The 533,506-nt window shown below is 44.9% G+C and overlaps 1 protein-coding gene across 2 annotated transcripts; it reads right to left on the reverse strand.

The window, feature by feature from the left end:
* Positions 1-18,116: 18,116 nt before the first annotated feature.
* LOC147703608 (serine protease 27-like) lies at positions 18,117-472,415 on the reverse strand. Of its 2 annotated transcripts, XM_086931945.1 has the most exons (7): positions 472,022-472,415; positions 376,751-376,777; positions 293,720-293,885; positions 198,445-198,716; positions 66,385-66,554; positions 60,911-60,986; positions 18,599-18,709 (listed from the first exon to the last, which is right to left on the reverse strand). In XM_086931945.1, exons 1-7 carry the CDS (start codon positions 472,059-472,061, stop codon positions 18,705-18,707), a joined length of 756 nt encoding a protein of 251 aa, XP_086788071.1. In that variant the 5' UTR covers positions 472,062-472,415; the 3' UTR covers positions 18,599-18,704. The 2 variants fall into 2 exon arrangements, with proteins under 2 accessions (XP_086788070.1, XP_086788071.1); XM_086931944.1 differs by lacking the exon at positions 60,911-60,986 and having other exon boundaries at positions 18,117-18,709.
* Between the last annotated feature and the right edge of the window lie 61,091 nt (positions 472,416-533,506).

The raw sequence follows: 533,506 nt of genomic DNA on the forward strand, positions 1-533,506 counted from the left end.
TAGGTGTGATCCCTTCACCCCCTACGTCACTCATATTAGAATCCATAGTGTCCTCCAAAATAGTCTGGTGCCCATATTCCCATCTCGTAATCAGTTTCCTTCTCTCCTGTCTTCTTGGCCAATGTTCTCCTGCTTTCAATCATGATTCTACAGCACTAGGTCCTTTGTCAGGGTCTGAGTCTGACTCAGTCACCACCACAGGACAAGAATCTCCTCCTTCAGCTCCAGTTACCAAGGACTCCAGGATCATTTTAAGGATATGGTTAATAATGGATGAGCTCTCCGTTTACCCTTGAGGGACTCGGCACAGGCCAAAACATGACTGCCGAATAAAAATGAAAGAGGAACTGACTGTCCTCTTGCAAGGGTATGGCGAAAAAGGCCTGACAAAGATAAATGACAGTATAACACTCAGCATTACCTGGAATATGAAGCAAAATCACAACCAAATTTGATACCAAGGATCAACAAGAGACCACAACATTGTTTGACTTTGTGGGGAGGAAGAGCGGCTGGAGCATGCTGAAGCGGACGACGAAGAAAGAAACACCACTTCCTGGTTGCCAAGAACTCAGAACCAGGAAGTAAGTCGCGGTCTAGTGGTTGACCAGCGGAAGGGGGAGGAGCCTCGTCGGCCGACGGAACCCGGAAGGATAAGAGTCAGAGGCGTGGAACGGACGGTGTGCGAGGTCGGAGAGGAGGCTGCGGAGCACCCGGAGGCGGAGGAGAACAGAAGAGAGGAGAGCGTGAGAACGGAGGCAGAGGAGAACAGAAGAGAGGAGAGCGTGAGAACGAAGGCGGAGGAGAACAGAAGAGAGGAGAGCGTGAGAGCGGAGGCGGAGGAGATTCGAAGAGTGGGGAGCGCGAGGGCGGAGGCGGCTGCAGAACACCCGGAGGCAGAGGAGAGTACACTGTGAGTGCTACTGAGCGACGTTTCCGACACTGCTACCATACCCGGTGGGCTGAGGGGAGAAGACGCCACGGGTCCTGCTGCTGTGGTCCGAGAGTCGGGCCACAGCCCAAGGCAAGTGCTGTTGAAAGGGGCGTTGTGGTGGGGTGTTTGGGGAGGTGGGAGGTAGCAAGGTCGGGGAGGCGGGAGGCCCCGCGGTGACCCTTGCACTAAATTCACACCCCTTTGTTTCTTTAAATTGGTGAAGGTAGCACTGCAATTACCACTGAGAACCGATCAGTAAAACCCGTTTGTTTTCCTTTTCCCTGAGGCCACGAGAACCGGGACACCGGACCAAACCCTGACGTTCCCTGCACCCAGAAACGGCCCCAAGAAGGAAGGACTGCTACAACATCCCTAAAATTGTAACCCTTAATAAAAGAATACGTAACTGTAGACTATCAGTGCTCTGGTCTCAGTCTCTGTCCACCACTAGCCTCTGAAAGACTTTCAGAGGTCTTGGACTATGCAGTACTTACCAATAAGCTTCTGTGAGCTTGGGTGAGTTACAAGGACTCCCCATAATCTCCTTCAGAATACCTTTTTGGATCATTGTCTTGATCACTGAAGTAATTCCAGCAATTGTTTCAGGGGTCTGATTACATTACAGGTTTCTTGGGTACTAAACATAAGGTTTTATCTGCACATGGGCAGCCTAAATACCTTTGATAATTCTAATGTCCATACGTAAAAAATCCCACACTTTGAACTTCAATGTATGTCTGAGATCTAGGGGTACATTGTCACTTGTCATCGTAAGGAATATCTCAATTGCTGTGCTTTTGTTAACCAATTTAAAGACAACATCGTCGTCATGGATTTCAAATTTCACACCTCTTGGTGTGTAGTAAATAGTGCAATTCAACTTACACAACAAATTACATCTCAACAGACTCACAGGACTCAAATCACATAACACAAATTGGTTAATCTCCTCAAATTCCCCATTTCTACAGGCACATCTTTTGTTACAGGATTTGCCATTTGTTTATTAGCAACACCTACAACTGGCATTTTTTTTGTGAGAGGGGAGCGTTTGGGACCTCCACTGTTCTGACAGTAGAATGGGTAACACCAATATCAGCCAGAAATGATACAGGATGCCCATTTACCTCACCACCTATAAATGGACTACACTAACCTGTCTTCAAGACTGCGCCAAGCACCTCAATCTTCCGCCCAACTCAGGCACCATCAGGAGGACTCATCAAAGCCATAATTGTCAACTGTGTCAAATAGGAAATACTGCTGGAAAGGATTCGTATTCTGAAAAGAATTCTGATTCATGTTTTGGAGTTTAAAGTGAATCTAGAGCCACTAGCAGCTTGCTGTGGCATCGGGTGTTGTGGAACCTGTATCAATTGGGCTTGAGGCACATTGAAATTTAGAGACTTTGGTCTTAGCACATTTTGAGACTGTATGGGATTATTATTCTGAGACTACATAAACCTTGCATGTTGACCTTGATTTGAAGGATTATGACAAATTCAAATTCAAATTGACTTTATTTCGGATATATTGCAATCCATAAAAGTACACACAATTAGACAATTCATAATAAAAACATCACAATACTCACAAAGTCAATCTTAGATTACATACAACTCAAATATATCATAAAAAAGGAGTGCATTGACAGAATTAGAATAAGAGATGCAAGTAAGGTCCATATACAGAATATACGAAATAAAGTGCAATAGTGCCATAAACTACAGTTAATGCACATTTACTCATCCAAACAATTTCTTAGTCTCATAGTCATTTTTAAGAATTCTAACACCTGGAGGACACTGTCCGAATGCAGCAACTGTAAGTACATAAGGGCGGGTCTGATTTGGTTAAAATTTAATTTCTTTAAAAGAGTAACCAGGTACCGCTTTCGTGGATATTCATAAAATGTACATAAAAATATAAAATGCAGCATGTCCTGTGGAGACTTCCCGTCGCAGCCACAGGGAGCTGCTGGTTTCTTAAAAATGTCCGACTTGGGTCTAATTAAAAGCTGATGAAAGATGTTAAACCTGAAGCGGGTCAGCAAAAATTTCTCATGGGTGGTGAAGGAGCATGTTAGATACAATTCCATTGAATTACAAGTTCTCAACATGATATACATTCTAACATTAGGTTTCCGGAGCTCTACTTCATCTCTTGCAGCATTACGGTTCAGGTAAAAAGCTCTCTTAATTGCAACAACATCACCCTTAACTATATCCCCCGGGTTATCAAACAGGTTCAGTCGGCCAAGCTTCACAAATTGCGACTTCAAATATTTAAGCCAGGGTACACGCATTGAGTGGTCAAGCGATAAAAGATCCTCCACTATCAAGTGGGTCAGAGGGATTGCATCACTTAACCAAAGTTTTACCCAGCACAACAACGGTTTCAGTCCAACAATGTCCGATAAATGTAAACAGCCAAGTTCTTCATGAGCGGCTAAATTCGGTGTGCTCCCAGGGAGATTTATTTTCAACTATTTGAAGTTGATCACTGTTTGTGTAGCCACATATCTCGCTTCCGTACACTGCAGTGGCTATGGATTTAGCGTTGTATAGTTTCATCATAGCCCCGTTTGGCTTTTTTCCTAATTTAGATGCAAAATTGAAGATGGAAGCATTTACCCTGGACATTTCCCCCTTCTTCTTGGCCAAATGTGGGGCCCAACTCATCTTTGTATCAAATAAAACACCCAGGTAGGAAAACATCTGGGTGATGGGTATCGGAACATCATTCAGTTTAAAATTGAACTTCTTAGGTTGACGGCCGACATGCATTATGAAAGATTTTGAATTGTTGACCGTAAGGTCCCTATCAGACATAAATTTATTAAATCCATTCAAAAGTGCCTGAAGACCTAATTCAGTTCGTGAAATTAAGACCGCATCATCGGCATATAAAAGCAGAGGAATACCCCTCGCACCCGCCCTAGGACAATCAGATTTTATTTCCTGTAAATCAGCCTCCAGGTCATTTATATAAAAATTAAAAAGGTAAGGGGCCATAATGCACCCCTGACGTACACCTTTATTAATTGGAAAACAACCCGTGGTTTCCCCAGTCGAAGAATACCTCACATTGGCTCTTGTTTCATTGTGCAGATCCGCAAGGAACTCCACAATACCCCCATCTATTCCCTTGTCCTTCATGGCCCTCCACAGCCTCCCCCTGTTGACACAGTCAAAGGCTGAGGACAGATCCATGAAGGCAAGATGAATTGCTCCCTTCTGAACGACAGTATATTTATTCAGAATAAGGAACAGGTTGAGACACTGAGTTATGGTTGAGCGCCCCTCACAAAAACCATATTGAGAGATTGACAAGATGTGGTTTTCATTCGACCAACTTATTAGGCGTTGAAGTATAACTCTCCCCATGATCTTAACCATTGAATCAATTAGGGATATGGGTCGATAGCAAAGTGCACTTCCCCTATCTCCCTTCTTGAATACGGGGACTATAGTTGATAGTCCCCAAGATTCTGGACACCCCACTGAGGCCGCCGCATTAAATACAGCGACCAGAATGGGAGCCCAAAAGGCTGGATCAGACTTGTAAAGATCCGGGGGTATTCCGTCAGGCCCTGGCGCTTTATTAGCAGTGAGGCCCACTATGGCTGCCAAGACCTCACTTTTGTTAAAAATAATAGGGGTAACCCTATCATAGGGGGCAACAACCATATATCCAGAATTATCAGAATAATATAAACTTTTAAAATGGCCTTCCCATTCCTTTCTGGTTATACAGCAAACAATTCCGTCATCAGGGTCCTCGATCAAGAAAGGTTTCTTAACCAAAGCCCAGAATTTGGTGCTGCTATTCAGGTTAGAGGGGTCAAGCAATTCCTCCCACGCCTCTTTCCTCAGTAGCTCCTTACGGGAGATAGCAATAGCCTTATATTCCTTTCTACAGAGTTTTACAACCTCCCGATCCCTCGGGGAAGTTGACAAAGCAAGCCTCAATTTGCGAGCAGCTACGGTGCAATCATGGCTAAACCATCTCGGTCCTACTTTTGCCTGGGTTTTATTAGGAACAGATAGGAACGCTGACACCTTCTCCGCTATATTTTGATAAGCCTCTAGAACTAATTTAGGTTCACCTCCCCCGTTGATACAAACGTCAATGTCCTCTGCACACCCTTCAGAGATGTCTTTATAGAGTGCATCCGCAGAGTCAATTGACCATTTTAACCGCCTCCTCCCATCTGTTGTGCCCAATCTTCCTTGGACAGTACTTTTAGGACAATTTTTTCCCCATGGACAGTTCAAACAGATTGTGACAGGATTATGGTCACTAAATTCACTAGGGAGGATACAGAAAGAATCTAGAAAAGTTTGCATAGTCCTAGAGACAAGTATATGGTCAATGAAGGTACCCCTGCCATGTCCCTTAAAAGTAGGGATGTCAAAACAGTATGAAGGGTCCTTTAAAGACATAGCCAAAGAGAGGTCAAGGTCATTCATTAAGACAATCCGCACGAGCACAGATCATTTCTGATAAACACTTGTGCAATGGATCTACACATGGATGCAGATTAAAATCCCTCAAAATCATGAGATTATGGCCCACTTTTTCCATAAAATTAGAGACAAAAGAATTAAGAGCATGGATATGATTCAAACCTGCACTATCAAAAGCGGCATTGTAAAAATTCACCAGTCCCACAAGAACATTACCACCAGATAGAATTAGTCCCATGACCCCTGTGTGCTGAGCTACCAGTCTCCGTACTTCGCATGGTATCAATATGGAAACAAAGACTACAAGACCCCCCTTGGGCCTTCCCCGCAATGAAGGCACGGCCGGCACAAAGAAGGCCTTATACCCTTCTAAAAACAGATTACAGCCCAACTCCCAGGTCTCTTGGAGACAAATGATAGAAAACTGCTTGATGTAGGTAACCCAGTTTACATCAGACATTTTGGCCGCAAGACCAGCAATATTCCAGGAGACAACAAGGTTTCCTGAAGTTTTACCCACCGGGTTCAAAGAATTTGTAGTTTCACCTGAAGCCCTAGTAATCTGAGCCGCAGGTGCCCCCAGTCAGTCACACTGCTCCAGACCGGATAACATTTCGAATCTATTCTGTGTATTTAGATTCAGCCCATATTGATGATGACCGTCACTTGGACTCCTATTATGAATTCTAATAGGCCCCCCTGACCCACAAGGGTTAGTAACATTATAGAGAAACGGAGACTCCTGCACAGGAGTATAGGGTTCAAACCCCCGCTTGGTTAAATTCTGTTGTGGTGTAGGTTTACACAGATGCGCATAAAAGTAACCCAAGGGGCGTACACAAATACTATTCATGTTATATACCAATGCAGAAGCTCTCAGAAGGATAGTTGCCACGTGCTGGAGGTGCTTAAAATTTACGACTATACAGTCCCCTGTCCCAGTCTTTTTTGACGGCCCTACCCAATTTACACGTCTTACTGTCATAATTTGGTCCGAGTATGAAACAGGGAACCCACAGTTTTTATTGAGCCAAGACACAGTTTTATTTTTCAAAGAGGATTGGGATTCATCAAAAAGAGATGCGGGATGAGTCCCGCAGGGGGGCACATTAGTTAGTACAGCCACAAACGGAGCACAATCTGGTGGTAAATTAAGATAGCGATTGTACCTCGGGGGTCTGGGTGCTCTACTGGTTATTTGCTTTGTAGATGGTATCGGCGGAGCCGCTGCCACAGGGATATCTGGACGAATAGGGGTTTCAGAACCAGTGGCCACTGCAACAGCTGCATTCCCCCTTGCCTTATTACATATATCGTTGATATCGGCAAGTTCTAAACCTTTCCTCCCAGAGGGTACACTTCCACAAGATGTGACACTATTCTTTGCTGATAACAGACCACCCAGCCTTGTCACTTCCTTTGCTAGGTTATCTATCTTACGCGTTAATGGTTTAATGAGCTCCTCCATTTTAGTTGTCAAAGAAGCTTCTAGATTTTTTATAAGTGAAGCTAGAAAATCAGGAGTTATGCTTACACCATTTCCATTACCATCATTGTTAGTGCCCATAAAAACAAAAGGGGTTGGTATTGCAGGACTGATAATTGCCTTACCATCCTTATTTTTAGACTTATTTTGCTTCCCATTTACCCTTTGAGAGAGTGTTCTACAAGATCTTATAGCCCTGGTTTCTGATTGGGGCTCATGTAACACACTAGTATCAGGACATGACAGCACCTGAGGGTCAGAATGAGCCTCCACGTTAAATAAAATGGACACTGGAGGGTCAATAGAAATGACATCAGACGAGTTAATGACACATCCTTGTAACGGGCTGATAGGGGAGTTTTCAGATGACATTTCCCCTACCACAGTGTTTTTCCCCAATGATGCACGCCTGTTTTATTTATCTGGCTTACTTTCCTAACCAGGAAATTATCAAGAGTAGCGGGACCCACCGGTGCCTTATCATTTTTGGATTTAGACATTATAAATATAAATAGAACTAATACTTGCAAACAGGTACCCTTCAATCTAAGCACTGAGTGTTAAAACAACCTATACAGCTCAATATTAAGAAATGATCAGATGTCTTATACGCTCCAGGCGCGGAAATGGTCCACAAGGGGAAAAATAAGGGTCCAGGCCCAGTCCAGTCTCCTTCAGTCCCCTGAGGGCCACAGAGGGCCCGCCCTTTGCCCGGGCTTCCCGCGCGCGACTCGCGGGGGCGAGAGGGAGGTCAGCGTTATCTAGCGCCTCCGGGCGCTTCCAGCGCGTCACAGGCGCGCCGCCCCTAAGGCTGCTGGGGGCTGTAGTGCGGCGTGTTGTCCAGCGCACCTCCGCCGGTTTCTCTGATTACCGCCGTTCCCCTCACGGCTCTAGTCCGCCCGATGGCATGCAGGTAGTGTGCTCGCGCTTACTGGTGTTCCCCCACTGTGCTCCTGGGAGGTCAGCGTTATCTAGCGCCTCCGGGCGCTTCCAGCGCGTCACAGGCGCGCCGCCTCTAAGGCTGCTGGGGGCTGTAGTGCGGCGTGTTGTCCAGCGCACCTCCGCCGGTTTCTCTGATTACCGACGTTCCCCTCACGGCTCTGGTCCGCCCGATGGCGTGCAGGTAGTGTGCTCGCGCTTACTGGTGTTCCCCCACTGTGCTCCTGGGAGGTCAGCGTTAGCTAGCGCCTCCGGGCGCTTCCAGCGCGTCACAGGCGCGCCGCCCCTAAGGCTGCTGGGGGCTGTAGTGCGGCGTGTTGTCCAGCGCACCTCCGCCAGTTTCTCTGATTACCGCCGTTCCCCTCACGGCTCTGGTCCGCCCGATGGCGTGCAGGTAGTGTGCTCGCGCTTACTGGTGTTCCCCCACTGTGCTCCTGGGAGGTCAGCGTTATCTAGCGCCTCCGGGCGCTTCCAGCGCGTCACAGGCGCGCCGGCCCTAAGGCTGCTGGGGGCTGTAGTGCGGCGTGTTGTCCAGCGCACCTCCGCCGGTTTCTCTGATTACCGCCGTTCCCCTCACGGCTCTGGTCCGCCCGATGGCGTGCAGGTAGTGTGCTCGCGCTTACTGGTGTTCCCCCATTTGACAACATTCCCTCTTCTAACAACCCAATTTGTTACAATCATGACAAGAATTAGAGTTCTTCAAAGTATGTATGTATGTATGTGTGTTCTTATATAGCGCTCGACTTACCCTAGGGCATCTCGGCGCTTGCCTTGGGAACCCGTCCTGGCTTTTTGCCTGTGAGATAAGTAGCCATATCAATCGCAGTGCTTGGATCAATGAGAATGTCATGAACTTACAATGGGGCTGAAATCCCCCTCCATCTTATACTGAAGGATCTCTGTGCTGCTACTCTCCCTGCATGTGGGTATCATTTCCTACAAAAGGCTGACTGACCTACTCTCTGAGCAGGCTTTATTTGCATCACCATCAGTTTCTCTTTCAATTTCTTCTGCCTCATGTCCATTTCGTTGTTACAGTATTTGGCATATCTCAATATCTCATCAACCGACCTATTCTACCAACAAATCAAATGCTGCTGACTCATCATGCTAAATTCAGGCCTCAGTTCTGTCACAAACCTAAACACAAAGGCCCACATTCTCAAAAGTGTTTCAGAATGCAGCACAGCAGACAAAAATGCTGTGCCGCGTTGAGAGCAGGGCAGCACCATATTCAGAGAGATATGGCTCGCACCTCCCCTCTCTCTAGCATCGACGTTGATATCAGCTGTCATGCACCAGGCACACACCTTAGCACCATAATGCTAGGGTGCATGCCTAAGCCTAAGCACACATGCAAAGTCTGAAAAAAAAGGAGAAATGAAAACCTTTCTCCTTTTAAAACCTACTTTTGACTGTGTTAATTTTTGGCATGAAACCCTGTCTACTAATCTTGATAGATAGGGTTTAGCATAAAAAACTATGAGTGATTGCATCGGAATGCCCATGCACCATCAATGTTATACCCTTTTGAGGCGAAGTAATGTACTGCAGTGTTTTATGCTGCTTTGTGTCATTTTGGGTACTTTCCAGCACAAAGCAAGCTTTGCACTGGAAAGTGAATCAGGAAAAAAGCATTTCATGCTGGTTGGCTTCACGTTTGTGACACTGACCAGCACAAAATGGTTGAGAATCTTTCCCCCCCCCCCCAAATGTCCCATATCTTTGGGCTTCAGTGTCTCTATTCCACTGTACTGTTTGAAAGATTGTAACAATCTCTCATAATACACACAAATGATCTCTTTGGGTTCCTGGATAGTTGGGTCAATCTTGTCCCAGACAATATCTTAAGAATTTGCTTATTTCATCACCTGGTTATATTTTCACATTACTATGAGTGATGGACCATTAGGCAATATGTTCCTTGCTGGCTCCCTCTCGGGTCATTCTGTGGCTATCTTACATGCTGTTCACAAATCACTTGAAACTACAGGGAAACAGCCTTTGCAACAAGGTTTTACCACATTGTACTTTTACCACACATTTTTTACCATACATGTTTTTAGAATGCATATGCTTTTACAAAGTATGCCTTTACCACGCATTTGAGTTAAGTTCAGGGGGGGGTAGATCTACCCCCACAAATACATAGTGTATATATAATTATGTATATAAACAATGCATGGTAAAGGTATACGTTGTAAAAGCATATGCGATCAAAATAATTGTGTGGTAAAAAATGTAGTGTGAAAGGCATGCAGTATTTCTCAGCGTTGTTCCTTCATACAGCCGGAACTACAATATCACATAAGGTATTTAAATCAGTCCCCAAAACCTTTGAGATTTTTGTAAACTGCTAAACATGTTTGTACCATTCTACAGGTTTCTCCTTTAATCTTGAAACATCATTTTTGAATGATGCAAGATCACTCTAAGATACATGTGTGCTTCCAGTAAAGGGAAACGTGTAGCGCCTGCTTCCTCTCCTTCAGGAGGAGTTGGTTCTCCCATAGATCTCTATGAGCCTTTCTTGTTCACCCATTTACCTTCCCATGTATATAGCACACTCCAAATGCAAATGTTTTTAAACAATTAATACCAGGTATTCTCATACACTCAATATCTTTATCACTAAAACAGAGTCTGTGACGTTTCTGTAAGGCTTTGATCTGATCCAAATCCACCTCATATTTATGAGCTGCTTCAGACAATTTATCATAGACTTGCCTTGCATATCTGGTAATATGCCTACTCACAAACAAAAGTTCACTTTCCTAGTAATTATCCAATTCGGCCAATTCAGGACTTCCTCTTAAAATTAAATTCATTCAAGTTTTAATTTACCTACACCCTTCGAGTGTACCCTCAATGATGAATTGATCATTCCTTGACTCAATTCTATGCTTCCACTCTTGTTCAAAATGGCATTAAGAGCCTTCAACCATTTGTCAACCATTTGTTTAACTCCTGAGCATTAAGACTATGTTGCACCTCAGGGATTTAGGTGCGGACCCCTATCTGAGGGTGCTACACTGTGAATTTGAGGGTGGCTCCCAGGTAAGCATACCTAGATCTGGAAATCCCAGGAATTATCTTAAAAATTACCTTAAAAATCCAAATCCTTTGGATTGCACAAGGGGAATTCACATTAATTGCAACTAAGGAGACACATCCTTTATTCTCAGAGGCGTTTAGCTTGGGAGGGGCGGCCAAGTTATGTCTTACATTCCTTGTTGAACTAGGGTTTGTATAGGCACCACAGGACCAATGGTAACTGGGAGAGTGAGAGCTTCTGGAGCATTAAGAGCTGCAGAAGTACCAGATGCACAAATCCCTGGATTCCCTCCTAGCAGATTTTGATTCACATTCAGAGGGTGGCCTCTGGTGCAGGGGTTCATATTTTTGGGTGCAGTAGCCACTCTAGAATTTCCATTTGCACTAGCCCGCCCAACTTCCATTGTGTCTCATTGCATAGAGGTGGGGGTTCTGACAACAACACGTTTAGAAGGCTGTCACTATAGTCACTGTCACTATTAACGCTTCTTGCATCTTGTTACATTGACTCATGCCCTTTTTCTCTCTTTTTCTTCTCTTGCTTTCCCTTCTCAAATTCATTGCTTGTTAATGCAGGATATAACTTACCCTCTTCGATCATGTCAGTTATCCACTTCTTCGGTTCTGCATTGCCTTTCTAGTTCTTCCCTGATACTTCTCCTTCTCTCTAGCATGAGCCACACACTCCCAAACATGGAGAGCTTCAAACTTTGTAGGTCTAGATTGTGGTTTCATCTTGTATAATATCCTCCATAAATGTTCATTGATTCTTACAATAAATGTACCACAGCACGAAAATGCCAGTGGACCTTTTTCCTCAGTGATCCTATGCCCTTGTTAAAGCCAAAGACAGGTATGGAGCCCTACATTTATCACCATATAATGACCTGTAGTGTCTTCGGGTGGTGCCTTTTCTAACTCTCTTACAGATATCGCCACATCTCCCTATTTCAAATCTTGTATTACCATAAAGCATTCCATTTTCAGGTAAAATATCAATAAGAGCAGGAAATAACAGTTTAGCCAAAATTCCCATTTAAAGTCAACAACCAATACCAGCGCAACACTCTATGATGTAGACAACCAATAACAGCGCAGCATTACACCAATGTCAGCGTGGTACACCATGACATCAATCTCACTCCTTGCAGCAGTTCACCCTCCTTTCCAATTTTCACAAACCCACTCTTCTCAGCAATACACACGCAAACAAATAATAAGCAATTACAAGAAATAGCCAAGTCTGCTCCACTAAAGAAATAAACAGCTTTCAATCATGCAAGTGGTTTGGAATAACACTTCCTGACCTATTCAAACACACACTCCAATGAAACCTCGACCTGTGGTGAATCACCCTGATTAGTCCAGCTTCCCCTGTGCAAACGTATCCACCACAATAACCACATCTGTCTTTCACACACAAAGGTAAATGCCCCTGTCTCAATTGTGCTGTCGATGACGTCTCATAACAGGCAGCACAAAACATTATCAGACAATTATGATACAGTGTCCTCTACTCTATTTAATATTATCCTGGATTGTTATGCCACGTCTGACCTGATTCCAGCTTCAACTTCTCCATGTTAAGTACCCCAATCACACAACATTCAAAACATCTCCACAAAACATATCTCAATCTCCATAAACACTGGAAGCTAAGCATAAATCTTCAAAACATACAACACAATTAATACTCACTCCTCTACTGTTTCAACTCTATTTAGAACCACTGGAACTCTGCTGATCCCCAAAACCGAAATATGGTAGCAAAGCAAGGATGATTAGGTCCTGAGATAGGGGAGTTAGAATACTTTATATTAGAATAGTTCACATCCCAGTCCCAGCCCTAGAGCCAATGTTTCGGTTTTGAGGATTGGTGGCACTGTGTTGCATTGACTGTCTTCATTCCTTTAAGGATGCACCTTTCAGGTAGCTCAGAAACCATTCAGATCCAAGATGCGCCCTCTGCAGCACAGAGTCCCACAGGGCTCCTCTCTTATCCCAACACGTTCAAATGTGTATGCCTGCCCTTTAGCGGAGGTCATCGAGAGGTATGGGTTTTCAATTGTTTCATGCTCTGATGACACATCAATTATTATCACCCTGTCAAAGAATAACAATATTGTGGCCTTCTCTCCCTGTGAATGTTTATTGGAAGTAGCGGGCACCAATGTTCTTAAACTTAATACAGGGAATAATCAGGTAGTAGTTTTACGCAAGCACATTAACATCTGGTCTGATGACCTTGGTCCCTACCCGGAATCAAGGATAAGGTAAACATTATGCAAAGTTATCCTATGATGCTCAGATATCCACTCTAGCTGAGAAATGTTTTAAGATATTGTGATCCCTGGGGGAAATCCTCAATTTCCTTCCAGAGGCAGCCCAGAAGACCGTGATCCAAACACTTATGATATCCAGACTGGACTATTGGGTTGAATGACTGTTTCTTTGCCTTATGCAAATGAAATAGTGAGGCTTGATAAATTGATGGATTACTTTGCTGTCAAACACAATGTGAAGGTTCAATTAGTATGGCCATGACTCATACAGTTTCAATGCTTATTAAAATTAGTATTGGGTTAGAAGGCACCAGAATTAAAATTAATTTACTTTCCCCAAATCAGTCTGGTAATCAGCATTTGCTACTGCTACCATTCAATCTCTCATGTCCAGCACTGATTCACCGACATGGATGCCATTTACCTGTTATTTTATAATCTATTGAGGCACTTTTTTTGCATAAGTAATAATAATTCAATTTCTACAGCATAGTAGCTTGCATTTGATCATTTAATACACATGACACTGGAAAGCCCAAGTTCCTATGTATTTTGTATTTAAGACATGGGCTTAATATTCTTAAAAAACAAGAGGTTTACAAATAAAGAATACTGGAAACATGTAAAAACAGATACAAAGGTCTCCAGGTTTTTTAGTATGGTTCACTCACCCCAACCGTCTCCTAACCCCCTTTCAATTATAAACTTGCTAGTTGCATGAAGTGCAGCAGCTAGTCCATATTAACAGGGATGCTCTATATTTTGGAGATAAATGTGTTTGCTTTGACTTTATATAGATTTAATTGGGTCAACACTTCTTCACTCATTTTGTGGTAACAGTCCTGTACATGTCGCCAAATTCTCCATTTGGCAGCAAGACATGCCATCGTTTTGTAGCGCATTTTGTCTGTAGCTTAGCCCATCAAATGCTATTAATTAACTGAATTTTCATTACCACGTGGGACTAACATACTGTTATAGTAATGTGATTTGCTCTATGTTCATATAGCATATCTTAACAGATAAACAGATATTGGGATACACAGATATTGGGAGATCAAAAAGGCCTTGGGGTGCGCTATGTTTCATCTGTCACCTTTCCTTCATGCCTACCTTAGCTTACCAGATGCCTTTGAGACCTGGGAGTGTCAGACATATTGGCACATGTAAGTTTAAATCCGCTTATGCTGTGAATTCTGATTTGGAAAATTGGCTACTGTTTATAAGAGTTATAATTTAGATTCACCAATGCTGCGTGGAAGTTGTAAATATATTCTTTTTCATCCTGTATTTTAGGCTCTGCTTGGAAACCAAACAGACTGACATTTTTCCTATCCTGTCTATTCTCATGGACTTCTTAGGCACATGAATTATTTTCCGAACATTGCTAGCCTAAAACCCATTTTCCACTTCTCACTTGGGGTATTTTTGCTTGTCTTCTCGTGCTCCTTTTTACAATCCATGCCATTAATTTTCTCATTATTTAGCTGCAATATGGCTCATGAATACTCTACAAAGTATGTCTTTTAGAGCAAGATCATTTCAGTTTACAAGCAACATCTTGACTGTTGAATCTGGATCGTCCATACTCATCTCAAGGATCAATTTATCTTAACCATCAAGTCTTGCATTTCACCTTTTGGATCCCATGAAAGTGTGGGCCAGAAGCATGCACCTGCTTCATTTCTGTATGTACTGAGGGGCAGATTTATAATGGTATGATGCTTTGCCCTTATGTCGAGCATGGTGTTGCAAGGACAATGCAATACCTAAGTTAGATTTACCAAGCAACACAAGGCCAACTTGCGTGGCCCTGCGTTGCTTGGTAAATCTGAAGTAATGCAAGGCAGCTCTGCCTTACATTACTCTTCCCTAGGAAGGCGTTCCACGGGTGGAGCATGGGTTTTCCAAAGTAACTGATAATGCAAAAAGCTGCCTGTAAAATTCATCAATAGTTATTTTGGCTTCAATTGTTAACCAAAAAGGCATTTTAAAATGACATGTAGACAAATGTTGCAAAACACACTAGGCCTTAACTATACTTTTCCATTAATAGATGTTCTTTTAGGAAGTACTGAACCCTGCACACATTTTTTATGGTTTTTCAAGCTTAATTTGTCTGACTTAGATTTTGTCATAAATGTAGCATGTGCCGATTTTATAAAACACAGTGCTAAAATATAAGTTGTTGATATACATCTTAAATATAACGTGTTAATGTAAATCTTAAATATGCCATAAACGGCTTGCTAAAATAATGGGTTGAATAAAAAGAGCAAACTGTGCTTGAAAAGCTGACCTCAGCGTAGCCTTGTCCTTTTGCAGAAAGATTGCTTGAAACCCTAAACTGTTTCAGTTAACATAGAAAGTAATGTTTTCTTTTGTTTTGTGAAATAATGTTGATGGTTCACATAAATTACAGCATGTAACTCCGAACTTGACCTCTTCTTTTTGCATACTTTCCTTACTGATAAGGTGTATTTCGTTGCTGCTAAATGTTATCATTTACACAGAAACAAATTCATAACTGACATAAACTGTGTTTTACTTGCTGAGGTAAGGAGAAAAACACATAGTACAAAGTGCATGCTCTTTTCATGACCTCATCTTTTAAAAAGGTGGGTTTCAAATTAATGAATATCCTGTTTAATTAATCTCTTTACTTGTAGCAGAGGCAATTCTTTTACACAGATTATTGTTTAGTTAAAATACATTTTGCTTTAATAGAAGGGTAGGAAATGTAGTGAAATCATGGAAAACAAAGGCAAACTTGAAATGTGCCAGGTGAAGTTAGATTTATTGTTGCAACGTAGAAATACAGCCTGCTGCAGCTTGCGTTCGACTGAAGACTTGTGAGAACCAGAGAGAGAAATGTGCCCTCTGGAGAATACTCAATTCTTATTGGCTGACGATGAAAGACCACGGTCACATGTCTTGCAACATTAATTCATTCTGTCTCATAAACGTGTGTGTTATTAACACAGTTTAGCTGAACCCTTTTGCTATTTCTTCAGACACTCTATGCTTTACCTCTTTCTGATTGGCTTTTGCCAATGCTTATTTGCCCTATGCTGTTTAAAGATTCTACTAAATATTTTGTACCTATCTTTATGGGAAGTTCTGCAATAATTGATTATGAGTTTCATGCTCTATTCACACTTTTGTCTTTCATTGTTGAGCTCTTCATGGGTTCTGACTGACACCAATTTTGCGTCCTTGTTAGAATAGGGATTCTTTCCATTATGCAACAAGCTGAATGTATTGTCTTAATATGATCTGCCCTAACCATATTTGTTTTATCAATTCTGATATCTGACTGATATTTGACTAATGCATAAAGAATCTGAATTTACTAAACTTGTAATCTGAAAATAAAAGTCTTCAAAACTACTTTAAACTCTCATTATTGACTACAATTTGGAGTTGCATTTAAGATTTGTTTTTGATGATGAAATAGCTCTTTTGGTCAAAATAGGGTGACAAAAATTCATCACCTGAGAGTGGAAATTGATGCAAGAATGGGTCCTAGTCTTGTGAGTGATGCTAATTGGAGGGTTGCACCATATTTATTTCAATTTGACCCAACTCTGAACTATCATAAACACCTATGGATTTTTGAGCATTCCAAGATTTACCAAAACTGGTAAGTCTGTGGTTGTGTCAAAATGCGACACCTTCTTAACCCCTTCGATGCTCATGACGAGCTCAGCTCGTCATGAGGTACACCTCTCGTACGCTCATGACGAGCTGAGCTCGTCATGATTGCATTGTTTTCTGAGTTCTTCAGCACAGTCGGGGATTGCTGCAGCAATGATGGTGTTAAGGGAGGTGCAACGAGGAGAAATATCTTTATTTCACCCCCTTGGTTCCTCTTTCTAAGTGTGTTGCAAAGAGGAAAACGCCTCAGAGGATTATTTCTGTGCAGGTGGTGCAAGGGTGCCTTTGATGGCAGTAAACCGAAGACAGTGTGCCAGTGTAAGCAGAGTGCAGGAATGTGCCATATCTTGATAGATATCATCAATTTCTGCCATCTCCCTTTCATGCAATGCAGCAATTTGTGTTGCTGTTTTGTGTGAAAGAATGATAAATCTGCCCATGGATGTAGCTAGTAAATAATTGATCATGAGATCTATATACTGCAAGAAAATTCCAGAAATAATGGGGTCCATGGATAGCAAAATCTGGAAGGGAGTGACGGCAAAACTAAACAACCGAGAACATAGGGGCATATTACCAACAACTAGCAATGTTTATCGCTAAATAAGCTTAGCGACAATTTTTTCATCGCTGCGCAATGCTCGATTTTATCGCAGAGATAACGTGCTATTAGCAACGTTTATCTCTAAAGCAATAAAATTTCCGGTGATAGCAGCAAAATGCGTGAATATCGCTGGTAATCCAGTGATATTCAAGTATTATCGCTAACAGTGTCCTAGCCTGAATATCCACCTCTCATTGGATATACAGCTTGAGAACTGGTCAGAGTTGATAATATGCGATAGCGATGTTAGCGACTGCTTTCAGTCGCTAACAGGTTGGGTACCCCCCCTTTGCATGTTATTAGCGATAAATATCGCTGACATGCAAAGCGGGCCCCAAACCGCTCGCTATCGCCTACAAGCTGTCGCTAACTGTTGTTAGCGACAGCTTGCTAATAGGGCGATAAAATTATCTCCGCTTAAAGCGGCAATCATCTCTTATCACCCGCCTTGATAATATGCCCCATAGTTCCCATTTTGACTAGGAAGGGCATGAACAAAGATTTATGCCAATGTAAAAGTTGGCCTGACCTGAAATATCCTGCAAACAGCCATGATAATATTTGGATACAACAATTATGTATATATAGCATTTGATTTATGATGAAACGTAGGATGAAAGTGATGCAAGCATGAAAGTATTTTAAAAATTACATTTTTTATTTTATAATTTGAGATACATGATATATCTGCCTTTACGTACTCCTTCAGCACCTCCCCCTTCTCTCTTGACATCACCATGAGTGATCAGGAAGGTAAACTTTCATTGTTATTTTTATGTTTAGAAATTTATGACAGAAATGTCTAACACTCATTACTGTTGGATCTCATCTGGTATCTTGCTTGTGCCTTGATTGTGCGGTTAAATCCATTGATAAATGACTGTATTACAGCACCAGTCAAGTGTGTGGATGATCATAGGAGAATTTCCCCTTCACACAGTTATCTCCCTCAGAAGGTTAAGAAATATGTGTCTAAACATCTTGAAAAACCACATGGTCCATGCACTTTTAGATTCCTTTCAATAAAATAAGAAGCAAAATTGTAAGAAAGGAAGAGAAGATTGTAGAGGAGATGCTGGTTGTACTGCTACTGGGTTTGTGGAATACTCCCTGATGGAATATTATATTTGTCACATATCGCTGAATCCATTCAGTGTAAACAGTGACACGGGTGTAGACTCCAGGACGATTGGGCACAGCACATCCGTATCCCCAGCTCACAATGCCTGCTAGGAACCAGGTGCCACCATCTTCTGCACACACCAGAGGTCCTCCAGAGTCACCCTAGATAACAAGGGGGTAGCATACATAAATGAGTCGTCAGAGGATAACCATAACAAAGACAAACAAATAATTAGGCTTCTCTTGGTTCTTGAATCGACAGATATAATTCTAGTACTTGGGGTTATCGGTAAATGCAAGAAATGTCCAATGTTTCAAAACATGGTCCGATTTTGAGCCTTCTCAATAAATGCTCAAGCAAAGGGTTACTTTCTTCTGAAATGTTAATCTGAAAACTAGTGGCCACATTTACCAGGTTTTTGTGCAGGGCAGCACCACAAGGAATCTTGCTGCGCTGCCCTGCATCAAAAGAAAAGGGCAGGAATGCGCTGTATCTGTGAAATACAGCACATTTTTCTCCTGTTTTGCGCTGGTGCACAAAGGGCTGCCATGTATCAATGCAGAGACCCATGTGCCATGGCGCAAGGGTGCCTGGATTGCAGGGATGATTGTTTTTGTGCGGAAAGGGACACCTTCCTTCACACAAACATTAAGAAGAGACATTTTCCTCTTTCTGTGTGGCATGTATGCAACTAAATGGTACAGTGTGATGTGCAAGCAATTTGGCTATGATGCAGCATTTAGAAAATGTAGGCATGTGCTGTATTTACAAGAATATGTCAAGCTCCTGTGCTTTCCCTTGCACAGGTGCTAAATAAGCTGCCTAGGGCCAGTGCAGGCCCCCTTGCACCATGGTGCAAGGGCACCTGCTTCGTAGGGAAGGCATTCGTTTTTGCAGCTGCCACAGATTTACAGATCTATGTACATCTGGGGCAGTGTTAAAAAGCAATGGATGTTGTGTGGGAACTCCCATAGCAACACCTCTTTGCATGCCTCCTTGTGGCAGAAAACTACGGTGAGTTTCGCCATATTTATAAGGCAGTGTTAAGCCATGCAAAGTAGCTTAGTGTGCCCTGTAAACATGGAGCAGGGCATTGTGCCACCAGACCATCAGAAAAAGTGATGATCCAGTGGCACAATGCCCTCGTGAATATGCCCCTCCATGTGCTGCAGAATGCAATACACATAAAAAAAGAAAAACGAGGAGAAATAAAGGTATTTCTCCTTGTTGCGCCATAAGAAGGTGTAGGAATCTGATGCATTCCCAGGTTTATGAAACCTTGTAAACCCTGGGAAAGCATCAGATTCCATGGGTGTTGTGTGAAATGTGATTATTATCTGATTTTATATAGCTAGAGTTACTAAATTATCAGCTACAAGACTATGGGGCAAACTATCAAGCCCCTATTGCCGCCACAATATCACTTTTTGTGACGTTGTGGTGGCGATAGGGTCAGCTCCCTATTATCAAGGCAGCGTTAAGCCACTTAACGTGGCTTAAAGCCATGTTAATTGGCTTAACGCTGCCTTGATAATAGTGCTGCTTTCATGCTAAATTTTGCATGAAAGGGGTGTACAGTGGGTGTTGCGATGGGCGTTCAACAGCAACACCCATTCACTTCGACGCTGCCCCCTATTATAAAGAGAGGTGATAATAGGTGGCAGCGTGGAACTTAGGACCAGGAAAATCCTGGTCTTAAGGTGGCGATACGAGGAGAACTATTACATTTCTCCTCATATTTAGCTTTTTCCATGTGTGCCGCCGTGCGACAGGCACCGCAAGGTGCCTGCCTCCTTGTGTATGCCAATCTAGGGGGGTACCATGGGTATCCCCCAAGTGCAGCCCCCACCCCCCTGGGGGCCAACAATGGGGGCCCACAACTGGCCCTCATAGTGATTCCTGCATGCCTTTCCACTGGGGAGTCCCCACCATGGAGAGACATAACACCACCCACATCATAATATGAATGGCGGTGGCACCGCCACAATATTATAGGCCTTTTCTGCCCTGTAGGCAATTTTAATGATTGCCTTACGTCGGAAAAGTGGTGGAAGGTCTTTCCGTCCGCCGCGGTACCCCCGCCATGCTAATGTGATGGGGTAAAAGGCCGTCCGGCGGGTTGTTTTGGCGGGTGGATCTCCACCGCTAGTCGGGCGGTGGCGATCCGCCCGCCATGCTAATGGAACCCTAAATTGGACACATTAATTTGGTACAATATTTATAATGAAGAAAGTGTAGTTTGTATATGTAAAAAAAATTACAATAAATACAAAAATAATTATAACAGTACAACAGATGTTTTTTATTTTGGAAGTAATGACACATTTTGGGTAATTTGTGTAGGATAATGAAATCATTTTTTTATTTTGACATCAAATATTTGGAAACATATTTGTATATACATTTCTGAAATTAGGTAATGTACATTTACAAAAGTTTGTATTTTTTTATATAGAATAATGATTTTCAGAATATTGTTCATACTTTTTTATTATTAATCACAGTGTTTACAATAACAGATATGTTGGACATATTTATACAAATAAAAGTTTCAATTTTTTTATATAATATAAATGTATTCATATTTATAATTGTATACAAACATAATACATTTTAATTAATAATATTAATATTTATAAGATTGATAACTACCACATATGTTTCCAATTATTACATTTCTTTGTCCAATGTTTATTTTTCTCATGCACAAAAAAATTCTGTACAATTTTTTATACATTGTTTTTTGATAGTTTTAATTTTATGGAGTTATAATATTAAATATTGTATATGTTATAATATTTATTAATTTTAATTTTACAAAGGTTGAAAGTAATGTAATGTTGTTTTATTAAATACTGTCATCCAAACAATAGGAGCTACATGGGGAAGAAATGATCAGGCGGCCCCATCTCAATGTATTACAAACCAACAATGGGCCTGATTATCAATAGTTACACCAGAATCTGTATATCCAACAGTCGATCCACCCAAAAAGGGGGATTCAACACGTGTCAATGGATCGCGTTCCCCGCAGTGATTGCCCACAGGTCCTATCACCGCTACCGGAACCGTCCGGTCCTCAATTAGGTGCACCTAATCGAGGACCGGACAGTTCTGGTAGCGGTGATAGGACCTGTGGGCAATCACTGTGGTGGAACGCGATCCATTGACGCGTGTTGAATATCCCTTTTTATAATGGTTGCCGGTATGCAGTATGGACGCAACTAGATGGTGTGATGTGAACCTCCCATGAAGGATTGGTTTGGAACCCCAGTAGCCCTGACAAAGTTGCCCGAATTGTCCCTTGTTATAATGGTTGCCGGTATGCAGTATGGACGCAACTAGATGGTTTGATGTGAACCTCCCATGAAGGATTGGTTTGGAACCCCAGTAGCCCTGACAAAGTTGCCCGAATTGTCCCTTGGCAATGAAACATGTTGGCTGTTTATAATTGATTATGGTTTGAAGGGAACCATTTTTAATTTGGGAAGCTAGCGGCATTGAATAAAGTTATTCAAAGCTAGTTAGCTTCACCAATTTTTAGAGGTGAGGATTATCTGTCCATATCCTCATGGGGTCCATTGGGCATGCATGTCATTAGCATGTATAGATCTTATATTCACATTTAGGTTTCCATATTTTGATTTGACGGGTTTGAGCTTTTTTTAATAAAACACATACACGTTTTTTTCTTTTCACAGAGAGAAAGCAACCAATGATGATAAGTGGACCTGCTGACAAGTACCAGCCAGCAGTTTGCTTGGTGTTACTACCGTGAGGTGCTTTCTCTCTGCTCCACACCTTTTTTCATGTACATTTGGGTGGATCCATGATGGTATAGATTTTGAACTAAGATACACCACAACATAGCGACCTAGACAAGTCCAAAAAAGCTAAAAAAGTTTTTGGTGACCCCTCGACTGTTGGATATACAGATTCTGGTGTAACTATTGATGATCAGGCCCATTGTTGGGTTGTAAATAAATACTGTAACATTTGTAATATTTTTAAAAAATGTTTTTAAAGTTGCCATATTTGTTTGGACCTTCTATTTTGTAATCGCTCGCTCTTGTGTTGGGTCATTTGGAAGGAGAGAAGCTCACTGTCAGGCTTCGTCTTCCGATGTCTCCAGGATTGTGCTGTAGATATTGGGTTCCACCTCTTGATGTCCCCCGAGTCTGAATCATATATACACAGACTACCAGGATAATCAAGTGAGGGAGGGAAAGGAAGGTAACAGTGGGGAGGGAGATCTGTAAGAACCACAAGTACACTAAGTACACACTCTGAAGGTTTGCATGTAATCCAACTGTCAATTCCTTCCTTTACCAATCAAATACGGTATGTTCACAGTCCTACCTGAAAAGGAATATAATGATGCCTCAATTGTAAGAAGAGAGTAGGGAGATATCAGGGATTATGCCAACTGTAAAGAAACAAAGTATACATTGGATTTACTGGAACTGTGATTATAGAACATAATTAAAAGCTGCATCTATAACATACCAAACACGGTCCGTGTGCATTCTTTTGTTAGGTAGATCCCAAGATATGACCCCCAGTAATCTCTCTTCTGTGATGGAAACAAAATTAAACAGTTGTGGAGAGAAAATCATATAAGAACAGCAGACCCGGTTAATATCTTCTTAACGCTATCTGCACCACTGTATGGTTCCTGTGTTCCATGCATGTGTCAGCCACTGATCGGCAGACCCAAAACCTCATGGATTACGTGGGAAAGTCAGAACATAGTGTGATTCCATACCATGTAATATCCAGCTATTCGACATCCAGTGCTTCATGAACTAACCAAAATCCTGGTTAGCCCAACGAGGACTCTGTAAATCAGAATAGGTATATTTCTGTAACAAGACAGCAGATTGCCTGCGCTGGCCAACGTGGAAAGGGAGCTCTCCTGTCCGAGAGAGCTACGATCAAAAATCAGCAAGGAAAACAAAACGAACACCAAATGGGAGAAAAACACTCGCAAACGTGTTTCCTCCTGCCAGTCAAAGAACTGTGTACCCAACCCAAGACGGGGTACACATGAGCCAGAAAAGTTAACTCACAGGTCTTACCGCAGTTCTGTGAGACTCACCGCTACTAAATCCTTCGGCAAGAATAATCAGCAATGCCGGCTTCCCTGACTTGTTCTTTATTTCCTTTTTTGTACACGACTCGCGTACAACGGAACGTGTTCTCCGGGCATGATGGAAGATGTAGTCTAGGGCCCTGGAACTCCTTCTGGATCTCGATAAAGAGGTCAGCGCTACTATTTACGTGAATCATGATACTCGGGGTTGGAAGCTGGTTCACGTCGAAGAAGGTAAGGTTTAATTTCTGTATTTTAAATAACTTTTAAACTTATTTTTAAAGTTTTTAGTGTATTTAGAGATGTACTAGTGCTGTTATGAGGTGTTACATGTTATAGTTACGTATTGTTTGTTTATTTAATTTTTTCGTCATTGAGGCCTGGTTAGATAGTTAAAAAATACGGTGTTTAATGTGTTATTCTTTAAAGTCTAAAGCTAGTATTAATGTTAATAAGGGGCCCATTATGATGGCGGGCGGAGGCACCACCTCACTGCTGGTGTTGGCGGGAAATGCTTTTTACACATGCCAGCAGTGTTCCTCACGTCCCCCATATTAGTATGGCCAAACATAGCCCATTACCTGTCCGAAACAGTGCTACATTAACCACCATCAAAGTGCGCCCGCCACTGTGGTGGTGTGAGCGAATGGAGACTCACCGCCGTGCGGAATGATGTCCTGTCCACAGTACAAATCAGGATGCCCTAAACAGCCAGACCCACCGCAGCGGAGAAACTGCCTAAGCAGAGACAGGGGAAGCTTGACAGTGTAGCACGAAATCTGATTCCCAACCACAATGGATCCAGCTCTACACGTCTTACTAGTGCTGTACCTGATACACTACCAGCAACTCATGCACCGTCGTGGACGCTGGCGCAGGTACGCATTCACACAACTTCACACACAACAACACATTATCCAGGGCAGATATAAGGTTCCTGTCCACACCAGACCCCCTGGTGGGGACAGGAACACATCCACAAGTGTACCCACAGATGCCCTACCTGTCACCAAATCACCCCTCCACATCCAGGTCACCCTTCGACTGCGAACCTGAAGTAATGTCCCAGTCACGTCACTGCAGCAGTGAAAACATGGGAAAGCATGCGCACAATGCAGAAGGCCGGGCCAGCACCAGGCATGGGCAATCCACAAAGAACACAGGGCCACATCTCCACCTCCACATACTAGGCCCCCCTCAACATAAAGGGACATGCCATGTGCCCCCCCTGTGCTCCCCATGAACAAAATCCAGCCAGGTGAACCCACACCTGACACCACACACAAAACAACTATGGAGACAGCCTCAGCAGGTGGGGCTGCAGAGGAAGACACAGCACAGAAGTACAGGGCCAGGGCAACCCACACACCACAACAACACTCATGGCAAGACAACTGAGTCAAAACATACACAGATGATGACCAATCACTCAACCAGACACACAGTCTGCCAAGTCACACATACATACCCCACACTGACACACAGCCACATACATAGACCACATGCCAGCAGCAATGTAGAACAACAAATAGGAAACCTAAAGTAAGGTGCACACAAATGGAAGGTCAAGTAGATAACCACCAAGCATGTGTACATTTCATGCAAGAGAAGGAACATATAACAACACCCTCAGCCCATCAAATCACACATGGCTGGCACAGTGAGTGAAGTCAAATCACAGTCACCTCAGTTTAACAACTTGGGGAGACAGCAAGGCAACCCATGTATACGCACAGCGAAGAAAGGAAGGCTCTGAAGTCATACAGTGAACAACCACACATCTGTATCAAACTCCTAACAGGAGTATGTCATCAGCACTACACACAGGGCACATTGACACATTCCACGACTGTTCAACACAAGTACGAACCTTCACACCTACACCACCCGCTCACACCTGCACCACACAACACCAGTGTCAAACTTACTGAAGCATACCAATAATGTCCAGTCAATACACTGACAATCAATCAAACTCCCTGGGGGGTATCCGCAAACATCACACACACTCAGGGATGCCAGAAAAAATGTTTGCACAAAAACAACATCCAAACACATAACTCAATAAAAACACACAAAGAACTGCAACAGGACCAGACATGACCTGTGCAGCAAAACTGTGGTAAGGCAATGGGAGCACAGACAGAACAGGAGTACACAACATCATCAGTCAGGAACAATGCACAGACAACATACTACAACACAGACAAGAAGTATATATTCTTTATTCAATCAAAAATATGATCATTTACAGTAATTAAATCATTTCATAAATATAAAACGATAAAATGTTAAAAACCCATATTTCATGAAAATCTTATGACAGGTGAACTATAGCAGCACTAGAGGGAGTACATAAAAAACATGATTTCATCACAAGAACATATAAAAGTAGGTATTAGCCAGTCATATCTACAGAGGCACTTTAATGCAGTTTGGACCTTCTCCACCAAGCATACAACAAAAATCTTGATATTGCAAATACGAGCCACCATGTTGTATCAGATCTAAAGATGCGTAAAGCTTCACTAGGAGATCTGAACGACAGTAGGCTGCAAACTGGGATTATCCAGGTTTTCCTATGATCAGCATAGGTGGGACAAACAAAAAGAAAATGATCATTGGTGTTAGAACTGGTGTGACACTTAGGGCACAGAGGTGTTACAACTGCATTCCCCCACGTGCTACTTCTATGATTCAATGGTGAGGTCCCAAGTCTAAATTTAATGTACAAAGCTTTTGCCTGAGGGGGTTCAATAATCATCCATAAATATTTCATAACCAAAGACTCCTTTAAAATTTAAAAAAATAGTGGTTAAAGTGCCATGTGCAATACTTTCTGTATTTTGGTGATCCATGTACTCCCCAAACCTTTTTTAAGGAGAGGCACCATTGTTTTTGTTATGGAGCCCGGGACCTCCCAAACACACCCCAACCCCAGTGCCAGAAGCCAATCCTTGATTTTATTGAACCATTTTATACGGCCTGATTATTTGTGCAAAGCAATTAGTTCTTCCAGGGGCACCTTCAACGGGACCTTTGTTTTACTGGTCAAGATTCTGAACCAAGACAGGAGTGCCATGAGGTTGGCATAATGGTCTATGGGGTTTAGGCTATGATCAAGTCTTAGCGGTTATAGGGGGGTGCTCGCCGGTAGGTTCAGGATTGCCCTGATGAATTTATTTTCAGCTAGGGTTAGATCTTTTACATTTTCCAACCCCCAGAGCTCAGCACCATAAAGGGCTGCTCCTAGACCTTTAGCCCCAAGGAGTTCTAAAAAAGGCGACACAGGGCGATAAGAAGACGCCCTGGCCCTCCTGACTATAGCACAGTCAGCATGCTGGAGGGTCACAACGCTCTTCTCAATTTAGGGCATCCAGGCCAACCTATCGCTGATGCGTACACCCAAATAGTCAAAGTATTTGACCTGCTCCAGTGTTTGCGAGCCCAGCACACACAAGAAGGGCATCATCACAAGACAATCTGGGAGCAATTGGCCAATAAGAAAACACAGACAGACATACCCCACCACCCATCAAGTCAACATGGTGTCATAGTGTACTACATGCTTGCACATGCACAATCCTGACAAGTGACAGGTCAAATATGAGGGGACATACCACAAGTGTGCACCCAAAACAAGCCCAATAACAATAATAAACCTTGCTGCATGTGACAAACACACAAGTAATGGACACCACACTTGCAACACACATCAGAATGTATCATAATGCAAAAACAAGTCACACACAATGACATGCAAATAGAACATCACACACAAAGCAACTGTCATCTGAGAGAGCCAACACAGCCCAAACACTGCACACAGCCACATCAAACGCACAACAGATGCACATGCCAATAAACCACATTCCAAACACAGCAGGACGTCAAGGGATGTACACCAGGCAAGGACAAGGCAACATACACTCACAGCACTGCATGCATGACAAGCAGTGTGTGCACACCAAACATACCAGTTCCACACAGATATGAGTGACATACCATGAACACCCACAACAACAATCAAAACAGCATACAGACAACCCCACACTTAGGAGGTCAAGCAGTACCTCAGCAAACACACATACACCTAACCCAACACCCACAGATGCCCAAGTCTGAGACCCCAAAGTGAAAACAACATAACCAGAGGACTGTGCAGCACAAACAGTTGAACTACATATGAGAAAACATGATGGAAAAACAGTAGCTGAATATAACATATAACCAATTGAAGAAATTTCCTGAGTGGCACATTGCTCCTGTGCACAGATCTGCCATACAAAGCACAGTGTCACAAATGAAGTGATGGGGAGGCACACAGGCAAGCCAATGAGACAGCTGAGATGAAAGTGAAGTGTTGTGTACATCAGTAGTGGACATGGTAGGAGTGTACCATACACAAATAGATGGACTGCATACTCACAATGGCTAGGAATCAGAAGCAAAGATAGGGGATGGTATGACATGACAAACCACATGCCATACTGGAGGCAATACAGTTCCATGAGACATCAATGCATGAGAAAACACACCCACAATGTCAGTGTGGCTGATCAGGTCTGCACCACAAACCGTATGAAGACACATGGCTGATCAACAAAACACAACACAGTATTGACAGTCACACACTCTGCATACTCACAAAAGGCACCAACAACAAGTAGGAGTCAGCCAGAACTGCAATGACACACCAACACACTGCACAGTGCGCAAAATACAACACACACATGTGCACACAATCACAGGGCTGAACAATCAGACAAACAGGCACACAAATCCTGGGTGACACATGTCTGTAGCTGACATTGCAGGGACACACATACATCAACACCCCTGACAAAGTCACCCCTTCACACTACATACTTCTTAACCACCCAAGTGCACACCTCGAAATCCACCCATGCGACTAGGATGACTGCCCATCACAGGATGACCAAACACCAACACTCCTGGGCACACATAAAGTAAGATCACACAGACATGATGTTCCTGGCCAGCCTGCCTGCTATCCTGTGGATAGCTTCCCACTCTGTGCTTGCAGTTCCTCCAAGCCTGACATGTTTGCAATATAGCTTACATTAGCAAAGAATTATAATTTAGGCATGTGCGAATTTTGCGAATTCGCGATCCGCGAATTTGCGGATTTGCGAATTTGCGATCCGCAAAATTCGCGAATTTGTGCGAATTTGCAGATTTTAGTTTTTTGCATGTTCGCGGGGTTTTTTGCGTGTTCGCGGGGTTTTTTGCGTGAATGAATGAATGAATGAATAACTTTATTGTGTGGTTACTTAAAACCATTACATTAAGACCAGAATATAAAATTACAAAAGTTAAAACCAAAAATGTTTCTGCGGGCAAGCATTTATAAAAAGTTCTCAGAGTTCAAAATGTCCCGCAACAATGTTTCTATTCCTGTGCGCCCTTGGCTGCCATCAGCTCGGACCGGGTCTGTTGTATAAACTTTCCGAACAAGGCCATCTGTTTTACTATGCTCAAGGAGTATAAATGTTGTATTGCCTCCTTAGCAGTGCGTGTCCCCGCGTCCCTAAGGATGGGCCTGAGGTGGAGGGTACGGGGTGCACGTAGGGCAGGGCAGCAGAATAGTAAGTGGGCCAATGACTCACGTTTGTAGTTACAGAGTCTGCATTCCTGAGCTCCCGTGCCCGCATTTCCCGGATGGTATAGTTCTTTGAGCGGGAGGGGGTGCAGTCTGTAGGCTAGGATCTTTTGGAGAGCTGGGAGACCCACGGCCTGCATGAGATGGTTTCGGGGGTTGTACGCAGTGTGCGGCAAGCATAGAGACTCATGGAAGGCTCTTTTTGCGAGAGACTCAAGGTCCAAGGCCCGAGAGCAGGCACGCACTTGCTTTTTTATCCCGTGTTTGATGGTCGTGTAGTTGACAAGGTCTGGATTCCACGACTCGATCGCCAGGTTAAGTTGGGTTTTTGCCATTTAAATGGTGGCTGACCAGGGGTTCCCGGGTACCATGAAGATATGTTTCAAGACGGCCTTCAGTGTGTTGTCACGTGCCGCTGTTGTTAAGTAGTAATATTTGCTTAAAGCTGCCATCTCTTCCAGATTTTGTTGGTTGAGTGAAAATTCCAGGCAAATTAGAGTGTTTCTTGTACATTTTGGTAAATGATACAATCTCTTGTATGCCCCGCAGTGAATTTTTTCCAACTCCTTGTTCAGTTTTCCTGGATACGCCTGTTGTGCGTAATTGAGGGCCGGCATTAACTTGGCCTTGAGGACTCTTTGGATGGCAGTTGATGATGGGCTGTGTAAGGAGGCTTGTAATTTGCATAGGGCGAAGGTGATGGTGTTCCCTTTGCCCTGAATTTGCTTTAGGTGGGTGCCACACAACCCCGATTCGTGAAAGGAGACCCCCAGGTATGTGTATTTCTGAGTGCTGTCCAAGGTCAGGTGGCCAAGGCTCCATTTTGCTCTTGTTTTTTTGGGGTAGTGTCCGAAGATAACTATTTTTGACTTGGTCGGGTTTGCTACCAACCTGTTTTTGTTATTGTATGTTGCCAGGGCGGTGAGTGCCTTTTGAAGCCCTATTTTTGTGTGATCCAGGATTACGAGGTCGTCCGCGTATTGCATAAAATGAATTTTGGTTGCACCTATCTTTGGTGTTGCTAAGGCGGCCCCCGACAGGGCTGTCTCCATGTCTGCTGTATATAGATTAAACAGCAGGGGTGCCAACACGCACCCTTGTTTTAAGCCCCGGTTTGTTTCAATCTTGTCTGTTGCAGAGTCACTTGAAAGTTTGATTCTTACCCAGGTGTTTTGATATAAGGATTGTATCGCTCTTAACAGAGAAGGGTCGATGTTCCAGTGGACCAGCTTTCTCCATAGGATGATGCGATCTACTCCATCAAACGCAGCTGAGTAATCGATGAAGCAGGCGAATAATGGTAGGCTTTTACGCGCCCGCGCTTGATTGGCTAGGTAGGAGAGTGCAATGATATTATCTACGGTCGAGGACCCTGGTCTAAAGCCGGTTTGACAGAATGGCAGGAGATTTTCTTCGCTTGCCCAGTCTGTAAGGTCCTTCAGGATGGCACTGGCGTAGGCTTTGCCCTCGATGTCCAGGAGAGCAATCATACGATAGTTGGTTGGATCCGATTTAGTCCCTTTCTTATGGATTGGGTGCAAGAGCGAGCCTCGCCATGAGTCCGGCACATCCCCCGTTAGCCAGCAGTCAGTGTATAGATGGGTCAGATTTTCGGACCAGAATTCAATGTTTGATTTGAACAAGTGGCCTGGGAGGCCATTGGGGCCCGGTGCGCCGTTTGGTCTGATTTTTTTTAGTATTTTGGACACTAGAGATTTTCCGGGAGGGGGCGATGTTTCGATGATTAGAGCCGGGTTCTCTCTTAGTGGGGGCATGTCGAGTGGCTGATTGATTGATCGTTCTTCGTTGTAGAGCGCTTTTACATGGGAGACCCAGGCTGATGCCTCAAGGGAGTTTTCTTTGTGATTTGTGCCTCGACCAAGATGACTTATGTAACTCCAGAACTCCTGTGATTTCCCGGGGCTCAGCAAATAGAAGATTTTCAGCCACTGAGCCTCGCAATGGTTGCGCTTTGCAGCCCACACTTTTTTGGAGTGGCTCTTTGCCGCCTCCTGCAGTTGTATTTTGTTTGTGATTGAGCGGTTTTTACTGAGGGCTTTTCGTTTTTTATTTAAATCCTTTGCACTTGTTTTGATTTCTGCATTAAATCCAAAGGCCGTCGGGGGATGCCAGTAGATTGTCGTTTGTTTGTCCCCGCGTCCCCGAAGTATTGCCGCTAAGGTGGCGGTGATTCCATCCCATATTGCTATTGCATCATGGCTGTGTATGCGCAGTGGCCAACCTGCCCACGAGTTTGCCCAGTTGTTAAAAGATGCGGTGGCTACTTGTCCCCATTTGATTCTTCTGGGCAGCTTTATTAATTCTTGGCCGTCCGTTTCTCCAATGCATACGGGCCTATGTCGTGGATTCACTGATAAGTTCATGGTGATTGTTAGAGCTGCATGGTCGCTGTCGTTGCGTTGGTGTACAATGAAGTTTGTCATTTGGGCTTGCAGTTTGTCGCTTAGAATGATGTAGTCAATCGTCGTTTGTTTGTTGTACGTAGGACCGACCAAGGCTCCCGGGGTGTTCTTTAAGAGCACTGTGTGCGCCGTCGCCAGATTGTAGGATTTTAAAAGTTCATTGAGTGCTTTGGCGGCCCCGCGCTGTTGTTTTTGCTCAGAAGAGACCCCTATGTTGTGGATATTGAAGTCACCGAGGATGATACAGTCTAATGATGAGTGGTGTAGCAGTAAGGATTCTAATTGTTTTGCAAGTGTGAGCGAATTAGCTGTGTTCTCCTGCGTGTTATGATAGATGTTGATTAATAATATTGGAGCAGTGCCGTTGTTGGGGTGGGGGAATTTCAAAATGCCCGCCTGAAGGGTGTCTGGTTGGTTATGAAGTTCCATGAATTCCATGTTCAACGAGTGTTTAATATAGACGCAGGTCCCCCCGAGGGTCTTCCAAATATGTTATTCTTTTTTGCTGCTTTGCCATATTCTGCATATCCTCTTAGCGACAGCAGTTGGGTCAGCCAAGTTTCCTGTATGCATATGATGTCTGCTTCCTCCAAGAATTTCACCGCGGCTTGATTCAGTAGCAGTTTTTTGAGGCCTGATACGTTCCACGTTAGAATTTTTAAGCTCTCGATAATTCTCTTTTTGTCTAAAGTTTTTACTCGCTCAATGGGAGTGTGTTGGTAGGATCGGGCTAAATTTGCAGTGCAGAGTGTGTTAGGAGCTGGAATTTAGTGCTGATGACAACCAGGACCAATCATTGCTTGCATGGCCCCTGGTTATGCACAGTCGATTTCCTTGGCTGGGATTAGTTGTAATCTTGATTGGGGTTCCATTAATTGAGCTAGTGTTTATGCTGCTTTTACATCCCTGGAGGACGGACACAACTTTTGGCCTGTAGTTCGAGGAAGCATTTACACGTGTGACTCCTGCCACGCCCTGTTCCTGGTTGTCCAGCTTAGAGTGTGACATCAAGGTTTTTAAAATTGAGGGATATTTTTGTGCCGGCTTTGCCTTTATCTTTATGCCCCAGCTTTCCAGTAGAGAGTATTGGCTCCTCAGTGCCTCCGCCAGGGCTGGGCTGATGAAAGTTAGTTCCGTTGTTTTGTTTTTTTCCTCCGCATCCGGGGGCAGGAAAGAGATGGTTTCGATATCTGTGGTTTTTATGCCTTCGAGTCCCGGAATGTTTGCGCAGAGTGTTAAGAGGTTGCTGCGGTTGAGGATGTCCCAATAGAGGTGTATTCTGGGTGTAGCAGGATTTTCCGTTCATTCGCGCTTTCTTGACTTGCAAAGCTTACGCTTGCCTCGTTGGGCCGAGTTTTACCCTGAGTACCAGTTGGGAGTAGCGGTGTCGGGCCGGGCTGGTGAGAGTTTATCTGATGTTTTAACCCTGTTGTAAGTTTTGGCGCCTCAGTGGGCATTGAGCAGGGTGGGCTGTTATTCCATAGCCTGTTCACTGCATGCTCCAATTTAAGGCATGTTGACCCGGGGAGGGCCCTCTGAGGATCTCCAATGGTGACATTGGGGGTTTTTGTGTTATCAGATTCTAGTGCTCCGTTCGGTGTGCACTGATGTTGCCCAGAGTGCTCATAACTTGTTTGGTGGAACTCCCGCTCATGTGGCGTGGGTTTGTTTGCTTCATCAAGGTTGTGTGCCTGTGATTCGTGCGCATATTTTTCTCTTGTCGGAACTGTAGCGTGTTGGGGAGCCACAAGGAGGGCTGGCGAGCTTAGTTCCGGTGCTGAAGTAACTATGTGTGGATTTCCCGTGGTTGGTTCGATTACTTCTGCAATGTGCATAGTGGCTCCCTGATTGGGTGTTTCAACTGTTATGGTATTACCGGGAAGCTGTTTATTGGGTCGTAACCAATTGTGAATAACGCTGGTGGCATATGCGTTATTTTTCTTCTCCTTGTTGAGTTTTCTTAGTTTTTTCTTGTTTTTCCTTGATAGGTTTTGCGACTCTGGGCTGATCGGTTTAATGGTTTGTTGAAGGACTTTGTTTTTAGCCTTGCTCGGGGGAATTCTTGTTCCATGGGCGGTGGACGTTGTGATCGAGACCATGGAAGCAGTCTTTTTCGGAGTGCTTGGGCAGAGGATTGCTGGGCCATTGTCCATGGAGTGTGCCTGTATAGAATCCTTTGTGATTAAAGGCAAGCTCGTCTGGCAGTTTTTTTTATTTGCTTCACCCTTAAGATCCTCTATTAATGTGGTCATGATGTTTGGGAGTTTTTCTAGGCTGTGCAGGATCGGACTGCAACTACATGACTCTGGCTTGAATTGCGCACTGTCCTGCGCTCTGCGTATCAGAGCGTTCAAGTTGTCCAGTTTTGAGTCTATCCCAGAGATCAAGTTTGCCACTATTTGTAGGATATTGATCTGGACATCAAGCTTGTCCGCGTGCATTATCGCTGCACCTGTCATTGAGAGGAGGGCTTCGCTGATCAGTGATAGATGATTTGTGTTTACGGAGCCGCTGTCAGAGAGCGGGGGCGGGACCATTTTATCATGTTCCGGGGAGCCCGGTCCTGGCGACTTCAGTAGCTGGTTTAGGGTCCTGGCGAGGGGTTGTCTGGTTGCTCCTCCCTTTGTAGAGGGTGTTCCGTGGGCCGGTCCTGCGTGCATCGCTATGATAGGGGAAATTGTTCCTTTCTTGTCATCATAGGTGCTGTCTGAGGTGTCAAACTTATTAGCATTGATTAAGGGAGGGATGCTCCGCTGACAATCCTCTGGTGTAGGAAGGATCATGTCCGTTGTATTTGATCGGGTGGGCCCGAGCACCACCCTATCTGGTGTCGTAGATTTAGGAGGTATTCCGCTCTTGATGGTAAGTACTGTTGGTGAGAGGGGAATCCTGGCGGCCCGAGTACTTGCGAGTGTTGGGCTCGACCCTTCCTCCCTTACTTGCGTGGTAGGTGATCTGTTCAAGGTCCTAGAACTGGTGGGAGGGGAGGTTGCTTTGGGGCTCAAAAAGCTTCTTATATCTCTGTTTCCCGCGGCGCAATTTGAGCGTTCTTTAGTGCTGAGCTTAGCCTTGTGCGCATTTAACTTCTGGGGGCTATAAGGCTTCCCCGTAAGGTCAGTCGGGTGTTGAGCTATGAGGAAGTGAGCCGGCAATTCCACAATGAGATCGATGTGGGGTCCCGCGAAGGTTGGAGTTGCTCCAGTCGCACCCGTTGATCCTGAGTGTTCCCCATCCCAGGGCCCTGGGCCTTGGTAAGACCCCCCTAGTTCTAATACTGGAGGATAAAATAGCTTCGCTTTCCGTCTCTTGGCCGAGCTGTTTGGCCGGGTCCTCTCCTGGGATTGGATTAGGGTGGAGTTTCTGGTCCTCATTTTGCAGCTGGTTTTGGGTGGCTTGCCGGGGCCCAACAGCTGCTACTTGGTTGCTTGGTTGGTGGAATCCGCGTAGTAAAAAGGGATCTGTGGGAGCTTCCTGGGATCTCCTGGAGACTCCTGCTGGGTTGAAAGGCACCCTAGCCTCTCCTGCTGCTGCAAATCCGGTGCTTGTGCTTATGCTGGTAGGTAAGCGCTTGTTGCCCGGGGGGAGGACCAAGCTGTATGCCAAAACTGTGGCGGCACCCTGGCCACGGGGAGAGCGTTGTTCAACTTCGGCTGGGTGATGTTCTGCGGCTCTTGGCTCTGGTTATAGTTCTGCAGTGGGCCAGCTGGTGCTTTGCGGGGAGTTGTAGTTGGAGGCTCTGGCCCTGACCTGCTGGCCGCTGACCGCTGTCCTGCTGCTGGGTACTGTGCCCCCGTCGCGCCCGTGACCCCCATTGATGCGGGCAGCGCTAGGCTTGGCTTGGCTTGACGCCCCCTGGCCCCCTAGCCTCCGGGCCCTGTGGAGGGTTGTAGGGAATTTTGAAGGTGGTGCCGGTAAAATCCGTTCTGCTCGACAACCCTGCCCCCCCCAGGTGCTCTTCCCCTATGCGCAGACCTGTAGCTAAGTCTGCTGGTCCGGCAGCTCCCTTTGGGGGGGGGGGGGTGGGGGCCAGGGGGAATACAGGCAATGAGGCAATGAGGTGGGAAATGGTAAGTGCCTGTGGGCCAGGGGCGGTGATGCCGCTTGCTTAGCGGTTTGTATTCTGCTTTTCTGTGTCTTGTGCCTTGTGCCTTGTGCAGTCTTGTGCCGTCCGCCGCTTCACTTGTGTGCTTGTGTGTTTTATTTAAGCTGCCGCTCCTTATGGGGCTCACCGCTATTTCCGCCGCTGTAACGCCCGCTGTAACGCCAACCGCCACTGTGGGCGGAACCGCGGGTGAAGCCGCGGCTGGTGGATGAAGCCGCGGCTGTAAATGACAGAGGGCGGAGGGCGGAGGCGGCGGCGGGAATGCCTGGAGGCCGGAGCTTGCTTAACGCCTACTGCTACCGCTTGCCGCTTACCCACCCGGCTGTGATGGACTGTGGCGGGGTGAGCTGCGGTGGGCTGCGGTGTGCTGTGGCGGCTGTGGCGGCTCCGGCTCTGGCTCTGGCTCGCGGTTCTGGTGATCCAGGCGTCCAGGCGTCTTGCTGCACGCTGCTGCTGCTGCTACTCTCTGGCTTCTCTCTGGCTTCTCTCTGGCTCTTTGGCGCTCTCTGGCGGCTTACTCAACACCAACGTGTTGCCTCTGCACTCCGGGTTTTTTGCGTGTTCGCGGGGCTTTTTGCGTCTTCGCGAGCTGCTTGCATAGCGAAGTTACCCATTCAGTCGTTTATGGGAGAGGGAGAGAGAGATAGATAGATAGATAGATAGATAGATAGATAGATAGATAGATAGATAGATAGAAAGAGAGAGAAAGAGAGGGAAAGAGAGAACAAGAGAAAGAAAGAGAGGCCGCATCTCTGAAGGGCCAGATTCCTGAGTTACCCCTACAGAACATACAGCTTTTTATTTTTAGAAAAATGCATATGAAAATGGTGCTGTAAAGGTCTCTTTTAGTTTAACCCCTCCTGACAACTCAAAATGGGTGTATTTGCCATCCTCTCCCTTCTTCCTGTTTTTTTATATCTGTAAGTGCTTCCTGATGAGGTTTAATTCCTTGGACAGGTGCCTCGTTGCCTACTTGTAACTATTCTCTGACCCTGCTTCAAGGGTCAGAGCAGGGTCAGAGAATAGTTGCAAGTAGATAACGAGGCGCCAGGAAGCAAGTAGCAGCAGGTGTCCAAGTTGAAGTTAATTTGTTTGTAACCCTTTTGTAAAAGGTTACAAAGAAATTAGGTTCAACTTTTACACCTGCTGCTGTAACCCTTGCTTGGCTGAAAATTCGTCCCCGCTGATTCGTGGATTTTACCGCGATTTCGCGAGATTCGCGGATTGCAAAATCGCGGAAAATCCGCAAATTCGCCCGTGAAACAGATTTTACGCTCACCCTTAATAATGATAACAGTAGTTCATCTAAAACCACCATCATTGCACCCACAAGCTTCAGAGTCAGGAAAAACTGAAGTGCATGTCTCCCCTGTAAAAACTTGAAAAAGTGGGACAAGCCATTGGGAATGTTGAAGTGTCATACAGAGCATGTATCACAGTAAACCATACCCACACATAAAATACTTTAATCAGTAAGGACACTGACAAAACAGATAACAGGAGCAACTGTCTTTATTCACATATTCCACAGATAGGCACCAATAGTAGACAAGAGCAAGGCCAGTGGCCTGGACAAAGCGCAGAGTAGTTACATGAGATCCTGCACAGGCAAGGGAAAAACATCAGTGAACAACAAGGCCAGTGGCCAGTCCATTGTGCAGAGTAAGTACATGAGAAGCTGCACAGGCAAGGGGCAAACAGCAGGGAACAAGGCCAGTGGCCAATACAATGTGCAGAGTAAGTACATGGGAAGCTACACAGGGAATGTGTTAGACTGTACGCTGCCATGTTCAGCAACACAGTCAGGGGGATAACAATGGGCAGTACAGGCACCGCTGTGGGTCTGACAGGTGTGTGAGGGGGACTTCAACTCAGACTTGGCTGTCAGGCAGACTGGGAGGTGGCTGTGTGTCGGGGACAGTTGGAGGACTGGACCGGGGAGAGAGAGGCCCAGCTGAGGTAGAGGCATCAGTGGCTTGGGAATCCAGAGAGCTGCTTGGACCATATGGTGTAGTGGCACGTGGAGGTAGAGTCATGCTGCCGTGAGACACAGTGTGGGTGGGAGATTGTGGAGGGGTGCCTTTCCACTTCTTGGGGACTCTAAATGGCTTCCCTGTCTTGGGAATAATGGAAAGTGGTGTGGACACAACAGGCACACTCACCACCAAAGCTGCATCAGGTGCAGACGGTGGCTCTACCTCTGGGAACATGCTGGATCCAGCGGTAAGCTTGGCCTGGCCTTGCATTGGCCCCTCCATCCCCTGTTTACCTGGTGTACCCCCTACAGTGCCCTCCTTTCCCTGCTTCACAGGGCTTTGGATGGGAGTTGAGGTTATGGGTAAATCTGCCTTGGAGTTCTTCTTGTGTGTACTCTGAGCAGGCACCACCTTCTCAGCGGGCACGTAAACTGTCTGCTTGTCTTTGCAAGATGTTTTTGGGACAGGAGAGTCCTTGGCTGGGGATGCCTCTGAGGCATGTGACCCTGAGGCCTAATTCTTGGCTTTGTGGCCCTTGGTGTTGCCTGACAGGCTTTTGTCTTTGCGCTTAGGGGTAGCTTTAGTTTTCTGTGGGGATGGTGTCTGCTCACTGGACCACTTGGGCTGCTGCTGCTGTGTGCTCTGTGCTCTGTGTGCTGTATCTTGCCCTTGAGGTCTGGGGTGTATGGTCACTATCATCAGATGTAGCCACTGTCAGGGGGTGGACAAAGGGACTGGAGCTGGACTCCGAGATTGTGCCATTTGAATGGCTGCCATCACTGCGGAGGACAAAGAGTGGACAGTCCGGTGTAGCGCATCCATGTCTGAATGTATGGCCTCCATGAAAGCAATCGCCTGTGCCAATTTTTTTTGTGGTCTAGGAAGGCATTAAGGAGAGCTGTCTGGCCCACACACAGCTGGTGCAAAAGGTCCACAGACTCAGCACTGATGGCAGCAGGGGGGACAGGGGCAGCATTGCCTGGGGTGAAGTACACTCTTCCATTCTTACTGTTGCAAACACGGGCAGAAACAGTGGAAGTAGCTGGGAGGGTGGGCACCGTACGCTGTGTGGTGGAAGAGGAGGCAGAGTCCCCATTACCTGTGCCCGCAAACACAGATGCATCACCGCTGGCGTCAAATAAAGTTGAGGTTTGCGTCTCTGGGTGTGAGTCCTCAAGGAGACTCCTGTCGCCCTTCAAGGCGCTGGTCACATATTTGTCACTGTGCTCGTGTGCAGCAGTTGTGCCTGATGCCTCACCACTGGTGTCTGTCCCCTGTCCTTTTGTGCACACGGGAGATGCTGCATGAGAGAGAGATGTAGGGTCAGTTCATTGGCATCAACAGAACAATCATAGGCAAGCAAAGCATCATTAAAGATGATGAAATCTCCATGTTGCACACCACCCTGTGCAATAACAATGTTTAACTAAAATTTTGCATGTCAACAAGCAAGTGAGCCATGTGATGCCCACACAGCACAATATCCTGCTGGTGGCTTAGCTCAATCAGACACACAAATAGCTCTGAGCACATCTAGGGCCATGATGGGGCAAAGATGTACCCCACAACATGTTGCCACTGTCATATTTGTAGGGAGCAGAAGGAGACAACACAGATACAGACTACAACCTTACAGTCCACAATGGCCATCCAATGCCATCCATCATGTTGTACTTTGGGGCACAACTACTGTTGCACATTGGTGTCAGATCTCTCAGCCTCACAATTCTGTGGTCAGGCAGTGCACGCATTGATGAAAGCACACTCAGATGATGCACACTTCTGTTCCCTTCCATGGGATTTCCCAGAGTACCCCAATGCAGACGATACCTGAAGCCCACGACTCAAAATGCAATGTCAAGGCCCATCACTCAAATTACATTAGGATGTACATGTAGGGCAAATGCATGACACCTGCACCCAACACAGAGGCCACTTACAAGCAACTGCATCACACTACCAACATCACAGAGACCAGCACTGGCCCAGGCTGTGAACACATGCAGCCACTCACAGCCAAAGTCACCCTTCCAAGAATACTCACCCCTAGCTTGCTGCTGATGCTCTTTCAAACGTGCATCCAGATCAGGCTGTGTCACGGCCAATATACGGGCCATTAGTGGTGTCATGCTCCGCCGTGCCAACCTGCCAGTCTGAGGGAGCATCTCCAGCATCATCCTCGCCACGTTCTTGCTCAGCAGGCATATATCATCCCTCCTCTTGTGGCAGTGTGTGCGCCGTCGGTTGGAGACACCCAGAGCACGCACCTTGCATGCAACGGCCCTCCACACGGCCTTACGCTGGTGGACTTTGATGCAGGAATGGGAGATAAGAGGGTAAAAAATCTGTGACACAGTGTTATATACCAATATCTCTCACTACAGGAGCTTGATATTAACTCAGCCCATATTCACAGATATGCCTAACAGAGACAAGAATGCATCTCACATGGAACATCAGCTTGAGAGAATCACACGAAAATGCATGCAGGAATGAGGGTGGACACAGTACCTGCCCATCTCATACACATGCAGGATTCCAGCACATAAAGCTCTGTGTAGTCTAGTGTGCCCACATCTACTGTCCATTTTTAGATTGAGCAAGACATACATTACATATCAATATATGTTTGGGAGAAGACTCACTGTGTCCAACACTGCGCAGCCCTCAATGTCCTTGTATTGTGAATGGCTCACTGTGTTATGGATATTACATTGAGGGACATGATCTGACAAACCCATACCCTTCTCACAAGACCTGTTGTGTGCAATCTACAGTGCTGGGATGGCTCATTGATGGAACGTCCTGCAAAATACACACATGTAACACTGTAAGTTCAGTGATCTGTCCTTGTAAGATTGGGCGGTGACTGTGCAGGCCAGGTGGACTCACACTGAGGTCCAACGTGGTGCATCAGAAATGTCACATGAATGGACAATTTGTGAGCGGAAACAGTGCCTACACATGCAAGTCTGTATACATGCTGGTGGAAATGCAGAGTGCTGCGTACAATAGTAGGGCAACATGCTGTGTCTTATGTGCCTGCCCACCAAGAATGTCATGCTTGGATAATGTAATCCTGAGTATTGTGCTGAACTGGAGATGATGTACATTTTTAGCCAGACACAATTCCATCACTACCCTCTAGACAACAGCCCTAGCTAAGGCCACAGATGAGCCTGTGAAGGACATCAGGGACCCACACAGCATTCACCCAAGCAATTACTGTCCTGACTCCTGCATTACCAACTTGCGTCACTGTATGGCTGACAAGACAATACATGTTCCTCCAATCCTGATATGCAGGCAGAGAAATGTGCGAAATAGGCTACACACCCTTTTACCCTGGAGACAGCATGCTAGGCAGTGCATGACACAACAACCCCACACTCTCAGGCACATATTGCAGCAGATCTAATTCATGTGTGCCCCCCTGCACTCTCACTCCTCCCACTCTGAGAGACTTACCACAATATTTGGAGAACCATATAACCTTGGATACTGTGTGAGCACCTCGTCCACCAGGACCTCCAGCTCCTCGGAGGTGAAGGGACTGGCACGGATCTTCTCAGTCCTCTCCATCACTGTGGCCATGAGACAGCAGAAGCAGTTGGTGGTGAAAGGTGGCAGGCAGCGGCCCTAGATAAAGCAGCAGCAGCATTTGGTGGTGAGGGGTGGAAGGCAGCAGGCCCTGGAGACAGCAATAGCAGAAGTTGGTGGTGAGGGGTGGAAACAGCAGGCTCTGTGAGCTGTGGAAATGTGAGCCTCTCTCCCATACATATATAGCTCCCTGGGGTTGTTTCAGTGGTCCTAAGCTGCTGCAATTGGTGTTCCAGGTCAGATTTTTTCAAATGCAGCCAATGACCGGCACTACGGTGGCAGAGCACGACAACCACGATTTTCAAAACTTGCATTATGCTACTGCAATTGTAGTTCCCATTGGCTGTTAGCTACCACGATATGTGTGCCATGCTTTGCTACACTGACGGTGATTTGGATGGCAAAGCATGGCAACCGCCATTTGACTATGTGTATATGCCGCTAACTACCACGATTGTGTCTTGGGCATTGGCGGTGACACACCGCAGGTGCCAGGCAGTAGCTACAGCAATTTGGGTGGCGGGGCACTTTGACAGCTCGTATGGACACTTGTGGAAGGCAAAAGTGCAGTCCTCAACAGTGCACAGTGGCCACATGATCAATGGCACATGATTGTGCACAAAATGCCAATGTCACATTTACCTCAATGCTGACTTCACATACCATGTTTTTGTTTATGCTTTTGAACATTGGCATGTACTTCTTCACATGTTACTTGTGATATTGCTGGGCATGCCCTCAGAACTGTGTTGTGATGAACCCACCAATGGGTACACATGGCAATGTGTGTAAGTCCTGAGCAACTCACAGTGATGTGCAACAGGATACCCTTGCACACAAAAGTTACATATAGCATGATGTGTCTGTGTAGATATTTGTACATTTAAAAAAACAAAGCCTGTGGATAAAAAAGAAATTCATCATATGGTTGGTAGAAATTGCAGTGTTTTAATGTTCTTTAGAGCAATCCAGCCGACAAGTGTTTCGTTGCATGTGGGATTGTTCTCCTGCAACTCCTCAGGGCTGGGAAAGATATAAGGGACATAGGTGGAACACATGACAATATACATAAATAAAACAGTTTCCTATGACAAGTCTCCAACAGAGACTGTCAATGAATGAGAACCCAAACCAAAGGAAAAACCACATAACGCATGAAAAAACTCGCTGTGTACTGAGGACATACAGCGTAAAGATCATGTCACAAGGAGTGTGTCTGTGAAAGACGGGAGGTTTTGTTAGAAAGGGGTAGAGGGTAAAGGGGTAAATGATAAAGGGATAGAGGGTCCACTGACTCACAGCATGTCAAGGTTCCGAAAGAACAGTGTGAGTTTGGTGTGCATTACAAAGGACTGGTGGAGGAAGTGTTCGGTTATTAAAACATGCAGGTGCTTGATGTGGACAAAAGTCAAAAGGTTGATCATACCTATGATGAATTGAAAAGTCTCTAGGGAAGTCTAAAAAAAGTGGGTATATAGATAATGGAAAATGTCAGAAGGAAAAGCCTAAACTGGCAGGTGTAGGAGAAGAAAGAAAAAGGCAAGTAGCTCACTGCTCCGCCGGTGATAATTCCGACCCGGCAGGGCCCAGGACTCAAAGGGCGTTGTGACCGTGCTGTAGGAGACGGATCTGGAGGAGTGGAATAATAGACAGAAAAGGAAGAATAATAAACTACTGATTACTCAATATTGGTATCAAGAGATAGGCAGATGGCACTAGCCATACAGGGAGACTACCTCTTAACGAGTAACCGAATATTTTGCTCAGAAGATCAAAAGTTGATTCAATAGTTTCCCTGGGTCCTAGAAGACTCGTTTGGTAGCCAATGAGAACACGCAGGTGAAACTTTGTTTGTTCACCGTCAGAATAAATGCTATCTGAAGTAACAGAAAAATGGGAAACAAAAAGGTGGGAAGTCCATGAGGGTTGGTGCCTAAAAGACGAATGTGAAAGAAAGAAAGAAGAAAATGTGAATGTGAGAGAAAAGGCGGCAAGTATATGATATTTACCGAACTAAGCTAATTTGAGAGTTCACCATGCGTCTGTGAGGTTGGCGTTTGCGGGAGCGGATCACTCCTCGTGTTAAATGCCTTTTAGAAAGGGCCATACACTTAGAAACAGGTTGAGCCCCATGATCCCGCGCATCATCACAGCCTCCAACTGGCTCACACCACACAACTTTGGCTTCTATAAATGTGGCTTTTGCTCTGTATGTGGATGGGCGAGACACGGCACTAAAGATTTCACCAGTGCAATTGGAGACAAATATGTCATCAGAACTAACATCAATTGTACAACTAGATTGGTCACAAACGTAATTGAAATTACCTGTAGTAAATTTTATGTGGGTAGCACCATCAGACCCTTAAAAGACAGAATTGCTGAACACATACGTGCCATCCACAAATAGGACCCAAAGTATCGGTGGCACTGCATGCTGCTACATGTCAGGCACATAACATGGGAGATTTGAGAGTCCGTTTCTTTAGCATTGACATCACTCCACCCAATATTCGGGGTGGTAACGGAGAACTCCATTTGAGATGCACGGAGGTGATGAGGATCATGCGCCTTCGTACAGTAGAATGGGGTTTTAATTATGATCATGAGCTCCAATACTTTCTGGGCGATTAAAAGAAAACTTGCACAAGTTCCTTTTTCCATTTGTTATGCGCATATTGTGCTTTGTTTACATTTTTGCAACTGCTGTGTGTCATGTGTCCGGTAATACATGTTTGTGTTTTTAGGCTGAATTCGTCTTAAATGTGTACTTTTACTCATCCAATGACCCAAATGCATGGATGGTGCCGTTTATCTTAAAGAAATGCTGCTACATATGGGCATTTACCCGCCATTGGCCTTTTGACAGAGTCGTTTGCTGTTTCACAGATAGGAATGACTAATATGTTGTCATACCCACATCCCTCTTTTCGCCCTGGTCAGTTTTTCTGATATTGTGCTTATGTATTACTGATCTCAAACTATTAGTGCCCATACAAGTATTTCAATCGAGAAAAAATATTAACATGCTTTTCAATTATTTTTGTGTAATTACTGTTGGGGCTTGAACACCATAGATGTGTAAAACATACTGCATGCACTGTATGTCACAGACTTTGATGAAATGAATACTGAACTAATGAGCGCTTTCGTTTTGTATTATCTTTCTTTGTAATGTATATCGATTCTTGTCTATCACCTCATGATTCTTTACTATTTCCAAATGTCATACCCACCATACAAGTTGTTTTTGGACTACATCAAACATTACCATGATTGTCTTCATGTTCTTTGCGTTTTAGACCATTTCTTATTTCTCACCTTTGACATACCACAATTTTATGACAAATTGTGTCTTGAGCATTGCCTCGCTGTAATCACTACATCAACACCATCTCTTATGCATGCTCATGTTATGGTAGGACTTTTCACTACGTTCATGCTCACTCAGTACTTTTAATTTACATGAAGGTCTATTCGATTTCGTATTGGCGAAATAGGCCGGTTTGGTCAGTTTCCTCCGGCATTCTTTTGTTGCATTCAAAGGCTTCCTCCCTTCATGAAGTATTACACTAAAGTGCTAATTTTTACTTTCTGGTCTTTTTAACTTAGTATGAACTCTTATGATGTACTGGTTTTTACTGATCCTTTTAACACATGAATTTGTTTTTAAAATGTATTATCATTGTTATGTAATTGCTTTTATGATTGTAATTAATCGAATAAAGCTTGGTTTGACTTGACTTGACTTGAACTTAGTTTGTGTGTTTTAACTCTTACCCATTTTTTCCCTGTGCTATGGCACGTACGGGACCTAGTATGTCATAGAGGTTTACGTTTCAGCCCTTCTAATCCGGGCATTATCATCATGAATGGCAAGTGGGTATACAACCACTTCCGCTTCCGGTTTCAAGTGCCCGCATCCGGAACACAGAACGATTGCAGTTGGAATACGCACACGTCTCCTGTTGGAAGTTTATCTACTGGCCTCCATGGAATTTCTGTTCAACATCCGCTCCGCTTAATATCCTTTCGACATTGGAGCTTATTCTATCCTCCATTTATGTATTTTCAGACGGTGCATTTAAAATGAGGAGTTATCCGCTCCCACAAACGCCAACCTCACAGACGCATGGTGAACTCCCATGGAATTCAAATTAGCATAGTTTGGTAAATATAGTATACTTGCCGCCTTTTCTCTCACATTCACATTTTTGTCTCCTAGGCACAACCCCTCAGGGACTTCCCTCCTTTTTGTTTCCAGTTTTTCTGTTACTTCAGATAGCATTCCTTCTGACGGTGAACAAACACAGTTTCACCTGCGTGTTCGCATTGGATACCAAATGAGTCTTCTAGGACCCAGGGAGACTATTGAATCAACTTTTGATCTGGTGAACAAAATATTTGGTTACTCGTTAAGAGGTAGTCTCCCTGTATGGCTATTGCCATCTGCCTATCTTTTGATACCAATATTGGGTAATCAGTAGTTTATTATACTTCCTTTTCTGTCCATTATTCCACTCCTCCAGATCAAACTCCTACAGCACGGTCACAACGCCCTTTGAGTCCTGGGCCCTGCTGGTTCGTAATTATCACTGGCGGAGCGGTGAGCTACATGCCATTTTATTTCTTCTCCTATACCTGCCAGCTTAGGCTTCTCCTTCTGACTTTTTCCATTATCTATATTCCCTCTTTTTTTAAACTTCCCTAGAGACTTTTCAATTCATCATAGGTATGATCAACCTTTTGACTTTTTCCACATCAAGTACCCGCATATTTTAATATCCGAACACTTCCTCCACCAGTCCTTTGTATGGCACCTCACACTCACACTGTTCCATCGGAACCTTGACATGCTGTGAGTCAGTGGACCCTCTACCCCTTTGCCCTGGACCCCTTTCAAACAATACTTTCTGTCCTTCACAGACACACTCCTTTTGACACCATCTTTACACGGTATGTCCTCCGTACACAGCGAGTTTTTTCACGCGTTATGTGGTTTTTATGTTTGGTTTGGGTTCTCATTCATCAACAGTCTCTGTTGGAGACTTGTCATAGGAAACGGTTTTATTTATGTACATTGTCATGTGTTCCACCTATGTCCCTTGTATCTTTCCCAGCCCTGAGGAATCGCGGGAGAACAATCCCACATGCGACAAAACATTTGTCGGCTGGATTGCTCTAAAGAATCTTAAAAAACTGCAACTTTTACAAACCATATGATGAATTTCTTGTTTATCCACAGGCTTGTTTTCACCGCTTCCGTGCGGCAGGAATTCCAGCCCTGTGCTGGGCATTCTAATCGCGGGCATGGTCGTGATGGAACCATTCCGTCATCAGCACAGCCCAGCCGTGACTCATGACAGAATGGTTCCATCACGAGCATGGAAGGGGTTAAATGTTCAAGTGTCTACACATACACGTTGTGTTATATGTAACTGTTGTGTGCAAGGGTATCCCGTTGCGAATTTCTGGTGTGCTAGCCTCGGCTGACACCCAATTGGGGGCTTACAGGGCTTATCCCCACACTCTTTTTGCACTACATTCCTACCCAAGATTTCCAGACCCATATGCGTCCACATTCAGCAGTGCCCCCTTTCTACCCTGACTGAAAACCCTTTGGAATTACAACTCACAGTGATGAATGCCTTACTGAACAAAGTGCTGATTTGAGTGTCTACTTTTCCAGGATCATGCACATACCTCTTTTTTGCACAGACTGTGCTCATTGTGTTGTTGATTTGTACCCTGTTTCACTTATGCCTGCGGGTTTGCAGGTACTGCATCTAGCTATGAGACGTTTGTGTTGCTGTTTCCCACATATGCTGTGTGAGATACTCTCAGGGCTGCTCATGCAAGATGTGGCCCTATCCCTTTTAAGCATTCTCAAAGTCCGATATTGTTTTTGAGGTACTTGCTGTGTGAAAGGTGGACAAGTGTACAAGTAGTGTAGCTGAAGGTGTCCCTACATGTAAGATGTGCTGTAAGCTCAACTGTGATGCTAGTCATTGTTTCCGTTGTGTCAGTCAAAACTTAAGATGTCAGACATATCTACTGGTGGATTGCATTAACATGTGTCCTCTCTCTTCTCACCTAGGAGGAGACCAAATGTGCATCATCCCTTTACAGTGCTGGCAGACATGGAGCACGAGGATGTCATCCCTTAATTCCATCTGGATAGAGATACCCTCAAAGACCTATGTGCTAAGTTGTAGCCCCACCTGCAACCTTGCAGGACATATCCAGGTGCTTTCACACCAACGCCTAAGGTGATGGCGGCCCTGCATTTTTTTGCTTCTGGATCTTTCCAGTACACCGTGTCCAGTGCAGGTGGGATGTCGCAACCTATGTTCAGCATGGTGCTGCGTGATGTCCTGTCCGCTGTGAGGATCTACAAGGACAGATATATCTATTTCCCCAGGGGATATGAATTGGCAGGTGTTAAGGATGGATGTATGACGTTACAACGCATACTTTTACCACGCATACCATTACAACGCGGTATTTACAACGAATACCGTTACAACGCATAGCGCTTAGAGGTGCTGGATAGTGGTAAGTATAATTTTATATTCCAACTCCAGTCCCCGTGGACACTAGGGAAGGTGTTGGATATAAAATTATACTTATTCCCTATCCTAGAGCGCCCCCCAGTGCAATGCGTTGTAATGGTATGCGTGGTAATGCCTGCAGTGTAATGGTAGTGCGTTGTAAAAACTTCGTTGTAACAGTTGTATACCGTTAAGGATGATTTTTATGCCCTTGGACCCATCCCCCATGTTGTTGGTGCCATTGATTGCACACTTGTTGGGCTGGTTCCACCACAGGCACGTAGGCACATCTATATCCACTCCATAAATGTGCAAGTGGTGTGCCAGGTGGATATGGTCATCTCGCACGTGTTTGCCACGTTTCGAGGCTCAGTCCATGACTCATACATCATGCGTAACAGCATTGTCCCACAGGAGATGGCTAATCTGCTTCCGAGGCATGCATTGTTTGTGGGTGAGTATGCAGAGTCAATTAGCATGCTGTCCTCTGTAACAGTAACATTACACAGTTTCTCTGTGTTTCTCACACCTAGGTGACTCTGCATATCCTAACCGTCCTTGGCTGCTGAGCCCAATGCGGAATCCCAGGACACCTGCTGAAGTCTGCTGCAATGATGCCCATGGGAGGACACGTTGTGTGGTGGAGTGTACTTTTGGTCTCCTGAAGTCACAATTTTGCTGCCTGAACAAGACCGGATGTGCACTGATGTACTCGCCCAGGAAGGTGTGTCATATTGCAGTTGCAAGCTGCATGCTCCACAACCTGGCCATTCACAAGTAGTTCCCCCTGCTCCTGGATGCTAATAGCAGCCAATGCCCCCGCCTGCAAACCAACCCATGTCCAGTGACAAGGGTAGTGGAGAGGAGGAAGGTGTTGACCTGCTTCAGCAGCTCATCAACCGCTACTTCACTTGAAGTTGAGTGACGATGTACAACAGACCCACTAACTGATGATGTCGCTGTTGTTGGCAATGTGAATGTGAGCTTTGTGACTGCAGCCCGTTGTTGAGTCAGTGGTGGCTGACGATGTTTCTGGAACAGGGTAGTTTGGCACATCTACAGGATATGTATGTTGGCACTGCTGCTCATTGTTTTGTGTGCATGATGGAGTAGCTTGATGGTACGTGTTGTGTGATGTCTGTGATGCCACCCCCTGACTAGTGAATCTTCTTCTGTTGTGTTTTCATAGGTCCCTTCAGTCTCTCCTTGCCCACGTACATTCCATATTCCTGGTACATTGTAATCATGGTGAAGACTGAACATCCTGGAATAAACACGGAGCAGAAACAACAATATGTGTATAAGAAGTATTTAATTACAATGGTGACATGTGAGAGCGTGACCATTTACATTGAGGTGATTAGTGAAGCAGTGAGTTACCAGTTATGGTAAATGAGAGAATTGAATAGTCACCACATTGATGTGGTGACCCAGTCCAACAGACAGATGCCATTCACAAGGCAGTGTCGGTAAGGACAGTCCAAATAGTCAATGCAGTAGCGAAGAGTGTTGCCATCATGGCTGGCTCTGTGACTGGTGTTTGGCAGGTGCTTTGCCACAGGATACTCCCAGGGATTTCTTGGTATGGTCCCTTTGTCTCTTGGCAGGGGGGCCTCTGCTGTAGGGCCAGTATGGTCTGAGGACTCACCCCTCTCTCTGTGGTCGCAGGAGAGGATGTTGAACTGTCATCCTGCCGCCCACCAGAGGGAGGTGGAGGTGTTGGTTATGGCGCAGACCTGTTCCTCAGTTCCGCCACTAGCTGACCCAAGAGGTCCACAATTTGGCCCATGTGGATGTACATGGACCTCATCAGCAGGAGGAGCCCACGTGAATCTTCTTCTGACCAGCCAGTTCGTCCTTGGACCCGTTTATAGGCCACAAGGACTCTGTTGGTGTTGTCCAGGGCTTCGGTCCCAGGGTCTGGTTGTCTGTGTCTGACCCTGCCCCTCCCACCTGCCCTGCTGCCACGGACCTGTTGCCTCACCACTGTGGCCCCGCATCCTCTCCCTGCCCTCCTCAGTTGGTGGTGTGAGGTGGTCATCCTCTGAGACAGGGAGAGTGTTGCAGCCAGCACTGGTTGTGGTGGTGGAGGATGCACAGGCCATAATAGGAGGGGTCTGTGTATCAGTTGGTGTTAATGCAGATATGGTGGGGGGACGATGGGGTCCTGGGACCTGTTGCTACCTGGCACACCAGTTGGGCCTGCTCCGAGCGCCTCGTCCTCTGAATCCCAGGAGTCAACATCCCATGTTCGAGGGGGGAGAGATTGGCTCTGCAGTTTGTGTGTGATGTCCTCTGCAGTCAGTTCTTGGTCACCGGTGGGACAGATGGGACATGGTCATTGTAGTGCACCCCGCAAGCTTTGTGTTATATGTGTATTTTTCACTGTTTGTACACCACACAGTTGACTATTCATCATATTGTTTATATGCACACTACTGTGCCTCCTGACAATATGTTGGGGTACATGCATTACTTTTCCATGCCTTGACGTGTTGAAATATAACATGCTCCACCTGCATATTTTGTGATTACAAGAGCATGTTGCTATATAGTGACTAGCGCAACAAAGAGTTTATGTGATGGCTCTTTGTTGAGTACTCTGCCTGGCAGATGTTACATCTGAGCATGAACTGGCCAATGCCAACTCATTCTTACATTTGTCATGTCATGTCATGTGCAAATCTCAATTTAAACCACCAACCATGCTTTCATTGTTTTCATATGGTTTTAGCTGTTCTGGCCACATGGCACTTACACATGGCATTCAGTGCTGTGCATAATTGTGCACATACTTTCTTCTACATGTGAATTGGTGTGTCACACTTTGGTTGCTGTGACAGTTACATTTGCTTAGCTGCCTACACATTATGAATGGCAATAGGATCTGTGTATATTTTTGTGTTATGAGAGGGCTGGTGTTGTCATATGTCACCATGCTTTTTGAGAGGAATGGCTGGGTGGCATGTACTGGCTACTTACCTGTTCTGTTTTCACATGTGTGTTGGATTTGTGACACATCTGTGTGTGTGTGTGTGTGATAGAAGCTTCTATCCTGCTCAGCGGTGTGACAATAGAGCATAAGATGGCTTCCTTCCTGTTAGTTTGAAGTGCACAATGCATTGTCTGACATATGCATCTGGTTTGGAGGGAGTGCTCCATCTTCATGATTTGTGGTACAAGGGGGCATGGAGGTAATATTAATGCAGGCCTCACACCCACAAACAGAACAACCTTGGTGACTGGCTGCCTACCTGTAAGTTCTGTTGATGTATAATTATGGCTGACACATGCTTCATGGTGGGTGGTTAGTCCCACATCCTGCTCAGGGGTGGGCCAGGGTGGCCTGGTGGGAGTTGTGGTGCAGGCCTGCCACCCCCAAACAGCTCTCCCAGGGAAGATGGCTATCTACCTGTTAGTTGAGGGGGAACCATACAATGGCTGGCACATGCTTCTGGGTGGGGGAGTGTTCCATCCTGATCAGCGGTGGGAAAGGGGGTCTGGTGTGAGTTTTTGTGCAGGCATTCCACCCCAAACAGCCCAACCTGTGAGGATGGCTACCTACCTGTTAGTTTGTTTGTAGTGATACCATGGCTTCCAAATGCTTCTGGGGGAGTGCTCCATCCTGCTCAGGGGTAGGACAGGGGTCTTGGTGGGAGTTGTAGTGCAGGACTCCCACCCCCACACAGCCCTCTCTGGAAAATGGCTACCTACCTGTTAGTTTGATGTGAGCAATGCAATCTGTGCCACATGCCTCGTGGGGGAATGCTCCATCCTGCTCAGGTGTGTGACAGGGTTCCTGTTGTAGTGCAGGCCTCCCACCCCCCGCACAGCCCTCTCTGGGAAGATGGCTACCTACTTGCTAGTTGTAAGTGTACAATGAAATGGCTGACACATGCATCTGGGTGGGAGGGAGTGCTCCATCTTGATGAGCTGGGAAACAAGGGTGCCTGTTGGTTGTATTACTGCAGTCTTTCCACACCCAGACCCCCCTCCCTGTGAATATGTCTACCTACCTGTTAGTTTGATGTGAGCAATGCAATCTCTGCTACATGCCTCAGAGGGGAGTGCTCCATCCTGCTCAGGGTTGGGACAGGGGGTCTGGTGTGAGTTGTAGTGCTGACATCCCACCCCCAAACAGCCCAAACCTGTGAAGATGGCTACTACCTGTTAGTTTTTTTGTAGTGGTACAATGGCTTCCGCCTGCTTTGGGGGAGTGCTCCATCCTCCTCAGGTGTGTGACTGGGCCTGGTGGGAGTTGTAGTGTAGGCCTCGCAACCCCAAACAGCCATCCCACGGAAGATGGCTACCTATCTGCTAGGTGAGCGGAAACCATACAATGGCTAGCACATGCCTCTGGGTGGGGGAGTGCTACATCCTGCTCAGGGGTGGGACAGGGGGCATGATGGGAGTTGTAGTACTGATTGCCTGGACACATACAACCCTGTAAATGTTGGCTACCTTTGAGGTGATTCAGATGGAGTGAATTTTACATCTGTGAGACATGTGTTGGATATTGTGGTTGTCGGGGAATAGGATCTGATCTTATGGTTACCCTCACTTTTTGCTGATGTTTCACTGTTTTTTTACTTTAGTCTGGATGGGGCCCTGCTATCCAGTACCCCAGCCTAGCTTCTTCCTCTCTAAATGTATTCCATTTACTTTAGGTACACTCCAGTTTGGTTACTGGGGTACCCCTATGAGACCCTTGTATATGGTACCTTAGGTACCAAAGGCATTGGTACCCCAGAGGCCTACCAGGGGCTGCAGTATGTATTATGCCACCCCTGAGAAGCCTTTAAAAATGGCACTACAGGACTTCTACTGCAGCCTGGGTAAGGTGGTGCATGCACGCTTACTTAGATATAGGATACCTATAACTACCTTAAATCATTACACATATAAACCTATCAGTCTCCCCTATGGCAAACCTTATCAATCCTAAGGGCAGGGTGTTTGGTTTTGTCAGAGAGGGGGAACCTGCATGAGCAGGACCCTTCTTCAGCCTTCTGAACCTATTCTTTGGGTCTGTTCTGTGATGCATCCAGACCATATACCCTTAAGTGCATTATAACCTCACTGTAAATGCTAACTTTGGAATGGCTGCACCGAAACATGTAGTGTTTGGTGTCAAATACTTTGGAATCCTACCCCCCCCCACCTGTCCTGGCAGTGGGGGTAGAATTCCACTCTTCTAGAGGGAGAGACATGTACATATCGGTATACCTGGTACCAGTTTCTAAGAGCTGTGGCATCACAAAATGGATGTTGCAGCCATAGACACGAGTCTGGATAAACTCCAGAAAGGGAGGCCTGGACAATAGGTTTCCTGTCACAGGGAGGTGTAGCCACCAGCCAGACAGGCCTTAGTGGATTGGGGCTGGGTGGGTGCACGTTGAGAGTGCTTTGAAGTCTGCACTGGGGGCACATTTGGTGTCCCTGTGCATAGCCCAGTGCAAACCGGTTGCAGGAGCTACCAGCCCCTGCTCTGGCACAAAACTGAACAAAGGAAATGGGTGTCGCCCCTCCTCTTTCCAAACTCTCCCATAGGTGGGTCTCCTGTGTATGTCCAACCCCTTCCTTGGTTATAAGAAAGGAGCCCCTGACTACAGGACTTTAGATTACACCTGGACAAAAGCTCTGCTACAGATATCCTGGAACTTCAATGATCTACATGACTAGATGACTGAAAAATCTCCCTTGGAGTAAAGGAGTTACTCCCCTGCTTGGCAGGCACCAATGAAGCATTTGGCGGTCTGCATTTCAGAAGCTCCCGCTGGACTCCGAAGTATTTGCAGCCCAGGAGGTGGATTTCCAGACTTCCCAGAGGCTGATCCGAGTCACCAGCAAAGCTGCGAACCACAGCCCTCCTGAGTGATGTGGAACCGCAACTCCTGGACACTGTACACATTTGCAAGTGCATAAGCTTCTCAATTTTCTTTGAGGCTGTGCTTTGGTTTACTTGTAGCCCAAGCCCTGAGCACCTTTTGCACTGAAGATTGCTGGCCTACACTCCAGAGTGTTCCTTGAGCCAGTTATGTGTGTTTCTGCTTGAGGCCCCTTTGCGATCCCTGGTCTGTTGACTTGTGGATCCCTGTGAAGGTAACTCTGATTTTACTTGGGCTTCCCTTGTTGCTCCAGATGTGCCCTGACTCTCCACTGCGTGGGGAGTCCCTCGGACCTTGCTGGTCTGCACCGAAGCATTTCTTCACTTTCTGCATGGGTTGCGGTTACCAAGGCTTGTTAGGTCCAATCCAGTCACCAATTCTGCAGCACTTGACATCCTTTGCGGGACAGCGCAAATGTAGCTTCTGGTTGTCATTGACCCCTTCTGGTGCTCGTGGCTGCAGAGTCAAGCTTCACCTTTTCAATATGAAATCACACAACATCGGTGGGCATTCGAATATCATGCCCCTGGTCACTGGCAAGTTACCCAGACTCTGTCCCCTCTGCTTCCAGGTTCTTCTCATCTTTGATCCTGGCTTGGATTACACCGGACACTTTCCTCTTCGACGACAGCAGCACTTTGCAGCAGTTCGCCATTGAAATCAATGACGATTCCTGACACCAAAAGACACCTATGCGCCCAGCTTTCCTGGGTGAGGTTATTGTTGTTATTGTTATTGCGTATTTATAAAGTGCATAGCTACTCAATAGAGTTTCCCGGCGCTCAGCAGAACATGCGTGAACAATTCCAGGACCAGCACGCCGGAAGGGACTAAGCATGGAATAACCATGTTTTTAGTTGTTTTCTGAAGAGCTATACATCAGTCAATTGTCTGAGTTTAATGGGAAGTTCATTCCAGAGGCGGGCCACCTGGACTTGGAATGAATGACCACCTCTGCGAGAACAAGCACATTTAGGCACCCTCATGTGATGTTGTTGTGCATATCTTAAGCTTCTGCCAGGTGTATAAAAGAAAACCCTTTTCCTGATGTAATGGGCTTCTGTACCATGTAGCGCTTTAGTTTTTTAAATGGGGAGAGATCTGTGCTCTCGGGCCCAGCATCAGAATAGTTCTGGCTGCAACATTTTCGATAACCTGGAATTTGTTCAGGAAACAGTCTGGTAAGCCCAGATATAGGACATTTGCATAGCCCAACCTTGAAGTAATGAGGGCTTAAACCACTGTCCTTCTATGGGTGATCGAAAGGAGAGGTAGAAATCTCCGGAGCATTTTCAGTAAACCATAAAACGTTCCTACTACCAATAGGACTTGTTTTTTCACATCGAGAGAATTGTCCATTTTTACCCTTAGATTTCTCACAACTCCTGCAGATGCCTGAGGGGGTGACATATCTATAGGCCACCATCGTCTCCATGCATTCCGAATAAAAGAAGCAAAGAGAATCACATCAGACTTTCAGGATTGCATTGAAGCTGGTTAAGTCTAACACATACAAAGACCTTGCTAAGACAGTTGTTAATCCTCTCTCAAAATCCACACCCTTTTTACAGGTAAACAACAGCTGAGTATCATCAGCATAGGATATGATTGTTGCATCTCCGGCTTCTGCCAAAGGGGCGAGGGGAGCCATATACATGTTAAACAAAAGTGGGCTTAAGATGGAACCCTGAGTGACACCGACCTTCATGGGCGGCATGCAGTCCGCAAATGGTGGGGGCCAGACCTCCTGGCATCTGTTCTCCAAAAAGGAGGCAAACCACTCTAACACCGTGCCCTCAAGACCGCATTCCCCCAATCTCTGTAGGAGTCGGTCGTGTAGCACGGTGTCGAAGGCTGCTGACAGATCCATCAGAACCAAGACCGCTCTCCCGCCCATATCGAGAATCTCTTTGATGAATTCCGAGTTCTCAAATAAAGCCGTCTCCGTGCTAAAATTTGTACAGGAAACCGGATTGGCTCGTGTGGAAAAGATTGTTAGTTTCAGTGAACTCGGTAATTACCGAGTTCACATGTTTTTCCATAGTTTTGGCAAAAAAAGGCAGGAGAGAAATTGGTCTGTAGTTAGATGTTAATGTGGGATCTGCTGTAGGTTTTTTTAACAGCAGCAGGATTTTGGCCTTTTTCCAAATGGATGGAACCTGGCCGCTACTCAGTGACAGATTAATAACCTCGTTTATCTCTTTCTTAATAATGTCGGACAAAGTTGCCAGTATTCTTGGAGGGCATGGGTCAGCAGGGGTGCCAGAATTTATATTTTTCATTATTTGTATGGATTGCTCCAAATAATGGGGGGAAACTGGGAGATGGAAACTTTGCATATTAGGTTGGTGCTAGGGGATGTAGAAAGAGAATTATCCGGAAGTCCCTGGGGGATGAAAAATATGATTGAATGCCAGATATTTTCTCATGGAAAAAAGAGGCCAGCTGACTTGTCCAGATTTCGGATACATCACATTTCGTGATAGCTGCTTTGGGCAAGGTAAAATGTTTGACAATTAAAAAAAATCCTTACTCTTGTTACCAGATGCCTCAATCCTGGCAGAGAAGAACATTTTCTTCTCCTCCAAGATTCTGCAGTGATGCAATGTTAGCTTCTTTTTGTATATTGCTTTGCTATCTTCACTTCAATTATTCCTCCATACTCTTTCCAAGTGTTTACAAGTGCTTTTACATTTCCTTAAGGTTTAATTGAACCAAGGTACATCTTGCCTTGCTGTACGTTGCACTGGTGAGGACTGCGGGGCAATGGTCTTAATGCCTTGCTTTATCCAGTTCTCCAAATTGATGGCGTTATCCTCAATATTACTACCCATAGAGAGAGGGTGAGAGGTGAGCTCTATGCTTAAGGCCTCAGGAGTGATTTTATGAAAGGGTCTTGATATAAAAGGAGACTGCTTCTCCTTGGTGTAGGCCGGTTTTGTTAGTTTATATATCTTTAAACCTATCAGAAAGTGACTCGAGTACTCCAGTGCTCCTGTGGGTGTTGGCCCTAGAACCTCTTAAGTCTAAAGGGGTTTGCTCAAAGTCCTCTCCTAAGTGTCCTTAATCTTTAAATTTCCAACTGCGACTTTCGCCATAGAAGCTAACGGCGTCTCGCAGCTGAGTGCTCACACTGCACGTGTCCCCCATGGGTCCCCTGTGTCACTATCTTAGGTGGGTGCTTGTGGCCCCAGCAATTCTACAGGCTCTAAGCCTTGTGTCTAGTCAAGTCATAGTTCTTATACCACTTTCTTAATATATGGTTTGGTACGCCCCTAGGGCTCAATGTATATTGTGCTAATTTACTGTGTGATATTAAGTGTAACGTATGTGCTTTTAGCTCTAGCCTCATAAAGAGACTAGTAGGGTGTGTTTAGAATAAATACATATTTTTTATATATATATATATACCTGGTGTGGTTCTCCTTTCATTTGGTCATTCAAGAGATTATTGACTGGTAAAACAAACTGCTTTACAATCCTTCAAGACTTAGCCTGAAGGCTGCTCTCCATAACTACCACCAGGATAGCGTTCAATAAAGGTTGCCTTTAACCTATCACCTCTAAGGGATTGTTTGGACTGGTGCAAGGTGCCCATTATAACTAGTGGACAGCATATGCCATGCCAACTTCTCACAGTGGTGCATATTTTTATATTTCGGCCTCTGAGATGTAGCTTTGTAGTTGTGCTGGACAGCACATATCAGTGTAATGATGTACATTTGTTTGTACTTACCAGCCTGAACTCCCCTGGCTATTCCTGTGAGAGTCTCTGGATGCAGTATGGCAAGCACCTTCTCTTCCCATGCAGTGAATGTTCTTAGTGGAATGGGAGGGCCACAGCCAGTCCTCTGAGCAAGCTCACACTTCTTGCTTTTCTTCTTTTTGAGAACACTCTTCAGGTCATGCCACCGCTTCATGATTTCCTGTGTGTTGCGCGGGGTGGTCCCTACTGCATTGAGCTTGTCAACTATCCTTACCCACGTTTGATTTCTTGTGGCTAATGGTGTCTGTTGGACCAGGTTACCAAACAGTTGTGGTTCTACTCTGAATATCTCATCTACCATGACTGTCAACTCACTCTCTCTGAATTTGGGCATTTTCTGTGGTGCCATGGTGTGTGATGTGCAAAGGGGTTAGAGGTGCACGTGTGTAAGTGATGTAGTGGGGGTGATGTGTATGGTGTGTGATGTGCAGAGGGGTTAGAGGTGCATGTGTGGAAGTGGTGGTGGTGCTGTGTGTGGTGTGAGTAGTCATGGTGTGTTGATGTGCCTCTTCCTTTGTGCTCTGGTGTTCACCCTTTAGTTGTGGAGTATAGCAAAGGATTCTGGTCAGGGAAGGAGCTGGTTTAATACTGAGTTATGTGGATGTGTCCAATTTGGGTATTGCTGTCAGGTGTGTTGTGTGGGTTGACCTGGGATTGATATTTTTGTAGTTGCCATGTGGGTGTGTCATTTGGGTGCGTTAGGTGTCTTTGCGGGCAGGGCTAGTTTGATGTGCGCATTTTTCTGAGTTTATTTGGTCGACCGCTATATTTGTTTCGTAGCGTCTGCAGGGGTGGTTATGCTACAGCTCTTCAGCCGGGTCTCCGATTCATCACTGTTTGTGACCGCGGTGGTCGGAAACAGCGGAACGTACCGCGGTCACATCGGGGATTTCCTAATTTTCAGGGCGGTGTCTCCGCTGTCATGGCGGGGGTTTGGTGATTTTCCGGCGCGAATCCGACCGCCGCGGAAGGATTTTCGCCTTTTCCACCGGCTACGGTCGTTTTTTTGTTGTCTCATACGGCGCAGCTGGGTTTTTTGGGTGGTTGATCCTAATTGTACCACCAGTTTTTCCCGGTGTTGGCGAGCGGTTGATTTCCGCTACCATGGCGGTCAGGTGGTTTTCCGACCACCATGATAATAGACTCCTAAGTCTTTTATGTGTTGTTTTCTGCGGGTGGGAATGTACGTGCTTTTACTTTGTAGGTTTCAATTATAAGAAGTTAAAGGTGCCGGGAGAAGTCTGTTTTTTTTTTAAAGAAGTGTTTGTTAGTTTTAGTAACTAATATATTTTTAACACTTCTTTGTTTTTTTGGGTTTCCTGAAACGTTTCTTATCTTAAAAATATTTTCAGGTTTTTTATGGTTTCCGGATGGTTGTTTTGTCGATGGAGTATTTATTGTTTGCTACAGTAGAATTTTTGCATTTTATTGGAGAAAACTTTCTATGGATGATTTTATTCTTATTTAATTGGATTATATCAGAAGATGTTGGATTTTAGAGCTACGGCAACAAACTCGGTAAGTTTATTAAATGTATTTATTTGTGGGGGGGAATAATGCTATGTTTTATTGTTGTTGTGTCTTATTTTATTACATATATAATTAATTTGTGTGAATATATTTGTATTTGTATTTAAAAATATATTGCACACAGTAAATATAACTGTGGTAAAATAAATTCTTTTTATTTTTATGTTATGCTTTAGAGGACAGTATTTTGTATTTAATTTGTTTGGATGTTTTAAAGTGAAGTTTTAGCTATCATTCCTAGGTACTCCAAGCCTCCTGTACTAGGGTATAGTTTTACTTGCTGTTCTAGGTTTTGGTACATTTGTTTAGTCTGTTTGGATGTTTTTGGTTTTAGTTGAGCGAGATTGTTCCATTCGGAGTTCCTGATAGCTTTGTTCTTTTTGTAGTTTTTGTAGTGTTGGTCTGACTCTCCCTGTTGTTTGTTGGAAGGCATTATGCCATCCTTCTTCAGAGTTATTAGTTTTTGCTTTTTTATGTGTGCTAGTGTATACGTCCCCCCAGGGAATTTGAAATTTGGGCTGTCTTCTGTGGCCATATCTATGTAATCTGCCATCTCAGGTGTCTTCAAAGTAGTCCAATAGTGGACTTAATTGGTGTTCATGTTGTTGATAAAAGGGCCTTTCTAGTTGTATGTTGTAATGTTCAGCAACATCTGTTACTGATACATAGGCTAATGCGATCAATTTTTTTATTTGGTGTGCAAAAGATGTATTAGTTGCGTACTCTACACTCAGTGATGATTTTAGTTGGTGCCTCTATAAGCATTGATTAACCCCTTCCATGCTCATGACAAGGTCAGCTCGTCATGGGTGTTACCTGCGCTGTGCTTATGATGAGTTGACCTTGTCATGAACAATGGGATCTATCAGACTACAGCACAGGAGGGGAAAACCCCCTAGCAGCCAAGGTGTTAAAATGGTAATAACACCCTTGAATTAAGGTATGGGTATGATTTTAGTATAGAGTTGATCATTGATTGATCAAAATCTATAATGATTTTATGAGGGAAATAATCATTAGTTTCTTGTTTTACTTTATTTTGAATTTCTATAAAGGTTGAATTGTGTTTGCTAGGTAGCAATGCGTAAATAAAGGGAATATTACAATATTTATGTAGCCCAACGATAGTGTAAAGTTGGAAGAATGGTTTGGGACATGTGGTGAAAGTTTCATCCATCATCCATATAGCAGCTTGTTGAAGTTTATCTAAATTAGTTGCTGTACCAAACATTATAATTTTTTTTACTGCATTTATTATCATAGATAATAAATGATTCTTTATTGAAAGTAATAGCTTGTTCAGGGGTTGTTATTATTTCGTCAAAAGTTTTAGGACTTGGTGTGGAAGTTGCTGTAGCCCTTTTCGTGCGTGCTATTGTTATTTTCAATGAAGATATGGATGGCATTTGTCCAGTAGCTTCTTTGGGAATTTTAGGCAGCTGTTCTTTTAGAATTGCACTTGTTGGTCGTTGTGAGCTTGTGCTAGCCTCTTTGATGTTTTCAAGTGCACCTCTAACTTCTATTTCTGTAATGTACGGGGGATAATTATGTTCCCTGGTAAACATTACAGTGGTTTCTCTTGTTGTAGCACAGCCATAATATTTATTGTAATAATATTTAGAACATTTCCAATTGACTTTTAGACCGGTTTGTTTCTCCTGCGTTTAAAACATAGCCCATATAACATAACATTTTTCCTTTCTGGGATGTTATAAACTGTGCTTCTTCAGTCATTTTGATGTTGAAAATAAATAAATATATTGCTATATATATTAATGTTTAAAAATATACCTTTTTTAAAGTATACTTACAAAGTTTGCCTTTATGTTGTTGAAATTGATGATCTTTATTCTTTAGGTGTGAAATGTTCTTCTGTAGTTTATTTTTCTGAAATTAAAAGCAATTTTCTTTTATTATTTGTTTTACAAAAAATGTATGTGGGGAGGGTTTTTGGGATGGGTTTTGGGTTTGGGTGGGAGTTTTACAGCATTATTTAATGCATTTTGGAAAATACTTACTTTGTTAGTTATATATTTCTATGGTGTTTTCTGTCGTTTGATTGTTTTCTTTAGAGTTTTTAGTAATGGAAATATAAAATAGAATAAATATATAAATTCGTTTTTTACATTTGTATGAAATTGTTTAAAGAGTTTTACTTTTGGTGTTATTTAGTATATTTTAGCTTACTTACTTTTGCTAGATTTTTTGTAGTTTTTGTATGTTGACCTTTTTTTTGGTAGTTTCTCCTTCTTTAGCTTTCTTCATTTGAGGTGTGAAATAAGAGTTAGGTTTGTCAGTTTATATAGTGTTTAGTATATTGTTAGTTTAATTGTATTGGTAGTTTTAAACTTGTGTGTTTCTATTGGTTCATTTATACATTTCTTAATTGTTTTTGGAAAATGTTTTCCTTATATGGAAAATTCTAATTAAGAGTTCGTTTTTTTTTGTATTTATGTTTAAAGATGTTTGTTTATATGTTAGGTTATATATCTGAAATGAAAGAAATGGATTTTATATTATGAAAGTTCATATGGATAATTTTAAGTTTTTGTTATGTTATTTTTGTTCGAAGAAATGTGTGTTTAAATTAATTTGATTAGTAATATATGTTTAGGTATTTATTTGCATTTATGTAGTTTCATTTTAATGTTTTCTCCAGTTTTGTATAGTCGCTAAATTTAAAATACCAATATTTGTGTGGTCGATATATTTGTGGTCGATATTTTGTACGTACTGTATGTTTTTAATCAATGTGCGATATTTTGGAAATTGATAAATACGTCTAAGATATTTTTGATATCGATGTTTATAATGTACGATATTATTGTTTCGATATTTTAGGGTTTTCTTAATTTATTTATTTATTTATTTACGAGCTTATAAAGCGCTGGAATCGACTCCAGCTGGAGTATCTCTGCGCTTTTGGGCCAGTCAACAAATACAGATGAGAAGTACAGATGTGGATTAGATCTCATTTTTAAATAGAACAGTTTTAAAGAGTTTTCTGAATTGTAAATGAGAGGTACAGAGTCTGAGAGTCAGGGGAAGTCGATTCCATAGATTGGGTCCTGCTACGGACAGCGCTCTGCCTGACATGAAAACACGAACCTGCGACAAGGTTGCTGTGTTGCTTTAAAGACAGATCCTGATTGAGGCGGATCCCCAGGTTTTTCACGACCTGTTTGGGTTCTGGGACCACACCAAGATCGGAAGGCCACCAATCCGGAGTCCATAGAAGCTTGGCTTCGCCAAATAGCATAACTTCTGTTTTGCTAACGTTGCACTGTAGATAGTTGGTGGACATCCACTGTGCAACGGCCTTCATACCAGCAGAGAAGGAGTTTTTTATCTCAGCAGTGAGAGTTTCAAAAGGGAAGAGGAGCTGCGTGTCATCCGCGTAGGATACGGGGATGAAACCAAATTTTCGCATCACTCTTGCCAGGGGTGCCACATAGATGTTGAAGAGTGTTGGGCTCAAGCATGAGCCCTGTGGCACCCCTTTAGAAATCTCCACCTCTGCTGACCGATGTGCACCCATGGTGACAGTCTGGGTGCGCTCGGTTAGAAAACTCCTTATCCAGTCAAGGGCTTTGTTCTTAACTCCTACGTTCGACAACCGGTCAATAAGGATGTTGTGTGACACGGTGTCGAACGCTGCCGACAGATCTAATAACACTAGAATCACGGAGTAGCTTTTGTCTTGAAGCATATGTAAATCATCGGTGGCAGACTCCGTGCTGTGTTTCGGCCTAAAACCAGATTGGGAATAGTCTAGGCCGCTAGTGTTTTCAACATAGTTGGAAAGATGTTGATTTACATATTTTTCTGTCAGCTTGCCCAAAAAAGGAAGCAGGGAGATGGGCCTAAGATTTGTTAGTTCAGTCCATGAAATGGCGGTATTTTTTCTGATAGGCCTAACTAACGCCTGTTTCCATTGTCTTGGGACAGATCCTGTTCTAAGTGACAGATTGATGAGTTTTTCCATCGTGGGGCATAACACCTCCAGCAAAGAGGGCATAAGTCTGGCTGGGATGGTATCATTGGGACTACCACTTTTGATTTGCATGGTAAGTGCTGAGAGCTCCTTTGGGGTAATGGGGGGAAAAATATCCAGAGTGTGATCATTGTGGTTACTCTCTATTTCGTATGAAGCAAGGCCTCCTTCACTGGTCATAGTGTTATTAGAGTGAATGATTTTCTTACAGATCAAGTCTATCTTGTTAGAAAACAATTGGGATATCTCATCACAAACCTTTTGTGATGAAGTGTCAGGACTCTCGCTAGCTGTCGGTTTGACAAAAGATTGTAGTATTTGGTACAGAACCCTAGGGGAATTATCTGCCTCTGCAATAAGAGATGTTATGTGTGTTTTCCTTGCAGTACGAATAGCTTTGTGGTAAGTACTTAATGACTCCCAGTAAATGCTTCTATCAGTTTCTAAGTGAGAACACCTCCACTTATTCTCTAGCTTCCTAGCTGTTAGTTTTAATGTTCTAAGGTTGTCAGAGAACCACACTTCCTGTTTTTTAGCTGGCCGTGGTTTGAATTTATTCATAGGGGCTAAAGCATCTATGACAGCTTTTGAGGCTTTTTCAAATTTATTTAGGGCATTTTCTATCTGATCCGCCGTGGTAAAAGATGGTTCAATGAATTTATCAGAAAAGGCAATTTTATTAACTTTATGCCATTGTCTTCGTTCACTGGGAAGAGACATCGGCCCATGAGAGGTAAGTTTAGGGTAGGGGGTGGGAAACTCAATAATATAGTGGTCAGTCCAGCTGACTTGGGTAGGAGGGGAACAGATAACTGAAGAAAAATTAGCTAAAATGAGATCTAGGGTGTGCCCGGCCTGGTGTGTTGGGCCCACATTGCATTGTTCTAGTCCTAATAGGAAAAGATCATTAAGAATGGATTGTGCTTCTTTGCAATCTTTCAGCTCACTATGTATGTTGAAATCTCCAATTAGAAGAAAATCTTTGTCATTACAGACATAGGGTGCAAGAGTCTCGAGTAGAATATTCGAGAAACTGGTACTAGGTCCGGGAGGGCGATGTACTAAAGCACCCATTCTTGTATGTTTAGGGGATAAGGCAATTTTAAAAATAAGTATTTCAATGTCAGGCGTACTTAGTTCTGCTACTGTGGTACAATTAATTTCCTGTTTATGAATGATCGCAATCCCCCCTCCGGTTTTAATGGGGCGATCTAATTGTATTATTTTGTATCCAGTAGGAATTGCCAAAGCAATAGCAGGGGTTGAGTGGGGTTTGAGCCAAGTTTCAGTGCAGAAACATAGCTCTGGCTCAGTGGTGGAGATAAGGTCCCACACTTCAGATGTATGTTTGGGTAGAGATCTTATGTTACACAGAATATTTTTCCCTCCAGTAAGACTGGGGGTGTTGGTATCTTTGTCCCTAACTCTAGGGAAGGAAGAACACACTGAAGGGTTACCCTCAACATTGGCTTCCTGACATTGAGTGGAAAACTCGGCTCTGCAATGAATGCAAGCGAAAGGGCCCTCCAGTGAATTGTTTGTGTCTTTACCACAAGCATGTATAGGACTTACATGTAAATCCCGAAGCGTCTTAGGAGAGTAGGTTATCCTGGAGGAGAGAGGAGTGTACACCTGATGCCTGATTTCCACCATGGCGCCTGGTCCCGTCCTGTCGCGGACGGGCGCAGACGGGCTGGTCTTTGGCTCGTCTTAGGCGCAGGCTTAGGCGCAACCGCTGCGCGCTAGAGCCGACGAGTGGCTAAATAGCCCTGTGTGCTAGAAGGCTAGAGCGCTAACCGCTCGACTCGAGCTTTCAGGAAGTGCCTGGGCGTGTCACTCTGGCTCTTACCTGTCCCGCCCTCCGCTCAACGGTATTGGCTACCGAGTCGGACCGGGGCGGGCAGGCTGCAACACTGAGCAGAGACTGAGAAAACGAGCCTTAATGACCCTGGCAGCTCCAAAGAACGTGAGTGTGCAGTAAATGCGTGTTTAAAAATTATTACATCAATTTTAACACAAAAGGGACACACAGTGAAGTTTAAAAATTCGTTATCAATTTTTAAAAAGTAGCATGACACAGAGCTAGTCAGGAGAGAACAAAGCCAGCAGAGTCTTCTGCTCTGCAAATGTTTACCTGGCGCCAAGCGGGGTAGGGAGACACTGCCACTGTCTACCTTTACCGCAATCGGCCTCGCCTCCTCGCAGCCTAAATAGCCCTGTGTGCTAGAAGGCTTGAGCGCTAACCGATCGAGTGCCTGGGCGTGTCACTCTGGCTCTTACCTGTCCCGCCCTCCGCTCAACGGTATTGGCTACCGAGTCGGACCGGGGCGGGCAGGCTGCAACACTGAGCAGAGACTGAGAAAACGAGCCTTAATGACCCTGGCAGCTCCAAAGAACGTGAGTGTGCAATTAAGTATATAGTGTTGATATTAATGTTGTCGATATTTTTATGTTAAAATAACTGTAGGCCGTTATATTAGGGTCTATTAGGATGGCGGGCGGATGGCTGCCGCCGGGCCGGCGGTAGCAGCTGCCGGACCGGCGGCGGACATCCGCCTGCAAAACCCTGAAAACCTCTGGTCTGATTAGCATTGCGGTCATGACCGTAGCGGTGTGATTTTCTGCCCGCCACTTTTCCGCCGGTTGCAGTCCACCCACTTGCCTGGCGTGCGGAGCAGGACCGCTACAATTGTGGTAGATCAGGGACAAGCACCGCCAGCACGATTGTGATGCCAGTGATAGCCAGCCTTTCCGCAGCGGTGGGACTGCCATGGAAAGGCATGCAGAGAATGCCTTTGGGGGTCCATTGCAGGGACTGCAGGACATGCTTTTTGGACATTGCGGCGGTGCTGCTGGCAGCAGCATCCGCCGCAATGTTAACTGCCGCCATCCGACTGCCGCGGTTGGATTTCGACTGCGGAGCATACTAATTGCACCAACGGTTTTCCCGATACCATGGCGATCGGAGTGATTTTCTGACCGCCTTACTAGTAGACCCCTTTGTCTGTCAAAATTATGTCAGTATTTGCAGTGCTCTGAATGGATGGCCAGGTCCCTATATCCTCCTCCAGGTCTAACATACATTATAAGGTCATTGCAAGTGACCAAGGAGTTCCTTTAGAAGATAATGAAATTCTTAGGTGACTCAAACTGTGGATTAAGGAACAGCAGAGGATATCTCATACTTTATATTGCATGGTCAGACCACCATCAGTTTACTCATCATCACACATTCTTGGTCACATGCTCCTTCATGGGAAACAGTTCAACTAATACTTTAAAGTCACTCACCTGGCAAGAATCTTTTCCACCATTCACATAGCCGGCGCATATCATGTCGCTGAGGATTATAGGTTTCATGGAGCTCACAGATGACCCTATGTGATAGAGACGATCACAGGTTGGCTGGTCAATGAGAGGAACCATTACTTCTTGCATTGTCATTGGATATAAAAGTGGGGCTGTGGAAACAAACCAATAATTTATATAAGATTCATTCTAAAAAATCTTCTGATGTAACCACAACAGACATGCAACAAAAGTCCCCTATGAGCTATATTTAAGAGCCACACAGGCTGATTTGATAGCCTCAAAATCCACATGTATATACAACCGACCTGTTTATATGTCGGTGTTAGACCTGTTAGCCTTAGGGTGGTCTTCCCCCAAACATTTTCCATCAAACTGTGCTCATATCGTTTTTGTACGTCTTAGGACTCTGTGCACTATACCACTGCTAACCAGTGTTAAAGTGCTTGTGCCCACTCTCCTAAACATGGTTTGATTGGAATATACACAATTGGCATAGTTAATGTTCCTATTAGTCTCTAGTAAGGTGCACTACATGTCAATCAATCAATCAACTCAGATTTGTAGACCATGGCTAGATTCATGCTGGGAAGCCAGGTGTCTGTTTCTGGATTCTGGGAGAGTGGATGATGTTCATAGGTTAATGGAAAGGTCATTCTGGGACTTGGCAGTGAGGTAGGAGAATGCTCGTCCTTCACTGTAGCTTCAGTGGATGTGGGTAGTGTGTTAAAGGTGAGGGAGGCAGAGCGCAGGTATCTGGAGGGTTGGTGGAAGTTCAGGCAGTGGTTGATGTAGGTTGGTCCTTGGTCATGGAGGGACTTTTAGGCATGTGTCAGAATCTTCAATTGGCATCCTTTTTGGATGAGAAGCCAGTGTAGGTTCCTGAAGTCATCTGGGTCCATTTGGGGAGGCAGTGGATAAGCCTGGCAGCTGAGTCCTGTATCGTGTAGAGTCTCTCAGGAGTTGGGTGGTGATTCATGCTTAGAGCACGTTGCCATTGTTAAGGCAGCTAGTGACTAGGGCTTGAGTGACGGTTTTCCTGGTGCTGACGGGAAGCCATTTGAAGATGTATCGGAGCATGCAGTGGGTGTGGGAGCCGGTGGAGAAAACTATGTTGACCTGGCATTTTAAGGTGTTTTCTGTCCAGGATGATGCCATGGGTCCTTTCAAGGTATGTCGGTCTAGGTGTGGGTCCGAGTTTGGAGAGCCACCAGGTGCTGTTCCATGACATGATGTTGTTCCCAAAAATCTACACTTCCATATTCCCCCGTATTAGGCTTCAAGCAGTTGGTCTTGATCCAGTCGGCAATGCTCGTCATGCAGTTGTGGAAGTTGGTTCTAGTGGTGGAGGGGTCTTCTGAGCGTGAGAGGATGAGCTAGGTGTCAATAGCGTAGAATATGTTGTTGAGGTCAAGGGTTCTGACAATGTTGACCAGCTACATCATGTAAGTGTTGAGCAGGGTAGGGATGAGACATGAACCTGTTGGGACACCGCAGATTGGTGATCTTCAGTTTCAAAGTGAAGGGTAGTAGGCGCATTCTCTGAGTTCGGCTTATGAGAAAGGATGAGATCCTTTTGAGGGCATCTCCCTGGATCTCCATGTGGTGCAGTCTCTTACTGAGAGTGTGGTGGGATAAAGTATTGTGCCCTCAGGACTGCTGTGTCGTCCTGTCAAGGAGGGTTCTGATGTTGTCTGTGGCAGTGATCAGAGTTTTCTCAGTGCTATGGTTGGCGTGGAAACCATATTGGGACATGTCCAGCAGGTTGGTTCTATCTATGTGTCCGGTGAGTTCGCGGTTGATGGCCTTCTCAAGGACTCTGCTGGAGAAGGGGAGCAGAGAGATGGGGTGGCAATTTTTGAGTTCTTTGGGGTTGGCACAGGGTTTTTGGAGGAGGGGTCTGACCTCTGTGTGTTTCCATTGATCAGGGAAGGTGGCAGTGGTGATGGATGCATTGAGAATGAAGTTGAGTTCACAGATTACTTTTTTGCTCCTGAGGTTGAAGAAGTAGAGGGGGTAGGGGTCATTGAGTGCTTCAGAATGGATGGAATTCATGATGGCTCTGGTGCTTTGTGTAGTGAGTTATTCCCATGCGGTGAGCGGATTGTGGGTGATGTCTGTTGGTGTGAGGAGGTTGTAGAGGTCTACGAGTTGGGTTAGAAATTTACTGTTTATGGTGGATATCTTGTTGTAGAAATAGCCTGCCGTGGTGACACAGATTTCCTGGGAAGTAAAGATTTTGTTCTCAGTAGCTGGTAAGCAGGAAAACTCTCTGATGATGCTGAAGAGTTTTTTTATGTCGTTGGAGTTTCCCTTGATGCGATCTACTAGGGCACCTCATTTTGTGTCTTTTCGGCATTAGTAGTATTTGTTGATGGCTAAATTGTATATGGCCAGGGACTGTAAATTGAATGCCACTAGTGGGCCTTAAGCACTGGTTGTGCTACCCACTTAGGTAGCCATTTAAACAAGTCTCAGGCCTGCCACTGCAAAGCCTGTGTGTGCAGTTTACAATGCGACTTGCCATTTAAAACCCCTTTCAAGTCTTAAACACACCTTTTATTACATATAACACACCCCTAAAATAGGCCCTAGATAGCCCATTTGGGCAGGGTGTTGTGTAATTAAAAGGTTGACCATGTACTTTAACGTTTTACATGTCCTGGTATTGAAAAGCTCCCACATTATCAACTATGAGGCCTATCTCTCCCATAGTTTAACATTGGGGATTCCTTATAATACTTAAATAGCTGTAATTCGCAATTAGAAGGAGGTAGAGCTGTAATGTTTAGTACCTATGGGATTATAATGATAAGTCATCTTTACTGGTAAAGTTAAATTTATCATTACAATTTTAGAAAGATGGCATTTTTCTGCTTTTATGTCTGGGGTGGTTGACAGCTGGGCTTTGTGCATTCCCTCTAGACAGACACACACAATTGGAGCTAAGCTGTGATTTAATGGACCATCCTAGGAGGATATGAGGGAAGAGCAGGGAACAACCTCATACTTACACCTGAATAAGAGGAGTCCTGTCCCCACACAGAAGGGCTGCAAACCCCCTGTAGTGAATCTGGAGTCAGAGCAGGAAGGTAGGAACTCTGTGTTCTTCAAAGCCCTTCTTTGAAGTCTCCCCCATTTCAAATGCACCACTGGGTATAAGAACTGGACTTCTGATCCTACCTCTACAGTACACTCCTGGACCTGTGAAGACTCTGCCAGGAAGTAGGACGGCTGTGCTGCTGTAGGACTGCCACTCAGCTGACCGCTGCTCTGCAAGAATTGCTTTCTTTCTATGCTGACATGCTGCCTATCTGGCCTGACTGAGAAGGACTGGACCTCCATCTCTTGAACCCAGAGTGACTCCAAGGGTTTTCAGGCTTGGCTCCTCATTGAAGACTGGAGGATAAAAAAAGAATTCCAACTATCTGCTTTTGCACCTGGACTCTGCCCTTTGTGAGTCTGCACTGAACTTGGAAGTTAGGATAAAGTGCTTGTTCAACCCGTCCCGTCTTTTGAGATGGAACCAAAACATTGCCGCCTTTGATGGTCAGCACAGACACATTCTCAACACAGTGCAGATCGGAACCGGCTCATCGCCATGGCTGTGGGGACCAGAACTGATGCATCTCTGCTGCAGCATGGATCAGATCCTCTGCTATGCCTTCAGAACAACTAATATGGTATCCTCTTCAGCTGAAGTCCTCACATCTCCGTCAACAACAGCATCAACTTCGAAGCTGAAACATTGCATTAGAGCCGACACATCACTGCTGTTGTGCCACCAGGACCAGCACATCGCCACCAAACATGTGGATCAACTTTTCTAACAGTTAGCCACAAAGTGTGATTCTTCCTCTTCAAAAGCTATTTTGCACAGACAGTAGCTGTAAGGGTTCTTTTAAAAGAAACTTAAAAACAACTGAGTGTAGGTGTGATGTGAAAACCAATGGACTATTATGAATAAATTGGGTGACACTGAGCAAAGAACTACTGAGTGCCCCCATTCTGGAAATATTAGTGGCACTCATAGTGTGCATGTATAGGCATTTTTGTGCTATTATTAGGACACTTGGGAAGCAGCTTTGTGTAAATAGCCTCATAAATACATGTAATCAAAGCCCATAAACTTGTTGCCACCACTGCCCATGTCCTGTTGGGGTGCGGGACAGGACTACACATCCCAGGCGCCTTTGCTGCACACTGCTACCACCAACGCTGACTCCACGTGCCCAGAGGTGCCTTTAAAAGCTCCTGAGGGCTCCGGCAGTTTGGGAAGCCCGTAAACATGTTGCCACCACTACCGGTATCCTGTAGGGGAGCGGGACAGGACCAGATGTCCCAGGCTCCTTTGCCGGACACTGCCGGTACCGACGCCGGCTCCACGCGCCCGGAGGCACCTTTAAAAGCTCCTGAAGGCTTCCGCAGCACGGGAAGTCCGTAAACTTGTTACCACCACCGCTGGTATACTTTTGGGGAGCGTGAGAAAAAAGAAATTTTACATGGCCAATATGTCCCCTGCGTGTACCCCAATGTTTAGTGTACTTGCATGTCACCCATGCATTTTCCCTCTATGGCCTGCAATAATGATGCCTCCGCATTTATGTCCCACATTAGGATGCCAGTCACCAAGTCTTCCCTAAAAGAAACGTTAATTTTGCACCGAGTCCCATGTGGCCCATGTGTTTGCATTGTGCACTTTTAATATATCGCGAAGAACCCATTTCTCCATTTTGTGGCTCAGCCAGTTCCCGAATTAAGGTTTCATGCCTCCAGACACTCTAAGAGCTGCAGCTACGTATCCCTGACCTCGCATACTTTTGGCTAAGCCGAGAGGGGCCCAGCAAGGGGTCCCAAGACAGTATTGTGCACAACAGTTATCTGCTTGCTCTACAGAATCACATTCCTGCCTGGTGAAGAAGGTAAACAGAACCCGTCTGCAAAGATAGGGCCTAGCCTTTCTGTCTCCGTTTAAGTGATTTGCAGAGCTCGCGTCCATAGAAAGCTCAAGGCCCCCACGCAATGAACAAAGAAATAGATGCCCACACTGGCTCTTGGTGAAGAGCGACCTTTGCTTCAGATAATACATCCCCAGACTTAAGATATCAGATAATACCAGATGTGCTGGTCGCCCTGACACTGAAGGCCTCCCTACCAGACCGAAAGTCAGCTCCCCCCAGTTACACGTCAGTTGCACGTCATGATCAAGTTGCGCACACAAGTAGGGAAAAGTTCAAGCTGGCCATGCAACCCCCCTCCATGTATCCACCCACCTATGACTCACCTATGACTCCTCAAGTGAACGCCTACATGTACGCCCTCATGCACGCCCACATGTTCTTATCTCTATTTCCCTTGCTCTGCCTGGAGCGCTCCTCCCTATATGCGAAATTGAATGTATAAATATTGTACTCTGTGAATAAAGTTTAGAAGACCCTTCCTGAACCTTCGTGGTGATGGAACCGATTCTCCCCTAACTCGAGTTATTGAAATAAAGCCCTTTTGAATCGGACACCACGGACTCTGCCTCTCATTTTATGCATGACCCTTTGTTTATTTATAGAAATTATGACAGGGTAATACTTTATTTACCACATAAATCTGGCGCCCGACCAGGCACAAATCCCTTTCCCCACGCGCCGGAGATGTAGGTCCAGCCCATGCCCCCTTCTACAGCCGTGACGGACTTCAAAGTGTACACGCCAGCGGGACTTCCCGCTTACTCCCTCAGGCCCACGGAGGAGACGGACTGCGACCAGGCATCCACACGAGGCGGTGAGGATCGCGGATCATCCCAACCAGAGCCCAACCCGTGAGAGAGCAAGGTCTGAGGTTTCCAGAGGTCCACCCGTTCCGCGCATGCGCAGTATCAAGTATCCGAGGCCTTCAAGTTCTGCTTCCCGGTGAGTACCACTATTGGGAACGCATAAAGATCAAGACGGGTTCATTTATATGAACACGGTAAAGACGGGTTCGTTCACACGAACACGGTAAAGACGGGTTCATTTGCATGAACACGGTAAAGACGTGTCTCATTTATGAGACCGGTATGGTTGTGCTGTATTCCAGTTAACTGTTTTCAAGTACATGGAGTTAAACTGTATCTGTTTTAGTGTTTTAGTGTTTTAGTGTTAATGATTGTTTCAGTCAGACTATTTTGGTGTGTATTGTGTTTTCATTAAGTTGGTTCCAACATGCCACTGTTTTCGAAATTACGTCAGATAGGGACCAGAAAAGGGATACTAGAAGAGCCAGTAAACATCCCGCCTAGAGACACACCTGGTCATTTTATGTATAATAGGCACGGGCTAGATGCCATATTGTATTTAGACCTATGGGTAGATTACACAAAGGATTTAGAGGAGAAGTACAGATTGCCTGTCTCGGGAACGTGGGATTCTGAATGCATTATGAGAGTAGAGGAAGCGCTATGGAAAAAGAAATCAAGACCCTCTCAGAAAGATGCCATTGAGTTATGGCGCAAAGAAGCTCATAGGAGAACAGAGAAAGAATTCAACAAAGCAGAGAGAACTAAACAAGCAGCGGAAAAAGCCAAAGAAAAAGAACTGCGGGAGGAGGGGGAACGGGTCAAAGCAGAACAGGCTGATAGAGAAAGAAATGCCATTGTTACTGGTATTTATCCCGTCCTCTCAGAAGAACTAGCTAAAGTGACCCCCTCAGAAACACCCCGTAGGTCGCGAACGCCACCACCTGTACCCTATAGAGTACGTAGAATAAAGCCGACAGCATCAGAGGCGTTTATTTCCTCCTATCTAGAAGAGTCCCCACCGGACTACGTAAACGCAGATTTACCTCTGCCCCCACCAGCGGAACAGCTCCAACAGCTCCAGCAGCTCGTGAAAGACGACCATGTGCCCGGGGCCGTAGGGGGAGGGAGGCCTACTATAGATGTTGCAATCCCTCACTGTATATACGATCCAGAACCAGGAAAGGGCTCAATGCTCGTGATTTCACTAAGACTAAGACAGGCCGTCGCATATTTGGACAAACTACCAGATATGAAAGACCATCTAGATAAAATATACCGTTTCATTAGAACGGGGGAGGGACCCGAGAGTATAGCACAGGCCATGCAAAACAGAAAGGTGGGGGTTAAAAACTACATCCTCCGTTTTATTGTTAACTGCCTGATCAGGGAAAAAGAAGAAGGAGACGGGGATGTACAGCCTGGTTTGATAGAATGGAGTGATAACATAGATGCCGGTCCGCATGATAAAACGGGACAGACAGATAGCATGATAAAAAAAATACGAAAGGAAATATTAGTAACACACAAAGTAGAGTCTGACGAGAAGGGTGAGTCATCAACGGAAGAGGTAGACGAGGCAAAGGACAGGATAAATTATGTAGGTAATGCACGACGGTTTGACAGGCCCAAGTGCCTCGACTACCGTAAACAGGGGCCGGCTATAAAAGAAAGATATTCCCTTGAAAATCTATTCCAAGCTACTGAAAAAGCACTTGACCGACGGATAAAGAACGAGCGATCTCGCACCCCACACGAAATGGAGTTGGCCCGGTCAGCCACCCAGTGGGTGTCCAATTTTAATATATATAGCAATGATATAGTGGCTCAAACTTTCTTGAGCCTCCCGCCGAACGAACAGCGTTTGGCCGGTATTTACATGGTCCAACATTTAATAACGTTGTATGAGAATCAATATTCCGATCCCGGTCAATTGTATAAATTACTGGACGACATACTTCTAGACAGATGGACAGGCCTGGGTACTGACTTAATTAATTTCATCCTGGATCAACGACATAAGTACTTAAATTTTCTGACCACATGCATGCATCCCGCCCCACACCACGACAGAAAGCACCTATACGTAGACAGACAGAACCCCCTACGAGAGGTACATCCCGTCAAAAATGCAAACAATGTGCTTCAACGGGTGTATGTTTACACCCCCTTGACGAAATTAGAAATACTGGAAATGAAAAAGATGCTGCCCTCCCATAATAAAGACCCGGGGGGGTTTCACCGAGAATTAAAAGACATTCTCCGCATCGGAGATTATACGTATGCTGACATTCTGAAACTATTGAAAGTACTATTGCCAGCAGGCATTTATGAAAAGCTTAAGGAAAAAGACTGGGAGGTGGGAGAGAAAAAGTTAAGCTGGGAAGCATTGGAAACAGAGGATAAAGACAGGGCCCCGGGGGTTGGTCTTGGTGACAAAGCTAGAGAACTACCTGAACTATTAATACAGGTTTTGCCATAACTATTGACTACTAAAAAGGAAGACTGGGATGCTATTTCAGCCTGTAAACAAAAACAAGAAGAGGACACAAGTGACTTCTATTCTAGATTCGAGAAATGCTTTACTATTAATAGTGGCCTTAAGCCCGGTAGCGAATCATATCCCCATCTTTTCGTGAGCAAATTAGCAGAGAATTCCCTATCCCAGATCAAGAATAGAGTACTGAAGGTTGCGAGTACTTGGCAAGCAAACAGCCCTTCACAAATGTTGCAAATGCTACAATATCACCAGAACAGGATTAGAGAAGAGCAGGATCAGGAAAAGAGACGCATGAAAGAGACAAAAATGAAGGTGCTGGTTGCCCAAACGGTACCGGCAAATATGAACAAAAATGGCACGACACCTGTCAAGGGGAACTGTAATTATTGCAAACAACCAGGTCACTATGTAAAGGAATGTGCTGTCCTGAAACACAATATAGCTACAGGCAAAACAAAAGAACGACCACACACTCCTATGCAAAATAGCACCCAACAGAGCACACAACAGACAATAGCGACTTTTCCACCCCCACCACCGCCTGTTCATGCCACACCACAAATGTATCAGTACACGCAGTCAGACTATCCAGAATACCAAGCATTCTCATGAAACAGCCTTGAGAGGGAAGATGGCTTGCCCCTTATTCAGGTTCCTGTAGATCAAGAGGGTCCCTATGTACATGGTCGTGTACTGGGACATGACAGAAAGTTTCTGATAGACACAGGGGCGAGCAGAACTACCATCAGCCATGATGAGGTTCCAGGGGCACCTCTCTCGGGCTCACAGAATATTTCCCTGGGATTTTCAGGAAAGCCTATTATTAATGAAGTATCGAAACCAGTCTCCCTCGGGGTTGGTCCACTGTCACGTACCACAGACTTGCTACTTACTAAATCATGTCCAGAAAACTTACTTGGTATAAAGACATTAAAAGAACTAGGAGCAGTTATCTGTTGTTCTCCGGAGGGAGTGCGACTGTTCTTACGTGATTTTAAGGGTCATTATGTGTTGACAGATTTTGACATCAGACTTCAGAATGTACCACAGCACCTATGGGCACAAGGTCCGACTTACGTAGGTTACATGAACATAGCACCACACCATGTCACTCTCAAAGCACGAGTAGTACTACCACGTATACGACAATACAGAATACCACCTGAAGCCGAAGTGGCCTTATTAAAAATTATTGACGAACTCATTGCACAAGGGGTGGTGGTGGAGACTGACTCGAATGTGTGTAACTCACCTGTCCTTCCTATCCTTAAACGATCAGACCCTAATGCACCACCAGTTTACAGACTAGTGGTTGACCTTCGAGAATTGAATAAATGCGTAGTCCCACAATACCCAGTGGTCCCAGACATTTCTTCATTACTAACTGCTATTGATTCTGAGGCAACGTTCTTTACGGTCATTGACTTGAAGAATGCATTTTTCAATATTCCAATTCATCAAGACAGCCAGTACCTTTTCGGATTCAGTTTAAAAGGACGAAGCTTTAAATTCACGAGAGCACCCCAAGGTTATACAGAGAGTCCTAGTATTTACAGTCAAGCGTTAAAAAGACAGCTGGACAGTATTAATATGCCTACCAACACAGGTCTGCTCCAGTACGTAGACGACATCCTCATTACAACACAATCAGAAACAGACTGCGAAGATGCATCATTGACGGTTTTACACTTTCTGGCAGACAAGGGGCACAAAGTGTCCCCTTCAAAGTTACAATTCTGTCCACAGCAAGTGGTGTACCTTGGACACTTGCTGTCCAAGAGGGGTAGACAGCTGACACAAGAACGTATTCAGTTAATTTCTAACCTTTCACAGCCCAAGACACAAAAGGAAGTACGGGCCTTCATTGGCCTCACTTCATACTGCAGGCAGTGGATTCCCCAGTATGCCTATCTAGCCAAACCACTCATACAGTTGACAACACAGGAGGCAGCGTCTTCGACTGTCCTCCCTTGGACACAAGAACACACCTTGGCATTTGAAGAATTAAAAAGAGCCTTATGTCAAGCGCCAGTTTTAGCGACTCCTAGTTACAGCAAACACTTTATGCTTTTCGTAACTGAACGGGATGGAACAGCATTATCTGTCCTCACACAAGATCAAGCAGGAAAACACAAGCCTTGTGCTTATTTTTCTAGTACACTAGACCCAGTGGCCCAGGCTCTGCCTGCGTGCCTGAAATCAGTTGCAGCAACAGCCCTAGCCATAAGACAAAGTGACTCGATAGTGCTGGGACACCCCCTGACAGTACAGGTACCGCATGCAGTGGAAGTTCTCTTGAACAGGACACAGACACAACACTTGACCGTAGCGAGACTGACAGGATATGAACTGACGTTATTTCAACCACACATAGAGATCAGACGATGCAACACACTAAATCCTGCTACACTTTTGCCCTCAAGTACAGTAGACACCGCACCACATGACTGTGTGGAAATAATGAATATAGTGACGAAACCAAGACAAGACCTGACAGATGTTGCACTCCCAGACCCTGACCTGACACTCTTTGTAGATGGGTCATGCATGAGAACGAGGGCGGGAGAATTAGTGGCAGCATATGCCGTGACCACTGCTACTGAAGTCATAGAGACACAAAGAATAGACATACTGTCAGCACAAGCAGCAGAGCTCTTCGCTCTGACACAAGCCTTCATAGGAGCTAAGCACTTGAAAGTGAACATTTATACAGATTCACAATATGCTTTTGGCGTAGTTCATGATTTTGGAGTACTATGGAGGGAGAGAGGTTTCTTGACCTCTCATGGGGCCAAAATTCAGCACGGCCCGCTTATTCAGGCCCTGTTGGAAGCAATACATTTACCTGCAGCCATAGCTATCCTGAAATGCAAAGCACACACCAAAGTTACAGACACCATTTCCCAGGGTAATGACCTGGCAGACCGAACTGCTAAACTTACAGCCCAGACGCCAACAGACACGACAAAGACAGAGGTACCATTACTGACAAAAAGTATGACAGTCAAGGATCCTTCTCAAGATGTACTCGACATACAGACACATGCCACTTCAGATGAAATAAAGAAATGGACTGAACAAGGAGGGGTCCAGACTGACCAAGGTTGGATGACTAAGGGCAAAGCAACATGGTTTCTTCCTAATGCCATGGTACAAGTGATCATAAACACAGCACATAGTCCAGCACACTTGGGAGAGAAGGCAATGATAGACATCTTACAGAATATCTGGTTTAACAAGCACCTGCGTGCAGCAGCGAAACAAAAAGTAAGAACATGTATGATCTGTTGCCAGTTCAATCCAGGTAAAGGCATCCCGGTGGAACAAGGCGGATTTCATCCTCCTGACCACCCTTTTGAGGTCCTCCAGATGGATTATATCCAAATGGACAGATGTCGAGGTTACAAGTATGTCCTGGTAGTTATGTGTGCACTAACTAGATGGACAGAAGCGTATCCAGTCTCAGATTATACTGCTGTGACAACCGCCAGGCAATTGGTGCGCAAATTCTTCCCTAGATACGGATTGCCCCGTGTCGTTTACTCAGACAATGGTCAGCCTTTTTCTTCTGAATTGATGAAACAAGTGTCTCTTCTGTTAGGATATAACTGGAAGTTCCATTGTGTGCGACACCCTGAAGCAGCAGGCCTTGTAGAAAGACATAATCAGACAATAAAGACGAAACTAGCAAAGATCTGTGCAGAAAAAGGCGTGGATTGGATGGTAGCCTTGCTGGTTGCCCTCTTTTACATGCGTATGGTAGCCCATTCCAGAACAGGCCTATCACCATATGAAGTGGTTTTCGGTAGACCGCCGAACATGTGGGGTACGCCTATGCCTAAGAAAATAACTGATGTTGACAGTAACATGCTTACAGATTACCTGGCTTCCTTGATGTCTGCACTACTCTCTTGTCGTTCACAGGTTGCCGCCGCCTTCCCTGACAACACCCAGGTCAAGGAGCACGCCATAGCCCCAGGGGATTATGTTCTCGTCCGGAATTTTGATCGATCAAGCCCCCTTGAGCCGCATTGGAAGGCGCCGAAGTTAGTGTTACTAACAACGAGGACAGCCATCAAAGACGAAGGGAGAAAAGGATGGCTTTATGCCCATCATTGTAAAAAGTACTTTGGAGACTCTGGAACTTTGGTAAAGACAAAAGACATTACAGACTTTGAGCCCCCTTTGCTAGAAAAGACTCCACAGCAAGAGTACAGGTCCAAATTACGATCTAGAAAGCCAGACGACGTTTAATCATTTAAGTCCACTAGGTGGTGAATCGGTTAAACAAGATTTCTGACATGCATAAGATCACGGACAATAATAGTAAAACGAGCAAAATGAAAGAAAAATACTGCAAGATATTACGGAGTAGATGTATAGTATCTCTGATTTTTCTGTCTCTTCTGTGCATCACTATAATCTGTGTCAGCTTAATACTACATGTTTTCTTTCCTCCTATTGCCTCACATATACACTCTTCCATTAATGACACCGTAGAGCATACATTTAGTGATCTGCCACCCCATGAACTGTCATATCGATTGGCCCTGCGCAACAATACTTTTATTCGGATGTTGCACCATTCTCATCAGACCAGCAATGCGACAGATTGCTGGCTATGTGGCCGACTCCCACCTTATCAAAAGACGAAGGGAGTTCTGCCCCTCGTCCCTTTTCCGTTCTCCCACAATGGTTCGTGCGGAGCATGGTTTGCCTTAATGTCATCACTCGACAAAAAGTCCACAGTTTACCAGGGTGACTGGATATGGGGAAACTTGAATAAAGTAATGAATGAGGTATGTTTTCCAGACGAAGACGGACTCCCCCAAAGGAAGGGGACCGATCTATAAAATGAAGAGTATGAGCAAGGAAATGCTTCCCTCAACTTTATAATGTTGAATGTTCAACCCATGCAAAATGCGGGTCCACCGTCCATTTCAGTCCTACCAGTAAAAGGTGATTTGTGCGTTAGAAAGAAAGGATCAGTACATATGGGACACAGCGAGTGTAATGCTGTAGTAGAGTTTAATGATAAAGGAAAGTCTTCTTTCAAAGCATCTCGCCATACCTATTTCATTTGCGGTCAGACAGCCTATGTACATCTGCCCTTAGACTGGGGTGGGACGTGCTATATAGCGTTCCTGCTGCCACCCGTCTTTTTGGCCCCATCCTATTATCATTGAGATTCACGACTAGAGCATGTTAGACACAGGAGAGAGAGCGATGCCTCAGGGATTGATCAGACTGAGACAGCCTGGGAGCAATATACAGATTTCAACAAAGGATTCTTTTTCTTCATAGGTCCCGTCCAAAACAGTAAACTCATACGCAGGTTAACAAGGACTCTGGAAGCAGTTGTGAATGAGACTGAATCTGCCCTGGCGAACTTGACCCAGGAGCAGTCTGCCATGAGACTGGTTGTTCTTCAGAACCGCCTTGTTCTTGACGTCATCCTGGCGGATAGGGGCGGGGCCTGTAGAGTGATCGGCTCCAGTTGCTGCGTTTTCATTCCTAATAACGCGCCATCTGTGTACGCAGCAATAACAAGGCTCCACAAGATTGCTCACGATATACATCAAGACCCAGGCACATGGACTTGGTCCAGTTGGCTCTGGGGTGTAATATCGGCATGGGGATGGAAAGTGTTGTCGTTCCTAGGAATGATACTGCTTATGATTTTCGGCTGCTGTCACTGTCTGCAGTGTGGCCCGGCCATTTGCGGCCTGTGTGCGACTGCCTGTGTTCCACATCCACGTATACAAAGGATCAAAGATGAACAAATGATGCTGTATGATCAAATATACGGTCTCATGAAAATAGATGTGTCCTGAAGGGTACAGTAGGGGACAAGGAGGGAATGAGAAAAAAGAAATTTTACATGGCCAATATGTCCCCTGCATGTACCCCAACGTTTAGTGTACTTGCATGTCACCCATGCATTTTCCCTCTATGGCCTGCAATAATGATGCCTCTGCATTTACGTCCCACATTAGGATGCCAGTCACCAAGTCTTCCATAAAAGAAACGGTAATTTTGCACCGAGTCCCATGTGGCCCATGTGTTTGCATTGTGCACTTTTAATATATTGCGAAGAACCCATTTCTCCATTTTGTGGCTCAGCCAGATCCCGAATTAAGGTTTCATGCCTCCAGACACTCTGAGAGCTGCAGCTACGTATCCCTGACCTCGCATACTTTTGGCTAAGCTGAGAGGGGCCCAGCACGGGGTGCCAAGACAGTATTGTGCACAACAGTTATCTGCTTGCTCTACAGAATCACATTCCTGCCTGGTGAAGAAGGTAAACAGAACCCGTCTGCAAAGATAGGGCCTAGCCTTTCTGTCTCTGTTTAAGTGATTTGCAGAGCTCGCGTCCATAGAAAGCTCAAGGCCCCCACGCAATGAACGAAGAAATAGATGCCCACACTAGCTTTTGGTGAAGAGCGACCTTTGCTTCAGATAATACATCCCCGGACTTAAGATATCAGATAATACCAGATGTGCTGGTCGCCCTGACACTGAAGGCCTCCCTACCAGACCGAAAGTCAGCTCCCCCCAGTTACACGTCAGTTGCACGTCATGATCAAGTTGCGCACACAAGTAGGGAAAAGTTCAAGCTGGCCATGCAACCCCCCTCCATGTATCCACCCACCTATGACTCACCTATGACTCCTCAAGTGAACGCCTACATGTACGCCCACATGTTCTTATCTCTCTTTCTCTTGCTCTGCCTGGAGCGCTCCTCCCTATATGCGAAATTGAATGTATAAATATTGTACTCTGTGAATAAAGTTTAGAAGACCCTTCCTGAACCTTCGTGGTGATGGAACCGATTCTCCCCTAACTGGAGTTATTGAAATAAAGCCCTTTTGAATCGGACACCACGGACTCTGCCTCTCATTTTATGCATGACCCTTTGTTTATTTATAGAAATTATGACAGGGTAATACTTTATTTACCACAAGCGGGACAGGACTACAGGCTCCTTTGCAGCACACAGCCGCCACCCACGCCAACTCCACGTGCCTCGAGGTGCTTTTAAAAGCTCCTGAGGGCTCACTCAGCGCAGGACGCATGCAAGTGTTTCAAGGTCACGCCCGGCCAAGGGCCAGCGCATCTGCGCCCGTCAGTGACTAGCAGAGACTGGACTGGGCCTGCCCTCTTTCATCAGCAATTCATCATGGGTAAGCAAAAATGATCCTCTAATTCTTTTGGGAGAAAAGTCTGAGCAAATGTCCCCAGAAATTGGGACTCCATTATTTCATATTTGACGACAGCCATGGGGGTGCTAAATGAGGAAATTCACGATGTGGAGGAGCAACTGGGATTAGGGGAGGTCCTAGACCTGATTAGAACTTACAGAATACCCCCAGAGAGACCCCCACTGTGATTTTGCGACCTGAATTACATGGTGCTATTACTGATTTAGATTTTGAGATGGAAGATGGTGTCTCTATTGGGGTACCACAAGACATTTTGCCAAATGTTCAGGGTCCTGTGGCAAACATTGGTGGAAGGATGGGGGAGTTGTACCTGCTGCCTCAATGGGGGCCGACTATGGAGAAAGGGTTTAAAGTCAGGGACATATACTGTTGACCCTCAGTGTGGGGTGGGGAGTTGAGGAGACTTGGGTATAGAAGCCTGGGCCAAAGCTCATCTTGCTACTGTTGTTGCAAACTCCATTCAAATGCACCTTGAGACTTTTCTTTGGACCCACAAAGAGGACTTGACTACCTGCATTAAAAACATACTAGAGGTCATGACATTTAAACTGACTTCCATAGAATCACATTTAACTAAAATGAGGGAGCATAATTTCAATTGAGCAAGGATATTGCACCGAGTAAGGTGGAATTGGGTGCCCAATTTGGTATATGTCATACACAGGCAGGACCGTCCAGGGGGGTCAACATACTGCCCAAAACCCTGGGAATCCTAAACCTGATCTCAATAATTTAGTTACCAATAACGATAAGCCTGATTTGGCTGCCCAATCTATTTTTACTTTTTTAAAAAATATATTTTTATTGGTTAGCTTGAGGATACTCAAAGAAAATACATTAACCAGTGATTAAACCCAGGCAAACATAGTAAATCCAATTACAAATCATTGTGATCACAAAAATCAGAATGCATAAAACAGAAAAACAAGTAAAAAGAAAAATGCATTGGGAAACATAAGTATGCATTAAACTAACAAAGATGTATATACAGGTAACAGAAAACAAATTGCAATAATGGGACTACAAACAATTAATTATTCAGCCAAAGCCTAAATGCCCCCAAATTTTCAAACTTTTTTCACGCCGCCTCTTACCCCCTCTCAAAAACACTGCTGATTCTAAATCATAAAGGGCTAATAACCTTGCCTTCCAATTTAAAAAAGTAGGCGGAACCGGATTAATCCATTCCGACTCACAGCCCATGATTACCAATTCTGCGGATAATACCACTGGTAATTTGAGAGATATATTAATAAATGATTGTACATCATGTAAGAACGAATCTAGCTTAGTAGATGAGAAAAACATGTGTGTATCATTAGCTGAAACAAAACCACATTGTGGACATCCATGGACAGTTACACCTCCCCATTTTGATATTTTAGCGGGAGTAAAATACAAATCACTAGGGCCATGTAGCTTTGAGAACGTAAGCTCCCTGAAATTAACACAGAATTGGAAAGCTCTAATGCATGAACAATATCTAAAAAACCCTTCCCCAACTTAGCTTCTAATTTTGCGTTCTGTACAACAAGGTCGTCCGGAAGGGCCAGCATTAAATTTTGGTACAAATCACCAATGCGAGCCCTCATTAAGATCAAGTCCATCAGTGAACTTCTAGATAAGGCAGCTGGAACAGTATGGAGAAGCTGAGTTAGGTAGCTGTGTACCTGAAGGTACTTGAAAAATTCATGAGCATCCAGTCCACACTTATCTTTTATAAATGAAAAGGAGGCTACACTCCCAACTTGAGCTAGGTCACCCAACACATTGATACCCAAAGAGATCCACCTAAATGTAACATAATCTTGAAAAATAGGTGTCATGAGCCTCGCGGCAGACATGGGTGTGTAAAGATTGATATTGGGGATAGAGCAATATCAGCGCACCTTCCTCCAAACTGAAAACATTGTTAAAATAACCTTAAACTTAGTTTTTTTTATAATAACTAGGCTCTAAAATTGAAAGAAGAGTCCCATTAGCAGCTGCCCCTAACTAATCTCAAAAATAGAAGGAGTACATGCAGGTGGAAGTATCGCTTGTGCGGCAAATAGTGAGACAGCCAAGTGCTGTACGAGAGAGGCCCAGTTATAAAACAATAAATTAGGGACTGACCACCCACCCCTACCTAATGGGAGACACGTCCATTTAGCAGCCCTCCTTGGAGAATGGTAGCTCCACGAAAAGCGGTTACAGCATCTTTGCGCACTGGAAAGACTAGCCTGGGCAAATTCCAGCTGTATAGTCCTGAATATATATTAGAATTTTGGGAGAACCAACATCTTCAATACATTCCTCCTGCCAAATAAGGACAAATTAAGGTTGTCAAGCCTTTGCAAAGTAGAATTCACAGTATCTATTATGGGCAAAATGTTCATTTCCGGTAGTTGTTCAACTGCTGCAGTGATCTTAATACCCAGGTACATAGCACTTTGCACAGTTGGGACATCAGATTTTCCATGGCCGATGACTGAATAACCTGGGTTTTTTGGACATTAAGTTTATAACCGGAGAGATGTCCAAAAGCTACTGATATATTCTTAATTGCTGAAAACGAGGGTGAAACATTACTAGTAAGAACCACAAGATCGTCAGCATATGCCAACACTTTGAAATCAACCGCATTGTTCTTAACCAACTCGATGTTCCGGGAAAGTTCTAGCTTGCTAATAAAGGGGTTGATGTATAAGGCAAATAGATGGGGTGAGCAGGGACACCCCTGTCTCGTACCCCTGCCAATGTCAATAGCGTTTGAGACAGCCCCTGAGATTGACAGGATTGCTTGGGGGGCGATATACAATGACTGTAAAGCATGAATGAAATTTGAGGAAAAGCCCTTCCAATGTAAAACCTTCCACAAAAAAGCACAAGCAACCCTGTCAAACGCTTTTTCAGCGTCTAGGAAGATTGCTCCAAGCGGAGACCGTGTAACTTGGGCCCATTCAAAAAGAGCTATGACGTGACGAACCTGGTCTGCCGTGTCCCTTCCAGGGATGAAGCCATGTTGGCGAATAGAAACCAACGGAGAGACTACCGATGCTAATCCAGAAGCCAAAATTTTTGAAAAGATTTTAGAATCGGTATTAATTAATGAAATCGGGTGAAATGAAGCTGGATCTAGATCGGGCTTACCCTTTTTTTTAACAGGATAATAGTTGTTAAGCTCCAAGAGTCTAGCATCCTACCAAGCTGGACTTCTCTAAGAATTGATAAGAGGTCCAGCTTAATCTCAGCCCGGAATGTAGTGTAAAATTCCAAAGGAATAAAATCGGGGCCCGCTGCTTTACCACTGGCCAAAGAATGTTGCGCTAAATCTAGCTCTTCGCATGTGATAGGCGCAGAAAGAGCCTCATTATCGTAATCCGAAATTTTCAATGTGGTAAGCCCCTCTATGTAAGCACTAAACCTGAGGTCTATTACTTGATCACTAACCTCCTCAGTATACAGAGACTGATAAAAATCTGAAAATACTGAAATCACTCCTTCAGGAGTATCCTGAACAGACCCCTGAGAATCCTGAATACTGCCAATAAGGTTAGCCAGGCCACGCTGCTGGAGTCTCCTAGCGAGGACCCTGCCCGACCTTTCACCGTACTCGAACATCATCAAGCGATATTGCAGATACTTGGAAGCCAGATCCTGGCCAAAGAACTCCAGCAACGAAGCCTTTATTCAGGCAACAAGCGACTGGCTGGGGAGTATGTCACTACCCTCTCTAATCATATTAGTCAGCTGAACCTCTGCGCGACGCAATTCCTCCATCGGCCCTCTTATTTGATCTTGCATTTGCTTCTGACGAAAAAAAGAGAAGCTTTTTGTCTGGCCCCGTACTGCGGCCTTAAGTGAATCGCAGACGATGTTAGCAGGAGCGGAGCCCCTATTAATATTAAATAATTCTATCAACCAGGGTTTCATATGATCTATGTAAGTTGATTCTGAGAGTAGCTTTCTTTCAAATGTCCATAGTCTAGGTGGTCTAACACCGCCCGTCATTATACAATTAATAATCAAAAGGTTGTGATCTGAGATAAGTCTAGGAGACATAGTAATTAATCCAGTGCCAACCATTTGATCAGAAACAAAAAAGTAGTCCAGCTGGACCATCTTCCTATGAGGGGCTGAAAAATACGTGCAACCATCTAAATTACTGCAATAGTAAAACCATAGGTCGCTCATAAGATGTTCTTGCACCAGAGCTTGTAAAGCTCTGTATACTCTGGATTTATGACCCACATAGCTCTGCCCTCCAACAATATTAAAATTAGCTGGTAGATTAATGTTGAAGTCACCGCAAAGACAAATAGGCTGGGGCCAAAGGGAAAGTTCTACATTTAAATAGTCTAGGTCTACAGGGTCATCCAAATTTGAGTTGTAGACGGTACAGACCGTCAAGGCTGAGCCGTTAATCAAATGCTCAGTAATAGCCCACCTACCCCCTGGGTCTTGAGTAGTTCTCAGACAGGAGCCTACACCACGCTTTATAAGTATAGCTACACCTCTAATCATAGAGGACTGGCGTGAGCAGGCTACTAACTCCAACTCCGGGATTTTTAAACATTCCCTATTGTTCCAAGGAACATGAGTTTCTTGTAGGCATAGTACCACCAGATGCAAAGTCTCTATGATCCGTGCCAGTAGCGCTCGTTTCTTCCCATTATTTAACCCGCAAACATTCCAAGAGGCTATAGATAATTTACCCGATGCCATTGAGAACTAACAGAAGTAAAGACACAATTTTAGATAATATCTGATTTAATCCATGATTGCCTTGACATGAGAAAGTATTCCTCAAGCTTAATTTTTTAATGCACCCCAACCCCAAACCCACCCTCCCGCAGCCCTCGCCCCCCTCTTGAGTACCCCCCACCCTCCAGGTTTCCAGCCCCCACACAAGGCTGGAACCGTATTTCCGATGATGGAGAGGCTGGAATAAGCAAGTCCCCTGCCCCCCAGAAACGCTGCCCAATAAACAGAAATCTAAGCCAAAGAAAGAGACAAGTCGGCCCAGGATAGCCAATAATTGCTGAAAGGGGAACAGAAAATGTGAGAACACATAGACATTAAACAGCAATTACAAGTTTTCACAGTGAGTCTAGAAATGATTTTGCTTGAATCTCAGACTCAAAAAATGTAGTCTGGCCCTGATGAATAATTTTGAGTTTGGATGGAAAAAGCAGGAAAGCCTGTGCTCCCTTCAATTGGAAGGGGGCAATCAATTGACGGAGCTGCCACCTCCGTTCTACCGTGGCTGGACAAAAGTCCGGCCTCACAAAAAATTGACAACCTTTTCTAGACCTTTGCCTATCAGGCCTGGCTAAATCATAAATGTTATCTCTGGCTAAGAATTTATGTTGACAAATTAAGATAGCACGAGGTCTAATATGAGTCTGCCCTGTGCGCTGCTTTAGTTTAAAGGGAAAACAATGGGCACGTTGGATCTCTACCCGCCAGTCCCATTCCTTAACCCCTTGAAAGGCTTCTGAAAACAAGTCTTCAATGAACTGGCGAGTGTCTGACCCTTCTGTACCCTCCGGGACCCCCAAAATTCTTAAGTTGTTACAACATGCCCGGTTTTCAATATCAACCAGCTTAGCTTGAATGTCTACCCTTTGTGACTGAATTTTATCCAATGTAGATTTTTGATTCACAAAATCATCGTCTAATGAGGAAATCTGAGTCTCTGCCTCCGTGACCCTGGTGGCAATATCTGTGCAAGTCTTGATAACTCTGCGCAGGGAATTTTGAACCCTGCGACAAGCCCCCTGAGCTCGGGCACTTTCTTGTCGCGTCTCCTCTCGATGAGCCATTATAGTTTGATCAATAAAATCTAGAGAGATTTCCCCCGGGGGTGAGCCTGGATTAGATTCCAAAACAAATGGTGCTAGCACTTGAGGGGCAGGCTGAGCAGAAAAAGAATAGTCCCAAGCTAGCGAACCTAACTTGGCCCCAGGATCCTGGGGTGCCTTCCAGATTGTAGATAAGCCATTAGAAGCAGCAATGGAGTTCAATACTTCATTAGTGCGCCATCACCTAGCTCGCTGCCCTCATCATCAGTCCATTCTTTGTGTAGCCCATTGTCATCCACTGAACATCCTGTGTGCTCCGATACTGAGTAGATAAATCACCATCTGTATCCACTTCAGAGCTAGCGGAAGCTACTGGGAACTGTACTGGCTCACTGTAAGGGGGTAGCAACAGAGGATTGGGCCTCGAAATTGAAGGGACTACATCTCCCAGAATTCCACTTGGATGTAATGCTAAATCCAATATAGGAACAGTACCTATAGCAGCCCCGGGGAGTGTGTCTTGGGACTGTAGTTGCTCAGTTTGAATAGTATGAATTGAATGTTTATTCACCACAATGTTATTGCCCCCAGCCATAGGACAAGAGGAATTAGTCAGAGTTATTGCCTTACCGGTTGAATCGGTAGCTGTTGCTGGTGTTGTGCTGAGTGAGGCGTGCTCCGTAATATCCAGAATGGGAGCAGCAGGGGTTTGGATGATTTTAATAGATGAGCCAGTCCGAGTTTTAAACATTGCTGGAACCGGGGGTGTAAGAGGCTTCATTGATTTGGCCATAGCAGCTTTTTTCGAAGTATCGCTCATCAGTAATACTGCTGGTGGCGGCACAGAGCGTGCTGGTACCCCCGCTGGGACAGGAGCAGCCGCTGGACCCGTTCCGGTTTTGGCCGCAGCTCGCGGCATGGTCTTCAGTTGATTTTTCGGAGGCATCCCTGCAATGGAGTATGATCGGGTGATTCGACCCGGCTGACCCCGCTGAACGCGGTGAGATGAAAAGCAGGGTACGCCTGGGTTGCAGTGCAGCGGCAGGATTCCACAAAGAAAGCCACGACGATAGACGCTGAGCCGCCAGAGCATCCTCGGTAAGCCGGTTGAAGGGAAAAAGTTCGTCCGAGCTTCGTGTGTGCCGCATTGAATTAGGCAGCGGTTAGGTGGGGAGAGGAGAACGCCAACACCAGCTCACTCGGCCAGAGAGCCGGCCGCCATCTTGCCCCCCAATCAATTTTTATAAGGTCCCAACCACAGCCTGAACAGTTAGCAATCTCTCTCGTAGAGTGCGGAATACTCAGTTTTCATGTGGGCAGGGAAATAAATGCAGGCTTCACTTATTCCCGGAGGCTACCCCTCTGACAGTTGTGTTATTAGGGGTTCCTCATCTTAAGGATAATATAAATGAGACCCCTGATGAATTGATTAACAAAGTTACATCTTGGTGCACAAGGTTGTCGCATGATGGGGTTAAAGCAGTACCACATATTATCATGGCCAGGCGAGTAGGGTGGGTTGGCCAGGGCATGAAGACGGTTGATGGAGATTGTGTTGTCGTCAACTTTAATCAGGCCAATGTAGCCTGTTTGCTTTTTAAAGAACATGGTAATTGTGGTCCGGGTGAGTGAGAAACCTAGCTGAGAATTCTACATCTCTGCTTGGCCATTCCACAGAAAAGACACACATAGGGCGGGGCCCTAGGCGCTTGCATTGAGAAAATCATTTGCTCAATCAGTACCCAAACCCACAACCTACAAGTCTGTCAACAAGTGGGGCTGCCCCTAGTCTTATTTCGTCAGGTAATAGCTTAGAATTCGCCAATCGATTTTCTCCTTTAAGCCAGTTAGATTCCAATGATTGACTTTCAAGTCACACCTATACATTGGATCAGATCTACCTGAGTCAGGCCACTCCTAGAATGAGTACACATACAAGGGAAGCAGAAAGAGGGATCCAAAGAATACGGGGCATATTTACGTCTTCTGGCGCATCTCTGCAAATCAGCAGGGATGCGCCAGAACAGATGCGTCACGTAATCCCCCCCTTGCGCCACCACAGATGCGTCGCATTTACAATGCGGCGCACCATGGTGCAAGGAGGGGCAGATGCGTGACGCATCTTTAGGCGCACATGCGGCGCATTGCTGGAGTCGTGTCGCAAGCGTGACGCAACTCCTGCAATGCACAGGGGCCGCCCGTACTCAACATGGTGCCTTGCTCCTTGCGCCTGCTTCAAGCAGTCGTAGGGATTTGACGCAGCAGCGTCGTGAAACTGACTCAGTGAAAACTTGTAGATTTCACTGCATCAGTTTTACGTGGCTTTCCTGCGAGGGAACGCCCACCCTTCTACAGAACAACCACATGAAACCTGTTGCAGGTTTCATGTGGCGCAGGGCTTTACAACGTGACGCATCTGCCTAGATGCGTCATGTTGTAAATAAGTCACAACGTGGCACATGGTTTACGCTATCGCTGCGTCACAAAAGTTACGCAACGGCGGTGTAAAAGTTTCGCAAGGGGCTTGTAAATCTGCCCCTAAGAGTGATAACCCCATGTGGCTTGGCCTGGTGAACGAACATGATACCCTGGGATTTCAAGAAACTTGGGAGCCCGAAAACACATTTTGGCTGAATGGTTATATAACTTACATGGAGGCTGCGCGACCGTCGGCTGCAGGCCATGTGAGGAGCAGCTTATTAACACTGATTTCCTTAAAGGTGATTACAAGTGAGGGGCAGCCATTGTAAACTGGATACAGGGTCTGAAAATTGTTTAGCGGTCGAGATTATCTATAAACGGACACTTATGCAGCCTAAATCACTTTTTAGACCTATATAGGGAGAAGCAAGTTACCCAGTTTTTAAATATTTTACTTGGTGATTTTAACATCCATTTGTGTAACAAAAAGTGTCAGGTCTTTGATAAACTTGGTCCAGGTTGTAACCTAGAGACCCATTTTAAACATTCCATTCAAGGGGGATATTTCGAGGACGTTTTTGCTGATTTGGGGTTTGTTCTCACAAATACGGCAGTAGATGGTGTGGTTTTTCCCTCTTTTAAGGGCAGGGGTTTGTTCTCTATTGTTGACTACATATTTGTTAGTACAACTGTAATTGCCCTTGTCTCTGACTTTGCTGTGCAATGGTCACATTTTAGTGACCATAACCCTATTCACATCCGTTAATGAGGCTGTTTAAAGACTACAGATGTTGTGCAGATTATGGCCCCAGACCTTATAATAAAAACCAGGGATCAAGGTCATAGATTGAAATGGGCCAAGGTGATACTAGACCTTTTTTTTAAATGATCTGTTAAATATTGTAGGGAATGAGATAGTCATATGTCAAGACACAGGGAGTGGTGAGTGCCGCAGCTTTCAACAGGATTTGTAAGCAGCTAGCTAGTGCCCTCTCCCTACCTAATAAGGATGGTATTCACAAGGGAGAGAGGTGGTTTGATTACACCTGTACAGCTGCCTGTCAGAATTATTATGTGCCCTGAAACAAAAACACCAGGATAGAAATTCAATAGATGCAGCAAGGTTAGAGTATAAGCAGCCACTGCGTATACGTAAATTGGAAATTAAAAAAGAAGCATGGAACAAACTGTTGTCTGTTTACGTGATTACGAATAACGCAAAATTTTGGGATATCTTCAACAGACCTTTTTTCTCTGGTCATGGGGGTAACACTATTAAGTGTAATATTTCAGAGGAGCTCTGGTGTAATCATTTTAAACACATCTATGGTGACCAGCCTGATCAGGCAAACACAGGCCCCACATGTGTAACTGCAGCATGTAGCATACATTTTTAAGAACAAGAAGTGGCTGTGGCTATAGCCCAAATGACGTGTAATAAAGCACTGGGTCCGGATGGGGTCCCTGTCGACTTTTTTAAGGCAGATACTATTTTATGGTCAAAGATACTGGCAAACGTTTTAAATAAGGTATGCCAACAGGGACTGCCAAAATCCTGGTCAATATCAGTTATTGTCTGAGTCTTTAAAAAAGGCGAGAGAGAGGATCCAAGGTGCTACAGGCCAATATCGTTGATTGATTCTACTATTAAGGTGTTGGGGAGAGTGGTTCTCAGCAAATTAACTGGATGGATTCATGAACGTGATGTCCTGTCAAAACCTTCAATATGGCTTTAGGTAAGGCAGAGGCACCTTGGATCAGTGCCTTAACCTCTATCTCTTAATTGAGGAAAATTAAATTTTGGCCATGATGTGTTCCCTAGCGCGTACCCCACCGACTCCATGTACCAGCTTAAAGTGCATGTAACTTCCCTCCTGTGCCAGCTATGAAGACGCAAATACATTTGCGTCCACCGTCAACTTGTCCTCTTTCAGATGCACCATGAATGGATTATATAGTCCGTTCCTAAGTATGCTATGCCAACGTCTTTTTATAGTACACTTTTCACTTTTTCCTGCTCTAGCCAGAGTAGGCCCTGAATTCCTGCCATCTGAACCTCTTTTGTGGCTCCTGGCTCTGCCCAGGCTACCTCTGTACTCGTGAACTCTGTCCTACATTCAGCGCGGCCCCTCGCGCTCAGCTCAAGCCTGCTTTCTGCCAAGACTGACTATAACCTTCGAGTTATCTGTTCCGCTCCCCGAGAATACATTCCTGCCTACTAGATCCTGTAAACATCCTCTCCAGCTGCAGAGCCAAAAGGGCCGACCTGTCTTAATGCAAGTAATTCATAGCCTCCGTTGCCATGCTTCCATGGAAGGCCCCGTGCCCCCACGCTTCACATGTAGACATTCAGGCGCTCATATACGCATTCACAGTTAGCATAGAATAGCTTCTACCCTAGAGACCTTTTCGCCCAGATAGTATAGTTCCTAAACATCAGATATCAGATATGATAGAAGTACAAGTTGATCTGACATGCCAGACTTCTGTCTCTTTTCGTCAGTGTAAATGTCAAGACCCCTGCACCCCGTCAATCACACGTCATGCAGCTGCGCGCGCATCCAAGCTTCCGATTTCTGCTGACATTGCAACATTCTGTTAGCACCACCCCTTGGTGCCACCCACTTGCGTCACCTATCAGTGACGTTTCTAGCACACACCTCTAGTTCACGCCTAGTTTACGCCTCTTGATGATGTATTGGTACCACGTGTATACTGTTATCTTGTCTTCTCTCAGCTGTTACGCCTCTTACATTGAACATTATGATGTAAATCAAGTATATAAGCTATGTATTGTCAATAAACGAGAGCGCGCTCATCTATCCCTTCTGATACCCCTGTGGTGGTCAGAACATGATATCCTGATTCCTTTATGAGGAATAAAACCCTTAGAAACTCTAACACCACGGACTCTGTTTTCTTTCCTTCTGATTGAGTTATCATTGATTAAGTACTTACCTGCATAGAAATTAAGAGAGTAAATTAATTATTTACGTCATTTTGGCGCCCGAACAGGGACCCCTCCCCCACCTCACGCGCCGGTAGGTGCGTTGCAATCCGTGTCCCCTGCCATCAGTTAGACGGACTACACGTGTACTGGCAGGATTTCCTGCATCCCCCTCTGACCCACGGAGGTGACGAAGACTGCGATCAGTGCCCAGACGAGGCGGTGAGGAGTGCGGAGGATCCCGACCAGAGCCCAGCCGAAAGAAGCAAGGTCCGAGGTGTGAAGAGGCCCACCAGTTTTCCGAAGTTTTCCGAAGTTTTCCGAAAGTTCTCCGAAGTTATCCGAAGTTCCGAGTCGAGTCCAGTCGAGTCTTCCGAGGCCTTCTGTTTCCGTGCTTCCCGGTGAGTACCATTGCTGGGTCGTATCTAGACGGGTTTGGGTACGCAAGTCCGGTCTGCACTGTTTTTAGGCAGTGTATCTGTACTGTTTAGCAGTATATAAAGTATTCCGAATTTCTGCACTGTTACACCAGTGTATCCGTACCGTTGAGCGGTACATTCAGTGTAGGGGGTAGTTAGCTATGTCTTTAATGTTTTTATGTGATTAATGTTGTGGTATGAATGTGACTGTTTTATTGTGTATTATTGTATTTCTTGTATCAACTAGCAACTCGTATCAAGGAATAAAGATCTAGCGTTCAAGTAATAAGTAAGCAGGATGCCGTTCCTCAGCAAGTTAAAACAGATCGGAACTAGGAAAGGGTTACTAGAGGAAGAAATTCCTATCCCCCCTAGGGACACTCCAGGCAATTTTATGTATCAGAAGCACGGCATAGATGCCATATTATATCTAGATTTATGGGCCGATTACACCAAGCACCTAGACGAAAGACACAGATGGCCTGTTACCGGAACGTGGGATGCCGAGTGCATCATGAGGGTAGAAGAAGCATTATGGAAAAAGAAAGCTAGGCAATCCCAGAAGGACGCCATAGAATTTTGGCGTAAGGAATCACGTAAGCGTGCTGACAAAGCACTCCGTAGAGAAGACAGACTTAAAGAATCAGATAAAGAGCGAGAAAACGAATTAGTTACTGAAGGGATCCGAGTAAAAACAGAACAAATAGACCGTGCCCGAAATAATCTTGTAAAACCCAGACATATATAATGATGACACGTTAGTGCAGACATTCTTGAACCTTTCCCCGGAAGAGCAGAAAATAGCAGGTGTATACATGATTCAGCACCTCCTCATCAAGTTCAGAAACCATCATTCTGATCCAGGTCCCTTACACGAAACATTAGAAGCACTAATCATGGATAGATGGAGAGGTTTTAGTACCAAATTAATACAAATAATTCTAGAACAACGACGCAAGTATAACACCTTCCTGAGCTCTGAATATGTTCCCGCCCCGCCTCCAGAAAGAAAAATGTACCACATGCAATGCGGTGGTGGCATTGAAAGCCAGAATCCCTTACGAGAAGTACATCCAGTTATGGGTGCCGATAATAACCTGAAACGTGTGTATGTTCACACACCACTGACTAAGTTAGAACTATTAGAAATGAAGAAATTAGTTCCGTGCCATGATAAAGACCCTGCGGGTTTTCACAGAGAGCTTAAAGACATGTTACTGATGGGAGATTACACATATGATGATATTATGAAAATGTTAAAGGTACTGTTGCCCACGGGCATTTACGAGAAATTAAAGGAGAAGGATTGGGAAGTGGGAGAGTCAAAGATAGCATGGGCGGAGATAGAAGACGAAGAAAAGAAACGAGTCCCAGGGTTAGGCCTTGGGGATCTGACTAAAGCATTACCAGGTTTAATAGTACAGGTTCTGCCAAGATTATTGACAACTAGAAAGGAAGATTGGGACGCAATCTCGTCCTGCAAACAGAAACAAGATGAAGATACTAGTGACTTTTATTCAAGATTCGAGAAATGTTTCATTATCAATAGTGGCCTAAAAACTAGTAGCGAGTCATATCCACACCTTTTTGTAACAAAATTAGTAGAGAACGCCCTACCACTAGTTAAAAATAGAGTGTACAAGGTTGAAAGTACTTGGCAGGCAAATACGCCATCACAGATGTTACAAATGTTACAATATCACCAGAATAGAATTAGGGAAGAACAGGACCAGGAACAGAAACGTATGAAAGACACGAAAATGAAAATGTTAGTAGCACAGACAATTCCAGCAGAGGGTCATAGAAAAGGTGGGGCCCAGACAAATCATTCTGCCGCTCCCGTTAAAGGGACATGTAATTATTGCAAGCAGCCAGGTCACTACGTACATGAATGTCCAGTCCTGAAACATAACATCGAGACAGGTAAAACTAAAGAAAGACCGCGTCCGCCTAGACATGAACAGGGTCATCAACAGACCTCACAGAACGAACAGCCAATGCAGAATACACAGCCTATGCATGATCAGTCCCATACAGTACAGACAGTAGCAGTACCGCAGCCACAGCATACTCAGACACAGCCCGCTGCCGCAACTAGAGAAGTCTCACAACAAATGTACCAGTATGCCCAGTCGGCATATCCAGATTATCAGCGTTATACATGAAACAGCCTAGGGAGGGAAAGTGATTTGCCTCTTATTGAAATTCCTGTAGATCAAGAAGGTCCTTATGTACATAGTCACGTATTAGGAAAAGACAGAAAGTTTTTAATTGACACAGGGGCAAGTCGCACTACTATAAGTCATAATGAAGTTCCAGGGGCACCCCTCTCAGGCTCACAGAATGTTTCCCTTGGTTTTTCAGGACAGCCTATTGTAAATGAAGTATCAGAACCAGTACCACTAGCTGTGGGTCCATTATCTCGAGTTACAGATTTGTTACTTACGAAATCATGTCCCGAAAATCTGTTAGGAATTAAAACACTGAAGGCTCTAGGAGCTATAATTTGCTGTTCCCCGGAGGGAGTCAGACTCTTTCTACGGGATTTCAAGGGTCATTATGTTCTACGTGACTTTGATGTCAGACTGAAAAATGTACCAGATCACTTATGGGCAAAAGGCCCAGCTGATGTAGGTTGTATGCATATCACACCATACCGTGTTACACTCAAGACAGGAGTTGTTCTACCCAGAATCAGACAATACAAGTTACCACCCGATGCTGTAGTGGCTTTACTGAAAATCATTGAAGAGCTTATTGCCCAAGGAGTGGTTGTAGAGACCGACTCCAATATCTGTAATTCGCCTATCATTCCAATTCTTAAACGTACAGACCGCAATGCACCGCCAGTATATCGGCTGGTGATTGATCTTCGAGAACTGAACAAATGCATTGTACCACAGTATCCTGTGGTCCCCGATATCTCCTCCCTGTTGACTGCTATTGATTCAGAAGCAACGTTCTTTACTGTAATCGATCTCAAGAACGCTTTCTTCAGTGTACCTATTGACCCGGAGAGCCAATATCTCTTCGGATTCAGTTTAAATGGACGAAGTTTCAAATTTTCCCGCGCACCTCAAGGATTTACAGAAAGCCCCAGCATCTATAGTCAAGCACTGAAAAGACAACTAGATTGTATCCAAATGCCAGTTAATACCGCTTTACTACAGTACGTCGATGATCTGCTGATCACCGCACGAAGTGAGCCCGAATGTGAACAAGCATCTCTGATAGTTTTGCATTTTCTGGCCGACAAGGGACACAAGGTGTCTCCTTCGAAGCTACAATTCTGTGTTCAGCAAGTTGTGTACTTGGGTCACTTGCTGTCCAAAGTGGGGAGACAGCTCACTCCCGATCGCATTCAGTTAATTGTAAACATGCCCCGACCCCAGTCACAAAAAGAAGTACGGGCCTTCATAGGCCTCACCTCGTACTGCAGACAATGGATTCCCCAATATGCATTTCTAGCTAAACCACTCATCCAGTTAACGACACAGGAGGCAGCAACTTCGACTGTCCTCCCTTGGACTCAGGAACACACACAAGCCTTTGAGGAATTAAAGAAAGTTTTATGCCAAGCACCAGTTTTAGCGACACCATGTTACAGCAAACCGTTTACACTTTTTGTTACAGAACGTGACGGTACAGCATTGTCTGTCCTCACTCAAGATCAAGCAGGTTCACATAAGCCTTGCGCTTATTTTTCAAGCACATTGGATTCAGTAGCACAGGCACTCCCTGCATGCTTAAAGTCAGTAGCAGCAACAGCTTTAGCAATCAGACAAAGCGACTCAATTGTTTTAGGTCATCAGTTAACAGTACAAGTTCCACATTCTGTAGAGGTTCTGTTAAACAGAACCCAGACTCAACACTTAACTATAGCACGACTGACAGGTTACGAATTGACATTATTCCAGCCACACATAGAAATCAGACGCTGCAGTATCTTGAATCCAGCAACATTGTTACCTACAGTTATGACAGATCCAGCTCCACATGATTGTATAGAGATTATTAATGCAGTAACAAAGCCCAGACGAGATTTAACAGATGTTCCATTGACAAATCCAGACCTGACACTTTATGTGGATGGTTCATGCATGAGAACAAGTACAGGAGAGTTAGTGGCCGCATATGCCGTGACCACTGAAACTGAAGTTAAGGAAACACATCGTATTGATACACTGTCTGCTCAAGCGGCAGAGCTCATCGCTCTGACCCGAGCCTGTATTCTAGCGAAGAACAGAAATGTTAACATATACACAGATTCCCGTTATGCGTTCGGAGTCGTACACGACTTTGGTATGCTCTGGCAAGAACGAGGTTTTCTGACCTCTCATGGTACAAAGATACAGCATGGTCCCCTCATTCAAGCACTGCTAGAAGCAATACATCTGCCTTCAGCCATTTCAGTCATGAAGTGTAAGGCACATACTAAAGCCACAGATTCTGTTTCCCAGGGTAATGACCTGGCAGATCAGACTGCAAAACATACAGCACTAACTCACACTCAGACAACTGATACGATAAAGACAACAGATCCGACAAACTGCATGACAGTCAGAGATCCCACACTAGATGTTATTGACATTCAGACACATGCTACTGCAGAAGAAATAAAGAAATGGACCGAACTAGGAGGGATCCAGACAGATCAAGGTTGGATGACGGGAAAATCTACATGGTTTCTCCCTGACTCTATGGTTCAAGTCATGATAAATACAGCACATAGTCCTGCCCACCTGGGAGAGAAAGCCATGCTAGACAGTTTGCAAAATCTCTGGTACAATAAACACTTACGAGCAGCCGCAAAACAGAAAGTGCGTACTTGCATGATCTGTTGTCAGTTCAATCCAGGTAAAAGCGTCCCTGTAGAGCAAGGTGGATTTCATCCTCCCGATCACCCTTTTGAAGTCCTCCAGATGGATTATATCCAGATGGACCGTTGTCGAGGATTTAAATATGTTCTCGTAGTTGTCTGTGCTCTGTCCCGCTGGACCGAAGCATACCCAGTCCCAGATTACACTGCTCCGACCACTGCCAAACAGTTGGTTCGTGAATTTTTCCCACGGTACGGCTTGCCCCGTGTCGTGTACTCAGATAACGGTCAGCCATTCTCGTCTGCCCTAATGAAAGAAGTCTCCTTGTTATTAGGATACCAGTGGAAGTTCCATTGTGTCCGACATCCAGAAGCCGCAGGCCTTGTTGAAAGGCATAATCAGACATTAAAGATTCGCCTTGCCAAAATACGTCAGGAAAAAGGGGTCGACTGGATAGTCGCCCTGCCGGTGGCACTATTCTATATGAGAATGGTCGCCCATTCGAGATCAGGGCTATCTCCGTACGAAGTGGTCTTTGGCAGACCACCGAATATGTGGGGGACGCCCATTCCTAAAAGGATAACCGATGTTGATTCTAATATGTTGACAGATTACCTTGCCTCCTTGATGTCTGCACTCCAATCATGTCGTTCACAGGTTGCCGCAGCCTTCCCTGACAACACCGATGTGAAGGAGCATGACGTCCGCCCCGGAGATGTTGTTTTAGTCCGAAACTTCGACAGGAAAAGTCCGTTGGAGCCCCGCTGGAAGTCTCCGAAGACCGTTCTACTTACGACAAGGACCGCAGTCAAGTTGGAAGGAAGAAAGGGGTGGGTCCACCTAAGCCATATCAAAACATTCCCAGGACTGAAACCGGAACAAGACAAACCCACCCCCACCAAAGACTGTGATCCCAAAGACTTTTCCGAATCCAAACGAGAAAAAACTCCTCAAGAACAATATCGTATGAAGTTACGATCTAGCAAGTCAGACAGTTTAATTGTTTAAGTCCTCCCCTAGGTGAATCGGTTAAATAGTTTCTGACATGTATCCCCTAGATCGAGTTAGAGAGAGAGAAGAAAAGAAAAGAACATACTGCAAATCGCTTCGTAGTCACTGCATAGTGACACTAATAATTATGTTTATTCTCAGTATATTAATTATTATCGCTAGTATCTTGTTACCTATATACTATCCTATCTTCAAGCGTGAACAATCTGCTTACAATGTCTCTGCTGAACACACTTTTAGTGAGTTACCTCCTCATGAGCTTTCCTACAGACTTGCGCTGCGCAACAATACATTCATTAGTATGTTACATCATTCTCATCAAACTAACAATGCTACAAATTGCTGGATATGTGGCCGACTCCCTCCCTACCAGAATTACAAGGGAGCCCTGCCTCTCTTTCCGTATCCGTTCACTCACAATGGCTCCTGCGGAGCATGGTTTAAGATAATTAATTCTTTAGATCCCGACATTGCTGTTTTCGATGGGGGTTGGGTTTGGGGAAACCTGAACTTGGTCCTACTAGACGTCTGTTACCCGGATAAGGAGGGACTGCCCATTAGAATAGGAACTGATCTAGAAAATGAAGTATATGGATTAGGTAATTATACAATTAGCCTTATGATTCTTACTGTCGAATCGGAAGCCGCACCAGTTCTACCTATTATGTCAGTACTGCCAGTCACTGGTGAACTATGTATCAAGAAGAAAGGTTCAGTACACTTAGGTCATAGTAAATGCACTTCTGTAGTCGAATTCAGTGATGATGGAAAGTCATCTTTCAAAGCTATCAGTCATTCTTACTTTGTTTGTGGTCATACCGCATACATTCGTCTACCTCCAGATTGGGATGGTACCTGTTACATTGCATTCCTTCTGCCACCCGTTTTTCTAGCTCCTTCTGATTACCATAGAAATAGCAATCTAGTAAAGAATAGACCCAGAAGAGATGCCCCCCTTGTCGACTACACAGAAACGGCATGGGAACAGTACACTGATTTTAATAAAGGATTCTTTTTCTTTTTAGGTCCTGTCCAGAATAGCAAATTAATACGCAGATTAACTAGAACACTTGAAGCCGTAGTAAATGAAACTACCTCCGCCTTAGGTAACTTAACAGAAGAGCAGTCCGCTATGCGGGTTGTTGTCCTTCAGAATCGTCTTGTAATTGACGTCATCTTGGCAGATAGAGGTGGAGCATGTAAGGTCATCGGGTCAAGCTGCTGTGTTTTCATTCCACAGAATGCACCATCTGTATATCAAGCTATCACCCGTCTTCATAAAATTGCAAATCAGATACATCAGAATCCAGGCACCTGGACTTGGTCCGGTTGGTTCTGGACAACGTTAACAGCTTGGGGATGGAAGATCCTATCCTTCCTAGGCATTGGCCTAGTCCTAGTATTCAGTTGCTGCCTGTGCCTACAGTGTGGGCCAGCGATTTGTGGACTATGTGCCACTTCTTGTATTGAACATTCCAGTTTCCACTCAAAACGTAACCGAAAGAAAGAAGAACAAATGATGTTACAAGAACAGACTGATCGATTCATGAGGATCGATATTTCATGAAGGGTCCGTAGGGAACAAGGAGGGAATGAGGAAAATTAAATTTTGGCCATGATGTGTTCCCTAGCGCGTACCCCACCGACTCCATGTACCAGCTTAAAGTGCATGTAACTTCCCTCCTGTGCCAGCTATGAAGACGCAAATACATTTGCGTCCACCGTCAACTTGTCCTCTTTCAGATGCACCATGAATGGATTATATAGTCCGTTCCTAAGTATGCTATGCCAACGTCTTTTTATAGTACACTTTTCACTTTTTCCTGCTCTAGCCAGAGTAGGCCCTGAATTCCTGCCATCTGAACCTCTTTTGTGGCTCCTGGCTCTGCCCAGGCTACCTCTGTACTCGTGAACTCTGTCCTACATTCAGCGCGGCCCCTCGCGCTCAGCTCAAGCCTGCTTTCTGCCAAGACTGACTATAACCTTCGAGTTATCTGTTCCGCTCCCCGAGAATACATTCCTGCCTACTAGATCCTGTAAACATCCTCTCCAGCTGCAGAGCCAAAAGGGCCGACCTGTCTTAATGCAAGTAATTCATAGCCTCCGTTGCCATGCTTCCATGGAAGGCCCCGTGCCCCCACGCTTCACATGTAGACATTCAGGCGCTCATATACGCATTCACAGTTAGCATAGAATAGCTTCTACCCTAGAGACCTTTTCGCCCAGATAGTATAGTTCCTAAACATCAGATATCAGATATGATAGAAGTACAAGTTGATCTGACATGCCAGACTTCTGTCTCTTTTCGTCAGTGTAAATGTCAAGACCCCTGCACCCCGTCAATCACACGTCATGCAGCTGCGCGCGCATCCAAGCTTCTGATTTCTGCTGACATTGCAACATTCTGTTAGCACCACCCCTTGGTGCCACCCACTTGCGTCACCTATCAGTGACGTTTCTAGCACACACCTCTAGTTCACGCCTAGTTTACGCCTCTTGATGATGTATTGGTACCACGTGTATACTGTTATCTTGTCTTCTCTCAGCTGTTACACCTCTTACATTGAACATTATGATGTAAATCAAGTATATAAGCTATGTATTGTCAATAAACGAGAGCGCGCTCATCTATCCCTTCTGATACCCCTGTGGTGGTCAGAACATGATATCCTGATTCCTTTATGGGAATAAAACCCTTAGAAACTCTAACACCACGGACTCTGTTTTCTTTCCTTCTGATTGAGTTATCATTGATTAAGTACTTACCTGCATAGAAATTAAGAGAGTAAATTAATTATTTACGTCATAATAGGGAAATATACAATAGCTAAGAACATGACACTTCATCTCGCTTTCATGGCTCTATCTTCAGCGTTTGACCGAGTGAAAAGATCCAAGGTCTGAGACTTGTTGCTTGCAATGGGCATGGATAAAAACATTGTGTATTTCTTGTCTGATCTGCATTGGGATCTCTCAGCAGTGGTAAGGTTTGATCAAAAGGGTAACTTAACGCAGAAGATAGATATCATAAGAGGGGTCCGACAGGGCTGTATTCACCCTTTATAACAATAACCTACATTTGGTCCTGGGTGGAGCCGCCAAGGATATTCCTTGTGTGGGGAATCGATTGATCCCTGCATTCCTTTATGCAGATGACCCTGCCCTATTGGCACGCAGAGCGGTGGGGCTCCAGCACTTGTTGACCTTGTTTGCCGACTTTATGGTCTCACTGGACCTAAATGTAAACTATTCCAAATCACACACCATGAGTATGGGAATGAAGCTAAGGAAACCCAAAACATACTGCTGTGACAGAAATGAAATAACTAAGGTTACTACATTCCCGTATTTGGGTGTTTTGTTTGATGGCAGGTGCTCATGGGCTCCGCAAAGGAGAGCAAAGAGAAACGCTATGGCAAGATCCACAGGTGCGGTACTCAATTTTGCTTGGAGGCAGGGTGCCAAGCCTGTGCAGGCAATGTTAAATATATATAAAGCTAAGAGTATTACCATTGTGAACTATGGTTCTGAAATTTGGGGTTATTAAAATAACACAGATCTCCAAACCTTGGGAAATACATTTTTAAGAAGTTTGCTCTCAGTCCCCCACTCCATACCTTCGTATATAATCCATCAAGAAGTGAGTATTAGTTATGTGACTGATTTGATCAGAATATCCCATCTTATTAAATGGATCTCAATCTGTTCAAATTCAGAATTAGTCTTAAACCAAGAGATCATTCGAGCTGTATTGCACTAGACAGGGCTAGCCGTATCCTATGGCTGAGACATGTGAAAAGCACAGCAAAGCTGTTAGGTCAACCAGACGTTTTTGATAACCCAGAAATAATATGCAAAAAAGATCTGGTGTAGCCTAAGACCTCATTTTTACGCTTAGCGTCTGAAGAAAGAAAGGCCACGGAACTACTGAAACCCACTGTCTGCGCTCATCAGCTCTTAAAAACCACTTACTTTATGGAGCCCTATCTGGAGGTAGTTAATAAGCCTGAACAGCGGTTTCTCCTGACGAGATGGAAGTTTAACTGTTTACATTTTCTATTGGCTGAACCCTTGGGCTGGAGTAAGATAGAGTATTTGAGACCCTGCTCTTGTGAGAGTTTTTTCAGGCAGGACACCTTGTACTCTATCCTTTTTTGTGACTATTATGTACTTATTCACAAGCGTTTTATTTTCCCGATCTTAAAGGACAAAGGGTTCCTGCAGGTTAGACCGGCCCTAACATATCTGCAGATGCTGAGAAGCCCTCGGTAAATTTGTAATATCGCCAACTTTTTAGTAGCAACAGTCAGAGCAAGGAAAATAAGAAAATAACAAGAGAGTGGGCCTATGTGATTTGACTTTTTTTTAATGTTGAATTTCTGAAGACCAAAAAACCTGGCTCTAACTGGAGTTAGAGCCAGTAACTAAAGACCAGAAAATAGCTGATCTTAAAATTGAGGATAACACTTGGGGCCACATCTCAGCAGGTTTTGGTGCTGGGCAGCGCTGCAAGCAATTTTGCATTGCTGCCCTGCGACAAAACTACAGTGCAGGAATGTGCACCATCAATAAGATAGTGTGCATTCTTGGTCCTCAGTAATGAAAAGTGTTGCAGCGCTACAACAAGACAGCATTGCAACACTTCTCACTACGCCCTTCTTACGACAGCATGGATGTGCTGTATTCACTGGACAGCACTCCATGATGCCAGCAACGACAGATACGTCAGGAATCCTGACGTATCTGCGCTAAAGTCACGCATTGCTGCAGTCGTGTCACAACCATGACGCAACTGCAGCAATGCATGGGGCCAGTCTATCCCTGTGGCACCAGTTTACCCTCACACCTGCCATCAGGCAGGCGGAAGGTACTGACCCATTGCCGTTCATGAGGGATGCCCGAATGTCTGCGGTGTTGGAGATCCATCTGAGGGGGTTGCACGCTGCGGCGTCATTGTTTGGAAGCAATGGTAGTATGTTAGTGCGAAGGAACTTAACTAGACGTTCTTTGGTGGCCTTGATCCAGCTGCAAGGGGGTGCTATGATGGCGGTGGTGTCCGGTGGGTAAGGTGAAGATGTGATGTTACCAATGATGGTCGGTCCAGGAGAGTCCACTGTCGTGGCTGTAGTTGAAGTTCCTGCTGGCGGAGGTGACGTGCTTGATCGTGTGTCCTGCTAAGTGGCTTGTTGAGGTGACCTGCTGCTTGCGCCTGACGTAGCGGACCTTCCCCATGAGGGGGTGGTGTCCTGGTCACAGGGGTTGTCCCGGTGGAACTTGAGTTCGCCGAGTAAGTTGTTACTGGTCGATGGGAGACTCTGGGGTGCAATGAGTTCTACAATGGTATTGAAGTATGAGGGGCCATGGCCCAGGAAACCTACACATGAGGGTGCTGCAGAGGATGTGCTTGGTCTTCGACCGGATCTGGGAGTTGAAGTGCTCCATGGTCACACTTGGCTCATTAGAGTGCATGGTCAATCAGAGTGTGCTTCTGTAGGTGATGGTAATTCCTCTTCCTTGATGGTCGGGGTGCTCCTTACATGTGATACTGCAGACTTCAGTGATGGCGATGGTGATGTCCGGTCCGGAGCAGAGGTTGGTCCTGGCAGGTGAGGTGGCGTCCAGTTTTGATGGCGAAGGGGTTGTTGGCGTTGTAGTGACGGGGTGTCCTAGAGGAAGGCTCCTTGGTGCTGAGCGTGGTCCAGGGGCAGATGGACGCAAACGGCATAGCCTGTGGGTTGCTATTGGCACGGGAGTTGACCATTACAACACAGGCAGTACATCGTTACCAAGCAACTCTGACAGTGCAGGTGCCTTTACATTGCATTTGATTACAACGCATTGTGAGGTCAGTAATAGGGTCATTTAAAGTTTTTCAGGTGGGTCTGGATTTCAGATGTAAAATGTGAAAATTGTTGTGTGTTTTGAGTTAAAATATGGAAACCAAGGTGTGTTTTGCGGTAAAATTTGGTAATTGGGGTATGTTTTGGGGTAAAATTTGGAAATTGGGGTGTGCCTTTGTGGTGAAATATGAAAATTGGGGTGTGTTATTGGGGCCGGGGGCTCAAAAAGGAATTCCAGGGTTTACGGTTGAGTTTTGGGTGCAAAAGTTAGTTTTGGGTTGCACTCACTGAAGTGAGAATAGTGATATCAACGTCTCCGCTATGCAACACCTACTCTACTGTTGCAGTGTGCTTAGTATTAGTATGCATTGGAATGGAATGCAATGTTATGGCATGCTTCGCAACCACATATGTGCCTTTGCCACACGGGTGGTACACCCGCTGTGCATCAATATAGCGACTCCACTGAATCACATTGTCTTGCCATTCTTGCGGAAAAAGTGACTGGACCACCTGCTCATCCCACCAGCCATTACTCTTTAACTTCTGGAGTGAAAATGGGCTAAAAGTATTTATATTGAGTATTGCTTTTAGTAGTTTTTTTTTTTTAAACCTTTATTGAGAAACATGAAGATACAATAGCGATCATACGCCACATAGGGTCGGCTGGCAACATTTCCAATAATCATATCAGGACGAATAAATACACAGCCCTTCAGCCGACAACCCTAGGGCCCGGCGGCAATTAGACAATCATGTTGTGTCATACATTACATCACAGGAGAAATCAGGTTTTCATTTTGTGTATTTTAGAAAAACCAACCAACCAAAAAGTAAAAAAAATAACTACAGAGGATAAACTGAAGGCCGAAACATAAGTGATCCTCCTGGGGAGGGAGTACCACGTCCACACCTGTTTCATATTCTATAGGAAGAGCTGACGGGAGGGGGGGGGGGAGAGAGATAGCCAGCGATATATAGACATATCCAAACCAGAAGGAACATCACGCTAGGGGGAGTGCAGCACCTCCGGTGGAGTCTCAAATGGGGGGGGTGCAAATTTCGCCACGATATTGGTTCCACTAATTCCATTCCCTCCCACATTTCTTGGGCCTGCCCCGAGCAATGTAAACTGTTTTCTCACGAAACATGCACCAGTCCATGTTCCTAGACCAGGTGGACAGGCTGGGTGCCCCAGACGATCCCCACAGTTGCGCAATATCACGCTTAGCGATCATGTTACCCAAGGAGGCCCACTGCGTCTGTGCCACATTATAATCATTAGGCTCCCACACATTCAATAGACACCTTCGGGCCTCAGGCAAAAGCAAAACACCCGTCACCTCAGCCATAACACCATGCACACGATCCCAAAAGGAAACTACCGCCGGACATTCTCACAAAATATGAAGGAACGTACCCACCATGCCACACCCACGCTTACACAAATCATCTGAAACATACCCCATACGCAACAAGCGAGGACCCGTCAAATACACTCGGTGTAGGATTTTTAACTGCACCAATCTCAGACGGGCCGGGATCGCTACCTCCTTCGGGGGGATATCGCCGCCTGCCAGTCCTCATCATCAAGTTCCAGTCCATCGCCAGTCCATGCCGCACGGAGCTGTAGAAGAAAGTCCGCTCGGTCGTTTATCAGCTTTTTGTATATAAGAGGGATTGTACTGTCCGGGACGTGTCCATCGAGTACTCTGTCCTCCAGGGGAGAGGATTCTGGAACAGGCGTGCCAGCCGGAAAAACAGAGGAAAGGGCGTGTCGGACCTGTAGGTACTGAAAGTATTCTCGATGACTAAGTTTGAATTCTAGTTGCAACTGTTCAAAAGACTTTGGGGCCGATTAGAATGGAGGATTTTCCGCCTCCTCCGGGCCGGCGGAAGCCACCTCCGGCCCGGAGGAGGCGGAAAATCCTCTGCGGACTCACCAAAGACCCACCGCCGCATTACGATGGCTGGTGGGTCTTGGTTTCTGTCCGCTGCTTTTCCGCCGCGGTCGGATTACAACCGCGGCGGAAAAGCTCTCATTTGGCTGGCAGTGTCTATCAAACACCGCCAGCCAAATTAGGAAGCATTAGTAAACATGCTTTTCCGCTGCGGTTTTTCCGCCGTGGAAAAGCATGTGTACTTTTGTTTTTGGGGGCCCGTTGCGGGCCCCCAGGGTGTTGGCGGGTGGGGGGTGCACATGGGGGGTACCTATGGTACCCCCCAGCATTTACATGCACAATGCGGCAGGCACCGCGCGGTGCCTGCCGCTTTGTGCATGTAAATGTAAAACATGCACTTTTAACATTGCGGCGGGTGCTGCTTGAAGCAGCACCCGCCGCAATGTTAAATATCCAGGATGTGACCGCCAGGGTGGCGGTCACATCCTAATCGCACATGAGGGAACGCCGCAGCCCCTGCGGACGTTCCCTCATACTCTGGGGTCGCGGACGGACTCAAGTCCGTCCGCGATCCTAATCGACCCCATAATCTTGTCTTTCTTCCAAAGGTCCCCAACCCTACTAATTCCAATTAGATCCCATTTATCAAACCCCTTGGTAGTCCACAAATTGCCCAACCTCTCAGCCGCGAAAAGTGGAGTAGCTCGAGTGAGAGTATCCGACCAGCCCATAGCGACATTAGCGTTGTACCAGACCCGCACTGCAACTCTGGTAGGCCCGGTCAAAGCCACATCGGGCGTTTGGAATAAAGCGCCCTGTTATAGTCTCCGCCCGGCAGCAGCCTTAGCTTTTAGTAATTTTCACTCGTGAAGAACAAGAGGATTATCTTCGCAAGCACTTTTTTCAAAAAAATAATATAATCGTGTCTTCAAATGTTAATCTGAATACTAATTCTTTCAATTTTTTTAAATTATTGTAAAATGTAATAATGACATGAAATGTACATAAAAAAAAGAAGAAATAGTGTGGGAGTGTTTGTTGTAGCACTTCTATTCTACTTTATCTGAAAGTAAAAAAAAGCCCAAACATTTAAAAAAGATGATGGGGCAACACTTAAATAATGTAAACTTAAGAAATGAGTGCTTATTATAAAATAAAAGAAATGTGGTCCAACGCTTGATACCAATGAATGAAAAAAAATGTGCATTTTACCCATATGCTGAATATAAAAGATTCAATAGAAATATTTTGAAAAACTTGTGCATATTTTTAAATACCTTTACAGTGAACAAACTCATAAGCAGAGTACACAGTTTAAGTTAAAAATACCCTACCACAACTAGTTTTTGAAACGCATTCTAAAATAAAGTGCATCACAAAATGGGCTACATACATGATGAGTGTATCGTAACGTCACATAGAAAAAAACAAGCCAATCGAAATTAGGTTTAGGAAGGTAGACATAACCACACAACAGCCAATCAAATGTTTTTCAAAATCTGCGCAAGGAAAGGGATTGGTCGCTAATACGTCTTCTTACAATGCTTTACAAGGAATCAAAAAGAGGTGTTGAAAGTTTCTGTTTTAACATACGAGCAAATCAGATAACCTTGCAAGTACAAGGTCTACAAGAAAGTGCCGCAGCGTGGCACCATAAGCCCTTTGGCTGCACCACGCTGTGGCACTTTCAGAGCGTAGGAATGCGACAACTTTACAATTATATGTTGCATTTCTGTGCTCTCCCCTCCACTGGCGCACAAACAGTTGCCCTGCGCCAAGGGGAGATTGTTTTTGTGGAGGAACGGGCACCTTCCTGCACAAAAACAATCACTAAAGGCTTTTTCCTCTTTCAATGCGTGCGTAGAATGCAGCACGTATTGAAAGAGGAAAAAAAACGAGGAAAAATGAAAACATTTCTCCTCGTTGCGCCTTGCTACGGCACCTCTAGGGTGGCGTAGCATTCAGACGAATCTCCAGATTTACGATTTCTCGTAAATCCGGAGATTTGTCTTGTTCCATGGGTGTTGCGTTGGGACACCCACAGCAACACCCATGAAACGCCCCTTCACCGCAAAGTGCTGTGTGTGAAGGGGCCATATTTACAAGAAGAGGAAAAGTCATGCAGGGTGGCTTTTCATCTCCTTGCAAATATGGAGGAGTCCCCTGGGCCACCAGTACATCACAAAAAGTGACATACTGATGGTGCAGGGGGCTTGTAAATCTGCCCTTCAATATTGAGAACTCACTGCTATGCAGTGGGAGTGTATGTGATATGCTATTTTGGAAGAAAAACAGCACCCAGACACCTCCTTACAGTGGAAGTTGAAAAAATACATTATCCTGAGTATACAAATAAATAAAGCGAAAATATACGTGTGCAGTTGTATGTACTATGCTATTAGTAACTCTATATAATATCTTTCAGATCACTAAACTGGAGGGTGCACTATGAACCAGCACGTGCTTGGACACACAACAGGCAAAAGGTGAACCACAAGTATTTTCTCCAGTATTAACTGCTCCATCTATAACTTTCCCTCTCCCACATTTTAATGTCATTTTTTCTCTCTTTCTCTTTCTCACTCTCTCTCACATCGTTTCTCTTTCTCTTTTGAAGTTATGGACACTGCTGTCCACTCTGCCGTGTACAACCTTAGCTGAGTACAAGTCGTGAACTCTGTTGGCCACAGTGAAGCCTGCTTCGACACGTAGTGCACCCTATTCGAATCACGCCAATGGCACTAGGTGAGCAAATAAGCTTCTTTCCGAAACAACAACAAGTTATCTGTGAAAGGAGAGTGTGGGTAGTGTGCAGTACCTTCACTACGTAGGAATATACAATTACCTCCAAGCACTGAGAATAGATAGGTTACAACAGTCTGAGGAACAGATATACAGGCTTCTTGCACCACTTTTGTGTCACTTCTAACATGGGAAAAGTGGCGCAACGAGCATGTAAATCTGCCTCTAACTTCCCAACAAAAACACTCACCTCCGGACTCTGCGAGTCAATGGGGTGCAACAGTGTAGATACGCAATATTAAGAACTCACCGCTATGCAATGGGAATGCATAGGAAGAAAAACAGCACACAGACACCTCCTTACAGTGGAACTTGTTGTAATATAGAATACTGAGTGTACAAAAAAGAAAGCAAAAATATACATGTGCAATTGTATGGACTATGCTATTACTAACTCTTTATACTATCTTTCAGATCACTAAACTGGAGGGTGCACTATGAAGCAGAACATCCGTGGACACACAACGGAGGCAAAAGGTGAGCTATGAGTATTTTCTCCAGTATTAACTGCTCCATCTATAACTTTTGCTCTCCCACGTTTTAATGTCGTTTTTTCTCTCTTTCTCTTTCTCACTCTCTCTCACATCATTTCTCTTTCTCTTTTAAAATAATGGATGCTGCTGTCCACTCTGCCGTGTAGAACCAAAGCTAAATTCAAGTGGTGAATTCTGCTGGTCACTGTGTTTACACAAGGTAAGCAGAGCGGCCTAGATATACAATGCCTCCAATTAAATGCATTAGAAATACGAGCTTATTTACAATCCTCTTGCGCCACTTTTGCGTCACTTTCAACATGGGAAAAGTAACACAAAACTGTTGCAAGAGTCTTGTAAATAAGCCCTAAAGAATATTGTCCTACATAATGACTTAATCTCTCACCTGATTCTGTATTATCTCTGAATAATTTTTAAGACCTGTTGATCTGTAAAGTAAACCCGACGCAGTAGGCACTTCCATACAGACACCTCTTGAACGCGGGCCTATAACAAAAGTGAAATGTACCAGGCACACTGCACACATGAAAAGAAGGAAATATTGTCAAGTGTTACCTTGACCTCATTTAGTCACAATATTCTAATTTTAAATACTAATTTTCTTTTTTGTTTTGCAGATTACCTACTGTACGTCTATTGGAGTCCACATCACATTTTGTTTATTATATTGTTTTATTAAAGTTATATTTCCAGTTATTTATTGGGGGATTTAATCCCCTTCAAGCCTGAGGGTCCCTGGGGGCCAACTAGCCCACCAAGTACCTCCAGAAAGCACCACAGATCTGTGTTCCAGTGAGGTGGTCCAAGGCCACTTCCCTTTTTACACCACTCTGTAAACACGGAATCCGGTGCACTGCTGGTGGGGCAATGGCAGATTCAGAGTGTTTTCGATACCTACAAGTACGACATGCATTGCAAACAGTGTTGCCCTGTAACTCCTCTCCACCAGATACCTCCACACTGGAGGACATACTACTAGATGGCCATCTACCTGAAAGCGATATTTCCCTGACCTACCGTAAACTTATACATAATATGGAAAATCCCCTATTGTTGTTACGAGGAAAATGGACTGGAGATGGCATCGAATTAGACAATGAAAGCTGGCAAGCGGCTGTCTCCTCCCCCAAAACTGTTGCGATTCCGGTGTGTCTCCAACTGGTGCAATTAAAGATCCTGCACAGAATTTACATAAAAGGTCCCCAATTGACACACATGGGTGGGCCAGCGGACGGGTCTTGTAGGCGGGGATGCACCCAAATGGTCACCTTCATGCACATAAAATGGCACTGTGAACTAATCCAGATTCAAGCAAGCCTGGCTGAAGACGGCTGAAATGCCAGAAACCGGTCCTAGGAAGCTTGTTTCCGGTCAAGGGAAGGCATGGCTTGGCAGTTCTGGCTGGACTGTTCCCATGTGGCACAGGGTTAGTCTGATTTGCATATGGCCATTTCTGAACTGGGGTGGCAGAGTGGGCTAAAGAACGGTGATGGATTAAACCCAGATTTGCTGACTGGGTGTGAGTGTTTGATTGGTTCAGATGCTCCATCCATCACCACCCCATTTTGTACCGCTTTGTTCGCCATAAGTTGGCAGGGTATGCTCAGACGTGAGTCACTTGCTCACTTTGCCATTGGATTCAAGCAACCCTGGCTGAAGACGGCTGCAATGCCAAAAACCGGTGCTAGGAAGCTTGTTTCCAGTCCAGGGAAGACATGGCTTGGCCGTTCGGGCAGGACTGTTCCCATGAGGCACAGGGTCAGACTGATGTGCATATGGCCATGTCTGAACTAGGATGGCAGAGTGGGCTAAAGAACGGTGATGGATTAAACCCAGACCTGTTGATTGGGTGTGAGTGTTTGATTGGTTCAGATGCTCCATCCATCACCACCCCCTTTTGTACCAATTTGTTCGCCATAAGTTGGCAGAGTATGCTAAGACGTGAGTCTCTTTCTCACTTTGCCACTGAACTCAAGCAAGCCTGGCTGAAGACGGCTGAAATGCCAGAAACATGTCCTATGAAGCTTGTTTCCGGTCCAGGAAAGGCATGGCTTGGCAGTTCGGGCTGGACTGTTCCCATGAGGCACAGGGTCAGACTGATTTGCATATGGCCATGTCTGAACAGGGGTGGCAGAGTGGGCTAAAGAACGGTGATGGATTAAACCCAGATCTGTTGACTGGGTGTGAGTGTTTGATTGGTTCAGATGCTCCGTCCATCACCACCCCGTTTTGTACCGAATATTAATCTGTGTGGCATTAAACTAGCGTCATTCCTTACCCCGCTTGACGTCGTTAATGTTCTAGAGGTTGTTGGGCAGAGTAAGTGCATAATTCCCACCTTCCGTGGTACAGGTAGTTCCTCCATAATTAAGTACATTTTTGTTACCCGTAGTTTGGAGGACTTACTTGCCCACAGCTCAGTGGTTCCTTCCACTTTTAGTGATCATAATCCTATTGAGGTCTCATTATTTATTTGTCTGAAAGAAAAGCTCGGGTAGAAGTGGGAGCACATGATTTACAACCTTAAACAGACAGCTTGAATCTAGCATGGAGTTTGGACCCTGATCATTTTTTTTAAGACTATGATTAGAGAAAATCAGAAGGTGGTTAGAGGCCAGTGTGGGTTTGTTAGTGGATACATGTGTCACAGTATGCAATAGAATTAGGACGGCTCCATTCAATCCTGTAAGACCTTTGCAGAACCCCTCTAGATGGTTTAATACCAATTGCTCGGTGGCTAATACGGCAACAACAGCAGCTTTAGCTTCAAAACCTAGGGTTTAAGCCCAAGTGCAGAAAATGTGCAAGCAATATAAAGAAATTACTCCTAAAAGATCGCAGGATGTATTTATGAGTAAATCGGAGACACTAGTACAGGGGTCAGTGTCGAAAAACAGCAGATCTTTTTGGCTCGTTATATTCAAACTGAAGCACATAAACAGACCTCTTAGTACCACCTCTTGTCATATTTCTACAGAATGGTGGGAACAGCAATTTTGCAAAATATATGGTGCACCACCAATGACTACAACCTTTGACATGGATCTTTGCCTTGTTAAACAGTATCAGGTAACCCAGACAGAAGTAAAAAAAGCTAATAACCAAAGTGTTGGCGCTAAGGTGCCAGGGACAGATGGTGGAAAGGTGAGAATACCTTCAAGGGATTTTGTTAATGTCAGTAAGAGCTTCAAGCTCGTGATGCTAATTGGTGACCAGAAACAATTTAGGTCAAGAGTGCAGAAATGCAACAACAGTAATTCATTCACTCTAAAACAGTCACAGTGAGTGATCAGAGAAGAAATAACAGAGGTGGAGGGTGTATATGGAAAATTGTATTTAATACTCTAAAAATGATTAAAAAAAGGGTACAAAATCAATGTCAACAATGTTGCAAGAAATACATGATATACAATAAAATGATCACTTCTTTGGAACAATTGTCTGCGCTTTCCTGCCTTATTACAATTGATCAACCAATCCAGGTAGGAAAAGCGTGAGTCGACGTTTCGGTCTCCTATATATTCATTGTTGAGACCATCTTCAGGACAAAAGACAATTCCTGAAGACCCTAAAAGTGATGTAGAGTTATTATTAAAAAAACATTCTATATCATAACAATTACATAAAACTAATCACTAAACATATAACACCCATATTCTGTTTTAACTTAGACAGACATTTTACATCAACCTCCATTTTGGGCAAATATTTACTGTAAAATTCATTTTCAGAAATGTAACACACCTCAAAGTTCCTATAATTAAGAAAATTATCAGTTTATATCCTATGACAAATTTTCATTAACCACATACATGGTTACACCAATATCGGACAGGGTGCACTGAATCGCCCATAGCCTTTGTATCCTTCAATTCCAAATGGGGCACTATTTATAATAGCCATAGACATTTAGTTTTGTATATATATATATGTACATTAATTGTTGAATCACAGATAACCTGACTATTGACTGTGGATGTCTTAGCTGCTTACTCAAGTGGTAACAAGCTCTGTAATATATGCATATGGAAATTCTCAGAACATAGCTCATTAGGCCAAGCAAATACAATGATATTGCAACAGTATTAATCTGTATTGCCATAGATATAAATTTCTATTTGTGTCTTGAAACGCCATTATGAAATGCATTTAGACTGACAAGGGTTGCTTAAAAATTAGCATCCACTATTTTATGCATTCATATTTCACTACTATAGTGGCATTTGAACGTTTTTTTTGACTGGTAACATATTATGGTCAGGTAGAGAGAAAACCATTTTTGTAATTCACATTCTACTCGCATGATTATGATGGCATTAAAGGTAAGTTCTTAATAGCTCTCCTATTGTCATGCCCGCCGATCGAAATATGGCTACTCAATACAAATCTCCAAATTCCATATCAAGAGATCTAGCGGGATCATTACCTGAAAATACAATAATCGTCTCCGTGGAGCGTAATGATTTAGGTACGGCATATATTCAGCATCGGCAATATCGATAATTGACCTAAATAAAGAACAGCATTGGATGTTACAATTGTCTATCTTATTAAATAGTTAGTGATAAGGATAACAAACATGAAGTCTATTTTAAAAATGTCATCAACATGCTGGCACCCGATCTAACAACTAAGTCTTCGTACATCTATAATTAATCAGCTTGGAAAGCCTATTCTTTTCCAAAAATCACGGCAAATAATAGCATTTAGTTCGTGATGCGCTTAAATGTATCATGTTTACATTGCATGGGCAAAGACTATATAGTATATTTGTGACATGACATCAAAAAACCTGTCGTCCATTTATTAAAGACGCGGCTGAATATCTGTTCGTATACGATATAACAAGGACCTTATCTTATAAGTGTGGCATGAATTCAGGAAACTTATCGTCCATTTATGAGTCATGAATAACATGAATTTAGAAAACTTGTCATCCATTGCTTATGGACAGGGCTAAATGTCTGATCATACACGGTAAGAAGAAGCATTATACCTGCTGCGTGAGCTTATATCCGCTAAATATCCGTTTGTTTAGAAGAATTAAAGCAAATAGATTTTTCTGAAATAAAAAGAAGAATTTATGTAGCCCATGGTATCAATCATGTATGATAATTACTGGCCCATAGCGTGGCCCTATAGCGCGCTCACCTTTGAATAAATTCTTCAAAAGATCATAACATCAGCTTGCATTCAAGTCAGGGCGAAAAGCCTTAGTTGATGCCACAGGAGGTTTTATTAGATGGTTTGGAGATCGAAATAGGACTTGGCTGTACCTCCCATTAGCTTTACCACTGTTGCATCGTGGCAATTGAAGCGGCCATCTTAGAGTGTATAATGTAACTAATGATACGATTTCATTCTATCCTCATTCAAAAAGTACCATATTCAGTGATACATGATGTATCTTACAGATCTATCTAATGGTATTTTAGGAAGAAATGTATCATGAGGACTCTCTTCTATACCTTCAAAAAGGCGATAGTATTTTACCTCGCAGAGTAATGCATATTGCTATATCATCAAAGTTTGTTCCAATGATTATCATTCACGCCGGTCTGGCCTTTAGTCAAATGTTTCTAGCGGGGCAACTCTACATTAAAGCCTAAAGACCAGAAATCATCGTATGGGCTCTCTTATTATCAGATACTCAATAGCAATGAAACTCGCGAGATTGCGCTTATTGCTCTACCTGCGATATATTTTACAAGTATATATATCATGGCATTATGTTTTGTCCTTAGCGATGTGTATTTAAATCAGTTAGGGCCACTTTTTCAAAGAAATTACCAACCATGCGGATTACACATTACACAATGTTGATCATATACTTTTAGCAACTAGTACTACAATTGTACACAAAAAGACATATGAACAACCTGCAAATATTGTTGTTTATAAACATTTCTTATCCATAATGGCATATATCAACAGAATTGTGTGTACAAACAGACTAGCTGCTGTATAGCAAATTAACACATTTTCAAAATGATTAGCATAGAGTACTTAACATTATACATTATCAGGACAGCATTGTTATCCTAAAATACAATAATCACGATAGTGGTAGCCTTTCTATCCCTAAAATGGACTGACTGGCACAGTTGTAATTCACATTGACATCATAACCGACGGCTACAAGTTGTCAAATCCTTAAGGGACAAACCATACAATTTATTAATAATATTAATAATACACCTACAGATGCAGTAGCAGGCATTTCACAGATATATATTTAGGCGTATCTTTCAAAGACAAGTTTCATTGCTATTGAGTATCTGATAATAAGAGAGCCCATACGATGATTTCTCATCTTTGGGGTTTAATGCAGAGCTGCCCCGCTAGAAACATTTGACTAAAGGCCCGACCGGCGTGAATGATAATCATTGGAACAAACTTCGATGATATAGCAATATGCATTACTTTGCGAGGTAAAATACTATCGCCTTTTTGAAAGTATAGAAGAGAGTCCTCATGTGACATTTTTTCCTAAAATACCATTAGATAGATCTGTAAGATACATCATGTATCACTGAATATGGTACTTTTTGAATGAGGATAGAATGAAATCGTATCATTAGTTACATTATACACTCTAAGATGGCCGCTTCAATTGCCACAATGCAACAGTGGTAAAGCTAATGGGAGTTACAGCCAAGTCCTATTTCGATCTCCAAACCATCTAATAAAACCTCCCGTGGCATCAACTAAGGCTTTTCGCCCTGACTTGAATGCAAGCGGATGTTATGATATTTTGAAGACTTTATTCAAAGGTGAGCGCGCTATAGGGCCACGCTATGGGCCAGTAATTATCATACATGATTGATACAATGGGCTACATAAATTCTTCTTTTTATTTCAGAAAAATCTATTGGCTTTAATTCTCCTAAACAAACTGATATTTAGCAAATAAAAGCTCACACAGCAGGTATAATGCTTCTTTTTGTGTGAAGTCGATAGAATTTATTTAAACGTTAGTCTTTGTCTTTACGACTGGATGCTAAAATAGTTAGTCTCGTCTTTAAAATACGAACGAGAAGTTCTTTAAATTCATGATACATCAATACGAGATAGTCCTTTTGTTACCGTGTATGATCAGACATTTAACCCCGTCCATAAGCAATGGATGACAAGTTTTTTGAATTCATGTTATTCATGACTCATAAATGGACGATAAGTTTCCTGAATTCATGCCACACTTATAAGATAAGGTCCTTGTTATATCGTATACGAACAGATATTCAGCCGCGTCTTTAATAAACGTACGACAGGTTTTTTGATGTCATGTCACAAATATATGATATAGTCTTTGCCCATGCAATGTAAACATGACACATTTAAGCGCATCACGAACTAAAAGCTATTATTTGCCATGATTTTTACAAAAGAATTGGCTTTCCAAGCTGCTTACTTATAGATGTACGTAGACTTAGTCGTTAGATCGGGTGCCAGCATGTTGATAACATTTTTAAAATAGACTTCATGTTTGTTATCCTTATCACTAACTATTTAATAAGATAGACAATTTTAACATCCAATGCGGTTCTTTATTTAGGTCAATTATCGATATTGCCGATGCTGAATATATGCCGTACCTAAATCCTTACTCTCCACGGTGACGATTATTGTATTTTCAGGTAATGATCCAGCTAGATCTCTTGATATGGAATTTGGAGATTTGTATTGAGTAGCCATATTTTGATCGGTGGGCATGACAATAGGAGAGCTATTAAGAACTTACCTTTAATGCCATCATAATCATGCGAGTAGAATTTGAATTACAAAAATTGTTTTCTCTCTACCTGACCATAATATGTTACCAGTCAAAAAAAACCTTTAAATGCCACTATAGTAGTGAAATATGAAGCAATAAAATAGTGGATGCTAATTTTTAAGCAACCCTTGTCAGTCTAAATTAATTTCATAATGGCGTTTCAAGACACAAATAGAAATTTATATCTATGGCAATACAGAATAATACTGTTGCACTATCATTGTATTCGCTTGGCCTAATGTGCTATGTTCTGAGAATTTCTATATGCATATATTACAGAGATTGGTACCACTTGAGTAAGCAGCGAAGACATCCACAGTCAATAGTCAGGTTACCTGTGATTCAACAATTAATGTACATATATATATACAAAACTAAATGTCTATGGCTATTATAAATATGCCCCATTTGGAATTGAAGGATACATAGGCTATGGGTGATTCATTGCACCCTGTCCGATATTGGTGAAACCCTGTATATGGTTAATGAAAATTTGTCATAGGATATAAACTGAGAATTTTCTTAATCATAGGAACTTTGAGGTGTGTCACATTTCTGAAAATGAATTTTACAGTAAATATTTGCCCAAAATGGAGGTTGATGTAAAATGTCTGTGTAAGTTAAAACAGAATATGGGTGTTATATGTTTAGTGATTAGTTTTATGTAATTGTTATGATATAGAATGTTTTTTTAATAATGACTATATCACTTTTAGGGTCTTCAGAAATTGTCTTTTGTCCTGATGATGGTCTCAACAATGAATATATAGAAGACCAAAACGTCGACTCACGCTTTTCCTACCTGGATTAGTTGATCAATTGTAATAAGGCAGGAAAGCACAAACAATTGTTGAAAAGAAGTGTTCATTTGATTGTCTATCATGTACTTCTTGCAAAATTGTAGAATTTGATTTTGTACCCTGTTTTTAATCAATTTTAGAGTATTAAATACAATTTTCCATATACACCCTTCACCTCTGTTATTTCTTCTCTGATCACTCACTGTGACTGTTTTAGAGTGAATGAAGTACTGTTGTTGCATTTCTGCACTCTTGACCTAAATTGTTTCCGGTCACCAATTAGCATCACAAGCTTGAAGCTCTTACTGACATTAACAAAATCCCTTGAAGGTATTCTCACCTTTCCATATTGTTTGCCCAAACCCTCAAGGGTATATTGGGTTGCTCATTTCTTTTGTTAGGGACTGATGCTGTCCTCATCGACTTGATGAAGAGTAATATTTATTCGTTCATTAAAAATTTTATTCGGTTATTAACAATAAAAACAACCGTAAAAGTACAATAAAAATTACAATGAATAAAACTGCAATTAAAAATTACAAGAAATAAAAATAGGACATCAGCCAATCATTACGTAAAGAGAGATTTTCATATACAAATTGATTTCCGCAATCTAAAAACATTTCTAAAAAAATCAGAAATAGATGCAACTGTTAATATAGTGTCTAATTTCTGTATTGCTAAAAAAGCAGGGCGGCACCGATTTACTTCCGTCTCCTTCAATATAGGAACAATCAATCTCTTCCGTGACAATGTGTAAAATTTACAGAAAAATAAAATGTGAATATCCGATTGTTCCGATTAATCATCACAAGGGCATTTAATCATATATTGTGACCATGTATTCATCTCAGGGAAACTAACCACTCTAAAAAGGATGTTTAACCTAAAACGTCTTAATAAGAACCTTTTGCGATCACTCATACATAAAGTTATGTATGGTTGTAATTTGCTAGTGGTCGTTATTAATTGGTGAGCTTTTGCTGTCTTTTTTTCAGTTCATCATTAGTTCTTGTCTCTTCCAGGTACTTCATACATTGATTTTTCAGCTCCTTCCTGGGGACATGGCACAGTAAGAGTTCATTATCATAGTATTTTCGACAGCCTAATTTTATGAAGAAGTTTTTTACATATGTCAGCCATTCTATCTTACTTGTATGATCTAAACTTGTCGCATCCTTTAAAATAGTGCGGTTCAGAGCACACTCCTCAGTGGTCCATGCCCTATGCCACAAAAGTATCGGTTGGACCTTGATAGTGTCTTCTATATATGGTTGGCCAAGTTCCGTATGACAAATGTAGGTTGAAACACTTTCGGGCACAGCTAGGAGATATCTCAAGAACTTGCTTTCCTCTAACTGGATGCATTTTACGTTAGCATATCCCCATATACCTACGCCATAGACAGCAATTGCTTTGCAAGTGGCATTATAGCTTTTTAAAAGTTCCCTAATTGGCTTTTTCCCCTTTTTTTGGGAGAATTTTTTTTAAGCCATTATGGCTTTACAGAACATGAGTCTTCTTGCTCGTACTGCACTTGTCCACAGACCATGTTCGTGGAACAATATGCCTAAGTAGGGAAAAGTGGGGGTGAAATCCAGGGGACTAGAATTGATATACATGTTTTTTTTTTGTTTATTAGCCCCTGGGCCGCAGTTCATACAGAACGTTTTTGTGCAATTAATTATCAAGTCCAAATTGGACATATAGGTGTTAAAAGAGGTTATCATCCTTTGCAGGGCAAGGGGCGTTCGAGCCATTATGACCGCGTCATCAGCGTACAGGAGTGCTGGGATAGCTCTTTTCGCTACCACATGCATATCCCTGTACTCCTGTAGCAAGTTTTTTTTCTAGGTCATTAATATAGACTAAAAATAAAAATGGAGCAAGGACGCACCCCTGGCACACCCCTCTCCCTATGCCAAATGATTTTGTGCATTCCCCGTTTCTTCCATACCGCACTGATGCCGTAGCACCTGGTTAGAGGTCCTTAAGGAAGTGAATTATTTTTTCATCCACCCCCATATTTTCTAATATCAGCCACATTTTACTATGTGCAACACAGTCAAATGCTGATGTCAAGTCAACAAAAGGGAAAAAAATGTGTTCACTCCTAGCCCTTGTATATTTTTCTTGTAAAATGAATAGGTTAAGGCCCTGGTCTACAGTCCCTACGCCCTTCCTGAACCCATATTGAAGGTCACTAATAATAGAATTTTCGACCGCCCAGCTTTGTAACCTACTTAAAATTACTCAACCAAAGATTTTTATGGATGAATCCAGTAGTGAGATTGGTCGGTAGCATGCAAAACATTGCCTGTCTCCCTTTTTGAAAATGGGAACAATGATAGATGTAAACCATTATGGGCTTAAACCTCTCTCGGAGGTTGCGTTAAATAACTGTGCTAAAATGGGCCCCCACAAATCCATATTATTTTTTAACAGGTCTTCTGGTACACAATCTGGGCCCGCAGCTTTCCCACCTTGGCTTGCTTTAAGGCTTAAGTTCACCTCTTCAACGGTGATGTCCAATTTGGAATTCATAGACTTGCCCTGTACCCTTTGTACCATTGTCGTTATAGGTTGTGTTTGCTGAGCTCCACATGGTACACTGTACAGTTGAACATAGTGATTTACCCATTCCTCTTCTGAGATCACTATTTCAATTTGTGTCTTAATGTTATCACTGAAAAATGGGGCATTCACCGCTTTCCAAAAAGCGGCTGTGTCCTTACACTGAGAGGCCTCACATAGCGAATCCCAGGCATCGCTATTAATGTCAGCTTTCCTTTTCTTCAGCGTCTCATTATAAGATTTCTGCAGCTCCCTAACCAGTAAAGGGTCACGGGGCACAACATTTAATGCATACTTAAGTCTAGAATGGGCCTTTGTGCATGCAGAATCGAACCAGCTCACAGATTTTTCTTTACGGTTTTTCAATTCCACCCATAAACTGTCCTTGATGTGTGTTGCAATAATTTAAAAATGTTTAATAATAATCAACTTGCGAATAAAATCTTCCGGAACCACCTTGCTCCATTTGAGAAAGTAACCATTTTGTCCACCCATAATTACATCAGAGATGGTCAACCTCCTAGTGTTATCTCCCACGAAATCACAATATGGGTTCAAAATCTCCATAGTTAGAGGGTAGTGCTCACTAAGTACAATGTTGAGGGTCTTGCAGGTTTTGTTCTGCCGTCCATATCTAACAGGAAACAAGATAAAATCAATTGTCGTGGAAGCACCCCTACCGATAAATGTTGGTGCAAAGGAAAACTCCATTTGGCAGATTTCATTTGCATAACCCAAGTCACAGGAAAAAGCGATTTCATTTATCTGTTCCCCGCATGTACTATGCTCGAAGTGGGTTAAACTGATGTTCTGATCCAACATGATACCACAAGTGCCTTGCTGGCCCTTTTTTCAGATGGAGCATTTGAAGTCCCCTCCCCATATGACAATTACTTCTTTAGTGTTTCCTTCCATCTCGTGTTTTACATCAGCACCCAGTTTTTTTAGTGTTGCTTCAATTGACTCCGGGATGATGTTGTTATAGAAATTACCAATTATCAGACACAGTGAATTATTTATACGTATCTTTACCATGTGATAGTGTCTGTTGTTGGACAGTAGATAAACTCTCTCACGCTTGAACTGATTTGACACGTATGTACACAAACCTCCTTTTGCCCTACCATGTATTGAGACTATTGCTGGAGTAAATAGTGTTTTAAATCCGGATAGATGGCAGGGCTCTGTTATCCAGGTTTCTTGGAGGCATATAATATCGTATTTATTTATAGTGCTAATCTATGTCATGTTCGTCAATTTAGTTTTTAAACCCGCTATATTCCAAAACATTAATAGCCATCCTACCCCATTGAGTGATTGAACATTTGGGTTAGCGGGGCCATTCTTCTCCAAAGATTCTCTTTGAGGATCCGCCACTATGGGATATCTCCTGAGGGCATCAGGTTCACCGGGATCACCTTCAGCGACTGCCGCAGTGGGGTTAATTGATCTGGCCTTCTCTATGTGTTTGCCATATCCATTCCCTCCCGAGGGCTTTCTCTTTGAAGTGTCCTGTTCAATAAAATTTGATTCAGCGATGCCCTCTCTGGGGCCCATCATTACATTTGATGCACCATCAAATACTCCATCAGCGGCCAATAGTTTTTCAGAGTGTTTAGGTGCATAGAGATCCTTAAGCACCTCTTTAGTAAGTCAATCTACCCCTTCTAATCCTGAGAGCATGGCAAATCGGTTGGAAGTTGAGATGTTAAAACAAGAACCAACTGCATTACTTGCATATAGATTCCGATGTCTTAACGGTGGTGTCAGTATTGATCGGTGGTAAAAGTAGCTTAAGTCCCGAGTAAATATTCCTCCGACACCTCTCTCATGGTTCCAGTCTCGAATATAGGCAGTTACTCTGCTATCCCTGAAATTAACAATAATAGAATCCCCCTGTATATCTTTTGCTCTGTGCCCCACCCAACTTAATCTTCTCACAATCAAAATTTCACCATCTATGTTTGGGGGGAGTGGCCTGTTCTAATCTTAACCAGTAAACTACTTTGTTTTTTAATTCCAGGTATCCTTATGTTTTTCTATCTGCCAGTTCAGGGACCCCAGCTAAGATGACAACGTATGGAGCCACCTCTGGCGGAAAATCTATACGTTGTAGCGTTCTTTTTGATTTTATATCAATTGGGCGTTCCCTATCTGTAAATTCCAATTGATTAACCGGTTTATTAGCCTGTCCTAGAGTTCCTTGCTCCCTATCTATTGGGGGGCCAGTTGCAATTTTCGAGGGGGCCAATATGTTCAAGGAGTATAGTAATAGGGGATCCACTTTGTTAGGTTTGTTAGTTGTTTCTATCCCGGTGGTCTGCCCAAATATGTTCTGGTTCTGTTGGCAATCTACCAGTTTCTTTATTATTTTGGTGTTCGAGACTGTCACTTCCTCTATAAACCCCAATGTTTCATCAATGCTTTTCACTCTTTCCACAAGTGGTAATAATAAGGATTTTCCTAAGTGCTCAATTTTCTCCATTAGCCCTTGGGTAGATTGGGGCAATGGGGGTAAAAGCTCTGGCAGATTTTTCTTTGCTACTCTTAGTGAACCCTTTGAGGGGCTTAAGTGTATTTTAGCTGTTCTGCACACCTGCCCTTATGGCTATCCCCCCATGCTTTCTTTTTAATATAGGACCTTGCCCTTGTGGTCTATTTTGCACTTTATTCTTAGGGATTGACTTTGGAGAGGTGCGTGATGCAGACTCCTCAGGAATAATTTCTAATACAGGTTCAGTACCTAAATCATCTCTATTGGACTCCCAACTTTGCTCTAGGGATACCACTAGAGCTTGATGCTGTGAGGGATCGCTAATTTCTCCATTTGGATCTTTCTCTATGCCTTGTTTCGGTGGAGTAATGGCTAGCTGGTTAGGTACCAAGGAAGAGCGTTTATTATTAAAGGGGTTCTAACGTCAGTCGGCACTCCGTGTTTGCTATCTCACGTTCTGAAACTGTGGCAGCCCTGGTTATAAACTGATCTAGTGTCCCTGTAATGCTCCCTCCCACTGCTGATTTCCTGCCTTTACCAGATCGTGAATTCATCTCCCTGTACCGAGTATTCCAAGAGTAATAACCAATGATAAGATCATATAGCACACACCAGAAATCGTATAAAAAATATGTTAACGAAGTCCAGACTTATAAAAGTCAATTCATTAAAGTCACTACTAGGGAAATAAGATCTTACTTCAGATGACCTAAGTGCCGATGTAAGGGGATGGCCGAGCCCCGCCCTTTCGGTCTCGGACGGGCGCAGACGGGCCCGGGCAGGCTCGTGCGCGCCCGGCGCTACGGGTGGCGCTGTGGTCTTTTGAGCACCTCCGGCGCTCTCGGGTAGTGGCGCGGTACTCTCGCGATGCTGGGGCACCTGGGAGTTGTGGTCCGCCCGGGATCTCGCTCCCCGGTTCTTGCTCCCGTTCCTTTCACCAGAGCCCTTCTGCCTCGCCTCAATTATCTGCCGGGGGCTGGCAGCCACGCAACAGACTGGCAGCCAACAAACAAGTTATTTATTTTTTACCTTTTGGGCACCCTTCCTTATGAATGTGTTTAACAATCTTACATATTCCCTACTTCCTGTATCGTGAGGTACATCAATTATTTATTACACCCATTTTTAAGAAAGGTGATAGATCTGCCCCAAATTGCTACCTCCCTATTTCCTTAATTGACACAACTGTTAAAATTCTGGGGAAAACAATTTATAGCAGGATTAGAGAATGGGCTTATGATAAGTATATCTTATATGCCTGTCAATATGGGTTCAACCGCAAAGAGGGAACCATTGAACAGTGCCTTAACCTTAATTTGGTCTTAGGGAAGTATACAGTAGCAAATCATCCCATCTTTATTTAGTATTCATTGGACTCTCCTCAGCCTTTCACTGTGTAAATCGGACAAAAATATGCTAATAGTTTGTGGTTTGGATACTGTTCTAGTGCACTTCTTGGCACACTTACACAATGATATGAGGACTGGGCTCCACATTAGTATGCAAGGTGAGGTATCTTGAGACGTAGAGACATATCAGGGGTAAGACAAGGGTGTATATTGGCTCCCCTTTTATTTATTCTCTATATTAATGAGCTTCATCCGTTTTTGCTGCAGTCAACACAAGATGTTCCAAAAATGTGGGGTAAGCCACTACTGGCATTATTATATGCCGATGACACAGTGCTCATGGCACGAACGCCCAGGACATTGCCACATCTGGTGCAGGCTTTTGTGGATTTTCTGGCCCAACTCGATTTGCAAACAAATTTCGCAAAATCTCACTTTATGTCATGTGGTCTGAAGGCTGTTCCCATACCAAATTTGTCGATTGGTTCTCAGTATTTGAGCCACATCAGCACTTTTCCATATCTTGTCGTGACTTTTTCATTGGTTGACCTATGTAAACGATGAATATCGTAGAATTGGAATGGAAACTGCTTTTACTGAACCTTCATTGTGTATTGATACAGATAAAAAGATAGTAGCACATGCACTTTAGGATTATGAAAAATCACAGCGACTGAGGGATACGTTGGCGAAGCCAAACGTTTCCACATATATCGGATTATGTGAATCTGATTGTTCTTCTGATTACATGCACATAATATATCGGAGCGATCTTTATTATTTCGTTTTAGATCAGACACAATGAAATACCTGTTGTGCTTTCCCAAGGGTTTTGTCAACAATTTAGAGGCTGTACCGTGTCCCTGTGATAATGTTTCAGGTCATTTTATCTACTTTTGTAAATTTTATGTACGTTATATGAGATTGTTCTTAATACCGGTTCTAAAAAACTTATTTACAAAGCACTGGACAAAGCAGGCCCGCCCTTAGACTTTAAATTATTCTACCTAATGATGAAATTGTTTTGCATGTTGGGGTCTTCTTAAATGTGCTGTGCGAGCTCATAGTTCTATGTTGCCCTAAAATTATTTTAAAACATATTGTTATGTTTAAACTTTATAGCATATATTTTTTGTACGCATCATATATCCTGACATAATGTTGAATTTGCTTTTATGGTTGTTATCATACTTCCAAATAAAGCTATTCATTGATTGATTGGTTGATTGACTGATATATATCGTAGTAGCGGCAGTTGTACATACACAGTTAAATAACCCAATAGTCACCAACACACCCAGGAGGCAATTCATGCAGCTCTTCACAGACACATTTAAAGAAGCATACATGTCACAAAGAGAGGCAGGTATTCAGTAACAATCTTACATAGATAAGCAATCACAGACCCAGATAGGAACCGAGAAACTCATTCAGAAAGCTACTGAATAACTAACACTTTGAAGTCTACCATGCAGGGACGTAGCCCATGTATCATGTCTCGGGCCTGCTACGCTTGAGCTTGTGCACGCAGTTTTACTACTCAGGCTGGCTTGTCACTTAAAACTCCTACACAAGGTGGAAACTGCTCTTGTAGCACATATAACTGAACACTAAAAAAGGCTGTAGCTAGAGCATAGCGCAGTAATCTATGTGCTTAAAGAAAGAAATGTTCTGTAAAGTTTCTGTCCGCTATATGGACTCCTAGAGATCCAAGTGCCAAATTATACATCCACTTTGCCATCAAGACTTCAATTTTACATACCTAAGTACTAAAGCAGAGAGACACTAACACACCCAGTGCGATAGAAACAAAAGCATCCAAACTTTCATTCACAGAGGAAGGCAGAACTCATATGTATGCAGAGCTAATGGAGCAGGTTGCACACATACTTAAATTACCCAATACTCACTAACACATCCTGGAGGGTATCCATTTAGCCTCTAATATACATAGTTAGAGTACCATAGATCTAAGAAAGTGAGGCAGCCATTAACTGACAGACTTAAATATCAATGCAATGGCAGACCCAGATAGTAACTGACACTCATTCAGATATCTGCTAAAGAAGTGGCATTTTCCAATCTAACATGAGACAAGTAGCTCTTTTATCATGTCTCGGGTCTGCTACACTTGAACAAGTGCATTCAGTTTTACTGGTAGGCTAACCTTCAATGTTAATAATCATTGAAAAGACATAAACTGCTATTCTACTAAGTATATTCAACAATGAGGTAGCTTGCAGCTAGGTCATAGGGCAGGCTAATATGTGCTTAAAAGTTAATACATGTGGAGAGGGTGTGGCCAGCCGGTAACCAAGATGGCTGCACTCGAATAGAGCTCCCGAGAACGAGCACCAAATCTCCCTAAAAATTCATCAAATCATCGGATCTGCCAAGATACGAATCATAGCCAGAACACATTGCACATCAGGAAAATGTGAGTTGAAACTGTGGGATTCTGCTGCCCCTGTATGACGTACCAGGTCATAAGCAGGCACCAGAGTGCAAGGCGGAGCGCAAGGAGAGGCCCCTTGAAAGGCGGAAGGTGTGATTCCAGGGGCGTAACAAACGCCCCCGCAGGCCCCGTGGTGCGGGGGGGCCCCCAGGCTTCAGTAAATGAAGGGGGCCCCGGGGCCCCCCTCAGCTCTTCGGTGAAGCTATGAGATAGGCTTGCGCTGAAGCAAGCCTCTCTCCCTCTGAAGCAGGTACAGGCTGTCTGCAGCCTGCTCTGAGCCTCTCGCCCCCTCCCTCTGACTGACGAGAAACAATGTTTCAACTTACATTGTTTCTCTTCAGTCAGAGCTGAAGGCAGGCCCGGAACAAGGGTGGGGGCCCCAGAGACAGCATTCCCCACAGGGCTCTGCTCCTCTGAGAAGTATCAGCTACTCCGACTTCCCACAAGTTCCAGCCACTCACTCTGCCACCAGTGCCAGCCTCTCACTCTACCACCAGTGCCTGCTGCTCACTCTGCCACCAGTGCCTGCCGCTCACTCTGCCACCAGTGCCAGCCTCTCACACTACCACCAGTGCCAGCCTTTCACACTGCCACCAGTGCCTGCCGCTCACTCTGTCACCAGTGCCAGTCTCTCACTCTGTCACCAGTGCCAGCCTCTCACACTGCCACAAGTGCCAGCCTCTCACACTGCCACAAGTGCCAGCCTCTCACTCTGCCACCAGTGTCAGCCTCTCACTCTGCCACCAGTGCCTGCCGCTCACTCTGCCACCAGTGCCTGCCGCTCACTCTGCCACTAGTGCCTGCCGCTCACTCTGCCACCAGTGCCAGCCTCTCACACTACCACCAGTGCCAGCCTTTCACACTGCCACCAGTGCCTGCCGCTCACTCTGTCACCAGTGCCAGCCTCTCACTCTGTCACCAGTGCCAGCCTCTCACACTTCCACCAGTGCCAGCCTCTCACACTGCTACCAGTGCCTGCCGCTCACTCTGCCACCAGTGCCAGCCTCTCATTCTGCCACCAGTGCCAGCCTCTCACACTGCCACCAGTGCCAGCCTCTCACTCTGCCACCAGTGCCTGCCGCTCACTCTGCCACCAGTGCCTGCCGCTCACTCTGCCACCAGTGCCTGCCGCTCACTCTGCCACCAGTGCCAGCCTCTCACACTACCACCAGTGCCAGCCTTTCACACTGCCACCAGTGCCTGCCGCTCACTCTGTCACCAGTGCCAGCCTCTCACTCTGTCACCAGTGCCAGCCTCTCACACTTCCGCCAGTGCCAGCCTCTCACACTGCTACCAGTGCCTGCCGCTCACTCTGCCACCAGTGCCAGCCGCTCACTCTGCCACCAGTGCCTGCCGCTCACTCTGCCACCAGTGCCAGCCTCTCACACTACCACCAGTACCAGCCTTTCACACTGCCACCAGTGCCTGCCGCTCACTCTGTCACCAGTGCCAGCCTCTCACTCTGTCACCAGTGCCAGCCTCTCACACTTCCACCAGTGCCAGCCTCTCACACTGCTACCAGTGCCTGCCGCTCACTCTGCCACCAGTGCCAGCCTCTCATTCTGCCACCAGTGCCAGCCTCTCACTCTGCCACCAGTGCCAGCCTCTCATACTGCCACCAGTGTCAGCCCCTCCCACTTCCCACCAGTGCCAGCCGCTCACACTGCACCAGTGCCAGCCTCTCACACTCTCACCAGTAACAGCCTCTCACTCTGCCACCAGTCCCAGCCTCTCACACTGCCACCAGTGCCTAACGCTCAGTCTGCCACCAGTGCCAGCCGCTCACACTGTCCATGTTTGCTACTCTCCTGCCCAGTGCCAGTTCCTGTACACTGATGCCATCAATATCACACTGTGCACCAATGCCCAGCAGGGTCCAGCTCCGTGCACTGCCCTCATGTGTACGTCAGTCCCCCTCAGGTAGTTGATGGAAAGGTTTAGACTCTTTGGCCAGCACTAACATTTGTTCACTGTCTTGCAGCTTATCTTTTTTAGCCTACGTTTTCACATGAAATCCCCTTAACTCCGTGCCCAGAATGCATTTGAAAAGGTACAGTCAAAGCGCTATAACTTAAGATGCCTACTTCATTCCATAAACTTCTCACTACACAAAAGCCCAAGCAATTATCTATATTAAGTAGGGTTCGATGAAGCAGTTGGAGCAATCAAGACAATTAGACATGCGGCTGCGAAATTCATTGGGGCCTCTTCGCAAAGGTAAGTTTATACATGTACATTTACTCAGGGCACAAGCCCTAAAAAAAGAAGTGGGGGGGTTGGGGGGTTGGGTTGGTGTCATCACGACAGGAAGTGACGTCACGAAAGGTGGCTTGCACCATCAGACTCATTGCCTCCCCTCGCTCACCCCTTAGATGCAATTGCATCAGAGAAGCCAGAGCATGAGCAGCGTTCTGAATGAGCTCCGATCTCGCCCCAGAGAGGCCAAAGAGTGAATGTGTGGCTCCATTTGCTCCAGTTATCGAGATCCCGGTAAAATATTTGGGGAGACGCCGTCCACACGCATGGTACCCCCACTCGAGCCCTGCATTTACTCCTGTAAACCCCTGCACCTAGGTGTAAATCTAAACCTTTTTGCCGTCCAGCATTTCCTACTGTAGATTTACACCTAAGTGTAAACTTACATGTTTCCACCCACTAGTGGACTTTCCTTCAATAGGATTTATGAGTCTAAAATAACTACTAGTAACTTTTCACTCGAAGGTAGTGATTTCCACCACTGTAGTGGAGATCTCGCTATGAGTAAGTTTATGGAAATTATTAAAGCTTATTTTTAATTAAAAAAAATGAAAATATTGAAATATAAAAAATAAATGTAAATTCATTTAGGATATTTATAATAAATCTAGATGTAATAAAATAAAATGTTGCAGCTGGGGAGAGAGTGGAGAGAGACAGTGGAGAGAGAGAGTGGAGAGAGAGTAGAGAGAGAGACAGTGGAGAGAGAGTAGAGAGAGTGGAGGGAGACAGTGGAGGGAGAGTGGAGGGAGACAGTGGAAAGAGTGGAGAGAGAGAGTGTGGAGAGAGCGGAGGGAGAGAGAGATAGTGGAGAGAGTGGAGAGAGAGTGGAGAGAGAGTAGAGAGAGAGTGGAGAGAGAGTAGAGAGAGAGTGAAGAGAGAGTGGAGAGAGAGTGGAGAGAGAGACAGAGTGGAGAGAGAGAGAGTGGAGGGAGACAGTGGAGAGATAGTAGAGAGAGAGAGTGAAGAGAGAGACAGTGGAGAGAGAGTGGAGAGAGGGGCAGCGCAGATAGAGTGGACAGAGTTGAGAGAGAGAGAGAGAGAGAGAGGAGAGAGAGTAGAGAGAGAGAGAGTGGAGAGAGAGAGAGTGGAGAGAGTGGAGGGAGACAGTGGAGTGAGAGTGGAGAGAGAGCGGAGAGAGAGAGAGAGAGAATGGAGAGAGAGTAGAGAGAGAGAGAGAAGGGAGAGAGGGTGGAGAGAGAAAGTGGAGAGAGTGGAGGGAGATAGTGGAGAGAGAGTGGAGAGAGATACAGAGAGAGAGAGGGGGAAGAAAGAGAGTGGAGAGAGAGTGGAGAGAGAGAGTGGATAGAGATAGAGAGAGTGGAGGAAGACAGTGGAGAGGGAGTGGAGAGAAAGAGAATGGAGAGAGAGTAGAGAGAGAGGGAAGGGAGAGAGCGTGGAGAGAGAGAGTGGAGAGAGTGGAGGGAGACAGCGGAGAGAGAGTAGAGAGAGGGGCAGTGGAGAAAGAGTGGACAGAGTTGAGAGAGAGAATGGAGAGAGAGAGTGGAGAGAGAGTAGAGACTGACTGGCTGACTCAGAGACGGAATACTGACTGACCGAGACACTGACTGGCTGAGTAACTGACTGAGAGAGAGAGAGAGACTGGCTGACTGAGAGAGTGACTGACTTACTGACAGAGAGAGACTGATTGAGAGTGAGACTGACTGGCAGAGATAGAGACTGACTGGCTGAGGTAGAGAGATAATAACTGACAGAGAGAGATTGACTGACAGAGAGAGAGACAGAGAGAGAGGCAGAGACTGACTGACTGAGAGAGATAGGCTGATTGACTGCGAGAGAGACTGACAGAGAGAGAGACTTGAAGAGAGAGAGAGAGAGACTGACTGACAGAGAGAGAGACTAAGAGAGAGAGAGAGACTGAGAGACTGGCTGGCTGAGAGAGAGACTGACAGAGAGAGAGACTGACAAAGAGAGAGACTGACTGAAAGAGAGACTGACTGACAGAGACTGACAGAGAGAGATAGAGACTGAGAGACTGACAGACAAAGAGAGAGACTGACTGACAGAGAGATACTGACTGAGAGAGAGAGACTCACAGAGGGAGACTGACTGACAGAGAGAGAGACTGACTGACTGACAAAGAGAGAGACTGACAGAGAGAGTCACTGACTGAGAGAGAGGGAGACTGACTGAGAGAGACTGGCTGACTGCGAGAGAGAGAGAATGACTGACTGAGAGAGACTGACAGAGGGAGAGAGAGACTGTCTGGAAGACTGACTGACAGAGAGAAAGAGAGTGAGAGAGAGAGACTGACAGAGAGAGAGACTGACAGAGAGAGAAACTGACAGAGAGAGGGACTGACAGAGAGAGGGACTGACAGAGAGAGGGACTAACAGAGAGGGACTGACTGACTACGAGAGAGACTGACTGACTAAGAGAGAGACTGATTGAGAGAGAGACTGACTGAGAGAGAGACTGACTGAGAGAGAGACTGACTGAGAGAGAGACTGGGACTCTGACATAGAGAGAGACTGACTGACAGAGAGAGACTGACTGAGCGAGAGAGACTGGCTGACTGAGAGATAGAGACTGGCTGACTAAGAGGGAGAGACTGGCCTACTGAGAGAAACTGACAGAGAGCGACTGTGAGAGACTAACTGACAGAAAGGGAGAGACTGACCGACAGAAAGAGAGAGACTGACTGACAGAGAGACTGACTGACTGAGAGAGACTGACTGACTGAGAGAGACTGACAGAAAGAGAGAGATAGAGAGACTGACAGAGAGTGAGACTGACAGAAAGAGGGACTGACTGAGAGAGACTGACAGAGAGAGAGAGACCGACTGACAGACTGACTGACTGAGAGAGACTAAATGACAGAGAGAGATAGACTGACAGAGAGAGAGAGTCTGACTGACTAAGAGAGAGAGACTGACTGACTGACAGACTGACAGAAAGAGAGAGATAGATAGATAGACTGACAGAGAGAGAGAGAGAGAGACCGACTGACTGACAGACTGACAGAGAGAGAGAGAGACTGACTGACAGAGAGAGAGACTGACTGACTGACTGACTGACAGAGACTGACTGACTGAGGTAGAGAGATAATAACTGACATAGAGAGAGATGGACTGACAGAGAGGGAGACAGAGTGAGGCAGACACTGACTGACTGAGACAGATAGACTGATTGACTGCGAGAGAGACTGACAGAGAGAGACTGACTGTCAGAGAGAGAGGGAGAGAGATGGTGATGGAATTGGGGGCAAAGTGTGTATGAAGCTATGCAATGCCTCTTAAGATTGCTATTGTATAATAATAAAAATGTATTATCAAAATGTGCTCTTTGTAGTTACATCTGCTTTTGAAATACTGCTTTGTCGCATTGTCTAATGTTTTAAAATGGAAATGAGAAGGAGCAGTGGATCCACTTTTGTCAAAACTGAACGATGAGTGGGCCCGGTGTTGTATATCATGACAGGAGTCTGCATCAGGAAACCCACCTAAAAATGGGCAAACTACCCCGGACTACTGATGGCAGGGGCCCTGTAATGAATGGACCACCACCTATGATAGCCTGCGAGCAGACTAAGCCCAACCTTTAACTCCACCATCCAGTGTTACTTATAACGGGTGTATTGGTGACAGTGGCGTAACAATAGCCCCGCATCCCCTGCAGTATGGTGGGTCGCTGGCCTGAGAGATCTAGACTGGCACGGAAAATGGGAAGGGGGCCCCTCCATATAGTTTGCAGGGGGGCCCCCTCAAGTTTCGCTACGCCATTGTGTGATTCCTGGGGCTCGGGAGATCGCGACTGAGGAGGAGTTCGGCCGCGGTAAGCAATGGTCCCTTCCCAACGGGTGGCAACAACATATCGGCCTGAAGACGCCAGATATAAAGAAATAATACGTAAGAGAAACACAAGCCTCGGAGTGCAGAGCGGAGCTCAAGAAAAGACCCCTTGAAAGGCAGAGGGTGCGATGCCTGAGGCTCGGGAGATAGTGACTGCAGAGGAGTCTGGCCTCAGTGGGCAGTGAGAATTATAAATAGAAAATTTAAATGGACCACGGCAGACTGGGAAGAGAAACACAGGTCAAAGAGTCCCTACGGCATCGGCATACCTCTCCTGACTGAGAAGCCCGATCTAGACGGCAGTGGACGCCGGTAATCGTAGTCAGGAAACAGAGGCTTGCCACATAGGTGCGCAGTGCGCAATGGCGAGTCCACCAGAAAACAGACAGTGGCGATACAAGGGCTAAAACACAAAAAGGTTGCAGGGACAGGTATACTAGGTCTCCCAGGGATCACCCATATGCAGGGAGAATGCAGCTACTCGAGACTGGACTCCCAGAACTAACGGAAGGCATGATGGCTAAAAGGTGGACCCCCACAAAACAGCAATTGCTTGCCACATCCTTGCAAAACGCCTGAGTAAGCCGGGTTGAATCCCACATGGTGTACTTGTTGAACAGTGATACAGGAGAGGCAGTGTGAGATTATTATATACCCCGGGAAGATGTCGAACCCAAAGTGGCAAAAACAAACCCATCAAACTGAATAAATACATACATTTAAAAACAGACATAGCAGTGGAAAAGTGTATCACGCAAGGCCCTAAACTAAGTATGAAGGAAGTAGCCCGGACCCTCCAGGACATGATGGCGCCAATATAGGGGTGCACTCAGCACTGGAGAGCAAGATTGACACAGTTACTGCAGAAGTAACACTGATGAATGCTGACCTGCGTAATCTAGGGGACAGACTAAAAGCCACGGAAGAATCCATCTCCACATTAAAGAAAACTACAAAAACGTTGGAACAAAGTGTTAAAAAGCTTCAAACAACAATGGTGGAACTAGAAGCAAAGCTCAAAGATTATGAGGGGCATTCACGCAGGAATAACATTCAAATCTTGAAAGTTTAGGAAAAGGCAGAGGGCCCTGATGCTGACATATTAGTTGAAGACCTTGTCCAGAATTACTTACAACCCTGTGCACTTTCGCAATACTTCTCGGTAGAGCATGCCCGCCTGGGGGCCCTCCCAGACCAGGTGGGCCCCATGTCTCATTGTGACAAAGATCTTCAACTTTAGATACATTATCCTCCAGACAGCTTGCTCATCCCCTCCACTAAAGTACGAAAACTCAACGATAACCTTCTTCCAAGACTTTACAATGAAGCTACAGAAGATGCAACATTCCTTCCTGGGAGTGAAATGGGCACTACAGGACAAAGACATAAAATACGCAATGCTCTTCCCAACCAGACTTCAGGTGGTGGCGGAAGGGAAGCCTTGGTTCTTAGTGACACCGGAGGACGCCAGGGAGTGGCTGGAGGGGAGGAGAATGCCTGGAACCCGCAGATCCAACCCTCAAAGACATACAAAGGGACAAGAAAAGCAACAAGATGGTCATGGACAAGGTGAACATCCGGAGATGGAGGAGGGTCAAGGTGGTGCCACCAATTAACTGCAAGACTTGTGAGATATCAATAGAAGTAGGACTAATCTAAGTGGGTTCGATTGGCCCCCTCGGAGGTGCAGAGAAAGGTTCTATAACTGTTAAACATGAAAATGTTAATTGGTGGTATCTAGTAGTAATACCCTGCACGAAAGAGTTCATTTTCATCAGTATACTGTGTCATTAATGACCTGTTCTAATGCATAGATAGTCTGGGCAGATCTAGTTCAAATGGTATCAAATGGCTTACATTTTGTAGATCACGGAGGAGAAACTGCGATTATTGAGGGACCGACTAGGTTGCGTTCCTCAACGTTGTGTTCTATGGCGAAGGGTACACAAGCACTTTGCAAGGTTGGGGGACGGGCAGTTTGAAGTCCACACTGCAGGTAGGTGGGGAGGGCATTGGGATGGATAGTTACATAAGGGTAAGTTATGGAATTTTAAATATAAATATTTAAAGTAGAGTATGGAAGAGATAGTTTGTAATGCATGTGCAAAACAAAGACTATGTGCAGGACAACTGACACCACAGAAAGTTATGCAGTTAGCTGTCAAAGTATTGAACACTCAGTGGCCGCTAGGGGCTCAGAAAAGATATGTTATTATCCTAGTCCCCGAGTGGGTGCCTACCAAGATCAAGAAAAGCATGATAAATTGACATTAGCAACCCCCTATTGTACTTTGAAAGTGCACTTGTGGGACATAAATGGGCTGGGGGACAGAATCAAAAGGGGCGTAGTATTGCAGTACCTGAAGAAGCATGCCCCTGATGTAGTGTTGTTGCAGGAGACCCACGTACAAGGGAATTCGTATTGTGCACTCAATACCTGGGGCTACACATTTGTTGCCCATGCTGGGTACACCAGAGGATCGAGGGTAGTCGGCATTCTCCTGCGGAAGTCTTTCCCCTTTAAAATATATACAACCAAGCATGATACACTCAGAAGGTTTGTGACCCTGCTGTGACACTGGGTGGGCAGGCTATTGAACATCATATCCCTCTCTGTATCTCCTAGATTTCATGCCTCGGCTCTAGCTGATTTGGGGTCACATATACTTAACTTACTGTAGGGAGAATTTCTTCTTGGAGGGGACTGCAATGCAGCCATTACCAGAGACTAGGATAGAAAGAAAGCAAAACCAAGGGAGGCCTCAGGGAAGGCTCTAGAAGAATTTTTGAGGGTAATGGTCCTAGTAGATGTGGGGAGGGTCCATAATCCCACAACCAATCAATATACTTTTCACTCTGGGGTCCATGGAAGTCTGTCCCGTATAAACTTCATGTTTGGAAAGGCTGATTAGCACTCCATGTTCGGGTAGGTGATTCACCTTCTGAGGGGTATCTCGGATTTTTCTTCAATAGTGACATGATATGGAGATATGCCTTCTTCCAAAAGACAAATTATGTCACTTAATCACTGGTAATTTCAGATAACGACCATCAAGGAAGGCTGGTGGAGACAACCACTAATTACTTTGAAGAACATGATGGGTCGGTGGACTCCACCCAAATAATGTGGGAAGCATACAAGACAGTATTTAGGGGGCACAGGATCTCAGCCATAGTCTGTTATAAAAAAGAGAAACAGAAACAAATGCTTGCGATAGAAGAGGACATTATAAGCTTGAAGCAGAGTTAGTAATATTAGACACCCCAGACACCAAACAGATGCTGCAGATTAAACAGAAGGAATATAAAGAAGTTGCAGAAGAAGCAGCAAAAACACAATATGGAGCAACTCAACACCGAATTTATGAAGTGGGAGATAAGGCGGGTAAATTGTTAGGGTGGTTGGATAAACGGGAAAAGACTAACAGATGGGTGTTTGAGATTATACCAAAAGAAGGGCCACAGCTTAGAGATAGGCAGGATATAGTGGAGGCCTTTGACACACACAATAGCTACCTGTACACGCCATCGGGGAAGTCTGCGCAGTTAGGGGCCCAGGAGTTGCTAGCCACTCTAAATCTTCCCTCATTAGACAAGGCAGACAGGGAAAGTTTGTAGTCCGACTTGACCGTAAAGGAGGTGACCCACTCAATTATGGCGCTACAGGCAGGGAAATCAATGAGCCTAAGCGGCCTGATGATAGCATTACACAAATTAACTGCTTCTACAATAGCCCCATACCTGAAAAATATGTATAAAGAAAGTGTGGAGCGAGGTACCCTCCCTGAAAGTCAGAGACTTGCCAACATTATCGTCATACATAAAAGCAGACACCGCCCGAACAATGTGGTTCATATCGACCCATATCCCTGCTGAACACAGAAGTCAAGATTCTTGCCAAAATTCTTGCTACTCGGTTATCTCCCCTGCTACAAAAACTTGTACACCCTGCTCAATCGAAATTTATGCCAGGTAGAAATACAGCGCTTAACCTGCGATGTCTCAATGGCGTACTAGGGAGGACAGGGAATATCAGAGAGGAGGCAGTAATAATGTCACTTGATGCCAAAATGGCTTTTGATATGATTGAATGGCCCTTTTTTTTGCGGCCTTAGAGAAATTCTGATTCTGGGAGAAATACCAGGCATGGATAAGGCTTCTTTACTTAGAGCCCTTTGCACAAACTACTGTAAATGGGGGAAGATCATCGATCTTCAAGTTACAGAGGGGGACGCAACGGGGCTGCCCACATTCACCATTAATATTAGCACTGGCATTAGAACCATTGGCAATATGGATCAGAGGTGATCCGCTCTTTAGAGGTCTCAAATGGACAGAGGAGTGGTAGGATAGAATCTCCCTGTACGCGATGAAATATTACTTTACTAAGCGAAACCATACTCCTCCACACATAGAGTACAGCATATTTTCACCCTTTTCTAGAATCCCTCCGGATATAATATTAACTGGGACAAGTCCCTCATATATGTTCTCTGAGGTCCGGGTGTCACTCTCTCCAAGAAAAGCAAGGCAAGAACATTAACGGATGGATTTCGATATTTGGGGATATATGTCATCACATACCCGACAGTCTTTTACGAGCTAAATGTAGCTCCCCCAACGTTGACTACAAGAAAACGTGCAAGATTGGAAGACACTTCTCCTCACAGTACTCAGAAAAGACACCCTATACAAAATGATGGCACTCCCCCGTTTTCTCTATATCTTACAGAACACTACATACCTGGTTCCCAAAAGATATTTTGAAGTGATAGAGTCAAAGATAGGAACACTTCTCTGGGACAATGGTATCCCTCGTATAGCATTGGTGAAACTTAGTACGATGAATATTGGTATTGGCCCCTCAGCAACCCAATAGTAGTACTGGGCAGCACAGCTTTCCGTAACAAATAACTGGGTACATTGGCCTGAAGTAGAACCAGCCTATAGGATGGATAAATATAACATGTTCTCCAGGCATTATCAGAGAGCGATTTATAGTGTGGGGAAAAACATACCCGACACACACCAACATCAACAAAAATTACGATATGGCGCACCACGTTATCAGCATTGGGGTTGAAGAAACAGATAACAATGACTACTCCGCTCTGGAACTAAGTGCAGCTGGGACTATTAAAAAAACCTGGGTTGGATAAATGGAACCTTATTGGCATTTCCAAGGTGGGAGACTAATGGGTGAGAGGGAAGATTATTCCTTTAAGTGACCTACAGAGAGATTACGACCTAGACGCTAGAGAAACCTTTCAATATCTTCAGGTGCGCAGTGTATTACAAAGATTAATATCTTCTGGTGAGGAACCTCCAACCTCTACCCCTCTAGAGAATAGACTTCTGGACGATTACTTAAAGGAGAAAGCAATATTGCTAACATATAGGAAGATATTAAACAACACGCCTGATAACTTGGGGGAAACTACAGACTGAATGGGTGGATGACATAGGAGATATGAGTGATGAAGAGGTGGCAGGAGGCTCTGACATCCCCTCGTGTGGTGGTTATATGCTCCCGATCTTACATAGAACAGATTATACGGGTACAACTTTAGTCAAAATAGGCGCCTCCAGCTCACCACTGTGCCCCAGAAAGTGTGGTCAAGTAGGAACTTTTCTGCATCAATGGTGGGACAGCCCAATTACTAAGAAATACTGGGACGAAGTTACACAGAGAATGTTGACATTGTGTGGGAGGGTGGTAGAGACCTAGTATCGATGGTGCCTCCTTAATGTGTGGGAAGCCTCAGATCTTACAGCAGGAACAACAAACCTGGGTTACCCTGGGGTGCATGGTTGCTAAACTGAATATTGTGAGGGTATGGAGAGGAGAGACTGGGACTAGGTTTTGAGATTCGGAGGCAGATATGGATTGCTGCATGCAGGCAGAAAGGGCGGTCAATGAAAGTAAAGGTTGTCCACATAAATGGTCCAAGATCTGGGGAAGTGGAACAAAAGCAGAGGGATGATATGCATGCCGTTTGATGGCCCATCTGTGCGAGGGGGGGGTACAATGGGAGTGGGGAAATACTGAATGTACAACAGATAACTGTGGGGATATTAATATTACTTTTTTGTTTTTAAAGTGAATACATGTACTCTGAAACTTCAGTGAGCTATATGCACTCTGTCAGACCCATGTCCCTAATTATTCATCTAGTCTGCCTCCAAGACTTCAATCTTCAATCAATCAATCAATCAATCAAACAATCAATCATTTTTAAAGTGCACTACATACCCGCGAGGATCTCAAGGCGCTGGGGGGGTGCTACTCATCGAACAGCCAGGTCATGAGTATCCTCCTGAAGGTCAGCAGGTCTTGGGTCTGTTGTAGGCTCAGTGGGAGGGTGTTCCATGTCTTGGCAGCGAGGTGGGAGAAGGATCTCCCACCAGGGGTTGTTCTTCGGATGTGCAGGACGGTGGCGAGTAAGAGGTCGGCAGAGCGTAGCTGGCAGTAGGGGATGTAGAAGGAGAGCCGTCTGTTGAGGTAGGTTGGGCCGGTCTTGTGGAGTGCCTTGTGTGCGTGGGTGAGGAGCTTGAAGGATATCCTCTTGTTGACGGGGAGCCAGTACAGGTTTCTCAGGTGGGGGTGATGTGGCCATGGCGTGGTACATCGAGGATCAGTTGTGCTGAGGCGTTTTGGGTGCGTTGTAATCGTTTGATGAGCTTGGTCGTGGTTCCCGCGTAGAGGGCGTTTCCGTAGTCGAGTCTGCTGACGAGGGCCTGGGGGATCTTGCGGAGCATGCAGAGGGTGTTGAAGCAGGAGGAGGAGACGTCGTTGACTTGCTTGGTCATGAAGAGCTTTGAGTCGAGGATGATTCCCAGGGTGCGTGCGTGGTCGGTGGGTGTCGGGGCTGACCCCAGTGTCGTCGGCCACCAGGAGTCGTCCCAGGCTGAAGGGTTGGAGCCGAGGATGAGGACCTCCGTCTTGTCCGCGTTCAGCTTCAGACCGCTGGTCTTCATCCAGTTGGCGACGGCCTTCATTCCTTCGTGGATGTTGGCTTTGGCGGTGATGGGGTCCTTGGTGAGGGAGAGGATCAGCTGAGTGTCGTTGGCAAAGGAGATTATGTTGAGGTTGTGCTGTCGGGCTATGTGTGTGAGCTGGGCCATGTAAATGTTGAACAGTGTTGGGCTGAGGGAGGATCCCTGGGGTACACCGCAGATGATCTCGGAGGCTTTGGAACAGAATGGGGGGAGGCAGACGCTCTGGGTTCTGCCGGAGAGGAAGGAGGTGGTCCAATCCAGAGCCTTGTCTCGGATCCCTGCGGCTTGGAGGCATGCGCGTAGTGTGCGGTGGCAGACGGTGTCAAAGGCGGCTGAGAGCTCTAGGAGGATGAGTGCTGCGATCTTGCCGTTGTCCAGCAGGGTCCTGATGTCGTCGGTGGCGGCGATGAGGGCATTCTCAGTGCTGTGGTTGCTGCAGAACCCTGACTGGGAAGGGTCCAAGATTCTGTTTTCTTTGAGGTATCGGTTAGCAGTTGTTGATGGTTTTCTCGATGACCTTGGTCGGGAAGGGGAGCAGACAGATGGGCTGGAAGTTCTTGAGGTCTCTTTGGTCTGCCTTAGGTTTTTTGAGTAGGGCGTTGATCTCAGCGTGTTTCCAGATCTCTGGAAAGGTCGCGTTCCCAAGGGAGAAATTGATGACGTTGCGCAGGTGGGGTGCGATGGAGCTGCTTGCTCTGTTGAAGACGTGGTGAGGGAATGGGTCTGACGGAGAGCCGGAGGGGATTGTGCGCATAATCTTGATGGTGTCATCGATGCTCATGCAGGCTCAGGCTAGCTGGGGGTAGTGGTCTATGGTGTGCGGAGGGTCTGTTGTGTTGCTGTCTTTTGGGGCTGTTTGGATGTTGAAGCTGTCATGGATGTCTGCTATCTTGTGGTGGAAGAAAGTGGCGAGGGAGTCGCACAGGGCTTGCGACGGAGGGATGTCGTTGGTGTTGGAGCTGGGGTTGGAGAGTTCCTTCACGATGTTGAAGAGCTCCTTGCTATTGTGTGCGTTGTTGTCGAGGCGGTCTTTGAAGGTGGTGCTCTTGGCCACCCTAATGAGGTGGTGATGGTTGCGGATGGCGTACTTGTGTGCTATGTGGCTGTCTGGCGTTTGTTCACTGTGCCATTTCTTCTCTAGTTTCCGGCAGGCTTGCTTGGAGGCTATGAGTTCTGGGGTGAACCAGCTGGCACTCTTGCTGGTGTCTCTGTGGGGGGGTTTCTTCAGCACGGCGAGGGTGTTGGTGCAGTCTTCGATCCAGCGTCTGAAGCTGTGGGCAGCGTTGCGGTGTTGGAGGGTTCGGTGGGTGGGCTGTGAGTGAGGTTTGCATGTAGTTGGTCTTCGATGATTTTGCTCCAGCAGCGGCGGGGGATCTGTTGGGTGCGATGGTGTGAAGTGGGTTTCTGGTAGGCAAAGTGGATGCAGCGGTGGTCGGTCCAGAGGAGTTCGGTGGTGTGGCTGACGGAGACGTGCATGTTGGAGTAGAAGATGGGGTCGAGCGTGTGGCCGGCGGAGTGGGTGGGCATTGTGACGAGTTGCTTCAGTCCGAGATTGATGAGGTTGTCAATCTGGGTTGTGAAGTTGTTATCTTTGTTGTTCTCAAGTTGAAAGTTCAGGTCTCCGAGGAGGATGTAGTCGGTGGAGGTCAGGGCGTGGGTGCTGATCAAGTCGGCGATGGAGTCGCTGAACTGGGGGCGGGGTCCAGGGTGTCGGTAGACGAGGGTGCCTACGAGAGTGGAGTTAGGGTCTGTGTGGATCTGGAAATGCATGTGTTCGGCGGTGCTGAGCATGTCGTCGGTGCTAGTCGAGACCCTGATGCTGTCCTTGTGGACGATGGCGATTCCTCCTCGGACTTCATTGGTGCGGTCTCTGCGGGTGATCTTGTAGTCATCTGGGATGGCTATGGCGATGTCGGGTGCGGAGGAGTCGTTAAACCAGGTCTCTGTTAGAAAGGCGACGGCCGGGGATGTTGTGTCCAGCAGGTCCCAGACGTCGACGGCATGTTTGCGTGCGGAGCGGGTGTTCAGTAGTATGCATCGGAGGTGGTTGGGGTCTTTCTTGGTGGGTGGTTTGTCGGCTCTGAGGCTGGTGTAGCTGCAGTTCCGGCAGGTGAAGGGGGCCGTGTGTGCATTTCGAGGTGGCCTTGAAGCAGGTGTGGCTCCGTCTGGATTTGAGAGTGTGCAGAGTCCTGGCGTCAAAGTGGCGGCGGTCGTTGTGGCGGGTGCAGGGGCCAGGGTTTCTGGCGCTGGGCGCTGTCCAGGCGCAGACGGACTTGCCTTAGGCGTGACTTCGGCGAGCCAGCAGCCCAGCTGCACAGCGGCTGGCATATATGGGGAGGTGGAAGGGAGGAGCAGCTGGGAGTCGGGAGGCGGGGGCAGCGAATTGGCAGTTGGCAGTCAGGGGGGTGGGGCTCCAGGGGACGCAGTGGCGAGGGCAGTGAGGGACAACAAAGGTAACAGAAAGAAAAAGGGGCACAGAAACGAGGGAAAAACAAGTGGCGCAGAGGGGCATAATAAAATGAGTGGAACAGAGGGCATAAGGGCACAAAAAATGAGTGGAACAGAAGGCAAAAGGGGCACAAAAATGAGTGAAAAACGAGTGCAACAGAGAGCAGAAGGGCACAAAAAAACGAGTGGAACAGAGGGCAGAAGGGCACAAAAAACGATTAGAACAGAAGGGCACAAAAAATGAGGGAAAAACGAGTGGCACAGAGGGCAGAAGGGCACAAAAAAATGAGTGGAACAGAGGGCAGAAGGGCTCAAAAAATGAGTGGAACAGAAGGCAAAAGAGGCACAAAAACGAGGGAAAAATGTGCACCTCAGAAGGCAGACAGGCACAAAAAACGAGTGGAACAGAAGTCAAAAGGGGCACAAAAACAAGGGAAAAACGAGTGGCACAGAAGGCAAAAAAGGCACAGAAATACCGGAAAAACGAGTGGCTCAGAGGCAAAATACAGAATACAAAAATACAGGGGTAGCTAAGAACAGAAGGCAAAGAGGCACGGGGGCAGCAAGAGGAACAGAAGGGAAAACCGGTCGGGGACACAGGGCAGTGAGGGGTACAGAAGGAAAGACCAGGCAGAGAGAGCACAGGGACAGTGAGGGGAACAGAGGGAAGAAAAAGGGGCACGGACCAAATACAGGCAGCGGGGGAAGACAGACAACAGCAGTCACAGACACAACAATGAAAATACAGGCAGTACAATAAAAGCAATAAAGAGGAGGATGAACAAACCTACCTACGGCCTACCACTGGCCACCAATGATAAGGCACTGGTGGTTGCCTGCGGGTGGTGGAGGGCCTCGAACTTCCTCAGCAGCGGCAGCAGCAGCGGCAGCTGGGGCAGGGAGACACAGGCGGTGCTGTGCGGAGGGAGAGCGACATACCTGGTAATCTTGAACACCGAAGTTGAAAATCTGACATATACTAAGAGACCCAGTGAGGCAGTGACAGAAGCACCTACATGTTAATTCACATAAACAGGGGCAACTGATATGTATCTAGCACTAATGGAAGCAGTTGCATACACACTGAAAAAAAAACAAATACACTAACACACCAAGAAGGCAATCTATACAGCCTTTTATAGAAGCAATTAGAGAATAAAAGATTTCGCAAAGAGAGGCAGCCATTTATGAAGAAACTTACATAGACATGCAATGACAGCCCCAGATAGAGACTGAGATACTCATTCAGATATCTGCTAAAAAACAGACCCTTTGAAGTTTAACATGCAGAGAAGTAGCCCTTGCATTTTGTCTCGAGCCTGCTACACTTGTGACTGTGCATCTAGTTCTACTGTTAGGTCAACCTTCACATTCAAAAATACTGAGAAGGCATAAACTATTGTTGTAACATGTATACCTCACCACTGAGGAAGGCTGTAGGTAGGCTATAGAGCAGACTGGTATTTTCTTAAAAGGATACAGAAAGTGCTCATAGATACCAATGTGATCAATTATATATCCACTGTGCCACCCAGACTTCAATCTGACACAGCTAAATAGGAAAGTAGACAGACACTAAAACAACCACTGAAAAAATGACAGACGCACCTACATAGGCACAATTAATATGTATCGCACGATAAAACAGGTAGTTCCACACACACATATATAGACCAAAACTCACTAAAGAACCTAGGAGGCAATTCATGCTGCCCCTTACAGACACATTTAGTGAACTATAGAGGTCACAAAAAGAGGTAGTCATATAGCAGCAGAGTTACATACCTATGGAATGTAAGCCCCTGATAGCTGGCAAAAACTTTAAATAGAGGACCTGCTTTCCACTCTGGCATCCTCTCTCCCCATCCTAGACACCGATCCTGAGCAAACGTATAAATCATTCTGTGACTTCGAGGTACACCATAAGAAGGGGAAAGATAATAGCAATGCAGATTACTTGTCTCCTGCTTTTCCTCTCCCCGAGCGGGAGAATCCAGGGGGGGAGGTGTGTGATGGGGCGGGCCAGTATAATGAGGAAACAGAGGCTACTCTAGACTGGTGGTCGGCAATACATCTCTTACCTCCCCTTGTCCCCTTTCAGCAGGAGGAATGGCTACCACAATCCCAAACTTTATTAAACCCCAACGAGGAACAGGGAGCAGGTGCCTTAAACTGGGGCTTTTTCCAGGACGAGACTCCTCTCTTAAATGATGTCATCACGCCCGGATCGTCAAATGCAGGAGATTCCCGGAAGACATTGTACAGCGTTACCAAGGAGGAGGAAGACTTATAGTGGAGGACCAGAGTGAGAAACTGGACTGCAGAGGAAGAAGAAGATGAGGAAGAGTGAAGGCTGGGCCCCGTTACCACCGCTGCAAAGCCGGGAGGCCAACGACACCACGAGTCGCCCTGCCACGTTCCCAGGGGAGGAGCATGGCTGGAACAGGTACGGGCCAAAGGAGCGGGCTGGGTAAGAAGGAGAGACCGCTCAAACATGTAGTATTGAGTCATTTGCCACGACCGATAGTCCTTGTACATACTCCCTGTATATAAACCCCCTTCCCCTCTCACGAGCACTCGAGCACCGGACGGCACCCTGTGTGTGTGTTGACACGCTGTACACTAAGGATTGGTTTCTCCCTCACCCCCGGTCCCTGGTTTATGAGCTTGATTATAGGATGGCGGTCCTGATACATATATTATTTTTGTTTTCTTTTGCTTGCTGCTACTGCCACGGAACATCCGTCCCAGGGGAAAACTTTGTCAAAACCCTACAGACCTCGGAGGATCCCCCCCCCAGTGCGGCTCCTACCCGCAGATTCAAAACAGATCCCACAACATTTGCAAAAGAAAGACTGACCAATAGACAGAGAAGAGTGTTTGGAAAAATAAAACCCTTTCTAAAATGACCTGGTCTACTCTCCATTACAGACACCCGACCACAACTGGTGTCAGAAGTGGGATTGTCATCCCAGTCCATCTGCCAAACCAAGATGGACACCCTTATTCAGCACATAATTAAAGGACAAGAGAAACTTGAGTGGGCTGTCGAAAGACAGATGACGTCAGCCCAGGCAGATCGCGAACTCTTCCAGAACACGATTACCGCCCACACAGAGAGCCTACAAAAAGGCGCACCCGACCCTGGTACCCCGATTCCCATGGAGAGATGAGTACATGTTCCCAACCCTTCGGGGATAGCTCTCCGAAAGTATATACCCGGGGAAGACCCACACGCCTTTTTGCTAAATTTTGAGAAGGGGGCCAGAGCGTGTGGCTGGCCCGAAGACAATTGGCCCTTCTTTTTAGCACCATCGCTGACCGGCGAAGCACAGTTCGCCTACCAAGTAGCCAACCCTATGGGAGATGCTCCCTACCACGGGATCAAGGAGGTGATATCGGGTCACCTTGGACTCAATGCCGAGGCCTATAGAGTACGGTTTTGGAAAGAACGAGGGGTACCTGGGAAGAACCCTAAAACTTAGTTTTTTTGCCTTAAAATGGCCGCTGATAAGTGGCTAAAACCGGCCACTAGCACCAAGGAAGAAATCATGGCGAAAGTATATCTGGAACAGTTTATCGAGGCTCTCCCATACGCTACTCAGAGGTGGCTAAAACAGCACTCCAACCTCTCTGCCGATCAGGCCATTGAAATGGTAGCAAACTATGCCAGAGCACAACCCCGGACTATGGGTTGGGACATAGCAAATCGCACAAAGCCACTCTGCCTGCGAAAAGAAGTTAAACCCCTGCAATCAGAGGACCACAATGTGTCGAGTGTGGCGACATTGCCCGCATTTGCCCCAGAAAATGGCCAGCAGAAGAGCCAATGGAAGTGGGGTACTTCCCAAAAGCAGTACTGTATTCAGCTGAGATGGGAACATCCTTTTATGTACGTGTAAGGATGAATGGCAAAGTGGTAAAAGCCCTTTTTAGACTCTGGGTGTAAGCAGTGAGTGGTAAAGAAAAACTGTATTCTTCCTACCCAGTACGTCCCTGGTGCCCAGATTCATATCCGTTGCTTGCACAGAGACGTAAAGCCCTACCCCCTTGCCCTAATAACTATGGTACCCCCTGCACGGTTAAAGTGGGAGTGGTAGATTCCCTGCCCGAAGATATTGATCTAGGGGTTGATAATCCTGATTTTCTCTGACTCTTTCAGAGTAAAATAGGGGGACAGAAGGGAGAATCAGGGAACTCGGTACCGGCCCTCGCAACCCTGGATCCTTGGATAATAGACCGCAGCTTCCGATTTGCACAAGTCAATGACACCACCTTGTTTAATGCCTGGGAAGCCGCTCATGTTAACCAGAGCAGTCAGGTCATCACTTATCCCCGTTTCCTTATAAAAAATGAGCTACAATATCGGGAAGGAGAAAAGGGGGGGAGGCACTCAGCTGCTAGTTCCAAAACCCTTCCGAGAGCAGGTTTTATTCTTTTCAAATGCGCATCTTACAGCCGGACACTCCGGGGAAGAAAAGACTTCTGAAAGTGTGTTGCGATATTTCTTCTGGCCCGGCATCTACAAAGATATACATAATTACTGTCAAACCTGCAGAATCTGCCAGAAGAAGAACATACACAGACCTCCGGCTGCACCCCTTCAACCTATGCCCATCAAAGGACCCTCCTTTGAACGAGTGGGCATGGATTTGATAGGCCCCCTACCCAAAACATCGAGAGGGCACCTCTATGCGCTTGTTATACTGGACTATGCCACCAAGTCAAAGTCAAAATAACCTTTATTCGGATATTACATTATCCATAAAAGTATACACATAATTACATACATGGTCAAATACAAGGATCATTGTTGAGCCAGCAAAAATATATACATAGGACATATATCTAAGAGCATATGTCGAACACATACTTTCTAAAAGGCATAGAGCGTACATCTTGGTTTTTAAACTGTCTGGATAAAAAGCACAATGTAATACCAGCAAAGAATCAAAGGGTAAATTAATATCTAAATCTCCATAATTTACTGCGATACTGACACGCGAAGAGAAGTACACATATTTACAAATAACAACATAGATTTTAAAGTGTCGATGTGCAGAAAATCCAGAGATCATAAAGTGCCAATGTGCAAAGGTACAAAGAAACTTCCTTTCAATCTTATTGAAATAACATGGCAATATATACATAGAACATATCTAGCAGCATTATGTTAATCGCCAGTTTTCTAAAGTGCATAGGGCATACATCCTAGTTATTGGACTATCTTAATAAAGTGCATCGTGTAATAGCAGCCAGGGATCAAGAAATTTACTATTATCTATATCTCCGTATTACTACAGTACTGGCAAGAGAAAAGTGGTTCATATATTTACAGATAGCATCATCGGTTATAATGTGCAAATGTACAAATGTGCAAAAAGCATCTTCCCAATCTGTTAGTAAGACATAGTTCATATGAAAGTTAATTCATAGAAGTGCGGGATCGTACGGCCATTTTTAAAAAGGTACACACACGAAATATTAGTCCATCATCTTTAAGCTGTAAAACAGATTTAAATGCCACATTAAAATCGTGTATGCCTTTGGCTCTAAAAAATGGTATCAGGAGGGGCTTACTGTATTTTTGATAATAGGAACAAAAGAACAAGAAATGCAGTAGTGTTTGCTTTCCAGCATTCTGACATGGGCAGACCAGATTCTCAATATAACAATGGTAGCCCGAGGGAAAACACATTAGATACATTGTAGATCCTGCTCTCAGTCGAAATAAAAGGCTGCGCTCCCAGCATGTGATTTCTTTGAGGAGGTAGCCAGCTGGTGTGGGTAAAGTAGATACAATATCACCTTCTATTTGGATATAGCGCTTTACAGAGGATTTCATTGATTCTAAATTGTATCTTGTCTCCCCATAATGCCTATAGAGGATATTCCTTATTATCTTCACGTTAGTCCCTTCTAGCCCATCTGGATTCTTAAATATGTGCCCAAGATTGACTGCTACCAGGCTTGCCTGAACTTGTGCAAGCCATGGAATTGTAATACCCTGATCACATTTTAGGCCGTCTACCAGGATTTCTCTTGTTAGTGAGGCTTCGGGGGTTTTTCCAAACCTTAATCCAGAACAGCGCAGGGCGTGCCTTAATGTAGTCCTCCAAATAGAACAATTTTAGTTCATTGTGGCTAATAAAGGTGGAAGATGAAATTGGTAACCCCAAAAGCCTTCTCCAACATCTATTCTCCTCTGCCTGGATGTTTTTTAGGTTTGAGTATCCCCAGATTTCGGCCCCGTATGTCATAACGGGGACACATTGTGTTTTATAGATCTTTAACAGGGGCTGAACCACCTCAAATCTCTTAGGCTTGGAGAGAGAAAGTACAGAGTTTATGGCCTTAATAAATTTAGTCCGATCGTATGCCAAATGGGGAGTCCATGAGCCATTGTCAGAAAATTGTAAACCCAGATAGGGAAAAGTGCAAGTGCATAACAGTGATCCCTGATCTAAAACAATCCTATTAATGTGCCATTTTTTCGGCCCACAGCACATTAAAAACGATTTTTTAAAATTAGTATTAAGATTGAGATTATACGTAACATCCACAAATCCCCTCACTAAAATCCTCCGGGCATTCGGTGTACGACCCATTAAAACTGCATCATCTGCATAGAGTAGGGAAGGGAGTTTGATGCCATTTATTATAGGGACATCCGAAGTTAAAATAGACAGGGCGTTATGAAGTTCATTGATATATAAAATAAATAAAAGAGGGGCAAGAACGCACCCTTGTCTGACGCTCTGCCAACCGTTATGTCCCCTGAGACTGCTCCATCCATATTAATTCTTACTTCTGCTTTTAGGTCTCAATGCAGGTATGCCAGAAAATATACAAGATTATTATCAAGGTCGTAATCTAAAAGGCGTTGCCAGGGTTTTGACTTGTTGACAAAGTCGAAAGCGGACGAAAGGTCCATAAAAGCCAGGTACAGTGGACTGTGTATGGCGATAGTATATTTCCCTATAATTAGGTTCAAATTCAGGCACTGTTCCACTGTACCCATGTGGCTCCGGAAACCTAACTGGCATTCATTTAAAATGTTTTCTTCTTCAGTCCATGCCCTGATTTTATTAAATAAAACTCTTCCCAGTATTTTGAGGGTATTGTCAATTAAAGAGATCGGCCTATAACAGCTAGGATCCAATCTTGATCCTTTTTTAAAAATAGGTACGATTACAGAGGTTGACCATGTCTTAGGTATATCAGTTGTGGTTAAATTATTAAAAAATATATAATAATAAGGGGGCCCAGAATTCCTGTTCTACTTTTATGAGGTCTATCAGTAGGCTATCGGGGCCTGGGGCTTTATTACCCATACTCTGGAAAATTGCCTCCTCGACCTCGCCTATAGTTATTAAAATTTTAGGAGGACACATAACAGACAAGGAGTTATCACAATATAATGGGGGAGCGTATATTTTGGAGAAATGGTTAACCCATACTTCATTAGAAATTATACAGTCTAGGGGTGTGAAGGGATTCCCAAAAGTTCTTAGGGATTTAGTAGCGGACCAAAAGATAGTTGTGCTTTTGGTATTGGCGGCGCAAGCCAATTTATCCCACTGTTCTTTTAAGACTGTGTCGCGCCTGGTTCATAACCCCTTCGCTGCTCATGACGAGCTCAGCTCGTCATGAGGCATGGTTGAGCTGTGCTTATGACGAGCTGAGCTCGTCATGAACAATGGGCATCCAGGATCTTCAGCACCCAGCGGGAAAACCCATAGCACCCAAGGTGTTAAGGCCCTCTTATAGTTAGTCCTTAGGATGCGAATAAGCAACAGATCTCTGGTATCTGCTGACAGAACCGCTCTCAACTCCCGATTGGCTCTGGAGCAGATGTTATCAAACCATTTTGGGTCAGGGTTACGAGTACCCACTGGTCTAGAGAGCAGATTTTTTATGCCTTCACATAGTTCTGTAAATGCAATAACTACTGAGGGATTGGGGTCTGATAAGGCCAGGCACGTTTTCCATAGAGTGGGATATGTTTTTATTATCTTAACAAAGAGTTCTTTGTAATCTAATCCTCTCCATCTGACTCTCAAATTGTCAGTGGAGAGGAGTAAGTCACGCACTCCAGGTTCCCTCCTAAATTTTTCACCACGTGCTACCTTTAGTAAAACAATTATGGGATTATGGTCTCCGTAAGAGGACCGCTTTACCTCTGCCCCGAGGAGATAACTTTGTAATGAGGGTGATATAAAAACATAGTCAATAACTGACCCTCGTCCTAGTCCTCTATAGGTGGGCGTTGGATTGTTATTATTAATAGTTGGGGCGATATCCATAACATTTAGGAGGCTTGAGTTAAATAAATGATCAATCAGCTCATAGCCCCTTTTTCATGGATTATGGGTATTTGGATCACATGGGAATCCAACGGGGCCTCTTCCAATCCTAGCGTTTCTCTAATAGGTTATCTTGATCCATAATAAAATTAAAGAGTTGGACAAAATTGGGATTCAAGATTGTTTAAAAGTCATTATTATAAAAATTAATAAAGCAGATAGAGGGACCTCTTGTGTAAATTAGAGCTTGGAAATTGGCGTGACCTGTTGGGATTAATTTTATTCTACCTCCTAAAGCGATTCGAATCCATATTGATAGTCCCCCTATCGGTCTACCGTGGCTAGGGGGGGGGGGGTTGGGCGGGGATGATATTAAAGCATTCATATCCTTCGAGGTATAGCTCTTTAGGAGCCCAAGTCTCTTGGAACAAGAGGACATCATATTCCCTAATCACATCCACCCACTCTGATAATTAGAACTTTGAGGCTAAGCCTGCCACGTTCCAGCTCAAGACCTTCAATATGGATTTGGATATCTCAGCTTTACAAGGGATGGTTTCTTCACGGCTTACAGGGACAGACATGTCCATGTTCACACATACCAGCGAGTTGTTAAAAATGGGTGACTCAGATGGTCAGTCAAGTGTATCCAGATCAGAAAGGGCCAGGTATTGATTTGTGAGCTGGGGGAAGCTAGGAACTGGATGATGTGACTGTGGACGTTTATAAAATAACCCCAGGGGCAAGGCGCAGATGTTAGTTTGGCTGGAGTCACTGATTTCCTTAACTTCAAGAATGGATCCAGCGATCCGTGGGTGTGAAAAATTAATAACAATGAAGTCCCCTTGGATTGTTTTTGGTGCGTGACCTACCCAGCCCACCCTACGGACCATTAATATTTCACTCATGTCAGGCCTTTTGAACCTTTTATGTTTAGCCAACCAACCCATACATTGGTTTCTGAGCTGGACCCATGACTCAGATTTATTTCTCTTTAGGGGAGGAACCCCTGCCAGGACTATGACGTAGGGGCAAGATGGAGGTGGCAGGTTCAGATTATCTTTATTGGGTTCGTCAGACACTTTGTCCGTGGGCACAGCTATGTTGGCATTATCTATCGTCCTGCTCTGAGCAGGGTTTACATTGGTGTCGTGTGATGAGCCGGGACATATGGGTGTATTACAATCATTGGTGACTGACACAGATTTGGTGATTTGAGTTTGTGGAAATGCTGGTGCAGACAATGAGGGCCCTGAAGGCTTAGATACTACAATTTTGGATACTAAGGGTGGAGGAAGAGTTAGTTCTTTCCCTGGCATATGGTTTTTCCGGGGGTTAACAGAGTTGGTAAGTTCGTTAGCTTCCTTATTAGGCAGGGTAGGTTTCGAAATTAGACTTTCCAGACGGTCTAATCGTTTCCACAACCTATCAAAACTTAAGTCTATCAGTCCTTTGCTGCGGTTACAAACTGTATCGACAATAATATCGATAGCTGTGTCCCCCAATATAAAATCTGAAAATCCAGTTTGTGTGGAATGTGTTTCTTTAGAGTTACATTGTAAAACCTCCCCTGTTACAATAGTTGGAGCAGTTGGAGCAGTGATATCATTGCATCCATTGCCAGTTGGAACTTGATCCGTGGAGGGTTCAAGATGGATGGTAGGATCGGTGGTAGTGGAATTGCCCTTAAACCATCTATTTAAAGTTGCTCGTTGGGGTTTCAGACGGGGTGGCTGTATTCTTTTAGGGTTAGAGCAGAGTTGTTTGGATGCCTTCCTCCTCTTTTTAGTACCACATATTTCCGGGTCAAGCGTGATGGGTACATTCACCAAAGGTGAATCGTCAATTAGGCTAGAGTCAGCTTCAACATTGACAACCGGGCTAATCAATTCTTGGCCCACCAATTCCAGAGAGGTGTCTCCTGTTACAATTTGAGGGGAATGTACAGTTGCCATATGCGATGAGGAACGAGCTGTACTATTGTCTAGGGTATCAAGAAGGTTTGTACCTGGTTGTTTGATGGAGCCTACGGACAGTCTTTTCTTTGCCATCTGTATTTCGTTACTCACCAGGGTCATAGCAGGCTCCAGTGCGGTGTCAATAGCATTTAAGTTAGTCCCGGTGGCTATGGCACCGTTCTCTCCCATTTTATATTACAGGTCAGCACCGGGAGATAATGTAAATGTGAAGACGCTCACCAGCCGTGTGTTGAGAAGAAAATGTAAGGGATATGGCCCTGCCCTGCCTCCTCCTGCCCTGGACGGCCATAGACGGCCCGCCCTTTGCCCGGGCTTAGCCCGGCGCACGCCCGTGTGCGTCCCGCGACGCTGATGAAGCCTACTTCATTTCAAGCGCCTCCCGGCGCGCTGGCAAGCGGAAGTGCTCACAGAGCACTCTGGGAGCTGTAGTCTCCCCCACAGAGTCCTCCTGCTACACTGGACTACTGCGGCGGGAGACAGCTGCAGCGTGAGGTCCCCAGAGGTGGTGAGTGGCTGCTCACGATGTATGTTGCTCCCACAGAAGGTATGGCGCTTGTGCGCAGGTGTCCCCGCTCCTCCGATGGAGCCTGCTTCCTTTCAAGCGCCTCCGGGCACGCTGGCAAGCGGAAGTGCTTGCAGAGCACTCTGGGAGCTGTAGTCTCCCCCGTGGCGTCCTCCTGCTACACTGGACTACTGCAGTGGGAGAGAGCTGCAGCGTGAGGTCCCCAGAGGTGGCGAGTGGCTGCTCACGATGTTTGTTGCTCCCACAGAAGGTATGGCGCTTGTGCGATGGTTCCCCGCTCCTCCGATGGAGCCTGCTTCCTTTCAAGTGCCTCCGGGCGCGCTGTCAAGCGGAAGTGTTCGCAGAGCACTCTTGGAGCTGTAGTCTCCCCCGCGGCGTCCTCCTGCTACACTGGACTACTGCGGTGGGAGAGAGCTGCAGCGTGAGGTCCCCAGAGGTGGCGAGTGGCTGCTCACGATGTTTGTTGCTCCCAAAGAAGGTATGGCGCTTGTGCGAAGGTGTCCCCAGATTCATAGAGGCATTCCCTCTCAGAGCTCCTACCACCAAGATGATAGCAGAGAAGTTTGTGGAATTGTTCTCTAGGGTGGGTTTCCCCAAAGAAGTGGTAACCGACCAGGGGACCCCCTTTGTGTCCCACCTGATGAAGGAAGTGTGCCGATCATTGGATGTACATTACCTACAGATGTCTGTATACCATCCCCCAGACTGACGGGCTAGTCAAGAGGTACAACCAATCCCTGAAGATTACTTTAAAGAAGATGCTCACAGTGGAGGGACAGGAATGGGACCGGCTCCTACCCCTGGCTCTATATGTTCTACGATCACAGAAACAAAGCAGCCTAGGCTGTTCAGCATTTGAATTATTGTATGGACGACAGCCCAGGTCCTTGCTTGAAATGACCAAGGATGTATGGGAGACAGAAGAGGAGCAAGACCAATGGTCTCTGCTTGAGTATATGCAGCAACTTAGATCAAAATTCAGAAAATTGAGGGATCATATAGGATACAGATCACACCATCCAAAGAGCAATGTTATCATATAAATCGGCTGAAGAAGTGGCTCGGCCCACCTCCCAAGACAACAAATTTTCTGCTGCCCACTACAGCCGGCAAAGACTCTATGCTAGAGAACCTCATAGTCAACAAGGATATTACAGAAAAGATGATGGATGAACTACAGAACACTCTTCTTCCCTTTTCAGATGTCTTCTCAGATCTCCCCGGAAAGACTTCCCTAGCCAAGCATAAAATCGAAACTCAACCAGGCAAATTGGTGAAGCAGAAGCCGTATCGGATACCTGCAGCCAGAAGGGATGCCGTACGACGAGAAGTACAAGAGATGTTAAAAATAGAGGTCATTCGCCCCTCTAACAGCAACTGGGCATCTCCAATTGTAATGGTCCCGAAGCAGGATGGAACAACGCCCTCCTGCATGGACTTCAGAGCCTTAAATTCCATCTTCATGTTTGATGCCTACCCAATTCCGCAGGTAGATGAACTAATAGAGAGGCTCAGTGACGCTGTGTACATCACTACGTTTGACCTCACCAAGGGGTATTGGCAGGTGCCCCTCCGTGAGGAGGACCAAAAGAAAACAGCCTTTACAACGGACAAGGGATTATTTGAATTCAATGTTCTTTCCTTCGGACTCCACGGGGTACCTGCCACATTTCAACGGCTAATGAACAACATCCTCCATCCGTACCCCTCATTCAGTTCAGCATACCTGGATGATATTGTGGTATACAGCAGTAGCTGGACCGAACACTTAGACCATCTGAAAATCATCCTACAAGCCCTAGAGCAGGCCGGCCTACACGTGAACGCAAAAAAATCACGAGCGGCGTTTCAGAGGGTGAAATACCTTGGGTTCGTGTTTGGAGACGGGGTGATTGCCCCACAGACAGAAAAAGTCAAGGCCATAGCAGAGACCCCCTTTCCAACCACCAAGAGGAAACTAAGGGAATTTTTAGGTCTGATTGGGTATTACCGCAGATTCATTCCCAAGTTTGCAGAACGAGCCTCTCCCTTAACTGACCTACTCAGAAAATAAGTCAGGCCCCGAATATTGCAGAATCCCTCTGCAGACATGCTAAAGGCGTTCACGGAGTTGAAGGAGACCATCACCACCAACCGGGTTCTCATATCACCCAATTTTAACAAACCCTTTATTCTGGCCACTGACGCTTCTGATTCGGGGATAGAGGCTGTGTTATCGCAGATAGAGGGGATGGACTGGAGCACCCCATCCTGTATGTCAGTAGAAAGCTGTTCCCAGGAGAATGCAAGTACCCCACGATAGAGAGGGAGTGTCTGGCCATTAAATGGGCCATTGACAAACTCCGCTATTACCTGGAAGGGAAGCCATTCAACCTGTACACAGTCCATGCTCCCTTAAAGTGGATGTAAAGGAGCAAAGCCCAAAACCCCCGAGTGCTTTGTTGGTTCTTATCTCTCCAACCCTTTACTTTCGAGGTACACCATAAGAAGGGGAAAGATAATGGCAATGCAGATTACCTGTCCCGGGCTTTTCCTCTCCTCGAGCGGGAGAATCCAGGGGTGGAGGTGTGTGAAGGGGCAGGCCAGTACAATGAGGAAACAGAGGTTACTCGAGACTGGTGGTCAGCAATACATCTCTTACCTCTTCTTGTCCCCTTTCAGCAGGAGTAATGGCTACCACAATCCCAAACTTTATTAAACCCCAATGAGGAACAGGGAGCAGGTAACTTAACTGGGGCTTTTTCCAGGACCAGATACGTGTAGTATTGAGTCATTTGCTACCGACCGATACTCCTTGTACATACTCCCTGTATATAAACCCCCTTCCCCTCTCATGAGCACTCGAGCACCGGACGGCACCCTGTGTGTGTGTTGGCACGCGGTACACTACATATATTCTTTTTGTTTTCTTTTGGTTGCTGCTTCTGCCACAGAACATCCGTCCCAGGGGAAAACATTGTCAAGACCCTACAGACCTCGGCGGATCCCCCCCAGTGTGGCTCCTACCCACTGATTCAAAACTGATCCCACAATATTTGCAAACGAAAGACTGACCAGTAGACAGAGAAGAGTGTTTGGAAAAATAAAACCGTTTCTAAAATGACCTGATCTACTCTCCATTACTGATACTCCGCCACAACACTACAAGCCTTAGACACTCTGATTCCTGTCAAATGGTCTAAAGGTCGCTGCTCAAATTCCAATCCCTGGCATGACGACTCTTTGGCAGCCTTGCGTAGCATTTGTGAGAAACTAGAACAGGCCTGGAGAAGGGTATACGACCTTGGGGCTAAAAAGATGTATCAGGATGCGACTAAATGTTACCACAAGGCCATACATCGGGCGCGATCGGCCTATCTCACTAATGATATTAAGTCAAGTAAAAATCCGGTAAAAAGCATTTTCAAAATACTTAATGATTTTAAAACCAGGAAAGATCCTTCCACTCCATGGATCCCGTCTGGGCAGCAATGCGAGGAGCTGGCCACTTTCTCTGTTTAGAAAGTCAAAGCCATCTTTAAATCCTTTCCTATCTGCCCTATGGAGCCCGTGGTTCCATCAGTTGCTCGACCCACTAACACCCTGGCAGTTATCCCTCCTATCTCCCAGGACAATTTTCTTACTTTGAGCAAGAAGGTCAAATCAGGTTCCCCTGTAAATCCCATGAGGCCTGTCCAATTTAGAGATACCCTACCTGTTCTTATCACGCCTTTGCATCAGATCCTCAATGACTCCTTCACCACGGTGGTGGTACGCCTGTCATGGAAACAAGCTAGGGTGGTCCCCTTGCTGAAAAAACGTCACGTGGTGGGTCCGGCCCTGGAGTGGTTTCGTTCTTTTCTATCTGACAGATCATTCCAGGTTTCAGCCCCCATGCCTCTCACACACTCATGTCATCAAGCAGGGGGTCCCCCAGGGTTCGGCATTAAGCCCTGTTCTATCCAACCTCTAAGTTCAACCCCTGGTGGCGGTGGGGAGAGATCATGGCTTGACCATGGTCTCATACGCCGATGATACGGAGCTAGTAGTGGCTCTCTCGGACGACCATACTCAGGGCACTGCGCAATTTCGGAGCGGCAATCGCACACTAAATTACCATCAACTGCCTTCAACTTAATGCCAACAAATCAGAAGTGCTGCTGGAAGGGAGGGATAAGGAGCTCTGGAGTAAGCACTGGTGGCCAGCATCACTGGGTAGTGCCCCCACCCCTAAGCCGTGAAAAATTGAACTCTAATTTAAAAAAAAAAATAATGGTATTCAGAACTGCAGAGGAAGTGATTGCTGAAGAGGTGCAAGTAAGGCATAAACAGGCCCCTGTGCACAAATGGAATTGTAGTAGTGTTTCTAGTATTCAACAATAATCAATTGATATATTGAGAAATATCCTCTGTATGTCTTCTTGCAGAAGTTTAAAACAGAAAATATATTCTTTGCAAGGATTAGATCTGTGCAGCGTAAGAAAGCATACTAATGTACAAAGACACTCACTAACTTGTCTGTCAAAAGAATTGTGTGAAAGCCACTTTCATCATTTGGGAATGTTAAGGGTACACAACTCAATAATGAGAACTTTTGTTAGAAGGCTTTACTATGTAAAAAGTCCTGCTGTATGTTTAGGAGAAATGAATCGAGTTCTTTTGCATGGTAGTGTAGTAGGAGTATAAATGGCTTGGGATGGGATCTGGTTCGATTCCACCCTTGGGCTTCAGGAGCATACCAAGAAGATCGCTGGTACCTGCTTCGGACTCCTTCGGGGCTTGAGGCCCATGTTGGGCTTCTTTGATCTACCCACCTGACAGCTGATAGTCCAGGCGACTATTCTGTCTAGACTAGACTATGCTAACTCACTTATGTTAGGTGCCAACAGGGCGGAAGTCACTCACCTTTTGTGAGTGCAGAATGCAGCTGCCCGAATCCTGCTGAGGCTCCCCAGAACCTGCTCTGCGACGGATGCCTTACGGCGCCTACATTGGCTACCCATGCCTCAAAGGATCCAATTCAAAGCAATATGCCTGACCTTCAAAATCTTAAAGCTGTCCTCCCCCGAGATTCTGTCTAATCTGTTGGTCCCCTATATACCCACACGCCAGCAACGCTCTGCTGAGCAATTCCTAGCTACGGTCCCCCGGACAAGCATCTTAGAGCAGGGGGGCGGTCGTTCCGGGTCCTTGCAGCTAAACTATGGAACTCCCTCCCTGTCCAGATCTGGCAGCTAGATTGCCTGTTGCCCTTCCGTAAGGCTATCAAAACCTACCTATTCCCTACGGTCTAGCCCTAGCTCTCTACTGACACTGCTGCAAGTGCGGGGACGCCCTTCCCTGAGGCAGCTGTGCGCTATTATAAATTACCTAACAATAACAATAGGGACTCACACAGTCATTTAGATATCTGCAAAAAAACGGACACTTTTGAGTGTCAAAATGTAAAGCCCTTCTCAAGGTTTACCCAACTCTTCTACCACATATGATGGTGCCCTGAGGTAGGCTGTAGTAAGTCAATCGGTTGAGTTCCTTTGAGTTAATGTCTGTGTAAGTAGGTGTACGGGTGAGTGAGACGTTGTGTGAGTAACTCCATGCGAGAGTGAGTACATGTGTGTGTGACTAGCTGTATGAGCACCATCTCATTCACCCATACATGTAAATGAGCAGTAGGGGAGGCTGTAGGTAGTTAATATGGTTGGTGCTACATACCTAAAAGGTAACACATGTAGTCTGAAGGTTGCCTGAGCTATGTATGCTCATGTAAACTAAATGTTTAAATAGTTAAAATATGTAATGTGATACTAAGTAATTAAGTGATGAAAGTACTTCTATATGTTTCTTTTCAGACATCAATATCTAGTTATCTACAGAGAATTATCATGCCAGCAAAACGTTGGGGAAGAAAGAAGCAGCAGCAAAAAGAGTGTCTCCATTATAACTGAGAAACAAAAGGGGCAAAAGGCCAAAAAGATGGTCATAGAGAAAGGGCCTGCTGATAAGAGGAGCAAGACATTTCTTAAAATGTTTGTGGACAACTAAAAAAAGTGCAACAAGAAGTAATGAAAAGCAAAACTATAACACCAAGAATCAAAGCACAAAAACACTCCGATGTATAAAGTAACACGTTATTAAAAAAGGAGAGATTTTAAGCAGAAGGCAGAGGCAGTGTAAAGAAATCAGAGGTAGAATGTTCTGCACTATAGTAATTTGCAACTTGTTAGCATCTATGAAGTATAAAAGATGAACACAAGCAATCAGACAAAAAGATTATGTTAAAGGTGTAGTTAATAAGTAGTTTGCTCTGAATAGGAAACTATTTATCTTGGTTTTAAACAGTATGAAGGTACTGGAAAAAATAGTGTTCTCTATGAGGAGACAGAGCAAAAGAAGGTACTTGTTAATAGAAGTAACTTTTGCAAAATGTTTAGTAGTGAATGGATACATACTTTGAGTACTGAGCCTTTCTTGATAAAGACAGCTATTTGCAAGACAACACATTAGTGCATGCAGTTGATGAATTTGGACAATGAGATGAAAAATTGAACTCTAATTTAAAAAAAAAATAATGGTATTCAGAACTGCAGAGGAAGTGATTGCTGAAGAGGTGCAAGTAAGGCATAAACAGGCCCCTGTGCACAAATGGAATTGTAGTAGTGTTTCTAGTATTCAACAATAATCAATTGATATATTGAGAAATATCCTCTGTATGTTTTCTTGCAGAAGTTTAAAACAGAAAATATATTCTTTGCAAGGATTAGATCTGTGCAGCGTAAGAAAGCATACTAATGTACAAAGACACTCACTAACTTGTCTGTCAAAAGAATTGTGTGAAAGCCACTTTCATCATTTGGGAATGTTAAGGGTACACAACTCAATAATGAGAACTTTTGTTAGAAGGCTTTACTATGTAAAAAGTCCTGCTGTATGTTTAGGAGAAATGAATCGAGCTCTTTTGCATGGTAGTGTAGTAGGAGTATAAATGGCTTGGGATGATGTTCAATTTTCTTTCTTTGAACTGAAACAGGAGTGTAGGAAAAATGAAGAGTTGGTAACAACAGGAGTTGCGGAATGGAACAGAGGTATTAGTGCTGATAATTTTGGAAAAGAGATTAGATACTCTAACACAGTTTGTTCGGATCAACCAAACTGTGTTTGTATATATTGTCCATGCTCTCAATACAAAATACATTTCATAATGTTGATTTGTAAATTAAAAAGGAAAAAGAGAATTATGATAAGTGGCATAAATGTGCTGGTTACTTATTTGTAGAGCGATGATTTGACTTTTCCACCCAACAAGTTATATGTAAGTACTGCTATAATATGTTAGAGGAAAACAACATGCTTGCTAGAGCAATACACAAAAACTTAGAAATAGTACATGTTTCAGAAGTACTTAAAGATTTGAATGTTTAAGAACCATATTAATACAGTCTATACATCCATTTCAAGATTACCTCCAACTGAGCTCCAGAAAAGTCTCAAAGTAGAGTTGTATACTTGCTGTTAGATTTTAAGGAAAATATTGAAACAATAGGGGTACAGAGAAATTTGGAAGAGGGACTTGTAATTCAAGTAAATGGTGTCCCGACCAAGAGTAAAAAGATATGGCAAGAGTTAGTAGAAAAGAGTCAATTTAAAAAAGCAACTTCATAACTGGTACAAAATAGCATGTACTATAAAATGCAGACATTCTTCAAGATATTACACATCTGGGGCACAATACATGATCATGAAGAGGTCATCTAGAAAAAGTGGATTTATGCAAAGCTGAAGAAATTTATGAACATTACAGCAGCCATCCCCTACCTTCTAGAGACATTGTTGGTGATGCTATAGAGCTATATCAACTAAGAAAAGCAAAAGGATCAACCCTTCAGTGTATGGAAAAAAGTTTTGAAGCTCGCGGTTTCCCTCATCTCTTTCCTACAAGAGTAGGTGGTAGGTATGATAATCTGTCTCTACCACCCTGGTAGGGTTCGAGACCGATGTGTGCTGTAGCTTCAGTGCTTGTGCTCTCGTTTTTCCTGACGCTTGTATAAATATTCTGCCATGCCATTTTCTCCCACTGTATTGTAGCCACTAATTGTTAACTATTTTGGCACTTGTTATTTTCCCTTATTGTAGTGTAACCTCTGTTTCTTTTTCCACCATTCCTGCCGTTCATCTTCCCGCCATTCCTGCTCCCGCTCCTGCCTCCCAGCTTCACGTCCCTCCCCCTTCCCCTACTTATGGCGACCCACGGTCTGAGGCCCACTCTTCTCTCCTGCAGCTCCACCGTGCTCTACAGCTCCTCCTGGCCCTGCTGCTCTGCGCTCTGATCATGAGCCCCACCTTCGTAGGGTTCGAGACTGCCGTGTGCCGGCGCTTCGGTGTTTGTGCTCCTCGTTTTTACTGACGCTTGAATAATTATTCTGCCATGCCATTTTCTCCCACGGTATTGTAATCAATAATTGTTAACTATTTTGCCACTTGTTATTCTCCCTTACTGTAGTGTAACCTCTGTTTCTTTTCCTGCCATTCATCTTCCCACCTTTCCCCCTTCCCAGCTTCACAACACTCCCCCCCTCCCCAACTTATGGCGACCACTGTGCGGTCGTGCCGCTGGTGCACCGAAGGTGTGCCTAAGGCAAGCCTGTCTGCACCATCCACGACTGGACCGCGACCAGTGCCAGGACCCCGGGACATCCACACCTCCAATGCTACGACCAGTCAACACTCCACGCACTCAACCCCGGCCGCAACAACAACTGCAACCCAGCCTCACCGTCCGACACCCACGGACCCTTCAGCTGCCTCCGCTGTTGGCAAACCTACAGCACAGCCAGTGACTCCGAGCACATCCCATCAACAAGGAAACATCCGAACCAAAAACACTACAGTGCATCCTCCTCAACGTCCGATCCATCCACAAACACGCCACCAAAATCTGGGGCCTCCTCAACAGCACCACCCTGGACGTAGCATTTTTGACCGAGAACCGGACCAACAACACCTCAGGACCAGATATCGCCATCGCCATCCCCCAAGGATACAAGATCACCAGGAAAGACTGCCAAGACCGCTCGGGAGGAGGAATCACCATCAACCACAAATCCACCCTCCGCCTGACCACTCTTCCCAATGAGCCAACGAACATCTGCACTTCAAGCTACAGACCAACCCTACCACCACCCTCCAAGGAACGCTCATCTACTGGCCACCTGGCTCCCGTGGACCGTTCTCCAACACCATCTCGGACATCATCTCCCCGCATTCCATCATATCCACCAACTACACCCTGCTGGAAGACCTCAACTTCCACCTCGACAACCAACTTGATCCCAACACACATCCCTCCTGGACTACCTCCACAACATCGGAGTCCGCCAGATTGTGACCGAACCCACACACTCAGCAGGACACACCCTTGACCCCCTCTTCACAACAGGAAACTCTATCACCTTCAGTCACACCACCGAACTCCCATGGACCCACCACTGATGCGTCCACTTCTCCTTCAGAGCACCCACCACCAACTCCCACGTAGAAACTGGACCGGAATCACCGACAACTAGCTCAACTCCTCACTCAGCAACCCTCCACCATCCCGGAAACTGACTACTCCAACACAGCAGCCCGAACCCTGCAAAGATGGATCTCCGACTGAGCTAACACCCTAGCACCCTTAAGAAACCCAACAACACCCACGCCAAAAAAGCCAGATGGTTCACCTCCAAACTCCGAGAGTCCAGACGCACCTTCCGCCGCCTCAAAAAAGCCTGGAGGAACACCAAATCCACTGAATCTCACAACAACTTCATAGTCGCAACCAACGCCCACCACCAACTAATCAGGAAAATGAGAAAAAAAGTGATTGAAGACAGACTCTCCACACATGCACACAATAGCAAAGAACTCTTCAACATCATCAACGAGTTCGCCCAACCCACCAGCGTATTGATCAACATTCCTCGCTCACAAGAACTCTGCAGCAAACTCAGCACCTTCTTCCACCACAAAATCAAGAGCATTTACGACAATTTTGACGAAGACAGCCAACACACGGAACCCACACCAACCACCCACGAAACCCGGAAACCAATGATAGACAGCTGGACAGCCCTCACCACCGATGACACTCTAAAAACAATGTAGTCCATCCACTCCGGCGCCCCCACAGACCCTTGCCCCGACCACATCTTCAACAGAGCTGCTGACACCATCGCACCCATGCTCTACTACACTATCAAAAGCTCCCTGGCGACCGCCTCCTTCCCCGATGACTGGAAAGACGCCGAGGTCAACCCCTCCTGAAGAAACCCTTGGCGGACCCCACTGACCTAAAAAACTACAGACCCATGTCCTTGCTCCCATTCCCTGCGAAGGTAATCGAGAAAACCATCAACAACCAACTCGCCCCTTTCATTGAACAGCACAACATCCTCGACCCCTCCCAATCAGGCTTCAGGAAAAACCACAGCATGGAAACCGCCCTCCTCGCTGCAATAGATGACATCCGCACCCTACTGGACAAAGGTGAAGTAGCAGCCCTCATCCTCCTTGACCTCTCAGCAGCCTTTGACACAGTCTCCCACCGCACCCTAATACGCAGACTTCATGACGCAGGGATCCAGAGCAAACGCCTTGACTGGATCAATTCCTTCCTCTCTGGCAGAAGGAAGCGAGTCAGACTCCCCCCTTTCACATTGCACCCTACTCCAATCACCTGCAGAGTCCCTTAGGGGTCCTCCTTCAGCCCGACCCTCTTCAACGTCCACATTGCGCCGCTCGCCTCCATCGTCAGATCCTACAGACTCAACATCGTATCATATGCTGATGACACCCAACTCATCCTCTCCCTAACCAATGAACCCAACACTGCCAGACACAACTTCCAAGAAGGCATGGAAGCTGTTGCCAAATGGATGAATAACAACTGCCTTCAGCTCAACACCAACAAGATGGAAGTACTCATCATGGGACCAAATCCCAATGCCTGGAACTACACCTGGTGGCCACCCTCCCTCGGTAACCACCGCCACGGACCATGCACGCAATCTGGGAATCATCCTGAACTCCGAGCTCAAAATGGACTGCCAGATCAATTCAGTCACATCCTCCTGTTTCCACACCCTCAGCCTCCTATGTAAGATGTTCAAATGGATCCCCCCTGAACACAGGAAAACTGTCCTGCACGCCTTGGTTACCCACAGACTAGACTACGGCAACGCACTCTATGCTGGAATAAACAAATACCTCACCCACAAGCTACAGAACATCCAGAACGCCACCGCAAGACTGGTCCTCAACCTGCCAAAATACAGCCACATCTCCCAGAACCTTTGCACACAGCACTGGCTCCCTGTCAAAGCAAGAGTCTCCTTCAAGATGCTCACCCATGCACTCAGAGCCCTCCACGACACCGGACCAGCATACCCTGCGATCAGCCCAGCTCTACTACGCCATAGTCCCATGAACCAGAAAAAACAGATTGGGAAGCCACTCCTTCTCCTTCCTCGCTGCCAAGGACTGGAACGCCCTTCTGCTCCACCTCAGACAGACAGCAGGCCTAGGAAACCTCAAAACCTGGCTCTTCGACAAATCCCCCCCCCGAAGCACTGGAGCCTTCGACCCTCCTCCCCCAGCACTTTGAGACCCTCATGGGTGAGTAGCTGCACTCAATGAATGCCTGATTGATAGATTGATTGATTGATTACAAATACCTGCGGCTGAGTACAGACGTACTAGACTTTATTCAGAGGACCCTAGTATTCGTCAATGTATCCCTTATATGTTTTATCTATTATTTGAAAGTGATTTGTCTGCATTCTCTCTCTCATGCCATAAATGCATTTTTGTGAAAATTCACAGAAAAGATGAACAACTGGAATAGAACTTTATTAATCTCATGGCATGTCAATGCGGGACCGTGAATATTGGCATTGATGTCACAGTGAATTAAAATGCATGTTGAGAAATTTAGGAGCACCTACATGGTTTTTACCACTCAGTTGTGCTGAGTATGCATGGGATGACCTGCTTCAAATCTTGCGAGAGGAAAATTCAAATATAAAAGATATTGATCTAAAGATGCCAGGAGTACTCTGCTCATTGGACCCTGCAAATGTTTGCAGATATTTTAACCACAGATTTCAAGGCATCATCTGTAATAAAACAAATATACCTCTCGGTGAAGTGACTGATTTCATTTGACACAAAGAATACCAAGCCAGAGGTGCTCCACATATTTACATGCTAATATGGGTAAAGGATGCTCCAAAATTAGGAACAGACACTGACGAGTCTCTTTTGTCTTTCATAGAGTAGTATATGACTTGAATCATCCAAAGGAGACTGTTGACAAAATGTTAAGACAACAAGTTCTACGATTCCAAAATCATAAGTGTGGGAAATACTGTTGTCGAAAATATACATCGAAAAAAGAACATTTTATACAAGATGTTGTTTTGGATTTCCATGAGCTGTGTATACTCAGAAAGAAGAGTTAAAGCTTTTTGTCTGCAGTCAGGCACACCTTCACACAGTAATCACCAAAGAACACATACAACCTCAGAAGAGCAGAAGCTTCCAAACACATTAATGACAACAATCCTGTCATGTTGAAGACGTGGAATGCTAACATTAATTTACAGTTTGTTGCGGATGATTCAACTGCTGTGGCTTGGTACATGACCTCTTTTATAATAAAGTCAGAGAAAAATGAGATGAAGGAGATCTGAGAGGATATTTCGGCAGAAAAGACTTTCAAAGAAATTGTACAGTTTTAGTTTGAAAATGCTTTCTCACAGAGAGATAGCTCTTATGAATGTGCAGACCCGTTAAGATCAGCTAGTTTGTTTTCTAAATCTGGAGGAGTTCAATGAGTGAGTTTAGGGCTTGCTAATACTCGTAACAGGGTACTGAAGTCTTTACCTGAAATCCAATATCTTACAGCATTCAAGTCACACAGTACAGATATTCTGAAGACTAACATGCGGGATACATACTATCCAAGAAAAAGTTCTTATCTAGAAAGGATTTGTATGTATGAAATACGTCAACATTACACATAAAGAAATATTGTCAGTGAAAACATAGAAGGAAAATTTGCTGTTGATGGGTGCGAAGGATATTTGGTCAGACATAACAAGGGAAATGTAATCAACCATTGAAAGCTAAGTTGCAAAACTCCAGAGAAAAGAGAGTTTTTCTATTAACCTTGTTGCAGTTGTTCAAGCTATGGTGAACTGAAAGGGAGCCACTTAAAAGGACTCATTCAACACTGAGAAAGACACCATTGAGTGATCCATGTTTTCAGTGTATCTGCAAATGCTGAGAGATGAGATTGAATTGGATAAAACATTGCTGCTGGAATAGCAAGAGAGAGTCCTCAGAGCAGTCAAAGTTCAGTACTTGGAAGTCAATAACCTCTTGGTCAGCCAGTCATTCAAAATGAAGTTGCAATAGCCATGAGGTGGAGAATGTAATGCAGGAAGTACGATAGGGAACTTAGGATCTAGAAAAACAAATACAGGATTTGAATACAGATCAGAAAGAATTTTTTGATGAAGTAAAAGGTAAAATAGAACATAGATTTCTGCATTGGAAAATAAAGATTGCATGTTCTAAATATAAACCAGTTCTATTGTGCATGAGTGGTCACACTGGAACTGGAAAAAAGCTTCAGGGTTAAAATGCTGACAAGTTATCAAAAGAAGACAACAGATTTCAATTTGTCGTGGGTAGTTACTGCACCAGCAGGCTTAGCTGCACATAATAATAAAGGAGTCATCTTTCATTGATTATTAATGCTGCCTGTTGAGCATGACAGCAACACCAGAACCTGGGCTTCTAAGGGAATTCACAAGGGCATATTATCAACCCCTTATCGCCGCTTCAGCTGCAGTTTCCTGCCGCTAAAGCTGCGATAATGTTATCGCCGTTCCTTGATAATATGGCCTATAATCTCTGGCCTCATGTGTTTTATTTTAAGGACTTGCTGAACCACACTCCTTCACGTGGACCCAAGCCTCCTAGACAAATGGGTGACGAGAGGGTAAACACCAAGGGCTCGGTGCAGTAGGCCAACACTCCGTCTTCTCCTCCATCTCTTCTTTTGACTCTCCCTCCCCTTATCCCTTCCACCCACTCCCCCTCCCTTCCATTCTCACTATCGTCCTTTCATTCGGACTACCTTCCTTTTCCTCTTCCACATAGCACACATACTTATGTTTCATTTTTGTCTTGCAGGTTTCCTACATTGCTTCCACTGGAGTCCAACCCACGTTTTTTATATTATACTGTTTGCTCTATTAAACTTACGTTTCTATTTATTTGTGTTTTAATAAAGGTGACTTTTTTTAAATAAACAACTGAGTTTATAGGTCTTTTTTTTCTGACAACACTTGTCTGCTATTTATTGTGAAAATCATCTGTTTCTAAGAGATTTTAAGGACAAACTTTTTGAATATGACAGTGCACCTACCAAACATAATCTAATTCTACAACTGCAAGAGATCTATGATTGTATCACTTTATAACACCAATAGTACTGCCCTTGTGATTACTGAACAAATAAGGCATTGACTAGGTCCACCGAGGCTTCAGGGACTGCCGAGGCCCACCCTGCATATTTAAATAAAATCCTGGAGTGTGGTGATCCCGGACTTCAGTTGGCCTTGAACCCTCCTGAACAATTAGTAAACATTACCCGGGAAGGTGGTGGTCCCCTCGGCTGCAAAACGTCTCTGTGGCCTTCCGCGCCTAATTTACATGTGACATTAAGATCCCCAGTCCTACAGAGACCCCGCAATATAATAATTGGATTGGCCACGGAACATTACCCACCAAGGGCCTCATTTCAAAGAACGGGTGAGACCCCGCTATTTTTTGTTTCTTTTTTTCTCTCCATTTTTACCATCCGCATCCCCTCTATTAAAGTGATACGAGATTTTCCTCCTCTCGCTCCAAGTAGTCAAACAAGTATTTGCTTTCACAGGGTGGAAGCCATGCACCAGCGCTCTAATAGCAAACACAAATGTCCCGCAAATGCACACCCCGGGACATTGTATGAGCTGCGCCTGACAAGTCGCCCTCCCTAGGACCATGATGCATTTGTTAGTATAAACTCATACTAACACTACTTTCACACATGTAGTACAGCAACCAGAATGTAATTGAAGAAGCAGAGTAAATGCAAAATCTAATATTATAAATCCTACCATAAGTCGGATGACATAGTTCAGTGAGCCGACCACCCTGGCATGAGTCGAAACAGCTACACGAAGAAAACGGGTCTTTTGCACAACGCAAGCAATTTTGAAATATTGGTGAGTGGTGCTTTCCTTTTACCTTCTCTAGCTCGTCGTCAAATTTATGTAGGGAAGAGGCAGGCAGCAGTGGATCCAATAAGTAGATTTATTACATAAAAACAAGACACCTGAAACAGCCACCAACAGGAGCAGAAAGCAAGGCAACCGTCTTCACCAACACTGTGTACAAACTCTGCAAGGTTCCCCTCATGACAGCCCTACATTCTAACATTACATACTTAGATTCTAGTAGAATTACATGCTAACAGTCTACTATGACTTACATTGGAATGCTACTCAGAGCACATGACTTTACTGCAATGAGCTCATGATTTCATCCACGAGTCTCGAGACCGGCAAGGGTAAGTATTTCGCTTCCCACTCCCTATATTGCATAAACGCAAACTAACACTACTTCCACAGGTATGCTACAGTGCCCAGAGCACATCACTTTACAGCAATGAGCTCACAATTTAGGCTCACGGTTTAATCCCTGAGTCTTCACACCAGTAGGGGTGAGTAGTTCGCTTCCCACTCCCTATATACTCTAGACGCATACTAACACTACTTACACACTTATACTACAGCGGCTAGTATCCTACAGCGCCCAGAGCCCATCACTTTACAGCAATCGGCTAGGTTTGATCCCCGAGTCTTCACACCGGTAGGCATGAGTATTTCGCTTTCCACTTCCGGTATAGTATAAACGCACAGTGCCAGTCGGTAGTTTTCTTCCCACTTCCTGTATGGTATAAACGCCTACTAACACTACTTAAACACGTATACTACAGCGCTCAGAACCCATCCTTTTGCAGAAATCACCTCGGTTTCATCCCCAAGTCTTCATACCGGTAGGCGTACCTACTTCGCTTTCCACTTCCGGTATACTATCCACACACAGTAGCGGTCAGCAGTTCGCTTCCCACTCCCTGTATGGTATAAACGCCTACTAACACTACTTGCACACATATGCTACAAACACCAGACCACATCACTTTACAGCAATGACCTCACGGTTTAGACTCTTGGTTTCATACCCGAGTGTAGCACCATATCATAACAGCACTATGTCATTCTGAGCAACACCGCACTTTCAGACCCGTAACAGTGACTACTTTGCTTAGCAGTCCACCACAAAGCTTACAGTGTTCCTACCCTCCTTTCCTATTTTTTTCACCCTTTTTTCCCCTTACTCGCTTCAACGGAATCACAAAATGGCGGCCAACACTTCCTAGTTGCAACACCATCACAGCCAATAAGCAGCAAGCTCCTGCTCGTAACGCCTCAGCCAATCAGATGGCGGAATTCCCAAATATTGATATCTGTAAGTTTTGATATTTCTCAAAAACTACTGAACGGATTTACACCAAATAAACAAAAGAGTGCTTTCTCCACAAAGACCCTTCTCCCTGCCACATTTGGGGTAATTCCCTTCACATGTTCGACCTGTAGCCTTGTCTAAACTTTCCTATGGAGAAAACACGTTTTGGGACCCCCCTTTTATCCCGTCCCCCCCTTGACAAATCACCCCCAACCTTTCAACATAGGAGCTGATATGAAAAAGGAATTAGTTTTCAAAATTTCAAGAAGATTCATCAAATGACGCCAAAGTTATGAGCAAAACAAAAAATGCTCTTCCTATGGAAACTTGGACCTAACTCTATAACTACCTACTGGCGACAGGCCAGTAGGTAATAAAGAACATATTAGAATAGTTCCTTGATTCTTTTAGCTTTCAAAACTGTCTTCCTAATTTTCCATATAAACAATTTTATTATTATTCAATTGCACATAGAAGTCAGAAATGCAACATATTCTATCAACACACTTTCTAAAACATTCTACAACACATGGAGGTTAAAAGTTAATCAATTTATTTAAACCTAACGATATTTTTTTGCAACATTTTCTCGAACATTTAACGGCACGTGCAGGTTAAAAATACACAATTGTGGGGGGCGTGGCTTGGCGGGCGAAGATGGCGGTCGCAGCCTTGTAGAGCTCCCGCCGGCCCGGACTTAATCCGATCATTTATCCTGACCCCCGAGCCCGCTACTGGTACCCAGTGTTTGCTTTTGATCGGGTGGGGTCTCCTGCCTACTTTGGTGTGCCGATCCTGCATTTCTACCCTTCCTGTGATCGGAGGGAGGCGGCGACGAAGTGCGGCCTGGTGGCCGGCCGGAGGCCGGGGTCCTCGAGTTTCGCGACGCCTGGCGGTGGTAGTGATCTAGCGTGTGCGGGTGGCATCCGCTGCGCCGGCCTTGGCTCGTCTCATTGACTGCACTTGCCTGAAGGAGCGAGACGGTGCCAACGGATCCTACCCATCAGTTCTTTCCCTGTGTGGCCGGCGAGCGGAGACGGCGAGGTGTGGCCCCGCGACAACCTGGAGGCGGAGGTCCCTGAGCCCCGAGGCGGCCGGTGACGACCCGGCAGACGGCAGTGGCATCGGATCTGCCCATCCTGGCCTAGCCCATTGCTGCGGCGGTCCACAGATCACGGACCCGCAGCTTCTTCAACAGGTACTTTGGACAGCTGCCCGTGGGGACGAGCGCGGGTGCGGCCTGTCCCGCCCGGGTGACGCCGGGACCTCGATTTTCGAGACGCCCGATTCCTGTGGCCGGCCCGCCTTTCTCTCTGGGGCCTCATCTGGGCCGTTCCGCTAGAGCCTTGTGACAGTGTCCGAAGACACGGAGGTGGTGTCCGCCCTGCCTGGCGTGTGCCATGACCAGGGACAGGGGAGGTGGCCCACCTAAACATGGCCCTATCGACAAATTCACTGGGCCGAGTGGTGGCGCCGGGGCGGCCGGTGGCAGCGGTGGCCCTGGGCCGGACAATGCAGCTCTACTGGCGGCCATCACCCAGTCCCGAGACACGCTCGATGCCAAGATTGGGGCGGTAGGGGCGGATGTCTCGCTCCTGCGCCAAGACCTCCGTAACGCTGTGGAGCGGATTGCTGGGGCCGAGACCCGTATAACGGAGACCGAAGCGGACATTAGTGGCCTCAAGAAGCGACTGGCGGAGGTGGAGAGCGTTCAGAAGACGCTGGCGGCCCGGGTGGAAGATGCAGAAGGGCGCGCGCGGCGCAACAACCTCCGCTTCATCGGTTTTCCTGAACGATGCGAGAAGGACAACATGGAGCGGTTCCTGACCGGGTGGTTGGAGAGCTGGCTCCCCGAAGGGGCGCTGTCTACGTGCTTCGTGGTCGAGAGGGCACACAGGGCTCTGACCCAGCGACCACCGGAAGGCGAGCGCCCACGGCCTGTTATCGCTCGGCTGCTGAACTACCATGACCGAGATGTTATCCTCCGGGAGGCAAGGAACAAGGGCTCCCTCGCCTTTGAGAATCACACCATCATGATTTTCCCGGACTACACGAAGATGGTTCAGCAACAGCGGCACTCCTTCATGGACGCTAAGGCTAAACTTAGGGGCCTCAAGATTCAATACTCGCTCCTGTATCCAGCTCGCCTGCGAGTTATATATCAGTCTCGGACCCATTTCTTCGATTCGCCGGAGGAGGTGTTCCGCTGGACAGATGAATCGGTGCGGCTCAGGCCCCATGCCCAGCCGGGGCTGGATCCAGGCTGGTCCCAGGGTTCGTCGCCGGAGCGCACGGATCGCCCGAACAGGAAGGGCCGCCATCGGAGGTCCCGCTCCAAGAAGAGATCAGCCTCTGCCAGCGCGACGCGGCCGGGTGATGCCCAGGACTCGGAGCACTCCGACGCAGGCAGCTGAACTTTGCTGGATCCGCACGAACTTTATATGTTCCATCCTGAACTGCCCTGCTTTGGCCGGTGAGACTGTTTCATACTGTCCTTGATGTGCCGGTTAATTCCCTTGCGATGACTTCAGTTGCTGTCATGGGGATGCAGTGGGGCTTGGGGGGTACCACTTGTGGGCCTCTGACCCTCACAGATGTGAGTGTTGTTGGGGGGGGGGGTGTGTGTGTCATTGCGGGGTTGTTGGGATCCATTGGTATGGTGGGTCCTGGGTCCTCTGTTTGGGACCCGGGTCTCTCCATGCCGCGACAGATACTTCAATGTTTTCTGAGGTATTGGGGTGGTGGGTGTGGGGCGTGGGGGGGGGTGTTGGAGTTGTACTTGTTGGGGGGGTTCGGGGTCGGGAGGGGAGCGCTGTGTTTGTGGGTTGGGGGGGGGTCCACACATGTCTGAGGCTTTGATTTTTGTCGGTTTGCGGGTGACACCAGGGTGGGAGGGAGGGCCAGGTTTTGGACTGTGTATCGACAATGGCTGATACTGCGCTTATGTCTCCTTCGAAAACCCTGCGGGTGGTGACATGGAATGTGCGGGGTATCCTGGACAAGATCAAGCGTGGGGCTGTGCTGCGATGGGGGAAGAGGGAGATGGTGGATGTCCTTATGCTCCAGGAGACTCATATGCTGGGCTCCAAGGCCCTCAGCCTCCAGAGGTTCGGCTATCAACAGGTTTACCATGCTGGCTTTGCGAGGGGTTCACGGGGGGTGGCCATATTGGTGCATCGTAGGGTGGCCTATGTTCATGAGAAACAGTGGATTGATCCTCAGGGTAGATTTGTCTTTATTCAAGGCCTGCTGGGCTCCGAGCCGGTGGTGTTTGGAAGTGTTTACGCCCCTCCCCCCCTGCAGTGGGCATTGTCTGAGCGGTTGTTTGCGCTGTGGGATGAAATCCCCGAGGTCCTGACCATGGTGGGGGGTGACTGGAATGAAGTCATGGATGTGAGCCTGGACCGCCGGCGACGGGTGCATGTGGTGCCTGATCCCCCTCCCGCGGCTGCTCCCACCCGGTTGTGTGCGACAGTGCGTGGTCTGGGCTGGATTGATGTGTGGCGGCATTTCCACCCCGCGGAGCGGGCCTACACGTATGTATCGGCGGTGCATGGGTCCTTCTCTAGGCTCGACTATTTGTTTGTACCGGGTGCCTGTCTGAGCCGTGTCAGGGACGCAGCGATACTCCCCAGGGGCCTCTCGGATCATTCCCCTGTCCTGGCCACCGTGACCCTCCCCTCTAAACGGCAGCCATTTCGATGGCGCATGTCCGCCTGGCAGCTACAGCGGCCGGAATACGTGACGCATATACGCCAAGCGATCGACCATTTTTGGCGCGAGAACCTGGTGGGGGGTGTCGATGCCGTTGTTGTGTGGGAAGCGCTGAAGCCTACGATACGGGGCATCGATATAGCTTGGTGTGCGGCCGCTCGGCGGGAGCATCGGGAGGCCATCGTGACCGCCGCGGCCCGAGTGGAGGCCCTAGAGCAGCGTAGCCGGCTCGGGGGCGACGAGGGTGTCGTGCGACGGCTCCTGCAGGCCCAGCAGACGTATGCCTCGGTTCTATATGAGGAGGCCCGACAGGCGTGGCTCGCCACGCGTAGCAGGGTGTACCAGTGGGGCGACAAGTCCTGCACCATGTTACATAGGCTTTGCCAGGCGACCTTCCAACCCCTAGAACTGCCCGGCCTTGCGGCGGAGGACGAGTCGGTCATGTCCGACCCGGATTTACTGGAGGCGAGCTTTGCCCGCTATTACGCGGCACAATATGCTCCCCGAGACCCAGTGGTGGAGAGCGACATAGCCTCATATTTGGATGACCTTCTCCCACGGGCAGTCCCGGATGAGACTAGGGCGGCCCTGGAGGCCCCGCTCACCTCCGAAGAACTTGGAGAGGCCCTTGGCCAGCTGAACACCGGGAAGGTGCCCGGCCCGAGCGGTTATCCTGCCGAATTCTACAAGAAGTTCCACGTTCAACTGGGACCCCATTTCCGCAACGCTCTGGAGGCGGCGAGGTCTCGGGGCGAGCTGCCACCTGACTGGCGCCACGCCGAGATTGTGGTCTTTTTGAAGCCGGGCAGGGCGCCGGATCGGCACGACTCCTACAGGCCGATCTCTCTCCTCAACATAGAGGCCAAGGTTCTCGCGAAAGCCCTTGCGAACCGATTGCTGCCCCACATTGCCGACCTGGTCCACCCTGATCAGGCCGGGTTCATGCCGCGCAGGGCTACCCGGCATAATATCCGACGGGCACAGGCAGCGATCGACGCTATGGGAGACAGGGATGAACAGGCCGCACTCCTTCTTGCGGACATGGACCGGGCCTTCGACTCGGTGAGTTGGGCATATTTGTTCACCTTGCTGGCCCGCCTCAATATAGGGCCGGTCTTCCTGTCCTACATTCGCCTCCTGTACACCAATGTCACGGCCTCGGTCCGTGTCGCCGGTGCGGTCTCTGGGCACTTCCGGATCGGCCGTGGTACCCGACAGGGTTGTCCACTCTCCCCCTACTTGTTTGCCCTGGCCATGGAGCCCCTGGCGGCGCGGGTCCGAATGGATGCCCATCTACGTGGCTTTGTCTGGAATGACCATCTAACTGATAGGATTGCACTCTATGCTGACGACGTCCTCCTGTTCCTTACTGATTTGCGGCGCTCGGGTCCCCGAGTCTTGGAGATCATGCGTGGGTTTGGCGAGGTCTCGGGGCTTCATCTTAACTTGTCTAAATCAACCCAGTGGGTTCTACGTGGCGGAGTGGTTGCCGATCCTTGGGCCGCCGACTTGCGCGTGGCGACGGACGGCCTGAAATATCTGGGCGTCTTCCTCTCGACTTCACGGGCAGTGGCCTGGACACGTAGTGTCTTACCGGTCTGGGACCGAGTCCAAACCGATGTCAAAACATGGTCCAGGATGCCCCTTACAATCTATGGGAGGTCGGCCATCTTTAAGATGGTGGCGCTGCCGAGGCTGCTGTACCAACTCCAGAACTTCCCACACCCTATTGGCATGGAGTGGTTCCGTCAGGTGAACTCGGTGCTGGGCCGCTTCCTGTGGAATGGCGGAGCTGCCAGGGTGGCCCTGAGAACGTGCTTTCTGTCCACATACTGTGGGGGCTTGGCCACGTCCGACCTTCTCTCCTACTATCAGGCGTCGCACCTCCTTGTCCTCAATGATTGGTGGTATGGAGACAGGGGTGATCCGGCCTATGCCCTAGAGAGACACTTAATGGGAGACCGCACACTTCACACCATTCTTTACTCAGCTCGTATACGCCGTGGGTTGCCGTCGGTCACTAAAGTGGTCTTTGCCGTGTGGCGGCAGTCTCTGCGCCGTATGGGTTGGTGGGGCAAACTGACAGCCGAAACGCCGCTGTGGCACAATGGCATGCTCCCGGAATTGGCGGCCTTAGCCGGGTTTGAGGGCTGGGAGGCTATTGGAATTACACAATTGGGCCAGGTCATGTCGGGCACCGCCCTCAAGTCCTTTGAGGACCTCCGTGCGGAGTTCCAGATGTCTCACTCCCAGTTCTTCCGTTACCTCCAGCTGAGGCATGCCCTGGCCCCGAGTATCGCCGGCCTCGACTCCCTGCCCGAGTTCAGCCCCATTGAGGCGAAAGTGTTTATGGGTGACTTGGGAGATAAGAAGGTCTCTAGGATCTATCAGTCCCTTGTTACACACTGCTCCTCCACTCTCAGCTCCCTTCGGGAAGCGTGGGAGGTGGATGTGGGCGCCCTGGACGAGGATGATTGGAGGGAGGCACTGGAGTCCCCACGTGGCACCGCTGTTGCGGTTCGGCTCCGCCTGATACAATTCAAATACTTGCATCGTGCCTACTACACACGTGAACGCCTGTGGAAGGCTGGTTTGATTGCGTCCTCGGAGTGCCTGCGTTGTGGGGAGGTGCCTGGCTCTTTGCTGCATACAGTGTGGTCGTGTGGTCGCCTGGCTGGCTTCTGGAGGGGAGTATGGAGTTGCCTGGCTGAGGTCCTGGGATGGGATCTTCCTCGCACCCACCGCTTAGGCCTGCTGCACGTTATGGAAGGGGTAGGGGGTAACGTCTATAAGCGCCACCTGTTGCTCCTGGGCCTGGTCGTGGCCAAGCGGGACCTGGCTCGGGCTTGGAAATCTGTAAGGGCTCCCCCCCTGTCTGCATGGAAGGCTGGGCTGGACTACTTCATGGGTCTTGAGAAGCCAGTCTTTGAGGCGCGAGGTTGCCCGCGCAAACATTTCAAAATCTGGAAGCGGTGGGCCGACTACCGCGGCCTGTCCTTGGAACCCCCGGCGGAACAGGAGGAGGACATTTGATCGCAGTGACATTTCTGGCCCGAATGGCAAAGCCCTGGTTGCATCGTACCCGATTCTTTTATGTGTACCGTCTTTATGTTGCCTCTGTACATGTGTGGTGGGGGGGGTGTTGGGTAGGGGTGGGGGAGTAGTTGGGGTTGGGGTGGGCAGTTAGGACGTCTTTAAAGCTGAGCTTCATCATTTGATTCATGGATTAACGAGTATATCACTGTGCATTGATACTGTTGTGGGGATCTTGGTATGTGAAGATACCACATTCTTGATACTCTTCTGCTCAATAAATTTGGTTTTGAAAAAAATACACAATTGTTTTGATTTCGAAGACAGCATTCCAAATGCAAGTAGCAGGTGTGGTTCAGCTGATCAAATTTTATCCTATAATATGCACTCCGCGCTCAAACTGCTTTTTCTTAACCAATCACAAAGATGCTTGTCCACAAAACGAATGTGCATGCTTCTGTTAAAAAAACAATGCTTTTCACCTCCCAATCAGGTACCATTTTGTATGCGAAAAGAAACTAGTTCCCCATCTTTAAACATATCTCTTATTCTACAAAGGAACTGCATGAGCTACAGACATCTTTCCATACCTTCCGGGCATACCTTCAGAATGCTAGTGTGGATCGTAGGACATAGCTATGTTTTCTGGTGCAAGAGGTATGCAGAACACAGACGCATTGACTTAGACCTTTTTTACAAAATGTGGACACCCTGACCTCCTGATTCTGCACTGTGGCGGAAACGACCTAGGCACATTGACTGGGGTAGGTTTGGAATGCTAATGAAGGACACCTTTGGACAATTAATGTTACTTTTTCCTCAAACTTTCTTGATATAATCCAATATATGCCAAAGACAGAAGTGGAAATGGTCCAAACAATTTTGTCATTTAGATTTAAAATTTCGGAATAAAGTCAATAAAGCTATGTCTGCATACCTCAGAGACCACAAAATGGGCTCCATCTACGACAACAACATACGTTTTGATATGGCGGATATAATCAGAAGTGATGGAGTACACTTCACAGATCAGGGAAAACGAGTTTTCCTGAATAACTTGAAGCTGTGCATCCGCACTCATATGTAGCTCCAACTAATGAACACAAGGGCTCTTTCAAGAGCCACCCTATAACTTACAACTTAGGCCCGCTATTTTAGGGCCAGATAACGGCAACTCCTGGACCCTCACCAAATATATTCTCCACACAGCTGTGGCGCAGCGGTCAGACCATCTCACTTTGCAGCACAGACCTCTCACTTTGATCCCCGGCTCTACTCACTCATAAGGGTTAGCAGTTTGCACTTCACAAATACCGTATTGACTTACCTTCGCACTCTCTATACACCACCTAAGCACCATATACAAGTTGAACATGTGTGGCACAGCACCCCTAGAGCACGTGACTTCACAGCATAGCACACACAGTTTAGGCTCACGGTTTCATCCCCGAGTCCAGCAGCAGGTCAATTTAACAGAATGACACTCTAGGCAATACCTCGCTTAATTTCTGTACCCAGCACTTTCAGACCGGTAGGGGTCAGTAGTTCAACAGCTTTACCCCGAGTCCACTAGCGCCATCAGATCTGTAGGAGTGAGTAGTTAGCACTTCACAAATACTGAATTGATTTGATACGTGCAAATTTACATTCGCACTCCCTCTATACCACCCCAAAAGCACCACACAAGCTACAATGTTTGAATCAAAAGTTCATCTAAGTAGCTATAACTACATGCTGACACTACTTGGACAGATGTGACAGTGGCCAGAGCACATGACCGAGTCCGGCAGCAGCTCAGCTTAGCAGCATGAGACTCTAGACAGCACCTTACATATTTTCCGTACCCCAGGACTTTCAGACCAGTACAGGTCAGTAGTTTGTCCTAGTAGTTATAAACACATGCTGACACTACTTCCACAAGTGTAATGCAGCGACCAGAGCACATGACTTCACAGCATATGACACAAAGTTTGGACTCACGCTTTCATCCCGAGTCCTACAGCAGCTCACCTTAGCAGCATCAGACTCTGGGCAATACCTCACTTAAATTCCGTAGCCCACCTCTTTCACACCAGTAGGAGTGAATACTTCACTTCGCACCCCCTTATAGCACACCCTAAACACCCCACAGAGGTTACACTGCTCCTACCCTTCTCTTTTCCACTTTTTTCATCCTTTTTTCCCCTTACTCGCTTCAACTGAATCACAAAATGGCGCCAAACACTTCCTAATTGCAACTGCATGCACGGCTCGGAGCCAATCAGCAGCAAGCTCGTGCGCCTAACGCCTCAGCCAATCAGATGGCAAAATTCCCAAATATCGATATCTGTAAATTTCTATATTTCTCCAAAACTACTGAATGAATTTACACTAAATAAACAAAAGCATGCTTTCTAGACCAAGACCCTTCTTCCTGCCAAACTTGGGGTAATTCCGTTCACCTGTTCGACTTGTAGCTTTGTCTAAGTTTCCTACAGAAATTAACATGGAGAAAACACGTTTTGGTTCCCCCACTTTTTTCTCGGACCCCTTTGATGAATCATCCCCAAACTTCCAACATAGGAGCTGATATCAACAAGGGTTTGTTTTGAAAGTTTTGCGAAGATTCGTCAATTGGCGCTAAAGTTATTGGGAATAGAATGTTGCCATTTTCCTATGGTAACTATGGGGCATATTACCAACAACTAGCGATAATTTTTGTCTCTAACTTGTTTAGAGACAAAAATTATCGCCGCACATCGGCGATTTTTATCGCAGGTAAACCTTGCTATTAACAAGGTTTATCGCAAATGCGATAAAAAACGGCCGAAATGCATGAATATCGCTGAAAAGTCAGCGATATTCATGCATTATCGAGCAAATGCTCTTAGCCATGTTATCCACCTCCCATTGAATAACATGGCTAAGAACTGCTCAGGGCAGGTGTTAGCTTTTGGAGATATTCGCGCTTAGCGCGAATATCTCCAAAAGTTGTTAATAGGAGATAGCGATGTTAGGGACTGTTTCCAGTCGCTAACATCTTGGCACGCCCACTTTGCATGTCATTAGTGATAAATATCACTGACATGCAAAGCAAGGCCCAAGATGGTCGCTATCTCCTATTAGCTGTCACTAACTGGTGTTAGCGACAGCTTGGTAATAGAGAGATAATTTTATCTCCGCTTTCTTGGCTTTTAAAGCCAAAAAAGCGGAGATAAACCCCCTTGATAATATGCCCCTATATCCTAACTTAACTACCTACTGACGACCGCCAGTAGGTTTTATATATATATATATATATATATATATATATATATATATATATATATATATATATATATATATATATATATATATATATATATATATATATATATATTTGGTTAATGACAGTGTGCTGTAATGGTATACTGTTAAAATAAACCTGCCAAACAACATCCTGGTGGAGTGCGAGTTTAATCTCTGTTGGTGGTGAACTAATTGCAGGGAAAGCCCGTCCCTGAAACTCGCATATATATCATGCTCCAAGTTTCACCTCGGCGCATCCAGCACACTTGCTGATGGGTGCCATCAAGAATGGAGGTGGGTCCATTCAAAAACATACAGGCTCCAGTGTAAAAACACACAGCACTCGGGGAGTTCCTTTATCCATTTATTTCAGCGAATACGCGTTCATCAGCTCGCATTTGGAAATAAAACAGCATATCTGTGGTAATACTTGAACTGACTAATGGCTTTTCATTGGGCGAAGCAGATGAGAGGGAGGAGGGGATTGGCTGATAGTATACCAATGACATTTCTCCACACTTGTTGTTGTGATCAGGACACACCCGGGAAAGTTCAGATGTTTGTTTTTCATATTATGCCGGTATGGCGCCCCCAAAGTGTCCAGTTATGTATATCTCCTCCCTTTGCCACAGTCAATTCAAGAGTGCCTTGCTTGTTGTTATGTTGACCCTTGTAAGGGAGCCCCTTCGTCAAACCCTGGGCTATATATATATATATATATATATATATATATATATTCACTGAAAAAACCATAGGTTATAGACCATATATAGTTAGGGATTAGCATTTAAAAAACCTTATTTTATTTGCACAAAACCATTGAAATTCCATATATAGTTAGTTGCACTAACTATATATCGCGGTCCCGCAATCCACTGCTAATGATGTCACATATTACATCATTCATGACATGGTCAGTGACATCACTGATGACATCACTGATGACACCTCAAATGACATCACTGATGACATCACTGATGACAACACCCAGTGACTGTATGTTTCTGTAAAGTTAAAATATGTCTTACATATTGAAGAATGAGTGGATGTATAAGTGTCTGGATGAAGGATTTAGTAGGTGCATGACTGACTGTATGAGAGAATGATTAAATGTGTCTCACTGAGTGCATGGGTTAGTGATTAAAGTGTCTTAATTTGGCAATTATTATTTATGTTGTTCTGTAAACTGCTGCATGTTTAAATCAGTAGCTATATCAGAAACTATATGGGTTATTGAATGGTTGCCCAAGTATTTGTATGGGAGACTGAGTATGTGTGTGGGTGGCTGGGAGGTGTATAAATCTGTGCATAGATGTGTGAGCAGTTGATTCCCTAGGTGTATGGGTTCAAAAGTGCATGTAGAAACACCTGTATGGACAGTTGACTGTGTGCATGAGTATATTGGTGGGTGAATGGATATCTCAGTGCTACATGTCAAAGTAAGTACATATGTAAAACACACTCCATGTGAGAGTTGACATATATAAATAACTGAACATAAGAGCCAGTGAATGTGAGAGTGGCTGTATGAATCATTGTGAACTTGTATCAAGGATTGTATAAGAGAGTAAATATGTGTTAGTATATTTTTGAATAAGTAAGGTGTGTATAACTGTATAGTTGAGGAAATGGAGATGTGATTGATTCTTTGCATGACTGACTAGGTGTGTGAGTAACTCCATGGATGTGTGACAGTCTGTGAGTGCCTGTTTACACTGAGTGTATCTAAGGTTATATTAGAGTCTGAAGATGTATTATCACATAAATGATATCATCAGTGATGTAATCAGTAATGTCAAATGAGATGTCAGTGATGTCATCAGTGATGTCATTTGAGATGTCATCAGTGATGTCATCAGTGATGTCATTTGAGATGTCATCAGTGATGTCATCAGTGATGTCACTGACCATGTCATGAATGATGTAATATGTGACATCATTAGCAGTGGATTGCGGGTCCGCGATATATAGTTAGTGCAACTAACTATATATGGAATTTCAATGGTTTTGTGCAAATAAAATAAGGTTTTTTAAATGCTAATCCCTAACTATATATGGTCTATAACCTATGGTTTTTTCAGTGAATTTTCAGGGTTTTGTAAATGCAAATTCCTAACTATATATGGTCTATAACCTATGTTTTTTTCTGTGAATTTCATTGGTTTTTTAAAAGCTAATATCTATAGCTGTAAAATATATTCTTTATTAAGTGACGTATCACGTAGCCCGTGAGACGCCTCATGATGCATCGCATAACAGTGACGTATCGTCTCTGCAGCGCAAACCAAACCCAAAACGTAAGCGCGCCAGAACACGCTTAAAGATATATATATATTTTTTTAACCTTAATTAGACAAAATCCACACGTGCACATATCACAAACGTTCAAAAAACACAATATGTCGGACTCCCGTTACGCTGCCGGTTAGCTGCCCAGTTAACGTACCAGGAAGCACCTTTACCACGAAAAATCACAATTTTTTTTTTCTTTTGCCCCGCAGGGAACTTTAATAGCCCCCTCATCAATCCTAGGGGTTCAGGAGGGGTCTGCCTTACCCCTTTCATTCATTTACACCTTTTTTTTTTCCACCTCTTGTCTCTCGATTCCACAGAGAGACAAGATGGCGGCCGCTCCAGACTGTTTACAATGATAACAGCCAATCAGCTTCTCCTCAGACTACCGTTACACTGCCGGTTAGCTTCCCGGTTAGCTGCCCGGTTAGCTGCCCGGTTCGCGTACCAAGACGCGTCTCTACGGCGAAAAAATCCGATGTTTTTTTTTTTTTTGGCCCGCGTGGCTTTATAATATCCCCCTCATCAATCCTAGGCGGTCAGAAGGGGTCTACCTTGCCCTCTTTCCTTCATTTCCCCCTTTGTTTTGGCCTCCTCTTGTCTCTCGATCCTACCGAGAGACAAGATGGCGACCGCTCCGGAATGTTTACAATGTTGACAGCCAATCAGCTACTCCTCAGACTCCCGTTACACTGCCGGTTAGCTTCCCAGTTAGCTGCCCGGTTAGCTGCCCTGTTAGCTGCCCGGTTCGCGTACCGGGGCGCGCCTCTACGGCGAAAAAATCGGAATTTTTCTTTTTTTTTGGGGGGCCCCGCGTGGCTCTATAATATCCCCCTCATCAATCCTAGGGGGTCAGAAGGGGTCTACCTTGCCCCCTTTCCTTCATTTCCCCCTTTGTTTTGGCCTCCTCTTGTCTCTCGATCCTACCGAGAGACAAGATGGCGGCCGCTCGGGACTGTTTAGAATGTTGACAGACACCGGAGAGCCAATCAGCTTCGCATCGCAAAGTTCCGTTACGCGAAAAGTACGCGAACCGGAGCGCTGCCCGGAGCGCTGTTACAGATATATATCTTATTTTAAACGTTAATTTCTCAAAATCCACTGAAGCACATATATTGAGACCTAGCAAAGGCACATCGGGCTAACAGTCCCTACAATTTTGCCAAGTTTCGTGCAAATCCATTCAGCCGTTCGAGCTAAAAGTGAGGCCAACCGCCCTATGGAAAAATGAATGGGAAAAACGCTTTTTGGGACCCCCCTTTTTTCTCGGCCCCCCCTTGACGACCCCCCCCTTCAATTTTCAGGGGCTGCTCAGAAACAAAATGTGCCATTTTCCTGAAAATTTCAGCCAATTCCGTCCACAAACGCCAAAGTTATTAGACGTAGAATTTTCAAAAGTTCCATAGAGAAAAAATCCTAACTATATAGAGACAAGATGGCGGCCGCTCCGGACTGTTTACAATGTTGACAGCCAATCAGCTACTCCTCAGACTCCCGTTACACTGCCGGTTAGCTGCCCGGTTAGCTGCCCGGTTAGCTGCCCGGTTCGCGTACCGGGGCGCGCCTCTACGGCGAAAAAATCGGATTTTTTTTTTTTTTTTTTGGGCCCCGCGTGGCTCTATAATATCCCCCTCATCAATCCTAGGGGGTCAGAAGGGGTCTACCTTGCCCCCTTTCCTTCATTTCCCCCTTTGTTTTGGCCTCCTCTTGTCTCTCGATCCTACCGAGAGACAAGATGGCGGCCGCTCCGGACTGTTTAGAATGTTGACAAACACCGGAGAGCCAATCAGCTTCGCATCGCAAAGTTCCGTTACGCGAAAAGTACGCGAAAAGTAAGCGAAAAGTACGCCAACCGGAGCGCTGCCCGGAGCAGTGTTACAGATATATATCTTGTTTTAAACGTTAATTTCTCAAAAACCACTGGAGCACATATATTGAGACCCAGCAAAGGCACATCGGGCTAACAGTCCCTACAATTTTGCCAAGTTTGGTGGAAATCCATTCAGCCGTTCGGGCTAAAAGTGAGGCCAACCGCCCTATGGAAATTAACATGGGAAAAACGCGTTTTGGGACCCCCCTTTTTTCTCGGCCCCCCCTTGACGACCCCCCCCCAAATTTTCAGGGGCTGCTCAGAAACAAAATGTGCCATTTTCCTGAAAATTTCAGCCGATTCCGTCCACAAACGCCAACGTTATTAGACATAGAATTTTTAAAAGTTCCATAGAGAAAAAATCCTAACTATATATACCTACTGGCTATCGCCAGTAGGTAATATATATATATATATATATATATATATATATATATATATATACATATATATATATATATGTATGTAGCACCAATCCTCGAACCTCCACCACGCTGGCAGCGCGGCGAAAGAAGAAAGCAGACCCCACGTTATACAGGCAGGATGATATTTTTATTTGAGACCCTTCAAATGACGCGTTTCGAGTACGTTGTACTCTTGTTCACACACCGTTGAAACAGTCAGCCTTCAAATTTATACGCTTTTTTTCCCTGACCCTTCCCAAGGGCCACACCTCCTGTTGTGTATCACATGACTGAGTACATAAACATAGAAATAGGTGCAACCATTTAAAAAAGGGAATACAGACGACTGATAATATAGTGTAATCACTAAATCACAATAATATAATACAAGGATAATATATATAAGCATATAGTGTATAATACAATATATACAATAATACATATTATAAATGCATGTGGAGTCAGTCATAATGTAAAAAATCAAATATGTATCATATAACATTTTCGAACATTGTCCTTTTCCCAAATAACGATATTGCACTAATTTCCTTGCAGGCCTACAAGAATATCATAACTGCTTGAATGCAGAAATGCCCGACATACGGGCTATAAAAGTGACTAGTACTGGAGAATCTCTGCCTAAATGCAGTAGTCCGGAGGACAGATATAAAGTGCCTAATGCCGATTGTGCAAATTGCAATCCAGTAACAAAATTTAAACATGAAAGCCAAAATCATGCGATGTTACATGTAGGTGACAACTATATTGTGTGATGCCCATGAGCCAATGTCTACAATATTTATTTAAAATTCATAATTCATGAATTTACACATTTCATAAATATTAAGACCTATATACAAATATTTACAAAAAATATATGTGACTAAATATTTAAACATGGTGTAACATAATCACCTCTAACTTAGTGCTCCTATAAGTTTGTGCCCGTGTGAGTGACAAAAAAATAATTACATGGGGAAAAATAGAATCATGTGATATTATGTACAGTCCCAGCAAAAGACTAGGAAAAAAAGAGAGAATTAGCAGTGTTGATAAAACACACGTATTGTCAGTGTATATGAAATATATACAATTTTCAATGTTCAGCGTGTGTGTTTCAAAAGCTCAGTGGGCAATCGGAAATCGGAATCATCAATGAATTCTGAAATCGATATGAGTAGCCAAAGTTTATCAATGTTTCAATAACCAGGAAGGCTCCGCCCTCATAGGTACCGCTGGGGGAGACATATATAAAGGTGGGGATGTTTCCTGTGCTAAGAAAATATATGTATATAAAACTTACTAATCTACTGCCGGTCGCCAGTAGGTAGTTATAATTAGGACCTATTTTTCATAGGAAATCCGCAACATTGTGTTTGGAATGACTTTGGATCGGGTTGACAAATCTTCACGAAATTTTCAAAAACTGGTGGGGCGCTCCGGTCCGCTCCTACCCTGAAAGTCTCAGGGTGATTTGTGAAGTGGGGGCTGAGAAAAAAAGGGGGTCCCAAAACGTGTTTTCCCCATGCAATTTTCCATTGGAACCATTCATCGCGGCTACAGCCCGAACTGCTGTACGGAATTACACCAAATTTGGCAAAGAGGTAGTCCTTGGTTCAGACTCATGGCGTTTGCTTAAATGGTATAAATCTGTTCAGTAGTTCCTGAGAAAATCAAAATCAAATGTACATATATATTTATGGCCTTGGAGGATGTGTGCACCCTGTCGTGCACGAGCTGTATTCTAATTGGCTGTCAACACTGCAAACCAGGAAGTTTTGGCAGCCATCTTGTGCCTCGGTGGAACCGAGACACAGGAAACCTAATAAAACAAATCTGCAAAACGCAAAAAGGAGGCAGGGTAGAAACACCCTGACCCCCTACGCCTGCTCAGGGGGAAACACAAGGCCAAAAAAAAACTATAATTTTTTTTAATTGGCAAAATCCGTGCAGGATGCGTGGATCTTGACAATAAAAAAAAAATGAAGCGCTGGCTCCCGCGTTTCTTTAGTTATAGGCCCCCAGGGGGGCCAAATCCCGGGGGCCATACTTATGTAAAGTGGGCCCAGAGGGGTGCCCCAGGGACCGCCACCCCCGGGGCTTTTTTACATTTTGTGCAGGGGCTCTCAGGCCTCCCCAGCCCTGGGGACCACCACCCCCCAGGGCTTCTTGAAATTAGGTGGGGGGCTCTCAGGCCCCCCCCAGCCCCAGGGACTGCCACCCCCGGGGCTTTTCAAAAATAAAATAACCTGTGTGGGGAGGCTCAAGCACCCCCAACATGCCCCGGGGACCGCCACCTCACCGGGGGACTAAATATTTAAATTGGGGAGTCTGTGATGGACCTACCAGCCCCGTGGACCCCCCCCCCGGGGCTTTGCAGATGGTGGGAGGACCACCACCCTCCTGGAGCCTTGTGATGGCCCTGGGGACCGCCACCCCCCAGGCCCGGCTCCTACAGTGTCCCGGGGTCCCCATCCCCGGGACACTGTAGTTTGCTATGGCAGGGCGGGAGCCTCGCGGCTCCCACTCTGCCATAGCAAACTGCTTTGCTATTTGGAAGAGAGAGCAGGGAAACCCCCTTCCTTCACCTTTGTGCAAACACACCCTGTGGTGCATTTTAAGTTGAGGAATTAATTCCTCTTCAATCTTGAGGGTGCCTGGGGGCCAACCAGCCCACCAGATACCTCCAGTATGCGCCAGGGAGCTGTGTTGCACAGAGATGCTCAGTAGCCACACCCCTTTTTACACCTCTCTGCAGTGCAGCTATGTGGTGCTTACTGGAGGTACCTAGCGTGTTAGTTGGACCCTAGAGACCCTCTGGATTCAAGGGGACTTAACCTCCCAACTTAGAACGGCCACAGGGCGCATTTACGCAGTGGTGAATGGCGGGAACGGGGCCTGAGGTGACGTGTGCAAACACGCCCTGTGGCACGTTTAAAGTTGGGGATAAAATTCCCCTTCAATTCTGAGGGGGCCTCGGGAGCCAACTAGCCCACCAGGTGCTTCCAGTAAGCGCCACTGCTCTGCGTTGCAGAGAGGTGGTCTCAGCTGTGCCCTTTTTTACATCTCTTTGCTATGCAGATCTGTGGCGCTTACTGGATGTACCTAGTGGGCTAGTTGGAGCCTAGGGACCCTCAGGATTGAAGGGGAATTATTTCCCCAATTTCAAACGTGCCACAGGGTATGTTTGCACAGTGGTAAAGGGAGGGGATGGTGTAAGAAAGTGGCTCTATATATACTGGACCGAAGTAAAATCCACCGAACTACGAATTTCGATTTACTCACATGTTATCAGGAGAGACCTCAGTGCTGCATCTTTGATCACAGTACTGATCCTGAAAAGTAATTCTATCCGTACTTACCAGTAATTTGAATTTACTTCCATAGGCTGACATTGACTGGTTTCACTTGGAAATTCTTCTAAGTGTGGACTTCTGGAACTTTAAAATATTCCTCTAAAATTAGCCGAACTACGAATTCCAATTTCCTCACCTGTTATCAGGAGATACGTCAGTGCATCTTTGAGCCCAGTACTGATCCTGAAAAGTAATTCTAACCATACTTACCAGTAACTTGAATTTCCTTTTATAGGCTAACATTAACTGGTTTCACTTGGAAATTCTTCTAAGTGTGGAGTTTTGGAACTTTAAAATATTCACCTAAAATCCTCCGAACAACGAATTCCGATTTACTCATCTGTTATCAGGAGAGAACCCAGTGCTGCATCTTTATGCCCAGAACGGACCTTGAAAAGTAATTCTAACTGTACTTACCAGTAACTTGCATTTCCTTCCATACGAATCCATTGTCTGGTTTTCACCAGAAAAGTTTCTTAAGCGTTGATTTTCACAACCTACAAATATTCCTTAAAAATCGCCCGTATGACTTAAACGCATGCTTTCAACTGTTTACAGGCAATGCACCAGTGCTGGATCCGGGACCCACCACTGAGTAAGAAAAGTAACGATAACACTACTTACCTGCTAAGTGAATTTCCTCCCATAGGATAACATTGGTGATTCTAAGTGAAAAAGTGTCAACTTTCAAAATACAATATTATTCCTTAAAAATCACTACTGTAACCAAAACGCTTTTACTCAACTGTTTACAGGAGATGTCCCAGGACTGAATCTAGGATCCAGTCCTGTGGTTAGAAAAGTAATCCATAAAGTAACTGATTACATTTAACTAGAAATCCCCATTGAGCTCGATGTTGCATTGTGTTTGAAATTGTGTTGCCCATTGCATTAACTGTAACTACTGTGCTTAAAAGTCTATTGCCTATTTGCAAAGTATTTAAACTAAAGTAATTCATTCTGAGAAACTATATTTTGTAATGTAATGTATAATGTAATTATATTGTCATTTAAAAAATAACAATTCTAAAAATAGTTTAACCACTTGCATGCAGCAGGAATTCCAGCCCTGTGTTGGACATTCCAATCGCGGGCGTGGTCGTGATGGAACCATTCCGTCATAAGCACAGCCCAACTGTGACTCATGACAGAATGGTTCCGTCACGAGCATGGAAGGTGTTAAAAAATGTAGTAAATCAGTAGCAAAAAAATAAATATAACAATTAATTCATTTAAAAATTGTCATTTAAAAAACCTTTGACATTCACTGAAAAAACCATAGGTTTCAGACATGTTGAAGTTAGTAATTAGCATTTTAAAAACCTTAGAAATTCTCTGAAAAAAAACATAGGTTTTAGGGGTGTTAAAGTTAGCTGGACATTTCACTCGTACAAAACTATTGAAATTCCTCTGTTATAGTTAGTTGTACAAAATACAACTCGCGCACCCGCAATCCACTGCTGATGATGTCACATATTGCATCATTCATGACATGGTCAGTGACATCACTGATGACATCACTGATGACATCTCAAATGACATCACTGATGACATCACTGATGACATCACGGATGACATCATCAAGTGAATGTGGTTTGGTTCGATATTTAAATAAGTACTATATATATAGCAATCTGCATTGAAGACTGAGTGGATGTACAAGTGTCTGGATGGAGGATTTACATTTTAAAAAATGCACGTGTTCTAGACCTAGACCTTCCTTTTTACCTAATCTGGTGTAATTCCTTTCAGCAGTTCGGGCTGTAACCTTTTTAAAAATCCCGATGGAAATTAACATGGGGAAAACGTGTTTTGGCACCCCCTTTATTCTCGGCCCCCGCTTAATGAATCAACCCGATTCATTTTGATTTAAATCGGCCAAATTCACGCTGGGTATGCAAATCCGGTCGAGAATTCTTTTTTTAAATGAAGCGTGGGCTTCCGAGCTTCGTTTTCCTTAAGCCCCTGGGTGGGCCAGGTCCCAGGGGCAATATTCATAATGTATGTTGGGGCCCCACGGGGCCCCTGCAACCCCAGGGACCACCACCTCCCTGAGGCTATATAATTAATGGGGGGCCTTGTGGACCCCCAAGCCCCGGGTACCACCATCTCCCTGGGGATTCTTTGAATAATGAGGGACCTTGCGGGCCCCCCCAAACCCTGGTGACCACTACCTCCCTTTGGCTTCTTTGAATATTGAGGACCGTCATCTCCCCGGGGCTTCTTTAAATAATGAGGGGGGCCTTATGGGCCCCCCGAGCCCTGGGGACCACCACCTCCCCAGGGCTTTCCAAATGATGGGATGGGGGCCATGTGGCCCCACTCCAGGAGACCTTGATGGCCCAGGGGCTCCCCACCCCCCAGGGCCGGCTCCTGTAATTTCACGGAGTGCCCACCCCTGGGACATTGTTGTTTGCTATGGCAGGGTGGGAGCACAGCTTCTGCCCTGTCATAGCAAACTCTAGTTTTGCTTTTGGACGCTAGAGCAGGAAACCCGCTCTCGCTTCCATTAACCAAGATAGTTTGCCTTTGCACAAGGAGAGCTGCATGTCAGCAGCTGAAGACCTCAGGACACAAGTGGACTTTATCCCCCGAGTAGCAGTGCACCAAGAGGCACGTTTGCAGAGTGGTGTATAAAGGGGGCATGGCCTTGGACCAACTCTCTGCAATCCAGCTGTGTGGTGCTTACTGGAGGTACCTGGTGGGCTAGTTGGCCCCCACGGACCCTCAGTATTCAAGGGGACTTCATCCCCCAACTTAGAACACGCCAGGAGGTGAGTTTGCAGAGTGGTGGGGAAAAGGGTAATAGCCTGTGTCCACCTCTCAGCAATCCCACTGTGTGTGGCTTACTGGAGGTAAGAAGTAGGCTAGTTGGCCCCTAAAGGACCCCCATCAGCGAAAAAGACTTTAATCCCCATCCAAGAGCGCATCAGCGAGTGTGTCTGCAGAGTGGTGGGCAAAGAGGGTGTGGCCCATTATGAGAACTTAGCAATCCTGCTGTGTGGTACTTATTGGAGGTAATAGGAGTGATACTTTTCCCCCAAGGATGTCCTTGGGGGCCAAGTGCCCCTCTTGTTACCTCCAGTAAGACCCACACAGTAGGATTGCTAAGACGTCTTCGGAGGCCATGCCCCCTTTCTCCACCTCTCTGAAAACGAGCCTCCTGGCAGACTACGGGATGGGGGATGAAGTCCACTTTACTCCTGAGGGACTTTGGGGGCCAAGAAACCCTTCTGTTACCTCCTGTAAATCCTAGGCAGCGGAATTCCTGAGCGCTGGTCGGAGGCCCAGCACCCTTTCTCTGCCACTCTGCAAACGCGAATACTAGTTAAAGAAGTGTTTGCAATGTAATAGGTTTCGCATTTGCGAGAGTTAATGCTTCTGGCATTGTAAATGTAAACATTTTTGACTAATGTTTTTTGGAGTGGAGTGGATGTATGTTGCGTGCAGTGGAATTATGTGGTAAATTGTGCAGTGAAATTATGTGGATAGAAAGTATGTGGTCTTTAGTGTATAGGAATTGTGTAGAGTGGGACTATGTGCTATGGAGAGTAATTATACGGTATTGTAGTCTGTGTTGTGGAGTGGTAACCCCTAGTTTATTTTTCCTCATTTCTATAGAAGCTCAACTATGGACTCAGTGAGACAAAAACAGAAGGAATCACTGAGTATCACTTGTGTACCTAGTCAGATGTATGAGCAGGGACACTGGAATTAAGTGACTATTTAGCTGCACTGAGTTTCGCACAATTATACATTTTCCGCATTAGCCATGTAATCCATCATCTGCTTCCTAATCTGCAGATTTGAACAAAAAAAGCCTTGTTTCTAGCTCAAACGGCTCATACATTACAAACAATGCAGCAACAAGTGTTACAGCGTGGTGGAAGGTCCTTTGCAAAACCTAGAATGGTCACCTGTTACTTATTGCTAAATGTGGGTCTTAAATTGGTACTAATGGTGTGCAAGCCACTCTTGCTTCTTTCTGAGCCTCTCTTGCCTCCTTCTGCATTTATGTTGCTTCTTTCTGCACATTTATTTCTTTTTCGGTACTTCTACGTTCTGCACCTCTCTTCCCTCTTTCTGCATCTCTGTTGTCTCTTTCTGCACCTCATTTGCTTCTTTCTATACCCCTCTTGCATCCTTCTACATTTCTGTTGCTTCTTTCTGCACATTTATTGCTTTTTCTGCGCATCTCTTCTACTCATTTACTTCTTTCTGTACCCCTCTTTCTGCACTCTTGTTCTCTCTTTCTGCACCTCTCTTGCCTTTTTCTGTATTCCTTTTGTGTCTTTATGTGCCCTTTTTGATTCTTTCTGCCCCTCTGTTGCTTCTTTCTGCCCTTCTCTTACTCTTTCTACAACCTTCATGCCTCTTTCAGCACCTCTGTTGGTTCTCTCTGCACTGCTGCATTTGGACCACATGCTGCTTGGGGTGGTTGTCTTGGCTGGATGTCTAGTTCTGATTCACTGTCAGAGATTTCCAGGGGAATGCCCCTATTAGTCGTTATGTTGTGCAACATAGCACATGGTGCAACATTTTTACAGCATGTCTTTTATTCGGTCATTTGTACAAAAGTATAAGTCTCTCAGTGGCTCTGTGACTCAGTATGTAAGTGTCAGACTGGATCTATGACTAAGTCAATCAATGTCTCAGTGGGTGTGTGTGTAAAAGTATAAGTCTATCAGTGGGTCAGTGAGTCAATGCATGAATCTCTGAGTGAGTCTCTGACTGGGAGTGTGAGTATCTGAGCGGGTCGCTGAGTGCGTGTATGAGTGGCTAAATAAGGCTGTGAGTGGGTCTATGAATCCCTGGCTGTATATGTGAATGGGTACAAGAGCCTGCGACTGGATATATGAGTCTGTGCATAGGTGTCCGAGTGGGTCGCACTATCAGTGGGTTGTCAGTGGAAGAAAAAGTATCATACCGGGTCTGTACGTGAGTGTATGAGTGTCTGAGTGGGTCTGTACATTGGTGTCTCACTCTCTAAGTGAGTCCGTAAGTGCATGCATGAGTACCTTGATGGGTATGAAAGTGGGTACATCAGTGTCTGATCAGGTTTTGTCCAGCCAATCAGAGCATTCCTGTTGGTGCGTGCATCTGCGAATAATCATGGAATCATTGTGAAATATCCTCGGCCAGACATATCACTATAAATGTTGGCTTAAATTTCTGAAAAACTACTTAACAGATTTATACCAAATAGGCAAAAGGCACTTCCTTGAACCAACATCTACCTCCCTGTCAAATTTGATGTAAGTCCGTTAAGCAGTTTGACTCACTCGGAGATTCATGCATTGACTCACTGACCCACTGATAGACTTATACTTTTACACACACACCCACTGAGACATTGATTGACTTAGTCATAGATCCAGTCTGACACTTACATACTGAGTCACAGAGCCACTGAGAGACTTATACTTTTGTACAAATGACCGAATAAAAGACATGCTGTAAAAATGTTGCAACATGTGCTATGATTGGCTGGACAAAACCTGATCAGAAAATGATGGCTGCCATTTAATTGATTGAGAACGGTTCCCGGGGCTGAAAATGTCTGAAAAAGCTAACATAAGTGTCAGAGTGGAGATACTCTGACCCCATGTTTAAGGAATGAGGGTGTTAATGACTAAAGTTATGAGTCCAAAAATGTCTTTTTTAATTGCACGCGATATTTGCCTCATCGGTGCAGCCACCAGAGTGGCCCCTGTGTACCGTCGCGGGGAACTTTGCGATTCCCAAAGTCATTGTAAATGTTGGTGGAAATATAAAAAATATATATTTGTACACACTAGCCGATGACTGTCACACAATTAAGTACCTACTCACATATTCACTCAGACATTTATACCCCCATTCACATACCCACTCACACACATATATCCAGTCACATACCTACTCAGACACTGATGTACCCACTTTCATACCCATCAAGGTACTCATGCATGCACTTACGGACTCACTTAGAGAGTGAGACACCAATGTACAGACCCACTCAGACACTCATACACTCACGTACAGACACGGTATGATACTTTTTCTTCCACTGACAACCCACTGATAGTGCGACCCACTCGGACACCTATGCACAGACTCATATATCCAGTCGCAGGCTCTTGTACCCATTCACATATACAGCCAGGGATTCATAGACCCACTCACAGCCTTATTTAGCCACTCATACACGCACTCAGCGACCCGCTCAGATACTCACACTCCCAGTCAGAGACTCACTCAGAGATTCATGCATTGACTCACTGACCCACTGATAGACTTATACTTTTACACACACACCCACTGAGACATTGATTGACTTAGTCATAGATCCAGTCTGACACTTACATACTGAGTCACAGAGCCACTGAGAGACTTATACTTTTGTACAAATGACCGAATAAAAGACATGCTGTAAAAATGTTGCAACATGTGCTATGTTGCACAACATTACGACTAATAGGGGCATTCCCCTGGAAATCTCTGACAGTGAATCAGAACTAGACATCCAGCCAAGACAACCACCCCAAGCAGCATGTGGTCCAAATGCAGCAGTGCAGAGAGAACCAACAGAGGTGCTGAAAGAGGCATGAAGGTTGTAGAAAGAGTAAGAGAAGGGCAGAAAGAAGCAACAGAGGGGCAGAAAGAATCAAAAAGGGCACATAAAGACATAAAAGGAATACAGAAAAAGGCAAGAGAGGTGCAGAAAGAGAGAACAAGAGTGCAGAAAGAGGGGTACAGAAAGAAGTAAATGAGTAGAAGAGATGCGCAGAAAAAGCAATAAATGTGCAGAAAGAAGCAACAGAAATGTAGAAGGATGCAAGAGGGGTATAGAAAGAAGCAAATGAGGTGCAGAAAGAGACAACAGAGATGCAGAAAGAGGGAAGAGAGGTGCAGAACGTAGAAGTACCGAAAAAGAAATAAATGTGCAGAAAGAAGCAACATAAATGCAGAAGGAGGCAAGAGAGGCTCAGAAAGAAGCAAGAGTGGCTTGCACACCATTAGTACCAATTTAAGACCCACATTTAGCAATAAGTAACAGGTGACCATTCTAGGTTTTGCAAAGGACCTTCCACCACGCTGTAACACTTGTTGCTGCATTGTTTGTAATGTTTGAGCCGTTTGAGCTAGAAACAAGGCTTTTTTTGTTCAAATCTGCAGATTAGGAAGCAGATGATGGATTACATGGCTAATGCGGAAAATGTATAATTGTGCGAAACTCAGTGCAGCCAAATAGTCACTTAATTCCAGTGTCCCTGCTCATACATCTGACTAGGTACACAAGTGATACTCAGTGATTCCTTCTGTTTTTGTCTCACTGAGTCCATAGTTGAGCTTCTATAGAAATGAGGAAGACTAAACCTGGGGTTACCACTCCACAACACAGACTACAATACCGTATAATTACTCTCCATAGCACATAGTCCCACTCTACATAATTCCTATACACTAAAGACCACATACTTTCTATCCACATAATTTCACTGCACAATTTACCACATAATTGCACTATACATATTACTATTTACATACTACTTTCAAAGCATGTTATTTTTGTACTGTTTCTTTAACCTCATCCATGCTCATGACGAGCTGAGCTCGTTATGAGGCACGGCGCTCCGGTGCTCATGACGAGCTCAGCTCGTCATGAGCCGTGGAACGCTCACACGAGGGGATAATTCCCCTACTGTGTTGAGAGTTTCATGGGAACGGGTGTGGTCATGACGAGCTCAGCTCGTCATGAGCACACGAGCGCTATGCCTCATGATGAGCTGAGCTCATCATGAGCATGGGGGCGCTGTGCGCGCCCCCAGTACAGCAGCGGGGGTGTTACCCCCGCACGGAAGGGGTTAAAACCATCTTTCTTGCTTTTAAGAGTAATCAAATAAATCCAAAACACAACTTAGGACCATGATGTTTTTTCAAATAAATGAAAATAAAACTGTTAGTGCTGGTGGGTGATTTTGGTTTTGAAGAGCTGTTCAATACATATTATTTAAGAAACAAATCAATAGATTCAAATTAATTTATAATTAGGCATATTTAATTTTTACAAGAAGTGTAATGTATCTTTTCTCAGCTAGTTCTAGATTTATAGGCTTTAACAGGATTTTATTTTAATCTTCTTTTAAAATCTTTAAAGCACATAGGATGTCCAAGTGAAGAATATGAACTGAATACTAATAAACGTGAGAGTTAAGAAAGTTAAAATAGCTAAGTTTCAAAAAAAAATTGGGAGGTGTTTTTTGGACGTTGAGGGTCTTAAATTGAACCGAAGGGAGGTTCAACCATATTACGACCAGATAGGAAAAGTGACCTCCCATTCTAGAACTCTTTATTAAATTGCGTTAAATTTTCCTACAGGGAAAGCTCCCTTTGGGGCGGAGAGCTCCATAAATAGGTGGAAAGGTACCAATAGTAATTGTACACTTGTAAATTCAGTCGAAGGAACCTCGTTTTAGGGGGGTGGAGATTCGGAAGTCTACATTTCTACTAGGAATGTGGAGTAAATCTCCACTCGGAAATGATGAATAGCAAAACTGGACATTTACATCTGCGTGTAAAAGTAGATCTGCCGGTGAGTACACATGTAAACATATCCTTGTATATCGGGCAGAATGGACCTAAAATGAGTGCCACCATTTTAAATGTGAGAGTCCAGTGTCTCTCTGGGTAATGTAGTTTGTTTGGCTCCTCTTGTGTGTTGAACGTAATGCAATTGCCACAAAGCCTCACACCAAGCACTGCCCACATTTCGCATGCACCAAGGGGCAGATTTACAAGCCCCTTGCGCCTCATTTACGCTGCCGTTTCGTCACTTTTGAGACGCAACGGCGGCGCAAATCCTGCTCCATGGTGCAGGGGTACTTACAACGTGACGGATCTTGGAGATGCGTCACGTTGTAATGTCCTGCGCCACATGTAGCCGTTCCTGTGAAAGTGGGGGGGGGGGGGGGCGTTCCGGTGCAGGAACGCCTCCTAAAAGTGCCTGAGTGAAATCTACAAGATTTCACCAAGTCACATTTAGGCCCATGCTGCGTCAAAACCCTGCGCCTGCATGAAGCAGGCCTAAGGATTGACGCAGCATTAACTGGATAGGGCCCCCAGAGCATTGCTGGAGCTGCATCGTGCTTGCGACGCAACTCCAGCAATGCGTCACTTTTACGGCACAGATGCGTCACGCATCTGTGCCATTTTTGCACCATGGTGCGCCGCATTGTAAATGCGGCGCACAATAACTGTTGCATCCCTGCTGATTTGCAGGATGCGCCAGTTATTGTAAATATGCCCCCAAGTATCTCCTCTGCAGCTAAAGACTCGAGCCCCAATGAATTTCATAGAAGTGCTTCTCTGTACATGCCCAGCAAACACGAGTGGATGTGTGCCGCAAATTATGACAATTTTGCTAACCTCTGTCCATACACATTTTGTGATGCAACGGACCTGTACATCAGCAACAATCTAAAATTCAGTTTACAAACAAGTGGGTGTACAATTTGCGCATTGTGGATTGTGAAATGCCCATAATACATCTAGCCCCAGGCTCTCTCTTTATTTTTTTCTGCATTGGAACAACAGTAGTGAAGTAATAATATGTGTTTATCAGAAGATGTTGCTATTACCTATTTCAGTGGTATTTATTTGATCAATCTCTGACAGATGGAACACTGACTTGGTTCAAGCTGTGTACTACCTTATGGCGTGCAGATTGCAATCAGATTTAGGCTGCAGGCGCAGTAACTGACTGAACTTTTGGCTTAACATTTTAACCCTCCTTATGTCACTGTTACCTGAACCCAAAACTGCACTCACTTGAACTGTCAATGTCACCCCAGCCGGTGACCCAGCAGTTTAACCCAGATGGAAATTCGACTGTGGAATTTGGCAGGCAGATGGGCATGATGAAATTAGTGTAGTTCACTTTGGTGTCCAGCTCCAGCAGCAGAATGTCGCCAGGTGTTCCTGTGGCAGTGTAGAGAGTGTTCCAAATGATCCTTTTGACTGCAGAGCACACGGAATTAGGATTGGACTTCGAGAGCTGATACATTCCCATGCATACTTTGTAGGAGGACTGGGCATAGCTGCTGAAAAAAACAACATTAAAACAAATCAGAATCAACCTAATGCAAAGAATGTGCCAGTATCTCATCAACCCATATGTGTTACTGTTCCCAGTATAAAGTGGTGAGTCTAGACCATTTGAGGAATTTTAAATATCAAATGACAATAGAGGACTAAAGGTATGATATGTTATTTATTCAACCGGTGTGTCAATCGTACAACAGCAACGCCCAAAAGATTTTTACATTCTTTTTGTGTCCACCACCTGCAAAGAACTCAGGCAGAATGTTCTGCTATCTGTTCTCATGTATGAAAACCACATGTGTTCTTATAGGGATACAACCCCCGTGGTTACTCTGTTTTCTTTGACTACCTGGCAGCGGCTAACTCAGCTGACTACACAATGTACATTTTAGCCACGGAAAAAAATATTTATTCATTAATGTTTTTTGAGAGGCCACAAAAAAACATACTTAAGAAGTGTAATTCCAAAATAATTTAGAAATAGACTCAAATCAAAAGTATTTGGAAATCATGAAAAATATATTGAGATCTGATTTCCTCATAATGGGATATACTTAACAAAAATGGATTTGGAAACAGTGAGCCTGATTCACAAAGCCAGTACGAGACAAAAGTCTAACTTTACGTCTTTTGGTATTCACACAGGTCATTTACGAGTCGTATCTTTATTTCAGCAGTGGGGCCGGAATCTACAGTTTGGGCCGGAATCTCCACACCCGGGCCTGAATATCCAGCTCAGGTTGGATGAAGTAGAATCAATGGGCCGGAATGCAATTTTCACAAAAAAAAAAACATTAGGAATGTGAGATAAATGGTAGAGGAGGTTATGAAAAACACTTTGGGCAAGGAAAAGGGCATGGCCAGACACTACATCACATCTCAGAAAAGTTTGCTCCTTTGCATCATGCTACATGCAATCCACAATTTCCACTCCTCTCAGTGTAGGTATCATCTGGTGTCCTCAGAGCAGGTGGCACCTAATACATTTAACCAGTTTGTGGCAACAGAAAACTGGGAGAGCCACTACCCTGCCTTGTTCCTGGTGGCACAGCAAGCAAGAGACCCATGTATGAGTATACCCATCCCACTTAGACTTGACCCAGTTCCTTGTGGGAACAGTCCTGCTTGCACTGCCAAGCCAGGTCCTCACTGAACCAGAAACAAGCATTCTAGGACCCGTTATGCGATAACACCCCTCATCAGCCAGGCTAGCTTGAATCCAGTTATAAAAAACAACAAGGGCACCCAATCGAGTCAGCACAGGACCTTGGGGAACATATGAGTAATGACAACAGCGGTCCTATGCAAGGAGGGATATAGTCAAAAGGTAAATATAGACACAATGGAAACTATATTGTAAATTGACTTGCCCAGCCGGGCAGAGGTCTAATATTTAATTTAGAACCACAATATTAGGAGATACCTTCAACACCGGCCCGGGAAGCACTTGCAGTCGTCTGTTAAGGCTCGTGAGGAATCAGCCCATTGTTGGCACCTCAACCACTCCACGGGGAGATTGATCTCCGTGGCATACCTGCCTGAAACCCAACCCTGCCAGAAACGTAATCACCGTTTAAGCTGCCCGTTTAAATTGGGACTATCCGGTTCCCCCGCGGATAACGACTGCCCCCTACTCCCTGCCACCGGCCGGCACCCACTGTGTGCGCCTCGCCCAATGCGGCTATCATGGCTAGGAATGATTAGTCTTTACTCAGTCCTGATGATGATTCCTGTAACTATGTAATGGGATCGAAACGCCGTCGACAACTTCTACACCATATACTCTGTTGTGTATCTGTTACTATATTCCAAGTAATGGTGTAAATGTGAATTCTGTTATTGCTATATGCACAGAAAACAATAGCTTTTGCCTAAAAACCTTTCTCTGCCTTCTATCCACTCCGCTAACCATGACAATTTGTAAATGTCTGGGCACAGGCTTTTGCCCATCTCCAAGAAATTGATGAAGGTATCTCCTAATATTGTGGTTCTAAATTAAATATTAGACCTCTGCCCGGCTGGGCAAGTCAATTTACAATATAGTTTCTATTGTGTCTATATTTACCTTTTGACTATATCCCTCCTTGCATAGGACCGCTGTTGTGATTACTTTAGCTTGAATCCAGTGGCACAGCAAGCAAGGGACCCATGTCTGGGCATACTCATCCCACCTAGGGTGAAAAGTGCTGTGGCAACAAATGATGGACGGAATGCTGAATAAATCAAACATTCACCCCCAGTCAAGAGACCTGAGTTAAATCCATTGTTATTTTGCTCACTACTCACCCCAAGTTTTGGCCCAGCCTTATGCTAATCAGTCTTGGCACTGTTACTCATGAGAACAGTCCAGCCCAAACTACCAAGCCACTGGACTGGAAACAAGCATCCTGGGACTGGTTTCAGGGTAACACCCCTCATCAGCTAGGCTAGCTTAAAGATAAAGATATTTCTCCTTAGTAGGCCTCTCCTGGCGAGGCGTATCTTTTTGGACAGGTCTACAAGTCCTTTAATATCCGGGATTTGGTAAAAACAATTGGGAGTTGTGTGGGAACGTCCATGGAATGGCTCCTTTGCACTGAGCAAGGAAACGCATTGATTTGCGCTGCGTTGTCTTACTCCAGATTTTTTAAGCAACTCAGAGCCACACAATGGGGCTTTGTGTTGCTTCATAAATATGACTTAGAGGTTTGTGTCACACATGCATCATGATGCAAAGCTCCCATTAATATGCCCCTAACTCTTCAGTACACTACTAGACCTGTGGATACTGTGCCAGAAAGAAGAACTGCTGTACTGCCGGAAGGATTGCCACTCTGCTGCTCTACAAGACTGCTGACCTGCCTGGATGTCTGCCCTGTTTGTCCTCCAGCCCTGCTACCTTCTGCCTGGAGATAAGGACTGGATCTTCAACTGTCCCAGGACCTCCAGAAGGAGGAAGCTTTTTGTGTCCCACAGGGGCACAAAAAGCTTCCTACATCATGAACCTGCATCTGGACCCAGCTTGAGTGAGTCATGACCCTCCATGGGGTGCCCTTCTAGTCGTGGACCCTTGGAATGTGTGCTAAAGTTGCTCATATAGCCACAACCAAAGGGGGGGGGGGGGCTACAATTTTTGGCTAAAAACTGCTCTGCGAACCAGGAGGAGGCAGAGACCAACTTGCTCGCCTATCTGCCCGAGGTGCGTCACTGGTCAAATTGACTTTGGTGCTTCTCCTAATACGTTCTTCTCCACAACAAAAAAACCGTTTCAGAGGTCCTTTGTCAAAGGTGTATCTGACCTTGTGGAACTGTTTTCACCTACAGCCTAAGTCATGACATAGAAATCTTCACCGTAGGTTTGATCAGGGCTATATGACTATCAGCCATATTTTTCGACTTTGACCCGGTCTCACAAGACTATATGTCTGCGGTTGACACTTTGATCTATTAGGTCCTACTTTTGACTAACTACTTTTAAAAATCATAACTCTGATTCTACTGATTCTATTTTAGTTAATTTAGTGTCAAATAATTTTTAAAATACCTAGGGTTAAGCACATGTTAATTTAGCTACTTTATGTGGTTCACCCTGCAAGGGATGGTGGCTCTTGTAAATGTAACTGTAGTGCTTTCTATATAGCTCACAAATCACCCCCGAAGAGGTTTCAAGGTGCTTTGCACATACAGCTGTGGAACCCTTCCTGGCCTTTTCCTTTGAAGTGCCCACTCCTGGGCACCCCCAAGGTGAAGCCAGGCATCCTAGCGCTGTTGGGGCCGTTGTAGAGATTAAGCAAGCTATTGCCCAGAGTTGCAGACTGGGACCATGATTAGAATAGGCACCAAGGCAAGAATTATCAGGTCCGGGGAAATTGAGCCCAAGACCCGCCGAGGCAGGAATTGAACGCTGGTCCGGGCCACACCTCTGCATCAGGGTCTGCCGCTCTAACCATTGAGCCACACTTCTCCACGTGTGTGACCCAAACCCCAGTCAACCAACGACCCAAATCTAACACTTACATTAAAGGATGCAGTGCAGTGCATTATTCAAATTAAGTTCTTCAGTATTTAAGCTAAGGCAAACACATGTATTGTAGAGGGAATACACGTTCTCATTAGCAAGTTGGTTTTCTCTTACAAAAAAGGATGCACTACAGTGCTGTACAATTAAATACTTGTCGAAATTGAGCTGTAAAATCAATCAAGAGGTATGATCACGGAAATGTATTAGATTGAAACCCCCAACTTGACCCCCCTCGAAAAACCAGGATTTATATTAACGTCATATCAGTCATGTGCAGAGGTTTCGCATCAAAATCATTTAAATCATGGTTAAGGTATTTAATGCGTAGGTGAGTCTCAAACCCGGCAACTGGCCTCTTAATGTGTAAAGTACCAATAAAATGCCATGTGCTGTGCTTTTTAATACATGCTTTAGTGTATTATGCTGAGTCCCTCTTGCATATCTTCGATCTAATACCGAAAATTCAAGATGGATCACTGGATTCATTATTAGAGTACCATTTAAATATGTAAGTCCACCTAAAAATGGATTACAACATAATGCCTTGAGCAGTGCATTCAAGTACAACCAGGGTTACATCACACTAAGCACTCGTTCTCAGCTCCAATATGTTGCCAATTGTAAATAATTAATACTTGCACTGGCGAAAAAATCTATTAATACAGAGGGCATGACTGCATGAAGGGCCATTTTCTCCAACTCATAATTAGCTAGATCCAGGAATTTCAATAAACGGCTTATAAGCTGTAGATCCACTTTGCACAGGCACTCATTAATTGCTGCCTTGATTGACCTTATATCCGTTCTGTTGAAAATACATGTACGAAATTCCTTATAAGGGGCAGTAAAAGTGTACACAAGCCGAGTACATGTTTTATTGATTCTGAGCAATATTCACACCCTCTGAAGCGAGCCCTTTCAACACTGTTCTTTCATGATTGGAAAGTTTTAAGGGGTAACAACATGCATCTGAATCTTAGGAATTTGTTTCTTATAGATTGTTTCATGTATAAAAACAAGTACAGTTGTGGAGACAATGCAGGATAGAACGCTAGAAGCAGCTGTACTCTTGACAACTTGGTGAAAGACCTCTTGGTTCTTCTTGAATAAAGACAACTTTGCAGTTGACTTGACAACCAAATTAAAAGGAATGCAATCAATCTTGTCTTCACGGTACTCCTAAAAAAGGGGACCGCCAAGATGTGAAGTGCTATCGGCCCATCTCACTGCTGGACTCGCTCAGGAAAGTAGTGGGGAGAGTTATCCTAGAGCGTCTCCAGCAGTGGAGTGAGGATCGAGGCATTATCTCCGATATCCAATTTGGCTTCCGTGAGGGTTTCGGAACAGTAGAACAGGCCCTCAATCTCACCTTAATAATGGGAAAATACACACAGGCCAAGGCAACCAACATCTATATGGTCTTTGTCGACCTGTCCGCAGCGTTTGACTGCGTATCGCATGCAAAACTGTGGACGGTCCTAGGCCAAATGGGAGTAGAACCATCTCTTTTGGACTTTTTGAGGGAACTCTATTCTGGCGCAACGGCCAGAGTCCGATTTGGCCTGAATGGCGAGTTGACAGCCCCGTTTAGCGTAGGGCGTGGAGTCAGGCAGGGATGTGTCATGGCCCCCTTCCTCTTCTCACTTTATACTAATGGCCTGGAGGGGGAGATGCTGAGGGGGGCTCAGGATCTCCCACGCATAAATCAGCACCTGATTCCCGCCCTGCTCTATGCGGATGACACCGTCATTCTGGCGCGCACACCACGCGAGCTTCAGCTCTCACTGAATAGGTACACGGCCTTCATGGGCAACCTGGATTTGCGGGTGAATGTGAAGAAAACTTTTGTCATGACAGCAGGCAGGGGGCAACAAAGAACAAAGGCCATCTACCTCGATAACCAAAAGCTTGAGGTCACCCCCCAATACCCTTACCTGGGCATCATGATAGATGATCAACTGACATGGAAGCCAGCAGTAGATACAAGGGGTCATCTCTTTAAGAGATCACTAGCCGCTCTAACGAGCTTCTCTCAGAGATTAGGAAAAAGGCCCCCAGTGGAGCTATTGAAAATTTATAACGCTAAATGCCAGGCTATCGCCCTATATGGTGCAGGAGTCTGGGGATACACCGATACTAGCTCCATTCAGAAGGCTGAAAATGTTTTTCTTAGATTTCTCCTAGCCACCCCGAAAGGCACTTCAACCTATGCCATGCACCTGGAATTAGGAATACCCTATATAGAGGATCTAATTAAAACTGAACCCGTGATGCTGTGGCGGCGCATCTGGACATCTGATAAAAATGCGCTGACCCAGTCCATCATTGCTGACTTGATGGCCCTCGACAAATCCTCTAAAGTAAAATGGCTCTCCTATGTAAGAGATTTCTTCAAAGATCTAGGGTTAGAGAACTACTTCCTTGAACCAGAATCTATAATGGACATATCGAAGAGAGACCTTAAACAATTAGCACTAAGACACTTGGAGTCTCTAAGACTGGCATCTGAATCATTAAAAACTGCGGTAGTCCATGCAAATATGGTACAAATAGCCCATGGCATTCATCCGTATTTGACACTCCAAATATCAACATACAAGAGAATGTTAATAACTAGATTTAGGCTAAACACTTCTTTTAGATGGGTTACGTTTCCATTGAAAAACTGCTGGGAAGTTATTCTCCCACCTTGTCCGTGTGATGGACTATCAATACAATCCAATCTACATGTGATCATGCTCTGCAAATTCCATCAACCGCATAGAAAAATCTGGTTACTACCAATATTGAGGAGCTGGGGACTGAGACAATGCAGGCCCGCTCTTCTTAGACTCCAAATGCTGGAAACTGAAAATGTCTGTTATTTTGTGAGCAACTTTTTAAAATGCATCATGAAGCACAGGAAAAATTTATAAATGCCCTCATTAAGGATATTCTGAGCTGATTTCCGATGAAATTTTTATAACTAATTCTTTTATTTTATTAGCTCTTTGTATGAATTTTACTGAAATTGTGTGTTTTCCTCTTTTATTCATGTAAAAATGTAATGTGTATTATTAATTGTCTCTTCTATGGTTTTTCCTTTGTGAATAAGCCGAATAAAGAACTTTATATATATTCTCCTTATTTATAGCTAATTTAGGATTTTATCCAAATTAATTTTGCTGTTCCCACTGTGAATGTTGTGAAAACAATCTGGTTCTTTCCAAGACAAGCTTTTTAAAGACACCACTGCTGCATTCCTCAATTAAGAGCAGTAATTGATAAATTGTATATCAGCAACAGTTGGTAAATCCACCATTTCAATATCTCAAAGAAGTTGACAAACTGATGTGTCTTTTGGTAGGCCATATGCCACCCTGATCTGCATGGTATATCTTCTCTATATCTTTATGGAGCGTCAAGCCCCAGATCAGTGCCCATATAGAACTGACCGTACTAGTTTTCCTCTCAATATCTCTAGGATACAGGTACCTTTCAGGCTTACATTTTTGCTAATTTTCTTCAGTTGATTTGGCAGGTAGCTGGTTTTAGAGGAAATTGCCCTTAAATGGTTTTTGTACATATGTTTTTTTATCTACCTGTATGTCTAGTAAAAGTTAGGCTTCCTATGTTCAATATTCTTTGATCTTCTATCCACCATTTGTGCTTTGTCTAAGTATTGTTGAATTTCCCCCCCAAAAATTCAGACAAATGTACTATAGATTTTTTGTTTGATTATATAACTGTAGACTATTTATTGCCCTTTGCAGGCCAGGTGCTGGATGGTCAAGCGATACTGTGTCATCAGTATACTGTAACAGGGGCACATGTTCTCCCCTTTATTTTGGAAGAGACTTTTTCAGGTTAGCTAATAATGGTAATAGGTTGGCATATATACATTGACTAGTATTGGCGCCAACACACAAACTTGTTCCCGGTCCCTATTAGTTGGAGCTTTCTTTGAGATTGTTGTCCAATTGCCTAGTTTTATAAGGACCCACTTATTAGTGTGTAAAGGTCAGATCTCCTTGAATAGATGGTATGGTGTATCAGAGGCCTTCAACTTTATCCGCAGAATATTCTGATTGACTCTCTCAAAAGCTGCACTATCGACTAAGAAACATACATATAGTAAGGACTTATGTTTTAGAGCCTTATTGACTGGTAGATTGATAATTGTAATCTTAACCAGTGTTTCATAGCCTTTTCTGAAACATGCCTAAAATCATGAACAGAATATTCCAACTGATGATCCAAGAGGTGTACCATTGAAAGGTTTTGAGGTTTGTCTGTAGTCTCCTTCTTGTGGATGGGATGCCGGATTGTTCCACTCCAATTGACAGGAATGGTACCCGTAGCTAAGATCCCATTATAGAGTAATAGCAAAGGGCTTATCCAGGAGTTCAGGTCTTGTTTAAAGACTACCACAGGAACTCCATTCGATTCTGGTGCTCCAATGCTTCTTGAATGAATGAAAGGTTTTTGTATAGCGCAGCGTTCACTCCAAGGAGCATCTTGGTGCTTTAGCAAAGATATCTGAAATGAATTTTCATAGGGGAGGACAGCTAAGTGAGGGAGCTTAGATTAGAGATAACACTGTATGCTCTGGGGTAGCAAAGATCCAAGTTTTCAAATGTTTCCTGAAAGAAGGTTCTGTTTGTGTATGTCTCAGCTGAGTCGGCAGGGCATTCCAGGCTTTGGTATCCAGGACCGCCATAGTCTTGCCACCTCTGGAATTCAGTTTGAAATTGGGGACTGGTAAAAAATTCTCCAAGGATGACTGGAAAGTGCGTTGGGAGGTATATTTTCTAATTCTGGATCTTAGATAATCTCAGCCGGTTGTTCTTATGGCTTTGTAGGTTACGGTCAGGATTTTAAAAAGGATCCTTTTATAGACAGGTAGCCAGTGAAAAGTTTTGAGTGCTGCAGCTGAGGAAGAATCTCTAGGCAGTTTAAGTACCAATCTTGCCGCAGCCTTCGGGACCACCTGCAATCTTTCATGACCGCCTTTTTTTTTTAAACCTTTATTTACAATTATAATATTACATTTGCGAGCCTACAACCACAAGGGCCGGCCGTCGCCAAAGCAAACAGTAGCATAGTATTGTACAATGACACAGCACTTCAGCCGGCAACCCGGGGGTCAGGCGGCGAATGAGTTAACATGTCATAAAAGTATATGTTAAAAGGCAGGATAAATTAAGGTTTTTCTTTTTTAATATATATAAATAAACAAGAAAGGAACTACAAAGCATAAAAATAACGAGGCAGAACAGGAATTTTGTGTGAAGTGTCCCTCCCAGGAGGGGGAGAGCCGCATCTGAAAGATTATATGAAAGTCAGTAAATGAAGCAATAAAAAGGAAGGGGGGAGGGGGGAACAGAAAGTAAGCCGCATTGGTAGCAACGAAGCTCAACACGGTAGAAGGAACACCAGGCTATGGGAATTGCGGGATCTCCGGGGTATTTATGAGAGGAGGGGTACAGATCTCCCCGCGATACAGGTTCCACTGGTTCCATATTCTGCCCCACTTCTTGGGCCTACCACGTGCAACATACACAGTTTTTCCTGAAACATGCACCAGTCCATGTTCTCTGTCCAGCCTGAGACCCTAGGTGCCCTCTGGGATCCCCATAACTGCGCAATGTCCCTCTTAGCCACCATATTCCCAAGAGTGACCCATTGTGTCTGCGCCACGTTGTAATCATTAGGTTCCAACACATTCAACAAACACCGTCGGGCCTCAGGCATCAACGAAACACCCGTAACTTCTTTCATGACATCATGTACACGGTTCCAGAATGATACGACCTCGGGGCATTCCCATAGAATATGGAGGAAGGTACCCATCAAACCACACCCACGCTTACACAACCCATCCACAGAATAACCCATACGCAACAGCCGGGGGCCTGTCATGTAGATACGGTGTAAGATCTTTAATTGCACCAGTCGAAGACGGGCCGGAATCGCGACCTCCTTAGGAGAGGATATCGCAGCCTGCCAATCTTCATCATCCAGCTCCAATCCATCGCCGGTCCAAGCCTCCCGCAGTTGTAAAAGGAGATCCATTCGATCATTAATACATTTTTTATATATCAGGGAGATGGTGCTATCCGGGACGTGTCCATCAAGCACTCTATCTTCAAGAGGGGAGGATTCCGGGATCAAGGTTCCGATCAGGAAGACCGAGCCAATCGCGTGCCGGATCTGCATGTGACGGAAATACTCCCTATCGTTTAGCGCGTATTCAATTTTCAGTTCATCGAAGGACTTTATCCTGTCTTTGACCCAGAGATCCCCAACTTTACTGATGCCGATGAGGTCCCACTTCTCGAAGCCCTTGGTAGTCCATAAGCTGCCTAATTTCTCAGTGACATAGAGCGGAGTCGCTCGGGTCGATATGTCCTACCAGCCCATAGCTACATTCGCACTATGCCAAATCCGCACCGCAACTCCGGTGGGCCTCGTTAATGTCTTGCCAGTCAATTTGGAGTATAGCGCCCTGTTGTAATTCCCTCTCGGGAGCTGCCATTTATCCATTTCGAATGCTGGGTTGGACGCAGGGCCGTACATGGCATGGTTGATTGCACTCAGTTGGGAAGCCCCATAATAGCGTTTGATGTCCGGCAACGCAATGCCCCCATCATACCAGGGCAGTGTTAACTTTGCTAAGGCAATGCGGGGGGGCCCGCCCCATATCAGCCGCCTCTAAAGGCATTCTATCTCACGGAAATAGCTGGCGGGCACGAGATCGAGTGTGTTTTGGAGGGCGTACAGAAATCTGGGCAGGGACATCATCTTGAATAGGGCTGCCCTTCCGACCAGAGACAACGGCAACCCACACCAGGCAGCTACATCGGATTTCAGCCGAAGAAGCGGGGGAAGCAAGTTATGCTGATACCGAACCACAGGGTCAAGCGAAACGTATATCCCCAAGTATTAAAAGCCGGTATGCGATATCGGTATCGGGCAGTTACGCGGCACGGGAGGTACCCCACCAGTAAGCGAATAAACACAAGATTTAGCCCAATTAATCACCAGGCCGGAATTCTTCCCGAAGGAGCAAAGGACATCGAACAGCACCCCCAATGATTTCCAAGGGGAAGTAAGATACAGGAGGGTATCGTCTGCATATAAAGATATGCGGTCCTCAAAGTTGGGGGTCCATCTAATGCCCTTAAGTGATGGTTCCCACGGCAGCCATGCGGCTAAGGGTTCCGAGGCGAGCGCAAACAGTAGCGGAGACAGGGGGCATCCCTGCCGCGTGCCTCTCCCGAGAGTAAAGGACTCCGAAACCTGCCATTGACCACCATCTGGGCCAGCGGGTTCTCATAGAGAAGTTTGACCCAACCGATGACCCTGGGCCAAAACCGAAGTTTGCAAGGGCCGCCCATAAATACGGCCATTCCAGGGTATCGAAGGTCATCGTGGCATCTAAGGAGACCAAAACGGCCGGCTCACGCAACATCTCTGCCCTCGCGAGGACGCCATGAAGACGATGCAAATTCAGCGTGGTGTTACGAGTAGGAATGAATCCGGGCTGATCCGGGTGTATCAGGTCCCCGATCACCTTAAATAATTGATTTGCTAACAGTTTTGCCAGGATCTTTGGTTCGGCATTCAAGAGTGAAATAGGTCTATAAGATGCAAACAGGTCTCGGGGTTTCCCTTCTTTATGGATCACGCCAATGGAAGCCAGTCTCTGGTCTCGGGGAAGTGACCCAACCTCACGCGACTCCAGAAACATCGGTGGGAGATATGGCGCCATTTTTTCAGGACACAGCTTGTACAGTTCGATGGGGATGCCATTGGGGCCTGTAGCTTTTCCCGAGCGGATGAAGCGAATAGCGAGCGCTATTTCATCATTGGAAAATTCCGCCTCCATAAGCTCTCTATGAGAATCAGACGAGCTAGGCAATGCGATATCTCTGAGCAATAAATGTGAGTCCTCCTCAGGCCTGTCTGAGACTGGCGCATATACCGTTTGAAAGTGACATGCAAATCCCTCCACTATCCCCAGCGGATCAACCACACGCACGCCATCCGCAACTGGCACAACTCAACTCAATCTTTCCTTTTTATCCAGCCATGCGATCAACTTCCCCACTTTATCACCCACATCGTACAGTCGTCCCTGTTGCTCGCGACTCATGGCTTTAGCAGCGTCTGTCACCAGGGCTCTATAGTCGAACTGTTTGATGTTCAAGACATGTAACTTATCCTGCGTGACCCCGGACTTTAGTTCTGCCTCCAGGGCAGTGATTTCATTTCATTTCAATCTTTATTCGGTTTAAAAAACCTTGTAAGATACAATACATTAAAATCACAGTACATCATTATAATACATAGTAAATAGCAGCAGTGGGTAAAAATTTATCACCACATCTTATTTGTGCAAAATTACGCAAAGGTCATCCACACCGGAGTTGACTAGTTCCTGGTCGGTCCCCTTTCTGTAAGGAACACTAACTAGATATACACATAGTTAAAATAATAAATTAAATATCTGTTATGTTTAAAAAGTGATATACACCATAACAATAAGACAGGCAGTATTATACTAACAGACAGTCAATAACATGGTAAAATAGCCCCTTTATATTTAAGTTCTCTGATTTTTCTTTTTCCTAATCAAGGCAACACATAGGAAAAAACGACTTACGCTAAACACAATCGGTTGTGCAGTATCGCCTTTAAATATTCTTAAACCAACCTTGGTTTGTCTAAGGCCTAGCCTATTACAAATCGGCTTGAGTCATTTTTTCCTTGCTTTAAGGTATGCTGGGCATATAAATAAAACATGGGACTCATCTTCTTTCACCCCCATTTCACATAACTCACATATGCTAGAGCCCGCAACCCCAGTCAACCCCTTATTACAATTCCAGCCAGTTGTTCTATCTTTTAATAGCAAAATGCCATAGCGGAATTTTAGGTATAGGCTTTTAGCCAATGGAGGGTGGATTTCGTCCATGAAGGGCTCTAGTTGCATCTTCATTTTAGTTTCAAAAAATTTTGAAGTTAGAGTCCCTGTTCTGGGATTTGCAAGCACTGAGTCTCTAATATAGTCCCAGTACCTTTGCTTCAGGATGTGTTTTGAACCATTTGTAAGGGAATCGGGGTCAAACCAGAAGTCGCTTAACCCTAACTTTTCGAACCATTTTTTGACGTACTCTAGCCATGGCAAAAACGTGATGTTCTTTATTGCCAATATCTCTTGCAAAGCTTCTCTATAGACAGCCAGCTCCTCCGTGGCCCATAAACGGACCCAATAGAGTAGCGGGCGAAGAGAAGCATAATCATCAGTACGCCTAAAGTTAAGGTCCCATAATATGGGTGTCATTGGAGTTGACCCAGGTATCCCTAAGAGTTGCCTAATGAAGGAATTTTCCCTCACTCGGAAGGTATCCTTTAAAGCATAAGCCCAAAGGTCCGCACCATAAAGTGAAGAAGATTGCACTTTATATTTAAATAGTTCAATAGCTGGTGAGACTGCTTTGTAATGGCTATTCCTGTGTTTCCTTAGGATTGGTGCCTGATTTTGGGTTAGCCTTAGTTTTGAATTCTCCAATTGCGTTTTCCATGTGACGTCACTGTCTAAAATAATACCCAGGTATTTAAAATTAGGGACTTCTTCAATAGGTTCGTTATTTATTTTAAAAACCTTATTGAAACCTTTATGGGGGTTGATTGTCATGATTTTGGTTTTTGAGGAGTTAATTTCTAATTCCTTATCATGACAATACAAACTGAATGTGTTTAAAAGGTTTTGGAGCCCCCTGGGTGTCTGAGAAATTAAAATTGTGTCGTCTGCGAATAATAGTGCCGGAACGGCTTGCCCACTCAATTTGGGAGAGTCATGCTCGCAGCCCAAAAGAGTATCAGGGATGTCATTGGCATATAGGAAAATAAGGTGGGTGCCATTACGCACCCTTGCCTTACCCCCTTTGCTATTTTTATTTTCTCAGTGACTTCTCCATTCGGTCCCCATCTTACACGTGCATAATTTTTCTCATGGAGTCTAATTAAAATTTGAAGGATATTTCCAGGGACACCCATTTTGTTTAATGTCTTCCAAAGGGCTGCCCTAGGGACAATATCAAAAGCTGCCTTCAAATCAACAAAAGCCACGTATATGTGGGAACTCCTTATAATGGTATATTTCCAGACTAAACATAAAAATCTAAAAACCTGGTCAACGGTACTTATCTTGCATCTAAAACCTGCCTGATATTTTGTAAAAATAGAGTGCTCTTCAATCCAGGAGGTAAGCCGACCAAGAACCTGTCGTGCAAAGATTTTTTGTAACACGTCAATAAGGCTGATAGGCCGGTAATGCGAGGGATTTGACCTATCACCCTTCTTGAACAGAGCCACAATCTCTGCCCCCTTCCAGGTTTCCGGAATGGCAGCTCCTTGGGCGATTTCGTTGGATAATAAATTGATGTAAGGGGCCCAGATGTAATTTTCGTGTTTCCAAAGATCACCTGGTATTCTGTCAGGGCCTGGTGCTTTCCCTGATTTAACTGCCTTAATTGCGGAGATAGTTTCTGTTAAAGAAAATACAAGAGGTTCATCGTGCGCTACCAAGGGGGCCTGCAAACTGTCCCATCCTCCACTTTCACCTGAGCTTGTGCAAGAATATAGCATAGTAAAGTGCTCGACCCATATCTTTTCCTCTAAAAATTTATCTTTACATTCTGTCACTCCCCTGGTGCCTCTAGCAATGAGGCTCCAAAAAGTGGTCTGATCTTTACATTTACATGCATCCAGTAAGTCAGACCAAACGCTTTCGTCCCATTCTTTCTTGGCCTTTGATAAAATTCTTTTGTACTGTGCTCTCTTAGTTCTCACGATGTCCGTTGAACCCCCCCTGACTGCTATAATTAGATCTGTCTTGGCTTTCCAGCAGTCCTGGTTGTACCAGGTAACCCCGGTTTGTTTGTTCTTTTGGGCATTATGTGGTCTTTTTATTGCCCTGGTCAGGATCCCGCCAAGTTGGTTAGTTAAGTGTTCATGGGATTCTATCAAACTGAGATTTTTAGTGACCGTATTATTGTCTAAGAGAGAGGACATATGGCTCACAAAAACATTGTAAATTTGTCCAATGATTTTGGAATTGTCTAGTACTATTGGCCATTTCAGGGATCTACGGTTGTTTGCCACTAGAGGATCTTGTGGCAGGGACATTGTACCATTGGCGCTTTTATCAGAGGTTTTAAAAGTCTGGGTTTTGACAGATAGGATCAGAGGATAATGGTCGCTTTCCGTGCGATCGTCTACCAGTAGATCGATAGTCATAGGCCACAAGTTCAGGGAAACTAATAAATAGTCTAAGTGGCTGGAGTGTGCCCCTCTAGAAAACGTTGGTCTACTGGGACAGTCTGAAGGCAACCGCCCGTTACATGCACGTAAGCCCGATTCTAGTGTCAAGTTCAGTATTTGTAAGGCGCTCACTGAGCAGGGTGCTTTATAATTTGTATCTACTGAGGGAATGTTGTTTGCCATATCCTCATCCCTGTGGATGTCTTCTAGTCCTATTATGGGTTCAAAACCTCTGTTAAGATCACCGCCTATAATCATTTGTGCATTTTGATCAAATCCCGCCACAAGGTTGCTCAGCTGAGTTACAATAATTGATTCTTTACATGGTCGATGTGGTCTATTGTAAACATTGATCACGTAAGTGCAGCGACCCTTTGTGTCTTTTAACTCGAGCAATAAAATGTCGGGATTGTTAATATCAGTTTGCTTAATGGATAGGCCACCTGTGATTTTCACCCAAGTTGTTAATCCGCCAGAGGGTCTCCCCCCGTTTGTGTTTACTGCGGGTATAAAAAAGGATCTGTAGTTCACCTTATAGTAGTTTTCAAGCCCCCATGTCTCCTGGAACATAATGATATCCCCACTTGAAATGTAGTCGTGCCAGGATGGGTCTAAAAGGTTTTTTTTCAGACCTGCTATATTCCAGCAGATGATTTTTATGCATCCTAAAGCCCCTTCTGTTTCTGCTACCTGGCAAGGTGGAGTTGCCCTAGATATCTCAGGGAGCAGTTGATGTGTTGTTATTTCAACAAGATGTGATGGCTGTTGCAAGATTATATTAGGTGCAATATACTTTGAATTGGTTTCAAGACATGAACTAGGGTATGTGTGGTGGATACCACTTGGCGTTGTCAGGGCCCTTCCCTCAAGTCAGTCGCAGTCAGCTAAACCAGCTAGAGCTGCAAACCTATTCGACGTGCTAACGCCCCAGTTGTAGGATGGGGCCCCAAAGCCCCAGCCATTTGTGGGGGCATTCCATCTAGGTGCAGGGGTAATGGGAGGGGGTGGGTTCTGAAAAGAGCCCAACCATCCTCCGTTAAAGTCAACATTACCTATGGGTGCTGGGGTATTAGGATACAGTACATTCTGCTGCATGCCTGGCCATCCTCCATTATATTTAGCATTTCCTGCAGGCCCACAGTTATTAGTTATAGTACCAGGCCCTCGTCTGCCCATTTGATTCCAATTTTGCCCTGGGGTAGTGTTTTGAAAATTATTGTAGTGATTTGGTAGCCATGGGCCTGCCCTACTTTGGGGAGCGTAATTCATGTCAGGAGCTGATGAACCACCTCCCCAGCCATGATCACGCATTGACCAAACGGGCTTCCGGGGTTTTTGGTTGTTGGCTTTTTGTGAATCAGTAAAGAAAAATTCTAATGTGAGGGGGATTATAGAGCTACTTCTTTTTTGTGGTGGAAGGATATTTTGCAAGATATCAGGAAGAGCAGCTGCGGTCGAGAAATTTAATATCACACAGTCGCCCTTCCATTTTTTTTGCTTTTTTCCTATCCAACCTACCCTCCTTGCTGTTTTGATTTCATCAGCTAACCTCTGTTCACCCCCCTGTGCTAGCCTCATATTATTTGAGAGCCAATATAATGCCTTACTTTTAAGTGATGAGGCTGACTCAGTTTGGTCCGGTAATAGGGTTGGTGTATTGGCTAGCACTAGCACTAACGGTGCAGCTTCAACTACAAATTGTGTCTGATTTTCATCAAAACTAGTGGGCACTGTAGCGTGTGTTGAATCAATTTGTCGGACAGTTGGGGCTTCTAGTGGCAAGTTGTTAATATTTTGGCTAGAAGTTTGTGGGTCTTCTGCAGGAATTGCCCCTGGAGGAATAACATCTGATGTTACCCTGGATTCACTATCATTCCCTGGGGGATCATTGCCTTTGTTGACATTACTTAAGGCATTACCTATTGCATCTACTAAAACATTTTGAGTGCTTCCAAGTTTCTTTATCTCCGCGGAGAGTTTATCAATCTTGCTGATAAGTGGCTTAACAATTGTCTGTATTTTTATTTCTAACAGCTCCGCTATTTTTAACATTAAGTCCTCGTCCAGAAAATCCCTCAAATTATTGACCTCCTTAATCTGGCAAATGTTTTTGTCCTTAAGTGGTGATATAGTCTTGTTTTTTCCAGAACGTGCCCCCCCACGTTTACTTTGCAATCTACGACTGGCTCTGACTGCCCTTGAGGACTGCTTGGCCGGCGGATCATCCTCCGCATCTTCTTTGCCATTATTTTCTTCATCCTCAATGACTAGCTGTGCATCTGAGTCAATTACCGCATGTTGTTCAGTGTCCCCCACATTCACTGTGCTAACATCAGTGTTGACAGTGACTGGGGAGGCTGGTGCATGTAAGTCGTTGTTAGAGTCTAGCAACAGTGAGTCATTGATTTGCGAGGAAGTGGGTGGGCTCATAGGAGGTAGAATAGGGGATTGGGACAGACCTAACGATTGTCTGCGTTCGCTGTTTATTTTGCTAACCACTTGGACAAGGTAATTTTCCATGGTGTTCTTTGGTATTTCGGGTGCCGTGTGTGGATTTTTTTTGCGCATAATTTTGCAAGGTGTATGAAAGTCTTATACCCACTGTTCAGGTAGTTAACAAGATGTCGCTCCCAAGAATTAAAACAAAAAGTCTTACTTCAAACTTGTGCAGATATCCAGCTGACTCCTTTCCGCATTCGTCAGTGTAATGGCGTATCACGTGGAACCCCTTCCTAACCCAGGCTCCTGGGCGATTCGATAGAAGCTGTATGGCCTGCTTACCGACCCCCGTCTGGATAGCCTGGCGCAAAGAAGGCGGACAACCAACGTCTGGAACACCACTACTTGGTGTGGTCGCTCACCCGATGATTTCCTGGTGCACAAGGATGTAATATTAGAGGGGTGGCCTAGCCTGGCCGACTTGGGCCGTAGAGGGCCCGCCCTTTGCCCGGGCTTCGCCCCGGGCGTCCCGCTCGCGTCCCGCGACGCGGGTCTCCTCCTCCTTTATGGCTGCCTCCGCGCTCTTCCGGCGCGTCCCGCGTCACTATCACGCGCCACCGCGATGCCTGCCGGGAGTTGAAGTCCTCCCGGAGCGGCGGCGCGGTTTTCAGTGCCCTTGATGACTCTTGGCGGTGGCGGCTTGGGCGTCGTCTCGGCTAGTGCTTTTCCTGGCCAATTTGGACTCTCGGCGGTGGCGGCAGGTAAGTAGCTTTCCCCCCGCTTTGCCGGTCTCCTCCTCCTTTATGGCTGCCTCCGCGCTCTTCCGGCGCGTCCCGCGTCACTATCATGCGCCACCGCGATGCCTGCCGGGAGTTGAAGTCCTCCCGGAGCGGCGGCGCGGTTTTCAGTGCCCTTGATGACTCTTGGCGGTGGCGGCTTGGGCGTCGTCTCGGCTAGTGCTTTTCCTGGCCAATTTGGACTCTCGGCGGTGGCGGCAGGTAAGTAGGCAGTGATTTCAGACTCCAGTCGCACAACCTCCTCATTCTTACGTCTCTTAGCACAGGTGATCAACGACAGTGTCTGGCCTCAAATCACAGTTTAAAAGGCCTCCCACAGCGATATAGGTGAGGACACAGACCCCACTTTTCAGCAAAGTAGTGATCGATAGTCTTGACCACACCCGCCCGGGTTTCAGGGTTCCGGAGATGCCAGGGATTGATCGGGGCAACCCGACCCCCGGCTCCCAGCTGGATATCTATAAGAAGCCATAGTGGGGAGTGGTCCGAATTGCCTCTAACCAAGTGTCTAAACTCTCTTACTGATACCAGCATAAGGACGTAATCAAGCCTCGCGAGGCTCCCATGTGCACCAGAGTGGAAGGTATATTGGGCCTGTCCGGGATGCATCAGTCTCCAACAGTCGACAAGACCCAATGTCTCCAGGAAGCTGCCAAGCCAGGATTGCAATCTTGTAAGATCCCTGGGGGGGTTACGATCCTCTCTACCAGAGACAACAGAGTTGAAGTCTCCACCTACAACTAAAATCCCTTCGGGGAGCCCCAACACCATCTTCCCCAAGTCGGCGAATGTCGTGGTTTGTAAACCCGGTGGAACATATACGGAGAGTATAGAAATTGTCTTCCCCTCCCATCTACCAGTGATAGCGGCATATCGTCCCCTATCATCTAGGATGGTATCGTCAACTTCCAAGGGGAGGGAGTTCCTAACAAGAACACCAGTCCCTCTCGATCCGGAGGTAAACCCCGAGTGTGCGATCAGCCAAAACCTCGCCTATTCATTGTGTGACATGTGTTCCCCACCAAGTGCATTTCCTGTAATAGCACTACATCAGGGGAAAGGCGTTTCAAGTACTGCAATACTATCCCCCCTATATCCTGTTTTCCAAGCCCAACATTCCAACTTATCCTGTTTTCCAAGCCCAACATTCCAACTTAATACTCTCAACCCCCTACCCCCCATCCCATGAATGCAGGCGGAATATCCCAAACAGTGAGAAGGACACAAAAGTAAAATTGTACAATGATACGTAGCCTCTGTAACAACACAAAAAGAAAAAAGGAACCCCCCGCCACCCCCAAAAAACCCCAAACACACATCCCACTCCCTGCACCCCTGCGTTATTCCAAAAAACCACCCCAACTTGCAGTGTGCCTGTCGCCCTACCGCAAAAGTAATCTACAAGAAGAAAGAGGAAAACCCCGAGAGGAGGAAGAGTCCCAATTACCCCGCCGCCTCTGGGTATATAATCATTATATTCACATTAATCCAAGATTTCGACGAACCACTGCTGCAAAGTCCATGAACTGCAGACGCCGATCCTGCTCACTCCGCCTGTTTCATCGGGCCACCTTCCGCACCTCCAGGTTGTTCCGTGCGGTCTCGATGCGTCGATAAAGTGTCTAGCCAGTCACTAACTACCTCAGGCCGATCAAAAAAGAGCACACGTTCGTTATGTTCAACCCGTAGCCGGGCAGGGAAGAGCATGGCGTACTTCAAGCCCAAGTCTCTCAGTCTCCGTTTCACCCCGGTAAATCACATTCTCTGTTTCTGTACCGATTGGGTGAAGTCTGAGTAGAAACTGATAGACGCAGTCTCAAATTTCGTGGGGCCGTTGGTCCTCGATGCCTGCAGGATGGCATCTCTGTCCCTGAAATTAAAGATTCTGGCAATTATGGGCCGTGGTGGGGCGCCTGGTTTGTGTCTTCTGCCCGGAACTCTGTGGGCACGCTCCACCGCGAAGAAATTGCTGAGGCCCTTGGGGGCGAGATGATTTCATATCAGATCTTCCACTAGGAGATCCGTCGTTTGTTCAGCAGACTTTTCTGGAACGCTGATAAAGCGTACGCTGTTGCGCCTCGCACGACTTTCGAAGTCATCTAGCCGGCGGGCGAACTGATCGTTTGAAGTTCTCAAGTTTCGGACTGGAGATCGGACACGTCGGTTGTAAGACTGGCAGTCTTGATGTCCAACGACTTGACCCGTTCATTAGTTTTAGCCAAGTCCGTCCTAATCAAATTGACATCAATAGCCACTGTGTCTATTTTGGAGGCCAATGTCTCATATTGCTGGCCCATGGATGTTTTCACGCTCGCAATGGCGCCCATTATGTCTCGCAGTGTCAACTCTTCCGCTTCTGGGGGGCCCCCTCCAAGGTCCTCCGGAGTTTTACCAGTACCGCTGGGGGAACCCTTAGGGCGAGTATATCGATCCATGATGTTGGATTGAGTGGCACCTCTTCAGGACGTAATCTTGACCGTCCGTCTCTCGCTATCAGGCTTGCTCGCCATGTTGAGCTGCGCGCCCCAAAGGGGCCTTTGGGACCTGGTGTGAATGGCTCCTCACGGGTAAAGCTGTGAAAAGTCAAAAGATAGGGCGCCCTGTAGGAGCGTTCGATCAAATTGGACCATGGGCCGACAAGAGCAAAGGGCAGCCGTCTTTCAGTAGACAAGAGCTGAAAAAACGAAACCGAAAGTACACCAGGGGCACCAGCCGTCTTCCACTAGCCGTTGTTGTTCAACTGTCCCCTGGGTATTCTGGAGGCTCGAGTCCCGGACTGTCTCTCGATGTAGGTCTTCAGACATCAGAGCGGAGTAATTCTGGTTCTCTGCGTCCAAATCGATTTTTGAAAAAAGCAATGAGATCAGCAAGGTTATATTCGCAATAACCCGTCGTTCATATCAGGATCTGTGAAAGGATATATGTAGGAGGCGGCGAGGGTCTCAGGAGCCCTTTGCTCACGCGACCATCTTGAATGCGCGCTAAGCTCCTCCTCCCATGACCACCTTTTTAGTTCCTGCATATAGACTATTGCAGTAGTCCAAACAAGACAAAATTAGGGCTGCTGCCACATTCTTCCTATTAGGCACTGGGAGTAGGTCGAAGAATTTTGTGAGAGTTTTTATTGTTTGGAAGCACATGCCTGCCATAGCAAGTGCTTGATTGTGGAAACATAATGTGGGGTTAAATTTTATTCCCAAATTTCTCACTGTATCTATTGTTGTGGGGGACATCCAAATGTGGGCATAATTACTGTTTTAGAGCTGTTACATTTAAGATGATTCTGATTCATCCAATCCATCACTGCTGTTAGACAGAGGTGAAATTTCTCTTCTGCCACTTGGGAATTTTTGTTGAGAGTGCGAATCAGCTGATTGTCATCTGCTTATGCAATAGATTCAACATCAAAAGTGTCCATCAGAGAGAGGAGTGGTGTCATGTAAAGATTACACAGTGTTGGGCTCAGGGATGTGCCGTGGGGGATCCTTGATGACAACCATTTTTCTCCCAATTTGTAACTTTCGAATGTTACAATCTGATGCCTGTTTTCTAAAAAGGATTTGATCCAGGCCAGTGCTTTGTTTGTGATTCAGCTGTGTGCAAGCCTGTCTCTCAAGATGTCATGAGAGACAGTTTTGAACGCTGACGATAAATCCAACAGAGCCAGTACCACATCCTTACCCTGATCCAGTGCAAACTTTAAGGTCTCGAGGTGTGGAGTAGCACTGATTCTGTTGAATGGCCAGGTCTGAATCCCCATTGCCTATGGTGTAAGCCTTACACCCTAGGCAATGGGGTTACACTATAAGGTGTTAGTTTCTTGCAGGAAGTTATTAAGTGGGTATTAACTAAGTTCTCGGCAATTTTAATCAGACATGGCAGTAGTGAAATAGGTCTGAGGTTGGAGAAAGTGGCAGGATCAGAAAGTTTCTTTTTTGTAGTGGCTTCACAGCAGCAATATTCCAAATATCATGGATTTTTGCTAGTCTAAAGGTGGTATTGATAATCTGGTTGATAACAGGATTTATAGTATCGACCAATGCATGTAACATTTTTGGGGGGCTTGGATCGAACGGCGAACCTGACTTACAGGAAAGGATGGCTTGCCTGCATTGCTCTAAATTAATCTCCTTAAAACAAGTGAGTTCCCTTTTTGTTCCCAAGGCTTTGTCTTTATTTGGCTGAGATGATATATTCATGAAGTCTTTCTTTAGGTCTTTGAGTGTATTGTTAGAGAACTCGGCAAATCGCTCACATAGGTCCTGTAATGAGGAATTTCTTGGTCTAGGCATTTGGATATGTGAAAGATTTCACAATATTAAAAATAGTTTTCTAGGTATCTGCCTTATTTATTAAATTAGAATACTGAGTCTTTTTTATATTCTAATTTGCTTATGATATGATCTGAGTGCTAGTTTAAAAAGTCCCAGGACTTCTGCTGTATAGTGTTTTCATCGTTGTTTTTCCAACTGCCTACATTGTCTTTTTAAGGTTTTTAGATGGGGGTAAACCAAGGGGCTGACTTTTTGTTGATATTACCAGTGACAGCATCCAGTCATTAAAAAGATTATTGTCAGTTATAGGATTTCCTGTCAGAATAGGTTTTATCAATCAATCAATCAATCAATCAATCATTAAACTTGTAGAGCGTGCTACATACCTGTGAGGGTCTCAAGGCGTTGGGGGGGGGGGCTGCTACTGATCGAAAAGCCAGGTCTTGGGAAGTCTCTTGAAGGCCAGTAGGTCCTTGGTCTGTCGTAAGTCGGTAGGGAGAGTGTTCCAAGTCTTGGCAGCGAGGTAGGAGAAGGATCTGCTGCCGGCGGTGGATTTCTGGATGCTTGGAACTGTGGGGAGGGCGAGATTGGCGGAGTGGAGGCTGCGGGTGGGTGTGTAGAGGCTTAGTCGGTCATTGAGGTATGCTGGTCCGGCGTTGTTTAGGGTTTTGTGAGTCTGGATGAGGAGTTTAAAGGTGATCCTCTTGTCGACGGGGAGCCAATGCAGGCCTCTCAGGTGGGGTGTGATGTGGCTGCTTCGGGGGACGTCGAGGATCAGTCGTGCCGAGGCGTTCTGGATGCGTTGCAGCCATATCAGGAGCTTAGTTGTTGTTCCTGCGTAGAGGGCGTTCCCGTAGTCCAGTCTGCTGGTAACAAGGGCCTGGGTGACGTTTTTTCTCGTGTCAGGGGGGATCCATTTGAAGATCCTGCGGAGCATGCGGAGGGTGTTGAAGCAGGACGCAGAGACGGCGTTGACTTGCTTGCTCATTGAGAGGGCCGAGTCAAGGATGACCCCCAGGTTGCGCGCGTGGTCGGTGGGTTCTGGGGCTGTTCTAGCGATGTAGGCCACCAGAAATCGTCCCAGGCTGATGGGGTGGGGCCGAGGATAAGGACCTCTGTCTTGTCTGAATTCAGCTACAGCCTGCTGTCCTTCATCCATTCGGCGACGGCCTTCATTCCTCTGTGGAGGTTGGCTTTGGCAGTGTGGGGGTCTTGGGTGAGGGATATGATCAGCTGGGTGTCGTCAGCGTAGGAGAAGATGTTGAAGCTGTGTTGTTGTGCGATGTGGGCGAGTGGTGCCATGTAGATATTGAACAGCATTGGGCTAAGGGAGGATCCCTGTGGAACGCCGCAGATGATTTTGGTGGTCTTGGAGCGGAAGGGTGGGAGGCGGATATTCTAGGTTCTGCTGGAGAGGAAGGATGCGTTCCATGCCAGGACCTTCTCTTGGATTCCGGCGTCATGGATGCGTGCTGTTAGGGTGCGGTGGCAGACCGTGTCAAAGGCTGATGATAGGTCGAGCAGGATGAGGGCGGCGGTTTCTCCTTTGTCCATGAGGATCCTGATGTCAATTGTGGCGGCGATGAGGGCGGTCTCGGTGCTGTGGTTGCTGCGGAAGCCGGACTGGGAGGGGTCCAGGATGTTTTTGTCTTCAAGGTAGCGGATCAGCTGTCTGTTGACGATCTTCTCTATGACTTTCGCCAGGAAGGGGAGCAGGGAGATGGGCTGAAAGTACTTGAGGTCCTTGGGGTCCGCCTTGAGTTTCTTCAGTAGGGCGTTGATCTCGGCGTGCTTCCAGCTCTCTGGAAAGGTTTCTGTCTCGAAGGAGATGTTGATTGTTTTCCGGAGATGGGGTGCGATGGCTGTGCTGGCTTTGTTGAAAACGTGATGAGGGCATGGGTCAGATGTGGATCCAGAGTGGATGGAGTTCATGGTCTTGATGGTGTCTTCGTCGCTGACGTTGGACCAGGCGGTCAGGTGATTGGTGTGGTTGGAGGTTGCCGGGGTGGTGGTCTCAGCGGTTCTGCCAGGTTCTGTAAGATGTGATTAGAGAGCACGTTATTTCACTTCCGTATGCAACCCAATGACTGGAATTCTTTTTCTAGTTGGGCATTGTTATAGTCAAATTTGAAGGGAATTTGCTTATGGTCTGACTAGGCTGGTTGGCAGCATTGGTACATATCCCATTTAGGGTATGTCCTGCACAATGTGTGCACTCCTTTGTCTGTTGTATTAGTCCCAATGTGTTTTTCATTTCTGTGAACGCTTTTGTATTGGGAGTATCAGCTGCTTCAAGGTGAAAGTTAAAGTCACCTAGGATTGTAAAATTTGAATATCTGACCACTAGGGAGCTTATGCTTTCCCCCAACGTATCAAAAAAATTAACAGCAGATCCCTGGGGCCTATAGATCAGAGCCCCCACAAATGTAGTACAGCTGTCTAATTTAAAACTATAGCAGAAGCTTTCTGCGTCCTTTAGTTCTATGATATTAGAAATAGAACATTGCAAATGTTCCTTGTATATTACACCTAACCCACTGTCTTTTTGCCCATTTCTGTCTAGTCTAGAGATAGTGTAGCCATGAGGAAGGGCTTGTACACATCAGGATTGGAACATTCCGTTAGCCATGTTTCAGTGACAAAGAGGGAGTCAAAATTCCAGTTTGTCAGCAAGTCATGAATATGTAACACATTTTTTGCTAGGGATCTAGTGTTTATGAGGCCACAGCCCACCTGTTTATGATGAGTCTTGCCCTTGGAAGGAACAGTATGTCCAAACGTGGTACTGAGCTCATGATTAAAAGTATGTTTACAATTTAGGAAGGTAAGAGGGCCTTTGATGTTTTCTGTATATGGGGGGCTTGACAGTTTTTAACAGGTGAGTTGAGTGCTAATAGCTTTCCCTGGTGTATGAGCAGTTCGGTCTGGAACCGGCAGCATTTCAGGCCCTGGCTGCGTTCCGGATGTTGACGGGCACATAAGGGGACATACGGGCTTGTCTTTGGCATGCCGGATACGCGCCCGCTGCGCGCGTCTGATGCAACATTTAACTTAAATCCCCTCGAGGATCCCGACACTGGCCCGGCTTGGGTGCAGGAAGTGGGCGTGGCTTCTGTGGGAGGGGCTGCGCTTCTCTGCTCAAACGGCACCAAGAAGCCGCGGCAGACCATAAATGTACCCTCAAAACACTGTATGATGTGCAAAATAGGCTTGTGCAAAAGACGTATTTCCCAAAGGTAAGAGCCCCAAAATAGTAGTTATTAATGCAGGATATTGTTTGTTTAAAAAACAAAATAAAACCAAAGTTTAAAATACACAGATATAAACAAAGATAAAAGCGTGTCTCTCTCCACCAGACCTTCAGTCGGCTGCGCGTCCGGTGCAGCATTCAACTTAGATCCCCTCGAGGATCCCACCACTGGCCCGGCTTGGCTGTCAGAAGTGGACGTGGCCTTTGTGGGAGTGGCTGCTTTTCTCTGTTCAAACAGCACCAAGAATCTGCGGCAGACCGGAAACAGAGCCTCAAACCGCTGTATGATGTGCGCAATAGGCTAGTGCAAAAGACGCATTTCCCAAAGGTAAGAGCCCAAACAAATAAAACGAAAGTTTAACCTGTTTACTGCGGCCGCGATTTTCCCGCAGTGCGGCACTTTCGCAAAACGGGCGGGGCCGCGTTGGCCATTGGCCGACGGCAGCACTGGGGAGGTAGACTGCTATCGGCCAATGGCCGACGGCACCAAGGAAGGGGTTCAAATACACAGATATAAAAAAGATAAAAGCGGGTCTCTCTCTCTCTCTACGAGACCTTCAGTCCGCTGCGCGTCCGGTGCAGCATTCAATTTAAATCCCCTTAAGGATCCCGCCACTGGTCCAGCTTGGCTGCCGGAAGTGGATGTGGCCTCTGTGGGAGGGGCTCCGTTTCTCTTCTCAAACGGCACCAAGAAGTTACCAGCTTTTTGTTTTCTATGTACTTTTAGGAGTGAATTGTTATTTACCCTTGGCTCATCCTTGTACCATTGTTTTAAGTGTTTATGGAGTTCCATGTGAAGGGTTCTTAACTCCATTGTTCATTCTTCTTTTTATACTGCCCACTGTTGACCTGATTTTTGCAACATTGTATATATGTTATTTTTTACTTGCTGATGGTCGACCTTTGATTTCATATTGTTATCCCAGAACGGGACTCATGATAGATCTTCATTCAGCGTACTTATTTTGGATAACAGATCAACCCTTTCAACCTCGTTCCACTCTCTCTACTTGTCTTGTGAGTGGACGTTCCATTTTATTCTGTGCAGGCTGGCTCTTCCACGGAGATTGTCTTATTTTTCTTCTCCGTTAATTTTTACTACCTGCAGATAATGAGCGATTTTCTCACTAGTAGCTATTTCGAAAGATGCTATCTGTTTCAACAGGCAATGGATGTACTAGTATGTTGTCCAATACCTTGGGTATGCACTGGCCTAGAAGGTCAATTAGGTATGTGTAAGAAAGGGGTCCCCACAAGGAGAACGTGTTGTGTACAACACACACTAACACAATTATGGATTAAACAAACATTAATCAAAAACCATTAATCAAAAGAACTTGTAAAAGGTATTGTCCTTTATTTTACAATACCAGATTTCAATCATTATCAAAGAGCATTCACATTTAATAAATAGCCCCAGATGGGGAAGGGAAGAAAGGGAAGGGAAGAGAGTGCTCAGGGCGGTGTAAAGTCAAAGGAGAATAAACACAGTCAAAAAAGAAGGCGAATTAAAGCAGTCTTTAAATTAAGATCGAAACAAATCAAATACAAAAAGCCTGAACAATTAAGGGATCCATTGAAAAGCTATTAAACTAGGGACATTCAACGGTCACATACACAAATCAGAGTAATCAGGGGCATGTGCCGGAGGTCCAAAGTGAAGAAGAAGAGCCGTCGACGTTTCGACCTACGTTAGATCCTTTAACGGGGTCTTCATCAGGACATGTGCAGGAAAAAAGGGAGGGAGGCAGGGGTTGGATGGGGCGGTCCTATCTGTAAAATTAAAACAAAAGGTCAGACTAATATATTTGTAAGACCTGATAACCGTCATCCTACTTGACAATACTACAGTACAATAGGTACAATTTACCATGGAGTCCGGGCCCGAATGGGCCTCTGAAGGTGGGAATTGAGTAAGACCAAACAGGTGGTCGTGGCCAAACTCAGCGATATTAATTCGCAACAGCAGAGGAGAAATAACCAATGTGGGATGAGAACAACCACCAGTTGAAAGATGTTCTGAAAGATATTCTGTCATGCAATATCACATACTAGATTTAACATCGGGACTCAACTTACATAAGCTTCAACCAATCAGACAATTGGTGAAAGTATTATGGGTTACAATCCCAGTTGTCGATATCCGAAAGGGACAAGGTGCAATTAATGTACATAAGCTGTGGGTTGAAAAAAGTTATGAGACTGAATTAGTCAGGTGATATTCGTAACAGAAGCCAACATTGTGGCATATAGATCGCCTCGTAACTTACATTAGACACGCAGAGGTAAGAAACGCTGATGGTCTTTACACATGGAACGTTGTTCCTGGTCTAACTTCGCAACGTTATAGGTCGCTGTAAGGATACAATAAAGACCATGTTGGTAACAAACTGGAAGAGAATACCAACCTAGTCGAAAGCAAAAAGACTCCGTAACATACCTCCGAGGTAATAAATAGTCGGGGAGCCGATCTTCCTTTATTTTGGTAGCGGTGTACTAAGGGAATAAAGTCGCCTCGTGTAACACCAGCCCGAAAGTCAAGGGAGGCAAGGGTAGGACAGCCGTTCCGTCAGCCACCGTGATGATTGAATCCTACAGGGAAAACACGAAGGGCCCACCAGTCAGACAAGAGAAGAACTTCTCTTTTGAAATTTAGCAAAATAAAAGGTTATTCGGGTGAAAAAAATAATAATAAAGGGTAATCGGGGAAAAAAACTTACAGGCGTTCAGAGGGGCCGCTACCGTCAATGCTCGTCCGTGCGAAATCCGCAAAGCTGCTTCGCGGATTTTGGGGCGGGATCAGTAGTTGACAACCTCCGTGGTGATTAAATCCTACGGGGGAAGAAAACCACTGGTCAAGGAGGTTCCGCTTCCGCTTAGTGCCGGTTCACTGTAGTTATCCAGTAACTCTTCTATTTCCTTAAAGTTAGTCAAGTATTGACCCCGCCCCCAACTCCGCGTAGCAGCCTTGCAGAGTCCGCAGAGACGAGCGTCTGACTGCAGCGGCCCCTTCGAGTGCCTGTAAGTAGCAGCGCATTTCTTCTCCCCGAGCAACCGCGTAATTTGCTAAACTCCCAAAGAGACCCCGCATTTCCTCCTTGACCGGTGGTTTTCTTCCCCCGTAGGATTTTATCACCACGGAGGTTGTCAACTACTGATCCCGCCCCAAACTCCGCGAAGCAGCTTTGCGGATTTTGCACGGACGAGCATTGACGGTAGCGGCCCCTCTGAACGCCTGTAAGTTTTTTTCCCCGATTACCCTTTATTATTATTTTTTTCACCCGAATAACCTTTTATTTTGCTAAATTTCAAAAGAGAAGTTCTTCTCTTGTCTGACAGGTGGGCCCTTCGTGTTTTCCCTGTAGGATTCAATCATCACGGTGGCTGACGGAACGGCTGTCCTACCCTTGCCTCCTTTGACTTTCGGGCTGGTGTTACACGAGGCGACTTTATCCCCATAGTACACCGCTACCAAAATAGAGGAAGATCGGCTCCCCGACTATTTATTACCTCGGAGGTATGTCACGGAGTCTTTTTGCTTTCGACTAGGTTGGTATTCTCTTCCAGTTTGTTACCAACATGGTCTTTATTGTATCCTTACAGCGACCTATAACGTTGCGAAGTTAGACCAGGAACAACATTCCATGTGTAAAGACCATCAGCGTTTCTTACCTCTGCGTGTCTAATGTAAGTTACGAGGCGATCTATATGCCACAATGTTGGCTTCTGTTACGAATATCACCTGACTAATTCAGTCTCATAACTTTTTTCAACCCACAGCTTATGTACATTAATTGCACCTTGTCCCTTTCGGATATCGACAACTGGGATTGTAACCCAAAATACTTTCACCAATTGGCTGATTGGTTGAAGCTTATGTAAGTTGAGTCCCGATGTTAAATCTAGTATGTAATATTGCATGACAGAATATCTTTCAGAACATCTTTCAACTGGTGGTTGTTCTCATCCCACATTGGTTATTTCTCCTCTGCTGTTGCGAATTAATATCGCTGAGTTTGGCCACGACCACCTGTTTGGTCTTACTCAATTCCCACGTTCAGAGGCCCATTCGGGCCCGGACTCCATGGTAAATTGTAGCTATTGTACTGTAGTATTGTCAAGTAGGATGACGGTTATCAGGTCTTACAAATATATTAGTCTGACCTTTTGTTTTAATTTCACAGATAGGACCGCCCCATCCAACCCCTGCCTCCCTCCCTTTTTTCCTGCACATGTCCTGATGAAGACCCCGTTAAAGGATCTAACGTAGCCTACGGCTAGGGATCAAAACGTCGACTGCTCTTCTTCTTCACTTTGAACCTCCGTCACATGCCCCTGATTACTCTGATTTGTGTATGTGACCGTTGAATGTCCCTAGTTTAATAGCTTTTCAATGGATGCCTTAATTGTTCAGGCTTTTTGTATTTGATTTGTTTCGATCTTAATTTAAAGACTGCTATAATTCGCCTTCTTTTTTGACTGTGTTTATTCTCCTTTGACTTTACACCACCCTGAGCACTCTCTTCCCTTCCCTTTCTTCCCTTCCCCATCTGGGGCTATTTATTAAATGTGAATGCTCTTTGATAATGATTAAAATCTGGTATTGTAAAATAAAGGACAATACCTGTTACAAGTTCTTTTGATAAATGGTTTTTGATTAATGTTTGTTTAATCCATAATTGTGTTAGTGTGTGTTGTACACAACACGTTTTCCTTGTGGGGACCCCTTTCTTACACATACCATATAGCGCCCAGGTCCCCGCGACTGCATGGGTTCAACCCCCCTTTTTGTAACGTAGAAGGTCAATTGGGCTTAAAGCAGCCATTTAAGTTTATCATTCCCTAATCAAATATGCTGGTCGGGAATGTTGTGTTACTTCTGCCTCTTGTGATGGAATTGTGAACCTTTTCTGGGCTCTTATAATGTAAATTGAGTTCATGTCAGGCCGCGGCTTGAGGCATGCCAGAGGGAATGTCTCATTTAGGTTTGCTGTTAATATGATTTCAAGATCTGGATAAGCTGTTTGTTCCATTGCAGCCGGAATTCATCCCGGGTGGGGTGGCAGGGGATTGTGTGGGGTGGGGGGGTAGTAAATGTAATAATACATTTTAAAAACGTACCGGTCTGCCGGGTACAGTGTTTTCTCAGAGTGAGTCCTGCTCGGCGCCTGCTCCTGCTCTCCTGCCTCTGGCAGGAACAGGAAGCAGGCAGCCTCCTTCCTCTTCCATAAACCAATGACAACTCTGCAATGCCAGGCACCTTTGGGGAGGCCTTTTCTCCATGTAAGCTGCATTGCAACCTGCATGGAGAAAGGGCAGAGTGCGTATGACTGGTTTGTGTGACCCCAGAGGGCCAGTTATGTTCATTCAGAAGTGGGCACACCACTCCTCCCCTGCCCAGCCCTGCTTGTAGAGCAGCCCTGCCCACCCCCCGCCAGCAACCAAACACTTCAGCTTTCTCACAGTGCATGAAGCAGAAACATAAAACGGTAGTTTTGCCATTTTATGTTTCTGCTTCTCACATTTCGAAAAAGCAGTGAGGCAATGCTCCTCAACCCTAGTGCAAGAGGCGTCCCTGTGTTTGTTGATATTTTGAAGGACAAAACAATGTATCCTGGTGCAGTCTCTTTCCTACCGGATCTGGTGGTATATATGCATTCTACAGAATGACTCCTGCAGTAGGGCCACTTTGAAAGTTAATGTCAGTAACCAGTACGTAATTTGAGGCTATCTTGACTACTGACCACTTGAAATTTACCTTACTTGAGATACTTGTGGCTAAACCTCCCAATACCCTCCCATGTTCGAGAGTTTCAGTGCTGACCTTGTCACTGTGAGGTATTCTGTTAATGCCCCCTTATTCTTTACACTGGTATCCTGTAAGAAGACTATTTAGAATTCACTAGGCAATCTTTTTGGATTGGAGTCTGTTTTTCATTTATTTGTGCCTGGCACATTCCAGGAGGAAAGTGATGGCTGAATATTGATGCCAAGGTTGTAGCCTGATTTCTCATTTAATTAACACTTGATTGCAGTTGAGGAAAATTCCCAGGAGCCAAACCCACTCCTTTGGTTGAGCTTCGTGGGCCTCTTTGTATTAGACAACTTTCCGGATCAGTGATCCATTCCTCTGCCTTGCTCCAACTATGGAGATGTTTCCCTGGCAATTTCTTGCTGGGCTCCCCATTGTACATCTCAAGGGTGCACACTGCTTCAAGCTTCTCTTTTTGAGGGACAATTTTGCATTTATTAATTAACTATATTTAAGTGCTGGATATTTGTTCTCTTCAGCTATGTCAAAAGTCAAGCCTTGAAAAACCTTCCTCTTGGACTCGATGAGGTTGACTGTTTCTACCTCATAGCATCTTATTCTGGTCTATTCGGCCTTCTCCATTCCCACTGGGTTTTTATCCTCTACAAAGGCTATACATTCTATATCTCTAGACCAGTGGTGGCCAGCATAGCTCATGGATGGCTAGGAGGAGGCAGGCGGCAGGGGATTCGCTCGGATGAGGGGGGTTGCACAGGGTAGGAGGGTGCACATAATAAAAAATACATTAAAAAAAATACCTTACCTTGCCGTCAGGTCCCGCATCTTTGCTCATGCTCTCCTTAAGGAACATGAAGCACAGACAGGTGCCACTGACCAATCACAATGATGCAATGCAGCATTGTGATTGGTAGGCACGCAGGCTCCCCTAACCAATCATAATTAAAGCAGGGTTGTGGTTGGTTTTGAGCATCCTGGTTCGATGTCCAATCAAGGAAAGGGGCCTTGGTAGGTTCTCGAAGCAGGCTGTAATGCAGCCTGCATGATGAACGGGGAATGTGGCGTATAGATGAATGCAAGTGTGTGAAGGCACTAAGATATGATTCTCAGATCTTCCAGTGACACGTACCTTAGCCATCTGACTCAACTGGTTGCATATACTTAGCATAGGAGAAACTAACATTTTTTTGATAAAAAAACATACTATTCTCTGGGAGGAGGTAGGTTGTAGGGCCTCAGTAAATTATCTCGCTTTTCCTTCCCTCTATTGATTTATAGAACGGGTAAAGTGCGCATGACTGGTTTGAGCTGCCCGAAAGATCCAACAGTCATTGCACACTTAGGTGTGGGCATCCCCCCTGTCCTGGTCTGCGCCGAGAGCAGAGCAGCTCCGCACAGCCACCCACCCACCCAGAAAGCAGCACAAACAGAAAATGATAATAACTCAAAGTTCTTATCATTTTATGTTCCTACTTCACACTGCTTGAAAGCCTTGAGGCAACGCTCCCCCGCCATAGCATTGGAGCCATCACTGCTCTAGACTTGGTGTTAGCTAGTGCTGGGATTGCATCAAATATCAGCAGTAGGGTACCGCTTTTTAATTTGTCACATGAGCCTTCACTATGGCATTGAGCCTGTAATAAAACAGACCAGGCCTTCAGTTAATCACGCTGGTTTTTAGTTGCTAGGCCATCGTCTGAGTGTGTCTTGGTTGGTCTCATATTTTATTCAGGGGATTGATCCATGGATCTGTGCTTACCAGACAGCGAGCTGTGTTGTGAATATCTCCATGGCCCTTCTTTCCAATATCAGTCCTTTACATTAAAGCTCCCTGTGGGCTGGTAATTTGTTCGCCTGTGTTTGCACTGTTTAGGTTGAATTGCATGTGCTCAGTGCCTCCCTGTGCCAAGCTGACACAGCTTAATTCATGATCAGTAATGCCAGTATCTTCCTTCATTTGTGTGCCAAGCAGCCAATTCCGGCTGTGCTGACCCACTTGTACAGAATTACATTGTTTTTCCAAACTCGGTCTTGGAGTTAACTTGTATTAGTTAAGGTGCATTCCAATGCTTCTGACGACACTCTTGCATTCTAATCGCCCTTCTTAGGAGCTTCACTTACTCTTTCGGGACTCATGGTCTCAACTTTAGGTTCATCCTCCACTACCACTCTTGGTTCATGTTGATAGTCCACATTCAGCAGCTCCTTCTGATTTGGAGGGCATACAACTGTTACAACGAAGTTTTTACAACGCACTACCACTACAACGCAGGCATTACCACGCATACCATTACAACGCATTGCGCTGGGGGGCGCTCTAGGATAGGGAATAAGTATAATTTTATATCCAACACCTTCCCTAGTGTCCACGGGGACTGGAGTTGGAATATAAAATTATACTTACCACTATCCAGCACCTCTAAGCGCTATGCGTTGTAACGGTATTCGTTGTAAATACCGCGTTGTAATGGTATGCGTGGTGAAAGTATGCGTTGTAACGTCATACATCCGATTTGGAGCTGAGATAAGAGTGGTCATTGGTGTTCCTGATTGCTCTGTGATTTGTCCTTCTGCTAAACGTTTGCTGAGTAAATGCTGACTCAATTCTTCTGGGCTTTCAGTATTCTTCCCTGGGGTATCTGACTTGTAGCATTGACCCCTCTGTGATATAATAGGGTACAATGTAATAGATGGCTACTATTTTGGTTAACAGCCCTTTCAAAAATATTTTTGTTCTTCCTGGGTAGTTTTCCAGGAGCTTTGGGCCAGATGTACAAAGGTTTTTTCATTCCCAAAAGGCCTGATTAGCAGAATTGAATTTGCGAATAAAGAACAGCCTTTTTCAATGTACAAATGCCCAATTTGTGATGCAGCAAGCTATTACCAAATCATCATTTCCTAATACCGAATTGCTGTGCTATGTCTGTGTGAATGTTTTGCTCATGAAATAAGTTTGCAAAGCATTGGCATTTTACCACCTACTTCAAGTAGGTGGTAACCCATTCACAAATGGGAATGGGTTCCTAAGGGACCCCTTCCCCTTTGTGAATGTTGGTAAAAACATTTTAAGTGCCGGCAGTTGTCCCACGTACCACTATCTACTGTTAAAAAATGAAAGGAAAACGTAATATTTCTTTTTGAAGCGCATCCTATTTTCCTTTAAGAAAAATGGGCCGCATTTAAAAAAGCAGCACTTTACTGAAAAGTAATCACATATATGGTGGTCTGCTGACTCCGGCAGGCCACCATCCCTTTGAGTTTTGCAATTCCCAATGGCTCGTAAACTGAACCCAACCTGATGAATATTAATGAGGTAGGTCTCTTTGCAACCCACTGGTAATAGCAAAATGTGTTAAGCACACATTTGTACATGGATGTTTGCAATTACAAAATAGCGAATCACAAAAATTCACTATTTTTTAATCACAAACACTAACCAACGTACATCTGGCCCTAAGACCCTCTTGGAACATCCGTTCTCTTCTATAATGTCTTCCATGCTATCCCACCTCAGTGCCTCTGAGTGCACTGAAAATAGGCTTTTGCTTTATTGCTGTTTGATTAATCCTTTAATTGGTCACTAACTGTTGGATGTTGGGAGGTGTTTATAAATGTTGCCTCTTTCATGTTGGAACTAGGGCAAGGAGCCTCACTTGGTTGATTACAGTGTGGCAGTGTATTGCTTTGATCCCCATTGTTTCTGCCAATATTGTGAGTGTTCTGATTTTCTGTTGTAGTTACCAGATCTATTGAGGTCTTGCCTCCTAATTGTAGCCTTATATCCTTTTCAATCTGCATCTATCCTGTTATCATAGAATGTAAAATGCTCAGTAGCGTCCTCAGTTTTTCAATGCTATCACCCAAAAGCAGTGAATCCGAAAAGGCACGCTCTCTTTTTTTGTTGTCAATTTACTCTTCATTCCTTGCATTATGTTATTATTCTTGAAAGGATTTCTATTTGGACGTCCATTTTGATTGACTGCATATTCAGGGCATCCATCAGTGCCACCAAAAGTTAAAAGTGATGTCATAGAGTTTAAAGCAGCTGCTGATGAATGTAATATTGCACCAGGTTGCTGAAGTGTCCACTTACTATGCACTTGAGATCTGGGCTGTGAGGTTTTGTATGGTGACTTGAGATATTTTAATCGTTCCTTAAGTAGTGGACTTTCATCTGAATAACCCCTTCACCGCGGCGCGAATTCCGCAGCGGTGCAGGGGGCCTAGGGGTGGGCATGGTGCTGCAGTGCTCATGACGGCTCCCGGCCATCATAAATCATGGTGGGTGGGAGCTCATGATGGCCAGGAGCCGTCCGAGCTCTGCCCACTGATTAATTCTCCCGCACAGGCGGGTAATTAACACTGCTTGGGAGGAGCGACATTGTTCGGACAGCTCCCAACCGTCATGAGCACACGCCTACGGTGACTCATGACGGCCGGGAGCCGCCATGAGCACCGAAGAGGTTAAACTATTAGAAAATTCTCCATCCTCCTTTCACCAGACTTATTCTGATTTGAACTGCATATAACTGTCTCTTTTTGCTCCTTCGTTCTCCTCTTCCTCTGGATGTTCCATGTAAATGGCTCTCTTTCTACCATGTTATTACATCCCTCCGTATTCACGCTTGACTGTGAGCTTGGGGAGCATAATCATTCTGATCTGTTCTGCACCTGGTCATTTCTTTACCTCTTTTACTTAGTGTTCCATGTATGTTTGACTGTCTGCTATCCAGTTTTCCCGGTTCTGATCTCTCCAAACTTAACTTGTTGGGAATTCTGCTTTACTTATTCTGGAATCCGGAGGTGGTCATACACCAGTGAATGTGATTTATGTTTTCTCAGAGTGTTAGATCTGTCAGCCTTAGGGTGGTCTTCCCCCAAATGTTTTGCCTCTAATTTTGCTGATCTCGTTTATGTTGGCTGTAGGACTATGTGCCCTTTGCCACAGCTAATTAGTGCTAAAGTGTTTGTGCTCACTCCCCTAAAATTGGTTTGATTTGATTACTGACAATTGGCATATTTAATTTACCTATTAGTTCCTAGTAAAGTGTACTAAACGTGCCCAGGGCCTGTAAATTTAATTCAACTCAATTCAATGCCAGCTTTATTCGATTTTTGTGCAAAAAATCATAAAAGCATACAGTTTAAACCATCAATACTACATGTTAAAAAAGTGCACAGGATACTTTTAAATCCAAATTACACAATAATACAGCGATTAATTGCAATGATAATTTGAAAATTCATTTTGTCATCTCCAGTGAATTTCATATAAAGATTCCTTTCCTGCAGTTTACAATACTGTAAAAAAAGATGCTATTGACTTGGTGAAACACTCTTTTTCTAAACATTGTAATGATAAAAGCACTGGCCTACATTGTCTCAATCCGAACAGTCTTAAAATACTTAAAATCCATCTACTTCTTTGCATTACATAAAATTTACCAAATAAAACCACATGCATAGTTGTTTGCTAAGATTGTTTATCGCATGGGCAACTACTTAATGTTGTGGACCAATCATTTAATTCAGGAAAGCTTATCATACGATGAAAAAAATCTGAATCTAAAACGGGTTAAAAGAAATCGATCATACCAAGTTAATGCAAAGTTTAGGTACGGCTGTGTACCATAAGTAGTGAGTATAGGTTGGTTACATTGTACCGAAGACTTAGCTGCCTCAGCAGTCATTTGCCTCCATGTGTCAATCAACATTTTTTAAGGTGCTTTCTGGTACCACAATGCAAAATTCTAGGATTATTAAAATATTGAGAGTGCCTGAAATCATTTATAATTTATTTTTCTTATATATTTCAGCCAAGGGATATCCAGAGCCCAGTCTAACATTAGGTTATCTTTTAATATATCACAATTAAAAGTGGTTTTTGGGGTAGTCCAGATCCTATGGCACAAGAGAACTGGTTGGACTTTTATTAAGTCTGAAATGTAAGGCAATCCCAGTTCTGAGTGGTATACGAAGGTGGAGGTATTATCTGGAACTGCCAGGAGATATTTTAAGAAAGCATTCTCCACCTGTTTAATAGGTTTAGTGTCACGGTAGCCCCACACACCTGCACCATGCATTGCTATACTGATACATTTTGCCCTATAAATTTATAAAAGTTCCACCGGTAGTTTTTTATCCAACATTTTTCACGAAATTGGCCAGGACTGCAGTAGCTTTCACAAAAAGCAGACTCTGGGATTTTTACTGCCTGGTACCATGTCCACTTATTATTGAATAAAATACCTAGGTAAGGAAACGTTATGGTAGGTTTCACCTTTTTATCACCAATAAAAATGCCCCTGCATCTAGAGATATTTTTACCACACTTCATTATAAAAGTTTTAGTAATATTAACTGGTAGGCCCAACTTCTCCATGTACTCGGTATAGCTAGTGAGTACCCTTTGGAGTCCTACTTGTGTGTGGGCCATCAACACTGCATTGTCTGCGTACAGAATGGTGGGTATGGAATGGTTATTTATTTGTGGCAAGTCCTGGCACTTCTCTATCAATGCTTGTTCCAAACCGTTGGTGTAGAGTGTAAATAAAAATGGTGCCAGGATGCATCCTAGTATAACCCCCCTCTTCATGCCGAACGGTGCAGTGTATTCTCCCTTAAGCCAATAACGAACCCTTGCTTTTGCGTTGCAGTACAATTGCCTTAAAAATGTAATCTGTGAAGTCTCCACCCCCATAGTGGCTAAAATCTCCCATAGTTCACTGTGTATCACGCAGTCGAAAGCTGCCGAAAGATCTACAAAGGTAAGATATAATCTACCTTCTTTGGACCATGTGTACTTCCCTATCAAAATATTAAGGTTTAATCCTTGTTCAAATGTACCCAAACCCTGGTGAAACCCAAATTGTGCATCTGAGAGCACGTGATTATCTTCTGCCTATTCTTGGAGCCTATTAAGCATAATCCGTCCCACTATCTTTACTAACAAATCCAGTAAAGATATTGGTTGGTAACACGCTGGATTCTGCCGGTTGCCCTTTTTAAAACTAGGTACCAGAATAGATTCTGACTACGTCTCGATGAATCCAGTAGAACAGCAGCCCGCTAAAACCTGCCTTAAAAGTGGGCCCCATAAGAGGCGATTAGATATAAAAAGATCAACTGGGATGCCATCAGGGCCGGGTGCTTTACCTCCCTTGCTCTCAATGATTTTGTGTGTTAACTCTTCTAGGGAAAAGGGGAGATCTATTGGATAATTTACTGTGTTCATTAGTTCCTGTGATGTATGTGTATTGTTTGAGATACTATTCTCCAGTTCCAATTTATATACTTTGGAGAAAAATGCCAGTGGCATTACAGTTGGTGTATCTTTAGCTTTAAAGAATGGAGCATTTACTGCTCGCCAAAATGCTGCACTGTCCCTATTTTTTGATGCTTCCTGCAGTATTAACTATGTCTCATCTTTTAGTACCTTTCTACGTGCTCTCTAAGCCTGGTTATATTCCCTTCCACACAACCTTTTCTTGTTGATATTTATTTCTGATTTATGCAATATGTTTTAATTTTGTGTAGGCTTCGGTACAGTGTGAGTTGAATCATCCATGATTACTCATTTGTTTTTTCCTATTCTCAACCCATAAAGCATCTTTTATTTCAACTGTGAGCTGTGCGTAGGATTCCAGGATGGAAATTAAAGGCCACTAAAGGAACATGCAGCACTGATTGCGCCACCCACTTAAGTAGCCATTTAAGCATGGCTCAGGGCTGTGACTGTAGGACTGTGCATTTTACAGTTGACAAGTTGACATAGTATTTTACAATGCTATATCAACTTGGCTTTTGAAATTTCTTGCAAAACCTTAGACTACCTTTTTAGTACAAATATGTCACCACTAGCATAGTCCGTAGATAACCCATAGGGTAGAGTCATGTGTAAGTAAAGGGTAGGGCATGTAGTTTTATGTTTGCGTGTCCTGGTGGTGAAAAACTCACAAAATCATTTTACACTAATGTGAGGCATGTTTAGTACCTTTGGACTTGCTATGATAAATAATCTTTAATAGCAAAGTCGAATTTATTATTACATTTTTAAAAATGCCGCTTTTAGATAGATTACATTTTTCTGCTGTTAGCCCTGTGTGCCTGCAGCCTGTCTCCAATAAACACCTGAGGAGAGTGACAGCTTGGCTTTGTCAATTCCTTCTAGACAGTCAGAAGGAGCTGTGCGCAGTCTCACACTTACACCTGAATAGGCTGTGTCCTGTCCCCACATAAATGTCTGCATGCCCCCTGTAGTAAGTCTGGAGCTAGGACAGGAAGTTAGGACCTTTGTGCACCTCAAAGACCTTTCTTTGGCATCTCGCCCACTTCTAAAGCTCAACTGGGTATAAGAACTGGACCTCAGACATCAGAACTTCAGTGAAATTCTTGACTATGACTATGAAGACTCTGCCAGGAAGAGGGACTGCCACTCTGCTGGACTGCCGCCCTGGAAGAAATGCCTTTTTGATATATTGGCCTGCTGACCTTTTGGTCTACTTCAGAATGAATGTAGCTACATCACTTGTACCCAGAGTGACTCCAAGGGCTTGCAGGCTTGCCTCCAGATTTGAAGTCTCAGGGGCATACAAGATTTCCATCTATCCTACTTCTGCATGTGGACTCTGCCATCTGTGAGTCTGCTCAGCCAAGTGGTACCACCCCAGGCCTGGACCCTTGGAAATGAGCCTAAAGTGATTTTTCAACAAATTACTGCTGCAGAGATGGAACCAGAGCATAGTCACTTTTGCATGGTCAGTACCAATGCATCTTTATCACAGTGCAGATCAGAACAGTGGTGATGAATGCCTACATTTGCAAACTTTTCTTAGCAGTTGGAATGCAAACGGGAGTCGGTGCGGGGTTGATTGGGTGGCTTAGGGAGGGGGGATGGCGTGCCATGCCATTAAGTGCTACCCTATTCTTTGAAAGGCAGTGGGGAAGTGGTTAGAGACCAGGGTCTGATTGCAATTTTAGCCCTGCCCAAACTCAATTTGCAATCTGAGTTTTACAGCCGGTAAAATCGAGTCAATTGCAGTTTTCTTTATGGCTGAGATACCCGCCACCCCCTCTCAACACAATCCCCAAAGAGGCGGGAAACCGGAAACAGTTCTTAAAGTTTTTGGATGTGGGATGGAGTGACCATCCCGGCCGTATTTATTAAAACAAAAAATTAAAACATTAAACGTTTTCATGTTATGTACAATTTCATTATCACATTACGATGTTTGGCTAACCTTAACATAATCTCTAATACAGAGGTTCTCCTAGCCGAACTAGCATCCTACAAAAACATTCTCTAAGAACACTGAAATTGTACATCCTAACGTTTAAGGGCCAACGGCAAGGTCATAACCGGTGTCAAGATCCCTAACCAGACTTACCCCTCCCACTTAGGAGGGGCGATGGCACAGGGGCTTACCTCAAGTGCAACTACTAACAATTTCCCTTGACTTGACGGGGGCACTTAAGACTCGACGCCATTTAAAGGTCGTTCGAACACTTGTGTGTGGTATCTATAAGGTATCGTTGACCTCTCCCCACCCCACACAACTTACCGCATCTGCCGTCGCAGATGACACTGGCCCCGGGAAATTCCCCAGGAGGGGGCTGTAACCCCTCCTACAAAGGAAGGGGCCTTGACCGCCTTTCCTTTACTTCCGGCGACCCGCCCTTAGACGGGACCGCCTCCCCACTGAGGGGCCAATGGCCACCTCTCCCGAGCGCTCCCATCCGTGTTGGGTGACGCCCACTCATAGGGATCTACCAATTAGTGCTCACCGATCATGACCTTACCGCCTACCAAAAAATAAATACGACAATTCTTAAACCTATGAAAACATTGGTCGCTACGACCGAAAAGAACATGCTAGAAATGCAACACTACATCAAATTATTTTAATCGTAACAACCTAAACGATATTCACCATACTTTATTATGATTAACCACAAACTGATACTGTTACAGCCTGTAAACGAAACGGAAAAACAAACTTATCAATTCACTTTATTGCACAACAACTTTGCTGTCCTCAGGGGCTGGTGGGTGGGTCAAAATTGGCTCTTCGTTCCGTCCCGAGCTCACGTGTAGCGAGGAGGTGCAGCTTCGGAGCACAAGAACAAGAGGACGTCTTCTGGTCTTGCGCCTTCTTTTATCCGTCTTCAGGGCGGGCGAGAACCCGCCCCGGCCCGCCCCGGGGGCGTGGCTGGCTGCGTCGGTGTCTAGGCCAGCCCACTCTAGGGCGGGAAAAAGCGCGCCCCGGCTACGCCGCTTCGGGCATACCAGCCGAGACGCGCCTCCCGCCCAAAAATGGCTTCCCGGGGGGATCGAGGCACTCATCCATACGTTCGGGGGGACCGAGTGGTCGCCCCTTTCCATATGGCTGAGATACCCGCCACCCCCTCTCAACACAATCCCCAAAGAGGCGGGAAACCGGAAACAGTTCTTAAAGTTTTTGGATGTGGGATGGAATGACCATCCCGGCCGTATTTATTAAAACAAAAAATTAAAACATTAAACGTTTTCATGTTATGTACAATTTCATTATCACATTACGATGTTTGGCTAACCTTAACATAATCTCTAATACAGAGGTTCTCCTAGCCGAACTAGCATCCTACAAAAACATTCTCTAAGAACACTGAAATTGTACATCCTAACGTTTAAGGGCCAACGGCAAGGTCATAACCGGTGTCAAGATCCCTAACCAGACTTACCCCTCCCACTTAGGAGGGGCGATGGCACAGGGGCTTACCTCAAGTGCAACTACTAACAATTTCCCTTGACTTGACGGGGGCACTTAAGACTCGACGCCATTTAAAGGTCGTTCGAACACTTGTGTGTGGTATCTATAAGGTATCGTTGACCTCTCCCCACCCCACACAACTTACCGCATCTGCCGTCGCAGATGACACTGGCCCCGGGAAATTCCCCAGGAGGGGGCTGTAACCCCTCCTACAAAGGAAGGGGCCTTGACCGCCTTTCCTTTACTTCCGGCGACCCGCCCTTAGACGGGACCGCCTCCCCACTGAGGGGCCAATGGCCACCTCTCCCGAGCGCTCCCATCCGTGTTGGGTGACGCCCACTCATAGGGATCTACCAATTAGTGCTCACCGATCATGACCTTACCGCCACAGGTCCGGATAGTTGACCGGCTATCCGGACCCCCCACAAAACTCCTACCTAAAGGTCATGTTTTAAAGATTTTAACCAGGCTAGGAAGTCTCCTATGAGTAACTCATTCCCCGCCCTCGACAAATGCACACCATCCCCCAGATACATACTGTCATCATTAATACAATTATGCGAGATCGAATGCAATGTCTTGGAACGGAACAACCTACTCACTTTGTTATTCAATTTTTTAACAGAATGATTCAAAGCAGGGATCGAGATAGCCCCCCGCCACACTTTACGTGGGATCATATGAGACCACGCAATCAGGCACCCCGGAACTCTCCTCGCTAACCAACTTACCGTGGAAAGCATAGCCTCCAGGAGAAGTCGTCTACCGGTGGTGACCAAATCATTGCCCCCTAAATGCACTATGACTATGGACGGCGGTGACCTCATCCGCTCTAACAAGCCCTCAAAAAATTCCTGAAACTGGTCAATACAGAGACCGCCCCTTCCGTAGAAGGACACTCTGTACCCGTATTCCCCAGGTACGTGAAACATGTCACCTGCTTTGAATACGTCTGCGGCCCGTCTCACGTATGAGTGGCCCACGACCCACACCTCCTTCCTCACAGCCGGTGACGTGCGACCGCTGGCCTGGTGTTGGGTCGACTGCTCAGTCTGCCCTGCCGCGTAGGCTTGCGCAACTGAAAACAAACAAAAGACAAGAGGCGTGAGTACATGATTACAGCTTCACAACATGTGCAATCGCACGTACCTCTTATAACAATTGGAGGACCAGCGCCCCACACGTTTCACTTGTTCTACATTAAGACCCCTGGCTGTAGCTTCAGTGGCAGCCCCTATACGAAAGGAGTGGGTCCCAAATTCGCCCGGGTCCAAGCCCGCTGCGGAAATGGCCATTGCAAGCACCCGTTGAAACTGAAACCTCGTCAGCGGGGTGGCGTCTGCATGCCTCAACAATGTCCCCCCCCATGATGCCACTCTCTGTGCTAGGTAATCTTCTACGCACTGTACCGGACACATGGATGACTCGGGGTCCCTGCGAATGATCGTGCAGTCCCCTCTCCCATCTTGGTCATTCTTAGACCTGAGAAAGGAGACAATCATCGCATTCCCCCTGATCTGAACATGCTCCCTGCACAAGCCCCCCGTCACATCCTGTTTGTTCCTTGCAACCAGCTCACTAACTCTCATAGCCCCGTGAAACGCCAGCGTAAATGCAGTCCGGAACAAACAGGTCTCAAAAGGGGACGAGCATGTGGTAGGGAGTGTGTCCAGTAACTGGGACAACCTGTCTAGACCTATCGGTCGCCTCACGTCTACTCTGCGACCCTCTAGGCGTTGCCACCCCCGCAGCGCTTTCTGTACTGTGAAAGACGCTGTTGGGTCCAGGATGCCATGGGCCCTGGCAACAAAGGAAATGGCGGCACGATGCCTTTGGGCCGTAGCCACCGATTTCCCAGCCCTATGTAAAGACATCAGAAAGAGTACTACCCACTCTTCCTGACCCCACAGACCCCCTCTCTCTGCCCCTAAAAAGGCTAAATAGGCCTGGAACGCCCCTTCGTATGCCTTCCTTGTCCTGGGTGCTAGACTCTCTCCCACGAGGTGACGAAGTTCGGGGCACCGAGAGACCAGAGAGCTTCGGGGAAGGGTGCCGGCTCCGGGTCCGCTGAAGGAAGGAAACCCGAGAAAGCCTGCATGTGAAAACGAGACAGTGCGTCAGCAGCCTGATTCATCACCCCTGGGACATGTTTTGCTCTGAATACCACGTTCAGTTGCATACATAGTAGGACAATTTCTTTGAGCAGCCTCAAAATCAATTTACAATGGGCTGACTGACTATTGATGCATTCTACCACGGTCATATTGTCGGACCAAAAAACGACAGAATGATCTCTGAAACCTTCTGGCCAGGTTCTCAGGGCCACGAGAATGGGAAATAATTCAAGGAAAGCAATATTACTCGTTAGCCCCTTCTCGTGCCACCATAGGGGCCATCTTTGAGCAGACCAGTTCGTGCCGAAGATGGCGCCAAAACCTATGCTTCCTGCTGAATCTGTCCATAGCCCAAGCTCTTCTGAGGACACGGCTGGCTTGTTCCAGACGACTCGGCCATTGAAGTCCGCCAAGAATGCTAACCATATCCGCATGTCCTGGCGGACCTCAGCCGATAACCTCGTGCGATGATGACCCTCCTTCAGGCCAACCATCGCTTGGGCAATGGAGCGGGAAAAGGGGCGAGCCATTGGGATTACCCTCAAGGCAAAGTTCAACTTTCCCACTAATTGTTGCAACTGATGCAGTGTAACCTTAGGTGTATTCAAACATACTCGGAGGGCTGTCCTGAATTTCAACACTTTGTTAGCTGGTAAACGGAAACACCCCTCCCCTGAGTCCAACTCGATCCCCAAAAACTCGAGGCAAGTCGTGGGACCCATAGTTTTTCCCGGTGCCAACGGCACGCCAAATTGACTCATCAATACACAGAATTCATCTAAGGCCTGGGCACATTCGGGAGTTCGGGCGGGACCAAGGAACAAAAAGTCGTCAAGGTAGTGCATTACATTTCGAAAACCCGTTTTCTTAGTGAACACCCATTGCAGGAAAGTACTGAATTGTTCAAAATAAGCACATGATATAGAGCATCCCATTGGCATACACCTATCCATGTAAAATGATCCCTGGAACCCGAATCCCAAAAGACGCTGATCGTCTGGGTGTACCGGGAGCAACCGGAACGCTGACTCGATATCAGATTTCGCCATCAACGTCCCGGGCCCCAGGCGATTCAAGATGGCTACTGCCTCATCAAAAGATGCGTATCGCACCGAACAAACTTCCGGATCAATTGCGTCGTTCACCGAAAGACCATGTGGAGCAGACAGATTATGAATCAATCGAAACTCACCTGGGTCCTTCTTGGGGACCACCCCTAACGGAGAACAAACGAAATCCGGTACCGGGGGTACACTAAACGGGCCGGCGACCCGTCCCCGGCTAACCTCTTTCTGAATTTTCTCTTGCACTACAGATGTATGTTGTAAAACGGAAAGTTGATTTTTGCACATCCCTACACCCTGAAAGTCCCCTACCGGGATGCGGAAACCATGTGTAAAACCGTTCCGCAGCACCCCGGCAGAAGTCCGATCCGGGTATTCGCTGAGCCAGGGAATCATTGCCAAGGTATCAATCGGAGTTGGTAACGGCGCCCCTCGGCCTAGATTAGACCTGTTTGGCGCCTCCCTTACCCCCATTCTCACCCGTTCTGGCTCTGCACGATGACTCAGGATGGGATGACCCACACGTACTACATTCGTGTCTAAATTTACATGATCCCGGAGGCCTGGTACATTTCCCTCTGTTGAAGTTATAACAGAAACCTTTTTTCCCTGTATTGCCTGCGGGCCTCGACTGGTCGTCGGTGCTCGTACTTGGTCGAAAGGGCGACCCCACATTTTGGCGGGAGTAATCAACAACATTGCTCCCAACCAATGGCATTCTTAACATTCCCGATTCTTTCATTTTGTCCCATGTTAAAGAATCGTAACAATCCCAGGTTAAATTCTTGTTATGTTCTTTTTCTTTCCTGAACAGGTTATCATAACAAAACCAATGGTTACCTTGATACGCTGTCGAGTAACCCATAATTCTTGATTGGTAAACGGGAAACTCAGGAAGCAACTCGGGCCTACGTTCCCCCAAAATCGATGTAAAAATACCCCACGCATTGCCCCAGTTACCAATATTCTCATTTACCTTAAAGGCGGCCATTTTTGCGCGCCAAACACTCGGATGCATTAGGTCCTTCTGACTTTTTACATGCTCCACATCATAATGATCAACAAGCAAGGAAAAAATATTCACGTATTCCCCTGCCCAGATCTTTTCCTTTATCGCTAAGGGCACATGTTGTCCCAATCTCTCTCTACGAGAGGGTGCTGACTCGTCCCGTGCAATCGGCAATGGCCGCTTACCTGAACTGGACGCAGCTTCTGCCGCTTGCGGCTTGTCTATCACCGCCAACGGTGCAACCACTCTAGCTGCCTCTTTCTTCTCACGAAGCCCTTTTATCAGCGCTTGTGCCTCGGCAGCCGTGGCGCCATCACTGCTATCCCCCAACCATGCTGCTAGCTGTGCTGCCAGCTCGGGGGGCATGTCTTCCTTGGGTGTCGGGGTGACGACAACGGGGATTGGATTCCCCTCGACCGGTACTGGGGTCGGCGCCTCGAGCGGGGCAGAGGGAACCGGGACGTCTCCACCGGCTGGAACCCTTCTCGGCCTCTTAGGTCTCCCTCCAGCCGGCGCAGGGCCCGAACCCTCCTCCCCATCTCGCTCCGCCAACCGTTTCTTTATGTCGGACACCTCTTTGCAAAGGGCCCGCACCATCTGGTCGGTCGTCATTCTCTTTGCGCCTTTCTTGGGCATCTCTCCGAGGAAGTATCTGGAAGACAAAGAAAAGGATCAAAACGCTCAAAATTGGCTCTTCGTTCCGTCCCGAGCTCACGTGTAGCGAGGAGGTGCAGCTTCGGAGCACAAGAACAAGAGGACGTCTTCTGGTCTTGCGCCTTCTTTTATCCGTCTTCAGGGCGGGCGAGAACCCGCCCCGGCCCGCCCCGGGGGCGTGGCTGGCTGCGTCGGTGTCTAGGCCAGCCCACTCTAGGGCGGGAAAAAGCGCGCCCCGGCTACGCCGCTTCGGGCATACCAGCCGAGACGCGCCTCCCGCCCAAAAATGGCTTCCCGGGGGGATCGAGGCACTCATCCATACGTTCGGGGGGACCGAGTGGTCGCCCCTTTCCATTCTAAAAGACCTACATTTTTGAGAATTTTTCATATTTTTAAGAGGTTTGCAAAATTCGTGAAGTTCACACAAATTGCAAACATCAAATGAAAGCACATCTGATGTCAATAACATTTCCACATCTCACAGCTAAGTTAATATTTTATACTTTTGTTTACTATACCTAATGTTAAAGGAGACTATTGCAAAATTTGCTTTGGAGTCGGTTTTCTTGGGTTTTGTCAGATCATCAGAACTTTTCGTGGTAGAAGCACGCCCTGGACGTGAGAAGGTGCCACCTACCAACATGTCCTTAAAGTAGTTAGAAGTTTGAGCTATAAATGCAATAAATTAATACGTTCTAAATTTAGCATAGATAACGCACCCGTTCTTTCGGTCTACAGCGGGCTAATGTCGGTTCAGCACCTTGGACAGTACTGACACTGTCCTCAGTGCTGACATACTGTAACATTAAAGAATAAGAGCATATTTAGATGACCTCATTTTTTACAGCTTTGTAAAGCGCATCTTGTAAGCATTTAATTACTTCAGGGTGCTGATGATAGTTGCAACAAAGAAGCATAGAAGAAAGGAAAGGTGGTGTTCTATTCCGATAGGATGGGTTAGTAACCGTGCCCAATGTTCGTCAGTTCTGACCTGATTCACAGCAGCATTTAGATAGATGTGAGTCTAAAGAGTTCAGTTTCACAAGTTTACTGAACCACTTTTGTTTGGGATCCTATTTAAGACTGGTGTTGAAGGAATTCTACATTCTAGTTCCCTGAATTCCCAGGAACACGATGCCATGCTTTCTACTTTTGAAGGACAGTTGGTTCATCAAATGGACAGACAATAAATAAATACATCGAGGTTTCTGGTAGGTATGCAGTCGAATGCCACTTCCTGCAGCTATTCCGGATTTCTGCTTAAGGGAACTTTAGGGAAGGCGCGGAGTACATACATTTGAGGCTACTGTCTACTGAAAGTCAGGGGAATCATTTTATCGAGGGTTTGAAGTGGTCTCGGAGGCAGAGGTGTGAGCAAATTTTGAGTGCCTGGTTATGCAGCCTTTGTACCCAGGTAACGGGTTTCTAGAGGAGGGCTGTGTAGGTGACAGTGCTGACATCTCCTGACTTAGCCTCTAGTTAGTTCAGCCTAGCAATGTCTATGCAGTAGTGCTACTATTCTACTGGTAGTATTTTTCAAAATAAGGATAACTCTGGATTGGTACTCATAACTAGTATCCCTACTTTCCTTACTTTCATGGGGTTGGAGGAGGGATTCGAAGACTTTGGGGTCAGTTGAAGATTAAAGAGTCTGACCTGACTTCTCTCTCGTGACTAAAATCTCTATTTTAGCTTTGTTCTTACATCGACAGCTCTTCTTCACACAGTAGAGCTGTGACTCAGCCACAAAGAGAGGTTGGATGAGCTGTCTGATCTGTTGCCTAGCTGGAAGTGAGTGCCTTTTGAAGTTCAAGAGAAATGTTTCTAATACCTTTACCAGTGAATGTGTGTAGCTATTGAAAAGTAGACACTAGAGGAAGTCGGGACTGCTGTTTCAGGGTACGAGGTTGCGTGTTAAAATTGGCAGTTTGAGGGAAAAGTAGTTCCTCGCAGAAAATCCAGTTATTGATTTTACGAGGTATCCTTATCAACTGAATTTCTCCTCCTACCAAAAACATTTAACTCATGCAAACATTTGTGAAAAACGGCAATGCAAAAGAAAAGCAGAAATAATACCAGTTTCAGCTTAATAAATGTAATGGAATGGTATGTCCTTGGCGGTGCACAGACACAATATCGAGTTTTTAATATCGACCTACACTAATAGCAAGTTTAAAATATCGTATGGACAGAATATCGACGTCAAGAATATCGAAGACCAGAAAGTCGATCTGAAGGTAGGAAATATCGATGTTGTTAATATCAAAGTTAGTAATATCAATAGCAAAAATATTGATGTTAATAATATCGATGTTTATAATAGTGTTATGTAGTTTTGTATGTATTTTATATGTATGTGTTCTATATTTTTTGTTAAGTATTGTACTTAAAAAAAATATGTATAACATTTTTAGAAGTTAGTAATTAAAAAAAAAAACAGTAAATATGCATTTTAGTACCATAGTGGGTTGTGGGTTTATACGAGAATAGAGTGGGAAGTAATTTGATTATAGTAAATTAAAGAATATTTTTTTATGAATTAAAAATTATTTTAAATTACATTTTGTGTTTTAGATCTGAAGCGGTTGTGGGTTTATAGGGAAATAGGGTGGGAAGTAATTTAATTGTAATTGAGTCATTTTTAATTTGTATTTATTAGGATTGATAATTAATGTATTGTTAATTAATTATTAATTGGTAATACATTTGTATTAATCATTTGTTAATTATATTAATTGTGTTAATTTTATTATTGGAGCAGGTTGTGGGTTTATAGGGGAATACGGTGGGATGTAATTTAATTGTAATTAAGTAATTATTTTTTATTTATTGGTACTGATCATTAATGTTTTGTTAATTAATTAATAATTGGGAATTAATTACTATGAGTTTTATTCATTGGTATTTCTAATTAATTACTGGGCAAATTATTAATAATTCATTATTTAATTACAAAAATATTTAATTTATAAGTATGTTATTATTAACCCCCTTTGCTATCCAACGCTTTCCCTACTGTTTCACTCTTTTGAGTCAGAATAGTAATTTTTGACCCTATGCTATCCAACACTTTCCCTACTGTTGCACTCACTGGAGTGGGAATAGTAATTTTTACACCTATGCTATCCAACACTTTCCCTACTGTTGCACTCTCTGGAGTAGGAATGGTTATTTTTACCACTACACTGTCCGACACGTTCCCTACTGTTGCAATCTTTGGAGTGGCAATACTAATTTTTACCTCTACGCTATCCAACACTTTCCCTACTGTTGCACTCACCGGAGTGGGAATACTAATTTTTACCCCTACGTTATGCAACACTTTCCCTACTGTTGCACTCTCTGGAGATTGAATAGTAATTTTTACCCCTACTCTATCCAACACTTTCCCTACTGTTGCACTTTCTGGAAATGGAATAGCATTTATAACCACTACAATATCCAACAGTTTCTCTACTGTTGCACTCACTGGAGTGGGAATAGTAATTTTTACCTCTACCCTAGCCAACACTTTACCTACTGTTGCACTCACTGGAGTGGTAATAGTAATTTTTACCCCTACGCTATCCAACACTTTCCCTACATTTGCACTCACTGGAGTGGGAATAGTAATTTTTACCCCTACGCTATCCAACACTTTTCCTAATGTTGCACTCTCTGGAGTAGGATTAATAACTTTTACCCCTACTCTATCCAACACTTTCCCTACTGTTGCACTTTCTGGACATGGGTTAGCAATTATAACCCCTACGATATCCAACACTTACCCTACTGTTGCACTCTCTGGACATGGGACAGCAATTATAACCCCTAGGCTACCCAACACTTTCCCTACTGTTGCACTCATCGGAGTGGTAATAGTAATTTTTACCCCTACTCTATCCAACACTTTACCTACTGTTGTACTCACTGGAATAGGAATGGTTATTTTTACCCCTAAACTATTCAACATGTTTCCTACTGTGGCACTCTCTGGGGTTGGAATAGTAATATTTACCCCTACTCTGCCCAACACTTTTCCTACTGTTGCACTTTCTGGACATGGAATAGCAATTATAACCCCTACGCTAAGCAGCTCTTTCCCTACTGTTGCACTCTCTGGAGTGGGAATAGAAATGTTTACCTATGTACAATCCAACACTTTCCCTACTGTTGCACTCACTTGAGTGGGACTAGTAATTTTTACCCCTACGCTATCCAACACTTTCCCTACTTTTGCACTCACAGAAGTGGGAACAGTAATTTTTACCCCTACCCTATCAAACACTTTCCCTACTGTTGCACTCTCTGGAGTTGGAATAGCAATTTTTACTCCTACTCTATCCAACACTTTCCCTACTGTTGCACTTTCTGTACATGGAATAGAAATTATAACCCCTACGTAAAGCAGCCCTTTCCCTACTGGTGCACTCTCTCGAGTGGGTATAGTAATTTGTACCTCTATGCTATCCAACACTTTCCCTACTGTTGCACTCACTGGAGTGGGACTAGTAATTTTTACCCCTACACTATACAACACTTCCCCTACTGTTGCACTCAGAGAAGTGGGAATAGTAATTTTTACCCCTACCCTATCCAACACTTTCCGTACTGTTGCACTCACTGGAGTGGCAATAGTAATTTTTACCCCTTTGCTATCCAACACTTTCCGTACTATTGCACTCTCTGGAGTGGGAATGGTTCTTAGTACCCCTACACTATCCAACACGTTCTCTACTGTTGCACTTTTTGGAGTGGGAATAGTAATTTTTACCTCTAAGCTATCCAACACTTTCCCTACTGTTGCACTCACCGGAGTAGGAATAGTAATTTTTACCCCTACACTATCCAACACTTTACCTACTGTTGCACTCTCCAGATTTGGAATAGTTATTTTTACCCCTACTCTATCCAACACTTTCCCTACTATTGCACTTTCTGAAGGTGGAATAGCAATTATAACCCCTGCGCTATCCAACACTTTCCCAACTGTTGCACTCTCTGTAGTGGGAATAGTATTTTATACCTCTAAGCTATCCAACACTTTCCCTACTGGTGCACTCACTGGAGTGGAAATAGTAAGTTGTACCCTTACGCTATCCAACCCTTTAACTATTGTTGCACTCTCTGGAGTGGGAATGGTTATTATAACCTATACAATTATCCAACACTTTCCCTACTGTTGCACTCTTTGGAGTGGGAATAGCAATTTTTACCTCTACGCTATCCAACACTTTCCCTATTTTTGCACTCACTGGAGTGGGATAGTCATTTTTACTCCTACGCTATTCAACACTTTCCCTACTTTTGCACTCTTTGGAGTTGGAATAGTAATTTTTACCCCTACTCTATCCAACACTTTCCCTACTGTTGCACTCTCTGGAATGGGAATAGTAATTTTTACCCCTACTCTATCCAACACTTTCCCTAATGTTGCACTTTCTGGACATGGGTCAGCAATTATAACCCCTACGATATCCAACACATTCCCTACTGTTGCACTCTCTGGACATGGGACAGCAATTATAACCCCTAGGCTACCTAACACTTTCCCTAATGTTGCACTCACTGGAGTGGGAATAGTAATTTTTACACCTACTCTATCCAACACTTTACCTACTGTTGTTCTCGCTGGAGTGGGAATGGTTATTTTTACCCATACACTATCCAACATGTTCCCTACTGTTGCACTCTTGGGAGTTGGAATAGTAATTTGTACCTCTACGCTATCCAATACTTTCCCTACTGTTGCACTCTCTGGAGATGGAATAGTAATTATTACCCCTACTCTATCCAACACTTTCCCTACTGTTGCACTTTCTGGACATGGAATGGCAGTTATAACCCCATACACTATCCAGCACCTTCTCTACTGTTGCAGTCTCTGGAATGGGAGTAGATTTGTTTACCTCTATGCTATCCAACACTTTCCCTACTGTTGCACTCACTGGAGTGGGACTAGTAATTTTTACCCATACGCTATCCAACACTTTCCCTACTGTTGCACTTACAGGAGTGGAAATAGTAAGTTTTACCCCTACCCTATCCAACACTTTCCCTACTGTTGCACTCACGGGACTGGGAAAAGTAATTTTTACCCCTATGCTATCCAACACTTTCCCTACTATTGCACTCTTTGGAGAGGAAATGGTTATTTTTACCCCTACACTATCCAACACGTTTCCTAATGTTGCACTTTTTGGAGTGGGAATAGTAATTTTTACCTCTAAGCTATCCAACACCTTCCCTACTGTTGCACTCACTGGAGTAGGAATAGTAATTTTTACCCCTACGCTATCCAACACGTTCCCTGCTGTTGCACTCTCCGGATTTAGAATAGTTATTTTTACCCCTACTCTATCCAACACTTTCCCTATTGTTGCACTCACGGGAGTGGGAATAGTAATTTTTACCCCTACCCTATCCAACACTTTCCCTACTGTTGCACTCACAGGAGTGGGAATAGTAATTTTTACCCCTATGCTATCCAACACTTTCCCTACTATTGCACTCTCAGAAGAGGGAATGGTTATTTTTAACCCTACACTATCCAACACGTTCCCTAATGTTGCACTTTTTTGAGTGGGAACAGTAATTTTTACCTCTAAGCTATCCAACCCCTTCCCTACTGTTGCACTCACTGGAGTAGGAATAGTAAGTTTTACCCCTATGCTATCCAACACTTTCCCTACTGTTGCACTCTCCGGATTTTGAATAGGTATTTTTACCCCTACTCTATCCAACACTTTCCCTATTGTTGCACTCACGGGAGTGGGAATAGTAATTTTTACCCCTACCCTATCCAACACTTTCCCTACTGTTGCACTCACAGGAGTGGGAATAGTAATTTTTACCCCTATGCTATCCAACACTTTCCCTACTATTGCACTCTCTGAAGAGGGAATGGTTATTTTTACCCCTACACTATCCAACACGTTCCCTAATGTTGCACTTTTTGGAGTGGGACTAGTAATTTTTACCCCTACGCTATCCAACACTTTCCCTACTTTTGCACTCACAGAAGTGGGAACAGTGATTTTTACCCCTACGCTATCAAACACTTTCCCTACTGTTGCACTCTCTGGAGTTGGAATAGCAATTTTTACCCCTACTCTATCCAACACTTTCCCTACTGTTGCACTTTCTGTACATGGAATAGCAATTATAACCCCTACGCAAAGCAGCACTTTCCCTACTGGTGCACTCTCTCGAGTGGGTATAGTAATTTTTACCTCTATGCTATCCAACACTTTCCCTACTGTTGCACTCACTGGAGTGGGACTAGTAATTTTTACCCCTCGCTATCCATCACTTTCCCTACTGTTGCACTCACTGGAGTGGGAATAGTAATTTTTACCCCTACGCTATCCAACACTTTCCCTACTGTTGCACTCTCTGGAGTGGTAATAGTAATTTTTACCCCTATGCTATCCAACACTTTCCATACTATTGCACTCTCTGGAGTGGGTATGGTTCTTAGTACCCTACACTATCCAACACATTCTCTACTGTTGCACTTTTTGGAGTGGGAATAGTCATTTTTACCTCTAAGCTATCCAACACTTTCCCTACTGTTGCACTGACTGGAGTGGGAATAGTAATTTGAACCCCTACGCTATCCAACACTTTCCCTACTGTTGCACTCTTTGGAGTGGGAATAGTAATTTTAACTCCTACGCTATCCAACACTTTACCTACTGTTGCACTCTCCGGATTTGGAATATTTATTTTTACCCCTACTCTATCCAACACTTTCCCTACTATTGTACTTTCTGAAGGTTGAATAGCAATTATAACCCCTGCGCTATCCAACACTTGCCCAACTGTTGCACTCTCTGTAGTGGGAATAGTAATTTATACCTCTACGCTATCCAACACTTTCCCTACTGGTGCACTCACTGGAGTGGAAATAGTCATTTGTACCCTTACGCTATCCAACACTTTAACTATTGTTGCAGTCTCTGGAGTGGGAATGGTTATTTTAACCCCTACAATTATCCAACACGTTCTCTACTGTTGCACTCTTTGGAGTGGGAATAGCAATTTTTACCTCTACGCTATCCAACACTTTCCCTATTTTTGCACTCACTGGAGTGGGATAGTCATTTTTACTCCTACGCTATTCAACACTTTCCCTACTTTTGCACTCTTTGGAGTTGGAATAGTAATTTTTACCCCTACTCTATCCAACACTTTCCCTACTGTTGCACTTTCTGGACATGAAATAGCATTTATAACCCCAATAATATCCAACAATTTCTCTACTGTTGCACGCACTGGAGTGGGAATAGTACTTTTTACCTCTGACCTATCCAATACTTTACCTACTGTTGCACTCACTGGAGTGGTAATAGTAATTTTTACCCCTCGCTATCCATCACTTTCCCTACTGTTGCACTCACTGGAGTGGGAATAGTAATTTTTACCCCTACGCTACCCAACACTTTCCCTACTGTTGCACTCTCCGGAGTGGGAATAGTAATTTTTACCCCTACTCTATCCAACACGTTCCCTAATGTTGCACTTTCTGGACATGGGTCAGCAATTATAACCCCTACGATATCCAACACATTCCCTACTGTTGCACTCTCTGGACATGGGACAGCAATTATAACCCCTAGGCTACCTAACACTTTCCCTAATGTTGCACTCACTGGAGTGGGAAAAGTAATTTTTACACCTACTCTATCCAACACTTTCCCTACTGTTGTTCTCGCTGGAGTGGGAATGGTTATTGTTACCCCTACACTATCCAACACGTTCCCTACTGTTGCACTCTTGGGAGTTGGAATAGTAATTTGTACCTCTACGCTATCCAACACTTTCCCTACTGTTGCACTCTCTGGAGTTGGAATAGTAATTATTACCCCTACTCTATCCAACACTTTCCCTACTTATGCACTTTCTGGACATGGAATGGCAGTTACAACCCCATACACTATCCAGCACCTTCTCTACTGTTGCAGTCTCTGGAATGGGAGTAGATTTGTTTACCTCTATGCTATCCAACACTTTCCCTACTGTTGCACTCACTGGAGTGGGACTAGTAATTTTTCCCCCTACGCTATCCAACACTTTCCCTACTGTTGCACTTACAGGAGTGGAAATAGTAAGTTTTACCCCTACCCTATCCAACACTTTCCCTACAGTTGCACTCACGGGACTGGGAATAGTAATTTTTACCCCTATGCTATCCAACACTTTCCCTACTATTGCACTCTCTAGAGAGGGAATGGTTATTTTGACCCCTACACTATCCAACACGTTCCCTAATGTTGCACTTTTTGGAGTGGGAATAGTAATTTTTACCTCTAAGCTATCCAACCCCATCCCTACTGTTGCACTCACTGGAGTAGGAATAGTAATTTTTTCCCATACGCTATCCAACACTTTCCCTACTGTTAAACTCTCCGGATTTGGAATAGTTATTTTTACCCCTACTCTATCCAACACTTTCCCTATTGTTGCACTCACGGGAGTGGGAATAGTAATTTTTACCCCTACCCTATCCAACACTTTCCCTACTGTTGCACTCACAGGAGTGGGAATAGTAATTTTTACCCCTATGCTATCCAACACTTTCCCTACTATTGCACTCTCTGGAAAGGGAATGGTTATTTTTACCCCTACACTATCCAACAGGTTCCCTAATGTTGCACTTTTGGAGTGGGACTAGTAATTTTTACCCCTACGCTATCCAACACTTTCCCTACTTTTGCACTCACAGAAGTGGGAGCAGTAATTTTTACCCCTACCCTATCAAACACTTTCCCTACTGTTGCACTCTCTGGAGTTGGAATAGCAATTTTTACCCCTACTCTATCCAACACTTTCCCTACTGTTGGACTTTCTGTACATGGAATAGCAATTATAACCCCTACGCAAAGCAGCACTTTCCCTACTGGTGCACTCTCTCGAGTGGGTATAGTAATTTTTACCTCTATGCTATCCAACACTTTCCCTACTGTTTTACTCACTGGAGTGGGACTAGTAATTTTTACCCCTACCCTATTCAACACTTTCCGTACTGTTGCAATCACTGGAGTGGGAATAGTAATTTTTACCCCTATGCTATCCAACACTTTCCATACTATTGCACTCTCTGGAGTGGGTATGTTTTTTAGTACCCCTACACTTTCCAACACGTTCTCTACTGTTGCACTTTTTGGAGTGGGAATAGTCATTTTTACCTCTAAGCTATCCAACACTTTCCCTACTGTTGCACTGACTGGAGTGGGAATAGTAATTTGAACTCCTACGCTATCCAACACTTTCCCTACTGTTGCACTCTTTGGAGTGGGAATAGTAATTTTAACTCCTACGCTATCCAACACTTTACCTACTGTTGCACTCTCCAGTTTTGGAATAGTTATTTTTACCCCTACTCTATCCAACACTTTCCCTACTATTGCACTTTCTGAAGGTTGAATAGCAATTATAACCCCTACGCTATCCAACACTTTCCCAACTGTTGCACTCTCTGTAGTGGGAATAATAATTTATACCTCTATGCTATCCAACACTTTCCCTACTGGTGCACTCACTGGAGTGGAAATAGTAATTTGTACCCTTACGCTATCCAACACTTTAACTATTGTTGCACTCCCTGGAGTGGGAATGGTTATTTTAACCCCTACAATTATCCAACACTTTCCCTACTGTTTCACTCTTTGGAGTGGGAATAGCAATTTTTACCTCTACGCTATCCAACACTTTCCCTATTTTTGCACTCACTGGAGTGGAAATAGTCATTTTTACTCCTACGCTATTCAACACTTTCCCTACATTTGCACTCTTTGGAGTTGGAATAGTAATTTTTACCCCTACTCTATCCAACACTTTCCCTACCGTTGCACTTTCTGGACATGAAATACCAATTATAACCCCTATGCTATCCAACACTTTCCCTACTGTTGCACTTTCTGGACATGAAATAGCATTTATAACCCCTATAATATCCAACACTGTCTCTACTGTTGCACTCACTGGAGTGGGAATAGTAATTTTTACCTCTGACCTATCCAATACTTTACCTACTGTTGCACTCACTGGAGTGGTAATATTATTTTTTACCCCTCGCTATCCATCACTTTCCCTACTGTTGCACTCACTGGAGTGGGAATAGTAATTTTTACCCCTACGCTATCCAACACTTTCCCTACTGTTGCACTCTCCGGAGTGGGAATAGTAATTTTTACCCCTACTCTATCCAACACGTTCCCTAATGTTGCACTTTCTGGACATGGGTCAGCAATTATAACCCCTACGATATCCAACACATTCCCTACTGTTGCACTCTCTGGACATGGGACAGCAATTATAACCCCTAGGCTACCTAACACTTTCCCTGATGTTGCACTCACTAGAGTGGGAATAGTAATTTTTACACCTACTCTATCCAACACGTTCCCTACTGTTGCACTCTTGGGAGTTGGAATAGTAATTTGTACCTCTACGCTATCCAACACTTTCCCTACTGTTTTACTCTCTGGAGTTGGAATAGTAATTATTACCCCTACTCTATCCAACACTTTCCCTACTGTTGCACTTTCTGGACATGGAATGGCAGTTATAACCCCATACCCTATCCAGCACCTTCTCTTCTGTTGCAGTCTCTGGAGTGGGAGTAGATTTGTTTACCTCTATGCTATCCAACACTTTCCCTACGGTTGCACTCACTGGAGTGGGACTAGTAATTTTTACCCCTACGCTATCCAACACTTTCCCTACTGTTGCACTTACAGGAGTGGAAATAGTAAGTTTTATCCCTACCCTATCCAACACTTTCCCTATTGTTGCACTCAATGGAGTGGGAATAGTAATTTTTACCCCTACCCTATCCAACACTTTCCCTACTTTTACACTCACGGAGTAGGAATAGTAATTATTACCCCTATGCTATCCAACACTTTCCCTACTATTGCACTCTCTGGAGTGGGAATAGTAATTTTTACCTCTAAGCTATCCAACCCCTTCCCTACTATTACACTCACTGGAGTAGGAATAGTAATTTTTACCCCTACGCTATCCAACACTTTCCCTACTGTTGCACTCTCCGGATTTGGAATAGTTATTTTTACCCCTACTCTATCCAACACTTTCCCTATTGTTGCACTCACGGGAGTAGGAATAGTAATTTTACCCCTATGCTATCCAACACTTTCCCTACTGTTGCACTCTCCGGATTTGGAATAGTTATTTTTACCCCTACTCTATCCAACACTTTCACTACTATTGCACTTTCTGGAGGTGGATTAGCAATTATACCCCTATGCTGTCCAACACTTTCCGAATTTTGCACTTTCTGGACATGGAATAGTAATTATAACCCCTACGCTATCCAACAATTTCCCTACTGTTGCACTCTCTCTAGAGGGAATAGTAATTTTTACCTCTATGCTATCCAACACTTTCCCTAATGTTGCACTCACTAGAGTGGGAGTAGTAATTTTTACCCTTACGCTATCCAACACTTTACCTACTGTTGCACTCTCTGGAGTGGAAATGGGTATTTTTACCCGTACAATTATCCAATCCTTTCCCTACTGTTGCACTCTTTGGAGTGGGAATAGCAATGTTTACCTCTACGCTATCCAACACTTTCCCTACTGTTGCACTCACCTGATTTGGAATAGTCATTTTTACTCCTACGCTATCCAACACTTTCCCTACTGTTGCACTCTCTGGAGTTGGAATAGTAATTTATACCCCTACTCTATCTATCACTTTCCCAACTGTTGCACTTTCTGTACATGAAATACAAATTATAACCCCTATGCTATCCAAAACTTTCCCTACTGTTGCACTCCCTGGATTGGGAATAGTCATTTTTACCTCTGCACTATCCAACACTTTCCCTAATGTTGCACTCACTGGAGTGGGAATTGTAATTTTTACCCCTATGCTATCCAACACTTTCCCTACTGTTGCACTAACTAGAGTGGGAATTGTAATCTTTACCCCTACGCTATCCAACACTTTCCCTACGATTGCACTCTCTGGAGTGGGAATGGTTATTTTCACCCCTACACTATCCAACACTTTCCCTACTGTTGCACTTTTTGGAGTGGGAATAGTAATTTTTACCTCTAAGCTATCCAACACTTTCCCTACTGTTGCACTTACCGTAGTGGGAATAGTAATTTTTACCTCTACGATATCCAACACTTTCCCTACTGTTGCACCCTCTGGATTTAGAATAGTAATTTTTACCCCTACTCTATCCAACCCTTTCCCCTTCTATTGCACTTTCTGGAGTTGGAATAGCAATTATAACCCCTACGCTATCTAACACTTTCCCACTGTTGAACTCTCTGGAGTGGGAATATCTATTCTTACCTGTACGCTATCCAACACGTTCCCTACTGTTGCAGTCACTGGAGTTGGAATAGTAATTTTTACAACTACGCTTTGCAATTCATTCCCTACTGTTACACTCACTCTGGTGGGAATAGTAATTTTTACCCCTACGCTATCCAACACTTTCCCTACTGTTGCACTCTCTGAAGTGGGAATAGTAAGTTTTACCCCTACCCTATCCAACACTGTCCCTACTGTTGCACTCTCTGGAGTGGTTATGGTTATTTTATCCTCTACATTATCCAACACTTTTCCTACTGTTGCACTCTTTGGAGTTAGTATATATATTATTTTTTATATTTATATGTTGTATTCATTTTAATATTATAGGTATTCGTTTTTATTTGTGAACATGTTTTAATATATTTACTTTTTTAAATTATATGAATTATTTTCGTTATTTGATAATATTTTTTTAAGATTTAAGAAAACGATATATTTTCCGACAATATTTTTGACATCAATATTTGTTTTCGATATTTTCGTACTTACCATGATGTAGATAGGATGTCGATATTCTTGACTTTGATATTTTTGCGTCAATATTTTGCTACCTCGATATTCTGTCCATCGATATTTTGTCAGTGATCCGTCCTTGGCAATTACATTTTCAATACCAGCATGTGGAATCTGTTAGTGATGTATAAAAATGTTCAGTTCTGGTGGCCCAAATTAATCAGGGGCTAGTCAACTAGAAAGGTCTGTCATTCCCTCACGTCACACTCGGATGACACCCAAATCATGGTGTCTGACCAAAAGCAATGATAACCCTAACATTAGATTTAATAGCTGCCTGACTGCAATCAATGATTGGACGAGATCTGATTGCCTTAAGATAAACTTGGAAAAGACCAAGGTTTCCTCTTCAGTAGAGATAACTCTTTTTATTCTCCTAGTTGGTGGCCACAAGAAATGGTCGCTCTCCCAGGCCCTGTTGACAAAGTTAAGAATTTAGGCATCCAGGTTGACAATAAACTCACCTACGAAAACGAAGTAAAAGCAGTAATCTCGTTTGCTTTTTACACCATCAAAGTAGTAAAGAAAATACTAAGGGGCATATTACGAACGTTTAGCGATATTTACCGCTAACGATGCTTAGCAACGAATTTTTTAACGCTAAGCATCGCCGGAAATGATCGCAGAGATAACTTGCTATTAGCAAGGTTTATCTCAGAAGTGATAAAAATCCTCATGCTAACTGCCAATTGAGAGATTATCTCTGGAAAACCAACGATAATCTCTCGAAGTTTGGCGTTAGCTTGATGATAGGGTCTCACAAACTTAGCCATGATATCCACCTTCCATAGGATATCATGGCTAAGTCAGGAAAATACCAGGTGTAAAAAAAGCAGTGCTAACCTCGGTTAGCGCTGCTTTTTTTATCACTAACAGGGTTAGCAAAATCCTTGATAATAGGAGAAATGTCGCTAAACAACATTTCTCCTATTATTTTTCTCTGGAATGCCCCCTTTGCATCTCATTAGAGATGCAAGGGGAAGCGTAGAGAAAAAGGGTGCTAATATGCGAGTTTGCGTGTTAGCACCCTGTTGCTGATAGGGAGATAATTTTATCTCCGCTTTATTGGCTTTTAAAGCCAAAAAAAGCGGAGATAAATCCCTTGATAATATGCCCCTAATTTATCTCTTGGAGTCGCTACAGAAATGAGTTGTCACCAGCCTTTTCTTGTCTAAACTTGACTACAGTAAGGGTCTGTAATGGCCGGATTTTCTGTGTAGATGGGATCAGCCCCCAGGGGCCCCTGTGACCCAGCCAAAACGTACTCACCTTCCCTCCTTAGATCGTATTCACAATGAGTAGATATACAGATAAATATACAGGTCGCACCTAAGGATGTGGAATGACAATATACATATACGGATTTTCTACAATATCTTATTCACATCAGTTGGTCTCGCGGTCACCCCGACCCAGACCGTTCTACCCTAGGGCAGATCTGACACACAATCCGGTGTGTCTACACATGGGCCTGCAGAACCCAATGCTCCCTTTTCCAAACTGTTCGCAATCCTGCGAAACTAAGCGCCAGTATCCTCCCTGGCGTTCTCACTTATTCAAGCCACAATCCAGTGGGTATCGGCACTGGTCTCCCACCCAGTGTTCTCATTAACGCCGCATATCAACGACGACCACATTCCTTTGAACCATTATTGGGATGATATCTCAGCAATCTACTCGGGACAAAACTAAAATAATAACTTTGAATATGGTTTCAGATCATATGGTGTACTCCCTGCTCTTGGCATCGAAGGTCCACTCACTCCCTCTTTATTCAATCACCATTTACCTGATCGGGATTTCTCATCCGTTCACCCAAACGGCGTTCGACTAGGAATGCAGTTTACCGAGATTGAACATAAGCACCAGGTACACGATAATTCTATATGAATTAGGGTATTTATTAACAATAGACATAAATCACATTACTATGCAGCATAACATTTGCAAGAAAAAGGTAAAGATTAGAGTGCACAATCTATGAGCAATGGACGGACATCACCTGGTTAATATGAAGTTTGGACTCGGCAGTCATCTAGGTTCCCTTCTCGTCTCTGTGTCCTGGCTCGCCTTGCAGTCACCCTCAGCCGTCACAAGTACACGTCTGCACCGCTAGGCTCAACCTCGTCTGCTTCCCCTCAGGACCTCGGAACCTTGCTGATTATTAGCTACCGTCTCTCTCTCTCTCTGTATCAGTGCGCTCTGCGCTACTTCTCGTTCAGTCTATCTCAGAGAGTTTCGGTCTTAAATCTTTCTCGGACTTCAAAGATGGCGACTTGTCCACCATGAGAATGAATAATAGCAGAGATGCTAACGGCTAGATGCCGCCTACGGACTAACTGACAAACTGACTAACACCTTCGCTAATATCAAAGCCCGTTCCGTCATGGAAATTCACGGCCAGTAACCTGCCGCCCACCAAATTCTTGTACCTCCCCGTACCAAGGACACTTTCCCAGCCGGCCGGCCTGAAGTTGTGTCTTCGGAGTGGAGAAAAATACATTCCTTCGATAAGGGTCAGCCTGAACCGGTTCTCTCCAAGCGAACAGCAGCTTGAAACTAAAACATTACACCTGACCTAGAAGGCCTTCTCGAGCTACCGGGCAGAAAGCAAAATGGAGTCTGTCTCGTTTAAGGCCTACGGAGCCCATAATATGCATAGCTCCATGAAAAACAGCTCAGCATGTTAGCAAATGAGCGAATCATGACTACTATTTATATATCTATCCCCTAACTTAAATTCATAAGCCTTACTCTAAGGAAAATAGTACGAAAATGCCCTTATATATGTAAGACAGGGTCCCTGTCTATCGGCCTAATCCCTATGCTATGGGGGTGATAGGCTGGAGTCACTCTCCATCATTCTCCTTCTCCAAAGAGCTAGCAAAAAGACAGCCATAACATTACACCCCTTGACTCCAGTCTATTAACCACAAACTAAATGGAGCTAACGTCAGTAGACGAATAATATGAAACAAAATTAACTGATCTATGACCCTTACTAAGTCTAAAAAATTGTAGCAGGGAAGGGATACACTGAATAAAGCAGCAAATAGCTATCAGGACACAAATAGTAAGAATAACCCCCCCTAAAATTTGTCGTATGAAATGCATGTCAGGGAGCCAGTTAAAAAGCCAGTCAAAGAAACCCTGATCTATATGTTCTCTAATTTCTGCAGTCAAGTCGTGGAGTTTTTTAATATGGGATTGTATAGCTTTAGAATGGTCAGACAAATTAAAACAGCATAGACCTTCAAAATCGGAGCACTCATGCCCATGTTTCAACAATAAGTAATCGATAGCTGCACGGTTTTGCAAAATAGCTCTACGTTCACCTTGGGAATCTAATAATAAGTCTGATAAAACAGTAGACGTTTGGTTAATTGACTTTACCATCCAGCAGGCCATTTTGCCGATTGTTTTGGCATTATAAACGGCCAATGCAGGCACTCCAATAATAGAAAAAGCTAAACCAAGGTACTCTGATCTAGAATAGAGATGAACAGAGGAGTCACAATCTTCATGTAATGACATTGAATCACGTACAATACGGGAATGTGGAGTAGGATGTGAGGAAAACATTAGCAAACTTAATCTAGTGATGGCACATGGACCACCAGAAATATTCGCTGGAATATAGGACCAAGATGAATTCCCACAGGAAAAGAGCCATCCAGCTGGCAATAACATTGGACGATAGTGACTGGTGGCTACTACTAAACGTTTACAAGTCATATTATTCTTAACTGAAAGACATGAATCCGGAAGTCTCTTTAAACATAACAAACGTTGATGAAATGAAAAAGTAGTAGCGGCTTGGAGCTTCAGCCGCAGGCACTCGGTAATAGCTTTAGGGTTGCAGGTCATCATGAAACAAAGATCTCCAGGGGTAATATTAAAAGTAGTAATTCTGGAATTAATAGAGACATCAAGGTCAGGAATAAGAGTACATGAGGGACAAAATTCATGTGCTGCAAAGTCCCCCAGAATAACATTAGGTCGAGCATTAGAAAAATTAAAAATATGGTGGAGTGTCTCAGTGGATGCAGGGACAGCTACCAGACAGGTCGCTAGAATGTCAGTAACGCTCTTCATTGGAGTAAGGCAGAAATGCGGAGAGTTCGTCACCCGCTTCGCGAGTGTGATCCAAAAATTCGTTGAAGCAGCCCACGCAGACCGCGGGGCACGTATTATCCCATCAACCGGCGTCGGTAGATCCTCTCCTCTCCCGGCGTAGCAGGCCAAAAGGAGTCCAGCGCCGACACATCCTGCAGCAGCAATCCAAAGAATGATCTGGAAGCATACAAACACAGGCCTTAATCATTCTCGTAAGTAACATTTGTCAGCTGGGACAGCTTCCCAGCCATCTTTCCCTGGCTTCATCACCAAAACGGTGTTGTCATGACCGGTCGCAATAATATCAGCCTGTTCAGGAGGATTTTTAGGCGATTGCACCCATATTTTAGCTCCAGGAAGATCAGACGATCCGAAGCCTTTTTGTCCTCGCACAGTTAGCAACGTTGGGGCAGAGCCTTTTTTGATCTCACCACTGAAGACAGGCATAATCAGTAACTGAGCAACACGGTCAGACTTTTTAATGAGCAAATCCGTCTCGCTGCTATTAAGCAGGAGAACCTTAATCTCTCCCTGATAATCACTGTCAATCACTCCTCCGAGTACTTGTACACCTTTCAGGGCCAGGCCAGATCTAGGGGCAATTAATCCAAAACTACCGGCAGGTATAGAAACACCAATGCCAGTTTCAACAATGATTCGGTCCTTTCCTGGAAATTGTGCATCATTTAATGCATGCAGGTCGAGGCCTGCAGAACCTGGGGTCGCTCTACATGGAGCCAAAGCACCAGGGGTAATTTCCCAGTACGTGACAGTGTTCGAAACAGAATTTGGTTTTGCATCAACATGTGGAGGGAACAAACGCATTAAAGGAGATTCAGCATGTAACAAAGGACGATTATTTAAAATTAACAAAGCTTGAAGTAGGACATCTCTCCACTGGCTGTAACGGTCATCAGTCAACTTGCGCAACTGTTCTTTCAACAAGCCATTCATTCTCTCAATCAATCCTGAAGCTTGTGGATAATATGGAATATGAAATACCCAATCAATATTGTTTTCCGTACAGAATTCCTGCACCAATCTTCCACGAAAGTGGGATGCATTGTCTGATTGAATCTGGAATGGGACACCATAGTACAGAATAATGAGCTCCAGGGTTTTAATTGTGTTCACTTGGGTAGCATTTTTGCAAGGGAAAGCGACCAAAAGGCCACTATAAGTATCAACCACTGTGCAAATGTATTGACAATTTCTGCTCATAAGGAGCGGACCAATATAATCAATCTGCCAAATTTGGGCGGGCAATTTACCTCGATGTAAGTGGCCTCGAACAATCTGAGGCACCTCTTTCTTCCTAGAATGTTGGCAAATGGGACAATGTAGAATGACATCTTTAATTAAAGAAAAGGGAATATGAATTCCTCTATCGGCAGCCCACCTGCTAGTGGCTTTCTCTCCAAAATGTCCTGCTTTCTGATGGGCCCACTTCGCCAATCCCGCCAAATCAGAATCTTGCATGTCAACCACTGCCTCAGAAATTTTAGACTGTTCATCTGCAATATTATGAAAAAATTTGTCAAGGGAGTCAATTGGGGTATGAGCATCCACGTGAAAGATTGTTACAGTACTCTGCGGAAGCAATTCCCAAATTTCTTGCCATAGTTCCTTACCCCATAGCTCCTTGGAATGCAATTCCCAATTATGAGAATGCCATGTGGGTAACCACACCGCTAGTCCATTTGCAGTGGACCAAGAATCAGTGAAAATATGACATGTACCTGGTAACTCCTGTTTCAAAACTTGGTAAACCGCATAGAGTTCAGCATATTGACTACTCTTACCGTCTCCAGTTGTGCTTAACAATTTCTTTGTAATCGGGTTATAAGAGACAGCTTTCCAATGTCTTTTGTCACCAATGAACTTCGCAGAACCATCCGTAAACCACACATGTTTTCTATCCTCCGCGGACAGATCATCAAATGATTTACCCCACTTCACGGGAGACTCCTGCACTACGGGAACCGAACACTCACTTTCAGCCTCATTGGAGGGCGCCTGCGCCACTCGCTCATGTAAAACCGCCACACCTTTCGGACCCACACGTGCCCTGTCCTGAATGTACCATTTCCATTTAATCACACTAGCCTCCTGAGCATGTCCAATTCGATGGGACTTCGGTGAACTCAAAACCCACTGCATAATGGGAATTTCAGGCCTCAAAATCACAGCATGGCCTAAGGTCAATTGCTCGGTATCCACCAGAGCCCAATAACAAGCAAGCAACTGTTTTTCAAAAGGTGAGTAACGCTCACCAGCCTCTAGCAACTTTTTGGTCCAAAAACCTAATGGCACTTTTTGTCTGCCCTGCTTTTGCCACAAACTCCAATTGGCATACAGGCCTTCCACGGACACATTCAAATCCACATCACCTTCACTCACAGGCCACAGATCCAAAGCATACTGAATAGCTTCTTTAGCCAAATTAAAAGCAGTCTGTTGAGGTTCACCCCATTCAAACGCATTCTTTTTACGAGTAACTCGATACAGTGGAGCCAAGATTTGACTCAAATGGGGAATATGCTGACGCCAAAATCCAAACAATCCAATAAAGCATTGCGCTTCTTTCCTGTTCCTAGGAACAGCAAAATCAAGAATTTTTCGTTTAACCTGTGGAATCACCTCTCTGTGACCCTCATGCCAATTAATTCCTAGAAATTTAACAGCTTGGGATGGAGTTTGTAATTTATCAGGATTAATTTCCCAGCCTTTCGCTCGCAAACAGTCAATGATTTGATCTAAATGGGACTGTACCTGATCTTGCGTTTCACCTTGAATCAAAATGTCGTCAATATAATGACAAATCTGAACTTGTGGATTCGTGGGTACTTCAGACAAATGTTCCGCCACCAGCCGGTGACAGATTGTAGGACTATGTACATAGCCTTGAGGAAGACTCCGGAACGTCATTTGACGTCCATTCCATGTAAAACTGAATTGTTCCTGACATTCGGGGGCAATCGGAATTGAAAAGAACGCATTAGCAATATCAATGGAAGCATACCACGTACCTGGATGCTTTTGAATTCTCTGAATCAGTGTGACAATGTCAGGCACTGCAACAGTCAATTTAGGTGTATGTTTATTCAATTCTCGATAATCAACAGTCATGCGCCAAGAGTTGTCACTTTTGCGCACGGGCCAAACGGGATTATTCCAAGCAGATGTGACCGGAGTGATGACTCCTGCGTCAACCAAATCCTGAATCGTAGCGGTAATTTCTTCATGACCACCAGGGATGCGATATTGCTTTTGACAAATCACTTTCGTTGCTAAAGGTATTTTAATAGGTGGCATGCGTAAACGGCCAACCCGTACGGGTCTGGTCGAAATGTACTGTCGTGTACCAAATTGATAGTACCCATCATCCAAATGCAAAGTCATACCTTTCAAAATGTCAATTCCAATAATGTATTCCAAAAGTGGCACAACCAACACAGAGTATTCTCTACGAGGAATTCTACCAATTTTAATTTTGAGTGCAGTTTGAACCGCGGGTGTCTCTTTACCACCCAGACCGGTAATTGTAAAAGACTGTCCATGAAACTTTCTTGACTTACCATGAATTAAAGTGGCCTCCGCCCCAGTATCAACCAACGCTCGGGCCCTTTGGATATTACGATGTTTCCAAAAAATCTCAATATCTACATAGGGTCTGTAATCTCTGTGGGCCCACTTGCGTACCGGAGCTTGACATATTTCCTAGTCATTTTTCCTGCGTTCCGTCAACCAAGACAAATCAGGGTAAATGTTCTCGGTTTTCTTTGGTATTAGAATGTCTTGTTCATATCTGTCCCCAGTACGAAACGGATTAGTGTCAGGTTCAAAAAGTTGTGAGTTGCGTTCAGGGAGTCTGTTACGATCCTCCCTCTTTCTTACGTCAGGGGAATAACTCCTTGCATCTCGTCGTCTGCTAGAACCACGATCATCTCTTCCCCTCTCACGATCATCCTCTCTCCCCCTCCCATCATTACGACGAGGGGATCCCTCACGTTCATAGCGCCGATCATCACGGCGATCAGAATTCACACGTCGTCTCTCATCACCACTGTCATCCGAACCACGATCATACTCATTCTTTCGCACACGACGGGCACCCTCCTTTCGATCCAAACCACGCTTACGAAACATGTCCCATAAGCGATTATTAGGCTCGCCATCAATGTCTTCCCTTTTGACACCATCATCAATGAGAGCAAGAAACATGTCACGTCTAGAGAACTTATAGTCCCCACCAGTACGACCCTCAGGTCGAGATTGTCTTTCAGGTTTAAACCATTCACCCAGCTCACCAAGCTGACGAACAGACTCAAGCACAACAGACAAAGGGTTGCCAGTTTGGTTAATCAATAATGTCATCATGACCTGCTTGTAAGCAACAGGAGAAGCACGGATTATGCGATTACGCACAGAAGATGTCAAAAGACCATCCAATAACTTGTCAGCAGTACTAAGGAAGATACACGTTTTCATGACTTCCTCTTTCAAACGTTGCGACGCATCGCGCAGAGTGTACCAAGGTTTTTCATCAGTAGGCCAATCCGATTCAGTTGGATATTTATGATTACAGCCGTCAGACGCAAGCTGGAGCAAAGAAATTTGACCAGCACCAGCGTAATTCCGAAAATGATCCTGAATCGTAGAATCAGAACTCAAAGAGCAAAATCGTAAACAATCAACAGCATCGAGCATAATACCGGCAGCGCCAAGCTCATAAAGACGCACCATCCAGGTAAGCAAGGCCTCACCAGGCCGTTGTCTAAATCGTTGCAGAATGTCACTGACCTCCTGCTGAGTAAAATCTTCAATACAATCAAGAGCTATACCACCCGGATTACCAGGGGCCTGTTGTAATTTTCGTCGAAAAATCGGGTGAGCGGAAACTGCGGGAAGAGCTTCCGAGGAAGCCCGCATCTTAGATTTAACAGCACAATCAGGGCAAGCTACGTCATCCACACGGGAAGAACGAGCACGGTCACAATCGGGAGTCGAATCAATACATGAAGCAGATTTACAATCACGTCCGGAGCGAGAAGACTCGCGCTTGTCACCCTCCTCTGCCGAGGAGTCAGAAGTATGAGAATCCCAGATATTACCGTCCCACTCATCGGGGTTCCAATCCATTCCAGCTTTTGCTACAACCATACGCACTTTGCGGGAAGACACACGTCCACGACGATGTTTATATTTGTATCGTGCAATACGGACCGCAGCTCTTTCGGCAATGGTCTGATATGTTTCAAGTTTATCGGCAAGCAATTTATTTTGACAACGCAACAAAGTGTGCGCATTTTGCAACTCAACACACTGTCCTTCCGAATCTTTAAATTGTTTCTGTAGTTGAACAAACCTCTCATGCAATATTCTGTATGCATTAAGAACAATCCACCCTCTGCGTCCTAAAATAGGAAGCTCATCACCCTTCACTACTGGCGCTTTCTGTAGGCACGAAACCACATCAGCAGGCTCCGCCTGCTCCAAGCATGAAGACCAATTTTCACTTAAACCAGTAGAATCAGCCCACTCACGGGCCAAAGCCTCGTAAGGCGTAGACTCCCAGCCGGGAATCTGGATCGGTAATTTGAAAACCGACGATGATTTTTTCGCAAACATAATGACACACACAAAAAAAAAAAAAAAAAAAAATTATATACACAATTATAAACAAATTTTATACGTACAAGCCGAGCGCAAACCAACGAGATTAAAACAATACAATGCACACAGGCTTCGTAAACAGTTCGTGACGCCAGATGTAATGGCCGGATTTTCTGTGTAGATGGGATCAGCCCCCAGGGGCCCCTGTGACCCAGCCAAAACGTACTCACCTTCCCTCCTTAGATCGTATTCACAATGAGTAGATATACAGATAAATATACAGGTCGCACCTAAGGATGGGGAATGACAATATACATATACGGATTTTCTACAATATCTTATTCACATCAGTTGGTCTCGCGGTCACCCCGACCCAGACCGTTCTACCCTAGGGCAGATCTGACACACAATCCGGTGTGTCTACACATGGGCCTGCAGAACCCAATGCTCCCTTTTCCAAACTGTTCGCAATCCTGCGAAACTAAGCGCCAGTATCCTCCCTGGCGTTCTCACTTATTCAAGCCACAATCCAGTGGGTATCGGCACTGGTCTCCCACCCAGTGTTCTCATTAACGCCGCATATCAACGACGACCACATTCCTATGAACCATTATTGGGATGATATCTCAGCAATCTACTCGGGACAAAACTAAAATAATAACTTTGAATATGGTTTCAGATCATATGGTGTACTCCCTGCTCTTGGCATCGAAGGTCCACTCACTCCCTCTTTATTCAATCACCATTTACCTGATGGGGATTTCTCATCCGTTCACCCAAACGGCGTTCGACTAGGAATGCAGTTTACCGAGATTGAACATAAGCACCAGGTACACGATAATTCTATATGAATTAGGGTATTTATTAACAATAGACATAAATCACATTACTATGCAGCATAACATTTGCAAGAAAAAGGTAAAGATTAGAGTGCACAATCTATGAGCAATGGACGGACATCACCTGGTTAATATGAAGTTTGGACTCGGCAGTCATCTAGGTTCCCTTCTCGTCTCTGTGTCCTGGCTTGCCTTGCAGTCACCCTCAGCCGTCACAAGTACACGTCTGCACCGCTAGGCTCAACCTCGTCTGCTTCCCCTCAGGACCTCGGAACCTTGCTGATTATTAGCTACCGTCTCTCTCTCTCTCTGTATCAGTGCGCTCCGCGCTACTTCTCGTTCAGTCTATCTCAGAGAGTTTCGGTCTTAAATCTTTCTCGGACTTCAAAGATGGCGACTTGTCCACCATGAGAATGAATAATAGCAGAGATGCTAACGGCTAGATGCCGCCTACGGACTAACTGACAAACTGACTAACACCTTCGCTAATATCAAAGCCCGTTCCGTCATGGAAATTCACGGCCAGTAACCTGCCGCCCACCAAATTCTTGTACCTCCCCGTACCAAGGACACTTTCCCAGCCGGCCGGCCGGCCTGAAGTTGTGTCTTCGGAGTGGAGAAAAATACATTCCTTCGATAAGGGTCAGCCTGAACCGGTTCTCTCCAAGCGAACAACAGCTTGAAACTAAAACATTACACCTGACCTAGAAGGCCTTCTCGAGCTACCGGGCAGAAAGCAAAATGGAGTCTATCTCGTTTAAGGCCTACGGAGCCCATAATATGCATAGCTCCATGAAAAACAGCTCAGCATGTTAGCAAATGAGCGAATCATGACTACTATTTATATATCTATCCCCTAACTTAAATTCATAAGCCTTACTCTAAGGAAAATAGTACGAAAATGCCCTTATATATGTAAGACAGGGTCCCTGTCTATCGGCCTAATCCCTATGCTATGGGGGTGATAGGCTGGAGTCACTCTCCATCATTCTCCTTCTCCAAAGAGCTAGCAAAAAGACAGCCATAACAGGGTCTCTACCTGAATATTCATAAACAGTTCCTGAAGCAACTCCAAGTCATGCAGAATACTGCTGCCTGCATGCTTGCTTCTAGGTCTTCCTAAATACTGTCCACCAAACAATCGCTCCGCAAACTCCACTGACTCCCAATCCACCAAAGAATCTTCTCCAAACCCCTTAGCATCACCCACAGTGCTCTATATGGGAAAGGCCCAGAATACATTCAGCAAGGCTTTAAATAGTCCTGCCCTTCCAGACAATTACGCTTGGAAAATGAAACAAATCATATAGTCACTAGCTACAGACTTGCATCCTGGGAGAGCGAGGCTTTATCCTTAATGCCTCGAAACTTTGGAACTCCCTTCCAGCTTACATTAAATCCACTCCACTTTCAGAAAGGCTATAAACACCTGGCTTTTCAACAACAAGCGTTTACACAGTCTCATTAATCTGTCAGCCTCCCTAATGCTGAAGCAGTGCCAAGATATCCTCAGGTAAATGTTGTGCTTAACAAATACACTATAAAAGAAAAAAAAAAGAAAAAAAATAAATCAGTCAGAACATTATGGACTGCAGAGAAGACAAGGTAGAGAGACCTCTTGATGAGAGACTCTGCCATAGTTAGATGCCGACTGAGTGGAATGCAAGTCTATAGAATGAACAACTATTAATGTCAGCCTAGGACTGCTTGATTTCCCTTTTTACTAAAACCGCAGAGGGAGAGTTGGTCAAAGTAAAACAAAGAGATGTACACAGGGTGAAAAAGCTGACATGCTGTTAGTAGCACAGCTCGGCCACAGAGAATCACAGTTGGCCATAGCAGCAATAAAAGACCTAGGGTGACAGAGTCACACTCATCAAATGAAATTAAAGACATGTTTGCTTCTTATTCTGAATGTTTATATGATTCCACCCATAATGACAAACAGGCACAGGAGGAAGATTTCCTTCATTACCAGCACCGCCTGACTTTATCCGCCGAGCAAAGGGATTTAGCAGGAGATGAAATAACTGAGGAGGAAACTGAGGATGTGATTTGCCCTCTGCTGACTTCCAAATCCCTGGGAGAAGATGGATTCCTCTGGAATTTTATAAGACAGGCAAAAATCTCACTACACTAATATTGTACTGTGTGTTCAAGGAAGCAAATACTTCAGGCTTGCTGAGACTCTTGCCCGATAAGGCCACCATTACTCTAGACTATCATTGCACCAGATAGCGGCCAATATAGTTAATGAATGTTGATGTTAAACTACTAGCTAAAATAAGAGCCACCCAACAGTGCCAAGATATACCCCTACTGATCCATTACTCTCTGGTCGGGTTCAGCCTGGGGTGCTCGTCACCCAATCAGTTGCATATGTTAGTGCCTTTACTCTGGTAAACTAAAGCCTACCCTGAAGCAATCTTAGGCTTCTTTTTAGATGCCAAGAAGGCATTTGATCTTGTGGAATGGCGCTAACAACTTAGAATGTTGGAGTGTTGGGAATGGGGCACAGGAATCAACAAACACATAACGCGTGTACAGGCAGAGTGGTTCTCGATGGCGGAAGTCTGCTAGAATGTTGGATTGTTTTGGTCTGGGTGCAGAGTTCAAAAGTAAGGCGCAATGGCTTTAAGACTCCCCCATTTCAGATTTGAACTGCATGTTTTTTTTGTCAAGGACTTTGCAATTCAAATGGGGCACATGCCAGACCTTCAATTATCTTCTCTTTTGATCCTGTTTGCACTTTAATCACTTTCTGTAGCAATTAGACTGTCTCCAGTGATTCAGAATATAGATACCATTGAAGGTCAAGTACAACCTCCATATTGCCTAAAATGTTCACCGTTAAAAACTTCTGCAGTTTCTCTGCATACAAAATCAATTCGAGCAAATGCACAGCCTTGCCCATGTCCCATGTCATGAACAAGGCAAGTTTGCAAGTCTTTGATACCAGGCGAACCTCAAAGGGACTCTGGAACTTGGGAATCCTTATCAGCGGAAGCCTGGACAAGATAGTGGAGGATAATATATTGCTATGCACTAAATTAGGCTTTTCACTGTGGAATCGTCTTTTCCCTCTGAGGTAGAGTCCAAACTGTTAAATTCACTACTGCACCTAGATTACAATACTTTTTGGCATGGTGCTGTTCTCGATACTCAAAACATTACTCACTCAAACAGACTCTAGCATCAGGTCCTGTATATGGAGTAAGCCAATGCCAAGACTAAAAACACCCAAATTATGGATGCATACCATTGTTGGAAGCCTACGGGTATGGGGTCTTCATCGTGCTATGGTCACTGGCCTGTGTGGAACACTTATAACAAAGTTATTTTTAACCAAAATCTCTGTGCCTCTGTGTTGTACTGATAAAGCCATTTGATCAAAGAATATACCCCTTCAAAACTCAGATGTCTCTATTTTAAAATACTTAATGATTGACACTGGTCACCATATAAGCTGCATAGGGCCAGGACTTAACTTTACGCTAAGTATGGGAAATGCTCTGACGCTTGCTCCATACATCTCATTGTATGAGAATGCCCAGCCATACAGATCCACTGCTCAGCGTACCAGAGTGGTGATTCTGATGCAGGCAACAGGGCACCTGTGAGGTTCCGTGACGGTTCCGTGACGACTTGAACCCGTGATTTTAAGTTTGTCGGAAATACCTAATATTGGTATCAGTGAACCGCAAATGATCCATTTAGTATATCCTAGTGTTTTCGCTACGCTACGAGCAAGAGCACTCCTTCCATTGACATATTTCTGATATACCCACGGCATCCATCTTAGATCATGGCCGCCATTTTGTGTTTCCTTGCCCTCACATATGCAATAGCCTCTGATCACTTCATTCACTCCACTTTGATTAAGGACACGTAGCCTTAGCCGGAGATTCACCTCTTACATGACACGTGCACCTTAAACCAGATCACGCTGTAGCTGCATGACTCGACAAAGGCTGCCTCCTCTGCCCGAGGCCAGTCCTGCCAAACTGGTCTTCTTGTTTATTGTACCTGATCATGATTAGGCGGCCGAAGCCGGTAGCCTTGCCCATTTACAACCCACAAACATCCCTTATCCCACTTTTCTATCTTCCACACCTGGCTCTGTTTCTTTCTTTCTGAATCTTTATTAGGGGGAGGTAACGAACTTTACGATGAGGCGGTCCGGGTCCTGAATGCAATATTGACAGGGAATTGTGACAAACTAGTGGGAACCCCTCTCTTCGCAATGTTTGGCCTCAGATATTATCGACGGTTCCTGTGTAACACCAAATATTTATTGTTTTAGACACAAAGGTTTTTGGAATGTATTACATGTAAAGAATTTGCCCCTAGCATAAAAAACCGTATATAAGGAGCAACCCACTTTGTACAAATCGAACAGGCTCCTAGTCTCTGCCCGTGTGTAGATTCTGTGACTTCTGTGTCCCTGCAGTAATAAACCCTTGGTCTTTGACGCCACCATCGAGAAGCCCGTGTTTCTGTTCATTTGTGCACCAAGGCAGGTGGAACTCCGGGGTCTTTGGGTGTTGTACCCTGACACCTCTGGACGGAACCAAAAAGTCCAGAACTCCAATTGGCGCCCAACGTGGGGCGACGTCATTCGGTACCGGTCCAAAAGCCTGAAGAGTTCGAGAAGCTTCGTGTGAAGATTCCTGAGGGAGGCGCCCCACTTCATCGATCCCGGCATATCGCAAAAGTGGCCCGAAGTTCTCTTCCACGAGGGTTTCCCGTTCAGGACGGCTGCAGTGGGCCGTTGCCTTGACCGTCGCCCTGTCTTGGACCCGAAGTGGTGCAGTCCTTAGTACGGCGAAACGTGACGGGTTTCTCCTTGGTGACGTCTTCAGTGACTCAGTTAAGTATTTAGTGATAGCTAGCTGGTTACTTTGTGAGGATTGTTAAAAATCCTTGATCGGTTCTTGGTTTGGTTTGGTCAGATTATCACTGGTTGTTCTAGTTACGATAATCTATTTGGTTTAGTTTTGGGTATCGATACATCAGTTCGTTTTGGTAGGCCTAAGTTCTTGGTTCGAGTGCACATATTTGTTCCGTGTTTTGTTTGTTTTTGTGTTCCGGACTGAAAATGGTAAGTCGGAAAATGTTGTCTTGTTTTAGTTGCAACAGTGACTCACGATTGGAGGACTCTTGTCTGGTTCCTCCGATTGGGACTCCCCTATATGATTTATATTGTAAGTATGGCGTGGGTCCTATAACTTATAATGAGATATGGGTCCGCTATTGTAAGAAGGATGGTGTCCTTAGTTGGCCACTGCATGGTAGTTTTGAGCAAGAGATTCTCGATAACTTAGAAGCGAAATTGTTCAAGAAGAAAGCCCGGCCGGCAATGTTTGATTCCTTCCGTTATTGGCGGAAAGAATCCAAACAGAGAGAAATGAGAAGGTTGAAGAAAGAGCAGAAAGAACAAGAGGAGTTAACTCTAGAGCAAGCGACTAAACAGTTGCAGGCTAACGAGTGTGAGAAGGTCATAGATGTAGCCATTAGAGAGCATAACTTAGCGATTGACAAGTGCTATCCTGCCTTGCCATCGAAAATGGCTAAGATACTGGAGGACTCCGAAAACGATCCTCTGCTATCTTATCTGTTACGGTCACCTCCACCGTATGCACAAGGTGCTACGACTCCACTCGTCCCGAATGTTCAATTGCCGGTTGCTGGACAACCTGGTGCTCCTGCTCCTATCCCTCAGAATCAAGTTCCTGTACTTCCTGTGATGAATGTAAATGTTCCTACAGCTCCTCCTCTTCCTACACTGCCAGCCCCTATACCTACCTCTGTACCTACTGCTCCAGAAACTATTTTCCTCGATACTCCTACTGCTTCCTCATCTATTCCTACCTCCACTGCATTCTCTATGTCTGCGAGTGTACTAACTCCACTTTCTGTTCGTCGAAGAATCACTGATTCGGTTACTAATATGCTGTCTCCTATATATAAAACTTTGATTAAGACTCCTACTCCTGACTCTGTACAGAGACGGAGTCAGCTTCCGAGTACTGAGGAACGGGGAGTTTTAGACTCCACGGCTCTCAGATGGATTTCGAAGGGTAGAAGATATAGTACGAGAGATGTGCTAGACACATTTATGCAGTGGGGAGAACCAACGCAACGATACGTCTTTGATGAGATGTGCTCGTTGTTACGTGAAGAGATAGAAGAAGACGATGTCGAATCAGATTTGGAAGATTTAATTAGGGTTCAAAAGGAATTTGCTGCTGGAATGATAGTGGGTGAGAAAATAAAGCAAGCGATGGAACTCATTTTAAGTTTTAGGAATGATCCATCTCTTCGTTCTCCGAGAGATTTAGAGAAAGGTAAAATGAAGCTAAGTCGCCAATATCCTATGAGGGAGGTTCCTCCAATTTGGCGCGAAGCTGTGCAAGCTGACGCACCGAATGGTGTTGTAGCTGCTCCAGCACAGTTCCAACGAGTGTGGATACACATTCCATGGAAGCGAGCAGAAGTGTTAGCAGTGAAACAGGCCTTGCCAGATCCGCGTAAGAATCCAGCCGGATATTACAAGGAATTAACACAGACAGTTGAGGCTTGTATAATGAACTTAGCCGACATTGATATGTTGTTTGGTAATGTAGTTCCGCAACCAGTGTGGGCTAAAATACGTAGAGAGGATCATCAGGCTGCTTTAGGTGGTGATTGGGCAGCTATCACTGCAGCAGATAATCAACAAATAGGTGGTGCGAAACCCGAACCTTTGATCGCTAATCTGCCAGGTAGAATAATTGATCTAATGAAGACTCTGATGCCAGCATTGCGTGTTAATTGGGACAAGTTGTCAGCATGTAGGCAAAAGAAAGACGAAAGTGTCTCGGACTTCTTCACGAGGTTCGAAGAGACTTTTGTGGATCATAGTGGTCAGGACATGAGTACAGAAGGAGGACAGAGATTGTTTGTAGATAAATTTGTGCATAATTTGTTACCTGAGTTATGCAATAAATTAAAAGACTCAGAAAGTGCGTGGGCTGTATCTACGACAGCGCAAATACTTGCGACTGCGCAGTACTACGAAAATAGAGATAAAGAGGAAAAGGAAAAATCAGAAAAGAAAACGAAAGATTTAAAAACTAAAGTTCTTTTGCAGCAGGCATATCCGCCTCGCACGAATCAGACTAATACGCAGCAAAACTCATACCAAAGGGCAGATTATGGTACGTCAAGACCTCAATATCAATGGAATCAATGCGCGTACTGCAAGAAAGAGGGTCACTATAAAAATGAATGTCCGATCTTAGCGCAAAATAATGCAGCAGCAGCTCAGAGAGGTCGTGGTGGTTTTGTGCAGAATTCTAGAGGACGAGGACGAGGTGCTATGCCTCCACAAACGAATGATCGTCCCTCCAATCACTTTGATCAGAGAAATGGACAATCTGTTCAGCAAAATAGATCTCAGCAATATCTTGTTGAAGATTATTGTGAAGTAGATGAGGGTTTTCAACAAAATGGGTACTAGGACAGCCATGGACAGAGAGAGGGAGTAGTATCAGTTCCAGTGGATCAGAGTGGGCCTTATGTCGCAGTAGCAACATCAGGTGTAGTCGAACCGTTTCTGTTGGATACTGGTGCCGCAAAAAGTTCTATCATTCATGCGAAACTCCCTGGCGCACCTTTGTCTGGCTCAACAAATGTTTCCGTAGGTTTTTCAGGCGCCCCTGTGTACAACCCGATATCTGGTCCTTTGTCTATTTCTGTTGGACCGTGCCAATTGAAAGCACCCCTGATTTTGACGACAGGTTGTAATGAAAATCTGCTTGGTTTAGATTTGTTAAAACGACTATATGCGACATTGTACTGTTCTCCGGAAGGAGTACAGCTTACACTGGGTAAAAATATCACCTCTCCGATGTACTTGTCAATGGACGCACTCCCGCCGGAGCTACGTTCACTCCCTGATTCTCTTTGGGCGACTGGTCCTAATGATGTAGGTCTCCTAGAAATTCCACCGTATGTAGTAACTTTGAAAGCAAATGTGAAATTTCCAAGAATTCCCCAGTATAAAATATCGAGTGAAGGTGAGCGTGCACTTTTATTGATTGTGCAAGACTTGATTAAGAAGGGTGTAGTTGAAGAAACTAGAGGAAATGTCTGTAACAGTCCTGTATTACCGATTCTGAAGCGAACTGACCCTACAAAACCTCCAGTTTATAGGTTTGTCATAGACCTTAGAGAAGTTAATAAGATTGTAATTCCGCAATTTCCTGTAGTACCAGACATTACTGCCTTGTTAACATTGATTCCTGCTACAGCTACATGGTTCTCAGTTATTGACCTAAAGAATGCTTTCTTTAGCATTCCGATAGCCGAAGAAAGTAGGGATATTTTCGGCTTCTGTTTAGGAGGTCGCAGTTTCAGATTTAAACGCGCTCCACAAGGCTATTGTGAAAGTCCATCCATTTATAGTCAAGCTTTAAAAAGTCAGCTAGATTCTTTTGTCCTTCCTCCAGGTTCTGCCCTAGTACAGTACGTAGACGATCTTTTAGTGGCTGCCGATGACAAGGAAACTTGCAAAGCAGCTACAATTTCCCTATTGCATCATTTGTCTAATTTGAATCATAAGGTGTCTCCTTCCAAGATGCAATACTGCTGCCAAGAAGTGACCTACCTAGGTCATCTCTTGTCAAAGGAGGGAAGGAAGTTGACCCCAGAAAGAATAAAAGCCATTACACAGATGAGTGTTCCGCGCACACAGAGAGAGGTACGTGCCTTCCTAGGTATTACCTCTTACTGTAGGCAGTGGATCCCAAATTTTTCTCTTTTAGCGAAACCATTGGTAGCTTTGACTGGGAAAAATGTTCCGAGTCCGGTGCCATGGTCTGATGAATGCCAAGAGAGTTTTACTGAATTACGAAAAGCATTGTGTTCAGCTCCTGTATTGGGTACACCTGATTACAGCAAGCCATTCACGCTCTACGTTCACGAAAGAGAAGGTTGCGCGTTGAGTGTTCTGACACAGAAGTTTGGTGATAAACAACGTCCTTGTGCGTATTTTTCATCAACATTAGATCCGGTAGCCAGAGCGTTACCTAGTTGTTTGAGGGCTACAGCGGCAGCTGCGGCTTCCATTCGACAATCTGCTGGTTTGGTGATGAATAATATGCTAGTGGTCATGGTTCCTCATGCAGTGGATACACTCATGAACCGAACGAAGACACAACACCTTACTAGTGCGAGATTATCTGGTTACGAGCTGACATTATTAGCGAGTCATATTCAGATCAAAAGATGCAATGTATTGAATCCAGCAACATTGTTGCCGACTGATCAAGAGTCGAGTGATTCTGAGCCACATGACTGTTATTTCAAAACGGAGGAAGAGACAAAAGGACGTATCGATTTAAAAGATACTCCCCTATCCGACCCAGATGGTACGCTATATGTGGACGGGTCATGTTTTAAATTGGAGAATGGTGATGTGACTGCTGCCTACGCGGTAACGACTTTGAAGACGATTGTGGAGACTGCAAGAGTGAGTCAGAATTCTGCCCAAGCTGCAGAATTAATAGCTCTAACGAGAGCGTGTGTTTTAGCTAAGGGAAAGAGAGTGAATGTGTTTACAGATAGTCAGTACGCATTTGGCGTGGCCCATAGTTTTGGCCGGTTGTGGAGAGAAAGAGGTTTCATTACGTCCCATGGGACTAAGATCCAACATGGTCAGCTAGTTAACGACTTGTTGGAATCTCTAACCTTGCCGACTGAAGTTGCGATTGTGAAGTGCAGTGCTCATAAAGCAATCACGGATGATGTTGGTCGTGGGAATGCCTTTGCTGATGAAACTGCTAAACAGACAGCTAGAGACACGATGAGTAGAATGTACGTTGCTACGTCTGCAAGATGGATTGCTGAGTCTGGAATGTGTGAGGACACTATGGAAAGTGTGAAAGAGATTCAGAAAGAAGCGACTGAGGAAGAGAAACGTGTATGGAGAGAAAGTACGGGCAAGTTGGACTCGAATGGATGTTGGATTGATTTGACAGAACAGCAGCGTTGGATGTTGCCTGATGCATATGTGCTTGCAGTAGTGACGATGGCGCATGGAGTAGCGCATATAAGTTCTAAAGGGATATGTAAGATGTTGGCTCCGGTCTGGAAGAATGAGGGAATCAGTAAGTGTGCAGAGAGAGTGGTGAAAAATTGCATGGTGTGCTTGATGCATAATCCTGGCAAGGGAACTCCAACTCCAGCTGGTCATTTCGCTCCTCCTTCCTGCCCCTTTGAAGTGATTCAGTTAGACTTCATTCACATGGAACGCTGCAACAATTTAAAGTACGTCCTGGTGGTAGTTTGTGCTTTTTCCAGGTGGATAGAAGCATACCCACTAAAAGACAACACTGCCTTATCAACTGCCAAAATTCTTCTCAAGGAATTTTTCCCTAGGTATGGAATGCCACGGATTGTATGGTCAGATAACGGAAGTGAGTTTATAGGGAAAGTTATGCAGAGTGTGTGTGCCGGTCTAGGATTGAAACAAAAATTCCATAGTGCAAACCATCCCCAATCTGCTGGTTTAGTCGAGGGTTACAATGGCACTCTGAAGCTTAAGATAGCCAAAATACAAGCATCCACAGGTTTAGCCTGGCCAGACGCACTTCCTTTGGCCTTGTTATCAACGAGAGCAACAGTGCATTCTAGAATAGGGCTTTCTCCATATGAGATTGTGTTTGGCCGCCCGGCAAATATCTGGGGTGTGCCAAGGCCTAAACAATTTTGCTCCATTGAATATCCTATGTTGATAGACTACCTTTACGACTTGACTGCTAAATTAAGTCTTATTCATCAACAGGTCTTCGATGCTTTGCCAAAACCTCCGGAGAGTCCAGGGCATCAGCTGAAACCCGGCGACCACGTGGTGGTCAGAAACTTTGCGAGGACAAAGAATCTTCAGCCTCGCTACATCGGCCCCTTCCAGGTCCTGCTGGCAACGAGGACAGCCGTACGTGTCGCTGGCCGTAAGCATTGGATTCACGCTTCTCACGTAAAGCGTGTTCCTTTGCCGCTGCCTTACGACGACTGGGTGAAGAAGGGAATTGGTGCCTCCGAATCTGAAATCACTCCGAAGTTTATCCCTTTCAGCGATGCCGATTTGATTACTGACACTTTGAAACTTGACTCTCCTCCTGAAAAGACTCCTTTGAACACTGAACATTGGTCTCCAGCATCAGAAGAAACTTTGCTATCTGCGAACTTAAACTCTGCAACAGCTACTAGTAATACACTATTTTCCGATCAGACAGTACCAGCGAAGAAGAGATACAACCTTAGAAGCCATAAAAAGGACAAATAAAGCAGGCAACTGCATATTGTGATTTTTGATATATTGAACCTTTTGCCTTCAGCCAGGAAGTTTGCTATTGTTTATTGTTTTTAAAATTGCCTTGCCGTCTGGGTAGCCGTAGGGTCGTGGCTGTGTGCCTAGTTTGAATTTGCAGGGGTCTGACACAAGGTCGATCTTTCTGTTGGTTCTGGGAACTCCCAGAGCTGATAGAGGCATTTTCATCTACGTACACATCATCAGTGGTCGCGAGCGGATTGTAGAAGATGGAGCTTCCTGCGCTGCAACGAAAGAATGTGATTTACGTTCGCAGAAACAGACTTAATAGAATTCTTCACAGCAAATGTTTCTTGATGCAATGTGCCGTTACATTTTTGATTGTTTTAGCAACATTGGTGGGTGGAATCGTCTTTAGCATAAATTTGATTTTTGTGCCAGTTTCTACAGTACCTCCCCTTGATCCTGCTATTTCTACTGTTTCTTCTATACACTCTTTTCACTCGTTTCCGGAACATGAGCAAGCCAGACGCTCAGAATTCACCAACAACACTTTTGTACAGCTCTTGCACCAACACCAACTGGTAGTTAACACTACAGACTGCTGGGTATGTGGCTTGATACCTCACACTATGGATAAAGGTATTCCATATCTGGTTTTGCCTTACAGCTATAATGGATCATTTCAGGCCTTCCAAACCATCTTTTCTTATGCCCTTGAAACCTATCCTCCACGTCCACCGCGTTCCACTAAATATAACTCTGCTAACAAAGCTTTAGTCCAGGGAATTATTGACATGGTCAAGGACGTCAATAATACTCCATCATACCCTAGAGACGAATTGCGAGTATATTTAAGTTGGAATACTTCAGAGTATCGCCTTAGTTTAGGAGAAAGCAAGCGTAAAAGCTCAACTCCAATCTGGGTCGTACCTCACCGAGGTCAGGTCTGTTTGCAAGGTAATGGGAGAAATCCGAGAGCTCAGCTAGGGAGGAGTGAGTGCGTAGAGACTTATGTGTTTCCGGCTAACTCTTCCCCTGCTTTTCTTACTGCTAGGGGTACCTATTTCATTTGTCAAGACAGAGCTTATACATGGTTGCCTGCCGACTTCTCAGGATCATGTTATATTGCTCGATTATTGCCTCCGACATACACTGCTTCACCTGATTACCACAGAACAAGAGTAGCGAGAGGTGTCTTCAGCAAGGAAGATACCGCTGGTCAGGAAGCCGGAGACTTCTTCAAAGGCTTCCTTCCGTTCTGGGGACCTATGGCCAATAGTAGAAACATACGTCAGCTAACACGGGTAGTTGAATCTACTATTACTGAAACTGCTGGTGCCCTTAGCAATCTGACAGCTGAGCTTCAGGCGGATAGGCTCATGACGTTGCAGAACCGTATGGTTCTAGACGTTATACTTGCAGATCGAGGTGGGGTATGCAGAATGATCCAATCGAGCTGCTGTGTCTTTATTCCTAATAATGCTCCAACAGTCTATGAGGCGATCTCTAAGTTGCACAAGATTTCAGACTCCATACATGTAGACAAGGGAAACTGGTCCTTCATGGAGTGGTTTTGGACTCTGATCTCAGCGTGGGGATGGAAGGTTCTAATGGTCATTGGTGTCATCCTAGTATTCCTATTCTCATGTTGTCTGATTATCCAGTGTGGTCCTGCTCTGTGTAGTCTTTGTGCTGCGACTTGTCTCAGAAAACCACCTGCGTTTGGAGAAAAGACACAAGAAAGGATGATGATACAGCAACATGTCACTGACCTGATGAGCATAGAACTAGATTCTGACATAGACTGAGTAATTGCCTATGTAAGGGCAAAAGGAGGGTCTGAGGTTCCGTGACGGTTCCGTGACGACTTGAACCCGTGATTTTAAGTTTGTCGGAAATACCTAATATTGGTATCAGTGAACCGCAAATGATCCATTTAGTATATCCTAGTGTTTTCGCTACGCTACGAGCAAGAGCACTCCTTCCATTGACATATTTCTGATATACCCACGGCATCCATCTTAGATCATGGCCGCCATTTTGTGTTTCCTTGCCCTCACATATGCAATAGCCTCTGATCACTTCATTCACTCCACTTTGATTAAGGACACGTAGCCTTAGCCGGAGATTCACCTCTTACATGACACGTGCACCTTAAACCAGATCACGCTGTAGCTGCATGACTCGACAAAGGCTGCCTCCTCTGCCCGAGGCCAGTCCTGCCAAACTGGTCTTCGTGTTCATTGTACCTGATCATGATTAGGCGGCCGAAGCCGGTAGCCTTGCCCATTTACAACCCACAAACATCCCTTATCCCACTTTTCTATCTTCCACACCTGGCTCTGTTTCTTTCTTTCTGAATCTTTATTAGGGGGAGGTAACGAACTTTACGATGAGGCGGTCCGGGTCCTGAATGCAATATTGACAGGGAATTGTGACAAACTAGTGGGAACCCCTCTCTTCGCAATGTTTGGCCTCAGATATTATCGACGGTTCCTGTGTAACACCAAATATTTATTGTTTTAGACACAAAGGTTTTTGGAATGTATTACATGTAAAGAATTTGCCCCTAGCATAAAAAACCGTATATAAGGAGCAACCCACTTTGTACAAATCGAACAGGCTCCTAGTCTCTGCCCGTGTGTAGATTCTGTGACTTCTGTGTCCCTGCAGTAATAAACCTTTGGTCTTTGACGCCACCATCGAGAAGCCCGTGTTTCTGTTCATTTGTGCACCAAGGCAGGTGGAACTCCGGGGTCTTTGGGTGTTGTACCCTGACACCTCTGGACGGAACCAAAAAGTCCAGAACTCCACCTGCCTCTGCTCGAGGATACATGGTACATCTGAAACATATAGACACACACCCAAAGATGGTTGATACATCCTTAGCTTCAGTTAAATTATACATACTGCAGGACTGGCGTAGAGACATTGCACTGACATGCAGGCGAATGGTTGACTGAATCGAGTGGGACACCACACTGTGAAAAAGTCAATTGCAAACGTCATAATATGCTGGATAACTTTTTGTCAATCTAGGATTCTTTTATAACATAATAGCGATCACTTGTGATTAGGCCAGAATTTAAGAAGAGGTAGATAACCATTAACTGGTGACTGCGGTGTATGGGATGAAGCTTTGGTTTACACTTACGTCAGAGATACCTAACTGATGAGTGGTTTAATGACAGAAAGTGGCATTAATCTCACCAGTAGATGCCATTAAGCACTGAAAGGTCAAACCACAGTAAGGAAAGAGCAACCATAAAAAACGAAGCCATTGGAAGGCAAAATCACATAAAGAAATGTCGGGAAGTACTAAAAGAGAACACTGAGAGCCAGAGACCTTCTTTGAACCATTAAGAAGTTTAATGTCTGGTTATTCCAAGTCCCCAGGGCAAAAGCAGACGCGCGATGTCCTGTACCCATGCTCTCCGCTGCCCCAGCCCGACATGTCCCCCAACGTCCGTTCCCTTTTGAGTTGCCCTGTCCCTTCTCCGCTTGCCTTTCCCACTCCCGACCCCCCCCCCCCCCGAGTAACTAGGAGCTCCACCACGATTCCCTCCTGCCATATCCGACTCAGTGCCCAGCTTACTCCTGGCCTGGACACCAGCATCCCTGCGCCCATGGCCATAATTAGTTTCTCTCCAGCCGTCGGTCCCGGGACTTCACCTTCATGGGTCCCCGCCAGCTACGTGCCTTGTCCCCCTCCGCGTCCCTCTCCACGCAACAGCTAGCGATTAGCTCATGCCTTGACCCACGGTGCCTCGCCGGCCACTCGCCTTGTCCCCCTTCCCCCCTCCACACGGCAGCTAGCGTTTAGCTCACTCCCTGGCCCAGCGCTAAGCCATACTTCGTCCCTGGCCCCTCACAGCCCCCCTCTCTCTATCCTTAGATCGGTCCAGCCTTTTCCTCCATCGGACCGACACCTTCCGGTCTCACTGGTACTTCACCGGCCCATCCCTTCCCCAGTCCGTTCTCCTGCCCTGCCCTGCCCTCCTCCCATTACCACTTCACCAGCCTTGCCAATTTGCAGCTTCTCTCCCCCCTTCCGTGCCTCCCCTACCTGGCCGCCCTGCACCCCTGACCACCTCTCATCCTCCCCCACCTGGCTTTGAAAGCGGTTTTACTTGCCAAGGACCCTACAGTAACCCTTCCCTTTCTCTTTTTACTACAGATAGTTTGCAGGTATTCTGAATTGCCTGGTATCCCCCTCTCATTCCAACCTTGGACATTCCTTGTACCATAGGATACAGCCTGGTTCTGATCCTTGAGTAAGCCTACTTCCTTGTAATTTTGCGCACTTAGTTAACTTATTCTTCTGTTCTTAGATAGTCACACAGTATTCTTCAGTCGCGCGCTCTTTTTACTCTTGGCCCTTTGATTGTGCCACCCTCTTCCTACCTGTCTTCTCCTGGTCCACTGTACTATACCCATGTACATCCGCAATTTCCTTTATCCCCAGCACTGTTTTCGTAATTATGTAACCGAGTCCTGATGATGGCCGAACTTTCCTACTGGTCTGAAACGCTGCCGACTTCCACAGCGGAATTCCTGGCGCCTTTCCATTGCAGATACCCTGCCTTATTCCTTGTATTCATGAAGCATTAATTGTTTGGGTATCTTGAATTATGTGAAGTCTTTTAAAGTTAACTTACCATTTGTTTTGCTCCCACCACAATCGCTGTATATACCCACTCAAGTGTCACTTGCGTCGTCACCAGAATTTCACCAGCACTTGCACACTGTATATTGTTGGTTACATGCCATTTAATGAAACACAGTGCTCCCACTTCATGTGATTGTACATATGAATTACAATATGTCTAACATGAGTAACATTTGAAATACACTGCATTTCTGATGAAATCTGTCTCCTTGGCTTCCTTCCCTCTTGATCTATTCCAATGTAAATTAATTGTACCTAGTATACTTGTTCGCCAAATAGCACTCTTGCTTGAGACACTGTTGTTTGTTACACGTTACATATTTCTTTTCTGTAACCAACAACCATTGACAAAGCCAACAGTCCTGGGTTGTTGAATGTGTAATGTTACTTGTTGTATTGCATGAACGGATGCAATTACAGAAGCAGCAAAATGCCAGTAAGGTGGCACACTACGCTAAGCACAGATTTTCAGTTTACGTGTTTTTAAGCCACGCCTTTAATTACATTGCCACGCCTCTTTGAGAGACCAGCCCCCACTAGTTTTTCATCCCACTTAAAAACCTGGGTGTAGTGCCAACTTGTGATCCGATGATCATTGATATCTAGGCCACTGAGACACTCTTCAGAACCACTATCACTTCATACAAAAAGAAACTAGAGGAGTCAAACAAGGAACTCACGGAATACAAGGAATATCTTACACAGGCAAAAATCACCAAATTTCAGAAGGATCTGAAGAAATTCAGCTACACCAAGATCTACCCATATTCAGATGACAACTATACTGCCCAACAAAGACAGGACTGATCATCAGACACGTCGGGGGACAACACCTCCATGTCAAGTGACTAGGGAATGGGTTTGTCCAGACAACAAAGAAATCGAGGACGGGCACAAAGATGGCAACAGCCATGGGGCACACAACACCAACCGACCCCAAACTTCGAACCACCGGCCTTTGCCCATCCGCACCAGAATCCCTATTTTGGTTGGCCACCACTATACCACCAGGTACAACAAGCCTTCTTTGGACAACTCCAACAACTGCCTCTTTTAGGCCAGGGCAGACGATCCTGGGGCCACAGAAGGAGCCAACAACAGGTACACTGGTCAGATGAAGATGGCCCAGTGAGCGTCAACACAAGACACAAAACGAAGGAAGCACAAGCAGGACCGAGGAGGAGCCTCATCTACTCCACAGCAACCCCCATCTCTTGTCTTCAACCTGTCCTCTTTTCCACTAATCACGATGGAAGAGAAGGTTTTGAACAAAGGGCTCTCCTTCGTCCTCACCAAACAAGTGGACAAATTCCATCTCCACATGGAACTAGCTGAGTTTTTCAGAAAACTAAAGCTCAAAGCTTTCTTTTAGAAGCAACAACCATCTGACAATACTGAGGGCACCAATGAAACTGGCCTCAGACCCAAATCAACTTTTATACCCCCACCATCTAGCATTCTGGTTGAAATATCAACCTTTGAGCAAGCAGTCTACAATGAAGCAGAAAAAATAAAACAACCTGAGACTTTCAACAACCACTCTAGAAAAGAAAGAGAAGCCTTACAGAACCTCCAGGATAACCCTAACATCATCATCAAACCCACTGAAAAGGGTGGAGGAATAGTGATCCAGAACAAACAGAATTACACTGCAGAATGTCAGTGACTCCTTGGTGACACACATAACTATAAATGCCTTACAGAAGACCCCACTGACGCCCTACAGACTGCAATAGCCAACCTGGTACTAACAGATGAAAACCACAACCACATCTCCAAACAGGAGGCAGCTTTCTTTGCAAAAAAACCTCAAGAGTCCCCTACTTTTACACGGTCCCTAAAATTCACAAGGAAGCAAGACCACCACCAGGGCGCCCCATCATATCTGGCATCAAATTCAAATTTCAAATGCTTTATTCGGTGTATAAAATATAACCATATAGCATACATAAAACATCATCAGAAAAAAAAATGCGTTATCATAATGGTATTTCACCCAAGAATACATGTGTTACAAACAAATACAGTGTTAAATAATTTCAGTTGTAAAGTGACGCAGTGCATATTACCAATACTTATCAGATAGAGATGAAATAGTACATATAGCTTAATTACTAAGTTAAAAAACATGTTAAAATTCATAATCTATAGTGATTTCATCCAATAAATATAGTCAGTTAGTTTAGAAGGATTGCACCAATACATCAATGGTAGACAGAAATTACTAAAATCATGATATCATGACGATATACATCATAAAATAATGGATTTCCTGTGGGAAACACATTTTAAAATGTAGGAAGCTACACGGAAGCAAACCTCTGCGCTACTCAAGTCAAACATTAATTGCAAAGCATCTTTGGTTCTTCTTGTATTAAATTTTAAGAATAAAGGCTTAAGGTACAATTTCCTATAAGGAATATAAAATTTACAAAAAAGCATAAAGTGACAACAGCTCTGTTTGGATGTCCCATCACATGGGCAGGGCAAAGTGCTACTCCTTCTAATTTGAGGAAAAGACACTAGATGATGAGCAGTGCCCAGTCTCAACCGAGCCAAAACAAAACGGTGAGAACTTCTGGTGACAGTTGACAAATATTGTTGAAAACCTTGTACGGTGTTATGTTCGTTATAGAAGACATATGTATGTTGGGATACATATTTCGCGGACCTAACCTTCTTGGCGCTTTCCAGGAACAGATTTTTAAACTCCTTTTTCGTCACCTGGATGCCCAATTCTGGGTTCAACAGGGGGTCGTGGTTAAGGACTGTCCTAAACCAGAACCAAATGTGCCTAAACCAGGGAATACGCATATGGTTGTCTAGATTTAGACAGTCCTTGATGACAGATTGGGTGAATTCGGTTTCTGCTTTAGACCAGATAGATCTCCACAGGAACAAGGGGCGTAATGCTGCCAGGTCTCCAACGTATGCTAAACCCACTTCCCTGTGCAAAATCTCTATGGAAGCAGACGCCGGGGTACACAATATGCGGTTTAGGAAAAGATTTTCCTGGTGTTGGAGCAGCTTACAGCTACTTTTATTGTGTCCGGCATCAATTCACTCCTGGAGTCACTCTCCAAATTTTGTGACTTCTTCCTGAACCCATTGGTACAGGAAGCCTCGATCTATATCAAGGACACAAAACATATTCTATCCCTAATGATCGACAGGAGCTTTGATCCCTCAACTCAACTACTAGTGGGATTAGACAAGGAGAGCTTATATACGAGCCTCCCTCAAGATGCCACTCTGAAAGTACTTGATGAGATGCTCATCAGATCATCCTGGGAACACTCCACTCCCAGAGAATTCATCCTAGAGTGCGCCAAATTGGCACTCAAGGAAAACTACTTTGAGTTTGAGGGTACCTACTACATACAAACGATGGTACCTCAATGGCCGGTGTTTTTGCCCCAAGCGTGGTGGGGCACTACATATATCACTTTGAACTAACACACATTCTCTCACCCACCAACCCTTACAAAGACACAATATGTTTCTGGCATCGCTACATCAACAACATCCTGATGATATGGATTGGCACACAAGACTCCTTGAACTGTTTTCTTAACTGGCTCAATGCAAGAGACCCATGCCTACGGTTCACCAGCACAGCCAGCAAAGAGAAACCACCATTCCTTGATCTGATGATAGAAGCTAAGGAAGGCACGCGCACAACCTCCACATATTACAAGCCAACGTCAAGAAACTCTTTGCTCCAATTTGAGAGCTTCCACCCACGGGCCATCAGGGAGAATCTCCCATTTGGACAGTTCTTGCGCATCAGACATGACTGCAGTTCCCCCACTGACTATAACAAACAATCGTCCGACCTAGTTTTAAAACTACAAGAATGAGGATACTCAAAGAAAATAATTAAGAACACCAGGAAGCGCGCTAGGAAACAAAACCGCGACACACTCCTGGAGAAAAACATACGACCAGAGACACCAACAACAGTAACTTTTGTCACAACATTTAATGGCATTTCCAACCATGTGGCCAAAATAATCCCCAGAAATTGGAGGATCCTAAACACAGGCAACAGAAGGTGGATGCAACCATTATTTGCCTACAAAAAAACAAGCAGCCTATAGGACCAACTAGTGTCAACTCGTCCCAGGGCCACCACACCCCCTCCAAGAAACACACTTCACACAGTAGAGGGTCTACCCAATGTGGTCGGGCACTATCCCTGTGGTGACTGCAGCATCTGCCACCTGACAGGACACAGTAAAACCCTTGACCTGGAGCCTGGCAAGACATGGCACCAACTGAAACACACCAACTGTAACTCTACCAACTTGATATACCTCATAGAGTGCCCCTGCAAACTCAGATACATTGGTATGACCACTAGAAAAGTGCAGACCAGGATTGTAGAACACAGGAGGATGATCCATTGCAAGAAGTAGAATAGCAGACTCATGGACCACTACCTACAAGAAGGGCACACACCCAATGATATGCAATGGACCGTCATTGAACAAATAACCAAGTCCATCCAGCCAACAATAAAAAGATACTCCTTCCAAAAGAACAACACTGGATTTACCGGCTTTCAGCCCACATCCACGGGTTGAACGACAAAATACTGTAGAGTAGCCTAAGTCGCTGACCCAATCTGAATACAATTACCTTTGCAGGACTAAGCACAACCAACTGACTGTGCCTGCTTGCAATCCCTAACTAGCCCCACCACACACTCCTGACACCTCTAGATCACCTTATGCGGCATTCAACCACTTGTGCTAATAGTGACTAGAACATGTCACTGCACCATCTAGCCAATCACCAGACCTTGCACTAAACCTGTGAAAGCAACACGCCGACCTTGCTGCCAGTGACATCACATGCTCATAATTGCGATGCCTTGGCAGGCAGAAATTATATCCTGGCAGGACTGTTTTCAAATTGGTACACTCGCATTCCATATAACACAGTGTAATGCCACATTTAATATCAGCCACTAGGCAGTATCATCCCACAGGCAGCATCACCTGTTTCCATGTCAATATTTCTAACTTGCTTTTAGCCAATACACGTTACAACCCTGTGTAGTGACACCGGCCACTGGACCAATTGATTGACAGCACCTTCTTAGCTTATCGCCAGCAATACCACGCTAATAGATCTTTTGTTTTCTCTCTTCATGCCACCTTTTATCAATCACAGATATGGAACGCAGGTATTACGAGTATGTCTTCTGTGTTTGTCTTTCTTATTTTTACTGACTGGCCGGGCACATCAGATGAGTCAGAAGATCTAGAGACTACGCCAAGTAAGTGGGGGAGTCAGAGTTCGCTCGCTGTACCGCCACCGGGACACAGCCATCGGCTACTCCTGAGAGTGCATTCCTTACCGCTAGTAGCGAGCCACTTTCTCCTTAACTACTTTACCCAATATTTTCTCCTCCCCCAGAGTGCATAGGAGTCTCAGATCCCCGCCAGAGACGCAGGGAGTTTGTCCTTTGAAGTTAGGAAGTAAGCTCTCTCTTTTTTATGGAAATTTCTCGTTTACCTTGGTTATCACAGCAAATTGGTTTCTTCGCCTTCAGGTTCTAGCACCTCTAACGCATAGCATTACTATCCGGCCATTGCCACACAACCCGGCAGTACCGCATTTCACTGTCGGTTGACTCGCTTACTACTTAGGCACTAGGCTTCGCCATCACTCATTATGTGCCTCTATAATCAACATGTTCCCAATATGTTGTGTCTTTGTGTTTGTCCCGTCATTTTTCTCCACAGGTGCAAACAGAGAGGAAACAATCCTCCTACAATTATAGCATCTTAGTGTGTGCTTCACATAAGGATGCTGACAACACGAGAGTCCCCTGTTCCACCCCCTCACACATAGGTCCTGACGAAAGGCAGTTTTAACTAAAAGGCCTGGCTGAAACTAGGTGACCACACTGGACGTGAGAGCCCACGTCCCAAAGCCTTGTTTTTAACCCTGCCTAAGACCCAGTAATAAAATAACCATTTGGGACCTCTAGGACACTCTAAACACCTCACTCTACACTCACCTAACACAACCTGCTCCGCTGTAATCAGGCGTCACAGCACATCTGAGGCACACTCAGTGCCTTTGGGGGGGCCCGATGATGAAGCATGCCACCAACTAGGTTGGTGGGTGAGGGTCTTCAAAAAAACCAAACGGGTTTCCCAAACAGACACATACAACACGTACATTGTCAAAGTAGCTAGCTCCTTTTGATCAATACATGTAGTGCCAACTTACCATGGACATATTTCCGAGTCTGTCACTGACTACATTTTGGCCATCAACCAGAAAAGAAATCTCTGGCTGCATTGTATTGACCTAACTCAGAAGGAATGCTTCAGCAGGGGCTTCAGACTCTTACTCAAGCAGGGATGCTTAAATGTCAAATGTTTCTAGTATTAAGTATGCCATGACAAATACTCTTTGGACCATGCACAATTCCCTCCCATCATGGGAGTCCCCTGTACTTGTTACGATAGGGCCATTTTCATGTAAGGCGGGTGATACGCCAGGACTGAAAGAAGGTAGGGGCCATTGCTTCTGCCTCCCATACTAGGATATCCCTTCCAGGATGGCTGGGTTCCTTCTACCTTCAGTGGAGAAGCTGCACTGTAAGCAGTAAAGCTTTCCCAAGTCGGCACCAAAAATGTAATGTTTTTTTTTTATTTCCAAGAAAATAAAAACATCTATTTACCCACTTGCAGAGAGTTTTCTCCCTGTGCATGGGGCTCATGGAGAGATTTCTTGTCTGGGACAATCATGCCTCACAAGGTGGCTCTGGGCAGAGACAGCAAATGAAGGCTGCACCACTCTAAATGGGGGCGGGGGCAGATGTCAATACGACGTAATGGTTATCCAATGGCTGGGTCAGTACATCATGTGTTTCACATTTAGACACAGTGAAACTTCATCATCAGAAATCCAGCCCTTCCCTTCACTCCAAATAGAGTGGACGAGCCACAAACTATCAATGCAGGAGCACTGCAAATTTATGGACATCCTCCCATTTTGCCAAATTCTAAATGACCCTCTAAGCCTGCAGTGGCCATGTGTACCCTGAACGTGGTACCCTCCATCACCCAGTCAGGTGCTCATGAAACTGTTGAGTATGTGATTGTGAAAAGGGTTTTAAATTCATGCCAACTTTACTTACTGCCCGTAGTAACAGTGTGCCGCGGACACCACCCAGCTGTCTGTGATTAGAGTTCCTCCACAAATGTGTTTTCCGTCCACCTGCACACTGGCCTGCCATGGCCACTCCCCATTCACAGCATCCTGTCCGCCCACAATACGGTTGGAAACCAGTGGTTTCCCACACTCTAGAGGAAACAAACCAAAGAATATAGTTACTTAACTTTACTTTCTGGCAATACCGGCAGAGATGAGGATGCGGACCAAGATTCAAAATCTTACAGCATTCTGGATTGGAGAAATTTAAGAGTTCTAGTGTTATTAATCACAATGTCTTTATTGATTGATTGATTGATAGGCTTTATTTTGATATAAAATATCATAAAAGCTTGTTCAACAATTATAAAACACAACATTTACAGCAATCACTTCCTAATTACACAAAAAGGGAAAAAAGGGAATAACATGTTAAAAGAGTTAAAACAAGAATTACATTGACAGGGACAGCCGTCTTACACGAATCAACCATGTCCACTTTAAAATTTTTGAAACACCGCAAAGAACCAAAGCGGATGTATCAGACATTAAAATGCATAGCGCCACTGTGTGCTGGCGGGTGCCTAAAAGTCTACATAAGGGTTTGAGCCAGCGCCTCCTAGGTGCACAGTAATCCGGACATTCGAAAAGAATGTGGGCTACCGACTCTACTCGAGTGGGGCAACGCACACAAAAGGGGGAGATCTGGTGGGAGGATTTCCATCGGGCAATCAGTCCCCCTACCGGTAAGGTCCCCACTCTGAACTTAAAATACAGGGCCCGGTCAAAAGGGATGGTGATCATATCTAGATAAGGTTCATAAGCCACCACATCTTTAATCCTCACAAAGGCTACAGTGGAATTACAATGACGTGGATCTGAAGATAGTTTAGAAGAGACCCAATTCCAATACAATTTCTTTATCATGGCTTTAGGTGGGGCAGTTCTCAATGCCCACGCGTCACCAAGCCCTAACTCCACTAATAGCCATTTTACATCCCTCAACCATTTAATCCTGGACCAGCCTTCCATGGCCATGACCTCTGATAGCGCCTCTGCATAGGAGTCTAATCCGGGCACCCGCCACAACCAAGCCCAAAGGAGCAAGGGCGGAGTTGGGCTTGGTCCTTAATCGATCTGCAACCTAGGTCCAATAGCACGGGTACTGTAGGTGTACTCAGCGGGAGAGACATCAGATCTTTGAGAAATTTGCTCTCCGATTTTGCTAGTGCGTCTAGGTTGCAAGTGCCCCACAACTCCGCCCCGTACAAGGCAGCACTAACCCCTCTGGCTTTGTATATCTCCACAACTGGGGCAATAGGTTTACTTGTGGAGGAGCGTTGCTCCTTAAGTAATACACCACCCACCCTTTTATGACTAAGGAGCATTTTTTGGATGTGTGGGGTCCAGCTCAATGAGTCGTTGAGGCGGATGCCCAGATAATCGAACTCGGATACCCTTTCTAATGGGACAGAATTCAAAGCCGGGGGACGCCCAGGTTTTTTAGGCGGATTCATAATCAAATACTTGGTTTTGTCAGTATTGATTACCAATCCCCTGAATGAGCAGAACTCCTGAAAGCTATTCAGGAGACTCTGGAGGCCCATGGGGGTCTTTGAGATAAGAAGGGTATCATCTGCAAAGAGCAGTGTTGGGATCCGTTTACCCGCCAGGGACGGAGCATCCGAGGGATTTCTTAACAGATGCTCAACTACTCTGTTCACGTAGAAAGAGAACAGAGTGGGAGCTAGCACACATCCCTGGTGGACACCCCTTCCACAGGGATCCTGTCAGTTTTTTCACCATTTGTGCCCCATCGCACCTGCGCAAAATTGCTGGCGTGTAGTCTCACAAGGAGGGATGGGATATACGGAGGCAGCCCCAGTTCTAACAAAACCTTCCACAACTCCTCCCTTGGTACCAGGTCAAAGGCAGTCTTGAGGTCTATAAAGGCCAAATACAGACTGCCTTTGCCCAGCACCACCACCTTCCAGTACAAGAGAGCCAGTCTAAAGGCCTGTTCAATGGTCCCAGTTTAAGAGCGAAATCCAGCTTGGAAGTCCGACAAGATGTAACTGTCGTCCACCAACTGAAGCACCCTCCCTAAAATCACCTTCGCTGCTACTTTTTGTGATGAGTCGATGAGACTTATGGGCCTGAAATTGACGAGGCTGTCCCGACACCCCTTTTTGAATATTGGGACAACCTCTGCCTCCTTCCAGGATTCAGGTACAGGCGCACCGCTATTAATAGCGTTGAGCAGTGACAAAACCAGCTTCCCCCACTCCTTGGGGTTTGCACGTAGTAGGTTGCCCGGTTTCCCATCGAGCCCAGCTGCTTTTAGGGGCACCAATGATTCAATTACACCTTCCACCTCTCTAGCAGTGAAGGGAGCACCCTCAGTATCCCCTATACAGTCAACTAGGGAAAAGGTGGTATGAGAACCCACTTCAATAGGGGTATAGAGGGACAAGAAATGGTTAAACCAGTTCTAGGCTTGGATATTACACGTTATCAGGGTGCTATATGGCCTATACCTAGATCTTATAAGGTTCCAAAAACCTCTGGCATCCCTGCCAGTGCTTGCTTCCATAAGATCCGCCCAGAACCCATCCTCCCATTCTCTCTTTGCTGCAATAGTTGTCTGGGTATACTCTTTCCTAGCCAACCTGATTGCAGCCTGGGATTTACTTTTGACAGCACATATCAGGTCGGTTTTCTTCCCCCTGCATTTTTTATTAAACCAACCCAGCGGTTTGGACGGCTTCTTACTCTTGCCAGCTCGGGAGGCCTTGCTTGGGAGAATGAAAAGGTCACTCAAAGCCTTGGTTGTATCACAAAAAAGCACAGTGACTTCCCCAGACAAAACATCCAGTGAGTCCAATTTAGACTGGGCTGTATCTAAAAGTGCCCCAATAGCTAGCACTTTCTCTTCGTCTATAATAAGCTTGCTCCACTTCAAACGTCTGCCGCAGTTGGAAGGATGTACTTCATGGGGGATAGATGCTATACGAGGCGTATGCACCACCTGATTCCTGGTCCACAGGGGAAGGAGGACCAGAGAGAGGAGGTTGTGATCACTCTCAAATGATGGAAGGACCTCCATATCCTGCATGAAGCTCCAAAGCTTTACGTCAAGGACAATGTAGTCTATCCTTGACGTATGGTTAGCCCTGTTGTAAGTATGGGCTCCAGAAGGATCTGACGTCGTCCTTCCATTAACAGCCCTTAGGCCAAATTCCATGATTAAGGAATTAATTTGGACCACCACTTGAGAAAACCTCCTGATGGGAGGTATAGTTAGGAGGTATAGTTAGGACTGGTATCCCTCTCCTGATGTCTTCGTCGGCGGTTCCCAAAGTGTCCTCCAACCCAAGGGGCTCGAATGTGCAGTTTAGGTCCCCCGCGACCAGGACATGAGATCTATTGGGACACTGCCTTAGCAAAGATTCCAACCCTGATACTGTAGGTGATTGCGAACCTCCCTTCGTGCCCCTGGCATAAATATTATTAATGTCCAAATCAACCCTCTCCGCGGTCCCTTAATTGATACACTGAGTAGATCGGGTGAATTTGTCGCATGCTGAGCAACTTGGCAGCCAAGCGAGATAGCAACCCATATGAGGAGGCCTCCTGAGGGGCGGCCCTTCCCCGATAGGGGGGACCCTGCTGGTACAAAAAAAGATGAATAGCCTACCTTGTGACAAGGCTCCCTACTCCAAGTTTCTTGGAAGATGCATATAGAGTAGCTTTCCACAAGGGTGTTCCAATCGGGTAGAGCCAGCTTCCTCGAGATACCCGCAACGTTCCAGCTGGGAATCCCTAGGTCTGGATCCGCCACAGCAGGCTCCCTGCGGGGTTCAGGGCTGGATACCCCCTCCCTCTCAGGGGATGTCCATGGTGCACTATCTCCTTGTTGAGTACAGACAACCAGGTTAAGATCCTGATCTAGGGGGCTACATGCAACTGGTAGAAATGGTGGATTAACATTACAATGTCTTTATTACATAAAGTGCTGCAGGGGGTGCAACGTACATGTGCACCCGCTTTGCGCGCCCCTGGGGCACTTTGGTAACACAGAAGGGGCAGCAGACACTTGTGCGGCCCGTTCTGTAATACCGATAGCGCAGGCGCACATAAAGCACCAGCGCAATCTTCACGGGCATTCCCTAATTTGCATGGGGGCGTGACTCATGTAAATGAGGGAACACTTTGCCTCTGCACCCATGCCTTATTACAGACACAAGGGAAGAGGCAAGGAAACTCTCACTGTTAGTGCGCCCCCTGACGCATTTTGTTCTAAAAAAGCACTAAAAACATAAATGGTACAAAAAACAAACAGCAAGTCATGTTGTGGTTGTTCATGTTGCTCCAGCTCTATATTTTACAGAGAATATTGGTGTAATTACTGAATTTATTGTAATAAGCATAATGCAAAATTCCTAAAATTACGCAGTGTTTTTAAAATTTCACCCAGGCCAATTGAAACAGGATTTGCTTCTTGTGCTCCATTGGCAGCAGACCCATTTACTGACAGGATGGCCAGAATTCTCTTGGCATTGTGATGCTTAGTATGCCTGGAGTGAATGCATCTAATCTACTAATCTAATTCGATGAAAAAAGCATCAAAGCAACAATGAATGGAGCATCTAATTATGAGGGCAGCAATCACTAATGTGTGCAACAAACAATAATCTGCAGAGCACTAACTAATGGAAGCAAACATAACTGGCGAGAGAATGTGTCACACAATAGTACAGCAGTCAATAATGGGTTCAAAAGACACATGTAGGCAAATCTGTCATTAATGTGCACAATCACTAATGAATGCAACAGTTACAAAATGGTGCGGCAGGGTCTGATGCTAGCAGGTGCAACAATCACAAGCGGGAATTGTTGCCAGTTCTTTTTCTTCTCCATAGAAACCCTGGCAGACAGGAAACAAAGAGGGCCCTACACCCTGTGGATGCACACAGGGGCCCACAATATGTGCTCCCCCTAGGTACATGCACACCAGTTCCTGAACGTCATGGACTTTTCAGTCCATGCCGTTCAGGAACTTTTCAGTCCATGCCGTTCAGGAACTGTTTTTGGCGGTCCCATTGCGGTGCCCATTTTTAGATGCACCTTTGTGGGAAAAACCCCAAAAACTCAAAATCCAAGTAGAAACTCCTAATCTGGTGGGCGGCCCGTCCACGGCTTTGGCAGTGCAGTGGTGGGCAGACTGGATGCCGCCCTGCCAAAGTCGTAATTGGGCCCTAAGTGATTAAATGTATTATAATGATAAATGTTGGAACATTTAACACTGCTCAGAATGACGTATAGTCACTAAATTGTTGATCCAAAGACATTAATGACAAGTCAATTTTGTTCATTTTACTTCATTATCATATATTTGTGAATCTTTGTCCTTTTGGTGTTTGTGGTGGATGCAGTTTTTCCACCTCATGAATGGTGGCCAGCAACTAAAGTACCTAAGGTATCTACTTCCCAGGAGATATATTCCAATCACTGCAAAGAGCAGAAGAGTAGATATTCTCAGTGCACTGAGCTGAAGGAATTGGTAGCACATTGTAGGATAGTCTCTATTTTTCTGAGGTCGCAGTTCTGATGGAGAACAGTGACTCCTTCAGCCAGCACAGAAGAAATGAACCAGACTCCTTGCCTACATATAAGCCCATTTGAGGATTACTCTCCAGAGAATTAATAAACATTGAAAAGAACAATTTATCACGGTGGTTGGTGAAGAAATATCCTCTATAACAAAATTCTTGGACAGTTCTCTTCATCTGTTAAGACTGATTAATTGACGGATGGACTAGCGTCAAACAGAAATAATATTTTGAAAGCTGCAGCTTCCCCATATCCTGATAATAAGAAGGTGGAAGGAGTAACAAAGAGATCTTATACTCTCTTCAGCAGGTGCATGTGCAATTTACATGATCCAATCACTCTTTCAGGACTTCCAGCACTTACTGAAATACTACAACTAGGAGAAGGTGGCAATTCCAAATTGTCAATATTCGAGCAGCAAAAGTAAGATTTCTTTCGATCATCATGTTTGACTGGATATTGTATCACAGCCAGGCAGACAATTCACAGAAGATTTCTCCTTTTTCTGGAGTGAAACCTTTTGGTCCACATCTGGAGGGACTTGTCAAGAAATCCATTGAGAATTTTAAGTTGCTAATCCTGATGCACCCTCATGCAAGGGCCAGAGAGTTTGGTTAGCAAGGAGCATTTGGTCAGGCTTCTTCCAGAGGTTCCAACTAGCCCTTTCGAAGCAGGTGAGGAGACCATGGGGCTCCCTGTTCCAGTAAATCGCAGAAGCAGCAAGCTATCCCACCAACTAGTCTAACAATATCCAAGTCCTGACTATCCGGACACAGTGGGGAGGAACAATAAAGGCTTTCTTCATAGCCTGGCAATCTTATTTCGTGGATGCTTGGGTGTTAAGAATCATAAAGTAAGACTACCCAATAGACCTTAGGGCTACTACATATTTTTTATCCTGACCCCCATCTCCTCACAATCAAGCCAAGTTTCAGGCCTTAATCAAGCAAGAGAGTTCAAGACCTTCTCAAAACGGGTACGGTGTTCAAACACAAAAGTAGTAAGGGCTGTAATTTTCTGATGTAGAAAAACTGTGGCGAGTACGGCCCTATTCTGAATTTGAAAGATGTAAAATTCTTCATTCTGTATTAAGGATTCAAAAAGGTGAATCTTCAGAACATTATTCCTCTGGTGCTTCCTGTCATATTCTTAGCTTCTCTAGACCTTTTAGATGCCTACCTGCAGGGGAGTAGGATCTGCTTACTATGGTTACCCCACTTTTTGCTGGTGTTTCAATGTTTTTCTAATTTAGTCTGGCTGGGGCCCTGCTATCCAGGACTCAAGCCTAGCTGCATCCTCTATAAAATGATTGCATGTACTTTAGGTACACTGCAGTTTGGTTACTGGGTAACCCTTGTGAGTCCCTAGTATATGGTACCTTAGGTACCAAGATCATAGGTACCCCAGAGGCCTACCAGTGGCTGCAGCATGTATTATGCCACCCCTGGGAATCCTTCCAAAATGACACCACAGCACTGCAACCTGGGTAAGGTGGTGCATGCACCCCTTACTAAGATATAGGTTACCTATATCTACCTTTAATCACTGACACATATAAACCTATCAGTCACTCCTATGGCAGGCCTTATCAATCTTGAAGGAAGAGTGCTTGGCTTTGTGTGAGAGGGAGCCCATGCATGAGCAGCACCTCTCCGCAGCTCTCCGAGCCGATTCTCCGAGGCTGTTCTGTGATGCGGCCAGACCATATACTCTTAAGTGCATTATAACCTCGCAGTAAATGCTAACTTTGGAATGGCTGCATGAAAACATGTTTTGTTTGGTGTAAAAAAACTTTGGAATCTTACCTCCACCACCACTCCTGAAGGCAGGGGTAGAACTCTACGCTTCTATAGGTACACACTGGTCTGCCCGGTAACAGTTTTACAGAGCCCTTGCATCAGCCACATGCTGCAGCCACAGACACAAGTCTGGCCTCCTGCTGCTAACTGAAACTCCGGCAGGGGAGGCCTGGACAATAGGTTTTTGTCACAGAGAGGTGTAACCACCTCCTAGTCAGGCTTTAGTGTATTGGGGCCGGGTGGGTGCACTCTGAGAGTGCTTTGATGTCTGCACTGGGCGCACATTCGGTGTCCCTGTGTATAATTCACTTCAAATCGGTTGCAGGGGCACTCAGCCCCTGCTCTGGAGCGAAACTGGACAAAAGAAATGGGTGTAGCCACCCCTCTTTCCAGACCCTCCCATAGGTGGGTCCCCAGAGTATATCCAACCCCATTTCTTAGTATAAGTAAGGGAACCCTGGCAACTGAACTTCAGATTAGACCTGGACAAAACTCTGAAACTGATTCCTGGAACTTCAACGCTTTACTAAAGACTAGAGGACGGAAGAATCTCCCTTGGGGTCAATGAGTGACTCTGCTGCTCAAGCAGGAATAACAAAGCATTTGTTGGACTGCATCTCCGAAGCTCCCGCTGGACTCCAAAGTACTTGTGGCCCAGGAAGAGGATTTCCAGACTTTGTGAAGGACGATCCAAGTCCCCAACAAAAGCTGAGACCCGCAGCCCTCACAAGTGATGTTGAACCGCAACTCCTGGACAACATGCACATTTGCTAGTGCATTGACTTCCCGATCTTTCCTGAAGTTGAACTTTGGGTTACTTGTAGCCCAAGCTCCGAGCATCATCTACTTCAAAGATTGTGGGCCTACACTCCACCAGTTTTCCGTGAGCCGGCTTCTATCATTTCCGCTTGAGGCTCCTTGCCAATCCCTGGTCTGTTGAGTGGTGGGGCTCACAAAGGCCATTTTGATTTTCCTTGGGCTTCCCTGGTTGCTCCCGATGTGCCCTGACTCCCTCCCAAGTGGTGAGTCTCTCAGACCTTGCTGGTCTGCACCGAAGCCTATCTCTGCTTTCTGCGTGGGTTGCAGTTGCCAAGGCTTGTTGGGTCCAATCCAGAAACCCACAGCGCAGCACTCGACATCCTTTATGGGACGGATGTATGACGTTACAACACATGCTTTTACCACGCATGCCGTTACAACACAGTTTTTACAAACCATACCATTACAACGCATAGCGCTTTGGGGTGCTGGATAGTGAATAGTTTAATTTACTATTCCAACTCCAGTCCCCGTGAATAGTAGGGAAGGTGTTGGATAGTAAATTAAATCTATTCCCTATCCTAGAGCGCCCCCCAGCGCAATGCGTTGTAATGGTTTGCGCTGTAATGGTTGCGTCGTAATGGCAGTGCATTGTAAAAGTTTCGTTGTAAAGGTTGTTTACCTTATGGGACAGCTCGATTTCAGATCCTGGTTATCATCAACCGCTCCTGTTCCTCGTGGCTGAAGAGTCAAGCCTCACCTTCTTCACCTGGTGGGCATCCGTCTATCGTGCTCCTGGTCACTGGCTAGTGACCCAGACTCTGTCCCCTCTGCTTTCAGGTTCTTCTCATCTTTGATCCAGGCTTGGATCACTCCGGACACTTTCCTTTTCGACTTTGAAGCACATCGCCTTTGAAAACTATGACGAAACCCAACTCCATAAGACACCTATGCACCCGGCTTCCCTGGGTGAGGTAACTCAAGTACTCCAGCGCTCCCTTGGGTGTTGGCTCTAGAATCCCTTAAGTCTCATGGGGTTTGCTCCAAATCCTCCTTGAAGCATCCATTTTCTTTAAATTTCCAACCGCGACTTTCCTCATAGATGTTAATGGTAATCCGCAGCTGTGTTTAGACACTGCATGCGCTCCCTGTGGTTCTCCTGTGTCACTTCCTTGGGTGGTTCCTTGTGGCCCCAGCACTTCTACAGGCTCTAGGCCTTGTGTGTAGTGAAGTCGTGGTTCTTATACCACTTTATTGATATATGGTTTGGTATGCCCCTGGGGCTCAACATATATTGTGCTAATTTACTGTGTGCTATTGAGTTTACTGTATGTACTTTTACCTCTAGCTTCATAAAGAGACTAGTGGGATGTGTTTAAAAAAATAAATACATATTTTTTATATATATACCTGGTGTGGTTCTCCTTTCATTTGGTCTTTCATGAGATTATAGACTGGTAAAACAAGCTGCTTTACATTCTTCCAAGACTTAGCCTGAAGGATGCTCTCCACAGCTACCACTAGGGTAACTTTCTATAAAGGTTGTCTTTAACCTACCATCAATAAGGGTCATTTGGACCGGTGCAAGGTGCCCACTAGAATAGTGAACAGCATATGCCAGGCCAACCTCTCACACAATCTGCATATTTTCATGAATCCAATCTCTCAGAGATTTCTTAGGGTCTAAGTGATGGGTCAGCATCTTCAATTTTGTGTCCTTCCTTTTGAATTACCCTTTGCTCCAAGGGCATTCATGGAATGTTGGTTTTCCTGTACCTGAAGAACAGTATAATATGTACCTTTCTTTTACTAGGGATCTAGAAGGGGGAAAGCAAGTGTGTACCTGCCTTTATCACCACAAATTTCTTCTTAACCACAGCAAATCACAATTGGTGCTGGTCCATGAGTTGCACTTTATAGAGATGCTTTTCAATAACAATTTGGGAGTATTTTTTTCTTCTCTCCTTAAACAGAAGTTGACGTCATGCCTCCTAAAGCTTTAGAATTGTCAAGTAGCACCAGGAGACCCGGAGATAGGAGATATGCTGCAGCTCTGTATCTGATATATTTTTTCTATAGCCACCCACCCTCAGTCTACCACCTCCTGTCTCATAGGAAACCGTGATCTCAGAGCAAAGGGATATTGATTCTGATTCCTACTCATGTGATACATAAACCTCAAAGTCGGCTAATTTCCAATCACATCTGCAGAGGTGCATCCTTGTCTCCCCCTCTCCTGGTAGCAATCTCTGCAGACACAAGCAGTCTGAGGTGGGGTGTGACAATTACCCATTACTCTGTTCAGTGTCCATGTTCAATGAAAGGAACATCTGTCCTTGTCCAATTGGAAGGATTTTTTAATAGTCCTCAATACTCTGTTGGCATTTCTCCGGGATCAAGCTTTGCACATCTTTCCAGACAACTAGGTCATGACAGCCTACATGAATCATTCTGGAAACATTTGGTCCCCCATACTAGCATACTTGGTTGACCAGATTGGCACCTGGGATGAGCAGAGCCTTCTATCTTTGACAGGAATATATATCTTCAGGGGAGGGAGAACTGCCATGCAGACCTCCTGAGCCATATATTCCCCTCTTTGAGTTCCATGTCAATGTTACTACTGGTGTTCCAGGAAATTGTGAGAAATGTCGGGGTCCTGTGAGTGGATATATTCCCTTCCGCACAATATACTCTCCTCCTCAGGGTTTGCTTCCTCCTACCAGATCAGGGGCATTGAGGATAGACACAATCAGTTACCAGTTGCCCAAGTGTCTTCTTTTCATGTTTCCCCCAATCCGCTTAATCAACAAAATACTGTGCAAAATCAGAGACGAGAGAGTGGAGGCACTGTTAGTGGTCAGTGTCTCTGGTGTCTGTTTCTTTTCCATCTAGCAGTGCAGCCTCATTCGATATTTCCAGTTAATCCCTCACTGCTGAGTTTTCCTCTTTTATCACAAAGAAAAGTACAACACTTTTTCTCAGGGGTCTGGAGAAATGCAGAGGTTAAGACTTTTGGAATTTGGTTGCTCTCCACAGGTGGCTCTCTGTTTAAGGTTTTTTTTTAGGTGTCTACTCTCCAAAGTCAGTGGGCACTCATCAAGGCCCTTCAACTCGAGTTCAATTTCATGCTTTAGTCTCTCGTCTCATTAGGGGTTTTCAGCTTAGGAAGCCAGTCATCCGTTCCCTGGCTCCTTCACTTGATCTGCCTCTTATTTTAAATGGCCTTCTAGAGTCTCCCTGTGAGCTTCTCGCTTATATATTCTTTGATTTTTTTGACACTAAAGTACTTCTTCCTGTTGAATATTTCACCAGGAAGAAGATTTGGAGAGATAGGAGCTTTTCTTTGTGATGATATAGTTATAAGATGTTTTCATGATAAAGTAATTTTAAGACCTGGTTCAATTTTCATTCCTAAAACCTCCTCTTGTTTTCATCTGTCCCATTACCTGATACTTTCAGGTTTTTTTCTGTCCCTGTCTTTGGACCAGAAGCACCCTGACATTCCCTAGATATACATTGCATCTTATCTATATACCTGGAAAAGACAGTTTCCATTAGGAAGGGGGATTACCTATTTTTCGGACATTTGGTTTAGCAGGTACAGGTCATTGTCCAACGACTGCAGCTATAAGCGATTTGTTTAGAATGGTTGTTTCAAAGACATATCTAAAGACAGGACCATCTTTATCCTCCAATGTTTAGGGCTAGTCCATCACAGGCATATTCATTTTGTGGATGACATTCAAAGGAGCCTTTCTAAGGGACATTTGTGTAATGGCTACCTGGTCGATACTGCACACCTTCATCTCTCATTACAGATTGAGGATGGGGGATAGATTTTATTTCCTTCTTTTTGAACTGTGGTTCTTTCAGCAGTCCATGAATAGGTTTTGTTTTTAATAACACTTTCTGAAGAATATTTATATGGTGTTTATTCAGGCTCGTTTGTCTTTTACATCGAATAATTTATTTCCATTTAATGGCTTGGGTATATGCTAAATTCTGTGAGAACTGGGATGAGGAAGACGGACAAAAAAAGTAATGCTTTGATTACCTACCAGTAATCTTGATTACTCTGATTCTTTCAAATTACAAAATAGGCTCATGATGCAGCTGTCACCTCATAAGAGGGTCATTATAGAGGCCATATTATCAACCATTAGGCGAGAAATGGGCCAGTGGAAAGCATCTCATGCGGTCTGTCTCCCAGTGAGCAAATGGTTCAAATGCATTTAACGCTTTCCATGGGCGGTGACAACCCGCTGCTTTCATGTTCCTGACCAGTGATTATCAGTTTCAGTAACATTTACCTTGAGAGTGGTATTCGTGCTTTCGACCAATTGGCCACACAATATTATTTGCCATAATTCATGGCCATTGTTTGAAGCTTTGATTGATCCATCTTGCCTTGAAAAAGCTATGGGCTTATTTGCCCCTATATGGCCAATCATGAGTTGGCTGAGCTCTCCCAATTACTATTGACTGTAACAAGTACACTTTGATGAAAGGCTGAACTTTAGCAACCGAGAACTACTAAATTACGATATCTGGAGACTACAAATAGTGATGGATTTATGAACATAAAGAATATTCTTTCAATAAATTCACCTATAGAGTTATAAACATTTATGGGAAAAAGAGTTAATCCCAAAGGTCTATTATTTGTGATGTATTTGCATCTCATCTGTGCTGCATACTATCGACTATTTTTAACACAGACAGTATCTGCACCTAGTTTTAAACAATAGTGCTTGACCCAAGGGTGATATCCATGCACATATCTCCAGGTATCACCAGCAGAATTGTTCATGGTGGAAACTTCATGGAAATACGATACTGTGTGGCTTCACCTGTATGTAAAACCTAAAACTTACTGTATGCCATATACAGTTCAAGTAAAATAGTAATTCGACTGTAAATCCTGCATTAGTAATGCCATGAGTGACACAATCCTATTAGTTGACAGTCAAGAGTGATAGACAGGAGTTGGCTGAATGAGATATAGGCACATTTGTCACATACTAATCAACACATTCCTATGCAGGTGACTACCATCACAATTGCCCTTCTACATGTCAACATCCCTCATTTGCTGTAAGTTCAGCAAGTGGTCGCATTACCGCTGTCATCACTACAGCCCCACTACAACCACAACTACTGTCATCCCTTTAATGGCCATTATTGAAGGGGGAGGAGAAAAGAAAACGTCAGATGGGAGAGATTATGAGATTATCCACATATCCGTGGAAGGTTAAAAGATGAGGAGACCCTTTCAACAAATGGCCAGTGGGGACACCTAGGCTCCTTCTATCATCGTGCAGCAAATGTCCTTGGTAGCTCACTGACCCCCCAAGAATTCACACGTAGGGCCCAATTCTGATCTCATTCGGAAAGCATACTGAACAACTTGGGTCCGGAATGCTTTCAATACAACTCAGATCTGGGGAGTCCGACCTAACGAGTATGATGCATTTAAATGCATCTGGATACAATTCGATTGGGATTACATTGGCTTCAATGGGAGCCTGTGTTCCGAACGTAAACACAGGCTACCCTTGAAGAAAGGGGTGGTTAGGGAAAATTGTTCACTCTGTGGTGGGCACCCCACAGTGACTGCCACACTGTGCAAGGTTGGGAAGAGGTGACCCATGGGCCTGATTCGGAGGGCCCTGGGTGAAGGAGGGTCTGCTACGGGTCCCAAAAGTCCAATCCCAGCAGCCTTTTCCTTCTGTCTGAATCATTCAAAGGCTGTCCAAATTGTTCATCCAACTTGCTCGCTTGGAAACCGAGTCTATAGAGCTGTAGGAATCTGTTCCGGAAAGGCTCTATCTATCTGAATGCCATCCAGAACCGATTCAGTCAGCGCTAAGGGTTTCCGCGCATCGTACTTGGTCGTTCGGAACTGTGAATGATTCGGTCAAAAACAAGGGCTCTGGATCAGTTTAGGCAAAGACAAATCCGATTCGGAACTCTTCCGACTGAGATCGGAATTGACCCCTTAGTGTGGATTAGACACGTCTCGGACTACAAATTCTGCAGCTTTGTAAACCGATCTTTCCACAATATATCTAGTTGCTGTAATTTTAGCAATCTTAAACAGGGTATATCTTTACCTTAACTTCTTTTCTGCAATTGTGCTTCTTAGAGAGATTGAGGCTTATTTATAAGACTGTAATGCCAGTGCATCACTTTTAATATGGGAAAAAGTGACGTACCGGCAGAGCAAGGGGCTTGTGAATAAGCGGCTTGATGTTGAATGGTCAGATTATGCAGGTACCACAGAAACTCTTCTCCCAGCATGAACTAATACTCATAAAGACTGAGGGCAGAACGTTATAGGTCCTGCCCATTTCCTTCCCTCTCCACAGTGCAAAAGAGATTCCTTTTCCATATTGCCCCACCCTTCTTGATAAGACCCAAGGACTCAGGATCCTAGGAGCTAAACTTCAATGCATAATCTCTGGACTCTTACTTCATAGGAAACTTGCTTTTTATGTGCACTTCCCTAACAAACAAAATGCAAAGCCAACATGTTTTGTAACTCCTCCCATTCAGTAATAATGATATCTTTACAAAATGTTGCATTTTAATTTTAAGCAGCTGATGCATCATGTGCCATCATTCCGTTGTTTCACACCCGATGTGTGATCTTGCATTCTACATCAATGTCTTTCTTGAATAACAAATACGTTTTTTTAAATTTCTTTGATGTATTTGCCCCATTTCACACAGGTTCTCATTTTCCACTATTGAGTAATCCTCCGCAATATTATATGCACTGGTATATATTTTTTTCATTGATTAAGGGGACAACAGTTTTCTCATGATAGTTGTTGGAAATGGCCCTTTCTATCATGCTTTCACACAACTTTTTTCTTTTGTCCCTCCTGGCTTTCAGCTGATCTACGTGGTAGTCTTGGGACTTTGAGTGCTTTTGACACTGCCATTCAATACCAAAGTGCCGTGCTTATCAGATACATGCTGGTGATTGGTCTACACATGATTAGCTGATTTGAGGTAACTGTAAGTCTCTTGTCTACGGTAGGACATATACCTAGGGCATGTAACTCAAATACTCCTCCATGGGCCTGCAACACTGGTTGTTCCCTTCTTTGTGTGCAGGTTACTGTTACTTGGCTTGGCATTTAAAAAAACTACTTGCCATGGTTCTGCATCTCTCTCGCTACATCGGAGCAGGGAGCAGTATCAGGAAGAGGCAGGGCATGGGCACAGGTGCCCTTCATGCACTTGCAGTGAATGGCATCGGATGGTGTGTTTGTTTAGAGAGGGCCTGTGCATTTTAAAGATGGCGTTTTGAAATTATCTCATTTTCAAAGGCCATTGTGGATATGACTTCTGAGGCTTGACAAGAGGAACCATTGGGGCACGAGGGACTGCAACTGGATTATTTACTGACCTGTGGTGGCCTGGGGCTTGTCATGCTCCAAGGCGAGACTTTAACTTGGTGGATTTTCTCTAGATGTTGCTGGCCTGCAATTAATTGCCAACTGTCATGGCTCGGGTCTCTAAGCACTCTTTAAGGACCAGTTGGCTGTCCTTTTGTCCACGTGATCCCAGGACAGAAAGGATCTCTCTATTTCCACGAGATTGCATGGACTGCATAGGGTGCTGTGGAAACAGGTGGAAGTGATCGCCTGTTGGGAGAAGGACATTCCTGATGTATGCCGTAATCACACTGTGCAGAGGAGTGTGCTCGTAAAGATCACCGGCTAACCTGGGGAGCCAGAATGTGAGGAGTTTGAGAAGTGATTGGGAAGTTTGACGAGTCAGAGGGACCTGTGATTGCAACTAGAAACTAGTGCTAGCTCGCACTTCATATTGTGTGGTGTCTGAGGGGTGTTGGAGGACTGACTGTCTCCAACCTCCAGATCGGGGGGACAACAGTGCTTGACATCGTGGCTTAATCCAAGGTCACTGGCTCCCTCCCCCGGACCCACACCACAAGGTACTCTGTTGTTGAGGATATTGTGATGGTACTCGAGGGGTCTCTTTGTGTTTTGTGTGCACCCACTGCTGCTGCCTGGAGCAACTGCAGCTCGACTGCTGCCGGAGAGGAAACATTTCCCTAATTTGGAAGCGTACACGATTCTGATGTCACAGTATTTTGTCTACCGGGGGAATAGTGATCTCACCACCATGAATTATTCATGGCCTGAAGGCCTAATCTGGAAAGACAGAGCGAAGTAACTGTTTCCTTCCACTTTAGGTGGTCCAGGCAACCTAATAAAAGTGTCACCACTGGGTACAACGTGTATCCTTGGCTGGTGTAGTTTGAGTGGCTAAGGGGCTGGGTCATGAGGTGCAGTAGAAACCTGTGATTTTTAGACCATTACATGTATATGAGTATGCAATATTGGAAATGTTGTGTTTTATGCTAATGTGTTAGCAGGAAAGTGGAATACCTCTGAACAGCCTGCATATATGTTTTTGACGTTTTTGTTGTGGAAAGGATTGCTTGGATCGTGAACACCTCTGGGAAGTACTCACATGAGTTTTGTGGCTTATGAGGGTGAGGGGATATCAGGCAAATGAATACCTATGACTAGTAAATATATGTTCATGCTGTTCTGATGCTAATACGAGAGTTTGACGGTTGCATATAACTGTAAAGCATATATACAATGTGTATGTTGAGTGTGTGATTTCAATGTGTGTGTAATATAAAGACCGTGTTTTATCCATACGATGAGGAGCCGTTTTGAAGTGTACTCCGTGTGTTGCGAGGGGGGTGTTGTGCCAAAACTTTGCACTTTGACCCTGAGAATAAGCCTGACTGCTCTGTGCCAAGCTACCCAAGGGTGGGAACAGGTTATCAGACAAGTGTATCGTATTCATCCTAACTAAGACGGTGTATTCTGTCTGGCTTTGATGCATCCCGGCCAGCCAAAAACTGCTGGGTCTAACAATAATCTATTAACCAGGTTCCTTTAGACGACTATTGGTTAGTTCTTGTCTTTAGCAATACAAGATAAATGTAGGTCCCCCACATCAATTCCCAATCTCCAATGAATTTAGATGAAGGTCTTCCTAAATTCATGATACTCCTGATAAAGACTGGCAAGTCTAAACCATGCCATCTGGTAAAACAGAGGAATAAGCAAAGGGGCCAACACTAAGCCATAAACAGGTTCACAGCCTCCCCCCTAAACATATGCCGCCAGGGGCTGTATTACATGTATGATGCCTTTTCATGTTTACACCCTGGCACAACTTTAAATAGAAGCGCCACCAGGGAGAGTGCACCATATTACTGTGAATGTGCTGCGTCCAGGGTAGCCGCGAATTCATGCAGCTCTTGGCGCAGCACATTAAATTGAAATGTAGAGCAGTTTCTTCAAAGCCACTCTGTGCTTCACTGTAAAGGCAGCAAACTGCCTCCAATTTTAAGAGGGGAGTGAAATCTCCCTGCAGGCAGATGCAGTGAGTTACTGTACCCACCTGCAAGAGGGGGTCTGGAGGGGGTCCATTGGACCCCCTTTCTTCCCTCCAGAGTATTGCCTTAGGGAGCTGCGCTGATAGTGCATCAGCTTTTTGTTTTGCACTTGTGATGACCCAGCTATTTCCAGACTCATTGAGAGAGAGGGATGAAATGCTGACCTGATCAAGAACCTGATTGGCGCACACTGGGACATTGTGCTATGATATCTAGAAATCAGAGATTAAAACTGATAAAACAAAGTCCTACAATGCGCATTCCTGGCACTGAGAAGATTACATAAACATATGTGCCAGATACTTCCCATAGGTGTTACTCATGTACTTCAGACTTTCTACATACTTTGTGGTTCTGCTGTGAGATGACTGTTTTGAGTCTATCACAACACACAACAACATGTTAATGCTTGAGACATGCTTGCTCGGAATGATGACTAGGTCTAAAAAAACACATTATGGCAATTAGGTTTGAATAATTAGATTTCCAGAAAGATAAGAGATGCATTACTAAACTACATTAGTCCACTAAAATCCCATGGATATCTCTATAGGAATACAACATTTTATTTGGCCTGAGAGCATTGTTCTCCATACACAGATACATGTGCATGATGATAAATAAGACTATTTTACTTAGTGCCTGACCAAGATGTAAAATTCCCACCCCCTTCTGAAAGGCATCACACATAGACACTGTATTGCATAAGGCCACACTTTCTATTACTTTATCCTTAACCACACAGCTAAGAGAAGTTTTTACTAATTTGCATGGCACTAAATACCCAATATGAACATTTTCCGATAATTAATGATTTATGCATTGGAAATGGCAATAAATCAGTGCACCTCCTAGGATTTGCTTAGTGGCAGCTGCAGCTCGGACGTGAAGAGGACTCACTCAGCGTACACCCCGCTTTCATGTCAAAGGTGTGCCAAAGGCAAGCTCACCCCTCCATGCTTGGACTGCACCCAGCACCAGGAAACCTGCTTTTCCTCCCCTTCACTACTACCCTGCCATGCTCCTCTGTGCTGTCAATTGCCTCCACACCAAACAACATGAAAATACATTCACATGCACCTCCTGCAAGTTCTCATGCACTCTCCCACACCCTACACCGACTACTCACGCACAAACAGTATCCAGCATCCCACTTGCTCACACTCACACAAACTAGCCAACCACTCACAATCACACTTATTGTTATGTATTTTATTATGTATTTTATATGTATTTGTTATATGTTTTTTGTTAAGTATTTTATTTGTTTTAAATTATATGTGTACTATTTTATATATATATTAATAATGTTATTTTGAAGTGAATTTTATGTTTTAGTACTGGAGCGGGTTGTTGGTTTTTAGGGGTATAGGGTGGGAAGTAATTTAATTATAGTAAATTCATTGTTAATTTTTAGTAATTGTAAATTAATTTTAATTAATTTGTGTGCTTACGTTCTGTAACGGGTTGTGGGTTTATAGGGGAATTGGGTGGGAAGTAATTTAATTCTAATTAAGTAATGATTTTTTTTATTGGTATTGATAAATTTTCTATTTTTAATTACTTATTAATTGGTAATTAAATATTTTAATTGGTAATTATATTTTTTAATTGGTAATTCATGTTTGTAATTGATAATTAAATTTTGTAATTGGCAATTAATTTTTTTAATTGGTGATTACTTTTTTTAATTGGTAATTAAGATTTTTAATTGTTAATTACTTTTTATTTATTGGAAATTATTTTGTGTTAATTGGTAATTATTGTTTCATTAAAAATATTTTTTGATTTTAAAATAAGTGTATTGTTTACTATTTTTTAATTGTTAATTTGTTTTTAATTATTAATATGTTTTTTGTTTTGTAAAATATTTTAGTGTTCATTTTTTATTATTTGGTAACTAATATTTATTAATTAATATGTATTGGTATTTATTGCTAAATAGTGTTAATTAATTATTCAATTGTAATTATGTTTTTAGATTTGAAAAATATTTTAGTGTTCAATATTTATTATTTGGTCATTAATATTTATTAATTATTATATATTGGTATTTATTGTTAATTTATTGTTAATCAATTATTCAATTGTAATTATGTGTTTAATAATTATTAATGGGTATTTGCAAATGATGTAAAGTTATTTAACACCTTCGACGCTCATGACGAGCTCAGCTCGTCATGATGTACACCTCTCATACACTCATGACGAGCTGAGCTCGTCATGGAGCATGGGTTTCTGAATATTTCAGCACCCAGCGGGAATTGCTCTAGCAGCCATGGAGTTAAAAATTAAATTATTAATTATTTTATTTACAACAGTTATTTATATGCATGTTATATTTAACTTCTGCGCTATCCAACACTTTCCCTACTGTTGCACTCTCTGGAGTTGGCATAGTAATTTTTACCCCTACGCCATCCAATGCTTTCCCTACTGTTGCGGTCTCTGGAGTGGGAATAGTAATTTTTACCCCTACGCTATCCAACGCTTTCCCTACTGTTGCACTCACTGGAGTTGGAATAGTAATTTTTACCCCTACGCCATCCAACGCTTTCCCTACTGTTGCGCTCATTGGAGTGGGAAAAGTAATTTTTACCCCTACGCTATTCTACGCTTTCCCTACTGTTGCACTCTCTGGAGTTGGAATAGTAATTTTTACCCCTAAGTTATCCAATGCTTTCCCTACTGTTGCACTCTCTGGAGTGGGGATAGTAATCTTTACCCCTACGCTATCCAACGCTTTCCCTACTGTTGCACTCTCTGGAGTTAGAATAGTAATTTATACCCATACACTATCCAACGCTTTCCCTACTGTTGCACTCTCTGGAGTGGGAATAATAATTTTTACACCTATACTATCAAACAATTTCCCTACTGTTGCACTCTCTGGAGTTGGAATAGTAATGTTTACCTCTACCCTAGCCAATGGTTTCTCTACTGTTGCGCTCTCTGGAGTGGGAATGGTAATTTTAAGTTCAACATTTTTATTACTGTATTTTTTTTAGTTATGGGTTTTGAATAGTATTTTTATTTATTTAGTTATATAATGTTTTTTTGTATACTTTTAGATACTGTAGTATATAATTAATATTAAAAATATTAAAAGTATATACATTTTTTTAAATTTATTAATAATAATGGTTTACTTTTTTATGTTTTTGTTTTATGTTTGTAATGTATTTGTAATTTATAATATGTGTTATTAATTTATAAATTAATAAAAAAATTATTAAAACTTATTGTTAAGTAAGTATACATTATATGTTATATATTGTCTGTGTATGTTTAATTAATGTAGTATTATTATTATTATATATGTATTATTTATTAATTTTAAACATTATTAGATATTTAAAACTGTTTATTTTATTTATTAGTGTTATTTATTTTATTTTACATTTATATTTTTACAGAAAAAAACGATATTTTTAACATCAATATTTTTAACATCCATATTTTTATTTAGATATTTTTGTAATTACCATGTTGTAGATGGGATGTCTATATTCTTGCCTTCGATATTTCAGCATCGATGTTTCTGTAGGTCGATATTTTCTAGTTCTATATTTTGTCAGTGATTCCAACAGGACCTTTAAACAACAAATAAGCTCTCGCAACTACATGTGTGTATATCAAAACAAGGTTCAATGACCAACAGTAAAAGGAAACGCAGACGCAGGTTCTTTGGTGTGATACTTCATGTTACAGCAAGATGTTAACTTTACTCCAGACTTAAGAAAGATATCAATCGCCGACACGTGTTTCGTCGTGTGCGGGTGAGTCAAACACGACTCTTCAGGGCATATACTCCCAATCCACAGTGTGGTTGGAGTAAGTCTGGGTCTTTACAAGCTCAGTTTCAGGCAATGGGTATTCTGTGTGTTCATACACAGACGAGGCTGGTTAATAAGGTAATCAATGGTAGTATAGGAGTGGAGTTATCAAATCCCATTGGCAATCTTGTAGAGATAATGTAGTGCTGTATCCCGCTATGTCGTCAGGCGGTGAGCCGGGAGGGGATTCTTAAATCGTGCGGAAATGAGTATGTATCCTCTGAGGCGGTGTGCCGCTTCAGGCAATCCCTCCTCTGTTTGTTCCCGGCGGTCGTCTCTCGTGTACAGGACCTATCCATGGGAGAATGATATTATCCCTTGTGAGCAGGATCCAGGGTGGAGTGACTGTTCATCCAAAATGCAGAGTCCGACACAGCACAATGACCCGAGAACACGGGTCCCTTCTTTAATGGGAGAGCCAAAACAATAATTCCCACAATGCGGAATTCTTAGCAGAAAATTCACTCACCATGAATCAGCATGGGTGGAAGACCACGTGAGTCAGCTCCCTGAGTAAGTACTTTGTTCTAGCTCACAACAGTTGATGTCACACAGGACTTTAAATTTAGGAGATGAGAAAGCCGAGGTCATCAGGGCTTGAGGAGAGTTTGGGTTCAACATTTACTTTTATTATTGCTTTTTTAAATCCACAACATCTGTGCTATGCTTTATTCAAAAGTAAAGTATCTACTGTTATCAAGGTTAATTCTGAAGTAATTTGAAGTGATGTGCCCAAACACAATGGCAGCTGAAAACTGTGTAATTTCTACTTCCTCATCAGCCACTTGTGCTACATAGCTCCTCATTTGTTGCCTAGAACCAATGTTGTGCAACAAGCAACAAATTAGTTCTGAGTTATCTTATCTGTCTTGTGTGTCAACAATCCTGTTGTAATAAACGACCCTTAGATGGCTCAAATGCAGGAATTATTGTGCTGCATGCAATATTATATGTTTCTACCTACAAGTTGCAGGTAATTGTGTATGGGCCATGAGCCATGACAACCATGTGGATATCCAAAGTCTCCGAGTGGTGACCTACAGACACATGCTAGTAGCATTGATGCAGCCTCTGCACATCTATCTACAAGCTCAAATACATTTGAATATATTTGTGAGGGCAGTTTTCAGTTTATGATAAACTGGGTACTGACATTTATTTTATCTTTATTTTCCATTCTTCCTTAGTTACACATTGCAGTAATGTTGGTTCATGAATTTACACTATTACATGTCAATATTAACATAGTCACACATTATCACAGTGGTTTGTTGTCACGCCATTAATACTGGACATTCCGAATTTACATCTGCTAAGTATCATATTCACATCAGCATATACATGTCCCAGTAATATTGTCATAGTTGTGCGATCTCTCCAACTAAAGCCCTTCCTCAATATATGTGTGGCAGTCCCATTCAGTTGTGATGGCATGGCCTCTGCGAACACTCCTAATGTCCTGTAGTTTCATTCTAATGGCTACTTGTCGCTACCCCACACCCACTGGAACCAGACCACTTGCCAGCTGTGTGTTTGCGTCCTGTTGTTGAGATTCCACATATGCACGTTTGGGCCCAATATGTCTTTAGGTCTAGACAAACTCGGCATGATGCTAGCATAGAACTCCCTGTTTCTGCTACAGTGTGCCAAACTGCGCAACCATCCCTAAATTGTAGGTGTTTTTCAGGGGCCCCAGACCAAAGCTATTTCCAGTTTTGCCAGCAGCAGACAGAGGGATGTGAATCGCCTTACCATCTTGGGGAAATTAAGAGTATATCCCAACAATGCCACTTCCATAAGAGTGAGATTAATCTTGGAACCCAAGACAGAGTTTATTCGTTCCCAATAGTCTAGGAGAGCTCCATGTTAGGTGTGCAAAATCGGCGTGAGGGGCGTTACATTTCTGTCAATTATGTGGCCTGGATGGATCTAACCTGTGTGTTTTGGCCAGGGTACAGTAAATACAGCGTAAGAATTTGAAGTGTAGTAGCTTGTGTTTGCTGTTGAGGGCGACTTCACAAGTGACCATGCAGCACTTGGCCCATTGGTCATTGGTAATGTCTCGACCCAGGTCGTCCTCCCACTCCTTGCGGACCTTGTCGTTGTTTACCTGACAGCTGCCTGTGCAAGCTTTGTACATCTTTGAAATAAGGTGAGCACTTGTCAAACCCTCTATAATCAAAGTTTGTGGCGCGAAAGGTTCAGGCTCAATGTGGAAGGTGGGCAGGGTGGCACGCAAAGCTGAACGAATTTGCCTCAATATGAATTTGTCCATGAAAGGGACATCCTGAAAACGAGCATAATCCGTTCTGTAGAGGACATGCCCATCTGGATACAAGTCACCCATTTTCGCGATTTCAAACTTGGCTAAGGTACGCTGTACCAGCCTTTCACCCATAATCGGCCGCCAGTAGAGGCTAGGGAGGGGTAGGGCAGTTGAATAATGTATAGAGGTGCCAGTAAGTCACCACAACTTATTCCACACCTAGCAGGTGGTGGATTCTGTTTGTATGTCTTTTGGGTCTCTGGGAATACCCTTCCGAAGCACCATCGCCAGTTTCTCAGGTAAAACAAAGTCTGCCTCAGGGCGCAGAAAAGGAATCCGGGAGTCTGGGTGGAACCAGGTAAATGCATAGCTGCATATGGCTACTAAATAGTACATTTGGAGGTCTGGGACCCCAAACCCCCTCTTTCGTATGGGAGGGTCAAAATCTGCCCGCGAACGCGCACCCATTACCCCCATACCAGTTTGATGAGGTGTGTACGTAATGTTATAAAGAAACTGTTTGTGAGGGGTATAGGAATATTGTTAAAAAGATATAAGAATTTGGGCAGTACCACCATTTTGAGAAACGCCACCCTGCCTGCCATAAATAGTGGAAGACGCAGCACATCCATAATTTAGACTAATGATCTGAGCAGTGTCTTGGTGGATGTGTATGCCCAAATATTTAACCGAGTCTTTGCACCACTCTAGAGGGAACTCGCAGTCCCAAGGAGCTGTGCTAGCAGTCAGGGGGAAGATCACCGATTTATGCCAATTTATGCCCAGTCCTCAGAATGGGCCAAATTGAAGTATTTCTCTGATTAATGGTTCTATGTTTTCCTGAGGATGTCTCACATAGAGGATAGTTTCACCTGCGTAGAGCAAGACAAGCACGGGACCAGTGTTGAACAGCAGTCCCCTATGAGGATGCCTCTCACGAAAGTGGTGAATTAAGGGGTCCATGGCCAGAATAAACTGGAGGGGGGATAATGGGCAACCCTGCCGGGCACCATGTGAAAGAGAAAAAGGTCCGGACAGGGTGCCGTTTAAGCGGAGTCTCGCCGTTGCATTAGTATACAATAAAGCGGTAGTGGGAATGAATCCCATGGGTATGCCCATACGTTGCATCACAGAGAGAAAAAAGGCCATTATAGTGAATCGAAAGCAATTTCGGTTTCTAAAAGTATAGCAGCGGCAGGGACTGTCAGCTCGATTCTATGGAGGACTGAAAAAAGTGTATGTAAATTCAAGGAGGTGGAAGGGTGGGCAATAAAAACCCAACTGGGCAGGGGAGATGATAAACTCCATGAGCTGGGAGAGACAGTTAGCGATTATATTTGCCAGTATTTTGTGGTCTAAATTTAAAAGGGAGAGGGGTCGATATGAGCTGTAGTGGGCTGGGTCTTTGCCCGGTTTGGGGAGGAGGATAATGACTGCCTCACGCAGTGTTGGGGGCAGGGATTATCTTTCCAGAGCCTCAGCATATGCTTCTGTTAGCTGCTGTGCCAGTACGTCCTTGTATGCCTTAAAAAAGTTCCCCGTGAATCCATCTAGGCCAGGGGCAGAGGAGCCCCTTAGGGAGTCTATGATATGGGTGCTGCTAAAAAGTCTTGCATGCCCTTTTCTAGATACACCAGGGCAATTGCAGATAAGTAAACCTCCCGTGCCTCAGAGTCATTCCCAGCTTTCGTAGTGTATGGGGACCTAACGTAGTCCAAAAACGTATCCCGAATGTTGGTTGCGGAGGCGAGTGTTTGATTTGTGGAGTAATGTAAGCTTTCCTATACAGGGGATGAAGCATCTGTGCCAAGATACGGCCGGGCTGCTCTCCCTCGCCATAGCGCCTGGCCGACTGATATTTACCCAGCTGTAAGACTTCACGCTCCGCTGTGTCCCGGAATTCGACATGAAGAGCCAAGTGCTTGCCTTCCCTGTCCTGGTCGGTGGTGTGGTCCGGGGGGCTGTTCAGGTCCGCGAGTTCCCTCTCTATGTGTGCCAGCATGTTACGAAGGTCTTTAAGAACCTCAGTGTTTCGATATGCAGACTCCCCGAATGTATGTCTTGAAGCCCTCCCATAAGACATTATGGCTAACTGTGGAGGGTTTTTTAGATTTCAGAATATGTAGGGCGCTCTGCCTAGAGTAAACGTTATGTGGTTACTTAAAACAACAAGTAAAGTTGCGGTGCGTGAAGAGCGAACGGAGAAGCCCTTAACCGTTCAAACGGAAAATCAACAGACTCTCCCAAACTTAAAGAAGCAAAGCTCTCGCAACCACAAAGCAGTATAATCAGGGAAAGAAAAAACGTTTCAACAAAGTATTTAGCAGTTCTGTAATAAGCAACAGCAGATCCTTGTATCTTTATCCTTAGGAAGGTTGTTTATTTGATCCACATTCAGCCGACACGTGTTTCGTCGTGTTTGAAGTTGAGTCAACACGACTCTTCAGGGCTGATAAAACAGAAAACAACGTAGATATAGCATATCTCACATGTTTAACATGTTAAAATTTGTGCTATAAGTGACGAAGATAGGTCTTGAAGTGCATGAATGTGAAGCCTTATTTGCCCGCGAGTTGCTTTGGTGTCTAGCGTCAATTCTCTAAAAGGCTCAAACATGCTTCTTCAAAACTCTTAATAAAAACAATTACGGCGCATGGTGGATTGGTGACGACACATTCAAAGATGTGAAGTGGAAACAGTAGTGACATCAAAATTGCCGTGCTCTCGGCGATCCTACATTTGGAAAGACTCAGGGTGGATAAGTGTTGCTATCGATTGTTGGACGGTGTGAGTGAGTCCGTGACGATCAATTGATCAAGATGCAATGAATACTAGTGAAAACTGTGCTCAGAATTCCTATGCTTTATAAATTCCGAAAATGCATACCTAGTGGTGTGACCCACTGGTCAGTAGGTCGGACTTAATGGACACTTTAGCTTCAGGTGGATAATTCTGTGTGTCGAGAAAGGAGGGAGGCATAAGAGTGAAGCAAGCAATTGCATATGGCTAGGTGCTTAAAGAATTTACCATAGGTCTTGCTTACCAGTATGTAAAGTTAATGACACTCAGAAACTAAACAAAGATTTCCTGCTCTGGGTTTAGAGCAATCGAATTTTCATCTGTTTTAAAGTTCTCCAAACCAAGTATGGTGGACGAAAACAAAGATCAACTGTATAACAAAGGAGATTGTGAAGGATTTAAAATATAAACTGTAATGGTGAAAAGATTCAGTTGTGTTGTAGTCACAAATAAACAAAAGGGACGTACCTGGATACGTGTGTGTATCTAACCGTACCGGGAGGGGGTCCAATTAAAGTTTCATAAAAGTGGATTAGGTTCGATCCTTCTGTGGATTGCGAACTATAAGGACAATGAGACAGTGTAAGACGGTAAGCGATGAGAGCGAATACAATTCCGCTTAGGTCAGGTTTTGAATCTGCCCGTGTGTCGGCAGATCAAATAGTATTAAGACTCACCAATGTTGTGGTATCCCTCCTCTGTGTGTTCCCGGTCGCCGTGTTTCGAAAGACGGACATGTGACCGGAAGCAGGAAGTGCTTTTATACAATATTAGCCTGAAAAGACTAGAGCGTGTGTGACGACTCCTGGTCCTCCATGTTGGAATGGTATCTTTGGAATAATACCTAAACCTGATTGGTTATAAGGTGGTGTAGTGGCGAGTGCACACCATGAGTGAAAACGGTGCCTAATAAGTGTTCTTATTGGTGACATGACAATTATACATACAATACAAACTGTTGATGTATTACAACGAGAAGTCACATAATAATATCAGTTTAACAGATGATATTGTAGACATCCTTGATTCATGCACTGAATGTATGTTATGGGTAAATTGTTAATCTAGTATTCATAATACATTGTCCAAAAAGTTCTACAATCCAGTTAGAAGTGGTTTGTATCTAACCTGAGTAGACATGTGTTGAACATTTATAATTGTTTTACTGTATTTCATCTTACAATGTGTAAGGTGTTTAGCTGCCCAGAAAATATTGAAGTTCTTGGTCATAGTTAAGCCCGTGTTCCACGCATTGCAAACGCATGATCCACGTAGCTTCCCTACGCCTCAGTATGAGTTCTCGATTACCCCCCCTGATGTTCAGAGGGATTGTGTCTATTCCGAAGAAACGCACGTTGACTTCATCCTCTCGTGGTTGACATTCCGCAATGTGTAAAGCCACTGGGTATTTCGGATCTCTTTTCTGAATGGCTCGCATATGTTCTGCCATTCTCTCTTCCAGGGGTCTGATCGTACTGCCCACATAGATTTTACCACATTGACAGCCCTGAAGAGTCGTGTTGACTCAACTTCAAACACGACGAAACACGTGTCGGCTGAATGTGGATCAAATAAACAACCTTCCTAAGGATAAAGATACAAGGATCTGCTGTTGCTTATTACAGAACTGCTAAATACTTTGTTGAAACGTTTTTTCTTTCCCTGATTATACTGCTTTGTGGTTGCGCAGAGCTTTGTTTCCTCCCATAAGACATGTCAGGAGTTTACTGACCCTGTATTAAGTGTGAAATAGTCGTCTATGGCCTCTCGTACCTCAGCATTAAAGAGGTCCTCATGGAGAGCGCGGCTTGGGAATTGCCATTGTCTCTCAAAGCCCTCAGGGCGAGGCACCCGTAGATGAAGTTGCACTGGGGCATGATCAGAATTTGTTCTTGGGAGAGACCCCGTTGAGCAGAAACAGACGGCGATACCAGGGGAATCGAGCCAAAAATCAATCCTGGTCCATGTGTTGTGTTGCCAGGAGCAGTGGGTATATTCCTTGTGTGTGGGGTTGTGCAAACGCCAAATGTCTAGGAGGGAGCATTGTCTACACAGCTCTAGTAGTGAGCGGCGCGCTCCTGGTTTAACATCAGGAGTTGTAGCAGTGCTGTCCAACCCCTGGTTTATTAGTAAATTGAAATCCCCACCTCTTGGCTCGAACTTGGCTAATTGTGCTTGTAGTGTTTGGAAGAAGTCTGGTGAATCCGTGTTTGGGCTATAAACACAAACCAGATTAGTGGGGTGCCCCATAAGTGATCATTTGGCAATTACATATCTACCCTCGCTATCCCTCACCACAGAGCGGGGGCTAAAAGGGACCCTCTCATGGATCAGGATGGCCGTACCCCTGGCATAGACTATAGTTCACAAAATATGAATGTGCACCCCAACTCGCACCAAATCTGCCCTTTTCTGACTTCGATAAATTTGTTTCTTGTAAATAAGCAATATCCACATTGTCTCTTAGTAAATATTGAATCACCTGCCTCCTCTTGTGATTGTCATTCAGTCCCCACACATTTCAAGACATTTAGGAGAGGCCGGATGGGCCCTCAATGTTACCTAACTGGGCCATTATTCATATGGAGCAAGGAGAGCACAACAGCAGAACAGTGAATAGCTGTGAATCGTGACAGTGACCATTGCTGCGAATAATCAATAACCTAGAACCAAAAAACAGTTACCCCCCAATCCACCACCCAACCCCACTACTTCCAAAGTGAGGCAAAACCATAACCAGCAGTAGAATTTGAAGTACCAGTTAATCTTACAACGCAATGGAGACCCCCAAGAAAGGTACCTCTGTAAATACCAGAAAAAGCTCACTGTGTACACCATGAGGGTGGCAACGCCACATGAATCGGCCAGCAAATATAAAGTGTACTGTAAAATATTGTGCATTATCCCCATGCAGCAGCCCATTATAGCAAAAAGGAGCATGTAAGTTCATTAGCCTGTAGCAGAGTTAGAGAAGAGATCAGCACTGGCGTCTGAACAACTATGTGGTGGGGAGAGGCCCACGCTCCCAGACCCAGTCTGTTTATTGTTCTGCTTATATGTGCGGCAGAACACCTGTGCCTCCGTTGGAGTGTAAAAAATGCAACCCCTACACTCTACATCCACCCTCAACCTTGCCGGATACAGCATGCTGTATTTTAAACCCAGGTTCCTTAGGGTGGCCTTGACCCCATTGTATTTTTGGTGAGCGTCCTGCACCATTATAGTGAAGTTGGGGAAGAAGGAGAGTTTTGGGTTGTGCCATGTGGTGTGGCCCTGTTCTCTGGCAATGAGCAACACAGTGTCTCGATCTATGAAGTTCATGACTCTGGCGATGATAGGCTTGGGGGGCAGCCGGGGCTAGGCTGTGGACGTAAAAATCGGTGGATGTGCTCCACCACAAATCCCGGGGTGAGAGAATCTCTCCCAAACAGGTCAGACAGCAAAGTCTCAATAAAACGTCCATTTGGCCAGTAGCAGTGGACTCAGGGACACCTAGTATGTGGATGTTGTTGCGCCTACTGTGTGCTCCTATGTCCTCATTCTTAATGGCCACTTCTTTAAGGATGCGTTCTACACACTCTAACCTTTTCGTGGATTGGCCTGTGTCATCTTCAATATGCGCGATGCGGGCCTCTGCTCTGTCCAGTCGCAAGTCATGTATCTGGATTTTGGACCCCATGTTGCTAGACTCTTGTCCACCGTATCGAACCGCCCATCTAGGGCTCTGAATACAGCCCTCATCTCCTGCAGCATATAAGCGGCTTAAGCTGGGAGGTCATCTTGACGCTGTACCCCCTGTGCGCCATCTGCAATGTTGGAGCCTTCTTCCATGGGTTTGTCTGCTAGTTTTTCAAATTGCAAGGTCTTCTGTTTTGGGTCTTTGCGACCGATAACTCAGGGCCTCAGCGAGTTAGTAGGCGGCGAATGGCTGGTGCAACAGTAGTGTCTGTGGATGTCGGAGAGGACCCCAGGGAGCTCAACCACCTCGAGACACATGGTGGTCTGGTCAACGAAGCAGATGGTGTGATTCAGGCTGTCGAGGTATGGCAGGAATGGAACGCCACCCCGTTCAGGGGACAGTTGTTCGAAGTCGGTCCTATACCAGGGGCCAATTACCCCCCAGGCCCCTTCGCTGGCAGCAAAGATCAGGAGTAAGCTCCCTCCTAGAGAGGCCAAATAATGGATTGGTGGGGGCCAGCTGAAGTTGTGAATGTGCCGGTAGTGAAGCGGTGCCCCTCCCCCAGTGAAAACCCTGTTTGAGTGGAGCATGGCTAGCTGCACTAGCGCTGGCTCCTAGATTGCTGTGACCGGCAGCCCGTTGGGGTGGACCCCACTACCTATGGCCTGCCTGCGCTGCGGCTACGGTACAGGCTGCTGCATAGCCCCTCCCCTCTGACCAATTAGAGACTACAGACATCAGCAGAGTTTTTGACAGATGGCGAGATTGAGTTGGTGCTGGTATTCAGGCTTGGGCCCATGCTCCACTCTGTAAACTGGTTCTTCTGCCACTATCACATGCTGCAAGCCCCGGAAAGGGAGTTCTACAACTGCTCTGCCTTGTTTGATGTATCCAACCCCATTTGGCAGAGGTACATGAGGCGCTAGTTCAACAGAATACTGCTAACCACCATTACCCCCCACATCCACCTCCTCACTGCCACAGCTGCCGATGTCCATAAGGCCTCGGGGTTCCGCACCACTCCTCCACTCGGCCCTAGCTTGCGAGGGCGATATCTCTGCAGTTACAGGTCCATTTGTCGGCGGCAGCAGCCCGATGGACTCAGGGCAATCCCAGCGACCCAGCTCCGTCAAATATATATAGAACGAACCAACATGACAGCTCTGATTATTGAATATAAAATTGAAAATGGTCATTTTTTGAATAACGGAAACCAAATTGTAAAATGTCACACAGTCACTAACCCTTTTTTTTGGTTCCATGTTACACTGGGGACACTATGCACTATTTGCTGTACATATTTATACTCTTTACAAAATAATATAAACTGCTAATATTTAATCCAAGTGTACCTTGCCTCCTTTCCTTCAGACATCTGCATGACCCATAATTATTGCTTTTGTGCTGTATCAACATTGTTGAATATATTTTTCCGCAAGAACCATTGTTTTTTGTCACGCATCTTTTACCCTGGTTACTAGTGAGTAGGATGTCCCTTGTGTTTTGCTTAAAACGTCAAATATCGGGGCAGAATACCATGGTTTGCCGGGGATAATGCCGAATGTGCTGGGCCAGACTATGGAGCTTCAACAGCAAGTGGCAATTATTGTCGCTTGCGTGGCCACACCCCCAGGTACTGCCATTTCTCATCTAAGTACAAAGGGAAGGGGTCCCAGAACACTGTTGATACGTAATAGATATAACATAGTGTCAAAATAGAAAACAAATACGGTCAACTTGAAAGGGCATTGTGATTTAATCAAAATGCGCCAAAAGTATTGTACACACAATGCATGTTGTCAACATAAAAAGTAGTAGTGCCCCACAGGATGAGGGAAGGAGGGTGTTGATGACAGGAAGTAGTGCAGGGTAGGGAGGTGATACAGTGAAGGTTAAGCGACCTTAATCAAAACAATTTTCAATCCTGGCTTCAAAACAGAGCCAGACAAATATACAATAAATGATCATAGATTATGATAGGCCATGCCTCTAAAATTGGAGTAAAAATCAAGCTCGGGGTAGAAGCTGGCAGGCGGACCGGTTGTCGACGTTTTGACCCCACAACAAGGTAGGGAGAAATAGGACCTTACAGGAGGGTCTTCCTCAGAACAGGGGAAGGAATGTGTATGTACAACAAGGGGTGGTGAGGGACAGAGTCTCTGAATTAAGCAGAAAGCTCTCACCCAGTCAAGAGATCAGGGCTAGATCCAACACCGTTTTTTAGCTCACTGCACCATCCCAGTTTCAGAACCTGGCTGTATGCAAATTAGTCTGTTCCTGTCCCAGTGCATGATGGGAACAGGGCAAACCAAACTACAAAAGCCAATTCTTACACTGGGAAGGTGTGGCAGGGTATACTCAGACATGAGTCCCTTTCTCACTGCTCCATCAGGATTCAAGCAAGCCGGGCCGAAGAAGGCTGAAATGCCAGAAACCGGTCCCCGGTAGCTTGTCTCCTTTCTGGTGAAGAATTGGCTTGGTAGTTTAGTCTGCCCTGTTCCCATGATGCACTGGGCCAGGGACAGACTGATTTGCATATAGCCAGGTTCTGAGCTGGGATGGGGCAGTGAGATAAATAACGGTGATGGATCAAGCCCTGATCTTTGGACTGGGTAAGAGTGGTCTGTTTAACTCAGACACTCTGTTCATCACCACCCCCTTTTTGTAAATAGGGGAAGGAATGTGGGCAGACTTCCGCGAGTCACGTGGGAGGAACATTGCATGCTTGGCACAATGATTGAGGTGGACCAATGTGGTGCATATTTGGATAGATAGATAGGTGAATGGTCATCTCATGTCCTTCCTCATTGGCACCTCTACTACCTGTTCAACTATGAGAGCTGTAGAAGTTCCAAACCTACCCCTGTAATAGTTAAAGTCCCCGTGAAGACCGATCCCCTTGAAGAGGGCCATTAGTTTGTGACTCGGTTAACCCCTGAAGTACTGCCGTCGGACGTTGGACGTCGCGAGCACTACCTTCGTAGTGCTGCGCACGTCCAACGGCCGATGCGTTTTGCGGAAGTGCCGCACTGCCGCGAAATCGCGGCCATGGCAAACGGGTTAAGCTATTGGGTAGAGATCTTTTGTGTAAACTGAATTGTGTGATTTACTGTACATTGGATGTTGATGAGCTTCAAAAGCACAATGAAGATGCAGACTTTAAATTGAGCACCCAAAGCCCAGTCAATCATTAACAATAAGGTTATTGGGACAATTATTCATAAAAAAATCATAAAAAACAGTAAACTCATACAATTAAAACCGACTTAGCACAATTCAATCTTAAAAACTCTGGTTATTTGACAGTATTAAATGTGCAATTCCCATTGTGACATCATAAAGCGGCATCTAGGGCAGATGTGCCACTCCATCCAACCTTAGGGAAACTGATATTTAAAAATGAATGGTCTTAAAAACATAAAACAAGGGTTTGATCGATTTCCTTTCTTGAAATCTCACAAACCAATTCACTGAGCTTATTGGTCACATGATCATATTTAAAGCAGTAAGTGGAATGATTTATGAAATGTCACTAGGATGTGATGGTTATGTTGCACATTTGTGTGGGTCTGTGTTTTAGATTGATTAGCTTCTTTAATGTCTCTCAAATACACATATTAATTCATTGTAACTAAAGTCTTTACATCCTTATGACTTAAGAACAAAGCAGTAAATCAATCCAGGAGTAGAGATGTTATAGCTGTATTAGACTTCTTAATTTTATTGTGTTGTATGCTGCAATGCTAATGCTCTCTTACTCAAATGATATTGCATTTACCACTTTTATGATATGTATTTTATTCCCCATGTTTTTAGGTCTCACGCCTAGCGTTGCAGTGCGCAGCATGCCCGCGCAGCGAGAGATTTTTTGTAGGGAGTTTGAAAACGACCCTAGGAATCGCACACGCTCATGCGTGCGCTTTTCCTTTTGGGCCACGCTATTGGCCTTTTTAACAAAGACTGCACGCAATTGGCCAAAGGCGGGCACATTGCTCCGCTCATGGCCTATTGGTGCCGGTTACCTGCACCGCTGCCATGTGGTTTCAATTATCGCGCCCAGACACGGGCACAATAATTGAAACCACATGGCTGACTGTGGCTCGCACGTGTGCACCACTCATTATTAGAGGAAACAGAACGCTCACATGGATAATAATGCCTTTACGGGGCTCTTGGAAAGCCTTTGAATGAATTGTCTGAGTTTGTAATGCAGATGTCTTCACAGCCGATGGTGGTGTCATTGTGTCGGAGTTGGATGGTGAGTGTTGTCTTTACAACACAGACGGAACAGATGTGTGACTGTCTCTGCTCCAGTCCAACTCGCTATCCAAAGACACTAACTTGTTTTTGTTGTATTAGAATGGTTGCTAATTCTGGAGTGTTTGGGGTTGTGATAAATTCTTAAAACGGTGGCATGCACAAGAATAGGGACGGTTCCCTGCCTCTGTTTTGGACGCTGGGCGTTTTTAAATGAAACCCTGTTTAATTTCACTTACGAGCACTTCAGTTCCTGTGCTCGCTAATGGAGCAGTGCTCTCCCACTCCCTCGACCAGAATGGATTTTTCTTTTGTGTCTGTGGTGACTTTTGAAGTTGGAAGCAGGCACATTAGTTCCTATACTTGCCAACGGAGCAGCGCTCTCCCACCCTTAGTATATTCAACTGTAGTGCCTCTATAGTAACGATGATCGTGGAGATGTCCTGCAATTCTTATAGTAACTGCTGCCTTGAGAGCACAGTCCCTGAGGCAGCAGTAGCCTAACTGCAGTGACTTCCCCCCCTCCACGGGCATCTAACTGCACCATCAGGCCGCACAGCAGTTCATATCTTTATAAAAAGGTAGAGTGCGTTCCGTGTCTGTGGTTGTAAGTGTTATACCTGGTGGTGTTTTGTGACTTTTAGTTGTATTGCTTTATTGTTCCTTGTTTTATTTAGATAGAGGTGTTTAATTTCAGTTACCAGGGCTGCTCTTTATTATACAGCATGCGTACCTTTATTTCTGCACGTCGCCCTCAGCCTCTTCCACCTCTTCCCAGCAGGCAGGCAGGACGCAAATAGAGCATGCTGCCTAAAACGCCAATGGCTTCCTTCTGCATGGTGCCTGCAGCTTCTTCCACCTCTCATGACGACCACAAAACCCAAGCACGGCGCTCACAGCCTCTTCCATCTCTTCCCACCTCTACATATCCCACATCAGGCAGGCAGGGCGCAAACAGAGCAGGCTGCCTAAAATGGCTTCCGCCCGCTGCCGACAAAAGCTTTCAATTCAAATTTATGAGCCTCGGAGAGGTAGTCTTTGTAGGTATTACAAATTATAAACAATTGGAGGATATATTATGTGACGTCGCACTATCTTATTGAGTTTATGCTGCTTTAGGTGCAATTACACAATTGTAGTCATGAGCATTTTATATTTGCAAATAAAGTGCCATGGATACCGCCCAGATGTTACCACTTTCAGTTAGATAGTGTTTTAATATTGCGTTCGGCTTTCAATCAGCACTGTTTTTAGCACTTTCCACAGCTGATCAAGTTATGCTGGAGGGGGTGGGGTAGAGCCGGGCCCACTTTGTGAGCTTGTGTTTCACCTACCAAGCTCAGCTTTTACAAAAGAGCCAAACGTAAAGAAATGGCTGTATTTAGTTCTACCTTTTATTTGCATGCCTTCAAGCTGTGTGTGAATCAGTTGCTACCAGGTCAGATTGGTAAATCAGATTGGTAAATCTCAGAGTACATTTTCCATCACCCAAAAGTTATAAATTATTTGTTGCAAGAACAATAGGCTTCTGTGTGCTCCCATTCATTTGTTTCCAAACCAATAAATGTCGGGGTGATAGTCAGTTCACTTGACTAGAAAAAAACTTCCCATCGGCTTAGAAGACCGCTCTCTGTTTGGTTCTATGGCAGAGGGATGCAATACAAAAAGGAGCCAAGAGGGGAATAAGGGTCCGTTTAGGGACAGCCCTCCACTCACTAAGTATCAATACCAAAAAGTCCCGGTACCCTGGACTAGGATTAGTGTTCATCTAATCAGGCATGTTGTATTGCTGGAATCTATGTAATTTAATTCAATTCCTCAGCAGACGCCCCCTGAAGCTGTCAGTCTAGGCGTGTGACCTCAAACAAGCCAATTTGTCCAAAAATAAAGCATTATTTCTTTAAACATAAAAACTAAGGGAGATCATCCGGAGGTGTTTTCCAACTCAACAGAGTCCACTGGCAACTGCTCAGCTGAAACAGTGCATCATCCACACTTATAGTGAAATAAACATAGAAAAAATGTGTGATGAGGAGGTAGGCACCTCACGGAAGAACACCCTTGGGGCCTTTAGGCATGTAAGTACCAAATTCTTGCCCCTTTCTCATCATCGGTTGCCATACCTCCTCAAAGAAAAAGTGTCCCAACGCAAAACCAAATGTGTCATGTGCATATAAACGGGTGCAAGACAAACACCACCCAAGGATTCACTCCTCGGTGTGAAAACAAGAAAAAGTATCTAAAATCAACCAACACACCAAAGTTACAATTTTATTATTAGTTGTGGTGTGTAAGGTGAATTAAAAAGGTTGGTAGCTTAGCCTCGCATACCAATACCCACAGCCAACATGTTTCACTGCCCTACACACTTATTGGCAAATTCATCAGGGCTCACCACTGGGTCGTTGCACCAATATTGGGCACTCTCATAGTGGGAACTGTTGAGTTGAAAATAAGCCATAATTAAAAACCATGTAATGGGAAGAGAACTCTCAAAGCTTCAAATATATGTGTCACCAGTACAACATCTATTTACCCTTATCCAGCCAAAGCCTCTCGTACCAGCTGGAAAGGACAGTAGTTCTTTGTCGATTGTCACATCAATCTGTAAAACACACATGTCCGTTATTAACAGACAGTAGGAGACACATGGGGCAAATCTGGCCATGATTTTCTCTAACCTTTGCAAGATTCACACAACCCAATCTGCAGCGCATTTCAATTATAGCAAACCTTATATATGGAGAGAGAGACAGCTAAGACATTAGTCCATTCATAACAGGGCATGCTGCACCAGAGGAGCAAATTTGTCCGTCATAGTCTCTAGCCTGGCTAAGATTCATGTGCCAATATCTGCACAAAACACGGTTCCCAACCTCCCTTGTTTCTAAACTGCCCTCGTTACTAAAAAGAGGTTGCTCCAATGGTACATTGTAAACCCATATGGTATACTTCCAATTACTGTTTACGCCCGTGTTGTAGTTCACTTTGTTGCACTTGGAATATAGCCCCATACCGGTAATGCATTCTCGCTGCAATCATGCATATTAAGGTTTGCCCCTTGCTCGTACTGGGATTACAGCCCCAAGACTCCTGTATACCACCCCGACTCCTCACCGTACAAACTGGCACCAGGACCGTGAATCATCCCAGGAACGCCGGGTTGTGCGTGCGGGTGGTTTTTATCAAAAGCGGATCGCACAACTCTCTCCCGGTCACCCGCCTAATCACGTGACCTGGACTAGGCGGCAAACACGGGCGCCATCTTACAGTGGGCTTTCGTTGTGTATGAATTCATATATTGCATGTCTTTTATGTGTATTTTAGTTAAAAACGGGTCAGATTAGGATCGAAAACGACCTAACCCGTATGTGTTCATCATGGTATCGTCAGATGTATTGAGGTGATGGTTCCATTGCCTATTTTTATGTGCTGTAATTTCGTTGTTAAATGTGCCGCAATTCTCTAGTTTTCTCGCTCTATCTCTAGGAGCCAGTGTTTGTAAGATTACGCGGGGCTATGTCCGTACTACTACGATGTCCTCCAGCATGAAAATCTATAACAGGTCTAGCGTCCCTGTCACATAATAGACCTCGGGACCAAGGAACAAGTAGGCGCCATGATGGCAGGATGTTCATAGTTCTCAATAGTGAATTCCACATATTCAGTGTAATATTCTTCAGGGCGGCCAACACATAATCGTACCCCTATCCTACCTCCCGCATGCAGCGGGAGGTGTAACCCAATGTTGTGCTTAAATTACTGGCATACCTACATTGGAAGGTATAGGGAAACGATACATGAGTCCCCCAACCATTCAGGAGTTGTTAATGCCGTATTTCATATGGTCAGTCAATAGACTGAGATCCTGAGTTAATCCAATCAGTAATCATAAACACTTGGAGCTAGGATTCAGGAAAAGACCAGAGCAGAGTACTAGGTGAGCTTCATCTAACTCTATTCCATTCGATTATTTCGTTCAACCCCCTAGTATCACTGCCTTCTCTATGGATCCATCTTGCCTCCTTAGCCAACAGAACTGCCTCAACATTGTAGGGACTGCCTTTCACTTTTTCAAGTACCGTCCAGGTAAACCCATGTTTTTCAACAGAGCAATGTTGAACCAGCTTTGTTGTGAGTTTGCCTGCCTTGATTGTACTCAGGTGTTCCTGAATACGAACCTTGATTTTATGTGAAGTAAGGCCAATGTATTGGAGCCCACAACTGCAATGTAGTCTGTAAACAACATTCGTGGTGTTGCAATTGCTGAAGTGGTTTAAAAACCACTCCTTGCCCGAAGCCAACCTTACACTGTTGCACTTACTTGTGAGTGAACACACAGAACATGACCCACACAGGTAGTGACCATTGGGGACAGTTGTGGGTTCATTTCTCATTACTGTTTGCTCCCTGGTATGGGCCAACCGGTCCCTCAGATTGCTGGATCGTTTAAAGGCAAATGTGGGTGGTGGCATAGAGAAATTGGAGTTGGACAGAATGTTCCAATGTTTCCTGATGGACTGTCTAATTTTGGTTACCATAGGATCAAAGGTCATGACAATTGGTAAACAGTCCTCTTTGACTCTGCTAGTTTGCTCCAAGAGGGCACTACGTGGTGTATTAAGGGCTCTTTTCCTAGCATTTTTAACTACCTTGCGAGGGTAGTTCCGATGTTCTAGTTTTTTAGATACATCCAACAGCTGTTCGAGAAAGACATCAGTGGCGGAACAGTTCCTACGATACCTTAAGAATTGGCCCACCGGAAGATTGTCACGGAGGGCCCTTGGATGGTATGAGTTGTATAGAAGTAAAGAGTTTTTGTCCGTCAATTTTTGGTGTACTCGGGTGCATAAGTTGCCATTCGATCCTGCACAGATTTCCAGATCCAAATAAGTTGCGTTGGTATGGCTGTATGTCCAGGTGAATTTAAGACACTGATCCTGCTGGTTCAACCAAGAGAGAAACTCAAGCAAAGACTCCTCCGAGCCTGTCCAGATGCAGAGCACGTCGTCAATATATCTCAACCAAAGATTGATATTCCTCTGGAAGGGGTTGATGTTCACCGGATAGACGACGTGCACCTCAAATTGCCCTACATATATACATGCCAGGCTGGGGGCCCTAGTGGCCCCCATGGAAGTACCAGAGGTCTGTAAATATAGCTGGTCCTTATAGCAGAAGTAGTTTCTGGTTAAAGCCAACTCCACACATTCCATGACGAATGACTGTGGGGTGTCATAGAACCATTCGAGGTCCCCCAGGGCGCGCGCTGCTGCCACCAGCGTCGCGTCCTGGGGCATAGGGAAACAGTGGTTGCGTGTAAGTGACTGGGGTGAAGTGACTTGCCAGACCTCTGTGTTATGGCAGTAATACCAGGTAATTCTGTAAACAAATAACCTCACTTCGCCCTTTCCTAATTGATGCAATGGTACAGCTAAGCATGGCGACCCTCCTTTGAAATAAATTATTTATTTTAAAAAAAAGACCCTTGGATGCATTCTAAATCACAACCTAATGAGTACATTATTTCACGCTTCACAACTTTTTTTGCAAAAAACATAACTAAAAAATAAGCATTTGCAATGTATTAGGTTTCGCATTTTTAGGTCGAGCCTGGGCAGGGCGTGCACTGCTCTACGAGGCATGCTCTATTGAGGTAGGAACTTGAAGCTCTTCCCACTCTCCCCCACATTTTTCATTGGCTTGTGTCATTGTCCACTGTAAACTGTAGCTGTTCATTGGTCAAAAGGCTTAGTAGTCCCTCCTTAGTACCTCCTGGTCTCATTTTGCAACCTCCCATGGCGGTACACCTGTTACGCGTGTTGATGCTCGGTAGGCTTTAGTTACAGACTCCAAGCACTATTTTCTCAAATAGCATTGTCCTAACGCTGTTACTAATTTTATAGCACATGTTAACAATGCAATAGATCTCGCATTTGCAAGAGTTTAAGCTATTGGTATTGTAAATGACAATGACTTTTATTTATCTGTTTTGAAAACAAAACATAAATAAAAAGCATTGTCATTTACGAATCCGATGTCAACAGCTCAAACTCTCATAAATGCGAGACCTATTGCATTTCAAATGCTTGTTATGTATTTGTTTTTATGACATTAAATGTTGAAATAAAGCTTATCAAATCGAATTGAATATGAGCAGCCTTGTAAAAAGTACAATCCCACCAAATATGACAGAGAGCATTTTACATTGAGAGGGCACACACAGACACCATTTGCATTGCGTACTTTGTTATACCCCAATATCATTTTTAGAATATCTTTACAAAGCCTAGGATCTGGCAGCAAGGAAAGATAGAGAAAAAGCTATTCCAGACCTAAAATCAGCAACATAAACTTTATTGAGCATTTCTCCAGTAGGTAGGCTACATCCAACGTGTAACCCGCTTTCAGGGCCATTGCCTTGATGTTCTTTACTAGGGAAGAGAGACTATGTTTAATTTTTGCCCCATGTGGTATACACAGCTTTAAGATACCTTATACTTAGCCAAACATCCTGGCCTACTCCATTCAGGAACCTCAGCATGCAGGAATTAGTCTTTATATATCAAGGAATCATGTTTAGTTCTCTCCTTATACCCTGAACCATGGTTCTCCGGGGGAGATCGAGTAAATCTTTAGGAACTGCACTTTCCTCCAGACCCCGAACTAAGGCTAAATCAAGCGCAAGAGCCTCTGCCCCATACAGGGCAAAAGGAGGGATTTTCCCTTCCTACTTTTTTATAAGGCAGACCGGAGACAGACCCCCATACATCTGGTTAACCCCCTGTTAGCAACAAAGCTCTAGTACTTATTCTACTTATGTGAGCATCCCACTTTTTGCTCTTAGTGATTGTCAGCACCAAATATTTACACGAATCAGCCACTTCCACAGGGGTCGAGTTCCAAACCCATGTAAAATTGGTTAGCTTTCTGCCAAACACCATTATGTTTGTTTTCTACAGACTTATTTTCAGGGAATTAGCTTTACTATAAGTATCAACTATCAAGAGATTCCAATTTTCGTTGTAACCCCAGTGGACTGTATTCTAGCAAAATCAGATCGACTGCATAAAACAGGCATGGAATATGCACCTCCCCCACTTTTGGCAAATAGGATTTACATAATTTTAAAACTGAGGGAAAACCAGCTAAAAACAGGGTTGGGGACAAGATGTATCCCTGACGGAGGACATTTTGCAATGCAATTCTCCTTGATAGACGCCCAGTTTTATTTAGCTCTACATAGGGCAGTTGTTGTTATGTAATGCCTCGATCATACAGAGTAACTCATATGATATCTTCCAGGAGGAGAGCTTCTCTTAGAGTAATCCTCTATGGACAGTATAAAAAGTTGTACAGAAATCTATATCCTAGCAGCACAACCTTTGATTTATTGCCTCAGATTTCCTGATAATAACCTATAGGGTATAACAGTGATCAATAATAGAGTCTCCTTCATGGAAACCCCCTTGCTCAATAGGAATGATCGTTTTTTCATTATCTCATTCCTCGATATGAGTCAATAAGATATTTGCAAAGACCTCAGAAATATTAAGGAGAAGGATCAATCTGTAGTGTGAGGGAAGACTGGCATTCACTTTTTTCAGAATGGGTTTCACCACAAGGCTTTTCTATGACGGAGGATAGATCCCAGTTGTGACTATCCAACAAACAGATGCACGTAAATCCTAGCCCTCCAACCGCTATTTACCTTAACTAAGACTGCTGGACTATTTTCTTGTCTAGCTTCAGTCTGTAAGTTATCAGCTTGATCTCTTTGGCCGAAAACCAATCGCAGACCGAACCCATGGTAGGGCATGGCTTTGAATTAGCCCTCAATGACGATGAACCATAGAGATCCTCCAAGTATCCTACCCAGGTATCCTCAGTAAATATACAAGTAAGTTTCAACCTGATGTGCATTACTAAGTTCATTTACTATATTCCAGAGTCTCTTTGTTGGCTTGTTCCAAGCTTTGACATATTTAGACTTACTCTCTGACTTAAGGGACTCTGTGTTGAAGGAAGTCTTTGATTATACTGTCAAGGACACTAATCTGATTAGGATGTTGAATCTGTGAGAAAAACAATAAAACCAAAGGCAGAGTATCTCCGACCACACCATTACAACCTCTCACAAGAGGCGATGGCTGGAACGATACCTATATTTGGGTCCATGTTAGAGCAAGGCATCTTAAACAATATCTTAGGCAGCTCCTGCAGTTCTCGTTAATGGGCCTGCAGAAACCAAACAAAAAATGGTGGGACGTGCACGACCTGCATAAGATTAATAATATAGTTGTCCCATGTTGTCCTGGTGTACCAAATCTGACAGTAATATTGTTCCAAATGCTCTGTGATTCTTGAGTGGCTCAAAATCATCAACAAAAGCATTCTTTTCCATACTGTTGCACTAGCACAGTCAGTTACTCTTTGAATTCCATTTCCAAAATAAAGTTCTTACAAGGTGCCAAGTTCCTCAAGGGTATACAGAAGTCCCTTCTGATTGTTTTTCTGTTTCTGTTGGAGGATTGATAACCTTGCAGTTGCCATGCAACTCAGTTCTGGTTCAGTACATCAAAATCCTGCTGATTACAGTGACAACCCAAGAGGCATGCAGACAAGATTCTTTTGACTTGTTGGATCATTTGACTGAGAATGAAATAAAGTGTCCCCAACCAAATTACAGTGCCATCAGAAAGAAGTCCTATTCCTACAACATCATATTGAGAAAGGAGCAAGAAATAAGTCTTAAGAGAAAACCTCTGCCGTATTGCAAATTAACGTTCTCAAAACGCAGTGAGAAGTCAGTATGTTTCTGGGATGACGAGTTACTGTTGTCAGTGTATTCCAAACTCTTCCCTAGTGGCAAAGCCTTTACAGAATGTTACATACAAAGATATGTTGGATCCACTAGCATGGGGCAGCAAATGTAGGGATGCCTCCAATGAGCTGCAGCAAGAACATCTCTTCATTTTGTATTGTTTTGCAAGGAAAGGGTGCTCCCGATCGGTACTAACAAAGACACATTTTCATTCCAAACTTCCCTATTGCATAGTTCTCAGACACTCTTTAGCCAGTAGCCACAACCTTTCTAGGTTGCCTAAAGGTGGTGGTCAGAGTTGGGGTCAGTATTCAGCAATATGAGGCTAAAGTTAAGGTGTATCCTCTTACAGTTATGGTCCTGCACTCTGTTGAAATTCTACTCACCCACATTTGACCCTAACACATGACCAACAGCAGGCTCACCAGATATGAGCGAGTTATCCTTGCTTTAGAGAACAAGTACATCACTCTGCGGAGGAGGTCCTATCTCAACCCTGCCACACTGTTACTTTTTGCCTGTTACTCATGATAATGGGGATGAAAGGCTAGAACATGAGTGCACTGATGTGACAGCATTGTGTACCAAGCCTGAGTGCCTTGATGTGACAGCACTGTGTACCAAGACAAGACCCAAATTTCAAGATATCTCTCTGGAAGACCCCGATTAAATGCTGCCTGCTGACGGCTCCTGATTAAGAAATGGAAGAGAGATTTTGAAAGCAACCAATGCCATTTGCACCCAGTGGCGGCTGGTGACATTTGAAAGTGGTGAGGCGTAAAAGTAATGGTGGAGCACACCGCGCGAGCGACCGCAGCGAGCGAGCCTGAACCACCTAAGGAGGGTTCGGGGGGGTTCTCCCCCTGAGAAAATTTTGAAAAATGAGTAGGCAAATGGTGCTTTGTCAAGACTTTCGGAAGCCACTGTGCCAAACAGAAACAGGCCACTGCCTCCCCTCAAACTATCATCAGTTCCAAGAGCTCATGAATAAACAATTCTAAATTGCAATAAACCACAATTAATTTTATCAATGTTGCATAAATAACTACCTCGAAGGGAGATGCAACATAACATAAGGTAATCCTATCTGAAATCAGCATCAGAGCTGCATAACTGCGAATAGATGCGATGGACCTATCCTATCTGCTTTTAGTGAACACGGAAACACATCGCGGTAGCTTTCCTGCAATGCAAAGATTATACTAAAGAACATATAACCCATCTTCCGATTTTTTTTTTTTTTTTTAAAGAAAGATTATAGGATGTTGTGACTAGCCATTAGAGATAAAATGTTAGACTACAGAACTACCCTACCTGATACCACGTAGTGCCATGCCATGGATTATTACCTAACCTCACAACAGAAGAGAATAAAATTAACAAATTTTCCGTGATTCAAGGGTGCAGATGTTTTTCTTTTGCAGCTTGTGGTGAAAAAATATGGTGCAGCCTTTCAAAGAACACGCATACAATGAGTTCTGCAACACCCAAATACACATTTTGGCGATATAATCACTATTGAGCCAGTTGCAAAAGGCTCACGTGATGACGAGTCAACCTGAGCAAATACTGCAATGTTGGCATTCAGCTGAGTTATAGAATATGACTTTAAAGTGCAGAGAAATTACAGTTTGAAAAGCACGACTTGCAGCGATAAAGCGCAGCATTGTAAGTGACAACATTACTTTCGCCGGATAGAGAGACACAAAAAAGCAGGGAAACCAAATGCCATAAAACCGAGCAAGGCAGCTTGGAATGGACTTACTAAATGATTAATTGGTAGACATGATAAAAGGTACAGGAAGTGACAGTTAGTGAACAGCTTAAATTACCCTAATCGCTTCCCCTCCAGCCGTCAGTGAGAGGGGAGACTGAGTGGAGAGTAAGAGGGGAGAAAGGTCTGACACAGACGAGAGCAGAGAGTGAGGGGGTGAGAGGTCTGACACGGAAATTAGAGCAGAGTGAGGGGGAGAGAGATCTTACACAGACAAGAGCAGAGAGTAAGGGGGTGAGAGGTCTGGCGCTGAGACAAGAGCAGAGAGTGAGAGAGAGGTCTGACATACGGACACTGAGATGAGAATGTGAGGGGAGAGGTCTGACACAGACGACAGCAGAGAGTGAGTGGGGAGAGATTATTTCAGACAGATGAGAGCGAAGAGTGAGAGGGGAGAGAATGGCGAGTGAGAGGGGGGAGTGAGTGGATAGTAAGAGGAGAGAGAACTGAGACAAGAGCAGAGAGTAAGGGAGGGGGTGTGGATGACATGGAGGTGAGAGCTGAGAGTTTGAGGGAAGAGACTAAGAGAGGTCTGACACTGGGATGTGAGTGCATTAACGGTGACAGCAGAGAGTGCTCTGACTCAGGTGACAGGTTGATGAGGACAGGACGGTGGTGGAGTCTCCGGTTATGGTCAGGGTCTGAGGTGAGACAGAATCCGATCCTCATCACTGTCAGGCTCCTTTGCTCTGCAGCAAATGACGCAGTGCTTGGCAGGAGCAAGCCAGCCCCCGGCCGATGGCTCGCATTCTAGGGGCCAGCCTTTCAGGGAGGATATTGGAAATGTGCAGTTATCGCATTACGCCGAGTGTGGTAAATAAAATTACCTATACTTAATTTCTATGCGGTAAAGTTCAATAAGAATAACTCAGTCAAATGAATGAGAGGCAGAGTCTGTGGCATCTGAGTTTATAAGGGTTTTATTCCTTAAAAAGGAATTGGTTCGAACCAGGTATCATGTTCCATCACCACAGGGGTTCAGGAAGGGAAATGGACATGGACATGTACAATGTTTTATTAACAGAATATCATATATATAGTCAATGCATATAGTGGTGATGAATGCAGAAGGCGTAACAGCTGAGAGAAACGAGATAAGAACACATGTGCGTAACAGAAGGCGTGCACAAGAGCGTACACGGAGGTGTGTGCTAGAAACGTCATAGAAAAGTGTCACAGGTGGGTGGATCCATCGAAGAATCCTGCAGAATCAGCAGAAATATGTGGCAGAGATGCGCGCGCAGCAGCATGACGTGTGAGTGACGTGGAACTAGAGGGTGAAGGGGACTTGACATTTGCGCTATACGGGGAGACAGAAGTCTGGCGTGTCAGAACAACCTAATCCCAAATCATATCTGGTATCTTGTGTTTTGAGGAACTGTATTATCTAGAAGGAAAGGTCTCTCGGGCAGAGGCTATGCTATACTGACTGTTAGTGCGTGTATATGCGACTACGTGTCTACGTGTCTACGTGTAAAGCAAGGGGGCCATGGGCCTACCATGGTAACGGGAGCTATGAACTACTTGCATAGAGACAGAAAGGCCGGGCCCTTTGCTCTGCAGATGGGAAGGATGTTTACCTAAACTACTAGACAGGAATGTATTTTCGAGGAGCGGAGCAGATAACTTGAAGGCTGAATACTGTTTTGGCAGGCAAGCAGGCCGAGCCAAGCACCGCTAGCCGCGCAGGGAGTAAAAGTTCAGGGATACAGATGCAGGTCCAGGCTGCAGCTTCCAGAGGCAGAAGGCAGAAAAAGCTCGATGGCAGAAATCAGGGCCTAATTCGCCAGAGCCAGGAAAACGTGAAAAGTGCACCATGTAAAGACGGTGGCAAGGCATACTTAGGAACTGAATATTCGACCCATTCATGGTGGATCTGAAAGAGGACATGTTAACGTTGGACGCAAATGTATTTGCGTCTTCATAGCTGGAAGTGGAGGGAACATACATGTACTTGAAGCACGTACATGGAGCCGTTGGGGTCTACGTTAGGGGACAAAATTGACCATAAAAATTCATATTACCTCATTCCCTCCTTCTCCCCTACGGACCCTTCATGATATATCAATCCTCATTAATCTATCAATCTGTTCATGTAACATCATTTGCTCTTCTTTCTTCTGACGGTGTTTAGAACGTGGACTTGAATGAGGAATACATGATGTGGCGCACAAGCCGCAAATCGCTGGCCCACATTGCAGACATAAACAACAACTGAATACTATGAGAAGGGCTATTCCTAGGAAGGATAGGACTTTCCATCCCCAGGCTGATAACACGCTCCAGAACCAACCGGACCAAGTCCAGGTGCCTGGATTCTGGTGTATCTGACTTGCAATCTTGTGAAGACGGGTTATGGCTCTATATACTGATGGCGCGTTTTCTGGAATGAAAACACAGCAGCTCGATCCGATGACTCTACAAGCTCCGCCCCTATCGGCCAGGATGACATCATGGACAAGATGATTTTGAAGAACGACAAGTCTCATAGCAGACTGTTCCTCTGTTAAGTTGCCTAGGGCGGAAGTAGTTTCATTCACTACTGCTTCAAGTGTTCTGGTTAATTTACGTATCAGTTTACTATTAAAGACAGTACCTAAGTAGAGAAAGAAACCTTTATTAAAGTCTGTATATTGCTCCCATGCCGTTTCAGTATAGTCGACAATCGGGAGATCTCTCTGTGGTCTATTGTGTACTAGATGGGAGTCCCTATGATAATCAGGAGGGGCTAGGAAAACAGGTGGCAGAAGGAAGGCAATGTAACAAGTACCATCCCAATCTAGAGGTAAACGTATATACGCTGTATGACCACAAACGAAATAGGAATGACGGGAAGCCTTGAATGTAGACTTGCCTTTATCACTGAATTCGATCACAGTAGTACATGTACTATGACCTAGGTGTACTGAACCATTCTTTCTGACACATAATTCACCTTTGACTGGTAATACTGACATAGCGGGCAAGACTGATTCGGCTTCGGACTGGACATTCAGAATCATGAGGTTAAGTGTAAAGTTACCTAATCCATATACTTCATTTTCTAGATCAGTCCCTGTCCTTTGGGGAAGACCCTCCTTGTCAGGAAAACATACTTTATGCAAAACTGTGTTCAGGTTTCCCCATACCCAGTTGCCCTGGTAAACTACGGAATCAGAATTTAAGGAATTAATCAAACTAAACCATGCACCACAGGAACCATTGTGTGTGAACGGGTACGGAAAGAGGGGCAGAACTCCCTTGTACTTCTGAAAGGGAGGGAGTCGGCCACATATCCAACAATTAGTAGCATTGCTGGTCTGATGGGAATGGTGTAACATACTAATGAATGTATTGTTGCGCAGCGCAAGTCGGTAAGACAACTCATGCGGGGGCAGTTCACTGAAAGTGTGCTCGACAGTGTCATTTGAAGAAGAATGTGCACGTTTGAAAATAGGAAAATATACATGAAGCAGTATACTTGCAGCAATAATCATAAGACTCAGAAAAAACATAATCAATAGTGTCAAAATACAGTGACTACGAAGTGATTTACAATATTCACGTTTCTTGAGCTGTTTATGTCTATCTCTCTCTCTATTGGGGTCTAGGGGATACATGTCAGAAACTTGTCTAACCGATTCACCTAGGGGAGGACTTAAACAATTAAACTGTCTGACTTGCTAGACCTCAACTTTAATTTATACTCCTGAGAAGAAGTTTTCTCTACCAGGGGGAGTTTTGAGTCAGTTTCTGGAGGAGGGCAGGGCTGGGAGTCTAAGTCTGGCGGCAGTCCATGGCATTTTTTAACATGACTCGAGTGAAGCCAGCCCTTACGGCCCTCCACTTTAATCGCAGTCCTTGTAGTCAATAGCACTAGCTTCGGCGCCTGCCAACGGGGTTCCAGCGGACTTCTCCTGTCAAAGTTCCTCACGAACACCAGGTCCCCCGGGACAATCTCGTGTGGCTTCACCTCGGTGTTGTCGGGAAAGGCTGCAGCAACCTGTGAACGACATGATTGTAGTGCAGACATCAAGGAAGCAAGGTAATCTGTCAGCATGTTACAGTCAACATCAGTAATTTTACGAGGCAGAGGCGTCCCCCACATATTCGGTGGCCTACCAAAGACCACCTCGTACGGGGATAGCCCTGTTCTTGAATGCGCTACCATCCTCATATAAAAGAGTGCAACTGGTAAAGCTACTATCCAGTCGACGCCTTTCTCTCTACAGGTCTTGGCAAGACGTATTTTCAGGGTCTGATTATGACATTCCACGAGACCTGCTGCCTCGGGATGTCGGACACAGTGGAATTTCCATTGATAGCCTAGCAGGAGCGATACCTGCTTCATAAGCTCGGACGAGAATGGTTGACCGTTATCTGAGTATACGATACGGGGCAAACCATACCTGGGGAAGAATTCACAAACCAGCTGCTTGGCAGTGGTCGGAGCAGTGTAATCTGGGACTGGATATGTTTCTGTCCAACGGGAGAGTGCACATACAACTACGAGGACATATTTGAATCCTCGACAACGTTCCATCTGGATATAATCCATCTGGAGGACTTCAAAAGGGTGATCGGGAGGATGAAATCCACCTTGCTCTACGGGAATGCCTTTACCTGGGCTGAACTGACAACAGATCATGCAAGTACGCACTTTCTGTTTTGCTGCTGCTCGTAAATGTTTGTTGAACCAGAGGTTCTGTAAACTGTCTAAAATGGCTTTTTCTCCTAAATGTGCTGGACTGTGTACTGTGTTAATGATAACTTGAACCATAGAGTCGGGGAGAAACCATGTAGATGTTCCCTTCGTCATCCATCCCTGTTCTGTCTGGATCCCTCCTAGTTCAGTCCATTTCTTGATTTCGTCTGGTGTAGCATGTGTCTGTATGTCAATTACATCTAGGGCGGGATCCTTAACTGTCATGCAATGTGTCGGTGTCTGGACTATTGTCTTTGTCAGGTCAGTTGTGTGAGCCTGAGTCTGAGCTGTCTGCTTGGCTGTTCGGTCTGCCAGGTCGTTACCCTGGGAAATGATATCTGTGACTTTCGTATGTGCCTTGCACTTCATAATGGATATGGCTATAGGCAAATGTATTGCGTCTAACAGAGCTTGAATGAGGGGACCGTGCTGGATCTTGGCACCGTGGGAAGTCAAAAAACCTCTCTCTCGCCAGAGTACTCCGAAGTCGTGTACGACTCCGAAATGCATAACGTGAATCTGTGTATATGTTAACTCTCTTGTTCTTTGCTCGAATACAGGCTTGAGTCAGAGCAATGAGCTCTGCTGCTTGAGCTGACAGGATGTCAATACAGTTCGTTTCTATGACTTCAGTTTCTGTCGTGACTGCATATGCGGCCACTAACTCTCCTGTACTTGTTCTCATACATGAACCATCCACATAAAGTGTCAGGTCTGGATCTGGTAATGCGGTGTCTGTCAAGTCTTGTCTGGGTTTCGTCGTGATGGTAATGACTTCAATACAATCATGTGCCAATGGGTCTGTCTCACTTAACGGCAAAAGTGTAGCAGGGTTCAATGTATTACAACGTCTGATTTCTATGTGTGGCTGAAACAATGTCAATTCATAACCTGTCAGTCGTGCTATAGTCAAGTGTTGGGTCTGTGTTCGGTTTAAAAGAACTTCCACGGAATGTGGAACTTGTACTGTCAATTGATGTCCTAACACTATGGAATCACTTTGTCTGATTGCTAGAGCTGTCGCTGCTACTGATTTCAAGCACGCAGGCAAAGCCTGGGCTACTGGATCCAATGTACTAGAAAAATAGGCACACGGTTTGTGTGAACCTGCTTGATCTTGGGTGAGTACTGACAATGCAGTACCTTCACGTTCTGTGACAAAAAGTGTAAAAGGCTTGCTGTAACATGGTGTCGCTAAAACTGGTGCTTGACATAAGGCTTTCTTTAAGTCGTCAAAAGCTTGTGTATGTTCCTGAGTCCAAGGGAGGGCAGTCTATGTCGCTGCCTCCTGGGTTGTCAACTGTATGAGTGGCTTGGCTAGAAATGCATACTGAGGAATCCATTGTCTACAGTAAGAAGTGAGGCCTATAAAAGCCCGTACCTCCTTTTGTGTCTTGGGTTGTGACATGTTTACAATTAACTGGATGCGGTCAGGTGTTAGCTGTCTCCCCCCTTTGGACAGCAAGTGCCCAAGGTAAACCACTTGCTGAACACAAAATTGCAGCTTCGAAGGAGACACCTTGTGTCCCTTGTCAGCCAAGAAATGCAAAACAGTCAGTGATGCTTGTTCACATTCAGGTTCACTTCGGGCGGTGATCAATAGATCATCGACATACTGAAGTAGGGCAGTGTTATCAGGCATGTGAATACTGTCAAGTTGTCTTTTCAGTGCTTGGCTATAGATGCTGGGGCTTTCTGTGAATCCTTGAGGTGCGCGTGCAAATTTGAAGCTTCGGCCATTTAAACAGAATCCGAAGAGATATTGGCTTTCCGGATCAATGGGGATACTAAAGAAGGCGTTCTTCAGATCAATTACAGTAAAGAACACTGCTTCGGAATCAATAGCTGTCAATAGAGAGGAGATATCTGGAACCACAGGGTACTGTGGTACAATGCATTTATTCAATTCGCGTAAATCAATAACTAATCGATAAACTGGAGGTGCATTTGGATCAGTGCGTTTAAGAATTGGAATGATAGGGGAATTACATAGATTTGAGTCGGTTTCTACAACCACTCCTTGGGCAATGAGCTCATCAATGATTTCCAGCAAAGCCACTACAGCATCTGGGGGTAACTTGTATTGTCGGATTCGTGGTAATACCACTCCTGGCTTGAGTGTGACTCGATATGGTGTAATGTGCATACAACCTACATCAGTGGGGCCTTGTGCCCATAAATGTGCAGGAACATTCTGTAATCTGGGATCAATATCTCTCAACACATAGTGACCCTTAAAGTCACGCAAAAACAGTCTTACTCCTTCCGGAGAACAGCAAATCACAGCTCCTAGAGCTTTCAGTGTCTTGATACCTAACAAGTTTTCTGGACATGATTTCGTTAATAACAAATCTGTAGTGCGAGACAACGGACCAACTAAAAGGGGTACTGGTTTCGATACTTCATTTACAATAGGCTTGCCTGAAAATCCAAGGGAAACATTCTGGGAGCCTGAGAGGGGTGCCCCTGGAACCTCGTCGTGACTTATTGTTGTTCTGCTTGCCCATGTGTCAATCAAAAACTTTCTATCTTTACCTAATACTTGACTATGAACGTAGGGACCCTCTTGATCTACAGGAACCTCAATAAGAGGCAAGCCAACTTCCCTCTCTAGGCTGTTTCATGTGTATCGCTGATAATCGGGATAATCAGTTTGGGCATACTGGTACATCTGCTGAGTTGCATGTTGTGTTGCGGCAATCGGTTGTGGCTGTGGTACCGCTACGGTCTGTACTGTCTGTTGTGAAGTCTGCATAGGCTGTGCATTCTGTGGTACTTGTTGTTGGACCTGATCTTGTCTAGGTTGACGCGGTCTCTCTTTAGTTTTACCTGTAGCTATATTGTGTTTCAAAACTGCACATTCGTTTATATAGTGACCTGGCTGTTTACAATAGTTGCATGTCCCTTTAACAGGAACTGCTGAATTATTGGACTGTGTCATGCCCTTTTTCTGACCGTCAGCTGGAACTGACTGGGCTACTAACATTTTCATTTTCGTGTCTTTCATACGTCTTTGTTCGTGATCATGTTCTTCTCTAATTCTGTTCTGGTGGTACTGTAACATTTGTAACATTTGGGAAGGCGTGTTTGCTTGCCAGGTGCTCTCGACTTTCAGTACACGATTCTTAACTTGGGGCAGGGAATTCTCGACTAACTTGGATACAAAAAGGTGTGGATATGACTCGCTACTTGCTTTCAGGCCACTATTAATAATAAAACATTTCTCAAATCGGGAATAAAAATCACTAGTGTCTTCATCGGGTTTCTGTTTACAGGCTGAGATTGCATCCCAGTCCTCCTTTTTCGTTGCTAATAAACGTGGCAATACTTGTACTAACAATCCTGGTAATGCTTTCGTTTTATCCCCAAGCCCTAGGCCTGGGGTTCGAGTATTTTCTTCGTTCTCTAATGCAGCCCAATCAATCTTTTGCTCTCCCACCTCCCATTCTTTTTCTTTGAGTTTCTCGTAAATACCGGCAGGCAATAATACTTTCAATATTTTCATGATGTCGGGATAGGTATAATCACCCATGAGTAACATGTCTTTTATTTCACGGTGGAAACCTGCAGGGTCTTTATCGTGACTGGGCACTAGTTTCTTCATTTCCAATTATTCCATTTTAGTTATGGGCGTGTACACAAACACACGTCTAAAGGTATTATCAGCATTCCTGACTGGATGCACTTCTCGCAAGGGATTTTGTCTGTCTATGTAAAACATTTTTCTTTCCGGGGGTGGAGCTGAAACAAACTGTGGATTCAGAAAAGCACTATATCTGTGGCGATGTTCTAGAATTAGTTTAATTAAATCAGTACCCAGGCCTCTCCATTTATTCATAAGTAACTCTATTAGTACATCAGGTAAGGGAACTGGATCAGAATGTTGGCTCTTATACAATATAAGGAGGTGCTGTATCATGTACATACCAGCTAGTCGCTGTTTGTCTGGGGAAAGATTCAAAAAGGTCTGCGCTATTGCGTCATCACTATATTTATCAGAATTGTCAGCCCATTGTACTGCTGACCTGGCTAATTCTTGTTCATCCATGGAATCGAGTACATGGTACCCCATTCGTTCTTGAAGTATTTTATCGGTCGCCTGAAATAGATGTTCAGGAGTCTTCGTGTTTGACATAGCGGAGTGAAAAAGTCTCTTGCTTTCTGGACGTATCGGTTTATTAAAGGATCTACCCTTTCCTACATATGCTATCGTTCCTCTATCTTCTGGCTCTTCCTCCCCTGAGGATTTATTCGTGTCTGATTCTGCTTCCCTTTCAGCTTTCTCTTTTGCATGAAATGCTACTATTTCTTTACGGATTTTCCTGTACATGGCCTCTATACATGCCTTTTTATCATGTTTTCCCTCTGAAATATTCTGACCCCACGTAGTTAGTACCTCCATCTCTTCTTTATTTACACCAGGCCGGTCTCGTTCTCTTATGAAACAGTTTATGAGGAATCTTAATAGTACACTTTGAAGGTCTACTTTCTGATGTGCCATAGCCTCGTGAATACATTCCTGACCTTCCCCTGTCTGAACAAAATGATATATCCTGTCTAGGTAATCTTGCATTCCTGGAAATAAAACCAAAAAGTCTGCAGCACGTCTTATGCGTATCGAGGCTAATATCATACAACCGTCTTTGCCTGGTACTGGGTCATATCTACAATCTGTAAGAAGCTCTTTGAGCTTTTCCATTGTGGCTGGTTTCGGAGTACGTTCCATTGCTAGTTCTCTAATAGTTAATCGGTGTGCTGGTGGCGGGGTATGGTAACCCCCTGATGCACCTCCTGAGGCGGAGGCTTGAGCATGATCTGTCTGTAGGGCCGTGTCGGGCCCGAAAGGATTAAGCGGATTAATAGGGTTAATGGGGGGTGCAGGAAGTGGTGGAGGAGTGGTCTGTCGTTGGGGAAGGTTATTAGTGGGTGGTATAGGTGCAGGTGGAACATTGGTGTATGCGGGTGCTACATGGTCTAAATAAGAAGAAAGGAAAATCTCTGCTGCGGTCTTGTGACGTAATTTAGTCGGAACCAATGGAGAGGGCAGATCTTTCTGTACTTCCGGGGTTGCCTTGGGCAGGCCCTCGGCCAGGACTGGATACAATCCTGTCATAATAGCATTACTACATCTATCGTGTTGTTCTATTCTAACTCGTTCTCCTTCTTCTAGTAGTTCTTTCTCTTTGGCTTTTTCGGAATCCTCTTTACTTCTCTCTGCTTTTCTGAGTGCTTTCTCTGTGCGTATATGCGATTCTTTACGCTATAATTCAATGGCATCTTTCTGTGACTGTCTGGCTTTCTTTTTCCATAATGCTTCTTCTACTCTCATGATGCACTCGGCATCCCATGTCCCTGTAACGGGCCATCTCTTATTCTCCGCTAAATCTTTGGTGTAGTCCACCCACAAGTCGAGATATAATACGGCATCTAAGCCGTGCTTGTGGTACATAAAATATCCGGGAGTGTCCCTGGGTGGGATGAGAACAGCTTCCTCGAGTATCCCTTTTCTAGTTCCTATCTGTTTCAGTTTAGAAAACAGCGGCATTTTGAGCCGTGTTACTTGATACTTGATACTTACTCAGATTTGGACACCACTACTACAATAAACACAGTAATGAAAATCAAACAATCACTCATACCACGACATTTAAAACACATTGAAACATTTCGAACAACGAACAATAACTTAATAGCTGAATACTGGATATACTGCTAAACAGTACAGATACACTGCTAAACAGTGCAGACCGGATCTGTGTACCCAAACCCGTCTTGACCGGACACAAATTACTGCACCCGTCTAGATGCGTCCCCAGCAACGGTACTCACCAGGAAGCACGGAACGGAAGGCCTCGGAAACTCGACACTGGACTGGACCGGACTGGACTCGACTCGACTAGTGACGTAGGTACTTCGGAACTTCGGAACTGGTGGGCCTCTGAATACCTCGGACCTTGCTCTCTCGGCTGGGCTCTGGTCGGGATCCTCCGCACTCCTCACCGCCTCATCTGGGTGTCGATCGCAGCCTCAGTCACCTCCGTTGGCCTGAGGGAGATACAGGAAATCCTGCGGGTACGCGTAGTTGTCCGTCACGGCTGTGGCAGGGGACCAGGCCTGCAACGCACCGCCGGCGCGTAAGGTGGGGGAGGGGTCCCTATTCGGGCACCAATTTTGTGGTAAATAAAATTACCTATACTTAATTTCTATGCGGTAAAGTTCAATAAGAATAACTCAGTCAAATGAATGTGAGGCAGAGTCCGTGGCATCTGAGTTTATAAGGGTTTTATTCCTTAAAAAGGAATTGGTTCGAACCAGGTATCATGTTCCATCACCACAGAGGTTCAGGAAGGGAAATGGACATGGACATGGACATGTACAATGTTTTATTAACAGAATATCATATATATAGTCAATGCATATAGTGGTGATGAATGCAGAAGGCGTAACAGCTGAGAGAAACGAGATAAGAACACATGTGCGTAACAGAAGGCGTGCACAAGGGCGTACACGGAGGTGTGTGCAAGAAACATCATAGAAAAGTGTCACAGGTGGGTGGATCCATCGAAGAATCCTGCAGAATCAGCAGAAATATGTGGCAGAGATGCGCGCGCAGCAGCATGACGTGTGAGTGACGTGGAACTAGAGGGTGAAGGGGACTTGACATTTGCGCTATACGGGGAGACAGAAGTCTGGCGTGTCAGAACAACCTAATCCCAAATCATATCTGGTATCTTGTGTTTTGAGGAACTGTATTATCTAGAAGGAAAGGTCTCTCGGGCAGAGGCTATGCTATACTGACTGTTAGTGCGTGTATATGAGACTACGTGTCTACGTGTCTACGTGTAAAGCAAGGGGGCCATGGGCCTACCATGGTAACGGGAACTATGAACTACTTGCATAGAGACAGAAAGGCCGGGCCCTTTGCTCTGCAGATGGGAAGGATGTTTACCTAAACTACTAGACAGGAATGTATTTTCGAGGAGCGGAGCAGATAACTTGAAGGCTGAATACTGTTTTGGCAGGCAAGCAGGCCGAGCCAAGCACCGCTAGCCGCGCAGGGAGTAAGACAAAGTTCAGGGATACAGATGCAGGTCCAGGCTGCAGCTTCCAGAGGCAGAAGGCAGAAAAAGCTCGATGGCAGAAAACAGGGCCTAATTCGCCAGAGCCAGGAAAACGTGAAAAGTGCACCATGTAAAGACGGTGGCAAGGCATACTTAGGAACTGAATATTCGACCCATTCATGGTGGATCTGAAAGAGGACATGTTAACGTTGGACGCAAATGTATTTGCGTCTTCATAGCTGGAAGTGGAGGGAACATACATGTACTTGAAGCACGTACATCGAGCCGTTGGGGTCTACGTTAGGGGACAAAATTGACCATAAAAATTCATATTACCTCACGAGGGTCCAAGAAGGGGGTGGAAGGGAGAGGGATCATTCTGCAGAGTATGCTTCAATAGGCAAAGTCCCATTCACTGTGTCTCTGCACTTCCACAAAGCTGGTATCCTTGCAGCTTGCGCCAAAGTCCTGAATCAGAACAGTTAACAACATTTTCATTCTCATATGTAGTGTCACTGAATCCAGCAAATTGTTCAAAAACCCACACACACATAAACATTCGAAGCCCCCTTCACCCCAAACATGCTATTCAGGGGTGGAACCGGATACCAGCACACAGGTGCGTGAACAATGCACAACCAGCTAATAACACATATACCGCTGATAATTCAGCCTGAACCAACGAGGACTTCTGACACTAAAAGACTTAACATCATTATCAACGACATGCAGCACATCAATAAACAAAAACAGAAAATAATCCTACTGCTGTTATTACTGTACCTACGGCAATAACTAAGGCAATAATACCAGCAGCAATACTACATTTACAACCATCACCACTAAATATTATTAATAATGTGAAGATCAGAAGAATAAACCATGCTCTCATGTTATGGTTTCTAATATAGTTAAATTCTACAACATGGGTACTCACAAACTTTCTCTCGGGGGCCAAATTAACAGTGTGGTTTCTGGCCAAGGGCCGCACCGGTGGGGTCAGGGTCAGAGGGGGAGGGGGCAGGGCTAAAGAAGGAAAAAAACTGTGACCATGAGGCTGAACACAGGTCCCTGCAGCGGACACCTTTGTCCACTGACACACCAGACCCGACATAAACACATCTCTATCTCTATCTCTGTCTCTGTCTCTCTCTCTCTCTCTTTGTCTCTCTCTCTCTATCTTGCTCCCTCCCCCTGTCTCCCTCCATCTGTCTCTCTCCCTCTTTTTGTCTCCCTCCCTCTGTCTCCCTCTCTATCTGTCTCCCCCCTCTCTGTCTCCCTTTCTCTCTGTCTCCGTCCCTCTGTCTCCCTTCCTCTGTCTCCCTATCCCCCTCTCCCACTCTCCATCTTCCTCTCTCTGTCTCCCTCTCTGTATCTCTCTCTGTATCTCTCCCTGTCTCCCTTCCACCCCCTCCCTCTGTCTCCCTCCCTCTCCTTCCCTCTCCCTGTCTCCCTTTCTCTGTCTCCCTCTCTCTCTGTCTACCTCTCTCTCTGTCTCCCTCTCTCTCGCTCTCTATCTGTCTCCCTCTCTATCTGTCTCCCTCTCTATCTGTCTCCCTCTCTATCTGTCTCCCTCTCTATCTGTCTCCCTCTCTATCTGTCTCCCTCTCTATCTGTCTAACTTTGTCTCCCACCCCCATCTCCCTCCCTGTCTCTCTTCCTCTGTCTCCCTCTCTCCCTCTCCATCTTCCTCCCTCTGTCTCTCTCTCTGTATCTCTCTCTGTCTCCCTCTCTCTTTGTCTCCCTCTCTCTCTGTCTCCCTCGCTCTGTCTCCCTCGCTCTCTGTCTCCCTCGCTCTCTGTCTCCCTCGCTCTGTCTCCCTCTCTCTCTGTCTCCCTCACTCTGTCTCTCTCTCTCTGTCTCTCTCTCTCTGTCTCCCTCTGTCTGTTTCACTTTCCCTCTGTCTCCCTCCCTCCCTGTTTCTCTCTTTGTCTCCCTTCCTGTCCTGTCCCCCTCTCCCTCCCTCCCTATCCCCCTCTCCCTCCCTATCTGTCTCCCCATCTCTGTTTCTCTCTCTGTATCTCTCTCTCTGTCTGTCTCCCTCTGTCTCCCTCCCTGCCTCTCTCCCTCTGTCTCCCTCCCTCTGTCTCCCTCCCTGTCTCTCTCCCTCTGTCTCCCTTCCTCTCCCTCCCTCTCCCCCTCTTCCTCCCTCTCTCTGTCTCCCTCTCTCTGTCTCTCGGTTACTCTCTCTCTCTCTGTCTCCCTCTCTCTGTCTCTCGGTTTCTCTCTCTGTATCTCTCTCTCTCTGTCTCCCTTCCTCTCCCTCCCTCTATCACGCTCTGTCTCCCTCCATCTCCCTCCCTCTTCCTCCCTCTCTGTCCCCCTCCCTCTCTGCCTTCCTCTCTCTGTCTCCCTCTCTCTGTCTCTCTCTCAGTCTCTCTCTTTCGGTCTCCCTTTCTCTCCCTCCCTCCGTTCCCCTCCCTCTGTCTCCCTCCCTCTGTCTCCCTCTCTCTCTCTCCCTCCCTTCCTCTGTCTGTCTCCCTACCTCTGTCTGTCTCCCTTCCCTACCTCTGTCTGTCTCCCTACCTCTGTCTGTCTCCCTACCTTTGTCTGTCTCCCTACCTCTGTCTCCCTCCCTCCCTCTCCCTCTCTCTCTCTGTCTTTCGCGGTCTCCTTTCCTCTCCCTCCATCAGCCTCTGTCTTCCTCCCCCTCCATCTGTCACCCTCTGTCTCCCTCTCTCTGTCACACTCTGTCTCCCTCCCTCCCTCTGTCTCCCTGACTCTGTCTCCCTCCCTCTGTCTCCCCCTGACTGCCTCCCTCTGTCTCCCTCTCTCTGTCTCCCTCCCTCTGTCAACCTCTGTCTCCCTCCCTCTACCTCCCTCCCTCTTCCTTTGTCACCTCACCCTGCATGTGTGGCAGCCAGTGCTGAGACAGCTTCCCTACGCGTGCAGCCACCGTGGAACCCGAGTACCTCACACGTCTTTAAAAGAACATTAACATGTTAATAATGCGTTGTTGTATTTCACCTCTTCTCAGGCCCCTGCAGCTCCACTCTGACAATCACTGCACTGGAGTCTCTCAGAGTCCGGCTGGGCTGCTGCAACCTGCAGTGTCTGCAGACAAACTTTAAAGAAAATGTAAATAATGTCTGCAAGGTCCGCGGGCCGCCAGGGAAGGCTTGCCGGGCTGCTGCCGGCCCGCAGGCCGTACTATGAGTACCCGTGTTTTACAATCATCATTCCATTGCCTCAGTATAAAAGGAAGAATTGTAATATGGATTACATTTTAATTTAAAAATGGAACAGGACAGTGAGAAGGACTACACTCGATACACAAAACGCTATACCAAATGCTAATTTATTAATATGATGAACATACTTTCAATTAAGAAATTATGTGAGTGAGGGGATAATAGGTAAATGAAAAAGAAAGTGAGAGGAAAGTGACAACAAAACCAAGAAATAAATATAAAAAGAGAGAGGGAAGAAAGTAAGCCAGACAGAAACAAATAACAGAGGAGAATACAAGAGGGCGAAAAAAACGAAATATGCAAATTTAAAGAGTTTGTTTTCGAGTAAGAGATGCAGAGAAAGGGAGAGAGGAGTCTGTATGAGAGACTGAAAGGTGTTTCAGAAAGAAGAAATGAAGATGAATAATAAGAAAGAAAAGAGCGAAAGTAAGAAGAGAGAAAAGAAAGATAGGTGATAAGAAGGAACACATATGAGAACTACACAACATTGAAACTACGAAATACAAACGGATGAAAGAAAGGAGAGGGAAAAAATGATAAGAAATCTATAAAAATAGGAAGAAAGAAAAAATGAACAGAAGGTTAAATCAATGAACGATAGTAATTAAGGCAATGGTATTCTTTATTTTTGCACAAATGAGAAGAGAGAACATTTGCCCTTAGTTTGTGTAAGTTTTTTTTTAGATTTAGTCAGTTCCATTTCAGTCCCCCCACGGTGCTATCGGGTTTGAAATGGCAGTCCACGTTTATAACATGTTTCAACTCGAGTGTGGGCTCAGCCTCCTGAAGGAAAAAAACGATGAGGACACACCACGGAACCAAACAGTGAAAGCAGACAGACACACACCCTGGGAGCCAACCCTTCCCTGCTTAGCTTGCAGTGCGCTCTCCCCCATCACCCCACCCCCCTGCAAAGGTGGGATGCATCAGTGACTGCTGCTTTGAGCATGTGGGAGATCGAGCTCCGAAAATGGAGCTCTGCAAAAAAAACACACACGCAGGCATATCTGAAGGCAGGCCTCGAATCTGCGGCCTGTAGTCTAACGTGTTCACAGCCAGCCAAGGACTGAGCTGAGGGACGCACACACACACCATGCAGGGGCGCAACTAGGTCTTAATTTCGGGGGGCGCTAACATGGCAGATGAAGGGGCGTGGCTAATGTTAATCAATGGGGTGGAGCTAAAATGGCAGATAATCAGGATCGGTTAATGCTCAGGTCAAGCCGAGAAAAAAATGTGGTGAATTCTGCATTTGAAACTGGACAACAATTAAAGCACACATTTTTGTTAATTTGATGCATTTATATGCTATTGTCTTATGAAAAAGGAACAGAATGTACTGAATTAAAAGGCCAATTTAATATATTTTACTACAAAGCACTTTAGGAACACATTATAACCAATTTTCACAATGCCATTTCAAGGCGACGACCCTTTTTCGCCAGTTCATTAACAATTGCTTCTATAGGAGGACAATGTGCACGTGAAATGTTTATCATTGCAAGTCCAGAGAGTCGTTCTTGCCCCATTGTGGACCGAAGATAGGTTTTCAGTCTGCGAAGACAACTGAAGCACCTTTCTGGGGATGCGGTTGTCACTGGCAAAGTGGCAAATAATTTTAGCAGGCAGTATATGTTGGGATAGAAGTCAATGTGAGCATGAGTTAAGGTATCCATTATATTCCATGGCCTTTCCTCAATAGGTACCTTCAGCCATGTCATTACCCACATGTCATATTCATTTTTAAGATCCTCGCGTGTACCAGGTAAATCGTCCTCACATATGTCAAGAGCACCCTTCAAATTTTTAAAAGACTCTTGGGTGACAAATCTTGGTACCAGATACTGCATTGTACAGGCCTTTTTCACATGCTGGCTGAATCTTTCTGACAATTCATACAATAAATTGTCTATAAAAGGTAAAAATATTGAAATCCTAAAGTAAGCTTCAGGATCACTAGTCTTGTAATTGGCCCGTTGTGTCTGCCTGCCAGTAAGGCGTGGCATTGTCAGAGGTTCCCCTGCTGTGGTTTGGGCTTTAACGAAAATCTCATTAAATGCTTCTTCAGCTTTGTCTCTGCTTTCTTGAATCACCTGCTTGACTGTTTCAATCTGTCCTATGCACTCCAACAGATCTGTATTAGGATTTTGGAGTGCAGCTGAAACAGGAAGCAGTAGCCCAGAAAATCATGCCAGGATGTGTAATGCAACAATGAAGTTATGGGACTGAATAGCTGCGAGAAATTGCTCAGCCTTGGAAGAGGCATTGTGATCTTGCCAATCCGAGATCTCAAGCAAAGAGTCAACCACAGCTGGGTACATATCAACAAAACGAACAACCGATGCATTCCTTTCAACCCACCGTGTCTCACATAAACCACTTAACAGTTTCATTTTTGTATCTGGCAAAGTAGCAAATTTCGCCTTTAGGACAGCCATCCTTTTCGCAGAGCCTCTTACAAAATTAGACACTTCTTTAAGTGTTGAAAGACAATTACGGATTTGACGTATTTCACATGAATGTCCAATCACAAGATTCAGTGAATGACTTCCACAATGTACATAAAATGCCTTTGGCACACGCTCTAAAACTAGCGCCTGTGCACCTTTAACAGAACTTTTCATTGCAGCACAACCATCGTATGCTTGCCCACGTATACAATCTAAATTCAGGCCATATGTTTCTAAGGAAGTGAGAATTTTCTTTCCAATTTCAACCCCTGTTCCATCCTGAAGCTCTTCGAAGCCAAGGAATTCTTCATACACAGATGTACCTTCTATAAAACGAATTACTAGAACAAGTTGCTCGATAGTGGAACTGTCAGTTGTTCCATCTGCTAAAATGGCAAAAAATCTTGCATTGTTTGCGCGCTCCACCACTCTATTTCTCATTAGAATGTTGCAAGCAGAGATGATCTCATTCTGAATCTTCCAACTTGTATAAGTTGCATTAGAGGGACACGTTGCCAGATGCCATGCCAGAACTTCATCACCAGCTTGAAGTCGTAGGCGCAGAGCAGCACGGAAATTGCCATCATTCTCTTCGGGTTCCTTTGAAGTAATAGGTTGTCCACTGTCTCTGTGTCCTCGAAGAGCTATACCTTGTTTTGCACAATGGAGTACTGATTCCACTATTGGCACAAGTCGTTTTCTGTTTTCCAAAATAGTTTTCTTCCAGTTGCTCTCGATCATAGTTGTAACAGCAACAGACTTTCCTTCAAAAACAGATGAGAAGTCAGCTGCCGCTGTCATACTCTCTTTGTGATACAAGGAAGAAGCATGGAAACGAAAATCACTTTGAGCATGTTTCCATTTTGTTATGGGCCGAAGCACTAATTTCCCCACAGCTTGATGAGAACCTCTTCCAACTTCTTTACGGGCAAAGAGTACACACATCTTGCATAAGGCCCCCTCAAGTTTAGCACTGTAGGCAAGCCATGGGCGATAGGTTTTCAACCATTCATGTTGAAAGCGACGTGCTTGATTTCCCTCTTGAACAACTGGAAACTTGTATGATGTCTCTGGCGTCCAGGAAGAGTGCAAAAGTTGGTAGCGTAAATCATCTGGGATTGATGATGAAACTGTGCTGAGTCTTGAAACATCTATATATACTCCTATATCTAAGATGGATGAACTCTTTGACTTTTCCAAACATGGACTACTAGTAGCTGGCATACCAGTGGTTGTATATGCAGGAGGCTCAGAATGAAGAAATGCTGAATGTTCTTCAGGAGTGTAGCCGGAAGCTGGCAGGGCAGGTCCTTCACCTGAATTAGAACATGCTGTCAAAGGGTCTTGAGCGGCTGGCCGACGAGTGAAAAAATCCTCTATCTTTCGCCGCTTAACATTTTGTGGTCCAAAGCCTCTGGTGTTCAGCATCCTGCTGTATGCGGATAGCGATCTCTAGTGAAATATAAAAAAGGCCCTCAGGTCACTTACTTAATTATTACAAAACTACGGGGGAAAGAATACTGTAATTTTGTACAAAAACCAACATTAAAAAGCCAAGAAATACAAGTTAAACACCCAGTACCTCTCTAAATTATCCTAAAACTCTTTAAAGAAGCAAGCTATAAGTAGCCTGATTTTCTGTACCATTATGATACCACACACTTACCACATGTCTAAAACTTCAATGAAATGGCTGGAATTTCTTATAATATGAAAATGTCCAATGCAAATCAGCCCCAAACAATTATGCAAAACCACCTGGATACATAATTATAAGATTACAGTTTCTAATGGTTGACGCAAAGACTTCTGCCCTCTATGCTTTCAATGTACGCTTACCTACAGAAAGAACAGGCCTCACAAATATTTAAGCCCAGATTTACTAAGCTTTCATGCACCACAACTTGGCAAGGGAACATGTTGTGCTGTGTTGCATCAAAGGCAGAGAGCAGAAATGTGCCATATTTACAAAAATATGACACATTTCTGCTGTCTCCCTCAACTGGTGCTGCATAGAGCCAATGCAGACATCATGGTGCAACAGTGCCTGCGTTATGAGCAAGAATTTTTCTGTGAAGGAAGGGATACCTGAATGCAGCTCACATGGAAAAAGGAAGCAACAAGGATAAATAAAGATAATTCTCCTGGTAACGCCTGGGCCTGGGAGGCGCACCATTTGGAAACATTCCCAGGTGTACTGGCCGAAGTAACTGTGGGATTGTGTAACAATCCATAGACATATGTGTGGGAATGCCCTAGCTCCACCCATGGAACAACTTCCCAACGCAAGGTAACTCAAGGCAGCTCAATACTCTGCCTCTCATTACTCTGGAGTTACTAAACGACGCAAAACCACAAAAAGTGGCCTTTGTGTAAATTACGTAAATCCCAATTAAATGGGTAAAATTATGGCAGCGTAAAAGGAAATCAGAATGGATGGATACAAGGGTGAAAGTTTAGTAAATCTAAATGTGAGAGGATGGATGCGTTGGTGAAGGGATGGTAGAGTAAATAGATATCTGAGATGGTGGCTAAAAGGATAGGTGTAAGGTTGGCAGAGTAGATTGAAATCAGAAAGGATGGATGGTTGGATTGATGGATGAAAGGATAGCAGATAGTATAACACACACCTACCCGATGTACCAGCAGGTTACAGAGTTCATTGAAAAGGTGTTTACCAAATGTGGATATTATGCTCTGCTTGACATGCATTTTTGATACACTGCATTATATCACAGCAAAGAAGGGGATTGAGGCTTTATGGGCCGCACCAAGGGTCAAGTTCCTAATATTTGTTATAGTACGGGTGCAAACGGTCTGGGATACAACCCCCTAGATCCCAACAAAGAACAAATAAAGATTTGTTCTATACATCAAATTTCACAAATTGACCTCGCACACCAAAAAACTATATGATAGACACAATATTAGTGCTTAATAAACATGGACCGGGAGACCAGACGACCGCACACGCACGCGACGACGACGCCGAACTTATGGCTCACACTTTATTCTTCTCTTAATTCTACTGGATCCCAAAACGAATGGATGATTATTAGATCTGCCAACTATATATTTATAAAACCTATTGCACATACACCTGCCAGGACGGATGAGACGTGTAACTTAAGAATATACTGCGCAAAGCCCTGAAGAAGTCCGGTTTCGGACGAAACGCGTTGGCTATTTTTATCTGTGAGTCTTTGAATAAATAAAGAAAGAATAAAACGAAGAAAATTGACTTGAAAAATTTCTTGGGAGGACAGTTGGATTTTATCTTTGTTATAATACAAATGTTTATTAAGCACTAATATTGTGTCTATCATATAGTTTTTTGGTGTGCGAGGTCAATTTGTGAAATTTGATACACTGCATTACCTGCAGGAAAATCTCACATTCGAAGAGCCAATCAACATACTTTGGACGTGCTTAAAAAATGTGTGTGTATTGGGCCTCATCAATAATCTGAAACTCATTGAAACCGAAGAGCACCTGCTAGCGGAAACTTCTTGGCACCCGAAATTAAAGTTACTGAGAGGTGTCTGCAGCTATTTTGGGTTGAAAAATTAATCACAAACTGGGCAAGTAATTTGAGTCTATAATCGTGCAACTATTATTTTTAGAAAGGTAATCCGGAACTAAATTTAATTTTAGATTATTACGTAATGTGCAGGTCTGTAGTACTAGATAAGAAGTTACCAGACTATGACATATATTAGTTCTGCTAACTCTTGCGGATCCATAAGATCAGATTGAACCATCTACTGCTTCCCCCCATCATAAGCAGGAGCCAGGATCCAGAACACAAGAAATAAACCACCAGCATTATAAAGGGACCTGCAGAGCTAATGAGAGCTGCCAGCATAAAATATATTATAGAAATTGTCTCCTATCTTGCACACTTCCTCATCAAATCACACGACTAAGCACGGATTCCCATGGCTCAATAACTGCACCTTGGTATTCATCATGAACTACATGGAGATGCTTTTCACAGAGGCTTAAATAAAGACAACACTCTTCCAACCACACACCCACTAGGTGTAACCTGCTACATGCATGGATAAGTGCTCAGCATCGCACAAATGTATGACAACATGCCATCACAATGCATGTCTTTGCAACGCGGTTGTAATAACTCAACAACTCAAGTGCTGTTACAACACAATACCATTACAATGCAAACTCTTACCACGCATATGCCTTTACAACAAAAGCATATGCGTGGTGAAAGTTTTGTTTTAAAATATAACTATGTTACAGTATAAACGCTACATATATATGCATATAGATTTATATATCCCTGTAAATGGGTTATTTTTTTTAGTAACGTGTATATATATATATATATATACACACACACACACACACCCACCCACATTTCCTTAAAACGCTACAACCCTTCAACTCATACCAATCCTAAAATTGCCCCCCTGGCACCCCAAAGCCTATACCTACCCTGAACCCTAAAATTAACACAAAACCCATACCCACACTGAACCCCAAAATTACTCCTGGCACCCTAAAACCCATTACCACCCTGAACTCTGAAATTACCCCCTGACACCCCAAAACCCATAACCACCCTGAACCCTAAAATTACCCCTGGCACCCCAAAACCCATACCCACCTGAACCCTAAAATTACCCCTGGCACCCCAAAACCCATACCCGCTGTGATCCCTAAAATTACACCCTTGCCCCCCAAACCCATACTCGCCCTGAATCTTAAAATTACCACTAGCACACCAAAACACATACCCACGCTGAACCCTAAAATTAACCCCCTCACACCCTAAAACCCATACCCGCCCTGAACCCTAAAATTACACCTGGCACCCCAAACCCCATACCCATCCTGATCCCTAAAATTACCCCCCCCCCCAGGCACCCAAAAACCCTTACCCACCCCACACCCTAAAATTAGCCCCTGGGACCCCTAAACCCATTACCACCCTGAACCCTAAAATCACCCCCTGGAGCCCCAAAACCCCTACCCGCCCTGAACCCTAAAATTACCCCTTGCACCCCAAAACCCATACCCACCCTGAACCCTAAAATTACCCCTGGCACCCCAAAACCCATACCCGCAGTGATCCCTAAAATTACACCCTTGCCCCCCAAAACCCATACTCACCCGTAATCCTAAAATTACCCCTGGCACATCAAAACACATACCCACGCTGAACCCTAACATTAACCCCCTCATACCCTAAAACCCATACCCGCCCTGAACCCTAAAATTACCCCTGGCACCCCAAAACCCATACCCATCCTGATTCCTAAAATTATCCCCCCGGCACCCCAAAACCCATACCCACCCCACACCCTAAAATTACCCCCTGGCACCCCAAAATCCATTACCACCCTGAACCCTAAAATCAACCCCCTGGAGCCCCAAAACCCATACCCGCCCTGAACCCTAAAATTACCCCTGGCACCCCAAAACCCATACCCACCCTGAACCCTAAAATTACCCCTGGCACCCCAAATCCCATACCCGTAGTGATCCCTAAAATTACACCCTTGCCCCCCAAAATCCATACTCACCCTGAATCTTAAAATTACCCCTGGCACACCAAAACACATACCCACGCTGAACCCTAAAATTAACCCCCTCACACCCTAAAACCCATACCAGCCCTGAACCCTAAAATTACCCCTGGCACCCCAGAAACCATACCCATGCTGAACCATAAATTACCCTTTTGCCCCCCAAAACCCATACCCACTCTGAACCTTAAAATTACCCCAGGCACCCCAAAACCCATACCTATGCTGAACCATACATTCCCCTCTGGCACCCCATAACCCATATCCACCCTGAACCCTAAAATAGCCCCCTGACATTCCAAAACCCACACCTGCCCTAAACCCTAAAATTACCCCTGGCACTATAAATCACATACCCACGCTGAACCCTAAAATTAATCCCATGGCACCCCAAAACCCACACCCACCCTGAACCTTAAAATTACCCCTGGCACCCCAAAACCCATACCCATGCTGAACCATAAATTCCCCCCTGGCACCCCATAACCCATACCCACCCTAAACCCTAAAATTGCCCCCTGACACCCCAAAACCCACACCTGCCCTGAACCCTAAAATTACCCCTGGCACACCAAAACACATACCCACGCTGAACCCTAAAATGTTCCCTGGCACCCCATAACCCATACCCACCCTGAACCCTAAAATAGCCCCCTGACATCCCAAAACCCACACCTGCCCTGAACCCTAAAATTACCCCTGGCACACCAAAACACATACCCACGCTGAACCCTAAAATGTCCCCTGGCACCCCAAAACCCATACTCACCTTGAACCCTAAAATTGCCCCCTGGAACCCCAAAACCCATACCCGCTCAGAACCCTAAAATTAGCCCCTGGCACCCCAATCCGTAACCCACCCTGAACCATAAAATTACTCACTGGCACCCTAAAACCCACACCCACCCTGAACTCTAAAATTACCCACTACCACCACAAAAAAAAATGAACACTACAAACTTACACTACATTTGCATATTTGGAGGGGACTGTCCTCTTTGACGTTTCTATGTATGTAAGTCAAGAACAACATTCAAAGTAACCTGGACATGCAGGCAGTAGGTAATGCTGTGCTGAAAAATGCATTAAAGTTACTGGAACTTACATAAATAAAAAACTGCTGCCTGCTCCTCTGATACTATACTGTGGAGTCTGGCTGATCAGCAGCACTGTGTCCTGGCATCCAGCCTCTCGAAGGTCTCAGAGTAGATAGGTGGGGGTCAAATGGCTCCTGTATTCTCCTTGCCTGGGGCTCCTCCGCTTCTTCCCTGGTGCCCTTGGATGCGAAAATAGAAAGATCCATGGCCCTGTTCACCATTTATCTGGTGAGCAGCGCCTTGGATGTGAATTCCATCCAAGTACACAGACAGCAGGGGCAAAGGGATGGCCAGTGCAGGTGATGCTTTTCCTTTGTAAATTAATTTCTGCTGGCGTCATAGCCCAGGGGTTGCTGTCTGCGCATTTGTATGGAATACACATCTATACAAGTGCACAGACAGCACAACATGGGCTATGACGCCAGCAGAAATTCCTTTACAAAGGAAAAGCATCACCTTAACTGGCCAGCCCTTTCCCCCTGCTGTGCACTTCACACCCCATGCTAACAAGCGATCAAGTGCTTAGGAGAAATCCCTGCCTTCAGGCAAGGATTTCACCTCGCGGCGCCACCGTAAAGGAAAACAAGAGGTGGGGGCAGGAGGTCACTCACTGAAGCAGTTCAGAGGCTGGCTGACTCGGGCTGCTGGGCCTCTCAGAAAGCAGTAAAAAAATCATTCTCCGATCGGATGCCTTCTTGCACCATTTCAGTGCGTGTAATCTTAGCCCGGGCAGAGGAGGCGACGGGGGGGGCTGAAGCCCGGTGAGCCCAATGGGTGTTGCGCGCCTGACACCATGCGTGTGTATGTGCATACGCTCGGGAAGACAGTGACAGATGTCCTGTTAAACATGCATGATAAAAGTCACACACAAAAGCACGCACGCGCACGTGAAATCTGCGGCGTCTACTTGTGACTTTCCGCAGTTATGCTTCCCATACTTCTCTTGCAGCACTCCTCCCCTGCCTCATCTCCCTTCCACGCCATCCTCTTTCTTGCTCTCCCCCTTTCCGATGCCAGACCCAGCATGCGCCCCTCCCATCCGTTAATAGCATCACTCTCCTTGCCCAGTTTTTTTCTTCCTACCTCCTAATGTCGCTTTCTCAGGGTCCAGCCTGCCCCCCTCTGCTCTGTCTGAAGGGGTGGGGTGGGTGCATGCCCTCTCATGCATACTGCCCTCACAGTGAGTGACACAGCCCACTTGTTGCATACCTCTCTGGCCTGCGTGATGTGTAGTGTAGGAGCAACTCACGGCCCAGTCAGTCTACAGACAGAGCACGGTCAACTTAACACAGGCAGGCAGGCAGCACGTAGCAGGCAGCATGTGGGTGTGTGCAGACAGTGTCTGTCACGTACAGGGCGGTGTGCACTCCTCTACTATTAAACAGCAGAGCTCTTCTGTTTCCTGCTTCGGTGCACAAGGGGAGACAGAGCCAGGCCCGGGCAGGCTGAGACCGCATTTGCAGCCCAAAAGCAGGCGTGCCTGTCATCCGTGCTGCACAGGAGTGCTCCCTGCACCGCTGCCCCTGCGGTTAGTATGTGGTGCATGGACAGCAATAAAAATAGCCAGGGATCCTATAGTCACCCGAAGCTTTACCTGGCCCGTCAGTCCAGGGCGGCCTGTGACAGCATGAATTACATCTCTCTCCATTGCGAGTAGCTGGGTATAGAATGATTTATGGTTGCTGACACAACACATTTAACATGTTAATGACCAGCACGTGTATTTCTATTTGATAATGTTTGCCTCCTGCAGTGCGCTGTCCACCCCCAGGCAGCTGTAGAGGAAAAATAAGTGGCGTTCTCCAAAAATGGGTGCCGGTGGCCACCGGATCAAATTAAGCACTGGGCTCTGCACAGGCGTTGAGGAGCGGCGCGCACCTGTGGTCCTCGGCTAGCAAGGAAGCCATGTGCAGCCATGCAGAGGTGTCGAGAGGGGCTCAGCAGCAATCTACACTCGCAGGCCCCCCTCGTCCAGCTTGCGCTCTCTCTTTGGACCTGAAAGGATGACATTAAAAGTACAAGGCTGGAGTAAGCGAGGCGTGCAGCTCATTATAGCGCACTCTACTATCTTTTTCCTTTCACCCACGCTACCAAGCTGATTGCTGTATTTTCTCCACATTCAACTGCACATTTTGTTTGTTGTTGATGTTGAGTCAATCTTAATCCCAAGGCAGCCAGTATAAAACTTTTAAAACGACTAGCTCGTATTCGTAATGTGTCCTACTAACCTCTGAGTCCTGGCAGTCAAGTCAGTCGTGGCACCGGGCCAGTAAGCAGCAAACTGGCATTAAATGATGGACACACAACTCGAGTCAGAGAGAGTCGTCTCTGAAGTCCATGTCCCCGCTCTGATGCAGTGGCTTCCAGAAAGTTCCTGGGGAGACACGTGGGATGCAGTTTGAGGTCAAGTCTGCGCAGACTCGAATCCCCTGCTTTCCGCCTGCCACACCCCTTTCCCAACTCATCACAGGGTGGGTCCCACCGCGCCCTGAATGAGTTGGGAAAGCTCTCTGCACTCTCTGATTGACGTGGAGGGTTAGCGATCCCGGGCTTGGACTTAAAACGCCCGGGGCTAACTTAACCTCCACGCCATCAGGGGGTGGAGACTCGGCCCTGAAGCTCAGTCTTTGCCGAGCTGATGACATCACAGCCTTCAGGGCTGTGAGGTTCTCAGCCGGCAAACGCTTAGGCTTCTTTGGGACCATGGGAGTCAGTCACGTGACATACCTCACGGCGGCGGTATTGGTGAGTGGCAGGGGCTGCTGGGGCAGACAGGCTGACAGTCAGTGGCTGCTGTCACAGTCACTGTGTTAATTTATTGATTTATTGGAGCCAAAATTTAGAAGACGTTAAAAAAAAAGTATTTAAAAAAAAATATGATTGAGCAATGAGCAGCTTTTGGGAACGGGGGCGGATGACTCAACATCAACAACAAACAAAATGTGCAGTGGAATGTGGAGAAAATACAGCAATCAGCTTGGTAGCGTGGGTGAAAGGAAAAAGATAGTAGAGTGCGCTATAATGAGCTGCACGCCTCGCTTACTCCAGCCTTGTACTTTTAATGTCATCCTTTCAGGTCCAAAGAGAGAGCGCGAGCTGGACGAGGGGGGCCTGCGAGTGTAGATTGCTGCTGAGCCCCTCTCGACACCTCTGCATGGCTGCACATGGCTTCCATGCTAGCCGAAGACCACAGGTGCGCGCCGCTCCTCAACGCGTGTGCACAGCCCAGTGCTTAATTTGATCCGGTGGCCACCGGCACCCATTTTTGGAGAACGCCACTTATTTTTCCTCTACAGCTGCCTGGGGGTGGACAGCGCACTGCAGGAGGCAAACATTATCAAATAGAAATACACGCGCTGGTCATTAACATGTTAAATGTGTCGTGTCAGCAACCATAAATCATTCTATACCCAGCTACTCGCAATGGATAGAGATGTAATTCATGCTGTCACAGGCCGCCCTGGACTGACGGGCCAGGTAAAGCTTCGGGTGACTATAGGATCCCTGGCTATTTTTTTTTTTTCACAACCGTATTTATTGAGAGTTCAAGCATGATTTGGCACAGCCCTCCACAGTCAGGAGGAGACTGACAGCAACCGACAAATAGAAAGCATAGCAATGAACCCAGAATTTTAGAAAAACATACCCTAATCCCCTCCCATCCCTCCCAACCCCAGAAACACCCTCTAACATCCCCCTCAACTACCCACCCCTTATCCCACCCTAACCCAGTGCACGTGTTCACAGTGTAGCAACCGGAGATGGAAAGCAAAGGTGGCGTCAGCCAGCTGCCTAAGGTGTGGGGTCTGCATCAGGGGGCAGTACATCGTCTACAGCAGCCGGGGGATCTAAGGCCAGACCCCTGTAGTCCGCCCATCGTTTCCAAATTCTATAGTGTTTCCGGGGACACCCTCTGGCTTCAAAGACAGGCAGTTCCAGGCCCATAAGAAAGTCCAGGCCTGCTTTCCATGCACTGAGGGGGGGGGGGGCACGCTCGCTCTTCCAGGCCTGGGCCAGGTCTCGCTTGGCCACCACTAGTCCCAATAGCAGCAAATGACGTTTGTAGGCGTTGCCCCCAACATTCTCCAGGACATGAAGGAGACCCAGTCTAGGGGTACGGGGCAGGTCCCACCCCAGCACCTCCGACAGGCAATTCCAACCCCCCGCCCAAAATCTGGTCAGCCTCCCACAGGACCACACTGTATGGAGAAGCGTCCCTCTTTCAACACCGCACCTCAGATACTCCGGAGCGGCAATAAGACCCGCCGCCACAGCCGCTCCCTAGTATAATAAGCCCTGTGAAGGTATTTGAACTGAATGAATCTAAGATGGACGGCTATAGCAGCACCCCGGGGGGATTCAAGGGCCTCACGCCAATCATCATCATCCAAGGGGCCAACATCATTCTCCCAGGAGGCCTTCAATGTCGAGAGAGAAGGGGAACAGTGCGTCACCAAGGAGCGGTATATCTGAGAGACCTTCTTGTCGCCTAGATCACCCATGAACAGTTTTGCCTCGATGGGACTGAAGTCGGGGAGTTGCTCCAAGTCCACCAGGCTAGGGCCAAGGGCGTGGCGGAACTGAAGGTACCGAAAGAATTGGGACTTAGGCATATTGAACTCAGAACTAAGGTCTTGAAAGGATTTAAGTGTAGTTCCAGAGAGAACATGACCGAGGGACGAAATCCCAATCGCGTCCCAGCCGCTAAACCCGGACAGGGAAGCCAGTGCCAGAAGCAGGCCATTATGCCACAACGGCGTCTCGGCCGTCAGCCTGCCCCACCACCCCATACGGTGCAAAGCCTGCCGCCAGACCGCAAAGACCACCTGAGTGACCCTCGGCAACATCCTCCTCCGCCTGGCCGAGTACAGCAACGTGTGAAGTGTGGCACCACCCATCAATGAATGTTCCAGGGCATACGCCGGATCAGTACGGTCCCCATACCACCACTCGTTAAGCACCAGGAGATGAGAGGCCTGGTAATAAGACATTATATCCGCGGACGCCAAGCCGCCGCAGTATGTAGAGAGAAAGCAAGTACGCAGCGCCACCCTAGAGGCACCTCCGGCCCACAAGAACCTACCCAACACCGAGTTGACACTCCGGAACCATCGCGGGTCGATTCTGTGTGGATGATTCTGCAGTTGGTAGAGAAGGCGAGGCAGGGCCACCATTTTGAAAATGGCCGACCGACCATAGATATTAAGGGGCATACGCGTCCAAGCCTTAACGTCCATCTGGACCCTGTCTCACACCGGCTGAATATTGCGATCCCATGCCACTGTGGCCGAGGCCGAGAGAAAGACACCCAAGTATTTTATACCATCCACCGCCATCTGAAGGGACGCAGCCCACGGGTAGCGCACCGAGTCACTCCCCAACACCCACAGGGTTGACTTGCGCGGGTTAAGAAATAGTCCCGACGCCCGACCAAACTCATGCATTATCTCAAGAACGCGGGGGCCCGTGCGATGCAGATCGGTCATAAAGAAGAGCACGTCGTCGGCATATAGAGCTATGCGGTCCGAGTGGTCTGCCCCCCACACAAAGCCCCCGTCTTGATGCACCCGGGCTGCCATGGGCTCCATGGCCAGCGCGAAAAGGTACGGGAGAGGGGGCATCCCTGCCGAGTACCCCTGGCCACAGGAAATCGCGCGGAGATCGCTCCCGAGACGCGCACCGATGCGGTGATATCAGTATAGAGCAACTTAACATAGGAGATGAAAATCGGACCCAGGTTTAGTAGCGGCAGAAGGGCAAAAAGGTAAGTCCAGCTAACCGAATCAAAAGCACTGTCGATGTCGGCCAACAACAGTGCCGCTTGGTCCCCGGTCTCCCCTATCGCGTCCAGCGCGGCCTATGCCCGCCGAATGTTATGCCGTGTCGCTCGGTGTGGCATAAAACCGGCCTGATCCGGGTGGACAAGGGCTGAGATGTGCGGAAGTAGGCGGTTCGCGAGCGCCTTGGCCAGGAGTTTGGCCTCAAAATTAATGAGGGATATGGGACGGTACGATTCATGACGATCAGGGGGTCTGCCCGGTTTTTGAAAGACCACAATTTCAGCATGACGCCAGTCCGGGGGAAGGCTACCATGCTCCCGCGCCAGCTCCAACGCCCGCCTGTAATGTGGCCCAAGCTGAGGGTGAAATTTCCGATAGAATTCATCCCTGGCTATTTTTATTGCTGTCCATGCACCACATACTAACCGCAGGGGCAGCGGTGCAGGGAGCACTCCTGTGCAGCACGGATGACAGGCACGTCTGCTTTTGGGCTGCAAATGCGGTCTCAGCCTGCCCGGGCCTGGCTCTGTCTCCCCTTGTGCACCGAAGCAGGAAACAGAAGAGCTCTGCTGTTTAATAGTAGAGGAGTGCACACCGCCCTGTACGTGGCAGACACTGTCTGCACACACTCACATGCTGCCTGCTACGTGCTGCCTGCCTGTGTTAAGTTGACCGTGCTCTGTCTGTAGACTGACTGGGCCGTGAGTTGCTCCTACACTACACATCACGCAGGCCAGAGAAGTATGCAACAAGTGGGCTGTGTCACTCACTGTGCGGGCAGTATGCGTGAGAGGGCACGCACCCACCCCACCCCTTCAGACAGAGCAGAGGAGGGCAGGCTGGACCCTGAGAAAGCGACATCAGGAGGTAGGAAGAAAACAACTGGGCAAGGAGAGTGATGCTATTAATGGATGGGAGGGGCGCATGCTGGGTCTGGCATCGGAAAGGGGGAGAGCAAGAAAGAGGATGGCGTGGAAGGGAGATGAGGCAGGGGAGGAGTGCTGCAAGAGAAGTATGGGAAGCATAACTGCGGAAAGTCACAAGTAAAGGCCGCAGATTTCACGTGCGCGTGCGTGCTTTTGTGTGTGACTTTTATCATGCATGTTTAACAGGACATCTGTCACTGTCTTCCCGAGCGTATGCACATACACACGCATGGTGTGTGTGTGCGTCCCTCAGCTCAGTCCTTGGCTGGCTGTGAACACGTTAGACTACAGGCCGCAGATTCGAGGCCTGCCTTCAGATATGCCTGCGTGTGTGTTTTTTTTGCAGAGCTCCATTTTCGGAGCTCGATCTCCCACATGCTCAAAGCAGCAGTCACTGATGCATCCCACCTTTGCAGGGGGGTGGGGTGATGGGGGGAGAGCGCACTGCAAGCTAAGCAGGGAAGGGTTGGCTCCCAGGGTGTGTGTCTGTCTGCTTTCACTGTTTGGTTCCGTGATGTGTCCTCATCGTTTTTTTCCTTCAGGAGGCTGAGCCCACACTCGAGTTGAAACATGTTATAAACGTGGACTGCCATTTCAAACCCGATAGCACCGTGGGGGGACTGAAATGGGACTGACTAAATATACAAAAAAATTACACAAACTAAGGGCAAATATTCTCTCTTCTCATTTGTGCAAAAATAAAGAATACCATTGCCTTAATTACTATCGTTCATTGATTTAACCTTCTGTTCATTTTTTCTTTCTTCCTATTTTTATAGATTTCTTATCATTTTTTCCCTCTCCTTTCTTTCATCCGTTTGTATTTCGTAGTTTCAATGTTGTGTAGTTCTCATATGTGTTCCTTCTTATCACCTATCTTTCTTTTCTCTTTTCTTACTTTCGCTCTTTTCTTTCTTATTAATCATCTTCATTTCTTCTTTCTGAAACACCTTTCAGTCTCTCATACAGACTCCTCTCTCCCTTTCTCTGCATCTCTTACTCGAAAACAAACTCTTTAAATTTGCATATTTCGTTTTTTTCGCCCTCTTGTATTCTCCTCTGTTATTTGTTTCTGTCTGGCTTACTTTCTTCCCTCTCTCTTTTTATATTTATTTCTTGGTTTCGTTGTCACTCTCCTCTCACTTTCTTTTTCTTTTACCTATTATCCCCTCACTCACATCATTTCTTAATTGAAAGTATGTTCATCATATTAATAAATTAGCATTTGGTATAGCGTTTTGTGTATCGAGTGTAGTCCTTCTCACTGTCCTGTTCTATTTTTAAATTAAAATGTAATCGATATTAAAATTCTTCCTTTTAAACTGAGGCAATGGAATGATGATTGTAAAACACGGGTACTCATAGTACTGCCTGCGGGCCGGCAGCAGCCCGGCAAGCCTTCCCTGGCGGCCCGCGGACCTTACAGACATTATTTACATTTTCTTTAAAGTTTGTCTGCAGACACTGCAGGTTGCAGCAGCCCAGCCGGACTCTGAGAGACTCCAGTGCAGTGATTGTCAGAGTGGAGCTGCAGGGGCCTGAGAAGAGGTGAAATACAACAACGCATTATTAACATGTTAATGGTCTTTTAAAGACGTGTGAGGTACTCGGGTTCTACGGTGGCTGCACGCGCAGGGAAGCTGTCTCAGCACTGGCTGCCACACATGCAGGGTGAGGTGACAAAGGGAGAGGGAGGGAGGTAGAGGGAGGGAGACAGAGGTTGACAGAGGGAGGGAGACAGAGAGAGGGAGACAGAGGGAGGCAGTCAGGGGGAGACAGAGGGAGGGAGACAGAGTCAGGGAGACAGAGGGAGGGAGGGAGACAGAGTGTGACAGAGGAAGGGAGACAGAGGGTGACAGATGGAGGGGGAGGAAGACAGAGGCTGATGGAGGGAGAGGAAAGGAGACCGAGAAAGACAGAGAGAGAGAGAGGGAGAGGGAGGGAGGGAGACAGAGGTAGGGAGACAGACAAAGGTAGGGAGACAGACAGAGGTAGGGAGACAGACAGAGGTAGGGAAGGGAGACAGACAGAGGTAGGGAGACAGACAGAGGAAGGGAGGGAGAGAGAGAGAGACATAGGGAGGGAGACAGAGGGAGGGTGACGGAGGGAGGGAAGAAAGGGAGACCGAAAGAGAGAGACTGAGAGAGAGACAGAGAGAGGGAGACAGAGAGAGGAAGGCAGAGAGGGAGGGAGACAGAGAGGGAGGAAGAGGGAGGGAGAGGGAGGGAGACAGAGCGTGATAGAGGGAGGGAGAGGAAGGGAGACAGAGAGAGAGAGATACAGAGAGAGAAACCGAGAGACAGAGAGAGGGAGACAGAGAGAGAGAGAGAAACCGAGAGACAGAGAGAGGGAGACAGAGAGAGGGAGGAAGAGGGGGAGAGGGAGGGAGAGGAAGGGAGACAGAGGGAGAGAGACAGGGAGGGAGACAGACGGAGAGAGGCAGGGAGGGAGACAGAGGGAGACAGACAGAGAGAGATACAGAGAGAGAAACAGAGATGGGGAGACAGATAGGGAGGGAGAGGGGGATAGGGAGGGAGGGAGAGGGGGACAGGACAGGAAGGGAGACAAAGAGAGAAACAGGGAGGGAGGGAGACAGAGAAAAAGTGAAACAGACAGAGGGAGACAGAGAAAGAGAGAGACAGAGAGAGAGAGACAGAGAGAGGGAGACAGAGAGAGAGGGAGACAGAGCGAGGGAGACAGAGAGTGAGGGAGACAGAGCGAGATAGACAGAGAGAGAGGGAGACAGAGAGAGAGGGAGACAGAGAGAGATACAGAGAGAGAGAGACAGAGAGAGGAACATGGAGAGGGAGAGAGGGAGACAGAGGAAGAGAGACAGGGAGGGAGATGGGGGTGGGAGACAAAGGGAGACAGATAGAGAGGGAGACAGATAGAGAGGGAGACAGATAGAGAGGGAGACAGATAGAGAGGAAGACAGATAGAGAGGGAGACAGATAGAGAGGGAGACAAATAGAGAGCGAGAGAGAGGGAGACAGAGAGAGAGGTAGACAGAGAGAGAGGGAGACAGAGAAAGGGAGACAGGGAGAGGGAAGGAGAGGGAGGGAGACAGAGGGAGGGGGTGGGAGGGAGACAGGGAGAGATACAGAGAGAGATACAGAGAGGGAGACAGAGAGAGGGAGATGGAGAGTGGGAGAGGGGGATAGGGAGACAGAGGAAGGGAGACAGAGGGAGGGAAACAGAGGGAGACAGACAGAGGGAGACAGACAGAGGGAGACAGAAAGAAAGGGAGACAGAGAGGGGGGAGACAGATAGAGAGGGAGACAGAGGGAGGGAGACAAAAAGAGGGAGAGAGACAGAGGGAGGGAGACAGGGGGAGGGAGCAAGATAGAGAGAGAGACAAAGAGAGAGAGAGAGACAGAGATAGAGATGTGTGTATGTCGGGTCTGGTGTGTCAGTGGACAAAGGCGTCCGCTGCAGGGACCTGTGTTCAGCCTCATGGTCACAGTTTTTTGCCTTCTTTAGCCCCGCCCCCTCCCCCTCTGACCCTGACCCCACTGGTGCGGCCCTTGGCCAGAAACCACACTGTTAATTTGGCCCCCGAGAGAAAGTTTGTGAGTACCCATGTTGTAGAATTTAACTATATTAGAAACCATAAAATGAGAGCATGGTTTATTCTTCTGATCTTCACATTATTAGTAATATTTAGTGGTGATGGTTGTAAATGTAGTATTGCTGCTGGTATTATTGCCTTAGTTACTGCCGTTGGTACAGTAATAACAGCAGTAGGATTATTTTCTGTTTTTCTTTATTGATGTGCTGCATGTTGCTGATAATGATGTTAAGTTTTTTAGTGTCAGAAGTCCTCGTTGGTTCAGGCTGAATTATCAGCGGTATATGTGTTATTAGCTGGTTGTGCATTGTTCACGCACCTGTGTGCTGGTATCCGGTTCCACCCCTGAATAGCATGCTTGGGGTGAAGGGGGCTTCGAATGTTTATGCGTGTGGGTTTTTGAACAATTTGCTGGATTCAGTGACACTACATATGAGAATGAAAATGTTGTTAACTGTTCTGATTCAGGACTTTGGCGCAAGCTGCAAGGATACAGGCTTTGTGGAAGCGCAGAGACACAGTGAATGGGACTTTGCCTATTGAAGCATACTCTGCAGAATGATCCCTCTCCCTTCCACCCCCTTCTTGGACCCTCGGCGTAATGCGATAACTGCACATTTCCAATATCCTCCCTGAAAGGCTGGCCCCTAGAATGTGAGCCATCGGCCGGGGGCTGGCGTGCTCCTGCCAAGCACTGCGTCATTTGCTGCAGAGCAAAGGAGCCTGACAGTGATGAGGATCGGATTCTGTCTCACCTCAGACCCTGACCATAACCGGAGACTCCACCCACGTCCTGTCCTCATCAACCTGTCACCTGAGTCAAAGCACTATCTGCTGTCACCGTTAATGCACTCACATCCCAGTGTCAGACCTCTCTTAGTCTCTTCCCTCAAACTCTCAGCTCTCACCTCCATGTCATCCACACCCCCTCCCTTACTCTCTGCTCTTGTCTCAGTTCTCTCTCCTCTTACTAACCACTCACTCCCCCCTCTCACTCGCCATTCTCTCCCCTCTCACTCTTCGCTCTCATCTGTCTGAAATAATCTCTCCCCACTCACTCTCTGCTGTCGTCTGTGTCAGACCTCTCCCCTCCCATTCTCATCTCAGTGTTCGTATGTCAGACCTCTCTCTCACTCTCTGCTCTTGTCTCAGCGCCAGACCTCTCACCCCCTTGCTCTCTGCTCTTGTCTGTGTAAGATCTCTCTCCCCCTCACTCTGCTCTAATTTCCGTGTCAGACCTCTCACCCCCTCACTCTCTGCTCTCGTCTGTGTCAGACCTTTCTCCCCTCTTACTCTCCACTCAGTCTCCCCTCTCACTGACGGTTGGAGGGGAAGCGATTAGGGTAATTTAAGCTGTTCCCTAACTGCCACTTCCTGTACCTTTTATCATGTCGACCAATTAATCATTTTGTAATTCCATTCCAAGCTGCCTTGCTCGCTTTAATGGCATTTGGTTTCCCTGCTTTTTTGTGTCTCTCTATCCGGCGAAAGTAATGTTGTCACTTACAATGCTGCGCTTTATCGCTGCAAGTCGTGCTTTTCAAACTGTAATTTCTCTGCACTTTAAAGTCATATTCTATAACTCAGCTGAATGCCAACATTGCAGTATTTGCTTGGGTTGACTCGTCATCACGTGAGCCTTTTGCAACTGGCTCAATAGTGATTATATCACCGAAATGTGTATTTGGTTGTTGCAGAACTCATTGTATGCGTGTTCTCTGAAAGGCTGCACCATATTTTTTCACCACAAGCTGCAAAAGAAAATCATCTGCACCCTTGAATCACGGAACATTTGTTAATTTTATTCTCTTCTGTTGTGAGGTTAGGTAATAATCCATGGCATGGCACTACGTGGTATCAGGTAGGGTAGTTCTGTAGTCTAACATTTTATCTCTAATGGCTAGTCACAACATCCTATAATCTTTCTTTGAAAAAAAAAAAAATCGGAAGATGGGTTATATGTTCTTTAGTATAATCTTTGCATTGCAGGAAAGCTACCGCGATGTGTTTCCGTGTTCACTAAAAGCAGATAGGATAGGTCCATCGCATCTATTCGCAGTTATGCAGCTCTGATGCTGATTTCAGATAGGATTACCTTATGTTATGTGGCATCTCCCTTCGAGGTAGTTATTTATGCAACATTGATAAAAATTAATTGTGGTTTATTGCAATTTAGAATTGTTTATTCATGAGCTCTTGGAACTGATGATAGTTTGAGGGGAGGCAGTGGCCTGTTTCTGTTTGGCACAGTGGCTTCCGAAAGTCTTGAAAATGCACCATTTGCCTACTCATTTTTCAAAATTTTCTCGGGGGGAGAACCCCCCCGAACCCTCCTTAGGTGGTTCAGGCTCGCTCGCTGCGCTCGCTTGCGCGGTGTGCTCCACCATTACTTTTACGCCTCACCACTTTCAAATGTCACCAGCCGCCACTGGGAACAATCATTCTTGAAATTACCACAGACGTATTCTACAGGTTTGCAAGCAATGTCAAACCATAAAAAGGCATGGAAGCCAATGACTAAAGGAGGAGGGGCAACCTAAATTCCCACCTACTCTCTGTAATTCTTATTGTAGTTTTTGAATGATTGATGACATAAGTACTTCCAGAAACCCAACCTCTTTGTTGCCAGATCTGAGAAAAAATCACAGCATAGGAAAGTGAGCCAAAGTGAAAGCGTTGCCGTCCAGATTATTTCCTTTAGATGAACCATGCATTTGCTGCATATGCTACTTAGTGCACACCATTAAAGGAACACTCTCTCAGTGCTTCAGTAATGCTTGTCATAGTACCTGGAAGTCTGCAATCCCTGTTTTAAAAGCTGACTCTTATCTTTGTACTGCAATCTGGTATTGGCATCACTACTCATCTACAATCTTGCAATCTTTTATTGCAGTTTAGTTTGAACCCGCATTAACTTCAGCCAAAGATTTAAAGATTATGTAACAAGCAGTTCCTGGAATAGACAGACTATAAGCAACCCTTTAAATAAAATGCGAACGTAGTCCTTCATGTCACATTGATTTCCAACAACAAAATCGAATTTTATTTCATTTACTGGAAATATGTGAGTGCAACGGTTGGATTTATAACTTGACATTGCAAAACTAACATATTTGCATATTATTACACATTTGAATCCACAAAGCAAATTACAGAACAATATTGCAAATATATGTATAGGGCAAATTATATTCTCCATATTGGTGGGCTTTTTTTCCACTTCTATTTTATATTGCTACAACCAAAAATAAAGTGTTTATCAGAATGTATAATAGATCACGGTTTAAAAGAGGATGGAGGGGTGTTGATGGAACTATGCATTATAAGCAATACAATATATAGCCACCAAAGGCGTTGCAAGTCACTCTGAAGTTGCAAAACCTTGTAAAAGGACTCAACATACCTATAGTCATGTGTCTACTAGGACACTTGTTAAACCCTTAACCCAAAGATAATGAAAACATTATCAAACAAATACTTCCAATAACCCACAATCATTGTTATCAATTTATCAACTAGTGCTGGGTTGAAGCCTTGATCTGCACACAAATCCTGATACAGGGCTTGGTGGTTATGTATCAACAATCAAGCAATGAAACTATGGAGAAAAAGATCTTCAAAAATATGTATTATTAGGCATCTCACCTTGCGCAGAGGCCATTCCAAAGAATCCTGGAAAAGAAAAAAATGCACACTGTCAAAACACTCTGCAAGACCACCAGTAGCAAGTCAAGTCAAGTCAAGTCAAAGTATGCTTTATTCGAGATTTCACTCATAAAAGCAGGAACATTCTAAAATTTAAAAGTACAATTAAATTTACAATCAATTATATTAAGAACTAAAGCATACTATTTATAGTTTATGACTCGATGTACAGTTCCAATTTTGAAAGTTTCATACAGTGCAAAATTAGCAATTATTTAAAAATAATACAAAAGTTAAAAAACACCTAAATTAAAACAGTTTTGTGTTAAAAACATAGATATAACACGCAGATAAATTATCCAGACAGAGAATAGTCAAGTGACTAGCAGTCTCTGTCTAATCGACCATGCCCATCCAAGATACTTGGCAGTGGCTATTGATATCCATGTTGCAGTGCTGGTGCATATAATACGCAAGGCAAATGCACTACTGGTAGTCCCCAAATTCTTGCACATCGGTCTTAACCATGTGCGTCTTGGGTCAGAGTAGGCTGTACAAGAAAATAAAAAATGGCCAGTTGTTTCTTTGGCGGAACCACAAGCAGGGCAACTATCGCTGAGCCCACCTTCCCATTTAGCTGGACCACCAGTAGCTTAATACAAGGTCAAGTTGGCCAAGTTGATGGCAAAATTGGAAACTGGTGTCCTTCACAGCAGTGTAAGGAAGCTCACACTGTGTATCAAATTAGGCTAAACCAGGTATGTAGCTATCAACAGTTCAGTAGGTGCAGTGGCACCAGGGTCGCAAAGTGGAGAAAGAGGCATTTCACCTTAATTCATTGCTGTATTTATTTTATCAATCCAGATGATGTTGGAGGGAGGGTCTAGTTTTCGGACTCCACTGGACAGAACCTGTTTCTGGGGTTGAGGAGGTGGTCAAGTTTTTCCTTTCCAAAACTGTTAATCCAGCTGGGGCGTAGCTTCAGGGGAGGGTGTTTGGGGTATTACACCCCCTAATAAATGTATTCTCTAGAAAATAGTTGGGTACATGTGCTTTAAGTTAGGGATGGTGAGGTGGCGGTTGGATTTCACCCAAGATTTTTATTTGCACATACAGACAAAAATATTACCGCACACTCGCCTCTCTGTTTTGAAGTTCTCAAACTGGTATTTTACTACGTATTGTCTTTTAAGCACCCCTAACAATCCACACTGCTACCCCTTCCCTCTGCCCCATAAGCCTCCTCAGTCTGTGCTTCTCAAATAATGTACTTTACCATGACAGGCCAGCATGATTGTTGGGACATTGGAAGCTCACAACCCCTAATTTTACTGACCAAGCTATACCCCTGCAATCCAGTCACTGGAAGGATTACAAGCAACAGTAGAGCAGCGTAATTTGGCTGCACCCTTACAAGTCACAGAAATGCAACTATATACTTGCCCCTGAAATTATATTCGCTGTGTGCCTTAAATGTACTAAAGTGTTTAAGACATTTAAACGCATTACTAAAATTTATTCACTGTAAGGACTAGAGATTTAGATATATGTGTGCACTTATGTTTAGTTTAAAAATGAAGACATATTTCTTTACTCATGTTTTTCATTTACACTTCAAGAGATATTTGTTTCTATAAACATGTACTCATGTTTTTCACTTTTTTCAAAGTTACTTGTGTGCATGTATAACCATGTATTCGAAGTGCACATTAAATGATTACCTAAAGTTAGCCTAACTGAAGGTCTCAGCTGAAATGCTTTTTGCTTCACCAGCATGTTTTCTCTTTTCTTTGCAGGTTCATTTTCATGATTTCAGTTAGCTACAAAAAGGTTTATTGTCTGTAATAGATGGCATATAGAGAGGCCTGAGAGAAACTCTGCAGTGACCCTGGTGAAATAATGGTTTAAAGAAGCCTTCTATTCAATATGTAGCAGGATGGCAAGTTGTTTAAGGTTTAGAACCAATGTGGTATGAACCTGACGCCATGCTGCAAATGCACTCAAGTCGTATTCTATTGATTCCTAGTGGTGTGAGGCAGATAATAATGCTTCTGAACCCCTTAGTTAATTTATATTGGTGTTCACACAGCTGAAGGCAGAGCAGATTCCCTTTAGATTTAGAAAGGTACAGAACTCTCTGCTATCCCTATTCTTGTAAGTGTGAAGCTGTATGCAGAACACGTATTTCCATTTATTTTTGGACTTTACTGAAGTCTGATCATGCTGACACTTTCTTCCTCTGTGCTCTAATTTAAAGACCCTTAATAGATGACCCTGTATATGATATACGTTTAGAGGCGAGAAACTTCCCTTTTCTAAGTTTCGTTATGGAAAACCTGTGTGCTTCAATCTGTGTTTATACAATTGTGATTCTTGCAATTTCATATGTCATTTTATTGATTCTTATCCTACCATTTGAATTCCTGGATTCACTGAATTTCTTTTTGGTCTGCATATAGACGAGATTGATTGGCAGACCAAAATGATACTCTTTAACTATATTGAGTGATTTCTGGTCCTCCTTGTGGGGATGCATTGGCTTCACAAATTAGAAATATATTGTGGATGTTTTGTTCTCTAGTCAGGGTAAGAGAGTTACACATCTAAGATAACTCCTGCTCACCCCCTTGGTAGCTTGGCACGAGCAGACAGGCTTATCTCGGAGGCAATGTGTAAAGCATTTGTACATAACTCATACACTAACGCAATATAAATACTACAAATGTACACAGCACCAGTTTAGAAAAATAAACACTCTTTATCTAAACCAAACAAGACCAAAATGACAAAAGTCCAACATACAGATCTCAAGACAACATTTTTTAAAGGTTTAAACAATTCTGCCCATAGAGTACTTTTGATGCGTCAAAATCCAAAATGAAAACCAGCCGCAAAAGAGAGAAGTATTGGAAAACACAGCAATTCGTCGATTCATGAGTCCCAGGGGAATGAAGGCATCACTTCTGCTGCATTTAGGAGAAGTGTTGCGTCAATTCCTTACTGTGGTATTTCAACCACATGGAAAGCTTGCAGCGGGAAAAACAGGGCCGGAGGGTTGCAGCTTGGATTTTCTTCTCTTTCTGCAGCAAAGTAACCTCTAAGGGCCCAGAACTGGAAGTGGCATCACTTAGCAGGTCAGAACTCCCAGCAGAGGAGTTCAGGGGCTGCAGGTGAAGTCTTTGAAGGCCCTGAGACTCCCAACAGTAGGCAAGGAAACACCAGCCCTTAGAGAATCTTGAGAAGCGCAATAGAAATTACAGTCCAGCCCTTCCCTGCCCAAGACAGAAGCAGCAAGCAGCAGGCCAGCACATCACAGCAACAAGCAGAGTGGCAGTTCCCCTGCTACAACTTCTCCAGCTCTTCTTCACAGCAGAATCTCTACTTGATCCAGAAGTGTTCTATAATGTGGAGTTATACGTCAAATACTTCTACCCCTTTTAGCTTTTGAAGTAGGCGTACTCAAAAGAATAGTCTTTGTAGCGCACAGATCCTGCCTTGCCCTGTCCTGGCTCCAGACACGCTGAAAAGGGGTGGAGACAGCAATGTGAAAGGACATTCAGGGCCCTATTCAGGTGACAAATCATCCCATGACTCTAGCTCAGGAAGACATATTAGCCTGTTGATGGGCAATCAGGATATGCAGGGCACACCTCAGCTCACTTTGTGTGACTGTCTAGAGTGAATGTACAAACAGCCCAACTCCCAGTCTAAACCAGACATGGATTCCACAGGCACGCAGAGGCACAGGTAAAGAAGAAAATTCCCACTTTCTGAAAGAGGCATTTTTAAACACACAATTTAAAAACCAACTTCGCTAAAAGATGTACTTTTAAAATCTGAGCTGAGGGAGCCAAAACTCTAAAATCTCTATCTCTTCTCAATTGAAAGTTACACATGTAAGATGTTACAAGGCAGCTCCAATTGACCTATGGGAGAGATAGTCCTTGCAATATTGAAACACGAAATTGGCTGTTTTTCACTGACAGGACATGTAAAACACACCAGTGCATGGCCCACCTTTAAATGCACTGCACCCTGCTCATGGGGCTGCCTTGGGCCTACCTCAGGGGTGCCTTGTAACTATTTCAGTTAATAATGCTCTCACAGACACTGCAGAGGTTGACCCCGATACATGTTTGCAGGCCTACTCATGTGGGTGGCACAATCAGTGCTGCATGACTACTAGCCAGTAGTGGTTTTATTTTGCTATTTTACTACGTTTTGCTTGTTTTTATGAATTTTTACTAGTTGCACTTGCACTTTTAGGAAGTTGTATGATACCCCTACATCTCACCTGCTAATCTGTGCTCGGGTACTTGAACTGTTGGTCTCTGCCACTTTTAAATACATTGTTATTGCATACTTTCTGGTCTTTGCTTCTCACCCGCTCTCCGTTCCACTGCAGGGATCTCTGTTTGAGTGGAGAGAGTGAGCGAGAATGAGTAAACACCCACTCCTGGTTGTGAAGTTGGGTTGCAGATGTTAGCTGTCCAGCTGTCTGCTCAGCCCTACTTAAACCACTTGGCGTGGCGGACTCGCAGCGGCGGATGCATGGGGCGAGCGTTCCAAAGGCAAGCCTGTCTGCGCCCGTACGTGCCCAGCCATTGCCAGGAGCCAGGACCCCTGCATTTTTGGTCTCAGGTATTTCTATACCTTCAGGACGCTCCTGTTCAAGAGAGGAACACCTAGGACCTAGGTTCCTTGGGGGGACTGTGGACCCTGTTAAAACAAGCGACAAGGATGGTGCCTTCCTTAGGCCTTATGGCCCAATCCTCTGGATTAGAGGGGGAAGGATTTTCAAGCCTCTCCCCTTAGGGTGGACTTGAAGTTAGTCTTAGATGAGCCCCCTTCTCCAATTCCGCCCCCCAACCCCTGCAGGTGCTTGGAAGTGTTTTCTGATTAATGTGGGGTCTCTACCCGAGCATGCTGCTGAAATATGGGACATGCTTAATTCAGAGGCCCCAGATCTAGGATTTCTCACTGAGACATAACTGAAACCTGCTTCCTCACCCTCCATCACTTTGGGTCTCCCTGATAATTATTGCATTATGAGGATATAAAGGGAGCTTAGAATTGGCGGTGGCATTGCAATAATTTATAAAGAGTCTCTGAAAGTTTCTTTAATTGATAGTTGTTTGGAGGATAAGATAGTGATTTGTATTTTTTAAATTGAATTTTCTTCACAAGACTGCTGAAAAGGCACCCTTGTGCATCAGCCCCAAGGACATCTTTGTGATTTCACTCATAAACTGATGGAACTGATAGCTATAAATTCTATTTCTTCCAAACATTTTGTTTTACTTGGTGATTTTAATATACATAGTGAAAACTGTACTAATACGAAAGCTGATCAAATCCTTTCTGAACTGGACTCTCTAGTGACCCACACACCGGATCTCATGATAACCAACTCCCCACACTAACACACAGAGGCCTCCTGCCCGATAGTGTGGTCTGACCAATCCCTGATCGATTTTGAGATCACTGGCACTCATATGGACATTCCCCTGAATAAGTCCATTTATAGTCTTAGGAGGCAGTGGAACAGAATTACTATGAAATCCTTTAAGAAAGAGTTTAGGACTCCTATGATAGGGGTGTCAGTAGATATTAATTTAGGATTAAATGACTTGCATGACACTCTAAAAATCCACTATTGTCGTCCTCGTTCCTTTAAAACAACACAAAGGTATGCAGAGACAGCATGAGCCCTGGTACTCGACAGAATTGTGTCAGGGAAACTCAACTTATAAACAACTAGAGAAACGGTGGAGAATCTCTCACAGCCTGAATGAGAAGGAAGACTCGTTAGTACTTTAGCGCTATATCATAAGATTATTTAAAAAGATTGGAATGCCCACATCGCTCTTCTACTTAGTCCGGCAGGGAACTCCTCCAAAGAACTCTGTAATATTCATAAATCTTTTACCAATCCTATCACTAGAACTGACACCACCCTTCACTCTCAAGAATTATGTGATGCTATTGTTAACCCATCCTTTAGAAAGTATCACTCCCCGTCATGTAGGCGCCGTGGAAGGAATGTTGAAATTAGCCAAATCTGGGTCACCTCTTGTTGTTGTGCCAGCCAGGATTTTTTTGTTGCTATCCACTCAGCTTGCCCCATCCATCTGCCCAATAGTAAATGTATCACTGAGTGAAGGGCAACTTCCATTAGAGTGGAAATATGCTCAGGTAATTCCTATTCATGAAAAGGTGAATCTCCATGCATCTGATCTGTCAAACTATCGACCCATTTCCCTTCTCCTCTGATGAGTAAACTATTAGAAAGCTACAATAACTAAATATTCACAGACTATATAGAGTGTATTGGTTGCCTGGGCTCTTCTCAGTCTGGCTTTAGACCTATGTACAGTAATGAATTAGCCATGATAGCAGTAACTGATTACATCACATATTCCCTGGATAACAATCAGACAGTGTTTCTGGTGTTGTTGAATTTAGCAGCATCTTTTGACACAGTGTCACAATGCACACAGCTTCAGAGCCTAGAGAAGATAGGGCTTCACATTAGGAGCAATACAATGGTTTGTTAGCTTTTTAACCCAATGTATGCAGACCATTAATTTTGGTCCCTGACGCCCTCGTATCACTGAGCTTACCAAGGGAGATCCACAAGGCTTGTATCTTAGCTCTACATTGTTTAATGTATATGTGGCCCCCCCAGCTAAGATCATCAGAGAATTTTGTTTTGCTCCTATCTCATATGCAGAAGATACCCAATTTATTCTATCTTTGAACAACAGAGGTGAATTCACCAAATTCCCGTTCTTGGAAGGTATGAAAGCAAACTCGTCACGGATGACGGAAAATTATCTTCAGCTGAATGCGGGTAAGACGGAGATTACGCTTTTTGGCAGTGCCCAATCACTCTGGTCTTCAGAGTCGTGGCCCTTAGATTTGGGTGCTCCTCCTACTCCTAAGACTGTGATTAACATTTGGGGGCCTATTAGGATGACGGGGGGACTTTGTCCGCCCATCATCCTAGCGGGGAATGGGACCGCCCGCCATAAGGGCGGGGGTCCCGGGGGTGGCATTAGGATGTGCCCGCCACTGTGGCGGGCACATCCTGCATTTCTAGCATTGTGGCGGGTGGAGCGCTCAGCACCGCCCACCACAATGCTAGAAATGCTTGTCAGCATTTGCATATACAAAGCGGCAGGCACCGCCAATCCGCCCGCCATCCTAATGGGCACCTTGGTGTTCGCCTCGATCAGTCTCTCTCAATGAAAGATCAGGTAGTGGCAACGACTGGCACCTGCTTTCATATGATGAGTCTCCTGCATGGAGTATTTCCACCAATGGTGTGAAAAACTCCATTTCATGAACTGGTTATTAGTTGTCTGGACTATTGTAACAGACTTTTGGCTGCAGCTAATGAATCGTTATTGAATAAACTTCAGGTGCTTCAGAACACAACTGCTCATCTAGTCCAGAAAGCGCCAGCCTGAAAGGCTTCTCTCCCCCTTCCGCAACTACTTCAATGGCTTCCCATATTGCAGAGATTCAAGGTTAAGATCTGCTATATAGTTCACAAAGCTTTACATGGCAAAGGACCTAGTTATTTACCTGAAAAACATATCCTTTATTGGCTGAGCAGGTCCTTTTGCTCTGTGGAGAAATCCCTTCTTACTATTACCTGTTTCAGAAAATCTCACAAGAGCCTACTCCTATTTGGCCATCCTAGTTTTGGAACCAGTTACTCCAGCACCTACGTAAGTGTGCGGCCTTTTTCCTTTTAGGAAACATCTTAAAACCGGGGGCCTCATTTATGAAAAGTAACGCATCGCTGCGTGAAAACAGCGATGCTTCACTTTTCACTGCGCACTCCTTACGACATTCCTGATGCGTCATATTTAATGTATGACGCATCATGTTGCAAGGAGTTACAGATACGTCAGTATTTCTGACGTATCTGTAAGCGCAAAAGTGACACATTGCTGGAGTGTGTCACAAAAGTGACGCAACTCCAACAATGCGTCCTTTCACATGGGGAAAGCTCCATGTGAAAGGGCTTGTGTCAGTCTTATGCCTGCTGTGAGGCAGGCGCAAGATTTTGACGCAACAGCGTCCTAAAAGTGACGCAGTGAAATCTCATAGATTTCACTGCGTCACTATTACAAGGCTTTTTGCGGGGGAACGCCCCCTCTGCATACATTATACCTGACGCAGGTATAATGTGGCGCAGGGGTTTAAAAAGTGACGCATCTACCTAGATGCGTCACTTTTTAAATATGGCGCAACGAGGCGCATTTTTTACACCGCTTGTGCGTCACAAAAAGTGAATCACCGGCGGCGCAAAACTGACGCAAGGCCTTCATAAATAAGGCCCCATATGTTTTGGCAACGGATTCTGCTGACCTGCTACTCTGACTTCCAGCACTGAGATACCCATCCAGGATGATTCTGACGCTTAACACACTATAAAATATAGCATTTGATTTACAGGCTCTGCAATGCACTTAACTGGGACCTTACCAGAAAATCATGGATAACCAATCATAAACACAATTTACACAGAGAGCATATGCACTTTAGCATTAGTTAGCGGTGGTAAAGTGCCTGGAGTCCAATAGCCAACACAAACAGGTCATGACAAATAGGAGGAAGAAGGCAACACGTTTGGGGATAACCCTACAAATTGGGCCAGGTCCAACACTGACCAGTGGGGAAAAATATTTTATGACTTGACTAACATTACATTTCAGGGCTCCGTGCTCCATCAACAGTACTCATAGGAGTGTTTATTTTTGGGTAATAGTTTTAGCTCAGCCCACATTTAGAACAAATGAAACCATGCTTCATTCTGAATGGTAGTGAAGGTTGTTGCTTATTGGGGGAACAGGGGATTTGAATGACGATGTGCCAGCTATGATACATGCATTTGACATAGTCTTTACACTTTTGATGCTGTCAGCCTGCACAGCAATTGGCCTGGAAGTCTAAGTGAACTGTGAGCTTATTGAAAAACTTGTTATCTGTTTTTGCCATCTCCATGAATTGATGCAACAAAGAAAGGAGGTGTTTTTTGTTTCTATTTAAAAGTATAATCATAGAACCCACTTTAGACTTGCCAGCATGTGACCAAATTCACTGAGGTCGCTGACCAGCATCAATGAAAGAGAATGAAACCACACACCTCATAATGTAATATCGGATTTTAGAGGCAGGTGCAACCTCCTAACAACAGGCTTGTTATTCATGAACCTTCCTCAAACAAAACTATGTAAAGTGGTAAAAGACAATGATATCTGTCTTAAAATGTGTGTTTTTTTTTTGTTTTTTTTGTTTTTTTTGTTTTTATTGAGCATGTTCGAAAGATACAAAGTTAATCACATATTGGATTATAAATACTGGAAAGTATAAACTCTAGGCATTTCATAATATAGAATAAACAAAGCATACACTTGAATTGTAGCAATCGTATTAACAATTAGTATCTTTACTATTGATAAAAAGAGAAAAAGAAAAAGAAGAAGAAAGGAAGAAAAAAAAAAAAAAGAAAGTTATAAAATCACATTTCAATTCGCAGAAACAATATTTCCTATGGCAGGTTTGCCTAAATATATTTTAATTTAGGCCTTATGTCGCTCATACCATCTAGCCACTGGGGACCAAACCAGTTCTCCATATATTCTAGATTTTTTCCCTCTAGCTTTATAGATGGCCGCTTCTTGTTTATATATAGCTAATAATCTATTAAGCCATCCCTGAAATACTGGGGCCTCAGAATCCTTCCAACAAGTTGCTAAGATGATTCTATATATGGCAGTGCATATATACGTTGTATAGGTTTCTGGATTATTAAATTCTAAAGAGCTATCATAGCCAAGCAGGAACAGAGTTGATGAGGTTCTAATTTCGTGGCCAAATATCTCAGTCCAGAACTTTATGATACTTTCCTTAATTGGATCTAATTTGGGGCAGTCACTGAACATGTGTATCAAGTTTGCAGGGCTGAGTGCACATCTAGGACATTTATCGTGATCAACCTTACCCCAAGTAAATAGCTTAGATGGTGTGTAATAAAGGTTGCATATTGTTTTATAAATCTGAGCTTTTAGGTTGCTAGCAAGTATGACGTTGGAAGTAGGCGTGGGTGGAAAATCCGTTCCGCTCGCGGATTTTGCGGATTTTCGGGAAATCCGCAATCCGCGAGATTTGCGAATTTCCCGCAAAATCCGCAAATCCGCGAGCAGCGGATTTTGCTCGCACTGCTCGCACTGTTCGCGTGAGTTCGCGCCCCGCGAATAAGTGCAAAATTGCAGAAATACGATCTTAGCAAAACTGAAAGTAACTACTTACCAGGTTCAAAAGTTCAGGCTCATCATTAGTAGCCATTTCCTGGAGTGCTTCCTGAGGGGCCCCTCCAGAGTTCAGTTGCCAGTTGAAACTATTATGTGACCCTGCTCTGAACCTCAGAATAGTTACACATATGCCACAAAGGTCCTGAATTACAGCTAAGGGAGACAAGCAGGAGCCAGGCTGGAAGTTAAAATCCATTAATCAGCCCCTAATTCATTATTGTCAGTTGGGGCAGGGCAGGTGTTGTAACTAATTTTGCAACAATGAAAGCACTTAGCAAGTGCAAAAGATCACTAATCAGGGCGCACTAAGGAAGCAGGTGCCAGCTAAAAAAATATTCTGTGACACATGAATCAGCCCCAAATTAATTCAGGTCACTTGAGGCAGGGAAGGTGTGCTTTGCTTTGCCGAAAATAATGTACACTGGACAACCAGAGGGTGTGGTGATGAAACAGAGGGTGGCATGGGTGGGCCAGAGGGTGGCATGAGTAGTCAGAGAGTGGCAGTGGTGACAGAGAGTGGCAGTGATGAAGAAGAGTGTCCCAAACAGGCTGGACACGTAGAAACAACAAGTTCGCGAAACTTGCGACCCGACAGGTAAGTTCGCAATTTGCGAAAGTGTACAAAACCCTCGCGAACTGGCAGAAACACGGGCGAACACAAAAAAAAAAAAATCCGCAAATTCGCGGGAATTCGCGGATTTTGCGGATTGCGAATCCGCAAATCCGCAAAATTCGCGAACGCGAGATCCGCAAAATTCGCTCATGCTTAGTTGGAAGATAGTTGTAGTATCATGTCTATATCGACATTAGGGTTATTTAATTTATTTGCCCAGCGAGTCTCTAATTTTTCTAGGTCGTCAGGGTGATTATTCAAAAAGATCTCATATATATCACTGATTCTAGTTGATGTTTTTTGTATCACGTCTATGAATGGTATCGTTTTTACTTCTATATTTATGATGTGTTGTTTAAGTGATGTATATATTTGAATACATTTCAGATATTCGGTAGGGTGAATTTGGTATTTAACAGTCAATTCATCAAATGTAATTCTTCCATCTTGATTTAGAAAGTCCTCAATGGTTACTAAACCTAGGTTCTCCCAGCGTTTGGTTATATTGTCATTGAGATATTGAGGTATTACTGAGCTATGCCATAGGGGTGTATATTTCGAGTATTTAGGAATTAGAAGCGTTTTAGTACTATAAGTCCAAGTTTTAAAAGCGTCAGTAATGATTTTAAATTTGATCTTTTTAAAATAGGAGGGCTCAATTTGTCTTAATAATAATCCTCTAGCTATGCTTCCTAGTGTTATTTCATAAATAGACGGTATATCATATAGTGATCTATTTCGATCATATCGTCTAGTTGTAGTTAGGAATGTCATTTGTTGTAATATGGCTGCCCACATATAGTAGGTTAAATTTGGTATCGCTAGGCCGCCTCTCGAAGTTGGTGTTATTAACTTAGGTAATGCTCTTCTTATCTTCCCGTAGCTCCAGATAAAGGATGATATTAATTTGTTTATATTTTTAATAGTAGCATTGTCAGTTAGAATAGGGATTGCACGAAAGAGGTAAAGTATCTTTGGGAAGATTGTCATTTTGATGTAATTGCTCCTACCAATTATAGAAAGATGGAGATTATTGACTCTAAGTAAATCAGCTTTTATTTTTGTGACTAGAGGATCATAGTTTAGTGTGTTAATATCATCGGTATTGGACGAGATGTTTACTCCTAAATATTTTGCACTTTTAACTCTAAATTGGCTTATGTAAAATGTATTATCAGTAGCTACAACCATTGTTTTGTCTTGGTTTAGTGAATACCCCGAGTAGAGGCCGAATATTTTAGTAATTGCTTCTATTTCAACTAAGGCCTCCGTAGGGTTAGTTGTTAAAACCGCAACATCATCGGCATATGCGAGAACTTTGGTGTTGTAAATGCCGGTTTTTATAGGTGTTATCGCTGGTGAAGTTAATAACTTGATAATTAAGGGATTAATGTAGAGTGCGAATAAAAGTGGAGAGCACGGACACCCTTGTCGCGTGCCTCTCAGAATATTAATATTTTCAGATTCGCAACCCCCGGTCAAGATTCTGGCCTTTGGATCTACATAAAGGGCTTTTATTGATTTAATGAAACCCGGACCGATGTTGTTGAAAGCTAATATTTCCCAGAGAAATCGCCAGGAAACTCGGTCGAAAGCCTTTTCGGCATCTAACAGAACTAACGACATCTGTCCTTTCTCTACTTTCATTATGTCAAATAAGGCTATGACTCTACGTGTATGGTCGGTGGTACTTTTGCCCGGTATAAACCCGTGTTGCCAGGGAGAAACTAGTTTTTCAATAATTTTGCCGAGGCGATTGGCAAATATTTTGGCGTATGTTTTAGAATCAGAATTGATCAGTGAGATCGGCCTATATGAAGTTGTTAATTCGGGGGACTTATCTTTCTTCTGAAAAACAGCTATATTTGTTTGTTTCCAAGATTCCGGGGGTTTTCCATGCCATTGGACACCTAAAAACAAATCGTGAAGAAATGGGATTATTACTTTACCCAGTATTTTATATAAATCTATGGGTATCTTGTCAGGTCCTGCAGCTTTACCTGCAGCTAATTCCGCTATTGCCAACTCTACTTCTGTTCGGGTGATTTCTTTGTTTAATTCTTTCTTTGTGTCGTTATCGATAGTTTGTACCATGTTAGTTTCTCTGAGCCAATTAGTTAGAAACTCTTTAGTTTCATCAATCGAGTGTTTATCTTCGTTTTGGTAGAATTTTTGGTAATATTCCTGAAAGCAATTGGCTATCTCTTTCTGGGTAGTGTATTTATGACCTCCATAATCAATACTTTGAATGATGTTACGGGATTGAGTTTGTTGAGTTTTTAAAGCAAGGTGTCTCCCTACTTTTTCCCCTGTTTCATATATCTTATTTCGGTTGGCTTGGAAAGTTTCTGCTGCTTTTTCAGTTAATTCATTATTTATCTCTGCCTTAAGTATTAAAATCCTTCTTAAGGTATCATCAGCCTGCTCACCGTGATGTAGTTGGTTGGCATGTGTAAGTTCTAGTTGTGTTAATCTGTTAAGCAGTTGTGTATGAATCTTTTGTCGTTGTTTTTTTCGACTAGCGACAAAAGCAGCAGTCTCTCCCCTTAATGCCGCCTTAAAACTGTCCCAAACACTATTGCGTGACGCGCTGTATTGATTTATATCAAAGAACTCTTTGGTCCATTGTGTTATATAAGCTAGATACTCCTGATTAAACAATAGTTTACGGTCGAATGTCCATTGTGTATATTCCCTGCTGAATCTCGGTATATCTAACATAGCATTAATAGCATTGTGGTCGGATATTGTCTTAGGAGCTTTAAAGACAAGGGCATTCTGAGCAATGTCGGCAGTTGCAAAAATATAGTCAATACGTACATATTTTTTATGAGGGTACGAAAAGTAGGTGTACCCTGGGTCTCTACTGTTTTTAAAAGACCATATGTCTAGAAGATTGTGACTTTGAATTAAGCTCGACACTGCTCTATATACCCTTGGCTTCCGCCCAGAATATTTATATTGGCTCTGATGTAATTGATGTTGGTTGAATGTTAAATTAAAGTCTCCACAAAGGATCAAGTTTCTTGGCCACAGCGCTAATTCTAATTCAAGTTCAATATATATTGTAGGGTCATCAAGATTTGGGCCATAGATGGAGCAAATAGTAATACCTATAGCTAACTGAACAATGACCCATCTTCCATGATTATCGACTTTTTTCCGTATTGGGGCACCGAATCTTGTTCTTGCTAGAATTGAAACTCCTCTAGTTTTCGTAGTTTGTTTTGTTGTAGCTAATAAATTATAGCCTGGTATTTTTAGTTGATTAATCTCTCCTATTGGAATATGAGTTTCTTGTAAGCAAATAATATCCCAGGAGTTATGAAACATTATTTGAAATAATTGTGCTCTCTTTCCTCTGTCATTAAGTCCTGCCACATTCCAACTACCAATGTTCAGCTTTCCCATTTATTTAATTTATTCTTTACGTGGTGCTTCTCTAACACAATTCCTTTAGTATTTACGAACTTGCTCATTTTGCATTTTTCCCCCCCTCCCCCTCGCCCCTCACACCCTGCACACCCTGATTCCCACCCAACCCCCCCCACGATCCTCTCCCCCCTACCCCTCCCCTGACCTCCCAAAAAGAGCAAAAAGACTCCATGAGAGTCTGTGACGATGGAATAGCATATTCCAACCAGAGCTCACGAGGCATGCAATCAGTAATGTGTGATAAAACAATATAAGAAGAAGTGAGAGAGAAAAAAAATAAAAAGAAAATATAGTATGAGAAAGAAAAGATAGCACCATAAGTAACATCTTAAGTGAATCTTAAACGATCAATAGAACAAAGCGAGCCATAGAGAAATTACATTAATCTTGTAATGTCCCTACATCATTAGCTAATTATGCTTGCTATATTGTTCTGAAGCTGTTCATAAACTCTCTAGAAATGTGTGTTTTTTAAATGTAGTGGAAGGCAGAGTCCTTAGAATCTTGGCCTCGGTTAATCCATCCATCTCGGCGGCTTTAAGGTTAGAATTTGGGATGAGAAGTGCTTTTGTACAGGGTCTCGCAGGGGTGGTGCCCTAGGTCGTGTGCCTGGCAAAGAGTGATCAAGGTTCATTAAGGTTTTTGTATAAGAAAAAAAAATAGACTGCCTGAAAGAAAACTAATTTATTTATTGAAGTTTTGTGCCTGCAGCAGATTTGCTGCAATTAGATTGCGCTTTTATCTTCAATCTGACATTGCAGCAATCAAAAGTACGTTCAAAACAGGCCACATGGTCTTTGGGCTTTCGCCTGGACAGGGAGGCGTGTACACAGAAAAAGGGGCTACCATCCAGCTATTGATTCTAGTTAAATAAATACAGCACAGGCCTAGGATTTTGGAACCTGCTGCATGGAGTGAGACGCTTTCGGATACTTTTGAGACAGGGTATGCTCCCACTAAATCTCCTGTTGGCAAAAAGGTACGGCTCTTCAGCAGTTTGCAATATGCGCCAAAACAGACTTCAAGAGTTTAACCATGTCTTATGTGTTTCCCCTCTCTTTTATCACCTCTCTTTTATCCTGTTGACAGATTCGTCTGAGTCCTATATGTTTGTAGTTGTCTATCCTCTTAGCCCCAGCAGTATTGCAGTCGCTTTACGTACCATCAAATTAAATCTTTTGTAACAGAATATGTAACTTTTTAAAGTGTTTTTAAAGCTGCATTAATAATGTGTTAGTCTGTATGTTATTGAGTCTGTTATTGACTCTTAAATGTGAATCTCGCCTTTTTATGTATTATAAATGTTGACATTGTTGTGTATTTGTTGCACACAAAGTCTTTTTTCGTATTTTTCGCACATCTTGCATTTACGCCAAGAAAGTCACTTTATGTACTTTTTGGTACAATATCTTGCTGCTTTTTGGGAAACTGCCTAATAGGAAACTTTTTAGAATTTTGGGTATTTCTTATGAATTTTGGGATCTATTGACATGGCAGTTCCATGGTACTCTGTGCATAAAATACTAATTTGTAATCTTATTTTATTTGAATGTATGTTTTTTGAGATTTTATTGGGACCTCCTTGGAGTTCCGTAACATAGATAAACATACACGTGAAACTTAGATAACACACGTGTGTGTTTATTTTTTTAGGGCAGATATCTGGTTCCAACTGTCCCAGAGGCCACTAGAGTGTGGACGCAGTGTCAACTTCAAGGACTGTTGCCTTGATACCAGCAGTCCTGGATTCCAATCCCTCACTTCCCTTAGATCCCCGAGCCCTCACAGTGGCTGGCCCCGGCACCCAGCAGCATTCACAGTGGATCATTGGTGCAGAGTATATTCAGAGGGACTTATTGAATGACCCAGCAATGGGTGTCAAAGTTTAATAGATCCTAAATGTTATATAAAAAAAAAAAAGCTATTTCTCCTTAGTTCCATGAGCTGGGCAGGCCTCTGGGCCCCAGCAGCTCCATCTCTCTTAGGGGCATATTTCCAACAGGCAGCGATATTTATCGCTGACCTTGTATACCGCATTATTTTCTATCGCTGGAATATTTCACCAGGCGTTTAGCGCCATGGCGATGAATATTCCAGCGATATCGCCCTTTTCCATGGAACATCGCTGGTTTTTCAGCGATGTTCCATGTAAAACAGCGATATGCTTGATAATACGACCCTGTGGTCGTATCACATGAATCCACCCCCATGTTAGGTATGCCTTTGTCAGGAATTTAACAGACGTTAAATTCCTGTGTTAAGGCATACTTAGCGCGATTAAAATAATCGCTTCCCGACGTTGTACATATCGCAAAGCTGCCTTCGCGTGGTTTACACATGTTGTTTCCACAGACACCCTTACTTTGCATCTCATTAGCAATGCGAAGTTAGGCGTGCTGGTAATGAGAGCAAAATCAGCAAAACACTCGATAGCCTGTCTTTGCTGATAAGGCGATAAAATTATCACTGCTAAAAAGCAGCGATAATTTTATATCGCTGTCTTGTTAATATGACCCTATGTGTCTCAAACAAGTGTGAGTAGATAACAGCACCCCTATGATCTATTCCCCTTTTCCTTCTACCATGACAAAAGCAAGGGGACTTTGTCTGCAGTTCAAAGGATGGTTTGCTTAAGAGGTGTGTGTGGCTGCTAGGGCATGTCATGAAGATTATGATTTAGAAATATTTTTCTCGATGACTTTGGTATCAGGTGTTTTTTCTTTTTATGGTGGGAGTATGTCCTGAGGACTTTTCATAAAAGGCCCGTCTTATGGTGCTTTTCCCAGCACTGAATGTGCATATTATCAACTACAATCTAAATAGCTGGGGCCTCATTTATGAAAAGTGACGCATCGCTGCGTGAAAACAGCGATACGTCACTTTTCACTGCGCACTCCTTACGACATTCCTGATGCGTCATATTTAAAGTATGATGCATCATGTCGCAAGGAGTTACAGATACGTCAGTATTTCTGACGTATCTGTAAGCGCAAAACTGACGTATTGCTGGAGTGTGTCACAAAAGTGACGCAACTCCAGCAATGCGTCCTTTCACATGGGGAAAGCCCCATGTGAAAGGGCTTGCGTCAGTTTTACGCCTGCTGTGAGGCAGGCGCAAGATTTTGACGCAACAGCGTCCTAAAAGTGACGCAGTGAAATCTCATAGATTTCACTGCGTCACTATTAGGAGGCTTTTTGCGGGGGAACGCCCCCTCTGCATACATTATACCTGACGCAGGTATAATGTGGCGCAGGGGTTTAAAAAGTGACGCATCTACCTAGATGCGTCACTTTTTAAATATGGCGCAACGAGGCGCATTTTTTACACCGCTGGTGCGTCACAAAAAGTGACGCACCGGCGGCGCAGAACTGACACAAGTCCTTCATAAATAAGGCCCCTGGATTGGCCAGGTCAACAGGACATCCTCCATGGTATTACGGTTCATATAATTGACTAATCAAAAATCGAATACACACTTAGATCCTGATTGTGAGTGGGTCAGTGTTTTCCAAACGCGCTGTAAATTTCCATTTTCACAGGGGTCGGAATTTTAAATTGGGTGATATTTAGTATTGATACAGTACTTTCCAAGGACATTAAATATCTCACCCTTTATTAAATGTTGTCATATAAAACCTGTCGGAAATTAAACAGAGAACATGCTTACAGCATGTACCGTACCTAGGAGATTTTGGGCCACTTTACTGCACCAAAATCCAAGTCATGCCACAGAAACATTTTTGGGGCAGCCATGCTCTTTATAAATCACGTATAATAATATTAGGTGCTATTTATTTCACCCTATAAATAACGTACTCCAGAGTATTGTTATTCATCTGGTGGGATACAAAACACCTGAATTCTGCCAAACTTGGAATCAGGGTCCTAGATGGACTGTATTTAGATCAGGATTGTAACTACTTATGCACCCAACAAACACTGAATAGGTAAACCTGATAACAACAATAGTTGGAGGCACAGGAATATTTGTTGAATCCTAAAATGTCCCATCACTCAGCAAACCAAACAATTCCGTGCTCCACACTCCGAGAGCAAGCTGAAAGGCAGATAATAACAACAGACTGGGCAAAAATAACTTTGATTCAAAATCCAATCGAAATGAAACCCTCAATAGAAGAACACAAATTTAGTGGAAATTTTGCCGGGTTACATCTTCACAGTGCCGACATGCATTCAAGCAATGAAGTACATATATCACCCGAAGGTTTATAAACATAAGAACTGATTCCTCACTACAACGCAAGAGGACGCCATGACATACTCAACCATAGGGCAATATTAAAGCTTGCAAGCTCCACCCAAACATTAAAACATCTTAACACAAATCATATTGACAGTGTAAAATTCAAACCAGAAACAAGTGCAAAAGGGAGATAAATCACGGATGTAACCTGGAGTGATCTAACAAGCAGAATGGAAGTCTGGTGCCACAGAGAACTCTTCGCAAAATGGGGAATTGAAATAAAAACAATCGAAACAGAACAGTATCCAGGACCGTTATGTCCAACTGTAGAAGCCAGATCATTAACTGTCAGCGAATTACTCTGGGAGCCGCAGGTCCTACCAACAGTGCCTTGGAGGCCCTGTCTAATCTACACATTACTCATCCCGCTGCAACTGGTGCAGCTAGTCAAAACAGACAAGTGTTTGCTTGGGGTAGTGCGATTACAAAGAGTGAGGCATGAGTAAGCGATTTAAAATTGTGCTCTTGGAACACTAACAGCTTTGGTAGCAAGACAGAGTAGGCCGACCTTTTAATTTTTCTTGAAAAATTTGACATCTTATTCCAGGAGACCAGGGCCATGGCACCTATACTGATCAACGACTTTTAAGAATAACACCAATATGCCATGAAGGGAGAAGCATCAGCCAGAGCGTCTGGTGGTTTATCAACTTACGGTGTCCTGGTTCTATATTGTCCAACCGAAAATTGGAATTGACCTTTCCACTGATAAGTTGACATTCAGTTGGTCATTCTCACAGGTATGAATTGATGGTTTATTAAACTTTGGACAATGGCCTTCCGTATCTTTATTGGGGCAGCAATTTTTATCTTGGCTGCTTTTCTGTTGGTTATGGAACTCCCCTTCAACAAACCGTACTGAAAACTAAAATAAAAGGATTTTTTCCGGATTAAGGGAGGAGTAACCTGTATAGGAAGATTTTAAGGTTTTTTCTTCATTTTGTATTTCACTTTTTTCTCACTATTTTGCACATGGTTTGAGTCCTTTGGGAATTTGGTTCTATTTTTTTTTCCTCTTTAAAAAAAAAAATAATAATAAAAATCTCATTTTGACTACCTCACTAGCTCTAAAGATTCTTGGGCACACATTCAGTGGTGATGAAGTCTATAAAACATCAATAATGAGTTTTTTTTACTATCTTTAAAACCCATGTACATGTTTTCATTTTTTTAGAACTTTCATAAGTGGTCGCATCGCGCACTGGAAGTTTATTGTCCTGATGATGACCCTTAAAGAAATTTTGGGTTGAAACGCCGTCAACGCCTTTAAACATGGCCTAAATTCTAGAGGACACAATTGTTTGATTGTACAATGTGTCAATTGTTATGTATATTTTCCTCTGCCACTGTTTTTTGATTTCACACGTCAAATGTTTTTTAGTGTATAGTATGAATTTAATTGTTTGAGCGCCCTTTTTTTAATTAAATGTATTAATATAATCACTTATGTACATGGGTATCTCCTGGACCTCAGCGCAGCATTCAACACTGTCAACCATAGCATCCTGGCTCAGCGACTGGAAAACTTTGGCATTAATGGGACCGCCCTTGACTGGCTCAAATCCTTCCTCCACAATCGCTCCTTTCAGGTGGCGGAGGGTGACTGCCTCTCCAGGGAAACCCTGATACGTTGCAGAGTGCCGCAGGGCTCTTCATTGAGCCCTACACTCTTCAACGTGTACATGGCACCACTGGAACAAATTGTCGTCCCGTATGGCATTAAACTCCTGACCTACGCGGACGACACTCAGTTGGTCGTCTCCCTCAGCCAGTCAGATAACCCCACCATTGATCTGTATTCCTGTCTGGGGGATATAGTCAGCTGGATGAACGCCTCCCACTTAAAGCTCAACGGGGACAAAACTGAGCTAAGGGTATTGGGCAACCAGTCCCATTTCCGCCCGGAGTCTCTATGGCCCCCTAGCATGGCCCCCCCCCCAATCCCCAAAACTGATATTAAAAGCTTGGGGATCTGGCTGGATCACAATCTAACCCTCAACACCCAGGCCAGAAAAACAGCAGGCACATGCTTTGGTCTATTACGCTCCACACGCAAGATCCTCCCCATGCTTCCTTTCCAGTCAAAAAAACTACTTCTACAGGGTCTTATACTGTCGAGACTTGACTACGGCAATGCCTTATACCTCGGTTCACCAAAAAAAGTCATCTCCAGGTTACAGGTGGTGCAAAATGTGGCCGCCCGGATTCTCACGGGCACAAAAAATCGTTGCTCCGCCAAACCTGCAATCAGAGCACTCCATTGGATTCCGGTGGAGCAGAGGGTGCAGTTTAAGGCCATGTGCCTAACTCACAGAATCCTCCACGGAAAGGCCCCTCCCGTTCTCAAAGATCTCGTGACGCCCTATATCACAAACAGAACCCTCTGATCCTCTAATGTTCACCTCACCCAAATACCCAGGATTAAGAGAACACGCTCTGGGGGCCGGCGGTTCTCCTATCAGGCGTCCAGGATGTGGAATACTCTTCCACCGGACCTTCGTGCCCAACCTAATCTCCTGTCCTTTCGCAAATCCTTGAAGACGTGGCTGTTCCCTTGACTATCTCCTGCCCCGCCTGACTTGACTATAAGGATTTTCAGTCAGCGCTGGGACGCTCACGGGCAGCCATGCGCTCTACAAATCCCATTCCAATTCCAATTCCAATCTGTGATATTATGCCTACCTAAAGATTTTGCCCCCTTTCCCTCTCTTTTTATATAGTTTCTTTGATTTGATTTAATGTTTATTCAGTTGTTAGTATGTGAATACAGCTCAAGAGCCATTGTTTGGAAAACAGCTACTTCTAAATTCCCATCACACAACAAGCAACACAAAAACAGAACCAGGAAAGTAATACAAGAGTTTGTCAGCTCGATAGCAGGGAAAAAAAGGACGGTCCACAAGGAAATAAGAAGACTTTGTGGCAACGCACTAACAACAGACGAAAACGTAAATCACCAAATCAATCAGTGAAGGTGAAATACAAAAAGGAAGTATGGACAGCAAATAAATCACATCACACAAATAATTGGCTCAAGCTGCTGCAGACAATTAAATCAAATAATAACAAGAAGTTCTGGGCAGAAATAAATAACATAGCAAATGGCGCCTTCCGGCAGCATAATGCAAACATCCTTGAGGCAGATTGGATAGCCCATTTGAGCGACGCCAATAAACAGGTAGCTAGAGAACTCCTATGGCAAAAGATTGAAAAATGGGGCATCCTGCCACGGCTATTAAGGGCCATAATCGATTTGTACTCAGTCGCCTGGGCCCGGATACAGCTAGGAAAAGAAGAAAGAACCACAGCAAGAATACCAATGAATAGAGTCTTAAAACGGGGGTGCGTGCTAGCCCCTAACTTATTTAACATATCTACAGCAGATTTAGATAAAAGGCTCACAGAAGTCCAAAGCGACCCTCCCAAGCTAGCACATCGCCAAGTCAGAAGTCTGCACTACGCAGATGACATTGTCCTATGCAGCCAAACCCCGGTTGGCCTACAGCACCTGATTACGAAGCTGTTGGAATACAAAGAGGAGCTTAGACTATCTCTAAATTACAGCAAAATAAAGGTCATCTGTTTCTCTGCAAACACATGGCCCCACATTCAAAAACATAAGTGGTATGCAGCAGGGAACAGCATAGAGCCGAGTGGCTCTTACAAATATTTAGGAGTGATGGTAAACTCCAGATTTACACTTAAAGAACATCTAATTAATCCCTTCCACGCTAATGACGAGCTGGGCTCGTCATGGCGTAGCCTCCTCGCACGCTGATGACGAGCCCAGCTCGTCACGTTACATGCGATTTACAAAATATCAGCGTGCGAGCGGAATTCCGCTAGCGCGCATGGTGTTAAAAGACAAGCACAGACAAACAAATTACGCTTTGCACGAAACACTCTATAACTGAAATTAAAGTGTCCATCCAACTCCCATTTTCTAAATGGAATTGCCGCCAGGTTTCTTCAAACCCTTACTTAAGGCTCTGAATTATTTAAGGGCCAAGATGCAAATGTTTTGAATCTCCAACAATCCGTCCTCTTCAAACATGTTTTTCGGATTCCACAATTTACATCCCAGGCACAAGTTTGCTTGGAAATTGGGTTACTTAATCATTTCCCGGAAAGGCAAGAAGCAATACTAACATTGTGCTGGAAGTTCAGAGCAGCTCAAGAAGGATCCTTGCCAGGCCTTTGCTGGAAGGAACTGAGGAAACAACCAAAAGGAAAGAAAGACTGGCTAAGTGCACTTGACCAAGTGTTAATCACTCTCAACTTACATGTATCATGTGGCACAAACTACAGATTCCATGCAGAGCAAACAATCCTGCAAAACAAAATCCTGGCTATTGGACAAAGCTGCCCTGGCAAAGAAAAAACATGGATGAATGGTTTTATCTTCGTGTGGGGTCTGGTCACTGCAGCCGGATTTGGTTAAACACATAACTCCAACCATACAGCATTTTCTACACTTGATTCGACTGGGAGCTTTTTGCTTAAAAAATCACGGGGCATATTACCAAGCAATAGCGATAATTATCGCTATTGCTTGGTTAGAGACAAAAATTTACCGCTGCGCTGCAGCGATTTTTAACGCGAATAACCCATGGTATTACCAAGGTTTATCGCAAATGCGATAAAAATCACCGCATTGCATGAATATCGCTGAAAAGTCAGCGATATTCATGCATTACCGAGCTAATGCTCTTAGCCATGTTATCCACCTCCCATTGGCTAACATGGCTAAGAACTGCTCAGGGCAGGTGTTAGCTTTTGGAGATATTCGCGCTTAGCGCGAATATCTCCAAAAGTTGGTAATAGGAGATAGCGATGTTAGCGACTGTTTTCAGTCGCTAACATCTTGGCACTCCCACTTTGCATGTCATTAGTGATAAATATCACTGACATGCAAAGTGGGGCCCAAGAAGGTCGCTATCTCCTACTAGCTGTCGCTAACTGGTGTTAGCGACAGCTAGGTATTAGGGAGATCATTTTATCTCCGTTGTCTTGGCTTTTGAAGCCAAAAAAGCGGAGATAAACCCACTTGATAATATGCCCCCACGTTCCTACATGGAAACAAACTTGGCCTCAGTCAGTGCCAATTCTGTGATCAGGTGGAAGAGTCACTTTTACACTTCTTGTGCATCTGCCCAGCTGTGAACAGCCAGTCATTACAGATTTCATGCAGAGCAGCCAAGTTCTTGCAACCAGTCAGCAATTTGTTACAAATATCAAACAAATAGTTTTCAATATGGTGCTATTTATTACCCGTTTGCTACATTGATTTGCATTTTTGCACAAAAACTCCAATTATGTGGCAGCTACGAAGGGCACAGTGCAGGTGTTCATAAAATCATAATAGAGGACAACTGTCATATGGTATCAACTTGTACATAGCACATTTTTCTCAAGTTTTAGATGCACCTCATGCCCAGCTGTTTAAGTTTGCGCCATTTACTAAATGCTTGTTACACTGATTCGCATACTCGCACTCTTGCTCACGATCCGATTTTAGATGTATTTTATCAACTTTTTTAGACTGGTGCTAAGAATTGAAATTAGTCATTAGTAGGGACTTAAAGCTTCTTTACAATTACTGTGAATCAGTCAGCGGACACTTTTACATTCTGGACTTAAATGTGGTGACTTGGTATTAGATATACCATGTTCAATGTTTCATTTTAAGAATCTCAAACAATCTTTTTAACTCTGCACAATTCAAAATGTAAATAGGAACTTTGTCACACTTGATGATTTTATGCTAAAATTGTAAAATTGTAATGGTTTTAACTAACTCCACAATACATTCTTTAATAATTATTAATTAATGCATTCATCGTATACAATAAATGAAGAAGAGTAACTTAGGCAGGACAAGTCCAATGGGTTTTAATAACTTTTAATCTCCTTATAGCAATGGTGGACTGCTGAAGATAATGAACAGCCCTGACTTTAAAAGTCTAAGGATTCCGATTTTAAGTAGAATGTTCTGTATGTTTATACCTTTTTAAAGATTTTAACAAAAGTTGTACACTGTTTTATTGATAACTAATTATGTATATTATCCTGAATTTTATTCGATTGTGGTTTTAAAGACTAAGGTCTAAATAAAACAGAGTCTTTCTCTCTCTCTCTCTCTCTCATCATATCTCGGAGGCACAACTGACTTTTTACAAAAAATTAAAGATGGTGCTATGTGGGAGAACCATAGGTTGGAATGTCTTGACATGGGGGCATTGTATATGAGAATCAAACACACTGATGGTTTGAAGGCATGTACATTATTTTTGAAAACTCACAATGTACAATATCTAGAACATACGCTGATGCTCTTGGGGATGATTGAGATATGTTTAAGGGAAACTGTGTTCAGTTTTGAAAGAGAGCATTTCAAGCAACTACAAGGAATTTATATGGGCACCTGCTTAGCTCTGAGTCATGACAGCCTGATAGTAGGGTGGTGGGAGAAGCAGGTGCTCTGGAACGAGGACACAGAAGTTGGACCTTCAATGTAACTAAATAGCTAAGATACATTGATGATATTTTCTTTGTTCGGGAAGGGACCGAAAGCAACCTCAACCAGTTTGTAGATACCTTGAATGTTAACAATGTTAATTGGAGATTCACCAGACACTATAGCAAATAATCTATTGATTTCCATGACCTCAAACTCACAGTAGAGAATGGCATGCTTGGCACCAACCTATTTAGAACGGAAACTGCTTGCAATTCCACTTTGCACACCACCAGCTCCCATCCACCTAGCTTTAGTTGGGGTTTATCATACAACGAGTTTTTAAGGGCCAAACGAAACAGTAACACTAGCTTGGCTTATGGACAAACGAAGCAGAATATGAAAGAAAGGTGCAGAGAGAGAGGCTACTCCAGGAAGGCACTGCAACGGGCAGAGATACGAGTAGAGAAGCAATCAATAAATGAGATTCTAGAAAAAATGACATCAGTGAGAATCCCCAAAGAAGCCACCAAGGAACCTATTCAGTTCATTACAAGATATAGCAGCCAGGCAGACCAGCTATGTAAGATCTTGAGGATTAGATGGGACATTCTCAGGAGGATCATATCCTCAGAAATAAGGTGGGTACCATGCCATCCATGACCTATATGAGAAGTGTCTCACTCAAAGACCTTCTCGTACATAGTCATCTCCAGATGAAGGAGACCTTAGAAAGAACCAGAACTCATTGGAAGATTCTCAAATTAATCATCTGCAATATTAAGTTTGTGGTTTATGTCATTGTCTGCCCCTGTGGCCTCTGGTACATAGGTTCCACAACCTTCCTGGTAGAAAAAAGCAAAACCTAGAGCACTGGAGGGCAATCACAAATAGAGACCACAGATATAGCCCAGCCAGGCATTTCTCCACTAAACATGAGGGTAACTGGATGAACACCAGATTTTTTGGGATAGACACAGTCTGTTAACCCTAACCCCAGAGGTGGCAACCATCAAGGATCCCTGCGCAAAATAGTAACTTGTTTCATCTTCCTTGCGGGCACGAAATTTCCAGATGGACTTAATCAAGGTGAAGAGTTGTATTTCCATCTTTAGATTGGACAAAACTGTATATTATGGTCAATTTTGGCAGATCACCCACACCCACCTCTTTCCCTCACACACCTTGTTTTCAACTTTGTTCACAAAGCATGTGCCATTACCAGTAGATGCCTTGAACCATTTGCCTATATGTCTGCATAATTGTGATAGTTGCAGAGCAATTGCTAGAACCAGATTCATTGATATAAGGGACTATTATGCTTGTGCTAATGGTTGTGTTCCTTTGACTTTTACAGATACACGTGGCAAAGATACAACATGGAACTACACATCCTAAAAGTATGTGCACTGGAGTTGATGGAGATTCTGTGGTCCCTCACTACTATTAGTCACCATAGCTAACACCATGCTGTCTACTATAGACCTTGGACTGCAAACACCAAGAAGGTATACAGTTGGAAACAGGTGCAGACACCATGCAGCCCTACTGGGCTATTCCATCCTTTAATGCAAATACTAGATTAGCCACATGACTGCTAAGACGTTTCACCTCCTGTGCTGAAAAGTGATTTTCCCCATTATTCATGATGAGCTCAGCTCATCATGAGCATACGACCAGTGTACTGCATGACGAGCTGAGCTCGTCATGAGCAGCGAAGGGGTTAAGGTACTATGCCTGTATTCCTGTCAATTATCTCTTAACTCTGCTGTATAACAGGTTGCAACAGCTGCCAAATAGATACACCTTCCATCAGATGTAATCAACAACCTCAATGGGTAGTAGACCCAGACACTGCACCCCCTGACATCCCTTGTCACATTCGGCAAGGACTAAGCAAGACACACTGAGTACCTCACACACTATGACAAATACACTATTTAGGCAAAACTATAAGGAATTTCACTCTTAATGAATTATGCATCACCTTACTGGAATTGGTCACAATGAAATCTTGTATTGTGACAATTTGTAATTTTGACAAAATATATACATTGTCTTTATGTCTATCATCACATGTGATGACCACGAACGCCACATACCTTTAAATAAGAAGTGAATGGAGGATGAGGTCATGTGACCAAGACCACATATGATCAGTCGGCTCGTGGAAACTATATATATATATATATATATATATATATATATATATATATATATACACAGATAGATAGATAGATAGATAGATAGATAGATAGATAGATAGATAGATAGATAGATAGATAGATAGATAGATGATATATCCAAAACTAGCAGATCCCACTTTCAGCTCCAGTTTCATTTATTGGCAGCATGCTAACAAAATCCTTCAGGTAGGTAAAAACAATACAGCCATCTTGCAAGCCAGACACATTTCAGGAGTAAGTCCCTCATCAGTGGCTTTTTAGGAAGGGCAGGGGGAAGCGTGTTTTGGCGTTTCAGACTCTTTGAACCTACTCCTGCCCCAATGGGCGTGGCCAACTCGGCATTCTGGGAGATAGAGTCCGCGCCAATCTGACCTCAGTGGGTGCAATCCCGAAGCTCAAGTGTCCTTAATAAAGGCAACCGTCCTGAAAGTCTTTTGCCCCGCTTTGTTGCCGCCACACACGCTGTGAGCTGACACCACTCTGCAAAGGTGTCAGTTCTGTTCTGTTCCGCTCCATGCGGTGCTTTGTTACGCCGCTGCGGACCCACTGTCAAAGGCAGTAGGCTCTCTCCACGACCCGGGGAGGCCGTCACACATCCAAAACTAGCAGATCCCACATTCGGAGTGAGCCACACGGAAACCAACAATTCAGCTCCAGTTTCATTTATTGGCAGCATGCTAACAAAATCCTTCAGGTAGGTAAAAACAATACAGCCATCTTGCAAGCCAGACGCGTTTCAGGAGTAAGTCCCTCATCAGTGGCTTCTTAGGAAGGGCAGGGGGAAGCGTATTTTGGCGGTTCAGACTCTTTGAACCTACTCCCGCCCCAATGGGCGTGGCCAACCCGGCATTCTGGGAGATAGAGTCTGCACCAATCTGACCTCAGTGGGTGCAATCCCGAAGCTCAAGTGTCCTTAATAAAGGCAACCTTCCTGAATTTTGCCCCGCTTTGTTGCCGCCACACACGCTGTGAGCTGACACCACTCTGCAAAGGTGTCAGCTCTGTTCCGTTCCTCTCCGTGCGGTGCTTTGTGGCGCCACTGCGGACCCGCTGTCAAAGGCAGTAGGCTCTCTCCATGACTCAGGGAGGCCGTTACACATCCAAAACTAGCAGATCCCACATTTGGAGTGAGCCACACGGAAACCAACAATTCAGCTCCAGTTTCATTTATTGGCAGCATGCTAACAAAATCCTTCAGGAAGGTAAAAACAATACAGCCATCTTGCAAGCCAGACGCGTTTCAGGAGTAAGTCTCTCATCAGTGGCTTCTTAGAAAGGGCAGGGGGAAGCGTGTTTGGCAATTCAGACTCTTTGAACCTACTCCCGCCCCAATGGGCGTGGCCAACCCGGCATTCTGGGAGATAGAGTCCGCGCCAATCTGACCTCAGTGGGTGCAATCCCGAAGCTCAAGTGTCCTTACAAAGGCAACCGTCCTGAAAGTCTTTTGCCCCGCTTTGTTGCCGCCACACACGCTGTGAGCTTGTAAATTGCATGGACTTTGTTTTCATCATTCCACGCTGTTTTCCTGAAAATAAAAATTGAAATTACAAAACCTCCCTGAATGCTGGCTCTTCTAATGGGGCAACCTTTTTGTTGGATATATACATATCTATAACCCCTGGACGCTGAAGAATCCTGCCTTGGTTCTCGGAATCGCGGCGCTTGGTTTGGAGAAGACTAAGTGCACAGCGGTAATCCTGCAAGGTAGGCGAGGAAGATTGTCCGGTGGGGAGTGTGCCTGGAATGGCGTTCACGAGCCAGCAAGAGTAATTTGCCTTTGTGAGCGTCTTTTCCGTTTTAACGAGTGTGGCTCCAATTACAAAAGTTACAGCATAAGCATGTCCGCGGATGTATTGCGGAGCAGAGAAGAGGCCGCGGGCCTCGTGTTTGTACAACCCCCGGCTGGGGGGACTGACTCTACGCGGTCAGCAACCGCCACAAATGCAAACCCGACAATTCGGGACCTTTACAGAAAATTAGAAAAATTGAAAATCAAAGAACAGTCCAAATGGTGGGAGAACAAGTCATTAACTATGTACCTACAGGAAGGACGGGTTCCTAGAGGGTTACGAATTAGCTTAGCCCCTAGTTATGAGACACCCGACCCGGACATGCTCACTGAGTGGGCAGAGGCAAACCTAGAGTCATCGGCAAAATTAATGAGAATATTGGTGAAATATGCGGAATCAGACCGTTGCAAACTGCAAGTGCAAATCGAAGCATTAGAAGAGGAAATTGAAGGTATGGGAACGAGTGAAGCGACGGACAAAATGCGAGTAGAAATGCAAACTAGACTAAGCAAGGAAGAGGATATTATAAAAAAACGTAAAGCCTACAAATTCGAGCGGGATCGCTTGGACTATTTACATGGGCAAATCTTCACATACGCCAAGCGCTATGAAAACATCAAGGCGAGGGCTAGAAAAACTCGTGTAGTCGCGCCTGACAATGTTCCGAATGTTCCATCCTCTTCAGATGCGAGTTCTGTGGGCAGCGAGTCAGAAAATGAGGGGGCAAGAAGTATGCCGTTGGGGTTTACAGCACTCTCCAAGGCCCAGGAAATGAGCTGCATGTGTCAAGATCGCCGGGACACATTGAGATCCAGAGGGCAGACTGGCGGTCCAAACGCCAAAGGGCCAATAGGAAACGAGGCGAAAGGAGATGGTGCAACAAAACCAAAAACAAACAACAGTCAAAAGAAAAACCGCTGGAACAGCAAGAAAACAGCAAAAACACAGGCGGCAGCCCCAACACAATAATGAATTTGTCCACATTGAAACTAACGGAAAAGGAGGCCAATATTTTGAGTCTGGGTTTGTCATATTGTCCCCTGTGCAACTTTAATTATGCAGATACGAGGATGGATGCCTTCCGTTTTGTGAGAAAGTTAAAACTGAAAAAATATTTTGAATTACAACCAGCGAGGAAAAAGAAATCTGGGGCAGTGGACATGGACGCAATTACCTTGCAAGCAGGGGATAGAGAGGACTTTGATGAAATATGGGGATTGCAGGAGGAAATGACCCCCTCGACAATGTTGCCTTTGGTGAGATCAAGAGTTGATCAAATAGCGGGGACTACTCCTTTCAAACCTAAATCAGTATTTCTCCCCATATTGCCTCATGACAATATAGATGTATATCAAGATTTGATAACCAAAGATCTAAAACAGCTCTACATCACCACCAACAAAAAACGCGGAGTGATCAACAAATTAAATCAGAGCTACAACACCCTGGTTAAAAAGCTTGAGTCTGACAACAGCACCCTGGTCCGTCAAGCGGACAAGGGTGGAAATATTGTACTGTGGCCTCGCCAGATGTATATAGATGAAGCGGAAAGGCAATTACAAGACCATTCTTGTTACAGGAGGAGTAATTTGGGAGCCGTAAGGTTGGCATGGGAAGATCAGAATGCCAAACTAATTGCATGGAAATGTGGCAATTTAATAACCAAAGAGGAGCTAGGATTTTTGAAGAAATAATTCCCTGTTATACCCTCTTTTTATTTACTTCCAAAAGTCCACAAGAACACACAAATCCCTCCTGGCAGACCTATAATTTCTGCAATTAACAGTTCCACTGAAAAGATGTCAACCTACATAGATTATTTTTTACAGGACAGTGTTAAGGGCTTGGACTCCTATGTGCAGGATTCTTCAGATTTTGTCAGAAAATTGGACAATTTTGTTTGGAATGAAAATTGTATACTCATAAGTTTGGATGTTACATCCCTGTACACGTCCATACGTCATTTGGACGGCATCAGGGCTGTGAATTATTACCTAAATAGGAGATCTATGAATTTTTCTGCTCATAATTCCATGCTCACTGCGATGATTAAAATTTGTCTGGAGCAAAATTATTTTTTGTTCAATAGTCAGGTATATCAGCAGGTTAGAGGGGTAGCTATGGGGGCCTGTTTTTCTCCCAGCCTAGCGTGCTTGCACATGGGCTGGTGGGAGGAGCAGGTCCTCATGGTGCAGCATCAGGCCACCATGGAGAGGAATGTACCGGTCTATTTGAGATATATAGACGACCTCTTTCTCATTTGGCAGGGTACTATGCTGGAGGCCCAGGAATTTGTAGAAAAATTAAACAGCAATGATCTGAACTTGGAATTCACATCCTCTATGAGTAAAACCCAACTATGCTTCCTTGACATGGAGGTTTATGTACATGAAGGTAAACTAGCAACACGACTATATAGAAAGCCAACTGCAGGTAACTCTATTTTGCACGCGGCAAGTCAGCACCCACATCACTTGATACAAAGCATCCCCTTTGGGGAGATGCTTCGCATCAAGAGAATTTGCAGTGATGAGAGGGAGTGCACTAGAGCTATGGATGAAAGTCGTTTGCGCTTTTTGGCACGTGGATATTCAGCCAATACGGTCACTAGGGCCATGAAACGAGCCAATAATCTGAACAGGGCAGAGATTCTAGTGCCCAAATCTAAGATTGATACTGAGTCAGATGCAGTACCCAAAGATAGCTCTAGAGTCGTGGTTACTTACAACCAGCAACATAGGGAAATCAGGCGGATTTTCAGCCGTAACTGGAACCTAGTGACGGGGGATCCCGTCATTGGGGGTTCAGTGGGCAGAAGGCCAGAGTTTTCCTTTAGGAAATCTACCTCCATGGCAGACAGGCTAGTGAAAAATCATTTGGAACTCCCAATATCTAAGACCTTTATGAATTTGAGGAAAGGTTTTCTGAAATGTTCCAGCTGCAAAGCCTGTAAAAACGGATGCAATACAACACGCTATCACATTCCTTTCAAGGAAGATCCTGTTCTGATAACTAAACAGTTATCTTGCAAAATGGAGTTTGCCGTTTATGTGCTGCAGTGCCCCTGTGAACTTAGGTATGTAGGGAGTACCCGGCTGCCGGTTCACAGAAGAATACTGCAGCACTTGAGGGCAATCACCAATAATGAACAAGCCTACCCTGTGGCACACCACTTTCAGGCGGTACACGGGAGTGATCCTAAACATCTTGTCTATTTTGTTATAGATTGTGTGCCACCCCTGAAGAGAGGGGGTAATAGGGATGGGCTGCTCAGGGTACTTGAAACCAGGTACATCTTAGAACTTAACAGTCGTGCCCCTGGAGGTCTTAACGCCAGTGAGGACCTATATACTTGTTTGTAGTTCTTTTCAGAAAATGAGGTGTACCTATACCAGAGCTGGACTTAACCATATAGTTTAGTTATTAGAGTAGACTGTTCTAAATTCATAAATTGTAAAATTTGCAGTTAATAGAATTGTTTTGCATTTTTTGGTTGCTACCGTGTACTAACATCTGTCAGATTGATGAATATGAAATAAGGGAGGGGCTCTTCCCTTTTTTTAAAATAACTGAGATACTTGCACTCAATCACTTTCGATATATTTTTTATTTGCAATTTTTGCGATGATGGCTGCTCCTTGTTACAAGATGGGAATTGGATACTTCCAAATATATGTGTTTACATATGGTCTTTGTTTACATACAGCACATGGCACTTTACTGGAAATTCCCACTTGGGATATATTCTTTGAACATTTTTTCAAAAAGGGTTTGTTAAACATTGTCCTCTTGTAAATCATGAAATTTAAAAATGGTTTTAAATGATTTATATATATTTATATATTTATATGTATATATTTATGAAGTTTTTTTGTACATGCTATTTATTTGGGTATTTGCACATGTATATACTTCAGTTTATTCACCCACTATGGGTTATATTCAAGATGGAACTGGACTATATAAAATAACAGTAGTCCCTTTATTGTTTCCATGTACCCTTTTGAAAGAATGCTAGGTTCTAAATGTGGTGGTTATAATTTAGTCCACCTTTAGTGTCTATGACCATATGGATTAAATCCCATGTAACTTTGCGATCACATCATGTGATCAAGACAGTGGATACTGTCGAAACGCGTAATGGCGGGCATGCTGAGCGAGATTGAGCTGAAATAAAATCACACTTGTTTGGCACCATTCCTGGGTTCCTCTCTTCGTTTGTCCAGAGCTGCATAGGATTTTTGTAGCCTTGTGGATTTGGGACGAGTTTTGCATGAATGTATATATATATATACATATATATATATATGCTGAGAACTCAGTCCGAATCGCCGATCCCCTTATCCCGGGAGCGACACGATGACCAGAAATGGGGAGTTGACCCAAATTATGCAGGTGAGCAATTACATCTTCATTTCAAAAGAAGAGTGCCCTGCCAGCATGACGTTTCAGCCTGCCCAGAGGCCTTGACTACATGACGCCATGGGGGAAGGAATCTACTTTTAAAGTGCAAGTGCAAATAGTAAAGTGCATATCCTACCTCCAGTACCCTGCGGTCATTGCATTGGCTCCCGGTGGCCCAGCGGATCCAGTTTAAGGTCCTCTGCGTCGCCTATAAAATTCTGAAGGGGTCCCCAGCAACGATCCTTGTGGCCCTCCTTGCCAACTACACCCCAGCACGACTCCTAAGATCTGCGGACCTAGAACTGGCTGTTGTGCCGCGCTTCAAGCGGAGTAGAGCTGGAGGACGCTTGTTTCGAGTGCGCGCGGCGGTCCTGTGGAACTCCCTGCCCCCGGCGATTCGCGCTATGAGAGATCTGCTTTCTTTTCGCTGCGCGGTGAAAACCTTTTTATTCCCTTAGTTTGTTTACAGATGTCTGTTTTTTTGCTTAGTTGTGTTGTGCAGCTGCCTTGTCGGGCGCCAGGACGCTCCTTAGCTGGAGCATCTGTGCGCCAAATAAAAACGCATAACATAACATAACATATAATTGGTTGACACAACTCAAGGCACAATCAACAATGAAAGAAGACTATGCAAATGGGACAACACTTCGAATTGAGGAATATGACACTCGTAAAAGACAGTGAACTTAATTCTAAAATTTGCTGACTGTACAATGTTAAAAACGCTAAATTACATGATTAAATTCATAATAGCAGCAGCATTTATATTAATAGTGCAAAAATTGCTGTGCAAATGCGCAAAATCAGTGCCAGACAAGATAACATACTCCCTCTCATGTAAATGGTCTAAATAGATCTAAAATACAAGAGAACATGGGTACTGTAGTTTAGTAAATACATTTTTATCCAGTTTCCTTGACTCCAGACCAATACGATTCTTTGCCCAAAATTGAATTATTACAAAGGTGTACCTTGTACAAACAATATCTGCCAAAATGAGCCAATCAAAAATGAGATCAAGTAAATACGATCTGTTGTGTCCTAACCATTATATACAAAATTGTGCATCTAATGGTGAGTGGTAGAATTAAAAACATGTGTGATTAATATATATACAAGTGGTCTCAGCAACGGAACCAGAGTGAAGGTGCTTGGAGTCCCAACAATCGAGATACATTTTATATGTTGTGCTGGGACAACTGGCTCAGTGACCCTCCAGAAACTCAAAAAAAGTTATATATGGCCAAGCTGACAGACGGAGTAAAACTGTTTACGGTGGGTTTAGAGGCATATGTGGAAATCTTCAGTTGCATTAAGGCCAGAGGGGGTCTTACTATCTAATTCCAATATATACTTGGTTTCTAAGGCTCGTAAGATCGCCTCCCTGTTGCCCCCTCGTATCAGAGGACCAACAGAATCTATCACGAAATATTGCAATAACTCGCTTTTGTTATCGTTATGTTGTTTGAAATACCGGGCAACCGGGTACGCGGCATCGTTGGTGTTGATGGCCCTGATGTGCTGGAGTATCCGCTTATGGACCTGCAATTTGGTACTCCCAACATATTGCAGGCCACACGGACACTCCAGCACATACACTGCATACTCAGTCTTGCAGGTACGTTGTTTGGCGATGGTTCGAGGGATGTCCGAAAAGGGTGTGGCAAACACAGTTTTATTAACCCCATGTTTACATGCTTTGCAACTGGCACATTTTCAAAAGCATTTGCTGGCATGCAACCAAATTTTAGGAGTGACAACTTCAGGACTAGATTTTACAAGAGCATCACGCATAGAGCGTGCTTTCCTGAAAGTTATTTCTGGTTTGGGTGTCATAAGCTCACCAACTGCTAGATCATTCCGCACGAGGCTCCAATGTTTGTTGACAATCTTATGCAGTGCCCGTGCTGTTTGTTATAAGTCCAGATTAATCTGGTGGGTTGTTTGGATTCTACCACACTTCTGACATTTCTTATGTACAAGGGCCTCCTTTCTAGAAAACGCATTAGCTTTTCTGATAGCGTTAACTATATCCGACTCCTTGTAACCTCTGGCCAAAAATCTTACTTTACTAGCCTCTTGAGTCTCTTGTGCCAGGTGGCATTGGTGATCTGTGCTGCAAATACGTCTGATACGCAGCATTTCCCCATAGGGAATGCTGAGTTTCAGATGGGCCGGATGGTGACTTGTGGCGAGCAGCACCGTGTTGCCCGCCGTGGGCTTCCTGTAAAGCTTGGATTCTAGCTTGCCATTAGTTATCCCAATCTCTACATCCAGAAAATAAGCTTTTGACTGACTGATGCTGGACGTAAATGACAAGTTAAAGGCATTAGAATTGATAAGCTCCACAAATGCAACAGCCTGTGAATAAGAACCACGCCATATTAAGAATATTAAGAATTTAACATCGATATATCTATACCAATGCACAATATGTTCAATGCAGATATCATGATGGTCACCATGGAGGACCTGCCTCTCCCAGTAGCCCATATGGAGACAGGCATTACTGGGAGAGAAGCAGGCCCCCATATATATATTGTATATATACATATATGTATGTATGTATCCACAGCAACCTCCTCAAAGAAAAGGCAGATGCCAGCATTGGGAGACACCACAGAGGAATTTATTAATAAAACATCACAGCGAATGCATTTCGGCATCTAGCCTTCTTCCGCGCCATAGATGATTGAAACAACAGTCGGAATGACATCCACCCCACTTTCAATGTCCTGCTGCACACGGATAAGATGAGTATCCGCCCGCCCCCGGTAGTTCTACTGCACACCTGTAGTAATCCTCAAGGCCTCGAGAAACTGTTGATCCCAGAATCCAATGTCCGGAGCCTGGTAAGTAATGCAAGGGGAAATACAAAATGTTTATCCAGATTTGCAGGACTTCGTGAAATGCTGCCAACATATACCCATTACAATCATACAAAATCAATGTATGAGTATGATTGATTTTGTATGATTGTAATGGGTATATGTATGTTGCAGTGTATCAGGAGGACCCTAATATTTACGTGTTATTTATTTGTATATGTGGATATCTTTTTTCATAATAATCATTGCTGTAAAAGATGTATTTGGATCTACTATGATGAAATCACCCTTTTGACTTTGTAAAAATGATATGAGTATAAATATAATAAAAAGAGGAAAATAAATGTTTTGGTAAAAATTAAAAAAAATTGTCAAGTTAACTATTTTTGCCACTGGTTTACTTTTAAATAGGAGTTGCTGGTCAATGAGGTAAATTTTGATATGTATCACTCGTGACATAGACCTTAATGACCTAACATCCCTCAGCAATAACGTCATGCCTCCTACAGTGGACATGTCAGATGTCCATGATCTTACAAACCATTAAAACAACTCCATGATGACGATTCTAGATACAGTTGTGCCCTTACAGCTAAAAAGACTGTCAACTAGAGACTCCAAACCATGGTACAATAGGAGCCTAAATGAAGAAAGACGCAGTTTGAGACTAGCCGAATGAGTGTAGAGATCCTAGCCGTCCATAGAGCACCTCAAGCACCTGTGATCACTGATGAACACCTACAATAATTACATCAGAATCTCCAAAGCAAATTTCTTCACAGTTCTACCAGACAAAGCCAAATATTGTCCAAGAAAACTGTTCAAAATTATCTAATATCAATCTACTCAAAAACCCAACCCCTGCACAATGGGATCCCTTCCGCTGCCAAACTGCAACAAATTTGCCTCCTTTCTTGAAAATTTAAAAAAATTGAAAGTGATCTCCAAACAGCAATTGATTGTTCAGCACCCAGGCCTACAGGGACTCTTCCTCAAAAACAAAGTGTTGTGGGACACTTTCAAATCCTTCGATGAAAATGCCATTCTTAAAATCTTCACAACACTTAAACCGTCAAACCATTTCTGAGACCCCCTACCAGCTAACATCTTCACTGAGAATAAAACCTTTTTACTCCCTCTCTGGACTAAGACAGGGAATGTTTCACTACCCCTAGGGGCTTTAGCAGACTGCCTAAAATCAGGACAGGTATCACTCATTCTAAAATAAAACACAGTGGATCATATGAACCCCGATAACTTCCTTCCCATCTCCCCCATTCCATCTCTGGCAAAGCTCCTTGAGAAATGCGTGCATACGCAGCTATGTAATCACATTGATCAGTTCCACCTTATTGACCAATCCCAATCCAGTTTTCATCAGGGTCACAGCACTGAAATAGTCCTTACCCACATATTTGATGACTCACTTAAAATGCTAGATCAGAACAAATCTTGCCCCATAACCCTCCTAGACCTATCCTCAGCCTTCGACATGGTCAAACATGACAGCCTCCTTGAATTACTTTAACACAGAATGGGATTATCAGGGGTTTTCCAAAATTGGTTCACCTCATTTCTACACAACAGAACTCAAAGAATTAAGGTTAACCAATCCTTGTCCACTACCACTCCTGTCACTTTAGAGGTCCCCCAGGGGTCTACCTTATCACCTATTCTCTTTAACCTGTTGATGGAGCCTCTAACTGAAATGTTCCAATGTACAAAATTACAAGCATGCAGACAACACCCAAACTATACCTTAAAATCTCCTCCCCCGAGGACATCCCTCTACTCAACACAACTCTTCAAAAAGAAAAAACTGACTAACCAGAAACCACCTCAAACTCAACTTGCTCAAAACGGAATTCCTCCTAATTGCCTCACTAAAAAGATTTCTCAACATCGAAGATTGGATGCAGCATTTAACTGTCTTCAACTGCCTTCCACACAGTATAGATTTCACAAGATCACTAGGAATTACTCTAGACAAGAACCTCAACATGCAAGAACACATCAGCTCAGCTACCAGAGAAGCAAACTTTCAAATGAGCCTTCTAAGGAAAATAAAGCCCTTCCTCCCCTTCGACGACCTTAAATCAGTGGTGCAAGTGCTAGTTGTCCCCAGATTAGACTATCCGAGGTGGTCTGCCAAGATCCAAGTTGGCTTCACTATGGGCATCCCTTAACCTTGCTGCAAGGCTCATCACTGGATCGATAAGGTACAGCCACATCATCCAGATCTGAAGGCACTAAACTGGCTCTCTTATGAGGCAAGGATTCAGATGAAAGTTGTTTGCATGACCCACGAAGCCCTACACTTCAATACACTGAAGAACCTAGCTGACAAACTGTAACTCTCCGGTGGTGGCAGATCATCTAGAAGCACCAGCACCTTACTGTTGAAACCTCAAACATTTCGAAAAAAGAAAACCTACAACCTAGCCTTCTCGGGATTGTCCCCTAGAATCTGGAACTCCTTGCTCCCTGAAATCGGACTTATCCCTCTAATCACTTCATTCAAAAAAGAAGTCAAACTGCTTTTAATGCACAAATCTCTACCCTGAGCCCACAAACTCATTCTCTGGATACTGATCTGATGCTGTTCTCCAACCAGGGATGGCACACCGTCTGAGTACTGGTTTATAACTCACTGTCCCACACCTGATTTGCAACAGACATTGTCAGCGTTTATGTTTCTTGGTTATCTTTTTCTACATATTGTGTAAAGCACTCTGATACCCTTATAGGGTCATGTTCGCGCTATATAAAATGTTATAAATAAAATAAAATAGAGAAGCTGACTTTGATGCTGGGAAATCAGGTTTGAGTCTGGCAGGAGGCTCAAACATCCTGTGATTCGGGACAACTCACTTAATCTCCCAGTGCCTATAAATGAATGTTCTTGTCTGTAATGCAACTGGAGCTCATGTAAAGTGCGTTGATACCTTCAGGTTGAGTTAGCTCTATATAAAACAAAAAAAGAAATTCTCATGACCTATTTTGTTTTTGGCCAATTATTTTTGTTTGTTTTCTTCACCATATATTTTACAGCATTCTTCCACTATTGTCATAATCCAGTGGTGTATCATTACAGGCGAGAGTACATTCCGCCCAGTGGAAGGTATCATGGAACTAAAACTCTCCTACTCCTGACCCCAAGCTCCAAATCGTAATATACATGTGTATTTATATAGCTGACTAGACTTTGGTCAATGGATGCTATTCGGCTTATCTTTATTATATCCTAATTTTATTCTGTCATTTGAACAGCTGTAGAACACCCAGTCTTGGTGGTGAGGAGCATAAACATTCCAGTGAAGAGAAATAGAGCATCAAAAGGGCCCTCTGTGTGGAGAATTCAAATGTAGTTTTGTTGAGGGTTACTTATCAGTTGTAGGTCGAGTCTACCAGAATTGCAAAAGACAATATGTTGGCTTATCAAGAAAAGAGAGTAATTTGCAGCCCACTCATTGCTTACCATTTGTCGGCTTTACTTTCACTCTCATTTGCCTGCTTCAGAATGGATAGCTTGGCCTGACACTTTTCTGTCTGTAACTTCCCTGGAGCATTGCCAATTAACTAGTGTTCTTCCATTGCTCTCTTGAGTCCATATGCTTTCCTGCCCTCTCCAGTGTGTTGTTTCCCTCACTCACACCCCCAACTTTCAGGGTTGCTTTCCCCAAGCTCCTTTACAGTGATAAAGCATATGCAGAATCAGCCTCCAGACACCCACTCTTTCTAATGCTCAACACTTAACTTCTTGATTTACGAGGGAGCTAATGTCTGCCTTGACCAGAGAATACAGCCCAGAGACTTGTGGGCATATTATCAAGAATGGCGATAATGTCCTATTACTTACCGGTAATCTTCATTACTCCTGATCCCGTTGTCCTCGTCCCATTCCTTAACTAATTGGAGATGACCATCTCCACGACAGGAAACATGAAAAGGAGCATGCTGGGATACCCAACCCACACCCTCCCACTGGGAGTACATAAGCGGTACCAGCCCAGCATGCAGCCTGAAAATAACAAGCCAATCAATCAATCAATCAATCAATCAATCAATCAATCAAGGACATTTATAGAGCGCACTACTTACCCGTTGGGTCTCAAGGCGCTTAGGGGGGGGGGGGTGCCGTTACTGCTCGAACAGCCAGGTCTTGAGCTTCTTCCTGAAGGAGAGGTGGTCTTGGGTCAGGCGCAGGTCGGCCGGGAGGGAGTTCCAGGTCTTGGCGGCCAGGTAGGAGAAGGACCTTCCTCCTGTTGTCGCTCTACGGATGCGTGGGACGGTGGCGAGGGCGCGGCTGGCTGAACGGAGGTGGCGTTTGGGAGCGTAGAAGTTGATTCGGTTGTTGAGGTAGCTCGGGCCTTGATCGTGTAGGGCTTTGTGTGCGTGGGTGAGGAGACGGAAGGTGATTCTTTTGTTGACGGGGAGCCAATGCAGGTCCCTCAGGTGTCCGGAGATGTGGATGTTTCGTGGGATGTCGAGGATGAGTCTGGCTGAGGCGTTCTGGATCCGCTGGAGTCTCTTCTGGAGCTTGGCGGTGGTTTCGGCGTAGAGGGCGTTGCCGTAGTCCAGTCGGCTGGTGACGAGGGCCTGGGTGACGGTCTTCCTGGTCTCCGTGGGGATCCACCAGAAGATCTTCCGTAGCATGCGCAGGATGTTGAAGCACGCCGAGGAGACGGCGTTGACTTGTCTGGTCATGGAGAGGGAGGAGTCCAGGATGAAGCCCAGGTTGCGTGCGTAGTTCGTCGGTTTGGGTGCGGTGCCCAGGGCGGGGGGCCACCAGGAGTCGTCCCAGGCGGTGGGTGTGGAGCCCAGGACGGCCGAGGGAGGGAGGGGTGTAAGGAATGGGACAAGGACAACAGGACCAGGAGTAATGAATATTACCGGTACGTAATAGGACATTACCCCCAGGTCCCTCCTGTCCTCGTCCCATTCCTTAACTAATTGGAGAATACCAAAGCAAAGAACCCAGCCTTGTGGAACCCCACCAACGCCAAGGGCACCAGACCTAAAAATGGCACCACAGAGGCGCAAAAGGAGCCCACAAAAAGGAGAAAAACACAAGCAGGGGCACACAACCAAGCAAGCCCCCCAACCCAGCAGAAAGAGCTGAGACCCCAAAACCAGCAGGGGACGACCAGAGAAGAAACACAACCCTCCGTCAGGCAAACCAGAAGGGGTCCACACATGCAGAGCCAGCCGAAGGGACCAACACAGGAAAGAACTGAAGACCAGCCCAGGACTGCGACAAAGCCCAAGAGAACGAGCTGCCAGGAAAGGACCCAAGCAGGGACCAAGCAAAGTCCCCAAGCAAACCAGGGCCCCACAGCACAAAGTCCAACACAACCGCACCAGAGGCGCACCAGCTACCCAAACGCAGAAGCGAACGAGAGGCCAAACACAGGTACCACAAGGGCAAACCCAACAGAAGCAAAGCCCAGGCCCCAAGAGCACACTGAAACAACCCAGGCACCAAAAAACACAGGAGAGGAACCTGGAGAAGCCAAAGGCACACCACCCAACAGAGGAGCGGGAACAGATCCAAACAAGGGGAGAAGGAACACCCCAGAGCCAACAAGAGATCAAGGGTCACAGACACCACAGCCCGAAACAGCCTTTGCGGGAGCACAGGCCCAGTGACAGGCCCCCAAAGGGAAAAAACAGAGCCCCAGACCCGAGGCAAAGCCAACCGCAACTCCAAAACGGAACGAGAGAAGCGGGAAGCAACGAAGTGACCCACACACCAGAGGAGGCCGACACCCAACACCCACAAGCAGGGAAAGGGCACAGCAGACAGGGCAGGGCACAGGAGCCGGGCACCCAAAGAGCAAGGGGCCATCCAAGGCAGAGGCCAAGGAAGACCAACGACACCCAGCAACAACAGGAGGCAAAAGGAGTGTCATGCGAGAAGGCAAGCTCAACAAGCCAATACAAAAAAACAGCCAGATCCCACCAGGGCCCCGACCAACACCGCCCCAGAGCCAACAGCCAACAAGGCCAATGAAGTCCACCAGGACAGAGGCAGGACACAACAGCCACCCCACGGAAACAAGGGGGGAGGACCCAGCGAGCCCGCGGAAGGCAGACACCCCAATCATAGTGCAAGCAAAAGCACTCGGAAGGACACAAGAAGCGCAAATAGCGGAAAACCACAGGCAGGCAGGCAGGCATCCACACAGGAACGGACCAGGCCCAAACCCACAGAAGGACAGGAACAAACGGGTGAACGGGCCGCAAGCAGCCAAAGGAAGCCCAAGAACAGCAAGGCACCAAGGACAAGCAGCCTGGGGCAACCAGGACATGCCAGAGCAGGTGTTTGAGGCCTTTTGCGACCTGACCACGGCCATAAGTAATTTGTTTATTGTTCCAACTAGACATACAGGGGTTAAGACACGGGCTCGCCCATTGAAAAGACAAGGCTGGTATACCCATAAATGTGGGGCAAGTAAGAAAGCACTGGTGGAAGCAGTAAAACTAAAGTCCCAAACTAGGAGCAGGTCAGCTAGGAAGACCTATACCCTATACCCAATCCCTAAAAATAGGAGGAAAAATTCTGGGCGGACCTCCTGGTTGCTAGTCAAGGAAAGGATGCTAGGGGCTTTTGGAATTTGGTGGGATCCAGGAACAGACCTGATGACACGTTGAGGACCAGCACTATTCCGGCCCAGATCTGGTTTAACCACTTCAGGGCCTTATATTCACCGGTAGAAGGGTTCCTCAATGAGCCATTTTCCCCTGCCCTTTCGGTAGAGGACAGCACCCCTGACCCCTTTACTCCACGGGAGGTTGTAATGTAATCAAGTCCTTGGTTCCCTTGAAGGCAGGCGGTCCTGACGGCCTTCCAGGGGGATTTACTCCGGGCCTACCCGACCGAATGGGGCAAACTGGTATCCGCCCTTCTGAATGCCATCTTGGAGGGAGGACCTGTTCCTGAATCTTGGAAAGGGGCAGAGGTTGTTCCCATATTTAAAAAGGGCTGTTGGGACAATCCAGGGAACTATAGGCCGATAAGCCTGATTGACTCGACACAAAAGGTAGCGGGGAAGGCGATTCTGGGGATGATCCTCCAATGGGTGGACGAAAACCTCATCCTGTCTGATTTTCAGGCGGGATTCCGTTCAGGAACGGGAACCATCGAACAGGTTTTCAGACTGATGCTATTGCGTTGGAAGGTGGTGGAGCCGGGCAAGGGCAGTCTTTATCTAGCCTTCATTGACCTGAAGACTGCCTTTGACCTGGTTCCTAGGGAGGAACTCTGGAGGGTTCTGCAGGGTCTTGGGCTACCCCCTTACATTCTGTCGCTCCTGATCAAATTCCATACAGATAACTATGCCCAGGTGCGTTGGGGCCAGAATGGGGAAAAGACTGACAGGATCCCGGTCTGCAGGGGCGTCCGACAGGGATGCGTACTTGCTCCCACACTATTTTCCTTGTACGTAAACGGTGTGGTAGAGCATCTGCTTCAAGAACCAGCAGACGCACCCTCCCTGGGGGTCGTGCGGATCCCTACCCTGCTGTTTGCGGACGATACTCTCCTCATTGCCAAGACTCTCCAGGGTCTCCAGAAGCTTTTGAATCGTTTTCAGGAATTTTGTTCAGCAAGGGGCCTGGTAATGAACGTGGAAAAGACAAAATGCCTGATTATGCACCCACCACGGAAACTAGGATGCGCCCCAGCCCTGAACTCTGTCCCTCTCGAGAAAGTCTCTGAGTTTGACTATTTGGGAATAAGTGTGAGCGATTCTATGAACTGGACACCCCACATCAACAAGATGATTCTTAGTCACAAAAGGGTGGGAGGTGCGCTGTTAAGGGAGTATCGCGCCTCATCTAAACAGTCCGTGGCACCTGTAATTGACATCTACAAAGCAAGAGGAGTCACAGCAGCGTTATATGGGGCGGAACTTTGGGGCCTTTGCAATTTGGAGGCTCTATCCAAGTCAGAGAGCAAATTTTTAAAAGACCTATTGGCTCTCCCCTTGAGCACCCCCACAGTCCCAGTGCTCTTGGATGTGGGTTGCAAATCGATTAAGGACCAGGCTCGCCTCCGGCCGCTGCTTTTATGGGCCCGCTTATGGAGGGTCCCAGAACTGAAATCATATGCCGATGGGCTGTCTGAGGTGATGGGAATGGGGGCTGGCACAGATCCAATGGTTAAGGGATGTTAAAAACCTTTTGAGGGAACTGGGTATGGGGGTTTCTTGGGCTACAAAATCTGCACCACCAAAAGCTACCCTAAAAAAACTTTATTGGGAATGGGTCTCCTCTAAACTTATCGGTAACCCCCGTCACTGCAATTCCACCAAAGCCTTTTTAAGAACTAAGGACGTGGTGGCCTATGAACCCTATTTGGATTTGATTACCATGCCAATCGATAGGGCTCCGTACTTTAAGTTTAGAGTGGGCACTCTTCCGACAGGGGTTTTTCTTTCCAGATGGAAAATGTCTGTGCAGTTGTCGCCTTTTTGTGCCCTTTGCTCCACAACGCCCGAGACGGTGGCACATATCCTTTTTGAGTGCCCTGATTATTCCCGACCAAGGAGGTGTTGGCTCAAACCTGTATTCAGACTATTAGGGACACACCAGCATATGGTGGCGTTACGTATCTTATTAACTGACACTTCCCCCCCTATAGTCTGTGGTGTCTCAAAATTTTTAAAATGGGCATGGTTGATTCGCTCCAAAAGATTGACTATATCAATTTAATTCATTTTTAATTAATTTATTGTATCCATCAATGGCATATTTTTGTATTTTTTTAATCTTTGAATGTATTTTTAAATTTGATGATCTGCAGTTTTTTACTTGTATGTAATGCTTTTATGATATATCTGCATATCGAAATAAAGCTATCAACCAACCAACCATGCCAGAGCAACAGGAAAACCCAGGCGCAGCCTCCAGGATGAACAAGGGACAACAGAAGCCCAAAGGGCAGGGCGGGCGGAGGCCCAGAGGACAGAGCAAAGAGGCCACAAGAATTAGCCAACCAATCCCGGGAGAGAACGCCCAAAGCGAGCCACAGCCCAGCAAGCAGATACCATCCCAGGGAGGAACCAGAGGAACCAGAGTGGATCGCCAAACCATAAGGTGGGCAGCTGACGCAACAGAAGCCAAGGCCGCAGGCCAGCACATGCCAGCAAGAAACCACAAGGTGGCAAGCTCCAAGGGGGTAGGCCAACAGTATACCCACAGGGACCGAACCCCCAGCCCAGACGCCAACCACCAACAAGCGCTGAGCAAGAGAGAACCCGGAAGTTCAGGGAATACACAACCCACGGAGGAAGCCCCGAAGGCCCCGCTCCCCTAGGCAGAAACCCCCAAAAAAGGGTAGTGACCCAGAGGAAACCAAGGCCCAAGACAAGACAGTGAATGCAGGGGAGCCAACGTCACAGGCAGGCGAGGACGCTGAAGGACGACCAGAATCCCATGAGGAGGAGGCAGTGGAGGCAGACAATGAGGTTGGAGACGCCAAGGTCCCCGAACCGAGACAGCAAATGGACTACACACAACCAGCCAATCACGGAGGGCCATCACGCAGAAACAGGAGACAGCAAACAGAAGCCCCAGCAGGAACCCACCAGCACCTGGAGAGACCAGAGGATGATGGGAACCAACAGCACCAGAAGAAAGCAAGGAACACATAAGGCAATGCACCAGGGAGACCAGCCGAACCCAGCACAAAAGCAGAGTGCAAGCATCACAAGAAGGACACCCCGGGAACAAACCCCAACCACCCCCAGAGGGCCAGGCGCACAGGGTGGAAGCAACAAGAAGCAAGGGGGAAGACAAACCAGCCAGGGCAGCAAACGAACCCCACGGAAAGCCCAACAGCCCAATGAACCAGGAATACCCAGGTGAACAGTATAGTTTATCAGAAGAAGAATGGACACTTGATACTACTTAACCATTGGTTAAGATGGAACACTCTCATAAACGCGGTGTTAATAGTGCGGTGTATGTCTTTCTTCCGCCCCTCACACGCGTTATGGCATTTATCATCGAGTGAACCAACAACGTGCTATATGCCAAGCCTCAACCCGAGGCAACCTCTGGCGCTAGTAGCAGTGTCCAGAGATAAGGGAAGGGGGATATAGGGCACCCAGAGAAAATGATAAAAAGCATATACTGCACCAAAGGGTATTTTAATAGAAGGTGGAGTATCGCTATTAAAAGTGGTTGCGGTATAGTTTGAGGTCGAGTTAATGGATCTCTTTATACCTTTTTAAAACATAGCGTCAACATGTTTCTGCTCCATGTCGCCCAGCCGGGTCTACGGAGCATTCGTCAGGACAAATACAGAACACAAAAACAAATACTGAAAATAGGAAATGATTACTAGCACCATTTGCGTAGTAATGTTATATACTGAATTTTCGCTTTTTCGACAATTTTCTGAAAAAAGGAGGGGGAAAAAATTCTATATTAGGAATTATTTCTTAAGGGTGCATATATAGCATTCATGTGATCTCTCAACATTTGTGGAGGATTACTTTATGTGAGTAAAGGAACAAGTAGAACTGGTATAGTGCTCTGGGGAAATACGTGGTGTTTATGGCTTCTTTGGAGGATTTACTTTTAGTTACTGTCGGTGATCTAAAGTTTAAAAAGGCTGGCAGTGATGTTAAATGAGGACTTCCTCGGTCAGATACGTGTAGGGCAGCCTGGACAGTTTAACGTGAATTTTTACGGTGAATTTTTACGGTGAGGGTCGTGATCTTAACAAAGTTAAGTACGTACATAGTACCATGGCGGTAATCTTACCTATTACGCTGATAGTATTCAGCTTCAGTCAGGCGGCGATGGAACTCTCTGGTCCCAGACTGAAACGAAAAAGTAGTAAAGGGGGGCCTTCAGGCAGTGTTCTTACCTCAAGGAAGGTCGAGCGCTTACCCGAAGCTGGACGCCATTCTTACCAGCGCATGGAGAGTTCCCAGGACTTGTGCTGTCTCTGCCCCCGGATGCTAGGTGACAGTTTCCTGTTACTTTTGTAAGTTGGGAAAGTCATGGAGCTAGAGAACAGACTCTACTTCTGCTGGCGTTATCGGCAGTTATAGATTTTAAGTGAGGTTGAATACCGGTCTAAATGGTGTAGAACGATTAAGTTTTTGTCAAAATAACCTTTTAATATTAGGTACCAACAGAAAGGTTAGACTCATCATTAGTCATAGGGTACTCTTTTTGTACGATCGATCCTGTTGAAAGAATCTCTTCTTTTTAAAGGATCATGGGGATACATGTTTCTTATTTATGAGAACTGGCACCAGGGAATGTTATCATTGAGCCCAAATAAATGGGTTTTCAAACGGTCCACCCACCGTTGTTCTTTTTCAAACAAGATTCGTGTAGCATTCCAAGGTCTGTCTGTCAGTTTTTCGAGAACTGTCCATCTCATTTCTTCACAATCATGATTCAGATCGACAAAGTGGGAACAGAGTTTTGTGTTATTCTTTTTGAGTCGGATGTTGCTTTTGTGTTCCCCTATACGGATCTTGTCTTTCCTACAAGTCATTCCGATATATTTCTTGTCACATGGGCACTTGATCATATTGATCACATGGGACGAATTACAATTCGTGTGTTGTTTTTGTGTCCAGACAAGAGAATCAGTCAGTTGTAGTGATTGTGTGGTTGTTGTTAGTTTACAGACTTGGCAGGAGCCACAGGGATAGTGTCCTGTGACAGGTGACATTTCCAGACTCCTTAGATCTGTGGGTTTGATCTTAGGTAAGAAAGGGCGGGTATGGACCAGTAGATCTTTTAAGTTTTTTGTCCGCTTGTTGGCAAAGCGGGGCTTTGGCCAGGTGAGTTTTCCGGTGTTCAAAATGGGCCAGTTTTTATTAATGAGTTTTTGTACATCGTATGTCGCGGGACAAAATGTTGTCACGCATGTAGCAAGATCCTGGTTGGCTTCTTTGTTATTGACTTGTAGAAGGCAATCCCTTGGCTGGTTTTTGGCTCTTTTGCAGCATTTATTGATAGTAGCAGAAGTGTAGTCCCTTGATTTTAATTTTTTACACAGTTCTTTTGATTGGATTTCATAGTCAGTTTTTTTGCTACAATTTCTTTTGAGTCTTAAAAACTGGCTATATGGTAAATTGTCCCTGAGAGCTTTTGGGTGATAGCTTTTATAAGATAAAAGACTATTCTTTGCTGTCGGTTTTGTGTATGTTTTTGTTTCCAGCTTTCCGTTTTCTGCAAAAATTGTAAGGTCGAGGAAATCTAGCTGGGTTTTACTCATGGTATAAGTGAAATTCAGCCACTCATCTCTCTCGTTTAGCCAATTCATGAAAAGTTTTAGATCTTGGTTGTTATGCCAAATCAAAAGGATGTCGTCTATATAACGTTTCCAGTATAAAATACTGGAAACGTACGGGTTGGTCTCATTTAGGACAAAGTTGGTCTCGAAACGACTCACATACAGACCCGCTACTGACGGGGCAAAGGAACTACCCATGTTGAATTATATAAGTATATTCACTGTTCCAGAACTGGTAAAAGAACAATGGAGGATAACGTGGGATTGAGCTTCACTGGAGAAGACATAAATGAAATATTAGCAGGCCAATCTTTGCTACAAAACACAGACTTAACGCAAGCCTTGGCTCAAACAGATGACTGGGAAAGTCTCAGTGAGAAGAAGAGAGAACAAATTCGCACTGCCATCCATGGCATAATAATGACAGAATATTTGAGGTCCAAATCAGCCCCAAGAGGACTATGGGTCAATAATGCCCCTAGAATCTTTTTGCACGACTTGGCATTTCGTCGTGATTGGTCATCCATTTCATGGAAATGTACCTTGGACTACCTAGTTCTAATAGTTAAGACAGCTAAGAGACTGTCCGATGCTCTTTTGGTTCAGATACAAACATGCGAAGAAGAACTTAAGAAAGCCATTAATCCGGCAATATATCAAAAGAGGCTGGAGGAAATAACAAAAGAAATGAATGACACCCATGAATACCTCATGCAGAACAAACTCCAAAAACTCGCAAAAGATCTCAAGAAGTTTAGCCAGGAACGCATGCACCCGTATACAAAAGAAGAGTATGCAGGCCCCAATGCAGGATCGGATAACGAATCATCAGATAGGAATACCTCAGAAGGTTCAGAATCAGGATCAGAAGATTCTACACCCAGAAGAGGCCGCTACAACTACCGGAACCACCGACCCAGGAGAAATAACAGATGGCAAAGACCATACTATCAGGGGAACCATATGCCATACTTCCAACCCTTCATTCCCCCATATGCAGGCTGGATGAACCCCTACAACCCCAGCATGCAACCACTGCCTCCACAAATGGGAAATCAACACACTGCCGGCAACGAGAATATCCACCCTCAACAGCCTTTTTTAGGGAGAGGCCAGAACCAATCCCGCGGAAGAAAAAAGAACGTCAACTGGCAAGACCAGCAACGCATCATACAAACGAGGAGCATGGCAACAGCCAAACCGAGTACGAGCAAGAACAACTGATTGTCAACCTGACCAACATAGTCCTAACAGATGACCAAACAAGAGTCTTGAACAAAGGCCTGGGATTTGTCCCTACTCCACCACTAGACACTTTCAAACTCAAGTGTGAACTTTCCGAGTTCTGTAGAACGCTAAAATTAAAATCATTCTTTGCGGGCACAGAATATCGTAATGAGGGAGACACGTCCTTACGTAACAAATCCAAATTTAATCCACCTAACAGTGCTATTCCAGTAGAAATCCAGACCTTCGAGCAAGCATCGTTGAAAGGAATAGACGATTTGGACAAAACAAAAAAACACACCTTCCAAAATCTATCCAAAAAGGAACGCTTAGCCTTGGAAGAACTGCAGAAAAATGCAGAAATTATCATCAAACCCACAGATAAGGGGGGAGGAATCGTCATTCTGAGCAAACAAGGATATGACGAACAATGTCTCAAACTTTTGGCAGATACAAAATTCTACAAAAGAATACTAACAGACCCTACCCCCAGACTCCAAAACACCATTGCAATGATGGTCTATGAGGCTGAAACAAACTCTTGGATCTCTAAAAAAGAAGCTGATTTCTTAATAACAAAAGAACCAAAAATACCGTTCTTTTACTCTCTCCCCAAGACTCATAAAAACAGAGTCCCCCCTCCTGGACGTCCCATAGTCTCGGGAATTGTCTCTCTATTAGAACCACTGTCCAAATTCGCAGATGAGTACCTGAAAACAATGGTGCAAAAAACACCCACCTACCTCAAAGACACCCGGGATCTACACATCCAACTATCAGACAAAACATTCGACCCTGATACTATGGTACTGGTAGGACTGGATGTAGAACAACTGTACACCAGCCTCCCTCAGCAAGAAACTCTCCAAATGTTAGAAGACCTACTATTCATGGAAGAGTGGACCTACAGAACACCCAGACACTTTGTCTTGGAGTGCTGTCGCTTAGCACTTACAGAAATTTTTTTTCAGTACAATGGCGACCTATACCTTCAAACCCACGGAACATCTATGGGTAGTTCCTTTGCCCCGTCAGTAGCGGGTCTGTATGTGAGTCGTTTCGAGACCAACTTTGTCCTAAATGAGACCAACCCGTACGTTTCCAGTATTTTATACTGGAAACGTTATATAGACGACATCCTTTTGATTTGGCATAACAACCAAGATCTAAAACTTTTCATGAATTGGCTAAACGAGAGAGATGAGTGGCTGAATTTCACTTATACCATGAGTAAAACCCAGCTAGATTTCCTCGACCTTACAATTTTTGCAGAAAACGGAAAGCTGGAAACAAAAACATACACAAAACCGACAGCAAAGAATAGTCTTTTATCTTATAAAAGCTATCACCCAAAAGCTCTCAGGGACAATTTACCATATAGCCAGTTTTTAAGACTCAAAAGAAATTGTAGCAAAAAAACTGACTATGAAATCCAATCAAAAGAACTGTGTAAAAAATTAAAATCAAGGGACTACACTTCTGCTACTATCAATAAATGCTGCAAAAGAGCCAAAAACCAGCCAAGGGATTGCCTTCTACAAGTCAATAACAAAGAAGCCAACCAGGATCTTGCTACATGCGTGACAACATTTTGTCCCGCGACATACGATGTACAAAAACTCATTAATAAAAACTGGCCCATTTTGAACACCGGAAAACTCACCTGGCCAAAGCCCCGCTTTGCCAACAAGCGGACAAAAAACTTAAAAGATCTACTGGTCCATACCCGCCCTTTCTTACCTAAGATCAAACCCACAGATCTAAGGAGTCTGGAAATGTCACCTGTCACAGGACACTATCCCTGTGGCTCCTGCCAAGTCTGTAAACTAACAACAACCACACAATCACTACAAGTGACTGATTCTCTTGTCTGGACACAAAAACAACACACGAATTGTAATTCGTCCCATGTGATCTATATGATCAAGTGCCCATGTGACAAGAAATATATCGGAATGACTTGTAGGAAAGTCAAGATCCGTATAGGGGAACACAAAAGCAACATCCGACTCAAAAAGAATAACACAAAACTCTGTTCCCACTTTGTCGATCTGAATCATGATTGTGAAGAAATGAGATGGACAGTTCTCGAAAAACTGACAGACAGACCTTGGAATGCTACACGAATCTTGTTTGAAAAAGAACAACGGTGGGTGGACCGTTTGAAAACCCATTTATTTGGGCTCAATGATAACATTCCCTGGTGCCAGTTCTCATAAATAAGAAACATGTATCCCCATGATCCTTTAAAAAGCAGAGATTCTTTCAACAGGATCGATCGTACAAAAAGAGTACCCTATGACTAATGATGAGTCTAACCTTTCTGTTGGTACCTAATATTAAAAGGTTATTTTGACAAAAACTTAATCGTTCTACACCATTTAGACCGGTATTCAACCTCACTTAAAATCTATAACTGCCGATAACGCCAGCAGAAGTAGAGTCTGTTCTCTAGCTCCATGACTTTCCCAACTTACAAAAGTAACAGGAAACTGTCACCTAGCATCCGGGGGCAGAGACAGCACAAGTCCTGGGAACTCTCCATGCGCTGGTAAGAATGGCGTCCAGCTTCGGGTAAGCGCTCGACCTTCCTTGAGGTAAGAACACTGCCTGAAGGCCCCCCTTTACTACTTTTTCGTTTCAGTCTGGGACCAGAGAGTCCCATCGCCGCCTGACTGAAGCTGAATACTATCAGCATAATAGGTAAGATTACCGCCATGGTACTATGTACGTACTTAACTTTGTTAAGATCACGACCCTCACCGTAAAAATTCACTGTAAAAATTCACGTTAAACTGTCCAGGCTGCCCTACACGTATCTGACCGAGGAAGTCCTCATTTAACATCACTGCCAGCCTTTTTAAACTTTAGATCACCGACAGTAGCTAAAAGTAAATCCTCCAAAGAAGCCATAAACACCACGTATTTCCCCAGAGCTCTATACCAGTTCTACTTGTTCCTTTACTCACATAAAGTAATCCTCCACAAATGTTGAGAGATCACATGAATGCTATATATGCACCCTTAAGAAGTAATTCCTAATATAGAATTTTTTCCCCCTATATAACATTACTACACAAATGGTGCTAGTAATCATTTCCTATTTTCAGTATTTGTTTTTGTGTTCTGTATTTGTCCTGACGAATGCTCCGTAGACCCGGCTGGGCGACATGGAGCAGAAACATGTTGACGCTATGTTTTAAAAAGGTATAAAGAGATCCATTAACTCGACCTCAAACTATACCGCAACCACTTTTAATAGCGATACTCCACCTTCTATTAAAATACCCTTTGGTGCAGTATATGCTTTTTATCATTTTCTCTGGGTGCCCTATATCCCCCTTCCCTTATCTCGGGACACTGCTACTAGCGCAAGAGGTTGCCTCGGGTTGAGGCTTGGCATATAGCACGTTGTTGGTTCACTCGATGATAAATGCCATAACGCGTGTGAGGGGCGGAAGAAAGACATACACCGCACTATTAACACCGCGTTTATGAGAGTGTTCCATCTTAACCAATGGTTAAGTAGTATCAAGTGTCCATTCTTCTTCTGATAAACTATACTGCTACTACTGGGGTGATGAATGGACCGTCTACCCTACTCCCCAACCTTTGATTAATTACCCAGGTGAACACCCAGTCAGAAAGGAGACAAGACCAAGGACACACAGGAAGGCACAGCCAGAAACAAGGACAGCCCGACAACGAAGGAAAGACCCGGACACCCACAGCACCAGGCATCCCAAATCCGACCCCCAGACAGGCACCACCCAGGACTGAAGCACCACAATGACGGAGCCCGGACGAGAGCACGTGCTGGCAGGCCAGAAAGGCTGCAGGCCGAACAAGAAACGTCTAGGGAAAGAGGCAGAAACAACAACCAGCAGGTCTCACCAAAATGTATGTGCACACAGACGTGGGGGCAGGGGGCTGTGCGGAACCAGGAATTTATTTATTTATTTATTTATTACATTTGTATGGCGCAACAGCTACCCTGAGGGTTTCCCAGAACCTTGGATCTGTTGACTAAACTAGAGATATTGGAATATTGTGGATGCTACTGATTAAAAAGACAAACTTTAGCTCCCCTCCGGAATTGGAGGTAGTTTTGTTCCAGACGCAGTTTGAGTGGAAGAGAATTCCTTAAGACTGGGGCCAAATAAGTGAACGAGCGTCCACCCAGGCGTACTCGTTTAAATCTGGGAACATCAAATTTGGCTTGTGACATGGACCGAAGAGCACGAGAGGGCAAGTATTTCTGGGCCAGTCTACATAAATAGGAAGGTGCCTCCTTCACATTAATCCTAAACATATAGCAGAGTGCTTTGAATTTCACTCGGTTGGCGAGCCAATGCAATTTCTTCAGATGTTCTGACATGCCTGTGCGCTCTGGGAGATGAAGGAGCAACCTAGCTGCAGCATTTTGTATAACTTGAAGGCAGTTAATAGTGTCTTTATTAGATCCTAGATAAAGGATTTTTCCATAATCTGATCTAATCGAGATCCTATTATAAGGCCTGCAATACTGTCCTCTGTGCCCCTTCCGGGAGTTGCCAAAGTATTTTCCTTAGCCATTTAAGGATTGCAAAGCAAGTTGAGGTCGTTTTCGCGGTATGTGCACGCATTGACAGCTTATCATCAATTATTATTCCGAGGTTGCGAGCACATTGTACCACAACAGGGGTCGGGCCCATTTCGACCAATGAGCGGTCCCCAGAGATCCTTGTGATCACCAAAGATAAGTAACTCTGTCTTTTCCCCGTTCAGTTTTAATTTATTAGAGTAAAGCCAATCGGCCATTCTCAGGAGTCCAGAGCGGAGAGGGGAGATATTAAATTTGTCTGTCGTTGCTAGGGAGAACACTACTTGCATATCGTCCGCATAAGATTTATTTATTCATTTACATCTGAATCAGGGTATTGTGGGAGATGGTGTCAAAAGTGGCACTCAAATCTAAAAGAATGAGTGCCGCAGTGCCCCCTCCATCCAGTTCCTTTCGGATGGCTTCAGTAACCCCTAATAGGGTTGACTCCGTGGAATGTCCCTTTCTAAACCCTGACAGTGAGTAGTGCAACAGATTGTTATCATTGACAAAGTCAGATAGTTGTTTATTTATGTGCTTTTCCAGAATTTTCGAGCAGATTGGTAGTAATGATATTGGGCGAAAATTAGAAAAGATCTCTGGGTCGCCATCGGCCTTTTTCAACAAAGGGACTACCATTGCACGCTTCCAATCATCGGGTACCACAGCTTCCTCTAACAAAGCGTTTAGTAAAGATCTGATCACCCCCAGAATAGAGGAATCCAGCTGCTTTAAAATGGACGCAGGGATTGGGTCCTGAGGTGAACCTGACCTGATGCTATTCTACAAAGGTCGCATTGTCCATAGATTGCCAACTTGTTAGTACATTCTCCGGGGAATTTACCCTTTCCACTTTCTCACTAGGGAGAGAGGTGATAGCTACAGAAACTGTGGCCTCATCATTTTTGCTAAAATGGGAATAGATCTTAGTTAATTTCTCATTAAAAAGGTTAGCTAATGATTGCATTGCGTAGTGGATAGAGCCTTTGATTCTGGTTGATGAGCGGCTCCTGCCAAGTTTTTTAAATCTTTAAAAAGGGTGCCAGGGTTGCTCTGTGCGGGTAAAATGGTATCTTTAGTATGATTACCCTTAGCTATTTTAAAGGACAAATGGTAAGCATTACGCGCTTGCTTATAAGTTTTCTTATTGGCTAGATTATAGTCTCTTCTCCACAGCCTCTGTAACTTTTTGCAGTTCCTTTTTTCTTCTCGTAATTTTTCGGTGAACCATGGGGCAGGGGGATTACAAGATGTACGTTTACTCAGAGTAAGCGGGGCTATGGTCTGTACAGCAGTGGCTAGCCAGGTATTGATGCCTGTGTAGTCACAAATTTTAAGCTCAGTAGGAGCAATATCAAGGCTAGAATAGATTAGCTGTGCGTTGAGGTCATTTATACTAAGTTTTTGCCAATTCCTGAACCAGAATTTTGATCTAACCAAATTTTTGGTACTAGGAGCCCAGATTTTAAAATGGGTAAGAAAGTGATCAGACCATAGAATAGGGGAAGCGGGTTTACAGACTCTACGATCAAAATTTGTAAAAATTAGATCTAGTAAGTGACCCGCCGAATGCGTCGGGCCATTGTTCCTCAATTGAACATTAAGTGCTTCTAGGTCAGAGAGAAGATTGAGTATCATGAGGCAGCTCCGATCCTCCAAGTGGAAATTGAGATTCCCAAGAATGGAGAACATAGAAGCTTCCATTAAAAATGGAGCAATCAGCTCTGATAAAGCAGCCGCCCAATCCCCGGCCGCCCCAGGTGGCCGATAGATCAGAATTCCAGTGAATGTATTTTGGGGAGTCAGAGTAAGTTTAAAAAGACCAGCTTCACAGTTGGCCAGATTAAGATCTACCCATTTGCATTGATATGTTTTTTTAAAAACTATTCCTATGACGCCCCCACATTGGTTCAATCGATCTTTTCTAACTATAGCATAATTTGGGGGGAGGGTTGTGGCAATATCTGGCCCTGAGCTATCATTTAACCATGTCTCAGTTAGAAATAACGCTTCCGGCTGTACATCAGTTAAAAGATTACAAATGTCCTCTTTATGTTTAGGCAGTGATCTGCAATTCGTAACTAAGGAAATTAAACTGTTTGTCATGAGCTAAATTCAGATCAGAGATCTTGCTCAAGGCTTTTCCATTCTCCCCTGTTATACCTAAATGGATATGGGAAGCAGAGAACTTACAGTCCGGGCAGCTAGCTGAAACATTATCTAGCAGCAATGTCTCACAGTTAGCATAACGTTTGGATCTGAGTCTAAGTAGATCATCACGAGAATCGAGAATAACTGTAAACTGTAAACTGTAGAATTTCGAGCAGGGGGCGTGGCCCTTGGCCTCGGGGGGGCACGGACGGGCGCAGATGGGCTTGCCTTTGGCGTGCCTCCGGCATACCGCCGGCGCGCCGACTGCGCTTGTCTGCTGCGCGACGAACACATGCCCGTTTAAGTAGTGTTTCAACAGGGTTGTTCCCGCCCCCGACCTCTGACCTGTGACTCAAGCCCTGTTCCGCCTTCGCTCCCTCCACGTCAAGCGGTGGACAGGACAGCGGGCATCAAAGAGGTGAGGGTAAGCTCATCGTAAATAAAAAATAGTTAAAAGCAAGAGCAGCGTTCAAAAAGATAACAGTGCCACAATCAGTAAAAAGGATCAGTGCAATCAAGAGTGTGCAAAGTAGCAAATATAGTAATTCATACCCGCCACTTCGCCACCCTAGTCAAGCAACAAATCCAGCGAGTGCCTGTGGAGCCCGCACTAAGTAGTGCTTCAACAGGGTTGTTCCCGCCCCCCGACCTCTGACCCGTGACTCAAGCCCTGTCCTGCCTTCGCTCCCTCCACGTCAAGCGGGAGAACCCGTGGTGGAACAGGAAGCCGGCGGACTGGACAGCGGGCGTCAAAGAGGTGAGGGTAAGCTCATCGTAAGTTAAAAATAGTTAAAAGCAAGAGCAGCGTTTAAAAAGATAACAGTGCCACAATGAGTGAAAAGGTTTAAGTGCAATCAAGAGTGTGCAAATTAGCAAATATAGTAATTCATACCCACCACTTCGCCACCCTAGTCAAACAGCAAGGAAGCCGCCGAGAGCCAGCAAACCACCGTAGAAGGAACACCTAGCACAGCAGGAGCACCACAAAACACAATACACTAAGGAACAGAGCACACACAAGAGAAGAGGAATGCAAAGATAACCCCAACAGCTCATGGGACACTGGAGAAAAAAAGAAAAAACGCTACCTGGTACTCGCCAAGGGGGCAGCAAGAGCGCACCACAAGCTCACTTCCCTCCATCATCCATCCCAGGCGTACACCAGGAAACCATCGCCGGATTGAGAAGCATGCTACAAATGAGTGAAAAGGTTTAAGTGCAATCAAGAGTGTGCAAATTAGCAAATATAGTAATTCATACCCACCACTTCGCCACCCTAGTCAAGCAGCAAGGAAGCCGCCGAGAGCCAGCAAACCACCGTAGAAGGAACACCTAGCACAGCATGTGAACCAAACTCTGACCTCCAGGACACAGTAGCTGACCGAGCCAGCGAGCACCCAACACGCCAAGCCATCTGGAAGGCACCAAAATGACAGCTGCAGCAGCGCATCCCCCAGACCGGCCAAGCCACAGGGAGACACGTACTGCAACCCAGAAGAGACCAGGAGGAACGGCGCCCCAGCCTCAAAGGGCCGTTCGAAAATAACGCAGCTCCTGGCAAGCCCTGCAGGCCAGGAGAACGCAGAAGAGGAGGGCAAGGACAGCCCTGCAGCTCCGACGAGACGTCCAGAGAAGAATCTATCAGGTAACTCCCAAACACTTCCTATCTGTCGGAAGACAGAAAAAAGAACAGGCTGCATGCTGGGCTGGTACCACTTATGTACTCCCAGTGGGAGGGAGTGGGTCGGGTATCCCAGCATGCTCCTTTTCTTTTTTTCTGTCTTCGAAATGGTCATCTCCAATTAATTAAGGAATGGGATGAGGACAGGAGGGACCTGGGGGTAATGTTACCGACGTTCTTGACAAATGGCCCCTAATGTGTCAACTGTAAATCATTTCTGCTTTGCCCGAATGTGAAACAAGGTAAAATCAAAAATGTGTATTAAACACTCGGATCAAAGCGCAAGGTTTCTTCTTCCCATTATGCCCATTATGAAATGTTTATTTCCATTGTTTTTGTGTTTGGTGTATGGATACCAGAAACAATACATATTTTTCAGATATGATTTTTGGTGTCTCAAAAGCAGTGAAATCTACAATCTTCATGTAGTTAACTCATAAAACAAAATTCTGGCTGTGTTGAAAGGCAGCAAGTAGCAAAGTATAAAATACGGTGAAACCGTAAATGTACCAAATTCACCCAAATCTAAAGCAGACATGGCCTTCCTGAGGTGCACTGATGTAATGCCACAAAGTTTCCCCAAATGAGGACACTGACACAGGGTACTTAATGGTGTATCTTTATTTGACTTCGTTCCGGGAGAGCGCCGGAGACTGCATACTCGTTCTATGCAGCAGCGCTAAGATCGCGGCTTCAATCCCGGCATGCCTCAGCCGTGAAGCAGCTGAGACACTAGAATGCTTTTACAACACTTTAACAATAAACACTTAGTTCCCCTGGAGTGCCCACTGAAGACTTAGGCACGGGGTACAGCGAACGTACAGCTAACAACAGGGAAAGGAACAAGGGAAAATAGGTACGCTGTACTACAGGCTACATATCAAAATCAACATTAAAACAATACAATCTCCTGGGAGTGTTTTTCCCTTGTTCCAACCCACTGTACCCTTCTCACCATCTTAAACTCGGTGAAAAGTTGTTGGGTTAGTCCTGTCCTCCAACCTAGCCAGTAAAGTGATTTGTTCCTCAGTGATTCCCAGGTTTCTTTTTCTAATGGGTCCTTTTTTGGTGTGTTTGCCAAAATGACTACGTATGGGGGTTGCATCAGATGGTAAATCTAGGTGTTGATCAATTAAAGGTTTATCCAAGTAGTGATCTGGTGGAAAAGGTCTTAAGGATTGATGGGTTTGTGGCCCTTGGGCAGAGGAATTTAACCTGTTAACGTCTCCTATCTTACAGATGTCCCTGTTCCCATTCCCTAACTCTGTGGTGGTGATTAAGTTGCTCATCCTAATTTGTGGGGAGGGATCCTTTCTAACAGGATTAACCCTATCCAAAGGGTTGGGCAACTCCACTGCGCTAATTTTTTGGGAACTTGTATCTGCTACAAATAATTGTCTGGTTTGCGTGTTTCTACCTCTATTTACCCAACCTTGGTCGGCACGTGTCAGGTTCCAGTCATTACTTGGGATAGTTTTACTAGACAAAGATTCTTCAATGAGGGTCAGTCTAACGCCCAATTGATCTAACGTGACTCTTACATGAAGATCCAGTCTTTCAACCAAGTCGACACTATGCGCGTCACACCTTTTGCTAGCATCTTCCTTCCCCTTATGGGAACCTTTTCTAGACCCAGCTCTTTTTTTCCCTTGTTGTCCCTGCCTCGTTACGGTGAGCGAGGTAGCTTTCAATTGTTTATTACCATTTTCACCTGTGATTTGTTCAACAATTTCTTTTTCCTCAGAGATCGGATTCTTTTGCTTCTTCTGAGGGGGTTGTAACGAGGAATCGTAGTCACTTGATAGAATTTCCTCAGGAGGCTGTTGAACGCAGCTATTTAGGGCTGAATTAGACTTTGAACTATGACCCATGGTGTCCAAAACATTAGGTTGTTCCAGTTCAGGAACAGTACACAGTGTACCTGCCTCAAGGGACTCCTCTACAGAGGATATCTGTTTATCCAAGGCCCCCATTGCCCCTGTGAGGTAACTAAGTAAAGTTTGTTGTGTGTCACTGGGAACTCGCAATGTACCTCCCAGCTTGGGGCTTGGCATCTTCCTTACACCCATACCTAGATTGAATTATAGAGTCTTCCACGTAGTGTTTCTTATTCTTCTTACACCCCCCAAACTAAAAACCTAATAAACAATCCCGCAGTAAATTCAAGCAAAGGATGCAATAACACTAGGAATGCGAAAGTACACTCTACAATTAACGCGACCCAAGTATGATGCAATACAGTGCCACAAGTACAGTAAGTTTTAAGCTTCTTGGTTTGCAAAGTCAGTCTCTTACTTTCGTTTTTAAACTGAGTGTTCTCATACAGACCCAAAGGAGTGGGCCCAGCCCGGCCTCATACGGGCACAGACAGGCAAGGACGGGCCCGTCCTTGGCCCGCACGCGTCCCGCTCCACGCGGGCTCCTTGACAAATTTATATCCCAGCTGGTTTGGTGGCACAAGTCCTCTCGCAGCTCCTTTCACGAGACTGCACTGCCTTAAGGGGTATGTAGTTTCAGGCAGTCTGCGGTCCGCGAGCAGGAGATTGGAGCGATAATCGCGGAGGCGTGGCTTCTCAGAGCAGTCCTCGGGCAATGTGGAAATGCAGAAAATAAAGGGCACCAGCAAGGAGAATGGACCAAACAGGTGAGAGCGTCCCGTGTAGCGGGAGCTCCGGGACAAATTTATATCCCAGCTGGTTTGGTGGCACCAGTCCTCTCGCAGATCCTCTCGCGAGACCGCACAGCCTTGTGGGGGATGTAGTTTCAGCAGTCTGCTTTCCGATATCAGGAGCGTGGAGCGATAATCGCAGTGGCGTGACTTCTCAGAGCAGTCCTCGGGCAATGCGGAAATGCAGAAAATAAAGGGCACCAGCAAGGAGAACAAAGGACCAAACAGGTGAAAGCATCCCGCGCCGCGGGTGTTTCTCAACAAATTTATATCCCAGCTGGCTTGGTGGCACAAGTCCTATCGCAGGTCCTCTCGCGAGACCGCACTGCCTTGTGGGGGATGTAGTTTCAGGCAGTCTGCGGTCCGTGAATAGAAGCGTGGCGCGATAATCGCGGTGGCGTGTCTTCTCAGAGCAGTCATCGGGCAATGCGGAAATGCAGAAAATAAAGGGCACCAGCAAGGAGAACAACGGACTAAACGGGTGAGAGCGTCCCACGCCGCGGGTGCTCCACAACAAATTTATATCCCAGCTGGCTTTGGCGGCACAAGTCCTCTCGCAGCTCCTCTCGCGAGACCGCACAGCCTTGTGGGGGATGTAGTTTCAGGCAGTCTGCGGTCCGCAATCAGGACCGTGGAGTGATAATCGCGGTGGCGTGGCTTCTCAGAGCAGTCCTCGGGCAATGCGGAAATGCAGAAAATAAAGGGCACCAGCAAGGAGAACAGCGGACTAAACCGGTGAGAGCATCCCGCGTCGTGGGAGCTCCCCGACAAATTTATATCCCAGCTGGCTTTAGTATGCAAGAAAAAACAATGGCGAAAGGAGGAAAAGATCTACAGAAACTTATCTAAATAGGGGACAATTAATTCACCTATTTCCATGCCATTTAGTGCACTTCGTAAAAATCCAATTTGTACCACCCCATCATTCATACACAGGGACTAGATTACACATTTTTGCTGTGGGTCGCGTAACTAGTTAGCATGGAGGAGTCTCGTTCGTTAGCTGGCTTTGGTGGCACAAGTCATCTTGCAGGTGCTCTTGCGAGACCGCACAGCCTTGTGGGGTATGTAGTTTCAGGCAGTCTGTGGTGGTCCGCAATCAGAAGCGTGGAGTGATAATCGCGGTGGCGTGGCTTCTCAGAGCAGTCCTTGGGCAATGCGGAAATGCAGAAAATAAAGGGCACCAGCAAGGAGAACAACGGACCAAACAGGTGAGAGCGCCCCACGCTGCGGGAGCTCCTTGACAAATGTATATCCCAGCTGACTTGGTGGCACAAGGCCTCTCGCAGTTCTTCTCGCGAGACTACACTGCCTTGTGGGGGATGTAGTTTCAGGCAGTCTGCGGTCTGCGATCAGGACCGTGGAGCGATAATCGCGGTGGCGTGGCTTCTCAGAGCAGCTCTCGGGCAATGCGGAAATACAGAAAATAAAGGGCACCAGCAAGGAGAACAATGGACCAAACAGGTGAGAGCGTTCCACGCCGCGGGAGCTCCTCGACAAATTTATATCCCAGCTTGCTTGGCGGCATAAGTCCTCTCGCAGCTCTTCTTGCAAGACCACACTGCCTTGTGGGGGATGTAGTTTCAGGCAGTCTGCGGTCCACGATCAGGAGCAAAGAGCGAAAATTGCGGTGGGGTGGCTTCTCAGAGCAATCCTCGGGCAATGTGAAAATGCAGAAAATAAAGGGCACCAGCAAGGAGAACAACGGACCAAACAGGTGAGAGCGTCCAGTGTGTGGTATGTGTTCCGCTCGTGCTTGCTCTGGCTTCTCTAATGCTCCCCTATTGATCAGTGTCGGGAGCTGCAGAGGTTTTTGGTCTGATCTGAGTGGTCGTGTGTCTTCCTGACTCCTCTCTTCCTGTGCATCTCCACTTCCATCACTGTTGATCCTGTTGCTCCGTTTCTGTGTGTGTTTGTATCTCGTTCCTGCTCATCATTGTCCAAACTCCCATGCGGTGTTTCTAGTGCTTGATGCTATCTCGCGTTTGTCCCATCCTATTACTTTGTTGCACTTGGCCATTCTGTCGGGGGACCATACTTTTCCATCACTTAGTAGGGCAGAGCGGGCATAGGTTTCTCTGACTTGTAGGGGTTGACTGAACTTGCTGTCTATTTTATGCGGCAACTGTGCCAGCTTTACTCTGACTCATTCCCCTCTTTCCAAAGCAACATCACGTATGCCATGTTTCCTATTGTAGCAGTCTGTGTAGATTTTGTGGTCCTTCTCCAAGTTGCTGCGAATTACTGCTGGGGACCATTTTATTTGGAGCGTAAGGTTCAACCATACTGTATTGTCTTGAGTAAACGGGTCGCGACCTCTCAGGATCTTGAATGGGCAGTATCACGTGGACGTGGGAGTAATGCAATAAGCCTATACTGTGTATTTGATTTCCGTCTCCTAATTTTTTCCTGCGCTGATGGCAGCTTGCACAGACCCCATAAGTACACGGTTGAACCGTTCCACAAGGCCGTTACCAGCTGGGTGGTACACCGGGTTATGTTTGGTTATGATGCTGTTCTGGTTTGTGAATGAAATCCATTTCTCAGACATGAATTGGGGGCCATTGTCACCCGTGATGACCTTTGGAATGCCTTCCCTCAAGAATGTGGCTGAGTGGAACGATATCATCTTCTCTGCGTCAGCCGATTCACACAGTTCGACTTCAGGCCATTTGGAGTACCGGTCCATCAGTACTATGGCATACTTGGGTACGCCCTGCGAATCCAGAATGGGCCCCAAAATGTTAACAGCCAGTTCCTCCCATGGGTTGGTGGGTTCGGTGAACTTCCCCAAGGGTGGTCACAGCATGGTTTGCGACTTGTTTGTGTTGCTGCACTGTGTACATGCCCTCACATGCTTCTCCACCTGGCTGTCCACAGCGGGCCACCAATAAGAGTTTTTCATGCGGTACTTGGTTTTCACGATGTCTAGGTGGCCTTCATGTAGTATCATGTGTGCACTTATGACTTCTTCCTGGTCCTGAGTAAAGGCAATCGTGTATTCATCCCATTCAGTTTTTTCAGGTGCCCCTTCCATTGCTGCTGTTCTGCTAAGATAGTCTGCTACCCTGTTCTTATTGCCCGGGATGTATTCTACTTCATAGACAAAGTCCAGTAGCCTGAGGGTCATTTTGGCGATGCGCGGAGTGGCGTTGGCATGTCCGCTTGAGGTAAGCACTTTCACCATGGGCTTGTGATCTGTCTGGAGCAACAACTTGGAGCCCCAGAGGAATTGACTGGACTTCTCCATCGCCCAGACGGCCGCCAACATCTCCTTTTCAATAACACTGAACTTTTCCTCGTTGGGAGCAAGTGAGTGGGACACAAAGCTGAGGGTGGTGGCAACACAGTCTTCAGATTGTTGTGATACGACAGCTCCCCAATCCCTTGTCACTCGTGTCTGTGGTGAGGATGGAGAGGGCATTATGGTCGAATCCATGTAGGGGCATGGCGGCGCAAATGTCTATTTTGATTTGGCGAAATTCCTCTTCAGCATTGTCTGTCCACTGGAATGCATGTTTTTCTTTTAGTATTGGGCGTAGATGGTGTGTCATGGTGGCAAAGTGTTGCACAAATTTGCTATAGAACTCTGCTAGTCCAAGGAAGGAACCAACTTCTTCTTTGTTCTGGGGTGTGGGTGCCGACATAATGGCCTCTACATCAGCTCGCTTGGGAGAGATGCCTTGGTAGCTTATTTCGTGCCCTAAGTAGGTGAAGGTCTGTATGCCAAATTTGCACTCATCCCACTCTGCTGTGAGGCCATTGTGTGACAGGATATGTAATACAGTTGAGAGTTTCTCATCATGGTCTTGCCGTGATTATCCCATTATGAGGATGTCATCCTGGAAGTATTGCACGCCTTTAATGCCAATCGGCTCAATCACCCCGTTGTCTTCCAAGTGTTGTAGTTTGGCTTGTACTGCCTCACTGCAGTTGAAGGGAATGTTCCTTACTTTGTGGCATACCAGAACTGCTCTCTCTTTGAGACCGATCCTGTGTGTGAATTTTGTGAGTCTGCCTATGGAGCCGTCGAAAACGGCGGGAAACGTTTCCTTCCACGTTGTGCTGTCTCTGGTGTGTGGGTCGTTGGTCATTAGTACTTGTGTAGAACCGCCTGGGTTTAGTTTAATTCCTAGTGCCCCTTGGTCAGCCCACCCTAACACTGAGGGACCTGTTTCGGCTACGTACAATTTGCACTCTGATGTCCTTCCCTTAAACTCAAACTGTAGGGGGCGAAAGCCCACCATGGGGATTTTCTCCCCAGTGAAGGTGACCGGAAGTACGTCTGTGGGGAAAAGGTGAGTGTGCAAAGTCCCTGTCTCATATGTGACACTCAAGATGGTGTACAGGGACCCAGAGTTGGCTACCATGGAGACTTGTACTCCCCCTGTGGACAACACACAAGAAGGCTTCTTGGAGCTGTTGCAATGAATACCTAGTATTTGATTATCAATACATAACATGCAATCATCCTCGGTCTCCCCTTCACCCCAGTCAGTCTCTGATTTCTGTAGAACACAATTAACTGCAGCATGGCTAGGCTTGCGCCGACACACTTTAGCAAAATGACCCACCACCCCACAAAAGGTGCATTTGACTCGGAATGCCGGACAACCTCTGTCATTATCAACATGTGCAAGGCTGCTGCATCTGTAGCAACTGTTCCTGTTATCGCTGGAGGATGTATGGGATCCTGTCTTGGGTGCGGGCTTCCTACTGTACTTAGCTCCAGCATTGGGGTAGCCGTGCGCTATACAAAACACACTAAATAAAATAAATAGGGCGGGGGGTTCCTTTCTTGGGATTTTGCTTCTGTCACTTTGCATACTGTGGTCTTATTGTCACAGTCTTTTTTCGCCGCAACTGCACACCTTTTGGACAATTCTGCCTTCTTAACCATGGGGATGATCTCATTGAGCGGTGCATCCCCACTGACCCACAGTTTTTCCTGTATGTTGGTATTGATTGTGTGCATGATTACCTGGTCACGTACGAGCTCATCAAGGAGGTGCCCAAACTTGCAGGTGATGGCCAGTCGTTTCAGAGCCGCTACATAATCTTCAACTGACTCAGTATCTTTCTGTTTCCTTTGAAAGAAGTTAAAGCAATCAAAGGCCGTGCAGACCACTGGCTGGTATTGACTCTCTAGGTCTCCAGCTCGTGTTGAAAGACGTCTGTGTCGGTGGGGAGTATAGTCTTTTTTACCATGTGTTCATACACTCCTAAACCCTCTAGACCTAGGTTGTGCAAGAGGATTTGTTATCCTTTGTTTGCTCGAATATTCTTCATCCTCTAGGGCAGATAAGTAATTTAGTAAATATCCTTTCCAGCCCTCCCACTTCATGGCTGCTTTCCCAGGTTTGGCAAGAGGAGGACCAGGTTAGTGAGAGAAAAGGTTTTTGCGCACATGCTGGCTGGTTAGAGGACCGGAGACTGATCGGCGTAGACCAGGGAATGCTAGACTGGATGGACGGGCCGCAGTGGATCGGTGCACTCAGTAGCCTTCCGAGTCTGTCTGAACCTTGAGAGCATGATTGAGGTGGTGTGGCGAGTCCGCAGTGAGTTCCCTGGGGTCTGTGAAGAACCTGACGTGAAACATGGGTGGAGTGCACTCCTGGGCGATCCCTGTAGGCGACTCGGGCAGTCTGGTGCTCAGGATAGTGCTGCAGGGACTGCTGGAGGCTGGCACATAGAGTGGCAGCGCTGGTTGAGTGTCTCTGAGGAGAGATCCTGCAGCAGCAGATGTGCAACGCTACATGCACTTACTGTGGGGTACCGGCTGTCAAGGGTCTGTGGTGGCTGGTGACTGGGACTTTGGCAGCCTGTGTGTGTCCATCCTTGGGACTGTAAGGATTTCGTCCTTGTGGGACAGCACCTTGATTCTTGGGCTCCAGGAGGTGACACCTTGCATGTGTACTGTTCTCCCCAGGGGACAGTAAGGCTCTACTCCTTGTGGGGTAGCACCCGGATCCTTGGCACTCAGGAGGTAACTCTTTGCATATGCACTGTTCCTCCCCCATGGAACTGGAAGGCCTTCCTCCATGTGGGGCAGCTCCTTGAGGCTTGGCTGCCAGGCTGCGGCTCCTCGCACATTCCCTGAGTTGCTGGAGGGATCAAACAATAAAGAATACATACAGACATAAAAATGTACAATATATACAAGTGTTCAATATGCACAAAATCAATACTGTGAGTTAAGAAACACCAAAAACACACTAATACAATGCTTCAAATGATTTCTTCACTGGGCACCAGTCCTTCATACTTTCTATAAAAAAAGACTAAAAGACTAAAATAAAATAGTCGATCGCCCAGAACTGTTTGGCTGGGTGTGATAAAACTTAAAAGGGGTAAACCTGTCTAGCTATTTGTTCTGTTTTAGTATATTGGAGTGGTCCAAGCCAGTCAGAGATATGACCCAAACCTTTCTGTCGCCCCACTCGTTCTCTGTGGCAGCGCTAAGATCATGGCATCAGATCAGTGCATGCCTCAGCCGTGACGCAGATGAGACACTAGAATGCTACACCACAACTGATTTCTCCGAACTCAGCAGGCTACGCTCACAAATTGAGCCACATGTTGGATGAAACTGGTTTTTATGTTAAGCTCAGACCTGCACACATGATGAATGTTCTACTTAATTCCTATGCCAACCTAGGCCCATAACTGCTCAAAGGGGTCCCAAAAACGACTGCTGCAAGCACAAGCGGACTCCCACACCACTGTGCTGTACTTTAAATGTATTCCTGCCAGCCATAGTCTTTGGAAAGGAACAATTTCATGTCGTATGACCTGGAGGCTCCCAGAACGATCAGAATCATAGACTATAAAAAGATGTTGACTGTGCTCACCTACCCACCAACAGCTTTGTTTACTTTACTATTATAAAGCATAAAAAATGCAAACAGAAAGAAACATGAAAGAGCATAAAGAAATAACTAACCCACCAATAAATGGCATACATAGAACAAAACATAACGCCATACATAGAAATCTAAAATGAACCCGAAAGTCCAACACAAATCAAAATTAAATAGACCCAAATATCAAAGTGGTTAAGATTGTTACAGACGTCAACAGGGACAGGCTATAATGCACCCAAACTCTCCAGGCATATCGAACACCCAACAGGAACTAAGGAGGGAGGTTCACATTGGCGCATTGGCTTGTTTTCTTATGTATTACCTCCTCTTGCCCCCTCTTCAAGCTTCTCCCTTCCTCATCCACCCACTTCAAATTTCCCCCACTCCCGCATTGACTTCTTCCTCATCCACTCCTCTGTTGCCTCTCTATCACTTCCGATGCAATTTCGTTTCAAGTTTTTTCATGGACCCAGCAGCCTTCAAAAAAGTGTTTTCACATAAGTAAAAATTAAATTTTGATGAATAAATAAATGAAATGATGCCCACATATACACATGCACATGTGCCTAGGTCATAATGCAAAGTATATGCAATTAGAAAAAATTAATAAAGAAACACTCAATGTGTCCACATTGTTTTATTCACAATGGGACTCGGTATATTAGATATACTATACATTGATTACATATCATAATCGGTTGTACAGTGCCCCAGGGGGAAGGAGGAAGTGATTAGGTGACGATGGTGTGATGGAAGGGAATTTTGTGACAGTAAAATCAGCCAATTATCAAAAATGTATGGGTGAATTAATTATTATACACAAAACATTAGACCATTGGTTCAATGCATAAATACACACATATCATACTTCACTAAATACAATAAATGTGAAAATATTGGCATGAAGTTGACAACAAAAAAGGGCTATTATCGATGTTTTGACCCTCGGACATTTGCAGGAATTAGTGGTGACCTTCCTGTGGGATCTTCATCAGGACGGGGGGCGGGCGAGCAACCTGAGGCGTCAGTCAAATTTCCACAAGGTCTGAAAATATTGTTGGCACAAAGGATCACTCCACGGTGTCCAGAGTGGAGATTGCATGGGCTCAAGGTCGCCATTGCAAACATGAGCGGGGTTCATCGCTAGATCGAATCAGCTTACGGTACCACGGAGAGAACTTAAAAACACTCGCAGACCTGATGATTATCTAAAATAATTTTGACTCTGGATACCACCCAACGACCGTTCTGTGTAATTAATAAGACTATCGGACCTTGAGCACATGCAATCTCCACTCTGCACGGACACACATTTGTTTAAAAGAGTATTTATTAGAATTTTAGAAAAGCCTTTAAATTTGGCACAGCTTGGCACCATAATACAGTGTACAGTGAGATACTTTGAGCACCTGTTTGAGTATGGCCTAGGTGGAAGCATAACTGCAGGTAAGTTGCCTCTGCTTCATGTGTTGCACTCTACAGTCTGCACATACCATTGTGTGCTGGTAAATAGCAGAATGACTAATGCAAGTCTGCTGGTCCTAGGACCGCCAGACCCATGGTGGGGCAGTGGTGGCGGTCTTCAGATCGACACATTACGACCTTGGTGGTCATGCAGCCCTTGGACTGTTGACTCTGCCAGGGAACCACAGTTCCCTGGCAGTAGTGTAGTGAGCTTGAGGCAGAAATATGCGTGGGAACGACTTTCCTCACCACCACTGCCTTCATGGAGGACTTTCCTCCATGAAACCAGTGGTGGTGAGGAAATAAAGATCCCCTACAGTCACCCCTTGTGCCTCACTCCATGTGGATGTACTCAGGGGACACAGCATGTCCCCAGTTGCAGCACGGCATGGACTTCACAGTCGCTTATGTGCAGGAACTTCCTTTGATGTTCCCATTGCGGTGTCTATTTTACAGGCACCGCAGTGAGAACGCCAAAGGAACCACCCATCAGTGACTAAAAAAGTCAGGCGGTTCTTACACAGGTTTGGTGGTGTGGCAGCAGGGCGGTCCCATGGCAGCAGGGCGGTCCCACTTTAGCATCGCCAAACTCGTAATCGGGCCCTAAGTAGTTAAGGAAAAATAAACAATAAAACTCAAATAGTCATAGGCGTGCAACAATGAGCAGGAGCTGGCCCCAAAGGGGGACACCATAGCAATGGGAAGGGAGGATCTCACAAGATGGGGAGTGACAGGCAGGAGCCATCAGAGTCCACTGCTAGGACGGTAAGAGCAGGATACTATGGTTTTGTGTGGTTGCAGCAGGCAGGAGAGACGAACACCTCCAAGGCTTCCAGCCAATGATGGGCAAAAGAAATATATAAGTATAGAAATATGGCAGTACACCAAGGGGTTCAAGGTGTCCTCTCATCTGATTTGTCCACCACCATGGGTAGGTATTTTTCCCAGTCAAGATGTGGGGCAGATCCATCGCAAAGCATACTGACTTTGCAGAGAATGTCCTGCTCAGCCAGTTCCCAGAGAGTAAATCTGAAAGCCACAGCTGTAAGGGGGGAGAGGGCTGACTTCCAGAACATGCCTATCTGCCACGTGGCGAGAATTAAAGCTAGATAAATCATTTGTTGGAGGACTTACATTCACTAGAGCGGGTAGGGAGACCTAATAAACAATGTAGTACATTTTTCGAGAGGTGGTAACACAATGGATCCGAAATACGAATGAGTATCCCATCCCTGTAGGCACTGATAGAGGGGCAGTCCCACATCATATCAACAAAGTCTGCAGCATCACCGGAAGATGGGGCCAGTGATCCTCAGAACCTGGATCCATTCGGGCTATCCATTTGGGAGTGAGATATATATGGTTAATTAATTGAGTTGGGTATATTTACGTCTAGAGTAGGAGGAGATGCGTTAGGGAAGCAGAGAGTAGGAAAGATCCTGGTAGAATGCCAAAGTTGTCCACCAGGACCTCAAAGAAATATAGAACCTTGTCATCAAAAATATCCTCCGATGTAGTGAGTCTGGCCTCTTTCCGCTAGGATACATCATCTCGCAGCCGGACTGTAGAGCAGCCAGGCATCACCCAGAGTGGCAAGCCCTGTGCACAGGGGGTCTGTTTATAACACATTGTGGTATAGTTGCCCCAGCAGGTACTGGCCACCCACATGAGGATGTTTCTGCCCCCGTAGGGGCCACAATTAAGCCCACTATTCAAAAAAGAGGACACTTAGAGGGAAAAATAGGCATCAAAGGCTCCCTCTACTCTGCATCAGTACCATATACAAACAACCCTTGTTCAACAATACACATCAAGTCAAGGTTTCGTTGGGTCCCCCACTTCTTCCTTTTAGGTGGGGGAGGTTTTAGTACCTACTTATGAACAGCCCATTAGTGTGTTTTCTTTCAAAAGATTGAAGCAGGTCCAATCCAACGTGGTGAATATTGCAAATGTAATAAAGGTAACAAATGTGTGGGCATAAAGCAAACATTGGTACGATAGTCCCACCAAGCAAACCCCTCTCGTGCCTTTGGATTCTGTTAACACTTCCTTTTTGTAAAGGACCTTAAACACAACCCACTTTAACAGGAAGCCAATGCCACAAGTAAATACCCTCTCTAACAGAGGCATGTTTAGGTATGTTGAGATTGAGGTGGGCCACCATATTCTGCACCACTTGCACTCTGTTCAATAGGAATCATTAATATTCAAGTAGAGAGCATTACAATAATACGTCCTGGATGAAATTAAAGAGATGGCCACCTAGTGATGCATTTCAATTGGGGTAAATGGAAAACATTTCCTGATTGTCCTGATTAGATGAAAATCCCTAAATCAATGTTCCAGCTCTGATATACCTTCTCCCATGTGGAGAAGTGTGGCTCAGGGGTTAGAGGCGGCAGACCCGGAAGCTGAGATCGGCCCTGGACCAGGGTTCAATTCCCCGCCTCGGCAGGTCTTGGGCTAAAAATTCCACGGACTCGATAATTCTCGCTCCGGTGCCTTCTCAACTCACGGGCTCACACTCTGCGACTCTGGGCAATAGCTTGCTTAATCTCCACAACGGCCCCTCGTGGTGGGATGCCTGGCTTTCACCTTGTGGATACCCTGCCGGGGTTATCTCACGGGGGAATACCAGGACGGGTTCCCTAAGCAAGCGCCGGGACACCCACTGCGGGTAGCTGTGCGCTATATAAGCTCAAATACAATACCAATCAGTGCATAGGCCATTGTAATTGGGTCGCCACATAATGATACTCATAGTTCGGGGACCCAAAACCACTGAGAGACAGCGAGGCGTAACATTTGGTAATTGCTTCCAATCGCCTCCTATTGCCCCGTATGTTGTGTCCCATGGCGGAGTGCGGGCTCGAACACTGCTTTGAGACATTTCTTTTGCTGACCTACTACAATTCCCAGGCTCCTAAGCGGATGCGCGTTGTGGAAGAGGCAGGTGACGTCATCGCGCAAACCTTCATGAGGAAGCCGGGAACTGCGGAGCGCCGCTGTTGATTCTACTTTCATCGAGGAAGATTACGGTAGGGGTGTTCGCACCGACTCTAAGTTTATTCCTGTACTGATCTATTGTCAGTTGCCATTCTGGTTCCAGATCCTTGTTGGTTTTCGTTTTGAAGGCATTTCCGAAGGTGCGTTACCTGAAGTCTGTTTGTTCCATCCTAATTCTGTGAGGGGGAGCTCCGATCTTCCAGCATTGGGAGAGTAGTTTCCTCATTGGCATTTAGAGTGCCTCTCTGCATTAGGGGGTACTCGTGACATTGTTTGCTGTGCTCACCTCCGGGCACGGAATTGGGAACATTGGGTGACTCTCTGCGCTAAGATAGTAGATGTGGCTTTGGATACTGTACTCACCTTCAGACACTTAGGAGGTGACTTGGAGCGTCTCTCTGCTGTAAGAGAGCACTCGTGACTTTGATCTACTGTGCTTGCCTGCGGGCACTGATGGAGTATCTTTTTTGGTGCTCCCGGAGTTTCATTGGAAACTATTTCATGTTATATATTTAAGGGTGAGTTTAACCCGTAGCGCAATCCTTTGACTTGGATATTTGAATGACTTATTGCGCAATGTATGTCTCTTTGCAACAGGGGTACTTGAGCTTCGCCTAGCAGGCTGTTTTTCCCAAGCCCCCTGTTGAAGTCTATTGCATTTATCCTTTTGGTATGTAGTGGCGATGCCTTTTTTACAGTGACATGTCATTGATCTGTTGATATCAATATAACCTAGAGTTCTTTGCATTTTAGAATTGAACGTTCTTTGCATCTCCAGATTGCCAGGCAAAGCACCATTATTTGCCTTTACAGGTATTGCATCTTATTTGTGTATGTACAGAAAGATAGCCTGTAGCACTTGTCATCTAAGTATAAGTGGTCGCATTGTGTGGGCTTGACTCATAGTGCCTTGTTCTCGTTTCAGCTCTCTCTCCTTGCTGTCCCCATCCTGCCCTTCCCTGTTTTTTGTCCCTCACTTGACCACTCCTTTGAGTCTGTGGTAATTCAGACCTAGGGGCTGTCTAGTGGTGGAACCCATTGAGCATCGTACGATCCTGAGGACACCCGGACCTGACACTGTATCAGTGCAATCAAAAGTGAACTTAGCCCAGTGAAAAAACACTTGTGCAAATGGATCAGGATGGCGAGAAGAAATATAGTAGTCGCGGAAGCAGCAGCATTTTGGAGACAGCTATGCGCCCCATAGGGGAGCGTTGGATGCCTGTCCAAAATGGAAGGAAGCCTCTCTTGGCAGAAAATACTCTACTGATATTGCTGTCTACCTCGTTTTATCAGTGTGGTACACTCTAGTCTCCATATATCTAAAGGCGTCATAACTCCAAGGGAGGAGGATGCGGGAAAGCCTCTGTTGTTGCTCAAACATGGCTGCCGTCAAGCCTAAAATATGGGATTTGTCCCAGTTCACCTTGAGACCAGAGGCCCTGCCAAAGTGATACAGTAGATCTATCAGGCGGAGGATGTTGCCTTCATCTGTGTAAAAGATAAACCAATGTGTTATCAGCATAAAGTGAGACCATATGCCACTGGTCCTCAGCCCAGATACCCCACTCTGGACACTGGCATATAACACACATGCCAAGGGTTCCATAGCCAGAGCAAAAATGACAGGGGACATCCCTGCCTTGTGCCATACTCAGTGTGTAGTGGCTTAGATATGATACTTCCCATGGTCTCTCTCAACATCAGTGAGTTGTAATGCAATGAAATAGAGGTCAGGAATCTCAGACCCATACCAAGTCGGCAGATGATTCCTTCAATTAAGCCCATCACAGTGTTGAAAGCCTTTTCTTATGTAGTGGGCTGCTTCCCAGGAATTAGCAATCGACTTTCTCGGCCAGTCCATTATTACGAAAAGTGGTGCAAGTTTAAGAATGTGTTCCTACCGAGAAAGAAACCATTCTGATCTGAGTTTATCAGTTGTGTTGCAAAAGGTATCAATTTATTAGCCAGCACTTTCCAGAGAATCTGTGTTCAAAAGGAAGAATTGGCAATAAGTCCTCGACCGAAGACTAACTAGGGGGGAGATCCCCCACTCTGGGCCCCTGATGTCATCCTCCATGTAGTGCTTCAATGTGGGTGTGGAAGGGTGAAGAGCTGACCCCCGCAGGCAGCATCAGCTTGATTGAGTCACATACAAAGGGAGTAAATTCCCCTCAGTTGCTGCTCTCCTCCTCTGGCCCCACATGCACAGGTGGTGAAGGCTTTGGGGGAGGGGTCACCCACAAGGCCTCGTCTGAAGGGCCCAGGCTGGTTGTGTGCCTTTGACAGTGAGGTGTTGCCGGCCCTGATGTCGGCTGTGGCTCAGACAAACCCTCTTAGGCTTACTATAAAGGGAGACTTTAATTTTCATTTGGAGGCTAATAATACTGACCGCCTCATTATGGAGTTGGGATCAGTAGTCCTTCTACAGAAAGAAGGCCCTCCCACACAATGACTGGGTCAGACCCTAGACGGCCTCTTCACTAACAATGATGCCATCATTTTTACGGAGGTTCTTCCACTGGTATGGTCGGACCATCATTCAGTTTTATTTGACATCTGTCTTCTTAAGGTGATTTCCACCTACCCTAGGAAGCTGTCTCCCAAATATTTTAGAGCATGGAAGAGTATAGACCAGGGGCTTCTTAGACAAGATTTAGTAGCTACTAAGCCAGTCCTCTCTCAGGATCCAGACCCGGCAGCTTTGAGCTATTCAGATTGGCTTCATACCTCTTTCACCAAACTATAAGATAGCCTCCAAAAATAGAACCACACCCTCAGCTCTATGGTTTTCGGAAGTCTTGAGTCTTGAGAAGCAGCATTGTAGGAATCAATAGAGACACGGGAGACAGGGCTAAGATAGCCAGTAAAAACTTCTTTATAAACAAGCCTTGGCTAAATATAAACATCTCCTTTTTTAGGGGGAAAAGCATCTACTTTATGAGCGAAATCGAAGCTGATCAAGATTCTACTACACACCTATTTCAGGTGGTATTCAAGCTTGAGACACCTTCTAATAATCTGTCAAATTTAGCAACTCAATCTTTCTGTAATTCTATTGCCCTTAGCTTTCAGACTAAAGTAGAATCTATCTATTCCAAGTTCAATGTTTCATCTGTCCCCCCCAACCAGTTCAGATTGTTGCACTGAATCTTTAATTAATCTCTCCTTAAGTGAGTTTACCAAGGTTTCTCCAGAGCTAGTAATGAACCTGTTGAGGGCGGCTAAATCAGGTTCTCCTTTGGACTTGCATCTGCACGCTATTCTAAAGGAGTCTTCTGAGCAAATTGGGCCACTTTTGGCAAATATTTTTAATTCTATGTTCATGGCCGGTGTTTATCCTTCTCAATGGAAAAGATCTTCTATGTTGCCACTACCAAAGAAATCAAATCTGGATCTGGATGATACTAATAATTATTGGCCAATTGCACATTTGCCGCTGCTCTCCAAATTAGTTGAAAAAATCATTAATGATCAACTGACCCAATATATTCAGGTCCACAATTTGCTGAATGAAAGCAATTTAGCTTTCGGAAAAGCCAAAGTACAGAAAATGCCCTCATTATGGCTACAGAGGAAATAAGGTTCGCATTGAATAGGGGTGGCGCAGTGGCGCTGGTTCTTTTGGACCCATCTGCTGCCTTTGATACTGTTGATCATGGCCTCCAGATTAATCTCATTTCCTCCTTAGGGACAAAGCTGAAGCTCTGTTAGCATCCTTCCTATCCAACAGAGCCAAATCAGTTAAGTTGGGTGATTTTGAATCCCCTCGTTTTTCTCTTCCATGTGGAGTCCCACAGGGCTCCTCCATCAGCCCCATTCTTTTTCATATCTATGTGACCGACTTAGCATGAGTGATCAAATCAGCTGGCTTTGGTCTTACATCTTAAGCAGATGATACACAAATTGTTTTTGACATCCATGAAGATGGAGACAGGGCCTTGTCCAGCTTTCAAGATGGTATGGTGTCAGTGAGTGCCTGACTGGCCAATCGCTGCCTTAAATTACATTTCTCAACGACCAAAGTGATTGTATTTGTAAATCTTTCTCCAGCATCGTCTTCTCATTGGTGGCCATACAATCTTGGACCGCCTCCTGTTCCAGTAACCAAGGCAAAGAATGTTGGGGTCATTCTTGATGATAAGCTTTCATATAAACACCATGTTAACTCAGTAGTCAGCTCATCCTTTTTTATTCTTAGAATGGCCAAGAAATTGTTCATTTCATCGTATGAAAAACGATCCTATCGACCTTGGTTCTGTCTAAGGTACACTATTGCACTGGTCTTCTGATGAACGCTCAGCAATCTATCTTGAACAAGTTGCAGTTAGTGCTTCTGCCCAGACTATTGTCTGGGACACCAAAATTTAATTCTGTATTGGAGGTCATTATACTGCTGCACTGGCTGCCTATCAGAAACAGAATGACATTTAAGGCACTGTGTATTAACTATAAAGCCATACAAAATATAGGACCTGAATTCTTGAAGAAATCCTTAAATATTTACATGCCAAATAGGTCATTGCCCTCGGCTGGCGCAAATCTATTGGTTGTTTCCAGAACCCATAGATCCAACAGGCGTGACAGAAGCTTTGTGGTGGCCACTGCCAAGCTTTGGAATTATCTCCCCTGCCAGATCAAAGATCTTCCTTCACTTTTTATGTTCAGGCAAAAAATTGAAACTTGGCTTTTTAATAATTAGGTTATTTTCCTTGGGCCCTGTTTCAGGAGGAGTAGCTAGCGCTGAGACACATTTGTTAGTAAGTGTGCGCTCTATAAACAGTTATAAAATAACATAGCATAACTAGGCCACCCAGAAGGGCCGTGCAGTCCAGACAGTATGGTTGGTACCCAGTCACAGTCCAGCATCCAGAGGGCCTCAACCCTCACAGCACAATCCACTCTGGCAGCAGAAAGGCCAGACCTACACCATGGATCGAGCCCCCCTTCTTTGGAGTGGACAAAGGCCCAGCCGAGGAGCAGGGTATGCCAACTCCCAAGGTTGCGGCTTGGTGGGTGTTAACAGGCTGCTGTGCTGACAGATCAAGTCCTGTGCCAGCTGGTGATTGCGAATGTCTGACAAAATATCGAAAACAAAAATATCGATATACAAAAATATCGGAACAAAAATATCGAAGTCAAAAACATAGGAATCCTATCCCTAACAAGGTAAGTACAAAAATATCGAAAATAAAATATAGAATGACAAAAATATCGTTTTTTGTAAAATATCTTTTTTTTAAATATAATAAAAATGTAATATTAACAAAATAATACTTATAAATGTAATAAACATATTTAAAAATGTACTATAATATTTAAAATTATTACATAATGTAATACAATTTAATGTTAATAAATATATAATACATAATATATTTTTCATTAATAATAACTCTAAATTAATTATTGTCATAACTTAAAAAAATGTAATAAATTACTAATACATTTATTTACATAAAATATTCACATAAATAACAAAATGATAACAACATAATACTAAGACAAAACGAAATACATTTTAGATAGCGTATGAGTAAAAATTACTATTCCCACTCCAGAGAGTGCGACAGTAGGGAAAGTGTTGGATAGCGTAGCAGTAACAATTACTATTCCCACTCCAGATAGTGCAACAGTAGGGAAAGTGTTGGATAGCGTAGGGGTAACTATTACTATTCCTACTCGAGAAAGTTTTGGATAGCGTAAGGGTAAAAATTACTATTCCCACTCCAGAGAGTGCAACAGTAGGGAAAGTGTTGGATAGCGTCAGGGTAACAATTACTATTCCAACTCCAGAGAGTGCAACAGTAGGGAAAGTGTTGGATAGCGTAGGATTAAAAATTACTATTCCAACTCCAGTGAGTGCAACAGTAGGGAAAGTGTTGGATAGCTTCAGGGTAACAATTACTATTCCAACTCCAGGGAGTGCAACAGTAGGGAAAGTGTTGGATAGCGTAGGATTAAAAATTACTATTCCAACTCCAAAGAGTGCAACAGTAGGGAAAGTGTTGGACAGCGTCAGGGTAACAATTACTATTCCAACTCCAGAGAGTGCAACAGTAGGGAAAGTGTTGGATAGCGTAGGATTAAAAATTACTATTCCAACTCCAGAGAGTGCAACAGTAGGGAAAGTGTTGGATAGCGTAGGTTTAAAAATTACTATTCCAACTCCAGAGAGTGCAACAGTAGGGAAAGAGTTGGATAGCGTAGGGGTAACAAATACTATTCCAACTCCAGAGAGTGCAACAGTAGGGAAAGTGTTGGATAGCGTAGGGGTAAAAATGACTATTTCCACTCCAGAGAATGCAACAGTAGGGAAAGTGTTGGTAGCGTAGGGGTAACAATTACTATTCCAACTCCAGAGAGTGCAACAGTAGGGAAAGTGTTGGATAGCGTAGGGGTAACAATTACTATTCCAACTCCAGAGAGTGCAACAGTAGGGAAAGGGTTGGATAGCGTAGGGGTTTAAATTACATACTTATAAATTACATCTATCAATTCATTAATTATTTAAAATGAATAACCAATTAATTAAATTTATTTACCAATTAATAAAAATAAATGTATGCTTCCTACTAATTAATAATTAATTCTACATAATGAAATTACTTCCCACCCTATTCCCCTATAAACCCATAACCCGCTACAGAACAAATTTATCAATTAATTAAAAATAATTACCAAAATATTTAAATATAATTACCAATTATTTTTAATTAATGTATGATTCCTACTAATTAATAATTATTTAAACATTATTACATTACTTCCAACCCTATTCCCCTATAAACCCATAACCCGCTACAGAACATAATTATCAATTAATCAATTAATCAAAATTATTTTCAAATAATTCTCAATTAATTAATTAATAATTCCTACTAATTAATAATTAATTTAACATAATTAAATTACTTCCCACCCTATTCCCCTATAAACCCATACCCCGCTACAGAACATATTTATCAATTAATCAATTAATTAAAATTAATTAAAAATTAATTCTCAATTAATTAATTAATAATTCCTACTAATTATTAATTAATTTAACATAATTAAATTACTTCCCACCCTATTCCCCTATAAACCCACAACCTGCTACAGTACTAAAAGACAATATTTATTAAATTACATTCAAAATAAATAATAAAACATAATAAATACAATATAATGTACACAAAATTTATTTAAAAATCGATATTAGTAACATCGAAATTATTTATTTCGATATTATTGACATCGATATTTAAAACTTCAAAATTACTAATATCATACTAATATCGATATTAAGACTGTCGATATTACTTACCTTCTATTTTATGTCCCATCGATGTTTAAACTTCGATATAATTGTATATCGAAATTTAAAACTCGATATTTTGTCTGTGTACCGGTGATTGCCAGGGGCCTGTTCACCCTGCTGCAGGCCTCAGAGATGCAGTTAATTGATAGTAGGTTTGTGTGGGCGGCAGGATCCTTGTAAGATGGATGGTGATGAAGTGGGCTCAAGGAACTCAATTCATAGCGATTTACTCTGTCGCCTTCTTGGCCACGCCCCCATGCATGCGCATACATATTCACACAGCACATTCATATTCGAACAACCTGAACATGTCATGTTGCCTAGTCCAGCATGGACAATTTCACATCATTGTACCTTTTTTATTCTGATGCTGCACAACACTAGAAAAAGAGCATTTCTTTTTACTGATGCTGCACATCATTGGCAAAAAGCATTCACTAAGACATTGACAAAGCCAGTAGTCAAAAAGGCAAGCCATATTGGACTTGTTTCCATTCTGATCACATACCATAGTCCAATGTCTGTGAACCAGTGAACAGTTAGTGGCAGATCCCTCTTTTCAAAATTCAGGGCAACTAATTGCCTCTCTGTACCCCTCATATGCGAAATGAATGCATGTTCCTGGTGAAGGCTCCTTTCAAACTTATCAGCGCTTAAACCCAGAGAGACAATATGCCGGGACTGGGTTACCTTACCCAAACTTCTTTATTGAATGAAATGAATTGGGTGGTGGAATTAAATTTGTGATTTAACCATGAAACTTCGGAGGTCTCTCTCAATGCAACTTGGTTCATGCCATATAAATCATGGTGATTTGGGAAAAAATGTTTGTGCAGAAATGCATTCCTTTTCACCTTGGATTATCTGTGTCTACATTAGTTGTCTGTTGTTTGACACTTGGGGGCTTGTTACGATGTTGGGCGGATGTCCGTATTGTATTGGAAACTGCCTGATCTTGGGTCTGCTGTTCCGAAGCAATTTTTGGATGTGACCGTCTATAGGGCAGTTGAAGGCATCCATTTTTCAATGGAAGCTAGTGTATCGGGTGAAAAGGACTGCAGCAAAAGCTTGAATTGAAAAAAGGATGTTTTGAAATTTCCGTGCATCGTTTGGCCGGCACCACCTGGTGCCTGCCGAACTGTGCAGGGATATTTTGGTGGTCGCCATAGGTGCCCCCCATGCCCCAGATAAGAGGGCAGGAGGTAAGGGAGCCCTACTAGGTCCCCCAATGCTGCTTTTTTCGACAGCCTTTCCATGGCGGAAAGGCCAACATGGAATGGCTGTCGGAAACTGACATCATAATCCTGACGGCGGACCATCCGTCGTTAAGGGATTATTAAGGGTTTCCGAACCACCAACGAGCTCCTTGAGCCACCGGAATGCGTCAGACAGTCCCTCTGCCCGCTGCCTATGACCGCATGCATTGTAATGTGTTGGTCAAACCTCAGCAGCAGTTGGTGGTCGGACTGCCATCATAATCAGCCCCTAAGTAGGAACAGCTGAATTTTACTAATCAAGGAACTATGGTTATGCTTTTTCAAATATTTTCTAATGATGTGACCGAGTTATTTTGGTGGACTCCTTTGGATGTCTGTTGAGAACATCCTAATATTTTGTATGTGCAACTTGCTCCGTATTTATTGCTCTTTTAGCTCATCCATTTCCTTTCCCTTATTTATTAATATATATTAATTCTAACTCTGGGCTGAGTTTGCGGAGTTGCACTAATCAGAACTTAGCAAAGTCCCCCAAAAACTTTGCTGCACTACATGGAGCTCCGCAAGCAGCGGAGTACGATAGAAAAATTCCATTCGTGGTCATTGCACAGTGCTGGACGATTGTACGCTCTGTGCAATCATCGTGAACGGCACCATGTACAGTGCAAGTGGTCCATGCTTTCCTTTTCTGCTGCTCGACTTCTCGCAATTAGAAACCTGACCCCCTCACATTGAGAAATCTCGCCGGGAGGTTGAATTTCCACGCTCGCGCTCACCAACTTGATGTTGGCAATCGCAAATGAGGAAACATCTTTCTGGGATGATGATTTTCCTCACTCGCAGTCACCAACTTGACTTTGACGAATGCGAGCGAGGTAAAAAACTCCACTCCGCAGGCAGAGTTTTTTGGAACTCTGCGAGCTTTGCGAAACGTGGAGTGCGGAAAACTCTGCAAACTCTGCAAGCGGAGCCGAGTTCACCGTCCAGGGTAAATTAATTCTTAGTTCTGATCTTGTCATTTTAATATCTTATTGTGTACATTTATGGTAAACATGCTAAGCTGTATGAATTTCAATAAAATATGTTCAACTCAAAAAATCGAACTCTTCCAACAAACCGTAATGCATTATTGGCTCTGTATAGTATTGTGGCAGTGCTGCAACACTATGCAGCACCCCACAAGAGACATTGATTCAAAACACAATCCTCACAGCACAACCCAGCCTTATCTTATCTATAATATTTCATTACCCAAGTCGGAAATAAAACAGGAACTAAAACAAGCTCCCTTGCGTGTACAATAGCACAAAAAAAAATGTCAGTATCAAACTACGAAATGCATTCGTTGACGTAACATGACCTTGACATGTTTTTGGAGTTTTGAATCTTGAAAAGTAGCAAACCGAGAGAAGTATATAGCAATCAAACAAATGAAATACCCCACGCTAAATAGCAATGAGCAGTAAAATGTGCAATTTCCTTATCCCTGCGCCTACAGAAAACGGTTCCCAAAGAATTAGGCGCAGGTTGAAGTGTGCCGCACATTTTCAAACTCGTCTGTGATTGTTTAACATCTTTGAGAAATGCTTTGATTTGATAGTTGACCAAATGTCAAATCATCTGAGGAAAGCTTGGTGCCTGACCAAGACCTTACGATGCAATGCCCGAAACCAACATCAACACAACCATCAACTAGTGGCATGGCACAGGCAATAAACACCGCACCTACAACTCAGCAGCCTTTTTTAGTGGAAGGCCAGACCACCAAAACCCCACCAGACAAACCACCATCTACACAAGAAGCCGCACAAGAAGGGGACAAGGCAAAAAAATGGTGGATTCAGGAAGAACGTTGCGTAATGCAAAGAAACAGAATCCCTAGTGAGGAACATTTCCAATCGACCACTAAACAAGGAGGAACTGCGAATACTCAACTGAGGAACATCTTTTGTACCAACATATTCTTCAAACGAATTAAAAACAGAAGTCTCTCTGTTTAAGTTTATGCGTAAGTTACGCTTACGCTGGTTCTTCTCCACAATTGCGCTTACTGAAAATCCTAGTCCTAAAACGCGAACATTCAAACCAAAGAGTAGGTTCATGTCTCCTGTCACTCCTAAATCTCTTGATACCTTTGAACATCTGGTAAAAAAGGATCTTAAAAATATCAGATACCACAAACCTAAACGTATGAACATCACAGAGAGGGAACAACAGACATTGAATTCATTGAGGCAAGACAAATCAATAACATTTCAACCTGCAGACAAGGGTGGCGCCCTTGTAATCCTTGACACACAGTTTTACAACACAAGTGTGAATGCACATGTATTGGACCAGGACACATACATTCAATTGGAACAAGATCCCACTCTTGAACTATTAGGTCTACTAAAACAAATCGTCACCAAAGCCATAGATAATGGTACTATCGATTCACCAACTGGAAAATTTCTTATCAATGAAAATAAAAAAACTCCTCACATTAACATGCTACCTAAAATGCATAAAGATAACCGTACATCTCAATTCACACCAATAGTAGCTGGTTGCAACTCTATCCATGAGCCCATTGGCCATTATGTGGACTCTCATTTAAAACCTTTGGTTCAAGCTTGGAAAACATATATAAAAGACACAACTGACTGCTTGTTGAAATTGGAAACCATTTGTGAGGCATTCACAGATGACATATGGTTATGTACCAAAGACGTAACAGCCTTATACACTTCAATAGCGCATAATGAAGGCTTAGAAGCAGTGGAGTGGAGGTTGCTGGAATCTTCCCTAAAATTAGATAAAGCTGTATTCCTTCTTGAATTACTTCATTTCTCACTTTACCATAGTTACTTCACCCGGCAGGATAAATACTTTCTACAAAAAAACGGTACATCAATGGGGTTTCCCAAGGCCCCTTCCTACGCCAACACCTTCATAGCTCTCTTTGAACAGACTCACATCTTGCAACATCCCGCGTGGAAATTGAACACTGTAGTGTTTTTTCGCTACATAGGCGATATACTAGTGATTTGGAAAGGTTCAAAAACACTACTGGAAGAATCCATACTTGAACTCAATCAACGGAATCCAAGGATACAATTCACACATAACATCAGTAATGAACACATAAACTTTTTGGACATCAAGATTATGAAGACCCCACAAGGTTTGGCAACTTCAGTTTACAGGAAACCGATAGACGTAAACAATGCTTTGCACTTTTCTAGTGCGCATCCCATTTCGCTCAAATGACATTTACCAGTTTCACAACTGATGCGGATCAAAAGAATAACCTCAGAGGCCCACACTTGCACTCAAGAAATTCAGAAACAGTTGATGCGATTCAAGGACAGAGGTTACCCACTGGAAACATTAACTCAAGCAGAAGAAATCCTCGCTTTAAAAACCAGGGATCAGTTACTGACATCAAGCACGAAGAAAACCCAAAAACGTGAAGTATTTGTACTCAAATATTCCATTCAAGCAACTCAGATTAAGAGCATTGTTAGAAAACGGTGGGAGATCATCGAAAATGAACCTGACTTCATTGACATCTTCAGGGATCATCCTTTATTTGCCCACAATAGACCAAGAAATTTCCGTGAACTCCTTAAACTGAAATTGACTGATACTACACAACTGTTCAAAGGCATGGGCAAATGCTACAATTATGGACAATGTAGTAATGTTATACCAGGAGATGTATTTATGCATCCACATACGGGAAAACCTTTGAAATTGAAACATAAGTCCAATTGTAACTCTGAGGTAGTCATGTACGCCATAAAATGCCCTTGTGGGCTGGTTTATGTAGGGAGAACCAGTCGCAAGATAAAGACTAGGATAGTTGAACATAAAAGTAGGATTCGCAACCAGAACACGACCTCTCCATTAGCTGTACATTGGCATCCGTCCCAGCACACAATACCCCAGTTACGCTTCACCATTTTAGAGCAAATAAAACCTAGCGCAGGGGTAGACATTATTACTATTCTATCCAGAAGAGAGACACACTGGATTAAAAAATTAGGGACAGTTACCCCAGGGGGGCTCAATGATCATTACGAGATGGCATGCTTTTTTGTGAGACATTACTATACTTTCTTGTATTGATGACACTTTGTAAAGAATTTGCACTCTACATTCACCTTGTTTTATATCACACTATTTTTGTATTCCTGTGTATGTCCCTTTAAGTTTCTGATCTTTCACGCCTAAAGTGAGGATTTTTTCTGTTTGTTTGGGCTTTTCGACAGGCATTCCACATCTAATTACATCCGCATTTTCCACTTTTATTACCTGGCACACTTTTAGACAGTAGCATAGGAGTCTTTTGTCAATTCCGCTCCTGCGCTGAGATGTGCAAACGGTGGTTCACATAAAGTTTCATTGAAAGACTCTTGCGATCGCGTGACCTGCTGTGGAGCGAGGCGGATCCTTTAAAAATGATCTTGCAGCCGGTTGACATACGTGTTATCATGTTTCGTTTGGCGTCCGAGGTTGTTGGAGAGAGATTGGGAACGAAAGTGAGGGTCTGATTACTCAGTTTTGGTAAAAATTGACGTAGTTGGTTGGGGTATGGCTGACCGATACTTTATACATTCTCTTTTAGCTTTCACCACGTTCGTGACTTAAGAAACGGCCCGTTGAGCATTTGTGACATATCGTTAGACCCTCTGTAAGTACATGCTGCGTCTTTGACTGTATGGCATCTTTCACGTAATTGCACCACATTAATCGACACGATAACTTTTGTTATACAGGGGTCTCCTCATTTTACACGCGACGGTCTACTCTACCGTTTCTGTGGGAATTTGGGGTAAGATACGTTTGCTTTTCATTGCCAGCACTTGACCTTACCACCTGTGGCAATGTGTATAATTAGTTTTGTTGTTGATACTTGCAGAAATCTCTCCCGCATCGGGTAAGCATTGATATTTAAAGTGTAGACGTCAGGGGCAGACAGACGAGATCAGGTGCTTTCAGGGTGGTATGGCCGTAGGAGCACATATGTGGGGTTTTTGGAGAATGTGGATGGCACATTGACACTGTGTTTAGCGATTACCGCTTTTTGTTCACCATATGTGTTCACATTTGATTTTTCAAATTTCTGGCACTTCTCTTGTTTTAACCATTAACAGCACCTGGGTTTCAGCTCATTGTCTTAGTTAAGAATATCCGGTCTTTCTCTCAGCGGCCAACTGTTACTAACTCTGATTTCCAGTTTAATTTTAAATTTAAAATTTTTGTAATTTTTCTTAGAGTGCAAATTCCGCAATTCACTACAATGTAATTTTGTAATTGTGTTAAAGATGACTCTGGAGGATCACATTATCATCTATCTTCTTTGATACAACGGGCTGTACATCTACCCCCTGACGAAGGGTTCAGATTTGAACCCGAAATGCATTGGGAATATCGTTGTTTGTTTGTTTAAACATGTGTAATGAATTTCAGATGTAATATTGCTCATGTTAATGTTTGACTTTCATATGCATTTAAAGCATGATGATACATACAATAATATGCATAAGGATGCAGATGATGTTTCTTTTTGAAATATAAAGAATGTATGATTTAATGATTATTTTGTTGAAACATTCTTTACAAATATTGCATAAACTTGTTTGAAATTGAGGAGACATTCTTGTCCATAGCTGTGCTCTATCAAGATTGTGGTGTTTCCTCAGCCTTCTTTTGATTTGCTAGGCAACATCAACTTTAAAGTGAAGCTAATCTTATAGAATGACTTGTTAATACACGTACGCCTGCAATAAATATGTAGGAACCTGTCTCTAATGTTCTTGTTACAGTCTATTCACCTGTAATAAGAGCTCTGCCTAGCTATTCGACTGCAGAAACTTAAAATAGTTGATGTGGAACATCACAATACCTCCAGCCATACCCAGCAGAAGTATGAAAGACAGGTTAGGCAGCTCAATGACAAAGCTGTATCAACAATCTAATAGAGGGCTAACTTTTTCAGAGTCGTGTTTCCTTAACATTAGGGCTTATTAGCAGTTAGGAAAGATATCAGTAATTTATTATGGCACGGCTAGAGATTATTACAGCAAAGCAGGTTTCATTTTTATTTTGCCCTACATTCTGAACTATATACCTGGATTTTTTAAAGTGCCCTACTCGAGACTCCATATGTTTTAATCTGAAAACCCTGGCCGCATATTGTGTTGCCTACTTTTGCATGATATAGACAGCATTTATTCTACACATCTGCAACCATACTGTCTCTTGTATGTGAAGCAGAAAAAGGACACAGATTAAAGATTTTAGGGGAAATCTTCATGACGTATCCATGCAGTATAAGGAATAAAGAACCCCCAGAAGTAAGTTAAAAAGTTATTCCAAATCTCTCGCATTCCACTACTTTCTAAAGGGCCTCAGCCTGTGTTCACTTGCTTAAAGAATGTTGTAGATCTTGTGTTATCCTTATAATGTCCAATAGAGGACACTGGGACAAAATCATCGGAGCAATATATCTGCACTTTGTGCCTCTTGGTAAAAAAGAAACATTGTGCCTCAGGGCAGATTGCGGGAAAATATTATCTCAGGAAAAAAACGGAATTCCAGCCTCATACACAGCAGAGTAAACACATCAAACAAGCGTTCCATTCATCTCCACAGCATTAGTATGTTTCTCTTTCTCAGAAGGACTTAGGTCTTCTTTTGGGGGAGTTATCAGCCAATCCAGCCCTAAAAGCAACTGCCTCCCAGCCTGCCAATGTATTGTGTCCCCTTCAGCCAGTCGAGCCAGACTGAGCCATGAATACGAGCAAAAAGTATTTTCTGAGCCCAGTGGAAGAAGATCTCAAACTCTTACCTGCTGCTAGGTGAAGGAACTGCAAACTCTTACCTGTGCCTAGGTGAAGAAGCTACAAACTTTTACCTGTGCCTAGGTGAAGGAGCAACAAACTTTTACCTGTGCCTAGGTGAAGGAGCTACAAACTCTTACGTGGGCCTAGGTGAAGGAGCTACAAACTCTTTAACTACTTCAACGCTACTGACGGAACCGTTTCGTCACTCCCCTCGGTGGGCTGTGCTCATGACAGAACAGTTCTGTCACGGCCCGGCCGCCGCGGCTGCGCTGCGCTGATTTCGCGCCTGGGCGGCGGGTTTCATTAAGCGGGCGGGGCCGTGACGGAACCGTTCCGTCACAAGCACAGCTCACCCGCGAGCCATGACGGAATGGTTCTGTCACCAGCGCAGGTGAGCCGCGGGCCCGCCGGCGACCGTTAGCGCTGCGGCGAAATAGCCGCCGCAGCGAAGGAGTTAACTATGCCTTGATGAGGAACTACAAACTCTTACCTATGTCTAGCTAAAGGAGCTACAAACTCTTACCTGTGCCTCGGTGAAGGAGCTACAAACTCTTACCTGTGCCTAGGTGAAGGAGCTACAAACTCTTTAACTATGCCTTGGTGAGGAGCTACAAACTCTTACCTATGTCTAGTTAAAGGAGCTACAAACTCTTACCTGTGCCTCGGTGAAGGAGCTACACACTCTTACATGTGCCTAGGTGAAGGAGCTTCAAACTCTTACATGTGCCTCGCTGAAGGAGCTACAATTTCTTACCTGTGCTTAAGTGATGGAGCTACAACCTCTTACCTGTGCCTAGGGGAAGGAGCTACAAACTCTTACATGTGCCTCGCGGAAGGAGCTACAATTTCTTACCTGTGCTTAAGTGATAGAGCTACAACCTCTTACCTGTGCCTAGGCGAAGTAGCTACAAACTCTTACCTGTGCCTCGCTGAGTGAGCTACAATTTCGTATGTGTGCCTCGGTTGAAGGAGCTACAAACTCTTATGTGTGTCTGCCTGTGGCTAGGTGAAGAAGCTACAAACTCTTACCTGTGCCTACCTGTGCCTCTGTGATGGAGCTACAAATTCTTATGTGTGCCTAGGTGAAGGAGCTACAAACTCTTATGTGTGTCTGCCTGTGGCTAGGTGAAGAAGCTACAAACTCCTGCCTGTGCCTACCTGTGCCTCTGTGATGGAGCTACAAACTCTTACGTGTGCCTAGTTCAAAGTTCAAAGTTTTATTTATTATGGTTTGGCTCTCATCGAGGGCCACATAAAATAACATACATAATCCAACAACACAAAAATGAACACAAGGTACAGACAACTTCAGGAGTAACCATTAAATATAAGCAAATAATAAATTCCGCAACATCTCCCAGACTCATATTAATAGATATCTAAAAAACCTTTAAAATAATTAAATAATCTGAAACAGAACATCTCATTAGGTGGGCAGTACAGAGCATGGCGAAACATTTTTATATTCAAAATTCCCAACTGTAAACAGATTGGTCTTATCCATTTTTTGCGCCATTCATGTAATGTCGGGCAGATAAACAATACATGGTTGAGGTCTTGAGCAGCATTATTACATAAGTTGCATAAATCAGTCACTCCATACCATTTTGCAAGAAGTGTATTAAGTGGAAGCAGGTTGTGGCGTAAGAGGAACCATATCCTACGGACACCATGTGGTATATTCCACCTTACATATTGTTGTGGAAGTTTAGGTGTGTAGGTTAAAACCAGATCTTCCCTTTCTTTATACTTCTGTAGAGCAAGTATATCCGTCTTATAGCATAGTTCCCAGGACCTACTTTTTAGCTTTTGCTTTAATTCTAATGGAGAAAGAGAAAATAACGTACTTTCATCTAATTCCAGTAATTCAACAGCTTTTCTAAAATTTTTTACCAGCTGCGAAAACTCATTAAATGTACCTAAAAGCTCTTTTTTTATGATTTCACGTAGGGTTCCTGGTTTAGCTCTGGCCAGAGAAGCTATCCACCTCACAAGTGCAGCCAGCCCTTGGGCCCAACAACTACGCAGACCAAATTCTAGTCTGCACGAAGTCGTGGAGCAGGCAGAGTTAAGTGAGGAGATTTTCCTTAGTACCTTTCCCTCCGCTTTTTGCATAAAATCCCATTGCTTTAAATCCACCAACTCTATTCCATAAAGGAGGGTGGCGGGAATCTTCGCTCTAAATACCTCCAAGCAAGAGGAGAAATGCCTCTTCCCTGTCGCATTATATAGTGAACATAATCCCATACCATGGGCAGTTGCCTTTCTAGAATTATTTTCGAGGTGAGGCTTCTCACTAAGATTAGAAGATATTATTTTGCCCAGAAATGTATAGGAGTTAACTACTTCAAGTTTTTCTCCACTTAATGACCAATTAAAGTTCCTCGATCTGCACTTCTTTTTACCGAAGATGCACATGATCTTGCTTTTAGAACTATTAATTTTCATACAGTGTTTTTCCGCGAAATCATTCAAAGTATGAAGACGATTATTGAGACCTTTAGGAGTCAAATCTAAGATTAATATGTCGTCCGCATACATTAGAATAGATACGGCAGTCCCTCCAATTACTGGGGCAAGACCATCACTTTCTGCAACTACCGTAGGGAGATCAGCCATGTACAGGGAGAACAATGTGGGTGCTAGTATGCATCCCTGTTTTAACCCATTACAGGAGGGAATTGCTTGCGTAAGACCCCTTTCTCCACCTAATAACACCTTACACCAGGTGTTGCAGTGCAGGGACATAACTAACTCCAGTAAGTACCGCGGCATACCCAATGACATCAGTTTTCTCCACAGCGTCGGTCGGTCAACCCTATCGAACGCTGCGGAGAAATCTATAAAAGCTGCATATATGCCCCCACCACGAACACGCACATATTTGTCCGCGATTACGTGCAGCATAGTTAGGTTATCTAACGTTCCATGCTCTTTTCGGAAGCCTGTCTGTTCCTTGGGAATAACATTATTTAAAAGTGCCCAATCTGTTATTAATATTAAAAGCATTTTAGCGAAAATTTTTCCAATGGCATCTAATAACGCAATTAGGCGATAATTAGCAGGATTCTCACGGTCTCCTTTTTTAAAAATTGGAATTAAAATACTTCCCCGCCAGGAGTCTGGAACTATTCGCTTTTTGAAACATGCCTGAAACACCGGAAGCAAGATCCTGCTCCAATTTGTTACATCTTGCCTAATTATAGACATGGGTACTTCATCAGGACCCATAGCCCCAGAAGAACGCATGCTCTTAATTGCGGTGGCTATGGAGTACTCAGTGGGGAGTTCCATTTTATCATCAATGTTCCAGTCTGGAACCCAAGCCGTCCCACCATCTCCATTGGATGCATATAAGGTGAGCACGTATTGGGTCCAGACATCTTCAGTGATAACAGTAGGAGTGGATGTTTTAACAGACCCACATCCTTGTCTGATTATGGACCAAAAAGCTCTAGCGTTTTTACTCCAAGAAGCTTCTCTTAAACTGATCCATACCATATCTTCTTTGTCTCTTTTTAATTTGGCTCTCACTCTCACCCTCCTTCGCTTTAGTAACGCTAGCTGTCTTCCAATTTCTCCTGATCTGAATAGATATTGCTTCCTAACTAGTTTGTTGATCTCTAAATTTAACTTCAATAATGGACTCGGAGAGAAGTATTTCTTTTTTCGCTTACCTTTACTCCTGGCCATTTCAGTAATTTTTAAGATAAGCGTTTCAAGGAGTATGAATTCCCTACCATGCCAAGAGTCAAGATTAGTTAGAAATTGAGTAAGTATGTTTTCTACATCCTTGTTATAGTTAGAACCCCAATAACATCTCCCCGAATGGGAATTGATAGCGAAACCTTTATTGCTTAGGGACCAACGGTCAGATTCAGGGGGTATTAATGAGACAGTTAGTTTGATAATTTTATGGTCACTCAAAGGGGTATGTGTAATTGCCAGGTCTTTAAAACAAGAGAACGTATCAAAATCTGTTATTGCATAATCCAAAATGGATTCACCCCTGATAGAGCCATGTGTATAATTAGCAGGGGAATCAGAGGGCATTCTGCCATTTATAATAACTCCCTCCATAGCACTAAGCTCCCCGAGAAGGATCTTGCCCCTTTTATTCGTTTTTGTATTATTAGGCCAGCAGGCTTGGGGAATATTAAAAACTTCTTCTTTTACTTTGTTACGAAACAGGTCTAGGGACATATTGGACACTTTACAATTTAAGTCCCCCACCAATAATAGATACGGGGGGTTATCCACCTCTAATACCTGCTTTATGTAGGCAAACATTCGTTTTAATACAGGGGTAAAATTGTCTTCGGGCGGGATGTAGGCATTTAATATTATAAACGATGACCGTTGTGCAACAGTATCCAGATTAGAAATGGTTATCGATTGGAATAGATTACTCTCATCCTTGTGGTGTGAGAATTGCCATTGTAATGTATTAGCTAGCAAACAAGCAATTCCACCTTTAGCGTGGCCCCTTTTGGAGGGCGTTGCAGCAACTTCAAGGATGAAGTAATCATTCCCCCCATACGGAAGAGTATCACACCATGTTTCTTGTAAACAGTACACATCTGCCTTTAGAGAAAGAAGGTAATCGAATTTCTCCGGGCAGTTAGACAAGCCCGCAGTATTCCAAGACACTATGTTTAAACACTGGTTAAAGATAAGAAGATGGTCGTGGGTTTCTCGAGGTGGTGTTTGAGAGAACTCCCGGTAACCAGCTCCACCTCGAAGCATCTTCATCTAGAGGGTTATCCGTGCTACCCATTAATGGAAAGACCTGTGAGACCATTCGTTTGCCTCTGGAAAGCCAAATTTTCAGGTCATTATTACCTACAGGATAATCATCTTGACCAGAGGATAACCTTGTGATTCCTTCAACGAAAGAATAACATACATTTTTGTTGACAAAAGGTAACACGTCAATGCCTCTACGTTGAAAGGCTTCTGCTTGTTGCAAGACCAGATTAACAATAATTTTTGAATAAAACTTGACCCTTATTCGTTGGCCATTAATGTTTCTTATAGGAAGAACTAGATCAATATCATTTGTCTGGACCAACTTTAAGCTTTCAATTTCATTAAAACAACTTAGTAGCCAAGATCTATTCATTCTCAAGTCAGAGTCAAGTAAGGGCAAAAAATCCAAACACAGAGTGTCCACATAAGAAGTAATACCCTTAGATGACTGTTGGGGAACATTTCTGGGTGCTTCAGCCTGAGGCAGAAAAATAGGAGCTGTTGGGTTAAATACTCTTGTTATTATTGGAGAATGTCTGTCAATCATATTCATAGGTTGAGAAACATGGGCAGCACTTACAGACCCAGCAACCCCCATATTCGGAGTTGCATCAACTATGGGAACAGTTGCAGATCCAACGATCACCCCATTCGTAATTACTTCAACTGGGGTATCATTGTAAACATTTGAGATACCATCCGGCTCTACATTATCCGGAATGGCAGAACAAGGACTATACCCACTTCCTGTGGTAGCGGGCATTTCAGTTAAAACATGTTTTGGAAAGATAATATGTCTAGGTCTTTTCTTTTTGTATTTACGCATAGGTTTCCCCTTTTTTACTCTTGTTGTCATTTTGGAAACTCGGGTAGACCCAGATAGATTTTCTGACACTTTTTTATCAGGCACAAAAATGGGAAAGAGATCATGGTCCCCCTTTTGCGTATCTTGACACACATTCTCTTCCTGCTCAACTAAGGAAGTTTCCGTTCTCAATAGCAGGACCGATGGAGAGCATGGACTAGTGGACTTACATGTCTCCTGCTCAATGTGTAAACCCAATGGGGCAAGTCCCTTCCCTTCAATAGAGGAGAAAGCCTCTAGATGTACCACAGTTTCAGGGTTAGGAGGGGGCACTGGAGACACAGATTCATTTGCAGTCTTTTTCACATTTTTTGCTAACAATACTTGTAGTATTTCAGTAACAGAGGATAATATACAATCTGAGTTTACAGCGAATTTACCCATTAACAAAAGAATGGAAGACAAGATTTGCTCCAAAGCTATAAGAGACTCAGAGATGGGTTTATCATTCTTTGGATAGCTTGAAGATGTAAGGGGACAAATCCCCGATAGATTAAAATGACGGGATAGTTCATTACTCAGTGGAGATAGATTATCTGTGGATTTGACGGAAGGGGTACTGCTATATAATAGCAGGCCAGACGGTGTTTCTCCAGTTGGCGTTTTATTAGCTACAGTGGGAGGCAGAGATAACTTATCCACATATCTTCCACAGAGTTCAAGGTCAATACTAGTGGCTATGGACACGTCACCCTTCTCATCATCCAAAATATCATTCCCCTTGTAGTCATCATGTATCAATGATTGCGCTGTTAGCAAGGGATCAACCGTAGCCATCTGTTCAGAGCCTATTAGCAGATCCGCTACCTTAGGCTGGCTAAGTGACCTCTTCATTTCTACCATGGGTGTCATCACACTACCTTCCTCCTTACTTAAGCAGGTATTTAATTGCTGTAGTGAATCATTAGCAAGTTTCCTGGAGACTTCAAGCGATCTATCTAAGCTTTTTTCCCAAATTTGGTTTAATTGCAACTGACCTTTCATAATAGCACTGTTAGTTTGTTTTTTTCTCAAATGATTCGGACCATGTGATGTACCAAGATTCTCCATTACAACCTTACCGGATCGCAATGTCTTAGCCTCCATCCTATTAAAACTTTAGTAAAGCCTACAATAAAGGACCCAAAGTTATAAAATTATCTGTTTAAAAATGAAACGAAAATGAACTGGGAGAGATAGTAATAGTCTACTATTATATGCCTATATTTCTAACAACTCCTCTGCGTTACCACGCAAAATGATGGCGCAGAATAGTATGAAAACACATACGACCGCAAAGTCAAGATACCGGGGCCCAGCCCGGCCTACCTCGGCCACTGAGGGCCACAGAGGGCCCGCCCTTTGCCCGGGCTTCGCTCCGCGCTTTGCTCCGCGCGCGTCCCGCTAGCGCGTCAGTGGAGGTGAGTAAATAGCAGGAGGGGCGGGAAGAGGACCAGCTGCGGCGAGTTGAGCCGCGCTGCGCTTGCTGGTCCTCGCAGTCCCGACTGTTGATGGGCAGTAGCAGGACCCCCTGCTGAAGAAAGTCCGGCGTGGATCAAAGTCTTGAGCCTACGAGCGGCACCCGCGGAGCGGGGGCCGCGAGGCGTGGGTGTTGAGGCAGCAAAGTATCCGCAGGGCAGACGAAGTGCAAGAGCCAGCAGCGTTTCCACACGGACTCTGTCAGGTCAGCAGAAGCGATCACACTTACGTGTGCCTAGGTGAAGGAGCTACAAACTTTCATGGTGAAGAAGCCACAAACTCCTACCTGTGCCTACCTTTGGCTAGATAAAGAATCTACAACTCCTACTTGAGTGTTGGTGAAAAAGCTACACTCTTTTACAAACTCTTAGCTGTGCCTCGCTGTAGGAGCTCCAATTTGCTAGGTGAAGGAACTAAAAACTCTCCAGTGTGCATACTCGTGGCAAAGTGAAGAAGCTAGAAACTGCCATCTCTGCCTAGATGAAGTAGATACAAACTCTCCAGAGTGCCTATCCGTGGCTAGGTGAAGAAGCTATCCCTAAATGAAGGAGCTACAAACTCTTACCTGTGCCTAGATGAGGATAAGAAAAATCTTAACATCTGCCTAAATGAAGAAGGGCACAGACTTACCTGTGTAAAGGACCGCAATCAGCGAGGCTGGCACTGCCATCTCCCCCTTCCTATGGTCCCAGCTGCCTGAGTTAAAACATTTAGTTTGATCAGCTGTTTAAACCGTCGACTGAGCCGGAAGATTTGCAGCGAGCCGGTAGAGAGTGCCCCAAGAAATGGTCGCTGTGGGGATGAGAGGCCACAGGAGTGTGACGTGGAAACGGCTATTGCCTTCCAGGAAGCTAAACGGCTGCCCAACTGTGAGAACAAGAGGGATCGGCTAAGGGTTTCTGTGGATAGAAAGAGGAACAGACATCTAACAGTAGCCAAGACACCTGAAAATAGAAAGGAGTGCACTGGTGCAGATGAAGGAGGGACGGGAAAAGGCGCACCAGTGAGAGCTGACCACGCACGGTTTCTTTCTCCTCACATGTGATTGCAGAGTTGGTTTGACAAACCTGTTTTACCGTGGAGAGGAGCTGAAGAATGTTTCACCTAGACCAACCCAACCGTGCTGGCCTGAATTCCGCGGTGATTCGTTTTAGAGAGCAATTATTGAGGGTTTGTGCTTGAGGTCTTTTTCCATCATAAGTTAATCCCTATATGAAGGGCAGACTCCCTGAGGGCCGTGTACCATATTTTACGCTGCGTCATCAGGCTCGGTCCGTGCAGCGAGGATTCTTCCTTTACCTCTGATGGTTCTTACAAGCATGACCAATATTTTAACGTACCAGCTGGTAAAAAAAAAAGACAATTACTTACAGTTGGTGTTCTTCCCTTAGCAGCGCATATTTTAAGAGGTAAATACAAAAAAAAAAACACTTTAAAATGTGCTCTCGAACTGCCTTTCGGAACCCTTACAAATAATTAAAGTAAAATAAGGCAGAAAAACCACATTACAAAGAGTACAGGCGATTTCATATACAGATCGATTTCATTATCACATCCAGGGCTTCGAAGAACCTTAAAACGTGCAAAAATGGGCGGTACTTATCTCTGAGAAAGGTGGCAAGGTATTGTATCCACCTACAATACTGGTGGAAGTCACTGCGCCAAAGGGTGGTGTTAAAAGAGGCATTCCCACTCTGTGCCGTATCCTAGGCATCTTGTATGGTTTGGCTTTGAAGAGTGCGCTGGGCGCTTCAAACAATACAAATGATGACAAGTGGCAAAGGTGATTGTGTGTCATGCACCAGTGCACGGTCAGATAAATGAAACCGGAGGTTGAGTTATTGGTTGAAGTGTATGTTTTTTCACCTCAATATTTGATATGAAGTATCAATCAGTATATTATAACAATAATGTCAACTCCCCAAATATTGCTAAAGCAGAATTAATAATAGTAAATCTATATTTCACTTGACATTTTTTTGGGAAACAGATATTAAGGTCACAATTTACATATAGGTTGATAGTTCAAGTTTTGTATTGTAACAACCAAGGAAATGCGTTTGTGTTTTTCGGACTCATTGGCAACCGCTGGAATTCAAGGGGGTGACTTATGAGACTCTTGCCTCACTTTTGCACCATGTAAAGTGGTACATACATGACGCGGGGCTCTGAATCAGAGTGATGAAGCCATCTAAAGCCGCCCTGCTTGGCTTTGAGGGGCCTCATAAATTTTGAGCAAGGCAATGCAGTGCAAATCAAGAGGCGTTCCATGCACGTTGCGGTGGGTGTTTCCACACAACACCCCTGGTGTTTTAACACTTCCCCAGATTTACAAACTCATGCAAACCTGGAAAGGCACTAAAGGGCAGATGTATCAACTGGATTTTGTGTCGCAAACGCTGGTATTCGCAAAAAAGCAGCGTTTGCGACTAAAAATCAGGAAAACGGGATATATGAAGGCAATGGCATCGCAAAATTAAGGAATCGCCAAATTTGCGATTCCTTAACTTTGCGCAAGGGGGGTCTCACCTGTTGGGCTGCAGTTGTTTCATGTGCTGCAGAGGGCCGGGCTAGGCTCCACCGATCTCCGCTGCACCAGCAGCTAAGGGCCGGGCTTTGCTCTGACGGGCCCCTCCCACCCCCGTGAACAGCAGTGGGCGTCAGAGGCAAGCGCCAGGAGGCGCATAAAGGCTCCCTTGGTGCTGAGTCCGAGGGGGGTCTCACCTGTTGGGCTGCAGTTGTTTCCTGTGCTGTAGAGGGCCGGGCTAGGCTCCACCGATCTCCGCTGCACCAGCAGCTAAGGGCTGGGCTTTGCTCTGACGGGCCCCTCCCACCCCCGTGAACAGCAGTGGGCATCAGAGGCAAGCGCCAGGAGGCGCATAAAGGCTCTCTCGGTCCCTCATCCCGCGGGAATGGGCGGGCCCTCTCTGGCCCTCAGAGTCCAGAGGAGACCTGACCGGGCCAGTCCCCTTGGCTTTGTCTGTAAGGTAAAAGGTGACATCGACATTATGCTTATTATCACTTGCTCACTCTAAGACCCTCACTACGGATCCTATTTTGAGACTTTACTGTTGATCTAGTACCTTCATGTCACATAAGGTGGCTTCTAAGAGCTGTGGCGCGCAGAGGAGCGAGGTCATGGGGCCCATGGATTGCTATCTAGAAAGGGTAACCTTACCTATCACTCATGAACTAGATAGATTAGAACAACACTTGCCCAGAGATAGCGTGCTTTGCAATCACCCTGTCACACAGACAGCCGATGTAGCATATGGATCAGCCTTGCTGGAAGAACTGAATGACCTTTGTAAGACCCAGTATGTCGCAGCAGATTATGTAACCAAACAACTCCATGCTCTGGTCAGTCCCCTAGCAACTCCTAACGCCCAGCCCACTACGCCATTACTGACAGACGATAACACACCAGATGCCCTCTCCCCATCTCCACTGGTAAAAGTTAACAGTAATCATACAGGGCCCCTTAACATCCCACCCGCCAAAAGGAAGCGATACGGGACTGCACGCATGGGGAGTGAAGCCAAACAACGAAAATTGTGTCCAAGTTACCTAGCAACGACTACACCTACCCCGACAGCAGCTAAGATACACAAAACTCTGGAATTTCCTGCTCCTACCTCCCAGGCAATTTTACTGGACCTTATAGAACGGCTGGTTACTTCTATTATATCCCCACTGAGAGCAAGAATAAATAGTTTAGGAGAAAAGCTCAGTGAAATTGAGATGACAATTAAAGCCAGCACGTCACTAATAAAGAACATGGCAGAACCCAGCCAGCAACCTTTTCTAGCTGCCACTGTGGTGCACGAATCAGCTACTCAAAGCAATAATAGTGGGAATAAACCAATAGTTGCCCATAGGACATCACAAAAAAATCCAAACGTAGTTAGCCACTCCACTACAACCCAGAGGCCCAGCCCCAAAGTAAGGTCGACCCTAGGCCCAACACCTCACAATGTGATAGCTGATAACCAAGGTATCATCTCTGGCAGGAGTGACCATATAAATTTACCCCCAATAGCCGTATGTGTTCTTTCGGGTGTCCCAGCACTTAAGAAAGGAATACATGAAAGACAGCACGACTTAAGAAATAAAGTCGTTTTTTGGCTAATGAAAAACAGACCCCTGCCACCTAATATTGACGGCTCGATAGTAAGCGTCAAAAGGGTGGGTTGCCTGGGACCGCTCCCTAAGGACACTAAAAGGGACCTTGTCCTGGTAAGATTTAGAAATGAACGTGTCGTTCCCTATCTACAATCCTGGCAGCCCCAATTGGGAGATGGTCCTATATCTACATGGCAATTACATGACTTTTATCCCAGGGCGTCTTACCTCACCCCGGTAAGACCAATAGTAGAGAGCAACCATCAGTTGGCCAGAAACGTATATGTACAAAATGGTTATAAAATGCCGACTTCAAATCAATTTTAGACCTTGCCCCGAATCTGGCGTGGATTACATTACATTAATTCAGACAGGGGAAGCCCCTAACTGATTTAATGTTAACTTAACATGCTCTAAATATTAAATTCTGTAAAATGTTGTTTCCTTTTAAACGTGTAAATAACTATTTTTAGTGAGATGTAATTATTATGACTGTTCTTAATAATCTGTATGCTTTTATGATTTATATTTTAAATCGAATAAAGCTTATTTGAATTGAATTGAATTGAATCGCAAAAAGCGAATTCTTAAATGCTATGTAAGAAACATTTAAGTTTTGCGAATCCACCTTAAGAAATCGCAAATTACCACCAACTTCAAGTTGGTGTTAATTTGCGATTTTTTTCGCAAATGCACTTTTTGGCATTTGTGAAGGTGCCATGTGGCGCTCATACATGCCCTTAGGGCATGTATGTGCGCCATACGCGCACACATGTAAATTTTAGGGGTGCATCAGGGTGTTTTTATGACACCCTTGCACCCTTGAAATTATTCTCAATTTGCGATTCTCAAATTGCGAATCGCAAATTGAGAATAACTTCACATTAATTCCTATGAGCCTCCAGGCCCATAGAAATGAATGGAAATTATTCCTTAATTGCGATTAGCAATTTGCTAATCGCAATGAAGGAATTTTAAGAAATCGCAAAAAAATGCGAATTTCTACATAAATACCAATTTGCAAATCTCAAATAGCGATTTCTAAAAAATCGCTATTTGAGATTCACAAATCTGGATGTTGATACATCTGCCCCTAAATCCTTACGCCTCCTGAGGTGAGCCTTGACGAGGAGAAATATGGTAATTTCTCCTAATTCTGTCCTCTTTTTATGTGTGCTGCATTCTGTAGCACACATAGAAAGAGGAAATGCCTTTAAGGATTCTTTCTGTGTAGGAGGGTGCTCCTTCCTGCACAAAAACCCTGTAGAAATATCCTGCATACAACAGAGGCACCCTTGCCTCATGGTGCAAGGTTGCCTGCATTTACGCCATGCAGTCAAAACAGCACTAGCACAGGGAGAAAGGACAGCAATACAAGGTGGGTGTGCAGTGTATGGTTAGCAGTAAGGTGGGTGTGTGGTGTATGGTTGGCAGTAAGGTGGGTGTGCAGTTTATGGTTGGCAGTAAGGTGGGTGTGCGGTATATGATTGGCAGTAAGGTGGGTGTGGTATATGGTTGGCGGTCAGGTGGGCATTTGGTGTATGGTTGGCAGCAGGCGCGCAACACCCATTGGGCTCAAGGGGATTCAGCCCCCCCTGGTCGTGTGTGTCAGCCCGGGCTGAGGCAGCTTCGCGGACTGGCGACTATCTAATTGCAGCCGCACCGAGTACTTAACAGGTCTTTAAAAGACCATTTACTTGTAAATGAGGCTTTGATGTGTTTTCACCCCTTCTTGCAGCCACTCTGTCTATGGTTGGAAGTATTAGCCCTCCCGGAAATATTTTTCAGCCCCCCCCCCCTGAAATTTGGCTTTAGTTGCCCGCCTGGTTAGCAGTAAGTATGGGCGGAAAATCCGTTCCGCTCGCGGATTTTGCGGATTTTCGGTAAATTCGCAATCCGCAAGATTCGCGAATTTCCCGCAAAATCCGCAAATCCGCGAGCAGCGGCTTTTATGGCTTGCTCGCACTGTTCGCGTGAGTTCGCAGCTTCCCAGTTCAACTTCGCGCCCCGCGAATAAGCGCTAAATTGCAGAAATACGATCTTAGCAAAACTGAAACTACTTACCAGGTTCAAAAGTTCAAGCTCATCATTAGTAGCCATTTCCTGTAGTGCTTCCTGAGGGGCCCCTCCAGAGTTCAGTTGCCTACTTGCAACTATTATGCTCGTAATCTTGGAGTCCTCCTGGACAATCAACTGTCCTTCAGGCAGCACGTCGTGAAAGTTTCCGCCACCTGTACCACCATCATCAGGTGGCTCAGGAAAATCTCGTGGATGCTGCCTGCTGACACCCTGAGAACTGTAGTCCAGGCTCTTGTCATCTCACGCCTGGACTATGGTAACATCTTACTTCTGGGTGCCTGTAAGGAGGTAACGAAGAAGTACCAGGTAGTACAAAATATGGCTGTTCGTCTTATTTGTAACCTACCCGCCAGATCCTCAGCCTCGTCCCATATGCGTAAACTACACTGGCTGAGGATCGAGAGCAGGGTCAAATTTAAGGCACTTTGTTTTATGCATAAAATAATGTCCGGAAAAGCTCCTCGCTACCTATCTGTTCTGGTGCAGCATTATCTTCCACCGCGTACACTTAGGTCCTCCACCCAGAACAAGTTCCGGATTCCGCGCATCAAGAGAGCAAAAATGGGAGGGCGCTCCTTTTCCTTCCTGGCTCCCTCTCTTTGGAACTCTTTACCCCCCCCTCTGCGCTCCGAAAAGTGCTTCCTTACCTTCCGTAAGGGAATTAAGACCTGGCTTTTCGATATGTAAGACGGCTGACTAGACTCTTCCCCATTTTTGTATACTGTTTTATACTCCCAGCGCCGGGAAACCTACGGGTAGCTGTGGGCTTAAGAAATGTAATAATAAATAAATAAATAAATAAATTATGTGACCCTGCTCTGACCCTCAGAATAGTTACACATATGCCACAAAGGTCCTGAATTACAGCTAAGGGAGACAAGCAGGAGCCAGGCTGGAAGTTCAAATCCAGTGACACATTAATCAGCCCCTAATTCATTATTGTCAGTTGGGGCAGGGCAGGTGTTGTAACTAATTTTGCAACAATGAAAGCACTTAGCAAGTGCAAAAGATCACTAATCAGGAAGCACTAAGCAAGCAGGTGCCAGCTAAAAAAATATTCTGTGACACATTAATCAGCCCCAAATTAATTCAGGTCACTTGAGGCAGGGAAGGTGTGCTTTGCTTTGCCACAATAATGTACACTAGACAACCAGAGGGTGCTGTGATGAAACAGAGGGTGGCATGGGTGAGCCAGAGGGTGGGATGAGAAAACCATAGAGTGGCAGTGGTGACAGAGGGTAGCAGTGATGAAGAGGAGTGTCCCAAACAGGCTGGACACGTAGAAACAACAAGTTCGCAAAACTTGCGACCGACAGGTAAGTTCGCGTTTGCGAAATTGTACAAAAACCCTCGCGACCTGGCAGAAACCAGCGCGAACACAAAAAAAAATCCGCAAATTCGCGAGAATTCGCGGATTTTGCGGATTGCGAGTTCGCAAATCCGCAAAATTCGTGAACGCGAGATTCGCAAAATTCGCCCATGCTTAGTTAGCAGTAAAGTGGGTGTTTCGTGTATGGTTGGCAGTAAGGTGGGTGTTTCGTGTATGGTTGGCAGTGAGGTGGCAGCTTTTGTCAGTTTTCAGGCCCCTTTCCGATATCCTTTTTTAGGTCTCGGCCTAGCTATGGCTGCGTTTGCGCAGTCTCGCTGGCGAGATTTTATGTTTTTAGGTTTGGGGCTTGAACCCGCCCCTCTTCTCCATTGGCTGGCTTCCTAAACTGAGGCCAGCCATTGGAGGAGAGGGGCATCACTCCGTTCAAGACCGGATTCAGGGGTGTGTTTTTGGTGTTCTTTCTCTCCCTGACGTCATCGGCAGAGAGCACGCCCCTCATCACGCTGCCTGCTCACCCAAGTCAGCTCTCTGATTGGTGTTACTTATTAACCAATCAGAGGGTCGACTGGCGCGTGCAGGCAGTGTGAGCAGACTCTGCCTCCTCTCTACACAGCGCAGCCCAGCCACATACTTGTTCAACGTGAAAAGTGTTTTTAAAGTTATCTAAATAAAGAAACTCTGCAAATTGAAACCGGGCATGTGAAAAAAAAGAATGGGTGTTAATAACTCCCCTCTCAAAAATGGAAAAAAAAGCTCAAGAGGGAACACATTCTGGGCACGCTCTTTACACGAAACCAGAGGGCATTTCACATTGTGCCTAATAAATGTGCGGGAAAAACATATTCTCTGTCCTTAAACCCCGTTGTTGCTAAATACGCGTGAATTCGTGAGACCTGAAAGATAGTCTTCGCTCGGTGTTCACTACATAGCTGAATCAGGCGAGTCAAAAAGAGCACAGAAATGCCTATCATGCGAGGCCACATAAAGTGACCAAAGGGTGTGGGCGCGGACTTGCTTCCCACACACGGGACCTCAGTCCGGGCTGCTCCTGCTTGTGCCTCATCCCTCGCTGTCTGACCGGAAGTGACGTGCATTAATCTGCTGCTGCCTCCCTAGGCTATCCTGTTGTTGGAGTTGGTAGCGCCCCCTTGGGAGCGAGTACGCCGAGCCGTCCCCTGCCTGACCCTGCTTCTCATTCCAGCCGACGCCTGTGGGATGGGGATCCGAGCACCTCTGCTGCCCTTGGCGGCTTTTGCTGCCGGTTGGAGTCGGTGAGTCAGAGCGCTCAAGGGTTGACCTGGGAGGAGCCGTGGGCGGTTTGTGCTGATGGGGGACCCTACACAAAGGGAGTGCCGCTGCCGACAAGGAGAGTGGTCAAACTCCAGACCCTTTCACTGATGTGGTGTCCCACGGTTAAAACTGCTCATAACTTTTTTTTTTAACTGCACCCATCCCTCGCTGCACCCGCCATGAAGGCGATCCCCACGGCACAGGGCTGCGCCGCTCCAAGATGTAGTGCTGACAGGGTAGTTTACATGTTTAAGGCACAAATGCAGAGATCAGCATGTAATGTGCTAGTCAAAGTGCTGAATCCTCTGCTCTCACCACCACCTCTACTACCCCCTCCCTCCCTGCACCTTTACTCCTACCTCCACTGCCACACCCTCCTTCCTCCCTACACCTCCTCTCCCCCTCCACCCACTTCCACTCTGACCTCCTCTCCCTCTACCCCCTCCACCTCCACTCCTGTTTCCCTTCCCTCTACCTCCACTCCCACCACCGGCTCCACTCACTCTCCTTCCTTGCACCTCCTCACCCCCTCCCTCTACTTCCACTCCCACCTCACTTCACTTCCACTCCCACCTCCCTCGTCTTCCACTTCCACCTCCCTCCCTCCTCCCTCAACCTCCAATCTCCCACCTTCACTTCCTCCTCAATGCCTCCACCTCACTCACTCACCCCCTCCCTCCACCTGCACTCCACCTTCCCTCCCTGCACCTCAACTCCACTCCTACCCCACCCCTCCCTATACCTCCACTCCTCCCTCCCCCCACTGCCCCCTTCCTTGCATAAACAATATAACTAGAACACATTTTTGGTATTAATTCTGTTTTTTATTAGGATACGTCAAATGTATATAATGTTTTCTAGGTTATATATTAAGTGACAAATGGTTATAACACTTTCTTAACTATAACATAACTTTTAAACATGCAGCACAACGTTCACAATGCTCTGCAAAACATTAACACCACCACAACCACCACCACATCCACCACCACCACATCCACCACTACCACCACATCCAACACCGCCACCACATCCACCACCGCCTCATCCACCTCTGCAACATCCACCTCCGTCACATCCACCACCGCCACATCTACCACCACCACATCCACCACCACCACATCCACCACCACCACATCCACCACCTCACCCACCGCAACCACCACATCCAGCATCAAATCCACCAGCACCTCATCCACCACCGCCACATCCACCACCACCATATCTACCACCACCACATCCAATACCACCCCATCCACCACATCCACCAGATCCACCACCACCACATCCATGTGGCTCTGTGTGTGTGTTGGGCTCTGTGTGTGAGATGGGCTCTGTGTGTGAGTTGGGCTCTGTGTGTGTGTGGCTCTGTGTGTGTGTGGCTCTGTGTGTGTGTGGCTCTATGTGTGTGTGGCTGTGTGTGTGTGGGTGGCTTTGTATGTGTGGCTCTGTGTGTGGGTGTAAATGCAATAGGTCTTGCATTTGCGAGAGATTAAGCATTTGGCATTGTAAATGACAATGCCATTTATTTATATGTTTTAAAAACAAAAACATAAATATAAATAATGTCATGAGCAATGCCAATAGCTCTAACTTTAACAATGCTGAGACCATTGCATTGTAAATGCTTGTTTATACCTGTTGCCTTCTTTGAAGTATAAGCAGTTTCTAGAAGTGCTCCTTCGAAGTGCTTGAAATTTCCTGACTTTACTGGGCTCGCTCCAAGCTCTCTGTAAGTACAAAGCAGTGGTAGCAAGTCCTTTGTATGAAGGTATAGCACAGCCTATTCAGTTACAAGTAAGGCTGTGCCCAGCTTGGATTCTCATCCTACCAGCTGATGGCCCATTCAGGCACACCTAATCCGGCTACTGTATGACTGTCTAGGATAAATAAAAAAAGTCCATCTGCTAGCTACACCCAGTCATGCCGCCTAGGACAGGATGCAGAGATCAAATAACAGACAGCAGGAAGATGTAAATTTTCTAAAGGTGGCATCATCATAATTGTTGTTTAAAATCCAATGTTACCATAGATGAGATTTGTAAATATAATTTTATAGCTATCAAACATGAAACACTTCTCTTTCCCCAATCAAAAGATATCTCTTATTAACTGTAGTAAGGGAAGCCAATGTTATCCTAAGTGATAGGTAGGCCCCACAGTAGTAAAAAACAAATTTAGGATTTTTTCCCCACTAGAACTTGCAAGGCTTTAAACCTCATGCCCAATCATTTTCTTACAACGCACCCTTCACTATGGATTACCCTTTTCTATTTTAGGGGTGCCTATAGGACATAAAAGGGGGGTTTAATGCTTGCCAAAGAGGTTTTATTGCCAAGTCGGAATGGCAAATAAAAAATATATTCAGGGTGCAGTGGCAGACCTGGGACATGTTCTAAGGGGCAGCCTAATTGAGTGAGACAATAAGTCCTGCTGGCTTACAACTAGCATTTGATTAAGAGGCCCTGGGAATATATTATACCACTCTACAAGGGACTTATAAGTACATTTAATATGCAAATCCGATGTAAACCAATTTTGCCATGTTTAGGAGAGGGAGCACTAGCCCTTTAGCACTGTTTAGATGTGGTATGGTGCACAGAGTCCTAAGACCAACAAAAACAAATGGAAACAACATAGGAGGGTTAAGGCAAAAAGTTGGGTAGTGACCTTGCAGAGAGGGGCAAGTCTAACATGAACAATTAACGTTATTGGCACAACGCACTTATTTCAGTATGCATGGTATTGAATATTTTGCACCCTTGGCGCATGACAGTGACAGACTACAGTCGCATATAGTGAGTGTTTTGTTAGACTGAGAATGGTGCTTGCATTATAACATGTGCTCATTTTCCAATTGTTTTAGAAGGTTTACCAAATGGACTAAGATTCTTTTGGGGATAATTCCCCTTCCATAAGCTGTACTGTAGAAATTATTGACTGACCAAAAGGCATTGCAGTCATTGTTTTTCAGGGGGAGGCTGACTGGGATTTTCCACCATCATCAAAGGGATCAGAGGTTAATGTATTGTTATTTCCTGTGATTTAACTTTTGTTTGTTCCCCCTATTGACGTCCATAAAGATGTTGCTCTGGTTTCTATAAGCACAGTTTTGATCCTCTCGTGGAGGAGCCCTTGGATCCTTTGTTCTGTTGTTGCTGCCAGGAGCCCCGTAGGGCATTGCATCAGTGTGCCAGGAGCCCCGCTGGGCATTGAAGTTAACAAGGGGAGCTGTTTCCTAAGAGGACGGGACTGCGAGGGCCAGAAGGCTGTGCGTGTTCCAGCCAGCACACCTGCCGCCTCTTCCCGTGTCTCCGCCCCCTGCCTGACTGCTGAAAACTCCTCGCGGCCCCCGCTCCGCGGGAGCCGCTCGTGGAGGAACCCTTGGATCCTTTGTTCTGTTGTTGCTGCCAGGAGCCCCGTAGGGCATTGCATCAGTGTGCCAGGAACCCCGCTGGGCATTGAAGTTAACGAGGGGAGCTGCTTCCTAAGAGGACGGGACTGCGAGGGCCAGCAGGCTGTGCGTGTTCCAGCCAGCACACCTGCCGCCTCTTCCCGTGTCTCCGCCCCCTGCCTGACTGCTGAAAACTCCTCGCGGCCCCTGCTCCGCGGGAGCCGCTCGTGGAGGAGCCCTTGGATCCTTTGTTCTGTTGTTGCTGCCAGGAGCCCCGTATGGCATTGCATCAGTGTGCCAGGAGCCCCGCTGGGCATTGAAGTTAACGAGGGGAGCTGCTTCCTAAGAGGACGGGACTGCGAGGGCAAGCAGGCTGTGCGTGTTCCAGCCAGCACACCTGCCGCCTCTTCCCGTGTCTCCGCCCCCTGCCTGACTGCTGAAAACTCCTCGCGGCCCCCGCTCCGCGGGGGCCGCTCGTGGCGGAGCCCTTGGATCCTTTGTTCTGTTGTTGCTGCCAGGAGCCCCGTAGGGCATTGCATCAGTGTGCCAGGAGCCCCGCTGGGCATTGAAGTTAACGAGGGGAGCTGCTTCCTAAGAGGACGGGACTGCGAGGGCCAGCAGGCTGTGCGTGTTCCAGCCAGCACACCTGCCGCCTCTTCCCGTGTCTCCGCCCCCTGCCTGACTGCTGAAAACTCCTCGCGGCCCCCGCTCCGCGGGAGCCGCTCGTGGAGGAGCCCTTGGATCCTTTGTTCTGTTGTTGCTGCCAGGAGCCCCGTAGGGCATTGCATCAGTGTGCCAGGAGCCCCGCTGGGCATTGAAGTTAACGAGGGGAGCTGCTTCCTAAGAGGACGGGACTGCGAGGGCCAGAAGGCTGTGCGTGTTCCAGCCAGCACACCTGCCGCCTCTTCCCGTGTCTCCGCCCCCTGCCTGACTGCTGAAAACTCCTCGCGGCCCCCGCTCCGCGGGTGCCGCTCGTGGAGGAGCCCTTGGATCCTTTGTTCTGTTGTTGCTGCCAGGAGCCCCGTAGGGCATTGCATCAGTGTGCCAGGAACCCCGCTGGGCATTGAAGTTAACGAGGGGAGCTGCTTCCTAAGAGGACGGGACTGCGAGGGCCAGCAGGCTGTGCGTGTTCCAGCCAGCACACCTGCCGCCTCTTCCCGTGTCTCCGCCCCCTGCCTGACTGCTGAAAACTCCTCGCGGCCCCTGCTCCGCGGGAGCCGCTCGTGGAGGAGCCCTTGGATCCTTTGTTCTGTTGTTGCTGCCAGGAGCCCCGTAGGGCATTGCATCAGTGTGCCAGGAGCCCCGCTGGGCATTGAAGTTAACGAGGGGAGCTGCTTCCTAAGAGGACGGGACTGCGAGGGCCAGCAGGCTGTGCGTGTTCCAGCCAGCACACCTGCCGCCTCTTCCCGTGTCTCCGCCCCCTGCCTGACTGCTGAAAACTCCTCACGGCCCCCGCTCCGCGGGAGCCGCTCGTGGAGGAGCCCTTGGATCCTTTGTTCTGTTGTTGCTGCCAGGAGCCCCGTAGGGCATTGCATCAGTGTGCCAGGAGCCCCGCTGGGCATTGAAGTTAACGAGGGGAGCTGCTTCCTAAGAGGACGGGACTGCGAGGGCCAGCAGGCTGTGCGTGTTCCAGCCAGCACACCTTCCGCCTCTTCCCGTGACTCCGCCCCCTCCATCCTCAGTCGGCTTAAGACCTGAAGACAATACGCGTTAGCGGGACGCGTGTGCGGGACATCACCCGGGACAAAGCCCGGACTAAGGGCGGACCCTCTTAGGCCCTCATAGGCCAGATTAGGCCGGGCCGGGCATACTTTCCTGTTCATTTGTTTTTTGGTACTGGTTTCTACTTAGCCCTTGTTGTCCAAGACATTCCATTTACCTATCATGCCTTCGCCAGCTCTGGACAAATCTATAGTGAAGACGGGGGGGTCCAAGATTAGAACCCTGGATACATATTTTCCACGCTCTTTGGCGGAGGAAGAGGGAGATTTGGATACTGCCCTTGCAGAACGCAGGGTTGAGCGCCGACGCTCTATTGAAAATCTTAAACGTAGACCCCTGGTAGATACTCTAGACGGTGGCTCATTGCTGATTGTTAGTGAGGAATCTCTTTCACAGGAAGGAGTCCCTCTTTTGTTGAGGAAATGTACTGTTAGTCTCAGTCAGGCACCGATGCCTATCCCTTCCCCTAGCCTCTGTTGTACGGCTGTTGATCTTATATCCCAACCTACCCTTATTTCTAAATCAAGGAAAGCTAAGCCCAAATTAGTTACTGTGGCCGAGCTGCACGGCCCTCCCCCTAATAAGCATAGAAGGAAGTCGAGGGCAGGTAAGGGTAAATCCAAACTTTCCCATTCCGATTTTGGAAAACCTACTAAGTCTGTTCCTGTTCCCGGTAAGTCTAATGAAGTTACGGGTACTGCTCCTCTCCTTATAAATAGCCTGCCTACTTTATTGCCCCCAGTTGTCCCCCAGGGGAACCTAGAATTCTTACTCAGATCTCTGCTGCAGCCTATCAGCGAGAGTATTAAGAGAGTGGAGATCAGACTAACTATTCTTGAGGCTACATTAAGTAGTTTGAATTCGCAGGTCAATACCCTTGGAAGACCCCCTGAGACTATGTCCCCTCCCACCCTACCCCCACCTCACAACCTCCTCCAGCTATTTCAGGACCAACTGTGGTGACCTCTGCCACCCCTATTTTGCAACCCCTCATGGCCAAACCAGTTCCTCCATGCCATAGTAAAACTATCACTCCCCCACTACTACCAGCAGGTATTACTCCCCCTGTTATAAATCCCAATGGGGCTGTAAATGGTGACGGTATTCCACCCCCTTTACCAGAGAAACCTGCCCCTAGAGTTCGGAGACCCGACCTTCCCCCCGAAGCTAACGATCTTATGGTAGTTATGGCCGGGATTCCTCCCCTGGAGATGGGGGAAGGTGAGAATTTTTTCTCACTAAAAAATCAAGTAATTAAATGGTTGAACTGGAATAGACCTCTTCCTGCTTATTTTAATAATGAAATTGTGATGGTAAGGAGGGTACCCTGGCTGGGTAAGACCAGGAAGTCAATAGTAGGGGACTGTATTTTGGTGAGCTTTAGAGACCCAAGGACTGTTCATTACATCTGCTCGGGGTCGAATAGATCATCTGAATCCACCATCCGGACCCTGCCTGTATCTTTTTTCTTCCCCCCTGTACAAATGCATCGTGATCAAGCTCAGGACAAAAGGACAAGGGTTGATCGGAGGGGTAGATTTTGTGGGTATCCAGCCCAACCTGTTTTTCAACCACCTCTGACACCCTTTCATAATTATAATCGTTTTAATTGTCTGAGTGGCCTTAATGGTGTTGATTGACTGCCCACTGCTGTAGACCCCACTATTTCTTCTGATAAAGAGCCTACGGTAATGCCCGACAGTAGCCCTATTTCTATTCAAGATCTTGCAATGTCCCAAACTGCCCCGATAATCCCCGTGGCTTATCCAGTATTATTGGACCCTCTACCTGTCAATAATGCTTTAATTACCACGGTACCAGTGCCTATTCAACCCCCCACTTGTTCCCCTGGGCTGAAGTTTGTTACCTGGAATGTTGCAGGGTGGAGCAGGCAATCGGCCTCTCTGGGGTGGAATGAGATCCTCTCGGACTTTGATATTTTATGCTTACAAGAGACCTGGGCAACTGATGATATTGAACTCGATGGGTTTGTGTCTTATAACAACCAGGCAATAAGGACCGGTATGGGTAGGGCTAAAGGGGGGTTAGTGATTTTTACATCAGTCAAACTTCCACTATGTTTGATTTCCTACCTCCCTGTGGGACACCACTCTCAAATTTTAATACTAGAACATCCTAAGGGCCATGTTTTAGTGGTGGTCAACCACTATAACAATCTGTTTAATGCCTCAGATACCTCGGTGGCAGAGGAGCTGGGTCCTATTTTGAGGAACTTAAGAAACGATGTCAGTAAACCAATTGACATCATTTGGGGTGGGGATTTTAACCTCCGTACTTGCCCATATTCCTTTACTAGAATTTGTGGGTTTGATGGAGACAACGGGGAAAACAGAGCACATTTTGTACATACTCCCCATGGTGACTCCTTTAATTCCCTCGTGCTGAACCTGGATCTTATGATCCACTCCCCGGCCCTAGATGCGGATGGTAAGCCTGTTCCAACTTTTGTAGGACCCAGCTCGTCTTCTGCCATTGATCACTTACTGGTTTCTACGCATTTTACTCCTCATTGTACGGTTCCCGTCGTTACTGATCTTGGAGGTAGTGATCACCAAGCAATCACCATGCTTATTTCTGCATGGGGGCCTAGTGCTAAGAATGATTATTTGGTATTAGAAGATGTTACCCCATGTAGACAGAATGGTTTCCGTATAAAGTGGAATCTGGATAACTCCGAAAAATTGCAAGCTAGAATTATTAAAGAGGGGTTCACTGAAATTTATAGTTGCCTTAATCCCGAGGCCCCTAACGGGTGCATTATAACTAATTTCGTGGCACTCGGTGATGCTGTAAAAAGGTGCCTTATTATTACTAAAGCCCGAATTAGGAACCAAAACGTGGGCTGGTTTGATAGCCTATGTACTCAATCCCTGCGGGAACTCAAGTTGGCCTTAACAAAACTCCCGAGAGATAGGGAGGCCGTCAAATTACTTAGGCTTACCTATAAAAGTAATCTTGTACGTAGGAAGCAGGAACTCAAGGAACTTGCCTGGGATGCCCTGAACCAAGCATCGGTACTACGGGACAGTAGGCTGTTTTGGTCTACGGTTAACAGCCCTTTCCTTGCCAATGAAGAGTTTCCCAAACTGTCAGCGCAGGTTAGCGAAGCCAATTGGGTCTCCCATTTTTCTGGTATTTTTAACCCACCCGGGGGAGACTCTGACGGTCCTACTATCCCGATGTCTGACACTAGGATACCTTTGGATATTACCCTATCAGAGGTGGTTATCTCCCTAAGCAAGAGCAAAGGTGGAAGGGCACCGGGACCCGATGGGGTACCGGTAGATCTGTACAAATCTAACCCCAGTCTTTGGTGCCCACTCCTGACCCAGGTGTTTAATGCATCAGTCCTGGAGAATACCCTTCCTACTTGGAGTGAATCCCTAATTCTACCTATTTACAAGAAGGGAGATAGAGGCGAGGCAAAGAACTATCGCCCTATCTCCCTTCTTGATTCCTCCCTGAAGATTATGAGTAGGGTTCTCCTTATAAGGCTTGAGGAGTGGGTTGAAGAAAATAATATCATGGCTGAATCCCAATTTGGTTTTCGCAAAGGCTTAGGGACTACGGAGCAGTGCCTTAACCTTGACCTCCTTATAGGGAAATATACGAGAGCGAAACAAGGGTCCCTATTTCTCTGTTTTGCCGATCTCTCGAGCGCCTTTGACCTTGTGGACCATGAACTCTTGTGGTGCACTTTACTGGCCATGGGCGCCCCCCCCGGCAATCATTCACTTTCTGGCTCGTCTCTATAATAAGCTGTCGGCCCAGATACGTTTTGGTCCGTCGGGTGAATGTACTGAGAAAATCAGGGTTAAGTCAGGCATAAGGCAGGGCTGTGTACTGGCCCCCCTGCTATTTTCCCTCTTTATCAATTCCATTGAATCTGAACTCAAAAAGGTCCAGGCTGATTCCCCTCAATTCGGTGGACTTCCCGTACCAGTTCTGCTTTATGCCGACGATACGGTGCTTCTCTCGCGTACTCCAAATGGGCTACAGAAACTTATGAATACTTTTTATGATTTTATTAATGCGAGGAAATTGAAAATAAATAACACCAAGACCTTTATTATGGCCTGTGGTAAACGGATGAAGTCTGTTATGCCGTTCCATTTTAACAATCATAATATTGAGGTAGTGGATAGGTTCTGCTACCTCGGTGTTACCTTTAACAACAAGGGGACATGGTCCCAGGAGATCTCAAATGTTAATGGTAGAATGGCCAAAAGCTCATCTGGTATTTTTCGATTCGCTGCAAAGCTAGGAAGCCGTCGTATACCTGATATGGTAGACATTTACAGGCATAGATGTGCGTCTATTGCTCTGTACGGCTCTGGTATTTGGGGCTATAGTCAGCATAGGACACTGCAAAATACCGAGAAAGGGTTCCTTAGAAGATTGCTTTGCCTACCTCCCTCGGCACCTACTGTACTGTGCCATAGCGAAGTCTGTTTAAATTATCTGACTGATCTTATGGGATTAAGACCCCTCATGGTATGGAGGTCAATATGGGCTAAAGAAGAGACTACTTTTTCTAGGAAGATTATCACCGATTGTTTGAAGTTGGACAAAGTCCTTAAGATTCCCTGGCTAAGCTATGTCTCTTCTACTTATGGCAAGGTATTTAATTTTGACATCATTAAGGATCCCTATTGTGCCGTTACTGTATCGAAAAAGGAACTTAAAGATGTTTTCATCCAAACTAAGTCTGATATGCGTAGGGTAAAGTGTACTACCATGTCTACCTATGTATTTTTTCACACCACTAAACCTGAAGGAAAGGGCATGCCTATGTACTTAAAATTCATAACCAAGCAGTCCCATCAGTTTGTTCTGACACGACTCAGACTTGGTATAGTACATAATTTAGTTGCCTTCCCTGAGATGAAACTTCCTAGCCATTCCCCCTGTCCTTGTGATGGTCAGACTAGGCAAAGTACTCAGCACTTCATGCTTATTTGTCCACTCTATATGCATCTTCGCCGTCTCTATCTCAGACCTATGTTTTTAAGATTATCAGTGTATACTATTACCCAAGCCATGGAATTATTATTTGCACTTGACTCTGCAGACACCTGTTTTTTTACTGCTACTTTTTTACTCAAAGCCATTTCTCATAGGAAAAGTCTGGTGTTTTAAATCTAATTTTTCATTTCTGAGCTATTGTTTTATTATAATGTTTGTATTATGTTTTATTGTACGCTTTTGTGATTGTTTTTAATAGTCGAATAAAGCTTGAAATTGAAATTGATTGATCCTCAAATTAGTTCAGAAGCCTGACTAGTACTCTCATAGCTTGTAATATACTTCCAAACATCATCAATAAAAATGTTATGGGCAAATAATTATTTTGGTCCATGGTTTGACAGCAAGCACTGGGAGGGGCAGTGATCCTCATAGGAGGTATTTGGATTAATTCGATTTTTGTAATATGCTACTAACTCACTTCATTAAAATGAAACTAGACTGGCTTCATCACCAGTAGCTTTGGCCCTGGAGTATAACTTCCCCTACATTCCTCTGTTTAAATTATTAGTATAAAATCATGTTCCTTGGGCGCCAATCCGCATCCTTATGCTTCACTGTCTCCAAATTTCCTAGAGTCCTAACGAGCTCCCATGTGGTGTTCTGAGAACTCCCGAATGCCTCAAAAATAAATACTTTTTGACCCCTGAATGACTGACTTGTACTGCTCATCATCTCCATAACCCCTCCCCTGTTGGTGACGGAACCACTCCGTCATCAGCCACGGTAGCGCTGTGCTGATGATGGAGCGGTTCCGTCACAGCCCGCTTGGCACGCCTGCGCGGCACGGATTCCGCGCCTGCGCTGAGCATTCTATTGAGCGGGCGGGCCGTGACGGAACCGCTCCGTCATGAGCACAGCGCAACCGCGGCTGGTGACGAAGCGGTTCCGTCACTAGCATGTGCCTGCCGCACGGCAGCCCCGCCCCTTTAGCACTGCGGCGGAATAGCCGCCGCAGTGAAGGGGTTAAGAGATTTCTGATTTGTATCTGTGGGATTCTTCTGCAAGATCCTTTTGGCATGGTGTGCTACCCATTTTGTGGTTCGCAGCTCTGTGCAAACCGTTTTTTATTTCTTTCCTGTTATTTCCACATCTCACTTTCTTTGGATCATACGTCCCTTAGAAAATAAGTAGGTTATTGTACTGTGTCAATATGCATTTTAGGTAGGATTCTTGATTGTTAATTAGAGGATTACCTCTTTTGACAAGAACTTAAAAAGAAGGAATAGCCAATCTGATATGTGGTCCTTGTCCTCTTGATATCTACCCCATTTACTACAGCATCTGCAATACCCAACTGCTGTTACATCAGGCCTAACTCAAAAGCAGAAGGTAAAGTCTACTAGAACAATTATTTGACTTTGATATAGCATATCAGACTTTGTGAATTCCAAAAGATGAGTGTGGAAGCTACCACTTCCCCAGGAGGTGCATAAAACAGGGCACGTAAACACATTTCCCTTAGAGTCAATGAGGTTTCTATCAAGTGGTCAAAGGATTGGAAATGGTTGATACTGATTTTGTGTAGCAACAATTCAGTTCCGCACCTATTATTTACCACTTGTGCTTCCTAAAGATACTAAGATGGTCAGAGACTACCAGCAGTAAAGCTTGACCTGAAGATACACCTACCTATTGTTAGAAATGGGGGTCTTTAGTTGGCATTGGTATGCACCCTGACCAAGTAGGTACCCGTACATCTTGTCAGGGTAAGGGGACTACACACAGCAGAGATAACACCTGCTCACCGTCATTGTCGATTGACACAAGCTTATCCCGAAGTTGATGTGTAATGTCTTTGCACTTAGACACACAGTAACACAGTGAAAACACTACAAATGGATACCAAACCTGTTTAGAAATATAAAGTATCTTATTAAACCAAACATGACCAAAACGACAAAAAAACAACATACACAATTCAAAATATCACTTTTAAAATAGTTTAAGCAAATCTGGACATTGCAAACAATGGATGAGTGTATTTTCTACAAAGTACCTTCAGATGCACCAAAATTGACAATGCAAAAACAGAAGCAGAGGAGGGAAGTATCGGAATCACAGCGATGTGTCAATTCCTGAGTCCTCAGGGAGGCGACGCAACAGTTCTACTGCACACAGGATCAGTGATGCATTGAATCTGGACTGCAGGGGTAAATTATGCATTGATTCCCAGATGGCTATGGCCTGTGGGTACTGCATTAGAGATGCGTGGAGCACAGGTGCAATACATCGAAATCCATAACTCGCTGGAGGTAGATACTGCAGCAGCAAACAGGCAATGTATCAATTTTCTCAGCCCCAGTCCCACAATACATCAATTCTTTAAGCAGCACAGCAGGGCCTGCATAGTAGTGGGAGGGATGATCTCGGACTTTGGAGGTCAGTGCACTGGAGTCGGCGTTCCACAGATTTTTTAGCCATTGACAGGCGCTGCCCGGTAGCAGTGCATGAAAGTTATTCCCGCATGGTGGTGCTGCATCAGAAAAACAGGTGCTGGAAAGGCAATGCATCAATTTTCTTCAAGCTTTTGCAGCTCCCAACAACAGGAACAACTACCAGAGGCTTAGAACTAGAACAGGCACCTCCTGGCAGGTCAGGACTCCCAGAAGCGGAGTTTAAGGAGCTGGCGGTGATATCTTTGTGTCCATGAGACTTCAGAATAGGAGGAAAGCACACAAAACCCCTTGGAGATTTATCACAAGCAGGTTCCCAGCACAGTTTCAGTCTTTTTCCTCTCCTTGGGAGAAGCAGCAACTGCAGGCTAACCCAGCAAAGCACCACACATTAAAGGGGCAGTCTTCTCTACACAGCTCTTCAGCTCTTTTTCCTTGGCAGAGGTTCCTCTTGATTTCTAATGTAATTTAATGTTCGCAGGGTTTAGGTCTAATATTTTTACCCCATTTTGTCTTCGTAGTCTGTGTTGCAAGAGTCTCTGAGCTCAGTAAAAAACTGTTCTGTCCTCCCTGGCCCAGCTTCACTACACGAGGTGGGAGACAGTGTTATGCAGAGCAGACACAGACTATTCAGGTGCTATTGAACAACTCGGTCCATTCAGCCTGGCTTTGAGTCACCCAGAAAAGGCAGGGCATACCTCAACCCCTCCTTGTGACTGTCTAGAGTGAATGCACATCCCCAGCTCCTCTCACTCCAAAATCAGATATTGCATACACAAACAGGCAGAAGCACACAGGATGGTTAAACAAGAAAATACTCACTTTCTTAAAGTGCCCTTCTCAAACACACAATTTGAAAAACACCTTTGCTAAAAGATGTGTTATAACATTTTGAGTTCAGAGAGCCTAAACGCCAAATCTCTAGCTGGTCCCAATTGAGAGTTACACTTGTAAAACTGTCACAAGGTAGCTCCCATGTTAGCCTATGGGAGAGCTAGTCCTTGCAATAGTGAAAAACAATATTGGCAGTATTTCACTATCAGGACCCGCAAAGCATGCCAGCACATATCCTACCTTTCACATACACTGCAACCTGCCATTGGGGGTACCTTGGGCCTAACTTAGGGGTGCCTTACTTGTGAGAAAAGGAAAGGTTAGGGCCTGGAAAGGTGGTGCACATGCCAGGTCGACACGAAATTTTAAAAGCTGCACTCACAGACACTGAAGTGGCTGGTCTGAGACAAGATCACAGGGCTACTCAGGTGGGCGGCACACACAGTACCTTTACTAGGGACTCACCAGTAAATCCAATATGCCAATCATGGATAACCAATCATGGTCACAATGTACACAAGGAGGATTTGCATTTTAGCACTGATCAGCAGTGGCAGCGTGCCCAGAGTACCTAAACCACCATAAACGAAGTCCAGCACACAGTTAAAAAAAACAGGAGGAAGAGGCAAAAATACAGTGGAAACCATGCCAAGGATGCCAGGTGTACCACTTGTCCCCTCCAGCTTACAGAAGGGTGAACTAAGCACCTCCTTGGGAGTTCTCATCACTAAGATGGAAGAATCTGGTCAGACCATCAGCATTGGCATGTTCTGTACCAGGACGGTGCTCCATCATAAAGTTCATTCCCCGTAGGGAGATGAACCACCTCAACAGTTTTGGGTTCTCACCCCTCATCTGCATCAACCATCGGAGGGGCATGTCGTTTGTCTGAATCCAGAAGTGAGTCCCAAATAATCATGGTCTTATCTTCTTCAGCGCTCCGACCACTGCAAATGCTTCTTGCTGAATTGCGCTCCACCTCTGTTCCTGGGAAAGTAACTTCCTACTGATGAAGGCTACAGGTTGGTCTAGGCCCTCATCATTTATCTGTACTAGAACTGCTCCCACATCAAGCTCTGAAGCATCTGTCTGCACAACAAATTCCTTGCAGAAGTCGGGCACATTCAGTATGGGCACTGTGCACATGGCAGTCTTTAGGGCATCAAAAGAGGTCTGACAAGCCTCAGTCCAGATAGCTTTCCTGGGCTGCTTCCTAAAACTCAGCTCAGGCAAAGGAGCAACAGTGGTACCATACCCCTTGAAAAATCTCCTGTAATATCTGATGAGACCTATAAAAGGCTCCCACCTCAGTCTGGGTCTTGGGGGCCACCCAATCCAGAATGGTTTCAATATTGGGATGTAGGGGTCCCACCTGGCTGCTTCCTGCCTGGTGTCCCGGGCACACCACAGACCCCTGCCTTATTCGGCACTTACTGGCCTTAATAGTAAGGCCATCAAAACTTGCCAGAGGTGTTGTAGGTGTTCCTACCAGCTAGAGCTAAACACTGAAATATCATCCAGGTAGGCAGCACTGAAATCCTCCAGCCCAGCCAGCACCTGATTGACCAACCTGTAAAATGTGGCAGGGGGGTTCCTCAACCCAAAGGGCATCACCCGGTACTAATATTGCCACTCTGGTGTTGAAAATACAGACCTGTCTTTGGCCCCATTGGCAAGACAATATGTACCCAGACATTAAGTCATGCATGCTGTGGAACTTCCAATGATCAAAGAGCTCATCTGCTCTTGGGATGGGGTGTGTGTCAGTCTGGTAACAGCGTTGTGTTGAGTTCCGCCCAGCCCACACACTGCAGGAACGAGGTATGTTCCAATCCACTTCCCCGACTCACTAGCCACTCACGAGATGTAAACTATGAGTGAACCAATGACGCAGGAAAGGGGGTGGAGTATGAGGAGACACCAAGTCTTCCACCCCTGTAGATCGAAGAGATCACAGCTCCCGCCTCCACGCATCCGCACCTGAACAAACAAGAAAAGATACACTTCACAATCACGTACCTTTCCCAGATATCTCGACAACAGTGACCATGTCCTGCTAAAACAATCACGTTGCTTACCAGTTGATAGTGCATGCTTGGTATGGTGGAGAATGCAGACAACAAAAGTATCACCCCCAAGATAGATTCTCTTGGAACTTCAAGCAGCTGACTGTGATAAAAAAGGGTGTCCCTCTTTATGTTTTGTTGTCAGGGGAAAAACATGTCTCTTACTTGACATGAACAAAAAAAACCTTCACGCTAAAAACAATACGCGTGAAAACCTGGCACTTGAGATAGGACCTTAAGAATCCCAATAACAAGGTGACTAAACCTACCCTCGGGAATGCGGAATGACCAAAGCCGTCACTTCCGCGAGTAACGATGTGGAGCGGTGTTTACAGGAGACGCGCCACACATAGGTAAGCGCTGATACAACCAGCATCTCCTCCGCACAACGATACTCTCAAAAATATAAGGGACAAGGTTGTCAGACGGGAGGGAAAAAACAGGAGCCCCTGGAAACCCCCAGCCCAAAAATACGGGAAAATGTAAAAAGCACCGGGATCTAGACAAAAAAGGGGAAAAGAAACCCTATCACACTAACTAACTAAACAGGGAAAACGAGGGGAAGGAAAGGGCAAAAAACTATCACTCTGAAGAAGAAGGGGGAAAGAACTGTTCTCACGAGCCCTTGAGAACAAACGAAGCACATCCAAGTAACACAGGAACCAGCAACCAGGAACCCACACATTGGCAATAACAAGCAATGACAGGAAAGTAGAACTGGCTTATATCCTGTAACTGGCAGGTCATGTGATAACATTTCATGGTCACTGAAAGAGGACTGGACTCGATTCCTAACAGTACCCCCCCAATGATCCTCCCCACCGGGCGGTGTTTCAGGGGATGTTGTCTATGGAACAACCTGACTAAGCGAGGCGCATGCACCCCCCCAGCCGGCTCCCACGTCTTATCCTCAGGGGCATATCCCTTCCAGTCCACCAGATAATATAGGTGACCCCTCCTAAGTCTGGAATCGAGAATAGCCTGGACCTCAAACTCTTCCTGTCCATCGACCACCAAGGGAGCAGGAGGGGGCAACACCTGATCAGAAGGGACATAAGGTTTCAGCAACGATGTGTGGAATACGGGATGGACTTTGTATTCCTGCGGCAACTGAAGCTTCATGGCCACCGGATTGATCACCTGTACCACTGGATATGGGTCCACAAACCGAGGTTGCAATTTACGGGACCCCTGCAGTCTCAAATTGCGAGACGCTAGCCAAATCTGGTCACCCACCTGATAACAGGGGGCAGGGACCCAATGCCGATCTGCCTGCTGTTTAATATCCGTCTTGGCTTCCTGCAACCGTACCCTTGCCGCTTCCCAGATGTCACTCAACCTCTTACACACGTCATCAATGGCTGGCACATGCCCAGTGGGTTGGATAGCAGATGCCCTAGGATGGTACCCCAGTGAACAATAAAAAGGAGTCATGCCCAAAGCGGAATGCAGACTGTTATTATAGGCAAATTCCGCTATGGGAAGGGCTGTCACCCAGTCACATGACAGGGACGAAATTAGGCACCTCAAATACTGATCCATGGTCTGGTTGGTGAGTTCGGTCTGACCATCGGACTGCGGATGATACGCCGAGGTCAGCCGTATTTCCGTCTTAAGCACCAAACAAAGCTCAGTCCTTAAATGGGACATGAACTGAGCCCTCCTGTCAGATATTACTACAGATAGTAAGCCATGTATCCTCACAACCGAGGTCATAAATACCAATGCCACCTCCTTCGCTGTAGGGATCTTAGCTAGCGGGGTGAAATGAGCCATTTTCGTAAATAAATCTACCACCACTAGAATGGCGGTAAATCCCGACACAGGTGGAAGGTCGGTTACGAAATCCATACTGATGGTATGCCAAGGAGTAGGAGGGACCTTTAAGGGCTGCAAAAGACCAGAGGGCTTACAATGTGAGGGCTTGCTAATGGCACAAACAGGGCAAGTGGTCACGTAATTCTGGATGTCTTTCGCCAACGACTCCCACCAGACTCCTTTGTCTTCAGTATCCCCGGATGTGCCACCAACGCAGAGGAATGGCATCACTCCAAAACCGTCTCTCTCAATACAGGGGGAACAAACAACCGGTTCTCGTGGTACAGCAACCCATCCTGAGATAGCACCTGGGGTAACGCTAACCAAGGAGCCAAATCCGTCTGACGTAAGCGCTCTTTTACAAGAGAAGGGAAGTCATCAGCTGATACGACTCCAATGATCCTCTCACTATCGATCATCGGTCTGTCTTCCTTCGAGGGACTCGCTTCCTTCGGATCAACATGGATCCGGGAAATGGCGTCAGATTTGGTCTGCTGTGCAGCGGGCCTATATGTGATAACGAAGTCGTATTCATTAAAGAATAAGACCCACCGCATCTGACGCGGAGTCAAAGCCCGGGCAGACCGAAAAAACTCCAGGTTTTTGTGGTCGGTATAGATCGTGATTGTATGCCGGGAGCCCCATAAGTAATGACGCCATTCCTCGAAGGACAGCTTCACCGCCAACAATTCCCTCTCCGCCACCATATAGTTGCGTTCCGCCGGAAGCAAGGTCTTAGAGAAAAAGGCAATGGGGTGCATATGACCAGTACCCTCCTCCCGTTGGGATAACACACCACCCACCGCACACGAGGAGGCATCCGTTTCTACAAAGAACGGCAGGGCAGGATCAGGATGCGTCAACACAGGTGCTGACGTGAATTTCCGGAGTAACAACTGGAAAGCGTCCTGAGCCTCAGTAGACCAATCAAAGGGAACCCCCTTTCTCAACAGGCGGGTCATGGGTGCCACGACATCGGAAAAATGTGAAATAAAACGCCGATAAAAGTTGGCGAACCCCAAAAGCACCTGAATGTGCTTCACTGTAGATGGTACAGGCCAGGTCACAATCGCCTGTATCTTTTTTGGGTCCATTCGGATACCATCTGCCGATATGATGAACCCGAAGAATTCCACCTCAGGGGTGCTGAACTGACACTTTTGCAGTTTGGCATGCAGATGGTGTTCCTGTAGTTTCCGTAACACCTGTGTCACGTGTTCATGATGTTCCGCACCGGTCTCCGAGAATACGAGAATGTCATCCAGATAGACAATGACAGTTCTATCCAGGTATTCACTAAGGACCTCATTGATGAAGAACTGGAATGCCGCTGGCGCATTGCATAAGCCAAACGGCATTACACAGTACTCAAACAGGCCATGTTTGGTCTTGAAGGCCGTCTTCCACTCATCCCCGGGTCGAACACGGATAAGATGGTAAGCACCCTGCAAATCCAATTTGGTGAACACCATGGCTTTGCGGAGCTGGTCCAATAACACAGGGATAAGTGGAAGAGGGTATTTGTTCTTCACGGTGGCCTTGTTTAAGGTCCTATAGTCCACACAGGCCCTCAACGTCCCCTCCTTCTTCGGTATGAAGAAAATCGCAGATGACACTGGCGAACAGGAGGGACGGATGAAACCCAGCTTCAACATCTCGTCCAGATATTCCTTCAGATGCAGCTCTTCGGGTTCTGATAGCGCATATATGCGACTGCATGGCAAAGGAATACCGGGCACCAAATCAATCCTACAATCGAACGACCGGTGCGGGGGAAGACCCTGAGCTTGTCCCTTATCAAACACATCTCTGAAAGCGGAATACTGCGGTGGAACAGAGCTTGCCTCTATTACTGCACATGACAAAGGGGCAATCTGTTCACCCGCCTCTCTGTAACAATGACCCAAACAAAAAGCAGAATCCAATGTCACCAAACGCTGCACCCAATCGATCTTAGGATTGTGTTCCTGCAGCCAAGGAACCCCCAACACCAAACCAAAAGAAGGGGCATCAATGAAATCAAAAACCACAGATTCGGTATGTCCATTTTCGCACAGTAGCCTTAAAGGAACGGTTTGGCGGGTGATACACCCTGATGTCAGTTCGGTCCCATCTATGGCTCTCACCGGCTCTGGTTGTTCCTTGTAGTGGCAGGGAATCCCCAGCTTGTCCGCCAAGGAAATATCGATGAAATTTCCAGTAGCCCCAGAATCCAACAACACAGACACCGGCACTCGATTATGCACAGAAAGCAGAAGATGGGCCGTGATGATTAAATGCCTAGGTGCCAGATCTATCGCCCCCTGTACATCGTACTGTCTCCTTAGCTCCTCATCCATTTTCGTGCGTCCTTCTACCTGGACAAACGCCACCTTCTTCTCATTCCCAGCCCTTGATGGTTTGACAGGGCATTCCCTGGCAAAATGGCCTCCCTGACCACAATACAAACACAGATTCAATACTCTTCTCCTTTTCTTTTCCTCTGAAGTTAAGGGCCCTCTTATTCCTTCTATTTCCATAGGTTCAGGTGCTGTCTTTGCCTCCCCTAGTGGTTTAACATCAGGTTTCATATAGCTACCCCTGGATATTTGGAAACGATGACGGTCCCCACCCCTTTCCGATAGTCGATGGTTTAGCTTCACCACCAGGTCTATGAACGCCGCACAGTTATCTGGTGGATCCACCACCTGGGATATCACGTCCTTCAGTTCCTCACAAAGACCCTGATAAAACAGGGAGGTCCGCTTCTCCATCGGCCAATGAGTCTCGGACACCAACCGATTAAACGAGGCTATGTATGTTAAGAGATCCTGTCTAGGCATGGGCGGAAAATCCGTTCCGCTCGCGGATTTTGCGGATTTTCGGGAAATCCGCAATCCGCGAGATTTGCGAATTTCCTGCAAAATCCGCAAATCCGCGAGCAGCGGATTTTGCTCGCACTGCTCGCACTGTTCGCGTGAGTTCGCGCCCCGCGAATAAGTGCGAAATTGCAGAAATACGATCTAAGCAAAACTGAAAGTAACTACTTACCAGGTTCAAAAGTTCAGGCACATCATTAGTAGCCATTTCCTGTAGTGCTTCCTGAGGGGCCCCTCCAGAGTTCAGTTGCCAGTTGAAACTATTATGTGACCCTGCTCTGAACCTCAGAATAGTTACACATATGCCACAAAGGTCATGAATTACAGCTAAGGGAGACAAGCAGGAGCCAGGCTGGAAGTTAAAATCCATTAATCAGCCCCTAATTCATTATTGTCAGTTGGGGCAGGGCAGGTGTTGTAACTAATTTTGCAACAATGAAAGCACTTAGCAAGTGCAAAAGATCACTAATCAGGGCGCACTAAGGAAGCAGGTGCCAGCTAAAAAAATATTCTGTGACACATTAATCAGCCCCAAATTAATTCAGGTCACTTGAGGCAGGGAAGGTGTGCTTTGCTTTGCCGAAAATAATGTACACTGGACAACCAGAGGGTGTGGTGATGAAACAGAGGGTGGCATGGGTGGGCCAGAGGGTGGCATGAGTAGTCAGAGAGTGGCAGTGGTGACAGAGAGTGGCAGTGATGAAGAAGAGTGTCCCAAACAGGTTGGACACGTAGAAACAACAAGTTCGCAAAACTTGCGACCCGACAGGTAAGTTCGCAAATTGCGAAATTGTAAAAACCCTCGCGAACTGGCAGAAACACGGGCGAACACAAAAAAAAAAAAAATCCGCAAATTCGCGGGAATTCGCGGATTTTGCGGATTGCGAGTTCGCAAATCCGCAAATTCGCGGATTGCCAATCCGCAAAATCCGCTCATGCCTAATCCTGTCTGCCCTGCCGTAATTTCAAAAGCTCCGTATCGCTTGCTTGCATAAAAGTATGTTTAGCGAACAATCCCCGCATCAACTCTTTGAAAGCCGCATAATTATACAGAACTCGGTCGTCGCTCTCTACCAAGGGAATAGCCCACTGAGCAGCGGTGCCAGCCAGATATGAGATAGTGAAAGCAACTTTGGCAGAGTCATCGGAAAGGCACCAGACTTGCACATAAAGTGTAACTGGCACTGGTTCATAAACATCCCGAACTTCTCACTGTCCCCAGTAAACCTCTCAGGGGGAGCTAAAGGAACAGAAGCAGGAGATGTCACTGTGGCCGCTATTGGAGCACCACTCCCACTGGTGCTCTGTCCCGCCCCTCCTCCGTACTGGAACGTTGCCGGCTGTATAACAGGACAAAGCCCCCTAGTTTGTGTCTGTTATCTAGCCCTCACGGCCCCTAGTTCCTGTCTTAGGCCCACATTTTCCTGCCGTAGGTCTTGAACCTGAAGCTGTAAGGCCGTTAAAGCCCCCATCACATCTTGCATGGTAGGGGCATCAGAGCCCCCACCCAGAAGAACCCCCGTATCCACATCCATACCCGTCTGGGCAGTGTGCTAATTCGTGGGCTTGTTATTCTGCTGAGTTCCGCCCAGCCCACACACTGCAGGAACGAGGTATGTTCCAATCCACTTCCCCGACTCACTAGCCACTCACGAGATGTAAACTATGAGTGAACCAATGACGCAGGAAAGGGGGTGGAGTATGAGGAGACACCAAGTCTTCCACCCCTGTAGATCGAAGAGATCACAGCTCCCGCCTCCACGCTTCCGCACCTGAACAAACAAGAAAAGATATACTTCACAATCACGTACCTTTCCCAGATATCTCGACAACGGTGACCATGTCCTGCTAAAACAATCACGTTGCTTACCAGTTGATAGTGCATGCTTGGTATGGTGGAGAATGCAGACAACAAAAGTATCACCCCCAAGATAGATTCTCTTGGAACTTCAAGCAGCTAACTGTGATAAAAAAGGGTGTCCCTCTTTATGTTTTGTTGTCAGGGGGAAAACATGTCTCTTACTTGACATGAACAAAAAACCCCTTCACGCTAAAAACAATACGCGTGAAAACCCGGCACTTGGGATAGGACCTTAAGAATCCCAATAACAAGGTGACTAAACCTACCCTCGGGAACGCGGAATGACAAAAGCCGTCACTTCCGCGAGTAACGATGTGGAGCGGTGTTTACAGGAGACGCGCCACACATAGGTAAGCGCAGATACAACCAGCGTCTCCTCCGCACAACGATACTCTCAAAAATATAATGGACAAGGTTGTCTGACGGGAGGAAAACAACAGGAGCCCCTGGAACCCCCCAGCCCAAAAATACGGGAAAATGTAAAAAGCACCGGGATCTAGACAAAAACGGGGAAAAGAAACCCTATCACACTAACTAACTAAACAGGGAAAAGGAGGGGAAGGAAAGGGCAAAAAACTTGCACTCTGAAGAAGAAGGGAGAAAGAACTGTTCTCACGAGCCTGTGAGAACAAACAAAGCATATCCAAGTAACACAGGAACCAGCAACCAGGAACCCACACATTGGCAATAACAAGCAATGACAGGAAGGTAGAACTTGCTTATATCCTGTAACTGGCAGGTCATGTGATAACAGTTCATGGTCACTGAAAGAGGACTGGACCCGATTCCTAACACGTTGGGCCCACAGTAGTTGACAGAAAACTGAAGATCTGGTGCGGCAAAGAGTGCAGCAGCCTTTAGGACCAAGACCAGTAGTCTGGCCCAAGGGCTGTTGGTGGGCTCTATCACCCCTAACGTTAGCATCTTGGTGACGTCCTCCTTGATGCTGGCTGTGATCTTGTCAGTTAGCTTGTAAATCTTGTGTTTTACAGGTGGATTATCCCCAGCATCCACATGTCGGCACATCAGTGGGTGACTCCTGGTTTCAAGGAGAACAGGGTGGCACACTGTCCCAGCAATTGGTGACAGTCCCTCTGCTGCTCAAGGGTCAGTGTAGTGGAGAGGTCTGCACCTTCCACTGACTCATCCTGCTCCTAGGTAGACTGGAGGTCAGGAAGAGCCTCACTTTCCTCCTCCGTTCCCTCATCTGTTGCTTGGAGCATGGTCACTTCAGACCTCTCAAAGTAAGATTTGAGGCGGTTCACATGCAGGAACCTCAAAGGGTACCTTGGAGACTACAAGTTCACTAGACATGTGGCATCACTGCTCCACCTCAAAAGGACCAGTACACTTGTCCTGGAGAGCACAATGCTCTACTGGGGCCTTGACCAACACTTTCTGGCCGGGTTGAAACTCAGCCAGAGTAGTTTTCTGGTCAAACCAACATTTCATCTCTCCCTGGCTGGCTTCCAGGTTCACCTGAGCAAGTTTCCTGAAATGCGCAGTCTGGCTTCCAAAGGCCAGCATGTAGCTAATTACATCCTGTGGGAGTGGGAGGACTTCCTGGGAACTTTCTTCTAGTCTTCGTTCACCAGACTAAGAGGTCTTATTACCGGGTGCCAATGCAGTAGCTCAAAAAGACTGAACCCCAAGGCCTTCAGAGAAGGCATCACAAGAGGACATCCCACTTATGGCTCTAGGAGCCCGGCAGATCCCCAATCATGCCCTTTCAGATTTCGTTGAAACTCTCTACCAACACATTACAGTGAGGGTGGTATGGTGTAGTGAAGTTGTACGTTACACAACACTGTTCCCACAGAGACGTCATCTAAAAAGATATGAAGTTGGCACCCCGGTCCGATACCACCTCTTTGGGGAAACCCATACGGGAAAAGATCCTCATCAATACCCGGTCCATCACAGGTGCCATGATTGTCCTTAGAGGTATAACATCCGGGTACCAGCTAGCATGGTCCCCCAAGAATAAGATAAAGCTGTTGCCTCAGGCTGTCTGGGGTACAGAGGCCCCACAATGTAAATACCCACCCTCTAAAAGGGGGTGCTGACAACAGGTAAATGTTGGGGAGGAGCCTTTCATCTTCCTCCACTCTTGCTACTGGCCTGGAAAGTCTGTCAGGTTCTACAATGGGTTGCAAATTCTCTGTGCATTTGGGGCCACCAGAAGTGGACGGCAAGCCATTCATAGGTTTTGTCCTGCCCAAAATGTCATGCCAAAGGCAGAGGATGAGCCAGGCACAATAGGAAGCCTCTGAAGCGCTAGAGTACTACCAGCACACAGGCTGAACCAGGCTCAGCAACCTTAGGCCTGCTATACAAGATATCATTCACCATCTCCAAATGTGCCTGGTGTTCCATCTCACGCCAAGAGAAATCTTCCAGGTCATTCCCTAACAGACAGTCAATAGGCATAGTTGGGCTCACACCCATGCTCAAGGGACCTGAGATCCCCCAACTCAAAGGGAACCTGCACAACCTTATACTGGTGCTCTGAGTTGTCCACAGCAACTACATGGTGAAACACATTGGGGACCACCTGCTCTTCAGACAACAGGTACCAATTTACTGTAGTCACAGTGGCTTCAATCTCTGTCCATTGATGGTCACCCCCTGCCCATACTTCTTAGTGTTCTTAGGCAGGTGGGATTCTCTGGGCCATCTCACTGTCTCCTAGTGAGACAAGGATCACCTCAACTGACTCCCATATTTCCCCTCAGACCAATCGCCCCAAGAATTACACTGGCCAACCCCCACGACTGTGCACCAGTGGGTGCCAGTGACTGCTTTGGACAGTTGGGCATCCCCTTTATGTGGCCCTCCTGACCACATGCATAACATTTACGGGAACCACGCTTGGCAGGCTTTCCTCTGGAAAGCCATGCCTTTTTCTCAGCTGGGGGAAGGAATCCTTATCCTTGTAACTAGTTTGGGGCCCTTTATAGAACTACGTCTGGTTACCCATGTCCCTCAACTTTTCTGCTGGGGACCCTGCCCACCTTTGGCTGAGTTTCCCCCATATCTCTTGTAGACCCTTGGACTGGTCCAATGGTCGGTGTCCTGAGCAAGTGTCCTGGGGTCAGTCAGCTTGCTATCCAAAAGATGCTGGTGCAACTCTGGCAAACAGAAACTATACAAGTACTCCCATGCAACTAAATCATACAACCCCCTGATAGTCAGGTACCTTGCTGTCCTTAATCCAACCATCCAGTGACCTGCAAAAAAATGCACCCATTCAACCCATGTGTTAGACTCAACCTTTCTAAAAGACCTGAACTTCTCCCCATACTGCTCAGGGGTGAGCCCATGCCTGGGGCATAACGCCTCCTTCATGTTGTGATAAGTAAGGGTACCCACCTCCTACTGGGGCATCAGGGTGTTCCTCTCATTGGCCTCAAAGTGTTTCCACAAGTCAGCTGATGAATGCTGCTCTGGGACCTCATTCATGCAAAGTGCTGCCTTGTAAGCTACATAACACATATGGATGTCCTCACTCTTCTGGAAATTCTGTACAAGAACATTTGGAATATGTACCTTTCCCACAGACTGTACCAGCTGTACACTGCCACCATTTGAACTAGACTCTGCTTGCTTGGACTTAATTGCTAGTTCATTCAAACTAAACTCATAAGCCAACAACAGTTTCCTCTCTTCCAGAGCAAGGGAGAACTACTTCTCTTTCTCCTGCTGTTGATGCTCCATTTCAAAAATTTTGTTCTCAAATTTGAGCTTCTCAAGCTCTCTCTGTTGCTCCCCCTCCTATCACCTGTCCTCCAGCTCCTCTAGGGACAGACGTATTGAAGCCACACTGCTGCCAGGCCTGGAGGGACCTCTCCCCACTTGCAGATCTTGAGCTCCAAATTCCCCTTGCAACTTCTCAATCTCAAACACACATTCTGCAACATCATTTGCCGGCTTACCAGCGAGAGACATGGTATGTGAATACTTCAAGGGTTAGCACAAAATAGTACCAAAAGTCATAAAGCAGTAAGTGGTTGCACAATGGTCTGCACTCAGCAGTAGTGTACACTATCACAATATGTCAAGTGCAAATACTGGTCCAGATCCTCACTGCTGATGACAAACACTAGAAATGGGGCTCTCTAGTTGGCAATGGTTTGCACCATGACCAAGCAGGGTACCCTGATTCTAGGTAGGGTAAGGGGATATAAACTTTAGATAACCCCTGCTCACCACCTTGGTAGCTTGGCACAAGCAGACAGGCTTATCCCAAAGACAATGTGTAAAGTATTTGCACCCAGAAACTCAGTAACACAGTGAAAACACTACAAACGGACACCACACCAGTTTAGAAAAAAAGTATCTTTATCCAAACCAAATAAGACCAAACTGATAAAAATCCAATATACACAACTCGAAATTAAGGGAGGGTGATAAACTCCATTCCACTGGTGGAGTTCACAGAGTTTTTTCTACTCCTCACTCCGCTTGGAGTGCGAAGTTTGGCAAAACTCTGCCATCCACTGACAGAGTGGACTTTACCTGCTTGCTCATCCCCTGAATCTAGTAGTTTTGCAGTTTCGTATCCGCAGCCACTGTGAATAATCTGAGTGAGTTTCTTGGTGTGATGAGTACATCTAGTGGACATTTTAATAAGACACACGCTGTTGTTGCCATTCCAGCCCAGCAGCATACTTTGCCTGACCTGCATTCCAGTAGAGCGAGGAACGCTCCGTCACCACATCGGATTTCCGCGCTGTAGAGACCCCCCACTGCCTCCCTACCGCCATCCTGCTGTTTGTTCCCACCTGACAGCGGGGCCGCCGAGTGGAGCGAGGCGAGGGGCTGCCTACAACTCCCGGCAGCCCTCGAGGTCTCCAGCCACACCCCCTTGACGACGCGCTAGGAGGCGCATAAAGGGCGTCATCTCCATAACGAAATTGACACACGCTGTTGTTGCCATTCCAGCCCAGCAGTATACTTTGCCTGACCTGCATTCCAGTAGAGCGAGGAACGCTCCGTCACCACATTGGATTTCCGCGCTGTAGAGACCCCCCACTGCCTCCCTACCGCCGTCCTGCTGTTTGTCCCTACCTGACAGCGGGGCCGCCGAGTGGAGCGAGGCGAGGGGCTGCCTACAACTCTCGGCAGCCCTCGAGGTCTCCAGCCACACCCCCTTGACGACGCGCTAGGAGGCGCATAAAGGGCGTCATCTCCATAACGAAATTGACACACGCTGTTGTTGCCATTCCAGCCCAGCAGTATACTTTGCCTGACCTGCATTCCAGTAGAGCGAGGAACGCTCCATCACTACATCGGATTTCCGCGCTGTAGAGACCCCCCACCGCCTCCCTACTGCCGTCCTGCTGTTTGTTCCCACCTGACAGCGGGGCCGCCGAGTGGAGCGAGGCGAGGGGCTGCCTACAACTCCCGGCAGCCCTCGAGGTCTCCAGCCACACCCCCTTGACGACGCGCTAGGAGGCGCATAAAGGGCGTCAGCGCCCCCACTCGCGGGACGCTGGGCGAAGCCTGGGCCAAGGGTGGGCCCGTCCAAGCCCGTCACAGACCGGAGGAGACCGGGCCGGGCGCACCCCCCTAACAACTAGGCAAAGGTAAAACACCGAGGAAAGGCTTCTCAATACGCAAAGAAAATAAAAGTATAAGCACTCCTCCTTCCAAATCAATATCAACCAAGGTTACTTCCTCTGTTCCATACTTGGTCAACAAACATACAATGACCACGAGAGGCTCCAGAAGCAAAACCATGAAAAAAAATATAACAACCACTGTCGGTCCAATTGAACAATTCCTACACAAGGTAAACGAAACCATAGATCAAACAGTACTGTTGATTGACCGCCGCGTATCTTATGAGCTAGACCAAGCACGGCGCTCATCAATGGGTATCTTGGCACAGGCTCAAACTCCAAATGCGATACCCCTAAATAAATCAACCATAGATACAAATGTTGAAATACATGCCTTACCTAATACCGTCGACCTATCGGTAACCACACAACTGTCACAACTGTCAAATTCACAATCTTCACAGGATCTTGAACTGACCCCCGATATCTTTGCAAGCCCACAACCAACAATCAATGACCCAACGCAACTAGAACCAAGAGGCATAAGGGAAGGAGCAATCCCAAAACAGTACCCCTTACAACTACGATCTAATAGTCCAGATCACATAAATGCCACTAATACAGATACTGTCTGACATGCTAATCAACAAATTCAGGAGAACATCGTTATTACAGATTCCTCTAAGAATATCTTATCCGATGTCCTCATAGTCGAAGACCACGCAAACAGTTCAAGCCCCATTAAGAACCGTCTAGATAAACCAATTCCTCGTGCAGAAAAAGGCACAAATCACTCCAAAGTAGACATACCTCTGTTAAACAAAATCTCGGAAATAATAAAACACCAACTACAACCTTTACAAAAAAGCCTTGAGGTAATAGAAAAACAAGTGGCCATATTAATAGCCTCCGCAAAAACAACCACCAACTCAAGGAAAAACGATCCTCCTGCTCCTCTAGGCGCTGCCATTGACTCAGGAAAAAGAAATGCAACTAACCCTGCAAAACAAACAGCTAACAAACCAGTCAACACCACCACCACCAAAACCATAATGAAAACAGTGAAAGAACCAGAAAACAAATCTACCAATCAAACTAACTCAGTAAAAACAAAGATTGATCAAAATAAACCAATACCTAACTCAGGTACTCAAAACCAACCAATCACAGACCCCAATTCAGCAAAAGCTGCACAGATAAATAAACCTTCTAATCCATCAACTGCAACTACTCCGAGACCCGAACAAACACAGACCCACAACAGCAAAACAGGACAACCTAATAAGAGATGGAGAAAGGTAGTAAATCTCCCTCCAGAGGCAACTCCTTTTGTAGCTATACTAACAGGTGTCCCTGAATTAGGCAGAGACTCAGACGAACCTACCTGGTCCCTACTAAACAAAGTACGATACTGGTTAAATAGCAACAGGCCCAACAACCCTAACAACATTCCCAGAATAACCACGGTAAGAAGGGTCTCGTGGATTGGCCACCAGCCCAAAACAATCCCAGGAGACTACATCATCGTATACTTCGAAAATCCACGGGCAGTCGACTACACTTGCTCCTGGGATACTCCAGAACACAACGAAGGAATAAGTGTCAAACGCCTATCCTTTTTCTATCCCCGACAACCCCATCGCTCCGAGGACCCCACTTGGCCATCAAATTGGTCCTGGAGCCAACCCGAGCAAGGACCAAGAAATTGGCACCAGGGAAATAGGGGACAAGGATATAGCCAGAGGTTCCTTCCGCAGGGGGACTGGGGATACGAATCCAGCGATCGTGGTGACTGGAATTTCGGCAGAAGACCACATCATCAAATGTATAACGACCCATGGTCGGGAATTCCGACATTTAACCATTTCAGCTGTCTAGACATGGTCGACTGACCACCATCCCAGCCCCATTCTCCAAACTCCCCGCATAAAACCAACACGCTACAACTCCTGTCACCTACTGCCTCTAAAATAAACACCACAGGAAAATCTCAGTGTTCAACAAAGCTAAGAATAAAAGACGATACCTTAACACATGGAAAACCAAACGGAGCCCGTCAGACTGAAATCAGACAACAACATGGTAATCTGGCCTCGGGCTCACAGAACCTGTCATTATCGCCGTTAAAAAAGCGTCTGCCTAAAATAAATCAGATAGCTGATCATCCAAACTTAATGGCACAAGAAAAATCCGTCCCCCCTAAGAAACATCTCACAGATAATATAAACAAAGTTGAGCGGAACCTGTTGTTCTGGAACGTGGCGGGTCTTCCAACAAAGCACCAAGAAAAAGCCTTTTTGGAACTGGCCCATACACAAGATCTAATATGTCTACAGGAGACATGGCTGAATGACCCAGTCCATCTAATGGGATACAGAACATATTTCTCGAAAGCTACAAAATCACAATCAGGTAGAAGTAAAGGAGGCCTAATAACATACATCTCGAATCTTTGGCCCTGTCAAGATATAACACCTATAGTTCTTCACCAGAACTACCAAATAATCAATATCAAAGTAACTACTTATACCTCCTATACAATAATAAATTTCTATAACAACATGAGCTCAGAGGACCTAACAAAAACACTAAGCGAAATAACTGAAGCAATAAACATGCAAAAAATCAAATTCGCAAAAAGCACACACTCAATAATCTGGGGAGGCGACTTTAATTTACACATCTGCGGCCAAAGTAACGCTCCCATCTGTGGGATAACTGATGAACATGATAATCCTCTAACTCATTTCGTACATACGGAAGAAGGTACCAATACACAAGCCACTATGTTCGAGTTAGACTTAGGATTTGCAAATATGATAATGACACCAACAATCCCATTCGCGTCAACCTTTCATGGAAGAGGGGCTCAAACATTAATTGACTATATCCTGGTTTCTACCATCAACGCAGATTGTATAAAGCAGTTTGAAGTGATTAACAACGTACTTAGTGACCACTATCCCCTCAAGTTAACATACCTCAAACCTGATCATCACAAGAATCGAGTAAAAGACACCCATACCCTATTACAACAAGACAATCTCACGCTAAACAGGTTGAATGGCTTTACCTTAAAATGGGGTACCCTAGATCAAGAACTAATCACTAAAAGAATAGTGGACAAATGCAGGCCCTTATCGAAAACTGTCTAAACCCTTCAGCAGGTGCTGACGAAATCCTGAACGACTATGACAGAATAGTGAAAACCATAGGAAATGAATTAACCAAGCCTAGAAAACAAAACAACACACAAAGAAAAGGATGGTTTAACACTAAGTGTACAAAAGCCTACTCTACCCTAAAGAAAGCCCTAGCAAAGAAAGAACGAAACAGGGAAGAGATAGCCAAACTACGGAAAAGCTATGCGCAAGCACTTAAAGAACGGAAAAAAGAGATACAACTGAATCTCTGGACCCAGCTTTTAGATAGTAGTTTGCAAAAAGACAATATAGCATTCTGGAGAATAGTCAAGACTCCTTTCCTAGCCGGGAATAAGGAGGGCCCATCCTTAGACGTCGCAATTAATGCGGAAGACTGGGTGATGTATTTTTCAGGAGTCTTTGGAGAGGCAAAAACCGGAGCTCCATCCACTGGACCTGTGCTCCCAGCGGTGAAGTACCCGATAAATATACACTTTACCATCAACGAGATTCAGAAAGCCATTAACTCGGCAAAAAACGGTAAAGCGCCAGGCCCAGACTCTGTTCCAATGGACCTCTATAAATTTCTCCCCGACCTCTGGTCCCCACTCTTAACGAAAGTACTGAACGCAGCCAAGGAAAGCAACCTCCCCAAATCTTGGTCAACATCAATCTTGATTCCCATCTTCAAGAAAGGAAATAGAGACAGTCCTTCTTGCTACCGACCCATCTCACTTCTGGACTCTGTGGGTAAGATGGCAGGAAGGATCCTTCTCGATCGTCTACAGGAGTGGTCCAAGGAACACGGGGTCCTTTCAGATCTTCAGTATGGGTTCAGGGCTGGTCTGAGCACCGTGGACCAAGTTCTGAACCTAACCCTACTGGCTGCAAAATACACAACTGTCAAAAAAACTAGTCTTCACCTGGTCTACGTTGACCTTACGGCAGCGTTTGACTGTGTGGCACATACAAAACTATGGCTAATCATGCTGGACATGGGGATCGACCCCCCAATTGTAGACTTTTTACGTGAGTTATACTCTGATGCCACAGGCAAGGTAAGATACGGGCTGGAAGGACAACTTACAGACAGCTTCCCAATACGGAAGGGGGTCAGGCAGGGGTGCGTACTGGCCCCCTTCTTATTTACGCTGTATACAAATGGACTAGAGGCAGCAATGCTGAAGGGTACAAAAGACTTTCCAACAGCAGGACGGCGACCAATCCTGGCATTGCTATACGCCGACGATGCAGTGATTCTTGCCCGAACTCCAATTCAGCTACAGAGAGCTGTAAACAATTACTGTACCTTCATGACCAATCTCAACCTGAAAGTTAATATAAAGAAAACTTTCGTGATGCATGTCGGCAGTAAAGGGAAAAGGACGAAAACAATCTTAGTGGATAACACACCACTCGAAACAACAAAAACCTACCCATATCTTGGTATCACCATCGACGAGGAGTTCAAATGGAAAGACGCAATTAACTCCCGCAAGTTATCGCTCATACGAACAGTCGGCGCTCTAAAAGCCTTTTCTCTCCGCCTAGGGAAAAAACCCCTGACAGAGATGTTAAAGATTTATAACGCAAAGTGCATCACTATGGCCATCTTTGGAGCAGGAGTTTGGGGAACGGCAAACACTGAACAAATTCAAAAGATCGAAAACACCTTCCTAAAATTTTTACTAGCAGTCCCTAAGAGTACGACCACCTTTGGATGCCATTTAGAACTTGGACTAGAACACATCTCAGATCTTATCAAGATCCAACCCATAATGCTATGGCGCAGAATATGGGCAACGGAAGAATGCACACTCACAAGAGCAATTATCGAGGACTGCATGAACCTAGAACACATGGAAAAGATTAGGTGGCTTCATTACGTAAAAACCTTCCTCACAGATATTGGTCTACTGAGGTTCTTTACTGACCCACAATCAGTCACAGACATAGCAAAAAAGGAACTAAAATAGATATGTCTGTCCCACCTAAACCAACTAAGACTGATGACAGAAATAGGTAAATCGTCAGTACAACACAGCCTCATGATACAAACTGTTCCATCCATACAACCATATCTACAGGAAGACCTGACACATTTTGAAAAGCTACTGTTAACCCGTTTCAGGTTCAATCTTTTCCACATCATGGTTTCATTCCCCACCCAAAACAACTGAACATATATTACAACAGCGTGCCCCTGTGACTCTAATTCTTCCCAGTCCACAATCCATGTTCTCTTCTTCTGTACCTTTTACACTCCATTCCGGAAAAGATGGATATTACCAATCCTAAAAGCAATGAAGGTCAGAAGATGTCGCCCAGCATTCCTGGCATTACAGTTCTTGGACAATCCACTAGTCTCAAGATCCGTGGCACACTACCTTAGAGTGTGCCTTAAACACCGTACGAACTTATGAGCATTCTGAAAACCCGTCTTAACTTAGTCTCTAGTAAATGCATTGTACAGTATACAGTGATCTAAATTTTAATATATATTATGTACTTTTTAAACGTCTTTTTTTAATCAGTGTTTTTTACAGTATAAATTTGTACTTTCGTGGCTTTCATATTGAAACCCGAATAAAGTTAATTTTGAATTTGAATTTGAATAATCAATGAAAGATGATTTCCAGTGTGCACTTTTAAAATTCATAGTAAATTGTTAGAGGAGCCTGGATTCTTTAAATTCTCTTTCTCTCCCACACTTCGATGCAATATCTCTAGCTTGCCATGCAAAATCAGAGAGGATCTCACCTGTTATGGAAGAAAACAGACAGGGTGACAAAATAAATAAAACAATGTTATTCGCTGTCAGTGTGTCAAATTAAATCGGTGTCAAATGCGTAGTCAGGAAAATGATGCAGAGCGGAATCCACCATGCCGAATCATAGTAGGTCTGTGGCCATGCTCTCCGTAGAACAGGTGCTGTGGACTTCAGTCCTGCCCCTAAAACTCCTGGACCATTCAGCGGCTGTAGCGAGTCTTGGCTCACAGTAAATATTCAACAATCTGTAGTGAGTGTATGTGACACACTGAACGTTCACAAGTTCCTAATTAGTTGTGTTCACACAATGGACATCTAAACGTTCACAATGAGTGTGTGCTCATGAAGTTCACATCCAAAGTACACTATAAAACAGAATGCATGCATTGCTCACCTAGTGAACAATGAACATTCCAATAATATTGTGTGTGGATTAACACATGAGCACCTTTGTGTTCTCCTTTTGCATCCTTGTGTCCTCTGTGAGTGCGCGCTTACACACACATGCTTGCGACCGTAAACCAAGAAGCGTATTGGGGCAGGTTTACAATATCTGACGCATCCCTGCATATCAGCAGAGATGCACCAGTTATTTTGTGTGATGTAGGAAACCCCTTGTGCCACCCTGGATGAGCCGCATTTACAATACAGCGCACTGTGGCGCAAGGATGGACAGACGCATGACGCATCTGTCAGCGTATAGGTGACGCAGTGCTGGAGTCGTGTCGCAAGCGCAACTCCAGCACTGCTCAGGGCCGGCCTATACTTGCTGTGCTGCCTCACCACTTACGCCTGCTACAAGCAGGCGTAAGGTTTTGACGCAACGGGGACGTAAAAGTGACTCCATGAAATCTTGTAGATTTCACTGCATCACTTTTACGGGGCTTCCTTGCGACAGAACGCCCACCCTTCATACATTATACCTGACACAGGTATAATGTAGTGCAGGGCTCTTACAACATGACGCATCTCACTAGGATGAGTCACTTTGTAAATATGTCGCATAGTGGCGAATTGTTTACGACGACGCCTGGTCACAGAAGTGACGCAACAGTGTTGTGAAGATGTCGCAAGGGGCTTGTAAATCTGCCCCATAATGCCTTGTGAAAGTACATTAATGATGCAGGCAGAAACATTCTGCATGTCGCCCCTCTTATCTAGCTCCCGCCATACACGGTATGCCCAGCCAAGCCTTACTGCCAGGGCGCGAATAGCACGATATAGTAAAACATCACTTGAACAGAGCTTGACGCATGGCTGCACTTTGCAGAAGTTTCACCTGCCGTTGCCAGAGCAGCTGTTAGTGCAGACAGAAGCAGCAGCTGCCTATTGTCACCTGTCTAAAGGAGGGTCGTAAGTAAGTGCAAGTCACTAACACCATCGTTGAACAACAAAGACGGGACATCGAGGCACATGGCCATAGCATGCTACAGCCTCCTCTTTTCAGCTCACCAGTGGATGCTTGGAAGAGAGGAGGGGAGAGGCCTAACTCTAATGTAACAAATATAGGCTCATTATTATACACAAAGAAACCCAAGGCTACTGTCACCTCTCTTCGCTGATCAGGAAAAGATTGATGTCGCAGGTACATTGGCCAAGCAAGCACTGTTAAAACCATATTTGGTAATAGGTGAGTAGGTGGAGAGATCGAAACAGGAGAAGATATGCACATTGGATTATCTTCTGGTTGTTGTGAAGCAACAAATCCACAAATCACCACTTGAATACACTGTGTGATCCTCGGCACATTACTTCACCTCTCTGTGGAAAGATGGTCTTATTTGATAAAACAAGCAAGTAAACACCATGTATTCACCGCTACTTTACAAACGAACTACACAGCTGTGATGTGAACCACCCAAAATCTACCCCCGGGTCGGGGAGGGTTGCAAAGCCCACTTTGCAACTGTCCTTCAGTGGGGGTGGTGATGGACGGAGCATCTGAACCAATTAAACACTCACACCCAGTCAACAGATCTGGGTTTAATCCATCACCGTTCTTTAGCCCACTTTGCCACCCCAGTTCAGACATGGCCATATGCAAATCAGTCTGACCCTATGCCTCATGGGATCAGTCCAGCCCGAACTGCCAAGTCATGCCTTCCCTGGACCGGAAACAAGCTTCCGAGGACCGGTTTCTGGCATTTCAGCTGTCTTCAGCCCGGCTTGCTTGGATCCAGTGGCAAAGTGAGCAAGGGACTCACGTCTGAGCATACCCTGCCAACCTATGGCGGAACAAAGCGGTACAAAAGGGGGTGGTGATGGACGGAGCATCTGAACCAATCAAACACTCACACCCAGTCAACAGATCTGGGTTTAATCCATCACCGTTCTTTAGCCCACTTTGCCACCCCAGTTTAGACATGACCAAATGCAAATCAGTCTGACCCTGTGCCTCATGGGAACAGTCCAGCCCGAACTGCCAAGCCATGGCTTTCCTGGACCGGAAATAGAAAAAGGAGGTACCCCTGTGGTATATGACAGGGAGGGGGATATTGACATCAGCAAAACAAGTAAAAATCCCTGTTTAAACCGTGGCAGGCTAGAATGGCTGAGCAAAAATTGCTAAAAGGGGTCAGAGGTAGGTGGAAGAGTAATTCTTCCTATCTTTTTAACCAATAAAGCATATACAAACAAGGCAAAGTGGACATAGACACAAAGTTATTACAAAGTGAAAATATACTCAGTAGGGCAGTTTTTGTCGATTAAAAAATAATCATGAAATTTGTTGATCACCTCCCAGCATGGGTTACAATCTAAAACATAATAAAAACATATGATTCAAAAACCACCAGCGGTGGTGAAGCAGTGGATCTATATTCAGTCAAAAGTGAACAAAACAGTCGACGCAGCCTTTCGGTGCTTTCTAGATCTTGACACCTTCTTCAGGACATTTGCAAAATTTTGACTCAGTATCTATAAAGTTAAAACAATACTTTTTTATTTTCTTTAAAAAAAAATCAGAAAAAACACAACAACCTCGTATTACCACTGCCTCGCTCAAGTTTGTCCATAGCTATTATCTCAATTTAGTACATCATAGATAACCCCTTAGTCTCTAAATAAACATCTCATCATGGAGCAAAACAAACAGGGGTGGTGATGGACGGAGCATCTGAATCAATCAAACACTCACACCCAGTCAAAAGATCTGGGTTTAATTCATCACCGTTCTTTAGCCCACTCCGCCAGCCCAGTTCAGACATGGCTATATGCAAATCAGTCTGACCCTGTGCCTCATGGGAACAGTCCAGCCCAAACTGCCAAACCATGTCTTCCCTGGACCGGAAACAAGCTTCCGAGGACCGGTTTCTGGCATTTCAGCAGTCTTCAGCCCGGCTTGCTTGACTCCAGTGGCAAAGTGAGCAAGGGACTCATGTACATACCCTGCCAACTTATGGCGAACAAAGCGGTACAAAAGGGGGTGGTGATGGACGGAGCATCTTAACTAATCAAACACTCACACCCTATCAACAGATCTGGGTTTAATCCATCACAGTTCTTTAGCCCACTTTGCCACCCCAGTTCAGACATGGCCTTTTGAAAATCAGTCTGACCCTGTGCCTCATGGGAACAGTCCAGCCCGAACTGCCAAGCCATGCCTTCCCTGGACCGGAAACAAGCTTCCGAGGACCGGTTTCTAGTATTTCAGCCGTCTTCAGCCCGGCTTGCTTGAATCCACGTCTGAGCATACCCTGCCAACTTATGGCGAACAAAGCGGTACAAAAGGGGGTGGTGATGGATGGAGCATCTGAACCAATCAAACACTCACACCCAGTCAACAGATCTGGGTTTAATCCATCACCGTTCTTTAGCCCACTTTGCCACCCCAGTTCAGACATGGCCATATGCAAATCAGTCTGACCCTGTGCCTCATGGGAACAGTCCAGCCCGAACTGCCAAGCCATGCCTTCCCTGGACCGGATTCATGCAAGCCGGGCTGAAGACGGCTGAAATGCCAGAAACCGGTCCTCGGAAGCTTGTTTCCGGTCCAGGGAAGGCATGGCTTCGCTCAAACGCTCCATCCATCATCACCTTTTATATTGCTTTGTTCGCCCTAAGTTGGCAGGGTATGCTCAGACATGAGGCCCTTGCTCACTTGGCCACTGGATTCAAGATAGCCTGGCTGATGAGGATTATGAATCCGAAACCGGTCCCAGGATGCTTGTTTCAGGTCCAGGGAAGACATGGCTTGGCAGTTCGGGCTGGACTGCTCCCATGAGGCCCAGGGTCAGACTGATTTGCATATGGCCATGTCTGAACTGTGGTGGCTGAGTGAGCTAAAGATCGGTGATGGACTAAACCCAGATCAGTTGACTGGGGGTGAGTGTTTGATTTGCTCAAACGCTCCGTCCATCATCCCCTTTTGTATCGCTTTGTTCGCCCTAAGTTGGCAGGGTATGCTCAGACGTGAGTCCCTTGTTCACTTGGCCACTGGATTCAAGATAGCCTGGCTGGTGATGATTATGAATCCGAAACCGGTCTCATGATGCTTGTTTCCGGTCCAGGGAGGACATGGCTTGGCAGTTCGGGCTGGATTGTTCCCATGAGGCACAGGGTCAGACTGATTTGCATATGGCCATGTCTGAACTGGGGTGGCTGAGTGAGCTAAAGAATGGTGATGGATTAAACCCAGATCGGTTGACTGGGGGTGAGTATTTGATTTGCTCAAAAGCTCCATCCATCATCCCCTTTTGTATCATTGTCCTTCAGTGGGGCTGCATCCTAATGGAAGGTCTACTTGCAAGGGCTGGGGGTGCAAAGAGAGTGCAGTAGATGCTGCTTGATGTTAAGGCAATGTGTGGTGAGCCCGGAAGCTCCTGCAGGGTTTAAAAATCCCCCCCAGCCGACAATGGCTCTGTACACTGTCACTGTTAGAAATGAGCATCACTCGCTGCAACTAAGTCTGTCACTTCTGCCATCAGGATTTGGGAAGTGGTAAAATAAAATGAGAAACGTAATCAAGTTCTGCATTTTTTAGCCATTGCTGAGAACTGCAGAACTTGAGTATGTTTCTCTTTTCATTTTGGTGAACGCAAAAGAGAAGCAGGTCTCCCCCTGCTTTTGCACTCTTGGGTGGGGGCACACCTCATTGTTGCTAAGATTGGGACAGCAGAGCAACACTTGGATGTAGCGTAAAGCCTCCTTGTGTATGAGGGATGTAATTAGAGGCACAGAAATCGTGATAAAGACGAGCAGCCTTATTCTAATTAGACCCCCTAGGCTTAGAGCTGTGTGCCATTTCCAAAGGAACCGTGGCATGTGATGTGCTGTGAGGTATGATGCAGGCTTCTTGGTATCTCTGGAGAGTAGGAGTGCCACGCTGGATGAAGGGCCAACACAGAGGAGAATGCAGGTTTCCTTGCGGAATGCCTAGGAAAAGTCCAACCTAAATACATTACAATCAACTGAAACTAATTCCTTCATGGGGTGGCTGAACAATACTCCACCTGCTTGGGGAACTCAGTGGAATTTGGCAAAGTTTTTATGTAACTTTGTGGAATTCTGTGGAGTGAAACTCTGCAAGCTCCTCCCATGCCTACTCAAAATGTGACTTTTAAAAGCGTTTGAGCAATTTTGTCCAGCGATGCATCAGTCCCTGAGTCCCTGGGGAGGCAATTCAACAGTTTTGCTGCATTCACGAGAAGTGATGTGTCTAATCTGGGCTGTAGGGGATAGTGACGGTTCTAGTCTGAGGGTTCTACACAGGAGATATGTGGTGCACAGGAGCAATGCGTGGGAATCTGGAACATGCTTGAGGTCGGTATGGCAGCAGCAAACAGGCGCTGCATCGATTTCTTCAACCATGGTCCCACAATGCATCAATTCTTTAATCCACACAGTAGGGCTTGCATCGGAGTAGGTGCAGTGATCTGGGACTACGAGGTCGGTGCTCTGGACTTGGCGTGTGGTAGATCTTTTAGTTGCTGACAAGTGCTGTGTCATTTCTTTGGCTGCATGGTGGCGGTGTGTGGAAATTCTTCCATCACTGCAGTTCTGCATCAGAAAAACAGGTGCTGGAAGGTCGACAAATCTATTTTCCTGGTTTGTTTAAGCTTTTTCAGCTCCAAGCAACAGGAACAAACTCCAGACGCTCAGAACTGGAACAGACACCTCCTGGCAGGTCAGAACGCCCAGCAGTGGTGTTCAGGGGTGCTGATGGGAAAGTCTTTGTGTCCCATATACTCCACAACAGGGGGCAAGCACACACAATTCCTTGGAGATTCTTCACAAGTAAGTTCACAGCAAAGTTCCAGTCTTAGTCCTCTCTGTGGCAGAAGCAGCAACTGCAGGCCAACCCAGCAATGCAACGCACAACAAAGGGGCAGTCTCCTCATCACACATTTCAGCTCTTTTTCCTTGGCAGAGGTTCCTCTTGATTCCTCTTGATTCCAGAAGTAATTTAATGTGCTGGGGTTTTGCGTATAATATTTCTACCCCATTTACTCTCTGTAGTCTTTGTTGCAAGTGTCTCAGAGCTCAGTAAAAATTAGTTCTGTCCTCCCTGGTCCAGCTTCACTACAGGAGGTGGAGACAGCATTGTGCAGAGCAGACACAGCCTATTCAGGTGCTAATGAAAAACTCCTTCCACCACTCTAAGGAACACATATATCCAGCAATTTTGCATTCGCAAACAGGCTGGTTCTGCCCATTTGCGAATGCAAAAAATGCCTTTTCCATGTATCAAACCCTATTTTGCAATTTGCTAACCTGTTACCAAATCGCAAAATGGGTTACCTATTCGCTGTTTGGAAGGTGCGTGTTTAGGTCATCCATTCCAAATACCGAATCGCAGCGATATATATGAAGGTTTTGCAACCGTAGATGAGGTAGCAAAACATTAGTAATTTACCACCAACTTCATGTTGGTGGTGACTTATTCTCAAATGAGAGGGGATTCCTAAGGGTGGCTGGTGACAAAAACATTTTTTAGGAGCAGGCAGTGGTCTCACTAATTTCTGCCTGCTCCAAAAAAATGGATTTTTTAATTTCTTAAAAGCAACTTTTTTTCTTTAAAAATAAACGGGCTACATATAAAAAAAAAGATTGCTTTATTTAAAATCGATCAAGGACAAGGTGGTCTACTGACCCTAGCAGGCCACCATCCCAGTGATTTTAGTGATTCCTAGGGGCAGTAAATTGTGACCTACCTCATTGATGTTAATGAGGTAGGTCAATTTGAGACCCCCTAGGAATTGCTAAAAGAAATTGTTGGGGGTTTCATACATTAGGAATAGCGATTACCTAATTGTGATTCACAGAAAATCGCAATTAGGTAATTGCTGTTCCTAATGTTGATAGATGAAGCCCTTAATGTAGAAAGGTCTGTGTAGCCTGGCTATCAGTCACCCAGGAAACACTGGAAACACCTCAACCCTATTCTTACTGTCTAGAGTAAATGCACATCTCCAGCTCCTAACACTCCAAAACCAGACGGTCAATACACAAACAGGTAGAGGCACACAGGATGGTTAAACAAGAAAATGCCTACTTTCTAAACGTCAAACAACTACACTCCTGACAATACTAATACCAATTCACCATCACATATCGTAATCCAACATGACACTTGACATGACCATATATTTTATTTTTCGTAGTTGACTCCTATCATTTTATCAAAAAATATCAATATGAATTATTCATTTTTTTAGAACATCAGTTTGTCACAAACCATTAAACAACACAGAGACCCAAAACAAATATTAAATTAAATGACATTCTTTACAAAAATACAAAAAAATCAAACAAAAGATTAGACAGTAAAGTAATAGGAATCAGCTAATACTGAATTCTTGATTGCTCCAGTTCTGTAATTCTAAAGACAATTTGTCCTTTTAGGAACAGAAAACAAACAAAGCCCTATAAGCTGGTGTTACAACACCCAGCTTGTATATTCCTTTTCCAAGGGCAATGCCAAACAGTGTACCATTTGGGCTCATTATAAACCATAAAAGTTGTAAATTAAATTATTTCACATCATGAGCCTCAATAGTAGATGCTAGCATAGAACACTTGTTTGGTAAAATAATAGTCAACAGGGTGCCTAAAGATGAGGTAGAACCATCAGACATCCAATAGTGTTTTGATGTGAATTGGTCTTAGAACCAATATCAAAGTATGTGGATTTCTTTCTGAAACCATTTTTGAAAGATGTTCCCTCATACTTAGGGGACACTATGGACTTCATAACCAAAATAGAAACAAGGGAGTTCTCAGCAGTAAATCAGATACTGGTTACTTTGGATGTAGTGTCATTATACACCCAGATACCACAAGAAGACTGATTAGCAGCCATTGAAATGCTCTTGAAAACAGGACCAAAACCAGAATGAGTTCCCACGCAGTTTATCTTGAGTCTAGCCTGCTTTGCCCTTAAAAAAAATCAATTTGGAGATGTCTTTTATTTTCAAAGTTAAGGGGACTGCTATAGGTTGTCCATTTCCGCCGGAGCTAGCAGCTAGTAGCACTATACATGGAAATATTTGACGAAAAGTACATTTACTACAACAATCCTTTCCAACATCATATCCCGCTCTCGGTCAGATATAGGATCAATATATTCTTCATTTGGACAGGTCAAGTGAAAATACTCAAGCGATTTCATGGTTGGTTAAATGATAGGACGGCAGATATCTAATTCTGTAAACATCATAACCCTTGGAGAATGACGTTTTTGGATGTTCAAATGTATGCTTCAGATAGAATTTTAATGACTAAACTTCAAACAAAACTAACAGACAAGAATACAGCCTTACATTATACCAGTCACCATCCCCATAGCATTTGAGACAATTTACCATTCAGACAATTTTTAAGGATAAGAAGGAATTCTTTGCACAAAACAGACGACAATTTTCATGCAAAAAATCTGGTGGATACATTAAAAGCACAAGGCTGTCCTAAAAAACTCTTAAAACATTCCATGAAGAGAGCGTGGTGGACACCACAGGAAGAACTGTTACATAAAAGAGAAAAACTGAGAGTAGATTGTCTTTTTTGATGTTACAACATTTTGTTTAAAGACCAATCAAATAATGATGGTCACCAATCATAAATGGCATTTGATTAAAAATCTAGATGTGTCTTTCACAAATCCGCTGATTGGGCTAAAAAAGAAAAAAGTGTCAGATATCAAGTGGTATGTGCATCACTTCCTAATGTATCAGATAAAAATACATTGTGAAACCAGTTTAATTTACCACCAATTTTGGGACACCATATGTGTGGCACATATACTTGCTGCAACTAAACCATTGAAGGAGCCTTGTTTCACACAAAAACATCAACTTGGAAGCACTTTTTTTTTTCTAACTGTAAGAGAAAAAATGTAGTTTACTCAATACTGTGCTCATGCCCCAAGTTGTATATTGGCAAAACAAATCAGGAAGTACGGCAATGGATGACCGAACATTAATCTCAAATTCATAAAAAGGTATTTTCTGCCCCATTGGTCAGCTATTGGATTAATCTGAACCATGCAGAGAGTAAGTTACGGTGGACTGTAATATCACCACTTGAAACAGACACCCGGGGAGGTGATCTGGAGGTGATTGACCCTGAGACAGGCATTGCTAATACTGAAATTTAACACTGCCATTGATGGTCTAATTGAAATGACAGAGTTGCATAACTTATAAAGATTTCTTTAGGCCACTCCTATGAGGTACATGTATAAAATTGGCCATTCATCAGGACTTCATGTCCCTCGAAAGTCCTTGAGTACATAATGCCCGTTTTGTAGGAGTTTGGACAGCATGACCCCTTTTTAAGGGAGAATTGATGTTTATTATGAAGTCATGGCAATTTTGAGGGCTTTTGAGCCCACTGAAGAATAGCTTACAAATTTGAACTTCAATTCCCAGATTTCAAAGCGGCAATTGACCTGAAAGCTTCCATATTGTGTCAGAGTGGGTTTCCATTTTGCTCTTTTTCTATACTTCATTCTTTTTTTTGAATGTTTGATATTTATTGGAATAAGTGTTTTCTAAGAAACAGAATAACTTCACTATAGTAGTGGAGGACGCAAGACCCGTAATGAATTGTTTGTGCAGACCCGAACATAATTGCTTGAAAACAACTGGCCAAATACCGGCATACAACATGCTGCAAGGATCCCACAGCGCAGAGTTTAAAGCTCCATCTGGTGTCCTCTTAAGAAGAAGGTATGTGAAGATCGGGCAACAAATTTTATGTATAAATCACGCTGCATGTTGATTGCGATTTCTGATACAGTTTTGTAACTGAGCTAGATGGCAAACTGCTGAGTGATTGTTTCTATTTCTTTTAGTGTTGAATTACAGTCAATTTATATTTGTGACCTGGAAGCATTTTTGGATCCCATGGATTGGAAGTACTTTCCGTTATAAATGAGTATTTGTGTGTTCAGTCGGGCAGACTTTTTTAACAATAGGAGTAGGAAATGGTTGTTAGGTTGCCTTTCTACTTCTTCTTTTTTATTGTCTTAATGCATAGCGAAGTTGGGGCTAAACCTAAGTTGAAAAGGACAATCAATCTGGAGAGACTATTTTGGATAAAAGATATAAATACAGTGTGGATGGTGCATGATAGGTGTGATTTGAATAAGAATGAGGATGTTTGCTGATATGAGTGTGTTTTCTTGTTATTTTTTCAGCTCATTGTGTTTTCTGAGTCCTGGGGAGAACCCTGAAAGACAAATAATAGGGTTCAAAATCACTGATTGTTGTTTTACCAAACAAGTGTTCTGCATGAGCATCTACCTTTGAGGCTCATGATGTCAATTAATTTAAATTACAAATGGGATGGTTTATAATGAACTGAAATGGTACACTATTCGGCATTGCCCTAGTGAAAGGAATATACAAGTAGAGTGTTTTACCTCCGGCTTGAAGGGCGTTGTTTGTTTTCTGTGTAAAAAATGACAAATTGTCTTTGGAATTACAGAACCAGAGCAATCAAGATTTCTGTATTAGGTGAATCATATTACTGTACCGTCTAATGTTTTGTTTCACTTTTTGTATTGTTGTAATTAATGTCATTTAATTTAATAATTGTTTTGTGTCTCTGTGTTGTTTAATGGTTTGTGACAAATTGAAGTTCTAACAGATGAATGATTCATCTTGATAATTTTTGATAAAATGATACGAGTCAATCAAGAAAAATAAACTATATGGTCATATCCAGTGTCATGTGTGATCATGATGTGTGATGGTGAATTGGTATCAGTATAGGCATGAGTGTAATTGTTTGAATGTTCAGTTCAGTTCAAGAAAAACTTTATTTGGTTTTCACAACCATAAAGCATAATACTAAAGATAAGTTACTTGTTTAAAAATCAACTTCAATGATTTAAAACTAAATTACATTAGAAAACCTTTGAAATACATTTTTTTACAATTCATCCATATTTCCAACTCATTTATAGTCTAGATCATTTTGTTTTGTCACTTTACATAAGAGGTTGTCAATCAAGGTAAGAAACGTAACCCCTCGACAGATAAGAATAGTTGATGCACCCCCAGCCAACAAGTCACAGTTTGTCTACAGGTGTGAATGTTAAGATCATTTAAAATTGGTTTTAAGAGTCTCATTCTTGCTTCTTTCAATGTAGGGCAAATGCACAACAGGTGACATAAAGATTTGGTGTGGTATCCACATAAACAGCATTTTTCATTTGGGAATTTTCCTTTCCATGATTGTCGCAAATCCTTTGTTTCATATACTCCAAACTGATACATTATAAAACTCTTTTTTAAAAACAATCGAAAATGTTCCTCCAAATAAGCTTGCGGTTTTGGTTTAAGATAATAGTTTATAACTGTCCAGGAGTGTTTGCATTTTACCAAAGCTCTTTTATCTTCGACAAGGGACAGATTTTTTGCAGCACTATTACATGCTTTATTAAATGCCGCCCTTTCCATCTTACTATCCAATGCCTCTTGTATGTCTAGAGTAGTTAGAGCTGATCGTAAATATTCGCCCCATGCGTGCAATTTTCGTGAAACAAACTGAGCCTTTATTTCGGACCAGCAAAGGCTGTTCAGAGAACCAGGATCTGATGCACAGAGTTTCCAGCATAATTTTATAAAAAACGATTGACACTAGAATTCCTGATTTTGTAGAACGATTTCCAGACGAACCTGTGCAGATGATGCACTTTTTGGAAGGTTAAACATTGCTTTATACACCTTTGTCTGTAGTTCATTTAAAAATTCACATTCCCAGCTGTGCCATATTTCCAAACCATATGCAAGTGCAGGAATTAATTGTGAGGCCATTACTTTCAAAAGATGACTATACGATGCGCAAGTGTAGTTGTTTGACTGTTAAGTAGGCCTAGCTTTACGGATTATGGGCTCAACCCTTTCTAGTTGAGCACTTTCTGAAAGTGGCATTCTCAAACACACAATTTAACAACCACCTTTTCTGAAAGATGTGTTATTCAATTCTGAGTTCAGAGAGCCTAAACTCCAAATCTCTAGCTGTTCCCAAAGGAAAGTTACACTTGGAAAATTGTTACAAGGCAGCTCCCATGCTAGCCTATGGGAGAGATAGTCCTACCAATAGTGAAAAAACAAAATGGCAGTTTTATACTATCAGGACATGTAAAACACACTAGCACATGTCTTACCTTTCACATACACTGCACCCTGCCTATTTTGTACTTTGGGCCTATCTTAGGGGTGCCTTACATGTAATAAAAGGGAAGGTTAGGGCCTGGCAATTGGATGCACTTACCAGGTCGACATGGCAGTTTAAAGCTGCACTCACAGACACTGCAATAGCAGGTCTGAGACAAGGTTACAAGGCTACTCATGTGGGTGCACAACCAGTGCTACATGCCCACTAGTAGCATTTGATTTACAGGCCCGGGCACACAAAATACCCTTTACTAGGACCTTACCAGTAAATCAAATATGCCTATCCTAGATAGCCAATCATAGTCACAATTGGCACAGGGAGCACTTGCACTTTGGCACTGATCAGCAGTGACAAACCGGTAGATGCATCAACGTTTGAAAGTGCGATTTCTTATCTGCGAAAAATAAGGAATCGCATGTAAAGAATCGCAAATGGCGATGCATCATTTTTTTCGCTAAATTTTTGCGTTTCGGTAAAAATCGCATTTTTCACAAAATCGCATTTTTTATGCGATTCCTTAACTGTGAAATCGCTTTTTGCGGTATCGCATAATGCGATTTCACACACATGATGCATCTCATTTACTTCCAACTGCCTAAAAGCCAGTACAGCAATTAGGCACAGCTGCCCCTCAGTTAGAAGGTGTGGTAAGGGCGTTCACAGTGTGAGTTGTTCGCGGCGGTTGCTGTTGGAGTCTGGGACTTGCCTTTGAAAATGGAAAACGAGAATCCCGTTGCCGAGGGGCCTGCTCGAAAACGCAAAATCAAGTTCTCTGATCAAGAACTGGAAATACTCATCGAGGAGGTGACTGCAAGACATGAGCAGCTTTTTGGAAAGCTGTCTCTTAAGGTTCCTGAACCTGTGAAAAGGAACCTATGGATTGCAATACAATCAAAAGTAAATGCAGTCGGAGTGGCACATCGTGATATCAATAATCTCCAGAAAAGGTGGTATGACCTGCGCAGCCGTGCAAAAGAGAAGCTCGCCAAAAGAATGAAATCTTCAAATCTCACTGGAGGCGGGACACCCAGGGATACTGCAAACACTCCCCTAGAAGAAATGGTGGAAGCCACACTTTTGCCGGAGACTGTAGTCGGAGTTACAAACATCGACACATCGGAGATTCCAACTCCTACTGAAGGTAAGTGAATGCTATGTGGGTCAAAAAGTGTAACTTCAGGCCATGAATCAACAAGTAATGATGTGTGTGCTGCATTTTGCTTTAAAACTGATCTTCCTGAGTCCCAAAGTCTGTCCCAGTCATGATTAGAAAGACTTCTGAGCAGTGCATTGTGGTAGTTGTAGGTCTTTTGTTGGACTACATAATGAAGAACATTAGCATCACATATAAACATAGCCACATGCCAATTGGAAATAAGACACGACATCATTTTGAGTCAATTCATTCTTGAACTTTATATAGATATGGAGTAATGTTATTGCAAACAAAAAGTAACAAATGTTTTCCGATTTCGTTGATCCATAGAGCAATTACAAGATCTCATCGAGCATGACTTAAGGGATATGCACCACTCAGAAGGGCCTGATATTGAAAATGAAAATGCTCCCAGTACATCTAATGCTCATTCTGTGCCAAGTGAGAGAGAGCGAGTGCGTCAACTGCTACAGACTGATTCTGAACCAGAGCAGAATGTAAATGTGACACCAAGCCAGCCACAAACCACTCCTGCAGTGTCAAATACATCGATGAGCAGGCGTAGGAGACAGCAACAGTTCAGACTGAGTCGAAGTGCAGCGCGTGAAAGTGGTGTGGATGCTGATGGAACCTTCACAGGCAATCTTGTGGAGGATAAAATTTTGAAGGTGCAGCGTCTGCAAGGAAAAGACATTCGGATTATCAAAGGCAAAATGGGTCACATAAGCGAACAAATGGGCACTTTAGCAAGCAGTATGAATGCAATGATCAATGTGATGAAAGCTGGCCATGAATCAACAACATCAAAGCTTGACCGGATTGCTAACTCATTGGAAATGATGTGCAATTTGTTTAACAAACATCAAAAGATTTCTGCTAAAAAACAGGAGAAACTCTTGACCAGCATGCAGACACATTACAAGGAAATAACTTCCCTTACTAATTGTACCCGTGCCCTCTGCAAACAAACACTATCCACACAGGTACTTTTGATGAAAACTTTCAGACACATACAAAAAGGTGTGGGAACATCCCTAGAGACATCAGCCGAAACACAGTCCAAGGCATCCACTGGAAATGTTATAGAAAATGAGGACACCAGTGCTGAGAGTGGCACATCTCAGCATGCCTTGTGTGCCACACGGAGAAGTATAAGAAAGCAGAGTGATGCCACTCAAGGCAAAATGCTTACTGTGAAAAGTCCTGGAAAGGCATTAGGAGTGCGTGGCCACAAAAAATGACATTTTGAAACATCTTGCAGGGTATGCATGAGTGCCACTTTATGTTCAATTCTAGTTGTTCATTGGAACATGCCTGGTTTTTTGGCCGACAATTTAATTTAAATTTCAAGTTGAGTACAAGTCATGTAGGCATTCATTTTATTTGACCATTAAAATGCAAACATTTATCTCAACATGAACTGTTTGGAGTTTTTCTTACCTCTTTCAAAAATAATGCTGTGTGATCTCTGCCCTTCTCCTCCTGCCCTCTGCTGCCTCTGGTCCATGTGCTCTTGGTTGAGGTTGTGGAGGCTGGTTTATGTTCGGTGGTAAGACATCGTCCTCATCAAGTTCGATTCCCCTTTCCGTTGCTAGATTATGTAGCATTGCACATGCAGCCACAATTTTGCAGCAAATGTCTGGTTGGTACTGCAATGCTCCTCCAGTTTTATGAAGAATCCTGAAGCGTGATTTCATCACTCCAAAGGTTCGCTCGATGACATTCCGTGTTGAAATGTGCGCCTGGTTGTAGTGCTGCTCTTTCCTTGTACTTGGGTTCAGGTATGGAGTTAATATGTAGGACCTCACTCCATAAGCACTATCTCCTGCAATAGAAAGCAATGTAAATGTAATGTAAGCATACATGTGTGCAGTTCAAATCAAAGTCTGTAGAGTTGAATGAATCATTTACCTAGTAGGTATCCATCTCCAAATTCACCGGAGAGCAATCTCGCATGAATGGCACTGTGTCTAAATTTTATTTATTTATTTATTTATTTTATTTATGGGCTTATAAAGCGCTATGAATAAACTCCCGAGGGAGTATCTCCGCGCTGTAGCTGCCAGTGCAAAACCAAAAAAGGGAGCGCAAAGTTGAGAGTGCTGTAAACAAGGAACACTTTAAAATGAACCAAACAGAAACGTTTTTAAATGTTTTCTAAATTGACAGTGGTCATTACATTGCCTTAGTGACAACGGAAGTGAGTTCCACAATTTGGGACCCACAACAGATAATGCTCTTCCACCCAACCTGGTTTTCGTGATCTTGGGAACATTTAGTAGCAATTGGTCACTAGATCTAAGGGCACGGATGGGAACATAAGGAATACATTTGTTCGCCAAATACTCAGGTCCCAATTGGTTAAGGCCCTTATGTATCGTACAACATGTTTTAAACTTCACTCGTTGACGTATTGGCAACCAGTGAAGCTCATGAAGTAACGGTCTGGAGGGGGATCTAGGGGGTGCATTTAACACCAGCCTAGCTGCCGTGTTTTGCACCACCTGCAAACGGTCCAAAACCTCCTCGTTTGCACCTGCCAGAAGGCCGTTACAGTAGTCAAGCCGACTAATGATCAAAACCTGGACCAGAGTTTTCCTATGAGAATCAGGGAGGAAAGGAAAGATTTTACGAAGGAGGCCAATCACATGAAAGCATGCTCCTACAGTGATGTTAACATTTTGCTTCATGGTTAGCTCTGGTTCAAGTCTGACACCCAAGTTCTTGACCATAGTTTTTGGCACAGGGACTGGCCCCAATTCAGAGGGCCACCATTCAGGGGACCATTGAATCCTGGCTTCACCAAAGAGCATCACCTCTGTCTTTCCAACATTGCATTGTAAAAAGTTGGATGACATCCACCTTGCAACTGCCTTCATCCCATCGGAAAAAGATTGTAAAATATCCGAGGTGAGAGTTTTAAAAGGGAAGAGCAGTTGCGTATCGTCCGCGTAGGACACTGGACAGAAACCAAAAGCTCTAGTAACATCTGCCAAGGGGGCCACATAGGTGTTAAATAGCGTAGGGCTCAAACAAGAGCCTGTGGAACCCCCTTGGAAATGCTAACTTCCTCCGATTTAAAATCACCCATGATGACAGATTGGGTGCGATTGGAGAGGAAGCTTCTGATCCAGTCCAGTGCCCTTCCGCCGATTCCACTCGCAGACAGTCGTTCGATCAAGATGGTATGGGAAATCGTATCGAACGCTGCCGATAGATCCAGTAACACCAGGACAACAGAATAACCTCTGTCCTGGTATAACCGTAGATCTAAAGATGAAGGAGTCATGGGCACTTCCAGGGTAACTGGCAACTAGGTCTGTGATTATGGTTTTTGCATTGCAGATAGCTTGAATATTAAGGGAATGGAAGCATTTCCTGTTCCGATAAATATATTCATTTTCAGAGGGAGGACAGATGGGAACATGTGTACCATCTACACAACCAATTACATGAGGAAATTGTGCCATATTGTAGAAATCAAGTTTGGTCTTCATTAACTCCTGGGGTGTGGATGGGAATTGGATATGTAACCTTATCCGTTGTAACATGGCATTTAAAAAGGAATTAAAAAATCGGGAAAGGGAACTCTGAGACACGCCACCAGCAATGGCCACTACCCCCTGAAATGACCCCGATGCAAGGAGGTGCAACGAACACAGTACCTGCACATGGGTAGGTATGGCTTGTGTCCTGCGTGTTTGCCTCTGCAGGATTGGGTCCAATTCCTGAATTAAATCTAATATTAAAGTGGCATTCAACCTATATTTCTTAAATATCTCAGCCTCTGTCTGCCCCAATAACGTTATGCGCACTCTGAAGATCCTCTCCTCGATGAGCCTTCTCCTCCAACCTGCAGCTGCTCTCAGCCTCTGTCTGCGTGCCAAAAAGTAAAGTGCAGCCATCTTGAAAGGCTGGGTCATGGTCTGAGAGGTCCTTATATGCAGTACAGGTGATTGACAGATCCACTCCTGCCACTTGCTGAACTTAGCACCACGTTTGACTTCTTCTTATTTTTGCATTTCCAAATTGCGATTTTTGACACTATCGCAAATTGCTAATTTTGATGCATTGCATTTTTTCGCAAAACAACAAGAAATCGCAATGTTAGCGAACTTTTTTGGGAATCGCAATTGCAAATGCGATTCCTAAAAATGCGAAACACTGCCAAATGATGATGCATTCCGATGACATGCTTTGCATTCGCAAACGGCCGTATATTGCGATTCGCACCGTTTGCGATTGCGAATATCGTTGATGCATCTGGGCAAAAGTGCCCAGAGTAACTAAGCCAGCAAAAATGAAGTCCAACCCATAGTGCCAAAAAAATCCAAAAAAATGTAGTGGAGGCAAAAAGACATAGGAGACTACACCAAGGATGCCAGGTTTAATACCCATGTCTAGAAGTAAATGTGTTTTTGGGCTACAATTTTAATAATTTTGAAAATATTAAAACAATAGTAAATAGTACTAATACATTCTAAAATACACAAAATATAAAACTTGGAATGGCTTACAGAGCTTTTTGTCTCAAACGTCACACCATTGAAAATTTAGGATCCTCAACTTCTCCCACCGCCCCCAAAAAATTAAAAGAATAATAACTTGTTATGAATATAGGTCGGCCTTACCTAGTGTAACTCATTCATTGATCTGCTATCTGGACAGCACAGTTTCTTCAGCCAAGCACTGCCATTAAATCCACTGGATGTGCCAACTAATCATTTGAAATGACTCCCAGCTATTCCTATTTGAATTAGCTATTTTATGTTGTATGTGGGTTACTATATGTAAGGAAGCAGGATTTATACTTCTTGGGGCTTTTCCACATTTACGTTAAATGTATAGCCAAAGGATAGCAAATGTATAGCCAAACGATTCTCTTACTACACAGCCTTAATTTCAGTTACTAACTAATCTATTTCTCAGAAGTATTGGCATATATAATGTCTTATATATTGCAACTTTAATATCATGCTACCATAATATTGTACCAAACATAACGACACATGTAAATCTTAGTGTGTACCCTTAGTATTCAACCTCTCAGATACCAATGTAAGGCCAGGGGCAAAAACAATGCATCCAACTCATCTGGTTTATAATAAAAGTGTAATTTTCTTCCAAAGAGGTTTACGATTCATTAGGGAAAACAGTTGAGACTGGCACACAGGGCCATATAAATTAGCAAATACAAACTCGCAAAATTCCGCAGAAGTATGGACTATAGTATTTCTGGGTCATGATAAGTTTTCATCACTAGCTCCTGAACCTTAGAAATAGCTCAAATACTTTAGGAACTCAGTACATCTAGGTCTTGTAGAGCAGTATCAATAAGAGAAACCAATTCACTTCTAAGCCAATGCCTGACATTCCATGTTGTTATGGCGTTAGTCTCTCGCTCTTGTCTGTAATTGTAATTTACATCCCACTCCATTCTCACCATTGTCCCACTTCCTTTTTACGCTCCAGCAGGCTTCCTTCATGTCCTCCTATTTCAGGGCCTTTTCTCAGCCTTCACTTACGTACTATCTGGCTCTACAGATCCTTTAGTCTTCTTAAACTTCTTTGTTCTGGGCTTGGTTCCTGGTATGCCCAGGGACTAGTCACAGCTTCAATTTCCACCACTACTGGTAAGCTTACTACTCTTCTGAGTATATTTGTATACTGTAAATACACTTACCTGGTCCTTGCTGCCTCCAACTCTGACTCTTTCATTAGGCTGTGATGCCTTTCTGTGATCATCATCCCCACATATCTGCTTCTCTAGAGCAAATACACTATTGAGAGCATGTGTCCATCTACCCAGATTCAGTGGCTGCTGTTTTCACCACTCTCCTTTTTGCCCTCTCTGGTTCAGTCCAGCACCAATATTCATAATGGTGGTGGTTTGGACCCAGGAAGGTAGTGTGGTGGAGTGGATTCAGATTCTTTTTCCTTCTTCATAAATGACACAGGATCAGTATATACTATATTATTTGCTGCCTGCTCTGTTGAGTTGCACTGCTACTCACAGCTCTCCCTGTTCCTAGTGTTGCAGGG

Source organism: Lissotriton vulgaris, chromosome 7, assembly GCF_964263255.1.
Source record: "Lissotriton vulgaris chromosome 7, aLisVul1.2, whole genome shotgun sequence".
Taxonomy (NCBI): Eukaryota; Metazoa; Chordata; class Amphibia; order Caudata; family Salamandridae; genus Lissotriton; species Lissotriton vulgaris.

Excerpts from the sequence above, each read along its gene's own strand:
- LOC147703608 (XM_086931944.1), bottom strand. The coding sequence starts at position 472,061 with ATGGCAGTGCCAGCCTCGCTGATTGCGGTCCTTTACACAG. Across the intron at positions 66,555-198,444 it reads GGGTGACATTGACAGTTCAA|CCCCACTTTTATATCCAATG; the intron begins GTGAGTGCAGTT and ends TTGTTTCCACAG. Across the intron at positions 18,710-66,384 it reads GTGGAAAAGATTCTTGCCAG|GGTGACTCTGGAGGACCTCT; the intron begins GTGAGTGACTTT and ends CTTGTTATCTAG.